Source organism: Eublepharis macularius, chromosome 2 (assembly GCF_028583425.1).
Source record: "Eublepharis macularius isolate TG4126 chromosome 2, MPM_Emac_v1.0, whole genome shotgun sequence".
Classification (NCBI taxonomy): Eukaryota; Metazoa; Chordata; class Lepidosauria; order Squamata; family Eublepharidae; genus Eublepharis; species Eublepharis macularius.
The window spans coordinates 94,043,878-94,620,593 of record NC_072791.1 but is presented as its reverse complement, the minus strand read 5'-3'; the positions used below and the strand labels follow the sequence as shown (position 1 = coordinate 94,620,593).

Here is a 576,716-nt window from a genome sequence, read left to right as displayed (position 1 = left end):
GCACCCATACCTTTTTTCTGAAATTAAATAAATAGGCCATATAATGTTAATAATATTGTGATTCAGGATGGGCTCCTCTGAACTCCTGGTCCCCAGAGTCCCCTGTGCTTGGGCCCTGGGGTGACTGCTGTAGCATTTGACTTGAGAGACATGTTTTTGGTAAATTGTGAAGCTGGGTTTCCAAAGTGAGTGAAAATCCCACTGTGACCGCTGTTAAGAATTTTAAATTTGTCATTACCTAAGTACCTAAGGCCTAATTTTAGGTTGATGTGATGTGTTTTCATAATCAACAAATGTGGATACTTACATACCTAACCAAGCAAAGAAACTCTGAACAGCTTTGTTAATCATATTATTCCAGTACCATAAGCAACATGACAAATTTCAGATCAGCTGCAGAAATCATCTGCTGCTGTGTCATGTAGTTGTCTTCATCTAGCAAATATCTGCAATTTACTACACTAAGAATAGACAGGATCTAGAAGTCCTCAAGCCCTTCTCCTTTAAGAGGTCACAGCTGTTTTCTTGCTTTCTTCTTTCCTGCTAGGAGTTCTCACTTCAAAAGCAAAGACTTCCCATGTGAACAATTGCCCAATTATATCTGTGTAAAACAGTCAATAATCTATTTCTTTACTACTAGATAAAGCTGAGGGAACCTGCTGAATCTATCAGGAGTATATTGCGGCTAGCGGATGCTTGACAATGACCCTTTGTTGGGAAGTGTAAAAAGAGGTTATCCCTGAAGGGCAGTGACTACCTGCAATCCCATAGGGCAATTTTACCTGTTGTCTGATAGGAGTCCTGCAGTGGGCTTATTTATTGAAAGAAGGTAGGCATCAGGCACCGTACTGAGAGATAATGATATCTGTAGCACAGATGCATGCTGGGTGCAGCAACCTTCTTTGGAATGTTCCTAGAACTGCAAGCACTGCAGTCTACTAATGGATAGCACAAGCCGTAGCATGGCCCTTGCAAAAAGGGGCAACTTGTTTTTTAAAATATGCTTACCTCTTAACAGTGCTCAGGAGTAGGAAATTACACAATGGATGTTGAAATGCAGGCTGGGTGAGAAGTTGTCATTTGAGTAATGGATGCCTTATTTCCTGTTTTTGCTAAAAGCTAGAGCTCAGCGTAATTAGCGAGTGAGAAAGCAGCCTTGGCAGCTAAACAAAAAAGCACATTTTGGGCCAATTAAAATTGTTTATGTAGTCACTGAGAAGTATTTTTCACCAAACAATTAGAACTCAGTGTATTGATCGTAACAAAGTGTGACCTGTTGTTAAAGGATGCGATTCTACAAAATGCAAGTTAAAGCCATCTTGCAAACCGAAAGAACACAGAGGAAGCATGCAGAATATGTGGTAAGATGTAGCCAATTCCCTTCAACACTCAATTCCTTCTGTTCTGCAGAATCCACTAAATGAAGGATCTCAAATGCCCAGTCCAACAGTTATCAAAGAATAAGAAATGACGCAATCTTATGCATATATGAACCAGTACAAATCTTGGTACAATATATGATTTCAGAATAACAGAGCACAGGGTGTCTTAAAGAGCCACAAGCTTACCACACATTCTGCCCTCAGTCCACACTGTGATGCAGTTTGAAGAGGGGCAAGTGCAGACTAAAGATGGGCCACACGGACAGCATCTGACTCAGTACTTAAGAATGGTTCAGATGTACAAAATTTTCTCCACACAATGCATCCTAGCCTTTCGTTTAGAAATTGTAACACCCCCTCCCATATATTAAACCATTAATACATTAAGTGAACATATTCTGAATTGTCTCTTGATAACTGAACAATCAGGTGAATGTGTGAACTGCCTCCATTGAAAAGAATTGGGTTTGAGTCAAAGAACTTTTGAGTAAAAGGAAAAAGCCACTAGCACTGTTTCACAGTAGTAATGCACAGAAGGTTTATTCCAAGTTATAACAGATTTGGAGTTGGATCTAGTGGATCATTTCCATTGACGCAAGAGATTTCCATCAGCGAGGCAAAACATCTTTGCTTCCCCTGTTCTACAGCAGCTCACAATGCCCACTATAATGTTGTTCCTGGATAAGAAAGGACCCCTAAGAACAATATGAGGGGGGACTTAGAGGTATACAGTGGAAGGGGAAATGCAAAAAAAAAGAAGGCAAAATAAATTTTAAACTGAATCTAATCCAAGCTTTGTAATAGCTCTCATGTTTCTACTTATAGAAGAGGTTGCACAAGCAGAAGAACATTGTTAAGAGTGTTTGTTCATGAGTTATTTGCCCCAGGTTCAATGTTGTTGGGAAATGGAGTTTTTCTCAAATCTTTTCTCAAATCCCAACTTTTCTCAAATCTTTTCCAAAACTTGTGCCATAGTTTTTGGAAAGATCAAAGCAAAGCCCGGATAAATGCAACATGGGACGGAAAGTTCAGATCCCCTCAGTTAACACGCAGAATTTTCTCCAGTGACAGCCATTTTCTTTTCCTATCACCAGGACTTTTTTCTTTAACAAAATAATCATTATACTTCTATTCCATTATACCAATATGTATATCAAGTTCTCTGAATTCTCAGCTTAATTTTTTAAAGCAGATCTCTAAGATCTATTCCATAAGTTAGGCTACCACATAAAGGCCATGTTTTATATTTCTCATTCTCTGTTACAATAATGAGTGATAGAATGGTAAGGTATAGCCCAATCTTGTGGAATCTTGGAAGCTAAGCTGAGTTGGTACTTGGATGAGAGACCACCAAGGAAGACTGGAGTTGTTCTGCAGAAGAAGCCAATAGCAAACTGCCTCTGCTCCTCACTTGCCCTGAAAGCCGTTTCTGGTGTTGCCATGTTGGTTGGAATCTGATGGCGCATGTGTGCACACGTGCATGCATGTGCACATGTGAATGTGTGCACACACTACAATAACTCAACAAAGCAATAAAGGTTTAAAAATAAATAAATTCATTGCCCATCAGTATTGTAAAACAGCCAGTTTAAAAGATGCATTGACATCGTTTTCAATCAAGGATTCTGGGCTTCAGTTGCCTCTGGTGTTCCTGTAATGAAAATGATAGTTCCATCTTGAAATACAAAATACCTATTAACTTTGTATGAAAACAGAAAGGAAAAGACGTAAATGCTTAAATATCTTTTATTTTTCAGAGGTGTCACACAAAGGGTGGGGGGAACACAGTGATGCTCTGTAAACCACACAGATGTACACCTTTCAAGATTTTAAAGAACCAGTGTATAGTATGTTGTCAGCTACATAATTAAGGATGGGGGGGCTTGACCTACTATTAGTGGATTAACAGCACTTGTACTGTAACCACAGCTTAGAAAGCCTCGTATCTGTGTAGTCAGAACTATGTGCTGCCCCTTTAATGATTGGTACTCATGGGAATTGTAGTCCCCCCTCCAATATAGAAGTTTATTGTAGGCTTCCTGTGAAGGTGTTAAAGTTTTTATGGTCCTCTTCCCCCCTTTGTTTCGGACCCTTTCCCTCAAGGATGCAACAGTCATAATGAATTTACCGCTTGTCTACAACAAATCTGGACCAATAAAGATGTATCTTGCTTCTGAATGAACCATGTGTAGTTCACTGGCTCCAACTGTAAGTAAGGATTCCTTTATGATCTGGGTTGAGGAAGGCAGCGCATTAAAGCTATCTGGAAGCCAGCATCTTTCCTAGCTGCTCCCAGAATAGTAAATTCATTAAAAGGCTCGTCTTGCTCCTTCACAAAGTAAATTCATTAAGAAGCATGTTCTTCTCCTTCAAGATCACCATAGTGAATTAATAGCTACAGCATGTTTTGCTCTTGCAAAGATAAAAAATAACATGTGTGCATGTCTGCATGAAGGGGAAACAAAAACAAAATCTCAGCTCCCTCTTCTCCTGGCTGCAAAGGATTCCCCTTACCAGAGCCTTTCAGTTGCTAATTGACTGATCAGCCTGGGAGCCCACCTTCGCTAGCCGGAGAAGGAAACGAGCAGCTTAAATAAGAATGTTTCAGCCGCCTGCATGCTTTATTCTCAAGCAGAGAAAATGTTTCATGCCTTACAAGCCTGTCGTTTCTGAGTTAAATGTTTCTTAACTTAAAGTGGAGGAGAGCTCCGGTATGGATCAGCTCCCTCACTCTGCTTCAAAAGTACCTCATGCCTTTGAATTGCAAAACAGCTTTAACTGCTAAGGTATTGCTCTAAGCTGTGCTTCATGCCGGCCTGCTCTTGTAATCCAGAACGCTTTATCCACAACCCCTAAATGCTGAGCACACAAAGGAATTCAAAATCAAAAAGAGTCCAGTAGCACCTTTAAGACTAACCAATTTTATTATAGCATAAGCTTTCGAGAATCAAGTTCTCTTCGTCAGATGCCTGATCAAAACTGGGCAGATACAGAAGAGGAGGGGGAAAGAGAGGGAAGGAGGGGAGCATAAATCACAAGAAGGCAGAATGCAATTAGCATAGAGGCAATCAAAACATTCCTTTGCTTGGAAATGTAAACATTTCCTTTTGGTGTGCAGTCCTTTAAGCGACCTTTAAGTCTTTGGTGGAATGTCCTGGTAGATTCTACCAATCTACCAATCTACCAGGACATTCCACCAAAGACTTAAAGGTCGCTGTGGTTCAAAAGAAACCTTTCAAAAACAAAATCCAACGGGAGGCTGCTGAATTGGAATTCATATGCAAATTTGACTCTGTCAAGCGGGGACTGAATAGAGACTATGAATGGTTATCACATTACCACAGGTAACAGATTCTCTTTACAGAGGCGTGATCTGGGGGAGCCCAGTGACGCCTGGTGTGAGCTTTCGGGGACCACAGTTCTCTTTGTCAGATGCAACTGGCAGGGAGAGCTGTGGTTACCGAAGGCTTATACTACATAGGAATTGGATACCTTCACTGCTACAAACTGACTGCACACCAAAAGGAAATGTTTACATTTCCAAGCAAAGGAATGTTTTGATTGCCTCTATGCTAATTGCATTCTGCCTTCTTGTGATTTATGCTCCCCTCCTTCCCTCTCTTTCCCCCTCCTCTTCTGTATCTGCCCAGTTTTGATCAGGCATCTGACGAAGAGAACTTGATTCTCGAAAGCTTATGCTATAATAAAATTGGTTAGTCTTAAAGGTGCTACTGGACTCTTTTTGATTTTGCTACTACAGACTAACACGGCTAACTCCTCAGGATCTATGACAAAGGAATTCATACTCTGAAGAGCACACACGTTTGAAAGCATCTCCAGAATCCAGCACTAAGCTGGGAAAAGTTGCTGAGCGCAAACAACTCCTCAACGCAAAATTCTGATTTGCACAGCTGACAAAGGGAACTTGCAAAGCTTTCAGCATCAGAAGAGTAGGCACGGCTAAGGAGCACACCCACACCCCTAGTGGTCTCTTAGAGCAACTACAACTGAATTCTTATAAAGCTCACTCACTTCGCCCCCGGTGGCCAACTTCGGAAGTGCAGCCAACAATTCTGTTCAAGCTATACAGAAGTCACGTGCTTGCGCTACCACAACAGTGCCACCGCAACAGTGCCATCCTAGTGGGCTGAAGTAGTACTGCCGCTTCATCGCTGCATCACGGTGGCCAGCCTCGGAAGTGCAGCCAACAATTCTGTTCAAGCTATACAGAAGCCACGTGCTTACACTACAACAACAGTGCCACCGCAACAGCGCCACCCTAGTGGTCTGAAATAGTACTGCAGCTTCAAAAAAATTTTTTTTTTGCCGCAATGGAAACTCCTGTGGGAAATCCGGCAGGTGCAGAGGTTATCGCGGATCCTGCCAATGCACCCACTACTTCCTCCAATGGCAACGATGAAGCTGAGTCCAAAGTCCACCACAGAAAGGAACATTGATGTTCATGGTGCAAAAATTTTTACGTTATCCTCCTTCCACAACTTCATCGTCCAAGCACAGCAAATGTCTGAGCCCAACCTACGAGAAGGTGATGTCATCCTCCTGAAAGACAAGGATGCTCCTAGGAACTCGTGGCCCATGGGACTTATAGATCGAGTTCTACCCAGCGCGGACGGGTTGGTCCGCAAGATTGATGTTCGTGTAGCCAGACACGACGGCCCGAAGATTTTCACCAGACCAGTCACCGAAGTGATCCTGCTTGTTTGGAAGACTGATCTTGAAGAATGAAGCTCAAGCTTTGCATGCCATTTGTTGCTTATATGCTATATTTAGCCTTTATTGCCTAGTTATGAGAATAGTGTAGCATGACATATATGCTTAGACTTGTTAGGATACTCCACTAGCTTGCATGTTGGGGTGGAATCCATAGGATCCCAGGCGGGGAGTGTACTGTAACCACAGCTTAGAAAGCCTCGTATCTGTGTAGTCAGAACTATGTGCTGCCCCTTTAACGATTGGTACTCATGGGAATTGTAGTCCCCCCTCCAATATAGAAGTTTATTGTAGGCTTCCTGTGAAGGTGTTAAAGTTTTTGTGGTCCTCTTCCCCCCTTTGTTTCGGACCCTTTCCCTCAAGGATGCAACAGTCATAATGAATTTACCGCTTGTCTACAACAAATCTGGACCAATAAAGATGTATCTTGCTTCTGAATGAACCATGTGTAGTTCACTGGCTCCAACTGTAAGTAAGGATTCCTTTATGATCTGGGTTGAGGAAGGCAGCACGTTAAAGCTATCTGGAAGCCAGCATCTTTCCCAGCTGCTCCCAGAATAGCACTAATCAACCAATTCAAGCTCTCAGTTTCAAGTGTGTATTTCCCAAAGATAATATGATATATATTATCATATATAATATGATGCTATTAAATGTTAACAAAATATTATTTATGAGCACTAAAATTACTCATGTTAACAAATACAACTACTTGGTTATGTTGAGGATAACTCAATTTCTGTTTGCCAAACACCATTAATAGAAGGCAGAATGAATTTTACTTGTACTCAAATAATGGTCTTTACAATAATTAATGACATGCTTATTTTCAGGAGTTCAACCCAGAAACAAATTCAGAAATTGAAGCCGCTGCTCCCACCCCCAGTAGTTAAGGATTTATGCTTAGGGAAAGGATTTCTTCCTAACAGGTATGTATAATATTAGTTATGGATCCTGGAACCTGATGAGCTTCTCAACAACTGTCAGCTTGAAGAACTAAATTAGCTTTATGCACAGGTGTTATACCAATATAGATAAAATCACATGACAGTAATCAATACTGAGTAATACTAGGCCAAGCTCTTGTATTCTCTAGATGAACTTTTAAACTTTGCATGAACTGTCTGTGTGTTTTTTCTATGCGTTAGGTAATTCTAACAGGTGTGCTTTCATCCTTTGAGAGTTCATTAAAATAGTGGACTCTATCGAGGTTAATGTTCCTCTATCAGAGATTCAACCAATGGTGATCGCTCAACTTAACTTTTCCTGACACTTCTCAGAGATTTATAGTTTTCTTTTGCAGATCTGAGTATGATGTAATTTTTTACTAATTGGAAGGTTGTACTATAGAAATTATGAATATTCAGTGAAGCATCAAACCAATCATTGTTTGTTTGTGCTATCATGTGAATAGACCTTAAATATTTGCATATGATGAGGTATAAAATTGCAAACACAGATAGAATGGTAGAGCTCTGATGGAAGAAATCTCTTGAGAGAATTTAGGTGAGAAATTTTTACCTATGCATTTCATAGAAACTTTGATTAACTTGGATTTTAATTTTAAAAAGGGATTGATAAACTTGGAATTTATTAAGAAATGTTAGCAAACTTATTTCTTATTGCCTTTCTGTGTTTTTTTTATAGGATTTATATTAATAGCCATTTATATTTTGATTACTTGCTTCATTAAAAAACTAGGGTGTATTTTCAATAAAGTGAAATAAACTCTAGACAGGTGTCTGTGTGTTTGATAAAGAGTTGCAAAGCAATATTGAACCCTATATAAATAAATGTACTGATAAACAGCTGGTTCAAAGAACATATCTGTTTGACAAGTCTGAGAACTAATTGCTGTAAGCTTTCCAGGAGAGAGATACATCTTTCTCTTGGCTAGTAGAAGCTTAGTTTCAGATACAGGCAAAAGCTCGTTACACAAGAGCCATTTAAGTATCAAATACCCCCCTTCTATCAAGCAAATGTCCTTTTAATATAAATTAAAGAATGTTATCCACCTAATATCACCAAGATATCTTTAATATTTATTTCTTTATTTCACTAAATTTATTTATTTCATCCATTCTCCATCTCTCTTGATGAAACTCAAGGCAGATGAGTTACCCACTAGAGACTACTCACATTCCAGGTCCAAATGTCACACATTCTACATACTTGCACATTGTATCAATTGCACTTACTCCACATGTTACACATCAACAAATAACGTAGTAGTCTACTAGTCTTACTGGATTTTCTACTAGGTTTGAACATGGTTGGTCGCAAGATTATGCTAGACCAACTGTAGGACTATGGAGCTTTAGCTTTTCTCTAGCTCTTCCTGGGCAGAAGGACATGGTGGGGACATCATTCATGGACTCCAAGAAGATAACTTGAAAAGTTCCATAAAGCTCTAAAATATCTCCTTTTTATTTATTAACTATTTGAAGCCACTGGGAAAGATCATTAGATCATCAACATCCTAAAAATACTTAGCCTTGCGGCTTATTAAAAGATCCAGTGAGGCTGTGTTAAATTTTACAAGGGATCAAAAAATCTTTAAAAGATTGTGCTGTAATTACACTTGGTTTCTTGTTTTATGAGTTTTCATACTCAAAAGCACAGTAGAAAGTTTTAACTTTAAGAACCTTAAGAAGGAAAAAATCTGTTTCTGATATAAATAAGTGTTTACAATTTGGATTTTAAAAAAAGCTTTAACACCTGTGGTGGTAGCCAGAGAGTTTTCCCTGAAAGACTATACCATCTACACCAAGGGTTGCACAGCCAATTAGATTATAGCGCCACTGATTACTCACAATGCTCTTCCTGTGAGGACAGGCCCCGATGTGTTGTCTTTTGATAACGCTGGCTCCTTTAGGGCAATAATGCTGATACAGCTTCCTGTCTAATCATAAAGCAATTACTGTACCTCCAGAGAGAAAAAGCACTTTCAGACATCTAGGCTTAACTTAGATGTGACAGTCAATCCTTTCCTTGCTGGCCTTAAATGTCAGCTAAAAGTGCACACTTAGAAAAATATGTGACAAACATGAAACAATGGATAATGGGCATAATATCTGCAGCATCTTGAAAAATAAGAGTCCTCTGGCAAAGGTTATTATAGCAAGAAATTGTTGAGATTTAGTGAGGATAAACTGCATGTATCTGACAGTGGGTTCAAGCCCTTGAAAGCTTATGTCATTATAAATCTGTTAACCTTTAAGGTTTACAACAACACCCCCACATTCCAGAAGGGTAGCCATGTTTTTGCTACAGCAGACTAATACAGCTATCCCTCTGGAATTTGAGATTGGATGTAACTTTCACTTAGCTTGCATAAAGAAAGTTGGCATAATTGGCTGTCGGTTCCAAGGGAAATCACTCAGTAGAAGAGGCATAATGATCTACATGCCATTTGTAAGAAATCTGGTACGTAGACTGCAATCTGTGTACACATTTGTCAGGTGTGAAATCTGAAGAGGTACAAATTGGAGTGGAAGCTAGTGGCTACAATTAGCCCTTCAATCTCTGATACTTTATGGGGAGAAAAAGAAATTGTCTTGAGGGAAAAGGGACGATCTTCTTTCCTGTCACTTACCTACCACCTTGTAGATTGTTTGTTTCAGCCAGTTTTCTTCAAAGTACTTCACTTTGTTTCTTCCTTGTTTGTTTTTTACCTGGCAAATCATAAGTAGATGTAGTAATAATGTATGTTATTGGTATTGCTGAAGTGCTACAAAAGGTGACCTGCATATATAAAAACAGAATACCCAGGTAGAACAAAGTTGTTCTGTAAGTGTATTAAATTAAGCAAGATAGGCTGCCTAAAAGCTCAAACAAAAGACGTGGAAGACTTACAAAATCTGAAAATATTAAAAACATTTCAGTATGAAGTGTCTGAATATATAATAGCTTGAAATGAATGCTAATCTGCTCTGGTTTCATTGGGCTATGTTATATGTTCTGATGGTAAGTATGAGATGGACCCAAAAAAACCCATCTCATTTAGCACTTCAAGTGCATAGCAGCTGCATGGTTTCTGTTTCTAAAGTGGGTTTCTTTGCATCCTATATTTCTAAATGTAGTGCACAGCTTCGTTAGAAATTGTCTCTTAAACTGGAAAGTGAAGTAGTCTGTTTTACAATAGAAACTGCAACACATGAGAGAAGGAATGCATTTCCAGCTTTGTTATGGTGTCACACAATGCATTTTTCAGTAAGTAGATGTCACACCCTCTACTGTAAGGGTTGTCTGGTCAAAATGTCCCCCCAAAAAAGTTGCCAAGCAGTAGTGTCAGTTCTTTGGGCCTTTGAAAGTAGAATTGGGCATGTATTTTGTAAGCTACCTATGACAATTTGGAGCCCTTGAGTCCAGTGTAAGTAGAACCTGCATTACTATATGAGAGGTGAGCACCTGGTCTTGTGTTATATTTCAGCTGATGTTTCATTGCTTTCTCTAGGAGCCATAAACTCAACCATCTGTGCAGCAGGCCAAGACATGCAGTTTTGAAGTCCCTGCTAGAGAACTCTCTGGACAGAAGGGGTGTGTGTGTGTGTGTGTGTGGTGAGAGACACACTGTATCACTGAAGCAGAACAGAGAAAGGAAATGACTCAATCATCAAAAGGCCCTCTTTCCTCAGGGAACTGTCCCTAATCAGTATTAGCCCCTTACAATAATACTATTTCAGAAGCACTGTGAACCAGAGCACTGTGTAGCCATGTAAACTTCTTCCTGGATTTGCCAAACAAAACAGCATTCAGCAATTAATAGAATTTAGCTATTAGCCCTGCTATGATAAAGCAACACAAACTTTGCCTGCTAGTTATACAGCCATTTTGTTTTTGAAAATGTGGTTTATTTCCTGTGTTGTAATTTTCTCTCTCACACACACCATGCAAGAATAATAAATGGCTGCATTTTGTTTGGCTTCAAGCATTATGGCTATGGAAATTGTCCTCATTACCCTTGCAAGAGCTTTTACAAAGCTTCCTCATGGGAATTCCCTGATTAGTCATCGCTTTAGTATTAAGCTTGGATAGTTTGTAGTACATGCCAAGGATCTACTGAAAGCTCTACCTTTTTTAGTGTTTGATAATGCACTGAGGCAATGCCAAAAGTTGGCAATAAACATTGAAGACCAGACAACAAGCATGCCCTAGCTCTGGGAAGTGGATATTACTAAGCCTTGGTTCCTTATAATTAATGGTGATTAGACACAGAAACAGACGTGCACCACCTCAAATACAAATGAGCAGTTTGTTCTTCTTTCACGCAGAAAAAGAACACTAGCCAGAGTGAAAGGAGCCATGGCCTCCTAGCATTTTTTCATTTTTCTTACCTGTCTCCCGTTTTCACAATGAGCTCTTGCTCTTACTGACAAAGCTGACTCTTCAATTTTGGTGGGGGTTTTTTTCACCACGCCTAGTACTGATTTGAAAGCACAAAGAAAATCAGCGCTGCATTGGATCAAAGTTTTAAATTGTTCACTGCAGTAGTACTGGGTCACAGCATCATTGGAATGAGCACAATAGCAATATGAATTTAGAAAACCAGAGACAATAATTGTATGTAACAAAGGAATTCTGTAAACATCCCACCCTTGGGAAACATCATTTACACCCATAACAATAGGTGGGTTGGTCTCCAAATCAAACCTAATGCAACTGCAATATATCAGTATGTATCACATTGTTATCTTACCTTCCTCCAGGGAGTTCATGGTTTTCTCCACCTGCATTTTGTCCTTACAACAATCCTAAAGTAGGTTAGAGTGATTGGGTCAGGGCCACTTGATAGGCTTTCTGAATGGCGGGGGTGGTCTATCGGTCTGCAAAGTGGTGAAGAAAGCCAGCCATGCCTGTTGCCTCTTCTCACAGATTGCCTTCTGTTGATTTGGCATCCTAAGCAGCTGTTTCAGTCTCTTGGGTGGTGAACCAGTCCCACCTCACTTTACATCTTATGCGCTGTCCCAAATGATGATACCTTGAGGCTGCCCTGAAATGGGTTTGAATATATTCAGACATAATGCCATGGTTTAAACTTCCAGACATATGGACGAGCTGTGGTTTAGTGCTATTTGTCAACCTTTGCTTTCATCTGCTCTGTATTTCACAGTCACTCTCTCAGTGGTGTTCTCCAGATGTGAACCAATTACAAGGAACTATGGCTTTTCAGTTCAGATATCCTGCACAATACTTTGGTATTCCCTCATTGATCTCTGCTTCCTGCCAAATGTTTTGTTATTGTTATATATATATGTATGTGTATTTTAGCTTTGATTTTGTTTTAATTATGTATTTTCATTGTTTTAATGGTTTTTAAGATGTGATTTTTATTATGCATTTTTAACTTGTTAGCTACCTTGATGGCCCTTATGAGGGCAGAAAGGTAAGGTATAAATTTTGTAAAATAAATAGTTAACATGTACCATAGTTTTCAAACACACTTTTGATGATATTTTCTGATTCTGATTTGCTGGCTGATAGTAAAGCATTTTTGCCAGTTCAGATGTCATTCAAAATCCTAGGATCAAATGTAGTAGAAAATTTCTGTAGGGGGATTTTTATTGCTGCCTCCCCCAAAGCAGTTCCTGAGCTTTTCAGTTGGGAGACAGAGGGATCTCACTCCACTGACATAAATGCCTTCCATCACTGGACATTTTATGCAGGGTCCAAGCCACAGGTAGGAGTCCTTAATCATAGTTTAGGATGAGGTTTGAATTCAGCAACAGCATCCGGTTATTTCGCCTTAAATTGAGAAGATATGTTATTATCTGATTCTCATAGACTCTGTGAACAGGGTACTGAGGATCAAATGAGGAGGGATCCACATCTGTTAAATAGCTAATCATTCATATTGAAAATAGAGAGCAGGGGTCTTGTTAAACAAAAAATAAGAGCATGTGGGAGAGGGGAGGTAAACACTGCCTTCTCGTACAGCTTACCTTGCTCTGCTCCCTGACTTTAAGCATCTTCTTGCCCAGCTTCTATACAAGTGAACCAGGTTGGAATGAAATGCTTAAAGTAACTGCATGCAGCAAGATAAGAAAGGAGATGAAGTAGGGTTTAGCTCTTCTCACCTGCACACATTATTTTCTGTATAGTCACCCTACACACTTTACATGATTACATGAAGCTGCCTTATACTGAATCAGATCCTTGGTTCATCAAGATCAGAACTGTCTCAGGCTGGCAGATGGAGTTCTTTCAGATCACCTGCTACTTGATCCTTTTAACTGGAGATGCAAGGGATTGAACCTGGACTTTCTGTATGCCAAGCAGATACTCTACCACTGAGCCACAGTCCCTAGCAAGTGCAAATGGTTGGACATATTAATAAATATATTTGGATTCCACCTTTCACATCTAGCTTGGCCCTGAATAATGCCTTTCTAGCCATGTTGCAATCATCAGTAGGAGATCATTACAGCAAAGTGTGAACAACTTATATTGTGATCCTGAGGTATAAAAACAAAAAATGTGCTTTATTACAGCATCTTCTCCTTCAGAAATACATAAAGACTTTAGCCAGAAATTATGCAGAAATAAGATTATCGTAAAGACCAATCCAGAAAAGATAATGGAACAAAAAGAATGTTGTGTGCTTAATGAAAGTCTGTATGGAAAACAGCATGAAGATTCAGATGAAGCAATATCCTTTTTCAGTTGTACAAAAATTATGGACAAAATCCAGGAATAAAAGTTGAGAATTATATTGAAAGTTTCTGTGAAAAATTATCTTTTGGGTAAATTACTCCAGCGATAAATGTCTTTCTTTCTTTCTTTCTTTCTTTCTTTCTTTCTTTCTTTCTTTCTTTCTTTCTTTCTTTCTTTCGACAAGGCAACATTACATAGGTATATATATGATGGATGTATATAATATACAGATTTCAGACATACATTTAATAAGAACCATGTGGCATAGGGTCATCAGCCAACTTCTCAGTGCTAGGTTTAATTTGTTTGATAACAAGCACAAGCCCATCAATGAGAACAGTACTTTGCTGAAGTATTTGATGATCCAGATATAAATAGTAGGGGTGTACAATCCAGATCTGGAATTCAAGGAAAGGCTGGATTTTTTTGCTGATCCAGCTAAATTTGGCTTTTCCAAATCAAATCACAGAATACTGGATGTGATCTGGGAACCTGGATCCAGAACCCTGGATAAATCCAGGTAAATCTGGGAAACATGGCTTCAGCCTCTGGCTAGGTGCTTCCGGGGCTTCTGCTTTTTTCCCCCAAAGAAAGGTGGGAAGGGGAGTGAGGCAGAGGATGAGAGAGCGGGAATGAGGCAGCAAGGGGGAAGTGGGTGGCCAATCCATGGAGGAGCTCTCCTTGCCTGCTCATTTTTCTTAATTGGCTTTGTCTTTTCAAATAGAATTATGGACAATAGAGATACTATATGGAACTCACATGTTGTCTATTAAGGAAAGCCTTCATGCAGTTACATTTTCAAACAATGGCAACAGCATATCTGGACAACAGAGCCATTAAAATCCCTGTAGAAAAACATCAACAGTTTGGTGTAGTGGTTAAGAGCACAGGACTCTAATCTGGAGAACCGGGTTCGATTCTCCACTCCCCCCACTTGAAGCCATCTGGGTGACCTTGGGTCAGTCACAATTTCTAGGAACTCTCTCAGCCCCACCCACCTCACAGGGTGTTCATTGTTGTGGGGATAATAATTACATACTTTGTAAACCGCTCTGAGTGGGTGTTAAGTGAATGAGTCCTCGCAATATGACCCGTTGGTCAATATACCTATGTATCTTCACGTGGATGTAGTGTCTTGGACTATGTGATTATTTCAACGGATCTGAGAGATCATATTACTAAGTTTGTGATAGGCGATCGTACAGAAAGTGACCATTCCCCTATGCAGTTGTCTTTTAGATTATGCTGTGCCGTAGATAGGCTCCCTTTACTTAGTTCTGAAAATATCGATCTCCCAGTACACAAGAGGATAAAATGGTCATCAACCTTCTTGGCACAGATTCAACAGTGGATGCACAGTGATATAGGGGTACAATTAAATCATAAGTTATCCAATGCTAACTCTTTAGCTGAGGCGCTTTCTGCTCTTAAGTGCATTTTGGATAAGCTTAGTGATTTTGCTCAACCGCCTAGTTGTAAACAGGTGAAAAGCCTGATTAACCCATGATTCAACACTGACAGCCATTAACAAAAAAAGGCTGTGTCAATTATTTCAGCAAATACGTACTGGCATTTTACCATGGATTCCCTCTGTTTATTATGACATGAAAAGGGAATGCCAATGCTTGTTAGCCCAAAAGAAACAGTAATAATGCCTTTTGGTCTCTGGTCTCTGGGTTTAAACGCCAGTCTGGCAATTCTAATGCTAGTTTAATCCCTTCCCAGGATTGGGTCTCTTACTATACTAATCTATTTAATAACCTTCCTCAACTGAACTGTCTAGCGATATGTTAACGTCTTAGACATGCCAGAGTGGCCCCATTTCTCATGAAGAGATATGAGACCATATTATGAGTCTTAAAGCGGGTAAAGCTTCGAGCCCTGATGGCCTCCCCACTGAACTTATAAAGAATAACTGATTGGTGGTCCCATTCTCTTGCACGCCTGTTTACATTAATTGATAAATTTGGTACCTTACCAGAAACTTGGCTAAATTCAGTAGTAATTCTGATTTTTAAAAAAGGCGACCCCAAAAGGTTAGAGAACTATAGACCCATTAATCTTTTGTCTATCCTAGGGAAATTTTATGCCAAGCATCTCCTTAGGAAACTATCTGAGAGGATGGCTCTTCACAACCTGCTGGGGAAAGAGCAAATAGGATTTGTAGCAAATCATTCTACCTTAGACCACTGTGTCATGCTATCCTTTTTAGCTGAAAAATACCTCCAGTATTCCAAAGGCAGATTATATGCAGCTTTCACTGATTTACATAGGGCCTTTGACTCAATTGACAGGCAGATTTTGTGGAGCAAATTACACAATTTGGCCTTGACCAATGCCTTTTGTTTCTGCTGCATCAGTTACATCTCACTAACACCTGCCAGATTAGACTTGATAGCAGAGGCTCATAAACTCAGAAAATCCCCATGACAACGGGTGTAAAAGAAGGCTGCATTTTAGCCCCTTTTTTGTTTAATTTATTCTTCTCAGACCTTCCTGCTCAGTTGGTTAAACCAGATGGTCATGCCCCCAAACTAAATTCTGATTTGGTCCCTATTTTACTATATGTGGATGACGCAGTGGTTCTCTCTTTGACTAAGGTAGGATTAAAGCACTCTCTATCAGCATTTATCTTGTTTTGTAGTCAGAATTCTTTAGCCATTAATTTTGATAAAACTAAAATCATGGTATTTTCTAAATCATTGAAGCAATCTCTTTGGAAAATCGATGGAAGAAAAATCAAACAGGTTAAGTCCTTCAGATATCTGGGGGTCCTCTTTCATTACAACTTAAAGTGGGCTTTACATCAAGAGCATTCTATTACCTTGGCTAAGAACAAGATGTCTGCTATAATTTATTTTTTACCATCAAAAAGGCAACCAATATGTCCCAGCTGCTCTTCAGATCTTTCAAGCGACAATGATCTCTCAGTTGTTATATGGGGTACCCATGTGGATTCAGGGCTTTAACCAAAAGATTGAACGAGTTAACACAATCTCTCTGCGCCACATGCTTGGTATCCCCAATTCGGTAGACTACTCTGTTCTGTGTGCTGAGTTGGGCCTACATACCATAGAATCCAGCTCTTAGATTGCTACCATTAAATACTGGTTACATCTTTATTTTTGGTTTTCCTTAGATAGCCTTATTGCTTCTATAAGGGCCAATCAGTTTGTTTCTCAATGGTCCCAATCAATATTTGAAAAAAATAATACTCTGGGTATTGATTTAGATTCTCTGGCTAATTCTAGTGAAACATATATTCCGAATAATTCGCACGAGAATTTGGGACATTGATTCGCAGGAGATAAATGCTGGAGCAGAGAGGACTTGCTCCCCTGGTTTTTAGGTCTTTCCTTTCCATATAATGCTATGGCTCAGTATTTTTCGACTCTAGCAATTCCCTCTCAGCGCAGAGCTGGCCAGACTTAATATATTTTCCTCAGTCATGGTCACTGGCAAATACAAGGGTATTCCTCATGAGGTAAGATTTTGCAGGTGTCACCACCGTGAACCTGATTCCATTCAGCATATACTTTTATACTGCCCGCTGTTTATCCAGCTGCGCTCACAATTGATTAGCCCTCTCTTTCAAACTCTTAAGATAGCAACTACTAGAGGAGTGGAATTTTTGCTAGCAGACAGATCTCCTGAAATTACTGAATAGGTGGCAGAGTTTCTGGCAAATGTGCTGAGGGTGAGAGAAAAGGGAAAAATGGAAAAGGGGATAGGAAGGAAGAGGGTGGGGGGAAGCAGGAGGGAGGTTTAGTGTGATGCCTGTGATTGTTGTCGGGTTCCTGAGGGGAGGGTTTATTGTTGCTCTTCATTTTCATTAGTAGTTAGATTTATAACCACCTGTAATTTATTTTGCTTATATTTTGACTAATTGGCAAATTGTACTGTATTGCCCTTGCCATTGCCATTGCCTTCTCGATGCTTTTACTATGCCAATAAAGGTTACTGGAACTGGAACTGGAATTACATACTTTGTAAACTGCTCTGGGTGGGTGTTAAGTTGTCCTGAAGGGCAATATATAAATCAAATGTTATTATTATTATGTTATTATATCTTTGTGTTGGTGATCAACGAACAGTTTCACAGCATGAATGGATTCTGAAAAAATCTCTAAAGCGGTTTAATTTGTCTAGAAGGTTCCCTACTCTAGTTTATAGGTAAACAAATGTGAAAAGTGTGTGTGTATCTTCTGTATATATATATATATATATATATATATATATATATATATATATATATATATATATATATATATATATATAGTTCTTCTGTGAATTCCTTTTCTGAGCACTTTGTAATGACTTACAGTGTTAAGCAAATAAATAGAATTATATTTGTTGTGTCCCACATTCTTTTTTAAAGAGCCAATGGAAGAAATCTAGAATTTTATCCTCAGGGGCTGAGCATGATAAAACTTTCCCCCACTGATGATCAGAAGCCAATGCAAGAAACAAGGAGCTGCATTAAAAAAAACCCATCCTAGATTTGTAGGTTATTCTAGTGAGGCCATATGGTTCCTGTTAAGAATAACTTATCTAGAAGGAAAACTGGATTCACTGTAAATCAACTTATGATATAGTGATAGCAGAAAGGCAGCCCAGTGTTGGTTGCTGTTCCTTCCTAAGAAGCTCACACAATGCTGGTAGTATACGGAAAGAACTCTTTCCCAGAATAGAAGTATTTTTCAGCTACAGTGTATATGGGAGAACATTAACTTCCAACTTTACAATTATGCAGGCCTCAGGGCAGGGGTATGTCAAGCGGACCCTCCATAGGGCCCTCAAAAACTGCTTGACAAAGGGATGCTTGCTCAAGGATATTTTTATTCAGAGACAAGGTCCATGTACCAAGAGACAAGCTTCTTTGTGATTACATCCCACTGCCCTTTTGGTGTTGCCATCTGGGGCCAGGAAGGATCTTTTGGAACCCTGGCTCCACCACCTTCTGCCCTCATCTCCTGCTTGTCCCACCCTATCTCTTCACTCGTCCTAGGCTGCCTCCCCCCCCTACCTCCGCCTGGCCCAACAGTCAGAGCTGCAACCACTAAGAGTGTGGTGCCAGCCATAAGAGTCAGAGCCAAGCTACAAGTGACGATTTACACTTGCATGGCAAGTGAACAGACTCACGTGTATTCCTCCCTGTTTACTTGCCATGCACTTGTGCTCCACTTGATCAAGTAGAGTGCAAGTGAATGGCAAGTGAACAGGGAGGAATACATGTGAGTCTGTTCACTTGCCATGCAAGTGTAAATCGTCACTTGTAGCTTGACTCTTAGTCACCACCTGGCCCTACTCCTGCCTTGGCTGTGCTACTGATGTGGTGAGAGCACAGGGCCACGCACCCATAGCCACCAGCCACCCAAAGGTCGGGCAGGAGCTCAACAGTGCCCCTGCCCTTGGCAGACATCACCATGTCAAGCAGTGCCTGAACCTGCTGCAGCATCTCCTGCTTCTGCTCCTGCTGCTGCACAGTTCCCCTGTGACCTCTTTCATCCCTTCTAGGCTCCAGTGAGTGTGTCCAGCCAGGGACAGGACTGTTGCCTGATGAGAAGCAAATGGTCATTTCTCTTTTGAGGTCTCCTTGCCATTTCTCTAAAATAAAAGGTGTTGCTGTTTTTTCCTTGACTATATTTTGTGGAAATGGTGTTATGAATAGTATTCAGTCATATACCTGGATAATCTAATGAGGAATTTATATAATGCAAAACATGATTATTTACACGAGACACAGCAATGATGAAAATTCTTTTAAGTTTTTAAAAATTCTGGTGGGTGATTGAAATCATAGTGTACCTACTAATACCCAAGGACTGGTTTATTACCCAGAATACTTCTCTCATTGCTTCAGTTAATAGGTGTAGAGTCTTTGTTTGCTTATATTCCTTGCTACCTACATGAAATATAAATTGTCTCGGAGTGGCTTACTAATAAATTGCCAAATAATTCTCCTAGTTAATTAAACTGAAAGGCGAAAGATTTATACGATTTGAAGAGAAACCAGAGTATTAAACTGAATAGTTTCCTCCTATCTCAAATAGTTTGAACAGAACCTTCCACACTTTCTTAACCAATCAACTATTACTATTAAAGAGACTGAAAATAGAACAGTATCATAATGTCCTAATTTATGGTACAACTATATTACAATACTGTGCACAGTTCCGAACACTTAAAGAAGTGCATCAGAGTACTAGAGAAAGTAAGAACTAGATCAATGAAAATGATCATGTGCTTGGAGCATTTTCCCAACAAGAAAAGGTGAAAGAAGCTTTCTCTATCTAGAAAAGGGGAATTAATGCAAAGGGGAGTGTTTGAGCATGCAAATATGGCAGCTAGGAAAATGTAAACAACAATATCCAATCTATCTGGTAATGGAATTCATACAATCTATCAAATGGATGTTTCACTGTGCCTGAAAAATATCTCAGTTTTAAACAGTATTGGTCAAGTATTTCTGCACTTTCTCTCTGTCTGTCTGCAGTACAAAAAGAACCTAAACCTAACATCATATATATGATAGACAATGTCTAAGCATTGAAGGAAGGGTGAGAGCTATTTTGAATTGCTAGGAGAATAACTGGTGACACCTGAGTGACCTTCTGCCATCCTTGTCTATCTCAAACTATAAGGCGCCTTCTGAGGGCAGAGGTGCAAGGCCAAAAAGCCTATTACACTGCATTATGGGAAATGCAAAGGCAGCTGAAGCACATTTGAATTGAGATGGAATTGAGATGGAAGAGAGAGGAAATGAAAATTAAAGTGGCAGCTGCAAAAAAACAAGAAGGAACAAACCTTACATATGGTCAGATTACTTTTCAAACTGGCCTAATGAAAGTTGCCTAATAATCAAGAAACTACTTGAAAGAAATCATTCTCCCTCTGAGGTGGAGGACATCTTGGGTGATTCCTTTTGCCCAGTCAGGGAGGCAGGAAGTTGAATTGTTCTTCCTCTTTCCTGTTGGTGCTTGGAACCCCCCCTTCAGTTCTTTCCTGCCTCCAGGGAGAGTAGTCGGCTAGGCAGATTGCTCTGCCTTTTCTTGCTCACAGACACACTTCAGCTCTCTTAATCTTTTCTATCTCACTTCCTCTTTCACTCTTCCTTACTAGCCTAACATACTGCATTTCCAGTTCCCACTTTGCTCTCTTCGTCTTTTTTCCTCTCTTTTTTCTTATCTCTACGGTCTCACAGACCGAAGATGCCATGAAATCCAGAGATTCCGAAGGGAGTTTCATGGACACTGAGGAAGAAGCACTAACATCAGTTACCCCGGCTGACGAAACCTCCGATGTCCCCGATACCATCCTGCTCCTGGGCTGGAACAGAATCCCAGCACCTTTCCGGCCCCTGAGGCAAGTACTCTTGCAAAAAAGCACCAAATATGTCAGCAGGAGCCAGGATAGTCAGCATGTCTCTGCCAGGAGGCTGAGAAAGGCACCACAACTAAAGCCGCAGAAAATGTAGGAAATGGCAGCATTCATGCCAAGACCAGTGCGGCTTCCAAAGATGTGCTTGCCACCCTCCCGCTGGGAGAAAGCACCCCAGGCACTTTCTGCACTGTTTGGAGCCTGCCTGCTGGTATGACCACTGATGCAAGGGTGGGTATGTTACCAGAACTGCTCTTTATTATAATGGGGAATTAGCTGTAGCAGTCTGTAACTATTAATATTAAGCGAGGATCATAACCTATGTTTACGGAGGTCCCGATCCCAGACACTCTAGTGAAAAAGAGGCAGACAAGGAGTAAGGTCCAAACACGTGTATTGAGTGTAGCGTAAGCCTAGCTTGCACAATCATACAAAGAACATACAAGGTCTAAGAAATACAGGGTATGAAATACAGAGACGTTCGCATTAGCTGGTTCCCAACGATGGTAAGGGAAATACTCACAATCCTGGAGCGAAGCAGAGACACGGCAGCGAGGGTGGCCCAATGCCAGCACTGGAACCACAGACGGACAGCAAGGAGGCCTGGATAGGGAATGGCCGAGGCCACAGACAGCGAGGGGTTCTGGATGGGAATGGCCGAGGCACCGAGTGGTCTGGGAGACCAGCTTAAATACCCCAAAACGTACCCTGGGGCTGGTGCTGTACTTGGTGGTTCTCACAGATTAAAACAAAGGGTCTAATGGGCTACTGAATGGCTTGGATGGGCCACTTTGGTAATCAGATTGTGATAAGTGACACCTCAGGAAGAGGGGACAAAAGAGGGAGGGGGAAATCCAAGTGGGCTGAAAGGATGTTCCAGCGGACAGGGCTTGTCCTGATGTCATCAGCTTTGGAATGCGGAGGTTTCTTTGAGATGCATTCTTTAAGTGCTTGGGATGGTCGGCACTTAGTTCTTCTCCGGGGCGGCTCCTAAGATATGCAGAGCGGGGCGAGGGGCTCTCGCTGCGGACGTGGTGTGCCCGCTTCGCCGAAATGGCTTCTCAAAGCAGTCTCTTCCTCTGGGTCTTCTGGGTGCCTGAGAACATGGATGCCGGCTGGGCATAGCTGGGGCTGGATAGCAGGCTGCCCGGTAGTGAGGGCAAGATCGGCAACCTACCCGCGGGAGGCTCCAGACGGGAACTGACCAGGGAGCGCCTAGCCAGGCTCGCTGGAGGTTTCCCCGGCAGGCGCCCGGCTGCTAGCAGCGGCTTGGGCCCATATGAGGCAGGCTTCCATGGAGGCAGCGGGAACAACACTTTAAAACACAGTCCAAAGCAGGGAACAGGCACGGTCCGTGGCAGATGGCAATGCAGGCACGGGGCACACTTGTAACAGAGTCCAAACACACACTGGGAATTCCAGATATAGGTCAGGGCAGGGCTGCCCAGAAAGAGAGTCCTTTGTGCAGTTAACCAAACATGGAGTCAGTAAACTACACAGTCTATAGCAGAAGCAAGGTAATTGACACGCAGGCAGGAAACTGACACGTGTACCAGAACACACACGTGCAAAGCAGTCTTTGGTGTAGCAGTAAAACAGCAACGCAGGAAACTTTAGCACAGTTCATAGCAGGCTTCAAAGCAGGGGAGGGGGCCTACTTGGCAACAATTCCCCCCCTCGGAGATCCCGGGACGTCAGGCGCGCGGGTCTCCGAACTTGACTTCAAAGGCGAGGTGGTCGGCAATGTCCGGTGGTCGAGCTTCGAGCGAAGGAGGAGTGGGAAGGGAAGGAGGGGGAGGCGTCACTCAAAAATTTAGTTTGGAGAACCACCTAACCGAATAAGTGCAATTTAGATCAGCCAATGGGCTGCAGGTCTCTGGGTTCACACCGGGGGGTGTGCTAAGTGCAACCGTCAGAATAAATAGTAATAATTCATAGCAATAGTAATTCATAGTAATAGGCAGCAATGATCAATTCATGCATATAAATAGCAGTAATTCATAATTGTGTACATTGATTAATTCATGATTGAAGGTAATTCATACGGAATTCATGATGGGTTAAAAGCACTAAAAACCAGGAGCAATTAATATACATGGATCAATTCATGGATAGTTAAAATCATAAATAGATACATAGGATTAAAAGCAGGGACAATTAAAAGCAATTCATACAGGGTAAAGTGAAATGTGCAAGCATGGCATAATTCATCAAGGGTAGAGTAATTCATAAATGGCTAAAATCATAAATACATATATGTGATTAAAAGCAATAGTTCATGAAGTTAAAAGCAGCAAGAATAAAAGCAAGTGCGTGGAAACAATTCATGAGGGGTAGGCGGCGGAAGGGCTCATGGGGGCAGAAAAATACACTCTGCAATTAAAAACCAAATCAATATGGCTGGATTAAAATCAAATTCATAGACTAGAACTGCCTCGGCGGAGGGAGTCGGGTTAAGAAGGCAATTCAAGGTTAAAATCAAATTCATAGGGATAAAGTTCATGGGCGCACTTGCAATAGATAGAGAGAGGGACTAGTTCGGGGCTAAATTCATGGGAGTAAAATTCATGAAAGCAATGGGAAGAAATTCATAAAACAATAGAGTAACAAAGATCACAGACGGCTCAGTCCGCAGTACAGCTGCTGGACTGGGTTGCATATATACAGGAACAAGCAAGCTTAGTTCATGTGCTCCAAAACACACTTCCACCCCCCCTTGCTGTCTGCGTCAATCCGCAGGGCAGGGTCGGCAGGCGGCGAGAAGGGCTTCAGGCACACAGTTCTAGTCCTCATGGAGGTAGTGCCGCTGGCGGTCGTTTGGAGACGGGCCGTGGGCTGGGAGGCAGAGGAATATGTCCCCCCCTAGTCCACAAGAGGGCCTCGGAGCGGTGTCCGGCAGCAAAGCGTCCATGGGGCCGGTGCAGGATCCGTACACATAATAGAACATAATCATAGTTCATAACGGCACAAGCAATAGAACAAACAAGGGTTAAAGGAGGGCGCCAAGAACGACCCTTAAGGCAAAAGAAGGTCGGGGTTATAGTGATCCAAGCGGTAAGACAGCTGGAGTTGCTGGAGCTGTCGGCGGCTCCAACAGCCCAAATAAAGTAATGAGGCACATAGTAAAACTTGAAAAGCCAAAATAACAACGATCGGGTGCAAAGCCAAATTGTAAATTCCAGTGGCAGTGGGGCTCCAGCCAAAGAGGGTCTCCCACCACGAATGCTCGCCGGTGGTCTTAATCCGCTGGACCAGATCCAAAATCTCCTTTCCGTTGTGGGACACAACCAAAGCAGTAGTGTCCCCGTCCCTCTGGATGCTCTGGAGGGTGCGGTGGAGCTGCGGGTGGGCCAGGAGTTCGTGGATTAGCTCCAGGCCGATGCCGAGGGAGATGGGCTTCACATGTCGATAGATGGAGGGTGCCACCAGGATCTCTTCTTGGGTCCAGACCGGTACCGTGTAGGTGAAGTCGCAGGCTGCCACCGAAGACAGGTTGCAAAAGCAGCGATTGACTCCCGGGATCACGGGCTTGAGCTGGAACGAGTTCAGGATCACAAAGTCGCAGGCCGTTCGCACGCAGGCACATCCTTTCCCAAGGTAGACCACAGCGGAGCTGTTCTCCCGGACGACCTCGAAAGAGCACTCATTGAGGGCGTCGACTTGCGGGGCTACACAGGGGTGATGAGGTGCAAAGGCTTGGTCCTGGCAAATGAAGCCGGTCTGGTCTCGATGCTGGCACCCTTGGAGGCTGACGAGCTGCCATCCGGTCGGGGTGAAACGGGCCCAATGGTCGGGGTGGCGGGCGTAGAGGACCTCGGTGTCGCTGACTTGGAGTCCCAGAGGCACGACTGGATACACGTGGAATGACTCGTGCGCACTGGCCGTTAATAAAAATAATTTAAGCTCCTGGGTGGTCGGTGAGAATGAGGAATTTACAAGAGACCACCAGGATTCAAGCTCCAGTTCTATGGGTGACAATTTGGGCATAATCAATCTTTTAATTTCCAGGGGCAAGTGCCCGTCCGTGGCTTGCCGAATTAGCCCCATGGCCACAGCCTGATTTAATTGTTGGGCTTGCATACATGCCATGGCTATTGACACGTTGCGTTCAAAAGACTGCGTTCCTTTGAGCAGCAGAGAAAAATCTCTTTCAATTTGACTCTCCCAGTTAACTAAAATGGAGCTGATCTCGTGTTGCCCATTCGAAATGGAATTTAGGGACTGCACCACCGGTTTACCTAAGTCGGAGATGCTAGTCGTGACATGGGCAAACTTATTAGCGAGAGTCTCAATGTTGACCGAATCCATGATTGCTAAGCCTCCGGCTGCAGGAGCAGTCCAGTCGGCAATGCTTCGTCTGGCACGCGAGAGAGAGGGGGAGGGATCGATCCACAGTTGTAGCCATGCATTCCAACCCTTGCTACCGGCCTCCAGATAGGGAGCGCACTGCGGCAGCCTCTGGGTTACATTTAGCTCAGCTAAGTCTATGCGGATCTCTTTTAAAGACATTTGCGGGCGGACTAGAACTCTCTCTCGAATGTCAGTCTTCAAAACATGGGAGACCACTATATGCGTGCCGCCTTGGCTTAATTGTTCATTGCTAACAATCAAAGGGTCAATTTGGATGGTGTGGGTCTCCTGGGTCCGGATCAGCAGGGAGTAATTGCCTGGTTCATGAGTCAAATTTACAAAGAGCAGCCCAAGCCGGTGAAATTTCTCTACTAGGGGCTTGGTTTGGCATTCGGGCGTCTGTTGAACCAGTAGCCAATCGGGTGGGCCGTGTTTGGCTAGGTCTTCCTCTTTTACAATCCAGGTCAGGTTCTCCCAGCGTTCTATAGCGAAGGAGAGAGCTGCGCCTGAAGGGGGCGTGATAGTGACAGATGCAGTTTCAGTGGCAGTGGTGCCTAGTAGGATGGTCATTCTAAAGGGGTCTCCTGCCTTCCATACTGCGGCCGACACTAGAATAACTTCACAGTATGGTCCGAAAGCCTCAGTAACAAATGGCGAGGTTTCGAAGTTGGCAGGGGTGGTATATCTGTCTACCACCGGGACTGCGGTGGGGGCTGGCCTGATACGGGGAAGGAACATACAAGGAATTGGAGCAAGAGGTGAAACCGTATCAGTAGGCGAGTAACAGACTAATTCTTGGGACAGAGTTTTTACTCCCACACATAAAATAACAAGCTCTGGGGGTCGGATCCACTGTTCTTCACAACTGCGGAAGTTTGTGCGATCCGTGGGGGTGGTCATATTGCTCTGCTGCACAACCTTGCAGACCATCATTTCATTCCCTGCTAGTGTATTGATGCATCTCCAGTGGGGGTAGGGCATTAATTTGGACGGGCGTCCCTCTATTAGGGTGCCTGCCAGCACGAGCAAACACAGAGTAGCCAAGTGCCTCATCTCCTGGCCTTCCTTTTCCTTTTGTGGTGAAAATATCCTGGGGAGACCTGCGGATATAAGTACAGGTTCCCTGAGTTTCTTGCAGCAAAATAAATGAAGTGAAGTAGGGAAAAAGAAAAGGGAGAGCGTTTTTCTGCCAGCACTGTCTATTAGGTGGGGCTCGAACGAGAAGTCCCGGAGCACTAAGCGAGCCTTCCAGCTTGTTGCTCTGGGGAACTCCTGTGCGAAGGTTTCTTTCTAAGGCATGTATATTTCAGGGGGGACGTCTTTACGTCGGGCAAGGGTCGGCTGTGCGTTAGGCGGGATTATGCAAACTCGCCCCAGGGGTCCCTGGGTGCCTGGACTATGTGGCCTTCAGGTGCCCCTTGCTTGGCGGCGGGCTATTTTTATTTTGCGGGCTGAGAGCTGTCGGTCCGGCTCGGCCTGGCCTTGCCGGTTTAAAAAGAAAAAAACTAAAGAGCGGTTTCCATTAACTATAAGGGTTGCTGCAGACGGGGGCCCTCGCTTTAATTTTCAAAAATAGGCCTTCGTCATATATTTGCAGGACTAGCAATTTTTGGAGGGACTCCCTCGGGAGGCCCTATTTTCTGGTTTCAAAAAAAAAGGTACACCGGGCAAAAAGAAAAATACACTGAGCAAGAAAAATATAAGGAGCAAGAAGCATACGGGTGTGGGGTACTTTCGGGTTGCCCTCACTTGGAAGGCCTGGCAGGGCTTCATTATAACTTCAACATGTCTCCCCCCCTTCTTTTCCCTTGTGCGGTACGGGCAAGGGAAAAGATTACGTGGGGCGGGCGGCTGCTGGCGGAAAGGGCCAAAGTGGAGCCGAGAGCGCTTGGCGGCGTTTATCGAAAAGTGGCGGAGGCGGCCGAGATCTGTCGGCGCCACTGGGTCTGGGTTATTCGGGGGTCATCTTGGCGCGGGGGATCCTGGCTATGTAAATGAGGTACGCTGCCCCTTGTGCGTAGCGAACGCACCTCAATAACATATTCCAGAGGTAACATATTTACAAAATACTGGCGGGTCTTTTACCTTTGCACTAAAGCGTACTAACTGGTGGCGCCGTATAGCAACTCACCGTGACGGATATGAACATTAGTAAAAGAGGGATGTTGGGCTATCTGGGGGTCCTTTTCCAGGGGAGGCACGGCCCTCAAAGCCAAAGCCGACCATCATGCGAAAGCGTGGGTCTGGCAGGTGAGACCCCGAATCTACGTAGATGCGGGATCTTCACCAGCACGGCGGGTGAAATGTTTTCAAATACAGAGATCACCTTTGTTGGTGTGTCTCCAATATTGGAAACGCATTCACTTTTGGGCTAAAGCCTCTCCAAACACTTTCACACACAGCAAATCTCTTTTGCCTGTGCAATTTTTTCCGAACATGCGGCTTACAATCCAATTAAGAATCACTCTCGGTGGTGGTCCTATTTGGCTTTGGTTGCCGTGTCTTTCCCTAAGGGTCCCAACTGTGGGGCCCGCCTAAGGAAGTTAAAGAATAGAATTAAAAAAACTCTTGACACTCACACTTACATCTACATATTCTACTGTTTCTTTTATACTAAAGCTACAAAGGTCTGGTCTAAGGGGACACAGGGTATCTCTGGCCCAGGGTGAAGGGATATCTGGCGAATCACTGGGCAGAGGGGGGCTGGGCTGGTGGCGGTTCCCCCAGGGTCGTACACAGGAGGGGCGGTTTGGAGCGGCTTCCCTTTCCATTCTTTTAATTGAGAGGCGTGAAAGTATTTTAGCCACGTTCCTCCTGTCTTTCTCTGGATGGCTACCTGATAGACAGCTGGGGAGACTCTTTTTGTGATAGGGACTGGGCCTTGCCATTTGGCTGCTAGTGAGTGCGCCTTTTGCGAAAACTTCCTGTACAGAACGAGCTGTCCTTCCTCCCACTGCCTGGGGTTCCTGACCCATCCTAATTTGCGGTCCATATCTTTCTGAGCTGTGCCCAGCTTCTGGGCTACTTGCATGTGGACGGCGTGTATGGATGAGAGCAGGTCTTGGACCCAGGCGTCATTAATCACTACAGGCTGCATATCGGAAGGGAGCTGCGTATCTAGCCAGAAGGCTTCCGGGAGCTGCATTCTTCGCCCTGTCATTACCATATGGGGTGTGAGCCCGTGAACTGCGGTAGTGCCTCTAATGGCCATTAGGATTATGGGGAGTTTTTCATCCCAGTCTCTCCCGGAGGAGCGAACCATCTTGCGGAGAGCCTCCTTGAGGGTCCGGTTGGTTCTTTCTATGGCGCCTGAAGCTTGAGGGTGGCCGGCTATGTGGAAACGTTGCTGGATGCCCAGTGCTTTACAAAGCTCCTGTGTGACTTCTCCGATAAAGTGTGAGCCTAAATCAGAGTCCATGACTCTCACAATGCCCCATCGCGAAAAAACATTATTAAATAGTAGTTTGGCTGTGGTGGCTGCATTGTTGCGCTTACAAGGGAACGCCTCGACCCATTTGCTAAAGGGGTCAATGATAGTGAGACAGTAGCGATTGCCGCGAGCAGTGGGGGGAAGGGGGCTGATAAAGTCAATCTGTATGCGAGCCCAGGGTCCGTCAATTCTCTGATGCTGGAGGGGAGCTCTAGGTCCGGTGGGGTCTGCATTGACCATAGCGCAGGACAGACAGTTGTCTACCCATTGCGCTACTTCGGTGCGCATGCCAGGCCACCAACCAACCTCTTTTACCCTTTCCAGAGTCAGGTCCTTGCCTCGGTGTCCCTGCTCGTGGACGAACTGAATTAGGTCGGCCCTAACTTCCAATGGCACTACCCAGTGGCGTTCGCCGGCTGCATCTACTGCCCAAACTATGCCTTCCTCTTCTCTGATCATGAGTCTCCCTGTTTGATCCCTTCCTGCGGCTAGGAGGTCGGTTATTTCTGGGTCAGATAGCTGCAGTTGTGCTAGGTCTAGTGTTCCTGCGGTTCCCTGAGCTTGGCTGCGGGCTTGTGCCCGGGTGGTGACAGGGCGGAGGGGACAATCGGTGGCTGATTCCGGTAGGGGAGCATTTTCAGTGGCGGCTGCCTTGGCTGCGAGGTCTGCCTGGTCATTCCAATAAGCGGTCTCAGAGTTCGTCTTCTGGTGTTCCTTGACATGGGTCACCTGCGTTGGGCCTGAGCGGGACGGAAGGAGTGCTGCTACTTGCTGCCATAGCTGTAGGTGGGCTACGGGTTTCCCATCGCTAGCTCTCCACCCCTGATTCTGCCACACTGGGAGCCAGACCGTGGCGGCTTTGGCCATCCAATCCGAGTCTGTGTAAATGGCAAGTGGGCTTTCTGGGGGCTCAAACTCAAGCACTGCCAGAAGCGCTTGCACCTCAGCCGCTTGGCTGGAATGGGGGCGGGCTGGACCTTTGAGAGTATGGGCGTCGCTCACTCGCACGGCGCCGTAGCCTGTCCGAGGGGAGCCTCCAACGTGAAAGGAGGAGCCGTCGCAGAACCAGCAGGTGAAGCCGTTCTGTCGGGCTTCCTCTAGCGGGACTCCCCAAGTGACTGGCCAAACAACCTGCGGTGGCGGGTCCAGGGGGCACTCGTGCTCGGTCCCGGTTACTAACAGGCCATAGGGGGCTGGTGGCTCAGTGGTCTCCTTTTTAAATTCTACTCCGCGGTTGACCAGGGCCAGGGTCCACTGTGCTATGCGGGCGTTTGAGACTTGTCCGTCTTGTATCTTGCCAGACAGAATATATTTGAGGGGCGTGTGAGTGGTTTGAACTATTGTACGTGAACCTCCTATGATAAATTCCCAGTGGGTCAGACTCCAAACTAGAGCAAGGCATGTCTTCTCGCATGGACCAAACTTAGCTTCTACTGCGGTTAGGTTGCGAGAGGCATAGGCTACTACTCTAGCGGTTCCCGCTTGCTGCTGGGTGAGCGTGGCTCCTATGCTCTTGTCTGATACTGCTAACTGGATAAAGAATGGCTGAGTGACATCTGGATGGGCTAGGGCCGGGGCTGCGGCCAGGCTGCGCTTTAGCTCGGCTAAGGCTGTCTGTTGCTCCGGTCCCCACTCCCAGGGAGTGTTCTTCTTGAGGAGAGCATAAAGGGGGCGAGCTTTGTCTGCGAAGGACTCGATGAAGTCTCGGGAAAAGTTAAAAGTTCCTAGAAGGGCTCTGAGGGAGGGGACATCGGTGGGTGCAGGCAGCTTGGAAATGACCTCCATTCGCTGGGCGTCCGGGGTGCGACCCTCGGGTCCCAGGGTCAGACCCAGGTACTTGACGCTGGTCTGAACCAATTGGGCCTTTTCCCTGCTTGCCTTGAACCCAGTCTCGCGGAGGAGTTCCAGGACTTCCCTGGTGATTTGGCGGGCTACTTCTTCGGTGGGGGCGTGGACTAAAATGTCATCCACGTAGCTCAGTACGTGGGGCCTCGAGGAGGGTTGGAGGCGTTCCCACATCTGAACTACATGGGCATGACAAATGCTGGGGCTGGAGTGGAATCCCTGGGGTGTCCGCTTGAATGCGTATTGCTGGCCGCGGAAAGTGAACGCGAACTTGTACCAGCAAGACTCATGCAACCGGATGGAATGGAAAGCGTTGGCCAGGTCTATGACCGAGTAGAACCGGGACCCAGCGGCAATGGCCGTCAGGATCTCGTTGTACTTGGCCACAACCGGGGCAACTGGAGGGGTGGTTGCATTCAGGGCACGGAAGTCGACCGTCATTCTCCAGGTCACTCCATCTGCCTTCAGAACTGGCCACAATGGGGCGTTGCAGATGGACTGCATCGGGAGTATGACGTCCCACTCAAGGAGTCCTTCTATAGTTTTGGCTATCCCTGCCTCAGCTTCCGCTGGGTACTTGTACTGTCGTTGGGGAGGGGGGTCCTTTCCTTCAATCAGGACGCAGGCGCCCTTCACTATCCCACACTCGGCCTTGTCTGTCACCCATACTTCAGGAAAGTCCTGAACCCAGGGGTCTCCTGTGATGGGGGCGAGAGGAAGGGGGGCCTTGAGGGCTGCGCATCGATGGACTGCATTAACAAAGTCTGGGCCTCCCGGGATGCGCCACAGGAGCCCGTTCGCTAAGTCAATGGTCAGTCCCTCGGCTCGGAAGAACGGCATACCCAAAAGTCCATCATCTTCTCCCCGGTTTGCGCATGCCGAAATCCGGGTGGCCAGGTTCCCAACGGAGAGGGGGATATCCTGCCAGACCGGGGATTCCTGCATGCCGCCTCCAAAACCGGCGAGCTGCATGGTTGTGGGGGTCTGGGTGCCCTTTGCAACTAAGGTGGGCCGGAGTATATTAAGTGAAGCTCCGGTATCTATGAGGAGAGTGGCAGGCTTCTTCTTTTCCCCGGGAGTCCCGATCCCTGCCTTCACTGTCGGTCTCCCCCATGTGTCCGGCTTTAGTTTGGCAACTATGCCCACGGAGGGAGACTGGGACTCGGGGCAACCCTATTCTGATCCTGCACCCTGATCGGTGGAAGCGGCGCTTCCTCTAAAGGGGTTGTTGGGGCTCGGGCGTTCCCGGACCGCAGCTATCGGGGGACTCGAGAAGGGAGGGTCTGGCGGTAACGGGGGCGCCGACGGGGGTACTGGGGGCTGCTGCTGGTCTTCCCACTCCATGATCGCCTTCATTAGAACGGACGTGGGCTTCCCATCAAATAGCTCCATGTTCGCTCCAATGTTTTTGAGGCGCATCCATAGTTCCCAACGGAGGGAGTCCCTGGACTGGGGCGTGCTGCCGCGGTCCCGGTAGCCCTCGTGGTCGCCCTGCGATGCTCCCCAAGCGTTAGACTGATCTGGAGGCGGGTAGACCTGATGGTTGTACGGGTGTGATGCTCGGGAGTGAGAAGGGGCTAGGGGCGCATCCTGTGATCGGGGCTCGTGGGGTCCCTGCTGGGAGGAGGAACCATAACTCGGGGTGGGCGCAAAGGAAACTCCCGGACGGTAGTCCCTCGGTCCCCTTCCCCGGTTAAAGCTGCCGCTCCTTCCCCTCAGGATTCCTCCCCTTGCTTCCGGATACGGGCTGCGTCCCTGTGGTCGGTACTGAGAGTGGGGGCCATGATTGGCATAGGTGACTGCACTTATCGGCTCGCTCTCCTTCCTACGAGAGGCCGGGGGCTTCACATGGCGGATGGCGCCGGTTTCTCGCAACAGGCCAGCAATGCTTCTGATGCGAGCTTCCAGGTCTCTCCATGAGATGCTCCCGGGCTCCACTCCTGCTAGTGCTAGGCGGGTGGTACTATTGAGTCCATCTAAGACTGCTCTCCTGAATTCTAATTCGTCAAAGTCGGGTACATCGCTTGCATCTAAATCTACTTCATCTGCTAGCTCAGCAAGAAGCTGCTTCCTGGCTAAATATGCCTCTGGGTCCTCTCCAGGTTTCTGGGACTCCGCGATATACAGGGCTTTCAAACTCTTGGTGGGCCACAGGAATGCACAAATTTCTTTAATTGCTCCGTACTGACTGCGGGTGGCTAACCTTCGGTTAGAGATATAGGCATTCAGGGCCGAGACTATTTCAGGGGCAGCGCATTGGCGGGCCAGCTGGGCCACATCGGAGCCACTAGCGGAGGGCTGGGAGGTGGTCACATGGGTGAACCACTGGATGGCCGTGTCTCGGTTTAGGGGTCCCATGCGATCTACTATGGCTTGGAGCTCATCGGGCCTCCAATTGCGGGTTTCCTTAACGACCCGGTCTGTTTTCCTGCCATCCTCGTCCATGGATACAATTTCCTTGGTGGCTATTGGGTGGAGGGGCTGTGGGGCTTCCGCAGGCTGGGGCGAAGGGGGTGACCAGTTGTCGGTACTACCTTCGGGGAGGGCCAAGAGGGCTGCGGGATGCACGGCGGAAATTACGGCCTGCTGCATCCCCAGGTGCTGCTTTAGGGCCTCTAGCTCCCTCTTACAAGCGGAGTGGTCTGCTGCGGCTATCTTTGCGACTTTCTGCTCTGCCATGAACTGGGCAGCATGGGTTAATTTGGCAATTTTCTCCTGACCTTCAATTACTGCGTGCTCAGCCATATCGGCACGAGCGGTGGCTACTTCAGCCTTGTGCTGGGCGTCCTGGAGGGCAGCGGCTAGTCCCTGCTTCTCCAGCATGAAGTTAACGCGTTCTGAACGCCACTCGGCTGCTTTTTCCTCATGTTCCTTCTTTTCTCTCCTTAGCTTTTCTATCTCCTGTTCCTGTTCTTCCTGAGCTACCTGTAGCTTATTAATTAGGGACACGCTGTCCTGTAGGGCGGTGAAAAGTGCCCAAGCTCCATATCTATCTTTCTTGCTTGACCTAGGTTTCTCCTTCTCACAGAAATCCTGGAAGGCGCTTCTAACTATCTGGAGTGGGTCGGGTCCCTTGAAGGAACCGGCTTCCCAGGGGCAATCTCCCTTCTTAACTAGCCACTTCTCCAGGCGGGGCACGGTGGGGGCTGCCCGGTACATTTTTTTTCTTTTTAGTTTAAGGCTGATCTCGGGGGAGGTTAAAGAGTGGATCAGCGACACCAGGGGTGGGGCGATTAAAGCTGCTCAAGGGTTTTAACAACTTCTTCCTCTCTATGTCCCTTTTGGGAGGTTTATCCTTCCCTCAGGTCCTCAAGGGTTTTTACCAGGGGGTTTTAAGGTTCTACTTTTAGGGTTTACAGGGTATTTTAAGGGTCCTACACTCAGTTCTTCTCCACCGGGGGAGAAGGGAAAATTCCTATTCCCGTTTCAAGCTTGCCTACAAGCCACGGGACCAGGAAAAGTGTACTGGCTCAGAGGGTGCTCTCAAGCTCTCTAAGCCCAAGAACAAAAACGCTCAGTGCTTCCAAGCCTCTGCTTAGAAGCTAAAGCTCAGGGGTCTCCCAAGCCTATACTCGGAAAACCAAAGCTCAGGGGTCTCCCAAGCCTATGCGCTCAGAAAACCAAAAAGTGTTCCCAACCTCTGCCCGGAAACTGCAACTAAGGGGTCTCCTAAGCCTCTGCTTAGGCAACCAGAAATGCTCCCAAGCCTCTGCTCAGAAGCTACAAATGCTCTCAAGCTCTCTGCCCAAGAACTAAACTCCAAAAAGTCCCCAGGCCTCGTGCTCAGAGACAAACGGTTAAACTGCCTCCAAGCCTCGACCAAAAGACTAAATGTGCTCAAGGACTGCCTCTGCAAATCCCCAAGCAGAAGTGCCCAGGAGTAAAGCTTACTGTACTCCCAAGCGAGGTGCGCTCAAGAGTTCTAACAACTCCCAAGCAAAAGTGTGCCCAAGAGTCCCACTGACTCCCAAGCGAGGTGCGCCCACGAGTCTGACTTAAAACTCGCAAGCGGAAAGGCGCCCAAGAGTCTAACTTAAAACTCTCAAGCATGGTGCGGCCGGCTGCCGCGGGGCTTCAGGAACCTGGCTTCAGATTCCCAAAGCTAAACTGACTGAACGACCAAACGGACTATCGATCCCTTCACGTTTCCTCCGGAGCGGGGATTGAAGCCTAAGTGCTGGCAGGAACGGGGTTTGGACGGACTTAGGAGAGACGGGGGAGGGCGGAAAAGAGTTTTATATGTGCTGCTTCAGGATATATATAAATCTATAGAGCCTACTTCTGGGATCCCACCCACATAGACGCGTTTAGGCGGCCCGGAAGGTGGCCAGGAACTTCACCAGTTCAGAGGTCCTCACCCACAGTACATAGGTTATAACGGCTGGAGGGCCTCGCGGTGCACCACAAAAGGCAAATAGTCCAAAGCTGGCTGAAGGAGGAAATGGGGAAAAGCCAACCCACAAGATAGAAATGCTCACTAGAGCCACACACACTCACACTTTTAATTCCCTGAGCTAAATTGCGCTCTTTACACAGAGGTCTGGAAAATTTTCCTCTAAGTCAGTTCGATGAAGACACGCGTGTCGACTCACGTGCATTCACACGAACTGGGTTATTGCCCGCATTCTCCACCAGTAAACTGTTACCAGAACTGCTCTTTATTATAATGGGGAATTAGCTGTAGCAGTCTGTAACTATTAATATTAAGCGAGGATCATAACCTATGTTTACGGAGGTCCCGATCCCAGACACTCTAGTGAAAAAGAGGCAGACAAGGAGTAAGGTCCAAACACGTGTATTGAGTGTAGCGTAAGCCTAGCTTGCACAATCATACAAAGAACATACAAGGTCTAAGAAATACAGGGTATGAAATACAGAGACGTTCGCATTAGCTGGTTCCCAACGATGGTAAGGGAAATACAATCCTGGAGCGAAGCAGAGACACGGCAGCGAGGGTGGCCCAATGCCAGCACTGGAACCACAGACGGACAGCAAGGAGGTCTGGATAGGGAATGGCCGAGGCCACAGACAGCGAGGGGTTCTGGATGGGAATGGCCGAGGCACCGAGTGGTCTGGGAGACCAGCTTAAATACCCCAAAACGTACCCTGGGGCTGGTGCTGTACTTGGTGGTTCTCACAGATTAAAACAAAGGGTCTAATGGGCTACTGAATGGCTTGGATGGGCCACTTTGGTAATCAGATTGTGATAAGTGACACCTCAGGAAGAGGGGACAAAAGAGGGAGGGGGAAATCCAAGTGGGCTGAAAGGATGTTCCAGCGGACAGGGCTTGTCCTGATGTCATCAGCTTTGGAATGCGGAGGTTTCTTTGAGATGCATTCTTTAAGTGCTTGGGATGGTTGGCACTTAGTTCTTCTCCGGGGCGGCTCCTAAGATATGCAGAGCGGGGCGAGGGGCTCTCGCTGCGGACGTGGTGTGCCCGCTTCGCTGAAATGGCTTCTCAAAGCAGTCTCTTCCTCTGGGTCTTCTGGGTGCCTGAGAACATGGATGCCGGCTGGGCATAGCTGGGGCTGGATAGCAGGCTGCCCGGTAGTGAGGGCAAGATCGGCAACCTACCCGCGGGAGGCTCCAGACGGGAACTGACCAGGGAGCGCCTAGCCAGGCTCGCTGGAGGTTTCCCCGGCAGGCGCCCGGCTGCTAGCAGCGGCTTGGGCCCATATGAGGCAGGCTTCCATGGAGGCAGCGGGAACAACACTTTAAAACACAGTCCAAAGCAGGGAACAGGCACGGTCCGTGGCAGATGGCAATGCAGGCACGGGGCACACTTGTAACAGAGTCCAAACACACACTGGGAATTCCAGATATAGGTCAGGGCAGGGCTGCCCAGAAAGAGAGTCCTTTGTGCAGTTAACCAAACATGGAGTCAGTAAACTACACAGTCTATAGCAGAAGCAAGGTAATTGACACGCAGGCAGGAAACTGACACGTGTACCAGAACACACACGTGCAAAGCAGTCTTTGGTGTAGCAGTAAAACAGCAACGCAGGAAACTTTAGCACAGTTCATAGCAGGCTTCAAAGCAGGGGAGGGGGCCTACTTGGCAACAGGTAACGTATCTGGAGACCCCAGGCATTGGCAAACAATGAGGGAGAAGATAATTAAAATTTGTCAACCTCCCTCCAGAGTTGATAGCAATGACTCCTCCATTCCCCCCTCCCCTCCTAGCAAGCAATGCTGCACAGAGCCACAGTGGCCCACTAAAGCTTCCCCAAAGTCTGCCCCAGTCAGGTCCAAGGGCAAGGAGCACATTTAGGAAGGGAAAACTTCTTCAGGAAGCGAGGACAGAGAAGATGGAGAGTTTCTGAGGAGGAGGAGGAGGAGGAGGAAGAGGTGTCCATCCCAGAGCAATCTAACAGGCTGTTTAAGATAGACAAAACAGGGTTAACATACCTGTAACTTATGTTCATTGAGTTCTTCTGTGCTGATACACATGGGACTGCGCAGGCGCAGGCCAGCTGCCGGAAAATTTCTCCATCGCTTCCATAGCTCCGAAGGGGCCGTTTGTCGCGCGCCTCAGCGACCGTTTCCCGCCCAAACGGTCACATGTCCTTCCAGCGACCAACGGCCCCTTCCCTCAGTTCTCCCTTGCCGCCGCCATCCAATACATACAGGCATAACCTTTCAAATCACCAATCCTCATTATTGTTATCATACCTATTGTTATTCTGCATTGGAATTCACAGCGGGGCAGGAGGGAGGGATGTGTGTCAGCACAGAAGAACTCGATGAACATAAGTTACAGGTATGTTAACCCTGTTTTCATCTTCGTTCTTCTGTGCCTCCACACATGGGAGAGTACCAAGCTTCACACAATAAGGAAGGTGGGGTGAAATCCAACTCAATTTTATTATACAACACCTGTCCTAGCACCAGGACCAAGAGCTAAATAAATCATTGTTCAGTAACATTCAACTTGTTCAATATATATATATACATATATACATATATACACAAAGTGTCATTGTCAGTTATTACAATAATACCCTCCAGTATCCCCTTAGGAAAACAGGGAGTGGAGGACAGCTTTGGCTACAGAAACCTCTTGCTCTGCATTGACATCCATAGCATAGTGTTTAACAAACGTGTCAGCAGAGGACCACGTAGCTGCCTTACAGATATTAACCAGCGGTACACCCCTGACGAGTGCCGAAGAGGCTGCTTGAGACCATGTGGAATGGGCTCTGACCTGCAGTGGGCAAACCACCCCAGCCAGAGAATAGGCCTTACTAATGGCCGATACAATCCACCTTGACAGGGTCTGTGAAGATGCCCTGTGACCCTTGTCCTTGGCTCCAAAACCGACAAACAAGTGAGGGCTATTACGGAATTCACTTGTCCTATCTAAGTAGAAAGCCAAGGCTCTTCTTATGTCTAAGGTATGAAGGGCCCCTTCCCCTTTGGAAGATGGCTGTGGAAAAAACGCAGGCAGCGTAATATCCTGTGACAGGTGAAAGGCAGACACCACCTTTGGCAGGAACTTGAGGCATGGCCGCAGGACCACCCTATTCTTACGGAACAGAAGGAAGGGCGGGTCAGCCCTAAGCGCTGACAACTCACTACCTCTCCTGGCAGATGTTACAGCCACCAAGAATGCTACCTTGTAGGACAACAAGTCCAAAGGGCATGTGGCTAACGGTTCAAACGGAGGCAACATCAGCCTCGACAGCACCAGGGACAGAGACCATTGAGGCACAGGAGGTAACACAGGCGGGTAAAGATTAAACATCCCCTTCAGGAACTGACGTGATTTACAGTGTGAAAACACTGTGCTACCGTCTACCTGATCATGAAAGGCGGAAATAGCAGCAAGATGGACTTTGAGGGAGGTAACTTTTAACCCTTGGTCCCTCAGCTGACATAGGTAGTCAAATATGAGCCCCAGGGGGCTACTGGTAGGCACCACTTCCTTAGCAAGTGCCCAAGCCTCAAACCTACACCACTTAGCCTCATAGGCTCGTCTAGTGGACGGCTTCCTTGCGTTCAGCAAGACTTTCTCCACCTGCTCTGAAAACACTACAGGCGGGGTTGGATCCGCCAGACAGTCAGGTGCAGCTTCTTTGGCTTGTGGTGGAGCAGGTTCCCGTTCCGCAGGAGATCCTGCTGGGGAGGCAGACTCACATATGTCCGATTGGACATCTGCAGTAGTTTGGGGAACCATACTTGCCTCGGCCAGAAGGGTGCCACTAGAATGCAATCTGCATTGTCATTTTCTATTTTGCCCAGCACCCTCGGTATTAGTGGGAATGGTGGAAACATATAGTGCAACCTGTGGGTCCACGTAAACTGGAAGGCATCCCCAATAGAGAGGGGGTCGCTCCCTGCCCTTGAACAAAATATCTGGGCCTTGGTGTTTGCTGAAGTTGCGAACAAATCTATGTCCAGTTGCCCCCACATTTGGAAGATCTGCCCAATGTACTCTGCGCTCAATTCTCACTCGTGGTCCAACATGTGCACCCTGCTCAGGGCATCTGCCCGAACGTTGTCTGATCCCGCTACGTGTATAGCCCGAAGCATCACACCATTCTGGATCGCCCAGTGCCAAACGAGCGTGGCCTCCCTGCAGAGAATCATAGATGCTGTGCCCCCTTGCTGGTTTAGGTAATACATGGCAGTCGTGTTGTCCGTCTGCACCAACACCTGATGGTTTTGTAGAAGTGCTGTAAAGGACACAAGTGCAAAATGAATAGCCCTTAACTCAAGTACATTAATGTGCAGGTTCTTTTCCCATTCTGTCCAAACATCTTGTACACATGCAGTACCACAGTAAGCACCCCATCCTATTAGGGACGCATCAGTGGTCACTGTAACTTCAGGATGCTTGTAACCAAACAGGGTCCCTCTAAACAAGTTGTCTTCTGACATCCACCAATCAAGGGAGGATAGGATAGCCCTAGGTATGGACAACTTGAGAGACGGAGGATGACGTAAGGCATCATACCTCCTCACGAACCAATTCTGAAGCGGGCGCAAATGCAGCCTAGCAAAGGGGACCACAGAGGTGGCCGCTGCCATATGCCCCAACAAACACTGGATGGTGCGAACAGATTGGAAACGGTTCCAGACCCTTCAGAAATTCAGCCCTCTCAAGGGGGAGCAGTGCCTTACCCTCTACAGAATCTAAGATCGCCCCAATATAGGAGACCTTACGGTTCGGCACCAGTTTTGATTTATCAAAATTTACTAGAAGCCCCAAGCGTTTGCAAGTGTTCACTACTAATTCCACATCTTGCAACAGCTTAGCCTCTGAATCAGCCACGATGAGCCAGTCATCAAGGTAGGGAAAGATGGAACAGCCCTCCTCCCGAAGGAAGGAGACCACAGGAGCCACACACTTGGTAAATACCCGTGGCGCCGTGGATAGACCGAAGGGAAGCACCTTATAACGGAACACCCTTCGCTGATAAACGAAGCTCAGGTATTTCCTGTGCTCCTCTCGTATTCCCACATGGAAATAGGCGTCCTTCAAATCGAAGACAGCAAACCAATCCCCTTTCCGTAGCAAGGCGATTACAGCTGACAGTGTGACCATTTTGAACTTAGTCACCCTTAGAAAGGCATTAAGGCCCCTTAAGTCTAGAATGGGGCATAAACCCCCATCCTTCTTGGGGACCAAGAAGAACCGAGAAAAGAAACCTTTCCCAGATTCGTCATAGGCCACCTCCTCCACAGCACCCTTGGCCAAGAGCGACACTATTTCAGCATCCAGCTCGGCCATGGTATTATTTACAGCCGTTAGGGGTGAGCTACACCTAGGCAGTTCCAAGAATTCCAGCCCGTATCCTTTATCAACGATTGTTAAGACCCATGAGTCAGATGTTATTGACTCCCAGTCAAACAAGAAAGGCTTCAGCCTGTCTGAAAAGTTCAAGGATGCGGCTGGATCACCCCGTCAGTACTGCCTCCCAGGCCCCTGCTGATCTTTCTGCTGGGCCGGGGGCTGAGGCATGCGGGGCTTAAAGGGCTTACGCCTCCTGGGCTGTTGTGCAGGAGTGTAGTGGCAGAGTAGGCAGGGTACTGCTGGTAATAGGGCTGCTGCTGGTACCTGCCCTGATATTGGTACGGATTGTACCTTGCAGCGTACCGTGGTCTGGAAGCAGATTTGTCCGCTGAGGTCAATCCTAACGAACGGGCAGTCTGCCTGTCCTCTTTCTTTTTCTTCAGTGCCTCATCAGTCGTCTTGGAGAACAAAGAGTCCCCTTCAAAAGGCAGGCCCTTGATTCTTGACCTCACTTCCTGAGAGAGAGCTGTCGACCTGAGCCAAGAGTGGCGTCTGAGGACCACAGCTGAAGCCATTCCACGTGCAGCAGTGTCAGCAGCGTGGCTCCCAGCATTCATCTGCTGCTTGGAAAGACGGATGGCTTCTGTCTGCAGCAGGGACACCACCACCTTCTTGTCAGCAGGCAAATCCCCGACGTAGGAAGCCAGCTTCTCCCAAAGATATAATTGATAGCCAGCCATGATGGTCTGGTAGTTGGCTATCCTAAGGCCCAAGGAGGAGATGGAATACTGGCGCCTGCCCATGGCATTGATCCTCCTGCCTTCTTTGTCCGGGGGTGCGGAAGAGGGGCCTGACCGACGAGGCTGGATCTCCTCAGCAACCAATGAGGAGGGTGGAGGGTGTTTCACCAATGATTGCCAGGTGCCCTGCTTGATTTTGTACATCTGTTCAATTCTTTTAGATGTAGCTGGCTGGTCACAGGGCACCTTCCACACCTTCTCCACTATTTCCTCAACACCTTCCAGCATGGGGAAGCCCACCGTAGCAGGGTTGTCTCCGTAGATCCGATGCAGGAGCTTGTCTTTAGTCTGCGGCGTGGCCGAGGAAATATCCATCTCCAATGCCTGTGCCATGCGAGCCATCTGATCTGCGTAGATCCGAAGATCCTCATAAGGGGAGCTGGTACTGGGCGCCACGTTGTCATCTGGGGACGGCTCCGACCACGACTCCGATCTGTAGTCCCCGACACTCTCAGCTTCCTCCTCATCAGAACCAAGCACCGACTCCTCTTCTTGGAACGGTGGAGGCAGCCAACCCTGCCTCGAGGTGGATGGCCTTGGTTCCAAGTACTCAAACCTGGCAAGGGCCCCCTTCCATTGGCAGTGGTAGGCCAGAGGGATGTACGAGGCCTGTCGATGCCAAGACTCCAGGGAACACCTGGAACCGACACTCCCCGCTTCCAAACGGCGCCGACTTTGCACGGAAGACGCCGGAGACAGAAGAATAGCTGGAGCTGGCGACGGTCGGCTCCAATGGTGGGCAGAAGGGCTCGGATCCGCGACTGGAGAAGGATCACTAGGGATCACAATGAAAGCCCCTGGATCCGGCACCTCTTCTGGAGCTGGCGAGTCCAGGTGAGGGGAAGGCGTGCGAGGAACCACCATCACTACTTCCTCAGTCGAAGCCCGACGTGGTGACCAAGAGTGCCGACGCTTAGCCTTCTTCAGCTTCTTGGAAGGAGGCTCAGAAGAGGCCCTCGGAACCGAAGCTCTCTTGGCGGTCGACCTCTTGCTCGATCCCGGCCTCGGATCCGACACTTTCCTGGGGGTCAACTTCCCGGAGGCGTGCTGATGTCTTGGCACCGCAACAGCCGTTGGTTCCACCGATGGCCTCGGATCCGCGCTCTTCGGTTCCGACCCCGACGCCTTCGGATCCGAGTGAGCCGACAAAACGCTTTGGGGCAGTCTCACCGACCCCTGCGCTGGAGAGGCCGCTCTCGACGCCATAGCACTCGTCGGCCGAGACTTCGACGCTGACTTCACGGATGCCACTGAGCCCGCTCGTGACTGCCATTCAGCAGAGGGGCTAGTGCCGGCCTTGGGGGAGGGCAACGGAGTACCCTCGGACATCACCCTTCGCCACAAGGAGGAATTCAAACGGGCCTGATGCTCCTGCCGGGCCTTGTGGGTAAATTTCTGGCAGATCTTGCATGCCGGAACGTTGTGGGTCTCCCCCAGGCAAAATAAACACATGTCATGGCCATCGGTCTGGGCCATTTTTGTGTGGCACTGAATGCAGTGCTTGAATAAGGCTTTTGAGGCCATATTAGGGTCAGGCAAAAGGCGTTGTCAAAACAGTCCTAGTTTATATTTACCAAGTCCAGTCAAGATCCAAATCAGCTAGAAGAAGAATAGTCAAGTCCGAAGTCTGAAGTCAAAACCAAAACAATCACTAGATCAATCACAAAAGCACGGAGCTGCGAAGCAGAAGTTCTCTCCAAGCGGCGGCAAGAAGAGAACTGAGGGAAGGGGCCGTTGGTCGCTGGAAGGACATGTGACCATTTGGGCGGGAAACGGTCGCTGAGGCGCGCGACAAACAGCCCCTTCGGAGCTATGGAAGCGATGAAGAAATTTTCCGGCGGCTGGCCTGCGCCTGCGCAGTCCCATGTGTGGAGGCACAGAAGAACGAAGATGAACTATCAGTATTTGCTCCCAAAACCTTGGCAGCACTAGAACTCCAGAAAGCCCCAAAAGGGGGAGAGGATGATCCTAAGTTGGGCAAGGATGCATCTAGACCTAAAGGATCTAGAGTATTTTTCCCTAGGGCTAATACCTCTGAAAGGGTTTTCCCATTCCCAGAGTACTTCGAGTGACAGGTGAAGGCAGAATGGGTGGCCCCTGCAACCAGCAAACAGTACCCTAGCTCAGTCAAAAAACTATACACTTTACCTGCCTATGCTAATGAGTTGTTACAGGTACCAAGAATTGTTGCTCCTGTAGCAGCCCTACAATCCTTGGGACTACTGGTGGAGGATGGCCAATGGTCTGTAAAAGACAACCTGGATAGGAAGGCGGAGACCAACCTCAGATGAGCTCATGCAACATCAGCCATGGCTATCAAATCCGCATTAACCGCTTCCATTGTTGATACACTTACTCCCAGGAAACCACAGACGTCTCTTGGTAGGAGCTAACAGAATTCTGAAGGCTAACACCTTCACTGCTGATGCCACCTTGGACACTCTGACCTTCTCTTCTAGGGCCATAGCTGCGACGACGGCAGCTAGGAGACTCTTCTGGCTTGGACAGCAGATTTGCATTCAAAATTCATCTTCATGGCCTACCCTTTCCAGGGTGATAAATTAATCAGTGACGCCTTGGAGAAGGTTTTAGTTGAAACCCATGATAAGAAGAAAGCACTCCCAAAGACTCTTAAAAGGGCCGAGGGACACTGCTTCAGCCCACAGTCCTTTCGTTCCCACCACACACTGTCCAGATTTCGCCAAGAGTCCAAACGCTCATCTTGGAACTCCACCAAATCAAGCTCCAAAAAAGGCTTCTTTGGACCAAAATGTTACAAGCACACTCAACACAGAGGAGAGCAATAGGATTTCGGTACCAAGGCACCAAAATCCTGACTCGCATCGAGTCCCGGTGGGAGCGAGACTACAGATATTCCAGCAAGCGTGGGAGAGGTCCAAAGCAGACACGTTGGCCCTCGAAGGAGTCTCCAAGGGATACTCCATCGAATTCAAATCCTACCCACTGGACCAATTCCTCAAATCTCCCCTTCGACAAGCATCAGTAAATTACCCTAAAGGCAATCCAACACCTTCTGGACATCAAGGCAATAGAACCTGTTGACTGCCACGAATCAGGCAGATGGGTCTATTCCATTTTCTTTACTGTACCAAAGAAAAACGGGGATTGGAGAGCGATCCTAGACCTAAAGTTCATAAATCAGTTCATAAAACTGAAACGTTTCCGCATGGAGACTCTACGCTCCATCTCCGAGGCTCTACGATTCAGAGACTTTCTTACTTTAACAAACCTTACAGAAGCGTACCTACATATTCTGATTCACCCAGCTCCTTGCCGGTTCCTGAGATTCTGTGTAAAGGGCCATCATTATCAATTCCAGGCACTTCCTTTCAGCCTAGCCACAGCGCCCAGGGTCTTCTCTAAGGTGCTTATCAACTCCATAGTCCATCTCAGGGAGAAAGGGATGCACATCCATCCTTACCTGGATGACATCCTCATCACAATAGCCTCCAGGGAACTGGCTGCCCAAGACACCTGGAAAGCGATTCAGTGTCTTCAGACGCACAAGTTCCTAATAAACATGGAAAAGAGCTCCATCACCTCATCACAGAGGCTTACTCATCTGCGGATAGTGGACACCAGAAAAGGCCATCTTTTCCTTCCCCAAGAGAAGATATGCAAAACCAAAGAGTTAGTCAAGTTGGTGATTCAAAATGACTCTTCATCTCTTTTGACCCTGTTCAAGCTAATGGGGACCTTGGTACCAAACTGTGAAGTGGTCTACTGGGGCCATCTTCACTCCAGAGAACTATTGTCTTTCCTCCCTCCTTTCCAGATTCAGATCGTGTCTGGATCCAACAGAGTCGTCAGATTACCAAGGAAAGTCAAAGTCTCAGATAGTGGTCTCGAGAAGTCAATCTGCGACAAGGCAAGTCTTTTCTGAACCCTCAGAGAGTGCAACTATTTACGGATGCAAGCCTTTTGGGTTGGGGGGCAACCCTGGAAGGACGCCTAGTCCAGGGCCTCTGGTCAGAAGAAGAATCTTGTCTCCCCATCAATCTTTTAGAGATTAGGACAATCCATCTAGCCCTCTCCTACCTCTCCAGCTCGATACTGGGAAAGGAAGTAGTGATCCGCACAGACAACATCTTAGCCAAGACGTATATAAACAAACAAGGAAGGTCCAAGTCCTCCAGACTTCACAGAAAGGCAATACGAATCATATTGTGGGCGGAACCTCATCTATCTTCCATTCAAGCGGAGCACATCAAAGGAACTGCCAACCTGCTGGCTGACTGGTTGAGAAGACAAACTATGCAGTCAGGAGAGTGGACTCTCAAACAGGAAGTATTCCAGTTAATGATGACCCAGTTGGGTCAACCGTTCCTGGACTTACTGGCAAACCATCAGAACCATCGTCTCCCATGGTTCTTCACCAGGTTCTTCCATCTGATGGTGGAGGGGACCGATGCCCTATGTACCCCACGACTTCCTGCCGATCCCAGTGTTACCGAAACTGCTGCAGAGAACAGCAGATCAGGGTGCGGATGTGATATTAATAACCTCTTGGTGGCCCAGGAGGCCTTGGTTTTCAACCATTCAGTCAATATCATCGTATCCACTTCTTCGCCTTCCATCGATACTGGATTTACTACACCAAGGGCCGATACTCCATCCCGACCCAGATTGGATGTGTCTGACTGCATGGAGATTGAAAGGAACTCCCTGTCCACCTTGGGATATTCTTCCCAGGTAGTTAGCACCATCCTAGCCTCAAGAAAGAAGTCAACAACCAGGAACTACAACACTTCCTGGAAGGCATTCGTCAGGTGGTCGAGATAAAAGGTGAACTACTTGAGCCCTCAATTGGGCTCTATTTTAGCCTTTCTCCACGACGGACTGTATTCTGGCCTCAAAGTAGCTGCTTACATAAACAAGTTGCAGCCCCGTCTTCTGTGCTACCCCCCAGAGGGTGTCAGTCTTTCCAAACATCCACATACTGATTTAACTTGCTTTACTTCCATCGTGACTCCTGAGTGAGTGAGAGAGAGTGCTTGCAAGACGCTGCTGGTGTAAAGAAAGGCAAGCTGCTTTGATTTCACTTGCTTTATTTTCGTTCGTGGCTCATGAGTAAGAGAGAGAAAGAGAGAGATGTTAATTAGTTTGGACAACTATATGAGTTGTTTTTTCTAAACTAAAACCTCAGTATTCAGGTTTAATTGCAGTGTTGGCACTTTGAAATAAATAAGTTGGTTTTGTGTTGCAGGTTGGGCACTTGGGCTCAAAAAGATTCGCCCTCACTGCTTTAGGCTGATCCTGCATTGGGCAGCGGGTTGGACTAGATGGTCTGTATGGCCCCTTCCAACTCTATGATTCTATGATATACATCATTTTCTCAGGGGAGCCACTCAGCTAAGCACACCAGTGATTCACCATTTTCCTACTTGGAGACTACACATAGTCCTCTCAGCTCTAACCAAACCACCATTCGAACCTTTGAGAGAGGTTCCACTAAAATGGTTGAAATTAAAAACCATCTTCCTAGTGGTCATCAGCCAGGAGAATCTCTGAATTAGGGGCCCTATTGATTAAACCTAGTCTCTGCATTTTCCATAAGGATAGAGTTGTTCTTCATACAGACCCCACCTTCTTACCAAAGGCCACCTCGAGATTTCATAGGTGCAAGAGATCAACCTTCCGTCTTTCTGCCCCAACCCATCTCACCCTAAGGAGAAGGAATGGTACAATCTCTTTAAAAAAAAATTATTGGTGAGTTTATATTCCATATTTAATACATACATTCCCATCATATCTAATTTACTCTAACCCCCACCCTTTCCTCCCCCCTCCTTATCGACTTCCAACAGCTTTCCAACCCCTAACCCTTCTTATTACTTAACTTGACTTCACTTATATTCTTCTATAACACATATATCATAATATTTCTTACTCTAAAAATATTCAAATTGTCTTATATATATACTATATTAAAATCACTAATCCACCAATGTGTCTCTTCCTTGATTAAACTCTATATTCTAAGTAAGATTTACTTAAACATAATACTAGCTTAGATTGTAATAATTAAATCCCCTCTTAGTGGTAAAGTCGCTTACCTCTTCTGTTTACAACATCACATTTTAATAGTTCTCAAACTGCCACAGTTCTCCCTTCACATCCCATTTTTTTTCTAAATATTGTTTCAATTTCCCCCAATCAGCAATAAATTGTCCTGGATCAAGATCTTTAAGTTTTCTTGTCATTTTGTCCATCTCCGCCATGTACAGCAATTTATAAATCCAATCTTCTATTGTTGGTATTTCTTGTATTTTCCATTTCTGCGCATACAAAAGTCTTGCCGCTGTGGTCATATAAAATAATGTTCTGTACTGCACTGGAACACCTTCCATTCCCGTTCAGTAGCAACAATTCTGGGTTCTTATTTATTTGGATTTGTAAAATCTCATTAATTGCTTCAATTATATCTCCCCAGTATTGCTTAGCTACCTCACAAGTCCACCACATATGATATAGTGACCCTTCGTACTTTTTACATTTCCAACATTTGTCTGACATGTTAGTGTGGAATGGCACAATCTCGATGTCCGGAGGGCTCTAAAGATGTACTTGAACAGGACCAAGTCTTTAAGAAGATCGGACTCCCTCTTTGTCAACATGTCCCCACCTAACGTGGGCAAAAGAATGTCAGCAAAGACAATCAGTAGGAGTATTAGAACATGCATTGCAGAGGCCTACAAGTTTTGCAACAGAGATGTGCCTGAAGGAATTACAGCGCATTCGATCAGAAGTGCTGCAACCAACGCAACCCTTCAAAACAGCACCTCAGCAGAAGAGATTTGCAAGGCCACAACCTGGTCAACTCTCTCTACCTTTGTGAGACATTACAAACTAAATCTGTATGACTCGGCGGACGCCACCTTTGGGAGGAGAGTTCTGCAACACGTGATGCAGGATGAGGAACACGACCCACCCAGTAGAAAATAACTGCTTTGGGAGCACCCAAGATGTCCTCCGCCTCAGAGGAAGAACGGACCTTTGGACAGTTACCGAGAAGGGTCCTTCTCCTCTGAGGCCAGGAGGACATCTTGCCCTCCCGAGTTCCTCGTCCTTTTGGTTCTGCTAACTTTTCTCATCACGTTCTTTCCTTTTTTACATACTATTATCTTGTCATGTGTGCCCCATCCATGCCATTATTTGATGCTAACCTGTTATTCTGAACCAGTGTTTAATGCTGTACCTTGCTGTCATTTTGCCAATGCCATAACTGCTTTGCTTTCACAGGCTTACTGAAGCTGCAGGTGTGTTATCTAACGGCTCTGGGAGCTCTCAGTGCTTGTACCCTGCTCGCTTCCATGAATTACTGTGTTTCAACTTTAATCTCCTGCTTTCTCAGTGTCACTTGATAGTTAAAATATGTGAGAAGTTCTCAGGATGGGTTCGTGCCAAAAGTTATGTTTTACTGATGGGAGGGGGGAAAAGAGTAATTGTGTTCTTTAAGAGGAATGGTTTTCCCACACGTTGCCATTCCTGTCAACCTGTTTTTACTGCTTAGTTGCTTACCTTGCTTCTGAGTAATCCTATGGACATATCTGTGGAAATGATCTGATTCCTGAATAAAACCTTTTAACCAAAAGCCTGGATTCTTGCTGTAATGGTACAGGGGTCTATCTGCCATAGCCTATCATCCATAGCCTGACATATCTCTCCTCTCCATTCCAAGTCCATGTCCCTATTTTCTTTCAGATTTATCAGGTATACTAAGATTATGTGGTAGTTCCATCACCGAGTTTTTACAGAGTCTACTGCTGTTTGGAGTTCCTGAACTGAAGAAGGGGATGTTCCAAGCACCAACAGGAAAGAGGAAGAACAATTCAACTTCCTGCCTCCCTGACTGGGCAAAGGAAATCACCCAAGATGTCCTCCTGGCCTCAGAGGAGAAGGACCCTTCTTGGTAAGTGTCCAAAGGTTAATTTCCATTCACTGGTATTTCTGAGGAGTTGCCACGATTGCAACAGATTCTGCTTGACACCCAAGCATTTCACACTGTTTGAGAAGTTTCAAATTGGTGTCCTGCATTTTGTTTCACATTCGCTTTGAAGCCCTGGTTTTGTTGCAGGCTTTGCGGGCTTTGGAATTCACGTCACTCCCACTTTTTTTTGAGTTTGCACATGTGTTGTAACGATACCACTTGAAACCCCACCCCTCCCTATGCACATCAATACTGCATCTCTGTGTGGCCATTTTTGTACCCTAACTTTTGACATTTGAAAATAGCACCAAGTGGTGTTGAGAGCTGATTGTCCCTGCCCAGCAAATTTTCTGGCTACCATTGGTCTTAGATGATCACGTGAACCCTGAATGGGTTGATTCAACTGCTAATACTTTATCCTCTACTCCCAGAGCCACCACAGAGACCTAGAATTATATTGGTGAGAATAAAAAAACTCTGCCTCTTTTTATTCTGTGAAAGGATTTTGGAAGAGGGAAAATCAGTAACTTCTTTAAACTAATATATTGTTACAAAATAATTGTTTTCAGTATCTAAATGTATCAGGTCGAATCTGTCAGCTGTTCAGCTTGCAAAAGAGAGAGAAGAGCCATCTTATCACCTCCTGACCCCTCTGGCATCGTATCTATAAGCGTCTCCAGCATTAGCTTTCTGGGCATTGCATGGGGCTATTGAGGAAAGGCGTGGACCAATTTGCTGCTGGCAGAGAGCAGGAGGGGTCCAACCCATCACTTTCATCTATAGAGTAAAATTACTTTCGATTTCTGGGAGAAAACCAGTGCTGTAGTGTCGTCCTTTTTTTTTTTTTTGCTGTGAGTACTGATCAAAAGTCCTCATTGACATGTACTTACAGCAAAATGACTTCATTGTACAAGTAAATTTGTATTCTTTTTCCTACAAAGAGACATCTCTGCGTAAGGAAAAAAACAACAACGTAATCCTGAGGGATATGGTGGTGGAGGTGGCTGGCAGTCAAAGCAAAACATTCTGTTCTGTTCTGAAGGTTCTGTTCAGCAGAAAGGCACTGAGATACTATGCTATTGGTTAGATTCCCCACATGGAAAGAGGTAAGAGGCAGACAAAAATCCTGGAACTCACATTTTGTTCCTGCAAACCACAAAAGGGGGACAGGGCAGCCTAGCTGATGCTCTGTCTCAGAGATCCATCATTTCAGCTGGGACACCACTCCACTACTCTCTGAATGGCAGCAGCTCCCTTATATTCACCATGAGTTCATTGCCCCTGCACCAAAAGGCTGCATGACTTACCAGACATCAGCAGTGCTGTGGGAGAGTGTGGGACACAGAGACTCCCCTCTTAGCGTGCACGTGCGCACACATGCACACACACACTCACAGATCGCTCACCAGCCCATTCCCAGTGCATGCTGCACACAACAGCCAGCAAAGTGTGCGCATGGGAAGGGGGTGAGGATCTGGGAAGGAGGTTGGCTTTTAGGGTGCCACTGGACTCTTGCTGTGTTTAACAGCTGTACCAAACAGAAGTCCATAGGAACCTGATTGACCAACCATAGCCATCCCAGCCTGAGTGTCCCTGAATCCAAGCCCACCTCCTTAGATGGGTGAAGGTGCAAGGTGAAGGTGCAAGTGGGCAGGGAGGGGCTTAGAGATAGTCTCATCTTGTCACAAACTGACAGGAATAGAGTTCTAGCACATCCAAGACTTTGTTGAACTGCAAATCATGAAGTAGTCCAATGAATTGGGTTGGCAGCTCCCTTTGTCTAATATGGCACCCATGTCTTTGTCAGCTGCTCTCAGTGACCATGAGATGACAGGCTGAGGCGTCCTTAGCACAGGATGCATCTGAATGAGGTGGACTTCCCAGGCTGAAAACCTGCCTGAGGCAGGATGCTCCAGAAGGTGGGCTGGAACGGGTGGCTGGGAAGGGTAGCAAGAACAGCAATGGTTATGCTCCCCACTCCCCTCATTGAATCAAAACCTGCTCAGAACAAAACAAAAACATATACTATTATGTACTGAGGCTTGTGCTCATAGTGATTTCAGCCGGGCAGTGATTTCAGCTCATGCGAGTAACTTGCAAATACTATATACACGTGCTCCCGAAGGAGCCAGATATATACACCCCAAATGATGCCCCCTTTTAGTAACTCCCCAGTGAGAACACAGACAACTAGGATCCTTCATTTGCATGTGCTAACAAAAGGAAACATGTTTACAAGGCAGCAATTGGTTCATATCCCGGAGGAATGATTGGCTGCTGCTAACCCTATTTCCCAATAGAACTGTAGACCTGAGGAGCCTCGCTTTACTCAAAGCTAGCCCAATACATAACATATACAGTGATGGCAAACTTCACAGATGCTGACCTGGCCACAGTCATGCCTATGGCACTCTGGCAGAGCCTGCTGCCCCACTCCCATGGAGATGGTATTTGCCAAGGAGTGCCACTGAAGTGCATGCTGTTGCCATACAAATGACATCCAACCCATGAGCATTTGCTTTGCTACCTCAACTGCTGCATCCAGGGCTGCTGCTGCTGCAAGGTCCTAGGATCTTGCAAGACAATGGGCCCTGGGTTGCATGGTCAGCTGATCCATGGAGTGGAACACCTGCCAGGTTCCCCAACTGCAGTTGTACCCTGTCCCCCACCTGAGGGGGGAGGCCCCCTGGTAAGGTTCGCTGGCTGCAAGCATTCCAGCTCTTCCCTGTCCATAAGCAGCTCTCCCAGTAATATTTCCCCAGGAGTCCATCCCATTGCATGACATGATGCTGGACCATGGTGCTGGGAAGACTGCCTTAGTCAGCTCCCACATGTGCACACTTACAGCCTTAGCTGTGGGAACTGGTATTGCCAGGGCAGCACCCAGCCTCATGCAAGGGGAATGGGTAGGCAACTGAAGACTGCTGGGGCAGGGCAGCTGGATTCCCACCCCTGCTTACTGTTATTGCATGCTTGCCCCTACGGCTAGGGCCTCTGGAGATGGTGTATCTGTTAGGATTCTGAAATGAGATGTACTAGTCACTCAGTCTGGCCTTTTGTCTCCCTCTTGGGTTTTAGTACTGAGTGTCCTCTCTGTGCTTCTCCTGCCACCAAAGTACAATGCTGCACACTCTTAAGTCCACATGGGGAAAAGGTCTGAGACAATGTCCCATGCCACATGCCCTACATACTGAATTATGGGGAGTCCTAGCTGGAGTTTATGTAGTGCTGGGTGGACAGTGATTGGGTGCTGGGAGGGAGTTTGGCCACTGCAGGGAAGTGTGATCTGTGTAATATATTTTTTTCAGGGAACAAAGGTATCACTCAATGAATCTGATGAAGTGGGCTCTAGGCCTTGAAAGCCAATGCTTCTATAAATGTTAGTCTTCTAAGCACCACAAGGTTCATCATTATTTTTACAGAAACATTGTTAGCTATTACTTTTGCATAGTATTACTGGCTGTTTTATTCACAAATTTAGAGTATTGTCATTGTTGTACTCCAGAAAGCAAGATCTGGGTCCAATAGCACCTTAAAGACCAACTAGATTTCCAAGGTATGAGCTTTTGAGAGTCAGACCTCTCATTGCCAGAAGCTAGGAATCTGGATGACATTCCAAACAAGTTCTAACAAAGAGGCCATGATTTAGAGCCATTTTTTATTATACCTTCTCTGGTATGAGAGGAAAATATTATGTGCAAATATCTGAATTTCCTGTTGTGTACCATAGAAAGAAAAGGGGAATTCCTACCCAAATGTAGCGAGGCACGTGCACTGCATCCACTGATCCATGGCCAACAGCTGTATGAAAACATGCTCACAAGCAAGGCTATGGCTACAAGGATAATTTCACCCTGCGAAACTCAGCTGTTTGGCTTTTTTACATCATCAATGGCAGACAGCAGACAATTCATAATTTGATCAGGAGTGAGAAGGAACAGTTGCTTTTATTTTTGCCCTGACAGAGAAAAAAAGATAGGAGACAGCTATGCACTGGAGCTTTACATGTCATTAACTAATAAACTAATAAACTAATAAACTAATAAACTAATTAACTAATTAACTAATTAACTAATTAACTAAGCATGTCATTAACTAATAAAAGGAAAATTAGTCCAAAGCACAGGCTTAAATCTAGCACCTTTGCTCCAAGCATGCTTCTGTCCAGGCACTGTAGAAGCAGTCCTCCACTGTGGAGCTTGGTTCCTCTCATGCTAAGCACTTTGAGGCTCATTGAAAAGCTTGGAATTGAACAAACAGAAGTGCCTAGCATGGAATGAAGCACAATCTGCAACAAAGGCCAGCCTCCACCACACAGCCCAGAAAGAAAGGTGTGCACAGTATGGGATACAAGCCATAGCACTGCCAGAAAGGCATTTACCATAGCAAGTGTAAAACAGAAGTCAACAAACCTTTGACATCCTGACACAGGTTGGTGGATGCAGCTACAAAATGGCTGCTGTGGGAGGTGTAGATACACCCAAAGGAAGCCTGCGTGCAGGGGGGAAGAGGAGTGATTTTTAAAAAATACACTGAAAGAAAGGAGCGAGAGAGAATAAAACCAACACTGGTAGCAGCTGCCACTGAAATATTTTTTTAAAAAATCTGCACAGCCAATGACATCTCCAATGGCCAACTGGATGCCCAGCTAGGCAGGTGCCAGGAAAGTTGTTGGAGGGTGCCATAGTGCCCACAGGCACCATGCAAAGGTCCCTGGTTGTAGACTCTGCACAGATGGAGATGGAATGCATTTGGAGATCATAAGTGAAAACAAAATAGTCCTAACATTAACTCCACAAACACTGAATATACATATATATTCCTCATATATAGCATTTAAACAAAGAATAAAAGATTTTAAGAATTCCATAACAAGTGTCAGATTGCATCTCTATGTAAAATCCCATATAGGTGGAAAATCAACATATAAGCAGACCTGCTTGTAAGCACACTGACACAAGAACTGATAAGGAAAAAAAATGTATGTGGAATTGGTTCAAACTGTGTAAACAGACAGTGTTGGCATGTCAATTATCAGCAACACTATGATAATGAGGCAACAGCTATCCCTCCTCCCACACATCCTGCCATCCCAGAAGCAAGGATAAGAAAACAACAAAGAAAGAAGGAAAGTTTGTGGTTAAAGTGGGAGTGGTAACCACCCATAAAATCATTATCAATCCTCTCACAGACAAGCATATAGCATGCAAAGAAGGTGTTCTAAAGTGTTAGCAATTGAAGTGGGACACAAAATAACAGTGTCTTGGTATTGTCAGTCACTCTTGAACAGAGTACTGAGAACTCCCCCCCCACCCAACTTCAAAGTAGAAGATGGTCAAACTATTTCTAGGAACACTTTCGATATCTACTGTCTCTCCACCTCTCCTCAGCTTTTGTTGTTCAGATGGCAGAATATGCTTTAGTAAAGTGGATCTCTTTGCAACAAAGACATTGCAGGTAAAAGAGCATCTAGTTGTTCAAAACCTATTGTTGTTCAAATTTAAAGGACTTTATAGGCTATGAAAAGAAAGCACAACCCTATTAAAAAGTAAAAAGATATCAGGTCAAATTCTCTCCAAGAGAATTGTCAGCAATAAATTTGATATTTAACAAAAAAATCAGAACAATCCTCAGTAGAGCAATGTCAGCTAGCAGTTGTAGGCTAAAATCTGTTCCCCACCTAAGATAACTGAAAGGAGGAATGGAAGATCCTATCACACTGACATCATTAACTATATTTTCTCTATGACAAGAAAAACATCCCTATTTGATATTCTTCATTCATTTTTGCCCCTCCTCTTATATTAAAAACAGGCGAGCTAGCTAACTTAAGTTCTACTGGAAAAGGTGGGCTCTTTCTTCTATGGTGCAAATGAAAGAATTGCTATACAGATTAGTATCAGTAAAGCAATATAAAATCTTAGAACAAAAAACGTTAACATGGATGTACTGTTATGGTAACATAACTGCCAACAGTATTCTTACATTATCATCATATTCTGTGTAATATTCTTGATTACTGTGCTGATATAAAGCCATACATCAGTCCTCTGATACATGCAAGATAGGAGCTTCTTGCTGTGAAAAAGAAAGGAAGAAAGGTAGCTAAATAGAAAACGGGATTTTAAAAAGTTTTGTTACCAACATGATATATGGCTCAAATGATAAAACTAAAGCAAAAACCATGTTTGTTACAATAAAAAGTTCTAATCACATTTAAAATCTACTCATTTAGGTTCAACCCTGCTTCTCTAGCTAACAGAGTAACTATTATTATCTTACATGGTATGAAATCAAGGCATTATGCCAGTTCAAAAAATGCCAGTGGTTTGGCTCATGGTCTATTCACTAACTTCAATTAGCACAGCTGAACATTTGACAAACTGGCCCTTTCCACATGACACACTTTAAGCCAGCGATGCTGAGCATTCACACTAATTGCTGCTGAAACGGCGTGGGGTCCCATCATTCTGCACTGCACAACCTCAAGGCTATTTGGTGTCTGCTGATGAGTTGAGATGTGTCTGTTTGTGGTTATGTCACTCTGTTCCAATCACCCATCAGCCACCAATTGGTATATTGTAAATCTAATAGTTTTTCCATCAAGTAACCATAACATTTCACCTTTTCTGTTTCTGTGTCCCCTTTGATTTCCTGAATTAGTGTTCATTAAAGCCAAAGTTAAGCAAAATATCTGGATGGGAATGAATTCACAGGTATGCTCTTACACAGCATGGAAATGGAATTTTTCTCCTACGTCTGCCACATTATTTCTTTTACATGTTTGTTCCTCTAACAGAAGAACTGTTTTCGCCCTGCATGCCTTGGGCCCATCATAACTGCATGTCAGGTGCTTTTAACAGGAAAGGGAGAACTTATGTTGAAAATATTTAATGTGTGCACATTCTTGCACTGCATCATGGAGTTGTAATTATTTTTCAGGAGATGGCATATTGTTCCCTAAGCAACTGCTGAACTATACCACCATCAACTACAAATTTTTGAATGTTAAAGCTGGAAAGGAAGAAGTGCTATGGATATGAATTGAAATGGCACAAAATGCTTGGCTATGCTCTAAGATTGAATGTATAACTCTATAGATGTAGGAAGAGATCTTTGGTTCTGGTGAATTTGCAAACAAGAGGGAATTGCTTTAAGATGTTAACACCAGTGGTATTTAACTCCATGGCAACTGCCAAAGATCTATCTGGGGAGTGTTGATATTGTCCTTGTGAAAAAGTTGACTTTTTCATTTATGGTGGACATGAGAAATGACTCACGACACTGGATACTAGTAAGTTAAATCATTGCAGAGATTTTAAAAATAAGTTTACTTTTCAAGTGTTCTTACTGAACTATGTATTGATGGTACAATTTTTTTCAGACGACATATTGTTTCCTAGGCAACTTCGTTACTCTTGACCTTGGCCATGAAGAAGGGCAGCTCTGACTGCCTTCATCATATTCTCCTCACTCAACTTACCCAGGAAAGCATGTAGAACTGACTATTTCACAGATCTAACATGGCATTCAATTTGATTTGGGAACAAAAAGGTAATCCAGGGAGACCTCTAATGAAGACCAGGGTTGCAGAGGCAGAAAATAGCAAACCACCTCTGTTAGTCTCTTGCCATGAAAACCCCACCAGGGGTTGCCATAAGTCAACTATGACTTGAGGGCAGAATTTCATTTTCAATCCAGTAAGTTTAGCATGCGTGTAAACGAAGCTTGTTCATGGTAAATTTGAATGATGATCATGTTTGTTTCAAAGTTCCCATAACACCTAAGCAAGATATGAATTGGTAATTTGCAGATTTTGACCACTTTCATACAAGAAGAAACAAAAATATAGGCTGATATGGGCCAAAGCAGACAAGATCTGTGAATGAATCCCCAGCTATTTCCTAAATTTTAAATTGCAGCTGAACAGACACCCAATTTGATTGAGGCTGTTATAGTGTGTGTGTGTGGGGGGGATGGTTTAACTCTTTGCAAACAAGCTGTTTTCATGACCTGAATACCCCTTGGGCTGTTACTGGCCCCAGTGGGGCAAACATTTTTGTAAAAGAAATACATTTGTGCCTCCTGGTACATTGTGGAATATTTAATTGTTCTTGCAAATTCTTTGGCAGAGAAGTTGCATTGGATTGAAACTCAGGGCTGGGATAAATAGCCCCTCCCTGAGCTGCTTTTGATAAAAATAAAGCAAAAAATCCGTGCTGCATTCACTGAGGCTTATATTTGTATGTATGTATGTATGTATGTATGTATGTATGTATGTATGTATTTCATATTTGTATTCTGCCCTCCCCGCAAGCGGGCTCAGGGTGGATAACAACCTTAAAATCATTTTAAAATGTTCCATATTAAAACATCATATAAAATAAGCAGCACTGTTTGCCTGGCAGCAGCAATACAACTATTAACAAACAATACAGTAGTACAGCACAGTAACAGCAGCTGAAAAACAAACAGTGGTGGGCAGCTTTCATGGGGGGGGGGGTAGATGTTGCATCCTCCGGCCACTGGAGGCCCAACCTCAGCCATGAGCCTGGTGGAACGACTCTGTCTTACAGGCCCGGCGGAAAGCTAATAAATCCTGCCGGGCCCTGGTCTCAGTAGACTGAGCATTCCACCAGGTAGGAGCCAGGACTGAGAAAGCCCTGGCTCTAGTCGAGTTGAGGCGGGCCTCCTTGGGGCCAGGGACCAATAACAATTGTTTTTCTCTTGATCGGACAGTCCTCCGGGGAATATACTGGGAGAGATGGTCCCTCAAGTATGCTTGCAGCCCAACTTCCTGTCGTTTTCTGCTTTCTCATACTGAAGTTTTCCCATTAAAATTACACAATTCTGTAATACTATTTTTTGGTCAGTAGCATATAAACAGCACAAAATTGTCTGTAATCTAAATGATACAAAAAGTTGTTAAAATGCTGTAAATATACAGATTAATTGTGCTAATGAACACTGAAAATCTGTTATATGAAACAGTTTATAATAATAACATATACAAACAAATCAATAAGGGTGTATTCCTATGTTCTTTCTGCAGAACCATTTATGGAGTTCAAAGAAGAACAGGTATAGATCCCGAAGATGTGTGAATTCCAAACTACAGACATGTCTTTGTAGATATTCTCCAGGTTTGTCTGTAACTTTTGACAATCTATACTTCTTTACAAACAACATTAAAACTCAGAGCAAGAGATGAGCAAAGAGCTGGTATAATAAAGTCTATTTGCATAACTGAAATAGGACATTACTGATAATTGACATTTATTAATAACCTAAACAGTTTCTGCAGCCCAAACACTGGTTGTTGCAAGTCCTTTAGCACACGCAAGATCTCACAAGAATAAATACACACAGGACTACACTGAGATTGTTTTAAGTGTACTGGCATAAATCTATGCAAGGTCTACACTTGGACCTGTTCACTGCTTTCATTTCCCTTTCTCATAAAGCATTTCTAAGATGCCATTTAGTTCCGTACTACTTGGCATTCTCCTTACATACTGTTTATTCTACAATCTCACCTACCCCTCCAATATTCTGTGATTTAAAGATTTTTTCTTTTTTAAAGAGCCGTATCTAATTCTGTCCTGAGTCACATTTGGCTCTAGAGCCCCAGGTTGCAGATCCCCAGTCTACATGCTGGTGTGGGAGGTTCTCTGGGGGTTGGCAGTTTTGTGGCTTCAGATTGGATGAGGGCCATGGCTCTTCTAGTTGTTTCTCCAAGGAAAAGATCCAGATTAAAACCTCACTCATCATGGGCAACCAAATCAGGTTAAGTGTTCTTTAACATGTAATCTAAGAATCTTGGTATGCTCTACTCACAGGTAAGTATTTCATTAGATGTAGACCTTTCTCAGGGGGCTAAGAGAGGTTCTTTACACATAACAGAAGCATGGGCTGCCAAGCACCTTTCCTGCTGCCCATGCTTAGCAGAGTGAGGCCATCTTATGAACTCTGAAACAGGCCGAGTCTGCTCTTCTCCCTTTCTGCCATGACCCTGTCTCCTTCTGTTTGTGGGGGGTGGCATTTCCCACTCTACTACCAATGACATTGTGCCACTTCTGGCCCAGTTGTTTCAGCTTCGAGTTGGGACAAGAATGCTGTCAAGCTGTTGTTAGCACCTGAAGAAGGGCTTTCAACAGGTGGCATAAACAGGATGCCTCATACAAACATTAAACAGAGCTGCATGTAACACAGGAGAAAGGCCACATTCTAGCACACCAATGGGCCAACAAACTTATCTATTAATCCAATATGAATAGGGTTCTCCCCATACCAGAGATTTAGAGAAGCTTTCAACTTACTTCATCAACTGTGTGTGCTGGTTGAAAAATAAAATACTCTAAAGGGGAAGGAGGCTTCTTGAGGGAAAGTTGGAAAACAGCCGGTGGGGAAAAAGTTAATCACCATCCTCCTTTCTCTGCTATCCATTGTGCCTTCCCAAAGTGCCTTTTAAAGCAAATAGAGCCAAAGCTCTATTTGCATACATTCGCCCATAATATGCAATTTGGCTTGAAGCTACATCCAGTCACATCACAACATAACAAAGGGGCCACATATTCTTAATGTCAAAGCTTGATTTGATCATTGAAACACTGGTGCCATCTGCTGTCCAGCAAAAAAGTAGGTATTTTGGTAGAAAAAAAATCATAGAATCACACGGTTGGAAGGGACCTCTAGGGTCATCTAGTCCAACTCCAAAAAGCTTGCTGTTCTTTCATTAATGAGGCACAGTACTATTAGATGCTTTCATTAAGGTGATTATAGCAACCATTTCAAAGGCGAAAAACATCAAAGGGGAGCAAACATTGCTCATCTTCATTCTTTAACCTAAAACTATGTACAATCAATCGCTGTAGTCAATAAAACCTTTGCTAAAATTATGTAATAAAATGTCAAAAGCACTGTTAACTGCAGAATTCATGTTTAAGGATATGACACTCTGAACCAAAATGGACAGAAGGTACAGCAGTGTATAATGGTGGACTACTGGCCAATTTCTGGTGGATCAACTAATTCTTGCTGTCTGCCAGGATACTTGCAAAGTATACTGGAGGACTAGGTGGACCTTTCCTTTATTTCATCCCAGAATTCGTAGGGCCATACTAGATGTGCTGTTTTCTAAGAGTTGGATCCGGATTCCATGGATCCAGCTCTTTAAATAACAGTGAATTTAGCTAGAAAAGATCCTTAAAGATAAAGGCATCTCTCTGGGAACCAAGATCAAGATAATCCAAACTATGGTATTCCCCATTACTATGCATGGATGTGAAAGTTGGACAGTGAAGAAAACTGAGAGGAAGAAAAATGATTCATTTGAAATGCGGTGCTGGAGGAGAGTTTTGAGGATAGCATGGATGGCCAAAAACACAAATACTAGATCAAATCAATCCTGAATTCTCCATAGAAGCTAAAATGACAAAATTGAGGCTATTGTACTTTGGTCACATCACAAGAAGACAAAACTCTCTGGAAAAGTCAATAATGCTAGGAAAAGTGGAGGGCAGTAGGAAAAGAGGAAGACCTAAAATGAGATGGCTTGACTCAATAAAAGAAGCCATGTCCTCCAGTTTGCAGGATTTGAGCAAATGATAGGGTTGCCATAGACTGGAGGTGACTTGATGGCAGATAACACAAACACACATATTTTGTTTGGCCCTTAATCAATATCATTTAACAAAGACTGATTATGCTTTAACTGGCTAAGAAATCTTGAAAAAAGCACTTTTGTTTGTAAATTTAAAATATATATTTGACCACAGATCTTTAATAATTTAAAGCGTAGATCAAGCAATTGAGCAGTTCTAGGTAGTAGTGTGAATTCTTATAGAATTTTACACATGATAATAAAACATCAGTATATCTCATTCTCAACATGGCCCCATCTGAGGATACTTGAATTCAGAGACTTGAGGCTGGGAGAGAGGACCCTTCCAGGACAGTTTTACCCTCTGAGGGGGTGTGAAGTGGGCTACGGTTGACAATAATCACCAGGCAACTTCCTACCGCCTGACTTGCATGATTCACCCAGGCTTGGCTGTCTACTACTGTTCATCAGTAGCCACCACACATTAACCAGTGTGTTAAAGTCGTTAACATTTCAGATTAGCATCTGGGAAACCCAGGTTCAAACCCCCACTCCGCCACGGAAGCTCACTCACAGTAACTTTGGGTCTGTCACACATTCTCAACCTAACCTACCTTAAGAGGGTGATTATGAGGACAAAATGGAGGAAATTAGAATGGTATAAGCTGTCTTGGGTTCCTGTTGTAGAAAAAGGTTAAGTATAAATGAAACAAATAAAATAAATAATAGCAGTGTGCAGCTGGTGCATTGCGATTAATGTCATAAATTTTGAACAATTTATTAAGGTGGCAGTTCTGATAAGAAGGGTCTGTTGCTCTGTGGGAGCATACAAATATTGCACACAGAAGGCTACAGGTTCAACTCCAGCCTTTCTAGATATAGATCTGAACAGTAGGCATTAGAAATTATATTCTTCCTCCTCAAACCCTGGTGAGCCACAATAATACTCAGCTAGATCAACAATAACCTGATCTAGTATAAGAAAGGTTCAGATACACATTTCTATCATTCTTATAATTGCAATGTCACACATTAAAAAATTAAGACTCTCATTTCCTTGTTAGAACAGCCAGCCATGAATGTCTAATATTTATTCAGATGAGAAAACAGAGTATAATTAACTCCTTCATGTCCTCCTCATGAGCAAAGTAATTTGGCTCAGGCTAGCTGCTCCTAAAAACAGAATATAAGACTTGATGAACTAATACAGCAAACCATTTCTTTTTCTGCTTGTTGTTGGTTTCACATTTACTGGTGTGGCTCATTGTTCAAGGGATCCATTAGGGATCCTTATATTCATGGACCTTGACTTTATGAAGAATCTCATGCTTCTTGGAATTTATACACTGAGGAACAGCTCAAAGTTATAATATGAACTAGCAAAACATTGCCACTAGAAAAAAATCGTAAGGCACTCTATTAATTGGAGTATATCTTCAAAAATTCCAAATTACTAACAATTTAGTAATTAGCTACATTTTGTCTTTGAAAGAAGAAGTTTGCATGCACTGTTAATGTAAATGTAGATGGAGAAAAAGATCAGTACCGGAATCCTTCCTGCCTCTCTCTCTTTCCCCATTGTTGCTCAGCAATATAGTCTTCTTTGTTTACATCTCCAAGACTGAAAGTTCTTCCTGAGTTTCTGATTATCAAACCACATGTAGCCTGCCTTCAACCTGTTGTATCTGAGGTACACTCTTCTTTCAGAGATAATATATCCAAAGCAACATACATGGGGTTGGATCCAGACTAAATTGGCAATTACTGCCAATTTCTCCTTCCTACTGCAGACCCCCTCCCATGTCATTCCTCAGGCTTCCCTCTCCTCCAGAAGTAGTTTTTTTGTGGACTGCACTAATAGGGGGAGAAGAAAATATTTGTCATTTAAAAATATAGTCTGGATCTTAGCAATTTTAGCAAATGTATAAACTGTTATTAAGCCTAGAAAGAAGAAAAACAAGTGAAAGTATGAATGATAAAATGGGGAAAGAACTTTGGATGTAATATACAACTTGAACAATGGGAGAATATGTGGTTGAAAGGTCTTAAATTTATATTAAACTTGGGACTGAAAGTAAACTTTTACAAAATGCTGTATAGATGGTATATGTTACTGGAGAAATTAGCAAAAATGTATAAGAATGTTCCAAATAGATGTTGGAAATGTGAACAGCAGGAAGTAACATTTTATCATTTATGGTGGACATGAAACAAAGCAAAAAAAATTTGGGTACAAATACACTCAATTATTCAGAATATGGTAAAGTCTAATGTACAAATTAAGCTAGAAACTTTCTTGTTGGGTCTAACGGACAAACTGTTGGAAGTCACACATGGTACACTTTTTTGGTATATGACAAGAGCAGCAAGACCTTTATATGCTCAAAAATGGAAAACTACATTATTGGCTGATTCCGCACATGTTGGATAATGCACTTTCAATGCACTTTATCAATCATTTGAGGTGGATTTTTTGTTCCGCACACAAAACAATCCATTCCAAAAGATCTATAAAGAGGATTTGGAACTGCATTATCCAATGTGTGCGGAATCACTCTACATTTACAGTAGAGGAAGGGCTGGAGAAGATGATGGACTATGCCGAGATGGCTAAATGTGTATCTTTTGATTAGGAAAAAGTCACTGGATAAATATTTTGTTACCTAGAAGCCCCTTATAGACTTTTTGCAAGAAACAGAGAGAAATAAATTGTTGGTTTGTGCATTTAATGAGTAAGAAGATGAGAAAATTCTTTCTTTCTTTTTTTTAGATGGGAAGGATGTCCGGGGTCTGAGTCCCAGCCCCCAGACTTGCCAGGAGGGAGCAGTGGGAGGCAACCGGGAGGCAGTGGCCCTACCACCCCAGCCAGCAAGCAGGTCCAGAACCTGCCCACTCCAGGGGGAAGGGGCGAAAGGCCAAAGCCTCAGAGGGCTGGAGGGAGCAGGGAGAGACCAGCCAGTCCCACCCTCCAGGGGGAAGAGAGGAGGCTAAGCAGGACAGAGGAAAAGGGCCAAGACAGGGGGAATAGGGACCCAGCAGCAGCCCAAACAGAGCCCTTACCAGCCAAGGAGGAGAAGCAGCCACTACAGCCCAGAGCCACACCCCGGCTAGAGGACAGCAGCCTGGCTCAGGAGTTGCTAGGAGCCAAGCCCCTCCAGGTGGAGCTGCCACAGGCATTCTGGGGGAGGAGATGGGTAGCCCCTCCCAGCATCAATGAGCAGGCAGCCCAGAAGCTGCCAGCGCAATTCCTCACAAGCAAGGCCAGGCAAGCTCAGCAGTGTAGAAGCCGGCTGGGGCAGCTCCTCGCGAGCAAGGCCAAGGAGACCTCAGCTGGGGATGGCTCGCATTCAACCCCACCCTGCCAGCAAGGCAAGGAAGCCAAGAAGGGATTAGTGGTAGGAGGGAAACACCTGAGGAAAGGCACAGCTGGGCCAAGTCAGGAAAGGGAACAAGCCTAGAAGGAGGGCAGGGTGGGGAAAGGAAACCCTATATAAGGTGGCTAGGAAGAGCTCTGAGGTGGTGGGTGTGAGTAAGGAGTGATGGTGTGGAGTGAGAGCAGAGTAGTGCAAGAATGGAGGCTTGGAGGAGAGTTCTGGGAGGAGGAGATGATGGAGGACGCAGGGGGTAAGCAGGCCAGGTTGAGCAGACCAGCGAGTGGATTGAGAGGGAGTCAGGGTGATGTATACCGCTGCTCCTTCCACAGAGCAGGGTCCTGCAGCATCCCTAGTGCCCCTCTGATGTCAGGGCCAGCCCAGTCGGTGTCCTGCTCAGCGGCAGCAGCGACAAGCCCTGACAAAGGACATATAGCCATCTAGGATCAATTTGGAGCTAAGATATAATATTGATACTAAAGGTAAATTTGGAGTTTGGGTATATTGTGTAATATTTACATATCTTTTCACAGAAAAAATTGGTAACTATTCCCAAGGTCAGCCTTGGTCCAGTTTGCCTGTCAATGGCTCACGCCTCCGCTAGTGCTCTTCACAGACATGGGGGTTGTGGCCACCTGAATGTCTGGCCCTGGAGATAAGCGATGGGAGGCAGATGCCAGCCCATGCACCACCTTTTCCTGTCCCATAGGAGCCTAGTCAGCAGGCGCGCAGAGATGGAACTGCCGGCTTAGGCAGCCCCGGGGCCCAAGGGCCATGCCACAGCTGCTGGACACCCCTTGATGGCGGCCCAGGTAAGCTTGACTCTAGTGGGTGTAGGTCGGCTTGGTGAGATGCACCACCGCTCTGGGGGCCAGATGCTTTAACTCACCATCTCTCATAGATAGGAACCTGGGTGTCCCTGTCTGGTGCCCGGTGATGCCGCCACACCTATTGGGCATCCGCCACATCCACCTCCTGACCGTGGTGTATGCCCATGTTGCCCTTTGATGACAATGCACCAGATGTCACCGGTGGTACCACACTCACATCCCGGTCCTCCAGCTTGATGACATGGCCTGCCTGGACTGGTTCCGACTGGACCGGGCAACCATTCAAGTGCTCTGTGAGGAGCTCATCCCCATGCTCCAAGGGCCATGCCACAGCTGCCAGACACCCCTTGATGGTGGCCCAGGTAAGCTTGACTCTAGTGGGTGTAGGTCGGTTTGGTCTGTCTATTTACTCAGACATCCTATAGAATGAGAGACCAGCATACAACCATGGGGTTTGTCAATAGGTGACAAACATTGTACTCCTATGCTGATTTAATCCAGTCTAAATCTATTGATTCCAGTGGGCTTACAGTGGAGTAACTGCATAGGATTGCACTGCATAGGATTGCACTGCAAAGACAGTGAGCCCATAACATATTTATTTACTTCACTTTTCTTCCCAATAGGGGATCAAAAACATCTTGCAATTTTCCCATTTCCATTTTATTTGCACAATAACCTTATGTGGAAGGTTAGGCTGAAAGTATGAGATGGGCCCAAGGTCACCCAGCAAGCTTTGTTTAGCATATTTTTCTGATGAAATTTGCCATGATAAAGAAAATGTGTGATCATGTCTAATATAAGCAGGCCAGCATAAACAAAAATTCCAGAATTAGACATCAGAGCATAGTTTTTATCGGCACGAGGATTTACACATCAGCTTTAATTATTTCCTTTCACAGTAGGAAATATTATAAGGCGTTTGACACCTTAAATCATAATTATTTAATGCAGGTATTGGAGAAATTTGGTTTTACTAGACCGTTCCTAAATACTATAAGGGAAATTTATAGGGGCAGTAAAGCAGTTATTAGAATAAACGATAGACATACTAGAGAAATTTCAATCCAGAGAGGAGTAAAGCAAGGTTGCCCTTTATCCCTGATGCTATTTGCATTAGCAATGGAACCCCTAGCAGATAGGATTCGAAATAGTGGTAGAATTGAGGGATTTCAAATAGGTAAGGAAGAACTTAAGTTAAATCTTTTTGCGGATGATATTCTGCTGACAATAAGTAATCCGCTACAGGCAATAAGAGAACTGCTAGTTATTTTAGAAGATTTCAAGTCAAGCTTGGTGTCAGTATTAAGAAATCTGAAATAATGTTTCTTAACGTAGATAGGGAAACTAAAAGAGAGATATTCGTTCTAACGGGGATGAATTCAGGAGCAAGAGTATATCTTGCTAGAAACATATAGAAGCTACAAAAAAAGATCACTCCCATCCTGCAGCCACTTCATTAGCTATCTATCAGTTACCATGCTAATTTGAATGTATTAGCTACCACGTACAAAGCTCTTCACGGCCTTGGTCCAGCATACCTATGGGACCGCCTCTCTCCCTATGTGCCTTCACGGCAGTTTCACGCATCTGAACAGAGTCTCCTACAGGTGCCACCCTGCACATGGGTGTAATCAACAGCTGCCCATACACGTGCATTCTTTGTTCTATGGAAAGGCCTGCCTAAGGAAGTCAGGAGAGCCCCCACTCTCCTGGCCTTCCACAAACAATGCAAAACTGAAAAATTCAAAAGGGCTTTTACACAGATAGGAGGGTGATAGGGAGACAATCTCAAAGAAATGCTTCACCAATGAGGTAGGGACCATAGACTTCACCACTATGTTGCTGTATTCCTTTAAAGTATGTGCTCCTATATACTACCCTACTGGGTAGTTCTATGTTGTTTAATGTCAGTCTTAGAATTGCTTATACCGTTTTAGCTTTTCTTCGACTTTGTATAGGATTTTTGCTAATGTTATATCTTTGTAAACTTGTATTTATCATGTGGCATTTTATTGAAATGTCCTTGATACTGACTGTGCTAATCTCACTTTATGTAATCCGCCTTGAGTCTCAGTGAAAAAGGCGGACTATAAATGACATAAATAAAAAAAATTAAAAATGCCCATATTTATCATTTTCTATTTCTCACTAATTATCTCTTTCTTCTTCTCTTTCTCTATTAAAAAATTAAAAGAAATGGTGGCAATGTTGTTGGTGTGATCCATAGGACAGGAGCATAATACAGTCCTAGCAAGCTGTAGTTCCTCTTTGTACACTTCTGTAATCTATTTTCAGAAGCATCTGTATTACAATGAAGAACTTTTTTATAGCACTTCAAATGAGTGGTAGTCAAAAATTATTACAAAAGCAGCTGGGAAACAAATCAAGGCCAATTACTTTTTTGCCATACGTAATTAAGTTGTTAAACTTTTGCAGGCACTGTCTGAAGTGCACCCTGTTTTTCTTCCAAGATTTCAGTATCACAGAATGCAATTTCCCAAGGCTTGATAAAAACTATTGTGAATATACACAGGAATGAACAAAATTATTATTTTTTTAATTAACAGAGCATCAAAAATACATACATACGGCCCAATATTTTCTGAATTCCTCTGCCTTTCAGATACTAGTTCTATGAATCAGAAAGTTTTGCATTTTTCAGCTGGCTGGACACATCTACATAGTTACAGTGACTCCAGCTGTTTTCAAAAGATATTTCCTGTTCACAAACAAAACTGCCCAGCAAGAGAAAATTCTTGCTATGTCCAAACTATGAAGATGACTAATTTTTCATGATACAGTTATATTCAAACTAAAGAAGTCTCACCCCTCTAAATAAGGATTGCAAGCTTACCACAGTTCAGTAAATAAACTGGGATTATTTTTATTCGAACATGGCCATAGATGTTAAACATTAATGTGTCAGTGAATGACAGCAATAAAATATTCAAAAAGCTATCTCTTAGGAAAAAATATACAGCCCCAAACCGGACAGCAGTCAAGGAACTAGGTATCTGAAACTCAAAATCTTATACTATGCACATCTAATTCTACATAGTTAATTGAGGATCATCCTTTGCATGATGAACATATCAAGGCTTCAAATAAGTTGAAGCAAAGCAAAGCACCTTTTCTACAGTCTTTAAAGTAAAGGGGGAAAGGTTCCTTACTACAAAAAGGAAATACACTGAATGCAACAAGATCCAGCTTATCAATTAAAATCTTACTAGTTTTTTAAAAAGTTATAATCAAATAGATATGCGTCAAGAAGTATCTTATGGGCGTATGATTGGATTGAGAAGAATGTGTTTGTGGGCAGAAGGATTTCAGCTTGTAGAGCATGGTTTTCTTACCTCTTCCCTCCTGCTGCAGCCCAAAATGTTCCTCAAAATGCTCCTCCTGGGGCTGGTGATCTCCAAGAATGGTAGTTCAGGGGCATTTGGGAAAGGGGGAAAGCCAAAAATTCTTAGTCTCTCGAATTGAATCGGATACCTTTATTGGCATAAAAGGACATACATATGCACAGTCAGCAAGGAGACAACAACAACAACAAATCTCTTGCCCCATCACTTAAACCATTCTTCTCTTCATTGCACCACAAAGAAATTTAGCCACAGACTCAATGATTCCAGCGTTATATGTGGATAGTAAAAGGCGTGTCTTACTGTCGTCCAACTGACCTTCATAATTTTGAAGCAAAGGATCGTTGTCGTACTTCTGTGCAGCCCCACATTGGGACTGCGCAGGCGCAGGCCAGCCGCGGAGAGATTATTCTAGCTCTTTGAATCTGTTAAAGGGGACGCTCAGCTCCGCCGCGCATGCGCGGTAGCGTTCCCGCCAAAACACGACTCTTCTGAGCGAGCGTCCCCATCATCCCCTCAGTTCCTTTTTCGCCGTCATACGAGAGAGGTTCTTTCTACTCAGCTTCGTGTCAACTACTGCTGTTCCGTCGGTTAGTTGTCTTCGTGGATTTTGCGCAGATATACTTTTAACAACACAGTATATCTGCCTGCTGCGATGTCTCAAGTCATCTTTATTCAAGAAGTGTCAACGCTGCGACACTAAAATGACCCACACTGATGGGCACGATCTTTGCCTCTTCTGTCTGGGTTAGTCCCACATCGTGGAGCGCTGTGCGGTGTGCCACCCCGAAGGCGCGGAACGACAGAAAGGCCAGACTGAGGGCTTTCCTCTGGGAGAAGAATCACCTCCCTCCCAAGGCATCGGAGACGCCGGGTAAGGAGTCCCGTTCGACCGCTCCTTCCCCGTCTCCGGCTGTTCCGAAGCCCTCGGATCCGGCTGTACCCTCCACCTCGAAGGCTCCCTTGTTCCGAGTCTACGGCTCTGAGGAAGAAGCGGGCAACCTCCGTTCCACCCGAGGCTGATGGGGCTGTTTCGGAGCCCCCACCCAAAAAGCCCAAGGTGCATTTGAAGCACAAAAAACGTGCTTCATCTGTGGCCGTTACTCACCGGGGTGATGCTTCCACCGCGCCTGTACTCATTGAGGAGGAGGTTGAAGGATTCCTCTGTACCCCGTCTCCGCCTCGCACGCCTCCTCCGGTCGTGCCAGAAGAGTATGTGGACATACCGAGTTTCTCGGAACAGGGTCTAGCATTCGAGCAATCCCTGCCTGTTGCTCTGGACTCGGCGTATTGGCCTGGGCTTTCGGTTCCGACGACAGATCCGCGCTATCCTGCTCTGCCGCAGTGGCCTCCACAGGTGCCCCCCGTTCCGCTACCACCATCACAGTCTGTCCCGGGAGTCGGGAACCTGGCAACGTGGCAAGACTTCGTCTCTTGGGTGCAGTTTTTGGCTGCCTTCCTCCAACGTCCACCGGTTCCGACACAGCCGCCCGTTCCAGTCTACCAGCAGGTGATACCTCTGGTCCCCTCGACCTCACATCAGCCCTCGACCACGTGCCGGGCCCACCCGTCGGTTCCATCTATGTTGCTGCCTGCTTCAGTTCCGATGCCTCCCCCTCCGGAGTTCTCTGGTTCCGAGGATGAGGAGGGTGCTTAGTCGCCGTCGGAATATTCTACCGACCTGGCTTCGGATCCGTCCCCAGAAGAGTCTGTGGGGGAAACGCGCTCATCCTCCTCGAACGATGACTACTGCATGTTTGCGGAACAGATGCTGCGTATGGCTGCTGCTCTTGAAATCGATGTCTCGGCTACCACTAACAAGCCGAAGAGCAAAATCTTGGAGGCACTATACTCCGGCTTCCCGGCCACGGTGGTGTTCCCTCCAGTCGAGGATCTCATGGATAACGCTCTCTCCCTGTGGCAGAGCCCCTCGGTTCCGGTGATGGTACGGAAGATCGACCGCTGTTACCGTCTGAAGCAGGACGACTGTCCTTTTCTCTTCAGCCACCCCAAGCCTTCCTCTCTGGTGGCCGAGGAAGTGCACGCCCGGTTCTGGACCGGTTCCTCTTCTGCCCCGGCTGACCGCGAGGGCCGCAAGGTCTACTCCTCCGCGTCCCTTGCATTCCGCATTGCCCACTTTCAAGCCATCATGGGCTCCTACAATTTATTTTTGTGGCAGCGTCTCTCGGCCCACCTGTCAGATCTGCCTGAGGACCGGCACCCTCTGGTAAAGGCCCTTCAGGCGGAAGCCTTCAAGTTGGCCAAGCAGCAGATGACGGCTGGGAAGGATGTCGCTGACTGCTCAGCCCGTGCCATGGCGTCCTCTGTGCTTCTCCGGCGACACGCTTGGCTGCGTTCCACCGCTTTGCCCCTTGACAAGCGGGCTAAAGTTGAGGATTTTCCCTTTGAGGGATCCCTTCTGTTTTCAGAGAAGACGGATGAATCCCTCTCCCTGATGCAGAAAAACCATCAAACCACAAAGACCCTGGGGGTGATCGCATCGCAGCAGCAGACTGCACCGAGGTACTGTTCTAACTGGTTCCAACCCTACCAACAGCCATACCAGCCGTATCGCCAGCGTCAAGGGAGGTTCCCCTACCAACAGCCCTATGACCAGCGGTCCTATTCTGGTTCTCAAAGGCACGCCTCTAAGCGGTCTGCCCGTTCCAGAGGGAGGCAAAACCAGCCCTCTTCTCCAAAGGCCCCGGCTTCGGGTCAGAAGTCGTTCTGACGGCAGGAGGATGCTACCCGGTTGGCCCCTTCGGAGACTGTTCCGCTTGCCCTGTTTTTGGACAGGCTTCATTCCTTCCTGCCCATTTGGCAGCGTGTAACTGATGACTCCTGGGACCTTGCTATAGTGACCCGTGGTTACAAGTTGTTGTTTGTTGAACCCCCCCGTTTCACACCCTCCTCTTTCAACTCCCTGTTATGATGTTATTCTTCAAAAAAATGTTGTTGAGTTAGTTACCAAGGGTGCTGTGCGTGAAGTTAATCACACAACCTCACCTTATGGGTTCTACTCCAGATATTTTCTGGTGGCTAAGAAAGATGGGGGTTCTCGGCCCATACTGGACCTACGAGGTCTTAATGCCTATATCAGGGTCCAGAAATTTCAGATGTTGACCCTGTCACACGTGCTTGAGCTGCTAGAAGTGGGTGTCTGGCTAGCCACCATTGATTTACGGGACACACATTCCCTCCCTCCTGCCCCGCTGTGAGTGCTGTGGTTTGCATTTTCGGCTCTCCGGTGGCTCAGTTGGACTGAGGGGATGACGGGGACGCTCGCTCAGAAGAGTCGCGTTTTGGTGTGAACGCTACCGCGCATGTGCGGCGGAGCCTTGCGTCCCCTTTAACAGATTCAAAGAGCTAGAATAATCTCTCTGCGGCTGGCCTGCGCCTGCGCAGTCCCAATGTGTGTCTGCACAGAAGATACTCGTCGATCAACAGTTACAGGTGAGAAACCCTGTTTTTCTATATAAATGGCGCAAATGATCACAATACAATGAGCAGTACAGGAGAACATGTTCAGTACTTTCTATATCCCTCAAGCCACCTTGTGGAGTAAGGAATGTTCTTAAACCTCCCATGGAGTACTGCAGAAGGAAGAACATTAAAATGCGCTAACATAAATGCTCTCCGAATATGAGGGAAAGTCAAACCAGAAAAATACTCTGCCAAAGAACCATTAGAGGAAATCCCCCATCTCATAGGGGAACATCTACCAGAGGCGAGGCTCCTAAGTCCTTGCATCTCAATATCTACAAGTCTTTGTTTAATCAAAGCAAATGCAGACCTCTTGGAAAGAAAAACTAATTCATCAAGGCAAAGCCCGATTACAGAGATTTTTTTTCCTATATCAGCTAACCATGCAGAAGACTGGGATTCAGTTAACATGTATGCAATAAGACTATTGGGGGTGCTCCTGAAGTGCAAATGCAGCCAGAATTTAATTGTTAGAATCCAGGCTTTTGTCTCTAGGCGTCTTTGGTTGGTCTCCAAACATATAGCTGCATAGGGAACACACGATGGCAGCCCTAAAATTTTCCTTAGAAAATTAGATTGTATTCGTTTGGCTTCTTTATTAAAGGCTGTGATCCATATTGGAATGCCATAGAGCAGTTTAGCACTAATTTTATGATTAAACACTTTAAGGGCTGCTGGGATATATTGATTTCCCTTAGTATAGAAAAAGCGAGTAATTGCTAATACGTTGTTGTTCACAGATTTTATCACTTCTTTTTTGTGAGTTACCCAACTAGCTTTATGGTGGAAATAGATTCCTAGGTATCTAAAACTTTTGACCTGTTCAATCACTCTCCCTCTTATATTCCACTTAACTGGTTTCCAGGTTTTCCCAAAAGCCATGATTTTGGATTTATCAAAATTTAAAGTCAATTCACAATAGTCTAAAAAGCGAGATAACATCCTTTTCATTCCTATTTTCTTAGTCTCTCTCTACGCAAGACATCTGACTCATGTTCTTCATGTGCCAGGAGATGCAATGTTAGCCAGGAAGTGTAGTTTTAAATGACAGAGCTGGGGAGATAGCTCTGGAGGGGATGGATTATTTTACAGCCCTCCGCCACCTCTGGCATGCTGGACTGTCTCCCCTTTTGGAGGCTTTGCCCTGCTGAAGCTCAGTTAATTCAAAGTTTTAATAACAACAACAACATTCGATTTATATACCGCTCTTCAGGACAACTTAATGCCCACCCAGAGCGGTTTACAAAGTATGCCAATATTATCCCCACAACAAAACACCCTGTGAGGTGGGTGGGGCCGAGAGAGCTCCAGAGAGCCATGACTAGCCCAAGGTCACCCAGCTGGCTTCAAGTGGAGGAGTGAGGAATAAAACTCGGCTCTCCAGATTAGAGTCCCGCGCTCTTAACCACTTCACCAAACTAAGCAGCAAGGACTGGGATAATATTTTTATTGATGACTCCTGTAAAAAAATGCAGTCATGATTTTCAAATCTGATCACTAAGGTGCCAGTTTCAAGCTAGTGGTAATCAAGTACTTAGAACAGGGGTGGCCAAACTCTGGCTCAGGAGCCACATGTGGCTCTTCTAGACATATTGTGCAGCTCCCAGTGGTCTCTATCGCCATGGCCATACATTTTATTTTATTTTCCTCCTCTCTTTCCATCTTTCACTCCCTCCTTTTCCTTCTTTCTTCCCATGTCTTTCCCTCCCTTTTACTTTCTTTCTTTCTTTTCTTTCTCCTTCCTTCCTTCCATGTCTTTCATATTTTCAATAAAAACGCTGGGGTTACCAGGTCTGACTCAGATACGTGGGGACTTTGGGGGTGAAGCCTAGCAAGGATGTGATGGTCAGGTGATGGTTCTTCCCAAGCTCCACCTCTTCTGATGATGTCACTTCCAGTATACTGCACCAAAACCCCATCCCTTCCTGTGATGTCACTTTCAAGACACTCCCCTAAACTCACCTCTTCAAGTCACTTCAATGCATCTTGTCTTGCGGCTCTCAAACATCTGACATTTATTCTATGAGGCTCTTACATTAACCAAGTTTGGCCACCCCTGACTTAGAACTATGATAAATTAGAATGGTACCTTCATGTTTATTACGTCAGTAAATATATGCCAAAGACAAGGTGTTCTAACTGAAGAGTCACTGATTTAGTTATTCTGGAGTTGTAGAATCAGTGGGCTGGCCTTCAGATAATGGCACAAAAGTTCAGAATCTGCTTTATTTAACCAGCTTATGTGAAAAGCACTTTATGTGAAAAGCACAACCTCTGCCTAGCTATATTCCTTTAATAAAAAAGATGCCAAACAAGTTATAAAGTTGCCTCTTGATAGATCTTCACCAATTATAAGGTGCAATTTTGACTACGTTTGTGATGGTTTAATCTCTTTTCTCTCCCTTCCTCAAAGCTCAGTAGATGTGAACAAAACCTTAACAGTGAACTTACCCTTGCATCCTGTTGCTTGCATTATCCTGTGTGTTTCTACCTTCCTTTACCTTTTGCTATATACCTTCCATAGTACTTGCATCAGCTGTCAAGCCAATTTGTAACTGCAACACAAATCTGTATATTAAAATCTATAAAAACATTTTATTTTGAGCAATTCAAGTTATTTTATTATAGGGACTTCCCAACATGGTAGCTGACTAAGGGGACTTATCTCTGTGCCTCTCATGCTGATCTGCTCCCTGGGCTTGTTTTCAAGCCAGGCAAAGTTGAAAAAATCAACTTGAGCCTGTCTCTTTGATTAAGAGACACCCTTACGTGCACTGCCGGGTGGATCTGGGGGAGTTTGGCTCTTTTTAATTAAGGAGCTGAAAGTCCCTTCCCCGGTGAATGCAACTAATCTCTCTCGCTGGAGCAAGATTGTACACGGCTGAACGCCAGATAAGCCAATACTGGGACTTTCTGTGAATATTTTTCTTGGATTTTGCTAGGACCTTTCTATTTTCTTCTTTTTACTTTATCTTTTTTTCTCTCTTGCTTCAAAAAGAGACTGTGAATTTTCCCATACCTTTGCACAGGACGACGGACATTCGAAGGATGAAAGACGTGCTTGTACAAACTCAGCACTATATATCAAAGTAAGAGGTATTTATCTACGCTAAGTTTTTGAGACTTAAAAATTAACTGGGACCTTGTTTCATCTTAGCATGCTATAGACAAATATGAAACAACTGCATCTGGGAATCGAGCCAATGTTATCTCTGCCTCCTTTCTTTTTTATTTTCTTGGCCGCTTTATTTCACTCTTCTTCTAAGAAGAAATAAAACAACTGACTTCAAATCGTTTTGATTGTTGGGTCAGTCTTGGACTACAAACTATCTAAAAGTAAGGGCTTAAAGGATTTTTAACTTAGATGCTTTATAACTTTATTATGAGACAGAAAAACATGGCCAGACACTGACTGCTTTCTAACTGCATAGTTTGGACTTGGGTCTTATAAGTTCATTAAGAAAAACATCTGTGCTACACAATCACCACCTACTGGCTTCAAAAACGAATTGACCAATACTTTTGTTTTTTAACTCACTTATTTAAAGGACAAATGTTTTGAGGTACTTAGGTCAAGGAAGAACTAAATGGAAGAAAAATGGTTGTAGCTATGGAAAAGGCTAAAGCTGAACCAGTTCTGGAAGGTATTACAGATATAATTTCTCCAAAAAAATTGCTTTTCTCTCCAGCAAAATTGAAAGTTTGTTTATAGAATTAAAGCAAGAGTAGGTAAAACCTTTAACCCAGATGTGCCAAGCAGACTAAGAGATTCAAGAACCAGATCTGGAAGATAAGGGATCATCCGTTTGTTTACAGCAAACCAACCAGATCATAAATAGATTTTTTGATGACCAGGAGCTCAGATTAGAATTGTCATGGCCCAGTCTGGAACTGATGAGTCTGAGGGCTCCGGAGGAGGAGAGGAGCCTCGTGTAACCAGCCAGGACTCCTCAGGAGAAGAGGGACCTTGTGTAGCCAGCCCTAGCCCTGACTCAGCAGAAACTGGTGATCAGGATCAACAGCTGCTGGCTGATCTGAGTTTACAGCAAGCAGCTGAGGCAGAGGCACCAGCACCCTCTGACCCCAATACCACAGGGGAAGCTCAGCCAGGGACATCCAATGCCACAGGTGAAGCCCTGCTAGGGGCTTACACACACACACATTCACCCACACCCAAAGAGCACCACAGACAGAAGCAGAGGCTAGAGCTGTAGGAGAGACGGCATAGTGCTCGCCTTCTGAGCTGACACCAGCTGCTGGAGAGCAAGGATGAGTAGCATCAGGAGTGAGCCCCAGCAGCTGGCTGCAAACCACGCCTGGCTATAAAAGCCAGTCTGGCGGAACTGTCAGGTGTGGAAGCAAAGTAATATCTACCTGCAACCATGCTGGGTCTCGTGCTTGTGCCCACTCCTAGACCTGATGCTATTGATAACTGACCTTGGACTGGATTTTGGATTCTGGACACACCCCTGGTGTTTTACCTCATGTTCTGACTACGGATTGGACTTGGCTTTTGAATCTTGAACTTCCCTTTGGCTTCGTGTTGGTGCTTGGACTTTGACCACTCTGCTTGGGCTGCCCAGCCCACAAGAATCACCTTTTGGACTCCAAAAAATAAACCAGAGAACTCAAGAAACCAGCCAAGTCATTCAAAAATTTGAAAAACAGCTGAAAAAAAATTAGGGAGTTGGAAAAGGAAATTGAACTACTACATCTATGACAAGCAGACCTTCTATCAAGGGCAGATGGAGAAAAACAAATTTTGGAAATGGAATTCAGAAGCAACAATTTGGGCTTCTGTGGAGACTATGTGAAGATTCAAGGTGACTTTGACCCAGGAGGCATTCTCTTTTGAAATCTTAAGGATAACTGAAGCAAAGAACTTTGAGAACATATATTTTGTTATTTACGACTATGGTTAATCCAGTTAACTATGCTATGGAATTCTCTTTCAATTTCCCTTTGTTTTTTTCTTTTTACATAATTAGCTGACAGAAATTGTCAACATTCAAGTTTATGTTATTCTTATGTTTCTGTTATGCATTTATTATTTTCTGTACTTTTTGCAAGATTGGATCAATCTATTATACATACAATAAGCTAATCAATCAAATTTAGAATCTACATTGAATGTCATATAGACTACAGAATGTTTAAAGTTCCATTTATGCATTATTTTGTTAATTGTTACCTTTTTTTTCTTTTTGTATGTCAGATGAGTCATTCAATTATATAGCAGGCAATTTTATAAGGTTTGATATATATTTAAAATTAAAATTAGATCAAGAGGTAAATAAAATAATTAAATTAGTAATATAAGATACTAAATTCAATCAGGCTGAGTAAAATGCTGAAAGCAAAATGTTTGGAGTGTCTCCTGACAAATTTTAAAGATATTTTTTATTTTATTTAGATGTAACTTATTGATGATGGAGGGATTTATTTAGAAGCTCATATAGTCTTGTTATTTATAAGTAATTTGACTTGTATATGGGGTTAAAAATGTTAATTTTTCCTTTTTTCTAAATATTAATTTTGCATATGTTTCTATTTTTTATTACTCTTGTGCTCTTTGCATTATTGGATCAATTTAGTATCAACTTTAGAATGAACAATTGATATTAAAATTGGGTAACAGTTAAATGGTGAAATTTATACCAAATGGTGGTTAAATATAAAATACAAAATTGTTCGAAGTTCTACTTACAGTGTCCCCCTAATGATAGGTTATCAAATATATTTAGTAGTATTTTAGCTTATTTTTTCTCCTTTCCCCACCTTATAATGGAAATGAGGGAGAGGAGTAAAAGTATTATATATTTTGATTGTAGTTCAATTTATTATAATCTTTTAGATGTACCTTACAGTACTTTGTGTAAGGCTCTATGCACCCTCAATTGTTTTCTTTTTTTTCTAAATAAAAATTTATAAATCCAAATATTTATTACAAAGAAAATTACAAAGGTGAGATAAGCAATGCTTTGAATGTCTGAAGTCCTGGAATTTAAGGATCCCTCAAGGTGATGTCCACAGCAAATTATCCTTTAGGAATCCACTGAGAGGACCAGCTCTTTGCTACTCCCAGGTACAATCCAAACTTAAACACTGTTAAATCTCATCGAGTGCCGTGGGGGATTCAAGCCTTTGGGATTTAGAATTAAAAACTAGTTTTAAAAAAATCCCAAGTAGCAAGCACTTCCATAGAGGTCCAAGAGGGGCCACGCTCTAACCCTCTCAAACCAAGCGAACCCCACCCTGGAGGCCTGACCCCAAACGCCCACCCTCACCATTGTACTCTATATTTAGGAGACGTCCGTGCCTGAAAGACCCGCGGCAGACAACCCAGCTCTCGTGAGGGCGCACTCAAGCGCCTTGTTCAGCTAGGAAGAGCAGCCTCGCTCGCTGTCTGTCAGGCAATCTGCAGGACAGCACACGGGCTAAGGACCCGTTGCTCGCGCCCTGAGCCGTCTGGCCGTCGCGCGCGCACGCTCTTCTCTTTTTCCTCTGGTATCTCTGCGCAGGGTGACCGGGCTGGAGCGGGTATAGGCGACCGTTCCCCCCTCCCCTGGCGGCAAGAGCGCAGAGCACTGAGTCATTCCCTTCTCCCCGGCTTTCTCTGTTGCACTAACGCGAGCGCGCGCGCGTACACGCACACACACGGTGAGGAGGGGAGGCGAATGGGGACGGGGCTGGAACGGCCGTTGAACACGGGGCGGGGGGGGGGGGGACGGGGCCGCAGCGAGGCTGCTGGTCACGTGGGTGTCGAGGCCGCGCGCGGTTACACCGGCAGACCGCACAAATCAATTGGGTCGCGTAGAATTCTTGGGCGCGCGCTGACAGGTGCGGTCAGGTTCGCGTGTTCGAAACGGGGGTGGGGTGAGAAGGTTCGAAAGAAGAGAACGGAACGAGCGCGGCGCGTTCTGTCCCCCCTCCCCGTCTCTGTGTCGTGTCCCCTCTGGCGGCCCGTCCGTTCCGCCGGATCTCCCCCCCCCCCCCGGTCTCGTAACGCGCTCTCGGTCTTTCCTCCTCAGAGAGCGATGCCCTCAGCCACCAGCAGCGCCATGGCGAGCAGCGGCAGCAAAGCGGGAAGTGAGGCAGCGGCAGCAGCTCCATCCCAGGCGGCGGCAGTTCCGAGCGGTGGCACGAGTTCGGTACAGACCGAGGCCATGAAGCAGATTTTGGGTGTCATCGACAAGAAGTTGCGCAACCTGGAGAAGAAAAAGGTGCGGTGCTCCCTTGTCTTTCAGTGGCTGCGAACGCGTATCGGAGGGAGGCTTGTGGGAAAGACTGACGCGAGCCTCGGCGGGGTGAGACCCGAAAGGCCAGGAGGACCCTTGCTTCGCCACTCCCGGCTTCGGGAACAAAAGGCGGGCGGCGACGTCTCCTTTGTTCCGAAGCTGCGGCGGGAGCCTCGGCGCCCTTCTGCCTTCGGAGTGTTCCTCCGCCTCCCCCGCCCGCGTCCCCCCCCCCCGTGATGGGCCATTCAGAGGCGACCCCCCCCCCTCCGCTTGTGCACATGGAGCCGTCCAGGGCCCAACATGGCGGCGAGAGGCAGCGGCTCTTTCCAGGGAGGGAGCTTCATTGTGTGAGCGGCGGCTGCACAAAGGCCCGCGGGCTTCCTTCCTGCCCGAGACGCGCAGCCTCCGCTCAGTGCCTCTGCGCCCCCCCCCCCCCAAAACCTGGATCTCCCGTGCAGGTATCCCGGGGCGTTTAAAGTTCTTCTGCACAAATTGAACGCCTCCTGCAGATTTGTTGCTGTTCCTGTCTAGCTGACAAAAAGGTGGGCGGCTTAGGGGTTGAGGGTGACAGCCCACTAGTCACGTAAAACAAATAATACATTAGATCATGAATAGGGCACACAGTAGTTTTTAAACCTTGCTTTTGAATAGTAAACGATTGTTTTTGTGTTATATAGCAGTTTATTCTGCCATTCTGTATAGGGTTGAAAAGTAAACCCAGTTAAGTTCAGTGGGGCTAGGTCTTTAAGTCTGTATGCATATGACTGACCTAATTCTGAGCGTTTTGTGAGTGGCTAGTTAGCATAGTATTCCTATTTTTAGATTATATAGGTAACCTATTGTGGGAAATAAACCCAAAGAGTTAATGCATATCCCTATGCCCTCCCATACTTACTCCAAAAAGTATGTGATGGGATTACAGACTACACAAATCTGCACTCGTGATGGCACACATTGCTATAATTGAGGAAATACAAGTTCAGTAAACCTGGTACATCCTGCATTCTCAAATGCTGATAATATAAATGTAAATTCCTTAATGTTTTATATTTACATTTAATTTAAGTTGCTAATTTTTATGCTAACAATACACTTTAAAGACATATTAGCACTCATATTAAGTGTCTAATACAGAGGACAGGCTGCCATCCATATGTGCTTATGTGTTCAAATTGAGCATATATCTGATGTGTTCTGCTACTTTTAGTAGCTCTTCCCCATTGAACTTGGAAATCTTCTGAATTTCAGAAATGTAGGAATTACATGTGGCAATACCTTGCTTATGAACTGCTAAATAAAGTTTGTGCCAGTACTGTCATATATAGAGATGTATGTCAGTTCACTAAGTAATGTCCACTGTGCGAGCAGTTGCATTAACAGCGAATAGAATATGCAGACGCTTATTTCCAGTAACTTGCTGGGAAAACTTCCAGTATATATCATTGCAGGAGTAACAAAGTTTTGAAATGCTATTAGCAGCATAAGAGGAAAGAGATTGTGGCCCTCTGATTAATAGCATTTGTCTTAGTATGGGGGCAATAATTGCCAAACCTTCTCTTTTTTCACTGTGAAAGTTGTCAATTTGTTTTTGTGGTTTTTGTTTTTGAACAGTTACTGATTCACAAGAGGACTTACTTTCATGTTCCGTGGTTGCTTAGTTTCCTGAGGAATGTTTAGGGAATTTAAATAAGCAGTGTTGTATAAACATCAACACTGGTAAATGCCTTTGGTTGTGATTTATGACAAAGATAATAAATAATTTTGTATTGATCCAAAGTGTGTAGTGGTGTTATCTAAATCATTGACACCATGAAACAATTATAAAGGATTAGTGTAACAAAACCTCTTTGTAAAAGTCATGTGACTATTTCCCCTTTAAGAAAATCTTTTTCCCCTATGTGTTTTAGAATCTACTAGTAGTAATGCTTTTTATCAAGAAAGCATATATTCTAGGTTCCGTTTCTTGAAAGAAGAGAAGTTAGATTGTACAAAAATCCCCAGCAGGTGGTCTAGCTGAATGTGTTGAACTGTGCTTAGGGTAAGTTTGGGAGGAATAAGGAGGGAAGTAATATTACTGTTGGTCTTGAAGCTGATAGTGTTGCAAAGTCAAGGACTCTGCTGCTAGCTAGAGGGTCCAAAGCCTTGCTCTCCATTTTGAAATTGAAGAAATGCTCTGGCAGCTTTCTAAGATGTGTAGCATTCCATACTTAGTTATTTCTTTCTTACTATCGTACAGATTTAACACAATATTCCAATATAGCCCTGTTATGACATACATAATGTGCTTTAATTGGGATCATGAGCCATGACCCTGTAAAACTGCCTCTGTGTGAAGTGTACATTTATTTCAGACCTTCAGTATACCTTTCTGGTTTTTGCATTGTATCCCCTGGATTAATCTGCTGCATGTATCTAATTTTATGGGGAAAACTTTCACTATCTTAGCAACATTGTGATTTTATAAAAAATGTAATCTGAACCATTTTTTGTATTTTACTTGACCATTTTGGAACACAAAAAGCTGCTGTTTGTAATTGTTGTTTTGAAAAACTAGTTGTTTTTTAAAGTTGAAAAACACTTTCATCTTTACATGCTGATGCAGTGGAGAGCATGTACATTCTAAGCCATTGTAAAAGTCTAGATCTTGTCCATTAGCTATTTGGCAAGGAAGAGGGAAAGGGAAACCAAAACAAATTCTCCACCCCTCCCACTCCATCAACAGCTGATTATTGGGATTTTAAAGAGCTCCACAAGTGCAGCCTTTGCTGCTGGATTGGAGATACCTGTTTTCACGTACTGTTCTGTTTTTATTTAGTGTTATTTTTAATCCAGCCTTTTCCCTCAAGAAGCTCAAGGGGACATTTATAATTTCTCCTCTTCTGTTGCTCATTTGTTTAAATATTTATGTCGTGCTTCTCTGTGTCCATGCCTGAGGTAGTCGAAAACATAATAAAGCCTTTACAAAGTCGTAACGTAATTTAAAAGAAAAATCTAAATCAGCCTTAAAATCAGTTACAGAAATTAAAAAACAACAGTAACAGAAAACCAGATTAAACCAACCACTAAAATACCAGCCCTTTGGGGGTGGGGAATAAATCATTTATCACAATCTTCCTCCCCAATTAAAAGCCTATTCAAACAAATAATTATTTGCATAGCAGCTAAAAACAGTTTTGAATGGATAGCTGTGTTGGTCTGCAGTTGAAGAGCAAGATCCAGGTCCAGTAGCTCCTTAAAGACCAACTAGATTTCCAAGGTATGAGCTTTTGTGAGTCAAAGCTCTTTTTAAAAGTACCTGGATCTTGCTCTTTGCCTAAAAACAGTGAGTCATGGGGCCACGCAAAGGGATAGTGGAAAGGCATTCTATAGCTGAGGTGTCCCTATTGAAAAAGCCCTAACTTTCATATCTGTGGGAGTGAGGATGACCTGAATCAGGACTTGTGTTGAACAGTAAAATGTCTGGGCAGGAATGTATGGGAGCAGATAGTTCTTTAGATAACCTGTTCCTGGGTTATAAACGAATTGAAAAATTAAAAGCAGCACTTTGAATTTGGCCTGAAAACAGACAGGTGGACAGCCACAGCTGCTGGCGAAACGTCAGGAACTACAATGCCAAGACCACGGCAATACAGCCCGGAAAACCCACAACAACCATCAATATTTACGTAGGCAGTGGTGTACGAATATGAAGTTCGGTGATGTGACTGGTCAATACAAGATTTGACCACCTGGCTAGTCAAATACTGTCATCATAACTGAAGACAATTATCATCTGGCTTGATGCATGTGATAAGTACAAAAACAAATTGGTTAACTCTTGTTTTGAACCGATGAAATATAGTAATTGCAATGTTTTACAATTTGGTTTAAATATGAACAATTCTCTGAACTTTTCTGGCTTTTATGCACAACACTAGAGTTCCTTACTGTAACAGTAGTCAATAGATCTTGACTGGGCAAAGGAGAACTTTTGTGTGTGATAAGAAGTAATCCCACCTCTGAGTGATTTTGTCTTGCTGTTTCTGTGTGTGTACAGAGGCAAGAGATGTGGAGTCTTTGTTTCCAGCACATGCACACTAGTAGAGGGTTCTTCCCAAAAGCAGCTGAAAGTAGTTTCAGAAAGGTAGCTTCATGAAGGGAGCTTTGGCTCTTGAAAGCTCATACCTTGGAAATCTAGTTGGTCTTTAAGGTGCTATTGGATTCAGCTGAAAATAGTTACTCTTTAGGAACTTGTAATCCAGCAGGTAGGGCTACATGGATCACTGGAGGATCCTGACCAGTGGAATGAAGCCCACTGTAGTAAAGTGAATATTAAAATAAATAATATGATGCTATTCTGTACTGCCATTTTAGTAGTTGGAGATCATTGCTTCCAACATTCGGAAAATGGTGCTTAACTCAAGCCTAGTAAAACCACATTTAGAATATTTTGTTCTGAACATCGCCAGGAAATTAAAACAGGGAAAAAGTGTTAAATGACAATGATTAGTCTAGTTGGCAAGTTACAGGAAAAGGGTGAAGAAACTTAGGACGTTAGCCTCTTAGAAAAAGTTTGATGCTAATAGTTTTAATATTTTAAAGAAAGAACTCAGTTTAATATTCCAACATAAACAAAAAAGGGAAAGCTTCACAAAAGATGTTATATGGTGGAAGTCAGTGTTGGTGGTTGTGGTAGTGTCTCTGGTTAGAGATATAAAATTTCAAGAAATTTTGAACCCGTTATTTTCTTTTCATTTTTCCTATGTATTGTATATGCTTGATTCCTGTTCCCCTCCATTTTTTTCCAGAGAGAGAAAATGGAGGGGAGTGGGAACCAAACATATGCAATACTTAGTTTTCTATCAAACCTAAACTTCTATTACTAATTTAACAACATCATTTTATTGAACTGCATCTTCCGGTACACTCCCTTGTGTCATTATACTCCAGCTTCCTTCTTAATGTGCCCTCACTTAAGACTATGCATGGCTACTTCAAGATCACAAGACCTTTTTCTTGGTGGGCCCAGTCCTTTGGAATGACCTGCCAGAGCAGGTGAGGAAGGTGCCTTTCCTTGCTGTGTTTAGGAAGCCATGTAAGGCAGTCCTCTTCCAGAGAGCCTTTGATGGAGACTGAAGTTTTTTAGTAGATCTTGTCCAAGGAGATAAGGCAGGATAAAAATATTTTAAATAAATAATTTTATAACGTAGTCAGAATGTAAAATTGTACTATTTGGCATATTTATGGAATTTAAAAGTATAAATGTCTTTTTAATAAAAATTGCAAGAATACTTAATTCTTGAGAAAGAGTTGTAGGCTGCTGCACCGTATGCTACCATATCACAGGTATCTTAATTTTTCCAGTCTGAGATGTAGCAAAAATTAAAATTTGAGAGAAGAAAACCAATTCTGTAGTAAACAAAAGGAAATATTATTTGGACAGAAACGTTCCCGTATAGTCACAGTAGATATGACTACCACCATATGGTTTGGGACTGACATAGCTTAAGGACTGCCTACTCCCATCTGTCCATGGTGGCCATCTTCAGGGGCCCTTCTTTGGGTGCCCTTGCTGTCTGAGGCTAGATGGTTGTCAACTCAAGAAAGGGCCTTCTCCATTGTGACACCAAAATCATGGAATTTTCTTCCCAGGGAGATATGTCTGTTCCCCTCTATCATTGTCTTCTGCCAGTGGAAAGTTGCCTCTAGGTAAAGATGGCTGTCCTGTAAGGAAGTGGTTTCAAAGAGATGGTAAATGGATAGGGACTGTAGACTATATTGCTATGTACTGTCTGTTGTAAGGATATTCCTACTGGGTAGGTTCTGTGTTGTTTAATCTGTTAGGTTTAGAATTGCTTATACTGTTTCAGCTCTAAATTGGTTTTCTGCTTGTTTTCAAATCTCTACAAATTTGCCTTTGCATATTCTATAGCCTTATTGAATGTCCCTGCTAACAATCATATTAACTTGCACTGTGTAATACGCCTTGAGTCTCAGTGAGACAGGCAGACTATAAGTAATGTAAATAAATAAAAATATATATGTCTGCAGTTTACATAGGAATTATTATCTAGTGCTGTATATTGCCTTATATATATTTTTATGCTGCCCATTTTGAGTAAAACCTTGTCTTTCATTTCACTCATTCCAAAAAAGGGGTGTGTATGGAATCGTAGGAGTTATTTTCAATGTTCATTGACAGTCCTCAGATTTTCTCATGCTATATATTTTGAGTGAGAACCTTTCCTTGGCAAGTGTTTCACTCATTTGAAAAGAAAATATTTCATAGGATTTTTTTCCAGCGCTCCCCCAAATTTCCCACTTACTCCATCAGAAAAATTGACAAAAGTCCGGTGTGTGTATGTGTGGTATTTCCTAATTTTTACAGTATTTTTTCTCCCAGGTGTTCACATCTCTGCTTCTGATAGCCTTAACTTTTATAATGGCATTTGCTAGTTGGATTATTCAAGTAACAACATTGCTATATTAATTTGAAGAAATACTGGAGTAAGTAGATGATAGTGAGATTGAGTTTTTAACACCAGTTCAGTCAAACCTTTGTGTAAAAACAATGCCCATATACAATCAGCAAAATCAGATATTTAGTGGGCTTTTACATGTGGAAAAACTAAACAATGAGCATCACAAGAAAAAACTGCTTTGATTATTTCATAGCCTTCTGTTTGTTCTTAATGTCTGAGAGCGTGGCAGCATGTGGGCAGTTTCTGTTGCAATTGGTTTTTAGTGGCTAGAAATAAGACACTTGGCTACCAAGAAGAAACACCTGCAGGTGAGCAGTAAACTGAGAGTTTACTTTATCTTTTTAAAAGAAAAAATTACCAAATTCATAATATCTTAGACTTCAAGCATCAGGTGTATCACATTTTTAGGGCATCTTTGGACTGTCTGAAAAATTGAGAATGAACATTTTAGTCTTGCGTTCCTCACAACCTTTTCTGATAGACCCATCCTAGGTTATGATCTGTTACATCCTTGGCCTTTCCTGCTGTGGTCCTGAAGTGGCCTTCTGGTGATGGTCTAAGGCAGAGCTATTTCAAAGAGGTGTTTTAATTTTTTTGAAAGGTACTCAAGTCCATGTGGATTTTGGAGTCTCATGTTCAAGAGAGCAGTAGTAATTATAAAATGGGCAAAGAGTTGCCCAAATAAGATGAGACTCCACTTTTCCTGTGAAACTTGAAATAAGAAGGAAACATAAAATGTATGTGTAAACTTGATATCTTCTCAGGATTCTGTCGCGTGAGAGCTATGACTGTTGCTTGAGATGTGCTGCATAGATTTGTGGTGTGTCTCAGACAATTAGGACATAAATATAACCTTCATTTATTCACAATGAACTTGTTTGAAGTATTTCTGTATGTGCACATTGCTAATGGGTATTTTCTGTGTTTCCAGAGCAAACTTGATGATTATCAAGATCGAATGAACAAAGGAGAACGCCTTAACCAAGATCAGCTGGTAAATGGATCGATTGACATGTTATTACAAGTCTTCCTATAAATGATTCATTTATTTTAAGCTTTGTTCAAATAAGCTTTTTTATAATGGATGTGAAGAATGGGAAACCATATTTTCCTGTTTTTTAATAGAAAGCATTGTAACCAGATGGTCACAGTGTCGTAGAAGACCGGGGAAGTTATTCCCTGCAAATTATGAGGAGAGAAAACAGCATGCATTTGATTTCTTGTGTATCTCCACTGGAAACAATGGAAGTATATGACTAATCGACTGTCTCAAGGGGTCATCCTAGTTATTAAGAATTGTAGGTGTCTGGTTGGAAAGGAGTCCAGTGCTTTAGCTTTTAATGCTCAGGTTTCTGTTCAACCTCATAGTTTATTTGTGAGGCTATGGAGATTCTTTTTGTACCAAGCAGGATTTGAATGACCTTTGGCCATCAGCACCTAGATATACTATCTGCTGGATCAGGGGGGGAAAAGAAACACTTTCACAATTTTGAATGTTGCCAGAAAAGACAGAAAGTTTTGAGTTTTTAGTGGCTGGCAAGAAGTGGCCTTGGCAGAGCTGCAAGGATTACCGTTAGGGAACTGATAGTTCTGTGCATTTAAAGTGTCACAACTTTGCTAAAGTTATATAAAAATGTATTGTCTAAATGCTAAAGTTGAATTCTCAGTAACTGACTCACATTCTCTTTAGCACCTTAGCATACTTTAAAGATACACACACAGAGCAATCCTAAGCAGAGTTACTCCATTGATTTCAGTGAGCTTAGGCTGGAGTAATTCTGCTTATTTCCTTCCATTCTGCAGGATGCTGTGTCCAAGCACCAAGAAGTCAGTAATAACCTGGAATTTGCTAAAGAACTACAGAGGAGTTTCATGGCACTGAGCCAGGATGTAAGTAGAACGTAAATGATATAGTGCAAACTAGCCATCGAACAGGAAAAGTTTGACACTAAAGATAATAAAAGTTTATGTAGAACTGCATATTTTTTGGATTTAGTATGTATGCAGTTTTTATAAATCTATTATGAAAGGCAAGTTGTTCTCTAGAATTATGCTGCTCTCTTGTTTCTGCAGTTTTTATAAATCTATTATGAAAGGCAAGTTGTTCTCTAGAATTATGCTGCTCTCTTGTTTCTGCTATCCAGTGATCCAGATACTTGGTGATCTCTGTCCACCAAGAGCAGGTAATTTTAGAAGAAAAGATTTCATGAGGACTGGACTAGGGAACATACTCTGTATGTTCCCTAGAGACAGAAACACTTTGGTTATGGACTGAACAACGAATTGGTATCTGCATAGACCAGGTGTCTGCAACCTTTTATAATTAAAAAACCAAACTTCATTAACATGAGTGAGAGATCAATCTTGATTAATAATCCGTAAAGTTTCAGTAGCCCAAATACCAGTTGTTGTAAGTAAGAATGTGCGCTCTAAAAAGATTTGGGTTTCCTGCTTTGGGTTTACCTGAAGCAGGAAAACAGTTCAGGTGTTTAAACCACTACAGCACACCAAAGTTCAAAGCAGCACTTTTCTTGCCAATCGCTGGTTTTTTCACCTGGTGGGAGGGGGAGGAGGAACCCCCTCTGCCCCTTCCCATCAGGTGAAAAAGCGGCGGAGTGTTTGAAAGCAGTACGTTTCTTGCTGCTTGAAAGAAAAGTGTTGCTTTCAAACTTCCACCATGCCCCTTTTTTCACCTGATGGGAGGGATGAGGAGGGGGAAGATTGAAAGCAAACAGCACTTTTCTTGTTGTTTGCAAATGCAAACAGTTAGAAAAATGCTGCTGCTGCTGCTGCTGCTTTACCCGAAGCTTTGCAATGCTGGGGCTGATTCGGGAATCTGAAATCTTTCTTAATTGGTCCTGGTTCGGGTTAAAAACCCGAATCGGAAACCTGAAGTGCACATCCCTAGTTGCAAGCCCTTTATTAGAAAGCAGCATACACAAGGGCTTATGAAAAGCAATAAATATACACAGGACTGCCCTACATGATTGTTGTAGTGTACTGGCATAAATTTTAATGGTTTGCACCTGGATTACGGCAACTTTTCACTTCTATTTTTTGTAAAGAATCTTGAAGCCTTTTTAGTCTTATAAAAATCTTTGCATGCTGTTCTTTCACATGCTGGTTATTCTAGCATCCCAACATTCCTGCCCATCTAATGCAACTGAAGTTGAAGGTTTAGTTTTCTTTTTCAGAGAGCCAGATTTGGTTCCTTACTGAGCCATAGTTGCATATTCCTGGTATAGACAGTGTCTGGGTTTGGACCTCCAATAATGATTATTTTAACTCAGAAACGGAAGAGTGAGAAAATGAGCAAAAGAAGAAGGGAACATGAATCTATAGTATATCCTTGACTTGACCATTGTCTCTGTTGACACTTATTCTCTACATAGCCCATATGGGACATCTTAATTCAGTTGTATGTGCTGTGCAATGATCACTGAACATGAAATATAGGGAAACATGATTCAAGCATGCCTTTTCAAAATGTTTTTTGCAACTCCAGTAGCATACGTGGACTCAGTTCAGTATAGTCAACCTTGACTGCAGTATATTAAAGATATGCTATCATAGATCTAAATGGCAGATGCTGGAAAATAATCTACAGCTTCCTACATGTAATTAATTCATTTAATCTATTTATATGCCATCTTTCTGCCATTGTGTTCAAGGCAATTTACAGTTCAGAATAACAATGATATAAATAGCACAAAAGGGGAATACTAACTTTTAGATAATGTATATATGTTCCATAATGACTGGGTGGAATAGTTGCTGCAGGAGATCTTTCTGGAAAGGTGTGGAGCCAATTGGCAGTTGGTCCCTTGCATGCTGATGGACAGATGCCTTGATGTGTCCCCTCTCTGGTGTGATGGGTGGAATGTGCTGATGGAAGCAGTTTGGGAGGGGCAGAGCCATATGACATCTGGTCCCAGCAACCCAGTGGGTGACAGCTCAATGTATTTCCAGTGAGTTAGAGTTACTGCCCACATTGTTTTTCATTGTGCACCCTGTTAAGTCTGACAGAGCTTCAACATAGCTTCTTACAATCTTGCCGCCCTCTTCCTCTTGTACCCTGAAATCAAAACAAGGACTATAATCAGTGAATGCTGGTTAAGTTGTACGTTTGGGGGTGTGCTGAAGCAAAATTTGACAAAGAAACAGCCCCCTTCTTTGCTTTGTTACAAGGAAACAGCTTTCCATAGGAACAAATGTGCTTTTTTAAACATAGCTCTGCTGAAGAGTGGGAGACTGAGTCAGGGTTTTAATCCTTCTGTTTTCTCTGCTTAAACTGTTAACAAAAGGTTGAAAGAGTTTCCTGGCTGCAGTCAGACTGCTTTTTCTTAATGTTTTCATCTTTACTTAATATGAGTTCCGTAGAATCCCTAAAAAAGTAAAACAATTACTTAATCAGCTTCCCCTTGTGTGTACATGTTATATTCAGAAATCTTTTCCTCTTGGGGCGTTGTCACTGATTCTGGCCCTAAACTCTCCTTCAAGTTCTGTATGCATGGTACAAATATCCCGATTCAGTATCCAAACTGCTTCCTAGACTTCCTTGCCTGCACAAGTGAAAGTCTGAATGCAGCCTGGGTTTTCCCCAGATTTTCTGCAGCTTTTCTTCTTGCACACAAAGCCTGATTTTTTTGGTTTTACATTCAAGTAAAGACAGCTTTTTTGCAGTGCAGAATGTTTTCTTTGGTGTAAGGCTGCCTTTTGCCCTCCCCTTTATCCCCTTGTGTCCTGATTGGTTGAAGAGCAATGTGCAGTTACAACTTTTCCTCCTCTTTCTCTCCCTCCCCTAGCTTTTTTTTTTAAAATGTCCTTGTCCCTGTGTGCAAGTTTGGCAGTAAACAGAAGCTATCAGGTTGACACACTGATTTCCATGTTTTTTTAATTAAAAAAATGTTGCCATGTTGCTGTTGTAACAAAAAAAAAGTGTTTTAAGTGTTGCATCATTGGGGGAAAGAAAGCTGCAATGGCTAACAAAGTGTTTTCAGAGATACCAGAATCCTGCTTAATCCTTTAAAGTTTTCCTCCAGAACACTTCAGCCAGTCATATGACTCCCTCTGTCATCCAAACTTGCAATGCGTGTGCACACAAAACCCTACGCTGATGAAACCACTGATGTTCAATCTCAGTAGGGTGAATAGTGGGAGGAAGCATGCAAAACCAAGGATTTTAGGTTTATTTCACAAATTGTAGTTCGTGTGTTATAGGAACGAGGTTTTAATAATAATAGTTCATTTATATACCACTCTTCTGGATAGATTAGTTCCCACCCAGAGCCATGAACAAAGTCAGTGTTGTTATCTCCTCAGTACAGCTGGGGAGCTGGAGCTGAGAGGAGTGGTTTAACTAAGGCCACCTGGTGAGGTCACAGCAGTAGTGAAATTCGAACCAGTGAAGTGTTGCATCTCACCCTGTCTTTTCATCACTTGATAGGGTATTTGTCAGTGGAAGGAGTGTGTGTATGCCCCATTGTGTCCCCCCCACAATCTTTTTTGATCCTGGGGAAGTTGATTCCTGGAGTTTCAGGACCCACGTGGACATAACAGCCAAATGGGTTTAGGGGGGAGCAAGGAGGGAGAAAGGGGCAGAATCACATCTCCACCCTCATTTGTTATGGAGGGGCCCCATGGGTCCCATGACCCTAGGATAAAGCTCTGCCTTTTGAGAAATTATGCTGGAATATATGCTAGTCCTTAGAGTGCTGTTGGACTTCTGTTGTAATTTGTTACAATAGACAAACATGGCTACCATTCTGGAATCTCTGAGGGTCAGTTCAAACATAGTAAAAACTGTGGTTTAGTTAAACTAGCCACAGTTAATTGATTGTCTAAGCCCCCACCATAATACTAGGTATGATTTAGTTTGTTACCTTGAGCTAAGATTTGAAGCTGATTTATTAACCACTGTTGATCTTAATTATGCTTTTGTGTTATATATGAACAAAGAATCCTGGCTAAATTGTGTTTTTTTTTCTCGGCTGAAGCTGCTACAGAGTTACCTGTTAAGAGCAGCATGAAAATTAAGTTGCTCTTGCCTTCAGCTGGCTCTTGCTATCACTCTTACCAAACTTTTTAGCTTTGAGGTCTGCCTTGCAACAGATTCTCTTCACCCTGTCTCCACTATCTTAAAGACAACTGTACAGCAATCAAAGGGCAAAAAAAGTGAATGGAGTCCCGACTATCTTAATTTCCTGTGCTCAGTCCACACAGTGGTTTATACAAATACCCTACTTACATTTATTATACTGAGACAGTGGCAAGGGCAGGAGGGGCTGAGGGTTGTATGGAGGAAAACAAGACTCTTGTCTCAATGTTTCTCTTCAAGGGGCTTTTGTGAGGTTGGGGACTCCTGTACTAAACATTCCATCTATGAGGTAGGCGGCAGAATTTGCACTGAGATGAAAAATTGCCAAGTTGTGTAAGTAACACTCTGTTTGTGGTATCCACTAGTGTCTTATATGTCTTAAAGCAGAGATGGAATGTTTGGAGGGTACTTGGTTGAGTTTTCCTCCAGAAGTTGTACTGAAATTGGAATCAGACATTTATTTTCCTTCATTTGGGGAGAGAAAGGGATAAATGTGAAAGCCTCGTTACTTCTTGAACTACCTCTGAGGAGGGGAGGCATGGCTCAGCCCAGTTCAGAGGTTTCCCTGCCCTTGCATCGCCTGCAGCCAAACATAAGTGTGTTGGTGATTTACTGGTGAGGCTTTGACAATAGTTGGGTGTCATAAGGTAGCCTAGAATATACTTTGGGGAGAGAAAGGGGTAAATGTGAAAGCCTCATTGCTTCTTGAGCCACCTCTGAGAAGGGGAGGCATGACTCAGCCCAGTTCAGAAGTTTCTCTGCCCTTGCATTGCCCACAGCCAATGTGTGTCAGGGCTTTTTTTCTGCAAAAAGAAGTGGTGGAACTCAGTGGGTTGGCAGCACATGGGACAACTCCTGGCAGGAGGTGCTGCCTCTGACACCAGATGTGCGTGTGCAAAGTGTGTGCATGCTTCCGGGACCGTGTGATGGCATCATTTCCAGGAAGTGATGTCATCGCACAGAGCGCATGTCAGGTCTGTTACCCACAGTCCCTCCATCTTCTTCAGTTATTGCAACCATCTCCTGTGTATGTGTCTATTTTTCACATAAGCTGTCCAGTTCCTGGGGAGGCTGCACTCTTACCTGGAACGGCTCACCACAGCAGCCTTGGGACAGCTCCGTCCTACTCTCCGAATGACTGTACCCAGCTGGTTGGGCACCAAGGGTGGGGGGCACGTAGAGGGACTGAAACTTTGTAGCAGGCACTCCATACGTCATTCTCAACAAGAGACCTGTGTACAGCCAGACACTTTTACATGCCTCTGTATAACCTATGGACATATATATGCTGAAGCTATGATATCTCATTAAAGAACCTTAACTCAAGAGAGCTTGGATTTCTTGTTGCAAAGGGTGGGAGTCAGCTTCAACGTATCCTTCTCTCCATAGACTGACAGCGCAACCACGCCTGGGAGTACTCCCACAAGGGGGGGGGAGTTTAAATCACCCTCTGCACCAGCGTGGAGGGTGATCTAAACTCCCCCCTTGCTCCAGCTGACTGGCCCCAGCAAGGGAAGAATTCTGCCCCACCAAGGGCAGAATTTTAAAGTTTAAATCGCCCTCTACGCTGGCACTTGTGGGCCCAATCCTAGTATCACTAACTTATCACAGATAATATAAGATGGTTTTGCATTGTTTCTAAACCAAACGTGTGGGAAGTTAAAGTGCTTGTAAGAAGGGGATAGCAGTGTGGGTGCTAATTTGATGCGATGTGGATGCTTTCTGGGTATGAGAGATTTTCCAGAGATCGAAACTATAGAGAATGAAAGGGAAAAAAGGTGGAAGGATATTAGCAGGCAAGGAATCTGCAGAACACAACTAGTACTCTGCAATGGGTTGTAGCTGAACAGTGGTATGGTTAGCTTATGAAACGTGAACTTGACTTTTAAGAAAGTATTTCAGATATTTTCATTATGTGTAGAGGATATTGGATTTAAAATTTTGTCTTGCCTTTATTTTATTACAGAGGTACTGTGTACAGTAATAGCTTTTTTAACCAGCATCCATGGAGAGTGGGTTTTTTTGGGTTACTGTATAAGTAGAATAACATAACTTTTAACTGGCAGTAAGAGAGTGGCAGTGGCAGGCAGGCGGCAGGACCTGTGCCCTCCTCAGTGCTGCTGGCCACCAGGCCTAGCTCAGCAAGCAATGGCAAAACAGACAGTGGGTCTCTACTGGTTCCCAGCCATGACTGCAGCCCGCTTAACACTGCTGGCCTCTTGCTGCTCCTGGGCCCTTTGGTCAGCAGCAACACTGAGTGTGTGTCGGTAGAGCAGGTTATATTGGGCCCTGGTTATATTGGGTATTGATGTTTCTAGTTAATTAGATGCTTGGTTAAAAAGGCTTTTATTGTACATTAATAAGTGAAAAGAAGTCACAAGGATGTTTAACTACTTTTTAAAACTAGATTCAGAAAACAATAAAGAAGACAGCTCGACGGGAACAACTAATGAGAGAAGAAGCTGAACAAAAACGTTTAAAAACAGTACTTGAATTACAGTATATTTTGGACAAGCTGGGTGATGATGAAGTACGTAATGATCTAAAACAAGGAACGAATGGAGTGCCGGTATTAACAGAGGCAGAACTGTCAACACTAGATGAATTTTACAAGCTAGTTGAACCTGAACGGGACATGAACGTGAGGTATTGAAATAAATTATACTGTCCAATAGATTACACTAATGAAGCAATCCATTTAGTTCTTTTACACTGTATGAGTTTTGAGATATGTTATACTTGCTAATATTTTTGTTAAAGGTTGAGTGATCAATATGAACAGGCGTCCATTCATCTCTGGGACTTATTGGAAGGAAAGGAAAAACCTGTATGTGGAACAACCTGTGAGTATACTTTTATAACAATAGAGTTAAAGTGGTACTTTAAACAACAAGCTATGAAATATTCGAGCTAATTCATTTTGTGTCAGTAGTTGTTTAGAATCTGAATACTTAAGAATATGCTAGTTTACAGCATACTGCATTCTGTACTGATGCAGCTTTACTCAGCATTTAACAGAAACTGCTGGTTTCTGCTTCTGCATTGTTATTGTGTAGCTGATGATGCTTAGTAGCACTTTGCTTTCCTGAAGCTAGGTTATTGGAAGTGCTTTCTAAACAAAATTGTACTTCATGCAGAAAAAGCAATAGAAGTTTCTTATGCCAGTGAGAGAGAGTTGTAAATAGTTGTAGGAAGATCCTGTAGCAACTTTTTTAGAGATGGATGGAAGACCAGGGTGTGTACTAGACTCTCACGTATGCTAAACTAACCTTTTGTAAAGTATTGGAAATGGTTTTCTTCAGCTGTGCATGGAGAAAGTAAATAAGAAACTAATATTTTGCAGAATCAATTAGGAAAGTACAGTTTATTATTTTTTTAAATAGCAATCAGTGTTGAAAAAATTAAAATTACAATTTAAAAACATCAGAACACATGAAGATGTACACAGCTTTTAAATGTTTGCCCACAAGGCTGCTCTGATCACTAGAGCAGGGGTTATTAGTAGATCCTCTGTTTAGGTCAGTAAGAACTACCCTTGCTCTAATGCATGCTTTCTCAGTGGCTTTTAGGGGTGTGCACATGGAAAAAATTCAGTTGATTCGGGGTCATTAATGGGAAATGGAAAAAAAATGGTAATCCCCAATACCGAATTCATTCTCCAATTTAGTTCGGTAATACAGAGCGAATTTGGTAAAATTTGGCCATTGTTTCCTGTGGGAAAACTCAATTTGGAAATTTCTGGTGGCCTGGGGTGTGTGTGTGTGTGTGTCATTTTTTAACTGAATTTCACCAAATTTGCAGGGGACCTATTTCTAACTGTCTTCTAACTACCTCCCCAAGTTTCATGAAGATTGGACCCCAGGGGTCCTTTTATGCTGCCCCCCCCCGAAGAAGGAACCCCCAGCCTCCTCCAATCTCCATTATTCCCTATGGGGAAAACTATCTGGGGGCTATCTAGGGGGCTGGAGGTGACATTAGCAAGCAAAATCCACCAGATTTGCAGAGAACCTCCTTCCTGACTGTTTTCTAAAGACCCTCCAAGTTTCATTTTGCAACCCTCTCAAGATACCCAAAAAGTACACTCAAACACCACTAGGTAATTTAACAAATTACCCCCCCCCCAAAAGAAGAACCAAATTTTTGTGCCAACAAAAAACAGAGCCCAGCCAAAAAAAAAAACCCCACAACCCACCAACCAGACATCTGTAAAGAAAGCCCAACAGCAGGAAAACAGCTCCCTCCCCTCCAGCAAAAATGTACAGCTACAAAGAAAGCACCCACATCAGGGGAAAACACCCCCGCCACCAAAGAAGGAGTAAATTTAATAAAATAAACAGGAACTATATAACTCCAAACAATAAATTACCCACACCACAGGATAAAACACCCCCCCCCGAAGAACAAGCAGCGAATATGAAGCAGTAAATATAAAGCCAGAAATCAAATCCCCCTACACAAAAGCTCAACCAAAGCACCCCACACACACGCACACAGCAAAAAAGCAGGTTTGAAAATGCAAACTAACTCCCCCCCCCATCCTTTCCCTCCCAGACACCAGGCCAACCCCCTCCCCTCCCAAAGAGGAAAAACCCACTCAGTCGAATGACTTTCAAACCAGTCCTTCAGGTGCAGCTCAGTCCTCAGGTGCAGTAGCAGACTCAGAAGTCCTCCAACCAAGTGCATATCTGAGCAGCAGGAATCACTCCAGGATCCAGGCAGTCGCAGACCAGCCAGAGTCTCAGCCCAGACCACAGAGAGAGAAAGCACCCAGCAGCTGCAACTACAGCAGTGTCTCTTTATCTGACTGAGGCAAGCTACCTATGTATTGTCGAAGGCTTTCACGGCCAGAGAACGATGGTTGTTGTGGGTTTTCCGGGCTGTATTGCCGTGGTCTTGGCATTGTAGTTCCTGACGTTTCGCCAGCAGCTGTGGCTGGCATCTTCAGAGGTGTAGCACCAAAAGACAGAGATCTCTCAGTGTCACAGTGTGGAAAAGATGTTGGCAGGTCATTTATATCTACTCAGGAGGGGTGGGGTTGAGCTGAGTCATCCTGTAAGAGGATGACTCAGCTCAACCCCACTCCTCACCTCTGCAGGAATATACCGTATACCCTGCAGCTGTGGACAAGTTTACATCGGGACCACAAAGCGTAGCATCCAGACAAGAATAAAAGAACATGAAAGACACTGCAGACTTGGACAACCTGAAAAATCAGCAGTGGCTGAACATAGCCTAACTCAAACAGGGCACAGTATCTTATTCCAGGACACTAAAATACTGGACAACACTTCCAACTACTTTGTCAGACTGCACAGGGAAGCCATTGAAATTCACAAGCATAAGCAAAACTTCAACAGGAAAGAAGAAACCTTAAGAATGAACAGAGCATGGTTTCCAGTTCTGAAAAACACCAGGCTAACAAAACACTCTACACCCAACAATAGCCCGGCAGAGAAGATTAGCACATCAAGCACCAATCCATATGCAAAAGAACCTCCTCAGATACAGTGAAGTCTCCCGCCATTAGCATTCCACACCCTGGGAAACTCTTACAGGATGACTCAGCTCAACCCCACCCCTCCTGAGTAGATATAAATGACCTGCCACCATCTTTTCCACACTGTGACACTGAGAGATCTCTGTCTTTTGGTGCTACACCTCTGAAGATGCCAGCCACAGTTGCTGGCGAAACGTCAGGAACTACAATGCCAAGACCACGGCAATACAGCCCGGAAAACCCACAACAACCATCAAGCTACCTAATTTAACCCTTTGCAGCAGTTTTAAAAAGGCAGTCTCCTTCTTGAGAATCCCATTGGCCAGAAGGAGAGCTGCTGCAAGGATTAGCCATTCACTCCCACCTCCCTTCCCACTCCCTTCTGCCTCTGTCTCACTCCTCCCCCCATCTGTTAAAAAAGGCAGGAAGCAGTGTTTCTTTGCTGTTCTTTAGCAAAGGAACAGCCCAGCTGTGCTTCCCAAAGTTTACTCAATATTACTGATAAAGTTGGTAAACTTAAATTTGGTATTTCTGAGTTTATTTGGCAATACAGATTTAATGTATTGTTGAAGGCTTTCACGGCCGGAGAACGATGGTTAAGAATGAACAGAGCATGGTTTCCAGTTCTGAAAAACACCAGGCTAACAAAACACTCTACACCCGACAATAGCCCTGCAGAGAAGATTAGCACATCAAGCCCCAATCCATATGCAAAAGAACCTCCTCAGGATACAGTGAAGCCTCCCGCCATTAGCATTCCACACCCTGGGAAACTCTTACAGGATGACTCAGCTCAACCCCACCCCTCCTGAGTAGATACAAATGACCTGCCAACATCTTTTCCACACTGTGACACTGAGAGATCTCTGTCTTTTGGTGCTACACCTCTGAAGATGCCAGCCACAGCTGCTGGCGAAACGTCAGGAACTACAATGCCAAGACCGCGGCAATACAGCCCGGAAAACCCACAACAACCATAATACAGATTTAAGTTTGGTAATTTTTATCAAATACCAAACTCAAATTGCACACCGCTAGTGGCTCTACCTGGCATGTAGAATAGGCTTCCTGATAATGTAAGGAAGGCTCCAATTTTCTACAGATTTCAAAGGCTTCCTGATATATTTTGGGGGCCTATGATTAGAGGTTGTGGTTTCCTTCTTTTTATTTATATTTCTGATAATATGCTCTCATCTTTTTCTTTGAATTTGTTGTAAGCCATTTTGAGTCCTGTTGATCTGGGGAAAATGGAACATGAATATTTTAAATGAATTACATTTCTTTTAGGTTTTTAATTTTTTTGCTTCAGTGCTTACTGTATCTTTGTTGGAAGAATTGTTGGGTTTTGTGGCAATTTTGGATTGAAAATGAATTTTTATGTTGGTTTAGTGTGCATGGAATACCTCTTCAGACTGTTTCTTAGACATGCCTGAGTACAAATTTCTGATTCTATGTGTGTTGAGATGAAGCTTTTCATAAGAAGACCCTTGCTAATTTTTTCAGTTGGTTTCATACAAATGCAGGAATTGACATGCTAGATGAGAAAAATAGTCTGTTTAGCTCATTATTTGGTTTTCTGATAGTAGATTTTGGAAATTTTCTAGCGGGGTGTGTAATTATAGTATCTGTCTGGATGGTAAACACCACCATCTTGGTGGAGTTGCTTTTTTGGTTGTTGTGGCTTCAAGGGATTTTAGTACTCTTCTCTATATGTGTGATCTAATCTGAAAAATTCAGTTATACCTCTGGCCATGTCAAAATTTGATAGCATTGAGTGATGCTAATCATTGGCTTTGTGAGAACTTTTTCTTTGTGTGTCTGTCATGAAACGGTCACCTGTCAGTTTTATTGGGGCAATTGGTATTCTGTGCACAGGTTTCTATGCCTTTGTGCGTTATCTGTCTGAATCTTATTTATTAAACACATTTTAAATGGCATGGAAACACAGACCTGCTATCTGTTATGTAAATAGGTCAAATTGGCTGTGAATTATCCCCTCCTTTATAGCTGAAGATCATTTGCTTCATGGGTTCCTAAGGATTCATCTATAAAGGTATATGAATTTGAGACACCACTTCCATAACAAACCTCTTCACGCTGAGTCTTTTCCAGAGATGAGAACAAATTAATCATGTGACTGTTAACGTTTCTGCAATAAAAATGCACATCTCTGCCACTTTGGGTCCCCATTGGGAAGAAAAGTAGTGTATAAATGAAGTAAATAAATGGAATAAATTTAAGAGCGCTAATTTCCTTCAGTTACCCATCTTCCTTCAGACAGTGTTGTATGACAGTGTCCTGTTAGACATTTTTTCTTGCTTTAACTTCATATTTCCCTTCTCAATTAAAAGATTTTTGTTTGTTATTCCTATCAAATTATAAGTTTCATCTTAGCTCTGTCACAACTAACTTCCTGCATTTAAACTCAGTACTTGGCCAGTTCTCAAAATGTTGATCTTTCTTGTCTCTGTTCAGATGTATAATGTCAACTTCCTGTTACACTTGTAACCAAGCTAGAGAAGTTGTTGTAGCAGTGGGCTCATCCTTTCATACAACACTATGAACCTGATGTTGGTGATACAAACATCAGCTCACCTAAGAAGGTGGGGGGGGGAGAACAGTGACTCACTGATGAAAGAAATGAGACTGCTCCTCATACTGTTATTATATGGCGTATTGTATTGACAAAGAGCAGCAACAGGAGTCCTCCAGGTTCATTTCAATGGTGCTGTCAAGCCAAGTAATGTTCACCCATTCCAATTCCATGTGGGGAAAAAAGAGTAACACATTTAACAGGTCATATCCTAGCATATAGGCTCTGATAGGGTTCCCCCCTCTTAAATAAGCACTGAAGTGCAAACATTCTAATCTGTTGAAGTGCATGTACATCCATCATCCATTAATATCACAAGACTATCTTGAAAGGATTTGAAGCTACAGGATTATTTTTATGTATCTGCTAAAAGTATGTGGAAAAATTTGTTAGAATATTTGATAAAATTAATGAAAAGGGAGGGACAAGTTGAACTGCAATGGTTTGTTTTATTTATAGATAAAGCCCTTAAAGAAGTCATTGAACGCATTCTGCAAACAACTTACTTTGATAGTAACCACAACCATCAAAATGGATTATGTGAAGAAGAAGAGACAGCCCCTGCATCAGCAGTGGAGGATCCTGTTGCAGAAGCTGGTAACTTAAAAATGCTTATTTGTATCCTGAGACTATGCATGTTTAATCTAAACTAAGTCCCAAATTGGGAGTTAGTCACAAATTGGAAGTTACTTCCAAATAAATATGCATGTGATTGTCTCCTTGGCTTCTTTACTCTAATTTACAGGCACATTGTATTGTTAGTTGCAGTTAATTGTTGGGTGAGCCACAGAAAAGGAGCTGATCTTACTCTTGTAGACCTAACTGTATCTGTGATACAGACTTTCATTTCTGATCTCCCCCACTGCCCCCATAGACTGTTTGGGTGAAATTTGTAGTGTAGATATGTTTAAATTACAGTTGTAGTGATCATGGTCGGCTTCCATAAAAGTTGGCTTATTTTGTTGTGTATAAATTTTGAGTCCATCATTGTGTCTTCTGTGCAGTCCCACATGGGAGCTGCGCATGTGCAGGCCATCCATGAACGTTCTAAAGTCCCTAAAGGTGCGAGATGCTTGCCTAGCCTTCTCTGATGCTTTTCCTCCAGGCACGGATATAAAAGGTGAGGTGAGTGGCTCCCTCCCTCAGTTCTTCTTTAGCCACCAATGAAGAAGTATGTGTTTTTCACTCCGCTCCTCAATTTCATCAATAGATGCGAATTCTAGTCTTCACCTCCATGGCTTCAAAGGCCTTATTCAAGAAGTATCCATGTTGTGGAACCAAGGTGGCCCAATTGGATGGGCATGACAAATGCCTGCTGTGTCTTGAGTGAGGGCCATGACACCTTGCAGTTTGTGGTCTGCCAACAATTTATGCCCAAAGTGTGCCATGAAAGGGCCTTGTGACATAAAGTGACTCTGGGAATCAGCCATGAAGGGTTCTATCGACTCTGATCACAATGCCTCATATAATGGACTCCTGCACCCAGAACAGGCCTCCTTGGTTCCTCCTGCATGTTTGACGCCAGCTACTACTCAGAACTAATCGGTTCCAGCCAGACCTCTGATGGTTCCACCTCGGTGCCAATCAGAGCCGCCTGTGAAAAAGGCTAAGCTCAAGTTGAAGCATGCTGGTAACATGTTGACTTTGAAGTCACATAAGAGGAAGAAATCCTCATCTTCAGCTCCAGCCACATTGGTTGCATCAAGTCTGCCCAGGGTTCCAAGAACTCCATCTACAACCCTTAGACTGCACTCTGCTTCGGTTCCATTCCTTTCTGACAGTGAGATTCCTGAAGTCATGGAACTGTCTACAGCTATTTCTCCATTGCTGCTGTTACCAATACAGCCTGTGGAAACACAAAAGGGTTCCTCAGATCCATCTGAGAATGACAATTGATTAGAATTGGTTCCTCACCATAGAGGCCATCCGTTCTATTATTCTCCATATGACTCCCCCTACCATTACTACGCTTACGGGCTTGAAGCCTCACCGGGCATGTATCCATCCTCCCATTACTTCTTTTATGAGGAAGGTCCCTATCCTTTGGTTCATGCAGAACCAAGACAAAAATTGAAACCTGCCTCGGTTCCAGCCATGATTCCAGAGAATAACACTACCCCAGAATCGATGTTGAGCCAAACGGTGCACTCTGATGACAATTCTGATACTGGATCGAATCTTGCATTGGAACCTTCTCCTCCAGCTGCTATATCTGGATGCGTTAATGTACTTATGTACAGCAATTCTCCAATTGTTTCCCTGTATTGTTTATTGTTGGGCAGGAGTTCATCATTTCCTTGTTGCTTTAGGTAATTTACTTCCATAGGAGTATCTGCTGGTTTACAATTTTTCATTTGCATATATTCCAGAAACTCTACGACCTTCTGTTTTTTTGTTGAGAAGATAGCTCCCATCCTCTTTCTACTTGGACTCCCAGGTAGTAGGTGATAACTCCTAACTCTTTGACTTCAACCTCTTGACTCAGATGTTGGACTACTTCATCGTAGTCCTTCTCCTCTTCATAACACAAAATCAGATCGTCAACATAAACCAGAATGTAAGTCCATCTATTGTCTTGGTATCTTGAGTAAAGGCATTGTTCAGTTTTGCCTTGCTTAAAACCTTCTTTGGACAACATTTGGTGTAGTTTTTCATTCCAACACCTAGCAGCTTATTTGAGCCCATATAAGCTTTTTGCAGTTTACACACAAGACACCTGTCCTGGGATTGTTTGAATCCTGGTGGCTCTTCCATGCAAACTTCCTCTTTTATTTCACCTTGCAGAAAAGCTGTTTTTATGTCTATATGCCTCACGCGTCTTTTGCACTGCAGGTATACTCAGGAGCACTCTTGGAGGAACTTCTGGGAAGAGGCAAGAAGTAGCCTAAGAATACCAGTCTGGAGACATGCAACAAAGAGAGAAGGAAAGAAAGATCCCACTCTGCCAACAATCTTACTGTCAGACCTGCTGCCCCTTGCAGGTATTCTGTGTCTTCTGCCTTCTCTGTACCCAAGACGTATTTCCAACACGTAATAGCCCCTTACTGGCTGAGACAAGCCTGGTTTGCCACTCTGTTCCAAATGGCACATGGCAGAATCTCTCTTTCCTATAATACCATATCTGCCACAAGATACCCTGAAACTGACAGCATGGCTGATATACCCTCTGAACTGAATTTCTCCTCCCCAGTCCAGAAGGTCCTGTTGGAAGCTTGGAAACCATCCACCAGGAAATCATACCTGGCCAAATGGAAAAGGTTTTCTCTTTGGGCTGCAGACGACGAATTGAACCCAGTCTCAGCCTTGTTGCCATCTATTTTACACTATCTGGTCTAGCTAAAGGACCAAGGTTTGGCTAACTCCTCCATTAAGGTTTGCCTAGCGGCCATTTTGGCCTGCCTTGACATTATAAATGGAAAATCTCTCTTTGCCCAACCACAATGCAAATCCTTCCTCAGAGGTCAAGCAAACCTATATCTTCAGCCTCCGGGCCAATCCTCCAATGGAGTCTCTTCTTGGTTCTCACTGCACTCATGCGTAAACCTTTTGAGCCCCTAATTACCTGCTCCCTGAAGGTTCTAATAGCCAAAACATCCTTTCTGGTGGTTATAACATTGACTAGGAGAGTGAGTGAATTGCAAGCCCTGAGATATGACCCTCCTTTCATTAAGATGTTCGCAGACAAAGTGGTCCTCCCCTTTCTGCTGAAGGTCGTCTTTACTTTTCACTGTAACCAGAACTTTGTCTTACCTGTATTTTTCTCTACACCTTTGTCTGACACAGAGAGATTTTTGCACACACTTGGTGTCAAACATGCTTTGTGCTTCTACTTGGACAGGACAGCTTCTATCTGAAATGACCCTAATCTCTTTATCTCATTTAAAGGGCCAAAAGTCTGAAGGTCAGTGCACAGACCATTTTGGATAGTTTGACTCATTAAGGATTGTTATCAACCTAAACAACCATGTCCACTGCACATAAGAGCGCACTCTACAAGGGCTCAATCCACTTCATCAGTTTTCAACTTGGGCATCCCTCTAGTGGATTTGTGTAAGGTGGCCACCTGGTCTACGCCGTCCACTTTCATCAAGCACTATGCCATCAAAGTAGACTCCGGAGGGGATGCAACTGTCAGCAAGGCAGTCCTAAAGAGTCTTTTTGCGTTAAGGAACTTCATGCCCACCTTCTGGGTAAGTTAGCTCACTAATACCCCATGTGGGACTGCACAGAAGATACAGTGATGAAGACAGGGTTGCACTTAGGTGTAACTGTTGTTCATCGAGTGTTGTTCTGTGCAGGCACATATCCCTCTCTTCTTCCCCGCCATGTGCTCCTTATTATTACTTTCCTTCTACACCGGGAACTTAGAGAATTGCATGGGGGAGCCCCCTCACCTCACCTTTTATAGCCAGGCCTGGGCAAAAAGCACGCAAAAAGGCTAGGCGAGCATCTTGTGCCTTTAGGAGCTTTAGAATGTCCACGGCTGGCCTGTGCGTGCACAGTTCCCATGTATGCCTGCACAAAAGAACACTTGATGAACAACAGTTACAGGTAAGTGCAACCCTGTTTTCTTAACTTCTTGCATTAGCTGATTTATTCTTACTGAAATTAAAATGGACTTTATACAAATACTGATTATGATAGTTGCAAAAAAGGATGACAAAAAGTTAACTGTTTTGCTACTGAAGAAGAATGCCAGTTCATGAACAGTTGCTGGCTTTAGATTTAAACTGTTGCAGCTACAATTACTTCAGAGTAGAGGTGGGCATGAACCGGGGAAAAAACGAACTGTGCGGTTTGTGGTTTGTCCCATTTCACGAACCATGAACTTTCACAAACTTGCCCCAGTTCGCGAACCGGTTCGTTGAGTTTAAATGCCCCTGCTGCTGTGAAACGGCACAGAAAGGGGCATTTCACCCCCGCCAGCTTGGATCAGCTGCTTGGCGGGGAGATCCCCGCCAAGCAGCTGATCTGGGGGTGGAAATGCCCCTTTCCGTGCCACTTGGATCAGCTGCTCTCCCCGCCAAGTGGCTGATCCAGGGGTGGAAATGCCCCTTTCCCTGCTGCTTAGCAGCAGCAGGTAAGGAGTATTGGGGTTTAACACAAACCAAACGAACCAGCAGATCAGTTAATGGATAACGGGCTTCCATGAACCGCTGGTTCGCGAAGCACAAACTGGCTTGGTTCATGACAAACTTTAGTTTGTCTTAAGGTTCATGCCCATCTCTACTTGAAAGCCTACTTAACTTGCCTAAAAAATTAGGTGGTTTCTTTGGGAGCTTACTTCAATGCTAAAATTAGTTTATAGTTCTCTAATAAGTGTCCAGACAATCTTACAGCTGTGTTTCTAAGACTGTTGAGTAGAACAGGATGTGTATCCCCCGTCTAGTGTTTAGAATACAGATCTATGAAGGGGGTACAAGTGCAGTATAGAATGCAAATATATTTAATACAGTTTGCCTAAAAAGATCTATTCTCTTTGTAGAGCCAGAGCCAACAGAAGAATACACTGAACCCAGTGAAGTTGAATCAACAGAGGTATTGTTCAGTGGAGAGTTTGTAGTCACCATTTCAAAGTGAATGCTGCTGTCTTACTGTTCTACTCTCTTACTTTTATTTTAGTATGTAAACAGACAGTTCATGGCAGAGACTCAGTTCAGCAATAGTGAGAAGGAACAGGTAGATGAGTGGACAGTTGAAACTGTTGAGGTAAGGTATTCTGTATGCTGTAGGTAAAGTTACTATCTCTTTCTTTCCCTTGTCATATGCAGCTATTATCTAAATAGGTTTATGGTGTAGCTAGTGTGAGCAGAACTTTAGGGTATAGTCAAAAGTTAATTTACATTTCACTATTAAAATTCAAATGAGAGTATCATTATAGTGAAAATCTAAAGGATTTTGAAATTAGTTCATGAGATAATTTTTTCAGTACTACTTTGAAATTGTAACGTTTAGTCATCAACTGCTGATAGTTACTGGTCTTTCTATATTCTTCCATTGGCAACAGACAACCTGTTCACTATTCAGATTGTTTCAATATCAGTTGGAAGTAACGTCTCCATTTAGTTTCAGAAGATACTTTCTAGCATATATTAACACACAACTTAACCTAGAATAGAAGCTTGTTAGATTTGTCCTGTGTAATTTCAAATGTTTCAGCCTCTGAGAAGTGGGCGGTGTCATCCTGCTGGAACCAGCTTCTAATCTTTTTGTTCTAACCACTTTGTCAGTAGTATTGGCACTGGGATTTCATGCAGAATTAGCATATACACTTTTTAAAAAGCTGAAAGGATTTGACATCTGTAGTTTCAAACTTTGGCTATTGCTATTTAAGACATTCTTGCAGTTAATAGTTAATCTTGAGGTTGCATGATAATCTCACGTATTTGAAACTCTTGAAGGAAGAACCATGTATTTTAAACCCTTAATGTTGACAGCAGTGATGTTACATTTGAATCAAGTAAAGTCTATGGACTATAAATACAAATTAGGTTAAAACATAGTATTATCTGTGCCTTTTTTTGCCATGTAGTGTTTATTACAGCCCTTCTTTGCTGCTTAATATGCTAATTTTGGATTTATTTTTGCTTTATAATTTAGTTCTGCAGACTGGAGGTAGTATGTACTGATGATAATTTCAATGCATGTAGCCCACAAACATGAAGCATATCTTTGGATGCTACGTCATTTGAGCAAATGTTTAATTTAGTTTAGTTTAGTTTATTCGGTGTTTAACCCGCCCTCCCCACAAGTGGGCTCAGGACGGGGTATAACAGTCATAAAATACAATTACATAGCAGATTCTACAATAAAATCCAGCAATTAAAATTATATATATACAAAAACCTGATATAGTTGGCTACAAATTCCTGCCCCCAGCATACAAGAGGAGACAGACAGACACACGAGCTGTACTCGAATACCGGAGACCAGTGGGAGGCTCAATGATGGTCCTGATGCTGGCCTCAACCGTAAGCCTGCTGGAACATCTCCGTCTGGCAGGCCTGCCGAAATGATACAACATCCTGGCGGGCCCGAGTGTCCTCAGACAGAGGGGATTTCATCAAATCTGTATGGTTTTATGTAGAATAACAACAGGAGCTAAATTGGCTTGGATTTTAAGCCTTGCCCTCTGCTCCAAGTGCTAGAAGCTTCCACTTATACAAATGTAGAGCCTTTCAGTTAACCGAAAGCTCAGTGGAAAGAGTTTACCAGCAGACAAACAGGAAAAAAGGGGGGTGCATAGGGACGCAAACCTTAGGATCCATGCCATTGGCAGCAAGCTGTGAGAATTTGCTGCCATGGAATTACAAACTTAGCTTCAAATTTTCTAACTCAGGATTGCTCTTAGTTGAAAGAGCATTATTGAAGTTGCTACCTTTAAAATAATCATGAATGGAAATGCCCAGAAAGCAATTGGGGAAGGAGTGTTTGAAAGCCTATAATGAGGAAATGTACTGAGGAAGTTGTTGGAATAATATGAAGCTAAGTTCAGTAGCCTCGTCAGGGTATATCTCTCCCCCACACACACCAAAAACGCTGGGATGCTAGGAAAGTATACAGGATGGACATGCACAAACAAGCAGTCTGTATTGGGGAGAACATATGGAGTTAATTGTCCACCTTGTTCGGATAAATTCTTTTGATCATTATTATGATCAGAATCTTAAGCATGTTAGCGAAACGACCAAGACTTGAAATAAACTTCTGTCCAAACATCAGATTTCCAGGCTTTCATACTTTTGACTTTTATTGACTTCTGCCTCTCACTTGCTTCTGGCTTTAGCTATGCTAAAGAAGTAGAACTTCTGACTTTATCTCAGAATCAAGCTTGTGTTCCTTCTTTGGAGTTTTAAGTAATTTGGAAGAGAATGTTGCAAAATGGTTTTCTTTGTGATGTTTAATACTTATCTGTGCAAGAAATTAATTCCTTTATATATGTTGTGGAATTAGTTGTTTTGATCATAATAACGGGCCAGTTACTAAACCTTCTGACAGACTTTTACATTTTCACCACTTCTGATGTCATCTGATGTAGGTAGTAAATTCACTTCAGCAGCAACCACAGGCTACATCTCCTCCAGTTCCAGATCCCCACACGCTTACTACTGTGGCTCAAGCAGATCCTCTCGTTAGGAGGCAACGAGTACAAGATCTTATGGCACAAATGCAAGGCCCCTACAACTTCATGCAGGTAAGTATTTTCTTTTTCATTGCTTGTTGGGTTGGATACAAACAAGCTTTAGCACTAGTGGAAGGCATTTGCTCTTGCTCAGGAGAAGGGTTCTGTGATTTCAATGGACATCCCTCTTGACCCACAGTTCCTCATGCTGACCTTAGTCTGTTCACTTCAAGACTTTTTGAGAGGCGTAGGAAGGCACAGGCAAGCTAGATGAGTTTCTCAACGTTAATCCATCATCTTTCTATATAAAAGGGAAACTATGTTCCCGACGACCCACTGCTCAGGAGCACCAGGATAAAAAGTGCATCCTAGCCAGCCCTCCTCTCAGGAGGGCGCCGCCGCCGCGAGATGGCTGGGCAACCCCGCTCGCCTCTGTAGAGGGTGCCACCGCCATGGGATGGCCGGGCCAGCCAGATGCAGCCATCGCCGCAGGATGACAGGCGAGCCTGCACACCTCTCCAATGGGTGCCGCTACCAGAAGATGGCCGGGCGAGCCCACCCCCCTCTCTGGAGGAGGCCATTGCCACAGGACAGCTGGGCGAGCCTGCCTACCTGCCTCTCCAGAGAAGCTAGGCATTCCCGGGTTTTCTAGGGACTGTTTTTTTAAAAAAGGGCTGTTACTAATGTAGAAAAATAAGGGAAATTTCACATAATTAGCATTATATCCTATGATCCCGCTATTCCCACTGGTTTCAGTCAGAGTTGAGCACCTGGCTAGTTAGTACTCTGGAAGAGACTTTACTACTGTTCTAATATGCTTGAGTTTTATCTTAATTATCTAGGACTCCATGCTGGAATTTGACAACCAGGCTCTCGATCCTGCTATTGTTTCAGCCCAGCCTATGAATCCAGCACAAAACTTGGACATGCCACAAATGGTTTGCCCTCCAGGTTTGTAATGGTAAATTGTACCTAGCTAGGGTATGGCAGCAGTTCAGCATAATTCAAGTGTGCCAAATTGCTAAATATTCAGAAAACTAAATCTGGCCATAGTAAATATCTATTTAGATATTTTCATTGACTTAGCTTGTGTTCTTTCATGAAAAGTGATCAGTAGAAGCATCTGTAGACCGCATAGTGTTGTGGTTAGAGTATTGAATGAGAATCTGGGAGGTTCAGATCTCAACTCTGACATGGAAGCTTTCTTGGTAACCTTGGGCAGTCATACTCTCTTAGCCTCATGTACTTTACAGAAAGGTTGTTGTGAGGCTAGGAGGGGAGAAAGGTGTAAGCTGCTTTGGTTCCTATTGGAAGAAAAAAGGTATAAATAACAATAAATGATTCTTGTAGCTGCATTTTAAAGTGAATTACCCTACTCAGCTGTTGTTCATAGTCTGTTAAATGGCTTTGCCTTTGTAGTAGTTTCAGGATTATTAATCAAAGACCAAATAGTCTAGGTTGTGAAGAGCCTGATATAATCAACTGATCTTGCAGCTGTTAGCTGAGTTTGAAAACTAATGGAAATTATTCTCATGTAATTTTCTATAGCAAAAATATATTAGAATGATGTATACAGAAGAGCATTAATTACATAATGACATACAAACTCAATATGTCAAATACTTCTGTATTTCCAGTTCATACTGAATCCAGACTTGCGCAGCCTCCCCAGGTTCCTGTGCAGCCTGAAGCCACGCAGGTAAGAAGAGTACCTTGCAGACTTATGACTGTGTGTGTGTGTGTGTGTGTGTGTGTTAAATCTTAAAAACATTGAGATAATAGCTTAAATCTAGTAAAATAGCTTAAATCTAGTGTTTTTAGATTGAAAAGTCCATGAATACTAAATGAAGTTTAAGTTCAAAGTCTTCAATATTCCTATCACAGAAAATTTATGCAAAGCTACTAATGGAGATTATAAGCTTTGCTTGTTGCAAATCACATTCTTCTTATCTTCAGCTACTTCTGTAGGGAGGTGAAATATCTAAGGATAGCAAGTATTGAGAGAGCCTTGTGGGAAGAATAGCAAATTCTGCTGTTGATGTGTTGACCATCTCTAAATGCTGTTGATGTGTTGACCATTTTACTCTAAAATGTCTTGATACCCTGTTATGGCACAAATCTGAAGTTACATGATTACTACACAGTCCTGGCAATATTGAACAGTGCACCAGTTCTTCGGAATACATTGTTTTGTCCTGCATTTTATCAAAGATGGAAAGTAACGTGCATTTCTTTCTAGTCAAATCCTATGAATACTAAGGTCTGCTTCATATAAGCACTACCCATATGGGTGGCCTCTTGCAAAATAGTTTGTGGATGGAGTTCCATGTAGTAGGCGCACACAAACTTTAATAACATTATTGCATAATAATGAAAATATTAGATATCTTTGCATATTTGCTGAACTTTTAGTCCATTTTCCAGTTTGCCTAACCTGTCTCTTTGGTAAATAATTGGTAACATTATATCTAGCAATGTAGGCAAATAGTTACCTATATAGTTTTCTTCTCATTTTAAGACTAAACAATTCTACAAAAAAATTCTTTTTTTTTTTAAATAAATTTTTTATTAGATTAGAATCATTTAATTTCACATTGCAATCAATTCCCCCATTTCCCAATTTCTAACCCCCTCCCTTTCCCCCCCTTTTTGTAGACTTCCAACAGTTTTCCAACCCTTTGTCCCTTTTCCCTTACTCATTTTAAATTTATCTATCTAACAAACATATACTTTCCCTTTGTTCTAAGCAATAATTCTTTAACTATTTTTAATACTCTATACCCTATCTTTAAGTCCCTTCTTCCATATTAGACAAACAATTTGTCCCGTTTTTCATAATTTCAAATATTTCTATAAACCATAAACCATATAAACCATACATTCATATAAGTCAACCAATTTAACTTATACTCTATATGTTACTTTTTCTGCATATCTTATCCTCATTCTGTTTTAGTTACAATTAATTATATTATTATTTTAATTCTACTTTAATTATACATCTATATAACTATCATCAAAAGTTATCAATCAATTTGACCCATATATATCTTCAGGTAAACTTATTCAATTTAGTACATTATACAGTTTATACCAAAAATGGTATTAGTTGATCAGTCCTTATAATTAGTTATTTTCTATCAATATTCTATATATTATTCTATATATAATAATCTAACAAAGTAACTGCTTAGAAATTCTCATTTGCCTCTCCACCCCCCGGTAAAGTCACCCCCCTCTGCATTTTATTATGTTTCAATAGTTCTCGAACTGCCACAGTTCTCCTCCCACCTCCCATTTCTTCACCAAATATTGTTTCAGCTTCTCCCAGTCTGTGTTGAACTGTCCTGGGTCAAGGTTTCTCAGTTTTCTTATCATTTTGTCCATTTCCGCCATATACAGCAATTTGTAAATCCAATCCTCAATAGTTGGCACTTCTTGTACTTTCCATTTTTGCGCATACAAAAGTCTAGCCGCTGCTGTCATATAAAATAACAATGTCCTGTGTTGAGCTGGAATGCCCTCCATTCCCAAGTTCAGTAGCAGGAGTTCTGGGTTCTTATTAATTTGAAATTGTAAAATCTCACTTATTACTCTTATTATTTCCCCCCAGTACTGCCTAGCTACCTCACACGTCCACCACATATGATACAGGGAACCCTCATGTTTTTTACATTTCCAGCATTTGTTAGAAGTGTTCACATTCCCTAGCGCAATCTTCTTTGGTGTCATGTACCAACGATAAATCATTTTGTAAATGTTCTCTCTAATATTAATACACGTCGTAGTCTTCATTGTATTCTTCCACAAGTATTCCCATGCCTCCATTGTTATTTCTTTGTTGAAATTTATGGCCCACTTCACCATTTGTACTTTAACTGTTTCATCTTCAGTATACCATTTCAGCAGTACTTGGTATACCTTGGAAATTTCCTTCTTGTCCTCTTTTAAGAGTGTCTGCTCTAGTTCTGAGTTCTCTGTTCTTATGCCTCCCTTTGCACAGTCCGAATTATAGAGATCTCTGATCTGTCTGTACTGAAACCAATCATAATTTGGTGATAGCTCGTCCTGTGTCTTTATTTTAAGTTTAGAAGATTCTATTCGGGTTATCTCCTTATACGTTAAACACTGTTGCTCAGTATCGACAGCTCTCAGATCTATTACCTCATATGGAACCACCCATAGGGGGGTTCCTTCTTGTAAATAGTCTCTGTACTTCTTCCAAGTTGCATATAAGTTTCTCCGTATGTAGTGATGCAAGAACATAGAGTTCGCTTTTACTTTATCATACCATAGGTATGCATGCCATCCAAATATTTTTTTATATCCCTCTAGGGCCAATAATTTCTTATTCTTCAGCATCATCCAATCTTTCAGCCACACTAGGCAGATTGCATCGTAGTAAAGTCTTAGATTGGGCAGTTGCATTCCACCTCTTTCTTTTGCATCTTGTAAGACTCATTTTCACTCGAGGCTTCTTGCCTGCCCAAACAAAATCTGATATTTTCCTCTGCCATTTTTCAAACTGCTTAGAGTCTCGGATAATTGGTATTGTCTGTAGCAAAAACATTACTCTTGGTAACACATTCATCTTAACTGCTGCAATCCTTCCCAACCATGACAAGTTCAGTCTATTCCATTTAATCAGATCTTGCTCTATCTGAGTCCATAATTTTTCATAATTATTTTTGAATAGATCTATGTTCTTTGCAGTCAGTTCAATTCCCAAATATTTCACCTTACTTGTTACTTCACAGTCTGTTATTTCCATTAACAGTTGTTGTTTTTGCTTAGTCATATTTTTACATAATATCTTTGACTTCTTTTTGTTAATATAAAACCCTGCCAAGTCTCCAAACTCCTTAATCTTCTCTATCACTTTTGGCATGTTCTCCGTTGGGTCTTCTACAATTAACATTATATCGTCCGCAAATGCTCTGACCTTATAAGAAAAGTCCTTTATTTTTATCCCACGAATTTCTTCATCTTGTCGTATTTGTATCATCAGAATCTCCAATACCAGAATAAATAACAGCGGGGACAACGGGCAACCTTGTCTTGTTCCTTTACTTATGGTCAGTCTCTTAGTAGCCTCATCATTCACCACAATTGCTGCATTCTGGTCTCTATAAATTTCTTTAATTGCTCTTATGAATCTTTCTCCCATTTGTAGCTTTTCCATAGTGGCAAACATAAAGTCCCAGTTCAGATTGTCAAACGCTTTTTCAGCATCAACAAAGAAGAAACCAACCTCTTTATCACAACGCTTATCATAATATTCAATAGCATTGATCACTGTCCTTAGGTTATCTCTGATTTGTCTATCTGGCAAAAAGCCTGCTTGTTCTTCCTCAATAACTTCCGAAAGCCATCCCTTCACTCTCTCCGCCAGTATCTTCGCAAAGATTTTATAGTCATTATTAAGTAACGATATAGGTCTGTAATTTTTCACATTAGTCAGATCTTGGCCCTCTTTGGGGATCAATGATATGTTAGCTTCATTCCAGGTATCTGGAATCTGTTGATCCTTTAAGACTCCATTGATCACCTCTTTTAGGAATGGTGCCAGTTCGTTAGCCATTACCTTATAAAATTTAGTTGTAAGTCCATCTGGCCCTGGCGCCTTTCCCAGATTTGTTGACTGTATTGCCTTTCTTATTTCCTCATCCGTTACTTCATTATTCAATCTATCTCTCCAAGCTTCCGAAATTACTGGGAGCTTCATTTTCTCCAAATATGTCGCTATTGATTCTTTGTTCACCTCTTTCTTATACAATTTAGCATAAAATTTATAGAAGGCTCTACTAATGGCTGTCTGTTCCAAATACATTTTGTTATCTTCACAAATTTTATTTATTGTTTTCTTTTCCTTTCTCTTTTTCAGTTGCCATGCCAAATATTTCCCAGGTTTGTTTGCACCTTCAAACGCTTTTTGATTCAATCTTTTCAGATTCCACTCCAATTCTTTGTTATTCATTGCTGTCAGCTGTTCTTGAAGTATTTTAATGTCCTGATAAATTTTCTTTTTCCCTGGTCTCTTCTTTAACTGTATTTCTTTGGCTTTTATTTTCTCCATAATCTCCTTTCTCTTCTCCTCTTTCTTTTTTCTAGCTCTTCCATTTAAGTCCATTAGTATGCCCCTAATTACCGCCTTGTAGGTGTCCCAAACCTTGTTGGTTGGTACTTCTTTATTCATGTTGTATTGTATGAAGAACTTTGTCTCTCTTCTCAACATCTCCATGTTCTCTCCCTCTTGTAACAAGTCCTCATTTATTCTCCATCCTTTCCTTTTACTCCTTCTCCCCAATTTCCACATAACTGGATTGTGATCCGAGCCTACCATCGGCATTATTTCCACCTCCTTAGTCCATAACGCTAAGTCTTTTGAGGCCCAGATCATGTCAATTCTCGATAGTGTAGAATGTCTTGCGGAGAAGAACGTGAATTGTCTACTTTTAGGATTTTGTCTTCTCCATACATCTTCTAAGGTTTCCTGTTGTGTCAGTTCAAAAAACAACTTTGGTAACAGTCCTCTTTTCTTTTGTGCAGTTGGTGATTTTTTTATCTCATTCCAAATTTGTCACTCCATTGAAATCTCCAGCAAGAATTATCTGGTCATATGAAAGTTCATCTAATTGCTTCCTCAAATCCTCAAAGAAGCTTTCTTTTGCTCCATTAGGTGCATAAATTCCGACTACCAGCACTCTCTTTAAATTCCATATACATTCCACTGCTATGAATCTGGCTTCCACATCCTTCATTACAAACTTTGGCTGCAGCTCCTCTTTTATATACAACACAACTCCTCTTTTTTTCTTATTAGAGGCCGCTGCAAAATCATTACCCAATTTTTTCGATTTTAAATATTTTACGTCCTGTTTTCGAATATGGGTCTCTTGCAGACATACAATATCACATTTTTGTTTTAATAGCTAGTGAAAAATGCTTTTTCTCTTATTCGGTGAATTAAGTCCATTTACATTCCAAGATAAGACTTTACACTCCATAATCATAATCTTGTTGCTGGTAAGTCCTTTTCATTGTCCTTTAAGAAACGCTCCATCTCTCGTTCAGATCTGATACGCTTTTTGGCCCCACCAAATTCAAAGGACACTCCTTCTGGTAATTCCCATCTATACCTGATTTTCATGTCCTTCAGAATCTGAATTAGCGCTTTATATTTTTTCCGATCTAGTAACACCCATCTGGGTAATTGCTTCATAATGATAATCGTCTTGCCATCAATCTCCAATGGATCTTGAAACTGTTTAGTCACAATCTTCTCTTTCATATTTCGAGTCGTGAACTGCACAATTACGTCTCTTGGTAATTTCCTCTGGGTCGCAATTCTTGAATTTACGCGATATACCACGTCCAGGATAGCCACAACTTCCTCCTCCTCCTCCTTTCCCAGGTATTCAGCTAACACCTCAGTAATCTGTTCTTGCGCTGTCTTTCCTTCCACTTCCGGCAAGCCGCGAAATCTCAGCTGCTTCTCCATGTGTTTACTTTCCGCAACCACCATTCTTCCCCTCATCAGCCTCATCTCTGTTTGTTGCGTATCAGCTAGATTCTCCACCGCACCTTCCACTACTTTGACTCTCTGCTGTGTTCCTTGAAATTCATTTTGCATTGTTTCCATACCTTTTTTCACTTCTGACAGCTCACTTTTCACTGTCTGTTTAACCTCTTTTATCAGCTCCGGTTTCATGTCCTTAAGTTCTTTAATCACTTCTAAGAGTTTTTTGTCTAGATTTTCTATTGCCGATTGCCACTCTTTTTTCGACATCGTGGGGCTTGCTTTGGCTCGCTCCCACGAGTCTGCTCTCTTCCTTAACTCCGTGGCGTAAAATTTAATGTCCTTTTAATTTAAATGTCCCGGTCTTCTTGCAAAAAAAAACTTTTAGAAAATCCAAAATGTCGGGCGTCTTTTCTCTATGGTTCTTCTATGATTTTTGTAATCCAAAATGGCTTACTTCCTCTTCCGCTGAAGCCGCGACTCTTCCCCTTTCTAAAATGGCGATTCCCTTCTTCCTGCCCTCCGGCAGGGGCCGCTTCTCTCCAGCAACTCTATTGTTATTACGTACTTCCTGTTTCCCGACTTCCCACAGTAGCTCTCGCGATGATAAAATTTTCTCACAGCTCCATAACCGCAAGTATTCAAAACAATAGTCCAATTTCTTTAATAACTTCTTTAAACTTAGTCTTTTCTCTAATACAACTCTTGCCGAGTCTTCCCCTCTTTGTAATTAGCCTGTTGCAGTTTGAAAATCTACTTTTATTCTTCTTTACTTTTAACAATCTGTCCCGTATCAGAAGATAGTGATCTTTACCTTCTCATTCACTTTCCTTGGGTTGTAATCACTTTTTCAATCTTAGTTTCTCCTCTACTCTTCTTTCCCCTATTGAAGCTTGGGTACGTAGGTCTTATGCCAACCGCATTGGCCCCGAAACTGCCGCAGAGATCGTAGCCGACCTGTCACAGGGTGGGACCTCAAGGGTCGGGAGGGGGCCCGTTGCGCAGAGCCCCCCCTCGCCCGAGATCAACGCGCCCTGAGGTCTTGAGCGTTCTTTGCCTGCTCTCCGCCTGAGAGCAGTCGGCCGCGGGCTGATTTACCCCCGCCGGCCGGTTAAAAACGGCAGTCCGGTCAGCTCCGCAAGTGGAGCTGCGTCAGACCTCCATAAATCCCAAACCGGAAGTCAATTCTACAAAAAAATTCTGAGGTAAATTAGAAGCCATCATATGTTACCAGTTATCTTCCCATTGTATTTCCTCAGCTATTTCTGCTGTACCAGTAATTTAATTCCTTTGCTGATGTGACAAATTAGGATCAAATTAAGAGTTTATTAATCAGAAAAGGAAATGTAAGACTCTCAAAACATGTCCTAGAAAAAATGGAAACTAAAAGTTTAGTATTATACTAGTTACAGAAAAAATTGCTTAATTTTACAATGGTGCCACAGATTTAAGGAATGCGCTAAATTATGTAATGGTAGTCCCCATACTAGCGCATTAATACATCGTCTCCTGAATTAGTTACTGTTCTTCAGCTTGGTTCAGATGTCACACGTTGCACATATTGGGAGCTGGAGCTGCGCCTCAGGAAGTTGTGCTCAACAATGCGAGTGTTGTCCTATGTGAGCTGTGCAGTCATGCATATAAGCAGATACACAATTTGTCCAGTTTGCATGATGGTTCTACCATTTTGATCCAGGAAGAAATTGCACATATTGTGTATGTTGTGCAGTGTATGTTGTGTAAACTTGCTTCACCAGTTCATTCAGGCTGTTGTGTGTAGTAATGTGCAAACATGCTCACCATGCTGAGTCCTACCACATCACATAAAGAATATTATTGTGGGTCCAAATGTCAAAATCAGCTTTAGATAGTTGTAATCCTGTTACAGTTTACTTAAGCAGTTCTTATTCTTAAATTTACGTATTTCTTAAATTCTTTAAATTCTTAAATTTACATATTTACTTGAGTGCAAACCTGGGTGTCTCTCCCCCTGGTATGTCATTTAAAAAGTTATCTTTCTCTCTCATAGAAGTTAGCTATATCCAGTTAAAAAACATTTGGGGGTGTAACTTTTTTCAGGGTGGGGGGAGTCATCTTACATTTAGGGTTGCCTTCCTTTTGAATAAACGCTAATGAATCTGAATTATATCCTTCAGAATCTGCCAAAAGCATAAAACAACATAAAGCCCATAAAATACAAATACAAAATAAATTACTCCTAATTTAAAACAGCAGCCAGTAAAAACAGTAGTGTAAAACTAGCATTTAAGCAAACAGCATAAAAGTGGGGAGGGAAGATAACATTCATTTGTAACCAGAAGACTGATTGTGGGGAGACAAGCAAATACTGCTACAGCAAGAGGATTCTGTTCAAACAAAAAATCACTTATTTAATTTGGACTTGATAAAACTATTGAAATAAGACTTTTCTGTTTATGTACTTGGATAAAAGATTAACTTTAGCTTTTCACCCTTTCAGTGTTTTTAACCATGATTTAATTATGCTGAAAAATGTTGCTAGCATAGATGTTCACAAAACCTCAAGAAAATCATATAAAGGATTTACCCAGAGATCCTGGCAGGAGTTTCTGCTAAATCTTAAAACTTTGACAGGTCCCTTTGGTTTCTTCCACAAGTGAGGGATATACAGCATCCCAGCCCATGTTTCAGCCTTCTCATTCAACTGAGCAGCGGCCTCAGAAAGAATCAGTTGACCAGATTCAGGCAAGTTATGAGACTTCAGTTTGTTTGGCAAGGGTACTACCATACTACATTTCCACAGTTATAGGTGAAGGTAGTGTGTTGCCCTCTAATGGAAAACTAGGATATCAAGATTTTAATTTTGCTTTTGAGTATGAATTGTTTAGTCATTTTTTTCTGGATTATTGGTATATTTTAATTTTGTTTGTGTCTTCTGATATACCTCCCTTTTATTAGAACCATTTATTTTAGAAATGCAGGTTTAAGATTGCATTCAAATAATCAGAGGATGAGGAGATAAAATTGATATTTACTTGATAGGAAGGACACTTTTACATAGTGTGACCTCTTCAAGGATTCATTTTTCCCACGTTAATTTGAGCTTCGAAGGTAGTGGGAAAGAGACTTCTAGTAATTGCTCCACCTTAGTGTAGAGCAGGACAATACAGTTTGGGTAATGGAAGTCATAGAGTCTGTCTTTGCCTTAGGAACTCTTGCTGAACAATTGCCTCAACTTGTTCATATAGCATCTCTTGATATTAATTGTTTCAAGACTTACTAACATAACATCAGTCTCAATTTATTTACCAGGCTTCAATAACTTTAAATGCAGACCAGACACCAACATCATCACCACTTCCAGCTGCATCCCAGCCTCAGGTATTCCAGGCTGCCACTAGCAAACCTTTGCATAGCAGCGGAATCAATGTCAATGCAGCTCCATTCCAGTCCATGCAGACAGTAAGTACTAAACTAGTATCATGCATTTACTTTAGATGGCAAAATGTTTGGAAGTCAGTATACTGAAATAGCAATGATTAATTGTGCTGCAAGTAAGTTTACAGGGCACAAGAGTTGCACAAGAGCATTTAGTGAGGAGTATACCAAATATATCACGGAGTCCTATTTATTTTTCATGTAGGTATTTAACATGAATGCACCTGTTCCTCCTGTCAATGAGCCAGAAACCTTAAAGCAGCAAAACCAGTACCAGACCAGTTACAGCCAGTCTTTCTCCAGTCAGCCTCATCAAGTAGAGCAATCAGAACTTCAGCAAGAGCAGCAGCTCCAGACAGGTACACTTATGAAATATGGAGCCTAAATGTTTAGTTCTAAAAACAGTTTTTCAAGAGATATAGATCAAATAAAACAAATGATAGCTAAGAATTTCAATCTGAATAAAGTTTAGTAGATGTATGGTGAGAAGAAGCAATTTTACAATTTTTCAGGGATATAGAAATAGAAAAATGCTGTACCACATCAAATAAAATCATTTACCTCTCCTGGTAAATGAAGAGTAATTTAGAGTAATACTATTAAATATGTTAGTGTTATGTTGAAACTAAGCCCTATATAGCCCTATATGCAGACATCTAAATAACATTCTACCATGCTTAGGTAATTCAGACTGCCATGTTGGATTTAATTATGTAAACAATCTTTCTTTAGGTAGGTAAACATTTACTGTCCTACTTGGTGGCTCTTAAGCAGAGTAAATTGGTGAGTTAGCTTGATATTCTTTGAATCTTTAGGAAACTGAAGTTATAAATACCAACCTAGTACTTTCTTGGTTCTTTCATTTTAGTGGTTGGCACCTACCATGGTTCCCCGGACCAGTCCCATCAAGTGGCAGGTAACCACCAGCAGCCTCCACAACAGAATACTGGGTTCCCACGTAACAGTCAGCCTTATTATAACAGCCGAGGAGTGTCTCGTGGTGGATCACGCGGCACTCGAGGCTTAATGAATGGATACAGGGGACCAGCCAATGGGTTTAGAGGTAAAAACTTAAAAACCTTTTGAGACTAATTCTGAATGTGTTTCAGAAATGCAGAATGTCCAGAACATTAAGTGATATATTGGCATGCTTTTAACTTTTTTAGAAAAAAAATATATTGCAGAGCAGTCTGAGCTTGTGTTGTATTTGCTCTGCTATAGATTTCAGTGAGTAAAGAAGAAAAAATGAGACAAAAGTGAAAGATGCAAAGAAACTAACAATAAAACTGTTTCAGTGGAGAGTTTAACATAATGTAGTATGAAACTGACTTTCTTGCGTTTGTAACCTGCTAAATGGCTGCATCTTTTTTCAGGGTTTGTTGCTTCCTTGGTTTACAAAAGCAAGTCTTTCATTTATTCAGACTATGACATTTGGTGGGATTCTTGGTTTTGGTGCCTGCAATTCTTAAATTACTTTTAAGTAATGGCGTTACTAAATGTAAATAATATACAATATGAAATCTTGAACAGTACTGAAGACATTGAATGGCGCACAGGAGCCCAGGTGCAGTTTAAACACTTATCGACTAATTTTGTATAAAAAAGGGGTGTGGCACAAACTTAGAGACACTTTGTCTAATAACTTGCCATCCTGCACTGCATCATGAAGGCTTAGCATATTCTATATATAAGGAATGTTATTATTGCTGCCATATATATAAAAAGCTAACTGGCAAATGAGCCTCCTAAGTGCTGCAGTTTTTCCCTGATCTGTGAGATGACACACAGGCTGCTTTTTATAATATAGAATACTTTTTCTTTATTTGAATATTGCTGTTCTGTTGAATATATTCACCTGTCTTCCATAAGATGTACGATGCTTTTCAATAAGGTTTTTTATCCTGATTTTTAGGAGGATATGATGGCTACCGCCCTTCATTTTCCAATACTCCAAATAGTGGTTACACACAGGGACAATTTAATGCTCCTCGAGACTATTCCAACTACCAGCGGGTAAGTTGATTGACCTGGAAAAAAAACTCCAGTATTGGAGTAGAGGTTTTTGAGATTGTTGAATCTTGTTTTTTTTTTTCAGTTGATGAATTTCTTATGTATAAATATAATTTGATAAGGAATTACTATGCTGAGTGCAGTACTAATAAAAATCCTGTTTATTTAGTGCTCAGCAAAGAAAAAAAGAGGAGCTTCAGCTCAAAGAGGACTTGATAACCAAAAATGTTGAAAGAACAAAAAAGAAAAACAAGTACCATAAGTACCAGTATCTTTAATAAATTCCAAGAATTAAAACTCTACGATTAAAACAATATCACTCTGGTTTCTTCTCCTAGGGTAGAAATTCTTGAACAATTATACCCATACACATGGAGATGTCATACATTTACAGGCATCCTACATCATTATACACATGTAACCAAATATGTTTTGGCTGTGAGACCTTTCTCCATGGTCTTTGTTTAATGCACACCATATATTATAGAGTGCCTGACCAAGCACTGAATAAACTCGAAAAAGATGTAGGTACTCTTGGAGTGAGTAGTTCCACTTCCCCCATTCAAATAGAACAACAACCAAAGACACTTCGGTGTATATGATAATTTTTTACTAGTCCAGATGTCTAAGATCTCTATAATCCAGGTCAGGATAACAAGAATAATGTATATAACCACAAGAAATCCAGAAGCATCTTACCTAAGGTTGCTTAATCAACTTATGGCTGTACCTTGTGGGTCATAGCTCATTGTCTTAGTCACTGTGCTATACTCGCTTCAATTTTCTTTTAAATATATAGGTAAAGCCTACTTTGGTCTTTGGGAGCAGTAATTTTAGCATAAGATGGAAATAGACCAGGCCCTAAATATTTTCTGTTTTCTAGTCTCTTGTGGAATTATGTCTGATTGCTGGCTGGGATCTGAAGAGATCCTTGTGTGCCTGAAAAGTGCTTGTGTATGTGTGTGCTTTTACTTTAAAAAAAAAAGCCTACCTAGTATCCCCTAACATGGTTTCCAATACTAGCTAGTAGTGGGTTGCCAACTGCTTGGAGAAAAATATACTGTCCCTTTAATAGAGGCTTAATGTGATGTTATTGACCTCCATGCTGTGAAAAGCATTGGCTGCCCAACTTCTACATGTTAATCCTCTATTAAAGGAACAGATCAAGATGGGTAGCCATGTTTGTCTGTCTGTAGCAGTAGAAAAGAGCAAGAGTCCAGTAGCACCTATAAGACTAACAAAAATTTGTGGTAGGGTATTAGCTTTCATGAGCTCACTTCTTCAGATACCAGGTAGGTATCTGAAGATACCAGGTATCTGAAGAAGCTGTGGCTCATGAAAGCTCATACCCTACCACAAATTTTTGTTTGTCTTAAAGGAACAGGACATTTTTCTCGATGCCTCTTTTCAACCTTAATCAGGAGGGCTATTTAACTTTCAGGGGCAACTTGAGGAGGGGTTGCAGTAGGGTAAAGGGCCTGTGGAACACCGCATATGGCGTTTGGGACTGCATATAGTGCCTGTGAAGTATTAAAAATGGGGGTGGAGGATATTAAAAGCTTTTGAAACAACTTTTTAAAACAAGTATTTGGTCTTCTGTTTTATTTCAGGATGGATATCAACAGAATTTCAAGCGTGGCTCTGGACAAAGTGGTCCTCGGGGAGCCCCTCGAGGTAATATTCAAATGATGAATTTCTGATATGCACCTGGAGAGGGTTGCAGACTAAAGGGAACGTCTCCTATATTTCATTTCAAATACTTTTAAATTTCCAAGCTATTTGTTGGAAGCTGCTAATTAACCTTTGAGCTGTGTATGGATTACATTTGCCTGCTGAGGTTTATATTTAAGGCTACTTGGATATTTTGTACTCTTCACAAATAAGTCTTGAAAAATGTAAGCTTACCCAGTTATAGGTGTGCACTTATACCGTAAAAAGGGTTTGGCAGGCTCTTAGCCCCTTTTCAGCCTCAATAATTGCTGCATTTGTATCTTGCTATTGCTCCTTGAGTTTTAATAAAGATGCTGTGTTACTTGTAGCCTTTGTGGAGTTCTGTTTTTGTATGTGTGTGTATGGTACATAGGTTTTGGTGCATTTTTGTATAAGAATATTAGAAATTTAAATATTTTCTGCTTTTATCCTGTTTGCCGCATATATATTTAAATGTGCCAATACTTCATTACTAAATTAAGCAGTGGGCTTGATCTGGTCTTGGGCATGGCACAGCACCAGCACAGACGAAAGTTTGGAGGGTGATAAAAGAGGCAGTGCTCTTTATGCTTCCTAGGCGAGGTAGGGAACTCTGTATGCAGATCTAGTGCTGTTGCTTGACTGGATTGTGCCTAATATCTTTAGTGGGTCAGCTATTAACTCTTCATAAGTTCTGTAGACAGCTAAATCTCAGAATTTGGTTGAAGTTTCTTGTTAAAAAGTCACAGATAGCAGCAGGATGTTACAGGAATTTCTAATAACTTTTAGTAACATGAAGCTCTGAAACATTACTGGAAGTTAGTCTGATAAAGTGTTGTCTGATCCAATCTATACTGGAGGTAGGCAACTCCTGGGACACATGCTGAACTGAACACAATGCTGTTTCTTTTTGCAAGCATCAAGCTTGTGAAGTGCTAGCAGTGTGGGAGAAGGCGATAGGCAGGACTTAATGCCCATCACCGCCACCTCAAGCCACCCAGCCACAGGTGCTCATCTTGCTCCTAATCTGTCTGGCCAAGTACAACTGTTGTCTCCTCCCCTTTCCCAGTTTGTTTTCTGGCACACCAGCTGCTGTGGGGGGAGGGGTAGCCTGCTCTTGGTCTATAGTAAAGTAAAAATAGTTATGCCTATTGAACCTGTACATAAAATCATGCTTTATTAACTACATTTCAGTATGTAGTTGAATAATTTTTGAAAGCATAGTCTAGGGCCCACTGCCAGTAGTAAAATTTGATGCATTTGATGCACAATTTACTTCCATATCTCTTGTCATGAGACAAATATACTGGGGAAAGAGAGCCATTCTGAATACCAAATGATCCCATTTGATAAAAAAATAAAACACTATTTTTATGTTCTAGGTCGTGGAGGGCCCCCAAGACCCAACAGAGGGATGCCTCAAATGAATGCTCAGCAAGTGAATTAAACTAATTCACAGGATTACATTTAAACGCCAAAAACATACTGGCCAGTGTACCATACATGTTACCAGAAGAGTTATCTCTTTGTTCTCCTTTTTAGAGGAAGTTCATAGTAAAGGGATTATTTTCATTACCCATAAAGACAGTTGTCAACTTTATATTACCTGGATATGGAAAGAAACGGCGTTTACTCTGCATGTTCTAGCCTAAGCATCATCTTGAGCCTTGCAAATGAATTCCAGAATTTTTACCCTTGCTCTGATTTAAAGAAAAATTAGCAGTTTCAGGGTAATGAAAATCTCAATAGTTAACAGGCAGAAATGACCCATGACTGACTCCATTGATATTCTATAGCAACGCAGCAAATTTGGATAAAAATCAATAAATCCCTAATTGGTATATTTAAACTTACACAAAAGGAAGATTGAAGAAGCGAAGTGTGAGTTGATAGCAACTACATTTCAGCTGTTTTGGTAGAGTGAAGCACTGAACATTTATAATGATGCCTCTATGGTAACTAAATAACATGGTGGGCAGCTTATGCACACCCTTAGTTACAGCATTTTCCTTATAGGCCTGACCTGCTGTGGCAAAGGGATGCATTAATTGTTTTGTGTTACTGTTGATATATTTCTGCAAACTCCAAATTATGCTTTGATCAGCATTTTTAAATTTTCTGTCATAAATAGAAGATGTAATTTGGATTGCTATCCTTATTACCAATGTGAAGTGTTAAAGAGCTCTCTCCTGAACACATTTCTTGGATAGCAATGACATTTGTAAGGATTGGTATTCTTTATCTTTCCTTATAACTTGCACATTGTCTGTCGCTAATACTTGATCTTGCTGTATTATCATCTAAATAACTTATGCAGGTACTGATGAAAATTAATGGATATTCATAACACTTTTGGTCACATGTTCTTTCTTTTCTGCAGTCTGAAGGTTTTAAGAAATCTCAAGTCTCTGCTGCTGCCCTTTTAAATTGCTCTCTTTTGATAAGCACCAGTATGTGTTTGGATTGGTTTTTCCTTTTAAGGGAAATTACATCCAGCAGTTACAGATCTAAGCAAGATAAATAAAACATGTTTATAAAAAATGTATTATTTAACATGACTGATTGATGCAAGCTTAATAGTGAAATAGACTTAACACATTATAAATGGTGTTACATTCCTGAGGGTGTTTAGGTTGTGAATAGATGGTCCCAACACAGAGATGGTACAGTACCTTTAGATATCCACCAAGAAGATTTAGTCCCCTGTCTGTTCCCAAGTGGCATTGGTAGCTGATTGACAATCATCTGCTTGGGATTGTGAATGCAGTTTGGATCAGCACTCAGAACTGTGTGTATGGCAAAATGCTGGGTGCAGCAGTCTAGCCCAGGGGATTCTTCTGTTTTTGAGCAAATCAATGCAGATTTCTGAACTGAAAAAATGGTCATTTTCTCCCCATGTGAATTAAAATTATTTCTGCACCATGAACACTATTAATTGCATTGAAAAACAAGAATTGCCAATTCCTTTTTCAGTTTTGCCATTTCCTTTTTAAGTTGATTGAGCAATGTGTTCATTGGTCTTCGGGAAGTTACAACATCCTTGTCTGGCCACATATCTCTGGAATATGAAAGAACTTCATTTGTCTCAATGATTATGTAAACCTTTTCTTTGAGGATATATGTTATACCGTAAACACTAAATATTACTCATAGCAGAAGTTTTTACTTCAATCATCAGTTTTAAATGCCTAAAACTTTTCGGTTGGATACAGATCTGAGAATGGAAGGAATTGGCAGAAGTGGATCTCTCATGCCTTTTCCTAGTAGCCCCCTGTACAGCTTTTACTGTGGGATGAATGACTCTTAAGACTATGCCATGTGGCAAAGGGGGCTGCAGCAAAGTAGAAATTGACAAAATGCCCTCCCATTCATGCAAGATTCCTGAGAACTTTTTCTTCGAGGGGTTTCCCATATCTTAGTAGCTTTATGGTGGTCTCCTAGGGGAGTGTCAGATGGGGAAGGTCTGCTTCCATTAGCTTCTTCCATTCATAAGAGTTTGAATCCAACCCAGGAAAGTGTAGATTAGGATTGTATAATAAATTACAAAATTTTATGCTGAGATAATGCTGGTTGTAATCTAGAGAAGCAGTGGCATTCTTGTTTGTTTTACGTAATCCTAACCATGGGGTGGGTAATGACCTCTGCAGTAAACTGAAGTCCTGCTATGAAATGAGCACTGAGATTCTCAGGCTTCAGAATTCTTCAGCCCAAAATACTGTATTGTCAGGGAACATTTTAGACCACATTGGGAGAGGTTCACATGGGAACTAGTTGGTTTTTGTTCACTATTATTCTAGGTGGCAATGTAGCATCTCTTCTGTATCTGAATTTAGTGAAACAGAATTTAAAAGAAATAATTAGGTTCTACTTTAAAATTAGTTATTGTTCTCTTGAGATGGATTCAACATGACCAAAATACTGAGTTTGGGGCCTATTTTGGGTTTTGTTCCTACTATGCCTTATATTCATCAGGCAATGACCATCGTGATTGGGAAAGGCTTGTCAAACCTTCAGAGCTTGGAGAACAGTTCTGATTCAGTTTCTGCAAGTTCTGAGCAGTGAAGAATTTGTTGTATTTATTTGCCCATTCTGTCTCCAGCTGAGACCCCCATTCATCTGCTTCAGAAGTGTCCAAGGCTTGATTGATCTTTCATTGTTCAGAGGTTTGAGGGTTCTTTTCTTTGAAGTTAGTCTTCAAACACATAGTACAGTACCAAGAAAAATTAATTCAGCTGATCTGCTGCCATTCCTAACCATCTTTTTTATAATGGTACTCTGAGTGAACTGTGCAACAAAAGCGTCTTGTACCACCCACTCTACAGTTGATGTCTACATTATAAAAAGAAGTTCCCTGTTGTTCATTAACCATCAGTTTACAGTTCATGTACACACTTGTCAAGCATTTTCATACATGAAGCTAAAAAGCACTCTTGACTTCCTCCTGCTTGTCTTACATCTGAATGCTGTTAAAGTGGGGCAAAATGTGTATGTGGGAGAAAATGATGGAAACATAGGCTTTTGCAGGAGTGTTACAGAATGATTTAGGGTAAAGCTGATTTTAAAGTGTGTGTAGGCTTTAGATAATAAAGTGTGCAGGACTGTAGGCCTGCCTGGAGATGTGTAATTGCACCTATTGGCTTTTTAAAATTGCAATTCTTTGAAATGACTTACACAAAAATGGTTGATGATCATAATTTTTCTGGCAAATTTAAGATCGGATATTGTGGGTTTACATTTAGGATTATTTTCTAGTCTTCTGTTAAAATATCATTAGTGTCAACACAATCTAACAGGCAACCTGCTGCCTCTCTCTGCAGTGTTTGGCTGTTGAATATGTTTTGTTAAAATGTCCTTTTGTTCACTCAGGTGTGTTAGGCCGTTCTTGTTTCTACCACGACTTTACAAAATTTAAATGCATCTTGGTATTTTTTTTATAATGTTGGTGTTGTTATTGTAATCTAGTTCACCTTTCCCATCTACCAAGTTAACTTTGCTGCTGTCTTGAAGAGTTATTTTTAACCATTGTACAAATTTAAGGAGTATAAATTATCTTTGGCATTTCCAAGAGTTTTATTTCATTTTATAACTGCACATTGCATCTGAAAGAAAAAAGGTGCTTTACTTCCTCTACATTAAAAATTGAGTAAGTAAAACTTGAGGGCATTATATTAATGTGACTGATAGCTTGTATGGCGTGTTAGAATTGGTCAGAGCTAACCTTTTAATCTGTATCTATGCAAATATTGTGAGTTTTAAAAATTACACATCTGAAGTTAGAGCTTATTTTGGAAATTCCTGCCAGGAATTGAAATTGGTGCCTTTGCCTGCTGTATTCTGAATTTGAAAGACTGCAGATCAGGTTGGTGAATCATACGGTTGCCTTTCACTGCTCCAGTCCACTCGTGGAATTTGTTTTGTAGTTCATGTGTGGCAAAAGCTTGGGAATTGGAATGCTTATTAAATAATGAAATTTAAATAATTAGAAGCTTTATTTTTATATGCTGTTAGTTTCATAACTTCTACATAGGACTTCATCACCATTTTCTTCCAAATGAGTTTCTGTCAATACTAATAACAAATTGGAGCTAAATGTATTCCATGTTAACAAGTACAAAAATTAAATCCTAGTTTGGAAGGGGGACCTAGAATTACATGCCAGAATGAAAGTTATGAGACATCCCAAAGACTAATCTTTTGCTTATATTATTATTGACTTCAGAGGGGATTTTAATCTATATGTGATTATAATGAATATTGTTTTTCTGTTTCATTTATACCGCACTTTTCTCCCCAATGGGTACTCAAAACAACTTACATCATTCTTTCCTCTGTTTTACCCTGTGAGGCTGAGATTCTGTGACTACTCCAAGGTCATCCAGCAAGCTTCCATGGCAGAATGGTAATTCAAATCTGGGTCTTCCAAATCCTAATCTGGCACACTGGTTTGGTACCTGATGCAATTATAAAATAGCCTTCAGTTGATAGATGTATTATTGTATAACATCGGGCAAAAAGTGAATATAAATGTGTGTCTTTGCAAATAATGACGTTGGCATGTTTGAAGAGAAGTGTTAGTTTGAGCCTCCTTAGGGCAGGTTTTCAAGGTAGTTTCAGACTGGACACTCAAATGAGGCAGATGTGCATGAGTGGTTTCCATATTTCCATTTATGGGAATTAATACACAGTGAAACTGATCCACTGCAGTGCTCTGTGTGGAGTATAGATGTGTGAGTTCATGCAGCATAACATGAAATTAGTTCATATTCTTTTCTACTCGTAGGTGTCCATTTTGAATAAAATTGTTATTTATGAGTAGTTATTACAGGTTTAAGGATCTGGAAAATGTCCCTGAATGTATAAATTCTCATAAAAATTCCTGTTCCCTGATCAGTTTAAATTAGAGTTGCCAGGTGCATATTGGGAAATCCCTGGTTTGAGGAGGGAAGCGCCCACAGTGCTGTCTAATCCCATAGAATCCACCCTCCAAAGCAGCCATTTTCTCCAGTGGAACTGATCTCTGGTGGGTGGAGATAAGTTGGAATTCTGGGAGATATCCAGCCACCACCGGGGAGCTGGCAGCCATAGTTTAAATACATTCCTTGCCCTCAATTCCCTATTTGTTTAATTCAGTAAGGGACAAATTATGAACGTTTGTTGTTGATACCAATCTCAGTACATGTTCAGATGAAAGAAAATTGTTTTTGTCAGACTGATCCACTTGTGCATACCCTTGCTCATCCTACTATATAAAAGGCTAAGCATATTCAAGAAAACTCACTTCCTACCCTGGTGTGCCACTAGAGGACACTGCTTGGGAGGGAAGCCCAGATGAGGCAGCCAGACCTTCAGAGAGCACACCATGGCGGGAAACCCAGGCCAGTATCAGGCATGGAGCAAGCGGCAATGCCTGCCCCTGCCCGCCCTTCACCCAGATGGGATCAGGAGGGGAGCAGGTGGTAATGCCCGCCTCCTGCTTTAACCCAGCTGGGATCAGGAATGGAGCAGTTAGCAATGCCCGCCCACCCTTTACGCAGCTGGGATCAGGCATGGAACGGGGCAATACTCGCCCTCCACCTTCACCCAGCTGTGATCAGGAGCGGACCAAGTGAAAATGCCCATCCCCTTTTCACCCAGCTGGGATCAAGAGCAAATCAATGCCTGCCCCCCCTCACTTGACAGGGATCAGGCGAGGAGCAGGTGAGAATACTTGCCCCTTCACCTGGCCAGGATCAGGAGCGGAGCAGGTGGCAATGCCCGCTCCCTCCTCCACCCAGCCAAGATCAGGAGCAGAGCAGATGGCAATGACTCCCTGTTCATCCGGCCATGATCAGGCGTGGAGCAGATGACAATGCCTGCTCCCCTTCACCTGTCCAGGATCCAGTGCAAAGCAGGTTGCAATGCCTGCCCCCCTTCACCCAGCCCAGATCAGGCATGGAGCAGCTGACAATGCCCACCCCCCCTTCACTCAGCTGGGATTAGGTGTAGTGGAGGTGGCAACACCCCCCCTCCACATACACACACCTTCAGCCAGCCAGGATTAGTCATGGAGGAGAAGGCAGTTCCCACCTGCCTGCCCTGCCTCTCTAGAGCTCGCTGTATTTTTTCCTACAACTGGCTTTGTTGCTAGTTCTGAAATACTGCTGGGTTACATTTGGAAACAATGCATTTTCATGGCAAAGCATTTTGGCAGTTCAGCTGCTTTGGTTGTCATTCGAAAGAGCATTTATATTAATTTATTCTGAGGCTGTATTGGTCAGGAGTGTTGGTTTACCTTACAAGGTTGTTGTAAGGATTATAATATATGGAACAGTACTAGTAAGTATACTAACAAGTACCTATATGGTTGTAAGCACCTGGGGACAATCTGTTTGTGCACATGTGATTGATAGTGGTACTGATGGTGTTGCATAGCGATTGCTGTACATCTTGGTGGCCATTGGGATGGACAATATTTAACCTGTTAAGAATGGTACAAAAGAAACAGTGCCAGAGTCTTAGTTAAACCTTTATTACTAATCAAGGCATCGTCTTAAACATTCAAGATACAGGTACTGACATCCAGTAACTAAATATTCTCATGAAAGGGGAAAGGACAAGACAACTTTCAACAAGAGTGGCAGCAGGATAATTTTTCTTTCAACAGTATTTGTCTTGAAAACCAAATGTGAAGGAGGGATGTTAGTGTAGTTGTGAAATAAAAAATGCAAGTCTTGAAATTGTATCAGTTTTAAATAAAAAATGATTCTAGAAGTGAACAAATTACACTTTCAGGAGAGCTGCTGGTGAGTGTCCATCCTGTGATGAGCTGTATCTGTTAATTTATCAGCCTAATTCCAATGTTTTGACAAGCTATTCCATAACAATATGCGTTAAAGATTAGGTTTTCTTAATGGAAACGTGTTTGAAGTGGAAGATTCATCCTTTCTTAAATTTCAAAGCTGAGATTTTGAGCGAAGAAACATTTTTCTTATTAATCCTTTATGGAGCCAAAGTTAATTGGTACAGCTGTGGAAACACGACCCAATTCACATTTTAACAGTTTAACATGGAGTTCATTTTCTTAACATAGTGATCTCTACTGCCACAACGTTTCAGTGAAGTTAGGCTCTAGGAAAAAGTTTCCTTGCCATGCTGCTATAAATCTTTTAATCTTTGGGTTTCCTTGTTACGGGACTTGCGTCTCTGAAATATACTGATGACGACCCAGAATGCAGTTCCCTCTTGCTGTAAGATCTTAACCGATATTCAAGTGGACTTGCTTCCAGATAAATACTTCTTATACGTAACATTTTATTCTTAGATGTAACATTGCTATTAATAAACAGTAGTAGTTCATTTGTGCTGAGGTAAGGGGGATTTACTTCCCAGTAACAATTTGCATTAACATAACCCAGTGGCTTCTTGTGTGTACCATCAAATCAATTTATGCTGACCTTATAAATTATTTTATTGTTTTTAGTCTGCCTTTCTCGATGACATCCAAGGGGTATTGCGTACTGCAAGTGAATACAATATAACAAATACCTAGGATATTCACAGAGCAAGTGTCAAATATGATAATTAGGCACTCAATGAAAACCGATATAATAGGATATAGTAGTTGCAAATCTGAAAACTAGCAGAAAGCCAAATATAGATGAAACCCGAATTAGTGTAAATAATTGACATCTTTAACAAAGTTGAACTCCGTAGGAGCACATCTATGTTAGCAGCCAGCGCCCAGTAGCCCTAGTCTCCATTGCTGTCTCTTACCAAGGTCTTTGAACTATTTCTTACGACAGCCCGATAATCTGAACAGAACCCTGAATAATTCAGTCTTGTATAGTTTGTGGAAAGCCAGGAGAGCGGGAGCTTTCCTGACCTTCGGCAAGCCATTCCGGAAGAAAGTGCCTGTGCAGGCAGCTGTTGATTTAGCGCAAGTGCAGAGGTAACCGCAGAAGGCCCTGACTAGATAAGTGAAGCTGCTGTGGCAGAATATGGGGTGGGGTTGTTGGTTTTTTTGCAAATATGGGGGACTGAGGCCGTCTGCCTTGGATCTCGGTGAGAAAGGGGGACTTAGAAATCATGTGGTAGTCGTGACCTTGAATTGAACCCAGTAACTGACAGCCAATGGAATTAACGGTTCCTCAGAGACTTAAAATTTTATTCCGAAGCTCGCATTATTAAGTGCATGGAGCGCACATCTTTAGGAAAAATATACATGCAAATACCCACTTCCTTTTTTGTCGCTTGTAACTCCGTTTATCTTTTATGAATGCTCCAGTCTCTCTCTCCAAGGAGTCACGGGATGTACAACTGAAAGGGATAAATCTTGAATTAAAACGGCAAAAACGCATAGGGTGGAGTTGCAATCCTAACCACTGCTCCTCAGAAAATCTATTTAATACAGCTGAGCATAAAATGAAGGGCGCCGTGAAGCACTTTTCATGTTCAGAGGGCTAATCTAGCCCCCAAGAGGAATTTGTGGTAGGCAGGCAACAGCAGCCACCGAAGACCAAGCTTCGCCTTCAGCTCCTCCTCTTCCTGCCTGAGAGCATCCGGTAAAAGTCGGAGCGCGCACCGAAAAAGGCCCGGCTGGAGAGTGCCTGTTTCTTTTCCCCTGAAGTGGGCGGGACCTCCGCTGATTTTTCTCCGACGTCTTAGGGGCTGTCCGCGGGTCTTTGCCTTCCGCTCAGCCCACATGGTTGTGCACGTGGGAATGTGGCCTCCGAGAGTACAGGCTGTGGCTGCAGCTTCGTTTGCCGCCCGGATTTAAGCGGAAGAAAGGTGAGAAAAGACGGGGGTGGAGGGTTGGAGCGCTCTTGGATCACACAGTTGCGTAGCTGGATTCGAGGCTGGGAAGTGTGCTGCTGTACTTTTGTGTGATTTATTGTCAAGCGAAAATGCATAACTTTCTAGCATAAAGGATAAACCACCTTGGAGGCCTGTTGCTACTGGTCTCTTTTTTTTATGGAAGATCTTTTTCCTTTCCCACCGGACATTTGTCCAGCTTCTCTTCCAGTGGTTGCAGACATTTCAAATAAGGTGTTTGCGTTTCTCCTCCTCCCATTCTATCTGTTGTGGGAGGGGGGGCTCATAACTTTTCTAGATTCCCATGGAAACTCGCGGACTTTCAAAGTAAATTCACTTACAATGGTAGAGTTTAGATGAAGGTGGGTAGCCCTGTTAGTCTGTCTATAGCAGTAGAAAAGAGCAAGAATTCAGTCCACCTATAAGTGACAAATTTCCAAATTTCTGATATGAGCTTTCATGAGTCGCAGCTCACTTCTTATGAGTCCATATGCCCTTGTGTCTTGGAAAGTGGAGTGATTTCAGATGCCGAATGACAACTGTGAATGACAATAGCAGGCGTGATTGGATGGGGTAGGTTATGCAGAGGGGTAGTGGGTGTGGAGAAATCAGCATTGGTAATGAGACAGGAAGTCTAGGTCTTGATTCATTCCAGGTGGATGCATTGCCCTGAGCTTTGTTATCAGTTGCAATTAATCAGTCTCTCGTTCTAATCTCCCTTTGAAATTTCTCTGCAGGATAACTGCAACTTTTAGGTCGGCAACTGAATGTCCTGGAAGGTTAAAATGTACCCCCCACTGGTTTTTGAATGTTTTGTTTTCTGATGTCAGACTTATGTCCATTAATTCTTTGTCGAAGAGACTGGCCAGTTTGTCCAATGTAGAGGCTGGAGGAGCATTGCTGACATGTGATGGCATAAATTACATTGCAGGATGAGCAGGAGTATGAACCCAAGATGTTATGGCTGATGTTTGTTGGGTCCACTGATGGTGTTCTCGGATCTGTATGGGAGCAAAGTTGGCATCTTGGTTCCCACATTTGGCATCAGCAATGCTCCTCCAGCCTCTACATTGGACAAACTAGCCAGTCCCTTTGACTTAAAAGTAGTAGTTCTCCTGCAGAGAAATTTCAAAGGAAAATTAAGAGAGACTGCTGAATTGCAGCTGATAATGAAGCTCAAGACAATGCATCCACCTGGACTGAATCAAGACAAAAGCCTTCCTGTCTCATTACCAATGCTGATTTTTCCACATCCACAACCGCTCTGCAAACCCCACCCTATCTAATCATGCCTGCTATTGTCATTCATCAGCTATTGTCATTTGATTTCTGTAATCACTCTACTCCACAAGATACAAGGACAGATGGACTCATATCCTAATGGTAGAGTTTATTTTCACATAAGCATACTAAGTCCTTTATTACCACATGGATTCTGCAATCCTATGCATTTAGGAATAAGAACTATTAAAATCAATGTATTTATTTGAGTAAAAATGTGCAGAACTAGTCTTAGCAGCACAGAACTGGAGCTGAACACCTTAGAACTATCTATTATATTTTTATCCCACCTTTCATGCAAGGATTATATGGTTTTCTTCCATGTGAGCTTCACAACAACCCTGTGAGACAGGATAAAGGGACTGTCCAAGGGCCCTTACAGTGCTATCCTAAGTAGAGTTACTCTAGACTAAGCCCATTTAAATCTATGGGGTTAGACTGGAGTAACTCTGTTTAGGATTACACTGTTAGTGAGCTTCATGCTGAATGGGGGTTGCCTCCTAGAATCCGGCATTCTAACTGCTGCCGCACCTTGGCTCTCTTTGTTATAATACCTCAGGGCTATTTCTTTATTCTTAAAGAAATAACTTCTTAGAATGTAGGAAATACAATTGATAAATGTAAGTTAAAAGTAATAAGTGAACTCTCTCAATTTCTTTCCCACCTGTACTAAATTTAGGCTGCAGAACTAAGCACGCTTACTAAAGAGTAAGGTATGTGGGATTTACTACTGGGTATGTGTGTTCAGGATTGCACTGTTAGGAAAATGTGACCTTAGAAAGTATGGACCAATGTCTATCAGTTTACAAGCTGTATTTAACTTTTTTGTTGCTACTGTGATGTTGATGTGTAGCATTTCCCACAGGGTGAGGGCTAAAAGATTAGTCTTGACGGCACCTAGAACTTTTTCTCTAATCTACCCTACCCATTTGAATTGCACTGTTGCTTCAAGGGGGTTGGAGTGCATGATTCTCCCTTCCTCCATTTCATCCTTTTAATGGAAGCAACTGATTCTTGATTGTTTCTTCTAGGGCTACTGTTCTGAGAACCTGTTGTGGAATTATCCCAGTAAAACATCTGAGTTAACAGGGTCATACTATAAGAAAGTCACATTTAACAGAAGTTACTACTGGTATTTTTCGCTAGCAGCACTCCAGACAGTCTGGCTGTTGCCTCTTCACCACAGTATCTAGAAGTTCATGACAACTTATTTTTCTTTTTTAGTTTTTTTTTAAAAAAACACATTTTTATTGGATAGGTTGAAAAACATAATCACTTCAATATCTCTTTCTCCTACAAAATACATATTTCATCCCAACCCACCCTTCCCCTCCCCTCCCTTCTGACCCCCAACAGCACTTATACCCTTTGATTCACATAATATTCCCTCTAATTGTATTATTTCTCATACTCTTCTAAGGTAAAGTTACAGTCGATATAAAATTCAACAGATTACATAATGCTCGTCAAAAGTTATCCATGGACCACAATTGGTCCTTTACATCCCAATTCTTTTCCAAATAATCTTTAAATTTTTTCCAATCCATCAAAAATCATTTGAGCTTTGTTCTTTTAACTTTCTAGTTAATTTGTCCATTTCCACCATGTGCAGAAGTTTTTGTATCCATTCATCAACTTCTGGTCTCTTATCCTGCTTCCAATATTGCGCATACAACAGTCTTGCAGTTATTGGAGTTGGAGTGCTATACATGATTCTCCCTTCCTCCATCACATTTAACAGAAGTTACTGCTGGTATTTTTCGCTAGCAGCACTCCAGACAGGCTGGCTGTTGCCTCTTCACCACAGTATCTAGAAGTTCATGACAGCTTATTTTTCTAACACTTCTTTTGGCATCTCCAGTGAGAATGTCTGTACCTAGGTTAAAATACCTGCCTTCTGCTTGTGGGCTACCTAAATACTGGTGCTTAAGCGTCTAAAGGCATTTTATAAAAAAAAAACACCCCAAATTTTCTTGCACTCTACTAGCAATTATATTGTAATTACACTTATTATTTCTGGTATGAATGAAAGTAAACTTTAATATGGGATAATCAATTTAATGATTCTGAAAAATTCCAGAAAAGGGGCAAGAGTTACTTATATGAGTTGCATGAAATTAGTGCCCTATAATTATTTGACCAATTTACTATTTCCCAAATATAGAAAAGGGGCCTCCACTCATCTGAAGGCCAGGTCTACTTGCCATGGCTTTGTAAAGCAGTCAGCTCCGCCCTCCCTAGCCCCTATTGGGTCAGGCTGGCATGGGGTGTTGCCTGGCTTCCCCCCAAGCCTCGGTCTCCCACAGGGAAGGAGGTGCGTGTGGGGGGAGGGTTGCTTGCCTGCTATCTCCCCACCCTCACTCCCTGATTTCCACCCCCAAGCCTCGATCTGCTGTGGGGAGAAGGGGTGCGGACGGGGTGTAAGTCGGCTTGCATGTCAGACCTGCAGAGCCCAGGTCTACTCACCATGATATTGCACAGTAAGTAGACCTGGCATCCGGACCAGCAGAGGACAGATCTATCTGCCACAGCTTTACAAGGCGGGTAGACTTGATCTTCGCACATGTCTGCAGGCCAGGTCTACTCGCCATGGCTTTGTTTGGTGGGTAGACCTGACCTCCACTCATCTGAAGGCCAGGTCTACTTGCTATGGCATTGAACGGGGGGGGGAGGGGGGAGTAGACCTGGCTTCTACATGTCTGAAGGACAGGTCTGTTCACCATGGCATTGCAAAGCAGGTAGACCTGATCTCCGCACATCCGAAGGCCAGATCTATTTACCATGGCTACTTAGCCTCTGCATGTCTGAAGGCCACATCTACTTGCCAGGACTTTGCAAGGTGAGTTGACCTGGCCTCCAGACCTATAGAGCTCAGGTCTATCTGCCATAGACTTGCAGGGCCAGGCCAATTGGGGCGGGGGAAGCAGGAAAATGCCGCTCCCTAGGAGCACACTGATGGTGCAGCATGCTCCTATGCACCACAGTAGGGCAATTTCAGCCCAAAGCAGTCCCAATTTGACCCCCTTTCTGCCCCCCCCTCCCCCAAGTAGAACTCCCAGCTCGAATCGGGGCTGAATAAGCTGGCTGCAGGGTGCAGGAGTGCTCCTGGGTCCTTTCTCCCCACCCCCCCGGCAGCACTCCTGCTCTCCACAGTGGCCCAATTCAGGGCCAATTCGGGTGGCTGCAGGGTGCAGGAGCACTCCAGGGCCTTTCTCCCCCCTCACAGCAGTGCTCCTGGCTCTGCAGTACCCAAATCAGGCCTAGGATTGGCTCGTGGAGGGAAGTGTTCGCCTACCAACCCCTCTGCAGCCCAATTGGGGTGAGGAGGTGGCAGGATGGATGGGCCCGTCTTCCAGCCCTTTCTCAACATGATCGGCCAGCACTGGGGAGGGAGCAATGCGAGGCCCAGCCACCCTGTCCTCCCCCTGCCCAGATTGGGGTGCAGCAGAGGGCGCAATGCCAGGCCCTGCTGCCCTGCCCTCCCTTTGACCAGATCATGTTGCAGTGGAGGCGGCAATGCCTGGCCCGCCTGCCCTGCTCTTTCTAGAGCCTGTTGTATTTTTTCCCCACAACGGGCTTTGTTGCTAGTTTTAGTATAATTTATGTAATGTTTACATGTCGTTGCTGATATTCTATTTACTTCTAAGCAGTAATAAATAATCATTCATATTTATGTTAGTTGCTTATTAAAATATGGTAAGGCATTGTAGGAGAACCTAAGTTTGTCTTTGTCCAATCTGGTTTTACCAAATATGACATGACTGTAGGGCATTACAGTGTTTCTGTATGGGAGAGTTCATAAGCAGGTAGGCTTCTTGAACTTCTCAGAGTTAAGAATCTGCAAAAGTTATGTTGAAATATCATTGCTAAAGGATAGCTTTTCCCGTTTCTTTTGCTTACTTCAAATCGGATACTTAAAGAGGAGTGATATGTCTGCACTAAGAATGAAAAGACTGAAAACCAACGATTACTGTCATCTTTACAGAAATAGTACTATTATTGTTGTCATCTCTAATATCTTTACAGGGTTTTTAGCTGAAAATGCAGCGCAAGAAGGTGGATAATCGCATTCGAGTTTTGATCGAGAATGGAGTGGCTGAACAGCACAGGACTCTCTTTGTTGTAGTCGGGGATCATGGCAAAGATCAGGTGAAGATTAACCTGTGGCCATTAGGAGTAACTTTTTAAAAAATATGCAGTGTTTGGCTGTTGATGTTCTTATAGAAACTCCTGTGTCTCATTTATTGAATCTATAATGGTGATGGCTGGATAGGCAAACACAAGAGATGTCTTTGCACCTTATAATATTACATCATAAACCAGTGGATAAGTCAATGCAGTAATTTCCCACTGAAATGTCTCCCCACTGTCCATTCCCTTATGTGCATGCAACAATCCTAGGATTTGTTTGTGGAAATAATTTCAAAATGTATCTGCATATTTTTAGTTTACTCTGTATTTTCTGTGTGTGTGCTGCAGGGCAAAGTACTTGGAGAAACCTCAAGAGTTTTGTCCCCTTTTGTGACTTGTATATTGTAACTTCTGTATTGGCATCTTGCTACAAGGCTCTGAAATTGCCTGTATTATGCTGCTTCTCTGCTTTTTTTACTGTTTCAAAATGGTTTTGCTGTCACTAAAGGCTTTTTCCTTAGTTCTCTCTCAGTTTGTCTTGTATTACAGGAAGGCTTGGTTATAGATTGTAGTATGACAGAACAGTCAGTATATAAAGATGGCTGTGAGGTAAAAAAGGGATCCTATGTCTCAGGTTTTATTGGGTTTTTAGTAAACAGGGAAAGGTTACAAGAAGACATAAACATTTAGCAGATTCATATACAAGACACATATCCATCAATCCAAATACAAAGCCGCTAAATAAGTAATTAACGCCCCATATACCTTCAAGTTTCCCTTTTATTTTCTGTAGTCATTATTTAATTTCTGTGCTTTTTAATCCACTTACTCTATTCCTTATGTCATTTCTAATAATCTTTTCTTTTGTGTATATTATAAATAGATCACCTTTCCCATCTTTTGCATTTTAGCCAGAGATATTAATCCCTTAGTCATTCCAGGAGTGGGAGATGGAAATAGTAGAACAAAATATATCAGCAAAACAATGGTATACATCAATATATAAAGGGAGCATTTTTGTGCTAATTTTCCCTCTTTCTTACATCTGTTCTGGCCAAGCCTTCCAAACTTGTGTACTTGGGTTTTCATAGTAATAAGGGTGGGGAGGCCAAATCAATATTTGGCTTAAAGACAATTTTATATTCTATAGGAAATATCTCTTTACTCTATTTTGTTCCAGCCTTATTGATGAGGCTGGAATGGCCACATACCTATATGGGTAAAACACAGTTTTACATTTTAGAAAGAGTAGCTCCTTCATCTATTTTGTCTTAACCATCTGCACTTATTTACTTGGGTTCTCATAATCGTGAGGTTGAGAAGAGCAGATACACGTTTATCTTAACCACTCATTTATATTCTGGAGAGAAGGGCTATAATTTAAGAATAGTTAAAAAGCTCCAAGGGCCCAGTTATTACATTATCACTCTCCCTTTGACAGCAGATATTCGAAATCTATTATAATATAGAGCCTCTAAAACTTTCATTAAATCTGTATTGCATATCATTAAACATAGAGAGGAAATCTAGGTCATAATCCGTGTTTCTCCTTCCTAATCTGAGTCTTATCCTTGTTTTTTCTTCTTCCTGTAAAATGGTACATCCAGTCCTTATTGCATCTGCACCACCGAAGGTGGATTTCCTTATCTTCCAGCCAGTTCTGACAAGGGTTGATAAAATGTTGTAACTTCTCTGTTTATTTTTCTGCTTTAAAATCCGCTGCACTCTTTCCCCCCCTTTCAGTAGTAGAATGCTAGGTTCTCTCTTTGCAGGTCTGCTTCATGGCTCCACCCCTTTCTTGCTACTGCCTTGTATCTTCAAGAAGACGTACTGGTACAATCATCCATTTTGTAGATTATATTTTTTCTCATTTTGCTCTATTTTTCTTTCAGTTAGATCTGTCTCTTTAGAGATTTCTTCTGTGTTGTCATTTTTTGTCTTACTTTTGTCCATTTCTACTCCAAATGTCCTGTCTGCTTTAATTAATAGTTCAGTCATTCATTTAGAAATTTCTTGCAATTTAGAACATACTTCTTCTTCCCAGGAAGTCATTTCAAATTACGTTATAGGTGTTATGTCCAAACTCATCAAACTGATAAAAAGCTTTGTTTTGTTAATTATGTTCAAAGATTTATTGCTTTAAAGCCATCTGCTGAGAGAATCTCTCCGTCTCTCCCTCCTCTCAGCTTTGCTCCGGCAGCCGCCTCGCAATCAGGCTGGTTAGCCCTCATAAAACCATAAAACAATCTCCTTACTTGATGGAAAGCATTGTGGAATCTCTTGAGCTGTCTTCGAGTTGTTTTTATCTGTCTTGTTAGGAATCTGCTTTATTCGCTGTAGTTCATTTTGGTTTGTCGGACTTTCGGTTTTGGCAGTTCATAGCCATATTCGTTGGTCCTTGCTTTCAGAACTGGTGTCGGGGCTTCTCGGGGATTGCCAGACCCCTTGAGCTCTTTCACCTTGTTCCAGCTTGCCTCCCCTCTCTGGGGGGGACGGACGGACACCCAATTCTTGAGTCCCAAGGAACCAGGAAGGTCACAGCAGAGAGCTCATAAAACTCAGCTGCCATAAATTCACTGCTTCATCCCAGGAGTCACCTCTGTATTGGATTCTTAACAATGCTATGCCTTTGTAAAACTGTGTTCATTTACCCTATGGCATTGTTTATGGAAATGTCCTTGAAATTGACTGTATTACACTGTGTAATCCACCTAGAGTCTCAGTAAGAAAGGTGGACTATAAACAAACAAACACAAATAAATTTTTAAAACCCACATTAACCAGCAGAAAGAAAATACAAAAAAATATTTATGTACAAAACATTACATATGCCATCTGAAAAAAGAAGGGGTCATATTTAATTCACATATAAGTTACAGTGAATAATTTTTTTGGTAACTTTTGGGGTGAATCATCTTCCTTTCAGGTAAGTACAAGGTATGTGTATTTAATGTATTGTTATCCACCCTGAACCTGCGAAAGCGGGGACGGCGGAATATAAATATAATAAATTAAATTAAATTAATGTGAAACTGCCCACATGAGGAGGTCAAGAAGGCTCCCACACTCCCGTCCTTCTGCAAAATGGCCAGATGAATAATGTTTAAGAAGGCATTTTTTAAAAAGGGCAATAGGATTTTTGTCTATAATATCTACAGTTATTGTATATATTATATATTATGTAGATATTATATACAACAATTATTGTAGATATTATTATAAATATCAACTAGATATTATCTGGTTTTTCTTTGTTGTTTTTACCTTGTAATCTGTTCTTGTGTATTGTTTATAGTATATATTACTCTCGATAGCTGTGCTGCTACATTGTCATTATTTCCTTAAAAGTTCTCTTTCTGGTCATTTGACAGGTGGTCATTCTCCATCATATGTTGTCTAAAACAGCTGTTAAAGCTAGACCATCGGTATTGTGGTGTTATAAGAAAGAGTTGGGCTTTAGCAGGTAAAAATTGTTGCCTTCTCTCTGTTTTTAAATAGTCGCCAAATGTGTGGTGAAGCTACAAGTTGTAAAATATTTTCCTAATTGTTCATAGTAAATATTCTGGGTAGATCAAAAAATTCAAAATGGCAGGCTATGTGTACTCCCTTTGTTTTACTGACATGAATAGAGAACAGATTTGGAGACTTCCAATGCCATCGTAAGCAGAATTACACTCAGGCCCATTAGCTACTATGAGCTTAGAAGAGTATAACTCTGTTAAGGATTGCACTGTTCTTCCTCTTTGTCTGTGTGTGGGCCAGACATACCTCTTCCAGTCTTAATTTCTCTAGATTTCTCATATAGTCTCCTTAGTAATATCAATAGTTAGTGTATCATTTTCCTGTTGTAACTGCTGTGTCTGGAGCTCTCTTCCACCTATCTAAGGTCCTATCTTTTTCTTTCAATTTATATAAACAGACTGGTGGTGGTCCTTTAAGAGGGCATATGCATGTAGTAGTTGTGGGTTAAAAAAAGTAGACCATAAAGTTAGAAATAGAGTGATATGCTTTGCGCCTAATCCAAGAATATAATTTTAAAATCTGAACTTTTCTCCAATGAGAATTTCTAATTTAATCTTTTTTCCATTCCAGCCACCGTAAAAAAAGGATGAGGCAATTGCAAAAGAAGATTAAAAGTGGGACTTTAGATCTGAAGCAAGATGACCCTTTTGAGCTGTTTATAGCAGCAACAAACATTCGGTACTGTTACTACAATGAAACACACAAAATTCTTGGGAATACTTTTGGCATGTGTGTTCTCCAGGTAGGAAGATGTTTCAAATATCAGAGTCCTCTTTCGCATATCATTTGGGCAGGTTACATGATTGGTATGTCCAGACTGCCGTAGGGCCAAGCTACAAGTGACGAATGACACTTGAACGGCAAGTGAACAGACTCGCGTGTATTCCTCCCTGTTCACTTGTGCTCCACTTGATCACATGTGATCAAGTGGAGTGCAAGTGGAGCACAAGTGAACAGGGAGGAATACACGTGAGTCTGTTCACTTGCCGTTCAAGTGTCATTCGTCACTTGTAGCTTGGCTCGTAGTTGTTACAATAACAAATGTCTTTATTTAAACATTTTCCAAAGTAAATTTAAATGCGCTTACTTGAATGTGAAGTGAATGCACTTTGTAAAATTTATGAATTAAAGGTATCCAACATTTCATTCTTTTAAAAATCTGGTATTAGGTTAGGAATGGATTGAAAAACTTTAATTATACCTACATGAGGATGATGCAAGGGGCTTGCTTGTCAATTCCAAGTTAATATAAAAATCCTTAAGATACAAATCTGACTAGATTGCAGTGAGGGGTGTTTCACTTTCTCATGGCCCCATAAGTCTTGGGAACTTTGTGGTTGGATACACGCCCTTGTGAGTATTTACATTAAGTATGAGGCTGATGGTACTTAAACAGCTACTGTATAACTTAACCAGAAAACATAGTGAATTGGATCAACAGCTTCTGTGGATTTTCTTTTGCAACTGTCTTTGCTGCACATTACAATCTTTTGCTCTTTTTACTGTCCTTGTTCTATTAATGAAAGTGTGGGGGGGACATACTTCTGGTGATTCCTCCTTCTTCCTCTCCCATATGGAGGGAACTGGTTGTTTGAGAAACTCTCAGTAGCTTTCCATGGGCACAGGGAAGTGTGGAAAAGGTGGAACAAATACTTTCTGTTAATTTGGTATATTTGCAAGAGGTCTGAAATTTTCTTCAAAAAACTTGCGTAATTTTTTTTTTCAGGATTTTGAAGCCTTGACACCAAACTTGCTTGCTAGAACGGTTGAAACAGTGGAAGGTGGTGGCGTAGTAGCAATTCTTCTGAGAACAATGAATTCCCTAAAACAGCTGTACACGATGACCATGGTATATCTTGGTGGGATGCTATCTCTTGAGTTTCAGAGAGAGCTTGGTACAGCTCTCCATGTCTGTGGACAGTTACACTGCTGACCATTTGTTTTTCCTCCTGTGTTTCTATACCAAGGAATAGTGGGTTGAGGAAATCTGAGATGGCTTAATGCTAGCTTTTTCAGTCATGGAACCTGATCCAGAATGGATGACATATATCTAAGCTTGTGCAGAATATCCTCCTAGATCTATAATGGTTATTAGGGTTTTTTCCTTTATAGCAGTATTTCTTTGTTTTTAGTAGTTGCTGGACAAGCTGTAATTCAGCTGGAGGAATTTTCTTGGCATGGAGATACCATGTGTAATATTATTCAAGTTTTTTAAAAAATTGAGTTACCGCTAGAAGTTTGTCTACATGCAGGACCATAATTTTGAGTGTCCTGGTAGGTATGTTGCCAAGAAATTAATAGCATCTGAAATGTAGAGCAGGGATGAATCTGACATGGACCAGCTTTCTTAGTCTTTCATGAAGCATTTGTTTTGGGTTTTAGGAGCAAATAATGCAAATTTTCAGAATTTAATTTTTGGCAGGGTAGAACTATCAGACTAGAGGAGATATCTTTTTAATTAGCTTAACATGTTGTACTCTGTGTAACATTCTTCAGATTTCATTTTCTGTTCTAGGATGTGCATTCTCGATACCGGACAGAGGCACATCAGGATGTAGCTGGCAGATTTAATGAGAGGTATGTTTTATGATTTTTTCCATATAAACATGCATGGGGAGGAAAAATGTATTTGTCTACCTAAGTGGATTGTTGAAGTTTTTGTCAAAAAGTGATTCCCCATTTGCTCAGGTGTCCTATGGCAGACAGTAGTGGTATATTTTCAAGTTTAACTATAGTTGTAAGTTTTCTTGTGGCCAAGTAAGATGTGATGGAGGGAACTATGCGTTCTTTTGTGTCCACCCATTCATGTGTAAAGGGAGGAGGGTTTATTTTTTGCACAGAGAAAAATGTACTCGTTAGGGGAGCTAAACCCTGCACCTTTCCATGTCTTGCATCGTTCCATTGCATGAGAAATTTTTTGCCCTTGACTTTTGTATTGGTAGAGAATCAAGTGGTGGATGGGTGTGAGGTCAGGAGGAGAAGCAAAAAGATGGGGTTTAGCTCTACTTGCTTCATCAAGAGGGAGATGTGTCCCATGTAGGCTGTAGGATAAGGAATAAGTTGCAAAGTAAGAAATATATAACTATTCAGGTTCTCTGCTGGTGATGCCTCTCTTGTCTCTTTGGGTAGGTTTATTCTCTCTCTGGTCTCTTGTAAGACATGTATGGTAGTTGATGATCAGCTTAACATCCTTCCAATCTCCAGCCACGTTGCAAATATAGTACCTGTTCCACCCCGATCACAGGTAAGTTTGTGTTAGATAAAAGTTGAAGCTTTGGACTTTGACTATCAATAAAGTAATTAAATGTTAAGTACAGAAGAGTATTGTAAATTTGTATATTTTTTTAGCTAATAAGGCTTCTGCAGGAGAAATTTCCCTTAACCTTGTATCTTCTGTTTGTGAATTTCATGATGGAAGCTATTTTGATGTGGACAATTCTTCTCTTCATATAGGAGGACAGTCTGAGTCCTCAGGATATGGAACTGAAGGAGTTAAAGGAGAGCCTTCAGGACACACAACCTGTTGGAGTGCTGGTTGAGAGCTGTAAAACTCTGGATCAGGCAAGTGTTACATTGATACTGGAAGAAGGTGTGGATGAGCCCAAGTCATTGTGGTAAACCACTATATTAGCATTACATTTCAATGTATATAGCTTTTTTTAACATCTCCCTCTTCTTTGTTTTTAAACCTTAACCTATGGAGCTTTCTCCCCTGTGAGTTGGGTTTGGCCCCCTCATTACAACATTTCAGTGTCAACTTAAACTTTTAAATTATTATTCTGGAATGCCTTTGAAAAAGAATGTCAGAGTCCCTGGCACCCCCTGTTGGCGGTGGCTGGTCTGACTCTGGCAGGGCAGCATTGGGCAGATCCACTCTTCCCCTCCTATCGCTGGCCAGTTGGCCAGCCTGGCCCTGGTGCTTGGTGACCCTGTGGGGCTTCCCCTATGGGCCTCAGAAAGGGTTGGATACAGAGTTGCAGCACTCCCGGCTCCTGGCTCCACCAAAGAGGCTGGCCCTTGACAGCAGGAACAGACCTCCACATGCTCTCCTCCCTGGCCTGGGTCTGTAGCTCTTCTTTTATCCCCACCCTCCAATGCCATCCCCGGCCCATCTCGCACGAACCCGCCCCCAAATTGAGTCCCACCACTTTGGCCAGGCGAGGTCACACCTCCATGCCCCACCCTGCCTTTGGGTGCTCAGGAGATCCTGCGCCCATCGCTCCCTGGGCTGCCCAATCATGGCCCTCCATGGCCTGCTTGGTCAGGCACAACAATGAATCTCCTCCTTGCCAGGGTTGGCCCTGGCCTGACCCACCTGGAGGGTGGGACTCTCAGCGCTGGTCTGTGCTGTTGGCTGCTGCCCTAGCTGGGCAGGCCTGGCATCCTCGCGCCTGTGCCAGTGTCTGGGAAGCGGCCTGGGTTGGCTGCATTGCTGTGCCATCCTGGGCCAGCGGTCATCTTCCCCGCCCGGCCTGTGAAGGCCCTTGTGCCATGGCAGTGGTCTCAACGGTCTCAGGAGTGTTGGAGGCCCCAACAGCAGCTGCAGTGGTGGTGCTGGTGGCTCCCCGGCTGTTGGTGGCTGTTCCTTAGACCAGGACGTTGCTGGCCTGGCTGCCACGGTGAGTGCCCATAGCGTCAGCTCCCTGCATGGCCCTGAGGGCTTTGGAGGGAGGGGTTTCTGAATCTGGGGGCCACTGGGGGGCCGACCCTGGACATAATATTTTAAATTGCTTTAGTTTTAAGTTGTCAGTTTTTATGGTTATTGTATTGCATGTTTCTGTCAGCTGCCTCAAGTATACCCTTTATAGAAAGCTGACATAAGGAATCATGCCATTTTCTACTTGGTCGTTTGCTGCCCAGACACAATAATCAGTACTGATTACTTGTTTGATTACTTGTTTTGCTAGGCAAAAGCCGTTCTGAAGTTCATTGAAGCCATTTCTGAAAAGACACTGAGAAGTACTGTGGCTTTAACAGCAGCCAGGGGGCGTGGTAAATCTGCAGCCTTAGGATTGGCTATAGCTGGAGCAGTGGCTTTTGGGTAAGTTTCTGGTTAGCTAAGCACAGATTTGCTTCAGTAGCTGAAGTGTGCTGGTACATGATTTAATGTTGTGTTTCCTGTCACTTTTTATTAGTTATAAACTTATAGTTTAAGCCTATTTGATTAGAAGGTCAAACATAAAAAGCATTTTAGACAGTCGTAATCTCCAAAATTCTAAATATATTTGAAAAGAGCTTAGTAAAAAGTGAGCCCTTCCTATATTCTGAAATGGCAGAGACCGGGCACAGGTTTCCCATCTTAGTGAGAATTAGGCCAGAGTCACAGGGCTGCACTGTAATTCATTGATGGTTCTGTGGTTTGCGCATAAAGTGGTAAAGGCATATTATTCTTGAATCCTACGAATATTTTTTGGTTAACTCCAGTTTCTCTAAGACTTGGCATTCTTCACACCACTTTATAAATGAAATGTTTATAGTTTGCTGAATAAATATTTTTACCATTTCTATACATAAAATACTGTATAATCTAAAGAAGTCTTGTGGTGCTTCTAAGACTGAGATTTATTTTGACATATATTTGCAAGCATCAGAGCACATTGCTCAGATGCCTGAAGCATTTCCTTGGCTGACAGATATATACACGTCATGGGGGAGGGGGATATCATAATAAATTTGATAGTATTTTAAATTATTAAATATGCCACAGGACTCCTTTTTGTGTTTTTCTGCAGTAGACTAATACAGCCACCACTCTGAAATTATAAGACTTAAATCCATCCCTTCTTTTTTGTGTGTAGCTATTCCAACATTTTCGTCACCTCTCCCAGCCCAGATAACCTTCACACCTTGTTTGAGTTTGTTTTTAAAGGCTTTGACGCATTACAGTTTCAGGTAAGATGAACATGTCATGCAGTGCACTTCTGTAGAGCTGTGCTTTCAGGTGACCTCCAAAGCCAGAGGTTTCAGGAAATCATCTTTAAACTGAGTCAGACCATTGTTAGACCTGCTGAGGTTAGTAGTGTACTTTCTGACCTAAAGCAGGCTGCTGGATCATATGCCTTCAGAGCTTAGCCTGTGACCAGTTACCTAATTAGTTCCTGTATGACATGATAATTTTCAATCAAAGGTCCCTAGTTTATATGTAATTTTTATTTGCACTGCAAGAAGTTCTTTGATTAGGTAGCTGAATAGAGAATTCGAGTCATCTGCCTTGCAATCCTGTGTCGCTTCATATAATTTTAAATGTGTAAAATACTGCCTTTTCAACAGGTTATGCTGAATGATGAAGCCTTGAGTTTTAATTCTGTTATCATTCATGTTACATTTAAGCCTGCTATAACTTTTGGTTATAAGCTCTTAATTGAAGAAAATTGGCTTTCTTTGCTGTGTGAGAGACCAAAATGAAGTTAATGGTAAATCAGTCTATGAATGAAATCAAGTATCTGTTTAAGGAAGACAGACATTTGTTTCTCAGTTAGTGAACACAGACAAATTACATGTTTGAAGTATTATTTTAAATTCTTTGCCTGAACCCATATTGTATTGCAAATAGTTATTTTGCAGAGTGTAACGCTAATAGTTATTGGATGAAATCTTAACACTGTACTTCTAAGCAGCTTTATACCCTTCTAAGCACATTCATTTCAGTGGACTTAGAGAGATGTAACTCTTCTTAGGATACCACTACCATTCTAAGAACTAAGCCATTCAGAATTTTCACCCACATGCACATGCACATTGTATAGAGAATACATCAAATAGATGTTGTGAGACAGGAATAGCCGTTTTTTCCATTATCTCCTGAACTTGATGTATATATGTGATGTATATATGGTGCAACTACATGTGCGTTCTAACATGGCTGTGTCTGGTGATAATTTATTCATCTCTTTCAAAATGGAGAACTTTTTATGTAGCTGGCCTGTCCATGTTGGAATGTGCCATATATCTTACAAGAAAGATGCAAATTTGCATCTTGATCCTGGTGCAATTTGATCCTAGTGCACTGCATTGTACTCTGGGAGCAGGTTGCCAAGTATGTTACTATTTAAAATAGCAGTGAATATTCTTCCCCTTTTGTTATGCTATGCAGCTGTTATTTGTTTCTCAAATATTGTTTGCAACGGCTTTCAGGAGCACTTGGACTACGAGGTTATTCAGTCTCTCAATCCTGAATTTAACAAAGCAGTTGTCAGAGTTAATGTATTCAGAGAACATAGACAGACTATCCAGGTAAATATAATCTTTGATACAAGTTTTCTTTTTCCTTTAAAAACATCATGATTCCTGGGATTCTGTACATGCAATAACTGCTTTGCAAAGACCAGGCAGTATTGTTTCTATGCAGTCAGGTTTTATTCTTTGATAATTTTTCAAAGCCATGAGTTTTGGATGTTACAGGAAGATACAGAACTGAGAGCAGTGAAGTGCTTGGAGTGAACTAGGGCTGGGGAAATATGGGTCCAAATCTCCATTGTCATGAACTTTACTGGGTGACCTTGGGCAATAGCTTTTATAACAGCACTGTTGAAGGTGAGGTAATTGGGGCTGAAAGTGGTTCCTCTTAATCTATGCTGGCCAAAGACCACTTGGACAGTTCATTGCAAAGGGAAGATGTAAACTGGGGATTTCCTGTTCACATCTCCTCTAAGCCATTCTCGGATCCATTACACTACAGCCTATTTAGTTTTTGTAAAGTTTATATCCCACTTTCCTCCCAGTCAGCAGTTACACAATCAGGAAATGTTAAGCTGATTGTGTAACTGTGTTGAATAAATGTGCCCATGATTTAAAGCTGTATTCTCTTCTGTAGCCACAATTTCAATTTAAATCCTAGTCACTGGAATTGCATAAGGTATTTTAAAAATGGCTTACTTCAGATGGAACAAAAATTGAGGGAAAAGTGAATGGATTGGTTCCTGTGTTCTTTTGGATTGATTTAGCTCCTAGCAGAATGGTCATTTTACTCTATTTAAAAATCTCATTTTCCCTGACGTTTTTTTGACAAGTATATACACCCTGCTGATGCTGTGAAACTGGGTCAGGCTGAACTTGTGGTGATTGATGAAGCTGCTGCTATTCCCCTGCCCCTGGTGAAAAAACTGCTTGGCCCTTACCTTGTATTTATGGCTTCTACAATCAATGGGTAAGTATTCTATTTGGGTAGGGGACGTCATTCAGTGATTGAACACATCCTTTTCATGCTCAAGGTCCAAATCCAGTCCCCGGCATCTCCTTTTAAGGGATCTTAGAAAGTGTAAGGGCTGGTTCACACATCAGTGTATGTAATTTGGGGACCGTCTGTTGAATATGTGAAGAGAACATATTGAAGAGAATTGTATACCGTGGGGATTCGAACCTGGGTCTCCCAGATCCTAGTCTGACACTCTGACCACTGAACCACACTGGTTAGATGATATAAAAATTTTGTCAGCAGTTATTCTTAGACTTCACAAAAACACATGCAGACCATCCTTTGAAGTTCATCAATGAGTGCCAGCTATCCAGCCAGCCTCTAGTGATGTATAATTGTGCTCTAAAGTTATTTAGCAAGCAAGTTTGCATTTTTGGAATTGTCCTTTGGGCACATATCCTGCAAATTATTTACTTAAGGAAATATGATTGCCTAATGCTCTTCTTAGAAGGGCAAATACCGGATTGGGGGTTTATGGAGTGCTGCCTCAGCATTACAGCTGTCAGTGTGGTTCTGTTGTAGAACAACAACTGAAGTAGCATCCCATGTTTGGCAAGTGAGAGAGTACAGCAGAAGATGTACATATTATCTGTCTTGACAGCTGGATGCTCGTGTCCCTTTGAATACTACATAGAGGAGCAATTAATGGCCTTGTGTAGCACTGTTGTGTCCCTCCAATGTCTGGAGACAATAACCTGCTCTTCTCCTGGCTTTGTGATCAAGTGGGAATGCCATTCTTTAGTTCAGTACTTTAGCCTTAAATATCTTGCTGTTTATGTTTTCTGTTTTGAAGTGCGCACAGCCCAGCTGTAACCATGTTTACTCTTAAATAAGTTTCAGAGAAATCAGAGGGACTTACATTGAATAACTGTATCCCAAGTGTATTACTGTTATTTTAACCTCTTTAGCATCCGAAATGTTGAAGAATAGCCAGAAATAAAACTGAAACATTTGGATTATATTGGCATAAAGAAACTTTACATAGAAAGATTACTGTTGTCAATTCTCTGACACTCTAAGGGTGATTCTATCTATTCAGAAACATCTCTTATCTTTGTAGTCCTTGAGAATGCAGATGCTTGCTCATTTGTTGTAGTGCTTCATTCTCCTGTGGTCCAGAAATTCCTTCCTGTGGGTAAATAGAGAATTCTTCTTCCTGGTTTTTGTTCCAGTACATCTGTGGTCTCTACACAAGCACAGGACTGAGCTAAGACTTTACACGGTGTCTCACTAATAATACCCTAGATAATCCCAATGCAAGAACACCATAAGTGAACCAGATTGATCCCAGAAGCATTAAGTTCATTCTCAGAAGGCCAGTTGGCAGATAGTTTCCAGGAAGTATGTGCAAATTCACCTCCTACAGTGGGCTGGTCTCCAAGGAGTTGATCTCCATTGTTTTTAAGGCATCAGGACCCTCTGAATGCTCTTCTCTGTGATTGCTACACAAACTGGCTCTGAGACCTCAGTTCTATGGCTGGAATACATATCCCTGGGATCCTCACTGCCCCTACTATGCTTATTGATGTCTTCTGTGAGGAGAATAAACCTCATGAACTGAGACTGTTACTTAATCATCTTATCTATCTAGGGGCAAATTGCTGCATTCATACTTTCAGTACTTACCAGTCTGCTAGGCATATCAGTTCTCAGCATGGGTATTCTCTGTCAGAACCAATAGCTACCACATACGTTTTTATTTACTTCATTTATACCCTGCATTTCTCCAATGGGGACCTAAAGTGGTTTACATAATTCTCTCTCTCCTCCATTTTATCCTCTACAACCCTGTGAGATAGATTAGGCTGAGAGCATGTCACTGGCCCAAGGTCACACAGTTTGCTTCCAAGGCAGATTCAAACCTGGGTCTCTCAGATTCTAGTCCAGTACTTCAAGCCTTACACCACACTGGCACCTCACAGGACCTGATGGAAAACCTGCCTCAAGAAAATACCAACCTACAAGCTACTGGATTGGAACCTACTACTACAAATCCAAATACACTTTTGATACCAGTCATTCTAAGTACTGATCGTACCATTGACCCAGCTGCAGTCCTGTGCTGAAGTACAAGTCCTGACTCTTCCAGGAAAGAACTGAACAGGAAGGCACAATCACCTCTAGGTATGTGTGCTGGCACCTCCTGGTCAGGGGAAGTGGTGGCATTAAAAATCTCAGGCCTGGGAGTCTGTGGACAGTGTTCTGTGGAGTCATATAGAGCTTATTGGTAGGACTACACAGACTGCCTCTTTAATCAGTAACAGGTAAGCAACCTGTTCTGTCAGGCATAAAGGCATGGGCCTAGCTTTCTCTGATGTGCTGGGTTTTTTTTCAGTTGCAGAAGAATGAAGCACGACTACTCCCCCAATCTCTGCATTCTCAAGTGCCAGGGAGACATGTACCATAAGAATCTTTCAGTCGTTAAATCAGCTCCAAGTTCTGTTTCGAGCAGTATGTTAAGTGCCAGAGGATTTGTACTTGTTTCTCTTTCCACTTGATTGTGTGTGTTGTCTTTTTAATAGCTATGAAGGCACTGGTCGTTCCTTGTCTTTGAAATTGATCCAGCAGTTACGGCAACAGAGTGCACAGGCCCAAGCCTGCATGGCAGCAGAGAACAAGACAACGACAACAGCTAAACTGTCCTCAGGTATTTTACCAGGACTGCAGAACTTGAACTCTGTGTTGCTGATCTGCTGCTTGCACTTTTTTCAGATTTGTACAGAAGAAAGAGATGCCCAGTCTTTCTCTGGAAGTTCAAGGGAATAGTTTCATGTAAATGTACCCATAGATGGGGGATCTTTTGACATGAGTAGGCTTCCCATAAAATGCCCAGAGGAAATCAATGTGTCGTACAGATTTCAGTCGTCACAACTGAGCTGTTGATTGACCTATCCATGAATATGTCAGGTCCTTTCAGAAATTCATCTGAGCTAGTGTCCTTTGCTACTCTTTAAGTCTATGAATTCTATTAGTTAAGTTCAATCAACAGCCAAATGAAATCCTAGCCAGGGGAAATCTGCATGTAGGGAGTCAGTGAACCTCTAGACAGCATTTGCTGGTGTAGCAACCCCACAGGAAGACACCTTTATGTGTCTTATTTGTGGACTTTCTAGAGGCATCTAGTTGGTCAGTGCTAGAAAAACAGTGCTGAGCTAGCGGGGGGGGGGTTGCCCTGATCTATTGGGAATTTTCTTACATTTACCATATTGAAGGATGAAGGCACTTTCTACAAAAACATCACAAGAACAAGATCCAGAGGAGTTAGTGATGTTTGTAGTTGCAAAACAGTAAAGAGTCCAGTAGCACCTTTAAGACTAACCAACTTTATTGTAGCAGAAGCTTTCGAGAACCACAGCTTTCTTCATCAGATGCAGAAGAGAGCTGTGGTTCTCAAAAGTTTATGATACAGTAAAGTTGGTTAGTCTTAAAGGTGCTACTGGACTCTTTACTATATCACAAGAACAAGATGTTTATAACACAAAGGAGCAATTTAATTCCCTAAAAATTTTGGAACAATGTGTTACAAGTACTCCTTTCTCTTTTACAGTTTTAATTCTTTCAAATTTATTTTCCCACTGATGTCTTATGTGTTATGATAGAAATAAGAAATCAGCAATCCCACCCAAGTTGCATTTAAAAAAACCCCAAAATTTGTACAAAGAGCTCTGCATTGAAGATAAGAGTTGGCCGTTTTCCCTGGTAAGCTTTCCCAGGAAAGAGCTGGTGCATGGGCAGAATCAGATTGTTAGTGGCTAAAGAGTGTACGATGCATAGCCACCACTTCCCCCAACTCAGCGGTGCTCATGCAGTTGCCAGATCTTCATGCTTGCATTCTCGTGCTGTTATAGATCAGTGTTTGTACTTTTAAACATATTTTATGGGAGCTTTATATGACCTCATTTGGGACTGTGCAGAGTGGAGAATCCTTTGAACTCATCTGCCAAGAATGGAGATGAGAAAAAAGGGTGATGGCTGACTCCCCTCCCCCTCCCCCACAGAAACCCAAATTCCCTGTTGGTCTTAGACTTCTCGTGTGTCACGTCTCTTCCCAGTCCGTACACTGCATGAAGTTTCCCTCCAGGAATCTATTCGATACGCCCCAGGAGATCCTGTTGAAAAGTGGCTGAATGACTTGCTATGCTTGGATTGTCTCAGCATAACTAGGATTATATCTGGCTGCCCGCTGCCTGAGTCCTGTGACTTGTATCCTTTCTACTGTAGATGATGTTTGTGCTTTGTGTGATGCTCTAAGGTGTTTTAATAGTTACGTATGATGGAAGATTTGGCTTTTATATCCTTGGCACCTTTAAAATACATCGTGATGGACTGATTTATGTAAGGCCTGCCATGTAGACTTTACATGGCACTAAATTGCATCTTGGGTGTTTGTGCAACCTTATCACAGTTATGTCATGACAAGGTGTAAATATATGTATATTTTTCAAATGCAATTTGTCCACTAGAGAAAGGACATTGATGGTGGGTTTGATGCATAGATGTGCATGTCTGGGCAAGCATTGTGAACTGTGCACAAGAAGCTGGCACTTAGGACACAGTCCTATGGATGTCCTCTTGGAGTAAGTTCCACTATTTTCAGTGCGCTTAGTTTCAGGTTAAGTATGTGTGGGGTTACAGCTGAAGCCTTACTACCTTCCCCCACTACTTGTAGAGCCTCTATGCTAGGAACAATCTAGGTCCAGGCCTTGAGACCACTTATGTATCATGGTGAAGCCCTCTTTTATTAAAATGGTTGTAGCAATAAACCTTACAATGGTTAGACTACCTGGCAGCTTCCTTTGTCTTACGCTGTGTATTTGTAGGCATTCTGACCGCTATAGCCTTACAGTAGGAGAGGAAACATTGTTTGTTCTTCTCAACCTTGTAACATTTAAAGGCAAAGCAGTACGGAGTGATGACCACTTTGAGTGCCCCTTGGTTCCTTAGTTGCAGGCCATCCCTTTCTTGTTGTATAGGCATGTATTAACTCTTCCTTACCTTGTAAGTTGGTGAATGCCCTCTGCATGCAGGACTGATGTCCCATCATTACTTCCAACATTAAGAAAGGCTTTCTGGAAATGAAATGGAACAGGCTTTTATAAGGCAGGATGCCTTCTCCCATATCTACCAGTGATTATTGCTAAAAGCATTTAGATTTTTCTTCCAGTGCATAACAGTACATCAGATGGAGTCTGATGAAGGTGGCCACCTTCAGTATTGTTTCCCCTTAACCTGTAGCATTTAGATATTATGTGAACAGAGACACCCTCTTCTGCTATCACAGGGCATCAGAAGCTTTTCTTCAGAGGCTGATGGCTTTGTACGTAGCCTCTCACTACAAGGTTGGTGATGTTATTTATTTTGCTGTGTTAGAATCTAATGGGGACTTGTGACTTTTCAAGAAAAGCTCTATGTACTTACATTTTATGTAGTCTTCTTGTTTGGCATAAGCTGTGTTTTTAGCCCTACTTTTTTGCTTTCTCCTTCAGTTATTTCTATTTGCATAGCTGTAAATTCTCATCCATAATAAATCTTCTGAGAACAGAAAGAATCTTGTCAAAGGCTTTCACAGCCAGAGAACGATGGTTGTTGTGGATTTTCAGGGCTGTATAGCCGTGGTCTTGGCATTGTAGTTCCTGACGTTTTGCCAGCAGCTGTGACTGGCATCTTCAGAGGTGTAGCACCAAAAGACAGAGATCTCTCAGTGTTACAGTGTGGAGAAGATGTTGGCAGGTATTTATATAGAATCATAGAGTTGGAAGGGGCCATACAGACCATCTAGTCCACCCCCTGCCCAGTGCAGGATCAGCCTAAAGCATCTCTGACAAGTATTCATCCAGCCTCTTCTTGAAAACTGCCAGTGAAGGGGAACTCACCACCTCCCTAGGCAGCTGATTCCACTTTTGAACTACTCTGACGGTGAAAAAGTTTTTCCTAATATCCAGCCGGTACCTTTGTGCATGTAGTTCTAGCCCATTGCTTCGCGTCCTACCCTCTGCTGCCAACTGGAACAGCTCTTTGCCCTCCTCCAAATGACAGCCTTTCAAATATTTAAAGAGAGCAATCATGTCCCCCCTCAACCTCCTCTTCTCCAAACTAAACATTCCCAAGGCCCTCAGCTTTCCTTGTAGGGCTCAGTCTCCAGACCCCTGATCATTCTTCTCGCTCTCCTCTGCACCCTCTCGATTTTGTCCACATCCTTTTTGAAGTGAGGCCTCCAGAACTGCACACAATACTCCAGGTGCAGCCTGACCAAGGCAGTATAGAGAGGGGCTATGACCTCCTGCGATTTTGACACTATGGCCCCTTTGATACAACCCAGGATTGAATTGGCCTTTTTTGCCACTGCATCACACTCACTGCTCATATTTAGTTTATACTCCACTCTTACCCCAAGATCTCTTTCACATATACTACTGCCCAGAAGTGTCTCCCCCATCCAGTATTTGTGCTTCCCATTTTTGTGGCCCAGATGTAATACTGTGCACTTGTCTTTGTTGAATTGCATCCTATTCACAGCTGCCCACTTCTCCAGAGTATTCAGGTCTTGTTGAATTTTAATTCTATCTTCTTGGGTGTTTGCTACCCCTCCCAATTCGGTATCATCAGCAAATTTAATGAGCAGCCCTTCCACTCCTTCATCCAGATCATTGATAAAAATATTGAAAAGTACCGGGCCCAAAACCGAGCCCTGCGGCACCCCACTGGACACCTCCCTCCAATCTGATGAAACGCCGTTGACCACCACTCTTTGAGTGCGGTCCTCCAACCAGTTCCCTATCCACCGAACTGTCCTATAGTCTACTCCACACTCTTCCAGTTTGCCCATTAGAATGTCTTGGGGGACCTTATCAAAAGCTTTACTGAAATCCAGATAAATCACGTCAACAGAGTTCCCCCGATCCAGTAAGCTGGTCACTCGATCAAAGAAGGAAACCAGGTTGGTCTGGCAGGATCTGTTAGGAACAAAACCATGCTGACTTCCCCGGATCACTGAGCGGTCCTTCAGATGCTTACAGATTGATCCCTTTAAAATCTGTTCTAATATCTTCCCAGCAACAGAAGTCAGACTGACTGGCCTGTAGGTTCCCGGGTCATCCTTCCTCCCTTTCTTAAAGATTGGGATAACATTCGCTCTTCTCCAGTCTTGTGGCACATCCCCAGTCCTCCAGGAGGCCTTGAAGATGATGGACAGGGGTTCTGCAAGTTCTCTGGAAAGTTCTTTCAGCACTCTTGGGTGCACCCCATCCAGCCCAGGGGATTTGTATTCATCCAGTGCAGCCAGATGCCTCTCCACTACCTCTCTGTCAATGTCAATTAGCCACTCAGGTGTCCTGCCACATTTTCTACTATCTCTAGATGTGCCTGAATTCTTCAGGGAGAAAACAGAGGCAAAAAAGTCATTAAGCCTGTCTGCTTTTTCTCTGTCCTGCATCAGAGTTTCTCCATCTACTCCCAACAACGGTCCAATTGCCTCTTTTACCTTGTGTTTGCTTCTCACATATCTGTAGAAGTTTTTCTTATTGTAGCAAGCCCCCCTGGCCAGACCCAGCTTTTACTGAGCTTTGGCCTCTCTGATGGTTGATCTGCAGTACCTAGTAACCCTCATAGAGGTCTGTCCTTCTCTCCATTTCCTGAACATTTCCTTTTTCTCCCTTAGCTTATTCTGGAGCTCTCTGTGCATCCACATCGGTTTCTTGGAGCCCTTGCCATGTTTCCGTCTTGCTGGGATAGTGAGGGCTTGAGCTTGCAAAAGCTCATGTTTGAGAATGGCCCACCCTTCACTCGCTCCTTTCCCTTCCAGCACACTCCCCCACGGAATGACTCTCATCAAGCCTCTGAGTTCATCGAAGTTGGCCCTACGAAAATCTAACCTATGAGTCTGGCTATGAACTTCCTTAGCTCCCCACAGCAACTGGAATTCAAGAAGGACATGGTCACTTCCCCCTAAGGTCCCCACCACCTTCATCTCATCTACCAATTCTTCCCTGTTTGTTAATATCAAGTCTAGTATGGCCGAACCCCTTGTAGCTTCCTCCATCTTTTGAAAAAGGAAGTTATCGGCCAGGCAGGTCAGGAAATTGCGTGATTCATGACGTTTTGCTGAGCCTGTCTCCCAGCACACATCGGGGAATTTGAAGTCACCCATAATTACAAGGTTCTGATGTCTGGATACTCTGCCAATCTGTTCAAAGAGGGCAGCATCCATTTCTTCTCGCTGGTCAGGTGGTCTGTAGCAGACTCCAACAATAATACCCTTTGTCCTTCCTCCCCTTATTTCTACCCATATACTTTCCTCCGGGCTGTCCGCCCCATTCTTCATAACTTCTTGACAATCAAGCCCTCTCCTCACATACAACGCCACTCCACCTCCTCTTCTACACTTCCGGTTTTTCTTGAACAACTCATACCCATCCACTACCACATTCCAGTCATGGGAATCATCCCACCAAGTCTCAGTAATTTCTACTATATCATAGCCCTCTGTTTGCAATAGAAGCTCAAGCTCTTCTTTCTTATTGCCCATACTTTGGGCATTGGTATATAGACACTTGTAGCCTTGTACCTTTGTTTGACCTTTCCTGCCCAGGTGGGTCCCCACTGTGTTCACTTCATCATTGAAGTCGCCGTGTCGATCGTCCCCTGCCCCTTGCGGCATCAGTTTAAAGCTCTCCTGATGAAGTTCTCCAGGTTCGTTCCAAATGTTTTCTTCCCTGCCCTTGAGAGTTGAAGCCCATCATGTGCTAGAAGGCCTTCTGTAAGAAAACCTATCCCATGGTCCCAGAACCCAAAGCTCTTCTGCCAGCACCACCATTTCAGCCAGCAATTCACCTCAAGTATGGTCCGCTCCCTGCGTGCTCCTCTTCCTGTGACTCCTATCCTACTGTGACTTCCTGTGACTTCCTATCTACTCAGGAAGGTGGGTTTGGGCTGAGTCATCCTGTAAGAGTTTCCCAGGGCGTGGAATGCTAATGGTGAGAGGCTTCACTCTATCCTGAGGAGGTTCTTTTACATATGGATTGGTGCTTGATATGCTAATCTTCTCTGCAGAGCTATTGTAGGATGTAGAGTATTTTATTAGCCTGGTGTTTTTCAGGACTGGAAACCATGCTCTATTCATTCTTAAAGTCTCTTCTTTCCTGTTGAAATTGTGCTTATGCTTATGAATTTCAATGGCTTCCCTGTGCAATCTGACGAAGTAGTTGGAAGTGTTGTCCAGTATTTTAGTGTCCTGGAAAAGGATACTGTGTCCTGTTTGAGTTAGGCTATGTTCAGCCACTGCTGATTTTTCCGGATGGCCAAGTCTGCAGTGTCTTTCACATTCTTTTATTCTTGTCTGGATGCTACGCTGTGTGGTCCCGATGTAAACTTGTCCACAGCTGCAGGGTATACGGTATACTCCTGCAGAGGTGAGGGGGTCTCTACTGTATTTTGCTGATCGTAGCATCTGTTGTATTTTTTGGGTGGGTCTGAATGCTGTTTGTAAGTTGTGCTTTTTCATAAGCTTTCCCATCTGATCAGTGATTCCTTTGATATATGGCAAAAACACTTTTCCTGTGGGAGACTGTTTTTCCTTAGTTGTTTGATTTATCCTTGGTTTAATCGCTCTTCTGATTTCATTTCTGGAGTAGCCATTTGCTTGAAGTGCGTGGTTTAGATAATTAGTTTCCTCGTTGAGAAAGTGTGGTTCACATATCTGTCTTGCACGGTCTACTAATATTTTTATTATGCCTCTTTTCTGTCGGGGGTGGTGATTGGAGTTTTTGTGTAAGTACCGATCCGTGTGAGTTGGTTTCCTGTAGACCTTGTGATCTAACTGAAAGTTTGCTTTGCAGATGACCCAGGTATCTAGAAATGGAAGTTTACCCTCAGTTTCTTTCTCCATAGTGAATTGTATGTTCAGGTGGATATTGTTGAGGAGGCCAATCTTCTACAGGACCACATTGGAAAAACCACATCTTACATCAAAGATTCAGCACATTTCATCAACAAAATCAGTTCTCTGAAACTCAATCCACAGGACATACTTGTCAGTTTTGATGTTGTATCCCTGTTTACCAAGGTTCCAGTAAAAGACACTATTGCACTTATTAATCAGATTTTCCCAGAGGATGTAACAGCCTTATTCCATCATTGTCTGACAACCAGTTACTTCCAATGGGATAACGAATTCTATGAACAGATGGATGGGGTGGCCATGGGGAGCCCGCTCAGCACAGTTATAGCAAACTTCTACATGGAACATTTTGAAAAAACAGCTCTAGAATCAGCACCCCACAAACCTAGTGTATGGTTTCGGTTTGTGGATGATACATTTATCATTTGGAGCCATGGGAAGAAAGAATTGATGGGGTTTTTGAATCATCTCAACAACATCCACCTGAACATACAATTCACAATGGAGAAAGAAATCGAGGGAAAACTTCCATTCCTGGATACCTTGGTCATCCGCAAAGCAAACTTTCAGTTAGGTCACAAGGTCTACAGGAAACCAACTCACACTGATCGGTACTTACACAAAAACTCCAATCACCACCCCCGACAGAAAAGAGGCATAATAAAAACAATAGTGCAAGACGGATATGTGAACCACACTTTCTCAACGAGGAAACTAATCATCTAAACCACGCACTTCAAGCAAATGGCTACTCCAGAAATGAAATCAGAAGAGCGATTAAACCAAGGATAAATCAAACAACTAAGGAAAAACAGTCTCCCACAGGAAAAGTGTTTATGCCATATATCAAAGGAATTACTGATCAGATGGGAAAGCTTATGAAAAAGCATAACCTTCAAGCAGTATTCAGACCCACCCGAAAAATACAACAGATGCTACGATCAGCAAAAGACAGTAGAGACCCCCTCGCCTCTGCAGGAGTATACCGTATACCCTGCAGCTGTGGACAAGTTTACATCAGGACCACAAAGCATAGCATCCAGACAAGAATAAAAGAACATGAAAGACACTGCAGACTTGGACAACCTGAAAAATCAGCAGTGGCTGAACATAGTCTAACTCAAACAGGGCACAGTATCTTATTCCAGGACACCAAAATACTGGACAACACTTCTAACTACTTTGTCAGACTGCACAGGGAAGCCATTGAAATTCACAAGCATAAGCAAAACTTCAACAGGAAAGAAGAAACCTTAAGAATGAACAGAGCATGGTTTCCAGTCCTGAAAAACACCAGGCTAACAAAATACCCTACATCCTACAATAGCCCTGCAGAGAAGATTAGCATATCAAGCACCAATCCATATGCAAAAGAACCTCCTCTGGATAGAGTGAAGCCTCCCTCCATTAGCATTCCACACCCTGGGAAACTCTTACAGGATGACTCAGCCCAAACCCACCTTCCTGAGTAGATATAAATACCTGCCAACATCTTCTCCACACTGTGACACTGAGAGATCTCTGTCTTTTGGTGCTACACCTCTGAAGATGCCAGTCACAGCTGCTGGCAAAACGTCAGGCACTACAATGCCAAGACCACGGCTATACAGCCCGGAAAATCTACAACAACCATAGAAAGAATATTGCTTTTTATTTTATTAGATTGATATTCAGTGTAGCCAGCATGGGGCTGATAACTAGGAAATGTTGTGACTTCTGAAGGAAGAATGTGTGCCTGGTGTAACGTTGACTTGCATTCAAAAGACAATTTTTGTGCCATTTACAGAGAATGTTTAGGAACTCCTAGGCAGCAATTAAAGGAATCCCTTGAATGTATTAAATAATTGGGAGTACAGATCACTGGTTGATTATTTTGTCCCCTTCTGTCACTTCTGACCTTCTACCTAGCATATATTGCTAGCATATTCTCAGGATTTTATTTTTTAAAGCCCTTAACAGTTAGTGGACTTAGATGGGTGCAGTTCTGCTTGGGGTGGTCTTGCTAGTTTCGAGGCTTCCTCTACATAGTGAAGAAATAATTGAACAGAGGGCATTCCCATTAGATGTGGGCTGCTAAAAGGTATAAATATGTTAAAACTTGCTGCAAAAATAAAACAATAACTTCGATGCACTGCTGCTGATTTTTTTAAAAGGATTAAATCCTACCAACTGTAAATAAAGATATTCACAAAACAGGCCTTTCCCCTTCTCCTTTCCTCTGCAGCCTCCTGAACTCCCTGAAAGCTGTTCTTGAAGTTTGGGGTTTATTTTTGGAATGCGGGGGCGGGGGGGGGGCGGGGGCTGCAGCAAGAAGAGCAAATCAGAAGAAATCACTCCTTCCCATCTTTCTTGAAATCTTCTGCAAATAATGCAAGTACTCGTACAGGAAACAAAGGGATAGATTTCTGCCCATTTTTACTTGTTACAGCCACCTGCATCACATCTCACTCTTATTCCCAAGGGTTCCCCCATCTCTTAAAATTGTTTTTCTAGGGACACAGAAATCTGTATGGGGAGATAATAAATATCATGGTTCATAGGATCCAACCCAATTTATATAGTGTGTTTATAATTGTGGATAGTTTCTGCATCTTTGTTGTAGATTATATAGGTTTGGTGAGACAATTATTTCAGCAAGAACAGTGTTATAGGTTGGATCCAGCAGTCCATCAGCAGAGAAGGCACTGACAGTCACGGATCCTTCCTATGCACGTTTCTGACCATGGAAAGGTTGATTCCTAGTGTTGCGTAACCCATGTGGACTAATAGCATTGTGGCTTGGGAAAGGGCTGCATGGGGAGAAAGGGGGCAAAATTGCCTTTCTGCCTCTCCGCACTTGCTGAGTCGATGTGAAAGAGGAGGGGATGACACTGCATTCTTACAGCTCCTTAATGATGTTCTGTGACCTACATAGCTACAACTCTACAGCCAAATCAGTTTTCTCAGAGTCAGAAGGGATTGCAGAAGGGAAGGGAATATGGGATGGATCTCTAACACTACTTGCAATTGATCACAGGATCCAACCCTATACTTGCTTGTCAGTTTATAGACCGTCAAAAAAGAGTATGTAGTAGAGAACTAACTCTGTAGTATGGTTGTGCTGTTCCAGAATTCTCCCAATGACCTCCAGATGCTTTCAGATGCTCCAGCCCATCATCTCTTTTGCCTTCTGCCTCCAGTTCCACCTACACAGAATTCCTTGCCAGAAGTGCTTGCTGTTGTTCAGGTAAGAGGAAGAAAGTTTTTGTCTTTAATTAGGAAGGAAGCAGCAGAAAGATTCGTAACAGTGTCTTGTTTTATGTATTGATGGAACTAGGTACAAATCTTGTAGCAAGCTAGAAAGCACAAAGCATGCTGCCATTATTCATACAGTGTTTCACTTAGGGTGTCCAATAAGCTTTAATCTTTTTAATATAAGTTTAGAAGAAATTGGTGACAATCTAGGAAGGTTGCTGCAGTTGCAATTAATATGTTTATTTAATTTTTTGTATCCTACCTTTATGATAAAGTTCAAGGTGGTTAATGACAAGTAATTAAAGTACATAGCAATGAATTAGAATAAAACTTACTAAAAAACTAAATTTGAGTCCTCTTCATATATCTTCATTACTATAAAAATTCTTCCAAATTTCCACAAAATTCAACAATATTAAGCAAATGCCCTCTGGCACCTTACGTTTTTACAAGTCTTTATTAAACTGATAATGAAAGGACTTGGAACATGATCTGCTGAATGTCATTAGTGTTGGTACTGAAGAAAGTCGTTTTCTAACAAAGGCCAGCCAGACAGATACAAAGAAGGGATAATCAGCTGCTGTTCTTTCTTGGGCAGACCTAAAAGGGTGCTTGGGTTGGTGCGAGGTGAAACACTCCTTCAAGTAAGTGGTCTCTGGGTTATGAGAGGCTTTAAGCCACCATCTCGATTTGAATCCAGAGGCAAAGAGTTAACCACTGCAGCATAATAAGACCATATCAGCTCAACCCACGAGCAAACTGGTGGCTGAAGCTTTTTAGTTGCTTCAAGGGCAGCCCTACAGAGAACACATTACAGTAATAGATCCTAGAGATTACATAGAATGGATTAGCATGGTTAGATGAGTAGAGTTTTGGAGGGGAACGTTATTTCCTGACTGGATGCAATACATGTATATTTTGAAGGCTCAGTTTAATATAGGCTTGCAGTCATGTATAAGTTTGGTAAAATTTGTAACAAAAACAAAACTCTCCCTTCGTTGAAAGAAATTTCAAGCAGGTTCTACATTTTAAAAAAATTACAGCTAGGATTTCTGTTTTATTGGAGCAGCATAGCAGTCTGAATTGGCTGAGACCATACTCGTACTCCTTTTGTAAACATTAAAACCATTACTTTAGACAAACTGCGTTTGATCAGATACCTCTAGCCTGTTCAGTGGTTGATTGCGGCACTACGCTCAAGCACCTGATCTCAGCTTTCTACTCAGTTTCCTCTCTCTTTTTGGCAGGTGTGCTTAGAGGGTGAGATCTCCCGTCAATCCATTATGAACAGTCTGTCCAGAGGGAAAAAAGCATCTGGAGATCTGATTCCATGGACCATTTCAGAGCAGGTAGCAAAGCAGTGCTCAGTTTGTATTTATTTGGTTCATCTTCTATCATGAATACTCTTCAGTTCAGTCAGAATGACTCCTCTTCCTTTTATCTTGTCATAGTTCCAAGATCCTGATTTTGGTGGCCTTTCTGGTGGGAGAATTGTTCGCATTGCAGTCCATCCTGATTATCAAGGGGTAACGTATTACACTGTCTGTTCTGACCCTGTTGATAGACTGAGATGGGTAGATAAAAAAAAATGCACAAGGTGCAGCTGTTTCATACAGAAAATGTTACTATTTTGTAGGGCAACAGGATAACAAGGAATAAGTAAACAATATGTGTGCTCTCTTTCCATCAAAATGATCCACAGTCAAAAACAACGCAGTGGTCCTTGGTCACAACAGGTTGATTAAGCCATTCTCAAAACCAGGCTACAAAACCAATTTATATGGATACATCACTATGGCTAGTGAATAAACTCTAGGTTATAAAATTTGGGCTGTTTGCTTGGATCATGCCAGGTAGTGAAACAAAGGAAGGGCCCCCCTCTCTAGTCCCTCTTACAACTTCGCTAGCATCACTGACCTGTTGGAGCAGTGGAGAAGGAGCACTGGAGACGAATGCCCCATGATGTGGCCCTCATTATGTGCTTACATACCAGAAGCACTTGTTATGGAGGCAGAGGTGAGAAAACAAGTGGAGGCAGAGTGTATAAAATAGGGTGTGTATAGTGGGGACCAGAGAGAGAGAGATGTATGCCAAACACTCGCTCAAAACTATTCAGTGATTGGGAACACTGAAGAGCAGTGTCCTTCTGCAGATACCCAGCATCTGCCAGGTCCAGCGGAAACAAGTCTTTGGAATGATTATATTATTCCAAAACAGGATGTTAGTGGAATTGCCCACTCCAGAAATTAGGCCACATCCTTAGGTGCCAGTGCAGTTAATCAGTGAATGCATCTTTTGTAACTTGTTAACAACTAACAATCTGAGTGACTTTTAGCTGCTTTTGTAAAGCGAGAGTGATCTTGCATTTATGTCCAGAAAAGAAATGTTGAACTGGGGCCGTTTCCCCATGGTCTAAAAATAGTGTGAGACTCACAGAAGACTGCCAGCTTCCTCACGTGATTTTTGAGGCCATTTGTTTACAAAACACCACAAACGTGATTTGTGGCGTTTTGTAAATGGATGGTGTCAGAAATCGTGCAAAGGAAGCCAGCAGCCTTCCGTGAGTCTCGTGCTAATTTTAGACTGTGTGAAATGGCCTGTCTTCAATAGACATCTTTTCAGCACTCTTTTCTTTTAATAGTCCTCCTTTGATTCAAAACTTCTTTCACCAGATGGGTTATGGCAGCAGAGCTTTGCATTTGGTGCAAATGTACTATGAAGGCAAGTTTCCTTGCTTGGAAGAAAAGGTGGCCCAGAAACCAAGAGAAATTGCTACTGTGAGCAGCGAGGTATGAAAATGGTGTCTGTGATTGACATTTCTTTCTGCATGGATATATCAGGTCTCTCTATAGGACTATTTTAGTGTGCTTTTCTATTAAACTTCTCTACTCAGTACTCTGGTGGGCAGGCAAATCTTAAGCAATTCCTTTCCTCTATTAAGGTGACTCTTCTCTTGTTGCCTCAGGCTGTCAGTTTACTGGAGGAAGCTGTGACACCTCGGAAGGACTTGCCGCCTCTCCTCCTCAAACTGAGCGAGAGGCAAGCAGAGAATCTCAACTACATGGGTGTTTCTTATGGCTTGACACCAAATCTGCTCAAGTGAGTTCAGCTGCATTTGTGTATGAAGTGGAGTGGCAAGACTCTGGTACTGCATAAAGGGGCCACTCCTGTATGTCTGAGGATTATAATAACAGCTGTGTCAGAATATTCTCCATTTCATTTTCTGATCAAAAGTAATAATAATATTTGATTTATATACTGCCTTTCAGGACAATTTAACACCCACTCAGAGCTGTTTATAAAGTGTATTATTGTTATCCTTACAACAATCACCCTGTGAGGTGAGTGGGGCTGATAGAACTCTGAAAGAGCTGTGACTGACCCAAGGTCACTCAGCTGACTTCAAGCAGAGGATTGAGGAATCAAACCTGGCTCTCCAGATTAGAGTCCTGCCACTCTTAACTAGGGTTGTGCAATTCGGGTTTCCGATTTGGAATAAATACCGAAATCGGACCCAATTCATAAAGATTCAGGATTTCCAAATTGGGCCCAGCATGCTGGTCCCAATTCAGAAATGCTGAATCAAATCTTTCTGAAGCAATTCGGGTCACTTCGGAAAGCTTCAGGACGCTTTCAAACCGCGGCTGACTGCGGCTGACTGGCGGATGAGGAAGCCCCCTCCTCTGCTGGTCAGCTGAGCCAGCCACAGTAAATTCAGACTCCGCTGGCTGTCTTTGGGCTCCCTCTTCCTGTCAGCTGGAGTCAGCTGCAGGGTTTGAAAGTGCCCCTTTCAGCTTCAGCTAATCAATGGAGGAGGAGGGTCCCCCGCCCATCAGCTGAAGCAAGCAGCGTGGTAAACTTACTGCCCTGCCGCTTATTTATTCCAGTGGGAGGGAGAGAAGGGAATCTTCTCATCCCCCTCATCAGATGGGGTGGGAAGTTTGTCAGTGTGCTCCAAATCTTTACGGAGCATACCGAAGCCAGTTAATAAGCGATTTCTGAAGCTGCTTGCAACTTTGGAAATCAGTTATTTCCGACTCTTTCCCATTTCCAAAGTGGGAAATCCGATTTTTGTTGTTGCATATCCCTACTCTTAATCATTACATCAAACTGACTGATCAAGTATCTGAAGAAGTGAGCTGTGACTCACGAAAGCTCATACCCTACCACAAATTTTGTTAGTCTTATAGGTGCTACTGGACTCTTGCTCTTTTCTACTGATCGAGTAGTGGTACTCTTTGGAAACTTTTGTGGCAAAATTGTGGAATTGTTTATTTTTACTTGATCTTGTTTCATTGTTCTTGCTGCTTCTCATTCCTAGATTAGTTGCATGTTTGTTTGTTTTACTCAGTCAGGGATCATGTCAACAATGTGATGATGATGCAACACTTTGTAGCCAACCAGACTAGATTGAAGATTAGAGATGGGCACGAAACGGGAAAAAAACAAAACGAGAGTTTAGTGTTTCGTCGCGTTCCGTGAATCATGGAACACGAAACATGAAATTGTCCCATTTCGCGATACGATTCATTAGTTTTGTGATTTGTCAGAACCCAGGGCACTTCAACGGCCCCCTTCATACTCAGAGATGCCAAATTCGCAGGGAGACTTCAGCAGGCTCTCTTCCAGCCATCCTCCAAGTAGCTCTTTTCAGGCTTTCTTTGCTAACTTTTCCTTCACATCCTCCTGGCCTCCTGCTTTCTACTGCTGCTGGAAGAAAAGTCAAGCAGAGCGGATCTGCTTGGGTTTTCCTCTCTTCAGGTTCTCTTTGCTGACTTTTCCTTCCCGTCCTCCTGCCGATCTGACATGCCCTCCCCCCTGCTGGCCTCCAAGTTCTTAAAGGAAAAGCCAAGCAGAGTGGATCCACCCAGGATCCGCTCCAGGGAGCTTGGGGCAAAGTGGGGGGTGGGAAGGCATATCAGAACAGCAAGAGGATGGGCGGTAGATTGTCAGGGAAGGGTTCCTGAAGCTGGCAAGCAGCAAACAGTGGCAGAAAGAGCTGCTGAGGCTGCCACCGCCGCTGCTACTCCACCATCCTGTTCTTAAAAATGGAAAAGGAAACAGCGAGGGAAAGGAATCTCTGACTACCGTTCCCAAGTAAACTTGTGCAGACCCGCATTGCTCAACTCTCAGGTTGGCAGGGAGAGCTGCCTGTCAAGGTTATTTGGGCTAAGATTGGGGTTTCCATGGCAACAAAAGCTCTGCAGACATTCTGGGCCTATGTTGCCTAGGGAATCAATGGATCGATGCCAGCCTGTCTGGCAGCACGAAGCATTCATGAATCGAACAAATCTGCCCCCAAAGTTGTGGATTTCGTGAAAAACCCAGCCCTACAAAATGCATTTTAGCGATACATGAATCAGCCCAATTCATCATTAAATTTGATTCGTATTTCAATTTGTGCCCGTGCCTATTGAGGATGATATCAGTGAGGGCAACAGAGTGAAAGAAAGCTAAATGAGCCATCTTTGGAGGTAGTGCTGAAAATTTACTGGAAAAAAGCCAAGGCAATTTCTGGGACTGCCAAAAAATCTGCAAAAATGAGTGTGTAATTGTAATATATATGATATATAAGTTTTATATTTATATCCATTCATCCATCCATCCTTCAAAAACTTTATATGCTTTAAAATACAATGAAGTTTCTTTTGTTTGTCTTTATTTTTTATAAACATTTTATTAGTTTTTTCCATTAGGGGTAGGGAAAAGGGAAAAGCAAGAAACGAAAGAGTATCTTACATTCTGGTTGAAACAGCACTCTACTTATCTACATTTTTCACACTGCTAATCACTCAACTATAATTACTAGAAAGAAATTACAATATTGCCTTCATATAAGTACTACATTCAAGTCTTTATATTTGCTTCTCATCCAGTTGTAAAAGGGGGTCCATGGTGCAGCAAAGTCTTCTTCCATTTGTCTTTTCATTAGTAAAGTTATTTTGTCTAGTTCTGCATTTTCCATTATCTTCATTATTAGCTCCTCCTGCTGGGGTATTACTGGTCGTCTCCAATAGAACACTAGTAAAATTCTTGCCACTCTTGTTTGTTTTTGTATAGATTTTGGAAACGAGCTGGATTTATACCAGTTTATCTGAGGCAGACTCCTGTAAGTCTAATTTCCTAATATACCTAACCTATGGAGTGTCAGTCTAAATTAGAATTGCGGGGATTACTGGGTTTAACTGGCAGGTTAGTTAATTTTAATTACAGTTAATTAGTGGTGGCAAAATTTAATGGATGGTAGGATTGCAAAATGGCTTCTTTTTGTAGCCTATTTTGGTTTTGATATGTCTGCAGTAGGTTATCTAACAATGTGGTAACTTTTGTTTATCTACTCATAGATTATCCTATTGTTGCCTTGCTTTAATGTTGCAAAAGTTAGTTCTGTTAGGGGCTTGGTAACATGCAAATTATTTACCTTTAATTGATTAATGAAAAAGTCTCAAGTGATCGACAACCTTACTATAAATATGCTACTAATGTTGTGCTAGAAACACAACTCTGAGTTTATTTTTTGCAGCTATCATTGATATAAGTATGATCCTACTGTGTAGTTCCTATGTTATTTAATATGTCAGTCATGGAAATGCTTATGCTCTGTTTTAAGATTTCTTCAGCACTGCGTTGGATTTCTGCTGGTTTTTAAATCTTTGCAGTTTTGCGTGTATATACCTCTTACATATTTCTTGAAATGTCTTTGATATTGACTATACTGACGCACTCTGTGTAATTCACCTTGAATCCCAGTGAGAAAGGTGGACTATAAATAAAATAAACATTAAAAAATGTGAAATACTAGTTAATTGTTTGATTTCTACTGTTGCTGATTCTGTCCCTGAGATAAACCTGTTTTTAAGCAGTTGTGTATAGTGCCTCTTATAAATGCTGCAAGAATGGACAAATGTCTTGATTTCTAGAATGATCTGACGGGGGAACATTCCTGTATCATGCTGAAGATGCTGAATGAAGATGAGGAGAATGAGCAGGAGAGCTGGCTAACTGCCTTCTGGAAAGGTGACCTGTTAAGGACAACATTTTGGAGCTGGAAGTAGTTTTGCACAATAACTTTTACTGTCTGAGTTTCATGTGGGAACTGGTACCTCTGTGTGAACAGCGAGTTTCAGTATGACATATTAAGCTGTATGAATTTTTCCTTGGTGGTAATTTCAGACCAATAACTCTTCACATGACAGGGTGGTGATAAAGGCATCTTAAAAGGATTGGCTGTTTTCTGAAGTAACCATATTGTTTCTTTCACCTTTGGAGTGATTAAGTAGTATAAACTATCCTTTGAGACTTAAGTAGTAATTTTTTTTATTTTCTGCTTGTTCTGCAGATTTCAGGAGGAGGTTTCTCTCTCTCTTGTCATATCAGTTTAGTGCTTTCTCTCCTTCATTAGCTTTGAATATTTTACAGAATCGGAATATCAAGCAGCAGTTACAACGTAAGTATGTGGCTGTGATCTTCTTACAAAGTATTTATGCTGATTAAAACTGAGCCCTAGAAAATGTGTGAAAGCTGCAGCCCATTCATGGGTGTTTATTTTCTTCTTGCCAAAAGTCTTCAGCCTTTTCATGCCCAAGGTCCACATTAATCCTAACTTGCAACATCAGGCCCAATTTCAGCTTTTTTCTACCATGGATTCTCATTTTTCTGCTCTCTTCTTTCCCTGTCCTTTTCATGCCTTTCCCTCAAAAAGAAATACTCTTTCTCCCCTTCTTAAAGCAAACAAACCCCCAAAGATTGACAGTGAAAGTGTTGTGATTTGAATATCCAGTTCCCATTCTTGATAGCAAGTATAATCTCAAAATCTCTTTCCATTTTTCAAATAATTCACGTCTCACTCAGCGATCAGCCGCAGTGAATTAGAAGCTCTTTTTATACCATATGATCTGAAGAGGCTAGAGATGTACTCGAGGAACATGGTGGATTATCATCTGATTATGGACTTGATCCCTACCATCTCGAGGATGCATTTTCTCAGCCAGCTTGGAGACGTTACCCTTTCTGCTGCACAGTCTGTAGGTGCCTTATTTTTTTATCTATGTATCAGTTCTTCACTGTGACAGCCATTTTAATTTAGGCCATTTCACTTGATGATGGCATATCTGTGAACCAGCATGTGGCCTCTCAATGGATACTTATATTAGAATTGCTTTAGTACATTGTGTGTTTCAGTAGTACGTTTTTGTTGAACTTGTATTCTATTTCTCCATGAAACTCATTGTGATATATAGGGGGATGCTAGAGGGTTTCTCATTCAGAAATTAGTCAGACATGCTTAGCTTCTGAATCTGTTTGTTTACAGTCTCACTGAGACCTAAGGTGGATTAGAAAGTGCAAGTCAATATGATCAACAGCTAGGATATTCAATGGGTATGGATTGCAGAAAATTGAAAACAGGCAATTGAAAACAGAGATATATAGATGAAACATTGAAAGAGGAGTATAGATGAAACATTGTTGAAACAAAGCTTAAGTAATTAAACATGACATCTTTCATGATGCAACAATGTACATGAACAAGTAGTACCCAGTAGAATAATTTACAGTCCCTGTCCCTTTACAAAGGCATACATATATCTGAACCTTTTCTTATGGCATAGCCCTATTAACTGTACAATAAAGCCCTCCTGAATAATTGAGTTTTGTCTAGTTTGTAGAAAACCAGAATAGTGAGAAATTTCCATCCTGACCTCTGCAGGCAGGCCGTTCCATAAGGTGTGAGCTACCATAGAGAAAGCACATGAACAGGCCTGTACAGGCAGTTGTAGGTTTTGCCAAGCTAGAGAGTGGTATTTGTAGAAGGCCCTATTCAGATGAGCTGAGCTGCTGTGGTGGGCATAGGAAGAGAGGCAGTCTAGCAGATATGTGTTAGAACTATATTGCATTTCTTCAGGCCATTATCCCTAGCCAAATAATCAGTTAAGTCAGCCTACACAATATAGCACTTACAGCATGATTGGTAGTGCCCCCACAGACACACCGTGAAGCTTCTTGGTCAAACTCCAAATGCTCATTATCTGAGGAACTTTCCATTTCTTTGTACAAACTATCACAGGTCTGTCAGAAGGGGGGAGCTGAGAGAACAGGACAAAAGGTTAACTGGAAGTGATTCGGAAAGAGAGAAGAGATGCTGTTCTGTAGGATGCAGAGACAAAAAGAATGGAGAATGGGTTCTAAAATCCCAGAGTTAAAACTGTAAAAATTTTAAGTGGGGGAGGTGAAGAGTCCCAATTCTTCTTGACAAAGCTCAGTGTTTATTATATTGAATCAAAGAAAGGTAATCTCCCTCTCTTTTTTTTACAGGCTCTTCTTCTTGGAATTGGCTTACAGCACAAATCTGTTGATCAGTTGGAGAAAGAGATAGAACTGCCTAGTGGTCAGCTGATGGGCCTTTTTAACCGTATCATTCGCAAAGTTGTTCAGGTAAAAATCAATGTGTTGTTGCATTTTTGGGAGGACTGCTGAAATCTCAAGATTTACCAAATGATAGAAAATGGTAGCATCCAGATCTTGTGTTGAAAGAAACAAACCAATATAGAGCCACTTTCTAATGCAAGGTGTCTTGCTTCAGTAGAAGAGGCATGTTCCACCAGTAACATGTTCCTTGTACTGAAGGAAGGCTCCAACCATTACAGCTATGGAACCTTTGGCTCCAGCTTGATACTTGATTTGACTTTACATACACTTTAAATCAGCAGTATACTTCAAATTTTGCCGCAGTGATTCTTAGGACTTAAATGAACTGTTTCTGAGGTTCTAACTACCCAAGGTATTCAGTTACATTTAATTTTCCTTTGTGCCTTTGTGGGGCGGGGGGAGCTCAACCCTTTTCTTCCTGCTGTTTATTGCCTCAAAATGTTGCACACAGATCCAAACTTCTTTCTTACTGGGAGGAAGGGGTGTCGTTGTATGGAACTTGCATATGACATTTAATTTGAAGGGGAGAGCAGGGTTCTTGTTTACCAGTTAACAGGAAGGGAAAATGCTGTAGAACTCTCATACCATGTGGCCAGTTTTTTTATTTACTTCATTTATGTCCTGCCCTTCTCTCTAGTGGAGACCCAAAGTGGTTTATATCATTCTCCTCTCTCCTTCATGTTATCCTCACAACAACCCTGTGAAGTAGGTTAGGCCGAGAGACAGTGACTGGTCACCCAGTGGGCACCCATGGCAGAATGGGGATTTGAACTTGGGTCTCCCAGATCCTAGTCCAACACATAACCACTATACCACACTGCCTCAATATACTATCTAAAGCATAAATTCCATCACTTTTTGGTTTTCTCTAGTTATTCAACACTATCCAGGAAAAAGCTGTGGAAGAGCAGATGGCAACAACAAAGGAAGTTGTAATGGAGCCAACCCTGAAATCATTAAATGAAGATTTGGTACTTATATTCTCTTAAGATTTCAAATGGTAGAGCTTCCAGACTGGTGTCTTTTACCCTCTCAGACCAGAGGAACGTTGCTTTAATTCACAGTCCATGGAGAGTAGGGACATTCATGGCATTAATGCCGTGGATCAGTTAAAATTAAAATGTGGCACAAGGCAGTATTTGGGGGGGGGGGGGTTGAAAGGGCTTCAGCCAATCAGGGTGGGCTCTTGGAAGCTACGATACCCCCACCATCCTACTCCCCCCCCATTTCATACAGTCCCTCCCCCCCACCCCAGTTTTGTTCAGCCTTGGCCATATTACTTTAAAAAAAAAAAGGACTGGACTTAGTTTAATTATTTTACTCGTTTGGGCATCATAGAAAGCTGTGGGAGGCCCCTGGGATGTTAACACTGAATGGCCAACTTGCTGTTGTCTGGTAGGATTTTGTATGGTCTTGATATAATTTAAAAACGAATTTTTTTTCGTGTATGTTACATGTAAAATTGTACTTCCTGGTGTAGGAAGAAGCAGCAAAGGAGTTTCAAGAAAAACACAGGCAAGAGATTGGGAAGTTGAAAGACCTTGACCTTTCACAGTAAGCGGCTTCTTCCCACTCCTCTCTTACACTGAATAACTTGTTTCCTAAAGACTGGGCTTAATTGGCCTAAACCACCATGTCACAGGATCCACTAAAGGCCAAGAATGCTACAGGAAAAACAAGTCTTGTTTGGGTATCACATTAATACTAGACATGATCCTAGTGTGTTGGCAAAGCCAGTTTGTTATATTGATATTGAGTACTAAACAGTTAATGCAGGACAGACTTTAATTGACTGTTTTTCCAACTTTTGAGGAGAAGTTCAAATTAAACAGGAAGGTGCTTATAGACTCGTAACCTCTTATCACAGTCAAGAGGTGTCTAGGAGGAGGCATGTTGTCTTCTGCAGCTTTGCTGAGGTGGATTGTCTAGTGCAAAAGAGTTGCATCTCCATGAAATCATACCAGGATAGAGCAAAAATGACGGGCTAGTGTTTCATTGGGAAGGGGATGTCACAGCCACTTTGTTGGGGGAAAATATTGAACCTCTCTCTTTCAGCTTGATTGTATGACTTGCTGTGAGCCAGTTTTTTTGGCTTTTTCTCTTGTACCCTTAAATTGTTGTCAAGTTTAGGAATGTCATATGTAACATATAAACAAAGATTGAATACTGAGAGAGCCTATATGAAGCTCTATAACTTTCTTTTCCCACTCCAAAGACTACTGAAGTTGAACATCCTGTGTGTCTGAGCTAGCTTAATGTGTTACACTTAGTTTAATTTGGAGAATATGTCCCTTGACACTTCAGTATCCATCCTGCACAAAATCTCATCTTGGAAGAAAAAAATATTCATAAGATTCTCTGAGCCTGTTGCATACACAACTGCTGGCTTTGAAGTAAGCCTTTGTTGCTGGAGAGCATCATAATTGATCTACTTGAAAAGATTTTCTGCTTCACATTTAGATATGTAATCCGAGGTGATGACGAAGAGTGGAACGAAGTGCTGACCAAAGCAGGACAGAACGCTTCCATTGTCAGTCTGAAAAGGTTAGTGCAGCAGGAAGTTCATGTCACACTTGCCTCTAAGGGATATGTCCTACCCAATATATCCAGCAGCAGAAGATTTAAATGAACAGTAGTGGAGAAGGTGAAATGATGCATTCCAGGTCAGAGAAAGAAATAAGAATTATGCCTCTTGCTGTGTAATAGAAGTCCTTTAGTTGTGCTAATTTATAATGTTGCCCTCTTATTAAATGTTAGGCAGGCCCTTGCTTCTAAAAAATATGTCCTATCTGATTTTGAGAGCTATTTGTCGTTTCTTTTCAGCTTCTGAAGGAAGGTAGGAGGGCAAGTCTCTGTTCTGTGAAAGCTGACTTGAGGAACTGTATGTTAAAACAGAATCCTCTTGGAATTGATTCTTTAGTTTTGGTGGGGTTTGTAGAGAAGTGCATACCAGTTTGGCTCCCTGTGGGTGTTTTTAGTGATGATGGCTGGTTTGTCAATATTTTTGCCTGCATTTTGGTTCCTAATGTACCTTCTTGCTGTATAAATACAATGTTTGACTGACTTGAGCATTGTAATATTAGATACTTTAAATGTACCCTGCCATGTTTATTTACTTCAATTATAGTCTGAGTTTCTCACTAAGGCTTAAGGCAGATAACATAATTAAACAACAGTGCAATAAAACAGTATAATAAAACAGTGCACAAAAAGTGGATTACTGAAATTAGTGAATACAAAAACAACAACAGCGTAACAAATACAATAAACAAGCCAGTAAAGCAACACCACAATAAAGTCACTGCAATAAAAACATTGTAGTATATACAGTTAATAATGTAATGAAGCTCAATTCATTTAATTTAATTCAGACTTTTCCAAGGGAACTCTGAAAATAACAGAGTTGCATCCCTATTAATGCTTTCTCCTGTGTTGGCTGTTCTATGACATACCTTCAGTTACACACAAATGGAAGCAATTGACAAATCGGAGAGGGATATGGAAGGATAACTATGATGAATTTTTGACATCTGTGCTCTTTGAAAAAGAAGCTTGGAAACGGACCTTATGAGGATCTGGACCGTCCGTTAGAGAACGCAGTCACAGAACCAACTACGTGCACCTATGATTATAGGTCTTCTTGAGATCTGTGACATTCACAGTGTCTGGAATTACCATTGTACTGTACCTGTATTGTACCTGTATGCAAGGCGAATTGAGTTCTATATAAAAAATAGTGTCATAGGATGCCATAAAGCAATTGCACTTTAATAACAACAATGATAGCACTTTGAGCACGGGACACTTTAATGAATTGTTTTTAGAACACATAGGATGCCTGTATAACTGAGGTCGAGGGAGGTTGCAATATATGGTGTAGTACTTGGTTGTGTTAAGAGAAACAAAAAGAATTCATTACATCCTTTTTTCTGTATAAATAAATTTGTGAAGTAACACTTGATTAATATATCCTTTAAAATAATTGTGGAGACATCAGTATCACATGGGAGATTCTTTGTTTTGACATTATATTACCGTGTTGCTCTAATTTCGTTGGATACCTTCAGTTACGGCTGTATGGTATTTGATTAGGAATCACTATCCTGAGAATATTTTTAAAAGTTACTAGACATTAGCTGATTCCGCACACGTTGGATAATGCCCTTCCAATCCTCTTTAGAGATCATTTGGAACTGAATTTTTGAGTGTGAAACAAAAAATCCACTTCCAAACGATAGCTAAAGTGCATTGAAAGTGCATTATCCAACTTGTCCAGAATCAGCCATTGTTGGGTTTGAACATGTGCAGACACCAGTAAGTAAGAGCAAAATTTAAGAATCTTGCATAGTTCTTTGCCCTTCCCCATGCCAGTAAGTAACATTCAGTTACTTGAAGAAGAAAAAGCAAACTTACTTTTCTGTCATGATATTTATATAGCCTGTAGAATTTAACTTTAAAAAAAAAAAAGATTCAGAATCTTGGTGCAGAATGTTGACTTGAATGTCAACAGTGGTGGCACTATATTTACTTCACTTCCTGTGTTTTTATGTTTTTCTCAGTGACAAGAAAAGAAAATCAGAAGGTGTAATAGGACCAAAACAGGAGAAGAAATTTAAGAAAAAAGTCCCAAAGCAAAAGTGGAAGAAATGACCCCCAAATCAACATATGGATCTGAACTGTTTCAAGAACGCCCAGCTTCTTTTATAAATCAAATAACTAAAAGCTGCCATACCTTGGAATGGAAATGCCTGAAACATTTAAAATATACTGTGTGAAGCAGCACTGCTCAGAAGATATTTTTATACTGCTGCCAGCTCAGCATTTGTGCTGCATTAAAAGGGATTGCAGAACAGCACACAGGAATCCTGGCTGCTTAGCCCTGGGATTTTGAGCCTCGGAGACCGATAAACATCCTTCCCGTTTCTTTACAATTGTTGTTCTTTCTGGTGATTTTTGGAGAGAGGCCTGGGTTTCAGCGTGTGTGTTTTAAACTGAAAGCTGATATTTTTTTCTATGATTAGTACAATGGGGATACAGCATTTAGTAAGATTTTAAATGCTCAGTTTATGTGCTTGCCCACTATACTTTATTAGGCTTTTGATTTAAAAAAAAAGAAAAGAATACCAGCTTCAAATTAGATTACATCTTCTGTTGAATGCTGTCACTTCTGTACATTTCTGGGGTCGCTTCTGAACGTTAGTAATTTATTCTGCCCTCATGGTCTGCTAGTACTATGCAAAGCATAGGATATAGGGAATATATTAGTGCTTCCACATCCTTTCCCTGAGTTGCATCATTCCTGCTTCTCAGTTTGTACCACTGAGTATATATTTGGTGTCATGTCATTACAGTAAATCAGCAATGAAGTAGTCCTGATTGCATGGTGTAAGCTCCAAGAATGATGGAGTGTATTTGGACTCAGCATTACCACCAAGTACAACAAATAGTCCTTTAGGAATGCCTTGATGGTGCTCTTGTTTTAATACCTAGTGTATTGTTGATATGACGATACTGTGTCTCCAGCGTTGCCAGATCAGCAAACAATATCTGGTACAAAACTCAGTGTTGTAAGCATATCCAAATCTCTCTTCTCTGTTTTTCCTCTGCTTCTGGTCCTTGTTGTTGCAAAGATGATAGAAAAATCAGCTGCAGTGCCTAGTGAAATTTCAGAAGCTGGAGGGTAACTGACCAGGAACTCTGATGCTATATGACTGTGTAACATGAACGGTGTGATTTCAGTACTCTGTATAGCTCTGTTCATACCCCATTGTTACAGTTTCCTGGGCATTCTTTTTATAGCATTATTTTCCCAGTACCTGCAGAGAAAATAAAAACCTAGTTCTTGAAAGCATAATTTAAACTTGATAAAAAAAGCATAATTTAAACTTGATTAAAAAAAAGTGATGAATTTGGCTTAATCTTCAGGCCAACAGTGTCCACCCAGGCGGGTTCTACCATGCTGCAGGTCAGGAGACTGTAGTTACAGAATCCTGAGCTCTGTGTTTTTGTTGGCCAGAGCAGCAGAACTGGCACCTTTTTGTTGCTCTACACATTAAAGCACATTTTCCTATTCATTTTAGCTTGAATTGAGCCAGTTTCCTTTGGACTGAGCTATTTAGGGTTTGAGGTCTTGCTTGCCAGCAGTGAACAACAGGTTTATGAAGAACTAGACATGGTTGCAAGCCTCAAATGTTCCAAAACCGCAGGCCACCAAATTCACAAAATTAGCTTATAGTGTGAACTTTTTAGAAAGGTTTCTTTTGCTTGTGACTTTTTTAAACTTTGAGGTTTCTGAATGGTTATGGGTTTGTTTTTAAAACTTCCCTGTGAAGTCCTGAGAGTTGAGAACAACCAGCTTTACAGGGGGAAAAAGATTCCTGTTCCCAGGGCTGAAATGTGAGCAACGAATTAAAGCAGCTACAGGAATATGGTTCTGAACTACAACATCTAGAAAGAGTCATCTTGGCACAGGAAGCTGAATTTTCAAGATATGAACTTCTTTCTAATAGTTGCAGTCATGATGAAAATTGGCTCTATGCTTTTGCAATCTTTGAGGAGGTCATATACCAAAACACGTTTACATGCCAGAACTTAATATAAATATAAAAAGGATAATAGTGCATGCAGTGTGCTCTGTTAAACTGCTTTATGCCTAGTAAAACCTATGGTACAGCCTTAAAGTAAAAACATGCAAATACATTTTTAATTTTTAAAAAATTAGCTCAATATTGTCTTCCCTTACTGGCAGCTGCTCTACAAGGGTTCAGGCAGAAATCTTTTCCAGCTTGAAACATAAAACCCTCTAACTGGAGATATCGGAGACTGATCCTGTGACCTTACTTTAAGCAGAAGATATGCAGTACCAGCTAGTCATTTTCACCACCACCATGAATGAAATTTATCTTCAAGGGAGAGCTCTTTTGTTCCTTTTTTGCCATTTACTGGTGAGCTGAAAGGGAGAAAAAAGTACATAATAGGCTAGTATGCAATGGCCTCAAATCTTGGTACCAATTTTAGAGCATGAACACAAGAAGAAACAAAACGGCAACTTCCTGCTGCAATATCAGGTTGGCTGGTCAAACCATGTTCCCATCCATTGCAACTGCTAATGCTGGACTTGTTTCAATACTGCGCTCTGGTTTATCCCACACAATTGATCTTGTTATAATCCTGACAGAAAGTTACTTGGCAATAGTTGCCTATAGTGCGCACTCAAGCAACGTTACACCTTTCTGAATCGCTAGGTTCAGAAAGGTGTGACTCTCCTTAGAATTGCACAACTACTTATGGGAAGGGATGAAATTCAAATGTGGGAATGCCTGGTTTATGACTTACTCTTTTAGCCACTACATTATACCATCTCTCAAAATCTGTTTCTAGTTTTAAAGTGTGACACCCTGTTCTAAGGTTTCATATAAACAGCCCAATCTATTGGTCAAAAGAGCACAGCAGAATTTCTGTGTGTTTTCCCTTCATTAATCATGTAAATACTTGGCACATAGTTACTACTTGAAGTTAGCTGGAGTGGTAAAACAGCAGCTGGTGATAATCAAAAAGGCTTCTTAGTGGATAATCTCAGACTTCGAGAAGCTGAGTACTTGCCGTGTCTTATGCCATTGCTTATATGTTTTTAGTGGTGTGTGAGGACTCACTGAACTGTTCTTGTTTGTTAAAAACTTACTGTTACTTATTAAGCACTTAAACATTAGACACTATCATGTGCACATACATACACCCAAATTCTCACTTGACCTTCAGTTTCATTAATGTCTGCAAAGCATAGTAATCACTGAAATAACCTATCAGACTGGAGAATGGTTTAAGGAAAAGCCAATGAAAATGAAGGTCTTTTTAAAAGAGAACAAATATAAGTAAAAGATTACATGGAGAAATAAATGCTAAATTTATATCAGATAAAACCATATATACTGCCTGCTGAACATATGACTAGGTGATAGATGTGATGAGCTGATACTTGACTGAAAGGAAGACTGCTGGATCAGAAAGACTTTGAAAGGGTGTGTTTTGTGTAATTTACTTGTTTTGTGGAGCAAGAAAACTTGAGCTGTCTCTCTCCACAGATAGCTCCACGTGTTTTAAAGAAGTCAGGCCTTTTAAAAGTTATTTATGTACTTCCTGAATAGGCATATGGTTTGCCAGCAGAAGGTCCCAGGGTTAATCTGTGGCAAATGTAAATGTCTTGAATAGCAGGGCTGAAAAAGACTTCTTGTAGGCATTCATTGCTAGAACAAAGACGATACTGGGTTTGAGGGGCCAGAGTTGAAGCTGCATGTAGGGTTGCCAGGTCCAGGTTGGGAAATTCCTGGAGATTTTGGGGGTGGAGCCTGGAAAGGATGGGGTTTGGAGAGGGAAGGGGCCTCAGTGGGGTATAATGCCATAGAGTCCACCATTCAAAACAGCCATTTTCTCCAGGGGAACAGATCTTTGTCTCCTGGAGATCAGTTGTAATTCTGGGAGATCTCCAACCACCACCTGGAGGCTGGCAACTCTAGCTGCATGTGACATCCTTTTGTTCTTGAGTGTTAGGCCTCTGTACCACTGAAGGCACTTGAAGTAAAAACGCTGGTATGATAGTGAGGGGCCCTATATGTAATGCAACTGGGGACAGAGGTAGCAGGAGTTTTAAATTGCTTCCAAATGTATCCTTTGGCATAGTATGACTGCTGTAACTCGAGAGCACAGATGTTCTTGTTTTACGGACTGTGCAACTTACTACCCATTAAACCAAAGTAAACAGTAGGCCTGTCCTTGCACATATCTGTATTTGGGGGCACTGGCGTTTAATTGAAAACCTAGCTGTCAATGTTATGTAATATGGGGAAGAAAAAGTAATGAGTGTGTAGTAGGTAATTAATTCTGTCTGCCCAAAGAACTGTTAATAGCTGTAGAAGATACTAGCTCAAATAGTGCAGGTAATGAGAATATATGCTTTCAAAAGACACTTAAATAATTGCTAATGATAGTAGTTATTCATTTTGTCCACTGTGATTTCCATGTTGTATTCCTGAATTCTGTTCTGCTGGCAACCTTTGGAGCAGTAGTGAGAGAAAATAAAATGCTGGCATTCACAAATGGTGTGATGTCACACTAGAAATCACTATGAGCTCTATATATAGTTTTACCAAAGAGTTTCTGGCGATGCCTAGGGTAATGAGACTACCTCTGGTTTTTCCCAGTAGTAGTAGTAATAAATGCTTATATACCTCTTTTCTAGACAGATTAGTGCCCCACTCGTAGCATTTTTTAAAACTCAGTGTATTATTATCCCCACAGTGCAGCTGGGGAGCAGGGGCTGAGAAGAGTGGCTTACCCAAGGCCATGTACTTAGCTCATGGCAACAGTGGGGTTCAAACTGGCAGACTGCTTATTTGCAGCCCAACCACTAATTCACTTGCATATTCTTAATATAATGAACCAAAATGGTTATAGCTATTCACGTGTCAGGAACTACATGATAACAGAATTAACAGCTAAGAATATATGATTTATCTTAACTATTTTCACAAGACATTAGTTATATGAATTTTGAGTCAAGTATGTGTTTGTCCTAACCTTGATGGCCCAGTCTAGCCCAGTCTCATCAGATCTCAGTGGCTAAGCAGGGTTGGCTCTGGTTAGAATTTGGAAGGGAGACCACCAAGAAAGTCCAAAATTGTTAAGCAGAGGCAGGCAATGGCAGACCACCTCTGAAGTCTCTTGCATTGAAAACCCTACAGGATTGTCATAAGTCAGCCACTTAAGTCAGTCTACTATAACCCCAATGTTGCCTTCCCCCTCAGTCTCAGCAAGTTCAGTTCCCATTAGTGTACTTAGAGTTGGAGAGGGTTTTTTTTGTTCCAGTGTGTATCACACATTGCATGTCATTATTACCCACTTACCCAATTAATGGGGAGATCCTCCTGGAGCATTTCAATCAGCCTTGGTTCTCACCATCCTGAATAATTTTGTCATTTGCAAAATTGACCACTACATTGCTCAATCCCAGTGCCATATTATTTATAAACAAATTAAATAGCACTGGCCCCAACGCAAATCCTTGGGGGACCCCACTGTTGCTTGTCTCCATTGAGAGGACTATCCGTTTATTCCTACTCTGCTTCTTTTCAATTAGTCAGTTTTTAATCCACAAAAAGGATCTATCCTCTTATCTTTTGATTCCTAAGTTGATTCAGAAATTTTTGGTGAGACACCTTGTCAGAGTGAGGCACATTTTGAAAGCTCAAGTATATAATGTCTACCAGATCACCATTATCTACATATTTGTTAACTTTTTCAAAGAATTCCACAAGGTTGGTGAGACGAGTCAGGAATTCCCTTTGCAGAAGCCATGCTCAGCAGGCATTTTTCTTCCATGTGCCTAATAATTCTCTTTTATTACAGTTTCTATTAATTTGCCTGAAACAGACATTAGGCTAACTGGCCTGTAATTTCCTGGTTTCCCTCTAGAATCCTTTTTAAAAATTGATGTAACGTTTGCTACTCTCTAGTCTTCTTGTACAGTGGCTGGTTTTAACTACAAGTTACATATACTGGTTAGTTAGGTCAACAATTTCACATTTGAGTTCTCTGAGAACTCTTGGATGTATGCCATCAGGCCTGAATACTTACTGGTTTTTAACTTCCCCGGTATATCTAGAACTTCATCTCTCATTATCTCAATTTGACTTGGTTCTTCAGATTCTGTTCCTGATAGGGCTGCCAGGTTCCCCGGTGGGGGTGGAGGATCTGCCCTCTGCCCCCTGCTGCCACTCACCTGATTTGCAGGAGTGAGAACCCAGGGAACAGGCCAGGTGGCAAAAAATCTCCTAGGCCAGCGCTCTTCAAGGGCGCTTCCTCCAGGCACAATGACATCACTTTCTTAAGTGATGTCATCGTGCCTGGTGGGCATGCTCCCACACTTTATAGGGGCCCAAATTGGCCCCTGTGAAGCATGGAAGCATGCCCACCACCAGACAAGATGATATCACTCTGGAAGTATTGTCACTGTGCCCTGCGGATGGCACACATGCACAACAAAGACAGCACTGGTAACTGCCAGATCTCTCTTCCCCTCCCCCGCTAGGAGGGTAAAGCAACTTTGCAACTCTAATTCCTGAAAATAATTGCTCTGACATGGGTACATGCCCCACACTTTCCGCAGTGAACACAGGTGCAAGAATGCCTTTCTGCCTTCCTCCCATTTTCCTTTAGCAGTCCTTTTATTCCTTGGTCATCCAGACTCAATTGCCTCTCTGGCCAGTATCCTGTTCCAAATGTACTTAAAGGAACATTTTTTGTTTCTCTTTCAGTAATCCGCTCCTCAAATTTTATTTTTGCTTGCCTAATTTTAATTTACCCTTCTTTTGCCAGACCCTATGCTTCCTTTTGTAATACACAAGAAAAAATGATTTTACTCTATATTTAACCTGGAATAACTATACATATTAATCTTGTGGTCCTTCAGTCTGTATACTCTTGAAGACATTGGAATGGCTTGGAGAGCGAGGGGCTTAAGCACATTACAGCCTAGATGACAGGTTGCTTGGGAAGTTAGCTGGAAGAAGAGTAGGGAATCTTACGGTTTCCTTAAATATGTGAAATTGGGGAACCCCCAACCCCACTTGCATTTCACATGTGACCTGTGACTAACCTTAAAAACTGTGTGTGTGTGTTTGTGGGGGGGGTGTGCCTGGAGCATGGTACAGTTGCAGGAGGAGCTTCAGCCTTCCTTTCCTTCCACTTTGTGCCACTTTCACTAGAAAAATATGGTGGGAAGGTGGAGTGGTTTGACCTACTGATGGTTCCATATGTCCTGAGCAGATACCCACCCCTGCAGCCATTTTTTCCAGCAAAGACAGTAAGGGATGGAAGGGAGGGCTGGCTGAAGCCCCTCTAGCTGCTACACTGTGCTCTGGAGCACATTCCCACCTCCACTTTTTAAAACCTGGGTCTCAGGCCAGATTTGAAATGTGAATAAAATGGCTCACATTTCAAGCATTGTGTGAGAAGACTCTTATCTGTAACTGCTTTGGGGTAGACAGTTCCAAGAATATCAGTTTGGCAGCCTCCAGGAGGGGCCTGGAGATCTCCTGGAATTACAATATCCCCACAATACAGCTATCAGCTCCCCTTGAGGAAATGGATTCTATGGCCATATTCCCTGATGAAGTCCATCTCCTCAGTAGCAATATAGAAAAAAACCTGATTAAGTTGTAGTCCCTGGGAGGAGCCAATCCATTTTCTGTATCTTCTCAGTTGGGGCCTGTGTAGAAGGAGAGAAGGTCCTTCTCTGTGGCCTGGAGACCAGTTGTAATTCTGGGAGATGACCAGCCACTACCTGGAGGCTGGCAACCCTATAGATACAGTGCAACAAGAAATAAATGAGAAAGGTTAGTTAATATAGCACTTAATCTTTCTGGAGTTCTAGAATCAGGAGGAAGACATTTTGGCTGGCTGGGACAGAGGCAGAATGATGAAGCCTTTGATCAACAAAGGTGGTGACTTTTTTGCTCATAACTATTTCACATTGTAAAATTGTCCAGCTAGTAGCAAAGACAAGAGTACTATGGCAGAGTATACTTCTCATCCATGCCCACATCAGCTTGTGGATAGTGGGGCAAAGGTGAATAAAGCAGTTTTCTGACTGACCCCTCTGGCACCGCCTAAGAGTGAGTTCTATTTGAAAAGCACTATCTGACAAATCACAACAAAACTTGTAGCTTCAAATACATGGCAAAATAGACATCCACATTATTTCTCACACTTGTTTAATCATGGTGTGAAGCAGCCCTACCTTCATTTTGTAAATATTTTTAACTTTAAAAAACATTACCCATTCTTGCATTTGTTTTGCACTGATCAACCAGCAGAGGGAACTATGACCTCTAATCTGCCATTCAAGTAGACAAAGCTTTTGAAGCAAGAGTCCTTACATCCCCCATATTCAGAAATGACCATTTTAAAAAGATTGACAGAAAATATATTGACAATGGCGCACTAAGAGCATCATCCCCATGGGTCAATGCACACCTGCAGCTGAGTGATCTCTGAGGGGCAGGAGCTGAGCTATTAGTCCAGCAGAGCTCCCATGAACACTTGCCTGGCATGATGGAGTGCTGTGACTAATTGGAGTGAAATGTCGAGGCTGTGTATGGCTTGTGTAGCTCTCAGCAGGTGGTGGAAGGTGATGTGACCTAGCTGTCAACGTGATCATTCTGCTGCCTCAAATATCCTTGGGTGGTTTTGACAGCAGGCGGCACCTACCTCACTCGCGGGAGAAGTGCTTGTCAAGAAGGGGATGTTGCAAAGGTGCCCTTGAGCTGGAGGATAGATTTTACTATTCTTCTGCAGCAGTCTCACCATGGTCATGAGAAGAGCAGGAGAAATCTTTTGTTGGCAAAAAGTAATGAGGAAGAAAGGTTATAGTGAAGTATTTTCTCCTTCTCCTCAATCAGTAGGTTTACCTTTGGTTCGGCATTAGGTACTTTGTTAAATACACCCCACAAGATCGTGTGCAGTTTTTTTCCCTATTGACCTCCATTCCCTGATTCTTCAGGTTCTGTCTTATCCAAACCTTCCAGGCTTCAACCTCTGAACTGCCCAAACTCACCAGGTTCCACCCATAGAAAAATGTTGTGATGCTTATTTGCATGTCCTCAACCCCTAAACCTCTCACCAGTTGCCAGCATTCAGCTGGCGACCCTACCTGGATGCCATGTTGGGGGGGAAAGGTAAAACGTTTATTTTTCTCCCCAACCTTGAGGCTCCTTGCATAATGCCACCAAACACCCCTCTTTCTTGGCTTGCCAACTCCAGCTTGGAAAATGCCTGAACATTTGAAGTGGTGCTTGGGAAGGGTTAGGGAAGAAGTTCATCCAGATGTGTTCATAGAATCATAGAATTTGGAAGGGGTCTTCCAGGCCATCTAGTCCAACCCCCTGCCCAATGCAGGAACAGCCTAAAGCATCGTTAAGTCTCTCTTTGAAGACTGTCAATGAGAGGGCACATCCCTAGGCAGCTGATTCCACTACTGAAATACTCTTAACATGAAGTTTTTCCTAATGCCCAGCCAGTACCTTCCCTCCTGTAGTTTAAACCCACTGTTTCAAGTCCTAGCCTCTGTTGCCAACTGTAATGATTTCAAGAAATGGGTGCATGTATCTTTAAATGCTTGGTTTGAGCTTGGTGAAGAATGGGGTGAAAGAGAGGAATGAGTGAGTGATATGATTGGTTGACTGAGATTGTGGGAGGAGTGGATGCAGTTTAGACTGAGAGCAGAACTACAAGTGACAAAAGGCACAGGTTGGACACTTGTCAGCTTCACTCAAGTTTTGATGGGAAATGTAGGCAGCTTGGCGGAATGTTGGACAAGTGACAGTTGAAAAGTCCATTGGACAGCAGTCAGAGAGCCAAGCTGCAAGACTAGGATGCCTACATTTCCCATCAAGAGAGGGAGAAAAAAGTCAGTCAGAAGAAAGCAGGCTAGCTGTATGCTGTCTGAGTATATTGAAATATTCATGAGAGAAATATAACCTGTGTGGAACATGAACTGAGCATGTTTGTGAAAGGACGCTCAGTCAGGGAAAGAGAGGCCAGCTGTGTGCTGCCTGAGCAGGTTTAATATTTCTGTGAACAGGAGTCAGAGAAAGAGAGGCTAGCTGTGTGCTGTCTGAGGAGTTTTAAGCGTTTCTGTGACAGAAATATTGAGTTAGAGAAAGAGGCTGTGTGTGAAGCCTTAGAAGAGATCTGTGTGAATGAGAGTAAATGAAGCGACTTTAAGAACTAATAACTTTTATGAAACCAATACGCTTCTTGAAAAATAAACATTTATTTTGTTTTGTTATATCCCAGAGTAGCTGTCATTGTTATATCCCATTCCTATCCTCAGGGCCACATAGAACCACGAAGGAGCCTGATGCTTAGGAACGTTACCAAAGGGAAAATTTAAATAAAATATCTTGGAATAAAGTATTCCTGGTGGCAGCAGACTACCCAGAGGGTTAAGGAATAGACTAAAAGAAAAATATACCCTAAAGAAAGTAAAGGTCATAACACCAACAAAGACAGCTTCCTTCCTTCCCATAAGTGAAAGCCTTTTAAATACTCAAAGGGAGCAATCATGTATCCCCTTAACTTCCTCTTCTCCAAACTGAACAGGACCTTCAGTATTTCCTCATACGGTTAAGTCTCCAGGCCCCTGATCTTCCTGACTGCTCTTCTCTGCACCCATTCCAATTTGTTCACATCTTTTCTGAAGTGAGTCCTCCAGAACTGCACACAATACTCCAGGTGGGACAATGACATCCTGTGATTTGAATGTTATACCTTTGTTAATACCCCCCAATATTGTTTGCTTTTTTGCTGCTGCATCACAATGCTCACATTTACAGTGCAATCCTATGGAGAGTTACTCCAGTCTAAGCCCATTGAAGTCAATGGGCTTAGACTGGAGTAACTCTCCATAGGATTGCACTGTTAGTTTCCTACCCACCCAAATCCCAAGTTCTTGTTCACACACACTGCTACCCAGAAGTGTGTCTCTCATTCAGTATGCATGTGTTGCATTTTTGCTACTCAGGCGTTGCCATAGTGTTTCTCTTCCAAAGTTAGTATTTCCTCCATGGGAACTGATCTCTGTAGTCTGGAGTTCACTTGTAATTACAGAAGAACTCTAGGCCAATCTGAAGGTGGTAACCTTACCCACTTCTGAGGAGTTTGTAGCCAGTGGTGTATAAAAAATATCGTACCACTCTGTGTAGGAGGAGTATTTCTTGAATTCCTCTCTGTTCCTGCAGTGCCTTCTGGACAGATAATTGCCAAGGGTGTGGGCCCTGTGTATAGTCAAGCTATTGATGGAGGTCTGGAGCAAGCATGGACAAAGTGGTATAATCAATTCTTCTTCCCCTTCTCTAAGCACAGTTTTTCTGTGGAAAAGGGTTCATTGTATTCCCTTGTCTCTCCTCACTCCAACCCACTGACTCATATGGCCATTCCTCTACATAGACCCCACATCAGGAGGAAAGATCTCTGCAGGGGTTTGAAGGGGCTCTAGGAACTGAGGAGAATGAGGGAAAAGTCTGTGCGACTTCTGTGATAGACAAATGCCCATAAATATTTCAAACAGAATGTTGTACTATGCTAGGCCTGAGAGCTTCATATCAAGGTCTGTCCTACCCTGTTCACTTCTGGTTACCTACGTGCTGGGGAACCTGGGAGCGGAATGGCCAGGGCCGCAGTTTAAGCCCTTGCAGCCAGTTTAGTCTTCACCTTACTTCCCTCTTCTTTTTGGTAGGCTACACTCTCTCAGGAGCAGGTCTTGTTTGTTACTGGCACTGTTGCAGTGATACGCAGATCAGGACCACCAAGCTCCCAGTGGGGCCTGGAGATCTCCCAGAATTATAACATGTCTCCCTACTACAGGGATCAGTTTCAGCACTAGAGAAAAGGGCTGATTTGGAGGGTGGACTCTATGGCGTTAAGATTAAACTCTGTTGAGGTCCCTGCCCTCCCCAGTTTCCATCTCCAAATCTCCAGGAATTTTCCAACCTGGCCTTGGCAACCCTACTTGCAGACTGAGGCTGCAGCAACTGTCAAGATTATTTTTTTGGTGTGTGTGTGTGCTGTAGTGATTAGAATGCTGGGCTAGGGGACCCACGGTTCAAATTGCCACTTGCATTGAAACTTACTGGGTGGTCTTAGGCCAGTCACTTGCCCATAGCCTAACCTGTCTTCTAGGGCTATTTGAATAAAATGGAGGAAAGAAGAAAACGATGTGATCGTCGTCGTCCTTCTGTGCAGCCCCACATTGGGGACTGCGCAGGCGCAGGCCAGCCGCGGAGAAGATTCTTTTAGCTTCTAGAAATGTGACGGGGACGTTCGGGCCCACCGCGCATGCGCGCCGGTGTTCCCGCCAATTTTGAAGTACAAGTACCCGAACGTCCCCGGCATTCCCTCAGTTCCTTTTTCGCCGCCGTTCGAAAAGGTTCTTTAGCTGTCGCTCGTGTCTTCGGACTGTTCGTCGCTTGTGAGTTATCGCTTCTTTTTCTGGGACACGCCTCCACCATGTCCCATTCCTCTCTATTTAAAAAATGCCAGCAATGTGGCACTAAGATGACCCACTCAGACGGTCATGACCTGTGCCTTATCTGTTTGGGCGAGGGGCACGTCGTGGAGCGCTGTAAGTTCTGCATGGCCTTCACCCCGAAGGCGCGGAACGACCGCAAGGCCAGGCTCCAAGCCTTCCTTTGGGACGCCAACCTTCTGCCGCCCAAACCGTCTGGATCGTCCGGGAGCAAGCCCAGCTCTGTCGCTCCCTCGCCGGCTCCGTGTAAGTCGCCGGAACCGCTCCCCTCGGATCAGACGGGGCCGCCCGTTCCGGAGGGCTCGACTGCCTCCGGTTCCGTGAGTGTTCCGTCCAGTCGGAAGGCGAAGAAACGCGCTTCGTCGAAGCCTTCTTCGAAGCCTTTGGCCACTGCGGCTTCTTCGGAGCCCCCGCCAAAAAAGGCAAAGGCCAAGTCGAAAGCCAAGAGCCGTGCTTTATCGCCGGCCCCGACGTCATTGGCTGGTTCGCCTCCCAGATCGGCCCCTCCTGCTGAGGACGTCAGGAGTCTCCTGCACACTCCTTCGCCTCCTCGTACGCCTCCTCCGGTGGTTCCGGACGACTATGAATCGTTCCCTTGTTTTTCGGAACCGTTCCAGGAGTTTGAACGCTCCCTGCCATCTGCTCCGGTCCCGTCGGAGGTCTCCGTTCCGGCGCAGCCAGTCTTGTCGGTTCCGGCGCCGTTTCACCGATCCGTTCCAGTGCCTGCTGCTCTACCTCCTTGGCAGCCTGTCCCGGGCTTTGGGAACGTGGCCTCCTGGCAAGATTTCGTGGCTTGGATCCAGCAGTCCGCCCCCTTCCTGCCTGGCCCATCGGCGCCCTTGACCTCGGTTCCGGCGCCGTCGACTCTGCCACTTGCTCCGCCTGCTGCTCGGCCGCATCGCCATCTTTCGGCTCCCGAGCCTTGTACCTCGGTTCCGACGGAGCGCCCTTCGGTTCCGACGCAAACCCCGGCGGTTTTCTCCGACTCCGAGGATGAAGAGGGCCTGGCGTCTCCATCTGAGTACTCCTCGGACGCGGCTTCCGACCCTTCCCCTGATGATGCTGTGGGGGAGCTCCGTTCGTCGTCTCCTAATGACGACTACAGAGTGTTCGCGGAGCAGCTGGTCCGGATGGCCGTGGCACTGGAGCTGGATGTCGCCTCTTCCACCTCAAAGCCCAAGAGCAAGCTGCTGGAGCCGCTGTACTCTGGCTCTCCTGCCTCGGTGGCGTTCCCCCCTGTCGAGGATCTCGTCGACAATGCCCTCGCGCTCTGGCAGACCCCTGCTTCCGTTCCGCCTACGGCCAAGAAGGTCGAGAAATATTATCGGCTCAAGCAGGAGGATTGCCCTTACCTCTTCACCCATCCAAAACCCTCTTCCATCGTGGCCGAGGAGGGTCAAGCTCGGTTCCGACGCGGTTCCTCTTCGGCTCCGTCGGATCGGGAGGGCAGAAAGCTAGATGGCATTGGTCGGAAGGTGTATTCTTCGGCTTCCCTGGGGTTCCGTATCGCCAATTTCCAAGTGATAATGGGCTCCTACAATCTCTTCTTGTGGAAGCGACTATCCTCCTACCTCTCTGACCTTCCCGACGATCGCCGTGCCTTGGTCAAGGCTCTCCAGGCTGAGGCTTTCCGGTTGTCAAAGCAACAGATGACAGCTGGCAAGGACGCCGCCGACTCTGCTGCATGTGCGATGGCATCCTCCGTGCTCTTGCGTCGGCACGCCTGGCTTCGATCTACGGGCCTGCCCCCCGAGAAGAAGGCCAAGGTCGAGGATTTCCCGTTTGAGGGTCCCCAGCTCTTCTCAGAGAAAACGGATGAGTCCCTTTCCCTCATGAAGAAGAACCAGCAGACGGCCAAGTCCCTCGGGGTTGCGCCTTCGGTTCCGCTGACGGGTCCGAGATATCGGTACGGCAGGTTCCGGTCCTATCAGTCACCCTACCAGCAGTTCCAACAGCGCCAAGGAAGGTTCTCCTCCGGTCAATCCTATGGCCACCGTTCCTACTCTGGTCAGCAGCGCCACTCTTCGAGACGCTCCGGCTGGTCCAAGGGACGACAGCAGCCTCCCTCGCCCAAGCCCTCGACTTCGGCGCAAAAGCCCACGGTCTTCTGACTAGACCAGGACGCTTCCCAGTTGGCCTGCAAGGACACTGTTAATGTCTTGTTCTTGGACAGGCTACGGCCTTTCTTGCCCCATTGGCGACTCATTACTACTGATAACTGGGTCCTCTCTATTGTGGCCCGTGGTTATAAGTTATCGTTTACCACTGCACCCCCTCTTTCGCACCCCCCTCGTTGTGCTTCTTGTTGTAATGTTGTGTTACAAAATAATGTTTTGGAGTTGGTTAACAAAGGTGCTGTCCGGGTGGTCGATGTCTCTGCTTCCCCTTGGGGATTTTATTCAAGATACTTTCTTGTGGATAAGAAAGATGGGGGGTCTCATCCCATTTTGGACCTTCGGGCCCTTAATACTTACTTGAGGGTGGAAAAGTTTAGGATGCTTACTCTGTCACGAGTATTGGAACTCTTGGAGTCAGGCGTCTGGATGGCCATTTTGGATCTCAAAGACGCCTACTTCCACATTTCCATCTTTGAGGGCCACAGAAAATATCTCCGTTTTACCTGTGGAGGCGCTGTCTATGAGTACACAGCCTTGCCCTTTGGCCTGGCCTCGGCGCCCAGGGTGTTCACTAAATGTATGGCCACCGTGGTGGCACATTTACGGTCTAGTGGCTGTTTTGTCTATCCATATTTGGATGATTGGCTCCTGGTGGGTCCCTCCTCTGATTCCCTCCGGGCCTCTATCGCCCTCACCTTGTCCGTGCTAGACGGCCTGGGGCTAGTGGTCAATTTGGGGAAGTCTGTGTTGTCCCCAGGTACGAGCATTAGGTTCATCGGGGTCCACTTTGACTCTCTGCTGGGCCGGGCTTATCTACCCCCGGACCGCTTGAGCAGGCTATCCTGCCTGGCCCGCCACTTCGTGCATAACCGGTTCCAAACTGCCCTCCTGATTCAAACCTTGTTGGGCCTCATGGCCTCCTCCACAGGGGTGGTGTGTTTTGCACGCCTGCACATGCGGCCTCTGCAAAACTGGTTTGTTCGGGTTTTCAACCCTCTCGCTATGAGTCAACACCGTGGGTTTTCCATCCCGAGGGTGATACAGCGGTCCTTGGTGTGGTGGACTGTCCCTGAGAATTTGTCCAAGGGTTGTCCTTTTGGTCCCTTCCTGCCGGAGGTCACCGTCTTTACGGACGCTTCCAATCTAGGCTGGGGAGGGCGTTGTGGGCGCCTGTCTGCTCAGGGTGTTTGGTCCCCCCTTGAGGTAAACATGCACATTAACCTCTTAGAGCTTAGAGCGATCCGTTACTCCCTTGCTTCTTTTGCAGATGTCATTCGGAACAAGAGGGTGCAGGTCCTGTCGGACAATACCACAGCCTGTTACTATCTCAACAAGCAGGGAGGAACGGTCTCGCTCAAGCTCTGCAGGGAAGCGACTACGCTCTGGAATTGGGCCATTACCAACAACGTCCTGCCCAAGGCCGTTCATATTGCGGGGGAGAGCAACACAGCAGCAGACGCGCTGAGCAGAGTGTTTTTGCCCCAACACGAGTGGTCCCTCAACAGGGCTTACCTCCATGTGGTTTTCCACATGTGGGGCACCCCGCTCATCGACCTCTTCGCCACAGCCCACAACACACAGGTTCCCCTGTTCTGCTCCCGGGCCGGGATTGGCCATCGTTCACTGGGGGATGCCTTCCAGATACCCTGGTCTCCAGGGCTCTTTTATGCCTTCCCGCCCTTCCCACTCCTTCACAAGGTCCTGTCCAGGATCAGAGCCTTCCGGACCCATTGTATCCTGATTGCCCCTCGGTGGCCTCGCCAGGATTGGTTCCCCCTTTTACTCTCCCTGTCACAGGGGCGGTGTCTCCCGCTTCCACACGCCCCAGACCTGCTACTCAGGGACGGGGTGTGGCATCACGATGTGGCAGTGCTAAATCTGACTGCCTGGCTCCTCTGCGCCCCAGACTAGGCCTCTCTGCTAGGGTGCTTAACGTGATCTTGAATGCCCGAAAACCGTCTACCAGGTTGTCCTACCAGAGGAAGTGGTCACGTTTCTCTAGGTGGTTAGCCCCCAAAGGGGTTTCCCCTTTCACTTGCCCGCTGCCTGTCATTCTGGACTACCTCCTGGACCTGTGCTCCCAAGGTCTGGCGTTCTCCAGTGTTAAGGTGCACATGGCTGCTATCTCTGCCTTCCATGAGCAGATTGATGGGAGGACTGTGTTTGCACATTGGCTGTCCAAACAGTTCCTGAAGGGCCTACTGAAGTCCTTTCCTCCTAGGGCCCATCCTATTCCTCAGTGGAGCCTGACCCTGGTGCTCTCCCGTCTGATGCTCTCCCCTTTTGAGCCCCTGTCTACCTGTCCCTTGCCTCTGCTCACGCAGAAGGTGGCCTTTTTGGTTGCAGTCACTTCCTCCAGGCGGGTTGGGGAGTTGTCTGCTCTAAGGTGTGACCCCCCCTTCCTGCAGTTCTTCCCCGGTACGGTCATGCTCCACACTAGTATGCAGTTCCTGCCCAAGGTGGTTTCCAAATTTCACCTGCGTCAAAAGGTGGTCCTTCCTTCCTTTTTTCCTACACCCTCTTCCCCAGAGGAACGTACTCTACACACATTGGATGTGAAACGTGCTTTATTGTTTTATTTACATCGCACCAAGTGTTTCAGGAAGTCTCCTGCTCTGTTCTTGTGTTACTCTGGCCCTCGCAAGGGCTCGCCAGCTTCTGCCCAGTCCATCTCTCGCTGGATTGTGTCTGCAATTAAACTTTGTTATCAGCAAGCTGGAGTCCGGTGCCCGTTGTTGATTACTGCTCATTCTACTCGAGCACAAGCTGCCTCTGCTGCCTTCCTGCGAGGAGTGCCACTCCAGGACGTTTGCCAAGCTGCAACGTGGTCTACCGCTGACACTTTCATTAAACATTATTCTGTAGACGTGAATGCACGCCGTGAATCCGCTGTTGGCACGGCTGTTCTGCATTCTTTGTTCACGTAGACACTCACACCCGCCCCCATTGGTGAGATGCTAGCTATTCTCCCAATGTGGGGCTGCACAGAAGGACGACGACGATAAACAGGGTTTCTCACCTGTAACTGTTGATCGTCGAGTCTCTTCTGTGCAGACACACATTCCCTCCCGCCTGCCCCGCTGTGAGTGCTTGGTTTACTCCATTGTTTCTCCGGCGGCTCAGGTGAACTGAGGGAATGCCGGGGACGTTCGGGTACTTGTACTTCAAAATTGGCGGGAACACCGGCGCGCATGCGCGGTGGGCCCGAACGTCCCCGTCACATTTCTAGAAGCTAAAAGAATCTTCTCCGCGGCTGGCCTGCGCCTGCGCAGTCCCCAATGTGTGTCTGCACAGAAGAGACTCGACGATCAACAGTTACAGGTGAGAAACCCTGTTTTTTTGTCTGGAACTTTTTGGAGGAAGGGTTGGGTAGAAATGTATTAAATAAATAATTTGGGTACCTGATTCTCTTGTCAAGCTTTGGTTCTAGTTAAGTCTCCATTTGGACTCCATGGAGACTTAACAGAATCAGAACACCATGCTGTGGTAAAAGTGAAACTGGTTTTACCTCCAGCTTCCTTGCATAGTCCAACCTAGTGTCCCTAATTATTGAATCCCTAACACTGTAACAAACCACTTTATTAAACAAATAAATGGCTTGTATTTCCAGCAGCGAGAACAACTGTGGTAAAAACAAGCAAAATTCCAGTGGTTCACCCACTTTTCCAAGGCCAGATAATTTTTGGATTGCAGTCCATGTGTCAGTCCATCTCCACCATTCCTAGCAGTAACCTTTTGGGAGCAGCTTTCTGAACAGCTGTCAGCTAAGCTAGTGTGGATATGTGGGTGGGGGTGGGTGGGTGGCTACTGTCACATCATAGCTGTCTTATGGTGGCCCCTGCTGGGGTTTCCAAGGCAAGAGACTAACAGACGTGGTTTGCCATTGCTTGTTTCTGCAGAGTGACCCTAGTCTTCCTTGGAGGTCTCCCATCCAATTATCATCTGAGACCAGCTGTATTTAGCTTCCAAAATCTGACAAGATCAGGGTTGCAGGGGGTATCCAGGTCAGGACATGCGTAGGGCAAGGTATATCTAATTGTATAACTGAATACATGAAGCCATGTGGGTGAAATGAGAATCCCAGATTCAAAAGCACGTTGTCCTAGGGCCACACAAGTCAAAAGGGACCCTTTTAAAGAGCAGTGAAGTAGGACTACATTCAACAATATCCCTGTTTTTTCAGCTCTGCATGGGATTTCCTGGTTTTTAAATCCTCCCCCTAAATGTTAGTGCTATATTATCCTTTAGAATGTGATTACTGTATTCATTTCCCCTTTTCTACATAGAAGTAGAGTGGGGGTGGAAGCCCTGTATCCAACAGTACAAGCTTATACTGAGAATGAAGTTGATCATTGCCACCCATGCCCTGACTTAAGTTTTATGTAACTGAAAGCTTAGAGCTTTCAACTGAAGAGGGCATAAGAGAAGGAGATAGATGCCTGCTGTAGGGGCTATAACTTGTAAATTTGAAAATTCTGTGCCCTGTTTAAAGTTAATATCTTACAACAAGCCAGAATCATTTAACAAGTGCAACAGTTTCAAACAAGTTCCAGTCTTTAGAAGGCAACCATCTACATAATCATGCTTGAGAACAGATTTGGCAGAAAAAGGGCTTTACTTAAAGCATGTCCATGAATGCAGCACTCAGCTCACAGAGCTTGACTTTTGTAGTATAACGCTTCCCTAAACCCTGAAGAAATAACCCATCTTACACCACTTGTAAAGTTTAACCAAGTTATGTTGTTAATAAAATCTGGTACATTTACATAAGTGACAACATTAATGTACAGTTAATGTAGCAGACAATATTACAGCAATACAACAAGATCCAATTTTTTTGTACAGATAGCTGAAAAAGCTATTTGAAAATTATTTTCAAGAAGTACAACCTTTGAAGGTGTTTTTTAACAAGCTAGTGACAAATCTTGAATCTGTGATTTTTTGGGGAGAATTGAAAGGACCATGTGTATATATTTAGACCCGAATTGAGGTATACAACATCAATTTGTTTAATGACCAACTTGCACAGCCATTGTGGATATACGTTCTCTTATATGTGTATGCAATCTGAACAATGAGAATGTTCTTGATCCACTATTAACGTATGCAGCTTATGGAGGTGCCTTCTGGCTTTCTGTGCGGATGAATTTTTTCAGCTTGTCAATCCTCCTATATGATATTTCAGTACCATATGATGTCAGTATGTTATGCCAAGTGAGTAAACCTCTGTTCACTTCATTGTGGAGATACAAATGGTCCAACTATGAATTAAATGTATGGGAAAAGTTACCTTCCTTTGATTTAGTTCCATACCTGTCTTTCTTGTCAATTATCATGTTGAACTAGGTTCAAATCCCTTCTCAATCATGTGATAAAGTGTGCGTGTGTGTGGGAATGAACCGTATAAAGTGCCCATGAACTTCTTGGAGGAAATATAACAATTAACAGATGAGGGCTTGCCTTGTTGCTGAATGGCTCTGGCTGTTGTTATTCTTTCTACTAATATAATTATCGGCATATATCCAACAATCCGGTCTTCACTGAACAGGACTGTCCCACTTCTCCCTCCCACTGCAGCACATTGATCCTACCTCTACTTTCATTCCTGGAATGGGAAAGGAGAATAAATAGAAATCATTCTTCCCTTTTTCCAAACTCAAATGCTAATAAGTCTTTGGACCTGCATTGCTGCTACCAGCCCTCAATTAGTTATTTCCTAAGAGGGTTGATCTTTTATTTAATTTTTTCCCTCAAGCTCCATGAAAATAGAGGCATTACAGCCTAACAAAATACAGCAGGCACTCTATGCAAGGCTGAAAAAACCCTAAGTCTGTAAAGAAAACTCCTTTCCTTTGCTTCTAAATCCAACTGCTCCACATTTCTACTACACTTTCAATTATCTTCCCTGAAACTCTATAATGCACTTGTAACACCTCTCCCTGCCCCATCCTTCTACCTTTGTGTGCCTTCTCTCTTCCTCTTTTATTCATTCAACAAGAACCCTTTAACAGAAGCAGCATTTTTCACTTGTAAGCTTTGGCAAAGATGACATTATGGATCTTTTAAAAAACACTTCCTCCTCCATATTCCTCAGTAGGGAATGCAATGATGGCAGCCACCATTGGCAAAGTGTTCACTGGGAGTGAAAAACATTCTTTCCATTTATAGTCAGAGATTTCCCAGTGCTACCATCTACTTTCAGTACAGTTTTTAAAATTATGGCCCCAGTCTGGCTGTACTAGCATATAAACAAGCTATTAGTAAGTAAGTCATTCATTTGAATGCACATCACACTGTGCCTCCCCATCAAAGCCATGCAAAGCAGATGGACTGACTCCAGGGCCGGTGCGCCCATAGAGGCCAGGTAGGCAGTGGCCTCAGGCGTGAGGGCACTGGAGAGGCGCCAGAGGGGGTGTCGGGGGTGGAGGCGAGCGCCGCGGAGCTGGCATGGCTGGCCCGCAGCTGCTGCAGCCAGCCAGCCCCGTGCCACTGCCGCCGCCGCCAAACGCCCACACGAACCGCTGCCAGGGTGGCGTGTGGAGCACGGAGCAGCCTCCACCCGCCACCCCAGCCATCTGCTGGCGAATGCCCCCAGCTTGCGCTGCGCACAGAGAGGTTGCCGCAGGCACCAGAAACCCTGGCACCAGCAGTGACTGACTCTAGTTTAGACTTGCACTTTCCAATATCACGTGGGTCTTGCACATGTAAGTCTGATGGACATGTATCTCCTTAGCTTGACTGAGGTCTGTGTGGCTTTTTGTGCCTTTGTGCTCAGTGTGGAAGTAAGCACAGTGGTGAGGAGCAACCAGGAGACCAAGTGTTTATGGCAATTATTGCTCAAATACAATACAAATTAGGTCCCAGCACTTAATAATACATACAGCACAGTATCTGTGCAATGTTTGGACAAAATTTATTCCCCTGCCCTGCAGTCAATGGTGCAGTTATCACAGTTGTGATGGTCAAAGCTGGAATGACTTGGGCAGCATAAGATTTTGGATACCATGTAAATGTCAGTGGAGCTGCTGAGAGCCACCATGGTTTCTGCTCACCCCCTCCCCCACTCCCCAGGATATATGAAAATCCATCACAGGATTTGTCAATAGGCTGCCAGGAAGCCCCTTGGAATTCTGTCCCTCAAGACCCTCTTCTCTAAGCAGCCCTGAATTCTAGTAAGTAAGGGTTGTTCGTGTTTTTTGTTAAGTTTTAAATCCTGTAACTACTGGCTAGTGCTGAGAGCACCAATAATCATGAATGAAAATTAATGTAGACACTGTTAGGTAGCACTACTATTACATGATTCATCTGAGAAGTCAGTAGTGGTTCATCTAACCACATTAGCAACTTTGTGTACCTTAACAGGCAAAGAGCAGGAGGAGGTGAGGCCTAGTTTTGTTTGCAGTGTGGCAATCAGGTGTTATTACTATACATTAATGAAGTAGCATGTTGTTTGTATTTATATAAAAATGAATGACCCTGATTAGCCAAAATCTGCTCTTTCAGCCTCCACAGTGTTTTATAGACATGGTCTATCATTATCACTGATTGTGGTCTATGCACTGATATTTCAGAGAAGCATTTTGGACAGTCCGAGATGTAGGTTTAGATAGCCCACTTGAGATCTCCAGCAACCAAAGGAGTCAAAACTACATAATGTGAGAGATCCATGATTAAGATCTCATGTTTTTCTGTTCAACAGCAGCTCCACGTGGCTGATTTAAAGATCTCAGACAGGTTGCCAAAGGAGGGGGAGTTTGGCTCTTTCCCATCATGCCTCATCTGAAGCTCCAATTAGAAAAAGAGAAGCCCAGCAACTGCACCTCTATTTTTTTCTTCCTCATCTCTTGTGCCATGTTTAGTTTTGACCCCCTAGAAACTTTTGCATACTGGACTTCAGAGGAGAGTTGTGTGATTGCTTCCTACTGAAACAGATCACTATATGAGCAACATCCCTTTTATTTTCCTGTAGTTTCCAGATCAATTTGTTGTGGCAACTGAAGATGCTCTCCAGAGAAATCTTTTGCTCTGGAAGCATCATCTTGGAGGGAGTTCTTTCTGCATAAACAGGTGGTCCTCATTAGCCGGCTACAGAAGCCATAGTTGGCAAGGTCCCCTCCTACTGCAGTTCCATGAGCTGATGCATCTTGATATTCACACTCTTGAAGTGACGTAAATTGAATGAAGTCGGCCAGCCAGAGTGGACTGCAAGTCCTGCAGAGGATCCAGGCCCTGAACCTTACTGTTCCTGCTATAAATGAGCTGTTTGAAAGATTCCTGCTCCAGCAGTGAGATCATGTACTTGAGGAAGAAGCCCTCACAAAACGAGGCAAGCTCATGTGCATTGTGAATCTGTAAGACACAAGGAGATGTCAGCAAGAGATTTTTATGCAGCTGTCGATTATCACTTCCCTCTACTCTGTTTGATAGCTTCATTGTATAGGAAGGCTTAATACTGGCAGCAAATGGCTAAGAAGATGTAGAATCTTAAGTCTGAAGAAGATTTTCTGTTTCCCTGTGTGGGGCCATTCCTCAGGGATATTTTAAAGAGGTTAAAAAGACTCTCCTTCATAATCTTTTTGTGATCACCTGCTGGCTTTTGAGCCAAAGTCAAGTAACTCTTAAAGGAAAAGAGCAGCTGGTCAATGAAACAGCCAAGATGATACCTGTTTTATTATGTATGGGTGCAATCATGTGGCACACCATGGCAACATGATAAGTGATACCAGATGGTACATGGTATTAGCAGTCAAAGAAATTCTGTGCCTATGAGATGTGCCTTGGAAAAAAGGCAGTTAATGAAACACACAAGAGTTTCTTAAAAAGCCTTCTGCTTGCTGTTTTTGGATATATGGTTCTCAGTTATCCACTGAATAATTGTCATCTTGGTATCATTGGCTGAAGATGAGACTAAGATTGCTTCTTCTTCTGTGCAATAGCTAATACTGGTAGAAAAACCTTTGGAAAGAAATACTATTAAAATAGATGAGAGGGAAGCAGTTTTTGATGTTCCCCTTCCACAGCACTATTAGAGATATTACATATTACCTGAGAAGTGAAACTGACTAGCCTATTTCCAACTTCACGGCAGCAGATGGAGAATAGTATCCAATTAACTGTAAACAGAATGAATTCACTAAATGGATCCCTCCTAGTTTCATGCCTCCACATAAAAGCTATTATTTGAGTACATAAGGAAAATAGCTCTCCTATAAACACAGCAAAAACTTCCCATGATTCTTTTTTGCTGCTGCTGCTGCTGCCCATACTGAATATCACTTGTTCTTAAAAGTCCAAGGACAACTTTTCAGGGGGCACAGAAGACTGACTGCAGAGGTAAGGCAGGGTAATGTGTTATCTCAGTGTCCACAAACAAGGAACTATATGTGAGACCTAGTTCTCATAAATAGCAGTGAAGCTGTCATTGAAGTAAAGGCTCAGTTGACAGGAAATTGGTGGATGTCATCCAGCAGCCATTAATAGATCTACTACCCTGTTAGACAGCTAATTGGAGCCTTCATATTTTTAAAGAGCAGACTTCTCAATATTTAGATGCTGGAGACAAGCAACAGAGGAGGGCTTCCAGTAGGATATTGTTGGATACAGATGCTGGACTAAAGGGAACTTTGGTTGGATCCAGCAGGGCTTATTAACCTCAAAAGTGTTTAAATGTTTTGAACATTGTGCTCTGAACATAAATGGAAGACAATTTGGCCTTTACCTTTGCATATTTATAGATATTAACACAGCTTTCTGTGCTGATGGTCTGGGCACAAAGTATTTCACAGTGTCGCTGAAGGCCATCCAACTGGAACAGGCTTGCAGCTGATAGCAACTAAGGGAGATGAGAGGGAAGCCATTAAAGTAACAGTAAAGTGAACACATGAACATCCATGAAGCTGCCTTATACTTAATCAAACCATCACTCCATCAAGGTCAATGACTGTCTACTCAGACTGGTGGCAGCTCTCCAGGGTCTCATGCTAGAGTTCTTTCACATCACCTACTTCTGGTACTTTTAACTGGAGATGCTAGGGACTGAATCTGGGATCTTCTGCATGCAAAGCAGATGGTGTACCACTGAGCCACAGACCCTCCCCATAGGATGATAATGTGAGAGGCCCCAGGGGACAGACAAATAAAACTGCATACCTATTTGTCACATTGCTTATTCAATGTTTATTCTGTTGGGAAGCTTTTTCTCCTCTTTCCCCCTTTCTGTTCTTGGTGAGCGGCCATTGTCTCTCCATGCAGTCTCATTTGATGTACTCATCAAATTCCATGGATTTTAGTACAAGCTATACACTGATGACACTTGGTTGTAGCTTTCTACTGAAGATCTCTCCCCATCAGCCCACTTGGATGGCTGCCATCTCTATCATGTTTAAGGCAGAATTACTAATCTTTCCACCTAGTCCTTCCCCTCTTTAATCATTCTCTGTATCTATTGCCAACATCAGCATTCAACTTGTTGTCCTGACACACAACCTTGGTTTTTCCTGTCTTTTCTTCCCACAATTATTTTGTTGCCAAATTGTGTGCCCTTGCTCATGCAAAGGTAATATCCTGCATTTACTACTGCAGTGTCCTTCCACCTTTTCATCACACCTCAGTTCATTCCTCATCTATCCAAATGCTTCAGTCCCAACTGTTTACCACTTCCTGGTGATGTACCTCCACATCTCCTTCTGTATTCCGCACACATTTCTTGTCCTTACCTCTATAAAGCTCTTCGTAGGATGGCTCCTCTCAACCTTCTGACACTGCTTTTTTGTTATCTCTCTCAACTGCACCATCCACAAATCCCCCCCACAGTCTCTTGCATTCTTTCATGACCACCCCTTTGTGCTCCACTGCCTTCTATCGAACTCACTTTGTAAACACATATGGATACCACCAGGGCTTTTTTCTGGGAAAAGAGGTGGTGGAACTCAGTGGGTTGCCCTCGGAGAAAATGGTCACATGGCTGGTGGCCCTGTCCCCTGATCTCCAGACAGAGGGGAGTTTAGATTGCCCTCTGTGCTGCCGAGCGGTGCGGAGGGCAATCTAAACTCCCCTCTGTCTGAGATCAGGGGGCGGGGCCACCAGCCATGTGACCATTTTCAAGAGGTTCCAGAACTTCGTTCCACCACGTTCCAGCTGAAAAAAAGCCCTGGATACCACTCTTTCTTCAAATTCACCTTTTTCAAGGGGCCTTTGTCTTCACAATCCATATTCCCAATGGTAACAAAAATCTTTTAAGTACATGTAAACGACATTTGCTCACATCCAACCCTTGAAAACTTCCTCATTGTCTAGATTATAAATTTCTTGAAGGACAGGACCAGTCTCTTATCAGTTAAACTCTGATAATAAAATTGATGGCATTGCAGAAACAATATGACTGCTTATAAGACCAAAATACACACAGATCCACAATGTGCAACTTAGCTGCAAAATTTGTCATGGGTAGAGAGAATGTGGTATTTCCATGACCCAAAAGCAGTCCATACAAGTCTTGGGGGTGGGGGAGGGGTGGATCAATCACACTATAGATACTTTCTTTCTTTACCAGGCTTTAAAGCATTTGAAGTGGGTGGGTATTTTTGATAAGGAAACTAGCTTGGTGAGGCATTAACTCTGACCTCTCCCCACATCAAAGTCAAGTCCCCTGAGACCCAATCCCACATAGCTGGTTTTTTGCCACTAAATTATAGGGGGAAATGACTATTGATCTCAAACATCAGGTGGTTTGGCCCAAACAGTCCTAAAAAACTTGAGGCCAGAGTAGCATATGCATACCCTTGGAATGCTGCCGAAACCAGCATCCCTGTGTTGTTCTCCCTCATATTGTAAAGGGATGCTCACTTCGTGACATACTAAGTTTTTTCACCATATCACTTGCTGGCGCTAGGAGTGAAGCTAGAGAAAACTGACAACATCTTGTCAGGACATGACAGGACAAGAGTTCCAACACATTGCTCTGGAGCCTTCATGTGGGAATACTCTTTTTGGTGACATCCTTGCTGGTGCACAGAACTTGGCACACTAGCATAAAACAGTGAGGACTCCTCCGGAGGAGAGGAGCCTTGTGTAATCAGCCTAGACAGCCCTGACTCAGCAGAAGCCAGTGATCAGGAGGAACAGCTGCTGGAGGATCAGAGTCCATAGCCAGCAGCTGAGTCAGAGGCACTGACACCCTCCAGCTCCAACACCACCGGGGAAGCTCAGCACAGGATGTCCAAACCTCCAGCTTCACCCAGAGAGCACCTCAGACAGAGGCACCGTGTAGAACTACAGGAGAGATGGCAAAGCGCACACCTCCTGACCAGACGCCAGCTGCTGGCTGAGAGCGATGAGGAGTAACCACAGGATAACTCCCACTGCAGCTGGCTGCAAGCCAGCCTCTCTATAAAACCCAGCCACAGAAGACCAGAAGGCGTGGAAACAACGTGTCAGTTCCTGCTACTGCTGCAACCACTCCATTGAACCTTGCCTTGCCCTGTGACTTTTGGACAGGACCTTGACTTTGCTTTTGTGGAGCCCCAAACTTAGTGGTAATTGACCTACAGACCTCTGGACTTGGCTTTTGGCTTTTGGCCTCTCTCCTGGCTTTGGACTTGTGCTTTGACTTTGGACTGGGATTTGACTATTCGGCTTGGGCTGACCCAGCCCATGACAGTCTTCAAGGACACTTTGTCAGAGAGGAACATAGCATTCACCTTAGTACTACATTAGTTGTGAATTCCTGAGGACGTACATGTTTATTGTACATGTTTTTAAATTGATATTGAGAACAGCCTTGAAGATTACATAGTCTAGAAATTTACTAAAATAAATATTAAACATTAAAAAAAACACTGAAGAACAATATTAATTATACTCCTTTGTTATGTATTTATCCACTATAGGAATACAACAACAAAGACTACTGGGTTTTCAGGAGCATCTGGATTTTCACTCCAAAATTTTGGCCCTCCAATTATTAGCACTGAGATATAAAGAGTACAGTATATCTATTCTGTACTCAAAAAGAAAACTTGTTCTTGAAGCAGTGCCATAAATAAAAGGCAGAAAATATGCTCACCTCTAGGACATCAGTCGTAGGAATTTCCATAGATTCTGTTCCACCATAATATAAATATTGCATCAGCATCTGAAACAGGCAATGAGAAATCTGAGCTCACAGGTTTATCATGGGAAACATGCTAACTCCTATTTTATGTCACACAGCCGCTTGACTCCCAGTAGATGTTTCCATGATTTCAGTTCAAGAAGTTAAATACTGTGTGCTAAGCTACATGCAGGGCTTTCCCACGCACTCAACTTATTCCTAATTTTCTTAGCAGTTGATCAAGCATGGGAATTTGTTTGGGTACAGTTCTTTCACACTTCTGCTTTCCCTTTGCATTTTTACAGTTGTGGAACTGGTTTATTTTGTTCTGCTCATGCCTTAAATAGTCAGGATTTTCAAGGGAGGGTGCTGTCATTAGCGGCATCATCAGTGACGTCACAGCACCCCCCCCCCCTATTTTTGAGCATGCTTATAATGTTCTAGAAGGGCTGAATTTTTTTTTAAAAGATCGAAAGTGAACACATGGGGAAGACTAAAAAGGGAACAGCTCTGCCACCCATACCTATGCAGTCCAAACAGTCCAAACTGGAGGGCCCCATCTGGGCTGACCCAGAGCTAGGAGGTGGAGGCTGGAATTGGCCAACCAACCTCTGTTGGGATGGAGCCTGGAGCAGCAGTGGCTACATGCTTTTCAAACTGCACTCCTTTTTCTGGTGCCAGAAGTGGCTACCCCTTGCAGCAACATAAGGAAAAAGGCATATCTCTGCAATGGAACAGGCTAGAGATGTTTTTAAAAAATGAAACTTGGGAATTCAGAGAATCTGCTGCATGTGTTGTTACAATGGTAGGTCAATATAATGGTATTTAAAAAAGAAAGCAAAGAAAACTAGGTGTGGGGAGGTGTGGAGAAAAAATCAATTCAAAATTGGCTTCCAGAAAAAAAAATAGAGTAAAAAGTTGTCTCAAAAGAACTGCCCCCCCCCAACCTCCAAAGCAAAACTTAAGGCAAAAAAATGTGTGTTGAAATTGGGATAAATCAAAGCAGGGTGGGGCCAGAAACGATGGGAAAAACCTGTGCAGAAACTCCTATACACTTTTCAAATGTGAGCGATGGATAGTTCTGGCCAGTTAAGTCTAGATGCAAATATAACAATTACAGCTCAGTTCAAGACTAAAATTTAGCTTCACCCATTTGCAAACTGCAAATAGGTATGCAACTGCAGTTTTAACAGTCCAAGTGCAAACATATTTGACTGACAGCTGAACAAAGAAATAAATGGATCCTTGTGCGTCAGTTTTACGGACTACTGCTTTCAGGATTCCTGCCTCAACAGATCTAGGAAGAGGGGAAAAGCCCCTTCTGACCACAGGATTTCAATACCCTTGCTTTTATTTACATGCCAAAACCAATTCTACGCCCTTTTAATCAAGAATAAACCGCAGCTTTTTAGATATTAAGAAAAGTAAAATCCTTTTCAAGAGACCCACATAAGCTTTCAATAATTTGTGCTAATTCAATACAAAACCTGCAAGTTTTTCTGACTCTGTTCAGATTTAATTCGCTTAACACAGCATGAAAATTATGGCTGGAAACTTCCAGGAGTCTTTGGGGAAGGCTCACATGACATGGTTTTTGGCCATGCACGCCACATGGTCCTGTCCTCTAATAGGGTATCCCTCAGGTCACAGACAAATGCGCGAAACTGGAAGATCAAGGAAATGGTAACCTGCAGTTCCTACAATCATGGCAACTGCAAAAATTACTACCTACTACTAAGGCCAAATTATACAGGAGGTTAGGGATGCATGACCAGATACTCCAACATGTAATTCAGACTTTAAAAATGACAGCAGCGGGAGGTAGGGGGCGGGCGAGTATGGAACGGGGAAAATGTGTGAGAAACTTTAATTTCCCCTGCTCCATTTGTCTGATCAAAATGGATTCCCTTGATACTTTTAATCCTTTGAAGCAAAATAAATAAATGAAAATTAAAGAATCAGGTAACCATTCTGTCCTCTCACACACACACATATGGCAGGGCTCTTTTTTGGGTCTATATTACATGCTAGGGGATTCAAGAATAGATCCTCAATATTACATGTAACTTTGTGTTGACAATATTAGCAATCTCAAATTCACATATTGTATTGTCTGATTATTACATACTAAGCAATTGCTTGTTTGGATATTGTGTAAACTAAATATTGTGTACTAACTCAGTTCGATGAATGAATTTGAGCATGACTCTTTTAGAATTTTTTGGACCTACATTTTTCACGTAAGCATAAACTTCTTCCCTTCAAGGTAAGTACAACAAAGTGGTTCATGCCATGGTAACATCTAGATTAAGTAACTGCAACTGCAATTTGCTCTATGTGGTGCTGCCTTTGAAGAATGTCTGGAAACTGCAATTGGTACAGAATGCTGTAGCCAGAATGTTGACTGGAGTGGGTCCTTAGGATCATATCACTCCAGTCTTATTACATCTATACTGGCTCCCAATTTGCTTCTGGGCTGAAGGCAAGGTGCTAGTATTGAACTTTGGCTTGGGACCAGTATATCTTAAAGATTGCCTTCTCTCTCATGAACCTACCTATCCACTCCAGTCATCTTTGAAGGCCTTGCTTCAGGTGCCAACAACAAGGAAGAAAAAGGCGAGGGAAACCCTACAAACTCAACTCAAACAAGCAGGGAGAAAATAGAGGGGTCAAGTTACAACCTAAAATGTAAAATATATCCCAAGAGACTATTTATTGTAAACGTGCACAAAATATAGGATGAAAAAAAAAAGTTTAAAACGTAAGGCTTGAATGGCGGGCTAAATGCGTATACAGAAAACTGCTAAAACATTCTCCATACACAGATGATGGTACAGTTCGATGACCAATGTAAAGACAGACCATGAACAACACAAAGACCGACCATATGCATTTTGCCCCTAAGTCCTTCCTCAGTGGTCAATTGTACAATGTTTATAATCAGGTCTTTTTCTGAACCAGAACGCCCTGGAACGGCATTCCGGCACCTATTTAAAATACCCACATGGCTGGTGTCATGCAAGTATTTTTAAAATGGCCTATTTGGGCCATTTTGGGCCCAGATTGGGCCTAAAATGGCCTGGATAGGGCTGCTGCTGGGCAGGGGAGGGTTACCCCACCTGGCAGCAGGTTTCAGGCCAGAATTGGGGCCAAAAATGCAAGGATCAGGCCACTGTCAGGTTGGGGAGGGTCCTCCCACCTGGCAGTGGCCTGTTCCAGGCCAACTCAGGGCTGACCCGGGCCACTTTGGGGCTGTTTTGGTCATTTGGGGCCCATTTAGGGCTTAAAATGGCCTGGATCAGAGCCAAAATGGCCAGGACCAGGCCACTGCAGGGCGGGGGTTGGATTCCCCCACCTGGCAGAAGCCTGTCCCAGGCAGATTCAGGCCTGGTCCAGTCCGTTTTGGGCACGTTTTGGCCATTTTGGGCATATTTAGGGCCTGAAATGGCCTGGAGCAGGGCCAAAAATGCCAGGATCAGGCCGCTGTCAGAAGGGAAAGGGTTCGACTTATTTATGGCATGACAAAGTAAAGGTCAACTCGATGTTCCTGCATCACTTTGTTCGGAGAAGTCTATACATAATCTGGAAGAAGTACAGAATTTATCTACAAGAAGGAACCCCTTTGTGGGTGGTTCCATATGAGGTGATAGACCCGAGAGCTGTTGATAATGAACAACAATGTTTAACGTATAAAGAAATAACTAAAACTGAAGCATCCAAACTTAGAATAAAGACACAAGAGGAACTATCACCTAACTACGATTGGTTCCAGTATAGACAGATCAGAGACTTATATAATTCGGACTCTGTAAAGGGAGGTATACGAATAGAGAATTCGGAACTAGAGCAGACCCTTCTTAAAGAAGATAAGAAAAGAATATCCAAGGTATACCAAGTACTGTTGAAGTGGTATACCGAGGATGAGATAGTTAAAACACAAATGGTGAAATGGGCTATAAACTTTAATAAAGAAATAACAATGGAGGCATGGGAATACTTGTGGAAAACTACAATGAAGACAACGACATGTATTAATATCAAAGAGAACATTTATAAAATGATCTATCGCTGGTACATGACACCAAAGAAGATTGCGCTAGGGAATTTGAATACTTCTAATAAATGCTGGAAATGTAAGAAGCATGAGGGCTCCCTCTATCATATGTGGTGGTCGTGTGAGGTAGCCAGGCAGTACTGGGGGGAAATAATAAGAGAAATGAGTGAAATTTTACAATTTCAAATTAATAAGAACCCAGAACTCCTGCTACTGAACTTGGGAATGGAGGGAATTCCAGCCCAACACAGGACGTTGATATTTTATATGACAGCAGCAGCTAGACTTTTGTATGCGCAAAAATGGAAAGTACAAGAAGTGCCAACTATTGAAGATTGGACTTACAAATTGCTGTATATGGCTGAAATGGACAAGATGACAAGAAAATTGAGAGATCTGGACTCAGGGCAGTTCAACACAGACTGGGAGAAGCTGAAACAATACCTGGAGAAGAAATGGGAGGTGGGAGGAAAACTGTGGCAGTTTGAGAACTACTGAAGTATTGAAGTAGAGGGGGGAGACTTTACCGGGGGGAGAAGAGATAAATGTGAATTAATAAGCAGTCAGATTAATAGATTGACATATATATAGATATATATAGGTTAACAAACAGAACATAGAGAAAATAATTAATTATAAGGACTAAATATAAGGAGCGATTAACTAACAATATTTTCTTTTTTTTTCTGACAAGTTTTGTACCAAACTGAATGTCTGAAGATATAGATGGGTCAAATTGATTGACTACGTGAGGAGAGATATATAGAACTATTATAAAAAGATAGAATGAGTAATATATATAGAGAATAAGTCAAATTGTTTGATATAAACGAATGTATGATCTATATGGTTTATGATATATAGAAATACCTGAAATTGAAAAATTGGGATAAATTGTTTATCTAAGATGGAAACAAAGGCTTACAGTTTGGGCATATAATGTTAAAAATAGTTAAGGATGTACTGCTTAGAATAATGGAGAAAATATATTTGTTTTAGATAGAGGAAGCTAATAAAAGTAAGGGAAAGGGGACAAAGGGTTGGAAAGCTGTTGGAAGTCAACAAAAAGGGGGGGGAAAGGGAGGGGGTTAGAGATGAAAAAATTGGGGAAAATTGAATGTAAATGTGGAAATAATGGATTCTAACCCAATAAAAATTTTTCAAAAAAAAAAAAAAGAAGGGAAAGGGTTCCCCCACTCAGCAGTGGCCCGTTCCAGGCTGACTTGGGCCCAATCCAGGACGTTTCAGGCCTGTTCTGGCCATTTTGGGCCCATTTAGGGCCTGAAACAGCCAAGATTGGGCCCCAAAATGCCAGGATCAGGCCTCTGCTGGGTGAGAGAACACTGCCCCACCTGGCATTAGCCCGATTGTGGCCATTTTTGGCTCCTTTCAGCCCTTTTGGTCCCAATTTTGGCCCAAAATGGCCAGGATTGGGCCCAAAAAGGCCAGCATCATGCCTCTGTGCAGTGGCCCAATCCTGGCCATTTTGGCCCCCTTTCAGCCATTTTGGGCCCAATTCGGGCCCAAAATGGCCAGTGTCGGGCCCAAAACAGCTAGCATCTGGCCTCTGCTGGCCAGGTAAGCACTCCCCTGGCCAGCAGCAGCCCGGTTCTGGCTATTTCAGCTTGATACTGGCCATTTTAAGCCCCTTTCAGCCATTTTGGGCCGTATTCAGGCCGAAAACAGCCTGGATTGGGCCCTAAATGGCCAGGTTCGGTCTGCTGCTGGGCAGAGATGTGCTCTCCCGTGCAGCAGTAGCCTGTTCCAGGCTGATCTGGGCCGTTTCAGGCCAGTTTGGGCCTGAAGTAGCCTGGATCTGGCTGCTGCCGGGTGGGGGAGTGCTCCCCTGTGGCTCAGCAGCCCATTCCAGATGAATTCAGGCCTGATCTGGGCTGAATTTTGCCTTATCCAGGATGAATCGGGCTCCCCGTGCAGCATGGGAGCACTCCTGGGTTGGGCATGGCCTGCGTGATAACATCACTTCCCGGAAGGGACATCATCGCGCAGACCTGGGAGAGCGCACGTACTGCATGTGCACGCATTTAGTGAGGGGCACGCCACCTCCTCCTGGGAGTTGCCCCGGGTGAGAGTTCTCTCACCTCTGTCCCTAGAAAAAAAGCCCTGTCCCCACACCCACACATTCGGAAACCAATAATAAAATGCTCCTGGTGCTTTATCTAAAACTTTGGTAAAATACAAATGTTGCAGCAAACCCAGGACTGCACTCACACAATGCTCTTCATTTGCTATTGTATTCTGAGGCTTGGTTTCCAATGTATTTGGGTGTGTTTCATCAATCTGCAGTAGAAATAAAGTTTTAGCAATTTTTAGCACACACATATAGCCTGCCGTTCCGGCCTTAAGTTTTAAACTTGTTTTTAATCTATATTTTGTGCACATTTATAATAGATACTCTCTTGGAATATATTTTACATTTTAGATCGTAACTTGATCCCTCTATTTTTTCCCCTTGCTTCAGATGTCCCCTGACATCTGAGGTTAGATGAGTGGGAACCCAAAAAAAGCCTCCTCAGTTGTGGTGCCGACACTCTGAAATTCCTTGCCAGAGATTTGCCTGTCTCTTTCTGTCATTGTCTGCCACCAGTGGGCAAAGACCTTTTGTTTTGCATACTCCCAGTAAACTTTTACTAGCCCTCCTTCCTGGTTGTGTGTGTTTGTTTATACATCTATACGTTTTTATCGTATTTACACTAGGGTTGCCAGCTCCAGGTTGGGAAATTCCTGGAGATTTGAGGAGTGGTGCCTGGAGAGGGCAGGATTTGGGAAGAGGAGGGACCTCAGCAGGGTATAATCCCATAGAGTCCCCCCTCCAAAGCAGCCTTTTTCTCCAGGGAAACTGATCTCTATGGCCTGGAGAGCAGTTGCAATTCCGAGAGATCTCCAGCCACCACCTGGAGGCTGGCAACCCTAATTTAGACATACATTTTAAATGTTGTTTTAATGTTTTAATATCTTTTGTTTGCCACCTTAGGAACCCTGTTTGGGTGGAAAGGCAGCATATAAATGTTTTAAATAAATAATAAATAACACATTGCAAACTGCAACATGTCAAGCACTTCTCAGAATCTTGAGATGTCTGAATCAGGTCCCATTACAGTTTTAGACAACAGAAAGAATGACTGTGTTAAACATACCTTGAATATATTGTATTTCATATCACTGATTTCAATAGTCTTACTGCCTTGGCTGTCTTGTTCTGTTTTACTGGTCATCAGTGTCTTAAATCTGTCAAAACAGAAGATTTCCACAAGGAGCTTTTAAAACTACAATTGCTTGGATTTGTTTTCAACTCTTGCTTGGATTTGTTTCTTTCCATTCTACAATTCTTATTGTCATCTCTTTCCTAACAGAAACTCTATGCCTTTAACAGCAGTATGTATTGATCTCATTCCCCTGGAGGGGCACAGGATCCCCCACTCCCAGCCTCCACACCCCACCACCTCTTACCTGGACAGTGAAGGGAAAAGGCATGGGGAATGGGCCTGGGAGGCAAAAAACATCCAGGGCAAGTGCACATCAGGCACGATTCCAGCTGGGCTCCCGTGTTTCACAGGGGCCAATTTTGTCCCACAATGGGCTGAATTGTCCCTTCGTGAAGTACAGGAGCATACCCTTTGCTGCTGTAATGACATCACTTCTGGAAGTGATGTCATGGCATCTATGCCGGGAGCAAGAGTGCACTTTGCGCATAAGAGCCTCCTGGTATGTACCTGGTCCGCCCTTCCAACTAGGAGGGTGTAGAGACCTGGCAACCCAGGCAGTATGGCAGGCAGAAATTAAACAGGTGCAGAGATGAGAATAATTCTACTCAGACATGGTAAGACCCATCATATGGTTAATATTCCCAGGTCTCTATCCCCTCCTGGCAGGAGATGGGGGTCCCAGGACTAGCCTCTGAGGCCTACTTGTGCACACACACTCCTGGAGAGGTGTGATAATGTCACTTCCGGGAAGTGATGTCATCACGCTGGCTATGGACATGCTCCTGTGCTTTGTGTGGAGCAAATTCTGGCCTGAAAGCTGCCCACAGCCAGCACAACACCATCACTTCAGGCAGTGATGTTGTTTAGCCCCCAGGAGCATGCCAGGTGTGCGCTTTCCCAGGTTGCCTGCTAGTGGTGGGTGATCACCAGGGGGGTTTGCTACCTCCAGCAAACCCCTGGGAGATTGCCCACCACTGGAGGGCAACTGGGTCCACACAGGGTCCACACAAAAGTTCTTTCGCTCTCACTCAGCAGAGCCCACACAATATACTTTATTAAAGTAGGTGTGCTTCTACTATCCCCCCAGTGGCACACTGTCTCGCTCTTCAAATCCACAGTATAGCCTGAACCCTTGGAATTTTGTACCCTTGCTCCTTCTTGCTGGCCCTCCACTTGTTTATTTTCTGCTTGCTACACAATTTTGGATTCAGACAGAGTGACCGAGGCCTAGCTTGGACTTCACACTGGAACCGTGGTTTCAGAAAAGAAAGCAGGCAACAGAACTCTCCCCCCACCTCACCAAACACACTTTTGCCCTCTTCTTTTTATTTCCATCTGCGTCATTCATGCCTGTTCAGGCTTACTTGTACTGTTCTCCATTGTTGGTTAAAATGAAACAGGGAATGCTTCCATGGTTAAAATACATTTCTAAAAAAGAAAGAGCATACTGGCTTTCCTTTAAAACCACGGTAACCATTGTCAAAAAATAGAGTGGAGGAAGAGGAAAAAAAGAGAAGAAAAATCTTATGCTTGAAATCCCACCAACTAATCCCGAGCCATAATCCCTCATTTAAGTGTTAAATATGAACTGAGACTGAGAAGCATCAAGGGCTTCATCAAGGGCAGAAATGCTGTCCCTAACATCCCTCATGATATTCTGATCACTAGATCCTGGGCCTGCAATGAAAATTCACACATAAACCCTTGTTATAACAGAATCCTTTATGTGAGGTTATTTATTTTGATCCATGTAGGTGGTTTACAACATTGAAACAATACAACTAATATTATAAAATACTAGGAATCCCCTAAACTATTGTTGCCAACCTCCAGGCAGGGCCTGGAAAGCTCCTGGAATTACAACTTATCTTCAGCGTCCGGAGATCAGTTCCCCTGGAGAAAATGGCTGGTTTGGAGGCTGGACTGCATGGAATTATACCCTGCTGAGGTCCCTTCTCTCCCTAAACCCTGACCTCCACAGGCTCCACCCACAAACCCCCAGGAATTTCCCAACCTGAAGCTGGCAACTTTACCCTAAACAGACAAAAACTGAAGTTTACAAAAAAGTCTACAAAAAAGAGAAATGTCATAATTCATATTCAAACTCAGCCATCAATGTTGATGTGTTAACTAGAGATGGGCACGATCTGAATTACGATTTCAAACCCCCCCCCCCCCGATTTTGCCATCGTGACTCAGCTAATCGGTTCTGTCCATGGCAACCGATCCAGCGGTCAGCAGTTTGCCTGTTCGGGACGTGATCGGATGGGTCAGTTTCTGTTCGGAATTGCAGACACTCTTGCACTAGTAATTTATTCCCGGGGCAACGGAGTCAGGGAAATGAGCTGTGTTTGCCCTCCTTCTGTCACCCTCGAAACACGAATGGAAGCCCAGCTTTCCTTGATTAGCAGGCTTCCTTCCAACCACGGAGCAGCATCCCAGGGGAGGGAGGGGGAAGGGGGTGGGCACAAAGGAAAGGCAAAAGGCAGTGCGGGAGGCTGGGAGGCCACCTGCGCTGTTTGCCTTTCCCCAGGACAAGGGGAGCGTGGGCAAGCCGGCCGCCCCTTGTCCTGGGGAAAGGCAAAAGGCAAAAAGCAGTGCGGGTGGCTGGGAGGCCACCTACGCCGTTCGCCTTTCCCCAAGACAAGGGGCGCGTGGGCAAGCCGGCCGCCCCTTGTCCTGGGGAAAGGCAAAAGTCAAAAGGCAGTGCGGGTGGCTGGGAGGCCACCTGCGCTGTTCGCCTTTCCCCAGGACACGGTGTGCGCGGGCAAGCCGGCCGCCCCTGGTCTTGCGGGGCAGGTGAATGGCGCGGGCAGCCTCCGAGCCACTCGCGCTGCCGCCAGCTCCACAATGCACCAGGACAGCCGGCTTGCTGCGTGGGCGGGGGCGACTCAGGGGCGTGTGCGCACGCGTGCAAGAGCCTGACTACGGTTGCTCTGGGCGCTGGCCTCCCCGATTCCCGATTGCAGACCGGAAACGAGAGTTGATCGTTTAGAATCGGTGGCCTGCATTCGGCAGCAGCTCAGATCCACAAACGGCTGAATCAGAATTTTTTTTTGGATCGGGCCCATGTCTAGTGTTAACCTCCAAAACAGTCTGAAAGCTCTGTCAGCCCATCATGTAAAACCAAGAAGGATTGAACCACAGGCCACAGACCTCCCTAGGGAAGATTTCTTTGAGCTTTCAGACCCTTCCAAAAAAAAATAACTTACTTAAATACATCGAATGTAAAATAAATACTTGTTTACTTGTATTCATAATTTCCTCCCTCCCAATTCTTGTATAATGTCAACAGCCTACACTCTTCATAGTCCTATTCAGAGGACAATAAGAACAGGAAGAAATAAATAGGAACTCCTAACATACATTAGCTAGATTTGGGCACCTTGCCATATCAAAACTGCTTTTAAAAGAGTGTTCTATCTATAGTCGAAGAAATGAATATCTGCAATTATGACAAACTAAAACAGTGATTGTTTCTATGAGGGGTTGATTCATTGTATTAGATCCATGTTAATATTTACAAAGGTGCAAGAACTTCTATCTACAGAGCACAATTTTCCCACTTTCCCCATCCTATGATGGCTCAAAATGCCCTTAACAGGTAGGAAAATCATGTTGCATGTCTGGAATTCCTTGCACCCATGGAATTGTTTGTTTGGATCCAAATCTCTGATTCACCTTTCAGTGACTCAGCAAAAGTGCCACATGACACTTCCAGAGTAAGAGTCTCACCTGTTTGAAGCAGTAACCAACAGAACTTTGTGTGCATAAAACAGTTTTCCTTCCACTAGAAAAGTAACATCGGACATATCTTTGTTATTTAAAAAGTGAGGATCTGGAACAGGGGAAAAATGAAAACAAGTATTAATTATAAAACAAAAACAACGGTCTCAACATCAGTGATGATGAATATTTAGTGTCTTACCTAACCGAGCTGGTAGGGTCTTTCTAATTTCAGGAATGCTGGGAATGGGGCTGCTTCCATAGCAGTGAGTGAAAATAGTTGCAAGCTGCAGGTTGGTTGACTCATTCTGAAAAGAAGAATGGAGATATAATTTTCATCAGAACCAAGCTATCGGAGACCAACTCTACTGGTTTCTTAACAATTCAGGAAATGGAGGACAGGAAGTTAAAATTCATCTTTCTGCAAAGTTTGTGTACGGGGATAATTTTTTAACCTATCCACACATCCTCAATAGCAAAATCTAAAATCTCTTTTAGCTAAGAAAAGTAGCTTCAGACACCCCAACCCATGAACAGCAGCTTGTACACAGAAGCAGCTTCCAAGCACAGAAAATTACCTCAGAATCTGGCTCCTACTGAACTGGCTGGAAGTTTTGTTTTTGTTTTTGTTAATGTGTATGGGGAAATGAACTCGTCAGGAGGAGAGCAATGATTTTGCATGTCTAGAGTTGGACTGAGGCCAGGGTCTTAATGAAGCAAAGCTACTAGTTAGTTCTGTAAAATATAACATTGGCATTTCAGTTTTTGCAGACTGCATGTATTATAGTAACAGACTTGCACAGACAGGTTAAAACAATTTTCCCCCTTTTCTCTGAGAAGCAAACTTCCCCAATCCCAAGTGTCAAGTTACTACAGAAGAGCTCAATTTCCATTAGAATGCAGGTGTGCTAGGAAGGAGGTGTCTTTAAGTGCTTTTCCTTCTGATGCCTGCCAATGTTGTATTAAATAGGCTCAAGAAACACAACCATGGTGATCCCTGCCAGGGATCACCATGGCCAGGTTTTCTTGCCTCAAGACACGGATATTTGTATAGTGTTGTAAAATAGATTACTTTGCTAGTCCGGAGAATATCAAACATGAGCTGCAGTCCATCGTTAACCAGCTCCTCATTGTAGTCTTCTTCCTTAATAGTGACAAATTCTCGCAAGAGGTTCTGTACTACTGAGTAACGAGACTGATAAAAGGTTGTCCGTAGTGATTCAATCCACACGTGGAGCTTCCATGGGATTCCTGGGGTCATTGAGAGACAAAGTAAAAATGCTACTTAATTTATTGACATTTCTGTGGGTGAATGGCAGTAAAAATAAAGGAAGAAGTTACAAATTATCTTTCTACATCAAGCCGATTTACAACAATTGTGCTCTTTGGAGGGTTTCCCTCATTTGCTTATTTAAACTGTATTTTTGTAAGTCACTGGAGTCTCCACTGGGACAAAAGCTGGTAAGAATACTGAAATAAATAAATTTAGTCTAGCATTCAGCAATGATGCTGGGAAATGATAGAGAGAGGCATCCCATGTTTGCCCACGGAGGCAGGAATACTGCCTCTGAATCTGCATTTCTGTTTGTCACTATCCATATAAAATGAAGGTATTTAATGAAGGGAGCCATGACTCTCAAAAGCTTATACCCTGAAAATCTTGTTGGTCTTGAAGGTGCTACTGGACTCAAACCTAGCAGTTTAAGATGAAGGGACTCACAGAGCTGCAAGGATGTAATGTCTTGTTTATACATTTATTGTTGTGGGATGGTTGCTGCTTCCCTAGTTTTCTCACATGGCTTCTGGTACTGATTGAAGCTCCATTTATGCAATAAATATCTACCATACTGGCTTTATTCACCCTAAGTAGGGTAGATATTGCCAATATGATACCTAATCATGAGATGTGCCCCTTATCATTTATGTAGATATTGCATACATTATCAGTAGGGGTGTGGGAGAAAACGTAGGACATTACCAAACAGAATTATGCATTCTAGGTAATGCATAATTAGGGCTTACCTCAGCCACTACTATAAGGCAAGATTTTGTGTTACAAACACAGAACAGGTCTTTACAAAATGATGCTTTAAGAGCAAATATTTCTAGATTATTCAGACAAGATGAGTTTTGTCACATACCACTAACTACTAGGCCTATAATCTAAAATCTCTCATTTCTTTTGAATGATATCTGGGGGAGGGGGATTCTGATATGCAGTTCTGCACAAAATATGTAGTTCCTTATCCGATTTATGTGATTCTAAAGATAAATGTGAACAGTTCTGAATGAATAGTCAAAGAAAGAAAGAAGCAGAAAAACAAGTTTCTTCATTCAATAAACGTTTGCAACACAAATTATTTTAAGTTGTTCTAATTCTACTGTAACTTGCAAACTGTCTGTGCTTGGAATGTCTACTGACACAGCTCTGGTGATTCAGAAGTAAGGAGGGAAATGCATTCTGCATGCATGTTCAGAGGTTTGGTATATAGGGGTGGGGTAGAGGTGGCTGTGATCATTCACTGGGAGGAAGAAGAGGGGCATGTCCAAAAGCACATCCACCCTCACCAAGGGAAATGCTCAGGTGTGCTGGAGCACCATGTGCAATGGGAGCAAATAAGGAGCATATGCTAATATCCTGCCAACTCCAAAATCTACCAGCTATCACAATACGGCTTTTAAATTTCCTTAGGACCCCCCAACCCCCCATTGCTCTCATGCTGACTAGATGCAGCACAATTTTAAGAGCCATTTAGACACAGGAATTATGACTGATACTGTTTGTAAGGTGATCAAAGTGGAACCTGCCAACATTCCCTCTTCTATACAACTGATGAAAGTATAAGATCTCCATCTTCTATTGCCACAAAGAACCTATTATGGCAGATATTCAATTTAATTCAAAAGGGCATTGCATAAAATTGTAAATGTTGTACAGTACAAGAAAAACGAGCATACGTGAGATTGTGATTTCATGGTAATTCAGTACTATTGTCTTTTTTTCTGTCAAGCTCTGATGCTCAACAACTTTTCAAAGTTTTCAGCCTTCTTCCTATGAAGATGAAAGAATAGAGCTACTAGAAAATTGAAGAACTATTTTTTTTACACTTCAAGAATATCCAGAAATGTGTGCCCTGGCAATCCTGAAAGTCAATCTTAATATCAGGATAGTAAGGAGTCCAGTAGCACCTTAAAGACTAACCAACTTTATTGTAGCATAAGCTTTCGAAAATCACAGTTCTCTTCGTCAGATGCAGCAATACCAGGAAGATTATATTAATGCCCAAGACATATTTTCCATTTATTTACTGCTAAAGGTTTAAGCAATCAGTGAAGTTCAGTTAATTTGTCTAATGGAGTGGTTATAAAGTAAGAATATATTCCTCATAGCATGGACAGGTTCTCCTAAGGCTTTGCACAGAGGTTGAATAACATGGAGAGTTAAGACTGCACCCTGTGGAACGCAGCAAGATAATCCCCATTCTACAGATAGCAATCATAAGCAGAGTTAGACCCTTCAACAGATTTAGGATATAACTGTGTTCATTAGTGCTGTGTCAAGCACTTAATATGCCAGATCACACAGGTGGAACACCTGTATGAAAAATGTAGGCGCATTCAGACATTGCAAGCAAACTGTGCTTTATTTCTAATTTTTTAAAAAAGCTAGTTTTGTCTTGGGTTTGTGTACCCCCTCTCTCCTATACAGAACCAAGACTGAAAACTTCCTGGTTTTAAAGAAACTACAGTTTGCTGTGACATCTGAACTGTGGCACTTTGAAACACTGCGGTTTGTTTTTCTGCTAATGTATGTGTTCGTGGTGGTCTAAATGTATTAAGTAACTCAAAAGGTTGTTTACAGACAAAGGAGTGACTTAATGGGAGTCCTTCCATGTCTTCAGTTTGTAAGCTAGGAGGCAACACGTTGTTCAGTAAGGATTTCCTCTTACCAAGTGCTCTGAGATCCATCGTGATATCAACATAGCCATGCTCTGCACTGTAATACATGGCTTCTTGCAAAGCCTTCATCCTGGTTTTACATAGCTTAACTTGACCCTCATTGGAGCTTCCCTGGCTGGAAGTATCACTTTCCACACCCTCTGCTAAAATCTCTTCCAGTGAGAGAACATCTCCTTTTGACTGCTGTGGCTGGGTTAGAAGCTTGAGCAGAACATTTCTGTAAAAGAAAAGCAAGAGCGATTATGTATTAATAGGTGAAATGTCACTAGAAAATGAGAATGAAGTATATTTCAGAATAGTCTCATAGTCTGGTTTAATAAACATCTAGTGCCACGTAAACGTTTTTTAAAAACTAAGAAGTTGCCCTGTCAGCAAGATAAACCATGAGTAAAAGCAAACAACAACATGAAATACTTTGAGAATCTGTAAGAGTGTTTTAGCACTCTTTGCTAGCACTACCTTAAAAATATCCATAGGAATCTTGGTCTTTTCAGTTCATTCAATCCAACACTGAGTCCCAGGAGACAGGCAGCAACAGGTAGAATAAGTAACCTTGTGTTGGACTAAAGAAAGAATGGAACCAGAATGTTCTGTATGAGTTATCCTACATGCTGCCGATCTCAGGGGACATACTATCCACATACTTCCAAGATGTATCTATATGTAAGAGTAAAGGTAAAGGTACCTTTACTCTTATATATAGGTATGTATATGTAAGATACATATCTATATGTAAGATACATATCTATATATAAGAGTATGGGCTACGATTTGTGTGTTTGTGTTTGAGTAATCAGAATTATATAAACAAACATACAAGTCCTCTGTGAAGGGCTGCAGTTTTTAAAAGCTTACAAATGCTGTACAAATAGCTGAAGGTCTGTTAAGGGTTAATTCTTCATGGAAACATAAAGCTTTGAGTGACAGGCTGCTTCACGGAATCTGATTGGGTAGAAAGACTTCTGAACTGGATGCTGGGGAGAAGGGAGTCTGATTTCAGTCCTAGCTGTGAGGAGTCGAGTAAGTTTGGCGATTTGGCCCTGTCTGAGAGCAGTTTAACACAGACAGGAGAACTGGGAAAAAGTTGACAAGGAAGTAGACACAAATTCCCATTTGGAACAAAGAAAGGGGACAGATCTTCGAGTGAGAGGAGAATTTCCCTACCCAGTCAAACAGGGAGTTAGCTCTGAAGAATGAAGAGATCCCTGGTCTGGTGTGATTAGAAACTGCCTTTGGAGACCTTCAGATTCAGTTAAAAACTGAGGAAGAGTACTGGTGTTTGAAAAGAAGGGGTTTGGATCCTGGAAAAATGGTACCAGCTTTCTTAAAATCAAAAGAGTAAGAGAATACTCAAAGAAAGTGTACTAGAGTGATTAGGAAAACACTGGAACAAAAGACTTCCAACATAAAGATTTAAGTAACTGTGAAGAGCTTAAGAAACTCTCAACAACAACACCCCAATGACTGCCACACAGCCAAATCAATCTTTATTGATTATGAAATTACTGCTAGTTGGTGCTCTCTTTGCACCCAAATTGGGTGTTTAAATTTGCTGTAGGAATAGATGGCCCATACTAAAGGATGCCTTTGCCCTTCCTGGCAATTTTTTCATAAATGGGCATTTGTTTGCTGTGAAATAATAAGCCCACCAAAAACTTCTCTATTAAAAAATAACAAGATGTCATCATGGAAGTATTAAAGGGCAGAAATCGATGACAGCAGTATGTCTCATTCAACCCCAGTATTTCCTAATACCTCAGAGTTAAACAACAAGCACGATCTATAATCAGATCTGAGATCTTTTTTTTTAAAAAAAAGGGAGTCACAAGGTGGGGTGTGAGAAGCAGATGTTAACCACAGGTATGCTGCTGGAACAGAGTGGAGATATCTGTTAACTCTTTCTCCCATTGCGTTTCCTGAATAGAAATTGTCTGTTCAGCAGCTATTTACCCCAGTACAGAAAAAGACAGGAAAGCTGTCTCGTTCCCCTGAGTTCTAATAGCAAGCATCTTGGCAATGAAAAGTGCAAATAAAAATGTAAATGTTTTTATTGTTTGTGAAAGTGATACTGTGTAAAATCTGCTACCTTAAATTGCACCTCATTCCATCACCAAAAGGGCTGGTATTGAAAATGGGGGGGGGGTGTTGCCGAGTAGGCCCCCTCCCCTGCTTTAAGGCCTGCCATGAACTGTGTTAAAGTTTCCTGCATTACTGTTTCACTGCTGCACCAAAGACTGCCCTGCACGTGTGTGTTCTGGTACACGTGTCAGTTTCCTGCCTGCGTGTTAATTACCTTGCTGCTGCAATAGACTGTGTAGTTTACTGACTCCATGTTTGGTTAACTGCACAAAGGACTCTTTTTCTGGGCAGCCCTGCCCTGACCTGTATCTGGACTTCCTAGTGTGCGTTTGGACTGTGTTACAAGTGTGCCCCGTGCCTGCATTGCCATCTGCCACGGACCGTGCCTGTTCCCTGCCTTGGACTGTGTTTTAAAGTGTTGTTCCCCCTGCCTCCATGGAAGCCTGCCTCATACGGGCCCAAGCCGCTGCTAGCAGCTGGGCGCCTGCCAGGGAAACCTCCAGCGAGCCTGGCTAGGCGCTCCCTGGTCAGTTCCCGCCTGGAGCCTCCCGCGGGCCGGTCCCCGAGCTTGCCCTCGCTACCGGGCAGCCTGCTATCCAGCCCCAGCCATGCCCAGCCGGCATCCATGTTCCTAGGCAGCTAGAAGACCCTGAGGAAAAGACTGCTTTGGGAAGCCATTTCGGCGAAGCGGGCACACCACGTCCGCAGCGAGAGCCCCTCGCCCCGCTCTGCATATCTTAGGAGCCACCCCGGAGAAGGAACTAAGTGCCGACCATCCCAAGCACTTAGAGAATGCATCTCAAAGAAACCTCCGCATTCCACAGCTGATGACATCAGGACAAGCCCTGTCCGCTGGAACATCCATTCAGCCCACTCGGATTTCCCCCTCCCTCTTTTGTCCCCTCTTCCTGAGGTGTCACTTATCACAATCTGATTACCAAAGTGGCCCATCTAAGCCATTCAGTAACCCATTAGAACCTTTGTTTTAAACTGTGAGAACCACCAAGTACAGCACCAGCCCCAGGGTACATTTTGGGGTATTTAAGCTGGTCTCCCAGACCACACGGTGCTTAGGCCATTCCTATCCAGACTTCCTTGCTGTCCGTCTGTGGTCCCAGTGCTGGCATTGGGCCACCCTCGCTGCTGTGTCTCTGCTTCGCTCCAGGATTGTGAGTATTTCCCTTATCATCGTTGGGAACCCGCTAATGCGAAAGTCTCTATATTTCCTACTCTGTGTTTCTTAGGTCTTGTATGTTCTTTGTATGCTTGTGCAAGTTTAGGCTTACGCCACACTAAATACACGTGTTTGGAACCTTATTTGTAGTCTGCCTCTTTTTCACTAGAGTGTCTGGGATCGGGACCTCCGTAGACATAGGTTAAGATCCGCGCTAATTTTAAGTTACAGACTGCTAAAGCTAATTTCCCCATTATAATAAAGAGCAGTTCTGGTAACAGGGGGTGTTTGTCAACATTGGCCTCCACAGTTGCCTTGACACTGTGTTTTATGGGGAGAGCTCTCTTGTCTTTCTTTGTGTCCCTATCCTTACTCTCTATTTATATTAGATGTTCGTCTGAGCCAGTGTTGCATCCTTTTTAATTTACACACAATGTGAACCAAATTATTGTTGTTGTTGCTGCTGCTGTTGTTGTTATTGTTATTATAGACATGAAGGCCAGCAGAGAAGTGTTATGTGGTAACAAAAACACACATTCCTGCACCACAACTGCCAAAGAACAAAAAGCACTTCTGTCATGGAAGCAACATGTCTCAGAGGCCAGCTGTGAGTGTTTCAAGAGTAGGTTCAAGTGCCTTAGAGGCTTCTGAAGCAGGAAAGGCAAAACGAAGAACTAGATGTCTGTCAGAAACTTCTTTCATCTTTCCTTAGCAACCAGCTGTCATATATGCAGAAGCTGCAGAAAGATTGTTTTTAAAAGTTTAAGGCTAGTACTTAAATTCTGCCCCCCTTCATTAGGAGACAGAAAAAGGTTTCTGTGGTGACCGGAGGTGAGGCACCTTATACTGCTGGTGGATCACAGGAAGAGGTTTACCTATGTCCGTGTGCGGCAGCATGGCTAAAACAGTTCATGTCTTCATGAAGTGACGAAGATATCCCATTTGCTTCAAGCATACTTAGAAGTGGATCTGCTCCCCTGATCAACAGCAAGCTGACCATCTCATAGTTGCCTAGAAAAACAATTGCCAGAAAAACAATGATGCTTCTTATGTACTTTACAGATATTAGATCAACTGGCCAGTCATTTATTTATCCACATGTTCATTTATAGAGATTTTTTTCCTGAAGGCTTGCCAAATTGTTTTCACTGTGATGGCAGGTTTCTGTATCTGTAAAGTAGCCTGCTAGGAAGGAATGTGGGTGGGCCTAGGGGTTTTTGGTGAACTCAGTCCTGCTGGCACACAGTAGATCAACTCAGGAGTTCCAGGTTTCCCCTGCCAAGTAGGTGTGCCTGCCTGCACTTGCTTTTGCTACTAGTTGCAAATGATTTCCTTCAGTGTCTGACCACCTCCCAGAGTAAGTAACCCAGTACTTGGACTAAGTAGTAGGGCCATCTCAGTGCCATTAAAAAGGCCATTAAAAAGGGGGTACCCAGTTAAAGAGTGCCTTTTATGGCTGCTGAATGAATGTTTGGGGGGAAAGGAGCATAGGAGAGGCTTGTATGGTGGTTTGCTGGAAGAACTATTGTTACAATTAATGAGTGGTGCTGAAGGGGGAAAGAGATGTGACATGGCGCCTCTACCAGATGGTGGCAGGAGAAAGCAAGAGAGGCACTGGGATTGCTGCGGCTGCTGCACTATGAAAGCATATGGCTGCTGAATGGATAGTAGTGCCTGGCTTGAGTGCAAGGGATGAAATCACTTGCCAGCACTGAGATCTGCTATCCACTTGGTAGGTGTGGGCCTGTACAGTGCTACACAAGCAGCCCTGGGGTCTCCATTGTCACCCTCTGGTAAAGGCACCAAATCCCCCTTCACCAGTGAACTATCGTACAAGCCTGAAAAGGCCTCTCCCCTTTGGCACCACTTTATGATCAGTGCTACATCGTGACATTCATCCCTCTGCCCAACCTTCCCAAACTATCCCGCCTATCTTGACCTCTTTTCCTCTTTCTTATGCTTTTGGTGCTTGTGTCCATTCTTATGACAGTGGAAACGAGCACCAAATCTCTTTAGATCTCATTCCCATTTACTGCTTGCCCCCTCACTATCCCCCTTTCCTGCTCTCTCTGAGAATGCTGCTTCCTCATCCAGAAAACAGTCATCTTGCATGATCTGTCATGCTTTCTCCTCTCTAAAACCTGGCTTCTCCTCCCTTGCCGTTGCCTGAGCATTGCTGTTTTCTCTTTTCAGCTATCTCTTTTTCCCACATACCATACTATAAAGAGCACACTGGTGGTGTTGATATTCTTTGAATTGTACAGGTTCCAGTGCCTGCCAGAGCCTCCACCCCACAGCTTCCCAATATTTAAACTCTAACCCTGTGACTCTCCCTATACATCTGCTGTCATATATGATCCCACCTCCCAACTCACTCTTACTGTTTTCTTCACTTTGATGCATGGATCACATCTTCTTGTCTGGAAACACCCCCATCTTGGAGATTTCAAAATTCATGTTGATAGGCCCAACTGGCTCCCATGTCCTTTTCTATAACTCATTCATTGATGTTTGCCTTTGGTCTAATCTTGCCCCCTCCCTCCACTTTGGCCATTTCCCATTTTGTCTGTGCCAAGAACTGCTCTGCCTCTGAACATGTTGCTATGGAATATCCCCATGTCTCACCTTCATTTTATTCCTTTAGCAATGTCCACAGTTCCCACACATCCCTATCCTATCTCTTGTTCCTTCAGTGACCTGCAGCATATTGATTTACAGAAAGTGTTGTCCCCTCTTCACTTTTCTCTCACTGCTGCCCACTCTAAGGACTCCATAGATTCTTACTTAACCATCCCATCACTTCTAATTTATTGTGCTCTCTCAATGTAACAATACTCTCTCACTCCCCAGTCTAACATGCCATTTGATAGCTCCATTCATACAATTTTGCAGCTAAATGCCTCTCAAGAACAAAACATCTGATGATTTTGTCCACTGTTCCTGAAAATTCTCTTTCTCACCTGCCACCTACCTGGCTAAGCAAACACCTTTTTGCATATCAACATAAGGAGTCCTCAGTGCATCTTCTTTTTCTCTACATTGTCTGCCCCTCTTATGACTTGTCCCCCATTTTCCCCTCTATGCTTAAGATTTTGCCTTTCTTCAGCGATAAAACTGAAACTCTTTCTCCCACCATTCCTTTCTCACTCAGCTTTCCTTCTTCATACACTTTCCTCAACCCTTTCCTTTTCTCCATGTCATTTGCTGAGCTGACTACTATGCTGTCATGGGCTGAATCCACACAGCCGCGGAGCGTCCCGGCGTTGTGCTAAATGTTCGCTAAACACCCGGAAGTGTAGCGTCTTTCTAGCGCGATTTCTGAATTACTATTATTTCTGAATCACGCTAGAAAGATGCTACACTTCTGGGTGTTTAGCGAACATTTAGCGCAACGCCAGGACGCTCCGTGGGTGTGTGGATTCAGCCTTTGTTGAACTCCTTCACCTGCTCCTTTAAACCTAGCCCTTAAGAACTCCAACTGCTTGTCTGATATTTCCCTCTGTATGTCTCATTGCCATCTCAGACTCACAGTGAAATCCTAAACAGAGTTACTCCAGACTAAGCCCATTGAAATCTGGAATAACTGGAATAAATCTAGAAGACTGGAATAACTCTGCTTAGGATTTTACTGTCAGTATTAAACTGATCTCCTCCCTTCCCCTTCAAAACCCTCCTCTCCTCATATACTTTTCGTATCCACTAGCTACCCACACTGTAAAACTGGCATACAGTCTCAGCTTTATCTTTGACTATTCTCCCTCCTTTGCCCTTTACACTGAGTTTTTGACAGCTCATGCAACTTCTTCCTTTACCAAACTGAAAAACAACCCACTCTGTCCTCTTTGCTTCCTCATTGAAAATTTTGGTTCATACTTTTGGCACTACCTGCCTTGATTTCTGCAACCTCCTTCACTCTGGCCTTCCACTGTTTCTCCTCTCTCCTGTCTATCCAGAATTCTGCAAACAAATAAATCACTTCTCACATTGCTGAGTGTGTGACAGCCTCCTTCAATTCCTGCATCGGCTTCCTCAGTGGAAACTTGTCAGTGTTATCTTTCTAAGTACTCTTCTCTCATGTTCTGATACTGCTTTCCTTCATCTTCTTTCCCCCAATTTCATCACTTCTGGCTTCCAAAGATCTCTTATGTCCTCAAAGATTCTGCCCTTTCTCCCCTGCCTTTTATGCCTGAATGTCTCTTACAATACCTGTGTGATGACACAACTCTTTCCTTTTTCAAATCCTACCTCAAAGTCCATCTTTCCCGTGGAGCCATTAGCACAACTTAGTCCGCATACCACTCCAGACTAGGAACAAATGCATATTTTTCCTATATACCCTGCCTTGGTAAACCTCCCCTGTCTTTGGTGTATCTCCTGTGTCAGATTTTCAATTGTAAGCTCTTTGATTCATGGGCCGATTCCAGACGACTAACCTTAAATCGCTCCATGCCGCCCTCTTCCGGATCGCGACGGGGAAAATGCGAAATATCGCGTTTCCTCGCGCGAGTTTTGCGCGTCGTCGCGCAAAACTCGCGCGAGGAAACGCGATATTTCGCATTTTCCCCGTCGCGATCCGGAAGAGGGCGGCATGGAGCGATTTAAGGTTAGTCGTCTGGAATCGGCCATGGATCTGTATCCTTGTACTCTATAAAATACCAGAAACATTTTTGGCAGGTTGTAAAGGCTGAGGGAGAAGGCACACACAGAGCAGTGTATAGAGTCTATGTGTGCCTCAAGACAACATATACTCTAGATATATACTTTTGTATGCTGATACAACCTATTTCCATAATCTTTTCCTTTCAAAGGAGGAGGAAAGTATCACAGGAATCAGGCATTTGTGCATACAGCTAGGGTACATATTACCTTAAATGTGCAGAGTAGGTTGCACACACAGTGTAAATATGTTTTTCCCTCTCCTTGCAGGTACTTAAGCCTGGGTATGGACAGAGGTGTGAATCAAAGAAGAGGAGCCCAAAGGCTCTTGGTCCATGGCTTGTTGCTTGGGGCTTACACTATCCAGCCAGTGTATTAGGTACCACTAATGTTTGTTTTCTTTGTTTGTCTTCTTTATTTAAATTACACCGTGTAAATTGTTTTGGAAATTTCTGTAAGTGGCTTTGGTGAGGGAGGAAGTGGGACAGAAATGATCAAACAAATAATATAGTTCTGGTGTCCCACTGTGAATACAGGACTCTCATTTGCAATCCTGTGAAAACCATTAGTTTAAAAATAATGGGGAAAAACAGATGTATTTGGCAGTTTTGAACATACTGTTCCTTCTCAGTCTGCGTGTTCTGACACCTTGAAATCAGACTGCATGCAAAAGGATTTTCAGGCTGCTAGCTGTAATACTGAGGGTCTGCACTCCCTTCTGCAGAAGAGACTCCTGTCCCCTTTTCTGTTTCTGGGGAGTGAAAATGTAGCGCTTGTTCAGACTTGCCTGCTGCCGAAGCCAGCTGAAGTGGGGTCTCAGTGTAGTTGTCTTCTCCACTATTCACAGCAGAGCCCTCAACACTGGCTCCTGCATCCAGCAGCAACTGCAAAAATCACAGCAGCAACAAACAGTTCAAAAAGGAGCAGCAGACAAAGCTCATCAAATTTACAACATACCCCCATTTTACTTATTCTTTCTTGTGTCTCGTGCACTAATTAAACATTGTTTTTTAAGCATTTCAACTCTGAGAAACACCCTTGCATTTTAAGATGCATGAAAGTGCAATGTCAGAAGGACACTACCTCTGCTTACAAGAGAAGATGGCAATAAGGAAGTCTCTTGGAAATGTTAAACCAGCTTTTATGTGACTTCACTTTTTCTCCCTGCCTGCCACCATGCCCAAAACATCTTCTCTGCAACCTCTCTCTCTGCTCTAAAATCTCTCCTCAAAAACCACCTCTTTAGAGAAGCTTTTTATTTAACCCCTTAGTTCCTATCCCCAATTGTAACTAGTATGTGTTATTTGCTTACATTTATTCACTGTTTCCTCCAGTTCTCCCTCCCTTCCTTATCTTCCTCCCACTGTTCAATTTAGATCAGAAGTTCCTTTGGAATAGGAACCTGTGATTATTAATTGCTAATGAAACTCCAAACTGATGACATGATGTACCAAAAATATGTTAATAATAATGTAAGTTACAATTTGGTCCACCCTAGATTTCTGTGGGTGCAAGAGGAGGCAATTTCTATTGATTCACCTTCCTGTAGGAGACATCCGTCTGCACCTAAGCTATTCTTGGGGGTCTCCTATCTCCCAGAAGTAGTATTTTGGTGGGTATTTAGGGTTTTCAAAGGAGGGGGAATCAGGCAAAATCTGCCCTTGCGCTTGTGGAAATCTAAGCGGGATCCTGCAACTAAGGGAGAAGGCGAGCATATTATCACTAGGGATGTCATGGGCACACATTTATTGCATCTTGTCATGCAGCTGGCTTTTCTCAGGTATATCTTGAAGTATAAAATAATATGGGTGAAAAACAATCAAAATGAATGCTGTCCTTAAAAGGAATGTTTTGCTTTGAACTTCTTTTTTTTTTTTTTGAAAAATTTTTTATTGGGTTAGAACATTTTTATTTTTACATTACAATCAATTTTCCCCTAATTTTTCGTTTCTAACCCCCTCCCTTTCCCCCCCTTTTGTTGACTTCCAACAGCTTTCCCACCCTCTGTCCCTTTTCCCTTACTTCTATTAAATTCCTCTGTCTAAAACAGATATACATTCTCCATTATATTAAGCAGTGCATCATTAACTCCTTTAATTATTATACACCCAAACTATACGTCTTTAGATAAACAATTTATCCCATTTTCCAGTTTTGAATAGTTCTATATAAACCTATATATCATAAACCATAAAAATTTCCCACATTTAAATCAAACAATTTGATTTGTTCTCTATATATTACTCATTTCAACTTTTTATGGTAATTCTATATAACTCCTCAGATACTCAATCAATTTAACTCTTCTATACATTCAGTTTGGTGCATATAAATCTTGTCAAAGAAAGAAAATATTGTTAGTTAGTCAATCCTCATGTTTAAACCTTATCATTAATTATTCTCTATCAGTTGACCTATACATATCTATATATATCTCAATCAATTAATCTAACTGCTTATAAATTCACATTTCTCTTCCTCCCCCGGTAAAGTCACCCCTCTCTTTTATACTTTTATTATATTTCAGTAGTTCTCAAACTGCCACAGTTTTCCTCCCACCTCCCATTTCTTCTCCAGGTATTGTTTCAGCTTCTCCCAGTCTGTGTTGAACTGCCCTGAGTCCAGATCTCTCAGTTTTCTTGTCATCTTGTCCATTTCAGCCATATACAGCAATTTGTAGATCCAATCTTCAATAGTTGGTACTTCTTGTACTTTCCATTTCTGCGCATACAAAAGTCTAGCTGCTGCAGTCATATAAAAAATCAACGTCCTATGATGGGCTGGAATTCCCTCCATTCCCAAGTTTAGCAGCAGGAGTTCTGGGTTCTTATTTATTTGAAACTGTAAAATTTCACTCATTTCTCTTATTATTTCCCCCCAGAACTGCCTAGCTACCTCACACGACCACCACATATGATAGAGGGAGCCCTCATGTTTCTTACATTTCCAGCATTTATTAGAAGTATTCAAATTCCCTAGCGCAATCTTCTTTGGTGTCATGTACCAACGATAGATCATTTTGAAAATGTTCTCTTTAATATTGATACATGTCGTTGTCTTCATTGTAGTTTTCCACAAGTATTCCCATGCCTCCATTGTTATTTCTTTATTGAAATTTATAGCCCATTTCACCATCTGTGTTTTAACTATCTCATCCTCAGTATACCATTTCAGCAATACTTGGTATACCTTGGATATTCTTTTCTTGTCTTCTTTAAGAAGGGTCTGCTCTAGTTCCGAGTTCTCTGTTCGTATGCCCCCTTTTGCAAAGTCTGAGTTGTATAAGTCTCTAATCTGTCTATACTGAAACCAATCATAGTTAGGTGATAGTTCCTCTTGCGTCTTTATTCTAAGTTTAGATACTTCAATCTTAGTTATTTCTTTGTACGTTAAACATTGTTGTTCATTATCCACAGCTCTCGGATCTATCACCTCATATGGAACCACCCACAAGGGGGTTCCTTCTTGTAGGTAAGTTCTATACTTCTTCCAGATTGTAAATAGACTTCTCCTTACAAAATGATGCAGGAACATCGAGTTGACCTTTACTTTGTCATGCCATAGGTATGCGTGCCATCCAAAAATTTTTTTATATCCCTCTAGGGCTAATAGTTTCTTATTCTTTAATGTCATCCACTCTTTTAGCCAAACTAGGCAGATTGCATCATGGTAAAGTCTCAGATTGGGCAGTTGCATTCCGCCTCTCTCCTTTGCATCTTGTAATACTTTTACTTTCACTCGAGGCTTCTTGCCTGCCCAAACAAAATCTGATATTTTCCTCTGCCATTTTTCAAATTGTTTAGAGTCTCTGATGATTGGTATTGTCTGTAACAAAAACATTACTCTTGGTAACACATTCATCTTAACTGCTGCAATCCTGCCCAACCATGACAGGTTCAATCTATTCCATTTGATCAAGTCTCTCTCTATCTGAGTCCATAATTTTTCATAATTATTCTTGAACAAATCTATATTTTTTGCAGTCAGCTCAACTCCCAAGTATTTCACCTTACTAGTTACTTCACAATCCGTTGTTTCCATTAACAATTGTTGTTTCTGCTTAGTCATGTTTTTGCATAATATCTTTGACTTCTTTTTGTTAATGAAGAAACCTGCCAAATCTCCAAACTCCTTGATCTTGTCTATCACTTTTGGCATGTTCTCCAGTGGGTCTTCTACAATTAACATTATGTCGTCTGCAAATGCTCTGACCTTATATGAATAGTCCTTTATTTTTATTCCTCGTATTTCCTCATCTTGTCGAATTTGTATCATCAGAATCTTCAATACTAAAATGAACAACAATGGAGATAACGGGCAACCTTGTCTTGTTCCTTTACTAATCGTCAATTTTTTGGTCAATTCATCATTCACTACAATTGCTGCAGTCTGGTCTCTATAGATTTCCTTGATTGCTCTGACGAATCTTTCTCCCAGTTGTAGCTTTTCCATAGTGGCAAACATAAAGTCCCAGTTTAAATTGTCAAACGCTTTTTCAGCGTCTACAAAGAAGAAACCAACCTCTTTGTCACAACGCTTGTCGTAGTATTCAATAGCATTGATCACTGTCCTTAAGTTGTCTCTTATTTGTCTGTCTGGCAAAAAGCCTGCTTGTTCCTCCTCTATGACTTCCGAGAGCCACCCCTTCAATCTCTCCGCCAATATCTTCGCAAAAATTTTATAGTCATTATTGAGTAGTGATATAGGCCTATAATTTTTCACGCTAGTCAGATCTTGGCCCTCTTTTGGGATCAATGATATATTCGCTTCGCTCCAAGTGTCTGGAATTCTTTGATCCCTAAAAACTCCGTTCATCACCTCTTTTAGGAATGGTGCCAGTTCATTAGCCATTGTCTTATAAAATTTAGCCGTAAGTCCATCTGGCCCTGGCGCCTTTCCTAGATTTGCGGATTGTATTGCCATATTTATTTCCTCATCAGTTACTTCACTGTTCAGCTTATTTCTCCAAGCTTCCGAGATCTCTGGAAGTTTGGTTTTCTCCAAATATGATGCTATTGATTCTTTGTTTACTTCTTTTTTATTATACAGCTTAGCGTAAAATTTATAAAAGGCTCTGCTAATGGTAGTCTGCTCCAAATACGTTTTGTTTTCTTCACAAATTTTATTTATTATTTTCTTTTCCCTTTTCTTCTTTAATTGCCATGCCAAATATTTCCCAGGTTTATTAGCACCCTCAAAAGCTTTTTGATTCAGTCTTTTAAGGTTCCACTCCAATTCTTTGTTACTCATTGCTGTTAACTGTTCTTGAAGAATTTTGATTTCCTGATGTATTTTCTTTTTCCCTGGTCTCTTTTTTAACTGTACTTCTTTGGCCTTTATTTTCTCCTCAATCTCTTGTCTTTTCTCCTCTTTCTTTTTCCTTGCTCTACCATTTAAGTCCATTAGTATGCCCCTTACAACCGCCTTGTACGCGTCCCAAACTTTACTGGTTGGTACTTCTTTATTCACGTTGTATTGTATAAAAAACTTAGTCTCTCTTCTCAGTGTTTCCATATTCTCACTTTCCTGTAACAGGTCCTCATTTATTCTCCAGGCTTTCCTTTTTCTCCTTTTTCCAAATTTCCACATAATTGGGTTGTGATCTGAGCCTACCATCGGCATTATTTCTACCTCCTTAGTCCATAGCGCTAAGTCCTTTGAGGCCCAGATCATATCAATTCTTGATAATGTAAGATGCCTTGCAGAATAAAAAGTAAACTGTTTGGTTTTAGGATATTCTCTCCTCCATACGTCTTCGAGAGTCTCTTGTTGAATCAACTCAAAAAAAAGCTTTGGCAATAGTCCTCTTTTCTTTTGTGCTTTTGTAGTCTTTTTGTCTAATTCCAAATCTGTCACTCCATTGAAATCTCCAGCAAGAATTATCTGGTCATATACAAGATCGTCTAGGTGCTTCCTTAAGTCCTCAAAGAAGCTTTCCTTTGCACCGTTAGGTGCATAAAGTCCGACTACCAACACTCTCTTTAAGTTCCAATTACATTCCACTGCTACAAATCTAGCTTCCACATCTCTCATAACAAATTTTGGCTGCAGCTCCTCTTTTATATACAACACCACTCCTCTTTTTTTCTTGTTGGAAGCCGCTACAAATTCTTTGCCCAATTTTCCAGATTTTAAATATTTTACATCCTGTTTTCTAATGTGGGTCTCCTGCAAACAAACAATATCACATTTTTGTTTTAGTAGCCAATGAAAAATATTTTTTCTCTTATTCGGTGAGTTTAGTCCATTTACATTCCAAGATAATACTTTACACTCCATATTCATGGTTTTGTTGGTAAGTCTTTTTCATTGTCCTTGATAAATCTCTCCATCTCCCGCTCAGATCTGATGCGTTTTTTTGCCCCTCCAAACTCAAAGGACACTCCTTCCGGTAACTCCCATCTGTATCTGATATTCATGTCCTTCAAAGTCTGAATTAGCACTCTATATTTTTTCCTGTCCAATAACACTGATCTGGGCAGTTCCTTCATTATAATAATCGTCTTGCCATCAATCTCCAATGGATCTTGAAATTGTTTGGTCACAATCCTCTCTTTCATATTTCTAGTTGTAAACTGCACAATCACATCCCTTGGTAGTTTCCTCTGGGTTGCAATTCTCGAGTTCACACGATACGCCACATCTAGGATAGCCACAACTTCCTCCTCCTCCTTCCCCAGGTAATCAGCCAACACCTCAGTCATCTGTTCTTACGCTGACTTCCCTTCCACTTCTGGCAGACCACGAAAACGAAGCTGCTTCTCCATGTGTTTAGTTTCTGCAACTGACATCCTCCCCTTCACCAGCCTCATCTCTGTTTGTTGCGTGTCTATTAAATTCTCCATCGCGTCTTCTACTGTTTTAACTCTCTGCTGCGTTCCTTGTAATTCACTGCTAATCGTTTCCACACCTTTTTTCACTTCTGACAGCTCCGACTTTACTGTCTGTGTAACTTCCTTGACCTCTTTAATAAGCTCCAATTTCGTGTCCTTAAGTTCTTTCATCATGTCTATAAGTTTTTTGTCCAAGTTTTCTATTGCCGATTGCCACTCTTTTTTCGACATCGTGGGGCTTGCTTTAGCTCGCTCCCACGAATCTGCTCTCTTCCTCAGCTCCGTGGCGTATAATTAAACGTTTTCCTTTTTTTTTTAAATGTCCCAATCTTTGCCAAAATTAATTTTTTATATCCAAAATGTCGGGCGTCTTTTCTCTATGGTTTCTCTATGTTATTATAATCCAAGATGGCCTACTTCCTCTTCCGCTGAAGCCACGACCCTTCCACTTTCAAAGATGGCGATTCCCCACTTCCTGTCCTTTGGCAAGGGCCGCTTCCCTCCAGCCACTCTATTGTTGTTACGCACTTCCTGTCTCCCGTCTTCCCACAGCAGGTCTCGCGATGGTGTCTTTTTCCCACAGCTCCAAAACCACAGGTATTCAAAACAATAGTCCGATTTTTGTAATAACTTCTTTAAACTTAGTCTCTTTTAAAATACAACTCCTGCCGAGTCTTCACCTCCTTTTCGCTAGTCTGTTGCAGTTTAAAAGTCTACTTTCTTTCCTCTCTGTTTTTGTCAATCTGTCCCGTTTCAAGAGATAGCGATCTTTACCTTCTCTCCAGCTTTCTCGGGTTGTAATCGCTGTTTCGATCTTAAATTCTCCTCTCGACTTCCCTCCCCGATCGAAGCTTGGGTATGTAGGTCTTATGCCAGCCGAATTGGCCCCAAAATTGCCGCAGAGATTATAGCCGACCCGTCGCAAGGTGGGACCTCAAGGATCGGGGGGGAGACTCCTTGTGTAGAGCCCCCCCTCGTCCGAGATCTAACTCACCCTAGGGTCTTGAGCGTTCTTTGCCTGCTCCCCACCTGAGAGCAGTCGGCCGCGGGTTATTTTCACCCCTCCGGCCGGTTAAAACGGCAATCCGGTCAGCTCCACAAATGGAGCTGCGTTAGACCTCCATGAATCCCAAACCGGAAGTCCGTTTTGCTTTGAACTTCTGATTCATCATGCTACCATTGCAAGAAGACTCTGAGGATTGTTGTCCACAGATCTGTCCACTATATATTTGTTTTAATATCAGAACTGATGATGTGATTAATTCCTACATGTAACTGGAGATGTGTGGAGTTTTGAGCTTCCAAAAATTAAATGTTTTACATCTGGATAACAGGGAGGGAGTAAACATTAATTGTAGTTAACATAAACATTGCTTAGAAAGATCAAGGCTTAATTCCTTCTAGTCAGTTATGTTGACAGGATTCTCACCTCTGTCTTTGGAGTAAAATGTATTTATTATCTCAAGTGTAAAGTAAGTGTGCCCAGCCTTTCCAATACTAAAGAGTGCACTGGCAAGAGGCCAAGTCTTTGAAAGAAGAATCTAATTTTCATGGCCATTTGCATATATGGATAATGCAATACTGAATGCACACAACCTACTATTGCTTGCTACTTATGTGAACAGAAATAACTTATTATACCTCCAGCTAATAAACTGCTATTGTTGTATTTCAAGAGCCTATATCAAATCAATGGGTCCTAATTTTGCATAAACTTTGACCATAACAGACAGTATCATCTATGAACATGGTCTGCACCAGAAGGCACCTGATATATTAGAGAAATTCTGCTGCAAGTTATTGTGGTTTTGTAATGACCATGAAATTACTATTTTTAGGCTCTGACTAAACGAACTTTTGGATATATTTTCAGGGTCTTATTAAGAAGCCAGTCTACTTTTGTATATGTAAACACATCATCTTATATTTACTGAGCCTACAGAAACTGATTAACGAAGGAACCAGTTCATACTTTTTCATTATTTTGAGAGAGGGAAAAAAGCAATACAAAAACTAACATAAATTATACATTTATTATGCAGACTGTGTTCATAGATGATACTTGATTATTTTATTCCCTAATTAAGTAATATCAACAAGATTTAAATTTCCAGATGACTCCCTTAGCCTGTAATAACTAATCACATAAACAGTTTTTTTAAAAAAAATTTATTGGATGGGTTCACATACATTTCAAAAACATTTTACAACAATATACCCATTTTCTTAATATATGTTATCCCACCCCTCCTCTTTTCCCTTATTGACTCCCAACAGCACTCTGACCCCTTTTCCCCTAATAACTAACTCCAGTCTAAATTGCTTTTCCCCTATTGTTTAAGGCAAAGTTTTATCTTATATTTCTAAATCTCTCAGTAGTTATCAAGAGACCACAACTGATCTTTCACGTCCCATTTCTTTTCTAAATATTTTTTAAGTTTACCCCAATCTTCCACAAATTCCCTAGGATTTCGTTCTTTCAATTTCCTTGTTAATTTGTCCATTTCCGCCATGTGCAACAATTTCTGAATCCAATCTTGAATTTCTGGTAGCTCCTCCTGTCTCCAGTGTTGAGCATACAGTAGTCTTGCAGCCATCATCATGTAATAAACCAGGACTCTATCCTTAACATTAACATTTTCCATATTTAACCCCAATAATAACAGTTCTGGGCTTTTTGCTATATTACTTTTCAAAATTGATGACATTTCAGCAAAAATCTTAGACCAAAATAGCTTAGCTTTTTCACAAGTCCACCACATATGGTACATTGAACCTTCATGATTTTCCTTTTCCAGCATTTGTTTGACATTTGATTATTGGCATTTGCTAGTTTTGTTGGTGTTAAATACCATCTGTACATCATCTTATAGCCGTTCTCTTTTAGACTAGTAGCTGTCGATATTTTCATTGTGTTTCTCCAAAGATATTCATTCCCAAGTGTCCATTGTAATTTCTCTATTAAAATTCATTGCCCATTTTACCATTTGAACTTTAACTGTTTCATTCTCCGTGTACCATTTCAACAAAAGTTTATATATCTTAGAGATAATTTTTAGGCCATCACCTAACAAAAGTTCTTCTAGGTCCCCATGCTCCTGTCTAAAACCTTTCTTTCTTTTATCAGTTTCAAATAGATCTTTAATTTGCCTAAATGGTAACCATCTATATTGAAATGGTAACTCTATATTGTCTTTAATCCTAGGTTCGTTTTTGTCCCACTTCAACAGTTCTTAGTAGGTTATCCATTCTTCTCCTTTATATTCCAGACTTGGGTTCACAACTTCAGCTGGTACTATCCACAATGGTCTTTCTTCACCTAAAAACATCTTATATTTTTGCCATACCACAAAGAGATTCTTTCTAACATAATGATGAAGAAACATAGAGTCCATTTTGTATTTATCATACCACAAATGTGCATGCCATCCAAACAGCTTATTATGTCCCTCTACAGCCAATAATTTACGATTAGACAATTTTACCCATTCTCTCAGCCAAGTTAGGCATATTGCCTCATGATATATTCTCAAATTTGGTAATTGCAAGCCCCCCCCCCCTTTCTTTGGCATCACATAGCACATTCATTTTTATTCTCGGTTTCTTCCCTGCCCGCACAAATTCTGCAATTTTTCTCTGCCATTTATCAAACTGCTTTTTGTCTTTTATGATTGGAATCGTTTGTAATAAAAACATCACTCTAGGTAATACATTCATTTTAACTACTGAAATGCAACCTAACAAAGACATATTTAGTTTATTCCATTTAATCATATCTTTTTCTATCTGAGCCCATAGTTTTTCGTAGTTGTTCTTAAACAAATCTATGTTCTTAACTGTTAACTCAATTCCTAGGTATTTCATTTTCTGAATCACTTCGCAATTTGTTATTCTCATCAAGTCCTGTTGTTTCTCCTTTCTCATATTTTTACAAAGCAATTTGGACTTAGCTTTATTTATAAAAAATCCTGCCAGGTCTCCAAACTCCTTAATTTTGTCCAATAATATTGGTAATCTCTGAGTTGGTTCTTCTACTAAAAACATTACATCGTCCGCAAAAGTTCTGAACTTATATGAGAAACCTTTGATCTTTATTCCATTAATATCGTCATCCTCTCTTATTTGCCTCAATAGGACTTCCAACACCATCACAAATAATAAGGGCGAAAGTGGGCATCCTTGTCTCGTACCTTTTCTTACCTCGAATCTTGCTGTTACATCGTTATTTAAACACAGTGTCGCTCTTTGGTTCTTGTAAATAGCCTTCACTGCCTCTATGAAGTCTTTCCCCAAGTCCATCTTTTCCATTGTTACAAACATAAAGTCCCAATTTAAGTTGTCAAAGGCTTTTTCTGCATCCGCAAAGAAAAAGCCTATCTCCTTATCAGGGTGCTTGTCATAATATTCCACGGCATCTAACACTGCTCTCAAATTGTCTCTGATTTGTCTATTTAGTAAAAATCTGGCTTGCTCTTCTCCAATCCAGTCCATTAGTAGTTTCTTGAGCCTTTCTGCTAATATCTTGGCGAAAATTTTATAGTCATTATTTAAAAAAGATATTGGCTTGTAGTTCTTTACATCCGTTAAATCTTGTGACTCCTTTGGGATCAATGAAATAGTGGCTTCGTTCCAGGTGTCTGGAAAGCCTTCTCTTTTCAAAATACTATTCATCAGCTTTCGTAGGGATTGCACTAGGTCCATTTTCATTATTTTATAAAACTTTGCTGGTATTCCATCCAGGCCCAGTGCTTTCCCCACTTTGGTTGACTCTATGGCATCTAAAATTTCCTGTTCCGTAACTTGGCAATTTAAGGTCTCTTTCATTTCCTTTGTAATCTTTGGTAATTTAGCTTTTTCAAAGTATTCATTGATTTTCCCTTGTTCTATTGTTCTTTTCTGAAATAATTTGGCATAATATTTATAAAAATCTCTCTTTATGGCTTGATGGTCCATTAATTCTTTCCCATCTTCTATTATTTTATTAATTATTTTTTTCTTGTTCCTCTTTTTAAGTTGCCAAGCTAGATATTTCCCTGGCTTGTTTGCCCCTTCAAATGATTTCTGCTGTAACGTCCTCAGTTTCCATTCTAGTTCTTTATTAGCAAAAGTCTGTAACTGTTCTTGCAATAGCTTAATTTCTTGGATTATTACTTTCTTACCCGGTCTTTTCTTTAACTCTTGCTCTTTTTTTTTGAAAATTTCTCCTGAATTTCTTTAAATTTCTCATCTCTTTTTTTTCTTGTCCTTATTGTTCAATGTAATCAAAATTCCTCTCATCACTGCTTTATATGCATCCCACACCATATACATTGGTACCTCTTGGTCTACATTGTATTGGAAGAAGAATTTCGTTTCCTTTTGGATATATTCTACATTTTCTTGCTTCAGTAACAGATCTTCGTTCAATCTCCATGTTATTTTCCTGTGTCGACTCGAGGCCTTCCACATTACAGGGTTGTGATCTGAGCTCACTCTTGGCATTAACTCAATTTTCTTTGTCATACCACTCAACTCCTTTGTTGTCCAAATCATATCAATTCTCGAAAATGATTGATGTCTTGCCGAGTAAAATGTAAAATCTTTAACTTTAGGATTCCGGCTTCTCCAAACATCCATCAGCTTTTCCTGTTCTATCAGTTCAAAAAACGATTTTGGTAACTTCCCCAATTTTTGCTTTGTCAGCTTAGTTTTCCTATCTACTTGCAGGTCCACTACCCCATTAAACTCTCCCATCAACATTATTTGGTCATATGAATGTTGGTCTAAATTTTGTATAATCTCCTTGAAAAATTCATGTTTTGCTCCATTTGGTGCATATATTCCCCAAATCAAAGTCTTTTTAGAGTTCATCATTATTTCAACCGCCACATATCTTCCATTTGCATCTTTAAAAACTAATTTAGGATCCAATTGCTCTTTTATATATATCACAATTCCCCTTTTGTTTTGCAGTCGTCATAAACTCTTTCCCTAATTGGCCATTTTTCAAAAATTTTGCATGTTGCTCTTTTATATGTGTTTCCTGCAAGCATATTATATTGCAATTTTGTTTCTTTAGCCAATGAAATATTACTTTACGTTATTGTGGTGAGTTCAATCCATTAACATTCCAAGATATTAATTTGTACTCCATCATGTTATTTTCTGTCTGTTCTGGGAAAGTCCTTGTCATTTTCTAATAAGAATAGATCCATCTCATGCTTTGCCTTAATAGTAATTCTCTTTGCCTGAAATTGGAAGCTCAATCCTTCTGGGAGTTCCCACCTGTAACTTATGCTCTTATCTCTCAACTTTTGCGTCAATTCTCTGTACTTCTTCCTTTCCTGTAGAATTCTTCTGGGAAGCTCTTTCATAATTCTCACTCTGTTCCCTTTTATTGACAGAAGATTTTCAAAATGCTTTTTCAGGATTTCCTCTTTCACTCTTCTTGTTATCAATTGAACAATAATATCTCTTGGTAAGTTCTTCTGTTGCGCATAGGTGGAATTGACTCTGTATGCTAGATCCAAATTTGTTGCTATCTCTTCTGGTTGCATATTTAAAAATTCCGCCAGAATTTCTGTTATTTGCTCCTGCGCCATCTGCGTTGTAGTCTCAGGCACACCCCTAAATCTCAGCTGATTTTCCGTGATCTTACATTCCATTACAGCCATCCGTTCCTGCAGCACTCGATTTTCTTCTTTCAGGTTAGATGTCTTAGATGTCAGCTCTGTAGTTTTCTGTTCCATTTCTTGAACTGTCTGATTTGTTGTTTGCAGCTCTTTCTTAACTCCCTCTATATTCCTTTCCAGCTCTGTTATTTCTGACTTCACCAATTCTTTTATATTTCTTATCATGCTGTCCTCCATCTTCTGCATCGATTGACTCAGCTCTTTGTTGCCCTTTAACATTTTTCCCCCAGTGTTTCTATTGCTGTTTCTATAGTTACCTGCCATTCCTTCTCCGCTTTCTTCATTGCTCCTGGACTTGATTTTGCGCCCCCCCCAGGTAGCTGCTCTCTTTCTAAGCTCCGTTTTTATTTTCCAATGTTTTTACTTAATTCCACTAATTTAAAGTCTATTTTCTTTTAAAAAATCCAGTCCAATTTAAGCTTTCAAAATATCGGGCGCAATTTCTCTATGGTAACTTCCTGTTTACTTCCTGATTCCTAGAATGGCTGGCAATCTCTTCCGTTTCAATTCCCACTCCTTATTCTCACGGTTTTTGCTTTGTTTTGCTTCCGCTATCTTCTCTCTTCCTCTGCTTCCTTGTTCCTGTTGCTTCTCGTCAAATCGGGCCTCTCTAGGCAACTCCTTCAATGCTCTCTGTCCTCTCGCGATATTTGCTGCACTCGTACTCCGACTCCCTCCCTTTTCTCAGGGTTGTTATCTTTGCCACGACCTCAGGTATGCATAAACAAAAAATACTTCCATTCTTTTTTGCGCTTTAAAGTTTGTCAAACTCTCTTTTTAGTCCCAAATTTATTTTCTCTTTTCCTCTTATGTCCCAATCATCCACTGTGTTAAAATTTGAGTGGGTCTCTCTTCTATTTTCAATTCCGGAAAGTAAGATAACAATCTTTACCTCTTTTGTTCCTTGTGGGATCTTCGTGCTGTTTCTTTTTGTTTCCAATTGTTCAAATCTGGTCTCGAGGCTTGGTTTCTGGCGACCTTATGCCAATCGAATGGCTCAAAGAGCACTGTAGAGATTTTAGCTCGTCCTTCTCCGAGGGGACCTCAAGGTGGTAGGGGAAATCCTTTATTCAGAACCCCCCTGTCACCGAGATCACACGCTCTCAGGGTCTTGTAGCGTTCGAGACCCTCCTCTGCCTGAGGAGGGGCGGCTGCTGGCAATCCAAGCACTTGACAAGCCCAAAACAGATACTCTTGATGGCCGATCTTCTGGACCACGACAGGTCTACATTAATCCCAAACCGGAAGTCTCTTAATGTAATTAAGATCTTAATGTAATGAGAGATCATATGGAGATCAATCCTTGGATTGATATTGTCATATAAGCAACAGGATCATAGTAAACTGGTGACTATTCAGATATATTTGAATGGTCATGTGGACAAACAAACAAACGAACGAACAAACAAATGCTCTTTCAGATCGCTCGCAGCCCCACTCACCTCATAGGGTGATTGTTGTGAGGATAATAATAATACACTTTGTAAACTTCTCTGAGTGGTGTTAAGTTGTCCTGAAGGGCATTATATAAATCAAATGTTGTTGTTATTAACAGCCCTTCATAGCTGTACAAAGAACTGGATTTCTTTCCTCCCAAATTCAAACCCAACAATGGTTGTTGTGGGTTTTCCGGGCTGTATTGCTGTGGTCTTGGCATTGTAGTTCCTGACATTTCGCCAGCAGCTGTGGCTGGCATCTTCAGAGGTGTAGCACCAAAAGACAGAGATCTCTCAGTGTCACAGTGTGGAAAAGATGTAGGCAGGTCATTTATATCTACTCAGGAGGGGTGGGGTTGAGCTGAGTCATCCTGTAAGAGTTTCCCAGGGTGTGGAATGCTAATGGCGGGAGGCTTCACTGTATCCTGAGGAGGTTCTTTTGCATATGGATTGGTGCTTGATGTGCTAATCTTCTCTGCAGGGCTATTGTCGGGTATAGAGTGTTTTGTTAGCCTAGTGTTTTTCAGAACTGGAAACCATGCTCTGTTCATTCTTAAGGTTTCTTCTTTCCTGTTGAAGTTTTGCTTATGCTTGTGAATTTCAATGGCTTCCCTGTGCAGTCTGACAAAGTAGTTAGAAGTGTTGTCCAGTATTGTGGTGTCCTGGAATAAGACACTGTGCCCTGTTTGAGTTAGGCTATGTTCAGCCACTGCTGATTTTTCAGGTTGTCCAAGTTTGCAGTGTCTTTCATGTTCTTTTATTCTTGTCTGGATGCTATGCTTTGTGGTCCCGATGTAAACTTGTCCACAGCTGCAGGGTATACGGTATACTCCTGCAGAGGTGAGGGGGTCTCTACTGTCTTTTGCTGATCGTAGCATCTGTTGTATTTTTCGGGTGGGTCTGAATACTGCTTGAAGGTTATGCTTTTTCATAAGCTTTCCCATCTGATCAGTAATTCCTTTGATATATGGCAAAAAACACTTTTCCTGTAAGAGACTGTTTTTCCTTGGTTGTTTGATTCATCCTGAGTTTGATTGCTCTTCGGATTTCATTTCTGGAGTAGCCATTTGCCTGAAGTGCGTGGTTTAGATGATTAATTTCCTCATTGAGAAAGTGCGGCTCACATATCCGTCTTGCACGATCCACTAATGTTTTCATTATGCCTCTTTTCTGTCGGGGGTGGTGATTGGAGTTTTTGTGTAAGTACCGATCAGTGTGAGTTGGTTTCCTGTAGACCTTGTGACCTAACTGAAAGTTTGCTTTGCGGATGACCAAGGTATCCAGAAATGGGAGTTTTCTCTCGATTTCTTTCTCCATGGTGAATTGTATGTTCAGGTGGATGTTGTTGAGATGATTCAAAAACCCCATCAATTCTTCCTCCCCATGGCTCCAAATGATAAATGTATCATCCACAAACCGGAACCATACACTAGGTTTGTGGGGTGCTGATTCTAGAGCTGTTTTTTCAAAATGTTCCATGTAGAAGTTTGCTATAACTGGGCTGAGAGGGCTCCCCATGGCCACCCCATCCATCTGTTCATAGAATTTGTTATCCCATTGGAAGTAACTGGTTGTCAGACAATGATGGAATAAGGCTGTTACATCTTCTGGGAAAATCTGATTAATAAGTGCAATAGTGTCTTTTACTGGAACCTTGGTAAACAGGGATACAACATCAAAACTGACAAGTATGTCTTGTGGATTGAGTTTCAGAGAACTGATTTTGTTGATGAAATCTGCTGAATCTTTGATGTAAGACGAGGTTTTCCCGATGTGGTCCTGCAGTAGATCGGCCAGATGTCTAGCTAATTCATATGTCGGTGAACCAATGGCACTCACAATGGGTCGGAGTGGGACTGAATCCTTATGTATTTTAGGGAGTCTATATAGTCTAGGTGGCTGTGCTTCTGTCTTGCATAGTTTTCTGTGCGTGTCAGGATGTAGTGAGGAATTCTTGATCAGTGCATTTGTTAGCCTGGTGATTTTGCAGGTGGGATCTCGTTTTAGTTTTTTGTAGGTGGAGGGGTCCAGGAGTTCCTTAATCTTCTTTTTGTATACCTCTGTTTTCATGATCACTGTAGCATTGCCTTTATCAGCTGGTAGAATGATGATGTCTGTATCTGCATTGAGGGTCTTGATGGCATTTTTCTCCTTGCGTGTTATATTGCTGGTGGGAAGCTTTGCCTTTCGTAGAATCCTGGCTGTCTCTCCTCTTATTTCCTCAGCTTCCTCTTCAGGTAGATGACGAATGGCAGCTTCTACATTTGCAATGATGTCTTCCACAGGAATTCTGGTGGGGGTGACTGCAAAGTTTCCTCCCTTTGCCAAGATGGAGGTTTCTTCTGGTGAGAGTTGATGGTCTGTCAGATTGATGAGAATGTGTGCATTGTCGAGCATTGGGCTTGTCTGTCTTTTTTCCTGTAGTCTAAACTACGCACTTCAGGCAAATGGCTACTCCAGAAATGAAATCCGAAGAGCAATCAAACTCAGGATGAATCAAACAACCAAGGAAAAACAGTGTCCTACAGGAAAAGTGTTTTTGCCATATATCAAAGGAATTACTGATCAGATGGGAAAGCTTATGAAAAAGCATAACCTTCAAGCAGTATTCAGACCCACCCGAAAAATACAACAGATGCTACGATCAGCAAAAGACAGTAGAGACCCCCTCACCTCTGCAGGAGTATACCATATACCCTACAGCTGTGGACAAGTTTACATCGGGACCACAAAGCATAACATCCAGACACGAATAAAAGAACATGAAAGACACTGCAGACTTGGACAACCTGAAAAATCAGCAGTGGCTGAACATAGCCTAACTCAAACAGGGCACAGTATCTTATTCCAGGACACCAAAATACTGGACAACACTTCTAACTACTTTGTCAGACTGCACAGGGAAGCCATTGAAATTCACAAGCATAAGCAAAACTTCAACAGGAAAGAAGAAACCTTAAGAATGAACAGAGCATGGTTTCCAGTTCTGAAAAACACTAGGCTAACAAAACACTCTATACCCGACAATAGCCCTGCAGAGAAGATTAGCACATCAAGCACCAATCCATATGCAAAGGAACCTCCTCAGGATACAGTGTAGCCTCCCGCCATTAGCATTCCACACCCTGGGAAACTCTTGCAGGATGACTCAGCTCAACCCCACCCCTCCTGAGTAGATATAAATGACCTGCCAACATCTTATCCACACTGTGACACTGAGAGATCTCTGTCTTTTGGTGCTACACCTCTGAAGATGCCAGCCACAGCTGCTGGCGAAACGTCAGGAACTACAATGCCAAGACCACGGCAATACAGCCCGGAAAATCGACAATACATCAAACCCAACAGTCCAATAGATAAAATGGGGTGCATTAGTGTATGTGTGTGTATCTGTTTTTATTGATTTGTTTAAATATTTTTATATATTTTATTTTAAATGCTCTTTTAATGTCTTAGATGTTTTAAAGTTTTGATGCTTGCTGCCTTGGGGACTATTTATTTTTTATTTATTTTATTTTGCTTCATTTATACCCTGCCTTTTTCCCCAATAGGGACCCAGAGCAGCCTTATATTATTCTCCTCTCCTCCGTTTATCCTCACACCAACTTTGTAAGGTTGGTTAGGCTGAGAGTGTGTGACTAGCTCAAGGTCACCCAATGAGCTTCCTTGGAAGAATGGGTGATTTGAACTAGGGTCTCTCAGAACCTAGTTCAACACTAACCATTATATAACCACTATACTACACTGCTCTCACTATATTTGGATGGAACAGCAGCATAGAAATGTTCTACATACATAAATAAATATATGAAATAGAGAATTCTCAGCACCATCACTAGGATTCCTTGGGGGGAATTCCACTCCACTTAAACTGGTATAAAATTGTTAGAGGTTTATACTGTAAATTTAACCTTAGAAGCATCTGCCCAAAGAAAATGGTAGAAGTACCCATATTTGGAGCCTACATGTCCTGTCCATTAGAGACATATGATGCCTTCTCTTTTGCTTACCTGAACCACAGAGATATGTCCATGTAACACAGCAAAGGTGAGCGCAGTCCAGTGCCGGCTGTCAGGGTGAACTGATGGGTATCGGGAAGTACTACCAGGGACCTGTGAACATTGAAAGATACTTAGCTACTGAAATTTGTCTTCTCTTCACATGCCTTAGATAAGTTTGTGAGTGGCACTTACTTGGTAAATTACAGCCCCGGGGAGTGTCAGATGGACACAACTCAGAAAGCATTGCCAACACCAATCAGTGTATTCATTCCCTTGGGCCTCTCTAATGCATCTACTGGTTTCCTTTCAACGCTACTCTTTCAGAGGGAAAATATTTAGTTCTTCGATTTCCCCATTATCATGCCAGTGTTAATCATTATCTCATCTGTGGCAGGTTCTGAAGGTGATTTAAGCTTTATTGCTGTAGAATATATTATTTTGTAAATGGGAAAGCTCATCCTAAGCCTGTCCAGCCATAGATGTGATCCCAATGAAGAGGCATGTGGTGTTTCTGGGGCATATTTAGTAATGGTTCTTGCTAGTTTGAAGTCTGAACAGAGTCACTGAGCTTAGTCCTTACTTACAGGTACATCTAGATTTGCTCCAGCATCGATTAGCATCTGAACCATGGCTTCATCTCCAGCGGCACAGGCATACATAAGTGGAGTCATACCCTTTAAGAATAAAAGTTATAGCCAGTAACAAATAAAAATCCAATCAAATTATAACCCCCACAGAATAGCTTCATGTGCAGGCGCATTAAGCATTAAGTAATATAAATATTTCCACACTCCCCTTATATTATGTACTTCGGGCCTAATCCAGCCAAAATACATTTATTTCAATAGAGGACACTCTAAACATGTTCTTAAGTCTGCCATTGAAATCACTGGGACTTATCATATATAGCTGGCTGTGGTTGTGTTTCCAAGAAGGATAATCTGCCTGGTCTGGATGGCAGAGACCTTCCTGTCTAGATGACCATGTGGCCTAGGATCCCTTGCTGGTGCATGTTGGTGGATCTTTTCTCACCAGATTCCAGGACATCGTTAGTATGTGGGCTGGGCTGGACACTGGCCTTCCCCCTGGGGAATCTGGGTCTCATTCCTACAGAATTGGACCTGCCAACATTGTGACAGAAGGTGGGTTGCCCTCAGCTCACATCCAATCTATCAGGCGCTGGGCTTCCAGGGCATATAAGGGGTACATCAGTGACCAGTCAGATTCTAGCACCTTTCTGTTCTAGTTACAGATGCTGTGGTGGCTCCTGGGGCTGGATGGTCTGGCAAGAGACTGTTGGGGAATCAGTTGGGGACCTTTATGTGCATTTGGCCCAAGTGGTCTGTGCCTGGTTGCTCAGGACTGTTTGCATGCTGGTTGCTCCTTGACGGAGCAGAAAGGAATTTTTCTCTGCAAGGTCAGATTGGCTGTGGGGCTGGGTTTTTTTTTTGCCTTCCTCTGGTGACAGGGCAGGGGTGGTGGTGCGGGCTTTGAGCTCCAATTTGGCTGCAGCCATTGGCGCTCTGTGGGAGTTGGGTGGCACATTCTCCTCTTGTGGTGGTTTTGGGGCATAGGGCTGGATCCCCTGGGGTGAGTCATGCTGGCTGGGTGGCTCACCCCCACCACATTTTATCAGGATCCCCTTAAGAGATCTGAAGGAAGCTGAAGGTACACGCATGGACTAGCTGTTACAGGCTTCATCATGGGTGGCAGGGACTACTAGGGTCATGCCTGGACAGGTGCCTGTGGGGCCCAGTAGGTGAGCTAGGGAATGTAAGCGTGCATTGTGGGAAGTGTCCCTTACGCCATGCTAATGCTCCAATGACTGTCATCAATAAAGTCATGGTTAATTTTCATCTAGCAATGATGTGTTGTGTATTCTTTGCCCAAGCAACAGCCTCATGCATAGCCTATGCAGACACAATGAAATCTTTCTCCCTGCTCAGCACTCTTTCACTTTTGTGCATATGAAGCTTGATCTAGAAGCAGCCTGAAGCACAGAAGTTTGCATATAGTTCTTGCTGGATTAGGGCAATTATCCCTAAATATTTGAAAACTGCATCATAAATTGACTCTGATAGGATTGGAATTCAATGCATGAAGCAAGAACTGAATGATTTTCTTGCTGCAGTGATGATGTGATGCACAAAGGCTTCAATATGTAACTATGCAACTCCCCGAGACACATTACAAAACAGACTGTAAGTCCTGGACCACTGATATCAATGTTCAGCAGGCATTTGTCCAGGCCACTACCACCCACTGGAACCTTCAGAATGTTACCTGGACACTACCATTTTGTTTAGCTCCGTCTGAACCATTTCACTATGAGCTTAATCTATCAATATCCCTCTACAATAGTTAATCTGTCGAAGGAAGGGGAATTTTTCAAGGTCCTCTACGTACCTGATCATCCATTGTATTAACTCCCTCAGGACCCAACACTGCTATAGCCTGATTGATCAAATCTGTTCTTCCGCAGTTCAACATTCGAAACCCCAGATCTTGCTGGAATTTTTCAGTGGCTGCCTTAGCATCCATTCTCCGCAAGGAACTAAAACAACACTCAGGCCTGTTGAAGACATAACACAAAAGGTACAGCTGTTATTTTAAAAGTGTAGTGTCCTTGTATTCATTTTAGTTTTTCCTTCTAACATATCTTGATTTTCCACTTTACAAAGACCACAAAAAGATGTTATGAGATACACAGAATGGCTGTCATTTCATATCACTTCCTCTTCTATTCATAATGTCTGAGACTTGGTCTATACATAGAACAGGTAAGTAATATGTTGCCAGAAAACAGAGGCAGTTTAATGGGCAGTACACTTTGGACTCCTTGTGAGTGGAAATCATATTTCTTAATATTCCTCCAGGTTAAAAAAAATCCTACATGTTGAAAACTAGTGCATCAAGGAGTGGGTTGAGCTAAAGCCTTGCTCCCTGGTGTGCTGGTATTTTATTTACAAGGAAATTTTACATGAGGGAACACATCTACCTGCAACAAAAGGGTTTCAGTCCACTCAACTACCTGAAGATTCTACTGCCTCATTTTTGCTGGATCTACGCATTACAATACGCAACATGGTATTTTCTTCCCTGTACGGGGCTGCCCATTCATTTTACATATGCCTTTCTTTATGTGTGTGCAGATGGGGTTCTTCAACTGAAATTATTAAGCAGGTATGGGGGGCAGGGAATCCCCATTACAGTTACCTCAGCTCCTATAGCCCTATGTAGATGGTTATTGTTGCTTTTATTTGTTGTATATTCTCACTTTTGTTATTGACTGCTTCCCAGAAGACATTTTTTAATAGTACCTGAGGTTTGAGGGATGAAAGAGTGCTGAGAAGGAGGATCTGGAATCCCCCCCCCCAATTTGTTTTTATTCAGAACATTCTATAAAAAAATTAGGATAATTTGTTTAATAAAATGTAGCACCCTGTTAAATTCACAAGCTCTTTTGCAGATTAATATAGAGGCAGATTGATGGAGTCCAAGGGTAACTTGGAAGAAAGAAGTCTCACAGTGACATTGTGAACCATTATTTTATTACCTGAATCATGCAAAAGCAGGAATGTTAATATTTTCCCTCAGTGCAATTTTATTTCACAATTTCAAAGTTCAATAAAAAGCATGATTAATCTTCATACCTGCCCATTTCTTTTTATGAACACTAAACCTTTTAATAGATTTACAAATCAGCACTCTAAAGGATGTTTAAATGACTCATCTAAAGCCATATATGGGCTCAGAACCAATTTTTGACAGAAAGTTATTAGATAAATCCCTTCCATCATACATAGGATATATTTAGAACTAGTAACTCTGCAAAGAGAGCAGTAATAAATTATGAAATTAATCTCTTCATGAATACAACTGTCTGCTAATATTTGGATTTTGGAATGGGTATTTAAAGAGAAGGGTACCAATTGTCTGAGTTCAGGATTGCTGCCAATTGTCTACAGTCCTCCACCAGAACATTGATAGTGACTGAAACACAAATGGCAACTGTTGGTTTTTGAATCTATATACTGCCTGCATATAAAGGAACTACACTCTGTTATACTTGGTATGTTTCCTTCATGTTCCCTAAGAGGTGCATCAAATATGAGAACATGCTTAAACTTTTCTGTGTAGGAAATCTTATGCAGTCTGCAAGTATGCTATTATATATGATAATCACACATGTGCATCTTTTGATGTATGCCTAATGTTGTACATGTGCTAGGATACCAGGGTCTCCTATGGTATCCCAGTATGCATTCATGCTGCCAAAGACTCAGAAAGACACATGTGAAATTGTCATGTGCAAGGACTGATATAAGGGCTGAATGCTTCTCTCTCTCTCTCTCTCTCTCTCTCTCTCTCTCTCTCTCTCTCTCTCTCACACACACACACACACACACACACACACACACACACACACACACAAAACTAATCAAGTCTAGGTAGTGTCTTTAATTGACTGTATTTTGGGTTGAATGTTGAAAGCCCTCCACATACTTGAGCTGCCTGGGTTCACAGTCCAGCCCTGGTAAAAGCAGCCTGGCCGTTTGCCTTATGTCATCACTGTCCACTGTTAAACTGCGTCGGTGCTCAGCATACGTTATAGCAACTCGCATCCATTCCATAAGTGGGGGGAGAAGCATGAAGGGCCTGCAAACAGAAAGGAAATTTACTCTTAAAGCAGCGTACTTACATTTAAAATAGAGATATAAGTAAAATATAATAATAAAAGATACTCAAAGAAAGAGTGACGTCCCACACAAACATGAGAAAAGCTGCTTTACATGCAAATATCCTAAGATTAATTTACAAAAATATATGACAGACTATGACGGCTGTGAAGGATCATGGAAAGGGGATAACTCTTTGGATAACTTTTTGGAAATCATACTCCACCACCCCAAAACCTTTCCCTTCATTGTTTTTATATTTCCAGAGACTTCAGCAGGCTAATTTCTCCTTACCACTTCTTTCCTCTTTTAACTGCCCATCAGCTGCTCACAACTAGATCATTTTCCATCCTCATCGGGTCAATTATGAAGATCCCCCCCCTCCTCCTTCTGGTTAACTTATGAAGTTATATTTTTCTGCACAGCTGGGGAGTCTCCAGAGGAGACAAATATCTCTATTTATCTAGGTGATTTGCATATATTACCTGGCAGCAAGTCACCCAGGTTAAATGTGCAGTGGCTGCAGAAGAGTTAAAAAGTGGTTGCCATTGTTGCCCAGTGCTGCCAGGCCTGGCTCCATGAGTCCTCTCTCCATGGAAAATTAGGGATGGACTGGGAGACTGAAACAGGCATGGAAAGGGACCTGCCCTTTCCACTGGCCTTTTACTGACAGAAACCAGGGCTTGTTGTTGCTGTAGCAATACTGTTGTACTTGCCTAGCACCCCCCACAATGGTCATTGAGATCTCAGAGGGCATTCATTTCTTAAAGTTACGAGTGCTGCTTCTATTATTTGGGGGAGAGGGGGCTATAACTCCTGAAGGTTTGTTTTTTTTTGGTTTCAGGTTTTTCTGCCAACCCAAGACTTTTCTCAGGTTTGTAGAAATATGTCTTGTCTGTTTATGGCCCTAATATATGGATTTAAGAATCTACACTCGGGTTTGGTTCACAATCAAATTTAACAGGTGGAAGACCCACAAGGCTTATCCTTCTCCCCCTGCTTTGTGGAGGCTCTCACTCACATGCTCACCTGCCCACCTGCTTATAGTGCTGCTGCCACTTACCTGGTTCACATGGCAGTGGCAGGGGGATAGAAACTGCTGCAGCACCTCCTCCTTCCACCCACCTGCAGCACTTCTACCTTTGCCCACAGGGCTTAAGTTGCAGCAGCAGCAGCTCCTGCTCTTCCTCTTCTACCTGGCCACCTGCAGAACAGCTGCTTGTCTGGGTCATGTGGCAGCAGGGGCAGTGGTACTTGTGTTCCCCTGCCACTGGCGCCAGTGCCGCTTCCTCCTCCTCCTCCTCTTTTCCTATCAGCTTGTCTCAAAATGATTGTCAGGATTTCACAATGTAGCCTTACTTATGTGGGGAAAAGAAACAAATGTACTTGAGATCTCCTCTGAGATAGGTGCTAAATGGTTTTATGCCCCTGGTGATCTCAGCAGCCGGGCTGCGCCTGCGAAGGCCGCGTCAATGGTGGTGGCGGCCATGGCAGCACGTCGCTCCACATCCCCGCAGCCTCCTCCGGCGGCCTCCGCATCTGTGCACCGCTCCGCCGTCCCGCCTTCCTGAGGCCCTGGCGTCTGGCCACCTCCTGGATCCCCAGTGAGTGCTGGGGGTCGCTGGGTGGGGCTGGCTCTGGCGGGGGTGCTGGAGGGGGCGGGATGAGGCCTGCGGTGGCCCAGTCTGGGGCAGGAGGGTCCTGCCCCGGACAATGATTACAAATAATGGGATTTGAGTCGAACTCCTTTTGCAAAGCTTTCAATGCGCACACTTTCAACTCTTGGCTCATCAAGTGTAATGTTTCCATTCTGCCACTAGCAAGGTGTGTTTTGCACAGACCACCTCAGAATATTAAAAGCAAAGTACCCTATTTTCTCTGTGTGTATTTTTCTCCAGTGTTCAACTATCTAATTAACTTTCTTACCACACAGTGAAATGTTTCCTCCTGCAGAGCGTTCTCCACCTACTGTTCTATTACCTTTGAATATATTTTCAAACTCATCTGTGTATTTATTTGTAACTCTCCATAAGGGTGTGGTGTGGTAGGGCAGTGGCCATACACACACACATACCTCCTACAATGTTCTGCTTGGTACAGCAACTTCAAGATGACATTACTTATTGATTGTTTTAATCAACCTTTTGTTTCATCTTGAGGACTCAGACACTGGTCACATATGAGAAGCTAAAGCTCACATCAAGGGATGTACCAAGACATGTAACCTCCTCAGGCCTTTTAGAGGACCAAAATGGATGCCTGTGCTGAACAAGGGTGCTCCCCTCACAAACATTTTATCAGTACAACAGGTCTGTTCACAGACGTCTTACCTGCAACCTGACAGATCAGAAACAAGGCAGTTTTTCTTTTTTAAAAAATGGAAAAGGCAGCAATCCTAGTGTTCTACCATAAAAAAACTCATTCTGAGCAACCATTTGGAATACTTGCGCTGTCAGTCTAGCCGTGGCTGTTCAGTGCTACAGCAAAGTAGATGGGAAGTGAGCTTGTGGATGCAAATGTGTCTTGATTGCTTTATACAAAAAGAGCACTGGAATAAAGTAGTCCTGAAAGAGTTGTGTATGTTACTGAAACAGGGTCTATCACAATTATGTAAAAATACCAAGTTAAATGTTCTCAAGTGGTCATTTAGAATGCACAACCATCACTGGCAGATGCACCTAAGGAAGGACCTTCCTTCCAACTCCTTTTTCAAGTGTGTGAGAATTTGTTGTTATTATTAGATGAAAATAGTGCATTTTAGTGGCTCACAATTTGTTTCTGATTCAAAATAACTGTCACACAGCACATATTTTGTCGTGTTTCAAGAATCTGGAGTTGGTCTTTCTGAGGTGATTATTGGTCACTGCCAGCTCAGAGGAACTGGTGAGCTTGGCCAGTTGATTTGTTTGCAATGAACAGCAGAAGCTGCTTAGTCAATTGAAAAAAGACCATTGAATTACCACCAGAAATAACACTTACTAAGTGGAAACTACAATGCTATAAAAGTTGTCTACTGCCAGAAGTACAAACAGCCAGAAGTTGTCTACTGCCAGAAGTGCAAACACCAACTGCATGCAGTAGAAGAATTTCAGGGTGGGAAGTACTGACTAGAGTGAAATAAATCTCACTGCTCTGAGAAGAGTTTGCTCTTCTAGGCTGTCTGCAGTTGGTCTTTTCTATTGAACACCAGGAAAACTTTCCTTTTCCACTGCTGCAGCACTAAGCCCGATCCAGGGATACTTGATAACCTTATAAATATACAGAGCCAGGGCTTGTGGCTACCTTTTCCCCAACTGCTCCACTATTTGCAACCGTCTCCAATATAAATCAAAGGTCAGTTTTTAAAAGTTTTTTTTTTAAATCCATGAAGCTGCCAAAGAAGAGCATCAATTTATCAAGTAACAAATGATTCCAAAAGATTTTTAAAAAAATCTTCCTGAAACAGTAGGCTACATCTGCAAGGAAACTGGCAACCTTGTATATTACCTTTAAAAAAGTATATTGTATATTACCTTTAAAAAAACCTCATATAATAAATAGTGGTTCTATTCTAGGGTTACCGCAGGCCCCCTTACCTGAAAAGATTGAGGGTGTGGGTAGGGGTGCTGGGGCACTGATCATAAGCAGAGGTATGCTGGAGCATGCTGTGCACATGCTCTGCATGCTTCCAATAACATCACTTCTGGTTTAAACCAGAAGTGACGGTGTCTTAGCAGGCCCAAAACAAAATTTTTGCTATGTTTGGGGCTGATTCTTAGAGAACTGGCCCTACTGAGGGGCCATAACTTCTGGTTTAAACCAGCAGTGATGTCATCAGGGCTGCAGAGCATGTGCATGCTCCAGCCTGCCTCTACTCACCCTTCTAGTGAACCTCTGTACTGAGAGGTGGCAGAGGGAAGAGGCTGGGGGTGGGGGGCCTGGCAGCTTTAGTCAGTACATAGCTGAATAAATAGATACGTGCACACCCTTTGCTTTCTAAAGCAAAAGTTAATGAAGACTTTCAAAACTGGTATGGGCATGAATTTATGTGAAGTGCTACATAACCTGAAAATCCAGTTGAACCAGGGATGTCAGTAGTGGATGGCCAAAGGCAACTCTACAGTATTACTTCCCAATCTTTGAATGGTTGTAATAAGTACAGAGGTTCACTAGTATTGGCCTGGATCCCATGTAGCACAAGTAGAGGTGTGCTAAATAAAGAGCAACTGAACCTTCCCTTCCACTGTAGTCTTCTGTGTTCCCACCTTAACTGGGCCCCCTATGGATTAGTTGGCTCCCAGGAGCATCATGGGAGCCAAATTGAGGAGCTATACAGCAATCAGTGAATATCACCCTTCTTGTCTTCTATGAGTAGAAAAGTAGCAAAAACGTGTCCCATAAGTGGAAGAGGAATATAGGGTCCAAGGCACTAACTCAGTAACTGTCCTATTTAGCATGGGAGTGTTGTTCTACACAGCGGATCAAAAAGCGTAGGAGAAAGGTCCAATAAGAACTTTCCACTGGACCTCTATTAATTAATAGTAAAGCATATAATTGCATTGCTATATAGGTACTGGGTTTCATTGAGAGTGAGCTGAGCACACTCAAAATTGTTTTTATTGCACACAATACTGTTGCAGGTATACACAGCAATGTCCTGGTATGTAAAGAAGTGCAGAAAATCTTGTTCCCATGATAACTATTAACTACTGCAGTGGATGTTCTAATAGTTATTTGCAACGGTGTACAAGTTTTGGACACAATCAAAACACTTGTAGATCTTTGAAACTCCCCAGGCAAAGGCTTATTGAAAAATATTGATATTGAGTAAATTGAACTTTTAGTGGAAAAGGAGGCATATTGCATAGCAGAGACTAAGTAGCATGCACAGAATCGGTTCATAGGGTCTAATTCAGTGTAATCCTAAGCAAAGTTATACCCTTAGATGTCTACAGACTGAGAAGAGCGTGGTTCTGTTTAGAACTTCTCTGCAAACAGACTATCAAGGGTTATAGTTATTTGAGTGATTATTGGAACAGCGTTATTTATCAAATTACCATAATGATGAGCAGTGAGACGTAACCACCATCAATGATCCTACATACCATCATTATCTTTCCCACAGATTCAAACAACTGAATGATTGCAATAATCAATTTTATTGACAGTGTGAATAGCATACCATCTAGTTATTAGTTTTAGACAATATTCTCATAAATTTAAGAACTGCACAACCTTTTTTCATCTTCCTAGCTATATCCTCATTCTTTGAGTAAAAGTAGTTTTGTCAGTGTCTTGTGTCTATTTAACCATTTCCTTTTCTTTTGTTCTGTTTCTCATTTGTATTTTAATACTGTCTTATATTATTTTGAAACCATATGGCTTGCATCTTTACATTTTAAAAAGTTTCAGATTTTGTCAACTATCTTAACTGGTTCTGTCTTTTCAACCTTAAAAAAGGTCTTACTGGGAGATAGCTAAACAATATTTTACTTTTCACCTGAAACTACTTTGTTTCACACCGAAAGTGTGAATCACACAAATCTTTAAGAGCAGTCAAAGAGGATTCCATTCTTGTTTGGATGCATAAAAGCCATCTGTCCATGAAACGTCTAGACTGGGAACCTATTTTCTTTTCATACACACAATTCACTGGCATGGCACAGGAGCACTTTGATACTAGTATGCTTGTGGGGGAGGGGGCTGAAAAATGCTATGCAGCCTCAACTGATGTTTTACACATGTGATTATTTATTGTGTTCCTATCTCACTTTCTCTGCAGGAGATGCCTGTGCACACAAAAGTATAATATGTTTTACACATGTGATTATTTATTGTGTTCCTATCTCACTTTCTCTGCAGGAGATGCCTGTGCACACAAAAGTATAATATGGTCTATGTACAGTATTTATCCAATTTGTATCCCACTCTCCCTTCAAGGAGCTCAGGGTGGCATTCATAATTTTATCCTCAGAACAACAATCCCTTAAGGTACATTAAGCTGAGAGATGAGGATGCCCCAAATTCATATACTGGGCAATCCTATGTACCCTTCTATAAGTTCATTGAGAGTCAGGAAATTACTGCAGGGGAAATGAAACCTAAGTGTTCAATGATGCAGAATTACACTCTTCTAAGTCCACTGAAGTTATGGACTTAGAAGAGTAAGTCTGTTCAGGAATTCACTGCCAGTGAGCATCATGGCAGAGTGGGGATATGAACCCAGGCTGTAGTCCAATGCTTTAACCACTATCCTGTACTAGCTATCACTGCCTTCCATCCCGGTACTTTTCAACCTGGTGCCAAATGTTGCAGTATGCATTTCCCCCCACCATGTAAATTGTCTCTGTATGGGGAATGGGAGGCATGTATCAAACAGCTCTCAAGAAGAAAGTATAATGAAAAAAGAGAGAGAAACGTGGCTTGCACTGCACAGGAGGGTTAATATTTATGAAAGTAAGAAATCCTGCACAGAAATAAGTAAGCAGAGCAGATACAACTGAGCTCAACACTCACCAAATAGCGGAATGATAAGCCACTGGGAGACTTTAAAGTAAGATAAAGCCCATTAGGCACAGCAGTCTAGCCCCATCCTTTACTACTACAGTATGTGGCTGCCACAGGCAAAGTTATTTTCAATGTGTCTAATGGGTTATACCAGCTGCTTTCCCTCCAGGTCTTCTTCCTCAACATTTTTGAGTCATTTGGTTGTTGAGTGGTTCACTACAGCACTAGATAAAAATAGCACAGAAGAGTACACACACCACACAAGGACAGTGGATTGTGTTAGAAACCTCAACATTTACAGTGCAATCCAGAACACCCTGCTAAGGTGTTTTCCGCATGGGGACAGGCTTGTGTGGTTTCCCCATAGCTGCTGCAGCTACTGAGACAGCAGCCCACCCACCCCCAGCAGCCATCCCTGCTTTTTAAATTAACTTTCCCAAAACTTTGCAGCAAAGCATGTTTGGGAAAGATTGGCAGAGACCTGGAAGGAGCATGAAAAAAACCCTGCTTCCCTACAGCATCAAACAGGAGGGAAATTTAACCCTTGTAGAAAAGGTCTACATCAACTGAAGTTATAGGTCTTAGAAGGGTGTTATTCTGCTTAGAATTGCAATGATAATGCCAGAAACATAGAATCAAGAAGTATACAATAATAAAATACCATCCATGCAGATAGCACACACCAATAAATTCCTTTTCATAGGGATCTTATTTTCATAGCACCATATTTCTGCTTTGCAGCAAACCTGGGCAGATCTTGCATATCTTATTATTAGGAGCCATTATCATTATTAGCATATCTTATTATTAGGAGCCACGACTAACCTACCTTACTGCAATAATATACATGCAATGTCTTGAACGGTAAAAGTGCTATAGAAATATTAAGTATTACATAATAACAAAAATGTGTGAAATTGACTGTACATAAGTAGAAGTGGTACAAAGACTTTGCAGTGATGCCCCTTGTGAAGCTTCTATTTATACTGAGAAGTTTTTTTGTAACAGTTTTAATACCAGCCCTGTTTGAAATTCTTCAGCTACACAGTGCAGCTGGATCTGTTTGCTTCCAAGTTACCTCACAGAAAGCCCATAGTGCACTCTCAGGCTTACCACAGAGAGTGATGCTATCAGAGCCTAGGCAGCCAGACAGCACTTCCCCTGCTTCTTGGTTCTTAAAGGGATAGTATCTTTTTTGAAAACCACCTTACCACGACTGCTCCTCTATTAAAGATGGAAACATCCAAATTATATCTAAAATCATAGATAGAGTAGAATAAGAGTAAAATCTTACAGTGAGAGGAAAACCTGAGTCACTCTGAATGTTATTGGTGATGCCTACTACACAATAGTGAGTTTAGCGGTTACAGTACCAACACCCCCCACTTTACCACAGAAGCTTGCACAATGACCTTAGGCCAATACCTCTCAGCCTAAGCTACCTCATAAAATTGTTGTTGTGAGGAGAAAATGGAGGAGAGGAGAATATTGTAAGTTGCTAGGGACAGCTTTACCAGATTATTGGATCACAGGGGTCCTGCCTGTGGCATTGTCATGTTGATGCTGATGGACTGACATCACTTCTGGAAGTGACATCATAGGTTTGCCTTCCTCCTCCTGAGGTAGGGAAGCCCCATCCCCACCTGCTGCTCCCTGGCTCCACTCACATGGCCAGTGATGGGGGGGAGACACGAGGGTGAGGAGAAGTGCATGCATGTGCTCCCACACTCCCCCATCACGCCAGCAATAGAGGAATCACGGTGCATGCTCAAGTCGAACTCTGTGAAAACCACCCCTTTGGAGGCAGTTTCTACTTAGCTCCACTTCAGTGCACACAGCAACTCCTCTGTTGCTCTTATTTTCCAGCACAAGAACAATGCATAGGAGGTAAATATCTCACTGTCCCATGCCCCCCAGCCCCCTGTACCCCTGCTTTGGCCGCTGGAGCCCCTGGCAACCCTATGACATTATCACATTGCTGAAGGCACCAGAACCACTCTGATGTTTGGGCAAAACTTTGTTTTTGCCCAAATATCAGGGTTTCACCCAGCGATGTGATGACGTCACTTCTGGGTGCTTGGGAAATAATGCAGCATGTTGCCAAGAAGGGCTTGCACTTCTGGTAAGTTCCTCCAGTTTCCTGCCATTTTCCCTCTGCTGGACAGTTGGGCAGAGGCGAAAACACTATTTGGGGGCGAGGATTCCCCAACTCCAGTGGGGGGCCTGGCTCTGGGTCCCCACTGGGGAAAACAGAATTATATAAATATCTAAATAAATGAGACTGGGAAAGCATCAAGGATCAGCATGGTCAAGCCTCCATAAATGTCCCAGGAGAGCATATCACCAGCTCTTATGTTTTAGGGCCCAAGGACCAACAGCTGATAGATATGCTGGAGAACCCTGAAGGATTGTACATGCAACCGCTTCCTGCAACACTTCTCCCAACCCAAAATGACTGTGGATATCTCATTTTCCTACAAGATTTGACAGAATAATTGTTCTGTGAGATGTACAGAGGTCCCAAGAGAGAGTGCTCACGGGGCCTGAAAGAGCAGGAAGGTCACACTCCAGTAACAGTCCACTCCCGTCTCAAGGATGGAATACATATGGATGTGCGCACGGGGCTTACAGAACAATACTAAACATGTCTACTCATCAGCCCTATTAAACGAAATGGGACTTACTTCTGAGTAGACCTGTTTAGGATTGCTCCCATAGTTTTCTGAACTCTCTTACCTGTGGGATGTTATACACTGGATGAGGTGAATCAGTCTGCACAACAGTTAATGTATAGTGTGGAAGGTTTGCCACCTCCGGGTTGGAAAAATCCTGGAGATTTGGAGGTGGAGCCTGGAGAGGGTGAGGTTGGGGAGGGGAGGAATCTCAGCAAGGTATAATGCCACGGAGTCCACCCTCTAAAGTAGCCATTTTCTCCAGGGGAGCTGAGCTCTGTAGTCTGGATTTCAGTCAAAATTCTGAAAGACCACCAGGCTCCACTTGGAGGCATGCACACGCATATACCAGAAAATTAAGGTTCTGGTATGTGTTCCAAAGCTGGAATATATGGCATTGCTCCTTTCAGACAAAATGGCAATTGTGCATATCAAGAGGATTGCTTGTAGTGCATTCTCCCTGTATGAGCAGTCAGACTTAACACCTGAAAAGGGCTATAGTCATTGTGCATTCTGGGTCAGGTCCTAAAAGGCACTAGATTAAAAATCAGAGCTCTCTTTTGTCCTCTGCCCCTGACATATATTATTTAAATACTGTTAAAGCTTTGCAATGCAAAGTATACATAAATAATAGGATTCATAGCATAGCTTTCTAAGACAAAGTAATCCTTTCTGTGATTTATAGGAACTCCACGAGTAAGTTTAGAGTGGGTTTTTTTGGTGTGCTTGGGATAGAACAGGGGAAAGGCAGGCATCCCTTTCCCCTCCCAACAACTTCAAAAGTAACAAAGTAAATCTCCCAGTTTGCAACATCTAATAAACAAAACTAAAATATATTATCCCTTGGAGATACAAAAGTAATTACATCAACTCATCAAAATGCTGCAGTTTCAGATGTTTGATGTGCTGAGCTTTCTTCCTCAAAAGGTTTGCACTGTTACTTACAAAGAAAGAGCAGTTTCACCCATACACTGCTCTGAATAGGCAGAACTGCACTGAAAGGAACAAAGAAGTCTGCATGCGTAAGAGTGCCCTGGAACTTACATTAAGGCATACGTTGCTCTCCAGGATGTCATTTATCATGATGGTGGTGTGGATCTTGTCCTTGCTGTATGTGATAGCATTTGGACCACTTGCTTTTTCTGATGCTTGAAAATAGAATTATTTTCCATTTCCATATTGTTTTTTTTTTATAATCCTGGCACTGAGATCACATGTATGAAACGAATGCACTACACGCAATCCTCCCAATATGTGCAATTGCTGTTTCTTCCAAAAAGGACAACATGTGGATTTTCTGCCCCACTACAAAGCTGGAATATATACACTTTGCCCTTTAGGAAGAAATGGCAACCACATATATCTGGACACATGTAGCATTTCTGTCCCATATGTGTTAAATGTAAGAATTAAGCAGGGAGTTCTTCTGCATCATTGAGCTATTTATTCCTAACTAGGATTGCCAGGCAACCAGAGGGAAATGGGGAGAGAGACACGAGGCAGTGTGATGTCACTTCTGGAGAAACCCCAGAACTGATGTTATGATGCTCTTGGACTTACTGGAAATGCTAATGATTCCTAGCAAGGATGGGCGCCATTGCCTAATGGCAATTTTTGAGATTATTTTTATTCTGTGGGCTGCAGCAACAGGAAATGGGAGACAGGGAATCCCTTGCCACTGCCTGGGGTTTGGCAGCTCTCTTTCTAACTAATAGTCCAGGCAAGCATGATCTTGTCATATCTCTGAAGCTAAACAGGGTTGGCCTTGGTTAATAATTGGATGGTAGACCTCCAATGAAAACCAAGGTTGCTATGCAGAGGCAGGCAATGGCGAACTACCTCTGTTAGTCTCTTGCCTTGAAAACCCCAGCAAGGTTTTCTAACTTTCAAGTAAGCATGCTTAGGATCATTGTCCAGGCCTGTAATCCTGATCCCTGCACATTTACTAGAAGGATGTAACTGGACTTACATTTGAATAACTGTGCTTAGGATCAGGCTGCATTCTAAAAAACACAAAACGTATCATTAAATTACTAAACACCACATATTAATGTAAGCACATTTAGCTTAGATAATGGTTCTAAAATCTGACTTCCGGTTTGGGATTCATGGAGGTCTGACGCAGCTCCACTTGCGGAGCTGACCGGACTGCCGTTTTAAGTGGCCGGCGGGGGAAATTTAGCCCGCGGCCGACTGCTCTCAGGCGAAGAGCAGGCAAAGTACGCTCAAGACCTCAGGGCGCGTCGATCTCGGGCGAGGGGGGGTCCTGCGCAACGGATCTCCCACCGACCCTTGAGGTCCCACCCTGTGACAGGTCGGCAAAGATCTCTGCGGCAGTTTCGGGGCCAATGCAGTTGGCATAAGACCTACGTACCCAAGCTTCAACAGGGGAGAGAAGAGTGGAGGGGAAACTAAGATTGAAACAGTGATTACAACCCAAGGAAAGTGAATGAGAAGGTAAAGATCACTATCTTCTGATACGGGACAGATTGTTAAAAGTAAAGAAGAATAAAAGTAGATTTTCAAACTGCAACAGACTAACTATAAGGAGGGGAAGACTCGGCAAGAGTTGTATTAGAAAAAGGACTAAGTTTAAAGAAGTTATCGGAGAAATAGGACTATTGTTTTGAATACTTGCGGTTATAGAGCTGTGAGAAAACTTTACCATCGCGAGAGCTGCTGTGGGAAGTCGGGAAACAGGAAGTGCGTAACAACAATAGAGTTGCTGGAGAGAAGCGGTCCCTGTCGGAGGGCAGGAAGAAGGGAATCGCCATCTTTGAAAGGGTGAGAACCGCGACTTCAGCGGAAGCGGAAGCAAGCCATTTTGGATTACAAAATCATAGAGGAACCATAGAGAAAAGACGCCCGACATTTTGGATTTCTAAAAAGTTTTGGTTTGAGAAGACCGGGACATTTAAATTAAAAGGACATTGAATTTAACGCCATGGAGTTAAGGAAGAGAGCGGACTCGTGGGAGCGAGCTAAAGCAAGCCCCACGATGTCGAAAAAAGAGTGGCAATCGGCAATAGAGAATTTGGATAAAAAACTTTTAGAAGTGATAAAAGAACTCAAGGACATGAAACCGGAGCTGATTAAAGAGGTTAAACAGTGAGCTTTCAGAAGTGAAAAAAGGTATGGAAACAATGCAAAATGAGTTGCAAGGAACACAGCAGAGAGTTAAGGCAGTGGAAGGCGCGGTGGAGAATTTAGCTGACATGCAACAAGCAGAGATGAGGCTGATGAGGGGAAGAATGGCGGTTGCGGAAAGCAAGCATATGGAGAAGCAGCTGAGATTTCGCGGTTTGCCGGAAGTGGAAGGAAAGACAGCACAAGAACAGATTACTGAGGTGTTAGCTGATTACCTGGGAAAGGAGGAGGAGGAAGTTGTGGTTATCCTAGACGTGGTATACCGTGTAAACTCAAGAATTGCGACCCAGAGGAAATTACCAAGAGACGTGATTGTGCAGTTTACGACCCGAAACATGAAAGAAAAGATTGTGACTAAACAGTTCCAAGATCCATTGGAAATCGATGGCAAGACGATTATCATCATGAAGGAATTACCCAGATCGGTGTTATTAGACCGGAAAAAATATAAAGCTTTAATCCAGATTTTGAAGGACATGAAAATAAGGTACAGATGGGAATTACCAGAAGGAGTGTCCTTTGAATTTGGAGGAGTAAAAAAGCGTATCAGATCTGAATGAGAGATGGAGCGGTTTATAAGGGACAATGAAAAGGACTTACCAGCAATAAGATAATGACTATGGAGTGTAAAGTCTTATCTTGGAATGTAAATGGACTTAACTCACCAAACAAGAGAAAAAGCATTTTCCACTGGCTATTAAAACAAAAATGTGATATTGTATGCTTGCAAGAGACTCATATTCGAAAACAGGATGTAAAGTATTTAAAATCAAGAAAATTGGGTGATGATTTTGTAGCGGCCTCTAACAAAAAAAAAAGAGGAGTGGTGTTGTATATAAAGGAGGAGCTACAGCGAAAGCTTGTAATGAAAGATGTGGAAGCCAGATTTTTAGCAGTGGAATGTATATGGAACTTAAAGAGAGTGCTGGTAATTGGAATTTATGCTCCTAATGGAGCAAAAGAAAGCTTCTTTGAGGACTTGAGGAAGCAACTAGATGAACTTTCATATGATCAGATAATTTTTGCTGGAGATTTCAATGGAGTGACAGATCTGGAATTAGATAAAAAATCAACAACTGCACAAAAGAAAAGAGGACTACTACCAAAGGTGTTTTTTGAACTGATACAACAAGAAACCTTAGAAGATGTATGGAGAAGACAAAATCCTAAAAGTAGACAATTTACGTTTTTCTCCGCAAGACACTCTACATTATCGAGAATTGATATGATCTGGGCCTCAAAAGACTTAGCGATATGGACTAAAGAGGTGGAAATAATGCCGATGGTTGGCTCAGATCATAATCCAATTATGTGGAAGTTGGGGAAAAGGAGTAAAAGGAAAGGATGGAGAATAAATGAGGACCTGTTAATAGAGGGAGAGAATATGGAAATGCTGAGAAGAGAGACAAACTTCTTCATACAATACAACATGAATAGAGAAGTACCAACCAATAAGGTTTGGGACACTTACAAGGCAGTAATTAGGGGCATACTAATGGACTTAAACGGAAGAGTCAGAAAAAAGAAGGAGGAGAAGAGACAGGAGATTATGGAGAAAATAAAAGCCAAAGAAGTACAGTTAAAGAAAAGACCAGGGAAAAAGAAAATTTACCAGGACATTAAAATACTTCAAGAGCAGTTGACAGCAATGAACAACAAAGAACTGGAGTGGAATCTTAAAAGATTGAACCAGAAGGCGTTTGAAGGTGCTAATAAACCTGGGAAATATTTGGCATGGCAATTAAAAAAGAGAAAAGAGAAGAAAACAATAAATAAAATCTGTGAAGATAACAAAACACATTTGGAACAGACAGCCATTAGTAGAGCCTTTTACAAATTTTATGCTAAATTGTACAATAAGAAAGAGGTGAACAAAGACGCAATAGTGACATATTTGGAGAAAATGAAGCTACCAGTAATTTCGGAAGCTTGGAGAAATAAACTGAATAATGAAGTAACGGATGAGGAAATAAGAAAGGCAATACAGTCAACAAATCTGGGAAAGGCGCCAGGGCCAGATGGACTTACAGCTAAATTTTATAAGGTAATGGCCAATGAGCTGGTACCATTCCTAAAAGAGGTGATCAATGGTGTTTTAAAGGATCAACGGATCCCAGATACTTGGAATGAAGCTAATATATCATTGATCCCCAAAGAGGGGCAAGGCCTGACTAACGTGAAAAATTACAGACCTATATAGTTACTCAATAATGACTATAAAATCTTTGTGAAGATACTGGTGGAAAGAGTGAAGGGATGGCTTTCGGAAGTCATCGAGGAGGAACAAGCCGGTTTCTTGCCAAATAGACAGATCAGAGACAATTTAAGGACAGTGATAAACGCTATTGAGTACTACGATAAGCGTTGTGATAAAGAGGTTGGTTTCTTCTTTGTTGATGCTGAAAAAGCATTTGATAATTTGAACTGGGACTTTATGTTTGCCATTATGGAAAAGCTACAAATGGGAGAAAGGTTCATAAGAGCCGTGAAAGAAATATATAGAGACCAGAATGCAGCAATTGTGGTGAATGATGAGGTTACTAAGAAACTGATTATAGGTAAAGGAACAAGACAAGGTTGCCCGTTGTCTCCGCTGTTGTTCATTTTGGTGTTGGAGATTTTGATGATACAAATACGACAAGATGAAGAAATTCGTGGAATAAAAATAAAAGACTTTTCATATAAGGTTAGAGCATTTGCGGACGATATAATGTTAATTGTGGAAGACCCAACGGAGAACATGCCAAAAGTAATAGGGAAGATTAAGGAGTTTGGAGATTTGGCAGGGTTCTATATCAACAAAAAGAAGTCAAAGATATTATGCAAAAATATGACTAAGCAAAAACAACAATTGTTAACGGAAATAACAGACTGTGAAGTAACAAGTAAGGTGAAATATTTGGGAATTGAACTGACTGCAAAGAATATAGATCTATTCAAGAACAATTATGAAAAATTATGGACTCAGATAGAGCGTGATTTGATCAAATGGAATAGACTGAACCTGTCATGGTTGGGAAGGATTGCAGTAGTTAAGATGAATGTGTTACCAAGAGTAATGTTTTTGCTACAGACAATACCAATTATTCGAGACTCCAAGCAGTTTGAAAAATGGCAAAGGAAAATTTCAGACTTTGTTTGGGCAGGCAAGAAGCCTCGAGTGAAAATGAAAGTTTTACAAGATGCAAAAGAAAGAGGCGGAATGCAACTGCCCAATCTAAGACTTTACCACGATACAATTTGTTTAGTGTGGATGAAAGACTGGATGACGTTGAAGAATCGGAAACTACTGGCCCTAGAAGGATATAAAAAAACATTCGGATGGTACGCATATTTATGGTATGATAAATTAAAAGCGGACTCTATGTTCTTACATCATTACATACGGAGAAGCCTATATACAACCTGGAAGAAGTATAGAGACTATTTACAAGAAGGAACCCCCCTGTGGGTGGTTCCATACGAGGTAATAGATCCGAGAACTGTCGATAATGAGCAACAGTGCTTAACATATAAGGAGATAACACGAATAGAATTTTCTAAACTTAAAATAAAGACGCAGGATGAGCTATCTCTAAATTATGATTGGTTCCAGTATAGACAGATCAGAGATCTTTATAATTCGGACTGTGTAAAGGGAGGGATAAGAATGGAGAATTCGGAACTAGAGCAGATACTTCTACAAGAAGACAAGAAGGAAATTTCTAAGGTATACAAAGTATTGCTGAAATGGTATACTGAAGAGGAAATCGTTAAAGTGCAAATGGTGAAGTGGGCCATAAATTTTAATAAAGAAATAACAATGGAGGCGTGGGAATACCTGTGGAAGAATACAATGAAGATTACAACATGTATTAATATTAAAGAGAACATTTATAAAATGATTTATCGTTGGTACATGACACCAAAGAAGATAGCTTTAGGGAATTTGAATACGTCTAATAAATGCTGGAAGTGTAAAAAACATGAGGGATCCCTGTACCATATGTGGTGGACGTGCGAGGTAGCAAGACAGTAGTGGGGGGAAATAATAAGAGTAATAAGTGAGATTTTACAATTTCAAATTAATAAGAACCCAGAACTTCTGCTACTGAATTTGGGAATGGAGGGTATTCCAGTTCAACACAGGACATTGCTATTTTACATGACAGCAGCGGCCAGACTTTTGTATGCGCAAAAATGGAAAGTACAAGAAGTACCAACAATCGAGGACTGGATATACAAATTGCAGTATATGGCGGAAATGGACAAAATGACAAGAAAACTGAGAAACCTTGACCCAGGACAGTTTAACACAGACTGGGAGAAGCTGAAGCAATATTTAGTGAAGAAGTGGGAGGTTGGAGGAGAACTGTGGCAGTTTGAGAACTATTGAAATATAATAAAATGCAGAGGGGAGTGATTTTACCGGTGGGAGGAGAGGTAAATGGGAATTTCTAAGCAGTTATTTTATTAGATTATTATGGATATATATACATTTAGAATAATGACAGAAAGTAATTAAGTATAAGGATAGACTGATTAATATTATTTTTGGTAATTGTACAATGTATTAGACTGAATGACTTGGTCTGAAGCTATCTAGGTCAAATTGACTGACGATTCTTGATGATAGCCGTATAATTGCATAATCAAAGTAAAATAATATAACCAAAGTAGAATGAAGCTGAGATATGTAGGAAAAGTAATATATAGAGTATAAGTTAAATTGGTTGACTTATATGAATGGTTTATAGAAATATTTGAAATTATGCAAAATGGGATAGATTGTTTGTCTAATAAGGGACCAAAAGATAGAGTACAGAGTACTAAAATAGTTAAAGAATTATAATTAGAAGAAAGATATTATTTAGTTATTATTCCTGTTATTATGTAGTTGTTAATGTAAGTAAATATGAGAATAGAAAGAATATAGAGATAAGCTTAGAAGGAATTGAATGTATATGTTAGTTAGACAGAAGGAATTTAAAATGAGTAAGGGAAAAGGGGCAAAGGGTTGGAAAACTGTTGGAAGTCAACAAAAAGGGGGGAAAGGGAGGAGGTTAGAAATAGGAAATAGGGGAAATGAATGTAATGTGGAATAATATGATATCTAATCCAATAAAAATTTTATTAAAAAAAAAAGATAATGGTTCTAAAATCTGTTAAACCATTTGATTAACTGAACGCTAGTGGCATCCAGCACTCCAGAGGAGTTAGCTGTGTTCGTCTGTAGTAGCAAAATAGAAAAGAGTCCAGTAGCACCTTTAAGACTAACCAACTTTACTGTAGCATAAGCTTTCGAGAATCACAGTTCTCTTCATCAGATGCTTGGAGGGTAAGAAGAAACTGGTCAGATATATAGGTGGAGAGGGGAGGGGGGAGTAGATGCAATCAGTGGCTTCTGATAATGGGATCAGTTACTTCTGATAATGAGATAACCATTCATAGTCTCTATTCAATCCAAGCCTGACTGAGTCAAATTTACATATGAATTCTAATTCAGCAGCTTCCTGTTGGAGTCTGTTTTTGAAAGGTTTCTGTTGAACTACAGGTCAGTTGGTTAGACTTAAAGGTGCTACTGGACTCTTTTCTATGTTGAACTACAGTGATCTTTAAGTCCTTGATGGAATGTACTGGTAGATTGAAGTGTTCTCCCACTGGTTTCTGGATGTTGCCATTTTTAATGTCAGATTTGTGTCCACTTATTCTTTTGCACAGAGGTTGGCTGGTTTGTCCAATGTACAGAGCAGATGGACATTGTTGGCACATGAGGGCATATATCACGTTGGAGGATGAGCAGCTGTAAGAGCTAGAGATAGTGTAGTTAACGCCATTGGGTCCTGTAATTGGGACTGTTGCAGGGGTCTGGTACCTGTGTTGGTGACTCTGCTAGCTGATTCATGGTTGTAAGTGAGAAGTTGTTTAAGGTTGGAGGACTGTCTGTAGGCAAGGAGAGGTCTTCCACCCAGGGCTTCTGAGAGGGAGGTATCATTTTCCAGGATGGGTTGTAGATCACTGATGATACATTGGATGGGTTTGAGCTGGGAACTATAGGTAACAACCAGTGGTGTTCTGTTGTTGGTTCCTTTAGGTTTGTCCTGGAACAGGCTGTTTCTGGGGACTAGTCTGCCTGTCGATTTGTTTCCTCACTTCATTTGGTGGGTACTTAAATCTCTTAAGTGGGAGTCCCAATCAAGAGCATTGGAGCAGATACGACTGTAATGTAAGGCTTGGCTGTAGACAACTGACCAAGTGGTATGTTTAGGGTGGTAGCTGGAGGCATGTAGATATGAGTATTGGTCAGTGGGTTTCTGGTATAAGGTGGTATTTATCTGTCCATTATGTAGTTGTACAGTGGTGTCCAGGACGTGTACCTGTTGTATAGAGTGGTCCAGGCTCAGGTTGATAGTAGGGTGAAAGTTGTTGAAGTCCTGATGACATCTCTCGGGGGCTTCCTTCCCATGGGTCCAAATGATGAAGATGTCATCCCAGAATCTTAAGTACAGGAGTGGTTTCAGTGGATGGGAGCTGCACTGTAGGACTGATTCAGATGTAGACCAGTCATGAATTTCTAATAAGTTCCAGGCAGTCTAAAACTAAGAAAAGGAGCACTTTGGAGGAAAAGCCTAATCAGCACAAGCATTGAGCAGATGAAATTATTTTTGAAAGTTTTGATTGATGTTGCATTTGTACACAATATGTTGTTGCTGTGTCTGTAGTCTTTGTGTAACTCAATATCTGTTTGAAGTCAATGCCAATGTTTTCTTAGTGAAATGTTAAATTAGATTTTTCTTTTCTGTGGTTGATAATTAACTGGAGTCTGTGAAGAGCTCCAGAGATAGTTTTACGTCTAAACTGAAAATGAAAAACTAACAGTGCAATCCTAAGCAGAGTTACACCAGTCTACACCCATTGATTTCAATGGCCTTAGACTGCAGTAACTCTTCTTAGGATTGCACTGTAATACTTGCTATGCATGAGGTACACTCTGCTGATAAAGACTGGTTGTGTAATATGCATATGATCACTCTCCTCATTTTTGGATAAACTGTACTTCATTTTGTCAGTTTCTTTACCTATGTCTATTTTATTTCTTCTTAGCTCCTTGTTTGCCTACTGTGTTCTTGTGCACTGAGAATCAAAATGACACTCCAAAACAATCTTCTAACTCTATTCAGTGGGATTCTACCTGGTGAAGCTGACCTTGTATGACTGGAGTTAGATCTTAACCATCCCCACACCACAGAGCCTTGTTCCAGTAGAACCTCTTTCACAAGGTCCCCTGTTCCAGAGAATAGGATCCAGCCTAGGACTGGCGGGCAACTGGAAGGGGCATGGGGGTGGGCAGGGACTTGGGGACAGTGTCAGCATGATGGTAAATCCATCAAGTTTCTGGCCATTCTCAGAGGGGCATGACATCACTTCTGGGTGTTCCCCCAAAGTGACAGAATGCTCTTGCTGCAACTGCAATTTTAAAATGTGTTTTTCTCCTGCTGGCTGACAGACAGGTGGTGGGCAGCAGGGGGTACTAGTGGGAGCTCTCTCTCCATAGCAGGAAATCTGACAAACCTAATCCAGCCACTAGAGTTTATTAAAGAACTCCAGCAGAATGTACTATACTCATATAGTAATAGCACAGGTTTTACCCTGCAATTGCTTTTATACAACTATAAATGTAAACTGTAAACAGAATGTCAACCCCTCTCTTCCACCATAATTAATAATTAAATAATTTTATTACATTTAGAACCAGTTCAACTGACATAGGCTGTAAAACTACCTGCTGAAAACAGAACAGAATGGAAACAATTTACAAAATGGTTTTGGGTTCCATAAAGAGAAAGCCAGGATAAAAGTTTTTACAATAAATATTTAAATAAATAAATGACTTTTGTGTAAAGAACAAACTAAATGTGATGCAGAACTGTAAAAATTATCTCCTCTGTGATGCAGAGTGGTAAGCTGCAGTACTGCAGCCCAAGCTCTGCTCACGACTAGGGGTGTGCACTGGAAAAAAATCCGGAATAACCTTAAACCTGAAGTGGCAAGCTGCTTCCAGTTCGGGTATTTAAGCTGCTTCGGAATGCTCTGTAAATATTCTGAGCGCACCGAAAATCAAAGCAGCCTTTTTCATTAGATAGGAGGGGGGGAAAGTGAGTTCCTTCTTCCCTCCTCCCATTGGATGAAAAAGCCTGCCTGGAGTTTTGAAAGCTCAAAGCAGCCCTGCAAAGAGCTGATTTGAGCTTTTAAAACTCCCAATGGGAGGGAGGAAGAGGGAACTCCCTCTTCCCCCCTTCCACTGGGTGAAAAAGCCCAGTAGAGTTTTGAAAGCTCAAAGCAGCCCTGCAAAGAGCTGATTTGAGCTTTTAAAACTTCCAGGCTGGCTTTTTCATCCAATGGGAGGGAGGAAGAGGGAACTTCCTCTTCCCCACTCCCATCGGGTGAAAAAGATGTTGGGAGCTTTGAAAGCAGCAGCAGCAGCACTTTTCTTGCATTTGCAAAGGGCAAGGAAAGTGCTGCTGCTGCTGCTCTACACAAAGCTTTCCGAAGTGTTCCGAATGCTTCGGAAAGCTTTGATTTGGGCTTCTCTAATTGGCTCAGCGATGCTGGGGCTGATTCAGGAACCCCCGAATCTATACAAATCAGGCCCTATTCGGGTTAATAACCTGAATAGGAAATCCGAAGCGCACACCCCTACTCACGACCTGAGTTCGATCCTGGTGGAAGCTGGGTTCAGGTAGCGAGGCTCAAGGTTGACTCAGCCTTCCATCCTTCTGAGGTCGGTAAAATGAGTACCCAGTTTCCTGGGGGTAAAGTATAGATGACTGGGGAAGGCAATGGCAAACCACCCCACAACAAAAAGTCTGCCAAGAAAACGTTGTGATGTGATGTCCCCCCATGGGTCAGTAATAACTCAGTACTTGCACAGGGGACTACTTTTACCCTTTTTTACTCCTTTAAAAACTGTAACGAACAGCCTTGAAACTAGCCAATTCGCATATGGATTGCAGTGCTGAGGGATAGATTGGCTTTTTAAAAACCTTTTAAAAAACCTTTTCCACGTGTCATTGTTGTGATTTTAATTTTCCCTTTCCCCACAAGTTGCTTTCTACTTCGTTGGAACACATACATATTCTGAAGCATACATTGTGAAAGATGTCCTTTTAATGCCATTAAATCTTAAAATCTTAACAACTCAGAGTGGTTTACGAAGTATGTTATTATCCCCACAACAATCACCCTGTGAGGTGGGTGGGGCAGAGAGCTGGAAGAGCTGTGACTGACCCAAGGTCACCCAGCTGGCTTCAGAAGGAGTGGTGAATCAAACCCGGTTCTCCAGATTAGAGCCCCGCAGCTCTTAACCCTTACACCAAACAGGTTCTTGTTATTAAATTATGAGCACATATTATTAAAATTAAGAGTCCTCTCTTCCTGTTCAGGCCAGCTAACTTAACAGACAAGTCAGCTGACAGCAACAACTTCAAGTGCCATGGTGTACCTTCTACAAACCAACCTCAGTGGTGCTACACCAGGGAAAACAGTGCAGGGTGACTTAATGTGGGCTTTGTGTCAATTCACGATCAGCCATGCAGTTCATTCCACACCAAAATTTGATTGTACATTGACTGCTTGCTGATACACAGCCAACCAGTAAATATTATAGATTCAGGCTGGACTGAAATGTTGGACTCTTATGGAGTTAAGAGTTCAGTTCATGCAACTAATGCGGAGACTGATACTTGTCACATGTCAAAATGAACAGTCTTCTAGTATACTGCTTTTAAGAAAATGGTGTTTTGACAAAACTGCTGTTATTTTCAAGTATTACACTGTAGCCTGGTGTGATCATTGCTGCAATATGCTGGCCCAGATTCCTCATGACTCTAAAAGATAATCAGTTTCTATGTGATGATGCTGCAGTATTATCCCAGGATTGACGCTTTTTCTTCTGGCAGAAATTGTGCATCTTTAACAACTACATAACTTGCTAAAATTCAATAGATGTCAGTTGCTCTTGCATGAAGATGCAGCAATAGGGGAAAATGACATCAGGTAATTTCTACTTGTTTTGCAGCTATTAAAGGCACAGAGCATTTGTTGTGGGGTGAGGAAGTTAGCTGGAGCCCATCACTTCATGGGTCCTGATGGTTGAAGTCTGCCATGTAGCATGAGCAGAAGGTACAAGATGAATCCATAAAGTAATCCTCCTGGATAATTTATACTTTCTATTGTGAAGTAACAAATAAAGGAGGCTAAAGGGTGCCTGGTTTCAGATGCTTCTGGTTATACCATCCAGTAAGGGAACCCTTAATTTGTCGATTGAACAGCTGTTAAGTGGTAGAATTTCACTTCCATTGGTGGAGAAGAAAACATAAATTTAACACATGAAAGAGATTAAAATTGTTATAATCAATGGCTTCAACAAAGAGTATCTGAAAAGGTTTGAAGTGAAAATTTTTGAAAATGTAACTGTAAAAACAGTAAGCTCAATAGCATCTATCAGCCCTGAAGTCTACTTATTTTATCACAATGGACACTGGAACAGGTCAAGAGAGCTATGGAATACTTATATAGATGAGATACCTTTTTTCCTTGGGGAAAAAGAGTATTTCATTGGGCCTGTAAGCTAGCTGAAGCTGTTACCTCAAGATAACGGGCTGTTCTGAGTATGGAGAGAGTGACTGATGGGGTGAATGAGGAGCCAAGAATCCTTGAATGGGCGTGACTTTCTTTATAAGGGTATGGAAAAGGTTTATCCTGCAGTGGCCATCCAGACCCTGTAAGGCTCACAGCGTGGACCCAGAAGTCAAGACCTTTCCCTTGTTGCTGCCTTCAGCAACTGGCATGCAAACGTAAACTGCCCTCTACAATGGAGATGCCATTCAGTCATCATGGCTGCTAAGTATTGACAGAGCTTTCCTCCATTAAACTGTCTAATCCCCTTGAGGGACTTGTTGCCACTATTTGTAATGATGATTACTATTGATGTCCACCTGGCCAGCTCCATGACTAAGAACCCCATATACAAACTCTTCTTCACAGTCACTGTGTCACACAAACCCTTAGAATTATTGGCTTATATCCCACCACTCTGCTTAACCAATTTTGACCCTTTCCTCCAATAGAAGCTCTTGCTCCAGAAGAGCTACTTTTAAAGGAGGAAAGCTTCATGCTTGGCTGCATGGAATGGTAGGATACAAGTAACTAATACCCATGTCAAAAACGTTATCTGTGAAGGAGACCTTACTTTCAATTAGGTATGTATTCTGCCATATTGATATACTCAGCTAAGTATCTGCTTTTTAAAAAGTGTTCATATATCAACTGATGTTATTAAGTAGTGTTAAGAAATACTTCTTTTCTCCATGTACTTGACATCATTAAAAGCACACATTATTTTAATTGGCTTACCGGATCCGAAATTATGGATCAAACTGTTGATGAGTTTAGGTATTTAATTAGACGCAAAATTTGTAGGCATAGTTGCAACTAATGGTATTTATAAATCAGTTCACTGCCTGAGGAAGTTGCTGTAGTCAGATATCTGTGTGATGGGTTGTGACCTAAATACATAAGATGAAGAGATCCACTTGTAATTCTAAGTAGTCTATAATAGTAAGTCTAGTTATTTGGAATAACTAATAAGATCTTTTAAAAAAAATTCCATGTAAATGTAGTCATGCTGCTTGGCTCTTCAGTAATAGGTTTCTTGAATCTAAATATTGGTAATCATGTTGAATGTTACGGTTACCTAACAAACATCAATACTTTTATTAAAATGAGTTCTGCTATTGCTGTTTTTGAGTCTTGGCTTGGATTCTGAAGAACATTATTAATAGAAAGAATTTATATCAGTAGAATGTACCTTCTTTACCTTCCTCCTCCTGCTGCATCCCCAAATGCCCTCAAAATGTTGCTTCTGAAGAACAAGTAGGGTTGTCAACTCCACCCTGAAAATTCCAGGAGATTTCAGGGTGGTGTCTGTGGAGGAGGGGAATTGGGGAAGGATTTCACTTAGCATATCACAGTGTTTGCCATCTGAAGCTGCCATTTCCTCCAGGGAAAACTGTATGTATAGTTTGAAGATCAGCTATAATTCCTGGAGAGCTCCAGGACCCACCTGGAGGTTGGTAACTCTAGGGATAGGGAAACCTAGGAATGGTTGAAGGGGGGAAATGGCAAAAAATTGCCCCCTTTTAATTTGTGGAATCACTGTGGGATCCAACCCCTCATGAAAGTATCTGTGAGTCAGGGGGATACACATATCTTGGGCAGCAAGGTTCTGTTCTTCTAACGAATGGATTTTATTGCAAATTTTACACACATCTTTGTTTGCTTCAGATGTGGAAGCGGCAATGGCAAGAGTGATTGCCAGCTATCCATAAAAAGTACCTGGCCTACTCCTGTGCCTTTAACATCAGGTTGATTTTTAGAAGCCACAGAGCTTGGCACATGGTGGAGAGAGAATTATTACTTGCTAATACTTGCAGACCAAGCTTTTATTCAAGTCATAGGAATGGTGGCTGACCACCCTATACATAGCAGGAGCCACAGAGCTGGATTTTTCTGATGAGACTGGACAAGTGATAAACAATGGCAATCTCCAATAGACTGCATACAAAATGTACAATAATGTTCCTGCAGAACCTCTCTGGGCAATGACTATTCTGTTTGTAAACTTAACTAGGTTAATGGCAACTGATTGTGAATTACAATCTTGCTGGCCACAGATAATTATTTCTTTGTTTTCCACTTTCCCCCTTCCTACTGACACTTCAGCCTTTTCTCTTTATATTCACTCTTCCAGGTCATTCTTTACTGGATTTCTGGAAAGGGGACTGAAACTTGAAGACTGATGTGTGTAATCATACTACAGAGCATTTGGAAGAAAAATCACTTATTTTTATGAGAACTAGCCTTCTAGGTTTGCAGAAAAACTGTAGTTTATGTCTGAACCACAAACTGTGGCTTATTCCCAAGATTTGAAACTGAGGTTAATTTTGGTTTACGGTTATTTGTGATTCAAACTGCGTGCTATGAAACCAGAAATATTCAATTTCCAAGCAGCATACTAGGGCAAGAGGAAGAGAATAGAATTTATGAGCCTGAGGACTTCCAAGACTTGTAACAAAAAACATGGTTGGTTATCACAACTGAACGCAGCAAGTGTCAGTCTGATTTAGTGCAAACAATTTGATATTAAATAAACAGGTTGTTTTAGCATATTAAATATATAATTGATAATGGCAATCAGTATACAAAAAGTCTGCTTATGGCCTTGCTGGAGGTATTGTAGCAAGAAAACCAGCCACGTACCGGAACTTAGTAAACTAACTGTACACTAGTAAGCTAACTGTGCACTATGATAGAACTGCAGTGTAGCATGAGACAAAATCAAAATGCATATGAGTCCAAAGTCTGCATTCCCAGAAGAAGTCACACACTGTGGCTCAGTGTGATTAACTATCAAGCCTTCACCTTGCCTCCTTCCAATTAATCTCAGCTGGGATTGGAGAGTTCAGCTATATTATCCTCAGGACTCCTGATCTTCCTAGGGCTCATGTAGCCAGAGGCACAGAGAATCAGGACTGGAATTCAGTGCAATAAAATGCCATTTCATGATGAGATAGCCAGGCCTCTGAGAAACTGTTTCACCACATAATCCAGAGCTTGTTGTGCTGCCGTGGGATCTCCCCACACCCAGCCCAATTGAGCAATGTCTGAAGGCGGGACAATAGCCTGAACATTCCATTCCCCTAGGGAGCATCCATTCCAATACAGTCATACCTGGGAACCTAGTTAAGCCCTTACTCAACATGATAACTTCATCTCCTGCCCTATTAGCACCCCCTTCTTGGCCAGCATTTTAAGTTCCATTTTTCCAGGATTGCTCCCATCAGTTTCATCCCAAGACTCCAACAGTTTCATCCCAGGACTGTTCTTTTTCCACTATTACTCTTGGCAGCCCTGTCCACATCAGCAATGTAAGGACCTCTCCCTCTCTCCTAATTCCTCTTTCTTTCTCTGGGTCTTGCTCAGTAATTTCTCAATCCCAACCTGCTCCCTCACGTCCTTCCCTCTGGCCCTCCAGCCGCTTCTTTCCTCCTCCTCTCTGATTCTATCTGTGTGCTCCGTTCCAGCAACCTTCTCTCTCCTTCTCTATCAGCAATGCACCTTTTCTCTCAGTTTTTCTTCCATAATTTGATCCCCACTGCTAGTATTCTTGTGTCTCTTTGTCCTATCCCTCTCTCCCAGGCCCCCCCCCCCGGTATCTTTTTGTGGACACTGTGCACATGGGTGCCCTCTGCTTGGACTACGCATGGGTGGACACAGTTAACTTAATTTGGCTTGCTTCCACTATGCATTAATTGCTCTCTATTATATTCCCTGATTTGTGTGTTTGCTTTTTCATTGCATTCTCTGAATGGTATGTATTTTTGGAATCTCCCTCCCTTCCTTGCTATCCTGGTATTCAATTAAAACCACATTTAGTTCAATTAAATGTTGTCTCCTCCTCTATCTTTCCCATATTTATAATATTGCCTTAAGATTACTCCTGTGCATATCACAGCTTAGGAGCCCATAACACAGTCAGGAGTTGCATGTGTAACAGCCACACATATATATTCCTCGTCCTTTCTTAGTAATAGCAACTTTATGGTATCTGGTGTGATCGGAACTTTCAATAAGTCCTGACCCAGTGATACAGTAGATGTGTCTGCCCCCCAAAACAGAACCTTGGCTGCATCAGATATCTTCTGTTAAATGCCAGCTGTTGCAGTTAGCTAGGGAGAATGAGAAACCACAAAGTAATATGGATTGAGTATTTTTGCTTGGGGTGTTTCTAGCCATAGCTGCTCCCCACAAGACTAATCAGCTTCAAAGATGGGTAGAGCAAGTAAAGTAGAAAACTACACGTGAAGGATTATAAGGGAGTATACAAAACCACCATATTGGCGTAGAAATTCATTTCAACAAACCAAAGTACTAAATAATTGTATAATCAATATTTCTTATCACAAATTCAAAATCCCACAAGAATGGTAATAACCAGTATATACAATCTATTCCAATATATCTTCTTGCAAAATTCAAATTCCCACAAAAATGGTCATATCCAGTATACACAATCCATATATCACTCCTATATAAGCAGTGCACTCTCTCCCCGCTGGTATGCACTCTTATACACCGTCATTTATGATTGAAAGTCCAACAGAAGAACCTCCATAGGCAATTTCAACAGATACACCGTCTCACTTCCTCATGGCCAGTTGCACCTGCCAAAATTCCCTCCTCCACACAGCATTAAAAGTGCAAGAACCCAGCCCTCCTTTACATCTGGCCATCATATCAGGAGGAAGAACAGTACCTTGAAGAAAACCACTGACACAAAATGAGTGATTTTTGAAAGCACTAGATCAATCCTTTCTTGTGAGGAAAGATTTTTTCACAGGTGCAATGCTCCATCCATTCTGCATAGATCTTATTCACTTCACTGGGACACAAGCAATTTAGGTTTGCAAATTTAACATTATAACAGCTACTGCTCAAGCCTGTTTGGAAGTCTTTCCTCCTGGGAAACTCTTTCCTTTAATTCCACATGAGCTGTCACCTGGTTCTGGTTAGTGTGGTGAGCTGAAGAATGCACACCTGGGTACGATGGCTTTGTATGTTCCAAGGCTGAAGCCTAGCAGTGGAAACAGGCTCTTGGGCTAATCCTTAGTGAGAGCGGCCCCCGGTGGGCAAATAGGCAAGCCATTTGCACCATTCTGTTCTTCTCATCAGTTTCTTACTCCTCTGCTGCTGGTGTTGCGGTGCTATCCTTGCTGCCTAGACTGGCCCTTTAAAACTGGGATAATCCATCTTTCCAGCTGTAAAAACGCAGTTATGTTACCTTCATAAGCAAGCTTATTTGGAGGGGGGTGGGTGCGGGTTCATTGAGATGTGCATAGCAAACATCATCTGTAGTAAGCAAAGGAGTTTATATAAAATAATTTGCCTGCATTTGTGAGGCTTGTTCTGTGGAGCAGTCCAAGTGGGAGTGTGTACATTTGCAAATGCAGTAAATACAAATTTACCAGTCCACAGTTTTTATGAATGGACTGCAGAGGGCAGGAAAAGCTACTTGTGAAACTGGAAATGTCTTTTTAACCCTGATCCTAAAATATGTTCTGAAACAAAGGACTAGATAACTTCATGGGCAAGAAACTTTCACAGATGTTTTCCTACCTCATCTCCATAAAACCAAGAAAACAAGAATGCACTCAACACCTTGGGAATGGTCAAGGAAAGAAAGTATTTTCTACTAGGCAGTCAGGACTTCTGCACTTTCCTTTGAGATCCATCAATAGTTAAATATATCAGGCAGGTGACTGTCTCTGAGGCAACTCGTGGAATTGAAACCTTGATTCTCTATAGCACATATGATTGCCAGGTGTCCAGTTTTGAACTGGCTAGTGCAGTATTTTCCATTTCTGTCCTCTAAATAAATTGAGAAAATAATGGATATATAAATGTCCAGTATTTTCTAATTAAGTAAGGCTGCAACCACTGTGGCCAAGCTCCATACATATGCTCTTCCTTTCCTCTGTGGCTTGGCAAAGTGTCTGCTTGACAAGCCCACCATAGCCACCAAGGTTTGAAAAGAACTGAATCCACCACTCAGCAGTCAGGCAGGTTGCTCTCCCCCCCCCCCAAATCCTATTGGCTTAACTGAAGAAAGCTGAAATCCATGTGCTGGGCTCAGCTTTTCTGTCACAGGGATGGGGGTGGAGGGCGGAGGGCATCAGAGCATCCCGATGCACTTAATTGCCAATCTGCCCCTGCCTGGCTAAGAATGTGTAACTAGTCCAAAGTCACTCAGCGAGTTTCCATGGCAGAATGGGGATTTGAGTAGAGTTGCTGGTCCCCCGGTGGGGGCAAAGGATCACCCGCTCCCAGCCTCTCCTTTCCCCCCTCACCTGGCCAGTGGGAGGAAAGGCACAGGAATGGGTCTCCCAGGGCACACACCCAGTGTGGTGCAACGACGTCACTCCCAGAAGTGATGTCATTGCACAGATCCTGGATTTTGTGCCAGGCTGATTTGGCCCATTTGGGGCCCCAAATCGGTCTGGTGCGAAGCCTGGGAGTACTCCTAGGGCATGCACAATGACATCACTCCCAGAAGCCAGGACCAAGGACATCCTACAGGTAAGTGCCAGGTCCCCCCCCCTCCTGCCGGGAGGGTAAGAGAATCTGGCCACCCTAGATTCCAAGCCCTAGTCTGACAGTCTAACCAGTACATCACACAGGCTTTGGGGTGGGGTACTGTTAAACAGTAGCAAGCACCTGGTCCTGGGTAAGTTACACAAGATGCTTGACAGCAAGTTGCCTAGTGGTCACTGCCAGGCCTGGCTCCAATGAATTCTTTCTCAAAAGCCAAAACACCCTGAGAAAGGGCACTGTGCCCTCTCCCTGCCTTTTACTGACTGAAGTCAATCCTGGAATCTGTGGTTGCTTAGCAATGGTCACTGAAGCATCCATTTTTTAAAGATACAGGCACTCCTTTTATCATGTGGTGGGGGTTATCCACCCATTTAAAAAAAAAAGATTTCAGATTTTTTTGCAAACCTGAGTGTTTTTCAAGTTTGTAGAAAGAGATGTCTTGTCCCTTCATGGATCCAATCTCCAGATTAAAATATCCTCAGATTTGGCCAGGTTGAGAATTAAATATATTGATGATTATGATAATGATGACGACATATTGAGTGACAAACTTTTATTAAGTGTGTCCAGTATTTTTGTTGAAACCATCTGGCAACCCTAGTAGTACAAATGGGCAAAATGTATGTTTTCCTGTGAATTAATAAGGCCTGCACAACTTGCAACCCACTAAGCTGAACACAACCCACTTGCCATGCATGGTGGCCAACTAGGGGCTTGATAAAACTCCTGATTCTGCAGTATACGTGGATTGCCAGACACTTGACAACCCCGAGTACACCATACAAACATTATAAAACAACAGAAGGTTTAATTTTAAAAAAGAACAAAAGCCTTGTAAAAGCTGCCTCCATTTAGCTAAGAATTCCTGGATTGTTGTGGCAGCTACTACCATGACACAGTGTACAAAATGGGCTTTAAAGCTAACAAATTATATATAAGCGAGTTAGATCCAGACTGATGTTTCTACAGGTGCAAGCCTTTGCACCCACAGACCTTATTTTCCTCACTTCCATCCTTTCCAGCAGAAGAATTTCAATGGGAGTGTCAGGCTGCCTTGGGAAGGGGGAAGCAGGAAAACTGCACTCCTCTCACGCCTGCAAAAACATCAGTCTGCCATTTAAGAATGAAATGTGTTCTTTTTGATTTTAGCAATATCATGCTGGGATATATTTTTGTCAATTGTTTCACAGGAAAATGTAAAATTATTACATTTATTAATTGCTAGTGTCTAATCTAACACTTTTCATTTGGCAAATAAATCCTTAGGACAGGGTACACAGACCATTGTACTACACAATGTAACAAAATTGTGTTATAACATAGATACACTAACACAAATAACTAGGATCGACATATACATGTTCAGTGGTTTCTTTTCTTTCCTGAATACAGCTACTGAACTTCTTATGAAGATAAAGTGTGGGTGAAAAAGTTGTAGAGTGTTGCTCCAATATTCAAGAATGTTGATATCTATAAATCTTCATGGAGGGGTGGGAGAGGTCTTTTTACAGAAAACAGCAATACATTTTATCTGCCATGAGATTGCTTTTCTGTTAGAGTCACAAGTGCTTGGGACTTGATGTTTTAAAATGAAAGATTCTTACATAAGAATCCCATGACGTTAGGAGTCAGGAAAGTCTTGCAAGTAAAAATTGGCAACTGAGTCACTGCTGTTATGTACAGTCAAGGAAGTTCTTGTTTTCATCAATTTTGCTTGTATTATAGAACAAATTTTAGGATATAGTGCCATAGAATATTATCCCCCACAGTTCCAAGATGCAGATCATATACGATACAACAATAGATCCAAGGCAGACCATCTAAATGTTTGGCAAATGACAGTGCTCTTTAAACAGAAATACTACGTCATGGGGAATAAACAGGTTGGCAGACAATGAATGCTGACATTGAGGGGAATGGGAAATCTATTTTTAAAATGTTCATCTCCCAATAAAGCTACTCCATTAAAGTGCAGGACCCTCCCCCTCCCCCGCCCCAGCAGTGTTATTGCTCATTTTGGTGTACAGAACAAGAAGTTGGAGGATACAAATGTAAGATACTCCAAGAGCAGAACATGCAGGAAGAAATCAATTCCAATGTATCCTCCCTACATCTCCTATGCTGCCAATTTATATATACAGATTAGGATTGCAAACTGACCAGTAGAAAGACTCAAACAGTTCACTTAATCTTTGGGGTGACTGTCCAAGTGCATTGTACAAAGTAAGAAATTTGGCCTGTAGAGTTGGATTTTTTCAGTCTACAGCCTCATTTTCACTCATTATGCATTGTATATCCTACACATATACAGGCTGTTCAACTGGGCTCTCTTCTCTACTTGACTGGATGCTGCACATAAAATTCCATAGCCATTCCTCACAGACTCTGTTGCTCTGCGGCAGATGGGTGGCAGAGCAACGTGCTCTTGTGGGAGGAGCAGCAGCAGCAGCTATGGAGATCATTCTCCCGAGCATTTACTGGTGGAGCCCCACTTTCAAGCACCAACAGTTTCAAAATCCAAATTCAGCAACTCAACAGGATCAAATTATTGCCACACTTTCTTAATGTACCATTGGCCTCTCACAGATGTATATGTGATATACGGGAAAGTATTTTCTTAAAATTAGGAAGTCATTATATCATTTTTGAACCTGATACTAAAACACATTAACCAGAACAGAACCCACAACATCAATTTTTAGTGCACTGCACAGTGACTGACTGAGACTGTATGGGTTTCTAGCTACTTCACATGCAGTCTCATTTTAACAACTCCTGACACATTTTGAGGGCCTCTAGCATACAAAGCCCAGAACAAGGTCTCTCTTGTTCAACCTATCTGGCCCTTCTGTATTCATGAAAGGCTTTTTTTTTTTATTTTGCAGCGCTCACAGCTTTTCCAGCCTACAGTGTTTCTACAAAGTTGGCAAGTTCTGAATTTTTATTTCTAGTTGGATGGCATACTCCCCCTCAGTGCTCTGAAATAAAATGCTTACTGGCTTTCTTCACAAAAACCAATTGAGATACCAAGTTGGACAGCCTCCACTCTTACAGACTGTTTGTTCTATTTCCTTGCTGTCATTCAGAGTAAAATTCTACACCGTAGTAAATTTTAGGCATTCTGTAAATTTTGGTATGTGGGCAAACTGGATACCTCATACAGTTGTGCCAAGGTAGACTCCAAAATTAAAGGAATTTTTCTTAGTATTTCTGTATCACATTATTTGCCACAGCAAGAAGGTTCCTTTATCTTTTAGCGAAGGGCTTTAAGGGAGTATGTAAGATGCCATATGCCATAAGTTTTACAAACAACAAAATAATGTAAAGCAGCTATGAAATCCACATGTCAGCTACTTTCAGGTAACTGATTCAGACCTAACGAAAATATAAACAACATAACAAAGAGCTAATACCTTATGCTACTGCTGATGTTATAACTCAAATGACAATACAAATACACCACCTATTATCCTTTCTGCACCATCCTTTTCTGAAAGGAATTTTCAGAGATGACGTGAAGGGTGATAGATTGAATGCTCTTCCCAACTCTGCAGCTAGCCTAATCTGCAATCCTGACTAAGGCCATGCATGATTGCTTAGGAGATAGCACCACTGATCACAAAGAGATTTTTGAACGAATGTGTATAGACACACACTGGAAACCACAATCTCCTGGGGATTTATTTTGTTTATTTCTTTTTTAAATTTGACAATGGATTATACAGGATCCTTTTGTCCCTGCATAGGTAACAACCAGGCTCCAAATATCTTATAATATTGAACTGAATGACACTGATATTAGTGATGAGAGAAAAAGATCTGACTTAGGCAACCAACATACAAGCTTCACATCTGTTTATTTTTCTCATTCTGGAAGTATGTCATTGTTTATTAGATCTCTGTGAAACCCAAGACATGTTGTAGCACAGGTATCTATATGAATTCTTACAAAATGTGTTCTGTGATCACATCGTCTTATGATTGTTGAGTTCTTCAGGCAGCCTGGGGTTTGTTACAATGCAAAAGAGGCTTGCTCTCATTCTAGTACATAGGTGTGGCAAGCATTTGGCAGGTTGCAGCATAACTTTTCAAGAGAGCACAACCTTCAGCGCCAGCTTGTCGAAGTTCTATTATTAGTGCACCGTGAAAAGGTCCCGTGTTGATAGTGGCATGCACATACATTACAACAACAAATGTGGAAAGTACTTCATGGACTTCAGGGCATTTTTCTGGGAAAAGAGGTGGTGGAACTCAGTTGTACTATATGTGCGCTGGGAAGTGATGTCATCGCACAGGGCATGGCCACCTCCGGGAGCATGCCTGTGATTCGAGTCCACTCGCCTCCACGCCCCAGGCTGTTTCGGGCCCAATCCTGGCCATTTCGGGCCCATTTCAGCCATTTCGGGCCCCTTTCTGCTCAATTTGAGCCTGAAATGGACAGGATTGGGTTGCTGCCGGGTGGAGGAGTGTTCCCCTGCCTGGCAGTGGCTGGATTCTGGCCGATTTGGGGCCCCTTTCAGCCAGGATCAGGCCTGAAACAGCCAAAATTGGGCCACTGCCAGATGGAGGAGTGTTCCCCCACCTGGCAGAGGCCCGATCCTGGCTGATTTGGAACTGATCCTGGCCATTTCGGGCCCAATCCTGGCCATTTTGGGCCCCTTTTGGCCATTTTGGGCCCAATTTGGGCCTGAAATGGTCAGGATTGAGCTGCTGCTGGGCAGTGGAGTGTTCCCCGCCTGGCAGAGGCCCAATCCTGGCTGTTTCAGGCCCAATCCTTGCCAATTTGGGCCTGATCCTGGCCATTTTGGGCCCCTTTCGGCCATTTTCAGCCCAATTTGGGACTGAAACAGTCAGGATCGGGCTGCTGCTGGGCGGGGGAGTGTTCCCCTGCCTGGCAGAGGCCCAGTCCTGGCTGGTTTGGGCCCATTTCAGCCATTTTGAGCCCAAAATGGCCAGTTTCTGGCCCCAAACAGCCGGGATCGGGCTGCTGCCGGGCAGGGGAGTGTTCTCCCGCTCGGCAGCAGCCTGTTCCATGCCAAATTGGGCCTGATCCTGGCTGTTTCGGGGCCACCCAAAACAGGAGCTGGTTGGCCACTATGTGAACAGAGTGCTGGACTAGATAGGCCTTTGTTCTGATCCAGCATGGCTCTTCTTATGTTCAAGACAAACACCCCCACCCGCATTTTCAAGATTTAGTTTCATTCTTTCTCATCCTTACCCTGGCTGGGAAGTTAAAATATACTTAATAGTGGAATAGTGGACACCTCTGTTAATATTATGAACTGTCAGGTTAATGGAATAAGATACTGTGCCCTGTTTGAGTTAGGCTATGTTCAGCCACTGCTGATTTTTCAGGTTGTCCAAGTCTGCAGTGTCTTTCATGTTCTTTTATTCTTGTCTGGATGCTACGCTTTGTGGTCCCGATGTAAACTTGTCCACAGCTGCAGGGTATACGGTATACTCCTGCAGAGGTGAGGGGGTCTCTACTGTCTTTTGCTGATCGTAGCATCTGTTGTATTTTTCGGGTGGGTCTGAATACTGCTTGAAGGTTATGCTTCAAGGGCACAGTATCTTATTCCAGGACACCACAATACTGGACAACACTTCTAACTACTTTGTCAGACTGCACAGGGAAGCCATTGAAATTCACAAGCATAAGCAAAACTTCAACAGGAAAGAAGAAACCTTAAGAATGAACAGAGCATGGTTTCCAGTTCTGAAAAACACCAGGCTAACAAAACACTCTATACCCGACAATAGCCCCACAGAGAAGATTAGCACATCAAGCACCAATCCATATGCAAAGGAACCTCCTCAGGATACAGTGAAGCCTCCCGCCATTAGCATTCCACACCCTGGGAAACTCTTACAGGATGACTCAGCTCAACCTCACCCCTCCTGAGTAGATATAAATGACCTACCATCATCTTTTCCACACTGTGACGCTGAGAGATCTCTGTCTTTTGGTGCTACACCTCTGAAGATGCCAGTCACAGCTGCTGGCGAAACGTCAGGAACTACAATGCCAAGACCACGGCAATACAGCCCGGAAAACCCACAACAACCATCGTTCTCCGGCCGTGAAAGCCTTCGACAATACATGTCAAGTTAATATTTCCCAACGATCTATCAAAGCAGTGAAAGGGTGATTTCCCCCCTCCCTTCACCTTTTACATGTATGGTGATATGTATTAATCTGTATTCATACAGATTACTAATACAGAACAATGAGTGCCTTTCTGGATTAAACAACACAAATAATATTGTAGCTTAAGTATGTAACCATATTGTGTGTTTGCGGCCTTTAATAGATCTGGTTTTAGATTTAAAACACAGATGAAATCAGAGATTAGCAGTTAGCAATCTGTTTTTATTCTTATTGCATCTGATATGTGGCCTTTTGTAAATGCAACTTTGCTACAGCATGGTTTCAGAAGAGCAAGATTTGGGTCCAATAACATCTTAAAGACCAACTAGATCTAGATGGTCTTTAAGGTGCTACTGGACCCAAATCTTGCTTTACTTCTAAAGGCATTCATCTTTATGTTATATGACAAACAATTGAATCTTTTAAAAATATATGTAGTAAAATCAGTCCCAGCGATCCAAGTGCTTCTCATTTAGCACCACAATATAAACAACATCCTATTATTGAGGGCACCTGTGAGGGGTGGATGTTATTCCCTGCTGGTGGGATTCCCAGAAGCACCTGGCTGGCCAATGTTGGACAGAAGAGACCTTTGGTTATTTTATTCTTATTTTATTCTTAGGAAATGACAGCATATGTAGTTACGTTATCCTCATTTTTACAGAGGGATTTAAAAACATAATTCAGTGATTCCACTGCTTCCTCTACATAAAGATGTATGCTACTGAATTATTAAAGTCTGCAGGAAGAAAGAAGAAAGGAGACAGCAGTCTTCCAGTGTTGAAGAAAAGGTGTTCTGTGCAAGCCCAGAAATATTTTTCTTCCAGGACTCGGCCTGTGCTGAAAACAAACTTTTGTACTAGTGAAATCTTGGCAGAAAGCGAGTAAGTAGTTGTGAAGGTTGACCGTAGTAGAGACAAATTCTAAAAAGGTAGATATATTTTAAAATATCTTTTTCAGTTGAGTACTTTTTGACAGAGACTGATGTTAGGAGTGTGTGATTCAATATATCCTGTCCAAATGATACCTATGAGAGAATCGTGATTGGATAGACAGTTGAGCTCTCCCTAACATGTAATTCCACTTGCCTCTGAGAGTTGCCTCCCTCCCCATCCTCCCTTTTTTTTGCTCAGGAAAGTTGCAAAGCAAGGGGGTGGGAGGCGCTGCCGAAGAAGAATATTTTTGGAGTGCATACCTTCTGCTACCAGGTTAGTTCTGTTGGAATTCTCTGGTTTGGCATTGGTACTGTTGGGATTTGTTAGTTCTGTTTGCACTGGGAAGCTTTTGGTCAGTGGTTACTCTTGGGCATTTGGCTAAGGTGAAAACACTGAATTTCCTCCCCCAGGGAACAACGAAGAGTAGCTGGGCCCACCTAGTTCAGGAGCCCACAGAATTGGACCCCTTAACTCAATATTCTTGAAATTTGTGAGGTCTGTAGAGGTCAGTCAGCCCTCACTCTTATGCAGTTTTGGTGACATTTGCTCTAAAAAGAGCCTCCCAGCCCCCTGGAACGATCCCCCCATAGGGAATGATGGGCTCAGTTAATTTTAGAATCCTTAAAAAATGGATTCGAGTACAAACTCGGAATTGAAGGACCTGGATATCAGAATATTGATATTTATGGCCTTCCTCATACCCAAATCCAAAAATTACCATTTTTAGGCAATAAATTGTAATAAAGATATATTGATGGAAGCTTGGGAGAAATTGTGGAAAAATACTATAAAGATATCAACATGTACCACGATAAGAGAAAATGTGTATAAAATGATTTATAGATGGTATCTCACGCCAAAAAAGCTAGCCAATGGAAATAGTCAGATGTCAGATAAATGTTGGAAATGTGGAAAGCATGAGGGCTCTTTTTATCATATGTGGTGGACGTGTGAAAAAGCTAAGCATTTCTGGGGGGAAATAGTAGACGCTATGTCAGATATATTGAAGAAAAAAGTTGTTAGAAACCCAGAATTGTTACTGTTATGTATGAACCTAGAAGACTTTGACAAAATGGACAGGATAATGGTATTTTATGTGACTACGGCGGCTAGGATAATTTATGCACAGCTGTGGAAGACAAAAGAGATACCATTGGTGGAAGATTGGATTTTAAAAACATTGAGCTTGGCTGAAATGGATAAACTAACGAGGAAACTTCGAGAGGAAGATATGGAAGAGTATGTAACAAGTTGGGAGAAATTTAAGAATTATATAGAAAAAAAGTGGGACATTAAAGGGAAGGTGTGGTCTTTGGATACTTTCTGAGGGGAGGATAGTGTTCTGTTACTTTGAATTAATATAGAGGTAGTAATCATTATATTAGAGGTAAAAAATCTAGTCTGTGATAATATACCATTTTATTGATATATGTAGGTATAATATGTTATAATTTACTAGGTTATAACGTTATGAATTGGATAACAATATAAAGGATATTAATAATTTTGAACATTATAGATATGATAGATATATGTAATAGTGCTATCTAAAGATATGCAATGGTATAAAATATATTAATACGACCCATTCTTAGAATGTAGTATATAGCTATTAATATAGGGGACATATTATATTGTAGGTTATTGGATATTATTGATAGATAGTACTAAAAGATACGGAATGTTAGATAATGGTTTTTATCATTAGATAGGTATTATTATTTTATATATAGTTTAGCTTGGTTAAGGTTTTATTTAAGAGGTAATAAAGGGAATGGAAAACTGTCAGAAGTCAACGGAAAAGGGGGGGGGAATATGATGGAAAGTTAACTGTGTATGTTTTTATATTTGTATAATGACCCATCCAATAAAAATTTATATATAAAAAAAAATTACCATTTTTAGTGCAAATCCTTAACTGATGTCTCACTTCATTCAATGGGGCTTATTCCTAGGCCTCTCATTCGTATTTAATTTATAGTTCAATATTCTAGCTAAATTCCTTAGCTGGGCAGTCTTTCTGATTCTGCTTGCTCCTTTCCTCACATCATATTCTACTGTAAACTGCACAGTGTAAATCATAAGTACAAACTTTTCTTTAATAATCGTATCCCTGTTTCTTTCTAATGAACAATTATTATTCTATTAATGGTGCCAGGAAGCCCAGTGTTTTGCTTTGTCATTATAATTGTTTTGAATCAGGGTCATATGGGGTGGGAGGGGGAGATATAATCTTTGTCCAGGGGCCCATGACGGCGCTTGGCAGCCCTGGTTGCTGGAGGGACTGTGGGGCTCAGCTCCCAGCCCTCGGTGAGTTGGTGGGGGCGGGCCTTCATTACCCAGGGTTGTTTCCACCCCTTCATAATCACATTTTCTCCCTAACCCCCTTTCATCGTATTGATTGATAATGAGATCTGGAAAACCCATAAGCTTTGTATTTTGCGATTTTTTTTTAGATACTAAAAATGGTATTGAATGACTTGCTTTGGGATTTTTTCTATGAACCAACACAATTTTCTACAAACACTGGCATTTTTTTATATCAGTGGACAATAAATACCCTTCTCAAAATGAAACTTGCATGTTGTAGTCATGGGCCCTTGGCAAAAAAACCCATCACTCTCCTTGTTATTCTTTTTCAGAAGTGTTTAGCACAAATGAAAGTACAGTTTAGCACAAAACAAAAGTTTTGCACAGCAGCTAAAAAGTCACTGTGCTGACAGCATCCATATTATTTGCCTCATTACCTGACTAAGAGTTTTCACTGGGTTTGCAGTGCACATCGAAAGGATGTTCCAGAGAGACAATGGAACACAATGGAGCAATGAAGAGTTCACAGCTGATTTAGCGCAGCAAAAAAAGGCTGCCTCTACGGTCTTGCCAGGACAGAATAAGTGAATCAATGCCTCTGTGCATCACGTGGTGTGACTGGCAGACTCAAAGCCAATCTTAACATACCTTTTCCTCTCACTGGAAATGAACAAACTTAAATTCATTAGACTTAGAAACTCCGTGTTTCTCCCATGTTAAACAACTGGCATTGAGGTTATTGTGGTAGGACATAAAATAAACACTGGAAGGTTTTCAAGGGCTGCTTGGATTTTTGTTGCTTTTGGTCTATCTGGTTTCTAGGTACTTTTGGATTTGATATATTTGGTTTCTAGGTACTTTTGGATTTGTGTTCCTATTTAGGTTGCATTAATATTTGCCATTTGTTGAACCTGGAAGAAGAAAACATTCATTTTCTTCCTTACAACTAATTCAGGCATCTGGATTGAGGTGGGTCGGTGCAGCTTGTGTTACTCAATCTCACAGCAGCGTTTGACATGGTCGGCTATGATTTGTTGGCCAGCTGCCTCGCTGATGTGGGGATTAGGGGGACAGCCTTACAGTGGCTGGTCTCCTTTCTCCAGGGTCAGGGACAGAGGGTGGCGCTCGGGGGAGATCTATCGCTCTATCACCCTTTGGTGTGCGGGGTTCTGCAAGGGGCGATACTCTCCCCAATGTTATTTAACATCTACATGCGCCCTCTCGCCCAGTTGGTGTGGGGGTTTGGGCTGGGCTGTCATCAATATGCGGAAGACACCCAGCTTTTTCTGTTGATGGACGGCCGGCCAGACACGGCCCCAGACAATCTGGCCAGAGCTCTGGAGGCTGTGACGGCATGGTTGAAACAGAGCAGGCTGAAACTGAACCTGGTGAAGAAGGAGGTCCTGCAGCTGGGGCGGGGGCTGCCAGATGTTGGGATCCAGCTCCCTGCCCTGGATGGGACACCACTGGCAACTTTGCCAGTGGTGAAGAGTCTGGGCATGCTCTTGGATGCCTCCCTGTCGATGGAGGCCCAGGTCACGGCGGTTGCCAAGTCTGCATTTTTCCATCTTCATCAGATCAGGCAACTTGCCCCCTACCTGACGCCCCAGGACCTGGCTACAGTGACCCATGCAACGGTCACCTCCAGGCTAGATTACTGTAACTCACTCTATGCTGGGCTACCCCTGGGCCTGATCTGGAAATTACAACTGGTCCAGAATGCGGCGGAGCGGGTCCTGACTGGTATATCCTACCAGACACATATCACACCTGTCCTGCGCCAGCTGCACTGGCTTCCAGTTGAATTCCGAATCAGGTTCAAGGCATTGGTTCTTACCTTTAAAGCCCTGAGCGGGTTGGGACCGGCATATCTTCAGGACTGCCTCTCCCTGTACGTTCCCCGGAGACCGCTTCGATCAGCAGATAAATGTTTACTGGTGGTCCCCAGCCCTAAGGAAGCCTGCCTTGCTTCAACCAGGGCCAGGGCCTTTTCAGTCCTGGCCCCAGCCTGGTGGAACGCTCTGTCAATGGAGACCCGGGCCCTGCGGGACATATTATCATTCTGCCGAGCCTGTAAGACAGCGCTGTTCCGCCAGGTGTTCAGTGGTTGAAGGGGGCGGTGCCATGTCAGCCTCCCACCTTTGGGGTGGGGGTGGGGTTCTCCTCACCATTGCACTTTAATGTACTTGGTTAATTTATTTTATTATTGCCTATTGTATGTTGATTTTAGAATTATTGTTTTCTTGTTATTATTGATTTAACTGTTGTTCACCTCCCAGAGCCCCTGAGGATGAGCGGTTTATAAATGGAAATAATAAAAAAATAATAAATAATTCAATGGGTTCGGACCCTTACAGCCTGTAAGATACTCTTGGAGGTGCCTCTTCTTCCCCTTCCCCTTCCCACAGAACCCTTTTCTCACCTGTGAAAAGCTGATGCCAAGAGTAGGGAAACCTCATGGAATAAATGCCACAAAGTGGGAGGGAGGCTGAGAAGGAATTGGGAAAATTGCCTTCTTATGTGAGCAGAAAGCTTGCTTGGACAGATGAAGAGGAAGACAGGAGCAATTTTGCCCAGTTCTCCTTTCTCGCTGCAGCTCCCCATACACTGGAGTGCATTTTGTCCTCGATTCTCACCTGACCCCAAGTATCTTTTTTCAGCAGTTCCAGGGAGCTGCTGTGAGAAGGAGAAAATAGGGAAGATCTGCTTTTATAAATACCTTACGCTTATGTTTCACAGCAGTCAGTCACATAAAATTACATAAAATCAGATGCATTCAATATCCATTATAATGAATGGAAGTTATTCCATAGTGTTCAATGAAATATCTAGTTTCCCTGATCTAGGGTTATGTGTACATGGAAGCAATGTTCCACATGTGTATGAGAATGAGAAGAGGTACTGTGCATGTCATTCCCCAGCCAGGGCTCTGTATACATAAACCTTTAAAAATTAGAATACTTTCAATTTGCTATTTGGGACATAGAAGGATGGGTTGGATTCAGTATCCCCTCCTCTTCTTTGTCAAATTACAAATAAGACTGAAACTTTATAAACAGGGTATCACTTGTGCAGCCCAAGATGCCACATATATGCTCTTGTTGAATCATGTTTAACCCACTATATAAAAGGCTAAGCATATTCAAGACAACTCGCTTCTTACCCTGGTGTGCCACCAGAGGGTGCTGCTGTGGAGGGAAGCCCAGATGAAGCAGCCAGACCTTCAGCGAGCACACCATGGTGGGATCAGGAGGGGAGCAGGTGGCAATGCCCATCCCTCGCCTTCACCCAGCTGGGATGAGGAGCGGAGAAGGTGGCAATGCCCACCTGCCCTTCACTCAGCTGGGATCAGGAGGGGAGCAGGTGGCAATGCCCGCCCCCCCCTGCTTTAACCCAGCTGGGATCAGGAACGCAGCAGTTAGCAATGCCCGCCCACCCTTTACCCAGCCGGGATCAGGAGTGGAGCAAGTGGAAATGCCCATCCCCTCTTCACCCAGATGGGATCAGGAGTGGAGCAGGTGGCAATGCCCACTCCTGCCTTTACCCGGCAGGGATCAGGAGTGGAGCAGGTGGCAATGTCTGCCCCCACTTCACCCAACCGGAATCAGTCACAGAGTAGGAGGAAATGCCCACCCCCCTTCACCCAGCCGGGTTCAGAAGCAGAACAGGTGGCAATGCCCGTCCCTTCACCCAGTCGGGATCAGACAAGGAGCAGGTGACAATGCCCGCCCCCTTCACCCAGCCAGGATCAGGAGTGGAGCATGTGGTAATGCCCACCTCCCTTCACCCAGCCTGGATCAGAAGCAGAACAGGTGGCAATGCCCACCCCCCCTTCAACCAGCTGGGATCATGAGCGGGGCTTGTGGCAATGCCCACTCCCCCCTTCAATGAGCCGAGATCAGGAGCGGAGCAGGTGGCAATGCCTGCCCTTTCACCCAGCTGGGATCAGGCAAGGATCAGGTGGCAATGCCTCCCCATTCACCCAGCCAGGATCAGGTGCAGAGCAGGTGGCAATGCCCCATCACCCCTTCACAAAGCTGGGTTTAGGCACAGAGGAGGTGGCAGTGCCTACCCCCTGTCTTTAGTCAGGTGGGATTAGTCATGGAGGAGGCAGTGCCCTCCTGCCCGCCCTCGCCTTTCTAGAGCCCATTAATTTTTCCTACAATGGGCTTTGTTGCTAGTTTTAAATATTACTTTAAATTTCCTGTACAACTAAGTCTCAAACTGAAATTACTGGTGTTGTTGCAGCACATAATGTTGATTTAACAAGAAAACAGAGTTACAGCTTGAAAAGCAATTCTGGCATTCCACTCTCTGGCCCAAAGCATACGAGAAGAGAAGTTTGTGGGGAAGACTAAAATTGCTTGTATTTTAATGTACATCCCTCTCTGATCAACAGTCCTCATTTGTATCCAACAGGGAAAAAAACAAGTGGCCAGTGTGCTAGAATCATGCTGAGCTGGCATGGGGGAAAAAATCCCAGCACAGAATTTGTGCCTGCTTGCATTCTCTGGTCCACAAAGCAATCTTGCAAAGCGATTAGTGACCTCTATACCCTGTGGCTGCATGGGATCAAAGTTTCAAGCCCCACAGATGCTCTTTTGGTCTCTTCTATCATGACTACTGCATTTTCTAAAGCATAGACTGGGGAAAGCCTTTAGAGAGTTATGCTTGCTTTGCGATTTTGTTAAGGGTTTCCAGTGACCAGACATTCAGCTCCTGGGATTAATTTTTTACCACTTACATCTTTACTTCTAGCCACAGCAACATAAAGCAAAACAACTGTGGTATTCTCTCATTGTCATTGCATTCTTGTGGTAGGGATGGGAGAGGATTCCTTCAACAGAATTCTTTTCCCCTGAAGACATTTTTAGACTGGGATTTTTAAGAAAAAAGAAGCACATACAACTATGTGGACAGTTGAGAGCTAGTTTGTTGCAGGACTCTAGTCTGGAGAACGAGATTTGATTCCCCACTCCTCCACTTGAAGCCAGCTGGGTGACCTTGGGTCAGTCATAGCTCTTCCAGAGCTCTCTCAGCCCCACCCACCTCACAGGGTGATTATTGTGGGGATTATAATGATATACTTTGTAAACTGCTCTCAGTGGGCGTTAAGTTGTTCTGAAGGGCAGTATCTCTGTATCATGCATCTGACGAAGAGAACTTGATTCTCGAAAGCTTATGCTACAATAAAATTGGTTAGTCTTAAAGGTGCTACTGGACTCTTTTTGATTATATAAAATGTTGTTGTTGTTATTGTCATAGATATACCACCATCCAGAATTCCAGACTGTACAGGACAGTGGGATTTGTTAAAATATATTTTCCTTCCCTCGTTATTAATATCACTGCCAAGGGCCTCTAACAAGGCCAAGAAGTATGAGCAGGGAAAGTGAGGGTTCCTAGTGCCACATGATGTCATGATGGAAGCTCTTAATGCCTCACAGCTGATCAGCAGAAGGGAAAGGAAACTAAGCCACTATTCCTCTTCCTTCTTTGGGGAAAGAGCATGTGTATTCTGAACAAGCCTATTTTAAGCAAAGTTGGAGAGTTTCAAGGTATGGGAGAAGCAGGTTCCAAAATGATGTGGAATGCTATGAGGAGGGAGACTTGTTAGTAGTCAGACCCCCTCCTCTCACTGAAGGGCAGTTTATAGATATAAAATCATATATACCCTTCCTCAAATATCACTCCAAGTGCAAGACGCTACCTGGCTTGAAATGAAACAAAATGGATGTCAGCCAGGTAAGAGTCTGGGAAAATATTTTAGAAGGGGAGTCAGAGCAGCTGACTAATGGCCCCTTCCATGCCCCGGAGAGACACATAATTTAGAACAATGGGTTTCCCAAGAAACTCTTGACTAATCTTGTCTATGCCTGGCCTCATTTCCCCTTATCCATTTACCCTAATTAAGCAACACTTAACACTATTCACCAAACCTGACAGCTTTTCCTATCCGGTACTCACAGGGTCATCAAGCACCATTTATATCTATTATCCACCTCTGGAAAACCTATCAAGTTCTTGTTTTGGGGACAAATACGTCAGCTCGCCACAGGGAGCATTTTGCCCTATATCTGGAATCTCTAGTCGCCAGTATATATGTGTGTGTGTTTTCTGGGACCTGTACATACACCCCCAAGTCAGTTTGGGTCTTCTGTTCTTCTCTCTATGAAATGCTGGTCATTTGCTGCTGCCTCTGCAGACCTCCATCTTTGAGACTGGTAATCAAGAGCCAGTTTGGTGTAGTGGTTAAGAGAAGCAGGTCTCTAATCTGGATAACCAGGTTTGATTCTGCACTCTTCCAGTTGAAGCCAGCTGGGTGACCTTGGTCATTCACAGCTCCCTCAGAGCTCTCTCAGCCCCACCCACCTCACAGGGTGATTGTTGTGGGGATAATAACATACCTTGTAAACTGCTCTGAGGGGGTGTTAAGATGTCCTGAAGGGCAGTAGATAAATTGAATGTTATTATTATATTATTAATTATAGCCATCCATGAAATTGCTTTCTCCCCTCTCCTCCCTGATTTCCTCTTAGTTAGCCTTGTATGTGTTCTGTGCGTGATTCTATGTTTACCCTTTTATTTCTCTTTCAGTAAAAACCTTTCTGGCTGAACATCTGGCTGGTTCTCTTAAGTTCTCTTAAGGGAAAAATCCCCATAAACATGAAGAATCCCAGTTTTCCCCCTCTCACTTTGTTTCCTTTAAGCTAATTTCCCCTAACTAATTAGGAGGCTGCCTAGTTGGGTAACAGGGTAAGTGAGCCAAGAAAATGGTAGCAAGGTAAAAAATAGAATTTTTCTTAGGAATCAGAAAATCTGAGATAGGCTAAACTCATATATATTATACACTATTTTATCCCTGGATATTATGGCTGCAAATTGGCAGTCTTCCAGGTAAAAGAGGAAAAAGCCTACTTCCAATCCTGGACATCTGGCAATCTTTACTGAAAAGTACACTTTGTGAGTAATTACATAGTATCTGCCTTATGAAAGTTGACGACCAAGACAACTTGCTTCCTACTTCTCATTCCAACACAGCTTGGCAAAGCTATGAAAGAAAACTGGCAGTATTACAGGAAAGACTGAAGGTTGATATGAGGAATTCAGCAGAACTAACTACACAGTTTTAAATGCATGGTGCCACACAATGAAGCCCTAGTAGTCTGAAAGGTATTCTTGGACTATAAACTGCCAGACCTACCTCTCATTATTTAGAGCCATCCTTGGTGGATCCAAGTTGGGGTTTTCCATTGACTCCATCTGAGGGCAGCGTAAAAAATAATAAAGAGTATGAAGGGCATCGGGAGACCAGGAGATAGGTTGCTGCTGCTGTTTGGTTTGTCGAACAGGGCTCATGCCTGGGTGGTGGGAATTCAAACACTGCATATGGTGCATTGCTCGTGACACCAAATCACCTGGAAAAGAAACAGAGAAGGAAAAAATAGTTTTATTTTATTTTCATTTTCATTATTTTATTTTCATTTTCAAAATAAAAATAGTTTTATTTTATTTTCATTCCGATGCCCCCTGGCAATACGTTAGATGAGCTGGTGGATGATTGGCATGGCCGTCTTTCCGAAGCCATCGACGTTATTGCCCCCTGCCGTCCTCTCCGAGCCCGCAAACAGGTAGCTCCTTGGTTCACTGAGGAGCTTCGCCAGATGAAGCAGTCTCTGAGATGACTAGAGCGGGTGTGGAGGGGGGGTGCGACGAAGAGGCAAGAACATCTTATAGGACGTTTATGAAAGCCTATGAGGTGACAGTGAAAGCAGCAAAGAGGGATTTCTTTGCTGCTTCCATTGCATCCGCTAGCTCACACCCGGCTCAATTATTTCGAACACTTCGGTCCTTGGTCTCCCTCTCTCAGGGAGACCACCAAATTCTTAATTCGACTATTGGCTGCGAGGCTTTTGCGAGCTATTTTGCGGGCAAAATCTTGTCCCTACGCCGTGGCCTGCCACCCACTGTTGATACAGTAAGGGAACTGGAGACCTCTTGGCCGTCTTCTGAGTCTGTATTAGATCATTTCAGGCTGCTCTCCCGGGACAAAGTTGACAGGATTCTGCAGGGGATGAGGCCAACCACCTGTCCTCTGGACCCCTGCCCATCCTGGCTGGTGAAGGCCAGCCAGAGGGGCTACGGGACCATTTGGAGGCCATTGTTAACATCTCCCTGAGCTCTGGGGTTTTTCTTGGAGTGTTAAAGGAGGCGGTGGTGTGGCCCCTACTGAAAAAACCATCTTTGGATCCCACCAACCAATCCAGTTACCGCCTAGTGTCAAACCTCCCATTCCTGGGCAAGGTGATTGAGCGGGCGGGTGGCGGTACAACTACAGGAATTCCTGAATGATGCTGTAGTCCTAGACCCATTCCAGTCTGGCTTCCGTCCTGGCCATGAGATGGAGACGGCCTTGGTTGCCCTCACAGATGACCTTCGCAGGCATCTGGATTAAGGTGGGTCGGCGCAGCTTGTGTTACTCGATCTCACAGCAGCGTTTGACATGGTCGACTATGATTTGTTGGCCAGCCGCCTCGCCGATGTGGGGATTAGGGGGACAGCCTTACAGTGGCTGGTCTCCTTTCTCCAGGATCAGGGACAGAGGGTGGCACTCGGGGGCGCTTTGGTGTGTGGGGTTCTGCAAGGGGTGCTTTGGTGTGCGGGGTTCTGCAAGGGGCGATACTCTCCCCAATGTTATTTAACATCTACATGCGCCCTCTCGCCCAGTTGGTGCGGGGGTTTGGGCTGGGCTGTCATCAATACGCAGATGACAACCAGCTTTTTCTGTTGATGGCCGGCCGGCCAGACACGGCCCCAGACAATCTGGCCAGAGCTCTGGAGGGTGTGACGGCATGGTTGAAACAGAGCAGGCTGAAATTGAACCCGGTGAAGAAGGAGGTCCTGCAGCTGGGACGGGGGTGCCAGATGTTGGGATCCAGCTCCCTGCCCTGGATGGGACACCACTGGCAACTTTGCCAGTGGTGAAGAGTCTGGGCATGCTCCTGGATGCCTCCCTGTCGATGGAGGCCCAGGTCACGGCAGTTGCCAAGTCTGCATTTTTCCATCTTCATCAGATCAGGCAACTTGCCCCCTACCTGACGCCCCAGGACGTGGCTACAGTGACCCATGCAACGGTCACCTCCAGGCTAGATTACTGTAACTCACTCTATGCTGGGCTACCCCTGGGCCTGATCTGGAAACTACAACTGGTCCAGAATGCGGCGGAGCGGGTCCTGACTGGTATATCCTACCAGACACATATCACACCTGTCCTGCGCCAGCTGCACTGGCTTCCGTTTGAATTCCGAATCAGGTTCAAGGCATTGGTTCTTACCTTTAAAGCCCTGAGTGGGTTGGGACCGGCGTACATTCGGGACTGCCTCTCCATGTATGTTCCCCGGAGACTGCTTCAATTAGCGGATAAATGTTTACTGGTGGTCCCCAGCCTTAAGGAAGCCCACCTTGCTTCAACCAGGGCCAGGGCCTTTTCAGTCCTGGCCCCAGCCTGGTGGAACGCTCTGTCAATGGAGACCCGGGCCCAGCGGGACATATTATCGTTCCGCCAGGCCTGTAAGGCAGAGCTGTTCCACCAGGCATTCGGTGGTTGAAGGGGGCGGTGCCATGTCGGCCTCCCACCTTTGGGGTGGGGGAGTTCTCCCCACTATTGCACCTGGTTAATTTATTTCATTATTGTTTATTGTATGTTGATTTTAGAATTGTTGTTTTCTTGTTTTTATTGATTTTAACTTGTTCACCACCCAGAGCCCCTGAGGATGGGCGCTTTATAAACTGAAATATAAATATAAAAAATAAATTAATGCCTTTTGTTCCAATGGTTTCTACTAGTGCAATCTAGAGGTAGCCAAGCTAATTATCTTCAGAAGATTCTGAATGCTGACTAATTTGTGCTTATTACCAAGCTATTTAAAATTAACCAGACTTTCTACTGGAACCATGGAAGCCTGTATTTCACTATTTAAACATGGAGTTTCCAACTCCTGGCACCTGAGCTTTACCTGCAGATGTGAAGCACGTGGCATCCAAAAACATGATTTTTTTGGTTGGTTGGTGACCCTTTGCCTTAGGAACTGATATTTAATTGGTGCCTACCTTACTGTCTGTTAGATTCTAGGTCAAAACATTTCTTTTTACCATTTTATGTAGTTTTTCTGCCCCTGGCTTGTTTTATGTCCTGTTTTTTAATTATTATTTTCTTTTCCTCACAATTTTATTGTATTGTTTTTAATTTTTGAGCCACTTCAATCAAGTCCCTTGAAAGGCAGCAAATTGATTTTTCTGAATAAATACCAAATCTTCCACCTTGGAATAAGATTATCTTTCTACACATGCATTCTCCTCATGTGGTTGCTATAGGCAGTTAATTGGTGTAGGAGATTAGCAAGATTTTCTACATTTTTTTTGTCGATAAGTAAACAGTTAATGTTAAATTGCCTGAGAAGATATGAGAGAGAGGACACTGCAAGAAGGCTAAATCTGAGTCAGTTAACTCTTCAGTGACTAAATTTATTCTTATCTGCTATCTATTAGGCTTGCCAGGTGCCGGCAATTTATGTCTCTGCCCGTCAATCACCAGCTGACAAGGGAGGAGGCAGGCTGGGAGAAATGGGTGTGCACACAGGCCTGATCAATGATATCACTTCTAGAGCAACCCAGAAGCAATGGTGTTGTGCCAGAGCCAATTCTTTAACACTTGGCCCAAAACATAGCATTTTTGCTCTGATTGGGACCAAGTGTTGCAGAAGTGGCCCTTGTGTGATGTTATCATTTCCAGGTTGTGCCAGAAGTGACATTATTGACCAGGGCTGCAGGAGCATGCACATATGTAAATACCTGCCACCCCCACCTCCCACATGCCAAGTCCCAGAGGGGACCTGGCAACCCTAGTTTTTTCCATAATTGTTCTTTCCTGGGTCCTTTGCTTCTTTGTTTGTTTCTTTCCTCTTTAATGTCTACAGTGACATATGGCCAGAACACTGGAGTGAGATTTAGATTGTCTTGGGATTGCCTCCTATATTAGCAGTGTGGAATTTGCTTCAGAAGTAGGTGAGGCAGAAGCAGGAAAATGAATGGCTACCCCTCTGCGGTCTCACTCAGTATGTTTTGCAATTAAAGATTAAAGTTACCTTGCAGGAACGTACCTTTATGAAAGAATGTGCGTCTCTCGGCAATTTACTCAAGAGTAAATTTCTACTAGTAAATTACTACTGTCAAGATCCTGTGCTCAGCTCCCAAAGAATCTGGGATTAGGGCTAAAGAAGGTATAAAGTTTGGGCAGGCTTAAACCCCAGAACCTCTCACCATAGAAAACATCAGTGAAAAAAGGCCAAAGGGGGCAGTGTATGCATGTAGTCTTAAGCCCCACCACTTCTCACTACAGAAAAACAATGTATCTGGGAGGATTAAAATTATCTGATACAAGAATAATTTCTACTTTGAATGCTACTACTACTACTACTCTGGACATGTGCAGAGGTTGGAAACAGCGGTTATCATGAAGGTATAGTGCAGGAACCTCCAGTTTTAATAATCATCTCAGCAATAATAAGCAGGCCGACTCAAAAGTAAGTCCCATAGCATGGCATAGAGGTCTGATTAATTACTATTTTCTCCACCTCCCTTTATATTCTCTAGTCTAGTACCACACTGATCCCTACCCTTTCCTACCTAGGATTGCCAATGCTACAATGGAAAATTCCTGGGGATTTGGGAATGAAGCTGGAGAGGGTGGAATTTGGGGAGGGGAAGGACCTCAGTGGAGTATAGAGTCCACCCTCCAAAGCAGCCATTTTCTCCAGCAGATCAGATCTCTGTCATGTGCAGATCAGTTGTAATTTTGGGAGATTTCCAGGCTCCATCTGGAGATTGGCAACTCTATTCCCACTAGTGATGCCAGGTGCCTGGGGCCAATCTCCTGTCAATCCATTCCTCTGCCTGACGATTATCAGCTAATTGGCAAGATAAGGCAGGTTCAGGAAACAGGGGGTGCACTCCGTGGCACTTTGGGAAGTTTGAGCTGATCCCTAAGGAACTGGCATCAATGCTATGATGTTGCTTTCACTAGAAATGATGTCATCTCAGGCCACTGTGGGGCATCCACGCAGTTTGTGCGTGTGCAAAAAGTTAAGTCTTCTGAGCAATAATAACTCCCAACCCACTGTCAATTGCCAGAGGAAACCTGGCGACCCTAATCCCCACCCCAGACCTAGGGTTGCCAGGTCCCCTGAGGTCCAAACCAGGGGATTGGAGGTGTGCATGGGGGGAATTTACCGTATGTGCATATAAAGTGCATGCAAGCTCCAGAGGACCTGCTTGTTGTGCCAGGGATGATGCTAGTTTGGGGACTGATTTTTATCAACTCAGCCCCGCATGAGGGCCTTCACTTCCTTGTCACACTTCCTTGTCACACACTGGGAATGACGTTATTCCTGGTGTGACAAGGAAGTCCAGAGCTCCTAGGCCTGTTCCCCACACCTCCCCCCCTGTTGGCCAGGTAAGTGGGGGCGGGGGGGGGGCGGGGAAGCAATGGAACCCCCTGCTCTCACCAGGGGAATGGGATCCCTATCCAGACTCTACTTCAAATGAAATTCTGAACTGTTCTCAGATGGCTCCTTTGGAGAAGAAATTCAGGACTGCACATTTCTGCTTCTATGTTATTGTCATTCCTCAAACTGTTCTGAGGCCTTTCATATCAATTAGTGAAATATTATTTCTGCTACCAATGAGGTTGGGGTTTCATGTTTGAGAAATGCAAATATAATTTAGTCAAATAAAGCTTTATTGGGCAGTTTTGTGTCAGGTTTGGGTATTCATTCTCAGGGTAGCAAGTTGAGCTTGCAGGGCCCACAGCTAACTACATACCAGATGGCTTCTTCCAAAACTTCTAAGCATGCCTGTTTGTGGTAAAATAGTAAAGAGTCCAGTAGCACCTTTAAGACTAACCAACTTAACTGTAGCATAAGCTTTCGAGAACCACAGTTCTCTCCGTCACATGCATGGAGGGTATGAAGAAACTGGCCATATATACAATAACCTGGCATGAACAGTTCAATTACATTTTACATTTAACACAAAGTTAATTTCCATGTTATTTTTTAATTTGTGTGGAGAATAGTCCATCTTGTCATGATTTTGACCACATGATTGTGACAACACACATTCAAAGATACCATGAGGTACAATCCCTAACAGTATGAGGAAGCACTACCATTAATACACTTCAGTGACATTAGCAAGCCATGTCTGTGGCATCACGGTACCACACCCATGATATCATCAGACCCTGTCATGTCTGCACCCATCTATGCCATTTATATTTCTCTGATCTAATATATTAATCTCATGCATTGCTCTTATGACTGTGCTTTGTACTGTAGTCACATAATTAAGCACCAATGTGGACCTGCTTGAAAATGAAAGTGCCTTACTCCCAGAACAAACAACTATTATCTCTAAAAGTATGTTCAGTGATCTTGCAGCCGTAATGTAACTCTTCACAGGGGAAAGACGGAGTTTTGATTCCTTGTAATCTTCTGCCTTTCTATGTCCAGACTAAGCTATTGTGTTCTCATGGAACTTTTTAGGATTTTCGTGCCTAAATGCTAACTGCTCAAAGGGAGGGGGGAATAGTGCTCCTTATATCAATAGTGCATATGCTTGTATACTCATTCCTGCCAACCTATCCCATCTATGGATGTACCCACCAACTTAATGGATCTCTAAATAAAGACCTTTTCAACCAATGCATTGGACTGCTTGCTGTGAGGGGTTTGGGATCTGTCTGCCATGGACTGCCGTCCCTAGAACTGACAGACCCTGTCTAATGGTATTCAAGGTTTAGGATGAAATTTGAGCTCAGTAGCACATTAAAGAAGATCTGGATCTCAAAGTCCTAACTACCACCCCTCTGTAATCCTATTTAATATGGTGGGTTGTGTTTATTTCAGTGGTTTGCAAGTCATGTATGTTTCCTTTACAGTATTTTCATCATCCAAATACACAGACATGTTAACATTTTATTTAAAGTTTTCAAATGTCACAATTCAAAGTTAGGGTTTTTTGCCGTATCACTGGTCTAAATCAATACAATGCTTCATTATTATATACATGTGCATAGCCATGGATTTCTATTTTTTTCTGGGAATCATCTGTTGTTGTTTTTTTAGGGTCAAGGGCTTACAGGAAATAGTCTTCCATTGTACTACTTTGATGGTTACAATTGTGGGAAAATATAGAATGAAAATAGCAACGAGAGCTTCAAAGTTGATTCCTGAAAAGGGTAAAGATTTCTTTCCGACTATTGAAGGAAGGAAACCTGATACTATGCACACTTACTTGAGTGTAAGTACCAACAAAGCTGGACTTACTTCTGAGTAAATATGAACAGGACTGGGCCACCGGTTACACAAGTTTGAAAAAAAATATGGCACTGTATTACATTTTGTGTGCGTTAGCATCCTAGGAATTGTCTGCTGAGGGTGTTAATCCACAATACCACATTATTAAATAAGAGGTACATTTGGAATTCAAATTCACAGCACAGACTAACACTCACTTCCTATACCTTCTGTTCCTTCCTTGTTACAGCGGCAACTTATGGCCACATTTCTTTTTTCAAAGCTAGTAAGGGGAAATGAAGGCGATCCATTCATTAATGCAGTCACTGAGCCAGCCAAATCAGAGAGTAAGGGAAAGGAAACTCCATTCAATCGTGATTTTTGCTATAAATGCTCTCTTGTGTTGCAGAATATATAGAGGTACGTTAGAAACATTTTTTCCCCTAAGAAACCTCAAATTAAGGCAAGTTACAAAATAAATGGTGAGACCTTAAAGGAATGTATTGGCTTCTGACAGCCCTATGGTAAGGGACTCATATAGAAATGCCAACAAGAATGTTTTTCAGGAAGAAGCAGGCCAGCAAAGCAGATCTTAAAGGGGCATTGTGGAGTGGTGCAGGCTTGAAACGTAGTTTGCATTAATCAAAACAGAAATGGACTTTCCAAACCTAATATGAACATAAACGTTCTCATGATTTCTTGGGGGTGGGGGGTGGGGTTAGGATAGAAATTAGGGGAAATTGACTTTTTTGTTTTAAAAAGTGAGAAGGCAAAATTGGTTGCACGAGTGGAAAGCTGACAATTTGTGGCATTCAGTCACTGAAAACGTGAATGTCAAGAACTGTTTAATGCAGGATTGTCAAATTCACAGCCTCAAGGCTGTATGTGGTATTCCAGGCAAAGATTATGGCCCACCAGCCAGGTGCTTGACAAATTCTTCTCCCCCCCACCCCCCCTCTCTTTAAGCAGTTCCAGGTGTCCTAGGGAAAAGCTTTCAGTGAGCCACAGTCTATAGCTGGCCTAATGAATGCTGCCCAGAGGCTGCTGATTTAACTGGAGAGACAGCCTATATTTACTAAAATAGAGGCAACATGACTGAAGAAAGCACATTTTTGTACATCACTATAGTGTATTAAGCCCAGTAACATAATTTCCATGAGCAGCATCCTGAAATATTTATATCTTGCACAACATAGGCCCAAGCAAAACAAAAGCAAAGCCAACGGCAAGATTTCTATTGATTTTAGTGAGAAGAGGCCCTGTACGTTGAATAAACAAACTAAACAAGTTATGAGTTGCATATGAAACTCACTCAGTTCAGAGATGCTTCCAACACAAGTTGCCAGGAGAGACTGCTCTAACGTTCGAAGTTCTAGCTGGGCATAAGCATCAGCCCGCCCATTGCTGCCCATGGATCCATCATTGTAAGGGCTGAAGTATGCCGGCAGTGAAAGCACACCTGAAGAGAGAGACCAGAAAACAGGCTTCATAGAAAGCACAAAAACAAATGAAACCACAGAGGATAACCTAAGCCTCTGTGTTCTAAAAACAGTGCAAGCATTCATATCAGTCACACTATGTGCATGTTGTTGTTACATATCTGAAGCTAAGCAGACCTTAGTTTGTCAGGTTACCGTTGCCAACCCTGGGTTAAGAAATATCTGGAGCTTTAGAGGTGGAGCTTGAAGAAAGTGGGGCTTGGAGAAAGAAGGGACCTCAGCAGGGGATAATGCCATAGAGTCTACCCTCCAAAGTAGGTGTTTTCTCCAGATCAACTGATCTCAGTAGTCTGCAGATTCACTGAAATTTCAGAGAACTCCAGGCCCCACCTGGAAGTTGGCAATCCTTGACTTTCTTGGTAAATCATAAAGCTGAGTTATGGGAAGCAAATCTGATTGATCCAACTAGTGTTGATATCAGGTGGGATGAACTTTCAAGAACAAAGAGAAACTTAAGATTTGTCAGTCACATCTTTGGCTTTACTGTAAACTCTCCTGATGGCTCAACAAGGCAGGGATACCATTAACAGATATGCCAGGACTATGTATGTACTTTCAAGTCACAATCATTTATGACAACCTCATAAGGGGTTTTCAAGGCAAATGAGAAGCAGAGGTGGTTTGCCAATGCCTGCTTCTACAGAGTCTGCCTTGGTGCTCTCCTATCCAAGTACCAACCCTGCTTAGCTTCCAATCTGATAAGATTGGGCTATATCTTGCTGTATTCCTTCCCACCTGGGTAGGTAGGGTTGTCATATTCAAGTTCCCAAAATCCATACTATTCTAATTATTGCTAATTAGGCAGATCAAGCACCTTTTCATCTCCTGATATCTACCAGAAAAAAAAAGTTAGGGAGGGATCATAGAAAATGTATCTTTACCTGACTTAGTTCATTCATGTTGGGATTTGCTCAGGCTCTCTTCTAAGACAACAGGAAAGTTTGTCTGGGAGAGAGAGGGATGGAGCAAGGCCCAGTGCCCCAGAGTCTCCAGTTTGATGGCTCTGCATTAATGTTTAAGTAGAAGTTCCTCCCCGGGGGCGGGGGGCGGGGGGGTGTCTTATTTTTATTTTATTTATTTATTTTATTTATGTCATTTATGGTCCGCTTTTCAAGGTGGATTACACAGTGTGAGAATAGTACAGTCAATATCAGGAACATTTCCATAAACAATGCCATAGGGTAAATCGATACAAGTTCACAGAGACATAGCATTAGTAGGAATCCAATACCACATAGTGGTGAGGTCTAGTGGTGGTGAGGTCTATGGTTCCTTAACTCATAAGCAGGGGTTCTGAGATCCTCTCCCTACAATACAGCCCTCCTATCTGAGTAAAAAGCCTTTCTGAATAATGAGATTTTGTACTGTTTGCGGAAAGCCAGGAGAGTGGGGGCTCTCCTGACCTCCTCAGGCAGACCATCCCCACAGGGTGGGGGCCACCACAGAGAAAGCCTCTGTATGGGCTGCTACTGATTTCATCAATGTGCAGGGTGGCACCTGCATGAAACCCTGTTTGGAAGAGTGTAGCTGCCATGAAGGAGCATAGGAAGAGAGGTGGTCCCGTAGGTATGCTGGACCAAGGCCGTGAAGAGCTTTGTAAGTGATAACCAATACCTTGAACTTAGCATGGTAACTAATGGGTAGGCAATGGAGTGACTGCAGGTTGGGAGCGATCTTCATGCTCCTGCTCGCTCCTGATAACAGTTAAGCTGCAGTGTTTTGCACCAATTGGAGTCTTCAAGCTAGTTTAGATGGGCGACCTATGTACAGTGCAACTGTGATGGTAAGCTTATCAGTTGCCCACTGGTGATAGGCAGTCTCCTGGGGGTTTATCCAGCTGCCCACCAAATACTGGCGATCGGTGGGAGATGGCAACCCCCCCCCCTCGCCCCAGCGATTGCCTGCCACTGGAAGGTAGCCTGGGAAAGCACACATTGGGTGCGCTCTTGGTGGGGCGTGACAACATTACTTCCTGAAGTGATTTCATCACCCCAGCCACAGGAGTGCACTTGCCCTTCATTGGAGTCAAGCATGGGAGCGCAGGAGCCCTGGCAGCCATGATGATGTCACTTCCAGGCAAAGCACATGCATGAGGAGAATTTGAAGGGTAAGTCCTGGATAACCAACCTCCCCCTGGGAGGGTATAGGGACCTGGGAACCCTATGTGATGGACAGAACTGGCTCCAGCTCCACCTCTCCTGAGAATAGGCTTCCCAGTTGCCAGCAGTTAATCTCCCAGGGAGAGATTGAGAGACAATATTGTTGCAGCTCCCATAGGATTAAAAAAGCACCAACAGCAGTAACCCCAATATAGTTATTCATATTTTTTAAATGCAAGTTTAATGTATGTCTACATCTGCACATATGGGGCTCTTTTTCAAGAGAAATCAGTGAATGCCAATCAGAAACTCATTCATAAACAACTCATGCCATGTGGCTCCAATAACACACGTAGATGTACATGCAGTTAAGCTCACTGATATCAGTGGGTTCAAATTCACTTTGCTCTGTACTGGATGGTGACCATGGCCTTTCAATACTTTTCCTATATGCCGGGAATATTTAGTTGCCTTTAACATCCTCCTGAAAAATTTCTAGTACTAACTATTCTGATATACACAACAGAATTTCACTTTGTGATTTACCTTATTTGTTCTAAGGTGTTCACATGTTATCTGGAGGTTAAAATGGGCCTCTTACAGGAATATTCCTCCTGAATATTTCCTGAGCTTCTGGCCTTTAAAAATATACTTTAAATTGTGAGGTAACACCACAACAGCCGTACTAAACATTTGTACATCTATATGGTGATCAAGACTAAACTGAGCAAAAATAATTTGTTTCTGGCATTTCTCAAAGCCTTTGAAATAGGAGTTCAGAATGAGCCATGTTTATTCTACCTTACTTAATACAGGAAACCTGCTTATGGGCTCTTTCTACCAGTGCTGTTAAACACTGGCGTGACAAGGTGGAGTTCCAGTAAGCCAGATTTTAAAAAACAAATTATTTTGCCAACTTAAGGGTTTTTTTGTTTTTGTTTTACATTTTGTCTATAACCCAATACTTTTTAAAGCAATTGAAATATTTCCAGCACTTTTAATCAAATCAGTTCAAAGGGGGGGGGGGTGCGAACCTGAATTCTGTATTTCAAAAACTCATGGATTCTAGTAATGCAACCTTTCTGCAAACATTTTCTGACAAATTGGGTTGGATCCAGACCAGACATTTCTGTGGGTGCAATGATTTCCATTTCTGCTGTGCCCGCCATCCTGTTTTTGGAGGAGACACCTGCAGGAACAAGATTTTTTTGGGGGGGGGGGCATTTCAGGCTGCCTTGGGAAGAGGTAGATGGGAAAATTGCAATCTTGAGTAGAAATCCCTGAGCCCTTTTTTACAATGTTAATTAAGATGGCCAAAATATTAGGAAAAACAGCATTTTATACATTAGTCCTGGTTTTTGATCAATATTAAAATCTAGGGGTTTATTTTGGGTTCATTAAGAAACTTTTCCAATTAAAATTAAAGTCACTTCCCTACAGAAAGATTGTCATCCAAAACTTCACACTCTTGTTCATTTTGTAGCCCTTCATAACAGAGTTCTCTGCTTTTTTATATATCAAGAACTGGGAAGCTAATTATATATTAAAATAGATACATGATAGATAAATATATCAGTACAGTTATATTTTGACAGATATCAAAATTGTCTCAATATAAGCCCTTGTAAAATACACATCCTAACAGCAGAAGCCATACAGTTTATAGAAAACAAGTCATGTCAAGATCTAAATTTAGTCCCCTAGGAGCCAAAGTACCCAACTTAAAGATCCAAAAACTCTCCCTCTGGAGAAGTTTTGTCATAGGAATTCTTCCTTCATTATCACGCACAACCTCCAGCGCTGTAAACCTAATGTCCGTCTCACTGCGTTGCAGCTGTAAAAAATGGGCTGTTAAAGGAGCCTCAGTAACACGTCTTCTCACTTTAGAAAGATGTTCCTGAATCCTTATCCGAACTGCCCTGCTAGTGCTTCCTATGTAGATTTTATTGAATGGACATTGTATAAGGTAGATAACGCCCTGAGTATTACATGTGGAGAAATTATATAATTTAATCTCCTGATCCAATAATGGTAGGGAAACCACGTGCCCCTGTAGTGTAAAGGGGCATACACTACAATGCCCACACTTAAAGTGTCCTATCGGTAAGTTGCCACATCATCAATATATCGGTTGGAATCTGTGTATATTCTTAATGAGACACACAATCCGTTCTATGCCAAAATATGTTCACATGTTATCTGGAGGTTAAAATGGGGCCTCTTACAGGAATAGCAAAGAGTCAGTAAGAGGTGTGAAAAGAGTAGAATGGGTGCTGATGTAGTGCAGTAACTAAAAGAATGACCAATGATCTGAAATGTTTTTGGTTTAAAGACTTCAGTATGTAATATTAGGCAGTCTCCTCCTTCTCAGGACATCATGTATAATATGATAATAATACTTCATACCTCACAAGGATGTCGTAAAGATTACAAAACAATAGCCCTTTTAGTCATTATGGTCAGTTGTAGTGGGAACCAGGCAACAGCACATATTGGGAGTACGTGGTACATCGAATCCTCCCCATATGCCAGACTGCCATTTTATTCAAAAGGGCCAATAACATGCGTATTGTCTCCCTCCTCATGTGAGTCCAAGAAACTCCCTGAATTTCGCAAATCCCCCCTGCGCACTCTTGTTCTGCCACCACAAACCCCCTCTCTCGACTCATGCTCTAAGTCCCCACAGTAGGGGGGGTCTTGGGCCGAGCCTCCAGCCATTTCCCTACTTACCTGGTTCATGGGTGCCCCGGCCGGAGGTTATGTAAGGTGCCTGGGGAGTTGACTGTGAGTGCGTGAGGGGGCTTAGCCACTGTAGGGGCACGAGCGGATTAGTCCCTGTAGCAGTTGGCATCCTATGCTCCACTGGGCCACTTGGGTGGGTCCGGGCATGAGGAGGGGAATTGACTATCCACGCACAATGGGCATCTATGAGCTATGCTGTCATTTATTGTGGCGTAACTTTCCTCCACTGCTGGGGGTATTACCAAGCCTGAAATGACTTAGGGAGCTGACTAAGTCACACCCCACCCCCTGGCCCATTGGCGCAGGGACTTATGTTGCAATTTCGCCTGCACATGGCTGCAGCGGCCAGACATCAGTGGAGAGCCTGAACGGAGCACTGCTGGGCCGCTGGGCCAGTTGGGAGGGGGTATGTTGATGTAAGTCTCGAATACGCTGGTGTAACTCCTGGTCGGCTCCCAGAGCGCTCCCCACCTCCGGACTGCACTGGAAAAAGGTTAATATACGAGAAACAGTTTGAGTATGAAATATACAGTAAATGTTAGCATTCCTATTTGCCCTCTGGGACTCTTGCCACAGATCGCATAGGGCAACCACACTATCATGTAACAAGAGTGTGAAACAAAGCTTTAAAGACTTTGTTCTGTGAGAAATATACAGATACTATGCCCTGCTGCTGGAGACTGCTGATCTTCACAGGGCATAGGTCAGGAGGCATGGAGAGAAGTTATGACGCTATGTGCTTCTCATTATTTTTTTTTAAAAAACCAAACAAAATGAATTTTCTCACATTTTGTCCTATGAACAGAACAAAAACAAGTAAAGAGTAAGTGTAGCTAGTTTCAGGAAATTAAACTGAAAGAAAAATATTTGGAAAAGCCCTAAAGGTGTACATTTACCCACTTTTAATAAAACATTAGAACCTACGTTCACCTATGGCCTTTAAAAAAATCGAATCATGAAAGCCAGGTTTACTGCGCAGGAAAACAGAGCTATAGCTGTCAATATGTTAAAATGTTTTTGGATTTGTTTATTCTTGTTAATGAATTTAATAATAATTACCCAAAGGCTGTAATTAAAGCTGAACTTTAAATTCCCAGATTCTGATAATAACATTAAGACATGCTAACAATATTTCAAGAACTTGCAAAATATGCACAAGTTAACAAAATCTGTATGACTCTTACCTAATTGTGATACAATAGCCATTCTATAACTTTAAATCTATGATAAATCATAGCCCATTTATACTAACATTGATATACAAGAATCTGGAAACATTGACAAAAGAATTATGACTTATGCCTTGTAATTCATTTGGAAAAGATTTTATGTTTAAAATGCTGAATCTGTTGCAAATAAAAATCAATCTTTTTAAAGGTTAAAGCCAAATTTGCATCTCAGTCTTCTTGACAAAAGTCCTTGCTTTTTTAACATCACATAGATTTTGCAGTCAGTATACATTAATTTTACATGAACTTTTTATTACATTCTTTGGTTTGCTATTACTGCTATGATGACAGTGGCTTCTCAGAGCACCAAAGTTCACAAACAAAGCAGCTCGTATATTCTAAAGCCTCATCAGCGAGAAAAAGTAAGAATTTTAGAGATTTTTCTTTGGACTGAGATCCTTTTTAGACTGGATAATGGACATGATCTGTTCTTTTGCACATACTTCATCTAAGCATGCTCCAGTCACAACTGATTGTGGTTCTCCATCTTTACTGCTGATTGCGGCTCTCCATCTGTACATTTACCCACAACAGGAATGCCTTCCAGCTTGTGTTTGTCATTCTCCAGTTTTTGGAAATTGCTCAATTTCCTTCTCCAGGGCTGCAATACATTTCTAGGCAGTTTGTTTTTATTTAGTAAATTTGTATCTTCCCCCTCCAAGGAGTTCAGGACTGCAGACATCCTTATCTTTTCTTCCTTTTTAGTCACATAACGATTCTCTAAGTAGGGTTGCCAGTCTCCCAGGGGGGTGGGGGAATCCATCATCTCTTGTTGCCCTCTGCTGTTTGGAGTGGCAGCAGAAGAAAAATTTAAAAGGCTATCAGGCTGACCACACGATGTCACTTCCAGGGAAAACCCAGAAGTGACATCAGGTCTCTCCAGGGCTTGCCAGAAACTCTATGGTTTTACCTCTTACCCATGACCCTGGTCTCCTGCTGGTTCCCAAGCCTCACATCCCTTTCTGTGAAGTATGTTAGGCTGAAGGAGTGTGATGGGCCCCAAGATACCCAATAAATTTCATGGCAAACTGGTATTTGAAAATGGGTCTCCCTGGTCCTAGTCCAGCACCCTAAGCACTGCATCATACGGACTCTCAGAGCCTAACTACATGTTATATTGCTTATGGTTCTACCCATGGTCTGTTGATCCAGAAATAGGTGGGAACCTGGTGGTGAAACTCAGTTCTCAGGCATACTGGGAATTGATTTAAATCAGGACTATGATGCATGGGTACAGGGGACTTAAGCCTTCCCCTACATGCTATTTTTCTTACCTGAAACAGCCCCAGGGAGCCAATATTTGCTATGCTGGCATGTTCCAATAGCCTATATGCATATTGATGGTCAACATACAAATTTCCCCAATGAATCAAACAATGGGTCACTGGGGCTGTTACAGGTTGGAAAAACAGTGCAGGAGGGAAGTCCCCATACCTGTGTCCCCATACCTTAAGTCCCCATACCTGTGTGCTGTGCTTCTAATTCGAATTGGGTCCCTGAGCAACTGGGAATTAAGTTCCAACATGTAACTCCCAGAATACCTCTGGTGTGACAGGACATGGGGCAGAACCATAAATATTGCAGCATTGCCCTCCAAGTCTAGGGAAGATGCTTGTATCAACCATTCTCTGTTGGATATATCATTGATACAGGAAAGTGTATGGGACTGAGTCTTTTCAAGACACCCACAGTTGCTACTACTAAGCAACACCTAGCATCATGTTAGATTCTGGTCAGTACTGGTTTTGCCAGCAGATCACGTGAGAAGGAAATGGAGGATGGAGGGCCAGACTTCAATCTGTAGTCCTTTTTCCTCTTGGCTACTGCTAAGGCATTTTCCCACAAATGCCACTATTACAGTGAAACCCCCAAAACAGTTATATCATTCTAAGTCTAATGCCTTCAATGGACGTAGAAGGGTGTAATTCTGCTTAGGACTACATTGTTAAGCACCTACTTTTCTTTTTGGGATGCTGACTAAGGAAAGGGGACAAATTATATTTCTCCATAGAATGGATTTGGCTTCCAGGCACTGATTCCAACAGCCAGATTTTTTTTGTACCCTTCAATTACAGCCTACCTTAAGATACATGTTTGTAATTATAGATGCAGGTGAAGGTTGATCATTATCATTATACTGGTGATATACTTGCAAGTGTTTGCAACTGAACACAAACCAGGGCTAGCCAACACCGTATACGATGAGTCCTCTGCCAAGGAGAATATTCTAAGCCAACTGAAACTGCAGACTGAACACTGGAATTTGGCCAAGCAATCAAGAAAAAGATCCTTATACAAAGTGTGCCACGATATATTAAAAGGCCACGAATGATCAGGGCTTCTATTCATGTGTCTTCCACATCACAGCAAAGAGCACATTGTTCTACTAACATATTCTGAAACACTGATTCATTACTGCTTCCCAGCGCTTAACCACACCTGCTAACTCAGATTCACTTCCTGGAGTCCCATATTTATTCCTGGCCAAACTCCCAACCAAGTTGTTTTTGTGTTTATCTCTAGTGACAGACAGCTGTGGATCTGGTCAGCTCATACATCCATGTAAGACATACACCAACAGTGTGGTCACATCCGATTTAATTTTTTTCCTTGATCCATGATTTGAACTTTGGGGCTCTTTATTTCCTAATTGTCCGTTCTGTATCCTCTACTGAGTAGCCTTAAGCAAGCTCATATAACCACAAACACACATTTATGTGAATGTCTGATTGTGTTGCCTTTTTTTCTGCCTTTAGATCTCATACTTACTATTCCTTGTACCATCATCTACATTAGCCTTAGGGGATTGCTAGTTATCTATTGATCTGGTAGGATCCTAACTGGCCAGTTTCATGTCAAATGACATTCTGTCCTGAGTAGATAATTCAGCTCCACTGAAAAAAGAAAAAATGAAATATGTTCCCAGCACAGCATCACAAAAATATTTTCCTGTTTGCAATATTTGCTAATGAGGCTTCTCTTCTTTCATAGATATAACCTCCAGTGGATGACAAAGTTTGTAGAAGTTATTTAATCCAAACTCTGAACAGTGAATGAGCACTAACCATCAAATCAATCACACACCAAGACAGAATAATTGCTGAGTTTTCTTTTTTAAAAAGTATCTATCTTTTTGGCTAACTGGAAACTCTTTATTGACTTTCTGCACGAAATAAGGAATAGTAACTTGATGATTTGTGGTTTTGATCATTAAGAAGATAATGGGGGAATATAAAACAAGTAGAAGGGAGGCAGTAGTGGAAAAGAAAATTTTGGAGAGATTGGAATTTTGAAAAAAAAAAAAAAAGATAAGTGTTGTAGAGAAGAAGAATGGAAATGATGTATTATTGTTCTTTTTCTTTCTAAGTTCCAAGTTCTGTAACGGTCTATTTTTTTCCTTACTCTTGTTTCTCTGCCCTTTCTATGGGCTTTTATTTCTATTAATAAACATTTTAAAAAGCATATTTCCTTGTTTAATCATAGCCTTCCTCCATGGAGCAGAAGGGCTGTCCACTATTTTATTCTCACCAAAACCATATGAGGTAGTTTAGACTGACAGATGTAGAGCTAGGACAGTGTACTTCGTGGCTGATTTGCAGCCTGCTTGCCCCAAGTAACTACTACTGTTATCATTATTCATCCATCAATATACACAGCATTTTAGAGAGTACGACGGGTCCTTCCCCTAAGGAACTTGCAGTCTAAAACACACCACATGAGAAGGCAGGAAAGTGGAAGCAGGGAGAAACAGGGGAATACTAAAGTTAAGTTTGGCTTCAGTAGGAGAGAGGAACAAAGGGATTGTGCCAACAGCTTCGTAGAAAAGTGATTTTTAGAGAAGGGCTCTGAAGAAAGCGAGAAAGAATCTGAACAACAGAAGGTGATCCTGGAGACAGCTCCAGGCATAAGGGAAATAAGGCAGAAAAGCCAGAGTTCTTTTCAGGAGAACCTTTAAATCGCTGAAGGCGGTGGAGGTGGACTGAAATCATGGACAAGGATATTTGGGGGGCAGGAGAGTGGAGGCAAAGCCATTAAGGGTTTTGAAAGCAAGGATGAGTAGCTTGTGTAGAACCTGCAAGCAGATCTAGCAGAAGCTGATACAACCCATGGGGTGCAGTAAAGCATTTACTTATGACAGTTGCCTGTACATATGCAATCATGTTAAGCACACCTACTGTGTAAACTAACTGGTTCACCTGTAGTATTAGTGTGTATTAGCAATCAGTGGGTGGACATGCTGTTGGCGTGCCAATATTGCACATAAAAGGACAGCACACAAGGCAAGTGCATTTAAAGAGGCCGGGGTCATGTGAATCATTTATTTATTTACATCATTTATAGTCCGCCGTTCTCACTAAGACTCAAGACAGATTACACAGTGTGAGATTAGTACAATCAATATCAAGGATGTTTCCATAAGCAATGCCATAAGGTATTATAAGGTTTATAAAGATATAGCATTAGCAAGAATCTGATACAGAGTTGAAGAAATACTGAAACAAAACATAAGCAATTCTAGGACTGACATTAGACAACATGAAGCACAGGCAGCACACAGGATCTCATATTTAAAGTAAATGAGCAGTATGTAAGGCAACATAGTGGTGAAGTCTAAGGTCCCTAACTCATTAGCAAAGCATCTGAGACCCCCTCCCTATAATACAGCCCTCTTATCTGAGTAAAAAGCCTTTTTGAATAATTTGGTTTTGCATCATTTGCGGAAAGCCAAGAGAGTGAGGGCTCTCCTGACTTCCTCAGGCAGGCAGGCAGGCAGGGTACAGGCCACCACAGAGAAAGCCTGTGTATGGGCTGCTGCTGATTTTGCCCATGTGCAGGGTGGCACCTGCAGGGCCGGCGCCAGAGGTTTTAGCGCCTGCAGCGGCGGGCGCGCACGCGCCCCACGGGAGGCGCGATGACATCATCGCAGACATCATCACGCACCACAGGGGGGCTGGGCTGCGTGCGGACCGCCGAGCGCAGAAGCTGCGGGCTGCTGCTGGAGCAGCGCGTGGAGGCTGCTCCGTGCGCTGCCCCAGCAGCAGCTCACAGCTTCTGCGCTCGGCTGGGGCGGAGGAGTGCGCAGCGGAGCTGGCGTGGCTGGCTACAGCTGCTGCTGCAGCCAGCCAGCCAGCTCCGTGCTGCCGCCGCCACGCACCCCAGCTGGGCGCAGAAGCTGCGAGCCGCTGCTCGAGCGGCGCACAGAGGCTGCGCCCGGCTGAGGTGTGTGGTGGCGGCGGCGGCAAGGGGCTGGCTGGCTGGCTGGCTGCAGCAGTAGCTACAGGCGGCCCTGTCATGCCAGCTTCGCTGCGCGCGCCTCTGCCCCCAACACCCCCTCCAGTGACCGCACGCCCGAGGCCACCGCCTACCTGGCCTCCATGGGCGCGCCGGCCCTGGGCACCTGTCCACAGTTAAATGCTTTTCTCCTGGCCTCTGTCACAGCTAGTTTACGGGTTATTGGTTCTGCTTAAGGATCTACAATGCTTTAAGTGGGCATTAACAACGTTCTAAAAATCAGGTGAAAAAACACAAATCTGGAAGCCTTTCACAGCACATTCGAAAAGAAAAAAGTTGCTTATCAATTAGTTCATTTAACTTTACATTTAACGCTTTCCAATTTGTTCATTTATCTTACATTGTTAATTTATTGCTTTAACTTTACATTTTAACCATGCATTCAATCCCCTAAGAAGCTCTTGTAGCTTAAAGCTAAAAGCTTAGTCCTTTAAGTAATTCCCGCTTGTAACTTGAATCTTGTACTTGTGCCTCTTTTCCAGGTTTCCTCTTTCACTTGAACGATATTATCTCTTGGTGAATTCTTCTGTTGTACATAACTGGAGTTAATTCTATATTCCATGTTTGTTTTTAACTCTTCTGATTGCTTCTTTAAAAATTCTGCCAAAACTTCTGACATTTGTTTCTGCACACTCTGCTTTGTTTCCCTCAGTATATCGCGAATTCCCAGCTTAATGCCTGTAGCTTTGTACCCAATTTCTGCCACACGATCTTGAAATACTTGTTTTTCAACTTTTAAACTCGATGTCAATTCGGTGTTTTTTTGCTCCATCTCTTGAGCTATCTGCTTTGTTACTTGTAGCTCATTCTTCACCTCCTCTTCTGTTTTTAGTAAATCCTTTATGTTTTTAATCAACCTTTCTTCCATTTTCTGCATAGATTGGTTCAATTCTTCATAGCCCTCTGTAACTTTTTTTCCCAGCGATTCTATAGCCGTTCCTATGCCAACCTGCCGTTCCTTCTCTACTTTCTTCATGCTTCTACACTAGATTCTTCCCCGCCCCAGATATCTTTTTTTCTTTTATTTTAAAAATCCAGACTACTTTAATCTCACCAGATATCGGGCAGAGAGTCTCTATGGTAGCTTGCTTCGTCCTCTTCCCTTCCGGAGTGGTGGGTATCCACTTCCTTTTGGCCTCTTGTTGCTATATCTCACGTTTTTTCCTTTGTTTTCCTTCCGAGGTCTTCTTTGCTGCTTCCACTTCCTTCTTACTCTCCAGATTAAGCCTCTCTAGGCAGTGTCACTCGTTGTTCTCCTTGCATTCTAGCCTCTCGCGATATTTGCTCCGCAGCTTCTCAGCCTCCTCCCCTTTTCTCACTGCCAGTTATCTCTCCCAAAACCACAGGTATGCATAAACAAAAATTAATTTCACTTCTTTTACGTTTTATAGTCTATCGAATTTCACTTTTTTCTTCAAAATGCCTTGCTCCTGTCTTGTTCTATCAGCTCAGTTCATGATTTTAACTTTTACTTAAATTTCTCTTCTCATTTCAAGTCCGAAAGCAAGATAAAGATTTTTTACCTCAATTTGTTCCATTTGGGTCTTTCATGCTGTTTCTTTCATTTCAAATTGGCCAAATCTGGTTCTGAAGCTTGGTTTCTGGCGACCTTATGCCAAACAAATGACTCAAAGAGTACTGCAGAGATTTTAGCTCGCCCTTCTCCAAGGGGACCTCAAGGCGATGAGGAAAATCCTTTGTCCAGGACATCCCCCGCCGCTGAGATCGCTCGCTCTCCGGGTCTCGTAGTGTTCTAGCTCCTCTTCTACCTGTAGAGGAGTGGCAGCAGGTGATCTAAGCACCTGGCCTGCCCAAAACAGTCACTCTTGATGGCCCAGCTCCCTAGACCACGTCAGGTCACCATTAGCCAAACCAAATTTATTTTTTTCTATGGACTGGGAAAATGTAAAAGTAAAATTTATTTGTAAAAGGTGGAAACTACAGATGGAATTATTTGAAGAAATAAGTTTTTAGTTTCAAGTTAAAAGTGCTATTTAAGGGATTGAAGTTAAAGCAAAAGTGTAAAGTTATGTGTAATTGGTTAAAGAAAAATTGTAATAGGTTGAAGATTGGATTTAAACTGTTGTATATGGTGGAAATGAATAGATTGATAAGGAAGTTATGAGATAAACTTAGGTGAAACTGCTTATAGAATGGGGGAAATTTAAAATCAAATCTATGTGGAATTAAGGGGGTTCTGATAGAATAAGAATAGTCCATTGATAATTATAGAAATGTAATAATAAAGAATAAGTTAGGATTTTGCCTTTAATTATAGGGACAAATGAAAGTAACATAGAGTTAATGATAAGAAATAAAAGAGTCATAGTGCTGTTGGGAGTCAACATAGAAAAGGGGGAGGGGAGGGGGAGGGGGTGGGCTGCATATATTAATATATGGGGAAAATGTGTTGTAAAATGATTGGTAAAATGTATGTCAACCCATCTAATAAAAATGTATTTAAAAAAAAAGAAAAAGAAAAAAGTTGCAATAACTTTGGGAAGATTTCCTGCACGGCATCATAAATATGCATGAAAACTTCAGAAGACCCTGAATGCGCAGGAAAACCTGTCATCTGAAGTAGAGATAGGCACGAACAGGGGAAAAAAACGAACACGATGTTCATTGTTCGTTGCCATCCACGAAGAGGGATTCATGAACATTGACAGACATGACATGTTCACAAACTCGTTTGTAGTTGGAGGTTCATGGGAGACAGAACGGCCCCCTTGGGACTTAGCTGAACTTGAGTCGGGGAAAGGAGAGTCCATGGGTCTCCCCCTTTCATGTCATTTTCTCTTCACAGTGGCAAAAACCGGAATGTCTGCAGGAAGCTAATTGAGGAGTTACAAAGTGACCTTCTCAATGTCCAATACCCACCAAATTTTAGGGGACATAGTCTGCACCGTCCTCTGAAGAGCCCCCAAGTTTCAGAAAGATTGAACCCTACGAAAGACATGATTCATGGGTCTACCCCTTTCATGTCATTTTCTCTTCACAGTGACAAAAACTAGACTGTCTGCTGGAAGCTACTTTGAGGGGTTACAAACTGACCTTCCCAATGTACAATATCCACCAAATTTGCAGAGGACACAGTCCTCACTGTCCTCTGAAGACCCCCCAAGTTTCAGAGAGATTGGACCCTGGGAAAGGCATGAGCCATGTGTCTCCCCCTTTCCTGTCATTTTCTTTTCACAGTGGCAAAATCTAGACTGTCTGCTGGAAGCTACTTTGATGGGTTACAAGCCAGAAGGAAAGCCAAAAGGAGTTCAGACAGTCCATGCCTATGTTGCCCGGGGAATTGACTGAAAGGCAGCAGACTGTCTGGCTTTATGGACAGCTGATGACCACCATGAAGAAGGCTTGGAATGAACACATGTTTGCCGGGAACGGGGCCTCACGAAAAGCTTGCTCACGAACAGCAGATTGGGCTGTTCGTGGGTTTTTTTTGTTCGTATTGCTGTCCGTGCCCATCTCTAATCAGAAGGGAATAATATTGCAATAATTAACTGCAGTAACTAGATGAAGCCACAATGTTAGTCCTTACACAACCTGTAGGTATAGCCTAACATTCTGAAGGCACAAGCAAAGCATCATTTCCACTCGTTTCCTGTTTTTTTTCCTACAGTTTCAGTTACTGCAGCAGATACCATATCAGAACACCTTCCCATGAAAAGAAATGGGCAGTAAAATTAGGCAAAAGCATAGAACCCACCTTGTTTTTAAAATGTCTGCTTACAGATTCCAATTAGATCCTTTAAAAACCAAACCTCTAAGGGACTGTAAATGTCACTTGGATAAACAGAGAGAAGCTTTATGAGGTGTAGTATAATGTACTACCAGCCTGGTGAACGGAGTGGAATGGCTGAATAACATTACCAACACCGAGTCTGGACTAAGGCCAGGGGCTGGATTCTAGGAACTAGACTCTTGAATTCTGTTCGCCAACTGAGCTGCTGTGACTAGATCATTTTCTTTTATCTCTGCATCTAAATTGTTCATGAGAAAAATAATACTAATGCTTAATTTCCATACTGAAGCCTCTTTGATAACAATAAAATGCTACTTCTGGCTCTGATGCAGAATGTCAGGGCGCTATTTTGGGGAAAGGAAAGGAGATTCTTCAGAAAGACCCAAAGACCAACTTTTGTATACATAGCTGAAAATCATAGCCTAGATACATTTAGAGGTAATTTCTCATTTAGTAAGTCCCAGGGCTGGAAGGCCTTTGATACAGCATGACACTAAGCAGGAACTTTTCTGGTCAGTGCCTGGGTGGGAATATTTCAGGGAAACATACATTGGCTGTCCTGAATTCTGTGATGGCCAGTTTGGTGAAGTGATTAAGAGCAGCAGGACTCTAATCTGGAGAGCTGGGTTTGATTCTCCACTCCTCTGCTTGGAGCTATCTGGGTGACCTTGGGTCAGTCACAGCTCTCTCAGAGCACTCTCAACCCCACTCACTTACAGGGTGATTGTTATGAGGATAACAATAAAAACACACTTTGTAAATCACTCTGAGGGGGCATTAAGTTGTCCTCATAAATCAGCAGCAGCATCCTGAAGCATAAGCTCATTATGGGCCCCACAATGAGCATTCCAGGGCTTCTTCAATGTAGGTACACTACATATTGACTCATGCACACAACAATACAGTGTTCAAGGAAAAAATAAGGGGATGGAATGGGATAGGGATCTAAAGAAATACAGAAAAGACTGCAGAAACATAGAACAGATAAGGCTCATAAGACTGAACGCAATTCAGAATTAGCCCTAACAAAACCTAATATTCTAAAAGTCTATGTAATCTTGAGTTTTCAGATAAATGTCACAATATCCATTCTGTGAAATATAAATTTGTGTTTAAAAGTAAAGCTGATATGTCTGTAGAAAGTCTTGTTTGCACTGTTAACTATCTTCTGGATAGTGACATGGTTCTATGCCAGCTGTTTATTGAGAAAGAAGCCATCTGCCATTTGATTTTGATGTTAAATATTTTGAGCTATTTAGTAGGCTCTTTTTCTACAGGATAGGAAAATGTCTTCGTCGTGATACTCAAATCATTGTTAGCACTTAAAATAATACATACTGATGCAGTGTAATGACAAATAAAGAACTTCCAGTCTCACATTAAAAAAAAAAGAAGTTACAGAAGGGACAATGGAGAGAGAGCTGCAGTGGCCAAGAGGGTGAATCAAGTACCTGGAAATTTCTCCTCTGCCTTCAACTCATGCCACTACATCTTAGTCTTCCAATACGAAGTACAGCAATGGGTTTTTTTCTGGGAAAAGAGGTAGTGTAAGTCACACGGCAGAACTGATCTCTGTCTGGAGATCAGGGGGACTGGGCCACCAGACACATGATTATTTTTGAGAGCTGCCAGAATGCAGTTCCACGGCGTTCCATCTGAAAAAAAGCCCTGGATATTAACACTGACCTACCTTACAGAGCTTTTGAAAGATTACTAAAATACTCTTATAAGAATTACTGAGAGTGTATATAAAATTAAATGAAACAGATTAGAAAAGCTCCCAGATATAAAGTCACACTTGCTACATGCTTTTTGTTAGAATGCACAGAGATCTATATGCTGTGCTCCAGAAGAACATTAATATAACTTATTTCAGTATGCACCTATAGTGGGTGGAGCCCAGCAACTAGCAGCTCAGCAACTAGCGGCAGAACGTAGATTTTTCAACACAGGGGTGAAATTGTTAGCCGTTAGACCCTTCCTCTTGCTGAAGGCCACTTTATGGATATAAAATCATTAACACCCTTCCTCATATAGCGTAAGTGCAAAGCACTACCAAGCCTGAAATAAAACAAAATGGATGCCAGAAGGGCAAGAGCCTGGAAAAATATTTCAAAAGGAGAGTCAGAGTGGCAGGCTGACTAAACACCTCCTCCTTGCCCTGGAAAGATACATCTTAGGACAATGAGGTTCCCAGGAAGCTCCTGTTTTTTTTTAAATAAGATTTTATTAATACAATAATACATTCATAACATGATAAGAACAACAACAACTAAGGTGATGTGCAAAAGCCATTAACAACCATACATCTAATAACAGTTTTCTCAAGAAACGGTAGACTAAGGTCCATAAAGTAGGTATTCAGAGTGGTTCCTATGAATTATTTAAATAAATCTTGACCAAGAAGAATTAGAAATCCAGATTAATAATCGTTTGGTATGGAAGCTTTGTTAATAACAGGTCATTATTTGACAGAAAGTCCAGAAACGGTTTCCGTTTTGCATAGAAATTTGTTGTGCAGTGTGGCTTTTCCCTTTGTTGCAATCTAGCGGTTATTTTCTCCACAATTAGTTGCTCCCAGATTTTGTTATACCAAGTATTTAAACTAGGAGACTTATGAGACTTCCAGTTAAGGGCTATAGAGGTTTTTGCCGCAACCAGCAACATTGAAATTAACTGTTGCCTAATAGTTGGAAGTTCTCGATCTTTCCAAATATTTAAGAATATTAATTCTGGCTGTAATGGTATATTATATGATGTAATGAGAGCAGTTTGTCACTGGATTGTGTCCCAAAAGTCTTCTATACATGGACATTGCCACCAGCAATGTAAGAAGGTACCAATCTGTCCGCATTCTTTCCAGCATAAGGGGGAGCTGGTGGAATATATTTTAGACAGCTTATGTGGAGTGAGATACCAATGATTTATAATTTTATACAACTAAAGTCTTATGTTTATGACTGGAGATTTTACTGTGCTTGATTTCCAAACCTGTTGCCACTCTTCATCAGAAATGCTTATCTCGCAATCCTGTTGCCATTTTAAGTGAGTAGCGTCAGTTTTCTGTGTTACATCCTGCACCAGTATGTTATATATTTTTGAAAGCAGCCCCTTTTGGGTAAATTCAGGAGTTTCTAGCAATAGTTCCAGTTCCATCTTGTTTTTTTTCATTATGTCTCCTAATTTGATATCTTTACAAAAATGTGAAAGTTGTAAATACAGATACCAGGGAATGGAACAAGAATATTTTGCTTCCAGCTTAGTTTTTTGAAAAAGGCCTTCTTTAGAGGTAATTTCTAGAAAGCGTATCTGTTGTGTTTAGCAAGCATAATGCAATATCACCAGGTAACTATTTTTGAGAGCTTAAAGTGGTGTGTCGTGATAATTGTGGGATTATTTTACCCTTATACTTGTCACAGCTGTTTAGAATGGCTTTAATGAATATATTATGCGCAATCTCCGATGGTCAAAACTTTTTATCCAGCCAAAGTATATCCTGTATTGTCTTAGAATTACATAGTTGATCTAAGAGAGTGAGCCAGTCAGATTGTCTTACCTCATGCAATATTGTCCATATATTTGTTATCCTCGCAGCAGAGTTATACAGTGCTAGATCCAGATAGTTAAAGCCCGCGTGAGTACCTTAAAAGCTACCCTAGGGCGCTTATACTGCCAAAGAAATTGATTCAGTAAAGTTTGCCATTGGTTCAGCAATTTAGGTGGGATTATTATAGGAATGGTCCTGAACAAAAATATTAGTTTCGGTACTACAAATGCTTTTATTATATATCTTTCATACTAGTTCAAACACTGTTTATTCCACTTAAGCAAACTTGATTTAATCTCCTTCATTTTAAGCTTATGATTAACTTGAAGTAATTGGTCCAAATTTGAAGGAATGTTAACTCCTAGAAAAGGCAAAAATTGATTAGCCTACTAAAATTTATATCTGGTTTTAATTGAATTTTCTATAGAATTTGGCAGATTTATAGGCAAGATACTGGACTTACTTTGGTTGACTGTCAGTCCTGAGAGCTGACTGAAATTAGCCAATTCATTATTAAGAGCTGGTATCGACGACAAAGGTTGAGAGATATATAATAAGAGGTCATCAGCAAAAAGGCTTAATTTAAATGTGTGCTGGTTGATTTCTATTCCTTTAATGGACGTGTTTTTTCTTAATGAATTTGCTAAAGGCTCTATAGCGATAATAAAGACTATTGGAGAAAGCGGACAGCCCTGGTGTGTGCCTCTATGTAAGGTTATATTATCAGAAGAGATTCCATTCATTCTAATTTTGGCTACAGGGTGAGCATATATCGTATTAATAACACGAAGGAAATTTTGTCCAAAGTTCATTTTCTGAAGAAATGCATGCAAATATTCAATTTCTAAGGAGTCAAATGCCTTCTGTATATCTAAGGCAAGGATTGCCGATTGTACTTGGTTTTGTTTACAATGGGATATTATATTAAGAGCTTTAAATACATTATCTGTTATGTCCCTTTTAGGTATAAATCCAGACTGATCCATATTTATATATTCACCAATAAAGGTGTTTAATCTTTTAGCTCCTGGTTAATTTCATCCATGCTTTCCCTCACTTCCCTCACCCACTTACCTTGTTTAAGCACCACCTAATGCTATTCAGCTAACTTGGCAGCTTTTCCCATCTGGTACTCAAAGAGTCATCAAGCACCATTTTCACCTATAGCCCACCTCAGGTAGACCCATTAAGTCTCTCCTAACTCCACTGTCCACCTCCAGAGACAGCCATCAAGTAACTGTTTTGGGGGTAAAGACATCAAGCTTGTCCCAGGGAGCATTTTACCCTATATCTGGACTCCTTAACCACCAGTCTGTATGTGTGTGTGTGTCTTTGGATCTGTACACACGCCTCCAAATCTATTTGGGCCTCTTCTTCTTCTCATGGAACACTGATTGTTTTGCCACTGCCTCTGTGAACCCCTGTCTTCAAGACTGGTAACTATCACCCTCCCCGAAATAGTTTTCTCCCCTTTTCCTCCCTAATTCTCTTAGTTAGCCTTGTATGTGTGCTGTGTGTGATTTCTGTACATTTGCCCTTTTATTTCTCTTCAATAAAATGACCTTTCTGGTTGGACATCTGCCTGGCTTATTTCAAGAGTTCTATAAGGCAATAGTCCCTGTAAACATAGGTGGAGAATCCCAATTACCCCCTCTTACTTGTCTCCTTTAAGCTAATTTCCCCAACTAATTAGGATACTGACTCTTTAGGTAACAATATGTTCCCTGTATCCAGCTGCTGGCTGCCACATTTTGGACCAACTTAAGTTTATAAAGTTTTCAAAGGCATATACAGTCCGGGGACATGTAGACTCAGAGAAGGTTACATTAATACCCACTTAAATTGCATCTGGGCATAGATAGGTAGAAAGAATTCTCAGATGAGGAAACAGCGGGGGAGAGAGATTCATTTTCAATGACTGAACCTGTAGTGGGACCAATGATAAGGTAACACCCCTTGTACAGAAGGGTTGGTTTGTTCCAGAGACTGTGCCATCTAAGATCCAGCAAAGTGGAGCATACCCAGTATATGTTCACAGCACCTTGTTTATTTATTAACAATGATTTTAATAATCTCAAAAGTAAAAGCAGAATAAGATATGAGAAACATGGACATTACGTTGCATGTTGCCTGTTAAACTCCTAAAAACGCCTTTAAAAAAGTTTTATTTTAAAAATAGTTTTCAAGCCTTCATGGTTGTGTAGAAGCAGTAAGAAACAAGCACTATGAGCCTCCTCCTCCAGTGGCAAGATTGGCTTCATCAGGAGGAGGCAATTGTATTACAGGGCCAGCACATCTTGTAGAAACAGCTGATGGAAGAAGAATGCGTAGTCCCATTCTTCAGGGAAAACAATGGATGAGAGAGAACCAGTGGCAAACAAAACGAAAACAAACAAACCCTCAGCCCCAAAGAAAGAGACACTAGTGGCCCAGATGCAAAGTTGGTCAGAGACAGTGAGCAGTGGCAGGCCATTGGGCCTTTGAGATATATAGAGGAAGGATCCAAACTGGAGACCAGCAGGGTCAGGTGGCTGGTACAGCTATTAGAAGATAGGTCCAGGGCCCAATGTGCAACATGTATGTGTTAAAACAGTTGAAACAGGACACCAAAATATCTGAAGTTGGCTTTCTCTGTTGTCATCCAGGCATTAGACTGGCGAAAGCTGAGGCAAGATTACTTCTGTTAGTGCCTTCTGCATTGGTCTGTGTGACAGGGATAAAGGCTGGACTGCTGAAAGGCTGCCCATCTCTTTCTCCCTAGTTTGTTGTACAATGTACATCCTGCTCTATTACTCCTTTCTGTCAGCCATTCCTTCTTGTGAGGGGCTCCTTCCCATTTTTTCTTCCCATTCTAGCTCATCCTTCTCCATGTATTCTCACTTCATGGTCATTCTCTCTGTGTTCCTTCCCTGGCTTTATTTAGCCCATTTCTGTTTCAGGCTTATATATAGATTCTTCTGTTCTGCTTCATCAACCTAATAGCCATTGTTTATGGCCCTGGGTCCAATCTATCCTTCCAGGCAATCTCTCATATTCATATAAACAAGAACACAAACTATAGTTGTTTCTGAAAAACACCGTTGTTTGCTCAAACTTTCAGTAGTGATCAAGTAGTCACAGGGTGGGTTTGGCAATAGGATTAGAGCCCTCCAGGAAAACTGCACTCCCATCATCTGATACAGAGGCATGTTTTGATCTACGCCACTTGCCTTTGGCTATTTACAGAAACACAACAAGCATAATTTGTACTTCATCACTGAAGGGTTACCCTTCTTAAGCAACCATTAAGAGTCTATAATAGTACAGTGCTATATATATAACCCTTTCAATGAGCATTCAGTTTTCAACAATACCACATTGAGTCCTGGTTTTTTGAAGGATGTCAGTGGTCACTGGTATTACTGACATCCTGAATTTTATTTCAGGACTATTTGCAAAGAACAAATGGTGGAACAGGGACTATCCTAAAAATATTCATATATGTCAGACACATATTGATGAAGAGCGGTGGATCAGTAGCAAATATTAGGAGTTTATCTGGTGCCTTAAAGAAATGTAATTAGCAGCTTCTAATTATAAAAAGCAAACATTAAAATGGCTAAATCTTTTACATTTGTGATGTACCACAGTGGGAACTTTAGGAGCATATCACCTTGTTGTAGATCTTTCCAGTTGACTGAGGGTGCTGCTGCTAATTGGACCATGCAAATCATAGCCGGAAGCCCTAACCTAATTAGAGTCCTACTCCATTCCCAGTAATTCTCTTCCTGATAGTTCTTCTTTTATTTTATTTTTTAGAAAAGGCCTCCACTGACTGAGCTGCTGCCAGTACAAACACCAGAAGAGCTAAAAACAACCACAGCCATTCCTGCAACAATGACTAGTATTATTTTATGTTACAAGTAAAAACAAAAATTGTTGTCACAAAAGTCAGACTTTTTATTAAAGGCATCAGATTGTCTGTCATTGGAACGTTATCAAGGCACAACCCTACTAAAAGTGGAACATTGATCTTAACTGACTGGAAAGCCTTCTATCATTTAATGATTAGCAAACTAGCATGTACAATACTGAGGGGTCCAATAACACTCATTACTGGAATGGGATAAACACACAATGTTATCTTGGCTTTCACATTGGTAAGTTGGTATATACAACAAAATATAAATAGTAGAAGCATAAAAGGAGAGAGAAATTCAGGATCAAATGCTTCCAATACACAATAGTCAGTGTAAAATTGTGATGTTAACCAGCTCCCTGAAGTAGCCCAGGCCACAGGGGCCACTCTATGCTAATGACTAAGGTGTCAATATTATTGCACGTATTATTGCTGTATGACTGATATGCAGCTCTGCTAGTTTGCATACTTTGCTAGTTTCAGGCTGTTATCTGGCATGGATATCTCATTATCTGAATACTTATCACTTAACTAGCTGCTGGGGGGAAAGTGTGTGTGAAGGGATGTCAGGTGATATGGAAGTTCTTTCTGTCGTATTTAAAGACTGCAAAACATCACTTTATGTGATGTGAATCTCAGCTCTCATTTGAAAAACAATAAACTATGTTTCTAGCCCATATGCTAAAAAGTCAACTATGAAAGAATGTGGAAATTGCCAGGCAGAAGCTGACTAAGACTGTAGAAAAGACTAGGATTATTACTCACTTAGAAGGCACAGTATTTGCCTGGTGTTGGGATAGTAGTTGTGTAAGACTAGTTTAAACAATGACAAGGAGGGCGAAACAGTAAACAAGCACATCTTGCCAGAGGCAAACAAGAATGTTAATCTTGCCTCCAACTTAGACTCAAGGCTTTTCTTAAAGCCAACCTTGGGGCCAAACTCTATAAGAAAGAGAAACTGGAAAGTCAATTAAGAAAAATAATGAAAGAAAAACATTCCCTTTGAATTTCCAAAACTTCTTTCCAAAGAAGTTCAAAGCATTGTAGAAGGCATTACAGACTTCTGGAAACTGACAAGTTAGAAAATGTGCCATCAAATGCATCAATTAATGTAGATACAACTCATTTTCATACTTTTTTAAAAAAAATGTGAAATAAGAAAACTTACTTATTCCTTGGTGTTTTAATCTTGCTCAGGAGTAAGAACTAGTTTGCAGTATCCACATGCATGTAACTAATATGGTGGCTAGCAACACCTGCACAAGATTCAAAATGTGGAACCATCAGCTGTATAGGCCCAGATTGGGAATCTATTGGTTCCTTGCTGAGCCACCCATAGTAATGACACTAGTGTGCAACTGAAATCAGGCCAGCTGTTCTTTCCATTTGAAAGCTGCTAGGGAGAAAGCTCCATTACCAGAAAACCCAGGTTGATATCTGGATGCTTAAAGAACACTATCTTTTTAAGATGGTGGTGCTGGTGACACTTGCTTGGTCCCTTGACTCTTAGTCCATGGCATCCTGCAAGGCTCTATTTTGTCCCCATGCTTTTTAATATCTGCATGAAATGATGGAAGAAGTCATCCAGAGATTTAAGTTAGGTTGTCACCAAGATACTTCCAGTGGATCCCAGGGAAGATGTGGAAAAAGTGTGAAGTGGTGCCTGGAGGCAATTAAGCAACAGATGAGTGCTAACAATTTGAAACTTAATCATGAAAAAATACAGGCGCTACTGGTGGATAGGAGGATTGATGCATGAAATGAGGTGTCTCCTATTCTGGATGGGATTGTACTCTCCTGAAAGGAGCCAGTTTGTAGCTTAGGAGTGCTGCTGGACCCAGGCCTCCTGTTGGATAAGCAGGTGGCAGCAGTGGTCAGAGATGCCTTTCACCAGCTTTGGCTGGTGAGCTAGTTGTGCCCTTTCCTGGACAAAAAAGACTTTCTACTGAGGTACATGTCCTAGTAATATCTAGACTAGATTACTGCAATGTATACTACATGGGATTGCCCTTGGAGAGTATTTGGAAGCTATTACTTGTACAGAATGCTGCAGCCCGACTGCTGACTGAAGGAACATAACACTACAGTCTTCTTCCACCTACATTGGCTCCCAATCAGCTTCTGGGTCCAATTCAAGGTGGTGGTATTGATTTTGAAGCCCTATATAGTTTGGGACCAACATATCTTAAGGATCACCTAATCCTATATGAACCTACTGGATCACTGTGGTTGTTCTCAGAACCCCTTCTCTGGATGCCCTTTCCATCTGAGGGTAGATGCATGTCCTGGTAACATCAAGATTAGAGTAGTGCAGTGTGCTCTGTGTGGAAGCTACAGGTGGTACAGAATGCTACAGCCAGAAAACTGGGTTGTGGGGACCTTATCACTCCAGTCTTGTTCCATCTTCTCTGGCTCCCAATTTGCTTCTTATTGTTCCATTAGTAACAACACCATGTACGCCTGAAGATAAAATGGTTTGCCAGTTTTTTAGTTATACCCACACAACTGCCATGCCACTGCCTTTAGAAATTGTGAGTATATGGCTATGTTCCAAAAGACAGTTAAGTGTACTTAAACACATTGAAATAAATTGATTTCATTTGTTTTTTATCGCTATACCTCAATATGAGCATAAATGAACCATTTACAGAAAATACATAAGATTTTTTCTCTTAAAAACACCTCTAACTTCCTCTGATACACTCCTCACCAGTAACAAGGTAATCATTATATGTGCATTTCATGGCGAGTTTCCTTGCAGCAAGATTCAGGTCCTCAAGAGTAAAAAGAATTGTGTCTTCTTAAATGGTTCCACAACCTTTCATTAATCTATCTGAGCTGACATTCTGGAGAGAGGGAAAAATCCCGTAATTCTTTTGGGTTTCCTACAGTTTAAAGATGCAAAGCTAAATTCAAAAGTGCATAATGTTGGAGAAGACTTTAAATTAATGAAGCAAATGTATTGGTAATAAACTTTCAAGTTTTTTCAAACTTGTCAGCAAATCTATTTTATATCCCTCCATTCAGCTTTGATGCTCGCTAAAGAACGTCTCTAAATGGGGGACCAAACTTGAAATTGCTAATCAGTGAATTTATGACAGATAAGAAAGGTAATATGAACACTAGGCAAGAAATCCAAACTCAAGGGGAAAACATTTCATGGTTGATTTATCATCAAATAGTATCTAAGTTCAAAGAACAAACACTCAAAGAAGGTGGCAGATTAAGAGAAAAATCAGAATTCGAATTACTATTAAGTAGTGACTTGAAGCATTTACTAGGAAAAATTTATAAAATTCTACTGCAACATCACACAGAAAAGGAACAAGTTAAGAATTGTATGTTGAAATGGATGGAAAACTTTGGCGAAACCATCTCCATGAATCAATGGGAAGATCTATGGATCAACAACATTAAATTTACAGACTGACAATTGTTAAGAGAGAACTGGTACAAAATGTTCTTTAGATGGTATACTACGCCCAAAGATACGCAAGAATTAGTAAGGGCTATAGTGGACAGTGTTGGAAATGTGAATGTACGGCTGCAACATTTTGTCACATGGTAAACATGCGAGGAAGCATGAAGATATTGGATAAAGATACCTGAAGAGATGCAGAAGATTCTTAGGCTCAGGTTTGAGTTGAACCCCCCCCCCCATGCTATTAAATATTTTACCAAATAATGTTATAAAAGAACAGAGAGATCTTTTACGCTATATGGTGACAGCCGCAAGAGTACTATATGCAGCAAAATGTAAAACAGATTCATGTCCTGACATGCCTGAGTGGACAGACAAGATGTATGACTATGCATCTATGGCTAAATTAACTTCCTATGTGCACAATAGACAAGTATCGGAATTCTGGAAAAAATGGTGATTTCTTCAATTATTTAGGTTAAAACTGAGATAAATTAAAGAAATTATATTATAGAGATAAACAGAAGAGATGACTGATTAAAAATCATTGACATTAAACTCTGGGTATAAGCAACTAAGGCGAGGGGAAGAGAGCTATCATATAATTGTATACTTTGAATACATTTTTGTTAGTTTAAATCTAATTCAAATGTAGTGCTTGTATAAGTTCCTATACACTTTCTATTGTTATTCATATCTTTTCTTTTTAATAAAATCTTTACTCAAAAAAGAAAAGAAATTACTAATTAGTATTAACATAATATTTCATTTAGTACCTAATTAATGACACTTTGACATCCAAATAAAGAACGTGATGTCTATTCATTGGCTGTGTTGGGAAAAAAAACATAGGATATTTTTCTTTTTTTAAAAAAAGCTTTTGTGTTTACTTTTGAATACAAAGATGTCCAATTCAGAAAGTTGTGATTTGATATAGCAAATAAGAAATTAAAAATAGGTAAGATAGATTTTTTTCTTCGATTTAAATAGCTACAGATTGGATGTGAGCAGGGTTCCCGCGAACGTGCGTTCCTGCGCTACGGCACAGGAATTGTCACAACTCAGTGCAGAGCTGAGAAGCCCAAGCGCACGGAAGGCGCTGGAGGAGGAGCCGCGGCAGGCGCCCACACGGCCTTTTCCCGGCCCCTCGCCAGGCTTGGGGGAAAGAGCCATGGCAGGCTCTCGTGCAGCCTTTCCCTGGCCCCTCACTGGGCTCTGGAAGAGGAGCCGCGGCAGGTGCCCGCGCAGCTTTTCCCCAGCCCATCACCGGGCTCTGTGGGAAGAGCTGCAGCAGGCGCCGGTGTAGCCTTTCCCCAGCCCTTCGCTGGGCTCTGGAGGAGGCACCGCAGAAGCTGCCTGCAAGGCCTTTCTCCGGCCCCTCGCCAGGCTCGGGGGAAAGAGCTGCAGCAGGCACCCAGGCAGCCTTTCCCCCGGGCTATGGAGGAGGCACCGCAGCAGGCACCCGCATGGCCTTTCCCCAGCCCTTCCCCAGGCTCGGGGGAAAGAGCCGCAGCAGGCGCCCGCCGCGGCCTTTCCCCCAGCCCCTCGCCAGGCTCAGGGGAAAGAGCCGCAGCAGGCGCCCGTGCAGCCTTTCCCTGGCCCCTCGTTGGGCTCTGGAAGAGGAGCCACAGCAGGCGCCCGTGCGGCCTTTCCCCAGCCCCTCGCCAGGCTTGGGGGAAAGAGCCACGGCAGGTGCCCGCACGGCCTTTCCCCAGCCCCTTGTTGGGCTCTAGGGGAAGAGCCAAGGCAGGCGTCCACGTGGCCTTTCCCAGGCCCCTCGTTGGGCTCTGGAGGAGGCGCTGCGGCAGCCGCCCACACAGCCTTTCCCCGGCCCCTCGGAGGAAAGAGCTGCGGCAGGCATCCGCGTGGCCTTACCCAGGCCCGTTGCCGGGTGTGGAAGAGGAGCCATGGTGGGCATTCCCAAGGCCTTTCGCCAGCCCGCCAAGCATCCTCTCTGGCCCAGTGCTGGAGGAAAAGGCGGCAGCGGCAGGCACCCATGCTATTTCTCACCAGCCCACCGAGCAGCCTCTCTGGCCCAGCGCGGGTGCTGGAGGAGGAGGAGGAGGAGGAGGAGGAGGAGGAGATGGCGGTGGTGTTTCACACTCCTAGGGTTGCCAGCTCCAGGTAGGGAAATACTCTTTTTGTGTGTGTGTAAATTCATGACTAAGGAAATCTATTTTACATGCACACAAAAAAATGACTTCCTAGTCACAAAGACTTGCATGGCAAAGAAAATTCATGACAGAGCTAGGGTCTGAATCTGGAAATTTTACACGGGCTGGTAAGACAGGCTGTCCTCTAGTTAAATTACTCCATGGGGAGTGGGGAGCTGCGGCCTCAGTTTTACCAGTATTTTTGTACATCAATGGCATTCTGCTTATATCTTCAGGGGAGAATAGATCATTGCAATATAGTGTAATAAAACAGAATGGCAAGCAAGGAGAAGGCAGGACTTCAATGCTGACTTTACACTTTGACTTGATTTCATTTCAAAGATTCCATGACCATAACTCACAAAGAGAAAAGAAAAGAGTTTTAAAGCCATGAAGCTTCTAGGGTGACTAAAGGCCAGTTCTAGGCTGTTCCAATGAGCAGCTCTCAGCTGGAAGCTAAATAGGTGCTCCCCCTGCAACTTCAGCCAGCTTTCTTCTTCTTTCTGCAGACCTGGCCACAGAAGAGACAGGAAATGCCAATCGACAGAGCAGAGGTAGAGGGAAGGATGACTGCACATCACATTCTGTTTAGGATTTGCTTGTGGGCAAAGAGGAACCCTTACTGAAGCTCATCTGCCTGATGTTGCCCAAAATGCAAAGAAAACTGGCAATACACTGATGCACATGGAAAGAAATGGTGTCTGAGCCATTTGCAGGCATGCTTCACAACACCTTTTTATATAAAACATAGAAGGGAATAGCCAGAGAGTGAGTGCATTGCGGGGCTGGATGATGCACAATTCTTCTTCTCTGTAGATCCAGAGGAGTTAGCCATGTTAATCTGTAGTTGCAAAATAGTAAAGAGTCCAGTAGCATCTTTAAGACTAACCAACTTTATTGAGGCATAAGCTTTTGAGAACCACATGCCTAAGTGGGTGTCATCAACATATTGATGGCACCCAATACCAATGCCTCAGACAACCTAAATCAAAAGTCTTTTAATCAAATGTATTCTGGTTTTCAAAAAGGCGCGCTCACAACTTGCAAGTTGCTGCTCACAAATTGGATTTCTGGCTCACAACACTGCACCGCTTAGAGGGAACATTGGATGTGAGTTTTTTTAAATCACAACCCTAGCTATTTCTCTGTGCATATACAGATGTCCAAGTCTTGCTTAGTTTTCCATCTCAGTAACAAAATGGAATAGGGAATATTATTGGCCTGGAGCCAATACGAACAGGTTTCTAAGTTCATATGATTAGTATATGAGACAAATGAGTGCTGTACGAGGTGACAGTGCTGAAGAGAACCAGGGTCAAGATTCAGACCCTCTCCCTCTCTCAAAGAGATGTCCTATTTATTTATTTATTTATTTATTTATTTATTTATTTATTTTTAACCCGCCCTCCCCGCAAGCGGGCTCAGGGCGAGGTACAACATTGATTAAAATACAACATAAAAACAATAAATACAGCATAAAAACAGCAATCAATAAAATCATTTCAAGATGGCAGTCCTGCACTCCTGCCCGTCAGCATACAAAAAGGGGAGATAGTAGCAGACAGATAGATTACTGTACCCCTTTTTGGGGCAGCCGGCAGTGGACCCTCCATAACCCCTCATAGAAGGAGACTGGTGGAAGGCTTGGCACTGATGGACTAAAATTAGCCTCTATCATATGCCTGACAGAACATCTCTGTCTTACAGGCCCGCCTAAATGATACAAGATCATGGTGGGCCTGAGTGTCCTCCTCAGACAGAGAGTTCCACCAGGTTGGGGCCAGGACCAAAAAGGCCCTGGCCCTGGTAGAGGCCATCCGAGCCTCCCTAGGGCCAGGGACCACCAGTAGATGTTTTCCGGTTGAACGAAGCGCTCTTTGGGGCACATACGGGGAGAGACAGCCCCTTAGGTATGCTGATCCCAGTCCATTTAGGGCTTTATAGGTCAGAACCAACACCTTGAACCGGATCTAGAATTCTACTGGGAGCCAGTGAAGCTGCTGCAAGATAGCTCCAGTTAGGACATGCGCAGCAGCATTCTGGATCCATTGAAGTCTCTGGATCAAGCCCAAGGGCATCCCTGCATAAAGCGAGTTACAGTAGTCCAACCTGGAGGTGACCGTTGCATGGATCACTGTTGTTGGGTCCTGGACTGAGAGGTAGGGCGCCAGTTGCCGGGCCTGCCGAAGGTGGAAAAAGGCCGTCCGAGCCACAGCTGCAATCTGGCCCTCCACAGACAAGGAGGAGTCCAGAATCACGCCCAAACTGCTAACCAATGGTATGGGCACAAGTGGTGCCCCCCCAAAGGCCGGGAGAAGGATCCCTGGCTCCGACAGCCCACGGCCCAAGTACAGGATCTCCATCTTCATGGGATTCAACTTCAGCCTGCTCTGTTCTACCCACCCAGATATGGCCTCCAGAGCTCTCAACAGTGTGTCAGGGGCAGAGTCAGGTAGGCCGCCCATCAACAGATAGAACTGGATGTCATCTGCATATTGATAACAACCCAGTCTGAAACTCCGCACCTACTGGGCAAGCGGGCGCATATAAAGACTGAACAACAAGGGAGAGAGTATTGCCCCCTGTGGGACGCCCCCTGTGGGACGCCGCACTCCAAAGGAGTGCCACCCTCTGTTCCCTGCCGTGAAGAGACAAGCTACTGCAAGGCCGTCCATCAGATCCCCACATCGGCGAGGCGCTGGGCCAACAAATCATGGTCGACCACATTGAACGATGCTGAAAGATCTAAAAGGGTAAGCAGCGCTGACCCGCCCCGATCCAGATGCCTACGGATATCATTCGTGAGGGTGACCAACACTGTCTCCATCCCATGACCCGAACAGAACCCGGACTGGTATGGGTCCAGGACAGAGGTCTCTTCCAGGAACACCTGTAGCTGATCTACCACCACCTGCTATGCTGTCAACAATCTGGGTGGGTCATATACATGGAGGCCTGGATATTGTATAATACTGTTATAATGGGGACAATGTCTTGAATAAAAATCTTAACCCTCCCTGTGAAGGCTGTCCACCATCCTGTTTTAAATGTGTATGGATTTTTATTGTATTTTAATATGTTGTTTTTATTGTATTTTGTATTTTAATATGTTGTTATCCACCCTGAGCCCGCTCGCGGGGAGGGCGGAATAGAAATTTCAAATAAATAAATAAATAAAATCAGTTTTATCGTCATACTCTCACTAAGTTCATATCATACATGATGAAGGAAACCTGTGATTTGACTCTCTGAGGTATTTAATTTTATTTAAAAGCTACCATGTCTGTGTGTAAAGTGCTGTCAAGTCACAACTGATTTATGGTGACCCCTGCTGGGGCTTTCAAGGCAACTGTGAAGCAGAAGTGGTTTGCCATTGCCTTCCCTTCCAGAGTTTTCCCTGGTGGTCTCCCATCCAAGTACTGACCCTGCTGCCTTCCCTCCCAAAAGTTATTGTCCTGGTCTTTAAATAGGACCAGCCTACCAATGGTGGGCTAGAGATTTTGTTAACCTTTTTTCAATTTGTGCTATTTCCCCAGTTTAGATTTGCTCTCAACAAACTGCTATTAGTCCCACTGGGGCAGGGGGAGAGGGAGGTATGAACCTGCCTTTTCTCCAACCAGGAATAATAGCAGCTTTGGAGAAAGGTTATTTTTAATGCAATCCTAAACAGAGTTACAGAGTTCTAAATTCTTTCACTTCAAGAAAATTAGAAGAATGTAACTGCTCAGGATGGCACTGCTAGACACGGAAATGAGGCTGGGAGCTAAAACTGCTCCCCTCATTCTGTGGCTGCTTTTAAATAAGATTTAAAAAGAGAGGCAAACTGATTTGGAGTTACTACTCTCTCTCCTCTCCCCAGTCAGTGGGGAGAACATTACAACCTGGTTGTACTTGGAAATGATGCCACAATGCTCAAGCAAATCCCCAATCTCTATGGTAAAAACCCATAGATTTGTGGAATTAGTAGAGTGTTGTGACATCATTTCCAGGTACAACTGGTGCCATGTATGCCATGTGATATTGCTTTCTACTCCCACCCCCATTTGTGCTCCTTCTAGAGTTAAGAGTGGGGGTGGGGGTCAGGAGCCAGCATGGGATATTGCCCATTATGAAGGACAGCTTGGTGAGCCTACTCCTGAAACATGGACTTAGGGTTCCCACATGCCCACTGGCATTAGACAGGATTGCCTAAGTTTAATTGAGCAGGAGATGCAGAGACATACTATAGCCTGGGTGGAGCTATAGGAAATGTTCTCCTGCTCGAAAGACAAAACTGGGTCAGAATGATTTCTGGCAGGAGAGGATATAGCATAAGCATTTTATAGGGATCTGGATAAACACCTCTTCTAACCTAGAAACAGAAAGATAAAAAGCGCTACATCAGCTTACATGTAGTAGGAAGCAATGCTGCAGCAGATTGTAAACACAAGTGTAGTGTAAAATGTGTTGCTTGGGACTAAAAGCCTATTTGCATTCGGTACGTACAATGTAATCCTACATCACACTGGTGCATGTGTGAATAATGTAACCGCATGCACTAGTGTCAACCTGCCACCCACGTAGTCACATTATTAATACACAGGCCTGCCAAGCTGCATGTTGAAATGGATCCCATGCTTCTGGACTTGTATCTGAAAGGAACTGCATTGCACTGCCATAAGCAATATGCGAGTTTTCCTAATATCAGTTATACCATTCAAATATCTCCCCGTTCTAGAGCTTTTTAAAAATCCATGGTCAGATACTTACATAGTCAGGAATGATTATTGTCAACCTACCATAGGGAAACCATCAAGGAATATTGCAGGGGAAAGCAATGACAACCTACTTCTGCTTCTCACTCGGCTTGAAAGTAGGGTTGCCAGCCTCTGGGCGGTGGCTGACGATCTCCCAGAATTACAACTGATCTCCAGGCCGCAGAGATCAGTTCCCCATGGGAAAAAAAACTGGTGCTTGGAAGTTTGGACCCTATGGCATTATACCTGCTGAAGTCCCTCCCTTCCCCAAACTTGCCATCTCCAGGCTCCACCCTCAAAACCTCCAGAAATTTCCCAACCTGGGCTGGCAACTGTACTTGAAAGCACTTTGCTGGGGTTGCTGTAAGTTGGTTGCAACTTGACAGCACGTACATACATACTAAAGGAAAAGAAAGTCCCATTAGAAACTTCCTATTATCAGTACATTACAAGACTGGGTTTGCTCTTCATTGAGGGAAGACTGAAAGAATTCTGCACCAAAATGTCCTCAACATACACTGCCTGAGCAAAGGCACTACAGAAAAAGAAACTCAAAACGATTCTGAAAGCTCATTTTGAAAGGAGATCTAAGAGTAGTTTATGGAGTGGACTGGCACACGCATGTGCTGGAGATACGACTTCTATTCTGTGGCATCAAGAGGACATTATCAATCATACCTACATGTTAAAGGAATACACATCTTTACAACAACTAAAAAACTCATAATAACCCATCGTTGCTCTTCTGATTCTGGAAACGTTTGAAAAAAATACAATGCAAGCCTTGCTGTGTGTGTGTTATGTACCATCAAGCTGTTTCCAATGAATTAATGACCGCCAAACTAGGCCTCCACATATTTTGATACTATATACAAGGAAATACAAGGAGATAGAATAATACAATAAACATGATGATTAAACCAGGAGATTATAGAAGTTTATAAAGTTATGTATAGGGTGAGGAAAATGGAGTACTACCACTTGGGGGTACTCAAATGAAACTGACGGACAATAGACAGTAGTGGTGTCCACTTGAAAAGATGGCTTCAAAAGATGATTTATGGAGAACATGTCCATCAATGATGCTTAGCCATGATGACTACAGAGAACTTCCATATCCAAAGTCAGTAAACCACCAAATACCAGTGCTAGAAGGTCTCTGTGTCCTGTTAGTTGGACTCAAGGGCAACCGGTTAGTCACTATATGAAACAGGATGATGGATTTGATGGACCACTAGTTCGATCCAACAAGTCACTTCTTATGTTCTTATGAGAAACTGAAAGTGAAAGTAACTAATCCTCAATCTAAGGCATGGGTCCCCAATGTGGTGCCCTGAGCACCACAGTTTTCACAAACACCTTTTCTGATGTCCACCAAATGTTTTAGAAAGTAGGTGAAGCCTCATGATGCTTCTGCCCAGCAGGGATTCTGATGGGTCATTGGAAATCCAATTGGTTGCGCAAATTAAAATAATGTAGTTTCATCAGCAGCTGCCACCAGTCAGGGTTGCCAGTACCCTGATGGTCAAACCAGGGGATGGGGTGTGGTGAGTACTTACTCCCACATGTGTTCTCACACGCTCCCACATTACTCCATCATGACCTGCCACTTTTGTACCATGTCAGAAATGATGCCATTTTCTGGAAAGGTGGGAATGTGCATGCCCATTTTTGCCACATGCTTCCCAGGTAGAGTGTATGAAGTTGGCAAATTCCCTGCATTTCTCCCCCCGCCCCCAACTGCTCACCGGTCAGGTCAGTGGTGGCAGGGATGGTGGCTGCCATACCCCTCAGTGGAGTACTAGCAGCTCTAACCATAGTGTTGATTTTATCCTCCCTCACTTCTCTTTCTCAGTGTATTTTTAAAATGGCTCCTCTTATCCCCTGAACTTGGGCTTTCTTTTTGTGTGTGCCTCTACCTTCTGTGGTAACGATTTGATTGCACCCATTACCTTATGTCAGAATTCCATAGGTGCTCACAGGCTTTAACAAATTAGGGACACCCCCCCCCCCCAATTTAAGGAATTTTCAAAGTTCTGGAGGGCATTGTAATGCAGCGGCTAATAAGAGATAATTTTTAATGTCCCCTGCCTTCCTCAGCTGAGCTTCCTACAGAGCTGTTGTGAGGCTGAAACAGTCCCGCATGAAGATAGTATGACAACATAATAAACATCTATCTTGTAGCAGATGGAGCAGGACACACCTGCACAGTCAAGACATTGTTCTTCTTATCTGTGGTTAAAATCACACAGCAAAGAGAGAAATGAGGCAAAGCAAGAATCCAAGTTGCTAATCAGAGCTTTTCTGCTCACAAAGGTCTAACAGAAGGGATGGCAAAGAGTCCTGCTCAGATTCCAGCAGGGAAGAGAAATTTAGACAGGTGGGAGAAGCGGTGGCTCATGGTGCTTTTAAGCTATATTATTTGTGGTCATAAAGAAAATGCCCCATAACACAGACTTTCACATGTGATGCTGTTATGCAGTCGCTCTTCTTGATGCAGGATTGTCACCAAATTTATATAACCAAAAAAAGGACAACAAACAGACTAATCATCATTATTACATCCTGATATAGTTTGTGTTTTGTGCAATTTCTGTTATGTGACACAGAAATTCAGTAGCACACCTATGACTAGTAACTTTTATTCCAGCATAAATGTTTTTGAGTCTGAGCGCTCTTCATCAGATAAAGGGAGCACTGATTCATAAACGCTCATGCTGAGAAAAAATTTGTTAGTCTTTAAGTTGCCACTGTGGGCTGCTTTTTAATTTTGCTGCTACACGTAGGGATCCCATTCCCCCAGTGGGGCAGGAAATGTCCCGCTCCCACCTTCCCCCCTACCGCTTACCTGGCCAGTGGGGGGAAACATGAGGAACGGGCCTACCAGGCACGCTCCTAGGGCCAGCATGATGACATCACCGTTTGGGGCCCAAATCGGCCCGCAGCAAAGTGCACACACTCCCCAGTCTTCTGTGAGACCATGCACGTGTGCAAGGTGAGTCCTTGAGAGTCAAGAAGGTAAGTGCTGGGTCCCTCCTCTCCTGCCAGGAGGGTAAGGGGACCTGGCAACCCTAGCTACAGACCAACACAGCTACTGTTATGTTCATTCCAAAAGTTTACTAAAACCTGCTCATCAGGGTTACATTATGAATGCTGTGCACATTGTGCGTGTGTGTGTGCCTTTCTTCCACAAAACAACTTGGGGCAGGGCAGCTTTTATCCATACTTTTAAACTTTGCTCTTGTGATTCACTACAAAAACTTGCATGGAACCAAATACACTGTGAAATTACACACTGCTGTCCAGTGTATTTTTCCTGCTTTCTTACTGCATCACAAATTGGTATTTTTAACATAGGATGTAGTACCCTTCCACACTAAGTTTTCCACCCCTGGATTCTTTACCATGGCGTATGGAGCACCACCAGCCAGCCCTTGGTGACTCCAAAGAATCGGTGGCACTGAATACAACATCTCTGGGTGCACTTCTCATCTGGTCTGGAGTTTTAGATCAAATGTATACTCCATGACAGGCTAAACCATCCATCCTAAGATAATAACCAAGTAAAACAGCTTATTTTATCTGATGTTTATCTACAAATGACTGGGAGTGACATTTCCATAGCTTTAAAAAAATAGGGAATTAAGCTGCTAGTCCAACTTCTTTTTCCCCCTTTCATAAGAAGAACAGCCTTGACTATAGTTTAGGAGACTTGCTGCCAAGATATGAAACAGGCAGTTTTATTTTTTTTAAGAGTTCAATTGCTTGGCTTGGTGTAAAGTGTCTTTAATTGCTTTTCACTATATACTATCAGATGTTATACTCCCCTCAGTTTTAACAGAAAAAACATTGGGTTTTAAAATGCAGCAACACTGGAATCTTATAATGTATAATGCAAAAGGATTTACAAATCTACATCACCCCAGCCAAATAAACTAGTTAAATGACTTCTAAAGATTTCTTTTATGGCCTTTCATTGTGGCTGGCGTATATGTGCTGGCTCCAACAGCCTGCCACGTTTCAAATCTGGCTACTTTAGGTATCTGCGACATGAAAAAACAATAATCTTAGTTCATACCTATTTTAGAGTATCTTTTGCATGCATCAGTTTTCTCAAGTCACTGCAGCATAAACAGATTGCTCCTGTCTAACCATGTAAAATCAGATATAGCTTGCTCAGCTATATTTCTGTGCTTTAATACAACCATTGATTTATCTTTCTGACAGATATTCAAGGAGAAAAAGAGTCTGCAGAACTGATATGATTTCATCTCCTAGTCCTAACCATACGTAACAGTCCCTTTCACTCTGTGCTCTGGCTGCAAATTGATGCTTGCCGACAGCTGAAAGCCAGGACTATTGCTCAGTCTTCAACACCTGCTTCATCCACTGGTCCAAAGAGCTCTAAGAACCTTGAAGAGGTCTTTAAAATAATGTTTTACTGAAGTGGACTTCCAAGGGCAGACCATAGGGTGCCCACACAAAGAATCAATGAGAAAGCCTCCAAGAAAGAAAATGGTTAGAAGCCAAAATTATGGGTTGGCTGAGGAAGAGATCACAAATGATTTCTGTCTGTCAGCATACAAGAAGTACCCCACCTGCCGCAACCTCTCCAGCTGTTTGCTCAGGGCAAACTCTTACTCTGATAGTATTTTGACGGCGCCCTCATATCTAGCATGCCTTTGAATGACCAAAGCAGATTTTTAAAATCTGTAACTCATACTAGCACATCCACAGTGCAATCCTATGCAGATTTACACAAGTCTAAGCCTATCAAAATCAATAATTTAGGCTAGCAGGATTTGAGTCCACAGGCACCTGAAAGACCAATAAGATTTTTCAAAGTGCAACGTTTTGATGATCAGACCTCTGTTCCTCAGACACATTCAGAATCTCGAAAGCTTATACTCTGAAAATCTTGTTGGTCTCTCAGGTGCCAATGGACTCAAATCCTGCTATTCTACTGCAGACCAACACGGCTACCCACCTAAAATAAACTTAGGCTGTAAGAACGCTGCATAGGACTGCATTCTTTGACTTAAGAGTTTCCACTCACAGTGGAAGTGGAGGCCTTAAATGTTGTCCTAAGATGTTATTCTACAACAAAGTAGACTTCCTGAGAACCTGCATCCTTGTGCATACTCCTGCAAACTGAACCTGACAGAGATGATATATATAGGAAAAAGAACTGTTAGGAAGCAAGGTAGCCTTCAAAGCACCTTGTCACTTTCGCAACCTGCAATTCTTCCGAACTCTCTGGAAATTAAATTCATGTCAGACCAGGTCCTCCTTTGCTGTTTTCTTGTAGTTTAATTTTCATGGTTATTTATTTATATTCTCATATTAAAAGGGCATGTGCTTTCTCTGAGAACTCAGAATACATATGAGAAACCACTCGCGAAGGATACTACAGCCTGATATTTCATTACTATTTAACATACTCCTAAACTAATCAAAAGCATCTGGTTAAAACAGCATCGAGATTTCTATAATGCAGCCAAATTAGATACCAGAAACTGGACTGCCGTCCCCCTAACACAGAAAACGGGCCTGTTCTGAGCTTTCAAGAATGACTGCATGTATTACATGGACCGGCTTGTCATTCAGTAATACTCAACCAGCTATGCAGGCTGCAATTCTAAGAACACTTTCATGGAAGTAACCCCCATTGAATAAAATAGGAATTACTTTATCAATAAGCAGACCTGCTTAGGATAGATCTTCATTGTCTTGTGGCAGGGATTTCTGATTGCCTTGTGGTTGGTACTTGCTATTCCTTATCTGACCACCCATGCCTTCTTCTGCAAAAACTAAAATAATAAAATTATTATTCTACCAGGAGTAGAATATATAGGGCACAATGTACTTTATAAAATGCTCCTATGGCTCCAGTCAGATTCCCACATGTTCATTTCTACAGATCTGAAGATTAAGGGGGGGGGGGAGAATCTTGGTTATAAAACTTAAATAGAAACTACTAAGGAATGTGAAACAGACAAAACAAGTCCTGACATTATTTCTTATACCTGCTGACTCCAGGACAGCATGTTTGCAAGAAAGTTTGTTTAGGATTACAGTTTAATATGGTTTGCATTAGCAGCAGAACCCAGGATGCAAAACAGTTTGATCCCTGACCAGAAAGGATAATGCTGAGCTCTTTTACTTGAAAAGAGAGTAGGGTGGGAAAGGAAGGGAGCCAGAAACGTCTGTCATTTCTCACCACACTAGCTCTACAACCAATCTCTGAGCCACTCATTTTTATTACAACAGAAACTAAACAACTAAAAGAGTAGTGAATGAACCCTGTGGGTGTGAGAGCAAGATAGAGATGACATAAGCTGGTACTGCAGCAGACTATGAATCAGATGCTATGGAAAGGGGAAGTTCTGGCCTAGACAGCATATCCAGTGTTCCAAGGTCATTGTATGCTGTCATAGCTATGCACCCCAAGACAGTGAGAGTACTCCATGTCATTCCTGTAACAACAATACAAGTAATTATATTTAAAGAGGCAAAATGAATGTTAGATGCATGTTTTCTGTGAGTGGCTGGGTTCTGATATTTTATTTCTAATTATGTGTATTGTGAGCGGAAGGACTTTGAACCTACGCATCTTCTCCACTCCCCAGTGAGAAACTGTGTGTGCTGTTAATGGGGGGACCTAGTCTCTCTCTCTCTCTTGATAGGGCCAGATAAGCAGGTACTGCTCCAGTCATTGGGTCAGATCAGAGCAAAGGTTCCACTTGCACAAGAGCGCTTGTGCAAGTGTAAACACAAGAAAAAGATCATGGTATCTGCTTGTGCTAAGCCAAACTTCTTGTATCTCCATTCACATTTCTTCCTGTGCAAGATCTTGTGCAGTCTGGACACTATAATATATACGGAAGAAAGCACTGAGTGTAGCACAAGGTCTTGGCCAAGCAGAACTGCACTATGTTTGTTTATGTTTCCATTTGTGCATTGGTGGGTCCAAGCTACTCTTTACAAAGAATCATAGTAAGTGAATATGAAACTAATTGCCCTTCTTCTCCCCTTGCTTCAGCCACTCAGCCTTGGTTGACTGGATGATATATTAAGATGAGCAAACACATGGTTGTGAGGCTCCATCCATGTGTATGCGTGGGGGGAGAGACCAACACAAAATCAGATGTACATCTGCACACAGCCATTTATACATGTGCAAGGCTCTCTTCCAGTGTTTGAGAACTTTGCTTTCCCACGGTTTCTTATTACATGGTGAAAGCCTACATACAGTTGTAACGTGTAGACTCTGTGCTGATAGTGTGCGGAATGCTCACGGTTATGCAGGAACCTCTGCCACAATACTACTGCCCATACACGTTACCCTGAACATGTTAGTTATAGTGCTACAGCTAGTTAGTTTGGAATATATGTTCATAATTACCTTTACCTAATGTATGTATTCATTGCAAGGTCTTATTGCTAGTTTGGTTTGGTAGTAAAATATTTTTGCTCTCAGGCTAAAAACTATACCAGATATATAGATATGGCATCTGATTGATTTTATCACCAAAATAAAATGAACAAAGACAAAATTTCACCATCTTTTGGGCATGGAGCAGGGATCACTTGTGCAGTGGGGGGGGGGGGGAGTTGTGAAGTTCCTGCATTGCATAGGGGGTTGGACTAGATGACCTTAGAGTTACCTTCCAACCCTATGATTCTATCATTCTATGAAAATAGTATGAATGTTTTCATTATTTTTAAAATAGTTTTTCCTTATATTGCTACCTGTATAGACTAATAAAAACTTATTTATAGCTGCTAAAATCCAACTATTAGGGAGTATTGCCATGCCTTTAAAATTAATCTAGTTCTAGACTTGGAAGACTCCATGGTGAGAGAGTTCTAGAAATGTGCAGATGGTATTGAAAATGCTTCCTTACTGTGCTCGGTGCTCAAAATGGATGGGTGCATAAGGCCAAAAGGTGTTCTGTACCAACAGCAGACAGTGAGAAAATTTTATAGGGGCCTTGCAAATGATTACTTGAGGGAGAGATTCCTATAAGTCTGCCTTCCTCTCGCTGATATTTTCTCTGCTGACAATGCAGTGCATTTGTAAAGAAATTACTGCGGATTTTGCTAGAGGTATACATTAGACCTAGAATTCTGTTATTCTATGAATTGACAGAGTGGCGAGACTATAACACAATAATGGGTTCAACTGTAAGCTGTCCTTGCACAAATAAGAGAACCATGATTTCTGTGAATTTCCTACTCAAGATGCAGTACCTTGAGCAGTTACTCTTGGTGCTCCAATCACCTTTTCAGGCAGCATGAGGAGCTTCAGGGAAAAGCAAGAACTCTGTTCACACTTTTTGGAATCCAACCCACTTTTTCTTTATTTTGTCTCTTGCACCCAATCCTCTGCTATAGTACAGAGTTTGGAGCTACAGTACAGAAATTCCAAACTTTCTGTCTCCCTTATGCTACTAGAGCTTTCTTATGAGCTGCTGCCCCCTACATCTTGCTTTCTGGTTGCAAATTTCAAAAGGCATGGAGTTTAGTCTAATGTCAGATAAGCAGTCCTAAAGTCTGGATTCTTATCTGAAGTCATTCTACAAAACTGGGCTGGGAATCCCTTGAGAACGACTTTTTTTTTTTTTTTGGCTCCTGGTGATTTTTATTCCTGGTTGCCAGCTTAAGAGTCTTTCCTGTCAGTAAAATGATTTATATAAAATTTAAACATTGAAAACATACATTGTTCTTCTGTTAAATTAATGTATCATTTCCATGCAACAGAATTCATTAATTAAGAAATTGAAACTGTCCCTTATTGAAACTGTCCCCAGGAACAGGGAGCGAAACGTCACATTTTTACCATCTCTGTTTGGCTTCTATTGTTTCTAGGTACCTAACGCATTTTCTAAATAATCTCCTGGCTTTTTGACATAAGGATTACTAATTTTTTCTTTACAAGTGACCCTTGGGTTTCAATTAGTGCTAGAGATGGATTCTGATGACTACAGGGGCACTGGATTTCTTTCAAAGGGAACTAATCAAATTCAGAGAGGATAGATCTATCAGTGCCTATTAGCCACAAGGCTAAATGAAACCTCTGTAGTCGGTTGCAGTATTGTCTCTGCACACCAGTTGTTGGGAGGCAACAAAGGAAAAAGGATACTGCTTTCACACCCTGCTTGTGGGCTTCTAGGAAGCATCTGCTTGGCTACTGGAGAAACATGATGGGAGACCTTTGGTCTGATCCCACAAGGCTCTTCAGCTGTTCTAATGATTCCCAAAGAGACAGGAGCCCTCTGGCAGGACAGAAGCTTCTGTATCAGGATAAGGAGGTCCTTTTCCTCTGAATCTTCAATAGTCGCTAGGCACGTGTCTACCGACAAAACCTTCATGGGACCAGAAGGCCAAGCGCTAATTTCTTTTGTGCTTAGAGTACTTTTGTGCTTACTATTTGTCTCTGAAGGTAACAACTTGTGTGTTCTCATACAGTGGTGGTAAGTTTAAGGGGATGGGGTAATAAGAAAAGTTTAATAATAACATTCACTTTATATACTGCCCTTCAGGACAACTTACACCTATTCAGAGTGGTTTACAAAGCGTGTTATTATTATCCCCACAACAATCACCTTGTGAGGTGGGTGGGGCTAAGTGAGCTCTGGAAGAGCAGTGACTGACCCAAGGTTAACCAGCTGGCTTCAAGTGAAGGACTGGGGAATCAAACCCGGCTCTCCAGATTAGAGTCCCGCTGCTCTTAACCACTATACCAAACTGGTTTACAAATGGATATTAATGCTACAATAATAATACCTAGGTTGCCAACTCTGAGTTGGGGAATTCCTGGAGATTTGGAGGGAAATTATTGGGGACACTAGGGTTTGGGGAGATACCTCGGTGTGAGGGATAAGGAAATAGAGACCACCCCCTAAGCAGATATTTTCACTACGGAACTGATCTCTGTCATTTGGAAATCAAGGGTAATTCTGGGAGATCTCCAGGCAACACCTGGAAGTTGGCAACCTTAATAAATCCATATGAATTTAACAAAGCTGGTGACAATTGGAGCTCAGGATTACACAGCCAGCATGGTGTCCTCACCAAAACATCAAGTACATTAGCCCTGCCCCTGAATCTCATAAAGATGCTGGCTGCTATCTTAAATAGCCACATGCACAGACTGTAGAAAAGCACCCTTGAAGCTGGAGGTATTTTGGAAGGTTTATTTCACAGCAAATCATCCACCAGAACATTTTTCTGTTTAAAAGCTATTCAGTCAGATGATCAGGTGCAATAAAAGCTTGCAAAAATCCTCTAGCTGTGTATGCATTTTTCTTGTCCTTTTAATGGATGTCTAGAACTGTAGCTTTTATTTTCCAGGGAGAGGGGGGGGGGGAAAGGTAACAGACTGGCAGAAACAGACCTATACGGAAAATGAATTTCATCTGCAGCAATGTAAAAAAATTCAGAGAAAACATAATAGGGTGGATCAGTTACCCCTGTGGTTTTGGTCACTCATGACCAGTTCGCTTTTGCTGCATTTACTTGTCTCTTGTAATATCCCCCAGTGAGTCCCCCACTGAATAAATCTTACTTTAAAGCTAATAAAAAGAACCTCTGTGTGAGAAGGAGGCAGGTTTATATAAATATCTACGATCTGCAGAAATAGAAGTAAATCTTAGTTTTGTCATACCCTCTGTTAGCACCTTCAGCAGTTCTCCTATAACAGCGTAGCCCTATGGGATGAAAGGCTCCTTAAGAAAACACTGTGTGATGAATGCTCAAAAAACAAAATTGGCCTTTTGGTTGCAGGAGGTATTTGGGTGGGGGGCAACAAAAATGAAATTGGTACTATGTTGCCATCCAGCAAATTTGTATCCGAGTAAAAGAAGATGATTGAGACGGGAGGCTCAGGGTGAAGAGAGATCTGGGGAATTGTATCGGCATCAGATTTCAAAAGGCTCTGCTTAATGCATTTCTTCTTACAAGTCCAAATATGTAGGAGCTCACAAATGTAATTTAATCAACACAGCTTACCATCTCAAAGGCCTTCTTTCACCCAAGGTGACTCAATGACCAGCTTTGGAAATACAAGAACTTTTTCTAGCCCATTCTGTTTTATTCTTACCCCAAGTACTCTGAAAGTTTAAATATGGTCTAAAAAAGACACATACCCTGCTCAGTCCACAACAGCAAAACAACTGTATAGACCTTGACTACCTTATACAGCAGAACCTGATTTCCTCACTAGCCCTGTTTAGGTGTTGCAATTTTTGCGCTTCAATTGGGGGAAACAGAAGAATGAAGTGCCACTGATTCTCCTCTTATGGGTGGTCACCTTTTATGTGCATAAGGCAATGTGCACATTTTCCAGCTTTGGTACACGCAAAACATACCCTCAAAAATCTGGGTTTCTGATTGGGTATACTGAAGCTGGAAAATACATATATTACCCTGTCTGCACAAAATAGTTACTGCACATATCAAGAGGATCATGCGTAATGCAACCTCCCCTTAAGCACAGATGAATTTCCATAACCATAGATATATATTAGCTGGAAGCCTGCAATCAAAATTGGATTGGATAGATCATATCAACTGCATATTTATGGCATTTGTTTGAAGACTGAAAAGACCTAAGGCAAACCAGAATATGGCTATATATGTTTATCAGTTCCTGCAGAATTTTCGAAAGGCAATTAATGTCAACATTTCAGCTGATGCCTTTTGCCTTTTTGTGTGGAGGAAAAAAATAATGTATAACGATTTTAAAAGATAGTCATTTATATCATTTAAGGGCAAAATAACAGGTTATTAAAGGCTGCTGGATTTGAGTCCAGTGGCACCTTCGAGATCAACTACATTTTGAGGGTGTAAACTTTCGAAAGTCAGAGCTCCCTTCTTCTGCTGTTCAAGAGTTTTGGCCTAGGAAACGATCAGCTTATACCAAACATCTGACTGAACGGATACTTCATGAAGCTTTTATTCAGGAGACTCATAAGACCAGAGAAAGATGATAAAAGAAAGAGGATCAAGTGTAACAAGCAGATGAAAACACCTATTATATGTCACCTGAGTGAAAACTCAAATACCTTCTTTCTGTGTGGTGCATTACCTAGCGAATGATACATGGCCCAACATTGAAAAAGGCTGAGACCCTATAAGGGTCTTTTCTGACAGAACTAGTCAGCTTGACCTGAGCTTTCACAGCTAGTTCTTGGTGTACCCCCAGATCAAATTACACCTTTGGATTTCACTTGGGAAGCAGATCGGTTACCTGACATACATCCCTTTGGAAATTGATTAAATTTCCCGGCAAATTCTTACCATAAAGGACATGGCCTTACTGTATATTTACTAACATTTGCAAGTATATGAAGAATACAAAAATCCTTATATACAGACAGCCAGCATGTGAATGATTGCTTACTGGCCTGGTAACCAGCATCCTTTCCACCCTCTCTTGCCCAGCTATTTCATGTGGCGGAATGAGGTGCCTTCCATGAGGATAGTTGTGTTGGTCTACAGTAGAACAGCAGGATTTGACTCCAGTGGCACCTTAGAGACCAACAATATTTTCAAGGTGCAAGATTTCAAGAGTCAGAGCTCCCTTCTTCAGACTCGTGCCTCCTCTTCATCTCACATTTGACAATGACAAGCAATGGCTCCCTAAACCACTCTTGTACGTGAGAGTTGTGAATGCAAATTCCATTTTACCTGTAATACAGACCAGTCTTCAAGCCACATTCATACTGAATGACTCTGGAAGCTCTGAGTAGTTCACTGGTCTCTTAGTATATTTGCAAAAAACACAAGCCTTTTCAGAGTGTAATAAATTTACATGCAAACACTTCTAAAGCAAATGGCCCCTTTTCTTCCAGGAAAAGCCACTTTGGGAAAGGATGAATGAGCAGAAATTAAAATGGAGTAGAGGATTTGTTCCTTGCCCACTGCTTCAACCAAACTCCCCTCTCCATATATTGCTGAAGGCTTAAAAATTTAAAATTAAAATTTTTAATTATTAAAATAATTAAAATTCCTGTTTAATAAATGGGACATTCACACATAGGCTGCAATTTGGAATTTTTTAAAAAAAACAGGCAGAGAAATGGCTAAGCACTTCCCTCACCCCAACTCTTCTTTACTCTAGATTGCAATTTCCTAACATGATTTCTTTTGAAGAACATGAGACACAGTTTTGGTTTACACACATTTATTTGTAATTTTTAGTTAGACCCTTAGACCTGAACGATACAATATTCCCACATCTTCTAATAAGAGAAATATATATATATATATATATATATATATATATATATATATATATATATATATATATATATATATATAAGAGAAATATATATATATATATATAAGAGAAATAAGAGAAATATATATATATATATATATATATATATATATTTAAAATGTCATTTATAGCTATGTTGCCCTAGTTATATGTTCTGACAATAGTATGTAAAAAGAGATTTAAATAGGTAGAAAGTTAATGAAAGACACAATGAAGGGCTCTGTGTCACATCTGCAATTACTGGGACATGCCAATAAAAGCATCCTTAAGAAGAAAACTTCATTGTATGCATATATAGGGAAAGAAAAAGGCAATTTTGAAACAGCAGCAATTAAATACATGATTCAAGAAGTGACTGATACTAATATACTTAGTCAGGAAGTATGAGGTCATTACTGATGACTGAATCACACATCAGTCTGACAAAAATAAACAGAGATATGAAAGATCACACAACCTGAAATCCAGTCTAGTGCTCCTTTCTTGACCAAACTTGCTACCGTAATACAATGGTTGATGCAACATGGAACTTTGTCTGATCAACTAACTGGAGTTCTTTATATCAGAGATACTCATTTCTGTTGCCTTTCCTATAGGAGAAGGACATAAAAGTGTTATGCCAGAGCTCTCAATGGGGCTCTGGCATAACAGACTTTAAATTGATCCAGATCAATAATATGTTCCATATTTGTTCTGAGATGTTGAAGAATATAGCTTTTGTATCTGGAACTTGGGAATGTTTTATGTTCGGAGTTTCATTATCCCTTTGGGCAACTGGATGTATTTGATAGTCTTAAACTTCATTTGTAGTCCTCCTGGCCTTTTTTTGCTGGATAGGCAGGGCTTTTAGCAAGCAGGACTGAGTAAATGTTGATCTTTTGATTTAGAATTTTGTTCATTTTGGGGTACTTTCACAAGAAGAACAGAAAGACTGCGTTATCCTGTACTCAGGGACATGCATGGCCTGTGAACCAGTGGATTTAAGAATACACTAATAAGCACAGAATTCCAGGCTTCACTTTTTGTTTGTGCACAATAGTCATTGGTACAGTACTGGTGGAGTCCAGCTAAACTTCATTACAAGCACATTTCTTAACTAAGCAGTGGATAGTAACAAAGAAGACAAAATGAGAGTTGGGGCTCTGAACATTGCAACTTAATGGAGGAACAGCAGCAACAACTAGCTAAGCTAGCATACCAATGCAAACATGAGTCTTTACCTGACTTCTCTGAGACCTGGCCAAGGTTGGCAGTCACTAAAGAAGGGAAAGAAGCCCTCCTACATGCCCAATGTCCCACCACCTCTTTGATTTGTATTTAGCAAATACAGTCAGAGAGCCAGCATGTTTAGTGGTTAGAGTGTTAGGATCTGGGAGAACCAGGTTTGAATCTCAATTCTGCCACGGAAGCATGCTGGGTGACCCTGGGCTAGTCACATGCTCTTAGCCTAATCTACCTCACACGGTTATTGTGGGGATAAAACAGAGGAGAGGAAAATTATGTAAGCCACCTTGGGTTCCTATTGTGAAGAAAGGTGGGGTATAAATAAAGTAAATAAATAAAAGTCACTGAAGAGTTATTAAGTGTCATGAGATTATTGTTGTTGTTATGTGCCGTCAAGTAGCCTCTGACTTATGGCGACCCTATGAATTGAAGACCTCCAAAACGTCCTATCATTAACTATGAGATTATACAAGTGTGTTTTTTAAAATTCCAGACAGAAGCGCTCTCTAGAGTATGTTTCCCTTTATCTGATATTCTGGCAGCTCAATCATATACATACTCATTCAGAAGAAACTCCCACTACCTTTTAAAGGGCTTTCTCCCAAATAAGTATGTAAAGGATTTCAAATTTAGCTGAGCACAACCTTTCTGGCACAGACTTGTGAGTCCACTTATTAGTGGCATGACGAAAGGCTCGTGCTGGTTTCTACAGAAATAGAGACACTGAAAGAGAATTATTACTTGCTATTTACATATTTTTGTTTAAAAATAATGCTTTACAAGTTACCCTGAGTCAAATCCCCAGACAAACTGTGCTCAGCTCCATGCTGAGAGACTGAATCTTGTGACAGTGCAATAACTATGGGAACTGATCACCGTTGTGTCTGTGCCTTCTGGCTCCTGTTCATCCTATCCCAGTATGACAAAATTCTCTCTGGTGAAATCAGGTCGTGTTTCTTCAATTTTTTTTTTTGGCTTCAGAAAACCAGAAGCTTCAGACATCATAGGCTAGCTTCTGAATGTGCAGTTATTTGGATCTGAATTGTGTCTTGTTGGAAACCAAACCACTTCATTTCCACAAAATGCTAAAGCACATATAGGCTTTTGCCTTACTAGAGAAAAACTATTCACACCGTCTACAATCTACAGTCAGCACGATTGTGACTCTTATACTCCATGGGCAGAAACAACCCTGCCCAGAAACAAGACTTTGGGAGACAATATGACGAGTATGAAAGTGCCAAGGCGTCCTCTTCCCTTGTAACATCCTCTAATCCAGGCACATATATGAGTCTTAGAAGGAAGGACAGTCACCTTCGATTAAGACAGTAGGAAGGAGAACACAAAGCCCTTTCCAACTTCACGTCCTCATCTTTTGCCAAAGCTGGCAATGATGTCAAAGCCAGGGACAGTCTGCTCCCTGATCCGAGGGGAGGAGACATCTTTCCCTGGTCTAGCCCTCTGACTCTCAGACAGCAAATTGGCTGTTAACTGTCCTATTTTGATGTTTTAATCCCCCCACCCGCCATTGCTCCTGCCCCTTAATTTGCTGTCCTCTGTAACTGATGGCTAACTCATTGAATGCAGAAATGCTACTGTATCCTTAGAGCATTCCTTGCTGCTCTTCCACCCCACCCCCAAACATGTGTTAGTAGTTAGAAGACATTTGCTGAAGCGCAACATTTGGCAATGGAGCAGAAAATGTGTTCTATGGTTGGAACATAACAAAGTATGAATTTTATTTCAGTGCTGTTCTGTAGAAATACAGGCACTGTCACAACACTAAACAAAGTTATCTATAATCAGTCCAATGATATAACACTAGGAGAAAACTTAAGATACACATGGTCAGCCAGAAGTCATTCTCTGACTTGGTCACAGATCCAGAGTTAGCCATGTTAGTCTGTAGTTGCAAAATAATAAAGAATCCAGTAGCACCTTTAAGACTAATAAACTTTATTGTAGCATAAGCTTTCGAGAACCACAGTTCTCTGAGAACTGTGCTACTGGACTCTTTACTATTCTCTGACTTGGTGCTATGACTAACCCTCCCGTATTTCTTTCATGTTTCTCTACAACATAATCTTATCAAAATGCTTCTGGATTTGCTTTGGTGTTTTGCAGAGGTTGTAGATAGACAGCAACCATTCAGTGAAGGATTAGAGGATTACCGATAGCAGTTCAAATGAAAACTTTTCACAAATAGTTGTTCTATCAGACAGATTCATGAATGAGCTTTACGGCTGCAGGTTCTCCATGTCTTGCAAGTAGCATGGTTTGGCTAAAGCAAAAATGGTTAGCATTGTAAAGTCAATAGATATAACACTTCTTAGGGTTGAATTGTTCATAAACATACTTGCACATAGATTGCACTGTTTATACATGTGCCATTTCTTCCACTGAGCATTTTTAAAGACCTCACAAAAGTGAAGAAAGAGGAAGTGTGCAAGTCTTGTTCATGTAACAGCTCAGCAGAATTTGGCGTGATGTCTGAACCTAGTCATCTCTCAAGGAACCATTGTCACAGTTCTTAGAGTTTGACATGTTAGAGAAATCTGGAAGGGAGAAGGGTGTAAAATAAGCATGATCTTCTTTTGATACTTTGGGAACCACTATATGAACAGGAACCATACAAAGATTTGTATTGGGATAGCAAAAGGCAATCAGGAACAAAAGAGAAATGAAAGGAAATGTGACAAGATTGTGGGTTTAGCATAGTCTAAAACTAAAATACACACATCTGTCTTTCAGAAGGGAAAAAAAATTAACTACAAATTAAAATCAAGCTCAAACAAGCTCCCATTCAAAGTCCCCAGCACTTGTGCCACCATCACTCCCCAAAAGCTTGGCAGAAAAATTACTTCAAACATCAACACATCTGGACTGTTTCTAGCACCGCACTTGTTTCAGAAACTCCTAGGTCTAATATAAAACACTCCCCTCCAGTATTCTCAGCCCTATACAACACTATCCCTGATATCTCCTCTTCTAAATGCAAGAGGATGCGCTCAGTCACAGAACTAAAATATAGGCATTCCAAATAAATAATGCTTTATGATTCCTAACTGTGGGATTATTACTGGGCTTCACATAAATGCATACAAACTACCAATTTTGGTGCAAACTATGAAGGTTGCATAGCAATTCATGGGACTTGATAAATTTACTTTGAGATGATGGGTTGGCTCTTGCAGAAACTGACTAACAGTGGAAATGGTGGTGATTTTTGCCAACTCCCCCTCAAGATCTGTGGGAATTCCCTGGAAGCAGCATTTGTGGCATTTTGAGCTGCATCAGGAGTGGGAAGGAGAGGAAGTCCTGTTGGGCGGAATGAAATCCCCTACATCAACTGAGACTTATCACGTGATCCAAGCCCATGTCTCACTAATTTTAATGGGACATCATGCCTAACTCAGAGGCTCACTGTGGCTTGTAATTCAGTCGTTTCTCTTTACAGAAATAGGACTATAAGATTGGAAACAACCATTTAGTCCTGTTTATAAGATAAAGAACAAACCACAGGTAATGGGTTGTGGCGAAGGAGAGGAGAGAAGGGCTGTATTTATGTATGAAATTTGTCTCTTTGACAACTTTATCATACTGTAGTTTTAAGATATGTCTGCAGTGCTCTGAAATAAACTTAACACAGACTTCACAAGTCCCATTCAGTTCCCACACAGCTCTATTAGTCTCCGGGTGAAACAGACAAGATGGTGTACAAGGCTTGCCAATTTTACCATTGCCTTTTCTTCCTTTTTTTCTGCTTATTAACTTGCACGCTCATTCCCACCATTGCAGTGAAGCAGCAGTAGCACTGTGGGTATGGGAAAGGGATGAATAGGTGCTCTCAGGAAAAGTAAAAGGCAGGCCCCCCTACCATTTGCCCTCTTTGGTCCACAAGCTTGACTCTTGGGGTTTAATAGCATCAGCTTCTCCCTCTGCCTGTTTGCCTCCCACCTCTCTTTCCGTCAGCTGCTATCTACTCACTTCAGTGCTCCACCCAGCCCATTAGCAGTACTCTGCAAGCTTTGCAGTCTTACACATCACAGGATACAGAGGTTGGGTCCAGGGTCCACACCTTGTGTCCTGAGCAACTGTCAGGCGTGAATTATGGGTTATGACCCAGTTCTCATACATGTGTGGCTTGATCCAGATCACAACTGTGCTACAAGTGGAGAAGGGACTGTTTTGTTGCTTTTTGCCTGCTGAGGAAACAGAAATGAACACATCAGTCAAACAGTGCCCCCGGGACCATATCAGGTTGGAAAAACAGTGCACGAGGGAAGGCTGAAGATGCTTCTCCACATATATCACAACAGGATCTGAATCAGGCCTCACATGTGTGGGAACTAAGAAAAACCTAAAACAGTCACATGTGATTGTCACACTAGCATACAGGTGGACACAACCTATGTTTTCTGTAATATACGAGCAGGAGCAGTTCAGTCACTCACCGCTGGCATCTTTATTCTTGCAACGATAAGAGGACAAAAATGAGCTAGGGTTGCTCTGAGGGATGACTGGCAGATAATAGAATCCCAGTGGTGGTGTGCCTTAAAAACTGTATGAGAATGGGGGTACGTGTTCTTTTCCTACACTAGCTGGAGGGGTCTGATTACATTTAAAATAGGGAATGGCAATAATGTCCATTAAATAAAACCAGTACAAGTGATTCCTGAGTGATCATTAAGTTGTTTTACAGTGACTGGGGCTATAGTTTTGCCATAGGTTTCTTCCACTCATTGCTAATAATTTACCTTGTTTTACCTTCAGTTTTTCCAAGGCCTTAAAGTCTAACAACTCTGCTTAATATTTTTCAACCAAGATTATTTTTCAAGCACTTTGTCCTATTACTATAAGCAACAATTCTTTGTATTACATAATTGATACCAGAGCTTTTTTTCTGGAAAAAGAGGTGGTGGAACTCAGTGAGTTGCCCTTGAAGAAAACAGTCACATGGCTGGTGGCCCTGTCCCCTGATCTCCAGACAGAGGGGAATTTAGATTGCCCTCCACGCCTCTGGAGCGGCGTGGAGGGCAATCTAAACTCACCTCTGTCTGGAGATCAGGGGGCGGGGCCACCAGCCATGTGACCATTTTCAAGAGGTTCTGGAACTCTGTTCCCCCACGTTCCCCCTGAAAAAAAGCCCTGCTTGATACGATTCCCTAGAAAGGATATTATGAAAAGTACAGATGGTAGCAAACCTGCAGATAAATGAAACAAAGTGAGCCTACAGCCTACTGGGGTTAGGGCAAATCTGCTTCCAACAGGAGTGGAATAACTTATCATTGCTTTGGTTCAAAGAAACCTTTATATCCTATCACCTCAATGACAGTTGCTATATGTTGTGTGTAGACATGCCAAACCTCTTGAATACCCAAGGGCATCAGCTTGTAGGAGCTGCTTTCTGGGCTTCCATAAATTACTTTAGTCATTCTCATTTATCTTTAGGTGCTATCAAGAAATGCCTTTCTATTTCAAGTTTATTAGGAGGAAGTCAGTATTTGTCATCACCAATGCTGGCAGCATTCACAAATCATATAACTGCATTAAAAATAATAAAGCTGGCTTCTTGTAAAACAATCAAATAATTGAATGAGAGTCACTACAACAGAAGCAACATATTTCTGAGTCTGAGTGAGAATGTTGAAGAAATTAGCACACAATGTGAAAATGGGTATAGAAAGGGCTTGTTAAACAGAATAGGTAGTGTATGGTGTGTTGATTTCTGCTCTGGCTTCTGTCTGCCTCTGCTCCTGCTCCTCTAGCTGGGCAAGTGACAACCACATTATTCTACTCTCCAAAGCTTCAGCAGCAGTGTGGCTATGAAAACTAACAAAGTAGCATTGAAAATATGTCAAGAAATAATGTATTTCCTTGACTGAAGTGGTACGCATTCCTAGGCAGCGATGCACCCTTCTAAATCCATTGAAGTGAATAGGTTTACAAGGGTGTTCAGAACTGCATGTTTACAAGAACATTTTCCTGGGATTAAGCCCCATAGAATAGACCTGAATGGGATTCAGAGAAAACTGCTATAGGATTGCTCTCTTAGTTACTCAGAAGACAAAAGTTAAAGATGGCTTTAAAACCAGAAAGCTGTCAACGAGTTTGGCGCCTTTTGGTAGAAATGAGCCTCTTAGAACAAGAGCAGAGTGATACGGTCCCTCTGACCCACTCCAGTCAATATTCTGGCCGCAACAATTTGCACCAACTGTAGCTTCTGAACAACCTTCAAAGGCAGCCCCACACAGAGCACACTGCAATTGTACAATCCACATGAGGCTTCCAGGGCATGTACCACAGTGGCAAGATCTTTCCTGCCCAGGAAGGCCTGCAACTGAAGGTAGTGAATGGCACCCCTGGCCGCCACTGCCACCTATTTTTCCAACAGAAGGCCCAAGTCCAGCAGCACTCCCAAGCTACAAACCTGCTACTTTAGGGGGAGTGCAACCCCATCCAGAAAAGGACAGATCCCAGTTCCTGGGTCAAATCTCCCCCCTACCAGTAGCACTTCAATTTCATAGAGAATAAATTTCAGTTAGTTAGCCTTCATCTATCCCAAAATTGCCTCCAGACACCTGTTCATTATTTCCATGTCCTACGTGGGATGTGCTGGAAGTGTGAGACAGAGCTCAGCCCAAAATTCTGGATGACCTCTTCCAGTAGCCTGTGGGCAGAGCAGCAGTCCTCCAGCATCCCCCAACTACAATTACCCCCACTCCAAACCTCAAAAAGACGTCCAGAAAGATATCATGAACAATGGTATTAAAAGTCGCTGAGAAGTCTAGAAGAATTAACAGGGTCACATTCCCTGTCCGTAGGGTTGCTGTTCCCCCAGTGGGGGTGGGGGATCCCTCATTTCCAGCCTCCCCCCCCACTCACCTGGCTGGTGGGGGTGGGGGGAGGCGTGGGGACAGGCCTTCCAGGGTGAGCTCCCAGTGTGGTGTGATGACATCACTCCCAGGAGTAAATCATTGTGAAGGCTCTGGGAGTGCTCCCAGCTTCGCACTGGTTATTTCAGCCCATTTGGGGGTGCAAATCAGCCCAGCGCAAATTCTGGGGTCTGTGCGATGACATTACTCCCAGAAATGACATTATTGCACTGTGCTGGGAGTGCACGCATGCTTCACACACACGTGTAAAGACATCCTAAAAGACATCCCCACCCCCATGCCAGGAGGGTAAGGGGACCTGGCAACCCTACCTGTCCATCTCCCAGCACAGGTCACACACCAGGGGTTCAGTCCCATAACCAGGCCTGAAAACAGACTGAAATGGATCCAAACAATTCACTTCATTCAAGAATCCCTGAAGTAGTCTGTAAGAACAAAGATCATCTTTTCTGGCACATAGTCAAAAACACCAGGAAACACTGGTGAATTGAACAGGGTATCGATTAATTCAGTTTCGGACTAATTTGAATCCATCCCCTAGTAAATCATGACAAAAATCAGCTCTGCTTTAAATTATGTGGGAGGAATTAATTCAGGGCCTTAGCTTCATTTCTAGTGGACTGAAATGTTGTGGATCCAGATAGACTATTTCTGCAAGAATTTAGTCTTGCAGAACAGAAAGCATTACTGAAGGGGAAAACTTGCGCTTGCCAGATTGAAAGGTAGTCACTGGAAAAAGAACTTCACTGTCTAGTTCACTTTTTATGAACAGTAATGACAAAGAATGTTTAAAATTAGAACAGTGAAATTACATCTGTAATAGAAACTCTAGATATCTAGGGCTATAACCTTAAGCACATTTACTTGGAAGTAATCTCAATAAAAAATCAATAGGCTTTTCCCCAAGAAAATGCATTAGGCTTGGGCTACATTTCTCATGTAAGGGCCTAGCTCTGAGAGTGATCCTCTTTTGCAAACAGTACACTTTTAAAAGAGTATAATTTAGTTGCTGAGCGATAAATATTAATGTTTTATTTTTTTAAAGAAACAAATAATCACCATTTCTTGTGCTGGACAGGACCAGAATGTTATCTGAGGGTATTTCACTTATCTTGCAACCTAACCTTTCTCAGGGGAATTTTTTTTCTCTAAGTTGAATACAATACTTCTATTCATACATTGCTTTTTCCATTAGCTGATGTGCTGGGGGTTTACTTCCCTTCCTTCCAGCCCCCCACACGTTCCATAACTTAAAATGCAGTCATTCTGTAAACTGCATTGCTTTCTTTCTTTCTGTTATCCTTGTGATATATATTTCATGTGCCTGGCCTGCAGACCTGACTTCTGTTTACATTAAAACTGTGTTGTAATTTTCAGAGAAATTTTGCAGTTACAGTTGAGCATAACCAGAAGAAGTGTTTTGGAAGCCATAGCATCTCCCACTGGGAATGTCCTAGTACCGTGTTTATTTCTTTAACCAGTTAAAGGGAAAATGGCTGAGAATCAGCCGGCCTGTCCATTCACAGTACTGTACGGAAGCCCGTGCTCATCCCTTCCTATGACTTGCTTTCATTTATACTTAATGGTTCTTCCAGCTTCCCCTTCATTCGAATACCTTCCTTGATTTCTAATAACAACATGATTTATGGAACCAATTGCAAAAACAAATGGATGGCACAGCTCATGAACGAATCAAGCAAATCTGAAGCATATATCAGATGATTAAATGAATTAGATGAGCCTCATATTCAGTGTGACTGTTGCATGTGTTTTTATGGTGGCTTATGCTGCATTTTCAGAGACAAGCTGACAAGCTCAGCAAGTGTTTGGTGATGGTTCAGAGGGCTCAAATGGTTCAGATAAACAAGAACTCAATGTTGTCTATCTCAGGTACTTTTAAGACATTCTGCCCTAAATGAAAGCCCCCTTCTGAGTAGGTTTTAGGAAAGAGCATCTTTTTGGATATCAGGATGGGACTTGATAAAACTACTGAAACCAGGTGTAAGATTGAGAATACAGGCAAAAAAATTTAGTCAAAATGTTTGTCCTGTGCTCCAGTCTCTACTTGAATTTGGTTCCCCTATTCTATTGTAGGGCACAAAGAGCTTTTGCAAGCTTGACGATGAAGCCTTTGGGAGTGAAATACCTCCCCTATCATAAATGTTATACAATGGAGTTAGGAGAAAAAAACTAGAATCCAGGATCCAACAAGATAAGGTCAGAATACTTGTGGATTTGGATGAATAAGTGAGACTTGAACTGTGATCATATCACAAAATATGACATCTTTTAAAGTGTTGTATATGAAAATTAATAATAACCACAGCAATAATAATAACAACAACAGTGTGCTTCTATACCGCCCTCTAGACAGATTAGTGCCCACTCAGAGCAGTGAACAAGATCAGTGTTATTATTATAATTCCCACAATACAGCTGGAGAGCTGGGGGTGAGAGGAGTGGTTTACCCAAGGTCACCTGCTGAGCTCATGACAGTAGTGGGATTCAAACCAGCAAAGTGCTGATTTACAACCCAACCACTTAAACACTATGTTACAGCAGCTCTGATAAAAAATATTGTTGTTGACTATCTGTACTCTCTTTCCTTTAGGTGTTACCCATTGGATAGGTTGAAGAATATCCTGCAAACTTTTTTTTCATCCTATATGAGTTTTTATTCTGTCTATAGGTGGAAGTTATTCTGGTTTGGCTCCATGAACTTGGCAATTTACCAGACTCAATTTAAGGTATTGGCTATTACATACAAAGCCTTTCATGACCGTCCCTCCAACTGCAGGAACACATTTCTCTGTATGCTCTGCCCTGCTCCTATGAGGTGCAGGACCACTTCATCTGAGCAAGGCCATCTGCAGGTGCCACCCTTCAAATGGGCAAAACCAACAACTGCCCATACATACAGTTTGGTGTAGTGGTTAGGAGTGGCTGGACTCTAATCTGGGTTTGATTCCTCGCTCCTCCACTTGAAGCCCACTGGGTGACCTTGGGTCAGTCACAGCTTCTTGGAGCTCTCTCAGCCCCAGCCTCCTCACAGGTTGATTGTTGTGGGGATAATAATAACATACTTTATAAATCACTCTGGGTGGGTGTTAAGTTGTCCTGAAGGGCAGTATATAAATCGTATGTTGTTGTTATTGTAGCCCCCACATAATGGAATGGCCCATCTGATGAGATCAGGAAGGCTTCCACTTTCCTGGCTTTCTGCAAACTATGAAAAACAGAATTTGTAACACACTTTGTAAACCGCTCTGAGTGGGTGTTAAGTTGTCCTGAAGGGAAGTATACACCTCGAATGTTATTATCATCATTAATTATTCAAGAGAGCTTTTTTACATGGATAATAGGTCTGTGCTATAACAAAATGCTTCTGAAAGATGTTTGGATAAAGGGTTGGGATGGTGGACTATGTTACTGTGCATAGCTCACATTATCTGTTGCTGAAATAGAATCCTACTATGTAATTTTTGGCATCGTTTAACACGTCTTGTTAATACTTATGCTTTGTTTCAGCTCTTTTTTTTCAGATTCTGGTTGGTTCCAGATTTTTACAATGCAAATCATCTTGCACTGTTTACTGGATGTCCCATCCTGTTGATTGTATTACTCTGCGCGTGCGCGTACACACACGCACACACAGAGAGAGAGAGAGAGAGAGAGAAAGAAAGGAAGGAAGGAAGAAAGGAAGGAAGAAAGGAAGGAAGGAAGGAAGGAAGGAAGATAAGAGTGCCATTGTTAAGCATTCCTCTATGTAATTTTTTTAAAGAAAACTAGCACAGTAGGATAAGAGATTCTAACTCACCTAGGTCACTGCTATGCTTGTTTTGTATTCACAGGGAGTCTTTTTCATAAGAGAACTTTAATGTGATTTTCCACTTGCATTTCAAAAAGTTACAGTCTGTTCTGGGATCTCAAGATTTTACCCCATTTGACCACATGTATAGGCCACATCTCAAAATTAACAGGAATGGATTTCTCTAGTAACTACTAGCCTAGAATAAACAGGGTCCATAACACAACATTTTCATAGCCAGTAATGTCGTTTTTATTTGAAAAAGTTGTTGTTGATGATGATGATTTAATTTAAGTTAATTTAATTTATTAGATTTGTATTCCGCCCTCCCCACAACAGCAGGCTCAGGGCAGATCACAATTTACACACAAATTAAAATTACAGCAAATAATTCATATAATTTAAAACCATAAATTAAAAACATCCAAAAATTTAAAATACATAAATATATATATATATCTACACCTATATACAGCTGCACAGTAAAAAGCACTATACATAGTCACAAAGAACAACCATTTAGTCAGCACCAGTGCATTAGGAAGTATTCAAAGATGGAGATGTCACCAGTGGGGAGGGCACAGCCCATGCTCAACCCGATTGGGGGGAGGGCTACGCCTAGCATCAACCATATGCCTGGCGGAATAGCTCTGTCTTACAGGCCTGGCGGAAAGATAACAAATCCTGCCGGGCCCTGGTCTCATTAGACAAAACGTTCCACCAGGCTGGGGCCAGGACCGAAAAAGCTTTGGCCCTGGTCGATGCCAGGTGGGCCTCCCTAGGGCCAGGGACCTTCAACAGATGTTTACAAGTGGAGCGAAGAGTCCTCCAGGGTTCATATGGGGAGAGGCTTGAACCTGATTCGGTGCTCCACCGGTAACCAGTGCAACTGGTGCAATACCGGTGTTATGTGCACGCACCTTGGTGTTCCAGTGATGACCCACGGCGCTGCATTCTGCATCAGCTGTAATCACTGATTCAGGTTCAAGGGAAGCCCAGCATAGAGTGCGTTACAGTAGTCCAACCTAGAGGTGACCATTGCCTGGACCACTGTAGTCAAGTTGCGGGATGAAAGATCTGCCTGGTCTGTCGAAGGTAGAAAAAAGGAGACCTGGCAACTGCAGTGACCTGGGCCTTCATGGTCAGAGAGGCATCTAGTATCACCCCCAGGCTCCTAACTCTTGGGGCCAGTGTAAGCACTGCCTCATCAAGTATAGGAAGCCGAGATCCCAAATCCATGTTTCTGCGACTCAAGTACAGGAACTCCCTCTTCCCAGGGTTTAATTTCAGCGGACTTTGACTCAACCATCCAGCCACGGCTTCAAAAGCACAATCCAGGACTTCTGGGGCTGATCCAGGCCAGCCACCCAGCAACAGATATAGTTGGGTGTCATCCGCATATTGGTGACTCCCAAGCCTGAAACTTCGCACCAACTGGGCGATGGGGCGCATATAGATGTTGAACAATAATGGGGAGAGTATCACCCCTTGTGGCACATCACATATTAGTGGCTTATGGGATGATAACTTCTCCCCCAGCGCCACCCTCTGTCCCCGATCATGAAGAAAGGAGACTAGCCACTGTAGTGCCGTCCCTGGAATTCCCACGTTGGCGAGGCAGTGAGCCAAAAGATCGTAATCAACCGTATCGAATGCTGCTGAAAGATCTAATAATATCAGCAGCGCTGATCTGCTCCATTCCAGATGCCTGAGAAGACTGTCTGTGAGGCCAACCAGCAATGTCTCCACCCCGTGCCCCGGGCGAAAAACGGACTGGAAGGGATCTAGAGCCGAGGTCTCCTTCAGGAAACTCTGCCACCCGCTCAATCACCTTACCCAGAAACGGGAAGTTCGAGACTGGGCGGTAACTGAGCAGGTTGGCAGGATCTAGTGATTGTTTCTTTAGAAGGGGCCTCACCACAGCCTCCTTCAGTGCCCAGGGAAAACCCCCAGAGCCCAGCGACAAGTTAACAATGGCCTCCAAGGAGTCCCGTAATCTGTCAACACTGGCTTTCACCAGCAACGATGGACACAGATTCAAGGAGCATGTGGTGGGCCTCACAACCTGCAGAATCCTGTCCACCTCTTCTCTGGAAAGAGGGCTGAAATGATCAAATATCCTACTTGAAGACGGCCAAGGGGCCTCCAGTTCACATACCGTATCAACTGTGGCCGGTAAATCGTGGCAGAGAGACAAGACTTTATCAGCAAAAAAGCTCACAAAAGCCTCACAGGTTATAGTTGAATTCAAATTTTGGCAGTCTTCACCTGAAAGGGAGACCAATAAACGGACCACATTAAACCGTTTCGCCGGGCGTGAGCTAGCTGATGCAATGGAAGCTGCGTAAAATTCCTTCTTCACAGCTTTCACTGCCATCTCATAGGACTTCATAAACAGCCTATAAGATGTTCTTGCTTCCTCGTCGTAGGATCGCCACCACACGTGCTCAAGTCGTCTTAGTTCCCGTTTCTGTTGCTGTAGCTCCTCCGTGTACCAGGGAGCCTGGCGATTTTGGGAACAAAGAGTATGACAGGGAGCAACTTCATCGATAGCCTCAGAGAGCTGGACCTGCCAGTCCTCCAGCAGCTCATCCAATGAGCCACTGTGGGGCATCGGTTCCCATAGAGCATTCTGGAAACCAATTGGATCCATAAGTCTCCGTGGGCAAACAAAAATTTGCTTGCCGCCTTTGCAGAGGGGGAGTGGCATACACAACCAAGCCTCCAGAACTGCGTGGTCTGACCATGGCACTGACTCTGTTCTATCCAGAACCACATCCAGCCCCAGCCCGAAGATCAGATCTAGCGTGTGGCCTGCGTTATGTGTGTGGGCTGATACAAACTGGGAAAGTCCTAGTGTTGCCATGGCTGACACCTGGTCCACAGCCTGTGCAGAGGTGGCGTCATTAGTGTGAATATTGAAGTCCCCCAGTACTATCAGTCTCCAAGGACCACCCCGCCACCACCTCCAGCAGGCACGACAGGGTGTCTGCGGGTGCGCTGGGCAGTCGGTCCACCAGACAGACAGCCAATCCCACACAATCAATGCCAGAGATCTCCGGGGTGGGGAGCGGTCTGAAGGAGAAACCCTCTCGGATGAGGATTGCCACCCCTCCCCCCCGACACCCCGTTCGGGACAACATCAATGTCGGAGGGGGGTTACACTTCTGAGCTCCACCACAAATGGTATCACAGTCCACCAGATGTGTGGTCTGGAATATTTTGGTCCATCAACTCAAATTTTATCCAAGATCTAGGAGTCAGTGAGGTATCACCTTAGTATGTGGCTTGTTTCAAGTAGTCCGGCTGTTTGCAGCTGTCCAGTTGCTGTCCTGTCTTTGCCAATATTGCCTAGATGTTGTTTTGTTTTGTTTTATGGTGTCATTGTTCCTTATATCTGGACTGTATGGACAATGAAAGTTAATACATTTCAATATGTGTCACTTTCAGATACATCATTTTACAAATTCTATATTCCATGCTGTCAGATTAAATCTATACAAGCAGCAAAAGGGAGAAATGAAAAAACTGGAATGAATAGCTTTTTTTTTTAATTCAGAGAGTGAGACAACTATGCAGAGCTGCACAGTGAAACCAAGGCATGATAACGCAGCTCTTTAGCATAGCAGAAAGGTTATGGGAAAGCTATAAGCAACTGCAGAGTACGATTGCCAATGCTGAGGGGGGAAATTCCTAGAGATTTTGAGGGTGGAGCCCAGGGAGTGAAGGGAGTTAAGCAGGGTATAATGCCAGAGCCCTCCCTGCAAAGCAACCATTTTCTCCAGGTGAACTGATCCCTGTCATCAGCTGTAATTCCAGGAGAGCTCCAGCCCTCAGCAGGCAGTTGGCAACCCTATAGCAGGTCGAAAAATGCTTGTGAGAATGTGGTGTTTCTCTATTCATATGAGCCTGTCTTATACTGAATCAGCTCAATGATACATCCACCTCAACTTTATCTCTGCACCAGTATCCCAGACAGGCTATCCTTAGCCACAGTATTTGAATGCTTTTTTTTAAATCTAAGGCATTGAGCCTCGATCTCTCTGCTGTATTATGAGCCCTCCCCTGCACCCTGTCCGAATTATATGTGATTAAAGCTGTAAGCATTCTTTTGCTGTTCTCTCAAATATCCGTACTGACAACAAAATCTCTATATTTGTAGTTCACGTCTAACTTCTTTAAGATACTTCTGCCATATCAAAAGACTGGTTTGTGAAGATGCTGGATAGAGCCCACAGATTAGAAGGCCCACTTAACGTTTGTTTAAAAAAACAGTAATTAAAGAAGCAAACAGGCTCTCTGGATCATTCCTTTGAAGCTTCTATGTGTCCTCGTCCCTGCTACATATGACTTTTATCTTATCACCACAATTCCTTTGAGATGACCTCCGTGCAGATGCTGGCACTGGCAATGCTGGACTGCTATTAGCAGCTACCCACCCCCACCCTGTAATACACACCGTGCACATCACAGGACTATTGAAATTAAATTTTTTGATTTCTGTGAACCAGCTTCATTCATGCCTTCAAGCAAATCCAAACTGTGCTCTGCTGATTAGTGAACTAGGCTTGCTTGACGCATTAATGCAGTCTGAATTGCCAACTCTCTTGTTTAACCAGCTTATAAGAACAAATGCTGCAAGTGCTGAGGGATATGTAGGAGTGGATAGGGAGCATACTGGTGCTGATGACTGCTCACCCCAGCACTGTAAAAGCTTTTTCCAGACTTGGTTATTGGGAGCAAGTGGCCATTAAATTCAACAGCCTTACTGTATCTCTCCTCTGTAAACTTCCAACCGCCTCCTGCTATGACTGCACGCCTGGAATAACTATCTCTGTCTCTTAAGAATTTTACGATCTTGTATGTCTCTTTCAGAGCTCCCTCATTTTTTATTTATCTGTGCTTTGAAACCATTGTATACAGACTTGGGGTCAAGGGGGAAAGTGAAGCAAAATAAGAGATGCCTTTGAGTATAATACATTGATGCAGCAGAATTTAAATGCTATCCATGGACAAGGATATTTCAGCTCTAGCGCTTACAGAACTGCTCCCATCTGACAAAACAAATGTTTAATATGTAACACTGTTCGTATCTTTTTCTTTTAGCCCCCAGCTTCCCTAAATTGTTGTTTGCTTGAATCTTCCTTAATCTTTATTAAACCAAGACACAAGTATGACTTATAACATGAGTTTAATGTGAATATCTTTGTCATTTATCTTTCTTTTTAATACTGATGGGCACAAAGAAATTAATACATAAGGCATTGTTTACATAGAGTATGCTGTTTTCCTAGCTAAAACTGTATAGATAAAGAGCAGCAAAACATAAATGAACCCTTGATGACTCTCCTGAATCATTCACTAACTTGGGGAACCTTCCCTTGGCCATTCAAAGAAGTGGGTATCCATCCATTATTTTAAAAATCATCCCTACATCAAAACGATGTGGCCAATTATCAACCAGTCTCTAATCTGCCCTTTCTAGGCAAAGTGATTGAGACAGCAGTAGCAGCCTGCCTCCTGGTCTTCTTGGAAAACCCTTGTGTTCTGGACCCTTTTCAGTCTGGCTTCAGACTAGGCTAGGAGACAGAAACGGCTCTGGTAGCTTTAGTTGATGACTTTTGTCTGAATGTAGACAAAAGGCCATGCTTCCTTGCTGTTCCTCCTAGATCTATCTGTAGCCTTTGATATAGTAGATCATGCCATCCTATTGATGCATTTGTAGGTGTTCAGAGGCAGAGACCGTGCCTTATATCATTCCTCATGAATTGGACTCAAAGGGTTACTGTTGGACACCAGCTATCTACAGAGAGGCAGTTGTATTCTGGGGTTCCACATGACACAATCTTATTCCCCATGTTATTCAAACTTAATGTAAAATCTTTAGGAGAAATCATTTATAGTTTTGGAATTGAGCATCATCAATATCTCTCTCTATCCAAATCTCCTGGTGATGCAATAGAGATCTTGAGCTGCTGCCTGACTGCTGTAGTTCAATGACTGAAAGCAAACAAATTGAAACTGAACCCAGACAAGATTAAAGTGATGCTGGTTGAGAAGGTGGATATCTTGAAGAACATTGTGCTTCCTACTTTCCGTGGGCTTCAGCTGACCCTTGCTTACTCAGTTAAGTGTCAAGGGGTTATACTGGATCCAGCACTGCTGCAGAAGAAGCAAGTTAATGCAGCTGTAAAAAATGTTTGTCCACAAGATGGCTCCCTACTTAGCCCACAAATGGCTCTCTACCTTGTCACAGCCAATCTGGCTCCCTTGATCCATGCTAGGGTTATCAGGTCCCTAGGGAGGGTGGGGACCCAGTACTTACCTTCTGTGCACTGTTGGGATTGCACATGCACAACCCCATATCGGTACCATGACATCATTTCCAGGAAGTGATGTCATCACACAAAGCTAAGGAGCACATGCGTGCTTCACAGTGGACCAATTTGTGCCCCATTATGTCTGTTTGGGTCCTAAATCGGCCCACTGCAAAGCACAGGAGCACTCTCGAGGCCGCCCGTTCCCTTCCTTTCCCCCTGCCAGTCGAATAAGCAGTGGTGGGGGGAAAAGGTGGGAGTGGGGGATCCCCTGCCCACACTGGGGGAATGGGATCCCTAATCCATGCTGTGGGGACATCTGCTGTGCTTTGCAGTGAGCCAATTTGAGCCTGAAATATTCCCTGGGCAGTGTGATGATATCACTTCCTGGAAGTGGCATCATTGTGCAGACACAGGAGTGTGTGTGCTTGGGAAGGTAAGGGGACCTGGCAACCCTAGCTATTTACCACACTGCTCCATCCCCTCCACAGGCATTTTGCTACTGTGGCTGACCCACTCTCCCACCGAAGGGGCAACATGGGAATAGCTTGTCGCCAGTTGGGACCGAGCAGGAATTTGGGGGAAGGTTGTACCTAATTGGCTACAGTGTGACCCCTTTTTTTGCCTGCTTCATGCTGTCTTGGGTAGAAGGAGCTATCTAAAGATATCTGGTAAGAGAAAAAAATCCTTTTACTGGTTAGGCTACAACTAGTTGGCAGGACTAGGGTGGACTGCTCAGGATAGTAGGGTTAATTGGCAAACACCCGGAGGCATCACAGTGATGGGGAGCATGTCCAGAATAGGCCATGGGTGGGTAGCACAGTGGAAGAGTGCCCTTGGTTCTGAGCATCATCTCTCGAATCTGGTAGGTACCTTGCGGTCCGTCAAGGGAAGCAGATGACACTGAGCATCTCTTGGCACAGATTGGCTGTCCAGGCTAGGATAAGCAAGGCTGGTGAGAACACCACCTGAGTTTGGAGTCATGGTGGACTTGCCCAGTGGGCACCCAAGGAGTTTACCTAATACAGCCAACCCTTAAAATAGTAAGCTTATGTTCAAATAAGCAATGATGTAGATCAGCCATTTAAATAATTAAATATATGAATATAAACGACTAATTTATCCCACATAATTGTTTCTGTGTACTCATTTTGGCATGTCACATTTGGGGTGCTGGGACAACCATTAATGGGAATATCAACAACATTTGCTATTTGTGTAGTCATGCATCAATTTTAACCTTGTACTTGGTTTTCCAGATACTATTGCTGTAAAACACTGTGGGGCACTATATAACATAGTAATATGAGTAGCAGTGTTAGTAGTGGTAGTAAAAATTATTATTAAATGTTGTATTTAAAGTAGCCCTTTGGCTTTGAATAATTGCTTCCATTTTGCATTTGGGGAAACTCATATATGGAGTAGTCAAGATGCAAAAGGAGTCAATGTCAAGGTATCATTCCAGATCTTAATTTAACTGGCATTACATTTTCTTTTTTAAAACTGTGTTTCTTTGACCCTCTGCTGTGCCGCCTGTCCATTTACATCAGAGATGTAACCTCGTGCCTTGGCTCTTTCACAGTAATGCTCAGTGGGGCGGTGAGATTTGCGATCTGGCCCTGAAGCAGTCATTTGATAGAGTACTGCTTACAGGCTATTGTAATAAAGAAGTGATGTTACAGGTCTTTAACTGTCAAATAGTACACAGTACAGCAGGAGGTTTGGACGCAAGCCTCCCAGAATCCTATCTTTGACACAGTGTGGGCATGCAGCCATCACAGTGACAAGATTTGTATGAGTAGAGACAATTAAAAAGCATTATGATGCAACTAGTAGGCTCATTGACAAAAATGAATGGGTTGTACATTCCTGTGACAAAATAATATCATAGATGTAGAGAAGCAATTGAGTTATGTTTACATAAGAGCCCAGGTACGATTTGTAATCTGCATTAGAAAAGGAAATTAACTATTCATTTTAACTGCTGAATTTCATGCCATTTTAAAGCCAGCCACATCAACCAACAAGGATTAATTCTGGTAACAATGTAGGTTTAATGAACCAAAACCCACTCTTTAACACTGGATTACCTTGAAATTCTTCCTCCCTCCCTCAATTAACTCTTCAGTAGTTAAGGCATAGCAAAAAAGCAATTGAGAAGTCAACAATTTATTCAGCATTATCTAGAAAGTAGTCAAATTAAGAAACTGTTAATTTCTAAATTCACAAAAGAACACAGAAATTTGGTTTATGGGAGAAAATACATAAGTTTGTGTTTCTGACATGATTTTTTGTGTTGGATTCTTAAATTAGTACAGATGGTATAATTTACCCCTATGGGAATTTACCCAGAAGTAAATTCTTTTAAAGCCTCAGAGAGCAAAACTGAAACTTCATACATGCATACTGTAAAACTGGCAGCAGTAACCAATTATGTGTCCTGTCAGGCAATACTGAACTGAAAACTGGGGACAGCACAAACAGCTTTTTAATGTGAAATCATATGTGGTAATTTGAGATGCATGGCCCATTTTGGCCCATAATTTTTATTTGAAGCAAAGGCTGAATTAAAGAAACAAAAACAGGTAGACAGAACAAGAACCGTCAGACAACACACAATTACTCTGTACAAATTAAAGACAGGTAGTTAGCTTAGTTAGTCTGTTGCAACAAAAACAATTCAGAATTATTTTTTTTACAAAGACCAAAGGCTGAACAATACAAACAGTATAAATGTCAAATTACCCAGCAGAGCACAAATGAAAACATGGTACAAAAAAAAGGAATGAGACCTAGTTAGAAGGGGTATGACTCACTCCCAGCTAATAATAACTGGTGATAACTTGGTGCAGCAAGATACAATTAAATAAATTAACATTTGGTGGTGGAGAATGCCATCAAGTCATAGCTGACTTACGGCGTCCCCTGGTGGGGTTTTCATGACAAGAGACTAACAGAGGTGGTTTGCTATTGCCTGCCTCTGCAACCTTGGTCTTCATCGGAGGTCTCCCATCCAATTGCTAACCAAGGCTGGCCCTGCTTAGGATGAGATCAGGCTCACCTGGGCTACCCAGGCCAGGGAAAATAAACACTTGAAGATGGGCAATTACTTTCTGTGGACAACTAGTCAGTCCTAATCTCTATTTGGTCTGAGTTCCATATTGTCAAGGTAGCTAGTCTCCCTCCGAACTATTTACTGTTTAAATATGTCAGCTTTAAGATCATTTACAGAATGTATTGAGAGACTGAAGTGTTCCCCCTTTTAAATCTTGAAACGATTTTTAACATCTAATTTTTATCTATTTTTGGTGGCCTATATCAGCAGCAAAAGGGACATTATTGGCAGCTGATAGTATATATTACATCAAAAGATGTAGAAGTGAGTGAGCCTTTGACAGCATGCCCGTTGTTGTCTGGACAGGGGAGAAAGGGTAGCATCAAGATTAGTTACAAAGGTTAAATCTCTGATGGCCCATTGATGCTACTGAATAACTGCTGCTTCAAATAGGCAGGCTATGTAAGCAAGGACAGGCCTTCCATCAAAATCTGTGAGAGGGAAGGATAATTTTCCAGGATGTTTTGTAGATCTTTGATAATATACTGAAGACATTTTAGCTGACAATTGTTAGGTGATGTGACCACAAGAAGGTTTTCTCTCACGTTCTTTGCTGGACTTGACCTTAAGCAGGGGATTCCGAAGTATAAGGCTGACAGGTTCCCACCAGTGGCAGGCAAACTCCCAGCGATCTGCATCTCTTCCTGCTGATCACTGACAATCAGTGGGAGGAAGTAGGCCACCTAGAGATTGCCTGTCATTGGCAGGGAGCCCAGGCAAATGGCCCTGCATGGACTCTCATGCCCCGTACCATGACGTCACTTCCAGTTACATAGGATATGACAGCATCACACCAGGACTGATTCTTTAAGAATTGGCTCAAAACACAGTGAAAACCTGGGATAAGTGCCTGCCATCTCGCCACCTCCCCACTCCCACCCTCCCTCTGGTTGCTGGACCTGGCAACCCTACCAAGGCATCTGTCAGGTTCCAAGAAGCAACAAAATAGGTTACAGTGTCAAGTGATGCCATAAGTGAGACTGGGCTGTATACAGCAACCAGCTTGTGCAAAGGCTAACTGAACAATGCTAACAGGAGCGTATACCGTTTTCTTACATAATTTAGTATTAATTTTCCTGATTAAATGAAAGTGTGTGTGTATTTACACTATTTATAGTCCGCCTTTCTAACTGAGACTCAAGCAGGATACCACTGTGTGAGTTAGCACTGTCAATTTCAAAGATATTTCAAAAACAATGTAATAGGCTATACAAATGCAAATTTGCAAAAGATTTAAAAGCAGAAATCCAATACCGAGTTGAAGAAATGCTGAAACAGACCACAAGCAATTCTAAATCTGACATCTTAATAGCACAGAAACTACCCAACAGGATCAGACCTACAGCAACAGACAGTACACAGCAGTAAAGTCTACAGTCCCCATCCCCTTACCAATGCATCCCCTTGAGACCACTTCCCTACAATACTTTCCTCACATCTGAGTAAAAAGCCCTCTTCAATAATTCAATAATTGCATTGTTTGTAGAAAGTTAGGAAAGTGAGAGGTTTCCTGGCTTCTTCAGGTAGGCCATTCCACAGGGTGGGTACCACCAGAGAGAATGCATGTGTACGGGCAACTGTTAATTTTGCCCATGTGCAAGGTGGCACCCACAGAAGGCCCTGTTCAGATGAGTGAAGCTACTATAGAGAGAGAGGTGGTCCCGTAGATATGATGGACCAAGGCCATGAAAAGTTAGTTACAGAGAGAGAGAGAGAGAGAGAGACAGAGAGAGAGAGAGAGGGAGACAGAGAGAGACTACTCCAACTGGCAGATCTTCGGAAGTCTCAGGTAAAGATCTTCTCCAACCCCAACATTCTGAATTCATGTAACTAGGAAATAAACTTTGACTTTCTGCATGCAAAGACTGTCCTGCGGCTGTAATGAGTTTCCATTCTCTAATGGGACTCTAATCTGGAGAGCCGGGTTTGATTCCCCACTCCTCCACTTGAAGCCAGCTGGGTGACCTTGGGTCAGTCACAGCTTCTAGGAGCTCTCTCAGCCCCACCCACCTCACAGGGTGTTTTGTTGTGCGGATAATGATAACATACTTTGTAAACCACTCTGAGTGGGCATTAAGTTGTCCTGAAGGGTGGTATATAAATCGAATGTTATTATTATATTATTATTATACATGTAAAACAAGTAATTTGTTTAAATGGGGAGATATTGGACAAGTAAGCTGCTCATGTAAAAAGGACAACTACTAGGACAAATGAGACTGTATTTTGGCAAATCACTCCCTTACGAATGGTGGGAAGTGGAGGCAAGAATGTGACCGAGCCTTATCTCTCCATCCAATGTATCATTCCCACCAGCCATCCAAATTTTAATAACATAATGTTTTAACTAATGCTTTAATAGTGCTGGTAATGAAAGAACAAAGGAGTTCAATAACAGTCATATTCTAGTGTGAATGTTTAAGATTGCGGCCTAAACTGCAATCCAAAATTGCCCTATTTTTCCTCAAGGTATAGGAAAATAAATAAGAGACGTATCAAATTATCATAAAAATTACTTTTTTTAAAAAAATAATTTTTATTGGATGAGGCAATATACAATAATTGATTAATACATTAAACTTATCCAAATTAACCCTTCTACATAGATATATACCCCACCCCTCCCCTCCCCCTTTTCTTTGTTGACTCCCAACAACACTCGAACCCCCCATTTATTCATAATTATCATAAAATTACTGATCATTTTTCTCCTTATTTTGCCATGCATAAGAAAGCAAAATTCCTTTTAAACACTTTGCACAGGAAAGAAGTCATTTATAGTAACAGCAATCCTTGAATACTAAACTGGGGTTGTCATTTTTGCCAACCTTTCCAGGCCCTTCTGGGTTTCCAAGGATTTCTCATTACAACGTGTATATTAATGAACTTCAGATCTGAGCCAGACTTGCACATGTCTCTGTGGGGATAGGTTTAACATTTAGAACACTGACTTATACACAAGGGTATTAAGGCAACAGTAATATCCTTTCCATACTAAGAAGTCACTTTGATGTTTTTGCCCAAATAGACTAACTTTCATATTGTTGGCTGACCTCACACATTGGCCCAGTTAATACTTGTCTGTGTAACACATTTAATGTTTACTACTGAGTTGGAGAAGAAAGTCACACACATACACACTCCTGGGGTAGGAAAGGGCAGCACAATTTTTCAAGAGAAAATGAATTGTGCTATTCCAAACTGTAATACTGTTTGAAAAATATAAACTGCAAATATTCAAATCATTATGTCCTGCAATTATACAACATGAAAATCCAGATAACACACAGCCATTTTAATATCTGTTTCAGTATCAATAAACAAATGCTGTAGTAAAATTTCAAGGGAATGCCTATAGCTGTCTGAATATCACAGCAGGAAAATGCTGCCTACTTATGATTCTGATCCTGTTCTAATGAAATACAAGGATAAAACCTCTGACACTATTGGATTTTCATCCCACGTAATCATCTCAGAGCTTGCTCTCTCCAGGAATGAGAGTGAATGGCACTTGAGGAAATCCTGTATTCCAAGTTTAAGACTCCAGTGCACACTTCCTTGGAAGCAAGCCTCATTCAATGCAGTAGGATTTACTCCTGTGTTAAACACATATGGGATAATTCAAGCCTTAGCAAAATGACATAATGTGGAAACTTTCAAAGTCTTATCAAGATGTTTAGAAAAATGAGAGAGAGAAACAGAACAAGAATCCCCAGGGTACTGGTATAATCTGCATGGGATGACGGTGGGGAGGCACTTTAACAAGAGAAGCTTTCACCAGGAGAGCTTGGATTTAGGCAGGCAGCAGCAGGCTCTATTGGCTGGCCTAAGAGAAATGAAAATGTAAGTGGTTTGCTCCAATGTCTGCAATAGAAAGTCATGGTTAATTGTTCCTGGCTGCCAGAAAGGCTTTCTTTCTATAGAAAAAGGAAATGGAAGTGAAGGAGAAGCATCTCAGACCTGATACTGCAGGGTAATATAGTGTATAAAGATGCTAATGATGCTAGTTATTCAAATTGTGGTCTGTTTTTGTGGCACATACAAAATAGCATGTTGTGCTCATCCATGATCGGTTGGAGAGTGGCTGTATGTTATTAGTGTTGATGACTATACAAAGCTAACATCAGGGGCCTCACAGGAAGAGGAATAATGTGGTATGAGGGAATCCCTTGCCAACAAGTTGCTCTCCGTAATGCATTTGGCAGACTCCTGATCCAAATATAGATCAAAAATGTGCTAGCATCTCCCTCCAACCAATGCAGCAGATTCCACATTGTGATACCACTTTGTGGAGCAACTGCAAAGTAATGCTAGGAAGTTACTATTGTTTGGAATCACAATGACAGTCTCATCTTGTGACTTGGGATGTCATCAGGTAAGTGTTAGGATATGGTGCAACATGTGGTGCAACCTTTGAGATGCTCCAGGTCATTGTATCAGAGAAGGATGGTACTGTCAGTGAGAGATGCAGTGTAGCTCACAATGCAATCTTCAAGCAGAATTATACCCTTCAAAGTTAACTGAAGGTCAATGGGTTTACAAAGGTATAGCTCTGCCTAAGACTGCATTGTTCATCACATAAGACTGTTATGGGAAGAGATGAGCTTGTAAAGGAGCAGAACTCGGAACAAATTGCTTGTATGATATCTTAACAGAGATTTTTATACTACAAAGCCATCTGTATATACCTATTGTGTAACAGAGCCTGTTACAGCAGAAATGGTACTAAAACGGAGCACTGCAGAGTTGCTCCATTTTCTCTACATGGGAGACCATAACTACAGCTGCTCCATTAATTTATCCAGTACCTACAATTCTAAGCTCAAAGAGTACTATGTCTAGCTAAGTATAAACAATACGCTTATTGCAATGCAAATATCTTTCTAAAAGATGCCCTTTGCTGTACCTACTGGCCAAAAAATCTTGTAGCTAGAAATGATAACTAAAATGATAAAAGTGAAGAAAAATAAAATAATGGACGTTTTAACTATACACTAAGTTCTAAATGCTACAAAACCAACACATGAAGCCAACTGCTAAGCATCCTTGAATAAGTGCAAACCAAGGAAGTACTTCACTGAACGAAAACTGATTTAATGAATAATCTGTCTGATCTCCAAGCCAAGATTTCTTAGCATGTTAAATTCCCTTGTTTGGAGGAGCAGCTTAGAAAGAAAACTCTGGCAATATTCCACCTGGAAAACAATGAGGCTAGCCATTTCCAAAGCCAAAATTGATCTGGTTTCTCATGAATGTCAGTGGCAGTCTTTCAGCAAGTCAGGGAAAGTGCTCAGCAAAGCAGCTGGGAAAGATGTACTGCCACCACAACTACACACAAATGCAGCCAGAAACTTTTCTCCTTCTTTGTGTAGAAACTATGTATGCTGCTCTGAGCTTCTTAGAAGAAGAGGAGTATTTTAAAAAACAAGCATTAGAAATAAATGGTCTATTCTGTTTATTCAATTTTATGTTTTTTCTGCAAATACACATAACTAAGGATATATAGAACTTTTCAGACCCCAACCAGATGTGAATAATTCTCCATGGCTCTTCTCTCTTTTTAAGGTTGCAATGTTTTTATTGTCTTTAATTAATTATATCACAAATAAAATATCATAACGCTGCATCCTCACAGTAAACTGTAATCCACTCCCAACTGCTCCAGGCATTTATTTATGTTATTTATAGTCTGCCTTTCTCACACTGAGACTCAAGGCAGATTATGCTGTGTGAGTCAATACAGTCAACTTCAAAGACATTCCAATAAATAATGTAAAGGGGTATATAAATGCAAATCTGCAAAGATTTATCCAATACAGAATTGACAAAATGCTGAAACAGAGCAAAAGCAATTCTAAGACTGATATATTGAACAACATTAAGGAACACAGAACCACCCTGTAGGATTATACCCAAAGCAACAGATAGCACACAATAGCACAAAGTAGTAAAGTCTATGGTCCCTCTCCCTCTACTGATGCATCCCTCTGAGACCACTTCCTTACCATACAGCCCGCCTGAGTTTTAAAAAATCATTTTCAGATACAAGGTGACTAGTACCAAGGGTATTGTGTCTACATACAGAAAGCAGTTTTCCATTATTTTAACTGAGGAATGTGACACACCAATGTACAATACAGGCGGTCTCCCTTCAGAAGCTGCCTGTGATCTTAAGTGGATGCCAGTTTATGTGGAGTGAGAGAAAGGTCTCTGGATGGGGAAACTAATTAGCACTGAGGTTCTCCCTTGACAGCTCCACGGCCACCTCCTTACCACACTGTGGAAATCTTTGCTGTTAACTAAAGACTTGGGGGTGGGGGGAATGGCATTCATTCTATCCAATTTATTCTATAATGAACCAAATGAAAATATATAACATCATTAAGATTAATAACTTTGATGCAATTAACATATGGAAATAATCATTTGTCACTTTTACTTTACGTCTTGCTAGATGTGAATGTGTGAATGACAGGGAAATTAAAAATAGGAATTCCAGTAGCGTCCCCCTCATCCTTTTTTGGTAGACTGAGCTATGACATTTGAGTATCCAATGAGAAACGAAGACCATTTCTATCTAGATAATATTTTCCAAAAGTGAGTAATGTCCATTTCCATTCTAGAAACCGTTTTCATTAGCTCCTGGCTTCTCTAATTTCCATGTTCTTTGTTATGCCAGTTTTAAGCCTTTCATTTAGTATCAATTAACTGGAATTTCTCTCATTTGTACTAAAGTCAAGGTAAATCTAATGATCATTAGCTAGTAGGATTATAGTCCTTTGGCAATGCAGGGTCTGCTGAACCTAATATGTAAAATCGCTTTTGCACCAAGAGGATTTACAAATTAAATAGTCTGATAATTATTCCCCATATCCAATGATCACAACTTTATCCATGGATTATGACTGAGACATTTGGTCCTGTTTGGTAGCTACCATAGAATTTTTTTAAAATTGCCAAATAATACAGTAATGTGCATTTTAAATAGTCCTCTGTGTGAATATCAGCTTTAGCTCTGTAGAAGTCATTTTTTAAAAACAAGCATGAGAAATATGAATGGGAGAAATATCTTGATCTCAACATAATCACATGTGAACCCGCATTTTTAAGCTCTCCTTGAAAAAAAAAAATCTTTTCACTTGAGTTATAACTGGGCTTTCAATCTAACCATCTGATGATACATTAACAATCTTGCTCCATATGTTTGAAAACTATACACTATGTTTCAACAGCTTACATCCGCATGCCAACCACGTATATTTTTTTGTGCAGTAGAGTCAAAAATTTATACATAGCTAATGGTGACCAGAAAAAAGCCCACAGGAAAAAAGCCCACACGGAAAAAAACCTACAAGGAAAAAAGCCCACATGGAAAGAAGCCCACATGGAATGATACCATTTTTCTTTAATGACACCTTTTTAAATTGAATTGCAGAGCTTTTGGGATATATGCTGTTAGGTGCCACAACAAACTGTTTAATTTGCACACATGGAAAAATGCCCACGTATTGTACTTTTCATGTTGTAATTTTCATGCAAAGCACCATAAATATTTATATTTGTGGATAACCATTCATTTCCATTTATGAGAATGAACAGGTATTACCTATATTTTACATTGTTATTTTAGGATTAAAATATGTCATATTCACATGAAACAAAATATGTGACCAATTTGTTATCAATGAACTTTATTAAGAAGGAAAAACAATAATAACAGAAATTAAACTCTACACAGAAATATTTTAAAATAAAAATAAATGCTTTAAATTTATTAATTTACAATTTGTCAGCCTTTTTAATGTTGGTATGAAGTAATTTCTAAATTAAAGACAGAAAGATGTTAAATTAAATTATGGATAGACTGTCTAGTATACACAGCTTTTTAAGAACTATATGGCTTTAAAATCTTCAAATAATTAATATTATTTACTTATTTTGTTAGTAAAAATTGAAACCATAAGATAACAAAACCATAAGGTAACATTAAAATAAGTCGATTTCCTATCTCGATTTCCCTTTACTTGCATTTTAACAAATACATTGTGGTGCACCCAGTGACCATGGCAAAAGACCACCTGACCCTAACAATAACAGCAACAACTATTTAACAATAACAGCAATAACAATAACTTATAGTTTTTCATTGCAAATTAGCCAATCTCCTTAAGTAATGAAGTTTATCTTCCACCTGCTCATATTGCTGCACAGAAGCAGCAAACATGTCATGTAGTGCCTCTTATTTCCTCTTTTTCACCTCTAAGCAACCTGCCTGTGCATTAGCCAGTGTTAGTTTGTGGCAAGCCAGGTCCCTCTGCAGTCCATCAACTAGAGACCACACACTGGGATGACTGTAGTGGAATAGGGAATTAAGAGCACTGTGAAATCCCTCACAACAGTTTGCAGTTTTTGGCGACTGTTCAGGGCTGCATCATGATGATTCCACATTCTTATAGGAAACTAAGGATCTCTACCTGCTGCACCCTCAATATATGTCTTTCTAGAATAGTAGAAGTAGTTAAGCCCTCATAGATCTATGAAGCTAAGCAGAGCTGACTCTGGAAGTATTTGGAAGGGAGAAATCAATAAACATAGCTGTAATTCACAAGACTGAAGAAATGGCTACTAAGTTTATAAAGCTTTAGTTTTCTTTGAATTAGCAAATTGGTTTATCATTCACCATCTCTCTTCTTTCTTTTAGTACAAAACTATGTATAGAATCAATAGAAATGACAAGTGTATATCTATATATATGAATATGGTTGTTTGTTCATTTGCAGTTGTTTGTTAACTTTGTTTATTGGATTTGGAAATTCAAAATAAAATATTTAAAAAAAAAAACAGGAAAAAAACATAGCTGTAATTAATAAAAATGGTATTTGTAATTAAAGAAAAATGGTATAGTTCCATGTGGGCTTCTTTCCGCGTGGACTTTTTTTCCGTGTGGATTTTTCCCATGTGGGCATTTTTCCATGTGGGCTTTTTTCTTGTGAGCATTTATGACCATGGGTTTTTTTTCTGTGGGCTTTTTTCCTGGAACCATAGCTAATACCTAACAGAAAGGTAACTTGGGAATTTTAAATTTTAAATGATAACTATGCTGCACTTTCAATGCACAGAATATTCTCTTTTGCTGCACGCATATGACTTACTGCTTGCAATGTAGATAGATACTACTTAAATTTGAGACTTGTTCCTTGACTCTTTTGGCTATCATTGTCAAGACAACTCTTGCTATGGATGCCATAATAAAAAATTACCTTGCTGAATTCAGCCAAGTTCTACTAATCAAGTTAGCCAATAGTGGATAGCTTGTTGCCCATAGAACAAAACAGATAATCTTGGGTAGTCGCGGTTTAGGTGTCATTAGACTTCTGTTTCATATAGAAGGGAAAAGGAACACTAAGAGAAGCTACAGAGTTTTCTAGATGAAATTCAGAATTGTACTAGCAACCGCTGGCAGCATACATTCACCTCTTGAACCTTATCTGGGGGAGTGAGGGCAGTGCGCAGCATGTTTCCCCAACATACACTGTCCAGTCCTTTGGAAAATTATAGTGATGGGTCTATATCAGCTGCCAAGAGGAATTAATGGCAATAGGGAAGCATGCTCCTCCTAGAAGTCTGGAGGGAGAATAGTGGTGAAAAACCGCTCCCATGTCAGCCAAATGATTGGCTTGAATCTATACATCTTTTTAAAAAATTCATCTAGTTTCCACAGTGTTCTATTAACTAATGTTGATTTACTGTAATTCAAAGAATATATTATCTAAACAGCTGCCAAGAACCTTTTGCTGCAGTTCAAGGATAGATAAGTTTTGAATTAACAGGTACACACTTGTGTCTCATGGTATAAAATGATATGATAATCACCATAGAGTTTTCAATCGCAGGGTTTGGATCCCACAGAAAAGATCCCTGTGTACAAGGGGGAGTGGTGATTTTTGATGAGTTTCCCCTGCCACTCAGCCCTTCAGTTTCTCCCACCCCCTGGGGGCATTTCAGGGGGCATTTCGAGCTACAACAGGAGAGGGGAGGTGGAGAAGTTGCACCTCCATGAAAGCGATGTAGACAGAATCTAACCCAATATCATCACAAATTATATTAACTTCTTGAGGCTTGCTTAAAAATCATGATATATAACAAATTATCTAACAGATCGGGAGGATGGTGTTTTGTAAATGAAGAACAGACTTAAAAAAATTCTTTTAAACCTAGAGATGTAAAACAGCTGCCATATTTTGCTGCCGCAGCTCACTATTTTTCACAAAGAGGTGGAATTCTTTTAGTTTATATGTATTTTGATGTGCTTTGGATTGGAAGGGTATACACAAATATATACATTTTCTTTTTTCTTGAAGTCTAAAGCTTTCAGCGGTTGGCTTCAGCAAAAAGAAAACGGTGTTAGTATGTCAAAGAACTGATAAACAGAGGAGGCGCAAGAATACCACCATACTATTGCGTTCTAAAAATGAAAACCTTACTTTTTAAGCTAGATCATTTAACTAGCAATTTATTTCTCACATCTTTAATCTTGTGACGGGAAAAAATCTGACACAAAGTTAGGCATAGTTAAACCCCTGATCCATCAAAGGAGATCCTGGTATGGAAAAAGCCATCTATGCAGTAGATACATCTCATTAGATCCAGATTATTGCAATGTTCATCTGCACTCAGCAGTATTTTATGTGCACAGAGATATACATGTCCAGTTGTTATTAAGGATAGAGTTTTGAGTTGGATGAAGGTCACTGCATCTATATATTGAATTGTGGGCCAGGTATGCGTTTGCTTATTCATTGTTTCATCATTTTATGTGTCATAAATAAACAGCTTCTTCAGTTTTGCTAGTACCATTAAGGGTAGTATGTTCTTAAAAATGGTTACATTATAGCAATTTCTTATTGTGGTTGATAAATGTAATAGACAGAATGCAGTGTTTGAAAAAAGTATAATGGACAGGTTTGAACGTGCAAGACGCTGAGATTTTAGCCCACAGTTCACACCCATTTACTGCATTTTATAGAAGAATTGCTAAGTGTTCTAGCCTTAAGCACTTTCCAGAATTTGAGTACTGTTCAGTGCCTTCAAGATCACTCAAAGCATCTACAAATCAGCTAAACACACACACACACACACACACACACACACACACACACACATTAAAAGGCCAGCAGATTTGATTTCAAGCATGTTTCTAATCTATTATGGGGAAAGGGTATAAAACAGTTTAATTTTTCTCAGCTTAGTTGTCCTCCGGCAGTGTTCCTGTTTTGATGAATTTTGGTTAACCACCTTTTGATAAGAATATTGCCATAACAGAAAGCCAACTGAAACTTTGTGATGCAGATCACTGTGAAACTTGATGGCTGCAGCTTTGGCTTTGATAAATATTTTCAGCTGCATTGCCACAAGTGGTTTCAGACCTCTTGTGTTTCAGTTCTTAAAGCATGTTTTTCCTCAGAAAACTGACTGCATACAAATGGCAGATTCTTCCTCACGGGGTCTGTTTTATATCATTCTGACTGCATTCATAGTTGGATCCACTGACCTTGGTGACAACTCTTCCCTGCTAAAATTGACACGAAGGAAAAAAAGAGATACCATTCCCACCCCCACGCATCAATAAAATGATTAGCTTAGCTCCCAAATCCATACATGAATGCCTCAAGAGTCCCTAAGGGCTTAATTAGTCAATGATGAAGTTACCCTGATGCTACTAAGGGCACAGTTTAATAGCAGAACCATTATGATTGATATGTGGGAATGAAGGAACCAACCATACCTCGAAGTTGAGTGTGCATAATGAGGTTAGGGAGCAAAACACATTCTCCTTTCTCTTAAAAACGACACATTTTGTATATAATTATGTTCCAGAACACGGTAGTATTATTATGTCTTTTAATTCTGTGAACCACTGTGTGAGCATCACCACAGGTCATCTATACATCTAAAGCTGCCTTATACTGAGTTAGGCAATTGTTCCATCAGTCCAGTGTGGCATCCTCTAAGCGGCAGTGGCTTGCCATTTACATACAAAGGTCTCTCCCAGGACTGTTACCCAATATCATTTTATCAGGACATGCCAGATAGTGCTGAAATGTTCTGCACTGCTGGCTGAGCTATGGCTCTCCCAAAGACAGCTAAGCTATAAGGAACTGCCTTATACTACCTCAGACATAGCCATCTAATCTAGTACTGTTACTGCTTGTCTCAGGGCAGAGCTACAATATTTGAGAATTTTGTGCTTAGACATCCTCTTGTATTTTTAATTTTTTAAAAAGTCACAGAGGCCTTCAGTTTAGTTCAAAGCCACAGTGTGGGGGAGGGAAGGGAGAGAAAGCCACTACCAGAGTGGACAATACTGACCTTGGTAGATTGATGGTCTAATTCAATATAAGGCAGCTTCCTGTGTTCATTCAATCATTTCCCCTGTGCCACTTCCCCCAAAGAAATCGCTCTGCCTTCCTTGAGCTGCTATTAGGGGGAGAAAGTAGTGGTGGTGGTATCTATAGGTTACCCGTATTTCCCCCTACCGAGGTTAATAATAACTCAGAATTTTGTCAGAAAAACTACACAGGGTTTATGCCCACACCCCATCCCAGCTCCATGGTCCCAAACCAAATTGGGTACGGGCTGTTTTAAAAAGTACACGCTGGGAGATCCAATAACAGATTCCCAGATGTAACCTACAGCTTCACACCCAATCTGGGATCTTTCCTAGTCATGCTAGCTTTTAGCTAGAGAGAATGGGGATTTAACTGAGACGTGCTGTATGCAAATCAAGTACTCCACCAGATATGGTGATTCTATATGCTGAGATTTTAATGGCCCATTTGAGATCTTTACACCAATAGAGGCATATAACCTGAGCAAAGCTGCAGCCATTAAAGCTATTAGACTGACAGCTGCCTTTTGCCCTTTTCCAATCAGAGTTGTAATGTGAAAGGTCACTTTTGCAGCATCGACCATACGATATTAACCATGGGAGTAGAAGACGATGGTTGAGACCAGTAAGATCCATCACAGCTTTCACTGCTGCAGCTAGAACTGCTCTTTAGAGCTTAACTGCAGGATTGCCAGGCTGCAACTTGAAGAACAGCCCTCTGTGATGAAAAATAATATAGTCATGCCTGTGATTGTAGCAGGCAATATTCAAAGCCTCTAATGAATATTAAATCTACAGGTGTTTTATGGGTATGGCAGGAAAAGAGAGGGGCCAATGCAACCATTTGGTTTTTGAGCTCTAGTTCATTATGCCCAAATATGAACATGTCAGTATGACTCTGGGCTCCTGCTACCACTTTTCATAGCAATTAAGCCACAAAGGATCAAACAGGAATTTTAGGCGGCATGAGGACATGTAAAATCAGTCCATCTAAATTGTAAGATCTTCAGGAAAATACTTCCTAATGTAAGGTGCCAGATTCCAGTACTGCTATAACCCAATCATGCCATGCAAACCTTCACATAACTTTGTTTCTAAGGTTTTCATCAGGAATTGCAGTTTCCTTTCCTGATATTTGTGCTAAACATTCCAGCAACTTTCCAGTGACTTCAGTTATTCTTAAACAAATTGTTTTTGATTGAATTATTGTAACTAGATTGTGCCAGCAATTCTTTGTTTCTGAAGTACCCCAATTTGATTAAATCTTAAGTTTAGTCATTAACTTATCCCCCAATTTTTACTGGTGCCTAGAATTATTGCTTAATATAAGCTATTAATCAGACTCCATGAAACTGACAACATCAATGTGATTCTAATTGGAGGCTATCTCCTGCAACTAAGATTTGTATCTTGGTTGCTGCTAGGAAGTTAAGAGCTCGCCCCACTGTCTAAATGTTTCTGTGTTTGGATTTCTTATCTCAGCCAAACATTTTTGTAACTAGGGTTTCTTTTCCACATACATTTCTAAGACCTTTAAAATGTAAGTCTGGTTGCTTTTAATTCTTACAAGGCAAAACATGAAAATGACTTTGTGGTGCTTTAATTTTCTCACTCTCTTCTGGTTTTATTGTAGTAATTTTCAGTTATAGCAGTTGACAATGCTAAACTTTTTTTCCAGCAATATACAAAGCAAGACTCAAGTCCAAGGCATATGTGATGGGGGAGCTGCAAATTTGCACCAGAGAAGCAAAACTGTCCCCCAGCTGCTTTCCCATTCATGGAGGAAAAGATGATCACATGAAGCTTCCTTATACTGAGTGAGACCCTTGCAGGATAGTATTGTCTATTCTGACTGGTGGTAGCTCTCTAGGGTAAAGTGTTTTTGATTCAGCGATTGTATCTCCAAATCATGTTATCTCATCCTTTTACCAGGAGATGCTGGGGATTGAACATACAACCTTCTCCATACAAAGCAACTGTTCTACCACTGTATCATTGGTCTATGCTGTTGTTATGATCAAACTCTGTATTTAGTGTCAAAATAAAAAAGGAGAAACTGTTCCCACAGCTCATCTAGTTTGGCCCTCAGCACAAGGACTTGAACCCATCCTCACACCTATATATCTAACCAGTTTCTTCTTGCCCTCCATGCATCTGACGAAGAGAACAGTGATTCTCGAAAGCTTATGCTACAATAAAGTTGGTTAGTCTTAAAGGTGCTACTGGACTCTTTTTGATTTTGCATCCTGACAATGTTTCTTTATATCAGGAAAATAGCAATAAGTTTATTGCACTATGTATAGTCTGAAAATAGGTGTGCCAGTGTTATCATCTGGCCAGTGGCTCTACAATTAAGAGCAGAAGATGCAGGGCTTCCCCATGTTAGCTTTAAGAATCTATTTATGCGAATGGATATTGGACTGGGATCTGGAAGATCCAGGTTTGAATCCCCACTCTGCCATGGAAGCTCACTGGGTGATCTTGGGTGGGCCATTCTCTCTCATTCTACAACAACAGCAGCAGCATTTGATTTATGTACTGCCCTTCAGGACAACCTAACACCCACTGAGAGTGGTTTACAAAGCGTGTTATTATTATCCCCACAACAATCACCCATGAGGTGGGTGGAGTTGAGAGAGCTCTGAGAAGCTGTGACTGACCCAAGATCACTTAGCTGGCTTCAAACGGAGGAGTGGGGAATCAAACCCGTTCAAGTGGAGGAATATGGAATCAAACCCTATCACTCTTAACCACTACACCTAAACTACCTCACAGAGTTGTTATTGTGGTGATGCAATGAAGAACAGAGAATGATGCTGTAAGCTGTTTTGGGTCCTCAATTGGAGAGAAAAGCTGGGTATATTGATACAGACAAGTGTTATGTGATCACATACCCTGATTTCTATGAAATAACACATAGCATTCATCTAGTGTTTTCAGAGTGTTTCATATATATTACAAAAGCCCTATGAGATAGGCCAGTATTATTTGCCCTATATGACAAATTGGGTGGCTGTGGCTGGAAAAGGGTGACTTGCTTGAGTTCCCCTGACTTGACTTAGAAACTCTGCTCAGGATGGAAATACTTCTGAATTTGTGGTACAGATGACATTTGAACTGTGGCCCTCACAGATCATAGCTCATTCTCTTAGCCATTATACTACAGCATCTCATACAGAGATTTGAGGAAGCGGTACTTGTAGGAAAGTTACAGCATGGGCCTAAGCAGAGTTATTCTAGACTGAGGGCCAAACTAGACCTTACAACATCCACAGGTCTGACCTGTAGGTGTGGAAGGACCAGGAGATCCCCCTTCCTACTTCTTTTCAAGTGCTGAAACCTCTCTGGGGTAGAAGATTTGGCACTTGAAAAGGTTTGTGGGTAGGACAAGATCACCTGGATCCACCATGCTGTGGGCTTGATCAGGGTCAAATCCTTGTGGCATTTTTAAATGGCCAACTTCAACTCAAAAATGGTGCCAGTGTCCAGAGGTGGAAACCATGGATGCTGTAACATCTAATTGGACCCTGAGTCCATTGAAATCAAGGGAGTAGGTAACATAGGATCATACTGTTAGGCAAGTAACCATGCAAGTCCATTTCAATAAACAATGAATTGGAGGTTTTCTCATTAATCAGTGTATCTTGAGAGTAGTATTGCAGGTGAGCAGAGGAGATAGCTCTGGCTCGTATTTTAAGTGGCTGGCATTTTTGTGCTAATGGAAATCTGCCTGATAGCTATGCCTTTAAAATCATTCCAGAATGCTCAGTGCTTCTTGACATTTATACAAGCCCAAGTCATATTGCCTCCTTGTTTGAGCTTATGGGACCTGCTCCCCACACTGATTTGATACAATGTAGACAGATCCTCATATCCTTGACTAACCTGTACCAGAAAGGTTTATTTTTGAACAGGAGAACCACTGACACCTTTTTGCATGTTGGAGGAACTGGATCTTGATTGATACCAGCACTGCTGTTAATCACTTTTCCAGCTCATTGCTTCAGCTTGGTTTTGAATAAATAAGCTGAAATATATATCTTGGCATTTGTAGATGGGGAAGTATTAGGCTGATATACAGGTATGCACTTGTGAGAAATTAATCTTTATGATGCACATCAGACACTGTTGTCTTTTTAAAATGTCTGCAGATGTTATCTTTGCAGACACTCTTGAAGAAGAACTGATTTGAAATAGATGGTAATTCATGTATGATATGTGTCATATTCTCAAAAAATCTCCAACTGTTATGTGCTCCAAGAGCTCTGGTGATCTCTACTAATACAATGCAGCATAATCAGACTTTTCCATACAACAGGAAATACTAAAGAGGGTAGGGTGTTGGTTTTTTTTTTTGCTACTCACACTATTCTGACTAACAATAATATGATAAAACCACCAAGACCTAATACAAACAAGCAATACTCTCTCATTACAGAGTGACTTTCCCACAATTTTCAATAAAGGAAGCTCCCTTGGTTTACCATCAAAAGCAGAAGTCAAAGCAGACAGCTGGCTGTTCAGCTGAGCAATCATTTGTCACAGGATGGGTTACACGTAGGTTGTGGCTGGAAGGGATCTGTGGGGAGCTGAATGAACATGCTTTGTGTGATGATTCCCATGCACAGTGGTTTGCAATACAAGTTCTACAAAAACATTGTGTGTGACAGAGCGGTGACAAACATCCTTGGACATTTACAGTGCAATCCTATGGTGAGTTACTCCAGTCTAAGCCCATTGAAGTCAATGAGCTTAGATTGGAGTAACTCTCCATAGGATTGCACTGTTAGACATTCAAGTGCTCAGTTGAGGGCTGGGACAGTCTTCCAGATGCAGGCTGGATTTCACGTTGGGAGAAGACTGTCTAAAAGCCAAGTATCTGGTTATACAAAAGCACAATCATACAGCCTTCATTGTGGCTGCCATTCCCCCAATAGGGGTGGGAAATCTGCAGCCCCTGCCCCCGCTCACTTGGCTGGAAGGGGGTGGGGGAGCAACTTGAAGAGAGGCAAGTGTGTAAAGTTTGTATGTGCTTCTGTGTTGTGTCACAAAATAATGGCATTTTCCATCACAACATAGAAGCTACAGGTTGCGCCAGGGGAAGATTCACTAAAAACCACTCTCAAACTTGTGTGAATCAGCCCCGGGCATGACCTGTAGCTTTTGTGTTGTGCCAGAAAATGACGTTATTTTTTCTGCATGATGTGTAGGCATGAGGGTAAGTATCCACTTCTCTGTCCTCCATTCCCACCCTCAAGTTTGAACCTTGTAGGTTCTAGTAACCCTCTACATAACAAAGACCACGCAGGAGGAGGAGGCAGCATGTCTGTGTGCTTTTATATCCTTCAGCAGGACCAAGTGGTCCTCTAGCATTACTTGATTTCCAGGTGAGAAGGATGATGGATTGCTGGAGCAGACTGGAATGGTCTGTAGGTTCCCCCCTCCCGCTATCAGCATCACAGAGATCCGGTGCCCGGTCTACAGACCAAACTGCACCTGACAGTAACTCAGATGCAAACTAGGCAAAGTATTTTGTGCTTGCTTGCAGAGATCAGTGTCACGTCACCAAACTATTTGTCTTGGGATAACATCAAAGAGAAGGCTGAAAAATGTGAATTGGGCTATTTATTTATTCATTTATAAAACTGCCTTTCTTCTAGTACAGCAGTAACTTAAGGCAGATAATGAAATTATCTATAATTACAACAATAATAAAAATCTTTAAAATAACGGCCAGCAGAATCCATAATTCTACAGTTATCATAACACCCAAAAGTGCTACCCAGACCATGCCAAATGTCTCCCTGAACACTACTTTGCAGCCTCTCCTGAAGGCAAGCAAAGTGGAGACCTGTTTCATCTCCTCTGGAAAGTCATTCCAAAGCAGAGAGGTGGCAATCGAAAAGGCCTGAGCAGCAGCAGGCAGGAGACCCAGAAGCCCCTCCTGGGGAGAGTGAAGTTGCCAATGTACTACTGGAAGAGGCAGTCCTTCACACATGCACAAAAGGTTTGCGGGAAGGCAGATAACGGTGAGATTATAAAAGAGCCTTAGTTGGCATAGGCAAAAGTAAGAGAATTCAAAACAGCTGAGGGTGCTGTTGCTGACATCATATCATTATGATCATCTCCTCCTCCTCTGTGGTTTTAATTTTCAGCATTCTTAATTGTGTGATTTTAATAATGTACATTTTTTAAATCCTGAGAGGTTTTTCATCTCTGATCTATGCCTGAATCTAAGAAGAAAAAGTGAGCTACAAATGATATGAATGTAAGAGCCTCCTTCTAAGACTGAAAGAGAAGGAACAGGTTTATATTAAGCTATTACAAATTCTATTCTTTTTGGTTTGGTTCTTAGTTGCAAGTAATTTTTGCTGGATTATTCCCCTTGCACCTGAAATCTGTCTGCAGGTAAGGTAATTTAAATCAGAGACCCCCTCAAACATTATTATAGGGAGATTAATTCACTGTGAGTAAATGAATTACAAATGTTTTATTATTTCTTCTCTAGATTTTTTAAATGATCTCTAAGATTTCAGATTGTATAAGATCCCCCTACTCTGCATACATGTTCATACCAAAGTATAATAAAAATATTTTTAATTGGGCTTGCAAGTTGACCATTTCTTTTCTGTTTCAGCAAAAGGACATGCAGAGAAAACTGGTGAATATTTGAAAACATCTGCCATCAATGAAGCTTCGTAAATGTTTAGACGACACCAGATTCAAGCCAGGAACAAACTATCCCCTTAAAATTATCATTTCTAATGAGGCAGATGTAAGGATGGCCATCCCAAATGTATTAAAAGATGTGCTGCAATGGTGCTTGCATTCATTGAGTCTTGAAACACATCAAGCATACATCCGCACTGCTACCCTAGGGAATCTGCATGCATTCTTGGCTGGGGAAGAAAGCTCCCATTTAGATTTTGCTGCTGTTTTCTTCCCATGCAAATCCAGGACAAAATAGACAAATGTAGGTACTTCACGAATGTCAGTGTGCAGTAGTCTACCTGGCTGCTCTTGCCTACATGGAGATAGTCCCTGTTTAAGAAAAATAATACAGCAAAATCTAACCAGGGCTTAAATTAAATTGCAATGAAACCTGATCTTCATTCCTTTCAGCAGGACCTAGCTGCAAGTAACTTGTTCCTCAGACATTTCAGGCAGCCCTGAAATTTCTCTGTGGGTAACTAAATTCAAACATTATTTTTTGTTATATAGGTATTAGTTCACTGTGGGTGCATGGATTAGGATGCTTATTCATGTAGAGATTTCCTGAACAGAAATATGAATAAAAGACAATGCACATCAGGTATCTTTTCCTCACAGAAATTATCTTCAAAATACTAACAATAGGTTTAGGGATTTAATTTATGCCCTTCAATGGAACCACTTCACAGGAAGTCTAGAGAATGATAATATCTGGTCTGCAAATTCCAGACAGAAAGCTGTTTTAAGGAGTAGGTCTACTCAGAAGTATGCCCCATGATATTCAGTGGGGCTTAGGGTTGCCAACTCTGAGTTGGGAAATCCTCGTATTCTGGAGATCAGTTGTAATTCCAGGAGATCTCCAGACCTTACTTGGAGGTTGGAAAACCTAGTTTTACTCTCAAGGAAGTGCTTTTAGGATTGCAACTTTGAATCAGACATTTTGACAATTACAGTTCCCACCTGATAAATGGAAGAAATGGTTTGACAGTGCTGGAATGGTAACCTGGAACAAGCTCAAAGCAGCAGAACACCATTAGTTGTCATCTACAAGTTCCACCTCAAACGAGTCCAAAATATCTGTGATCTAATTTACAACACTGGGTTAACTTAGGGATCAGGCAATGAAACAAACCCAGATGTTGACTCTGTTCCCACATCCATTAGGGATTATCAAATGTGCTGCATGGTAATTTCTACACAGATATGCTTTTCCAAAGAAATGTTGTGATGTGTGACACATCCTTAACTGGGCTGGAATACAAACACTTCAAAATGGTGCTAATTGGGCCTGAATATAAACTGGGCTGGGGATCAGTCTATGTGAGTTTAAGTGTGTCTCTGTTGGGAAATCTGCATGTAAATGAAATTGTACTAATGGCAAATATCTCAGAAAACCTAAACTAACAGCACATTCTAATGTTTAAGTAAAAACAGAGCCAAAGGAGAGAGCCCCTAATTACCACATAGTGAGAGCTATGATTAAAACCATCAGGGCAGGGTTCCTGTGTTTCACTACAAAAATACACTAAGTTCTGCTTCACTGTTATTTTAGTTGGGGGAGAGAAGGCTTAAAGCCTAAAATATATAAGCACAAAGTTACCATTACCTGATTTTAAAGATGTGTCTCTGAAGAGCTCAAAATAATGCAGGATTTAACTTTTTAAAAATGCATTTAAAGAAGCTAGTATATTTGCTCATGTTGAAAATGAAATCATGGTTAACTTCTTAGGTTTGTTTGCAGCTCTTTCTCTGAATTTTAAGTTGCACTGAAGAGTTATGCTACTGTGGTTTATAAAGACATCATTACACTTATCACAGTGCACTCAACGTTGAATTTACATGCCTCTCATATACACAAAGGGCTATTGGTGTAGCTGAGGAATCAGGCCCTGGTGGAGTATTTTATATGAAGTATATTAACATGATTGAGATCCAACACCATCTCCCTGCCCCCCAAGAAAGCACTTAAATTTCTTCATGGTAGATGGGCAAAATTTCATTCTTCAAGCACTCCCATATGCCTTATAAGCATCCTGCTCTGGAAGTTCCCTGACTCTGATAGACTTGGAAGGTTGCAACACTGTTTAGAATGGCATTGTTAAGATCTTTGATTTACCCTTGTCAGAAAATGAGGCGGCAGAATATTGAGAAGGTAGAATTGAATGCATTACTATGAAGGGCAACAGGATCTGAGTCTGGCGGCACTTTAAAGTCCAAGAAAAGAGTGTAAGCTTTAGAGAGTCAGAGCTCCCTTCTTCAGTCATGGTGTCTGAAAGCTTACACTCTGAAAATCTTGTTGGTCTCTAAGGTGCCACTAGATTCAAATCCTGCTGTCCTACTGTAGACCAACACAGCAACCCACTTTACTATCCTTATAGAGGGCATGTGAAGGGTGCAGCAGCAGAAGAAACGGGTAAAAAACAGAGCTGAAATGCTAGAGTGTCCTGACGATGTGATATAACTTCCAGTTTCACTACTAGAAGTGACATTGTGGCATGACAATCTGCCCCACCCACAGAAGCCTTTGGGGATTGCTAGCCTTCAGATGGCAATGGTAGCTTTGAATGCTCCTTCATATATAAAAGTTCAAGCAAACAGAAAACTACCATAGGAGGGAGAAATCTTCTTCAGATTCCTCACTTTGTTGGCTGTGCTGGCTTTTTATTTTCAAGCAATTCTTAACAGGGGGGAACATTCTAAAATATTAAGTTCCACAGGTCTCCTTCTGTAGTCTGAAGGGGCATGATCCATTCTGCCTCAGCATTCTACTCCCTTACTCCCACCTCATTTTCTTGCATGTGTCTGTCAAGCTACCACTCATGCAGGTTTAGATTCTAGCCACACGTAATGAATTATACTACCAACAGTGTGGGATGCCCTTCATTTTCCAGACAATCTAATAATTCCTGTATCTTGCACTGGTATGTAGCCTTGTCAAAGAAGATGTCATCATGTTAAGACTACACTTTCAAGATTGCCCATGTCGTCTTTAAATTGTCTTGCTCATAGCAGCATTTCTTATTCAACTTCTATTTTTAAACCTCAGCTGCATCTACAGCTCACATCCCTTTGAAGTGAGTAGCACCATTCCTATCAAATACTGGATCTGGACTGCATCTTTAGTTAATGAAGCCATCTCATAACAGAAATGATACTATCTTCCTGTTCAGGTGAGTCAACTGAAGGAATGAAGAAAAAGTAGCAAGAGATCAGTTTGGCTCATCCTTGCCTAGTATGCAATCTCATTGACGTAAGCAAGATTTTCACCCTAGTACAACACAAACGATCCACCTCAAGATCTCAAGATTGTAACAATATCAAACTACTTCCCTATCACTGTGTTTTAAGTGGCAAAACAAGTTCTGCATGCAAAGAAAAAATAACTCACTGGGGCTGAGACCAGTTCTCAGGTATAAGAAACCTCTGTAGCCAAATAACAAAGCCTGACATGTTCTGGAACATGACTACCTAATGGAAAAGCTTACACTATATTTTAAAAAGGCATAGATACAAATTCTGTGGATAAAATCCATTCTACTTAAAGGAATTCAGCTGAGAGTTTTAGAAGGTGTGCAAGATGAAACATGTAGTTATTCTACTAGATGGGACTCAGATCTCAAAGACAGAACAGATATGATTTTAATGTGGTTGAGTTTGTGTTGTACATTTAGCAATGAATCTGGAAGCATTTGAGTGGGAAATACTGATTATGGGAACTCTAAGCATACCTGAGGCACAGCTCTTCTTTCTTACAAACATTCAGCATTTTATTCTGACAAGCAAGGCTGCATTTTAAGATCCATATCTGCTGGACAAATGAAGTGTGGCCTTTGATTTAACTAATCGGGCATTCCACTTCTTAGCTTGCTGTTTAACGCTTAGGTAACAAAATTAAACTGGTATAAATATACAGGGCACCACAAGTTCAGATATCCATTCACACTAGATTCATTTTCAAAGAGGGAAAATAGAAAATCAAAATACATCACAGTGGATTCAGTCCAAAGAAGCTCCAGAACTCTGCTCATGGAATAGATCCCGTCTATCTGATCACTTTCTTCAGTCTCTGCACCATCTGAAAAGTGGCTAACAATACCGGGGGGGGGGGACACAGAAGCAAACAAGAAAAATGGGGGGGAGGGGCAGGGCTTCTGAGTCCTGGGAATACTCAGGGCCTTACGCCCCTGTGAGAAAAAGGAGAACAGGCTCAAGAGGAGAACAAAGCCTGCCCTGCTTCAGGATCTTTCCTACTTCCACCCATGTCCACTCAAGCTCCACAGATGTTGCAGCTTGAGTGGAAAATCCACAAATATCATGGACCTCACTTGCACAGATCTTTCACTGGTGCAAGAACACCTTAGGATTCCAATGTGATGACAACTTTGAAGACTGAAGTATCAGGACAAAAGTTGGACTGAACTTCCAGAATATGTTCAGCTCAGCTCAGTGGGTCTAGGAAAGATGGGAAACGTAGTTGACTACAAGATCTGCCTTAAATATTGAGAACTTATATGCATGCTGAGGGCTTCAATCTGCTTTTAAGTTTGAACTCTTAAAATGCAAAATATTTTGTAATCCAAACTATATTGTAATCTGAAGCAAGGCCTCCTGAACTCTGTTTTTTATTTTGCTATGAAGAAAGTCACAGTCTGGTTTGTATTCTTATAGTTTATTTGCTGTTTGCTAGGAACATTTTGTTAGCAGCTGTTGGAACCATCCCAAGCAGACCTCTAACTTTGGTTCCTATGGAAGAAGCTCATTCCATTAATACACTGGAATTTCTCCTGACTGTATTTAGCTCAATAAAACTGTGGTGGGTAGATTCCTTTCTGTAAAATGCTGTTCACATTAATCAGTTTCACATAAAGGATTTTTTAAAAACCCGAATTACGCTCTTAGCCTGGAAGTTTCACTTCTTTTATTTTTGTTTTCTCCTAAATATCTGAAGGGATCTATAGGTAGCTGCAGTAGCGCAACAACACACATTTTTAATACAAGCTTCTAAGATGTGGCTAACAGCACAAGCACAGTGGTTAAGTAGTTGGTCTGCAAATCAGTGCTCTCCTGGTTTGACTCCCATTACTGCCACTAACTCTGCAGGCGGCCTTGTGTAAGCTGCTTGTCTCAGCCCCAGCTCCGTAGCTGTATTGTGGGGATATAATAACACTGACTTTGTTCATCACTCTGAGTGTGGTACTAATCTGTCAAGAATGATGGTATATAAGCACACTGTTATTAATAGGTATATAAAAGTCTGGTGCTAAAAGCACAGGAGAGCTGTTCACATACAGCTCCCCTGAGTACACTGCTGTGTATTTTCAGTTAGCAAACCTGTCTGAGTCCATTCTATATCAGGAGAAGTAAAACTTATTAATTACTGCATTGCATTCTTGCCCAAACCATATCAGGTACTGTAATTCGTACTATAACTATTAATTAGCAAACCAATTACCATGTACAGAGCTCATGCCAGCACTGGAGCCAGCACACAGGACAGCCTTCAGCACAGAACCAAGGAGATGAAGATATTTTGTACCAATGCCAGGAATTTAGTGAGTGATCATTTGACCTGCTACCTTTGTGCAGCAAGAAAGAAAGAAAAAAAAGGATGAAATTTTATTTTGGTTGAATTCCATAAGCAATTAGGACCACTAGTTTTGTAAACTGTTATGAAGAACTAGCCAAAGAAAACCACAACTTATTATCCTGATGGAAGAGGTCAGGCCAAAGTGTTATTTAGAAATAGACTGAATAGACTCTGCCAAGTAACCCAGTCAGACTTGTGTTTGAGTTCATAGCTGTATGACTGAAATGCCAAAGTAGCTAATATTTGGAAGAAAATAATCTCTTCCACTCTAAAACAAGTGAGTGAATGATCAATATAAAAACGTATCAACAAAAATGGCCAAGCAGATAATACATGAAACTTGCTAAGATCCTTAATCCTGAAGATTCAAACACCCTTCCTAACAGACTATGGGCCTGGCAAAACCAAAGGCAATAGCTTCAACACTCCCCCATACAGTTTTTGGGGGAGATTTAAAAAAATTATTTACATTTTCACATGATAGTAAATAGGGGTACAGTATTTCTAAAATGGAAATTATGAAGCGCAGATCCAGCCAGCGAACAAAAATGAGCTCACTAGTAAACATGAACTGGCACTTTCAATCCTGTCTCAGATTTACATGCCAAAAACAGGTATAATCTTCTTAGGTTAGCAGACGTTCTGAAGCAACTGTTTAAATTTTACTGTGGTAAAAAGTTTTCATTAGGGTGATTTCAGAGTTGTATGTGGATCTGGGACCTATGTGCCCCAATGTTGTGTACTGTGTTTAATGGTATTTAGATCCAAGTAACTACACTTAGAACTGCAGTTTGGGTTTAAATGTCTTGCTTTGTCATGAGTTCACTCAGTTCTTTGGGACAAGTCACCCATTTTGCAGTTTCTCAGATCTGTAGAAAAATGAAGCTACTTCTGACCTGACTCAGTATTTTAAGGATTTGGTTTAGTAAATTTTAACCCTTGTATGAACCTCCTGCTTCAGTGTGCATTGGACGGTATAGCAGACTCAGAAGTAAGTCCCATTGACTGCATACAGTTTGCTCAAAGTTAATGCATAGAACTACAGCCTTAATTAATGAAACAAGTACCCAGCAGTATCATCATTTCCCTGGCTTGCCCCTGAGACACTTTCAAAACTACAACAATGTTTGGCTTAGCGCAGCAGTTTTAAAGTCCTCCGTGGAACATTTTCTTCACTCATTTGTTGTTGAGGAACTCCTGGATTTTCTTGCATGCTGAAATGAGGCAGCTAAGGTTTACTCTTGAAATTCTGAACTCTTGCTCTTAAATGCATGGCAAGGTTTCAGACTGAAGGTTTTAATTTAATTGACAGCCCAAAGCCATAATTCCGGATTTGACAACATTCTTGCAGGAACACAGGATGGAGACTCTGTTTTAAATGGTATCATCTACAAGTCATGAGACAAAAGCTAAAAAGAAGAAAGTCATGCTAAAGTCTCATAAATAATAGTAATAGTTATCACAAGTGGCCAAAGGCCATTACAATCTTATGTAAAACTGAGAATTTATAAAATGTAAAAGTTGATAGGAAATAACAACACATAAATAACAAAGTCATATTAATAACCCAAGAATCTACAGCTTCCCTGACACTTTCCCAGAATTTTACCGGCAAAGAAGAACCTGAATTCCCTCCTCAATCCCCCACTTGGTTTCTTACACTTTTAGTGAAAAAGTCCTTTTTTATGAATGAGAAGTTATAGTACTTGGCAACATGTTTTCAAAGATCATATATTAAGAGCTGCTACGCTTTCAAGGAAAAAAAGTAAAATTTTTCTTGTACACAGAGGCTGCAGTTTTATGAATAGGGAGCAGTGTGTTTCTGGAAGGGGGGCTGCCTAACCTTTGCATTAAAATTTCCAGCAGCAGGGGACAAATCCGGCCCACTGCAGTGGCACAGTCAAGTATGTAAAGTAAGCAATATGTAAAAATACACAGAAAATAAATGCTGTTTTAGTGTTGAAATGTTTTTATGTTTGCTGCCTTGGGGGGGACCCTGTTTGGGTGAAAGGGCAGTATAGAAATGTTTTACATAAATAAATAATGTTGCAAAGTTGGTCACAGTAAAGATTCCAGTTGCCTCCAATTCAGTTTCTGTGTTCAGTTTGGAGAAGAGGAGGGTGAGGGGAGATATAATTTCTCTCTTTAAGAGGCAGTCACTTAGGCAAGGCAATGGAACTATTTCTGATGGCAACCAAGGATAGGACTAGAAACAATATGTTTAAACTACAGGAGGGAAAGTACCAGCTAGATGTTAAGAAAAACTTCTTCATGTTAAGAGTAATTCAGCAGTGGAATCAGCTGCCTAGAGATGTGGTGGGTTCCCCCTCACTGGCAGTCTTCAAGTAGCAGCTGGATGAATACTGTTGGGGATACTTTAGGCTGTTCCTGCATTGGACAGGGGGTTGTATTAGTTGGTCTATAAGGTGCCTTGCAACTCTATGATTCTATGACTTCATATTTTCTGTGTGTAAATAAAGTATAAAACTACAGTGAACACATGTACAACCTGTATGTACTAGGGTTGCCAAGTCCCCTTACCCTCCCAGGGGGAGGGGAACACCTGGCACTTACCTTAGGTATCTTCTTGCTAGCGCAAAGCATGCATGTATTCCTGGTGCGGTGTGATGACATTGCTTCTGGGAGTGATGTCATCATGCAAGCACAGAAGTGCTCCTGGGCTTCATGCTGGGCCGATTTGGGCCCTCAAATAGGCTGAATCAGCCCAGCGCAAAGCCCAGGAGCACTCACAGGGCCTGCATGATGACATCACTCCTGGGAGTGACGTCATCACACTGCACCAGGACTGTTCCCGCACCTTTCACCCCATCGGCCAGGTGAGTGGTCCCCAAACCTGCCTTCTCCAGGCGACACACCCCAAATGTTCAGGAATTTCCCAACCTGGAGCTGGCAACCCTAGATCAGAAAGTGGATTTCAATCACATGTTTTGCTGTATATGTATTGGTTGTACTATGCAAGTGTCTCTGTTAGGGATCCCAGGTGCCTGCTAGGAGAGGGCAACCTCCCAGTAGGTTGCCTGTTTGCCCAGTGATCGCCCGCCACTGCCAGGCACCTGGACACAAGCTTGGTGTGTGCGCTTCTGGCAGATGTGACAACGTCACTTCCAGAAGTGATGTCCTTGCGTTGGCTGTGGGAGCACTCCTCCACTTTGCTTGTGGCTGATTTGGGCCCCCAAAGAAGCTGATTTTCAAAGAGAATCTGGAAGTGATGTCATCACTGGGGATTACATTTCATGCTTATTTTTGATGCCTTAATTTTCTTTCATCTGGTCATTTTTTATACATTATGGCAAAGGGCCTCAAAAGCTGGAAGCACTGCAGCCTGGGCCGCCCTTAGGGTTGCCAAGTCGCGCTGGCAACCATCATGAGATGGGGGGGGCACTGGAGGACAGTTGCAGCACTTAAGGAATCAGCCCTGGTGTAAAGCATGCATGCGCTCCTGCCCCATGCAGTGCCATCTCTTCTGGAAGCGATCACAGTGGGCACGGAGGTGCACACACCTGTTTGTGTAGGATGTTAAATAAAGAAGGGAAAGCAGGAAAGAGAGTAATAAAAATAACTGGGGAGAAGAGAGCATGAAACGGAGGAGGAGGACACGGTTCTAATGATGCATCAAGTCCAACAGATTTTTCAATTGATCTCTGGAAGTAATTTGAAAAAAAAAACTATTTCAAAAAGAAGGCATTCTTCACCATAATGCACAGCACTTTGCCGTTCCTCTTGGTGTTGCAGGGCTCACATGTGGTCTGATGGAGACTGAGTGCCTAAAGAAAGTTGTTCAGATCAAGATACTGCACTGACATGCTAAGGTTGGTCCCCCAACTAGTTTCAAAGTCAAGCTCAGCATTTTCTTGAATAGTGCTATGTGTGTCTATTGAGAAGTAAGTCCCACTACATTCATTGGGGCTACCATAAGCACACATACTACGGCAGGCTTGAATTGCTGGACAACTTCATGTTGGTGGTTGCTTCCTTCCTAGATAGCCAAATTTATAGGTACCAGGCAGAGTATGAATCAGCTCAACATAGCACTGTCCTATATGAAACAGGATGAACGATCAGTCTAAAGGTAACTTTAAATTATAGGAAAGCATCAAGCAAAATTCTACATATAGTGCTTGCAGTGGCAAGTGCTTTTAAAATGGGAATATAAAACATAAAGAGGCTAAAACCAAGTCGGCTCCACTTTGCATTGCTGGCTTAATAGGCTGGATAGGCTGTTCCCTTATGTTCTTTTAACTGAAAACCTGACACTCATTGCGTATATTTTGGACCCTCTCCCATCCTGCCATGATTTCCTGTCTGAGTCTGCTGCCCATGGCAACAGAAGAAAATTGTACAGGCTTTGCGGATGGTTCCAGTTCAATTGACTCTTGCCAGTTTAGCATCTTCTTCCATAACAAACCCCATTACCTAGGTCTTGGCTGTGTCTCAAGAGTTAGCTGTCTGCTAGTAAAATCAATCTATCTTAATTTCTTAGGTGCTGTTTGCCTGAAGGCAACGCTGACCTTTTGTCGATGCTGAAGAAAAATCTAACCCCTCTAAACTCCGAAGTAGCTACAGCATAAACAGGAAAATTGAAGTTATCATTCGTGGTAAGTCTGGCATGTCACCTGCTGGAATGAGCTTTCAGAAAAAAGTCTCTTACTGATATTTGGCTCATAGATCATTCTATGTAACAATAATCTGTAACAAATTTATGGCAAAAATAAGCAAACAAAATATATCCTAATTATGTGCTGGCCAAAAGTGCCAGAAATAAATCTAGAGGACTGCTATGATTCTAATTGCAAATAAGCAGCAAGCTCTTTTTTTTAAAAAAAGAGTACTCTCATTTTAAATTTTTTTTGGAATGCTACATTGAAACTTAAATAGCATCAACTACAAATAAATAAAAAATAGAATTACAAGCCAAAAATTATTAATCGTGTGCTTACAGTATACTTTCATATGCACATGATGAATGGCAAAGCTTGTTCAATACTAATTTTAACATGTATTCCTTCTCTGTAACCAATGCAATTCTTTCCAATCATCTATACCTCAAAGGGCATATAATGGCCAGCCATTTATTGTTGAGCATTCTGCTCAGCAGTGTGGATGGCCAATCAGTAACCAGGTGCAGCCTCCAAAACCATTTCAACTGCCCCTTAGCATCTTTATGAAGTTTTAGCTCTGCTTTTGCATCTTGTTGTATTTGCGGGGAGGAGTGTATTTCCCTATTATTTTCCTGATCCAGTCTGCTTGTCCTATTATTACACTTAAAAAGAAGGGTAAAAAATGTGTACTTTACTGACATTGTTATATTATTCCAAAGGATCAGTACTGGGTCTTCACAAACCCCTTTGCCAATAATACTCTCAATTTCTTCTAAAAGCACTGAACAGTTTTATAACAAGGGAGGGAATGTCCTAGGCTCAATGTAGTTTTTCCAGTGAAGCCTTTTTCTTGTCCCACAACAATATACTTTTAATAAAGTACCACCTACACAAAAATGTAGCCACTAGCCAGCCAAAGTTATCCACTTTTACATCCATGTTTATTTCAGTTAAAGAGAGTTAACCACATTCTTATTAAAATAAAGGGGACTTAAACATAACTAACTTGTTTGGGTAGAAACAGCAGTACCTCTGATGCAAGTACAGACTCAGATTTGCAGACTGATCATTCAAATGTTGCTTCCACACTGTTTAGGTAAGAGCTTATACATGTGTTATATTGGCTATGGGGAGCGCCCATGGATGAGTGCTCCATGCTGCAAAGGATTGCCAGCTCCCCTTAACCTGTTGGCAGGAGGGGAGACCTAGCACTTACTTGTGTGTCTTTCTCATGCACACATGCTATGACATCACTTTCAGAAGTGACATCATTGTGCTTGGCAGTGGACATGCTCCCACCTGCCACTGGGCATGATGATACTTTCAAAAGTGACATCACCGTGCCCGTGGGGAGTGCACCCACTGTGCACTGGCCCATGAGGTTTCTTGCCTCCTGTGCCTGTTCCCTGGGCCTTCCCCCCCCCCACCGGCCAGATGAGCAGCAGTGGGGGGCAGAGGCTGGGAGTGGGGGGATCCTCCACCTTCACCGGGGAACTGGCAGCCCTAACACTGCAACTATTGTCGTTAGACTGGATTACCATGTGGTTGATCTGTACTATCATATGTTCCATCATAACATGGAAAAACCAACACAAAAGATTCAGCCATTTGGGCCAACAAAATAAATAAGTTACAGACAAGTAATCAGTCTTAGTACATATTGAGCACAGAGTGTAGGGTGCTAGGGAGGGTTTCAAGGCAGAGAATGCCTCACTGCCTATACCTCCAGCAATTTATTTACTGCCAGCCTAGCAGAAAGAGATCTGACATTCAAGGTACTGTCTGGCTGTAGTAACAGCTCTTCATTCACACCCTCAAGAGAAGACTTAAGGGTGCCATGTAGGCTGCTATATCAGCTCTTCCTAAGTATCTAATCTTCAAGGCCATTCTTTCTGCATCTATAAAAAGCCCTAGATTCAAAGCTTGTTCATCAATCCAAGCAACATCATGGTTTCTTTATGTACTGTCTGATGTTTTGGCAATGGCCCTTTCCTGGTTTGACTACAGCTTTTCCACTAGCCCACTGGATCCTGCTTGCTACTTGGACTTGATCCCTGCCTATTTTAACTTTGCTTCTGCTTCTGGCACTGATCCCTGAATCTGACTGCAGGAATACAGTTTGCACTGGAACCTGAAACAAGTTAAAAGTATAATCACATTTTCCTGGGCTAGGTTGGCACCAAATATCTAAATGTTCTTTGATGTGTTGGCAAATTTGTATACTTACGTTTCATTGATTCCAGTAACATTAGGCATGCTTATATTTCTCTAGATTTCTTCTTCCATATAGTGGACCAGAGCCAATAACATCAGCCACTGAATATTATTAGAGGATTGCCAAGTTCCAAGTAGTGTGTGCTGGGGATAACTCAACACAACGAGTTACAGAGATTTTACTTCCTTGTCACCAGTAAATGCAAGGTTCTCAGCAAGGACAAAATTCCATCACCAACTCCTCTTTTAAGAGCACCACAAAACAACTGTTCTGTATACAATAAATAAAGCTAATAGTAGTGGAAATAATTAGAAATTAAGGATTATTTTTGGTGAAAACTGCATGACCATGTAAACATTGGTTGTTTGTGAAAGTTAGATTATATTTAGCAATTCAATGCAACAATTGTTCAAGCCAAGAGCTTGACAAAAGTCTGCAAGTGATGTCCAGACTAAACAAATATGATAAAGTGAGGGAAGAACAAAGTGTAAGAAAATAATATCCCTGCAGTGTACAAGATGTTACTCAGAAGACACACTGTGTACTAACAGCAATACTATCCCATTAAAAAGTGTTTAGGCTATGATCATTGCCTTAGTTTAAAAATTATGGGATAAATATTAACAAAAACAAACTATTACGGAAGCATATATTTAAACAAACCATCAAGAGCTAGATCTATGAGTAGACAAGCTTTTTAGAAGAAAAGAGTCTTTGGGGTACAAAATGAAGAAACTTATATGATTAATTTGGCTTAAGGGGCAAATTAATGTCCAGGAACTAATTTCCCATATGTTCAATGAAACACCTCCTATCCTGGAGCCCAGTGACTACAGAAACAATGTGCTACAGCAACAGAGCAGTCCTGTGCAATCAGGGCTGCAGGCAACGGCGTCTCCAGGGATTAGCTGGTTTTCAGCCATATGCCTGACCATGCTGGAAGAGCGGTGTGTGTTTGTCCAGGCCTGGGTGGGGCTTCATCACACAGTAGGAAGGAGACACAGAGTCTTGCGTCAGGTGGACTAGGAGTAGGTGCTCTGAGCCTGCTGTGAGAAGGCGGCCTAGGAAAAGCACAGGGGAGTGGCAGAGAATGAAGAAGAGCTGCTGGAAGAAACAAAAGGAAGTGGGACAGGTAAGTGAGCGGTGGGAAAAGGAAAGAGTACAGTGAAAGAAGGAAGAGCCAATGAAGAGGAAATGAAGAAGAAACTGAAGCAGACGGATACAGGGAAGGAATATGGTTGCCAACTTTGGCCTGGGAAATTCCTGGAGATACAGAGCCAGTGCCTGTGGAATGGGAATTTGAAGAGGGATTTCACCTAGAATCTATGGTGTGCTACAGAGCCTGCTCTCTGAAGCTGTCATATTTTCTAGGGGAACTGACCTCTGCAGTCTGGAGATCAGTTGTAATTCCAGGAGAACTCCAGTCCATACCTGGAAGTTAGCAATGCTAGGAGAGAAAGAAAGAGAGAGGAAGATTGCTGCTGAGATGGAAAAGAAGAGGAGGGCTAGCCAGAGGGAGGAGAAAAAAAAGACTAGGAAGTAGAAGAATAGTTTGCATCTGTCAAGAGTAGTTGAAGAATAAGAAGAGCATCCCAGTGAAGCTAACTGTAAACCTCAACTTCACTATAATATTTTCTCTGAGCTGCAGTAAAACAGACAAGACCCTGTACACATTCATGGATAGAAACGACATGCCCCTCCCTCAGTGGACATTACAGGGGTCAGGTCTGTGTAAAGTATTCTTGCAAAGAGTATCAGACTACCCTAAGGGACGTGAATGGAATGCATGGCTCAATGTATAGCTCAGATTCAGATCTGATCATCTCAACAGTACAAAGAAGCGCACATATGCCCACTTTTTCTTAGTTCTCTTACATAACTTCTCAGAATATAAGTACACAAAAGCAATCTTGGCCCCAAAATGAAATCCATATCTCAATACATGTCCCCACAACAACAATCAACCTAGTTTACTAGTTTTCCCTTTTGATTTGGTAAGCTTTTGTGTGGTAAACTCTAGTGATATCTCCTGTTCCTAAGGTCCAACTGAACATTCCAACTAATCTCTTTGTAAAAAATATGTGGGTCCTGTCCCACTACTGAAATAACCGTTTCAAGCACGCTCATATAATTTATGTTTGCCTGGATCATAATGGAAAGCATCATAATGGAATTTAGTTATAAAAATACAAAGCCATCACAACCACAAAACCCACCAATCTTCACCCTACTTTATTGAGCTAACTTCCCTATTCCAAACTAAGTGCCATTCCACAAACTCCACCACTTACCATAGATTTGCACATCAGCATAAGAAAAATGATGGGATTGGTTTTTTAAAAAATTAAATATAGTACTTCACATCTTTAAATTACATCTATTGACATCAACCCTGTAATTACTGGATTTCAAGATTACAGTGTAATGTGACACAACATGGTTCTCACGGGTTTGGTTTTTGTTATAATCTAGTCACTCCTGTTCATTGCTCATCATGCAAACGGAATTGGAGAAGCATTATGAATTCCTCATGCTTTAGTAGATGATACCTCAGAATAATCTGAGCACTTTCAAAATGCTGTCTTTAAAGCACACTGCTAAGAGTTCTGTAAATTTCTTTGGCCATTTATTTATTTTACTTCATTTATCATCTGCCTTTCTCATTGAAACTCGAGGCAAATTACAAAATTATTAAGGTGTAATAAAGAATACAAATGAATGCTATTAAAACTGAATGATACAATCAGAGAATGATGAAATAAAAACAGTATGATACATCCAATGAACAATACAGTGTATGCGTGGAGGGATGACCTCAATTTTTTGCACAGTCAATTAAAACTACATCCCTATTCCTTTTATAAGAAGCATGCTTCTGCACCATTCTATTTTACCATATTGCTATTTAAGAGGTCCCAAATCTCCTTTATAAAAATGCCCTCTAAACCGTCTGTAGCACTGAACAGAGCTCATTTATGACACTTTTCAACTTTCACTCACAAAGCTGTATAAACCCCAAACATCCAAAACATGACAGTATAAAACTATACTCAGATGTCATGATTAACCATAGTTTAAACCATGTTTTGTTGAACTAAACCTGGGCCGATTCCAGATGGGCATAAATAGAGTGAGTGCTTTCGCTTTTTCAGCGACCTCACTCGTAAAAACCTGCAATTTCCCGTCCCGGCTTACCTGCGGTCCATGGCGCTCGGTTGCGCTCTATAAGCGGATAGTGTGAACGCGGTATTGCGGGTTTGCACACTTCTGGATGCTTCGTCGCCGCGGAGAGGCCCTCCCCTTTCCCTCCTTTCTTTGCCGGCCGGCCGGCAACAATATTCCCTTAATTTTTTTTAAAAAAACAGGCACCATTTGTGCAGTTGCACGTTTGCGCACATCAAACTGCACAAATGTGCACAAATGCACAAAAGCGCACAAACGTCGACGCTGTGTATTTGCATACCTGCGCGTTTGCGCATTTGCGCAAAACATGTAAAAAAATTTTTTTTTAAAAAACGAAATGCGAACCAATGAAGGCCCCCGACGTCAACTGTGGTGGGGAGGAAACAACCAATCCCAGGTACCTCAGTTGGCCGTGCGAACATCCGGAAGTGGGACGGCACGGCACACTGCGAGACAAAGCAGATGGAGACGAAAGTGAACGCGTGGCCGGTAAGCGATTATTTCCGCAGAAAAACCGCAATTTCTGGCCATCTGGAATCAGCCATGGTTAGTTATACCAGATAATTGAAACTACCCCGTTTGGAAGGCCTTGTTTGCCTGTGGTTTACAAACAGTAATTTTGCACAATATTGGAACACAGGCCAAGATAATCTTTTTTTTGTTTGCAGAATGTTGACAGAGAGAGAGATAAGCAGATATTCTTTGGAAGAATATGCCAGAACTTTAGGCTCTGCTTCTTATGGAAACCAGTCTGGCCTTAATAAAAGCTGGAATCTGAAACAAGGCCTTGTTGCCATGTTAAATTCTGAAGAGGTTTATACGAGTAAAGATGCTTTCTGGACTAACTAGGATCCAGGCTGATTAAGGAGTTATAGAGTAAACCATCATGTTTTCCTTTATGCATTATAGACCATCACAATCTCAGTAAGACAAAATGAAAAAGAAACAGCTAGCCAGTGTGGTGCAGTCTCAGACAGGATGGGGTTCAAATCTCCATTAAGCCATGAAGATCAATGGATGACCTTCTGCCTAACACACTCACCAAACTGGTCCATCTAACAAGGCTGTTATTAGAGTAGATAAAGAGGAGAACCATGCATGCTGCCCAGAACTCTTTGGACGAAAGGTGAGATAAAAATATAATAGGAAGGTAGATCGGAGAGCATACTGGGACCACAGGATAAGAATGAAGAGTATCATTATGTTTAAAAAATATTTTAGTATTAATTTTATTTATTTACTTCATTTATATGTCACCTTTCGCCCCACTGAGGACCCAAAGCAGCTTACATCATTCTCCTCTCCTCCACCTTATCCTCACAACAAGCCTGTGAGATAGGTTCAGGAAATGGAGAGAAGGACAGACCTCTAAAGAGGAGTATATGAGGGTTACTAGGTACTGCAGATCAGCCATCAGAGAGATTAAAGCTCAGTACGAGCTGGGTCTGGCCAGGAGGGCTCGCTACAATAAGAAAAACTTCTACAGATATGTGACAAGCAAACGCAAGGTAAAAGAGGCAATTGGACCACTGTTGGGAGTAGATGGAGAAACTCTGATGCAGGAAAGAGAAAAAGCAGATAGGCTTAATGACTTTTTTGCCTCTGTTTTCTCCCTGAAGAACTCAGGCACATCTAGAGATAGTAGAAAATGTGGCAGGACACCTGAGTGGCTAATTGACATTGACAGAGAGGTAGTGGAGAGGCATCTGGCTGCACTGGATGAATACCAATTCCCTGGGCCAGATGGGGTGCACCCAAGAGTGCTGAAAGAACTTTCCAGAGAACTTGCAGAACCCCTGTCCATCATCTTCAAGGCCTCCTGGAGGACTGGGGATGTGCCACAAGATTGGAGAAGAGCGAACGTTATCCCAATCTTTAAGAAAGGGAGGAAGGATGACCCGGGAAACTACAGGCCGGTTAGTCTGACTTCTGTTGCTGGGAAGATATTAAAACAGATTTTAAACGGATCAATCTGTAAGCATCTGAAGGACCGCTCAGTGATCCAGGGAAGTCAGCACGGTTTTGTTCCTAACAGATCTTGCCAGACCAACCTGGTTTCCTTCTTTGATCGAGTGACCAGCTTACTGGATCGGGGGAACTCTGTTGACGTGATTTATCTGGATTTCAGTAAAGCTTTTGATAAGGTCCCCCATGACATTGCGATGGGCAAACTGGAAGACTGTGGACTGGACTATAGGACAGTTCGGTGGATAGGGAACTGGTTAGAGGACCGCACTCAAAGAGTGGTGGTCAATGGCATTTCATCAGATTGGAGGGAGGTGTCCAGTGGGGTGCCGCAGGGCTCGGTTTTGGGCCCGGTACTTTTCAATATTTTTATCAATGATCTGGATGAAGGAGTGGAAGGGCTGCTCATTAAATTTGCTGATGATACCAAATTGGGAGGAGTAGCGAACACCCCAGAAGATAGAATTAAAATTCAACAAGACCTGAATACTCTGGAGAAGTGGGCAGCTGTAAAGAGGATGCAATTCAACAAAGACAAGTGCACAGTATTACATCTGGGCCACAAAAATGGGAAGCACAAATACTGGATGGGGGATACACTTCTGGGCAGTAGTATATGCGAAAGGGATCTTGGGGTAAGAGTGGACTGTAAACTAAATATGAGCAGTCAGTGTGATGCGGTGGCAAAAAAGGCTAATTCAATCCTGGGTTGTATCAAAGGGGCCATAGCGTCGAAATCACAAGAGGTCATAGCCCCTCTCTATACTGCCTTGGTCAGGCCGCACCTGGAGTATTGTGTGCAGTTCTGGAGGCCTCACTTCAAAAAGGATGTGGCCAAAATCGAGAGGGTGCAGAGGAGAGCGACGAGGATGATTAGGAGTCTGGAGACTAAGCCCTACGAAGAAAGGCTAAGGGCCTTGGGAATGTTTAGTTTGGAGAAGAGGAGGTTGAGGGGGGACATGATTGCTCTCTTTAAATATTTGAAAGGCTGTCATTTGGAGGAGGGCAAGGAGTTGTTCCAGTTGGCAGCAGCGGGTAGGACATGAAGCAATGGGCTAGAACTACATGCACAAAGGTACCGGCTGGATATTAGGAAAAACTTTTTCATGGTCAGAGTAGTTTAAAAGTGGAATCAGCTGCCTAGGGAGGTGGTGAGCTCCCCCTCACTGGCAGTTTCCAAGAAGAGGCTAGATGAATACTTGTCAGAGATGCTTTAGGCTGATCCTGCACTGGGCAGCGGGTTGGACTAGATGGTCTGTATGGCCCCTTCCAACTCTATAATTCTATGATTCTAAGGTTAGGCTGTGAGAGTGTTACTGGCCCAAGGTCACCCAGCGAGCATCCATGGCAGAATGGGAATTCAAACCTGGGTCTCCGCCAGATCCTAGTCTAGCACTCTAACTACTTTATCACATTGGTCTAGTGGGAAAATAACTCACTAATGCCTAATGGTTATTACAGCCCTTATTATTTATCCAATGCAACAGTTTCAACTTTCAGAGTGGGTATGCAATACAAAGTGTGCATTATATTTCTACAAAACAACTTGGCTTTGTTCTTTTTTACAGCATATTTACTGTTGCTCTTTGCCACCTCCTAAAGCCCCCACCCCCGACTTCAGTCCATAGTTATGTAACTGAAAGGAGGACTCATTAAAGTTTGCTTGGCACACAATTCTGCCATCACAAAAAGATGGACAAATTCAATCCATAATACATTTTCTACTTATTCCTGAACTATGAACGGTCTTTAAAATTACACATAGCAGCCTTATATTTCTACTGAAAAAACAGCATTGTGCAGGATTCCATATCTTGTGACTCACTAAGTGGAACACAGATCCTGTATTGGGCATAGGGCTGCCAACTCTGGGTCGGCAAATTCCTGGAGATTTGAGAGTGGAGCCTGGGGAGGGCAGAGTTTACAGAAAGAAGGCAGCTATAGATGCCAGGGACTGTCAGATCTAGCATCCCTAGAAGCAGCTCAGTAGGGATGTTATGCCATACAGTCCACACTCTCAAACTACCATTTTCTCCAAGGGAACTGATCTCTGTAATCTGGAGATCAGTCATAATTCCAGAAGAACTCCAGACCACACCCGGAGGCTGGCAACATTAACTGAGGCCTAGCTGGAGGCTGGATTAGCCTCCTCCCCCTCTAGGGTTGCCAGGCCCCCCTCACCTCCTGTTGAGAGGGTGGAGTACCTGGCACTTACCTGGCACAAAGTGCACATGCGCCCCGGAGACAGTGTGATGACATCACTTCTGGAAATGACATCACCACACTGGCCTCGCGAGTGCTCCTGTGGTCCACACATGGCTGATTTGGCCCATTCGGGGCCCAAATTGATTCCCCATTCCTGCACTTGAGGCCAGCTGGGTGACCTTCAGTCAGTCACAGCTTCTAGGAGCTCTCTCAGCCCCATCCACCTCACAGGATGTTTGTTGTTGTGGGGATAATAACAACATACTTTGTAAACCGCTCTGAGTGGGTGTTAAGTTATCCTGAAGGGCAGTATATAAATCTAATTATATGTAGCACAGGACTCTGTTTCAAAGGTCTCTGACATGCATACCTAGAGCACACAGTGTTTTAGCATAGTGGGAAATGCATGGAGAAGAAACACTGAGCACTTATACCCAAGTGGGACAGCAAAGCTCTTTGCTGAGTGACTAGCATTTCTCATTTCAGAACGCTTGCAGGTTCCCTGTCTCTGGAGAAGCACACCAAAGGAGCAAAGGGGGGGGAGGGGGGGAGAGAGAAAATATATATATATATGTTACACACACACACACACACAAAACATATGTTGTGTGTGTGTGTGTGTGTGTGTGTGTGTGTGTGTGTGTGTGTGTGTGTATTTATATACACACACACACATTCACATATATACACAGTGGGTCTCACACTGTGTGTGTGTGCACGCGCGTATATAAACATACACTCACCGGCAACATGAGGCAGCTGGTCCCAGCAATACACACCAGGGAGTCCATAGGGAGCTGACACACCAGAACTCACAATGAACATATTCCCAAGAAAGTGTACCTTTAAGCTACGATGCTGGGGTGTGTGTGTGTGACAGGGATGCTGTTAGCACATTCCCTTGCAAGGGTCCTCCCTGTCCCCAGGTGTAGAGAGTGTGCACAACTGGAGTTTGGGCAGGTGACTGGATGCTGCCCCCTGTGCTCTTTGGAACTGCTGGCCAAGCAACCATGGCACCTACTGCATTGCCTTGCAGGAACAGAGCCTTAAGTAGCAGCAAAAACCAATGGAGTATATAAAGATGAGTCAGCATCCTGACTCAGCCAGCCATCTAGTAAGTCCATCCTGTTTACAGGCATAACATGATAGGCAAGGCTCACCCCATCTGCCCATGGCTTCCCAGAGCAGCTTTCACAGGCACATCCCTCTTTTGTCCCCACTCACTTCAAAATCAAGCATTCTGCTGCCCGCTGTGTGCAGCTTGCACAAGGAACAGGCTGGTGGGTGGTCCACAGGGAGATGAGTCCACTCTAGGTCTCGGGGTCTCACAGAGCTTCTGGCATTTGATGAGCCATGCAAGATGGTGGTACAGGCATGTCGGGGACTCAGAGTGGACAGGGCACTGTGGTGCAGCACAGAGGAATTGTGAAGGGGTGTCTCAGCAAAAATGATGGCTGTTTGGGGAAGCCCATCAGCTGAGTTGTCCTATTCCCCCTTTTGTGGGTTGCAGAGGTGAAACATCAGCTCTGACATTTTTGCCTACTTCTGGCCTCAGCCCTTATGGGGACTGAACCAGGAGCCCTGCTATGCTATCCCTGTGCCATTCTACCTGTCTTTGCAGTGTTCCTTGACCAACTCCATATGGCTACAGGTGACTCAGGGATGCAGTGGCGTGCATCTGACTTGCTGATATGATGCTAGTCTTGGATATGAGGCCTGTTGATTCAAGCATGGCCTGTGTCTGGCTTCCCCCCTTTTTTCCAGGGGAAGGGGGGTGCAGTTTCAAGCAGGGATGGCTGCTTGAGGCCAGCACTTTTGCTGCCAGTCAGACCTTCACCAGGGGGAAGAGTAGGCATCGTGTCTGCTATGTAGACATGGGCTATGGGGTCGGGTACTCAGGCCATGTACCTTTGTTAGGATAGCAGACATTGGGTCTTTCCTTCCTGTTTTCTAGCACTTTGTGGACTGGGCGGCATCAAAGGGTAGGGGCTGCATTGGCAGGTGGTGGTTGGCTGTGTCTGTGTGTGCCACTCAGAGGGACGTTGTCAGGTGCCACTGCCTGATTGGTAGGTGTAGACAGGATTGCTAAAGGCTCTGTGCTCTGAGCCTTGTAGAGGGACATATGTTGTGTCCCCCCCCCCAAGGAATGTTCATAGGGAGCTGACCAGCAGCACCACTATTGTGCTGGTGGCCAGCCACCATTGTCATGGATTGGGCTACCCATTGCTTCCCACCTCCTACCCAAAAGTTCCTGCTACCTCCTGTCGGGGGGGGGGGGGCGGAAATATGCCAGAGTTATCACAGTGAAGCAAAAAGCAGACTCTAGGTAAAGGAAGTGATTTAGAGAAAACCAATACAGGGGAGAGAAGGGACCCCCTTCCAATATCACAAGAATCTTCCAACATACAAGTAATGGTAGTTAGAAGATTCACCAAGTCTTGTATTCTAATCAACGTATTTGCTAACACAATAAATACACTCCTGAAACTGAATTAAATGCACTTGTAGGCACAGGGGAGCAGAATTTTTAACTAGATAAATACAATGTGATTAAGTTTGCAACCTTAAGAACACTTTCCTAGGAGTAAGCCCATTGAATAAAACAGGACTTTAGTCTGAGTAAATCTGTTTAGAATTGCTCGCTAAATGTTCTAAAGAAGTACATAATAGCCAAACACATATACTAGCCTTTGTATTAAACTTTGTATTCAACTCAAATATAATGTAGCTGACCACTTAATATCTTGAATATTTATTACCATTCTTTTCCCTATCTGTTTATTTTTCATGTAACATGAGCCTCTGTTCTTTCACTCTGGTCTTCAAGAAATAAAATTCTTTCCTCTAGGGGCTTTCCTTTTGACACATCAAAAGACATCTCTCTTCCTCTTCCACCGTCCCTCAAAAAGTTAGATGACAAACACATATCTGTACCACCGCAGCTACAGAATAAGGTTCTACCTGGTAAGAATAAGGTGGAAGACTGATTTGAGGGAAGGCTTCTGAATTTATAATGGTTTGTGCATACTGACAGTGCAGACTAACTCTAAGAGGCTTCTTTCTTTGTGGCTACCGCAATGCATGGCAGCCACAGGAAGAAAGGTCAGCTTCTTCTGAGTTCCAGCATCATCAGCTTGTGATTAATGAGGCAGCTTCTGCCATGCACTGAATTCAGCCCAAATTTTGGTGTTCCCCTAAAGTGCTGTCATTGTGCCAAGAAGTGGATCTGAGCAGAATTCAGATGTGGCAATGTACTGGATGACTGAATGCATCTGCCAATGGGCTGAACTTCTTCCTACCACCACCACGGGCTGGGGAAGCTGTGACAACACACCCTTAGTAAGATGAATGAGACAGACATGTTACTCTATTGACCATTCCCCCCCTTCCCTAAAGGAGCATGTCAACTTTTTTCCACTATAAAAAGCAGGTAAGTAAAAAAGATCAAGCACGTGTGGAAAAGCCACAAGGAAACTGATGAGGCAACAACTCCAGGGAACATGGTGGAGGTAGACAATGACAAACTGTCTCAGTTTTTTATCCAGATTTTTACATATTGTTGGAATAGTCCTATACTGGAGCTGTGCAGTTCAGAACGTTTCCTCATCTATATGAAACTGGATCAAGAGAGCAGGATTGAGGGCTATCAAAGACATCACAGGCACTGCCCACTGCTACATCCAGGAAGTCATAATTCACCCAACAATTACACTTGCAATGGCAGCAAAATCTGATAGCAGAACGTTTTTTCAGCTGTTGGAGTCTTAAAGAAAATTTAAGGGTTACTTCAGGCAGAGATGTTGCCTTGATCCAACTAAAACTAGAAATGACCAAAGATACTTCTATACCTCAAAGATAACAACCCAAAGAAATCCTGATGTCACAGAGAATGGTTTTAGTGTCTCTGGCATGTTGATTTCCTACATGCAGGAGATATTTTGGTGTGTGTTTAAAGGAGCATGCCACTGCGATCCCACACTTTCACTGGGGAGCAGTATAGTCCACATACAGGTTTACTTCATCAGCTATTCTAAGAATGAGGCCAGTGAAACAAATGAAAGTCCCATAATGAGTCATGACAAGCCTCTCTTCCATTGTTTTTGACAGCTCTTAGTAATACTTCAGCTGAATCAAAGTTTCGGATTGCCTGCAGCAAATGAACAACAATTGTGGTTTGATCAAACAACAGAAAAGAGATAATCTCCTTGAAAAGAACCAGACACTTCCTCAACAACCTAGAAAGTAGTTATCAAACAACATACAATGTCATAATGGTACAAATGCTGCCCTCACTGATTTGGTCAGTTTTAGATAATTTGATGTATTTTACAAATACACTTTATATAGTATAACTTGCTGTGGTTGCCAACCACACTTCAAAGAATGGTCCATAACAACTGTTATGTTTCTTAACCAAGAAAAAACTTTTGTGACAGGTGTAAATTCTCCCAAAGCAGTTGCAATATAGCAAAAGAATTCAATAAAAAGAAAGAAAATGCTCACCTAAAGCAATTCATTGGATTCCAGTTGCTACTAAAATTGCTGTACCCAAGGGCCCATATGTTTTCATGCAACAGAATTTGTCCCTCAGATCTCTCAGTACCATAAATTGTGTGACTGGGTAAGTCCTATTGAATAAAGTGGAACTTACTTCTAAATCCACATAAAAATATACAGGTTGCACCTCTTTAAGTTGTTACAAGAAGGGGGGGGGACATCAGGATTTCAAACAAACCATTAGTATGATAGCATCCCTCTTTTCAGAGTGCCTGCAACTCCATTCACCAATAAGCTAGCACCTTGCAGTGAGTTTAGACTAGAGTAACTCTGCATAGGATTACACCGCCAAAAAAGCCTCTGATGTAGCTTACAGAGACAAAATATTAAAATGCAGTTGCAATAAAACCACACAATAAAACCAAGAAGTCACCAAAGCAGAACACAATGAAAAATGAACACAGACATACTTTGCCAAGGACAGCCCAGAAAGTAAGTAGAGGCAGGGACCCCTGGATGCTAGGAGAACGTCCATTCCCGTGATGAGTAGGGCAACATTCACACGTGTGCCAGCCCTTACCATTAGCGTTCTTTCCGCAGATGAGATGCTCATAGGGCTGCAACACTCCCCAAAGCTCCGCGTCGTTGTTGATTACCACCTCCAGGACCTCAGCCGATATCTCGCTCCCTCCGCCGGCCCCGTCTGGGCTCTGACTCGCCAGAACCCGCGCCATGATCTCCTCCACCAGGTTCTCCATGCAGGCCGTTAAAGAGATGGCCGCGTACTCGTGAATCCTGACCGAAATCCTGGTGTCCACCATCCACCGGAAAAACCTCCCCACGGAGAAGGTGAGGCCGCAGCGGGCCGACTTCCCTTGCCTCAGGCCGTCGCCGGCGCTCATGCTGTAGAGCGAGAGGGCCTTGACGGTGGCCAGCAGGCAGCTCTCCGACAGCGCCCAGCTCTGGATCAGCTTGAGGGCGCTCTGGACCTCGAAGCGCGTGCACTTGGAGTGCATCACGCTCAGGCGCTGCGCCTCCCGCGAAATGCGGATCAGCGGGCGCCGGAGCAGCACCGACAGCCTCCGCACGGCGTCCGGGCCGAAGCCCCGCTTGCTGCCGCCCTTCCCCTGCCTCAGAACCTTGCCGACGTCGTCTTCGCTCCACGGGAATTCCTCCAGGTCGGGCAGCTTGGCACATCTGGCGAAGATGTCCGCAACCTCAGGATCCTCCGGCAAAACTGTGTTCACCGTATCCCAGCTGTTGTTGCGGCTGTTCATGGAGCCCGAGTAGCACCACCAGTTGCCTCTGTGCTGGGAGGACGGGAAGGCTTGCGAGTTGGACTTGGAGGAGGAGAGGCTGAGGGACCGGCAGGAGTCCCCTGCCCCATACCCGGAGTCCAGGGTTAAGTCTTCCAGGGTCTTCAGAGTCGAGCTGTATAGGCCAGCCATAGGAAAGAGCGGCGACCCCCCTCTCCTCCACGGCGACCGGGCGGGATCCAACGAAGCCAGCCTGAGAAGCGCTCACTGCCTGACGTGACCGGCCGCTGCGCGCTTCCTCCGCTCCCGAGGACCCTGCAGGTTCTCCTGGGTGCCAGCTGTCCCCATTCCACGCTCAGGGTGAGATCATTTTGAGCAAGGTCGGGGCTGGGCGGAAGAGCAGAGGGGGATCCGTAGAAGCCCTTCGCTTAGGCAGGCGACGCTCTCCCTAAAGGGGTCTGCGCAACCGGGGCAAGGGAAGCCACCGGCCGCCCGGCCAGCCAGCGAGGATGCGGGGGTGACGTCCGGATCCTTCCAGGAGACGCGAGGAGAGAGGGGGGAGCTCGCTCAGAGGCTGTCCGGGGAGCTGCTGCAGCGGGCTGCGTGCAGCGATTCACTCCAGGCACTTGCCGGAGCTTTGAGCAAACTTCACTCCGGCTGCTCTGTCTGGCACACCGACAGCAGGCGGCATGCAAATGACCTGCGGCAAACGCACCAATCAGCAGCCCCGCGAGACGAGGGGTGGGTCCTGCCGCCGAAACCCGAGCTAGGCGGCCCGTAAGTAAATTTCCTGCAGCTAACAGGCGGAGCAAAGAAGAAGACTGTGGGCGGGGCAAAAACAAAGCCTCCTAGAGGAGGACGGGAGACGGAAAGGGGAGAGGGAGTCCTGCTGTCTGCAGACGGAGAAGCGGCGCGATCACCATGTCTCGTTTGCCCTTGGGAGAGGTAATGAAGCCCTCGGTTACCTGCTAGTTCAAGCACCGACCGTGCTTGTTCCAAGGCCCGGCACGGGATGTGCATTGCTGATCTCGCTAGCTTGGCCTTCAACATGGGTATCTCGGGAGAGGGGCCCGCCGAAGGAGCTGTGCTTAGAATCCCAGCTCTGCACTTTTACCTGGGAGTTGGCGTGCACCATTTAATTCTCTGGGATTTGCTTCTGAGTAAGACTGTGTGGGCTTAGGCTGGTTGTCTTTTTACATAACGTGTAGCTTTATGTTGCTTTTCCACATACCTGTATATTCGTTTGCAGCATCTGTGTATATTGTATATTTGACATGAGGATGTATATTTGACATGAGGATTTGCTCTCTTGTGTCTTTCTGTAGGAACAATGGCTGCTTCCACACGTTGGATAACGCACTTTCAATGCTCTTTAGCGATCATTTGGAACTGGGTTTTCATGTGTGAAACAAAAAATCCACTTCCAAAGGATTGCTAAAGTGTATTGAAAATGCATTATTCAACATATGCGGAAACGGCCAATGTTCAGAGAGTGCTTGCTTTGATTTAGCTGAGGCTGTTTTCACATGAAAGTGCTTGTGTGCTTCTCTCACGCTCATTGAGTCATTTATTCATGTGGGATGTAAAACAGAAGAGATACTGAATGTACATTCCTGCCCATGGAGATTTTACAGATTGCTCTATGGGAAAAGCCTTTGGTGTGCAAAGCTCCCACAAAGGTGCTCCCATATTGAATCGCTTACAAATGTTGTAAACGTAGACACTCATTTGTACATAAGAAGTATAAATTATTTTGGAGGTTTTGTCTAACTCTATGCTAGAACGTGCATTCTGTCTGAAGATGGCTTTTCCCCTGTCTTTTAACCTGAATTAGCAACTGTTCTTAGCATGGTTTGTGAAACTATCTTGTCTGCTTCATGTTTTAAAATTCAGGTTTCTTAAAAAGCCCTGCTGGAAACAACCTCATAAGCATCACTTTCCAAACTAAACTGTATTCTTAAAGTCCTTGTGCAAAAATCCTTAGCTAGTTTTTTCCAGTAGCAAAAGATAATATTTTGTATTTTAAAAAATGAAAGGGCCTGATGTAATAATGACTAGGTGAGGTGAGAGGAATGATAAGCCATGAGAGATGGGGTAGCTACAGGCCAAAATGACTCTCCATGCAAGCAAAACTTGTTGCTGTCCTCAGGAGGCTACAGGCTTCTCCTAGAGCAGAAATAGGCGCTCTTGAAATTCAGTCTAGATTTTTGCTGAGACTTGTTTTCTTCTGATACTTGACATTGAAGCAAATGCCTGAACGAATGAGCTCTCTTATAATACTACACAGACTCATAGGACTTTAAGAGTGATATTAAATATATAGTTAACTACCAGTGCAGTCCTAAACAGAGTTGAACCCTCTAAGCCCACTGACTTCCATGGACTTAAAAGTGTGTACCACTGCTTAGAATAGCACAGTACATCAGTGGTCTGAAAATGTAAGTCATATTGAACTCAGTGGAACTCACTTCTACACAAACATGAAGTGGATCGAGCTAATAATTTGCTTAGTTGTCATTCATAAACACAGATGGGTTGGTTGGTTAGCTCATTTGATGAAGGCCTGGAGCCTGAAGGAGTCTATGCAGATTAGACCTTGGCTTTGAACAATGAGCTGGGTACGACATAAAGGGTTTTTCTTACTCTATATGCTGTCCAAATTTTGCTCCTGCTGTATCTGCTTTTTATTAGTGCTTTGTTTGGTTTAGCTGCCTTGTGCTTATCTGATACAAGAGTGCCACCTTTTGGTAAGACCAGCCCTGTTATTTGCAAGTTGAGCAACAGTCGCTCAATTATATTTTTATTTTCTCTTACTTTTGTAGGGTACTCTGAAAGAACTTTGAATCCTAAAAAAGTTTTTACACAGTGTACTTTCTTTTCAGAATGACGCCATTATATGAGAACAGCATAAAAAGCTATCAAAAGAACTGCAATTCTCCACAGTTGAATTTTTTCAAATGTTTCTAGAGTATGGGCTATCATATTGCTAAAAAATTTAGCCTATCACACATTCCCTTAGTACTGATAATAATTTTATTTGGTGTTTATGTGGCACTCCAAAACATTTAAAGTGCTTTGCATACATTGCCATGATGTATTCCTTACGATGGGGAAGTCACTATTCCCACAATACAAATGTGGACTGGTGCCAACCTAAGACTACTTCCTGAGTTTGTAGCAGAAGTGATATTTGAACCGGAGACCTCCTAACTTTTAAAACACTTCCTCATCCATAATATTTTAGCTACTGTTTTATACTATGCCTTCTATTAAGGAACAGGTATGCACTGTAGATATCTTAATTGCTACTTAATTCTCAGGCTATGGTAATTTTCAGGTGAGTGAGAATGGTTTTTTTGAATAGTTTTACATTTACATCCCTTCCTAGAAGATAAAGAACTGTCCATCATGAGACATGTCTGGGTCACCTCCAGATCCAATTATTTTAATGCATTGTGTGGATTTGAGAAGAGTTGTTCAATTGGTCCACAGTGGTTAGGCTATTAAATTCTACAATGAAAAGATGAGTTCCACTTGTACTTTATACCAGTTATTTTCCAAGTCCAATTGTAGTGCTATTTTTGACCTTTAAAGCCCAAAAGGATATATGACCAAAATAACTGAAGGAATGCCTTCTTTTGTATATCCTTCCATCTGACCTCGGAGGTTGGGTGAGGCTTTACTTCAAATACCTCTTTGGAAAAATCCTGTTTATGGAATTCTACTTAGAAAAGTTCCAATGGCCAGCCTGCTAAGTTTGTTTCAGAAACTGTCAAAAAGCTTCCTGTTCAAAAAGGCACTGCTGCTGCGTCTTATTATTGTAGTTCCTACTCGCAATTATAATGTTTTATTGAATCTTCCATGTATTTTAACTAGAGACACTTTAAGAGACTCTTTGGCTGCCTAGTGAATAAAAATATTAGAATAAATAATAAAATATTGCTCAACTAGATAATGAGAACAATGCCTAAGTTTCATGTATATTAATAATTGTTTTTGCTAAACATTCATTTTCTAGAGGTAGCAAGTTTCATTAGATTGCACATGAATCCTTCCTCATATTTTTCAAAGGCAAACTACTTTCTGATAACTTCTGTCCATATAGCTTCCCTAAAATCTTATATTAGATTCTGCTGATTGTTGGTTGGAAGTGATACTTTGGGTATTTAAAACATTAATATTTCTTGAATTTTTTTTTTGCATCATGTTAAAACTTGTCTATATTCACTTAATTTGAACTCTATTTAACAAAGCCAACAAGAAAAACAGTGGAAACCAGTAAAACTTTTATCAGAAGTACAAGAATGAACAAAACAGGAAACATAACCATAACATGCAGTATTATTCAGTGCATTTTTTCTGTGTAATTTATTTATTCATTATATTTCTACTTTGCCCTGGTGTGCGTGCGTGTGTTATGTGATGTCAAATTGCTTCTGACATATAGTGACCTATGAATGAAAGACCTCCTGTCATTAAGAGTTCTGCTCAGTTCTTGCAAACTAGAGGATGTGGCCTCCTTCACTGAATCAAGCCATCTCATTCTGGGTCTTCGTCTTTTCATACTGCCTTCCACTTTTCTTAGAATTATTATCTTTTTCAGTGAGTCTTGTCTTCTCATGATGTAACTAAAGTATGATAGCCTCAGTTTTGTCAAAAAACTGAGGCTATCATACTTTAGTCACATCATGAGACGACAAGACTCACTGGGACTTCTAGGGAGAATTCAAGCTTAATTTGATGTAGAACCCACTTATTTGTCTTTTTGGCCATCCATGATATCCACAAAACTCTCTCCAGCACCATATTTCAGATGAATCAACTTTCTTCCTGTCAGCTTTCCTCAGTGTCCATATACTGTATTATAATATTATGTATGGATAATATTATGTATGGTTAATATGTATTATCCATACATAATAATGGGGGAGCTTCTAAGATGGCAGTCAGTAACTGTCTTTCGGAGCTCGCTCTATTTTTACTTTTTACTTTTATCCTCTCGTCTCTGTTTTAACTACCCAGCCTCTCCCATTTTAATTAAGGATAAAGAACATCTTTCATTACTTCTGTGTATCTCCTGGCTACACAAGAAAGGAAAAGGAAAGCTTTCCTATAGAAGCCCGGCAATAAGACTGGACTCCATGGGGAGGAAGAAATGCTGAAGAATCCACACAGACCCTCGTTCCCCAGCTATGTCAGCAAAGCAGCTTCACCTCAATGACCTTATCTCATGGAGCGAGATAATAAGTGACCTTCCTGGTTTTGCCTCCCCAAATAAATATGCAGCTCTGGAGAACAGAGTACCTAGGAAAGTCAAGAAAATTCTCCCCCCAATGCCTCTAACCCTCTCTTAAAAGATACCTCCACAGATCCACAAGAACTGCCCTCTCTCACAGAAAGACACTGGGGAACAGGGACGTTATAAAACTTTCTAAAAGATAACTTATTAGACTTTATTAGGGACTACTGCCTCCTTACTGCCCGAACAATTATAGCTATCTTCCAGCAACTAAATTCCATATCCCATAAGCTGAATTTATTATAAGAGACTCTAACTACAAATTCCAAACACAACCAAACTTTCCCTCCCTGCAGAAATTCCACCAGCTGTATGAGAAGATGGATCAAATTTAAACCCAAAATCAAAAAACTCAAGGCGAGTACCCAATTTCAAGTCAACAAAGTACCAACAGCAACTATCTGCGAGACAACAGGGAAAGGGTGGGGAGGGAACTTCTGGTGTTTCACGCCAGTTTTTAAGAAATCAAGTTGCTCTGTTTATAATAGAAAACCATGTAAGATGGGTTACTAAGAGAACAATTTTAAACTCTCTGAGGCAGCTGCTGTGCATAGAGCCCTGTGTCTGTTGACTTTGAAGAACTTGAAGGGCTTCCCAAAACTCATAGTTGAAGAATACTCCTGATGTTCAGCAGTTCTATTTCTAAAAATGCACTCCTGCTTCTAAAAATGCAGAAATTTTAGGGTACCTTTAGAATCTCTGTGAGCAGAATTTTTTCTGATGAGCATGTAACCTTTCTTATCCCTCCCAAGTAACAAGCATAGGTGACTCCTGCTTTAAATTATTCTGGGTGCTAAAAAGATGACTCCAACCTTGTCTTTCACTACAAGCAGAGGAAGACCTGGCTTGCAGGCTACTGCTAACATACAAGGAACTCATTCATTGGAACACAAAGTGAAATGTAGCTGTCCAGCTCCTCTAAATCTTTACCTGCAGGAGAGCATAAAGATACAGAGTCTGTCTTGCTTGATTTAAAGAGATCTTTACAAAATGTTGGCCTCCCACCTTTGGAGTGGGGGGTAGACATGAGCGCGAACCAAAAAAATTTAACGAACCAGCGGTTCGCGGTTCGGTGCCAACGACGATCCCAAGATCGTGAACCGCAACAAACATTTCCCGTTACCGAACTGGTTCGCAGTTCATTGGGCGCGGAATGGCCCCCGTGGCACCTACAGAGCCCACAGAGAGGGTTAGAGGCATTGGGGGGAGAATTTTCTTGACTTTCCTAGGTACTCTGTTCTCCAGAGCTCCTGAGCTGCCCCTCGTGCCCAAAAGCAGCAGCGGCAGACCTCGACAACCTTCCTGCCTTCGCAGAAAGGACACATGACTGGTCGTGGGTCCCATTCCCCCCAAGCACAAAGAGGACAGCAGGTACACATGGATAGGGGTGCACCGTGCAACTCAAACCTGTCAAGCTCAGCAAAAGCTTCTGAGCTGCCCCTCGGGGTCCAGAGCGGCGGCAGCAGACAGCACCCAACGTCCTGCCTTCGTGGAAAGGGTGAGAGGGACCCATTCCCCCCTGCTCAGAGGGGACACCAGGTGTCCTGGAAGGGGGGGTACCATACGGTGCCACTCTCACATTGGCAACAGCAGCAGAGCTGTTCCTCGTGCCCAAAAGCGGCATCAGCTGGCAGCACCACACCTTCCTGCCTTTGCGGAAGGGACGGGATGGGAAAGACAGGAGAGGTTGGGAGGCATCTGAGCAGATCCAGAGAGGGAGAGGTGTGAAGACGGAACAGGAACTTGTCTGGGAGAGGAGGGCAAAGGGTCACCAGCCATGGAAGCAGCCCCGAGAACTGAGGGAGGCTTGAGCCCGCTGTGGACGAGCTGGGCCAGCTACAACCCCAGGGTGGCTCAGAGCCCGGGTAGGTCCAGGTCCACGGGAGGGTGCCCCAGTAGGTTGAGGTTCACCTTGATGAACGTTAACGTGTCCACCAGGTCCGGGTGCAGATGTGCGCTGCAGGGACAGAGGAGGTCTCCCAGGTGGGAGAACACCCGCTCGCTCTGCACGCGGGTGGGAGGGCAGGACAGGATGTTTGTTTCCAGGATGGACAGGTCCGGCCATCGGTCAGATTTCCTCGCCCAATACTGCAACAGGTTGGCCTAGGTACATTACCATGTCTCTGATTGTCTTTCTTCCTCTTTGTGATGTATTTCTTAGTTGAAGTGCATTGTATGCTTTTTGCTTCGTACAGAGGTGGTACACTAGATCTTTTCCTCACAGCCTTCCGTCCACGCCCTTCCCCCTTCTTCTCCAGCTTTTGTGCTTTCACAGAAAGAGACTGGTTTCCTGTTCGCTTTTGTTGTGGTTTCTTCTCCAATTTTCTTTCAAATAAATCTGTCCCATCAAGGTTTTCTTCTAATTTGGCATCTATCACTTTGTCTTTATCTGATTTGAATTCAAGTGTCTCGTCTGCTTTTCTTAATACTTCATTCAACAGCTTAGAGATTTGCTGCAGCTTTGAAAATATTTCTTGAGGGAGCGTCATTTTATTCACTCACTTTCAGATAGTCACCAAAGATCTCTTAAAACAGGTAAAAAGCTACTTTGCTCTTGCTGTTTATAATTCAGAAGATTTTTGCTACCCAGCTCTCTCCAGAAAAACACTTTTTGCAATCACTCTTCGATAACATTCCTCTGGGTCATAAAACAGCCGCTTCTCCGGAGGATAATGAAACCCCCCTCCTCAAGCTGAATAGCCCTCATAAAGCCATAAACAATTCTCTTACTGGAAAGATGTCAAGTAGAATCACTCTTTTTTGGTCCTTCAGTTGTCTTTACTTACTATCTTGTCAGGAATCTTCGCTTTATTTTCGCTTATTCAAAGTTCCGGAGTTCGCAGTTTGAGAGCCATGGGGCTTCTTCCACGGTCCTTGCCTTGAGCTGGTGTGGGGGCTACCACAGGGGGTTGCCAGTCCCCTTGAGCTCTTCCACCTTGCTCTGGCCTACCTCCCCTCTCCGTGGGGGAGTTTGGGGGGCCCGAATCCTCGAGTCCCAAGGAGTCGGGAAAATCATAACTCAGCTGCTGAGACGGCACCATGCCATTCTGGAAGTCCAAAAGCCACTTGATTACTGTAGGCCTTTTGCACCATTCGCACACACATTTTTGTAAGATATAACTGTTACTGTTAAATATGTAACTAAAACTGTTTTAATTTCCAGAGAACCTCTGAGCATGTAGAGTTGTCTCTCCCCACCACTATCATCATCATCAATAATAATAATATCCTGCCCTCCCCACAAGCAGGCTCAGGATGGGTCACAACAGAAGATAAAATATACAAGATAAAATCACAGTCAATTAACACAGCTTTCTAATAAAACACCTGCTACTGAAACTACTGCTACTGAAACTACTGAAACTTAGCCATCCCTTGGGTATATGGACTGAGTGGAGGGTCTTTTATGCTCTCTCCTTAGCACAAAGAGCAGTAGATCATAAGAGACTAAGACTGCCAAGGTGCCCAGAGGAGGAGCAGCTGGCCACACAGTAAAGGGAATGAAGCCTCCCCCACCCTTCTGTGGCCAGCTTGCTCTTTTCCCATGTGGCTGCTATGGTAATGGTTGTTGTATTCTCACTTGTATGCAGTCAGCTCGCTCTCCTCCATGCAGCAGCCTGGGTGCAGGGATAAGAGCACAGAAGCTGTAATGAAGGATGGGGTGTTGCTGGGAAGGATAAGCCCTTAACTTGCATCCATGGTCCAAAGTCCCCAGCTCAAGGAGAAGTTTGCATCTTAATCATCTTATCCATCTTATCCATCCTGATAGTTGTTGGCAGGTGGTTTACCCCTTGAAACCACAACTTGTACCAGTCAATGACCTTGCACGCTTTCCTGGAACATACAGTGGTGTCACATTGGACAACAGTGCTCAGAAGAACCATGGCAGCTCCTGAGTCACTGAGTGGGTATCGCTGGTATAGAGAAAGAGGATAGAGAGAAACTTTTCTACTCCCATAATACTGAACTCAAGATGACTTCATGACACCGGTTGGTGGTAGATTCATGACAGATAAAGGAATTACTAAATGGAATGAGTGGTTGACTTGTGGTACTTACTACTATAAGATGTGGTGATGGCCGCTGGCTTAAATGGATTTAACAGGGGGCTGGACAAATGTCTAGAGGATAGGTCTGTTCTTATTATTAGCTATGATACTCAAGTGAAATTTCGAGTTTCAGAGACAGAATAACTGAGAAGCAGTAGTTAGGTGCTGGGAAGCAGTTCATAGATAAGGAATGTTGTCTGCAGGCTCTGCTGGTGGGCTTCTCAGGGATATTTAGCTGGTCACTGTTGGAAAGAGAATTATGCTTTTACATTGGTCTGATTCACCATGGCTACCCTTAGGTTCTTATGTTCTTATCATTTGCTTATCTGGAAAAACAACCCTTTGTTAATGAATCGTGATATTTCATGGGACTTTTGGGACAGCATGTTCAGATACATGTTCAGTCTTAAAAAATTAACTTCCTCTTCAGTTTGTTAAAATTACAGTTAAAACAAATGCTTTTGTGTTCAGCATTTTTTACAGTGCTGAAAACCATCCTTTCAATTTTTGTTTCTCCAGCAGATGGCATCACTAGCTGTTCTTTGGCTAAGAACTACGTTTGCTTTAATTTCCCAAATATACTTAAGCAGGACATTTTAGTTAAGGCTTTAAAGGTGCCATTAAGATTTTATAGCTGCTGTCCCACATGCTTCACTCATCGCACAGGAGAGGTGAGACTCTCCCCTGAAGCAGTGTTCTCAAAGGGTGGGACATGTGATGGACTGCACGTTTGAAAAAGTCTGGAAGTACTGTACACACTGCTGCAGTGTTAATCCCTCAGAGATTCAGAGAGCTTTGAGTGACAGGCTACTCCCAAGGGATCTGATTGGGTAGCATGAGCTGAAGAGAGGGGGGGGTCTTTTTTCAGGCCCAGAGCAGAGTAGAACCCAGTGTGAAGAGTGGAGGGATGGTGTTCTAAGAAAGAGCAGTTTTAACACTGACAGAAGAACTGGAGAAAGTTGGCAAGGGGGTTTGAGAAGTGAGTGCAGACTCCCAAACAGGCCAAGGGAAAGGGGATAGATCTTCTAAGAAGAGGAGACTTTCCCTGTCCAGTTAAACAGGGAGGTAGCTCTGGAAAGTGAAGAGATCTGTGGTTGGGTGTGGTTAGAAACAGCGCGTGGAGACCTTCGGATTCAGTTAATGACTGAAGGAAAACACTGGTGTATGAAGGGGATTGGGGTTTTAGAAAATGGGTACCAGCATTCCTAACTCCCAAAGTGACAGCGAATACTAAAAGAAAGTATATTGGAGTGTTAGGGGAAAACCAAGGGAAGAAAAGCCTCAACACATAAGCATTTAAGTATCTGTTGAGGGCATAAGAACTGAAATCTGTGCATGTTCTGATTTTACCTCAGAGATTTACTTGCTTAACTCCCTCATAAATTTTCTTTTTTTATAAAAAATTTTTTTTATTGGATTAGAAACATATCATATCATATCATTTACATTGACATTCCTTTAAATTTCCAATTCTAACCCCCTCCCATTCCCCCCCTTTTTGTTGACTTCCAACAGTTTTCCAACCCCTCATCTATTTTCCCTTTACTTATATGAACTTTACTATATTTATTATAATATACTTTCAAGTTCTTCTAAGCTTATCTATCATAATTGTGCTATTTCTGATTCCTTTCAATAATATTCATTCTAATCACTTATTCTCTATCTTACTCTTTCTGCTCTCTTCAGTATGGGACGAGCAATTTGCCCCATTTTATGCATATTTTCTAATACTTCTATAAACTTTACTTACATTCATAATAAATCAATCAATTTGACTTATATTCTATATATATGTTGCTCCTTACTTCCTTTTACATGTCTTATCCAATATTATTGTCTAACTTCTCCGTTATGGAGCTATTTAACTAGAATAATCCATTCATATATTCGTTTAACATAAGTCAGTCTATTATATCCACATTTCACCTACTAATGTGTATCCATTCATCCTTTTACAACTATTATTTACGTCAGAAAGATATTTAGTTTAATTTTAATCCTTACATTTCTTCTAATAATAGCACTACTAATACCCTATATAATACTCCAATATGATATTTGCTTAGAATTATTCAGTTAACTCTCCCCCCCCCTCGGTATAGTCACTTCCCTCTTCTTTCATTGTGTTTCAGTAATTTTCAAACTGCCACAGTTCTCCACCCACCTCCCATTTTTTCACCAGATATTGTTTCAGCTTCTCCCAGTCCTTGTTAAACTGCCCTGGGTCAAGGTCTCTCAACTTTCTTGTCATTTTATCCATCTCCGCCATGTACAGCAATTTGTAGATCCAATCCTCAATGGTTGGCACCTCTTGTACTTTCCACTTCTGCGCATACAAGAGTCTAGCTGCTGCTGTCATATAAAATAACAATGTCCTGTATTGTGCTGGTATATCTTGCATTCCCAAGTTCAGTAGCAGGAGTTCTGGGTTCTTATTCACTTGAAATTGTAAAATCTCACTCATTACTTTTATTATTTCCCCCCAGTACTGCCTAGCTACCTCACAAGTCCACCACATATGGTACAAAGAACCCTCATGTTTTCTACATTTCCAGCATTTGTTAGACATGTTCAAATTCCCTAGCGCTATTTTCTTTGGTGTCAGATACCAACGATAAATCATTTTATAAACATTCTCTTTAATATTAGTGCATGTCGTAGTCTTCAACGTGTTTTTCCACAAGTATTCCCACGCCTCCATTGTTATTTCTTTATTAAAGTTTATAGCCCACTTCACCATTTGCACTTTAACTACCTCATCCTCAGTATACCATTTTAACAACACTTTGTAAACCTTTGAAATTTCCTTTTTATCTCCTTGTAAAATTACTTTCTCTAATTCTGAATTCTCTATTCTTATTCCTCCCTTCGCACAGTCCGAATAGTAAAGATCTCTAATTTGTCTATATTGAAACCAATCATAGTTTGGGGACAACTCTTGTTGTGTCTTTATTCTAGTTTTAGAAAACTCTGTTTGAGTTATCTCCTTATACGTTAAACACTGTTGCTCGTTATCAACCGTTCTTGGATCAATTACTTCATATGGAACCACCCAAGAGGGAGTTCCTTCCTGTAGGTAACCTTTATATTTCTTCCAAACTGTGAAGAGGCTTCTCCGAATATAGTGGTGTAGAAACATAGAATCTGCTTTCACTTTGTCATACCATAGATATGCATGCCATCCAAACAATTTTTTGTATCCCTCTAAGGCCAGCAATTTGCGATTTTTCAGCGTCATCCAATCTTTCAGCCATACCAGACAGATTGCATCATAATAAAGTCTCAAGTTGGGCAGTTGCATTCCACCCCTTTCTTTTGCATCCTGCAACACTTTCATTTTCACCCTAGGCTTCCTGCCTGCCCATACAAACTCCGATATTTTCCTCTGCCATTTTTCAAATTGTTTAGAGTCCCGAATAATTGGTATTGTCTGTAACAAAAACATCACTCTTGGCAAAACGTTCATCTTGACTGCTGCAATTCTTCCCAACCATGACAAGTTCAATCTATTCCACTTAATCAAGTCCTGCTCTATTTGAGTCCATAATTTCTCATAGTTGTTCTTAAATAAATCTATATTTTTTGCAGTCAATTCGATTCCCAAATATTTTACCTTGCTTGTTACTTCACAGTCAGTTATTTCCGTTAATAACTGTTGTTTTTGTTTAGTCATATTTTTGCATAATATCTTTGATTTCTTTTTATTTACGTAAAAACCTGCCAAGTCTCCAAACTCCTTGATTTTATCTATTACCTTAGACATGTTTTCAATTGGATTTTCCACAATTAACATTATATCATCTGCAAATGCTCTGACCTTATAAGAAAAGTCCTTTATCTTTATTCCACGGATTGCATTATCTTCTCGAATCTGTATCATCAGAATTTCCAATACCAAAATAAACAACAGTGGAGACAACGGGCAACCTTGTCTTGTACCTTTCCCTATAGTCAGTTTCTTAGTCACCTCATCGTTCACCACAATTGCTGCACTTTGGTCTCTGTAAATTTTTTTTAACTGCTCTTATGAATATTTCTCCCATTTGTAGCTGTTCCATAGTTGCAAACATAAAGTCCCAGTTCAAATTGTCAAATGCTTTTTCAGCATCTACAAAGAAGAACCCAACCTCTTTATCACAACGCCTATCATAGTATTCAATAGCATTTATGACTGTCCTTAAATTGTCTCTGATTTGTCTATTTGGAAGAAAACCAGCTTGTTCTTCCCCAATAGCCTCAGCTAGCCATCCCTTTAGCCTCTCTACCAAGATCTTCGCAAAGATCTTGTAATCATTATTAAGTAAGGAAATAGGTCTGTAATTTTTAACGTTTGTCAAGTCCTGTCCCTCTTTAGGGATCAGTGATATATTAGCTTCACTCCAAGTATCTGGAGTTCTTTGGTCTCTCAAGACACCATTGATCACCTCTTTTAAAAATGGTGCCAGCTCATTGGCCATTACCTTATAAAATTTTGCTGTAAGTCCATCAGGCCCTGGCGCTTTTCCCAAATTTGTTGACTGTATTGCTTTCTTTATTTCTTCCTCTGTTATTTCACAATTTAATTTGACTCTCCAGTCTTCCGAGATTATTGGGAGTTTTACTTTTCCCAAATATGTCGCTATTGAATCTTTTTTCACTTCTTTTTTCCCATACAATTTGGCGTAAAATTTGTAAAAGGCTCTACTAATGGCAGACTGTTCCAAATGCACTTTGTTGTCCTCACATATTTTATTTATTATCTTTTTTTCTTTTCTCTTCTTCAATTGCCATGCCAAATATTTCCCAGGTTTATTTCCACCTTCAAACGACTTTTGATTCATTCTTTTCAAATTCCATTCCAGTTCTCTATTATTCATTGCCGTCAACTGCTCTTGTAAAATTTTGATATCCTGATAAATTTTCTTCTTCCCTGGTCTTTTCTTTAGTTGTGTTTCTTTGGCTTTTATTTTCTCCATAATCTCCTGTCTCTTCTCCTCTCGTTTCTTTCGTGCTCTTCCATTTAAATCCATTAGTATGCCTCTAATTACTGCTTTGTATGCGTCCCAAACCTTATTGGTTGGTACTTCTCGATTCATATTATGTTGTATGAAGAACTTAGTCTCCCTTCTCAGCATCTCCATATTTTCCCCCTCCTGTAACAGGTCCTCATTTATTCTCCATCCTTTCCTCTTATTTCTTTTCCCAAACTTCCACATAATTGGATTATGATCTGAGCCTACCATAGGCATTATTTCAACATCCTTAGTCCAAAGCACTAAGTCCTTTGAGGCCCAGATCATATCAATACGTGATAGAGTAGAGTGTCTTGCGGAGAAAAATGTATACTGTCTACTTGTGGGATTCCGCGTTCTCCATACATCTTCCAAAGTTTCCTGTTGCACTAATGCAAAGAACGTCTTTGGCAAAAGTCCTCTTTTCTTTTGTGCAATTACTGATTTTTTTGTCCTGTTCCAAATTTGTAATTCCATTGAAGTCTCCTGCAAGGATTATCTTATCATATGAAAGTTCATCTAATTGCTTCCTTAAATCCTCAAAGAAGCTCTCTTTGGCACCATTTGGTGCATAGATTCCAATAACCAACACTTTTTTAAAATTCCATGTACATTCCACTGCTATAAATCTGGCTTCCACATCTCTAATCATTAATTTTGGCTGTAGCTCCTCTTTAATATATAAAACCACTCCCTTTTTTTTCTTTTTTGAGGCCGCTACAAAATCGGTGCCCAACTTACTCACTTTAAGGTATTTTACATCCTGATTTCTGATATGGGTCTCTTGCAAACATACAATGTCACATTTTTGTTTTACTAGCCAGTGGAAAGTACTTTTTCTCTTTTTGGGTGAATTAAGTCCATTTACATTCCAGGATAAAACTTTACACTCCATATTCATAGCCTTGTTGTTGGTAAGTCCTTTTCATTGTCCCTCATAAACTTTTCCATCTCAAATTCAGATCTGATGCGCTTTTTCATTCCTCCAAATTCAAAAGATATCCCTTCCGGTAATTCCAATCTATATCTTATTTTCATTTCCTTCAAATTCTGCACAAGCACTTTGTATTTTTTCCGATCAAGCAACACCGATCTGGGTAGCTCCTTCATGATGATAATCGTCTTGCCATCGACTACCAATGGATCTTGAAACTGTTTGCTCACTATCATTTCTCTTATATTCCTTGTCGTAAATTGCACAATCACGTCCCTTGGTAATTTCCTCTGGGCCGCGAATCTGGAGTTTATTCGGTACACAACATCCAGGATAGCCACAACTTCCTCCTCCTCCTTTCCCAGGTATTCAGCTAACACTTCAGTCACCTGTTCTTGTGCTGTCTTTGTCTCTATTTCCGTCAGACCTCGAAACCTCAGCTGTTTCTCCATATATTTACTCTCCGCAACCGCCATTCTTCCCCTCATCACTCTCATATCCATTCGTTGCGTCTCTGTAAGATTCTCCATCGCTTTTTCCACAACATTAACTTTCTGCTGCGCTGCCTGCAGGTCGGTTTGTATTGTTTCCATTCCTTTCTTCACCTCTGCCAATTCATTTTTTACTGTCTCTTTAACATCTTTAACTTCTCTCACCAACTCCTGTTTTGTCTCCTTCAATTCCTTTAACATTTCCAGGAATTTTTTGTACAAGTTCTCAATAGCTGTTTGCCACTCTTTCTTCGACATCGTGGGGCTTGATTTACCTCGCTCCCACGAGTCTGCACGTTTCCTTAGCTCCGTGGCGTCTAAATTAATGTCCCTTTAAAATAATTTGAATGTCCCGGTTCTTAAAATAAACAAGAGACGTTTACGAAATCCAAAATGTCGGGCGTCTTTTCTCTATGGTTTTCTCTATGGGTTTTCTATAGTCTTTTTGTAATCCAAGATGTCCTACTTCCGCTCCTGTTGAAGTCAATGCCCTTCCCTTTTCAAAAATGGCGATTCCCTTCTTCCTGTCCTTCGATAGGGACCTTCTCTCACAAGCGCCTCTATCGCTGCTACGCATTTCCTGTTTGCCGACTCTCCACTGCAGCTCTCGCGATGATAAAAGTTTTCTCACAGCCTGCTATCGCTTTGTAACCACAGGTATGGTAAACAATTATCTATTTTCTTCAATAACTTTCTTTAACTTAGTCCTTTTTCTAGTCAGATTCTTGCCGGATCTTTTTCTCAATACAATCCATCTGTTGCAGTTTAAAAGTTCACTTTAAAGCCTCATTACTTTAAACAGTCTGTCCCGGTTTGAGAGATAGTGATCTTTACCTTTTCACACGTCTTTCTGGGTTGTAATCACTGCTTCAATTTCAAGTTTTCTTCCGAAATTGATTTCCCCTGTTGAAGCTTGGGCATGAAGATCTTATGCCAGTCGCACTGGCCCCGGATCTGCCGCAGAGATTTATGCCGACCTGTCTTAGGGTGGGACCTCAAGGGACGAGAGAGAATCCTTAGTGCAGAACCCCCCCTCGCCCGAGATTGACGCGCCCTGAGGTACTTGAGCGTTCTTTGCCTGTTCCCCGCCTGGGAGCAGGTGGCCGCGGGCTGAATTTGCCCCACCGGCCGCTGAAAACGGCAGCCCGGTCAGCTCCACTTTTGGAGCTGCGTTAGACCTCCATGGATCCCAAACCGGAACTCCCTCATAAATTTTCAACCCCTGATTTCACCTGACCTTTCTCTTCCAAAATAAACAAACTAGTTAATTATTTTTGAATTTTAAAAATGCCTCTGGTGCCATTTCTTTTTAAGGACAAGGGAATGTCATAATCAGCCCATTGTGGGTACCAGTATTCCTAACTCCCAAAGTAGGTACCATCGTCAATTAAGTTGATAATACAAAGAAATCATACTAATGTTTGCAGTGCTACCAGAGAATATTCACATATACTGTGAAGTTGTCCAGAATTTTTGTTAATTTCACAGAAATGTTAATTATTAACTATATGCTTGCAAAACTTTTTTGAAATCTTCCCATGAAAGGATCAAAAGAGTGAATAAGGCATTCTTTTAAAGGACTGAATTTGATAATTTTGTTTTGAATAAATTATAGAATGGAATTCACAGATATGGAAAATATTATTTACTTGAGGTTTTGATCGCTATTCCCGTTTATAAATAAATCATTATTTGCATAAACACAGGAATATTTTTACATTAATTTAGTTAAAATAGTGAGTCCCTCACTATTTATGTCATGTCTTTACACTGTGTGTTATTGCACCATTTTCTAATTTTGTGATCTACCTTGAGTCTCAAAAAGAAAGCTAGACTAGAAATAAATAAGTAAAAATAAATAGGGATCCCAGGATTTTTAGAAAACTCTTTAGAACAACTTAGAAAACTAAGGGCCTTACTTGCAATTCAGTAACATTCTAGCATTGCTAAACTTCATATGAATAATATTGATGTAGGGGCCCCCCCTCCCCAGTATGTTTATGAAAATGTTGGTTTGCAATTAACTGAAATTTCTTAGGAGCTAGCATAACTTTCCCAGCATTAGCATAGGCAGCTAAGTCCTGAAAATTTCATGCATACCTGGGACTTGGATTTCTTTACATAATAGCCTAGAAATACTGTTGGAAGAGACTGATAATAGCAATAGCAATGCCTTAACGGACTTGGCAAGGAATCACAAGGAGACTTTCTGTCTGGCAACTGTTGCAGCCTGTTGTAGCTGTGCTGATAATTGTTGCATAACAGTTGGCTTGTGTAATCTCCCTGCCCCAGATGTGCCTGCAGTTCATCAGCTTGTCTGCTAGAGAGGGAGAGAGAAGTTTTGCATTACCAATTAAATAACAGTTTATTAAAATTAAGGGCACTAGCACCACATGTAGTACCTTCTTTCTATAGGAAGCATTTGTTTTTCTGACCTTTGTCTGACATTTGCTAAATCCAGTGCTCAGTAAATCACATTAGCCTTCAGTTACTCAGAATACAAATAAAAATCTATAATTGATTCTATTGAGGAGAAACCATATCTTTTTAAAATTTAAAAAATATTATACATTGCGGTTTAGTTCTCAAAAAATCTGCTATCGTAGCCTACAATAAGAAGTTAAAATTGTAATATGTAGTAAATAAAATATAAGCAATAGAACTGTCAGAACAACCAGCAAAAGAATCTGAGATAAATCAGAAAACAATAAACCAGAAACTACACCTGCAGAAATGTGTGGTGTATGGTGTATAGCTATTATTTCACTCAAACATCAAAATGAAGGTGTAGAACTGTTTCAATGGCATCCATGCCTCCTGTAATCATTAGCTGGGCACTAAACTAGAGAAGACACTGCACATCCAGTTTTCCATCAAGATTTACATAATTTGATTAATGGTAGATCACCAACTAGTTCTAATCTGAAAGATAAAAATAAGATGAATAGGTAGTAAAATGTGTTCTACCTAGTTGAAAGCCATATCCTTGTATCTCAAAATTTTCTTAGCATAAATGATAGCTTTATGTGCACTCATTTATAGCAAAAGATCAGCTCAACATAGCTAGTAGGGTTGCCAGGTCTTCTGCATATAGTGGGAGACCTCCCACTGGCAGCCCCTGATCCCCTACCACTGCTTGGTAGGTATGGGGGGAATGCTAGGAAAATTGCTGTTGTTCCAACACCATGACATTGTTTCTGATGTGATCCAGGAAATCATGTCATTGCATTGGGGCTATATTCTAGGATTCTACTGAGCCTCTACATCTGATGAAGAGAGCTGTGGCTCTTGAAAGCTTATGCTACAATAAAGTTGGTTAGTTTTAAAGGTGCTACTGGACTCTTTACTATTTTGCTACTACAGACTAAAACGGCTAATTCCTCTGGATCTACTTAGCCTCTGTGGTAGATGTAATTTGAATCCCTCCCTCTGCCTCCTGTGGATTGCTTGCACTCATAATAGCCAGTTTCCCAGATAGTCATTTTGTGTTGGAGAATAACAACACACACTACCCTTTTCACTGTATTGTTACTTAAATTGTACAAACACAAAATATAACATAATAACTTAATGCCCACTCAGAGCAGTTTACAAACTATGCTATTATTATCCTCATGACAATCAACCTATAAGGTGGGTGGGGCTGAGAGAGCCACTAGAAGCTGTGACTGACCCAAGGTCTCCCAGCTGGCTTCAAGTGCAGGAGTGAGGAATCAAATCTGGTTCTCCAGATTAGAGTCCTGCGCTCTTAATCACTACACCAAACATAAGGTTACAAGTCCTACATCTCATTTTCCTAAGCCACCCAGGCTGTCAGTGGCTACTCATAGTGATGATGAACTGCTGCTACACCAAACAGAGGCAATTATGTGAAAACTATACTGAATTATGTGCAGTCTGATTTTGGGGACACTTCCGTGCTCTTACACGGTGCCACTTCTGTGTGCCCAGCTTTTACAGAAACCCATGGATTGGATCCTGTGACTCTTTCCCACTATTTTGGGGTCTATGACACTCCTACATCAAATTTTTCTCCAACAGGGTGAGACTTCCTTCAACTTCATTACAGCCTTTTTGGATCTAATGGAAGACACCTTTTAATTACTGCTTTTATGTGATTTATTTCTGTTTTAAAATGCATTTAATTGTGTATGATTCATGACTGTTGTGACCCGCCCTGAGCCTGCTTGCAGATGGCAGGATATAAATGGAATTAAATAAATAAATAAATAAAAGAGGCTCCCCCCCCCCACTCCCCGCATCCATAAGGTCATTCTTCATTGAAGGAACTATTTCTCCCTTGAAGAGAACTTGTGGCCAAACTAGACGTGACATTTTAATGAGATCACCATGGTGAGTAGCAACCATACTGCAGTTGCAAATTCTTTGTGCCAGCTCCATGTAGAAGTGCCACAGGACTCTAGATCAGGAGAGTGGCAAGAGTAAAGGAAGAGCTCCTGCCTTTTCCCTGCACCATTTTCCTGACCTGAAACTGCACCAGAGATTGTGTTTGACCTGTCAAGGAGCTGCACATTTCAGGTTAGGAAAACAGCATATAGGGAAGGCCAGAGCCCCCTTCCCTCATGCACCATGATGCTATGCAAATCATGCAGTGCTTCTAAATGGAATTCCACCGGGAACTCACAACTGCAGTCTTTATGGAGAACTTGTATAAAATGTCTCATCTAGTTTGGCCCATAGCAGCAGCGAGTCATAGGATCTAACCTCCATATCTCCCTTCTGTCAACTGTATTTCCTCTCTTCCCTGTTCCAATTTCAGGCAAGAGGTAACTGAGTGTGCAGTGATCACAGACTCTTAATTCTTTTTAGTGGTTCCAGTGAGGATGTAAACCAACACCTTGAGCCCCAACTATTTATAGGTTTCTTATTAATAGAATTTTGGAATACACCTTCAGGGTGTACATCCATGCCTTAAGAAATAAAGTTTATTTATTCTTTTATAGCCTGCCTTTCTCACATAGATTTGAGGTGGATTACAAAATATGAAAAACTACTCAGTTGGACAGTATAAAATAAATAATGCAAAAGGACTAGAAATACAAAATTTAAAACAATGCAAACAAAACACTGCCTATAAAATTATCTACCATTATGAAGAAAGTAGATGACAAAGGGAAAAGAAAATGCAGTAAAAGCAAGATAATACATACAATAAACTTTGCAATACTCAAATGTAATAATGTTATTTATTTTATTAAATACATAGCCCACTCTGCCCACAAGTGGGCTCAGAGTGGATAACAACATATTATATTCATACATATAAAACAGCTATAATATGAATAAAATCTAGCAAAACTACAAATACAATAAAACAATTCAAGCTGCAGAGCTAAATATTGCACAGCCCCAAGCTGGTAAGGGTGGCTAGCTGTTTAAATGGACAGTAGACTCAGAAGAGGAGCTCAATGCCGCACCCGCAGCAGGAGGCCAGCTGGATAATTTGCCCTTCTCAACCACTGTAAGCTTGGAGGAACATCTCCACCTTACAGGTCCGGCAGAACAATAACAGGTCCCACTGGGCCCTTGTTTCCACAAACAGAGAGTTCTACCTGGTTGGTGCCAGGGCCAAAAGAAGCCCTGGCCCTCATTGAGGCTAGGTCAACATCCATGGATCACCAGGAGGTGTTTATCGGCCAAACAGAGCAACCTCAGGGAATATATGGTACGAGGCTAATAGAATAATGCTTGACCGCTGAGTCTTATATAAAGATTATCTGTTACCTGGATTCAGAAAAGGAAGAGGCACTAGAGATCATATTGCAAATTCATGGGGGCCACTGAAGTGTACTGGAGAATTTCTGAAGAAATCAGTTTGTTTTATAGATTACAGCAAAGCCTTTGACTATGTGGATCATGAAAATCTATGGACAGTTTAAAAAGATATGGGTGTGCCATGACTATTTTGATGCATAACATGTACCCTGGACAAGAGGCAACTGCTAAGACAGTATATGGGGAAACAGAATGGTTTCCAGTTAACAAAAGTGTCAGACATGGATATATGTCATTTCTCTAGCTGAGCAAAGCATATCATAAGGAAAGCTGGATTAGATTTAGATGAAGGTGGAGTGAAAATTGATGGAAGGAAAATCAACAGTTTGAGATATGCAGATGACACTGCATTACTGGCAAAATTTAGTAAAGACTTAAAACAACTACTGATGAAGATTAAGGGAGAAAAGCAGGATTACAGCTGAATACCAAGAAGACAAAAGTAATGACTATTGAGGAATTACACAGCTTTAAGGTTGACAACTTGACAATAAAGAAATTGAAATTGTTAAAAGATTTTCTATTCCTTGGCTCAATAGTCAACCAAAAGGGAGACTGCAACCAAGAAATCAAAAGGAGATTGAGACTTAGAAGGGCAGCCATGAAGGAACTAGAAAAGCTCCTTAAGGATAAGGATGTGTCACTGAAGACCAAGATCAAGATAATACATACTATGATAGTCCCTTCTTTTTTAGTTTAAACATCTTGGTTCAGGCTCCCCCCCCCACCCTTTTGGGAGATTGAGGCTGGTGGGCACTGTCTATTCCGGCCAGATAAGAGGCCTTGAGCCACAAGTGCAAACCTGAAACAGCTCTCAAGGTCAAAGCTTGACAGAGGCTGGCACTGGCCTCCTGGTTTGTTAGCATGTAGCCTTATGGGGGGGGGGGTAGGGTGATAAGTTCTCTCCCCCTCCCTTACCTGTGAGGATAGGCCACGGCTGAGTCTGTTGTCAGAGGTTTTGACTCATCTGATTGGCTAAGAGTTTAGGCCAGCTGAAGGCAGCTGGCCTTGAAAACATGTGTTTTGCCAGTCTCTTAGAAGAAGGGGGGGGGGAAGCAAAGAAGCTAGAAGAACCTGCATTTGCTCCTGTTTCTGAATGCTACGCAACTGTTTGATTCCTATGCTAACAACCTTTGTGCTTTTGTCTTTGGGATCTCCCAAAGAATTAAATTTGGGACTCTGAAACTTGCTAAAGGTAACATCTGGAACAAGTTCAGGAACTTCTAGTGAATGTAACCTATTTTAAATAGTTTATTGTTGTTTTGTGCTTTTCCACATACATCTGTGTTTATTTTTGTTAGCCTTTGCAGTTTTCTTTAATAAATTATTTTTCTTATATTGGTATGGAGTTATTATGAGTTGTGGCTTCAATCCAAATCCAGTTCTTTGGCCAATTTGCCACATTCTACCCTGTCAGTTTGTTTTTGGACTCAATCTGCCGAGAACCTACCTCGCCGAGCTGACTTCCTGTTTAATACCTGGTTAGGTTGGGAACTTGCCTCTTGGTTCCACAGCTGAAGGTTTAGTTAAGAAAGGCTAGTGGCAGCTTATTACCTTGGCAGTGAGGCTTCACTTGCCAGTCCTTTTGGAACGTTGCCTTCTATACCACTAAAGGTGATTGCCCTCAGGATCCAGGAGGCTTGCTGGGAACTGCTACATCCCTGTTACCATGTAACCACTATATCCCTGTTACTATGATTGTGAAAGTTGGACAATGAAGAAAGCTGCCAGGAAGAAAATGGATTCATGTGAAATGGGCTAGAGGAGAATTTTGTGGTTACCATGGATAACCAAAAAGACAAGTGGGTTCTAGATCAAATCAAGCCTACATTCTCCCTAGAAGCTAAAATGATGAAACTGAGGCTATCATACTTTAGTCACAGCATGAGAAGACAAGACTCACTGGAAAAGGCAACAGTGCTAGGAAAAGTTGAAAGCAGTAGGAAAAGTGGAAGACCCAATAAGAGATGGATTGACTCAATAAAGGAAGCCACAGTCTTCAGTTTGCAAGACCTGAGCAAGGCTGTCAATGATATGTTTTGGAGGGCATTTATTCATAGGGTTGCCATAAATCCAAAATGACTTGAAGGCACATAATATATACGCCTGTTACCAAAGGAACTTTATTGTTATTCGGATCAAAATGGAGAATATTGAGAAGTGAAAGAATGTTTGATAGAAAGGTGCCCTGTGCCTGAGGCCATGGGCCAGTGACTGTAGCCTAATAGCGCTACTAAGAGGATAATAGTACTGAATGAAATGGAGGCAGTGTTGGTGCAACTGCAGCTTTTTTCAAGCATTGTGACTTTTGTAGAAAAGGAGCAGATCATGTTTAAGTAGACACAGCTGCTCTTATTGAAAACATATTGATATTATTTTCTATATCCTGTTAATGAGTTAATAGCTATAGCCATTCCAACAAAAGCTCTCTAGATTTGTCACCAGGATACATTCATAGTCTCTACACTGTATTCTGTACACTGCCTCTGCAAATGTCTCCAAACACTATTGCTTTTGTGAAGTTTTGAATTGATTTGAGCTTTTAAAGGTATTTTATTCCTTTAGGAAAAGCTGCTTTATAATTTGTGAAATGGCACCAATTCTTAAATTCTACACTGTCAAACTGTTTGTATTTTGTTATAGTCTTGTAGGTGGGGTAACGATGCATTCTCAGCAGTAGCCGTGTTTTCCTTGTGAGACCCGTCAGGTTGAGCATCAGTTTACTCGGGGATGCACAATTTTCCAATAATCAGCAGTTTTCCTGAGCGTCAATAAACCAGTCCACACTTTGTGCACTTTTATGTCTGATTGTCTGCTTGTTAAAAGAAACAAAACCGTCAAAAACTAAAATGGTCTTCAAATTTTTTTAAAAAAACCCTAACCTTTATGGATTATTGTTAAATTTGAAAAACGTGTGTTCTGTTCACAGCAAAGATTGGTGTTGTAAATTTGAGCAAGTACTTCTCTGCAAGCTGGTGTGTAGTTAAGAAACTGAGTTTTAAATCAGGAAGCACTTCATTCAAATTTTGCCTCTGCCATCATCTGCCAAGATCATTAGGTGATCTTGCGCAAGCCACAATAGACCCATGTAGAGGGGAGTGGGAGTGCTCATGTTGGCATTGCCTCCTGCTTCCAACCAAACATGTTGGCCCCATTCCCCATCTATGCATATTTACCTTTCATGGGCATGGTACCTCCGCGTGTGTATGTATGCATATAAATTATGAAACTATGGAATTCCTTCCCCAGGGTGATTTGTCTGTCCCCCTCTGTCACTGTCTTCAACCAGCGTTTGAAGACTTTTCTGTTTTATGTGATGTTCCCTCATTGACCCTTGTTTTTGTTCATGTGTTTTGTTTAATGGTGTGTGTATTTAAAGCTGGTTTTAATATTTTTGATTGTTCGCCTCCTTGAGGGCCTTACATTGGGTAGAAAGATAGTATAAAAATGTCTTAAATAAATAGTCCATGGCCGATTCCAGACGGCCCTCCCCATGCCGAAACGTCACGCGTCGTCGCGCAATATTGCGTTTTCTCGTGCGAGTTTTGCACAACGTCGCGCAAAACTCACGTGAGAAAATGCGATATTTCGCATTTTACGCGCGACGTTTCGGCATGGGGAGTGCTGTCTGGAATCGGCCCATGTGTTAGGATCAGGTCCTGGGATTGGGAGTAGTGCTGTAGGCAACAGCACAAACTCTTTGGAGTTTGAATAATGATTAATGGCACAGATCACACTTGAAATCTTCTTGGCCCAAAATTATCTTTCTTATCTGATATGCCTGAAATCCAAGCAAGCAACAAATATGTCTCCAATCTAAGAATCCAAGTTACAGCAAACAGAAGTCTCAGTGGATGAATCATCGCTAGTATAATGTCAAAAAACAGCCTAGTAGTAACAAACACATTCTAGCTTTAATATGTTTTCACGAGAGCCAGAATGGTGTCGTGGTTAGAGTATAGGGCTGAATCTTGGATCTCTGGATTGTTGTGAGGGTGAAAAGGAACAGAGTTGAACAATATGAGCTCTTTTGGATCCCCGTTGGGGAGAAAGATGGGTTATAAATGAAGGTAAAATAAATGTTGTTTGTACTTGATAGAAACAGTCTTGCAACAACAAACAGCACACTTGCCCAAATCCCACTTCAATAAAATATTTCAGCAACAACAGAGTTTGTTAGTGGGAGGCTATTGAAACTCTTAACATGCATTTAGAAAGATAAGGGCTTAGATGACTGTGTAAAAACTCATGTGGCTGGCATCTGTATAACATCATTATGGCTAACACACCACTGTATGTGGTATTACCTCTGAAGAAGATTTTTTTGTCCACTCTCATTGCAGTTTAAAACTATAATTCTACTGGCATGCTTAGAGAGCCTCCCTACCATAAGTTTCATTAGAATGTCACAATCACGCACCAATTAATGTTGTTCATATTAGCATAACCTATAAAAAGCCATTAAATTTCACGTGCAAATGGTGGTGCTTATGAGAACATCATACTTCCTACATCTGGCAGTATTACATAAATGCATATAGTATTTCAATAACAAGATAACATGAAATAAAAGCAATTAATATTAAAGGCATCCTGGAAGGAACTAAAATTCAGAACTGCAAACTGTTACTGTTATCACATGCTAGAATCATTGAGGGGGAGACACATTATATCCCAGACTTTTGTGATGTATTAATTGGTCCAGTTTTTTTAATTGCTGGGAAAGTATTTGTGGAAAAGTAGGAATTGCTGTATACATGAGCTTATTTCCATAAGGAGGTGTTGTTATGTTAACGTGTGTCTATATAAACCAGTTGTATTAGAAACCTTATTCACTTGTATACTTAGGTCATGGCTATGTAGTTAATAGTTAATATTTTGTAGTTAATATTTTGTAAATGTGGTTTAATATTTCCAGGATATCAGTAACAACTGTATGAAAATCAAATGGTTGTGTTCATCCAACAAAATGAAAATTGTACTCAGAAAAATAACACCAGTGTTCAAATGGAAACTTTCGGTTCACACACAATTCCTCCTTAGGCTGCAAAGAGAAAGAGGAAAACTAATAGAAACTAAAATAGATATTCTTTTATGTGGACATGATGCTAAGCCTAAATCATTTTTGACAGTAGATTTTCCCCCTCCCCCATTTTATGAAAGGAGGAAATACCTGCACACATAAGTAGATTAAGGTATATCATGTGTCTGAGTCTCAAATTGTATAAGAGGCTTCTAATGCAACTGTAAATACAACTTATTTAAAATGTACTACTACTAGCATTTTAAGTGTTCAAATTGGTTCACATACATTATCTCAGTAATCTTTATGACAACCTATAAAGTTAGTCACTATCAGTGAAATCCTACGCAAAGTTACACCCTTCTAAGCTCATTGAAGTCAATAGGTTTAGAAGGGTGTAACTCTGTTTAGGATTACAATGTAGGATTATCTCTTTATTGTTAGATGCCAGTCCTGATTTTGGCTGCCTAAAGGAAGTGCCCAATTCACAAAGTCATCAGGCTTCAACTTGGCTGGTGTTTTTGAGTTATTGGATGGTTAGGGTTTTGCTTCCTGAAGTAAACAGCTGATGTACACATTATTTAGCTCAGTTATAGAGTGAGGGAACAGAATTCTAGAATGTACTATTTCAGCCAGCAGCAAGGAGACAGCATTTTAAATTAGTCTTCCAAGTAAAAAACACCCTAATGTGCTAGTTTACATGCAGGGTTTTTTTTTTTTGGTTTTTTAATAAGTGATGCAGTAAAAAAACTTATCTTCATCTGCAGATTGAAGTTGTACTGGCCAGAATTCTTCTCCCTGTTTCTATATAACATGTAGCTTGCTTCATATAATTACTATTTTAATAAAGTGTAGAGACCAATATAGTTGCCATCTATCTCCCATTCTTTCTTGGATAGATAAATTTGGCATTGGTTTCTAGAGTAGATCAAAATTGGATGAAAGTAAAATGTAGAGCACCAAAAATGCAATGGTTGTGCTTGGCAGATATCTGTTTCCTAAAAAATACTGCATGCTAAAGTAACATTATTGCCATCATAGCTTATTTGTAGAACGCAGGAGAAATAGCTCAAATATGAATAACATATGTATTTCTCCATATGCCAGAGGTTTGGTTCCACCTCTCTCAGAGACAGCCAGTGAGAGCTGATGGAATGTTGGGATGATGCTGGGTAGTTGAAAACTGTTAGGAACAACAATTAGGAGGGAAAGATATTTAGCCAGACAGTGGCCGATTCAAGATGGCCAGAAATTGCGGTTTTTCTGCGTAAATAATCGCTTACCGGCCACGTGTTCACTTTCGTCTCCATCCGCTTTGTCTCGCAGCGTGCCATGCCATCCCGCTTCCGGATGTTCGCACGGCCAACTGAGGTACCTGGGATTGGTTGTTTCCTCCCCGTCACAGTTGACGTCGGGGGCCTTCATTGGTTCGCATTTTGGTTTTTTTTTTTTTTAAATTGTGTTTTGCGCAAATGTACAAGTATGCAAATATGCAGCATTGACTTTTGTGCGCTTTTGTGCATTTGTGCACATTTGCGCAGTTTGATGTGCGCAAATGTGCGACTGTACAAATGGCGCCCGGTTTTAAAAAAAAAATTAAGGGAATATTGCTGCCGGCTGGTCGGCAAAGGAAGGAGGGAAAGGGGAGGGCCTCTCCGCGGCGACGAAGCGTCCAGAAGTGTGCAAACCCGCAATACCGTGTTCACACCGTCCGCTTATAGAGCGCAACTGAGTGCCATGGACCGCAGGTAAGCCAGGACAGGAAATTGCGGGTTTTTACGAGTGAGGTCGCTGAAAAAGTGTCAGGCAGTAACCAGTTGCTGTCAGAAAGAAATGTAGTTTTTAACTCTGAGACCTGGAAAAATGAATAGACTTTGAGTTTGAGAGTTCACGTGTTCAAAAAAAATGTTTTTAAGCATCATGCCTGTGTTGTGTTAAATCTTTAATAAAAGTTAAAACTCTTTCTTTTTGTTAACCCTGGTGACCAAATGGGTCCTGCCAGAAGGGAGGAAACACTTATGCATACACATCTCTGGAAAACCTCAGTCACTATCTATATACAAATCTGTGAATAAATGGTGGCAGAATGAAAGGAAAGTGAACCAGTTTTTTAGTTCCCATTCCCAGTAGCTCTGTGAAGGGTCTGAGTGAGGGGTGATTAATAAGGGAATTGGGCTGCCCTGTCTGATGATGTCTCCAGCAAAGAGGAGATGCGGTGTATGTAAACAGGACAGGGCTGTCTATCTATTAAATAGAGATGAGATGAGTGACAGATTTGTGACTGCCTTACCTACCTGAATCCCTGAACCTGAGGAAGAGAGGTTTAGGTTGGAGGGCAGTGTGTGTTAGATCCCACTCAATCTCAAAGAAAACATAATATTTGGGCAACATTTTGACACTTGTTCACAAAATATAGACAATGATGTAATTTCAAATCATTTATAATTTTTTACTTTATCATCATCTTGCATACAGTTCATTCATTGGTGCAGACGTCTATGGTTGTCAGTTGCTAGGAGAAAAATGTCCTATCCCTTTAAAACTGAGGCTTAATGGGATGTTATTTACCTCCATGTCATGAAAAGCTTCCACTGCCCATTTCAATACATTAAGCCTCCATTAAACGGACTGGGTAGTTTTCTCCAGGCCTGTTGGCAACCCTTGTTAGGTTTTAACTATTTGTTAATCACAAATCAAATAATAAATTGCATTCCACCAAATATATTGACATTGCTTGGTAATATGTGTTTAATGGTTTCTATTCCAGTCTCTCTACCAAAGACACTTGTGTCAGTAAGCTGCTCCACCATATTTTAAATAACTTAAAAATACTAGCATAAAATAATCACATATGAAAATAATGGCATTAAAATAGACATCATTTGTAATAAAATAGCTGCAATAACAATAAATTTCTTAGCAGTCTTACAATGACTAATAAAGTAATATCTAAAAATAAAATAACAATAAGCAATAAAATGAAAAAAGGAAAATAATTGGTAGTTGAACATCTTTTTAACATCAACTAGTGCTACTCCTGTGCTCAGTATTTCAGCAGTTCTGTCACCATTGAGAGATCAGAACTTACTCATGTGTCCCATTTCCAAATGCTAATCTGACTGTGTTGTAAGATGTTCCAAAATAAATACCCACACCTAGACCATGTGTACTGATTGATAACAATTCAAGAGAATGCTAATCCAGCCCCATTAATAACTGTTCTACTAACCATCTCTTAGTGGCTAAATTCTAAGCAGCTTTCTGCTCAGATCTGAGACGTTTGCTCTGAATATGTTTAATTCACTGACATAAAAGGAAACACTAACTAGGTGTGTGTTTGAAGATTACATAAGAAGTCATTTACCATTTGAATAAATAACAGGACCGTGGCTGAATGTGTCACACATCTGTAGACAGTACTAATACATGCCTCTTAATATCATGAAAAGCAACTTGGAAGACCATCGCCAATATTTTATTTAAAGTTCAGTATTTTGCCAGCTGGGATCCAGGAACTGATGAGAATTTGTGAAGATACAGTTAAGGGCCTGCATGTCCATTGTAAGGACAGAGGAGGGAACAGGCCCTTCTTGTGTTGTGACCCCCCCCCCCGGCGGGACTCAGGCACGTTCCTCAGAAGATGAATAGGATGAGCCAACACCCTGGGGAAGACCAGAAGCCTCAAGCAACACCCAAAATCATTAGACCCTCTGCAGACTTAGCGCCTCTTCCAGACCCAGAGCCCATGTATCCTGAGGCTTCAGTCGAAGGACTCGCCCCAGAAGGCTTGGCTCCAATCAATGCTGCCAGTATTCTAGACTCCAGGACAGCCAGTTCCCTGCCTTGCAGGGCCAGAACTTGGACTATTGTTCCCCCAAGCTCTTCCCTACCTGGCAATTAGTGGCCTTTTGCTGTTCTTGTACTTAGTGAAATACTGTCAATTGGAATTGACCACATATCCAAAAATCATGACTTTGATGCTCATAAAAATGGGATGTTTATATTTAGGGCGTCATGACCTGGATGGCCTAGACAGGCCTGGTCTTGGAAGCTAAGCAGGGTCGACCTTGATTACTAATTGGATGGTAGACCTCCAATGAAGACCAGCGTTGCTGTGCAGAAGCAGGCAATGGCAAGCCACCCTTATTAGTCTCTTGTCCTGAAAATGCCAGCAGGAGTTGCCATAAGTTGTTTATGACTTGAGAGTGTTTTCCACCACATATTTGGGGCATTAGCTGTAGATTTAGAACACTTGTTGCAGCAAGTGGCCAGTGAGGAGTTCATGGCCAGTGAGGAGAAATTACAATAAATGGGATAGTAGAGATGGCTAAGGGCTTAAAAACCCTCTTAAATATGATCGCTGTATGTGCATTCAGGAGTAGTGTTAGATCCAGGAGTACTTGCAAACTACAAATGATGAAACCACCCCCCCCCCCCCGCCCCCTGAAAAACCTACCTTAGCAGTTTCATGCAAATGTTGAATAATATGGAAGACTGACTACTATCTTGTAGAATCCTTTAGGGCAATTCCTGTGGTGAACAGTCCACCTTCTGGTACTACTTTGTGGGACACTCCCCAAATAATACTGTGCTTTAAATGCTCCAAATTCAAACAGTTGGGCCAGAAAGATTAAACACTGCTGAGAGGTTCAAAATTAACACAGTCATTCTTACCTTGTGATGGTATTTATCCAGGGAATCCAAGGCAGTGTCAGTCCCAAATACCAATTAGAAGCCAAACTGATATAGATCTAGATTGCAACCTTTTAAAGTCACCTCAAGATTTTAAACCCAGTTAGGTGATAGGGCAGGCCATCCTGATTTGGGTTCTGTATGTTGGTATTCATTTTGGCTACTGATTCTTAGCATCGTGTTTAATTCGCCTAGCATAGCAATTGCTTCAAAAAGAGGTGAGAAGAAATTGTAATGGAAAAGTGGCAAGGAAATGGGTAGGCCATTTGGAAAAACTTAACAACACAGATCCTGTGGAACAGGTTTCTAAACCATCATGCTACAACATACTCAGCTGTGTTTTGACCTAGAAGTTCTATCACCTTGCAAAAGGAGAAGATAGAAGTGATTGGTGTATTCTGGCACACAATGAGAAGCCCAGCTCAGTTTGGGGAGGTACCTAATACACATGGCAACTAAGTACAGGATTGTTCATGGCAACTTAGCTGCTGTGTTTATAAACCAAATACAGATGTTTCTTTCCTCTGACATAATATGGAGACTTTGTCTTATATTTAATGGTACCACATAAGGTTCAAAACAAAAGACACATTAAATTCTCCAGAAAGGTATGAAGTTGGTATCTGTTCAGTTTGAAAGAGAAAAGCTCATCTCAGTCTTTACCTCAGTTAACACCTAATTGGTTTAAATGGATGTTCAGCAAAATGGAGTTCAAGATGCTTGTAATGTAATTATTATCTTCTTATCCATTATTATCCTATCTGATACTGTCAAAATATACCTGAAATATATGGACATGAATAAACCATAATTCCTAATTTTTATAATTCAGCAAATTAAAGATTGAACATGGAGCACTCAGCATTTCTTTATAACAGAAGGGTTTTTTTGGTTAACTATAAACAACTGCTAAGAAACGAAGTGGGATGGTAAAACTAGCCATTATGTAGGCAAACATAGTCCAGCAATGCATGCCAATATATTTTCCAAGATAAGGGGAATATGGAGGAAGACAGGAAGATCATTTGCATTGATTAGCAGGCATTGGTTCTTCCCTGGAAAGTTTACTTTCCCACTCATCCACTATTCTTTCCCCTGTCCTTAACCCAGGGAGGACCTCTACTGGATCAGGTAAGCGGATAGGGGAAAGATTTAAGCATTCCCAGCTACTAACTCATTCAAATCTGCAAATACCCTTCCATCGTTTGCAGTAGTATTGTTCCTTTATAATGATTTGTTTGATTTTCAAAATTGCTAAGGCTCAAGTGTTTTAAAATTCATACAGTTAGAAAGTTTAAAGGTATAATTCTATGCTTTGGAAAGCTTTCTCAGTGAATAAAGTATTATTTTATTTTATTCAGCTTAGACCCCCGCCCTTCCTGCAAGTGGGCTCAAGGTATATCTTACAACTAAGATATACAATTAAAACACACAATAGAAGTATCATATCAACATGAACCAAGTAACATGAGAATATCCACGCGCCTCTAAGCAAATCAGGCTACCTATGAGACCACTGTAAACCATGGGCACCACCATGATATAAATCCAGGGCGGTTGCAAAAAGGGGGGCGTGGCTGTCAGAAAAGGGTGACAAAATGTTGGCTGTTTGTCAAAGGCCTGGTGGAACACCTTCTTGCAGGCCCTGTGGAACTGTAAAAGGTCCCACAGGGCCCAGATCTCCATTGGGAGAGCGTTCCACCAGGCTGGGCCCATAGTTGGAAGCCAGCCAAATGTCCCTTGGGCTGGGGACCACCAGAACCTGCTTATCTGCTGAGCACAAGGCCCTGTGGGGGACACAGTGGGAGAGGCAGTCACGTAGGTATGCAGGTCCCAATCCATGAAGGGCTTTAAACACTAGAACCAATACCTTGAACTGGATCCACAACTCAACCAGGAGCCAGTGCAGCTGGCATAACACAGGGTAGATGTGTGCCCTAAACAGCATCCCAGTAAGGACATATGCTGTCATATTCTGGACCAGTTGTAACTTCTGGGTCAAGCCCAAAGGCAGCCCAGTGTAGAGCACATTACAGTAGTCCAGTCTAGCAGTGACCATTGCATGGATTACGAAAGCCATATCCTGGGATGAGAGATAGGACACCAAATGCCTGACCTGCCAAAGATGAAAAAATGCACATCTGAAAACAGCTGCATCCTGGTCCTCTATAGAAAGCATAGTATCCAGGAGCACACCCAAGCTCTTCATCATTAATGAAGGCTCTAACTGGATTCCATCAAGGCCTGGGAGCTGGAGTCCCGATTTCAGTGTCCAATGACCCAGGTACTGAACCTCCATCTTCAGGGATTCTTCAGGAGGTTCTGGCACAATCATTCCAGCCGGTATCATAATGCCTCTGTATAAATCGATGGTGAGGCCTCATTTGGAGTACTGTGTACAGTTCTGGTCGCCACACCTTAAAAAAGATATCATAGCACTGGAAAAAGTACAGAGAAGGGCAACTAAAATGATTAAAGGGTTGGAACACTTTCCCTATGAGGAAAGATTGAGGCGCTTGGGGCTCTTTAGCCTGGAGAAAAGACGACTGAGGGGAGACATGATAGAGGTTTACAAGATAATGCACGGGTTAGAGAAGGTAGAGAAAGATGTGTTTTTCTCCCTTTCTCACAATACAAGAACTCGTGGGCACTCTATGAAATTATTGAGCAGTCGGGTTAGAACAGATAGAAGAAAATACTACTTTACACAAAGGGTGATAAACACATGGAATTCGTTGCCACAGGAGGTGGTGGCAGCTACAAGCATTGCCAGCTTCAAGAGGGGACTGGACAAATATATGGAGCAGAGGTCCATCAGTGGCTATTAGCCACAGGAGATAGATGATATTCTCTTTGTGGGGAGGTGGTGCTCTGTTGTCTTGGTGCTGGAAGGAAGGCAGTGGGAGGGCTTCTGGTGTCCTGGCCTCACGGACAGTCCTTTAGATGGCACTGGATTTCTAGCCACTGTGTGTGACAGAATGTTGGACTGGATGGGCCACTGACCTGATCCAACATGGCTTTGCTTATGTTCTTATGTTCTTATGTTCATGGCATCCAGACACCTGAGTCTGGAGCAGCATTTAACTGGCCGACCATCAACAGACAGAGCTTTCCTGTAATTAAATAAGAAGATATATAGCTATAGCTCTCACAAGCCCCATTGACATTTCAATCATAGACAATCTTGTCAAAACTAGTGATAAGAAGATTCCTAAAACTTAGGGTTTGGGGATTTGGTCCTGTTTGCTCTTGGTGATTCAGGTCAAATATCTTGTTCTGCACTCAGGAGTTTATGTCCAATCCAGTTTCCTCAAGTGATACCAGGCCCTTGGAGTTAATAACACAAGACTTGTGCCTGGTGGACCTGTTAATCCAGCAAGGCAGTCTTCTCAGGGCTCAGTTTAAGTAGACTGGGAGGTAATTGGGTCCAACTGCATTACCAGCGGGTGCTGGCTGCATTGTGACTGACCTGGTTCCTGCAAGGAAGTACTACTCTCAGCACTCTGCTCTGGATCTACAGAGAGATTATGTGCAGGCACTTTGTCTCCTTTGTGCCTCTTCAGCCTAGGCCTTCCATTGCCTCCATTCCTGCCAATTGGGAGAGAGTCCTGAGGGGTTACAGGCCTGGTGTTCGAGTCCTGCCTGGAGGCCTAGCAGCTACCTTATGAGGCAGTGGCACAGTTTCTCTTGCAGGCTCTGGCAGAGTGGTCGCTGGTGCTGCTGGTTCATCCTCTGCAGGCGCCTCTGTAGTTCCAGGACTTCCTTGGACCCACAGGTTCTCCTCAGCCACAGACTTGGGCTCCTCAGCACCTCCCCTGATGGTTCCAAGTCAGAGGCACTGAGCTGGTCAGAGGGGATCATGATAGATCTTGCTTCAGAGATGTGATCTATGATGGAGCATAATCCTATGAGTAGAGAAGGAATGGTCCTATCCATCTTTTCACTAAAGTCTCTAAGCTGAAAGATTGCACAATCAGACACTTAAATATCAAGTTGTGTGAGGAGAATATGTTTCTAAGTGCTAATTTAGGTCCTTAGATCACACAATTAAGATACAAAGAACTATATCGGCAATTAAAGGGAACTTTCTAAGAATTGCGGAGCTGCTTAGAACCGTTCTATGTTACAAACAACTCATGGCATTAAGTGTGCTTTCAGTCTGCCTACTTAAACCAGTTTGGCTTCTAATGCCTAATGGTTTTTTTTTCTACTTCAGACATCTTAAGGGATAAGCATTGTTGTCCCTTTTTGAATGAAGGATTGAGCCATTTTTTTTTTAGTTTTATGGCTAGCATGCTTCTGAATCAAAGCAGGTTATTGGTTGAAATATTTATAGCACTTCTGAAAATGCCACCTTTTAATTTTCCTGCCTATTTTTCTTAGCGAGTTCTTACTGTATTGCTATATTGCAATTTTACACTATAGGAAGGCAAATAACAAGAGAGAAAGAAAGTGATCAATCCATGATTTTAAAAAAGCTATTCTAAATAGCATAGAAGTGTTTATTTTTTTTTTAAATGGGTGCCATGGAAAAACGTGGTGCCATCTGAAATACCAAACTGCTCCATATGTGTTTTACATACAGTTTGCTGTCTGAAAGGAAACAGTCCCATACTCCCACCAGATTTAGAAGAGAACTGGAGCTGAAATGGATTTGAATCAAGATAATGTCACATTATGAAAGTACTCTAAGAAAACTTTCACCAAGAGTTTAAAGACCTAATTTAACTCTTGGTGAAAGTTTTCTTAGAGTACTTTCATAATTCCATTTGTATCCAAGGATCTCTTCTCCCTCTTGTGCTACTTTTATAAGTGCTATAAAAACTTTTACAGGTGCTTTTTATAAATGTTCTAAGAAGTTTCTGTAGGCCTTTAAAAAGTTTAAGTGCCATACAGCAACACTGATCATAACTTTTTAATTATGTAGATATGTGTGTTTATACAAATAATGTAAGGACTAATTCATTCAACTCAGAAGCTGTGTGTTATTTTTTTACATCTTATAGGTAACTGCATTTTCCATCCCCTTAGTTAGTAAGATAGTAAAAAAAACCCCAAAAAACGACCATGCTTAGTAATATCAGAGATTCTACTCATTACCATTGCAGTGCTAGAATTATTGGGACAGACAGGTCAGCAGTATGTACTCATGTGAAACTATAATATATGTATTGTTTTGATGCACAACGTGTACTCTGGACAAGAGGCTACTGTTAGGACAAAATATAGGAAACAGAATGGTCTCCAGTTGGCAAAGGTGTCGGACAAAGATGAATGTATCTGTTCAATATGCAAATCATAAGGAAAGATGGGTTAGATTTAGAAGAAGCTGGAGTGAAAATTAGTGGAAGGAACATTAACAGTTTGAGATATGCAGATGACTCTACATTACTGGCAGAAGATAGCGAAGACTTGAAATCACTATCAATGAAGGTTAAAGAAGAAAATGCCAAAGCAGGATTACAGCTGAATATCAGGAAAGCAAAAGTAATGACTACGGAAGAATTATATAATTTTAATGTTGACAGTGAAGAAATTGAAATTGTTAAAGATTTTCTATTCCTTGGGTCAATCATCAACCAGAAGGCTGCAACCAAGAAATTAGAAGAAGGCTGAGACTTGGAAGGGCAGCCATGAAGGAAATAGAAAGGATCCTTAAGGATAAGGATATCGCTCTGAGGACCAAGATCAAGATAATCTAGACTACAGTATTCCCCATTACTCTGTATAGATATAAAAGTTGGACAGTGCAGAAAGCTGACAGGAAAAAAATTGATTCATTTGATATGTGGTGCTGGAGGAGAGAGTTGTAGGTACCAAGGCCAAAAAGCCCAAAAGACAAAGTGGGTTCTAGATCAAATCAAGCCTAAATTTTCCGTAGAAACAAAAATGACAAAACTGAGGCTATCGTACTTTGGTCACATCTCGAGAAGACAAGATGTACTGGACAAGTCAATAATGTTAGGAAAAGTGGAAGGCTGTAGGAAAGAGGAAGACTCAAAGTGAGATGGCTTTACTAAATAAAGGAAGCCATATCCTCCAGTTTGCAAGATCTGAGCAAGTCTGTTAATAGTATAATGTTTTGGAAGTTTTTCATAGTGTCGCCATAAGTCATAAGTAACTTGATGGCATGCGTACTCGCACAAAAGGGTATTCCATAGAAAGATGCTTCCTTATATTTATATCCTGCTTTTCATCCATACGGCCATCAAATGATTGTGCTTCCTCCCCTTCTCAATATATTCGATTAGAATTAGATTAGAATGGTAGTCCTCCCAGTCAGTACCAGAGACTTTGAATGCCCTGTTGAGAGCCAAGCAGGGGAGGCAGGCACAGATCTCATGTATGTCTCTGTTTCCTCTAGGCAGTGTAGATGGTAGAAGATTCTGTCTAAAAGATCTACTGAGTCATGGAACAAGTTTTTCATGAAATGTATGTAATGCTTTTCTCTGAAAATTTCAAGAGGAACTCAGATTAGCATCTGTCAAGGGTAATTCAAGCTTAGAACAGTTTGCAGAATGTGTCATGTATGCTGGAATCGGTGGCCCTCAAGGTCTCTTCTAAACTGAATAAAATTATTATGGAGAGGAGGTAACGAATGCTAAGTGCTATTATTATTTCCCTAGCATATACTTGGCACCCGCTTTCCATTATCACTGATGACATGATTTGTGCTGTTTTTTTTAAAACTGATAAATGCTTTTTCGGCATCTTTTTGCTAACAAGTTATTTATGCATACTTTACTAGCTCAGGCATTGCTTGGAACTTGTCAGGAACTTTAAATCAAGCTGTATGCATAGTGTGGTAGCCCACCAAGTGTATGATGTTCACATCTCTTCTTCTTGCATTTCCATCCAGGCAGAAAAATTAGTTGGATTGTTGAACACCTATTTTTGCAGGTCTGCCATCAAAAAATAAATGTATGCACTTGGATAACCTCAGCATTTGAAGCAAGAAGCTTTTTATAATTAGAATGGGAAGGCAGTTTACGAGTGTATTCATAGCCTGTTAATATCAGTACTAAAAATACCTTGAGACTAAATTGTATAGCTATATAATTTTACATAAATATATATACAGGTTTATATTTAACGTTTACTAGTGCTATCCCCAGCTATAGGTTCTTATTTGTCTCTTTCTCTCTCCCACATTGCAAAGATTTTTTTCTTTAATGTGCAGGTCTGATTTCTGCATTAGTATGACTGGAGAAGAAGGGGAGCCTATATGTGCAGGAATTCCATGTTCTGCAACAAGATAGTTAGGTACAAGATTTATCTCTTTACTTCTTAGTACTTTTGCAGCAAAACAGTTCCTTGTGCATTTCAGTTATCCTATAACTTAGCAGGATTATATCAATATTCCCCACTTACACACATTGTTGAGTACCTTCCTGATTAAGGCTGTAACAAGTGCATGGTTGGATAGGAGCTATGGTATGTTATGCATTGGTTTCAAAGTAAAAGTAACCATCTACCTATTGTTTACTTTCAGCAATAATTAGTTTTAGTTATATATCCATATCACATTTTTTTAACTGTATCATCATTTATTCTGAGGTTCTTTCCAATAGAGGCCCAGGTCACAACTGTTGCCAGGTCTGCCTTTTTTCATCTTCGACAGGCCAGGCAACTGGTGCCTATCTTTCACCCCGGGACCTGGCCACAGTAATCCATGCAACAGTCACCTTCAGGTTAGACTAATGCAACTCACTCTACACTGGGCTGCCCTTGGGCCTGACCCAGAAGTTACAGCTGGTCCAGAACGCAGCGGCATGCATCCTTACTGGAACGCCAATCTGAGCACACATTCATCCTGTGCTGTGCCAGCTGCACTGGCTCCCAGTGGAGTTCCGGATCCAGTTCAAGGTGTTAACCTTGGTGTTTAAAGCCCTTCACGGACTGTGACCTACATACCCACGGGACCGCCTGTTCCATTACGTCCCATGCAGGGCATTACGTTCTGCAGACAAGCAACTCCTGGACTTTTTCTGCCCTGGCCCCGGCCTGGTGGAACACTCTCCTGCGGGAAATCTGGGATGTGTGGGACCTGTTACAGTTCTGCAGGGCCTGTAAAACGGATGTTCCTCCAGGCTTTTGGCTGAGTGCCAGCAGGTGTCCCCCTTCTTCCATCTAAGACCACCACTTTTTCTGGGGCTGCCTTGGCCATCTACTATGCCCATATAGGAACTCCCAAATATTTATTTAAATAGCCTGCACCTGGTCTATTTTAATGACTTCTTAAAGATTAGTATTGATTTTATGGTTTTGTGATTAATTCACTGTGTTTTATGAATGTTGTTAGCCGCCCTGAGCCCATTTGCCAGGAGGGCAGGGTATAAATCAAATCAAATAAATAAATAAAATAAACAATAATGTGGGGTGAAAAATTTCCAATGCTATATTTTTCCATGGAATATTTTACACTTCCCGATATAGTCTTATCTATATCAAAAAGAGTCCAGTAGCACCTTTAAGACTAACCAACTTTATTGTAGCATAAGCTTTCGAGAATCACAGTTCTCTTCGTCAGATGCATCTGATGAAGAGAACTGTGATTCTCGAAAGCTTATGCTACAATAAAGTTGGTTAGTCTTGAAGGTGCTACTGGTCTCTTTTTGATTTTGCTACTACAGACTAACACGGCTAACTCCTCTGCATCTAGTCTTATCTATAGTTACCAGGTTTGTTGTGCTACAAATCAATCATGTTAGGTGGGCCAAATGTGGGGATATGAAGCAAAAGCATGGATAAACCCCAGCGTTTGTACATGGTTCAGACTTGTACAGGGTATATTTAGTGCCTTTTGCTAACATTCTAAGTATTTATTTATTTAAATTGGAATTAGAAAACCCACATGACTGAGTAGAACAAATATTTAGTTGTTGAGGTGGGAGGAGATTCACATGAAGAATGTGATATACAATGAAGAGAATATAGCTAATGATGTGTAGTAATTACAGCACTAATTATTATCAAGAAAGCTCTGTTTTTTATAAAAGTAAGTTGATGAAGTTTAGATATAAGGAACTTCATTATGATACATAAAAGTGGGGAACTTGTGGGGGGAATATTATTTTCCCCTCTCCCACTACTTCCTCTTTTCCTTCTCCAAAAGTCTCTATAGCCTCTCCCCTTTTCCTTCTTTCTTCTCTCCTCACCACCACCCACCAGCCAAACTAACTTGCCACCCTGCCTTCAGCTTTCCTTCCCTCCCTCCTTCCTTCCCTCTGGCAGTCTCTACCTGGGAGGTAGGGAACCTGCATGGACTTGCTTAGGGCACGCCATTTTCCCCTGTATCCCTTTCCTCCGCGGCATTTCCTCGTTCCCTCCTCCTGGCAATCTCCATATTCTCACCTTTCTTTTCTGCTTTCTATCAACCAAGCAACCTGAACTTTAGCTGTATTTATTATTGGTTTACCTCATTCATACCCCACGTTTCGGCCCCCAAGCAGCTTACACCATTCTCCTTTTTTCCATTTTATCCTCACAACAACCCTGTGAGGTAGATTAGGCTGAAGTATGTGATTGGCCCAAGGTTACCCAGTGAACTTTCATGGGAGAGGTGGGATTTGAACCTGGGTCTCCTAGACCCTATTCTGATAATCTACCCGCTACACCACACTGACTTTCCTGGGGCAGCTGCTGTTGAGCAGTAGCAAGCAGTCAGACCTGGGTGAATTATGCAAGTGGGGTGTAGCAAGTTGCCCAGTGTTTGCTGCTGGGCCTCATCACAATGCATTCCCCCTCAGGGGCCTAAACAGCCTTGTAAAGAACGCTGACCTTCTCCCCCACCTATTACTGACAGAAACCAAGGCTGGAAGTCTGGCAATACTGTTATGGTTACCTAGCAACAGAGCATTAATTTCTTACACACACTTATACTATTTTGAGTTTAACTTCCCATTGTACTTTTTTTAAGATTTCAGATTTTCCCCGCAAACCTGAGGCTTTTATTCAGGTTTGTAGAAAGATCTGTCTTATCTGTTCATGGCTCCAGTATCTGTATTTAAGTATCCAGAGATATGACCACATTGAGAATTAGATATACTGATAATCAGATTATATTTAAGGCTAATGTATACCACTGACCATATACCACTAATGAAACTAAAGAGTCACAAATGCTTTATTACTTTATAAAGATGTCATATGTAGACAGTTTTTGCACGTTATTATCTGTATAGGCGGTTTCATCCATTTTTCTTTTACAAATATATTTATCTCCATGTACTATATACAATATACTACACCAGCTTTTCTTTGATACAAGTACACAGATTGGATTATTATTGTAAAATGGTTCTTTGAGTGGAATATATGCCCTCTGTATCTTGCTCTTGCTCATGCAATAGGGTGGCTCTTGGGTTACAAAACAGTTCTGTGATTTCCCGCCCCCCCATTGTTTTTAGCTGCATATAAGCAGAAGGGTGAGTGGGAACAGGCTAATTTTTCACCCATGGGAGAAACCTATGAAGATCTTTTATCTGCTCTTCCCTCTTCCTGCTGAATGAGAAAGCAGTTTTGATTTTCAACTGATAAGAGTCTGTGTGTTTTTCCCCCCACTGTGCCCCCGCATGATGCTGAAGTTGCTTTAGGTTTAGAAAAACGTGATGTAAAGAAATATTCTGCATAATACATCTAGTTTGTTCCATAGTTCTTATAATCTCTCCCAGTGGTGCTGATTTTATTGTTGCCTGCTTTAGGTCCCAGTTATCTGGAAGAAGGGTGAGTCTTGAAATGTTTTAAATAAGATATACTTTTACTGACCCTTCTTTCATGTGCCTGGCTATTAATTTCTTTCACTGTTTCCAGTTCTCCAGATTAAGAATGACAACCTGGCCACTCAATGGCCAGGTCCAATTCACAAAACATTATCTGTTCCTCAGTAGCCCTACCAGTTTCCATCAAGGTTCCATGTAAGAAAAAAGTTGAGAGGATTATTACATAGTTTCGTGTAATGTAAGGTCCTGATGATACCTAAAGTGATATTATAGAATCTCACACCCTGTGAGGAACTGGATTTACCTCCAGGATCACTCTCTGGAGAATAGAACAGTCCTTGTGACATTCACGCTTTGGATTGTTAAGAGTTTTGCAAGTATGTTTCTGACTTTGGTTCCTGCTTTCCCAGGAGCACTAGGGGGAAAAGGGAGAATGTATACATAACATGAAATGTGAATCAGTGGCTGAGGAGGGAAAGGGGATTACATACCTAGGTCAAATAGTGTTTTGGATATTTCAGCTGGCTGACTTGGATAGCAGGAACAAACCATTCTTTTGTCACTGCAAAATGTTGGACAGTAGAGGACAGTAGACAATTGGACAAATGAATTGAATTGAGTAAATTCAGATGTTCATAGATTTGCTCAATTTAGACATTGCAACACACCAGTTTGCACTAACCATAGTTTAAGACACATGGTTTGAATTTCCAAATGTACTACAGACGAACTAGTTTAGCATTGCTTATCTGATTTTGTTTTCCATTCTCTCAACATTCAAGTTCATACACTCATAAATTCGCTCCTCTCTGTATGGTGAAGCAGTCTCTTGGAGTGGGGAAATGGCCAGAAATAGTTTATCAATCTGAACATGATGCAAAATTGGCACAGTCCAGGGTTTGCAAACCCCTTACAGATCATGGTTTCTGATTTTGCTTTGGCCAGCAATCATACCCATATGTTAATTCAGACATCATGCTAAACTATAATTAATTTCCTTAACTGTGGTTTAGCATGGTGTCACAACTGAGTGACAACATTTTCTAGTGTCTAGTAGTGTTTATAGTGTAAACAGTTGTATGTACTTTGTAAACAAATTTGCGTTATCTTTGGATGTACTGATGAAGCATGAGACCTCAAAGAACAATAAAGATAATTCGGGTAAATTCCCTCTATTTGGCCTTTGATACTGCTGAGCAAGAGATGATAGGAATTTGCAGGATTATTCTTAGTTATGCAATGAAGTAGGAAGGGGCAAAGGTTAGTAATGTCTAACTGCTCATTATTCCTCTGGGATTAGACATGCAATTTCTTAGCTACTTTTCAAGAATTATATGGAACTGTCTGGAGAGTCTACTACACATAAATTTGAATTCAACCATCATCAATATACATATAACCCTAGATATTGATTTCTTCAGTCTTGAAGTTTACCTTGTATAGGATCTTCTGTTGCTGAAAGGTTTGCAGTCCTCTGCCTCTCAGGTTTACTTTACGGCAGTATTCTTTTATTTATCACAGAGGCTTGAAATTTCAGGTTACTTGTAACAACTTTGTCTCTTGAAAAATGTATCACCCCTTTAAGTTTCAACTGTACAAGGCTATTTGATATTATTACACACTAGTCCAGAATCTCCACTGGTTCATTGTGAGCTGCTTTACATTATATATTTCTTCCACAGAAATAAGGAAAAAGCATGGAAGTCCAATATAGACATAATGAATTTAATTGACTGAGAAAGGTGCAGGACGATAGCTTATGAGCAGAAAGCCTTACAAGATTTGGACAGTATTTATTAAAGGGCTGCCCTCTCATATTCTTTCCCTGATCTCTGGGGGTACTTTCAGATTTTTTTTGTGAGTGCTCCAAGACTGAAATCGCACATGGCTGTGATAATACGGTCTATACTACTTTTCATGAATTGTCATCCCTATGCTGCTACTGGGAGAGTAAGCCCAATTGAAACCCAACTAAAAGTTGTTTTAAACTGCATTCTTTTAAAAATCTTTGGGGCTTATACAAAGCTTTCTACAAATGCGAAATCGAGACGTGTAGATCAAATCTTGAAGTTCGGCTTTGTGTCTGTGCCCTAAGAACTGGATCAATTACAGCGCTATTCTTAAGCAGGTATATTCAGTGAGGTTTAGGATTGCATGTTTTGGAGTAAAGATTGGCAGCTGTGCTTACGGTCTACTTAAAACCCGAAGAAATTGAAATCTGAAGGCGTAACGAGTAAGCGTTTCTTTCCACCACCAAAAGCGTCCCGCGGAGGTCGATCAGTCAACATACTTTATAACCAGTCGGCATTCGCTAAGGACCGAGGCGAACGAGTCATTGGCTAGTGAAGAAAGGGCGGCTCCTCTGGTCGGTGGCGCTCCGGGCGGGTTCGCTCTCTTTTTATCTCGGTCCGCCCGGGTGTTTGCTTTCTTGTCCCTTCGCGTCACGTTGAGAGACGCATCCTAAACTCTTGATCCTTCCCTCTATCGCGGCTGTGGTCTTTGGGTCTTGCAAAATGGCCGACGGCCCGGACTGCGCGAGTGAGCAACTGAAGCGGTGGCAAGATCTGCGAGGCTCACAGGTACCAAGACCCACCCCCCTCCAGCCGATACTATGAATTAGGATAAGCCCCTCGGCAAGCCCCCGTTCAGCGCGTGTTTGCTTTGTCTGTTGTCCTCTCCGTTCGCGTGCGTCGTAAGTGCCGTTAGAGTGCCTTTCGGCCGGCGCGCCCATCCTTTATGTTGTAGGGGTCTGTGTGGAAGAAATCATTCTTCGATTTAAAACGGCGCGCGGGGAGGGGGCTGCCTGCCCTAAGAGGAGTTGTCTTCTGAAATATCTCTTATCCCCCCCCAAGAGCCAGTTGTTTTTCCATCGTTGGCGTGGGCTGGGTTGGATGCTTCGAGTGGGAACATAATGCGCCATCAAGAATACTTGAGGTGCCTCTGTGGATGCCAAGTGCAAGGAAAATATGGCTTTTTCAGCCTTAAGAACTTAGTGGGGGAGAGAATTCTGGCAGGTCGTTTTTGTGGCTGAAGTATTTGCCGAATTTGCCTCTTCACACGGCTATTAAACATATTGCGTTTTAATACTATGCTGTGACAGATACATAATAATCTTTAAAGTGCTAGGGGAAGCTTTTGGTTGCTTCGGCTGCAGCAAGTGAACGTGGGTGCTCTTCTGGAATATGATACAAATAGAAAGCTTGTTTAGCTGGAGCAAAAAGCAGATTAAAAATGTTAGTGGAAATGTGTCGGTAGAGAGCAGAGTGCTCTTAATTTGTGCTGTGGACTGTTTGAGAACTTTGGAAGGAAACTGTACTTTGCCCTTTGGAACAGTATTGTTTGTGTTTGTCTTTTTTATGGGCAGTGCTTGCCAGTGTGGCCCTAGGTCAGTTATGCTGGCAGATGAGCATGTCACAGACAAAACTGTTTACATGAGTCAAGTATGCACTGGTATTAAGTGCTGTAGAAATATTGGAATTTTTATTCTGGAGGGAAATGCTATTTGTTATCAGTGCATACTTGTAAAGAATTTCCATAAGATGAATATAATTTGGGACCAAAATATTAAATTAAACCACTTTCCAAAACATAGTTTAGTGGAAATAAGATGAAGGATTACATGAGTCTGCATTATCTATCTAGATATAATGCAGGAATCTTCAATGGTGAGGTTAGAGCATACACCAGAAGCTGCAATCCTTCTCTCAAGCCGCTTCCAACTGTTGAGGTGGAATTTTGTCCCTCCTCAGCTTTTGGGGTGGGGAAGGACAAAAGCACAACCAAATTAGTGCAAGGAAAATATGCACTAATTTAGTTGCCTAACAGATCACAGTACTAAGGGTTACCAGTAAATATGATATTGAAAGTAAAATAACATTAATGTGTAATGTGTCATCATAACCCAGTAATGACACATATCAATGCATATCTCTTTCAAAATACTATGCTCAGTTGTTTAATCAGAATGATCTTTCATATTTTAGCTGGTTTGTTGATTTGGTATAAATATTTCCTCTAAATGACCATCTTTTCATATAAAGCAGAATATGGCAGAAGAATTTGAGTAGTCAATGGTGTATAGGAACTAAGCTATGTACATGTAATACTGTTGATTCTTGCATTGTCAGGGAACAAGAAAGAGCTAACAAAATGGCTTAAAACTACCATTTCACTCATTCTAGAAGATCAAATATATCGGAAAAAAATTCTTTTCAGCATTTCCAAATAGTTCAGGTTTTCCCATTGGGGAAGGGAGGGTCTTGAGGGAAAAGACCTGTTTTTTGCACCAATTTTTCTGCTAGACCTTCACATATCTGGTGAGGGCAGAATTTAGTTGGTAGGGGTACCTGTTAAAGACAAATCATTATTAATCTATTTTGGTTCTGGTCTGATGTTTGAATAGAATATAGAAAAGACTATTAAAATGAGTTTCTTCATAGTGATGTGTAGCTGTGTTTATGAAATCTTAAATTCTTACCTTCTGTAACCAATTAATTGGCTCAGAACTATATAATTTGTTGGTGGTCCTAATTCAACTGGATGAAACCATGGGCAACACAATTAAATCCAAATTACACAAATTCTTATTTGTGTATACTAAACCATTATACACTGTAGCATCCAAGATAACAATGCTATCTGAAGCATGGCATCATTAATACCTGTTTTGTTAGATAGGAAAGTTTCTACTGGAAAGTATTTACCACTGCTCTACCTACAGGCCAATAGGCTTGAGCATATCATGGTTTGGACATGTTTGCATAACAGCAACACTTGCATTTATTATAAAGCTCCCACGCATTGATAACATTAAAGCAAAGATTACAACATTGCAGGAATAGTGAAGGTGTAAATATTGAGCCGTGTGTAGAATAATATTTAAAATAGTTTGAGTCAGTGTGATAGTAATTATATAGTTTAGTTCTATTCCTAAAATAATACCTAGTTTAGATTATATAAAGTCTGTGTGAGTACTTTATCTCCCCATAGAAACCCAAAGCTTCTAAGTTTGGGAATTCATGGAGAATTAAATTTTGATTTAAGATGTCCCAAATGCACTGCAGCTTGATTCAGACCTTCCCATTTCTCGCAGCCTTAATCCCACTTTTCATGATGGAACAGAAGCATGTGAGTTCATGGGACAGAAGTGATGCTCATTGGGAAGGCAGAGATCTTGTACTCTCCACTTTTGATGGAGTTCATCTGACCCTTGTAGATTCAGTGTATAATGGTTGCAGATTCAGTTAAAGCCTAGGGGTTATATTGGATCTAGCACTTCTGCTAGAAAAGCAAGTTAAGGCAGCTGCAAAAAATGTTTTCTACAACTTCAGTCTATCCTGGAAGATACCCTCCTACAATGACACTGCTGATCTGGCCACCTGAATCCATGCCATAGTAACATCAAGTTTTGACTATTTATTTATTTCAAATTTCTATTCCGCCCTCCCCGTGAGCAGGCTCAGGACGGATAACAACATATTAAAGTACAAAATACAATAAAAACAACATATTAAAATACAATAAAATCCATACACATTTAAAACAGGATGGTAGAAAGCTGTAATGCACTGTATTTAGGTCTCTCTGCTCAGTTAACTCCCTGGATCCATGCCATAGTAACATCAAGTTTTGACTACTGTAATGCACTGTATTTAGGTCTCTCTGCTAAGTTTACAAACTAAAGCAAGGGAATACCTTGTGCTTGTGGCTGGGTACTGCTTGGTTATGTTCTGTGATGTTTCCTCACTGGCTGTATCCAGTGCCTGGCTGCTGTGAATAACACTGGTTCTGTTGGGCTGAGGTGCAACAGTGCTCCTTGCTTCAGTTTGCTTTGTGTAGAATGGATGTGACTCGCTGATGTGATGCTGGTCCTCTTGCTTCACTTTGGTTCTGGGGAGATTCCATTCCCTTAATGATTAGATACTACTTTTTGCTATTGAAGACAGTGCTTTGGAAACTCTATGCTAGACACTTATTTTAGTAATGTGGAAGAACAGCAAAGAAATACAGGTATTTCAGTGCACGACATCATATTAAAGGCGCTCGATAAATTGCTGTTGAGACACATTTTTGTTTTTAGCAGTAGACCAACATTTTCCTTGATTACATATGACTTAAAATCAAGGAATTCAGTTAATGTTTATGCTTAAGGCATGGCTGTTAACTTTTTATTGATACCAAGCAATCGTTTTTGATTAAGATTAGTTTAACACTTTGGAAGTAGCACAAAACACTGTTAAAGACTTAATTACAGAATGTTTCATAAATCTGATGACACTGAAGGCTTAGAGGTACAGCTTGGTGCTACTAATTTTATGTGACTGAAAATCAAAGTATTCTGAAATTGTTTTCTTCTTTCACAAGCTTATTTGTTTCTTAATGTTCAGATTCTTATTATGTAGAACCTGATGTCCCCTGATCATTCCTCATTTGGAATAACAGGATTTGATACTGGAAGCATTTTTTCCTGTAGCTTCAGGAAGCACATTTCACCAGATGATTATCAGATGAATCCTTTGTTACTTTCACGAAACAATATTGTTCACTAACCACTAAAAGGATATTTCTTGTATGTTTTTTTCACTGTTGCAATTTTGATTCTCTTCAGAAACCAGATGTCTTGACCACAGGAGCAGGAATTCCAGTGGGAGACAAGTTGAACATTTTAACGGTTGGTCCACGAGGCCCTCTCTTGGTTCAGGATGTGGTTTTTACTGATGAGATGGCACACTTTGACCGAGAGAGGATTCCTGAGAGAGTTGTGCATGCCAAAGGAGCAGGTTAGTTTTAAAGAATGTTGTTTATTTTTCTTCTAAAAATTGGAACTTTTAAATCTGTTGCATAGCTACAGAATTATATAACTCAGTTCCTTGGATAGAAGGAGCAAAAGGCCAAAAAGGGTAAAGAACTTGAGGTTTCCAAAACTTAACATAAAATAAGATATGAAGTTGGAGCAGAGTTCTACTTTGTTACTATTTCTTTTCAGTACTACTATAGCAAAGCATTAAGCAGGATTATAAAACCCCTTTATCTTAATTCTCTAGTTTTTAAGTAAATATATTTCATTTAGTGACATTTACTCTGGAACAGTTCTATAAGGAATTTTTTAAAATCATAAATGCAAATGAGGCAAGTTTTTTTTATGCGATCTTTCATTTGCCATAGTGTTATGTTGCTTAAAAGGAAAAGTCATCTCTCTATATAAGCTGCTAAGGGATCCCTGTGAAATTTCATACAATGCTTCTTCATAAGACCGAGCTCTTTCTTTGAAAAGACAACTAGTAGAAATTAAAGTTCATATAAAGATGATATTAAAAAATTACAAATCATATTCTCTGTTTTCAGATATGGTTCTTTCATGTGCTGAAAATGGAGAGGGGATGAGACAGTCCCGAAGGAGTTGCCTGCTTATCAGGGGCTGGGGCATACTCATGATATTACATTAAACATACACACTCACACCCCTCTACAGGAATCAAGGGCTGTGTGTGCCTTCTGCCTCTGAAATGTTGCAACTGGCAATCGGACTGAACATGCTACCTGAGGTCCACAGTGTGTGCTTGTGCAGGAGATTTGTTTATGAAGTACACGCATGTTTAGATCAGTGGACCAGAGGAGAGTCTGCTAGACCCTTTCCAAATTCAAAAAGCTGTGAGTTAAGAGGCAGATTTAGTATCTGAAGATCATGCCCTTAGACACATGTTCTCAGAGTCCAATATCCTGCTCCATCTTCTCAGTTCACAAATAGTACCCAGGGTAAATGGGATATGCATCCTGGTATGGTCACTGTCGGTTTTACTTTCATTGGAATATATTCTTTGATGCAAAGGGAAAAAAGAGAAGAGTGGGATAAGGAGAAGAGTGAAGACAAAGGTATTACATAAGTAGAAGACAATACTGTAGAAGCAGGATATTATATATAGCAAACAATAGGAACTATACTTGTGATCTGGTCCATAGTCTCATTCTTGTAAAAAAAAACAAACCCTTCCTGAACCTTTTGTAATATCCACCATAAATCTCCCCTTCACAGGTTTGGGGGCTTCCCAGGCAGTAACGGACAGACACAAAACCTCTGTTACAAGGCAGAAAGCCCTGACCCGAATCCTCACACGGTTACCTCTTTTCTATTCCCAGAGGCTCCACCCAGACAGGGAACCTCTTCTCTCTGTTTGTTTCCCCTCACCCAGCCAGTGCCCAGGGGTATTGGGGAAAGGGAACTTCCCGTATGTACACTGTCACCATATATTTGGCCCATTTAATGTGACTAGAGCATTAGAGGTCTGTTATGTGATATTCTCTCTCAGCCGATGACTTCAAGCCAACTAGGGTTAAACCAAACAAAAATAAACTTTTTATTTTCATCTGCTACTCAGATGAACAAAGCTGCCATGGCAGGGCATAGGAGAAGTGGTTTTGCAGATATGAGCGTCAAAGGCCATGAAATTCTTTATATGTGATAGTATTTTGAATTGAACTTAGTAACTGAACAGCCAGTGGAGTAACTACACAACGGCTGGGTCATGCATATTCTGCATAGCACCCAATGGTAACTAAGCTGCAGCATTAAGTAAACTGGAGTTTCTGAGTTGACTTCAAGGGCTGGCTCATGTAGAGTACATTACAGTAGTCCTATCATAAACATTACGTATTTTATTAACATGAGGCTAATACTGATTTTATGTCTTCGTAGTATTGAAATGCACTTTGTTGCAGCCTCCTAGTATTACATGTATAAAAATAACCATTTTACTTTTTCAGGAGCATTTGGTTATTTTGAAGTGACTCATGATATCACAAAATATTGCAAAGCAAAGGTATTTGAGCACATTGGAAAAAGAACTCCAATTGCTATCCGATTCTCCACAGTTGGTAAGTCTTTTAAAAACATGCATATCCTCTAATTTGCATTCATATATGAACAGGCATTCATTTGACGTATCTATTTCTAGATACACACATTAGATTTCTTAAAAATCGTTTTTAGCACGCTAACTTGATATGCTTTCATCTGTTCTTGCATTCTTTAATAATAACTAAAAAGTATCTATCTTCTTGCTGACTTTTACCAAGGAAACATTAGTAAATAGGGCAGTGTAGAAAGAAAGTTCTCTTCTACAGTGTTAAGTCCATCCCCCTACTTACCTCCGCCATGAGCAGTTAGTTGCTTGTTGGGAAACCAAATCTGTTAGAATCTGGATAGGACTCTGATTTCATTGCAGAATTACTACACTTCCTGACTTACATAACTATGTTGTTAAAGGAAAGGACTAGCCATATATCAGTTGCTCTGCTTCTTAGTTCCTAAAAAGCAGATGACCAAAACAGTTTGGTTATATTGTGTCAGTATTTGTTTTCATCTTTTGTGGTGAATAATGTCAAATAAGGACATTAGACTGCAAAATTTCAATGAGTAAGAAAGGAAATCATGTGATTGCTGTGCTCCTTCTTTGTACTCAGTTTCCTTTACAGTGATGCAAATAGCAATATCGGGGTGTGACTCTCAAATTGAATTTTATAAAGATAATTAGGAAAAGAGTACTTTTGACAACTGTCTCTTCGCTAATGTGTGTTTTGACTGTGTGCGATTCTCATTGTTTCTACTTTTCACTCTTACTCCCTAGCTGGAGAAGCAGGTTCAGCTGATACAGTTCGTGACCCTCGAGGTTTTGCAATGAAATTTTATACAGAAGATGGTAACTGGGATCTTGTTGGAAACAATACTCCCATCTTCTTTATCCGGGATGCAATACTGGTATGTGAGGGAGTACTTGTGGTCACTAAAAAGAAAGTACAAATAGTTCTTATGTGTAAAGGAATAGTCTAGCATCAGATGATTTCTTACTAGCTTATAAAAATTGTGTTTTGTTTTAAAGCAAAGTTAATACAGAAATATATGAACAGATTAAAGAATTGATAACACTATCATAACCTGATACTTTCCATGGATACTCATAATACTTAGGTGCACATAATGAGAACAACATACGGTTTTATAATATCAGGGAATCTTTACTAAATCAGAGAAATGAGAGAGAAATATTAAATGGGTTCAAACTTCATACATATAGAAATGAATATAGAATATGTTAAAGTAAGTCCAGATATTATTAGCTTTTAACAATCACTGTCTTGTGTGGATAAGTTTTCTGTATCACTTGAATGAGGAGATGGCTTTTAGGCATTCTGTTTTCTCCTGAGATTATGTAGTGATCCTGCAAAGGTGAGCACATTACTATCCACTTTGTCCAGGGAGTCAACAAGATACAAATGGAACTTTGGTCCTCATATTTGGATTATTGATTCCTGTTTGTGTTTATTTTGTTAAGTGATAACAAGTGATTAAGTGATAAAGGGGGGGGGTAAATTAGAGGATTGTTAAGAATCAAAATAAAATCTGTTTAGTGGAAACATTTTGTGGGTAGCTCTTAACAAAACTACTAGCCATGTTTTAAATCATATTTATATCCCACCTCATCGATTTCTATACAGGTAAGAAATAATATTACAAAACAATTTTTAGAACCATAGCTTCAGTAAAATGCTATTTCAAATCAAAGACCATGCAATAACCCAAAAATTGCAGCATAATTAAAACAGTAATTCCTCTTACTCTCAAAGGTTTGTTGGAATATCAACATCGTCATTTGTTTGTTGAAGGGAATTAGCTGGCAGGCTTCTCTAGGGAGCAAGTTTTCAGGGAAAACTTTAAAAAAATAACTTCATTTTTTTTTGTTTAAAATGACTACTGATCCTGCTCTTGCTTCTATTGCTTTAATTTTAATTTTGTTGACTTCATATTTTAATGATTACTGTTTTTCTTGTTGATTTTTATTGTTTCTAGACTTTTTGCTTTAACAATTTCTTTGGTTTGGAAGTTAGTCTTAAACCCGTCTAGTATTATTATTAATTTATTTTAATGATTTTGTTAACTGCCTTTTGTGAACTTGTGCCAGCGGAGAGGGGGTTACATCCACGTAAGAGCCATTTACGCCCACGCAAGCCTTAATTTTCTCCCTGTGTGCTTTCCACCCCTCCCCTTTAGGATTGGGCTGCCCCTCACAGTGGCGCTTAAAAATCTGTTGTTGTTTATAGTCCGCCTTTCTCACTGAGACTCAAGGTGGATTACATGGTGTGAGATTAGCACAGTCAATATCAAGGACATTTCAACAAACAATGCCATGGAATGTTGCAAAAGCAAATAAGCGTTATAGTGGAAGGTGTTGGAAATGAAAATATATGGATGCAACATTCTGTCATATTGTACTCACTATGTACTATCTGTTGCTTCAAGTATTTAATATGATATTAAATATATGGTGACGGCAGTGAGAGTAGTATATGCAGCAAAATGGAAGACAGATTCTTGCCCAGATGTGGCTGAGTGGATGAACAAATTGTATGAATATGCATCTATGGCCAAATTAACTTCTTATATACATAATGGACCAATCTTAATTTCAGAAAAAATGGAAAGACTACGTAGCTGAAAATTAAGAAAAATTAAGAATAGCTATTATTAAAGTAGACCAACTGTAAAATTAATATTTTAAATCTTTGACTATAAATGTTGAGTGTATGTAAATAAGGGGATGGAGAGGAGAAATAGTTTTGTAGTATATATTCTGTGTTTATTGTTTTTGTGCATTGTTATATTATTTTATCCATTGTTTATTGTCTTTGTTGTTAATTTTTTTTACATTCAAATAAAAACTTTTTTTAAATGCCATGGGGTAAATAAATGCAAGTTTACAAAGATATAACATTAGCAACAATCCAATATAAAGTTGAAGAAATGCTGAAACAGAGCATAAGCAGTTCTAGGACTGACCTTAGACAACGTAGAACTACCCAATAGGGTCTTACTTAATGCAACAGGTAGTACATAGGAGCACATACTTGAAGCAACAGATAGTACATAAGGCAACATAGTGAATACATAAGGCAACATAGTGGTAAAGTCTATGGTCTTTTAACTCATTAGTGAAGCTTCTCTTTGAGATCATCTCCCTACAATACACCCCTCCTATCTGTGTAAAAGGCCCTTTTGAATAATTCAGTTTTGCATTGTTTGTGAAAGGCCAAGAGAGTGGAGGCTCTCCTGACTTCCTCAGGCAGGTCATTCCATATGGGCAGGGACCATCACAGAGAATGCACATGTATGGGCAGCTGTGGATTTCACCAGTGTGCAGGAGACCCTGTTCAGATGATTGAAACTGCCATGAAAGGACATAGGGAGGGAGGCGGTCCTGTAGGTATGCTGGACCGAGGTTGTAAAGATCTTTGTATGTGGTAGCTGATACCTTCAACTGAGCATGGTAACTGATAGGTAGCCAGTGTATTGAGGTAGCCAGTGTATGGACTGTATTGATAGGAGTGATATTCATGCTCCTGCTCACTCCTGATAACAGCCAAGCCTCAGCATTTTGTCTCAGTTGGAGTCTCCTAGTTAACTTAAATAGGAGTCCTAAGGCCAGATCGGCTATTCAAGGTAGGAACCCATCTTCTAGGCTAGGCTGAGATTGTAGAAAGCATTTTTGTGGCTGCCTTAACTTGTTTTTCTAGTAGTAGCGCTGGATCCAGTATAACCCCTAGGCTCTTAACTGAGTCTGCAAGGGTCAGTTGAACTCTGTCGAAAGTGAGGAGTACAATTTCCTTCAAGATTTCTGCCTTCCTAGTGAGGGTCACTTCCATCTTTTCCAGGTTCAATTTGTTTGTTGGTTTTCAGCCATTTGGCCACAGCGCTCAGGCAGTGATCCTGTGGGAACTTGGATAGTGAGATATAGAGCTGGTGTCATTTGCATATTGATGACATCCCACTCCATAGCTGCAAACGAGGTCTCCTAAAGGCCTTATGTGGAGGTCAAATAACATGGGAGATAGGACTGTGCCCTGTGGAACCCCACAAGATAATTCCCATTCTGGAAATGGCTAATCTCTGACAGCAACCCTTTGAGTCCATTCTATGAGAAACAATTTAAACCAATCCAAGGCACGTCCTTTGATGCTCACTTCCGTCTCTAAATGCCAACAGGATGGCATGGTCTACTGTGCCAAAGGGTACACATAGATCCAGGAGGAGCAATAAGAACAGTGCCCCCAGACTGTGTCTGTTATCCTTCAAGGGAGTGTGACCTCCCTCACAAATTGAGGTTGGGGGGCCACCAATTCTCAGATTGCTTAGTTTCCATCCTTAAAATCCCATTCAAACAAGTGCCTACAATATTACAATGTTCTGGTTCTCTTGACAGCCATTTCAAAGAGTTTTCTGTTCTTCCTGTTTGAGTTTTTTTTGTTCATGAGTGATAATTCTTTAGTTGTCACAGTAAAGTAGAAATGTCAGTGCCTGAATTTTGATTTATTTTTTGAATAACAAATACAAGTTTTCTTGGTGAATTTCCCAAAAGCGAAGGGACATATACTAGATCTAATGTTTAAAAGGAAGCTAACTATATTTTCTATCTGTATTTTTGTTTGAGCTTAGTTTCCATCCTTCATCCACACCCAGAAGAGAAACCCACAGACTCATCTGAAAGATCCAGACATGGTATGGGATTTCTGGAGTCTCCGTCCTGAGTCCCTACACCAGGTGGGATTGAGCCCTCTTTAATTCCCTAGCATAGCCTTTAGTTAAATGCACAATGCAATTTCTTTGTTTGTATATCCACATCATAGATAAATCTAGAACAGGGATCAATAACAGGAATCCGGGGGGGGGGGGGGTAATATAATATTTACCTCCCTCCCACTTTAAAGAAAAGGAGATCAAGATTAGAATGAGACTGAGAGAAAACTCTACTGTTTTTAGTGTACCCTATTACATGAATGAGATGAAGGTAGATGGAGCATGTGTGGTGGGCCACCTAGAACCTGTTGGTTACTGGTATTATTGTATAGAATGTTGTATCAGCATGGCATTTGTGTTCATAAGCAAAAGACATTGGGTTAGATACAACCAACTTTTCCACTGGTGAAAAAAGGGAGAGAATCCACTGGGGATCATGGGACCTGCATGGACAAAAGTCATGTGCTGAAGAGTCTGTAATTAGGATTGGGCTAGGTGGAAAAATAGTTGGCAGGAGACAACCCATTGTTGGGATCACTTGGCACAGACTAGTTATGCCTTAATTATCAAAGAGATATTGAGTTTACTTTGAAAGTTTAAAATACATAGGCGTTCTGTGTTTTGAAAACATTCACATAAGACTGAAGGCTGTTGTAATATTTCTCTTTAGATAGATTGTGCGAGTATGTGTGGGCAAAGGCACAGTAGGAAAGGTCATAGTACCTGGGCTTTCTGGCAGACCATTTCACACATATTGGGAAGAGCTAGTAAAACTACAAGTCTAGATAGTTGAATAAATTAGATAATTTATTCAAATATCTAGACTTGTATCGACTCTGCAGAAGGGTACAAACACTACAGGGTTGCCACTTTCGGGAAAGTCAGGGAAATGGAAATTGGTCAGGGAAAGTCAGGGAAATTGGTCTAAAGTCAGGGAAATTGTGATTAAAATATATTCAAGCAGTGGATTTTTGACCTGCTGCTGCAAGAGCATGATCTGTTCTTGTGGCAACTGGAATAGAGAAGTAGCAGAATACAAGTAAAACTTAATGATGCCCATTCCCAGCTCCACTTTTTTCTCAGCTCCACCCCAGCAACCAGCCTAATGTGTTTGTTGAGCTCTGTCCCTGCATGATTTCCAAGGTCTGCCTGTAGCATTTGCAAAGCAAGGCTAGTTTAAACATTTAGCAATATACAAACTTTAAACATTTGTTTTCATCCCTACTTGCTAGTACTGCATTTAACTTACATATAAAGATAAGCATGTTTTGGGGTCATGCTTGTGTATGGAATGGATGTTTTATCTCCTGCTAAACCCAGCACAGAGTTGCAAATGAGTTTTGCCACTGTTGGATTTCACAGACAACTAGCACTTTCTACTCTGCACCAAGCAAAGTACATTTTGCAAATGTGATTGCTTGTTCCTGCTGGAGTTTACAGAGTACCAGCTCTCTCACCCTCTTTCCTGACTTCTACCATGCATAAAGGTTGCAAATGAGGGTTGTCTGTTTCTCTAGATTGCAGAAACTCCACCTCCTTTCTTGCTGCTGATCTGCTCATTACACTTTGGAAAGTTCCTACTTGCCAGAAACAAATCTGCTAACATCTTAGTGTCAGGCAGGTGGTTCTGTGTACGGCTGTATCTGAAACCACATTTTGAAGATGGCTTCTAAGAGGACAGTTTTTAATATGCAGTGGCTGGATTTCAAACTTCATGCTGACTTCGTTCCATGGCTATCACCAGTTGCTGGAGACAAATGTAAAGGTTATTGTAAAGTGTGCTACAAAACCTTTGAACTAAGTAATATGGGAATTAGAGCTGTGGAGTCTCATGCACAAGGACCATTACATCAGAAGAACCTGAAAACTAAATCAAGACAACAGTCCATCACAATATGTTTAGGTTCAAAGCCAAGTACAAGTTCAGATAGTAAAACCAGAGAGGGTGAAGAGACAGTCCCTGCAAAAACTGGAAAACATGATCAGAGCGATGAAAATGGCAGAGAATTACCCACCACACAAACTAGTATGGCTGCCTATGTAATCAAGGACTGTGTCAGGACAGCAGAGTGCCTGTGGGCTTTGCAACTGGTGAAGAAGAAGATGTCATATAATTCATGTAACAACGTCAGTGAGTTATTCAAGCGAATGTTCTCAGATAGCCAGATAGCTCAACAGTTTCATCTCGGAAAAACAAAAGCCATGTATGTTGTTGCTTTTGGCTTGGCACCATATTTCTCAGATCTTTTGCTGAAACAGCTGAAACAATTCCAAACATTTGTTACCTGTTTTGATGAAGCTTTGAATAAGTTGGTTCAAAAGGGACAGATGGATTTAGTGGTTTGTTTTTGGGATGATTACTGTCATAAAGTTTCCACACAGTATCTAACCAGTGTTTTTCTTCAAAGCGCTACTGCTGAAGACCTTCTTCAGGAGTTTCAAGAAGGCATGTCTTCTTTATCAGTTGCAAAATTATTACAAGTATCTATAGATGGGCCAAATGTAAATCACCTTTTTCTGAGAAAACTAAAAGAAATTAAAACCAACCTTGACTGTAAAGAAGGGAAAGAATTGATTGACTTTGGAACTTGTAGCCTTCATGTTGTACATGGGTCTTTTAAAACAGTATTGCAAGCAGTGAAATGGGACCTGAATTCAGTCTTGCGCAACATGTACTATCTGTTCAAAGATTCCCCAGCTAGGAGGGCATCATACACTGCTATGACTGGAAGCACACTATTTCCCCTGAAGTTTTGCTCCACTAGGTGGTTGGAGAATGTTAAGTGCCTTGATAGAGCTATGACTGTTTTTGACAATATCAAGAAATATGTGGAAGAAGCAACCCCCCCCCCCCCACAGTAAACCTGCTATTTGTATAAAAGCTGCAATGCAAGATCCACTCATGAAGTGCAAAATGGCTTTCATGAAAACGATTGCTGGAGATTGTGAGCCATTTCTACAAAGGTTTCAAAATCAAAAACCATTGGCACCTTTTTTGTATGAAGAACTTTGTAAGCTAATCAAAAAGCTAATGAGTCGTTGCATAAAATCGGAAACGCTGCAAAATGTGTCTTCTGGTTCCCAGTTGTTAACAATTTCCTGAAATTGTCTGAGAACTTGCTTGACAGAAGCAAGGTTGACATTGGCTTTGCAGCAAAGAAGCTGTTGAAAGAAATTAAACTGAGTGAACATCAAGTGGCCGAGTTTTGCCTAGAGTGTTGAAACATGGTAGTAGCTGTTGTTGAAAAGTTGATTGAGAGAAGTCCTTTGAAGTTCAAGATGGTGCGTGGCCTATCAGCATTAGATCCTACTATCATTTTATACAAGCCAAATCTTGGAATCACCAGAATAGGGGCTGTTCTTGAAGCTCTACATGCAGCAAATCAGATCAATGACACAGTAGCAGAAAAATGAAAGCAACAATACACTACTTTAACCACAGCTGCTCATAATGAGTTCAAGGCTCAGTTTCAAGCATATGTTACAAAACAAAATGATGAAGTTAGACTGGATACGTTTTACAGTGGTATTTTGATGTCCAACAAAAGTTTCTCAGACTTGTGGACTGTTGTGCCTTATCCTGTCTCATGGTAATGCTTCTGTTGAAAGTGGATTTTCAGTTAATAAGTCAATGTTAATTGAGAACTTGCATGGAGAAACTGTTGTCTGCCAAGGTCAGGTTTACATGCTGTCTTGAACTGTGGAGGACTTGAATCTGTTGTAATTGATAGGAATCTGTTGCAGTCAGTCAGGCATGCTCATGCACACTAGACAGAGCATTTGGAGGCTAAACACCATAAGCAACAAGAAGAAATTCAGAAGAAAGAAGAAACTTGAGGGATAAATTAAACATCTCCAAAATGCTAAAAAAAGAATGCGAGAAGAAGCCAAAATGGAAGAGGAAACAATTGATGAGAAACTAAAAGTTACAAAATAAAAAGAGAAAACTGTAGAAGTGATAGTTTTATATCTTAAATCTTCATTCTTTAAAAACAGATTACTTGTATTCTAATTTCTAACTTGATTATTACTGCAATTTCAAAACTATAAGTTTCGTAATGTGGCTTCAGAGAAACCATTTTAGATAGAATGTTTATATAATTTTTAGTGTGCCTTTAAAACAATAACAAAAATGTTATGTCATTTGTTAGCATTCAGAGTTTACTTGAATTGAAGTTTGTATCTTGGTGTAATTTTTGGTGCAATTGCAAAACAGATGTTGTTGCAGTTAATGTTGAAAGAAGCTGATATTAAATCTCTTACTTTGACAAATATTTTTGCAGTTGAGACTTGTGTAGTTGTAGAGTGGAACATTTCATTAAGCCTTGCATTAATGCAACATGACCTATTCATTTTCTAACTTGTGGTTATATTTGAATGGTGGTCAGGGAAATTGACAAACGTTGGTCAGGGAAAGTCAGGGAAATGAAAAGTAAAATTTTAGTGGCAACCCTACACTAGTGAAAACCTAGGACCCTTAGCAAAGAGTGCCTCTGCCCTGTAAGTACCTCTGCACCCAAAGAGAATTCAGCTGCTAGGGGTCTGTGTTGTGATATATTATCAGTTATCCAGGCATACTTTTACAGGATTGAAGCATTTACAAATTTAGTCCTCAGTTACCACAATTACATTCATTTTATTTTTTCAGTTCAGAAATAATCCAGGATTTCTTAGGTGCTGACCATCTTTCTCTGCATTCTTCTGCTTCCTTTTTAAAAGAATAGTCGCTGTATTTGTTGAGTACGTTGTACACAGTCCATTGAAAATGTAGATGTATCAAAGGTGCTGCTACATAACTGGGACAAGCACCATGATATCTGCACCATTTTGCGAACTTTTAATTTTTTTGTAATGTGTCATTGACTTCTGGGTCACCTAATGACTGAATACACAGTTGGCTGCACACTCCAAGCAGTTGGAGGTGCTTCCTTGTGCTCCAGCACAGCAAAGATCTACTGAAAGGCAGCAAGGCGTTCTTGTGTGGGAGTGGACATTGGATGAGGTCTCGTAGCAGTATCATGCTAAGAATAGACTAAGGTTGGAGTATTTGATTGAACTATGCATCATCTGTCATACAAAATCACCTATGTAATTTGTATTATTTATATAGTACAGTAAATGAGGATAGCCTATATTGACTTACTGTTGGTTTATGTTTAGGTATCATTCCTGTTCAGTGATCGTGGCATTCCAGATGGGTTCCGCCATATGAATGGCTATGGATCACATACTTTTAAACTAGTGAATGCCAGTGACAAAGCAATATACTGCAAATTTCATGCAAAGGTAATCATTTTCCTGTGTATAGTTTCCTTCTCAGAGTTTACTACTTATAAAATGAGTATCAAGCTAACAGAAAGGTTTGTTTACTTCTTTAGTTCCAGTTATGTAGCCATGTTGGTCTGGAGTAGAAGAGCAGGATTTGGGTCCAGTGGCGCCTTAGAGACCATCAAAATTTTCAGGTTATAAGCTTTCAAGAGACAAATCTCTCCTTGAAAGCTTATACTTGGACAATCTTGTTGGTCTCTATGCCACTGGATTCAAATCTTGCTCTTCTTTAGTTCTGTCACTGATTTTGGAAATGTAGCGTTGTATTCTTAGACATATAGCTTCTTCCCATGATCTGAAAGTTTTTATGTTGTCTTTTAGCTCAAATGAATGTCTGTTCTGATGGTTTAAGATGAGAAGGGTACTGAGGTTCTGCTTTTGTTGCTGTAATTCTTCCTTCAGTGTGGTAGCATATATTTGCTTGATGTCACGAGCATGCACACTGAAAAGTGTATGTGATATCGCTGATATCGGGCTTTTTGTCTCCGCAGTGTTGTGCATTTGAAAAACAAGAAGTCTGCTACCCTTTGTTTTATCACTTTATTTCATGAATCTTTACAATCTCAATCTACATTCCACTGCTGGGTAAAGCTACCTCTAGAACACTTACCAGCTCCCATTTCAGAAAAGGAAAAATTGCAACATGCTTATTCCCTTGAAGAATTGTTAACAATTTCAGTCATTTTATAAGAATGGAATATTCTGCTACTGGGTTAGTGCTGGCTGGAGCCTAATGCGATGTCTGTGTGTACATCGTTAGATGTAAATTTTTCCCCAGTGTAGTGAATTGTGTCTTCCACTCCAGCAGAGTTTTACATTAAAACCAGTCTCCAAGTCAGTCAGGCAACAATAATTTAACTTTTCTTGCTTCTGTTACTAGAATCCAGTTATTAGTTGTATACAAGTTATGTCTTTTATATTTGTAGACTGATCAGGGAATCAAAAACCTTTCTGTTGAGGAAGCAGCAAGACTGGCTTCGGAAGATCCTGACTATGCCCTGCGTGATCTTTATAATGCTATTGCTAATGGAAACTATCCAACTTGGAGTTTCTACATCCAGGTTATGACATTTGAACAAGCTGAGAGATTTCCATTTAATCCTTTTGATTTAACTAAGGTAAACGAATCTATTCCTCTCTCATAGATATTACTTATAGGAATTAAACACACTCTTGTGCTCTGTGTGTGTGTGTGTGTATCACCTCCTGCAAATCTGGAAAGCTGATCTTAAGATAGCTGTAATAATATATCTATTACATTTTCTAGGTTTGGCCTCACAAAGACTATCCTCTCATCCCTGTGGGAAAAATGATCTTAAACAGGAACCCTGTCAATTATTTTGCTGAGGTGGAACAAATTGCTTTTGACCCAAGCAATATGCCCCCAGGCATTGAACCTAGTCCTGATAAAATGTTACAGGTAACCAGGATGGGCTCTTTGATTTTTTTCCTAATACAAATGGTATTGTCTCCTGGAGGTCTTTCTTGTTATAATGAATATAATGAAAATGTATGCCTTGCTGATGCATTGAATTTTGGTTTTTATTGTTAACTCAGAGTTTTTACTCTTGTGTTTGGCTGCTGATTCAGATTTTTAAATACTGAATATCCAAACAAATCAATGATCGGTAGCTATGCTTGGTGTATTAGCAAGGTAAGTAGTGCTGTCAGCAGAAAAAGCCAGTGTAGTTATGTTTCATAAGTTAGTTATTAACATTTTGCATGTTTTTCCATTTTTGATGTAATATTAGAAACAATACTTTTGGAATGTTAGCAGTGGTAGTTTGTAGAAGCCCCACGAGTATGATAAATTTAGCTGTGGGCAGTGTTGATGATTTTCAGCAATGTTTTTAAGTGTTCTTGTAAGTAAGCCTTGTAATTTCTCTGTCTCGTTGGTGTTTTCGTGGCAGAGTATGGATGAACAGAATGTTCCAGTCTTGTAGTACTAGTAATATTACACTATTATATTGCTTGTGTAGCTTAAAACAGGTTGGCGCCATTTAAAATATTTACTGCTACTTTACACTCTGAAAGCAGTTAGAACGTACTTTATTTGGGCAATTTTAACACTCCTTTCTCTACTTCTGAATTCCAATATCTTAAAATCTCAAAAAACAATAAAAAACTATGATATGCTGCAAATATTTTAGCCTAATCTACTTAACAAATCTACCTGCAATCAGCCAACTAAGCCATTCCTTACTGGCAGCAGTCTCTTTGCTGTGCATACAGAATCATTCTTAAATAAGTACAGAAAAGCAAATCCTTGAAAAAACATTCAGAACTTTTGCGGCTAAACATGACACTGTTGTTGGGAGATACCATCTAAATAAGTTATTTTTTGGCAACTGTAGCAACTAGGGATGTGCAGTTGGATATTGCCAGTTAGATCGGCAATTCCAAATAGCAGGAAATGTAACTCAGATATTTCAGTCCTAATAAATAACAGAATGAAGAATCATGTCTGGGAGGAAGCAGGAGCAGCTAGGGTGGCAAAATGAGCCACAACTGTTCCACAGCACATCAGCTTTTTAAATGCCTTTTAAAGGGGCACTGTTTCAGTGGTGGTATTCCTGTCCTCTGGAGGCCAAGTTACTGCCTCTCTGTCTCTGTCTCTCTCTGCCCCTCTCTGCCTCTCACTCACTCACTCACTCACAGAGACACACAGATCACAGGATGAGGGCGAGCAGCAGGAGTGATAAGGGAAAGAGAGAGAGCATTCTATTGCCCTTTAAACCCCACTTTTAAAATCCACTGTGTTAAACCTAGCCTCCAAACATCTGAGGCCAAGTCTGCCTCTCATTGAAATAGTGTCCCTTTAAAAGGGCAATGCATTGCAGGCCAGCTAGGGCACACTCCTTCCCTACTCTGCTGCCTATATGCACTTCAAAAATTAGGTTTTAATTTCATTTTGTGATTTTGAAAATGCAACTTTCACTCAATTTGGAGTGTATTTATATTCCTCTGAAATTAATTAAAACAGAAATTTTCCTCAAAAATGACTTTCTGATATAATATCGATACTCCCATAGTTAATGAAAACAATAATCAGTCCCTTCCTGACTTTCCAATACAGAATTCAAACAATATTTTTAAAGTGCACATCCCTAATTTTTAAAGTGCACATCCCCACGGTTAATAAGTAGACATGGGCGCAAACAGGAAAAAAAAACCCGAGCATGGTGTTCATTGTTCGTGCGGGCCAGCAAGCCCTCCTCCAGCCATCAAGATCCCTGCCACACCACTCCGAGAAACCCTACCTGAGCAGGCATCAGGAAATGTACCAATAATAAATATTAGCTTGGCCCCAGAACCTGGCAGTAGCCCTGGAACCTGAAGGAGTAGATCCCTACTGCACTACTCCCAGAAACCTTACCTGAGCAGGCAGCAGGAAAGGTACCAGTAATAAATAATAGCTTGGCCCAGAGCCTGGCAGCAACCCTGGAACTTGACGAGGTAGATCCCTATCCCACCACACACAAAGAAAATTCAAGCTCCAATGCACTCTCTCTGTCTCTCTCTCAAAATGCCAACAGCAACTGTCTCTCCCTCACTGTCTGCAAAACCAGAGCTGGGAGCCCCCCTCCCCCCTGTTCTTTGCTTGTAACAAATTTGGAGCTCCACACTTGAAAGGAAGACCTGCCTATTAAGCTAAATTGGGCTTAGATTGGAGTTTCCAGGGCAACAGCAGGCGTTCAGACAGAGTTCAGGCAGTCCCTGTCTCCGACTGCCAAGGGAATTGATTGCAGGTGCCAGATTGTCTGGCTTGACGAACAGCAACGAACGAATGAGGCTTGCAATGACCACCAGTTCATTTAGAATGGTGCCTCACGAACAGCTTGTTTGCGAACAGCTGATTGGACTGTTCTTGGCTTTTTAAAGTTCATATTGCTGTTCATGCCCATCTCTATTAATAAGCTGCGCAATCAAAATAATTGAATTCCGTAACTGCTTTTAACATCTTGAGGACAGATCACATGCTCAGAAAATGAATACTCCTAGCAAACACTAGAGACATACAGTCAGATTCACACATATATAATGACTTACATAAGGTTTGCTCCAGATAGGGTAGCCATGTTGGTCTGCAGTAGAAAAGCAGGATTTGAGTTCAAGTAGCACCTTAGAGACCAACAAGATTTTCACAGAATAAACTTTCGAGGGTCAGAGCTCCCTTCCTCAGATAGCTGAAGGAGGGAGCCCTAACTCTTGAAAGCTTATACCTTGAAAATCTTGTTGGTCTCTGAGGTGCCACAGGTGTCAATTCCTGCTGTTTGACATAAGGTTTGGTCTCTTCCAGCTGGTCAGCTCTTATCTTGATCAATAATATTATACAAATGTAACTGTTCTCCCTGCCTAAGTTTTAGGAGTAGCAGTAGCAATTGAAAGAGACTACCATTAAAACTACAAAAGCGGAATGAGGAAGGCAGCAGCCCAAACCCAAGAAAAGTTACCTACCTTCTTCATTCTTACTCCTTCTATCTATTCTAGGGACGTCTTTTCTCATATCCAGATACTCACAGGCACCGTTTGGGACCCAACTATCTTTCAATTCCAGTAAATTGTCCCTACCGAGCTCGAGTGGCCAACTACCAGAGGGATGGATTTATGTGTGTGTCTGACAACCAAGGTAATTGTGAGATACCTTTTCTAAAAAGTTACTCTCAGCAACAGCTGCTGGAGTTTCTGCATGTACATCAAAGTAGGAATATTTTTTAAATATTTTAATGATGGTATATACTCTTCTCAACTTCTGCTGATTATCAAGCATTCACTCCAACATTAAAAATCTGTTACAAATTGCTTCTTGTGTTGTATCAGTGTGATTGTACAGTTTTAATTAAATGTATATGAAATTCTGGATAATCAGACAGTGATAGTATACAGGTAGTTAATATGTCACACTCTTGACTATGCAATAGCCTCTATCTGATTCTGAACCTGGGTCCAATATGGATCTATATACAAAGGTGGGGGTATTCTGCAGACCTGGGGCATCCCCCTCCCCCAGGTTTGCAGGGAAAAGAGGGTTTTTTTAAAAAAGAAAGAGATGTTTAAATCCCCCCCTCCCCAAGTTTGTCTCTGTTGGCTGGAAATGGACTGAAGAGAGGAGCCAGAACTCCCCAAGCACAAGGGGGGGGGATGGGGCACAAATTGGATGAGCAGCTGAGCAACTGAGCAGGAAGAGTGAGATTCTTAACCCCCTCCCCCCCCCACACACACACACTATCAGCACTGCAAGCAGGCTGGAATGGAAAAGCAGGAGCTCCCCTGTTGACTCTGTAGGTAGGCAGGTGAGGCAGAGTGAGAACCTTTGTGTTAATGTGGCAGCCACTTCATGAGCCAGGCATGCGTAAGCAGTGGTATTGTAAATTGGCTGGCTAGAAAGTGGTCAGATGAGCAAGCAAGGTGGGGAAGGATGAGATTGCCTGCCCACCCAAGGCTTGCAGGTGCCCACTTGTCAGTATTAGTAATCTCAAGAAAAAGATAGTGGTACTGAAGAGACTGAAAATTCTTGTTTCATGTGGAAAGAGTTAATAGGGAATCAAAATCTACAGGGAATTATGGCAAATTGTTTGCTTGGAACTTTGTACCAATAACAACTGAGGGAGTTTTAGTTTACCTTTTTTCAGATTATTTAAGAATGAATTACCTTTTGTCACTGAAGAAAGCTTATAGCAGAAAACCACTGGATTTTTACAGAGACTGAGAGCTACATATCAATTGAAACATTGAGGATATCCTCTGTCCTGATTTTGTTGTTCCTTCCCAGACACTTCTTATAATATTAGACAAGTTGTAAGATTTTAACTCTTTTTCCTAGGTGGAGCCCCAAACTACTATCCAAACAGTTTTACTGGTCCTGAGGAACAGCCCACCTTAAAAGAGACTCGTGTACTTATTTCAGGTGATGTGACACGTTTCAATAGTTCTAACGAAGATAATGTGTCCCAGGTAAGCAAAGTAGAAATGTCTAGCTGCCTTACTTTGGAAGTGGCAAATTCTATATTAGCATTTCCATTGGACCTCTATCAAAGACCTGATTTGAAAGTTCTTTGTGATAGTTCTATCTTGCAATAACTGAGTTGTTGTTGCTTCTAAACTGTGTTCTTCTGATGTACTTCTGTCATCCCATCTGCTTTATCTTTAGAATTTTTTTCTTTGCCAGTGAACATAATGGGTTAAATTCAGCAGATCTGTTAGTAGAGGATGTTCTCTTGTGTGCTCCATTCTCCCCTCCCAGCCACCCCCTCGCTAGTTGTGTTCCTGGGAAAGCTGATCTCTGAGGTTGAAGGGCCTGTGTAGACTAACAGCCATGCAAGTGGGGAATGGGCTGCAGAGAAGCATAGGAAAGGGACCTAATTTCCTTCTCTTCTGTTAGTATAGTTCAGCTGATGCAAGATGGATTATTTTGCCCCTTCATCATTCTCACTGCAACCCCACAACCTGTATACCTTAGAAAAGAGCAAGAGTCCAGTAGCACCTATAAGACTAACAAAATTTGTGGTAGAGTATGAGTTTTCGTGAGTCACAGCTCATTTCTTCAGATACAGCTAGAATGTGAGTCCATATGTCCTTGTGTCTTGGAAAGTAGAGTTATTTCAGATGCTGAATGACAATGACTGGTGAATGACCATAGCAGGTGTGATAGGATAAGGTGAGGTATGCAGAGTGGTAGTGGGTGTGGAGAAATCAGCATTGACAATGAGACAGGAAGCCTTGGTCTCGATTCAGTCTAAGTGGATACATTGTCTTGATCTTCGTTATCAGTTGCCCGTTAATCCATGCAGGTCTTGAGACCAGAAAATCAGCTTTCCGTGGGCCGTAAGAGAATGTGAAGGAAAGGGGAGTATGGTAGGAACCTGCATCTGCTAGCACCTTCTGCTGACAGATTGCTGGATCTGCCTCATCTTCATCTATAAAAGATACATATGTGTAATGCAGTCCTTTAGCTGCGAAGCTAGTGCCAGAAAACAAATAGAGACTCCCCAAACATAAACCTGAGTAATTGCTCCAAAATGGGCCTAATGCATATTCCTGCTGTTCCATTTCTTAATGGCAGAGACTAATAAGGTTCCAATGAAACTCACATTTTATTTAAAAAAATTGCTGAAGCCTTTCAGTGCTATCTTTTTATATTTTTAAAGGTACGAGACTTCTATACCAAAGTACTGAAGGAGGATGAACGCGAGAGGCTGTGTGAGAGCATTGCTGGCCATCTTAAGGATGCTCAGCTGTTCATCCAGAAGAAAGCAGTAAGTGCTAAATTATTACATAGGTGGCCTCTAAACTATGGCTGTTGTATAAGGTAGAGGCTTTTTTCAGGAGGAAAGGAAAGTTACTTTTTTCAGGCGGGGGTGGGGGGGTGGGGGAAGCAATGCTAAAAGGTATTAAGAATATAAAGATTCATTCATTGCATCCTTTAAAATATAAGAGTCATATATTATGGAAAGTCTCAGTAGCAGTAGAATAACTAACCATTGAAACTAAATGGTCTGAGACGAGATTTTTTATTTGCTTGCTTCCCCTGCTCACAAGGGGGAATTATAGCTGTCTAATTTCTGATATGTTAAAACAGTTTGATTACTGAATCTGTGGGCCCTGGAAGAAGGCAACCCCAGCCACTCTCCATTGTTTCCTATGGCAGGAAAGTTTCCAAGGTGGTTCTCAAGCAGCAACACACAGAGGCAAGGTTGCCACTGGCCAAGCTCAACCCAGAGAAACGCCATCAGAACCAAACTGAAGCAAGGGAATGGAATCCTCTCCCCCCCCCCCGAATTAAGGTGTAGCAAGGAGACTAACATCAAACCAGAGAATCTTGTCAGAACAGAGAATTCCACACAAAATGAAGCAAGGGACACTGTTGCAACAGTGATTGGCCAGTCACACTTCTCTCCCCGGCTCACTCCCCCTCCTTCTTCCCTCTTGAGGGAAAAATGTGACGAAGACAGGTAAACAGTCAGCCAAGAGGCTGAAACTATATTTCCTGGATTTACCTGGATTAACCAGGGCCTGGATTGCATTCAGGAATCTTTCATTTGATCCGGGAAAGCCAGATTTAGCCAGATTGGCAAACGTCTGGCTTTTTCACCTGGTTCCTGGGCCCAGATCACACACCCCTAATTAAAAATATTCCAGTGAACATTCATCAGAAAGGAAATGAATTAAGGATGATAGAGCAGTCTGAGACAATATTTTCTTGTTAAAATAACAAAATCTGTATACATTTAGAGTCCACTTGGCCTCTCACTACACTCTACAAAGCCTGTGAGGAAGAGCTCCTCCCTCGCAGCATGCTGAATAAAAGCAACATAATATTCCTATCAAAGGTACAATTTGCATTGTACCAGCTTTAGCTTTTTGGTGAGCCAGCTTCTCAGATCTTTTTGATACAGGTCAGTAAACAACTTTGTATTGTCTCACAGATAACTGATACACAGAATGTTCTTGTATAATTGAAAGATTAATCTAGAAACTAATAATGAGAATCATGCCTAGTCATCACTTTTAAGTTTTAGATTTCCACTTCTATATCATAAGCCATGTACCCCACATGACTGGAAGTTGGCACAGGATCTAAGAATGAAGAAGGATAGTTGCATACTTAAACATCTTTTGACATTCTAGGTGAAAAACTTTACTGATGTTCATCCTGATTATGGTGCACGGATTCAAGCTTACTTGGACAAATACAATGCTCAGAGTAGCAAGAAGGTATGGCAGCAATTTCTATTCAAATTACTTCCAAGAAAGTAAAAATGTAAGGATAGGCCTGTTGACCAAAGTGCTATCCCTGCTTACCGAGTAATATTACCAAAGCACATGATGAATTTTTTTACATATATGGTAACAGCTGCAAGTGATGCATATGCAGCAAAATGGAAGACAGAATCTTGTCCATATGTAATTGAATGGATGAATAAATTGTATGAATATGCCTCTATGGCTAAATTAACTTCTTATATGCATAACAGACCAACACAGGAATTCCAGGAAAAATGGAGAGATTTTTTTGAATATGTAGCTGGAAATTAAGAAATATTAGAATAGTTAACATGGATATAGATCAATTATAAAACTAAGATTTAACAAATGTTGAATATAAAATGTGCTGTATATGATTGAATATAGAATATTGAGTATAAAGCTTTGGATATAAGTGATTGATAAGAGGGAGAGAATATTATGAAATTCAGCTGTGTTATATATCTTGCTTATATTTTTGTAGCTTAAACCTATTCTGTTCAAGAGTCTTTATGCACTTTCAAAGGTCTCTTCTTTCTCTTTTAAATAGAGTTTATGAAAAAATTTAAAGAACCAAAGTGCTATCCCTGTTACCATTGTATGCATCCAGGGCTGTCTAGTACCAGATGGAACGTTACATTATTACATTGGACTATTAATTTGCTTATTAGAATATTCTACATGTTTGAGCAAAATAACTTAACTGGATAACATACGAATTTAATTTTTTCATTAGAAATGATACTATGAAATGGAATAATTCTTTTAAGTTTTCCTGTTTAAAAAAAAAAAGCATAGTGACCATATTTTTAATAATTGTCTTTGTTTCTAGGGATGCATTCATACCTATACAGATCCGTCATCTCATGCTGTTGTGAAGGAAAAAGCTAATTTGTGAATGGCATCATCTCTGATTTGTTGGTCCCATTACCAAACACTTTGTTACATGGGACTTGTATCTGTCCAATTGGAAAATAAGCTGTGGAAGTTGTTGACAAAACTGGTAAACGTTCATGTTTTGCAGAAATGTGTCTTGGGCTGGTAGCTGCAACATAAAAATATTCAAGATTGCATTTATGGTAACAAGTTAATAGAATGATAACCATATGCCTTCTAGAATTATCTAACAGTCTATGCCAGCAATAACTTTTAAGTCATTAAAATGTATTTTCTACAATAGCTTGGTTGCGTTTTGCAGATTTATCATTTTTCTTTCTATTTTAATTCTTTCTGCATCTATTTTCTGAAAAGAGATAATTCTGATACCTTTACTAGCAAGCTGACGTCAGTATTATAATAAGTAAACAAATCATCATTGTATTGGTATTTTAAAATTAAAAGGCAAATATCAAGAAATATGCATAATCAATCCTGAAATTGCTTTTTGATTGATTAAGCTCAATTGCTAATTCATTTGAAAACTGCTTCTACAACCTCTTTTGCAAAAGAATTATATGCAAGTAAAAGCTTAGCTTGTTTTGGTGCTAAAATTTGGTTTGATAAAGCTAAAGTGGGTTACATTAGGTATGTTTGAAACAGAAGATTTGAAAATTGAGTGTGGATCTTTTTTACAATGCAAATTTTAAAGAATAAAATTATAATAAAAATGTATTCTGTGGTTTGTGGTATTTGCTTACAAATGCAGTGTTAATACCATATGCTATAAATGCTGTACAAATAGTGTTGGGAAGAAGTCCTATGGGGCCGTGTCTTCAGTTCACATAACTTAACAAGCAGTGATAGTTTATAACAAATTTATTTAATATACCAACCAGATCTTCACTGAAGATGAAAATTCATAGTATAGATTAATCAGTTATTTTGAAAGTGTTGTGGGACTTCTCCTCTCCCCTTCAGAGCCTCTTTAAAAGATGACATTCTCCATACTTGTTTATCCTAAGCAAATACCCAGAGAGATTGATACTGGTCCTCATAAAATATTGTAAATATTTGGGACACTGGCAGTTGAAGGGTGTGTGTGATTATGGATTATATAATATCTATATCAGCTGTTTCCTTTATATAATACAAAGATAGCTTGTGCCCAGGCCATGGAGGAGAAAAGTCACATGTGGGAGTTTTGGTAGGTGGTATTATAGTTTCAGTTACAAAGATGAAGCCTTTAATTCTTCAATATAACACCAATTCGGGTGTCACTAAAATATTTTCCATTGTAGTTTTCTGTCCAGCAAATGTGCTTCAGATCTTAAGGCTCTGTGTATTTCAGTACCTTCAAGTCAGGTTACTAACCATTAACTGTTCTACTACAGCCCATTGTTTTGGAGGTTCTTTTTTTTTTTTTTACTTCAGTTGTAGCCTACCTGTTTTAGAGACTAAAGACGTATGACAAAATACAGAAAAAAATTCAGTCAAACAGCATAAGATCTCCAATAAACTCTAAACTAGATTTACAGAACTGGAAAACAATGCAAACAAACAAAAACCCTGAGGCATAGCATACCATGTCAAAAGTGCAATAAAAGTAAGGCGATACATACAAAAAGATATTCCAATAGACTACCTTTCTGACTGACAGAATGCAATATGTGGTGACTTCTCTCTTAAATCCTCAACTTAATCCAGCATACATCCAAACTAGCACATTGCAAATAAGGGTTTAGCAGATATAATCATCTGACATATGACAAAACAGATATTTAAAGAAATCTAAATCCCAAGTAACCCATCATATCACCTTGAAGCCTACTTTTGATGGATTAATGGCAATATAATAAACACAGTTCAGCTTGTAACCAGCAATTTAATACCAGCTTCAGCATGGATTTGTAGCTTTATCTTAGTATTAATTGTGGCAAACCATCAGTCATGCTGATTTTTATGAATTTTACTGTTTCTGTTTTTGACGAGGAAAATAAGCCTGGTTGCTGCCATTGTCCAGCACTCCTTATTAGCCAGACCCTCTTCTTTTTTTAAATTTTAAAACATTTATTAAAATCCTTATAAACAACAATAACATTAAAGATAACAATAAAGTCCATTGCTGCAAGGTACAGTATTGACATTCCTACATTGTATGTCCATTGAGTCAATAACTCAGGTTATCCGCGTAGATTTTTTTGACATTACACAAGATTGAGAGCTTTGTTTTGTTGTCAATTGTTCAAGGGGATAAGATGTACCATGATGAACCAAACTATTGACTAAGTTGTTTGCGCGTGTCATTTACCGCCTATGGCCGAGAGGAAGAGGAGCGGGAAGAGACGCACGGCAAAATAACATGCACACACACACCGGCTGGGTGAAAAAATGGCCACAACTTTATTAACATAACAACAGCAACAGGAGTATTGGTGCAGCATGCGGATCGGATCCTCTGAACTGCATCGGCTGACCCGCCTGCCAGCCGATGACCCCTCCCGCCCCCCCCCAGTCGCCGGCTGAGGGGGAGGAACCAAGGAGTGGCATTGTAAAGGGGGGTTTCACCTGGTGTACACCCTTGGTGATCCCCCTGCCACCTGGGAGGGAGAATGCCCCGGCAGCCCCCGAGCTGGGCGTGCCTTCATAACTCCCTCCAAAGATTCCTTATGGGAATCCCCTCCATGGGAAGCCTGTGACTTTGTACAAAAAAAATAAAAGAAAGCTGGGAATTTAAGAGTCCATGCTACATACAGTGCTATAATGTTATAGTGATATTTATTTCATTGCCGCTTTTTAAAAATTTCTTCAGTGGGGGGGAGGGAATATCCACCATGTGGACAGAGGCAGGGAAAATAGCTGCTATGTAGGAGGGAAAATCAGAACTTTGTCGCCTATATGACAGATATCCAGGCTTCTCTGTGATCTTTCCCAAATTCTCACAGCAAATTAGGTTTTAGCTAGATTGGAGAAAAGTTGGGAGAAACCCAGGAGGTGCACAAATGCACCACAATGCTGTGGGAAAGCAGGGAAAAATGCTTCTCAACAGCATTGACCCCATGGCAGAGAACCACCACCTCTTGCTCCTGGTACCTCTCAAAAGCCTTTGTGGACAGCCACCTCTGCTCTCATCATTATCACTGTTGCCCAGGAGCCAAAGCAGTTAAGACTTCTTCCCTCTGTGTTCCCTACAAACCTTTAAAAACAGAAAGGCAAGCTCTGTATGTTCTTTGTGTGGTGTAGACAAAATAGTTAACTTCTTGAGGTGGATAACTTGTGCTATTTTTAACATCAAAGAAGAGATGTACTCCAGCATGCAGATCCTGAAGAACATTTTAAAAACAGTTGCACAGGGAAAAGGAAACTGGGCCACAGCAAAATTAAGGTATTCTATAACAAATTTAATTACCTGGTCATCTTAAAAGTTATACATGTGTAAGCATGTATCCAGTTGATGGTTTGCTACATGGGGGCTGCTTAAAAGTTTGCTCCATAAGTCTTGGTGTTGGCATGTTCAGCCAAGACAGCAGGCATAGTTATTCTCCTGCTAAAGCCAAAGGTAAGGTGGCACCTCTTGCCAGTTCCCTCTACAGTCTTGCCATCTCTCCTTCACGGCAAGACTATCCCTTGATATACAGCCCAGCAAAGGTGGGAGTGAGGCAGGTGACAGGGCTGTGGAGGGAATAACTTGCCAGTACAGGAGCCTTGAAGGGGGGGGGACCCTTCATAGTGAATGTGCAAGCTGTTACCACCTGACAAAACTTAATTTTATACCTTCACAAGAAGCCTGAAATGGCTGCCTTTTAATATTCAAGCATATTATTTTGACAATTATCTATTTTAAAAGGCTTTCTCATTTCTTATTGATTTAAACATCCCTCTTCCCTCTGCTGGTGGAAGAAAAGAATGGCAGGCAGCTGAAGAAATGTGCCCTGGTCAAGAAAGATATACTAGTATATTCATGCTATTGCAAAAAGGCACTTCTTTATTTAATGAGCCTTTTGGTATTTGAAAATGAAAACTCTGAAGATTAATACAAGTGTTTTGCAGTTACAGTAGATGCAATCCCAAATGCTTAATGTTGCACATTAGAAGTATTCAAGGTAATACCACCATGCTGACAGAAATGGACTAGAAGTAAAGTTCAGGGATTTGAACCCCTTTAGCCTTGAGATGGGAGGTGGTACAAAGAGGGTTTCTTTTTTATGTTCAAGCTAATCTAGTATAAATTCAGGGGGACTTGAAAAGCAGGCCAGTTGCACATAGACACATTTATCCCCCCCGCCACCCACATTCAACATTTGAATATAATTTCAGTTTGCCTTAGTGATGCTGCAACTATCGAGTGAAGAACATAATGTGTGTACTTATTCTTTCTTAGCCATTTAACATGTTCCCTCCACTATATCACGTTAAAGAAAAAGTAGGTTTGCTGTTGCATGCAAACAACATAGCTAGCCAATGCTCCCCACACACAGCATGTTATGTTACAGGAAATAGATGTGCATTCCAGACATAGGCTCTATATTTCATGAAAAATAATATGTTGCAAGAGTATATTTATCTGGTTTATATAGCCTACTTAATAAACATATGATCAAGGATACAAAAATAGAATGGTTCTCTAGCTCTAGTTGACATGAATTATGAAAATAAAGCTCAAAGTAAACTATACATTTTACACATTAAACATTTTATACACACTTTTACAAACTACGTGATGAAAATGAAAAATATACAAATCCAAAAAATATTTTACAAGAATTCATATTGTTAAAAAATACGATAAAACATCACATCAGTGCTTCATCCTATAAAATATATAACTTTGAAAGGAACAAGTGTCACATACAGCACAAAAGAAAGGATTCTTTAGACATGCCAATTACAAAACTGCTAGTACAGTTTCAATCACCTCTAATGGATGGAAGGGCCTTTATTTAAAGTACTACACAGAAATCTTGAGAGCAGTACAGTAGCACTGCTAACATGGCTTGTAAGTTCAGATAAAATAATAGGGTCAAAATGTTTTAGTTTATAGCTAGGGTTGCCAACCTCTAGGTCAGCCTGGAATTCCAACTGATCTCCAGACTACAGAGATCAGTTCCCCTGGAGAAAATGACTGCTTTGGAGGGCATCATACCCTGCTGAGATCCCTCTCTAAATCCCATCCTTCCAAGGGTCCACCCTAAAACATAAATTTCCCTTCCAGGAGCTGAGAACCCTATTTTCGGCCCAATCTTCATATGATGTAACAGGCTATTTTTGAAAGCCCCAATTTGCTGTGGAGAGGGATACTCAGGCTTTAAAACAATGTTTGGACCTCTACTAACTTGTACAGTCACATGACTAGTAAGCACCTATGAAGAAAGTGTTTAAAAATTCAGCATGTGCACAGTAGCGGGCCTGTTTCCCAATTATGTGCATGTATCTCCACATTATATTCAGACCTCCTCATGCTACAACAAATGATGCTTTTGGAAGACAAAAGCTGAATCCTACACATGGCAATAGATGCACGCCATCACCTGTCCTTGAGCCAGGAGCTGGCATGCTCAGTTTCTCTAAGGGTGAAATAAAACAGAAAAGAATGAAGCTCTTGAGGCAAAGCCATAAACACCTGCCAAGAGGGTGTGGGAAACGTTCAGACAGACTAAGGTTGGATCCAGCACTTTTGGCACTGGATAACTATTGCATAAACACTATAATTTGGCAATGAACTGAAACACTTGTGATTGTACAAAAGTAGTGCTAGCCCGAGAACTGGCACCTCTCAGGTTTCAGATGTGTTGAGCCATTTTCTAGATAAGCCTCCTGAGCAATTTTCACTCCTGTGACACAGTCTCTCCCTCACCTGACTCCAAAATTGCATGTGTGTGGAAAAAAAATACCAAATATACCTTAGTGATCTTTTAAAGATTTCCAGAGATATACACACTCTAAGAAACAGAGGTATGTTCCTTTTGTGGCTTGATCTTACTGTTGTGCAGAGAGTAATTTGAGAATGGGTTTCCAACAGAGTACATTTATCAATGTGTTCCATTGAGGCTCATTGAAAATATGCCCCATGGGAAGCAAACAAATGATAAATGTGATGGTTTGGTATGTGGGTCCAGGGCAAAGTGACCATACATAAACAAGACAAGCCGCCCAAACAGAATCCTCAGTGTTGAGAATAGTAGCATATAGAATACAGTCCATCAAGTCAGATGCTGCATCAGAGCAATGTCAAAGCTAGCTGTAGATGCCGTTTACCAGATCAGACCATTGACTGGTATTATGTATTGCAACTGACAGTAGCTCTCTAGAATGAGAAAGGTCACTTACAACATCCTCTCTTTGAGATGCTTTAACTGGAAATTCAACCTGAGACTTTATGTATATATTACCACCAAGGCACAGCCCTTTTCATGTGAAATGAGTCAAGCAGCAGGAGTAGAGTTGTTCAGCCCTTTAAACAAACTTGTCCTAAAGTCCTGCAGAGGGGACTCTGCTCTTTCATGCTGGTTTGACTGATTTCCTCCTTTGGTCAACAATTTCTTGTCCTGCTGAGAGCACAAGTCCTGGCTATCATCTTGCCAGGAGGGTCTTACGTTCTGCCAACTGCTTCTATGAAATGGATTCAAGCATCCTGACATTGCCATGGAAAGTCCTTCATACCAGGGTGACAGTCAATAGAAATAAAATAATGGTACTAAATTCTGACACAGGGTAAAACATGCAAAGCCTCCAAAGTTCACAGATGTTGTCCTGTTTTAATGACCTGAAAGCTCCTATTAAACTTACCAAGCAGCATCTGAGGTAGAATCCAAAATGCATGATTTCTGTAGAGATATGGTCCAAATATAGTGCTTTTAAAATAATCAATCTACTGCTTACATATCTTCAACTTCATTAAATAGGTGCAGAAGAATTTGCAACGCCTAACTTCTCCTACCAGAGTAGTCAGAGGACATGTCTACACTGTACAGTTAAATAGATTTCAGATCAATCAAACCATGCTCTTTCCTATACAACTAATTTCTGTCATTTTGAAAGGCATAAGAATACCCACTAAAGATGTCTCAGCATCTTGACACAACTCTTCAGGGCACTTAGTGGACAAGACATTAGAGTTTTAGCTGTTTGGTATAGATGTATGCCCTAAAATTGGTAGCTCCATGGAAGCCAGTGGTGAAAAAATACACCTAGTTAGTTATTGATGTATTTAATGGCAGATATGCAGCCTAATCCACCACACACTGTGGCATATGCCGCTTCCTCATAGGGTAATCTGCCCCAGGCTCAATGCTGTTGGAAACACTGTCTATTTTCCGGTTTCTCCACAGCACTGTAGTACATCAGTGCTTCTCTCAGGGTTTATCTGGCTTTTCTCCAATCTTTCTCAAACCTGCTTCGATCCTTTTCGCAATGTAGCTGATGTGTGAGTGGGAAAGTTTGGGTTTACTTCCCATATGACAGCCATTTTCCCAAAACCTGTTCCCCTGGCAGCTTTAAAAATCAGCACTAGAATACAATTATATTGATATGCATTTGAAATAATATTTGTAACAGGTTCTCTGAATTCTCAGCTTTCCTTTTTTAAAAAGTAAGTCTCTAGCCCCTTCTTGTATGAAGTAACTTTTGATCTGCTACTGATAGTTTGAAAATGTGGAAAGGTACACTAATTCTTCTCCATGAATGATCCCTCCAGTCTTGTCTATAGGACAATGCTGTGATACACCTGGGATACAACACAGGTGATACACACTCATTCCAAACAGTACAATGTACACGGCTCCAGCGATCAAGGAGTAAGGCACATCTTCTCAACAGAAGTGGTTAGAGACTTACTTTTTTAAAAAAATTAAAATTGGGAGATCAAAGAACCTGTTACACACATTTTTATAACAGTACAGCAAAATAATGCCATTCAATTGCTGATTTTAAAACATTTGGAGAAGCACCAGTTGTCCAAAGGAGGGAGAATGGCCTTTGCTGGGGGAATGGAGCAGGGAAACTGGAGTAAACATTGCTATGTGGAAGCCACATTAGCACTGCACTTTATCTGCACCCACACCAACAACAGGAAAAACACACAAGTCCCTCCCCATGTGGAAACCACTGTAGCGGTTCTCATAAGGCTACTTCATTTTCTTCTCACAATAAACTTGTATAAAAATGTTTCAAGTATTAAGTTCTAGCTTGCATATGTGTATATGTTAAATAAATCCTTGCTTTATTGTTCATATAATTTATTTAAAATATTTATGTACCACCTTTCCTAGGCTCAAGGCAATATATAATATACTCCCCTCCATCACACTGAATGTGGGACAGGATTAATGCCATCTGACTTACTATAATCAACTAACAAAGTACAAACAAGTAACAAAGACTTGCACTAAAGTGCATATAGTGAAAAAATCATTCCCTTGAAAGATAAACAGTTGATTATAAAACTTTTAAAAATGAAAGGCCCATTTTGAAACATTTGTTCATTCATATGCACCTTTGAAACTCTCAGTGTAAACCTAAACAGATTTCTACTCCAGATTTCAACGGGCTTAGATTGGAATAACTCTGTTTAGGATTATACTGTTAATGTGGTATTTTCATGCATGCATTTGGAAATGGGAACTAAGAGAGGGAATACAATCACTCATGAACCAATTGTGGTTGCAGAAGCTATATCAATCATAGAATCATAGGGTTGGAAGAAACTCCAGGGTCATCTAGTCCAACCCCCAGTGTTATTTTATTTTCTCCCTCACCAAATGTGAAAAGTAAAAGGAAGCTGGGACTCTTAAATGGTTGGGGACATGTGCTGGGCAGCCCTGATTGGCCTTGTGCCACTGGAGTATGTCTACTGTCTGTGCTGCCTTATCTGGCCTTTGCTTACATTGACAGAACATGGAAAACATTGTGGAAAACATTGATAGAACATCAACATAACTGTGGGCAAACACAGTAGTGTGAAGCAACTTTTGATCTGCCACTGACAGAGCAGATAAGAAAACCTATGTTTGGAAATGTGAAAAGGGACACTAATGATACTTCATGAATGACCCCTCCAGTATTGTCTACAGGACAATGCTGTGATACACCTGGGATACAACACACGTGATATACACTCATTCCAAAGGGTACAATGTACATGGCTCCAGTGATCAAGAAATTGCTTTTCCAAATGGAACTGTCACAGTTCTTGCTATGGAGAGGGCTCCTACAAACATAATATGAAAATCGGAGAGGTCATTGGAATAGATTAGGGGAATTATTTTCTGAAGTGCTATGCAGGTGATGTTGCTGGTTCAAAAACCATGGATGACAATGAACCCTCCCAGTTCAGGAAGTCTATCACTGTTACTTTATCCTGTTATTTGGAACAGATGACACCCTCTTATTCTGAGGAAGGGCTGCAGTGTGAACATCCCTTTACTGTGAAGTCTTCATGTTGCTTATGGGATAATGTCAGTCTGAAGCATGGAGATCTTTCATAACTTGCTGTCTTGCCAGCCATGTGCATTTTTTCCAAATTTGTACACTAATCTCCTGTCCACTCGTTCCAAAATCCCAGTTTTATAATAGTACCTGCAACAACAGCATTGAAAATGAACTTAGGGGAAGCTTTAATGTATGCTATGTAATAAGAAAAAAAGCAATAATCAATATATTTGCTATTCTTTCTGGCTAAGAAGGAGCTTGCACACCTATGATTCAGGAGTTTAAGACTTTCCCAGACATCTTATAGTGCAGCACCCTCTCCCCTCTAAAACTATGCATGTATTTCTCTTTTGATGACAACAGTTCAAAGTGTAAGTTCAGGATGCAAAGGGAACGCTTATTGTATCAAGTGTTATATTAATGGAGTTGGCACATAATTGGTTGATGAATGTGTTGTTATGCCCACTTACTCCACTCCCAGAACTGCTCCGCTATGCTATATCCAATCAAAGTAGCCATGGTTGAGTTTCATTATGACCTATGCATTATGTAGCAAATCTCTTTGTAACCAGTAAAACTGTGTAAAATTAACCATCTTATGTAACACTGCTTAAGGTATAAACTTACCGAAGTGCTCTGCTTAGTTTTTCATAAGTCATTCTATCATTTTTCTTTCTCTGTCCCCACATCTTTGCCAGAGCATCTGATTTAACAACTCGAAAGATTCCTTGGTCCCTGTCTTCCCATTCAAGGATACCACTGTTCTCCTCAGGAGACAGGAGGAGATCTCTTACGAATTCCCATAAGTGAGAGCTCTGTAGGCCTTCATGAACAAAAGGAAACACATTAAAAGAAAGAAAAACAGGCTTCTCAGGTTTCAAGAGCCTTGTCTATTCTGGTCAAGAATGGGCACAATCTACCCAGTCACAAACATGTTCAAGTTCCATTGGTTTTAACAAGAGAGAGTTAAGCACTTTGCTGTATCCTCCCACTGAAACAAAACCCATCAACTCTGGGTGAATTTCTTGACTTCTGGCTGCTTATTTGCATCAAAGGAGAATAGCAACTTGAGATATATTAGTCCTAAATGTTTATATCATTAGCTGATTAAGCAGGTTCTTGTTAGTTAATACTTAATGATTCAGAATCAAATCATAGCAAAATGAAGTTTTACAGAATGGGCTTGAAAAAAAACTATATTCAAAATTTTGTACTCATTACTCATTCTGGTATTGGGCTGGCAAGCTCACATATTTATCAACCTGAGTTTAGCATGGAGTTTATAAAAATAGTTTGTAAAAATGGTAAACCCACTTTTAGGACCCATTATTTCTTTTTTAAAATCAGTGTATGAAAATAGATTCTATGGGATCACAGTTTACTAAAATTACTCCTGTAGCGCTTGCTACTGGAAGCCACTGGATAGATAATAAAATTTCAAGACAGAATAACTCCAGCAAGTTCAACAGCAATGCAAATGTTTATCCTTCTCTCAGATGATATTCCTTCTTCTTCTCTGTTGATACAGGAGAGAGGCTGTGGCTTACTGGATATTACACCATACTACATCAACATAGGGAAAAATGAAATTCGAATATAATAATGTACTCTGAAATGGTGCCTTGATTTCCTTTCTGACCAATCCTTCTCTTCACTTGCAATTTATACAGCATACAGTAACATACAATCACAAAGGTTTCTATAAGGGGAGCGAGCAAGATACTCAGTAAAGTTTAGCATATTGGTATTTGACATTTCTTAACATTTCTTAACAGTAAATAGCCATTTTACCACTGAGGTGGTTCATGCTTTTCTCTAAAGGAAAACAATTTGGTGCATTGGCATGCCTATCTAGTACAAAGGTCCATTAAATTGTTCATAACAATAGTCACTCAGTATGAGGAACCTGTGATTTTGTTCTTAATGTTGTACTCCTGAGTCCACTCCTGAGGAATAATCATATGCCTGTTTTTCAAGTTTCTTCTGCAATAGAAATCTGAGCAGATGTTTGTCTTGGATGCCATCTGGTGGCGATATGTTACTGCAGCGCTTGCTGTTAGGAAATGTTGAGTATGCCTCATGATAAAATAATGATAACTCGGGAAACTTAATTCAAAAATCAAAAGCTAACAAATGTCATGCACACTAACCAAGATAGTATTTTCTATGGCATTTGTAAACACCATCTTTAGCTGGCAGAGGTATACTTACTTGTTCTACTGTGACTCTGAAATTCTTGATTCTTAACACCACCTGTTCTTAAACATGCCTTATCGTCATCTGGAAAAGATTTTTTAAAATGAAACAAATGAATATGGATGAATTTCAGAATTTGATAATAAAGCAATTTAAAGAGGCTGAGGTGTTCACCGAATGAAATTCCATGTTACACTAAATAAAAGTGGGTCTGTAATTTATCTTAAATAAAAATCCACTTTATCAAAAGATAAAGCACAGTGAATGATTAACCAGCAGTTGGAGAGCTAGTGGCACAAGTAGCAAAATAAGTTCACATAAGGAATAATCACTGGTCATATTTAAACTATCCAAAAAAAACATGGCTCTGAATTGTATGAGAATACGTACAGTTTAACATAAAAGCTATAAACTGGGATCCATACAAGTACTGTCCTTTATTTAGTTATCTATTGCATTTATATCCTATATTTCTCCCCAATGGGGACCCAAAGCAGCTTATATTATTATTCTTCCCTCTACTTTATCCTTACAACAATCTTGTGAGATAGGTTAGTTTGAGAGTGTGTGACTGGCCCAAGGTCACCCAGCAAGCTTCCCCGGCAGAATGGGGATTTGAGAGTACCTTTATGAATTTTAGGCAGGAGATACAACTGTGGCACCCTCCCCTCGGTTTCCAATTTAAAAAAAATCATATGTAGACTTATTTATGTAACCTTCAAGTAGTCCCTCTTCCAAAATGGAAGTAGGGTTTTTTGTGCTCCTTTTGTAATGATTGGTGTTGTTCAATAGTCTCAATGCCTCCTTATTAATATACTAATCTCTATCCCACACAACTACTGCACTTCCTTTATCTGCTGGTCTAAAACCAATATTGTTGCGAGTGCAGAGCTCTTTCAGCATACTGTGTTCAGAATTATTCAAATTGAGCCAAACCAGCAACTTTCAATACTCTTGCTTTTTTATTTTGTCCAAAACAAGTTCTTGAAACACCAATATCCTAAGTGGTTTTGTGTGTGTGTGTGTGTGTGTGTGTGTGTGTGTGTGTGTGTGTGTGTGTGTGTAGGGGTGAGGTTAAAAGTAGATTTGAGTCTAAACATAAAGTTGTTTAATGAGGCATTATCATCTATATCTTTGTCCTTAAAAAGTCTGCAAGTCTGCTGCATTTCAGACATCAAGTCTAAAAGTATTGTGTTAGGGTGTAGGAAAACGCTTCCTCAGTACAGATATTTCTGCTTCAGAGAGATCAATCTTAGCTTAACTATTTATGGTTTTTAAAACTTTCTGAGATTCCCAGATCCCAGACTCTTAGTGTTGTTTGTTGTGAGCAGGAGCCCTCTGTGTCACACGGCAAACCAAAATAAAACAGACAGAAACTTCCATAGCGGTTAGTGGTATGGCACAGTGGACTACTGTTCTACTACATACATCCAAACACTTGGATGCAGCTACAGAAGCTTCCCAGTCATTGTCCTGGAGCATAGCAGGCAGTACAAGTTCCCATGAATGAAAACACTGCCTCTAACATCTGGGCGGCCCAGCAGACACTTCCATTTTTCTGCTGAAAACATAAAAAGGGCCCTGCCAGATCAGACTAGATCAGATCTAGTGCAGCATCCTGTTTCATACAGTTGATCTGTAGGGGAAACAACAAACAGGGCACAAAGGCCAAGGCATCTATTTAGTACTCTCTACCTAAATACAGCCAGAACAAATGAGAAGATGAATTGTTTACAACCAGAGCTGGCAATAATTCTAAAAACTCAACTTATTACTGTGCCACTATGAGAATACATATGTACTTTGAGATTAGAGGCAGTATAGAGAAATACTGTTAATTTTTTTCCTAATTATGCACGCTATTTTACTTACAATGCTTGTCAGATGATTTTGTTTCTTCATTATCATGAAAGAAGGAGATACCTAGGGGGGAAAACACAAAACCCAATGTTCATATTCTTTTTTGTGTTTAGGTACTCTGTACAGACTTACGGGCACTTCTCTGAAAATACAAAACCCAAGTTCCTGCTCCAAAATGCACTGTTAATGTTGCCTTTCTAAGCTACTTTTCCGGACATTTAAACTCCTCTTAGTCTACCTTGTCACTCCCTTGAGTCCCTTTTGCTTTCATTGCTCACTAAGGGCAAAACTAGACATTAGGCTTCCACAGGTTTGACCTGTGGATGTGACACCATTTTAGAGAAGAATTTGGCCATCTGAAAGTGCTGCAGGGGGCAGATAACCTTGTTACACCATGCCACTGGTTCAATCAGGACTGGGCCCTCAAGGCATGGTTAATTGGCTGAATATATCTCTAAAACTATGTCAGAGTCCATGGGTTAGACCTGTAGACACCATGATGTCTAGTTTGGCCCTTAATTCACCAGATATGTAAGAATGGAGGCTCCTGGTAGGCTTCGCATGGAATGTGTGGGCTGTCTGCTGGGGTGAACTAGAGGATCTACTCCTAGCTTCATGAGGAACATTTGGGTCCAGTAGCACTTTAAAGACCAACTATACTGGCTGCTGAATGTGGTGCCTTCCATGAAGATAGTTTCAGGGAGTAGCTGTGTTGGTTTGTAGTTGAAGAGCAAGATTCAGGTCCAGTAACATTTTAAATATTGGTCTTTAAGGTGCTACTGGACCTGAATATTGCTCTTCTACTACAGACCAACACGGATACCCACCTAAATCAATTCTAGCTTCATCTTTACCTTCTCTTTGTCCTGCATCCTCTGTATCCATCAACATGCCTGAACCCCTTTCCAGTCTTTTCTGTGTTCCTATTCCAGTTTCCTGCCTCTCCCACATCCCTAGCTACTCTTGTATGTCAGTTTGTTGTACAAAATTTGATTTTGTATTTGAACTTGTGTACTTGAAATTCCACCTTATTTTCAATCTGTTTTTATCTTGCTGGCTGTGGATTAACCTGAGTTTATGGCTAGCACTTTTTTCCTGCTAATATCTCGTAAGGTCCCTGCCAATATCTCATAAGTCTCAAAGTTTCCACTTTCTAAAATGGGAGATAGTGGGATCCAACCAAAAAAATTATTAGACTAATGAAAGTAAAGCACATTGCTAAGTGATATCAATATTCATGATACCCGTGAAAAGAACCCTAACACAGAAACATATTCTATTTCTTCTATAACTGAGATATTAAGTAGCCCTATTATTCATGTGTGTGTCTGTTAGATGTCCATTGTGATCCTTCTTAACATAGTCTGCCTAAACTGTGTTCAGTGCCAGATTTAAGTCTCTTAGGCTATCACTTCAACGTTTTGCACAAACATTATCAACCACATATGGAATGAAACAATCTGAGGCTGATGACATCTATGGCATACTGACCATGAGTCTTGATTTTCTGTAGGATAAAATACAGATATTCGCCGCAAATGCCTGCTGCATTTAAAAACTCCTCTTGAGTCATGCTGCATAGCTGTTGGCCATTTATGTTAAAGTGCGAAAAGGAAATACAGTTGGCATCCAGTTTGTACTGATCACAACAAAACTGCAGCCATTCACAGACATTGTGTCTTGTCCAGTACTCTGGGTGAGTGGATGTCCAGGAAGAATCACAGCCTGCCAAATGTAATTAGAAAAAAGTTGGGGTTGAACTTCGAACAGTTCATCATATGAACAGTTTGTTATTTTCAACAATGAAATCATCTATAACATACAGCCCAATCTATTCAACTACTGTGCAAATAAATGGGCACAGAATGGATTGGCAAAATGGGCGGAGTGGGGCAAGAATGAACTGGAAAAGGGGCAAGATTTCAAAGGTCTCACTGATATAAGTCTTAAGATATTTTGGTAACCTTTAGGTCTGCTACACCACCTGAATCTAATAGTGACATGTAGCACCTATAGACTAACAAAGTTTTATTGTAGGGTATGGAGCTTTCATGAGAGTTGAAAGGTATGATCATGCTTGCCAATCTGTGTGCTGATTATTCAAATTTTCCATGTTAACTAAATGCAGTTGAAGCTGGTCTGTGCTGGCAATGCAGTGTTTGACCAGACAGTTCTGAGCCCTGGTCTTTATGCCCCATCCCTTTTAAAAGATCAAAATGGACATTTTAACGGGCGATGTAGATTTGCTTTCCTTCTGTATAACTTTGTTTTCTGACCGGTAAGCTGAGCATGATAACAACAACAACAACATTTGATTTATATACCGTCCTTCAGGATGACTTAACACCCACTTGGAGCAGTTTACAAAGTATGTCATTATTATCCCCACAACAAACACCCTGTGAGGTGGGTGGGGCTGAGAGAGCTCCTAGAAGCTGTGACTGACCCAAGGTCACCCAGCTGGCTTCAAGTGGAGGAGTGGGGAATCAAACCCGGTTCTCCAGATTAGAGCCCCGTGCTCTTAACCACTACACCAAACTGGCTTCTGTTTCATTGTTGGTTGCATGAAATTGATTTTCTTTTGGATCAGCTATTTTTTTGTCTTAACTGCAGTATAATGAAATGAAACTAACTGCTTTTCTGATGTTCTAGTTAAGAATGTACAGTAAGTAACCTTGGCATGCTTTAGCAATCACTTCTAAAACTTTCACTGAATGAAGATAATATCAGCTTTGCCAGCAATAAAAATTCTAAGGCATATTCCCTCGCTATATGGAACAATTCTTGTCAAGGCTAGCTTAGCCTCTTTTGCTTTTCCTCCTAAAAAGAATAAAGATGGGAGTCTTGGAACTGACCTCCTTTTATGATGGTAGAAATGTAAATAAAAAGACTAGCTACATGTATTTACAGTGCAATCCTGAGTGGGGGGATGGAAAGTGCTTAGGGAGTGGACTAAAGGGTACAATGCCATAACTTACACTTACATGGGTGTAACCCTCCCCCTCCATTGGGGGCCAGGCAAGGCACACCCCCGCCATGGCCCATCAGCGGTAGCCGAGACAGGCAGTCAGCTGGAGGTGTGAGCAAGGTGTAAGTCCCTGTGCTGGCACCGGGAAGGGCGGGCTGCAACTTAGTCAGCTCCCAAAGCTTCTCCAGGTCCAGGAATGACCACTGCAGCATCAGGTTACGCTGCAAAATACGGTGGCGTAGTCCATTGGTGCCCATTGTACGGGGAAAACTTGCTGGCCCAACATCTAGCCCCGCCCAAGCAGCTCAACAGAACACAGGATGCCAACTACCGCCAGGACCAATCAGTGTGTGGCCACACTGTGGCTGTGCTCCCCTCCATGCACCCAATCAGCTCCTCAGGCACCCTACATAACGTCAGGCTAGGACGCCCATGAACCCAGGTAAGTAGGGTGATGGCTGGAGGCTCTGCCCGGCTGCTCCCACCCACGAGGACTTAGAGCACAAGGTGGGAGAGAGCGCAGGTGGTGGAGGATGAAGAGTGTGCTATGGGAACTTTGTGTAAAATGGTTGTACCTTGCACTCACTCAGGGAGGAGAGCTAAGTTCAGACTTTCTGATTAATAACCACCAACTGAGATCCTTTGCAGTTGCACCAGCCCCTTAGTCCTGGCTTGGGGAAGGGCAAGGACACTTAGACAGGTAAGAAGGAGCTGGGGTGGTCACCACCCCGGCTCGCACAGTCGCACAAGCCCCCCCCCCTCCCAAACACCAGCCTCTGCTGGTGAGGCTAGCTGAGGGTAGGGTGGCCCTTGCCTGTGAGCCAGCACGGCCCATGCCTGCCAAGGAGGCAGATGCTTAACAAGCCACACCTGGCACAGCTTTTATGGGGTGGGTGGATTCCGAAGGCCCATGCCTTGGCTCCAAGCAAACACCCTCAGCCAGGCTCCTCCATCAGGCAGGGAGAGAGCACTGCTGCAGGTTGGGGTAACTGGCTGCTCACTCCATAATTCCCTGTCAATGATGGACAAGTCAGGGAGACCCTGGAGCATCAGTGATCCTGCCCCTGGTGATCCTCCTTAACCATCATTGATACCCAGCCCAGACAGCAGTTCCCCTGGCATCCTGCATCTCTGCCTTGTTTCCCATGAGGGTAGCGGTGGGAATGAATCATGTGGCTCCGACCACTGCGCAAACAGGCTCTACTTCCTTCCCAGCTGAGGGATGTTGGTGGGACGGACCTCCAGGGACCCCAGTCACTTTTAACCATTTAATAAAGTTCATGTTGAACAGCCTCTCTGTCTGTTTGCTTGTCTGTGCATGACAGTTGCCCCCATCCACTTTCCTGACAGGATGCCATATAACATGTCAAGGGGATTGGTCTCTGACTCGGGGCTGGCTCCAAAGGTGGCCTGTCATTCCACTCTGGGACCACCTTCCCCTGACTGCAGCAGGGCTTGCAACATCCGCCTCACATTGGATAGCTTTCCTGGCTCCACCCTCTGCCATAGCACCAGGCAGCACTCCATACCCAGGTGAAAGCAGTGGGAAACACTGCTTTTAGCCATTGACTAACGTCTGTGCTAGAAACCTATCTCCCTGTCTGTGCATGGCAATAGATCCCCCCCCCCACATCCCTGTCAGTCTACCCCTTCACAAATCCCCCCAAATGGTTTCAGCCCTGGTCCGGTGTGGGCGGTGTAGGTCAAAGCGGCTGCTGCTCATTTGCCAATATCTGCTGGGAGCAGCCAAGCAGCGCCGCTGCCATACCGATGCCCAGCCAGCACGGCGGCCCTGGTCCTTAGGGTTGGGCTGCCCAATATGGAATTTAGAACTAAATATAACAACAACATATAAATATATTGGTCCATAATCCCAATAATTGTCAAGGCAAAGGGATAGAAGACATTGCTAAAGGAAAGGCTTATCAATTAGATTAATAAGAACAAAATTTTGTAGAAACTGTTGATCATTGGGGCTGGCCAACCTTAGGTTGCGTTGTTCCATACAGTAGTAGGCTACACCAACTACTTTTCTTGTATTAGTATTTTGATGTGTTTCATTGTTTAATGGAGATTACATGTGTCTAACAGTGAAATCCTAACCAGAGACTGGTGTAACTCTGCTTAGGATTTCACTATAAGTCACCTTGTACAGTTTATAAAAAAGTAGGGTATAAATATTTTCATACTGTAATATACAGAGGCAATCTGTGGTTTTAATTCATTTTATAATCCTCATTGATTGTAAGCTACCTCATAAACTTCAACTATTTTTAAACATACAGATGTACACAGTAGCCCTGGTAGACAACAATTCCCATCCAGGCTGAAGTAGGTCTTATGCAGATGCTTGGAGTACAGAAAAGGAGACCGCAAGTACTGTGATTCAGAGTCTTGTGCTGCTGCTACCATCTGTCCACTTTAAAAGTGGAGCATCCTTAAATTACTGTACATTATCATTATCTATATGTCTAATTCTCAACATGGCCAAATTTCTGTATACTTAAATCTTGAGACTGGAGCCATGAACGGAGAAGATAGATATTTCTACAAGCCTGAAAAAGTCCCAGGTTTGCAGAAAAATCTGAAATCTTAAAAAAAAAAACACCTCTGGGTGGTTAACCTCCCACATCATATAAGCATCCATAGGTTTCAGAAATGTGGCTATTGCCAGTCAGCTGCACAATACTGACAGCCTTCAAGCCTTGGTTTCTGTCAGTAAAAGGCAGGAGGCAGGGGGCAGGGCTCCTTTTAGGGCTGTTTCAACCTTTGAGGGAGGATTCTGGCAGAAAGTACCAGGCTACTTGCTACCACATCACTTGCATGCCTCACCCAGGCCTGGCTGCTTATTAGTGTTCAACCAGCACGAAACAGAGTCAAACTCACAGGAGAGAATAAATACACATATGTACAAAGTATCAAAAATATTTTTAACGTGCCAAATGCTATATACAAGTACTAACTTCTAAACTAACTAACTCAATAACATGAATATTTAAACATAGACCGACTTATAGGCATGTTACAAACATAACCAAATCGGGAGCAACAAAGAATCCAGAGAAAACTCCTTCTGGATGTGTCCAACAACATTGTATCTTCTGTGCTCTCAAAACTCGTGTCTTCTCTAAAGTCCTCTGGAGCAGTAGAAAATCAATCAAATGGAAAAACAATTCCACGCCCGTGGTGAATGAGCGGTGGAACATCAAGCGGATGGAAAAACAGACCCACGCCCTATCTGGGGCCGGCTCAAACGCTCAGATTTCGTCCCGTCACTTCTTCAGGAGCGTGTTTCCTACATCATAGGGTAGTTGTGAAAATAAAGGATAAGAGAAGAATGACGTAAGCTGCTTTGGGTCCCTACTGTGGAAAAAGGAGGGTATAAATGAAATAAATAAATAATGGCAGATGGCACTGCACTACTGTGCCATAGTCTTCCCGTCTGGAGGCTGCCAGGAAAAGGGGAAAAGGGAAAGTTGGGGGTGGGTGAGATAAAGGTAGGTTGGCTGGTGGGTGGAGAAGAGAGAAAGAAGCAAGTAATGGAGAGAGGCTATGGGAACCTTCAGGGAAGAGAAAGAGAAAATAGTGGGTGAAGAGAAAATGAAATGTCCCCTGCAAGTTTTTGTGGATCCTGCACTTGTCCATTTCTATTGCAAAAGAAACAGCAATGAACTTCTCATTCTATGCACCATTTGCATTTGTCTAGGTGCACTGATCTCTCTCATAGCAAATCCACATATGTGAATTACAGATCCACATCCTTAAACACTTGTAAACATTCCAAACGTTTGAGAACACTCTGAACTCCCCAAAGTTATCACACATCATCACAAGGAGATCCATTTGTCATTTACTGTTATCCTAACATCTGTCGCAGGCAAATTAGTAGAAACTGTAATCAAAGATAGAATTATTAGGCATATGGAATAACAAAGGCTGCTGAGGGAAAATTAGCATGGCTTCTGCAAAGAGAAGTCCTGTCTCATCAACCTGTTGGAGAGCTTTGCGATAGTGAAGAAGCATATAAATAAGGATGACCAGTATTTACTTGGACTTTCCAAAGGCTTTTGACAAGGTTCTTCACTAAAGGCTCCTGGGTAAACTCAACAGTCATTGGACAAGAGATGGGTCCTCTTATGGATTAAAAGTTGGTTAAATGACAGGAAGCAAAGAGTAGGAATAATGAACAGTTCTTGCAGTTCTTGGAAGCTCACAAGGATCGATATTGGGGCCAGTTCTTTAGAACTTGAGGTGAACAGTGTGTTGGTCAAGTTTGCAGATGACATAAAACTATTCAGGAGGATGGTGACAACAAAGGCGAACTGTGAAGAGCTTTAGGAGAATCTCCACAAATTGGGTGAGAGGACAACAATGTGACAAATAAGTTTAGTGTAGGCAAGTGTAAAGTGATTCACATTGGAACAAAAAAATCCCAACTTCAAGTATATGCTAATGGGGGTCTGAACTTTCTGAGACCGAGAAAGAGACCTTGGGGTCATAAGGGCTTAATGAAAGTGTTAACTTAGTGTGCTGCTACAGTGAAAAAGACAAACTCTATGCTGGGGATTGTTAGGAAAGGGATTGAAAATAAAATGGCCAATATTATAATGCCCCTGAATAGATCTACGATGCAGCCTTGTTTAGAACACTGTGAGCAGTTCTGGTCACCCTATGTCAAAAAGGACATTGTGGAGCTAGAAAAATTATGGAAGAGGACAACCAAGATGATTAGGAGTTGGGGGTCTGGGACTTTTCAGTTTGGAAAAGAATCACTGCAGGGGAGGGGGAATGATAGAGGTTTAAAAAATATGCACAGGGTAGAGAGAGTAAACAGAGAACTTTTTCTCCCTCTCCCCAAATACTAAAACTCATGGGTTAATGAAGCTAATAGGCAGTAGACTGAGGACAGATAAAAGGAAATACTTTTTGACACAATGAGTGTTTAAGATGTGGAATTGACTGCGCAGGGATGTAGTAATGGCCACAGGTGTAGAAAGCTTTAAAAAGAGATTAAACTGATTCCCAGAAGATAGGTCTATCAGTGGCTCAAGGGAACAGAGGCAATAAATCTCTGAATACAAGTACTAGGAGACAACTTCAGGGGAAGGCCTTGGCCTCCATGCCCTGTTGTTGGCCCTTCAGGGTAATTGGTTGGCCATTGTGTGAGGCAGGATGCTGAACTAGATGAATTAGATGGACCTCTGGTCTAATCAAACAGGGCTCTTCTTATGTTCTTGCTTGGCACATTTCAATAGAAACTTTTGTGTAACATCAGTGAGCACAATATGATTGCCATTCCAAGTGTCTAGCTACTCTGCATTTTCATTTACAAATTAATGTTTGACATTGTGGGATAAAAAGCAAGTGTTTAATTTGTGTTCAGCTATCTAAATTATATGTTATTTACTTAGTTTAAAGATTTGAACTTTGCTTCTCAACCAAGAACTGGTTTTGCTGGTTTTTCTTTAATTAAAAACAATTAAAATATTAGAAAAGCCATTCAATTAAAAAACTCTAGACAGACAAGAATAAAATGTAGATTCAAACATCAGGACAATCTTAAAACCTAGCAGCAGTGATAAAAATACTGAACTGAAATCGAATCTAAAATACAGAAGGAAACGTGGAAAAACCCATTATCTAAAAGCCTAGGAGAATGACAGTGCCATCCTAGCAGAGTTACATCTTTCTAAGTCAATAAGCTTAGGAGGGTGTAACTCTTCTTAAGATGGCCCTGTAAATGTCTCTACCTGGCACTGAAGGATAATAAATCAGTTTTGAGTGAGCTTCCAAGGGGAGGACATTCTAAAGGACTTCCCCCACCTTTGGGGTGGGGAAGGTTCTCCCCACCACTGCACCTTGTTAATTTGTTTTATTATTTGTATATTGATTTTAGTTTTTGTTTTTATCAATTTTACCTGTTCACCGCCCAGAGCCCCTGGGATGGGCGGTATATAAATTGAATAAATAAATAAATAAAAATAAAGCTGAGGTGCCACAACTGAAAAGACTTTGCTTGTGTTATTGGTCTCAGCTCCAAAAAGGAGAACAGCAGAACAGGGTCTCATATCACTATCTCAGAGGATGGGCAGAACCATATGGAGGGAGAACACTTGTTAGATGTTATTGTCCCAGGCCATTTAGCAGTAGCAGTTGAGGGGGGCTGGAAATAAATGGGAAATTAGCATCAACAAGCTGAGGATCTGCTCTGTTAGAGGAAGTGTGATCCTATGCAGACCAGGCTAAAACCTTGTTCCTGGACTGGCATGATTATTGAGAAGTAGCATCTCTATTTTAGCTAGATTGAGCTTCAATTTATTAATCAATGGCAGGTACATCTAGGAGTGTGCAATTAGGGCTTGGTATTCCTTTAAAAATACTGAATTTCACCTGATTCAGCTAAATTTGGTACTTCTGAACTCAAAAGGGAATATCAAATCAGATTTCATATTCCTGAACTCTAGTTTACCGAATTAATTTGGGTTAATTCGGTAAACTTTGGTAATAGCAGCTGGGCTGTTCCTTTGCTTCTGTTTTATCCTTTGCTTCTGTTGGTGGAGTGCTTTTTTTCTGTTTTATAGTTCCTGTTTATTAGATTCACTTGTTCTTTGGAGGGGGGGTGGCTGTGTTTTTCCCTGTTGTGGGTATTTTGTTGCTGTAAATTTTTGCTAGTTCTTTGGGGTGGTGTTTCCCCCTGTAGTTGGGGCTGCTCTTTCTTTATACAAGTTTGGTTGGTGTTTGTTTTCCTCAGCATAGAGGTTTGGCTTGGTGTTCACTGTAGGTTTTTGTTGGTTGGATGTTCTTCTTCTGGGAGGGGCATGCTTATAGGGGTGCTACTTGGTTCACTTTTACCTAGTGGTGTTTCGGTGTACTTTGGGTATTCAGAGAGGGCTGTATGAACTTATACAAAGTATTTTAAGATAGTTATTGGTCTTGTAAAGCAAAACTTAATTGGTAGTTTTTAGGGATCAAAGAGAGTCCCCCCTTTAATAGGCTTATGTAGGAATTAAGAAGAGCTCAGGTTCTACTCAAATTCCGCCCATTAGTGACATTTAACTAGATTTTCCTTGTCCACCTCTGGCTCCCTTAGAGCCAGGCCAGGCACATTAGAAATAGTTTTTTTGTCATAGTTTTACCTGTAGATTGGGGTTCAGGCCAGCAGTAACTTGATTCCTGAAGAGGAATTAAGCTACTTGCTAGCATAGTGCCACCACATACCTAAATAGGGCCTTTTAAAAAGATTTTTTTTGTGCATCTCCAGGTTTAGATCCACAAGAGGCAAGCTTTTAGAGTATGTAGGTAGGTTTTAGAAGACACTCTCATTTTGGGCTTTGAGTGGTTTGGTAATTTAACTGTTTAATAAGGTTGGTTGTTGTGGATTTTCCGGGCTGTATAGCCGTGGTCTTGGCATTGTAGTTCCTGACGTTTCGCCAGCAGCTGTGACTGGCATCTTCAGAGGTGTAGCACCAAAAGACAGAGATCTCTCAGTGTCACAGTGTGGAGAAGATGTTGGCAGGTAATTTATATCTACTCAGGAAGGTGGGTTTGGGCTGAGTCATCCTGTAAGAGTTTCCCAGGGTGTGGAATGCTAATGGAGGGAGGCGTCACTGTATCCTGAGGAGGTTCTTTTGCATATGGATTGGTGCTTGATGTGCTAATCTTCTCTGCAGGGCTATTGTCGGGTGTAGAGTGTTTTGTTAGCCTGGTGTTTTTCAGGGCTGGAAACCATGCTCTATTCATTTTTAAAGTCTCTTCCTTCCTGTTGAAATTGTGCTTATGCTTATGAATTTCAATGGCTTCCCTGTGAAATCTGACGAAGTAGTTGGAAGTGTTGTCCAGTATTTTAGTGTCCTGGAATAGGTTACTGTATCCTGTTCAGCCACTGCTGATTTTTCCGGATGGCCAAGTCTGCAGTGTCTTTCATGTTCTTTTATTCTTGTCTGGATGCCACGCTATGTGGTCCCGATGTAAACTTGTCCACAGCTACAGGGTATGTGGTATACTCCTGCAGAGGTGAAGGGGTCTCTACTGTCTTTTGCTGATCGTAATAGGTTAGTTTACTAGTTAATAAGGTTAGTTACTAGTTACTTTAATAAGGTTAGTTACTAGTTAGTGTAGATTCCAGGGGGCAGAAAAATGAGTGACAGGTGACCAGAAAGGGGCCCTTAGGGAAAGGCAAGAGATCAGAAGAGAGGGGTAGAGGGGAGGAAGAGGGCTGTGACTCTCCCTCAACCTGCACAGAGGGGGCCTGCCCCAGCACAGCTGCTGTTCACCAGTCTGGCTTCTGGTAACAACAAGAAGGTTCATAAGGTCCTCTTTCTTGAGGCAGCTAGAGGAGTATCGCCCTCACCACAGGTGCCTGTGACAAGAGCTGGCACTGGGCAGGGGCCTGCTGCTGAGATTCCTCCTCCTCCTCCAGCTGTTGTGACCCAGCAGTGAGAGGAGAAGCAGCATGAGGAATCTTTTGGGGTGAGTTATCCATCCCTCAGCCCTGGGACCCAGAGGATGTTTGAGGAACTGGCAGAGGGGCCCATCATGGGTCAGCCTTCCCCAGTTGCCTCTAAGGCCAGCTGTCAGGCTATGGAGGACAGGATACGGCAGACAGATCCCTGAATCATTGTAGCAAGATACAGGTCCTGGGTTAAATGACTTTTATTCACAAATCAGATCTTTTCCATATGCACAGGTCCATAGGTTTACTTAGAGGCAAAAAGCAACTAAGCAGTACAGCTTATTTGAAAGGAATAAAGGCTTGAGGAAGGTACAGGTCTAACTACTCAAACATTCCCCTCCCTTCTAAACCACAAGTTTGAGCGGGAAGAAGTCTGGGAAACTTTTCTGGAGTTTATACATTAGCTAGACAAGATATAGAGAACTGTAACATTTCAGACATTACAAGGTCATTTCAATGAGCCTCAAAGGAAGAGATTACCCATAGCTTTCCAAGCTGTGTTCCCAGGCTGTGAGAGGGAGAAACGAAAGTGATGCATACAGTCTATCAAATCAAACAGTGATGTACATAGCAGTTGCAATATGAAATCAGACAGTAACACAGTATTAGCATTTAGCATCCCCTAGAACTATGGCATGGATGTAGGGGCTACAGACATGACACCAGCAGCAGGCTTTTCAGAGTAAGGTAGGATGAGAGGATGGTGGAGGAAGAGAAAGAGTTTGTAGAAGCGGTGACCACCACATATCTACCCCCTTCCCCCTCAGGCATCTTTTTCTGCCCAGCCTAGACACAGTGTGACTGGTCCAAGGGCCTCACAGGAGGCATCTTCTGGGGTACCCACAGCTTCAGGGCAGATGGGCCCCCCTTGTCCTGCAATGTCTGGGAGCATTTCCAGAAGATGGAGGATCTCTGATATGCATAGTGCTAGCACTATAGGGCCCAGGTCAGTTGAGGGAAGGATGAGAATCATCTCTCGATGACCAGTCTGAGGAACCACATGAAGAAGCACCACCAGGTGGTGTTTCTTGTGGAGGACTGGAGGCTGGAACCACATGGCTGCCAGCAAGCTAGCAGGGGGTCATGCTGCAACCATTTCTGGTGCTCTCCCTCCCAGGCTTCCTGTTGGGAAGGGATGGCAAACATCTCTGCTGGAGATGTTTGGTGTGCATGGAACTAGTATGCCAAGAAGGGGGGGGGGATCCAGTGGACATCATTCAGAAGATCACAGAGATGATCACCGTAGACAGGCAGCCTTTCTCTGTAGAAGAGGATTTTGGCTTCCAAGAGCTGTTCCAGCAAGTCTGTCCATGCCTCCTGCTTGCACCAGGTTGAGCAGGACTGTGGTGTTTTCCTTTTACAGGGATGCCAAGGAGCATGTGAAGGCAGAGTTGTCTCGCACTGCTGGGAGAACTGTACACTTCACATCAGACATCTGGACATGTCCTCAACTGCAATATGCATACTTCTTGCTTACTGCACACTGGGGGCAACCTGATGACTTTCACGGTGGGGGGTGAGATGATCAGCATCAGGCAGGGCCTGATGGGAGACCTCTGGGCTAGCTACTGGAAGGCTTTGCTCCATGCCAAGGTTCTCAATGAGGCACACACAGCAGAAACATTGCTGGCACTATCAAGAGGGAATTACTGGATTGGGTAGGTGAGAGTGAAGGCAGCATCACCACAGGATACATGGTGCAAACATGAAGGCAGTGACAACGTGAGTGGGCCACATGCACATTTACTGTGCAGCCCACAAACTTCACTTCCTGGTGAAAGATGCACTTGGTTTGGGTTCCTTAGAGGAACCTGCAGAGGACTCCACAACTTGTGACTTCCAGTGTCTCCTCCAGAAATGCTGGTGACTTATGAGTCACTTCTTGCACACTGTGAAAGCAACTCACCAATTATGCCAGAAGCAGATCAGTACAGGCATGCTGGAGCATCACCTGATCTCTGATGTTGTCACTCACTAGAACTCCACCCATGCCATGCTTAAGCGTTTAGTGGAGCAGCAGGCCACCCTCACAGTGTGACTCATGAAGAGCAACACTTGGAGGGGGGAGGGGGAGTTCAGCCCAGAGGACTGGCTCACCATCTCACAGACAGTGGAGGTACTGAGGCCCTTCAAGGAATTCACTGTTGCAATCTTGTTTGACATGGTGACCCTGGGTCTGGTCATTCCTCTGGTGCATATACTTCAGAGTGCTATGGCCTCCTTCCTGGATCCAGATGCAGGACATGCAGACCTCGTTCCAGGATTGTGCATGCTTGTGAGAAGACTGCAACAGGCTATCATGTCCCAGCTGCAGCCTCTCACCAAGAAAGAATCGTTTGTGTTGGGGACCATGTGTAATTCGCGCATCAAGTGCGCAGATCGAGCACTTCACCAGCACAAGAAGTGTCCTCTCTTTGTGGGTGCAGCATAGGCAGGCCAAAAGGGGCCTCCTGCCAGCAGAGGGGATGGGGAAGAGGCCTAGCTCTGCTGGATCCCCTCCAGCCCCTTCTCAGCAGGGTCCCCTCCTTGTCAACCCTGGGATTTCTATAGAGATGGAGATACTCTGGTGTGTTCTTGGCCTCTCTGGGAATGTGAAGCACATGAGCCAGGATTTGGTGGAGGCAAATGTCAGGGACTACCTTGCAGAACCCTGTGAGTTGCTTTCTACTGAACCACTGAGCTATTGGGCCAAGAAAGAGGTGGTCTGGCCAGACCTCTCTCTCTCAAGGTTCAGAAGTCCTCTCATGCCCTCCTATGAGTGTGGAGAGCGAGTGCATCTTTTCTCATGCATGCGACAGTGTCAGCTCGCATTGCACTCACCTGCTCCCCAAGAGAGTTGAGCAGATGGTCTTCCTGAAGGTCAACATGCTGCTCTTCAATTTCCCATCTTTGGACTTCCAGAGTGAATGAGGTAAGCCCACCTTTTGGCCTGAATCCTCTGGGAGTCTGTGAGGTGGGGGAAAAGTACTCTTTCCAAGACTTAAAAGTTAGGTAGAAAACATGCAGAAGAAGGACAGTTGATTCACTTAACACAACAAATGTACACTGCAATTTGGACTCCCCCTAACAGACCTCAAAACCACCAGTCTGTGTTAGCACAAATTTCTGCAGATAATTGAGAACAGAGGCCCCACGAATGCCACTGGGATGCGAAGAGTCAGAGAGAGATGTTAGGCAAAGCAGAGAATGACACACCAAGTGTCACAGAGGGAAACCCACAGAAGCACTCAAATGAAGCTACAGAATACTGTTGAGCATTAATGTAGGTAATGTGTTGTTCTGATAGTAAATTAACTTTTCTCATTGCATGGGTGGGAGGGGGCAATGATGAAGGCTGATGCAGAGAGAGAATTACTTGGGTTATCCAAGTACCTCAGTATCAGTTTCAGCCTGAGGCCACGTGAGTGGGATCCATTTTATGCAAGTGTGCTTGCTTCTCATTGTCTTGTGCTTGTGGCTGGGTACTGCTTGGTTCTGTTCTATGGTGTTCCCCTACTGGCTGAACCCAGTGCCTGGCTGAACCCAGTGCCTGGCTGCTGTGAATAACACTGGTTCTGTTAGGCTAAGTTGCAAGAATGTCCCTTGCTTCAGTTTGATTTGGGTGTGAAGTTGGTCCCCTTGCTTCATTTTTGTTCTGGGGGAATTCCATTCCTTTGCTTTGGTTTCCTTCCATTTGCAAGACTGTCCCTTGATTTGGTTTGGATGATTCTCTGGTGTGATGCTGGTCTTTATAGAAACCAATGGAGAGTGGCTGGTCAGCCTGCTCAGGGGGCACTGGTTTTTTGGGGTGTGTGTCAGTTTGGTTCTGTTAGACTTCCCCAGGAATGAACTTACATTTGGGAGCACGACTTGGCTGTGGTATCCTTGCCCTGTGCATATGTGCCCCTTGTAAAAGTTCTCATCATTGGCTGACATTGGTCAGCCTGCTCAGGGAGTGCTCGGGTTTTTTAGGGGGGTGTAAGTTTGGTTCTGTTGGACTGTCTGGTATGGAGCTTGTATTTGGGAGTGTGCCTCTGGCCATGGTAGCCTTGGTCTATGTGTTTCTGCAGTGTGTGTGTGGGGTTACCTTGGAGTTATTTCCCACAATAGGAACAAATGGAATGGCTGGAGTACCTTGTTCAGGGGCCCACAGAATTGGATCCCGGGGTCCAAACTCCATGAAACTTGGGGACAGTCAGGAGTAGGTTGCCTGAAAATTTGGTAGATTTTGCTTGCAAAATGCCATCCCAGCCCTGTAGATAGTCCTCAGAAAGTTTCCCCCATAGGGAATAATGGAGATTGTAGGTGGCTGGGGCACCTTTTTTAGGGGGCCATAAAGTGGACCCTCCAGGTCCAATCTCCCTGAAACTTAGCAAGTCTTTAGAGGACAGTCTGGAGTACGTCCTCTGCAAATTTGGTGAAATTCAGTCAAAGAATGACCCCCTGCCAGTCCACTGGAAATAACCCAAATTGAGTTTCCCATAGGAAACAATGGCCAAATTTTACCGAGTTTGCTCTGTAATACTGAACTGAACTAGAGAATGAATTCAGTATTCAGGGAATACTGAATTTTTACTGACTTTTTCCCTGTGCACACCCCTAGGTACATTTCTGTGTGATAGAACTAGAAGGATGTGGCATGTTTATGTGAATGAATTCTGTTGATGTAAACCTTCTTCATCTTACAACCTTTTCAAAGCCCTTTGTTGTTCATATCTGAGTTCCAATGTTATATGCGGCTTGCCCAAGCCTTTCTATTCCCAACAGCACCCAATAAAAATAAACAATGAACCAGTAAAAATAGCAATAAAGAGACATTAAAAACAACCATTAGTACAGTTCCAGAAGCAGCAACACAAAGTGATAATATCCACTTGCCAGTCATTGACCTTTTGGAAGAGGTAGCTTTTGTACCCTCTCTATAAAGCTACAGGAACACAGTAGATATGAACTTTGATGGGGTGGTAGTTCTTCAGACTTGGAATAATTGAAGGCCTTGCTACTTGCCACAGCCATCCTCAGCTCATAATTGGTGTGAACACACAGAGGACAGACTGGTCTGTGGAATGCAAATAGTGACTGGCTCATATGGGGAGAGGCTGGTTCTGATACATGTAGTCCAGGCCTTGCAGGGCTTTAAAGATAAGAACCAACACTATTATTTGGGTCTGGAAGCTAATAACCAAGGCTATTGCCACTGAGCAGACTGAATACATTCCCCATTCCCATCATCTACTAAGAGTCAGATATAAGCATTATTGGAAGCTTCTGAATCATCTTTAAGGGCTGCCCTAGTAGAGCCTATTATTCAGTTCAAAAGAGTACCAACATGTGAACATATGTAGCTGCCTTATGTCAACCAGGCTACATCAGTGCTATCTACTGTGAGTGGCAGTGGCTTTCCAGGATATCAGACATAGAAAGCAACCTTTTGTGTAACAGGCTTGGGCTGTGTTGGACTGCTGCAGGAAAGGACAGCTGTAGAAATGTGGTTTGGATGTGAATCAGTGCTCCGTTAGTTTGACTCCCACTACTGCCATGAACTCTGCAGGTGGCCTTGGGTAAACCACTTTTCTCAGATCCAGCTCAACTGTGGGGATAATAATAACATTGCCTTTGTTCACACACTATGTGTGGTACTAATCTGTCCAGAAGGGCAGTATATAATCACACATCTTGTTGTTGTTGATGATGCTATTGTTATGACCAAGTGGTATACTGGAACAGAGAAGGGAGGAGCTGAGCTCAGTGGCTGGAGCTTCTTCCTGGTTTCCAGAAGGAGGTGGGGTCTGGACTTCCAGGTCTCTCAGGCCTCAGATGTGGAGATAGGGTTGCCAGTCCCCTTTACCTCTGGAGTGGAGGATAAGGAGGCTGCAAGGTCCCAATCTAGGCTACTTGTGCAAGGTCCCAATCTAGGCTACCGGTTTTACCTATTGTACCTTATTTATGATTGTAACCTGCCCTGAGCCTGCTTGGGGGGGGGAGAGCTAAAAATCCAATAAATAAATAAATAAATAAATAAATAAATAAATAAATAAATAAATAAATAAATAAATTTGTACAAGGCACTCCCTGGAGACCTTGGTGAAATGTGGTGGGATGCCCTGCCCCCACTGGGAGGCTGGCATCCCTATGTTGAGGGGAAGGGGGATGTGCTTCATGCATGTCCCTTCTGGTCCTCTCTCTGTGTCTCCTCTCTGAGACAGGAGCAGCCCCAACCACCTCCTACTTGGCCTGAGGCCAAGAGGGTTTAAATAGCCCTTGCAGGCTTTACATGCTCCACTCCCTATTGCTTGGCCCAGGGAGGCTTCCTCTACCTTGTTCCAGATGGGTCCGTGCCCTCTCATCTCCTCCTGTCCAATTAGCTCCTTGGATTTGTCTCTGCTCCTCGGGTGGGTTGCGCTGTTATTGGGCCCTGCCTGTGTATTCTTGCATGCCAACTGGGCTGCAGGAGAGTAATTGACTTAGTCCCCAGCTGATCCATGGGAAAGGTGCTGGCCTCTGGCTATTGTCGGGCTACTTTGGTGCCACTTTGGGATGGCCCATTGGGCCCCCTGAGGTAGTCTGCCATGGGGGCCTCACCATGGTAAGTGGGGGCATTGACTTGGAGGGGGTACCCTGCCCACTCCCAGACACCATGCTACCTGAAATTCTTTAAGTAGAGATGCATGGAACTGAAGCTGTAGCCATAAAAAAAAAAGAATAATTGCAACATAACATAAAAAGTTGATAAAGGCCCTCCTATGATTCCTGCCATCAATGGTCTTTCCACCTGGCTGTTATGTAACTTTAATGCTCCTGTAGTTGCTTATGTTCCTGTCTTCACTGTCATCTCTTCTTCCTTTTGTGGCATATAGTTTGTGTGCATGTGCGTGTGCATGTGTGTGAGCGCATGTGCAGAAAGTGTCATCAAGTCATAGCTGACTTACGGCAACCCCTGCTGTGGTTTTCAAGGCAAAAGACTAAGAGAGGTAGTTTGCCATCGCGAATGACCTTCGTCTTTCTCTGAGGTCTCCCATCCACTTACTTAACCATGGCTTACCCTGCTTAGTTTCCAAGATCTGATGAGATTGGGTTTGCCTAAGCCATCCAGGTCAGATCATAATATATATTATGTTACATAATATACAACATTATATTAGCTTGGTGTGGCAGAGTTGATTATTTCCATGGCTTGAGTAAGATTATAAATGCTTTATGAATAACAATAGAGGACAGTACTGTAATCCCTTTAACTGTTGTGTAGAAGAGGTAATTTGGCACGTACAGTTTATCACATAGAAATGAAAAAAGCTGTACCTGGTGAAATTCACTGGTCTACAAACCACTTAGTGTCCAGCCACTCCACTATCTTTTGCATCTGCTCATCCTAGCCAACAAGGGGAATGCTGTAGTGTACACAGGAGTCTTAGAGGGGTGTAGTTGTTCTCTCCAGTGTGTTGCATAATGCTACTAGCATATGGAGAAATAATCCAGCTTTTCTCAGAATGTGCTGATTTACATACATAAGTCTCTGTGGCATGATTTATACTTCCAAGCAACTAATGTTCCAAGCTCATGCCACCACATGTTGATAGACTGGCATGCCATGAATCATCTCAACTGTATTATACTTAAAAGGAGTGTGTTCAATGCTAATTTCTTGATGTTGTAAGAAATTGGTCTGTGTTAGTTCTGAAGTGTGATCCAGAGAAGAATAAATGGAATTGTTTTATCATGTTACACATTGCAGGGAAAAAATAAATTGGACATATTTGTGTTTCTTTAAACTTTTTGCTTGCCTTTGATTATGTTAGAGATCTACAGATCAGATATAGCGTGAACATGGTTTTCTGTCTAGTTAGTGTCCATGTACTTCAGCTGTTTCTGTAAGGGGTTTCAACCCTAGATGGTACCCCTGCAGGAAAATTCAGGGTGGGAGGACAAGAGATACAGTTCCATGCCAACATGCAACATCACTTTCAGTGTGAAAGTGATGTTGCACATCATTGTTGCACCTAACTGCCCCCTATTTCCCTTCCACAGTCTAGTGATGGTAGGGAATGGGGGGAGTCCAGTGTGGGAGGCCTCCTGCTATAGTGAGATGTGGGACCCCTGGTTCTGATCGATTACATCTTTATATAACTTTGCTCCAGTTCAAGATGATATTCACAATTCATCCTCCCATTTTTAGCATCTGAACAACCCTGTCAAGTTTCAGATAGGCCATCATATTGGTCTCTAGTAGAACAGCAGCATTTGAATCCAGTGGCACCTTAGAGACCAAGTTTTTTACTTTCGAGAGTGAAAGCTCCCTTGTTCAGAGGTTATCTGGAGAAAGGAGTTTTGAGTCTCAAAAGCTTATACCTTGAAAATCTTTTTTTCTCATTAAAATGTTTTTATTTTTTTAAAACAGATAAAGGGGTACAGAAAGGAAAGGGAAATAAAAGTTTAAAAAGAAAAAATTGAAGATTCTGCATTACAAAGACTATCAAAATATAATGACCAAATAACATTTAAAAAATAGTTTAAGAGTCTAAAACACAAACAAAAAGAACCTTGTTATTAAATCAACCAATGATTAATAAACTATATAGTTGGGTTAGCTTAAATGAAGAGCTTATTTAACATTAACTATTATTAATTATACAATTTCTTACAAAAGACAGTTAAAAAGATAATACAATAGCTCTACAGCTTTTATACATCACAATCAAATTATAACACAATCATTCTCCAGAATATTTTGTCTCTCCCTCTTATTAAGTCTTATTATTAAGACAACTACTGGATAGTTGTATTTATGTTCCACTTATTCTACTTCCAGGCTAATTATATATAAAGATACATATAAGATACATGATCTAAGAAAGTATTTCAATACTGTCTATGATAAATTGTATTCTACTAGTTATGTTATATTAATCAAGTTAAATAACATATTTATCTACATGCCATCTCAAAAATTTAAAGCTTAAAGCAAACAACATCTCTAAAGCCTCTAATAATCAGAACAAGACAGTAGGGGTATGCGCTTCAAGAATCCGATTCGGGTAAAATACCTGAATCAGACCCGATCCGGAAAGCTTTGGGATTTCCAAATCGAGGCCAGCATGCTGTCCCTGATTCAGAAATCCCGAAGCAAGCTTCCCAAAGCATTTGGAATGCTTCAGGAAGCTTCAGGGGACCCGGGGGGTTAGGTTTAAAGGGCCCTTTCACAACCGGCAGGGCCTTTTAAACCTAATCATTCCCTCCCACCCTTTCCTCCCCACCCACCCCCCACTTACCTGGCACCGGCAGAAGGGAAGGCTGGCCCTCTCTGCAGGCCAGTTGCAGCGGCCGTGGCGGGAACAGGAGGGAAGGCCTTTTCTGCAGGCCAGCCATGCTGGCGCAGCACCAGCAGGAGGGAAGACCCTGTCTGCTGGCCAGGCTCACCAGCTGCTGCAGCGGCAGGGAAGGCCCTGGCTGCACAAGGTAAGTGGGATGGGGGGTGGGGGGATGGTGTTAAAGGGAGGGGGTGGGTGTTTAAGGGTGGGGGCAGCCTCCCCCTCCCTCCTCCCCCATCACTTCAGTATGCTCCATATCTTTACGGAGCATACTGAAGCGACCTGGAAACCCAAATCCGAAGTGGCATGCCGCTTTGGATTTTGGGGATTTCCGGATCTTTTTCCCGCTTCGGGTAAACCTGAAGTGGGAAACCCAAATCTTTTCGGGTTGCACACGCCTACTAGACATGGGCATGAAATACAAATCAAATTTTGTGATGAATCAGTTTGATTTGTGTATCATGAAAATGTGTTTCATGGGGCCACGTTTTTCACGAAATCCATGACTTTTGGGGCCAATTCATTTGACTTGTGAATGCTTCATGATGCCAGACAGGCTGGCACTGATCCATTGATTCCCTAGGCAACATAGGCCCGGAATGTCTGCAGACCTTTTGTTGCTGTGGAAACCCCAATCTTAGCTGACACAAACTTAACAGGCAGTTCTCCCTGCCAACTTGAGAGCTCCCATTCTGTTCTATGAGAGCAATGAGCAGGGGGGAGATGGGCCTTCTGTAGCCATGGGAACACCAATCTCATCCCTCCAAGCCATGTTAGGCAGGTCTGTCTGCCAACCAGAGAGCTCTTGTTCTGCTGAGTTTCTTATATAAGGCACAGCTCTCTGCCTCATGCTTTCAGTTCCAGTAGACAGAGGGAGAGGGAGGAACTATTGCTGGAATTTGGAGTGAGAGAGTGTGGATTTGGGAGTTTTTGCCTGGATTTGCTGCTTCAAAAAAGACTGAAATGCTTCTTTCTTATTTTCTGCAGTTGTCCTTACTAGGAAGGTCATTGGATGAGGGTGCTTCCCCCCCGCCCCGAGCCCATGACACCCAGGTGGACAGAAGGGAGGTGTTCTTCCAGTCAGCATATTGCAATCTTCACCAAACTTGGAGGGTAGCTGGAGGAGAGTCTGCTGAAGTCTCCCTGTGAGTTTGACATCTCTGGGTATGAAGGGGGCCATCGTAGGGCCCCAGGATCTGATGAATCACAAACCTAACAAATTGTTTCACAAATCAGGACGATTTTGTCAAAGTTCGTGGTTCATGGAACGTGATGAACCACAAAACTCAGGGTTCATTTTTTCCCCATTTTGTGCTCATCTCTAATCAGAACTCATAATCAAATCTGCAAAGCTAATTTGTCTTATTTATTTCCAGTCTTTATCTATAGTAGGCATTACTTCAAATTCTTTAATCTGTCTTCTATTTATATAGTTCTTCAATTTTGCTAAATTTTGCCAAAATTTTGAATCCATTTCAGCATACATGTTTTAACTTGTTTTGTTTCTGTATCATATTGAAGTAAAAGTTTATAGATGTGCCCCAACATATGATCCTTCTCCTGGATAATTATCATTTCAAAATCAGTTAAGTGTCTCAGTCAACTTCTATAATCATAAACAGCTTCTTTTAATCTGGAGGTTGCCTGAAGATATACAAGCCATTGTATCTTCTTCACTGATTTTTGGCCACTATTTTATTTTTCCTTGAGAGTTTTTCATATCTTGACAATGTATAAGATTATCAGTTTTCCTCACATGCTTATCACAGAACGCATCAATTGGAGACATTACTAGTGATGTCGGGAAGGGGGCCAATCCTCATTCTTAGGGAGTCCTAGACTGTCTCTAATTGCATGGCTTTTATGCTGTATTTTTGATCTTTTCTTTGGCCAGAGATTATTATGGAGACCTTCAGTCAAATCTACCACTTCTAATCTTATTAATCCATCATTTGTATTTTTAATCCAATCTATGACCCAAACCAGGCCAACTGCTTTATAATATAACTTAATATTTGGTACCGCCAGATCACCTCTTCTTTTTTCATCTTGTGATGCCTGAAATCTTATTCTTGAATTTTTACCATTCTAATTAAATTTGTTTATCTGTTTTTGCCAATTTTTCAGTGTCTTCTCTTGTACATTAATTGGTATCACTTGAAATAAAAAATTAATTTTTGGTAGGATATTCAGTTTGATTGTAGATATTCTTCCTAGCCAAGACAATTTTAATTTGAATCATCTTTCAAGATCTTTTTGTATTCTCTTTCAAAGTGCTTCATAATTGTCACTACCGAGTGCTTATTAGAGATTAGCATGAATCGGGAAAATTCTGAACTGTGTAGTTCGTGGTTTGTCATGTTTCATGAACCACGAACCACAAACTTTCATGAACTTGCCCCGGTTCGCAAACTAGTTCGTGAAAATGTCACTTCTGGGTCAGCAGAAGGTCTGCAGAGGGCCCACCTACCCTGTTGCCCAGGAAACTGATTGACTGGTGCCAGGCTGTCTGCAGTGATGAACCAAAATACGAACCAAATGAACTGGGCTAAAATTCATCACAGTTCATGAGAAATGAGTTCTGACAAACCACTGGTTTGCAAACCATGAATCAGCCTGTTTCGTGACGAACTTCGATTCATATTTTGGTTCATGCTCACCTCCAGTGTTTATTTTTGCCCTGTCAGATTGATGCCCAAGTATTTCACTGGATTTGTTGTTATTTCACATCCCATCATTTCCTTAATCCTTGTTTTGTTAAAAATTTGGAAATTATTTTGGTTTTTTTCCTGTTAACTTTAAATCCAGAAAACATTCCAAAACTTAAAATGTGTTCTATGACATGTTGTAACACCATGTGTGGGTTCAAAATAATCAAAACAATGTAATCAGCATAGCTTTTCAGTTTAAATTCTTACCTGTCTACTTTTAAATCATTTTTAGAGTCTTGTCTTATTTTTCAGGCAAAAATTTCCAATGCTAAAATAAATAATTGTGGTGATAGTGTATAGCTTTGCCTGGTGCCCTTCTCCATTTGAAATCCTTTTGTTAATACTCCATTGATTAAAATTTTGGCATTCTGCTTTGTATAAATTCCTTGTATCCAGTTCTCAAATTTAGGGCTATAATTTAAATTTTCTAATGCTTTTTGCAAAGAAGTCCAAGAAAGATGATCAAATACCTTTTCAACATCTAAAAACAAATTCCGCCTTCTGACCTTTCCTCCCCACAAATTCCATTGCATCAATTACAAATCGAACATTTTCTTTCATAAATCTCTTTGGCGCAAAAACCAACTGATCTGGATGTATTATTTTTATTATGCATTTTCTTAGTCTTTCTGCCAGTATTGAAGTAAACAATTTATAGTCCACATTCAGTAGAGAAATGGGCCTATAGGATTGGGGTAACATTGGGTGAGTGCCTTCATTATGAATTAATGTTATATGAGCCTCTTGCCAGGTTTGAGGTATTGTCTTATCTTCACTTATTTTGATGGTTGTTGTGGGTTTTCCGGGCTGTATTGCCGTGGTCTTGGCATTGTAGTTCCTGACGTTTCGCCAGCAGCTGTAGCTGGCATCTTCAGAGGTGTAGCACCAAAAGACAGAGATCTCTCAGTGTCTTTTGGTGCTATACCTCTGAAGATGCCAGCCACAGCTGCTGGCGAAACGTCAGGAACTACAATGCCAAGACCACGGCAATACAGCCCGGAAAACCCACAACAACCATCGTTCTCCGGCTGTGAAAGCCTTCGACAATACTTCACTTATTTTATTCATCATCACTTTGAAGTGGTAATATTAATTCTTCTTTCAAGCACTTATAATATTGTCATTAGCCCATCCTGACCTGGTGCTTTGTCTTTTTCATTTTCCTTATTGCTTGTGAAATCTCCTGTATTGTAATATTATGATTCAACACATCTCTGTCTTCAGGTGCAAACTTTGGATTGAGTGTATCTTTAATGTAATTTTCCATTCCTCATTCTGTTAAATTTTCTTTTTTATATAGCTGAGAAAAAGGAGGTAAACTGTTGATGTATCTCTTTTTCTATATATGTAACTCCATCAAGCCTTTTCACTCCTACTACCCTTCTTCTTTCAGTTTCTTTTCTTAGACAATGGCCCAGAAATAGTCTCAGTAGAGTTTTGAACAAGTCCTAGCATAACCACTCCACCACACAGTATTCTACTATTTAGCATTTTTTTTCTATGAGTGGTCCATCTGGTCCAGCATCTTGCTTTACACTGTGGTCAACCAATTGCCCTGGAGGGCCAACAAACAAGGCAGTGAGGCCAAGTCCTAACTTGCTGTTGCCACCTAGCACTGGTATTTGGAGGTATACTGGCTCTGAATGTGGAGGTTCCCTTTAATCAACGTGGTTACTTGCCATGAATCTGTTTAATCTTTTTCTAAAGTCACCTGCGCTGATGGCTATCATTATGTCCAGTTTGGTCATAACCCTCAGATCCAAAGGCGCTGTTCCATCAGCACTAGAGATGGGCACGAACAGCAATATGAACAAAAAAAAGCCACAAACAGCCCAATCTGCTGTTCGCGAACAAGCTGTTCATGAGGCCCCATTCTAAACGAACAGGTGGTCGTTGCAAGCCTTGTCCATTGCTGTTTGTCAAGCCAGACAGCCTGGCACCTGCAATCAATTCCCTTGGCAACTTAGGCAGGGATTGTCTGAACTCTGTCTAAACTCCTGCTATTGCCCTGGAAACCCCAATCTAAGCCCAATTTAGCTTGATAGGCAGGTGTGGAGCTCCAAATTTGTTACCAGGGAACAAAGACCAGGGGGAGGGGGGCTCCCAGCTCTGGCTTTGGAGAGGGAGAAACAGCTGCTTGTTGGCATTTTGATAGAGAGAGTGCATTGGAGCTTGAATTTTCTTTGTGTGTGGTGGGATAGGGATCTACCCCTTCAAGTTCCAGGGCTGCTGCCAGGCTCTGGCCCAAGCTATTATTTATTATTGGTTCCTTTCCTGCTGCCTGCTCAGGTAGGGTTTCTGGGAGTGGTGCAGTAGGGATCTTGACTTGGATGATGGCTGGAGGAGAGCCTGCTGGCCCCCACGAACAGCCAACCATGAACATGTTCATGAACAGGGCCATGTTTGTGGTTGTTTGTGAGTCCCTGTTCATGGATGGCAATGAACAACGACATCATGTTCATTTTTTTTCCTGTTCGTGCCCATCTCTAACCAGCACAGGAGCAGCTCTTTTGACAGAATGATTTTTCTATTTGCAGAGGATGGAATTATGATTTTGCTAATTCCCAGTTCTTGTTGCAGATGCCTAGTTTTCTCCCTGTACTGTTCCTTCGAGTCCACTGATGTGCAGAAGCACAATTTCAAGGTGCATAGAAGGCTGCAGAGACAGTCAGGAGGTAGGGAAATTTACCTTCACTAGTGTAACTCCAGTCACACTCAAAATCTGTCTGCAAAATATCCTATCAATTGCGTGTCATATTAGTTGAAACTTTTTATTTCTGTCCAGTCTGTTTTGTTGTGTTTATGGGGAGACTCAAATTCTTAAACAGAAACAGCAGGTGATACTTACTCTGTTGAGCACTCATTAACTTAAAACACAGTTAACAAAGGGCTTGTGTACCCACCTGCTTGGTGATCAAATGGGAAGTAGTTTTCTTCAGCTGGTCCAAAGAGTTCTGACCAAGACATCAAGGATTCACAAAGCATTGGATTTTGCAGGAAAGTACTGTGGTTTACTGAGTCCAGCATCATCCTAAAATGTTATATTACTATTAGTATAATATGTCCACACCTTCATTCCATATGAAGAAACTCTACATATACTATATATATTTTTAAAAGTTTCCTAATAGGCTGCTATGGTCAGCAGTGCTAAATAACCCTATGTTTGATATATCAAGATCAGACTAGTGGTCATTTGATCCAACTATAGTTAATAATAGTAAAAGTGGTTTAATTGTCATGGAGAATAACAATATGTTCAATTTTGAGGAAAACCTCAGTCTTCCTTGGTGGTGTCCCATCCAAGTACCAACCCATCTTAGCTTCTGAGATCTGACAAGATCAGGGTATACCACGCTGAACAACTACCCATGCTTATTACCAAGGTCTGTGTAAAATATTCTCCACTTTCAACTGATGGATAAAAATGATTGGTTATAATGGAATAGAAAGCCAGTTTGGTGTAGTGGTTAAGAGTGTAGAACTCTAATCTGGAGAACCAGGTTTGATTCCCCACTACTCCACTTGAAGCCATCTGGGTGACCTTGGGTCAGTCACAGCTTCTAGGAGCTCTCCCAGCCCAACCCACCTCACAGGGTGATTATTGTTGTGGGAATAATAATTACATACTTTGTAAACTGCTCTGAGTGGGCGTTAAGTTGCCCTGAAGGACAGTATATAAATTGAATGTTATTATTATTGTTATTAAATATATAATGAAAAATATTTAAGTTGTGCAAATATTCATAGGAATATAAGTATCCTTTCAGACAGAATCTTTGCTACATTTCTTTCTTTCTGTAGTACCTGATACCTCTTCAAAAGCCACTTAGGAGGGTAGTTCCTCAGGAATGGTGTATGATGTGTCATGCAGCCTGCATTGGAATCAGTATTGAATGAGGAACCAATAGCCATTGCTCCCCCCTACTTTTTGGCATTATGATTTCCCGGAAACTGCTTCTATGATGCCATTCTCTCCCTCTAGCAGTTAGTTTCCCCCTTCATCCTGGTTTAATCAAATGAGCCAATCCACCTCACATAAAGATTGTGTAACATGGGTAATCAGATTTGCCTGTGGAATGATATTACTAAGGACTACAGATGGGCACGAACAGGAATACAAACAAAAAAAAAGCCACAAACAGCCCAATCTGCTGTTCGTGAACAAGCTGTTCATGAGGCCCCATTCTAAACGAACAGGTGGTTGTTGCAAGCCTCATTCGTTGTTGTTCGCCAAGCCAGACAGTCTGGCACCTGCAATCAATTCCCTTGGTAACTTAGGCAGTGATTGTCTGAACTCTGTCTGAACTCCTGCTGTTGCCCTGGAAACCCCAATCTAAGCCAAATTTAGCTTGATAGGCAGGTCTTCCTTTCAAATGTGGAGCTCCAAATTTGTTTCAAGGGAACAAAGACCAGGGGGGAAGGGGGCTCCCAGCTCTGGCTTTGGAGAGGGGAAAACAGCTGCTGTTGGCATTTTGATAGAGAGAGTGCATTGGAGCTTGAATTTTCTTTGTGTGTGGTGGGATAGGGATCTACCCCTTCAAGTTCCAGGGCTGCTGCTAGGCTCTGGGCCAAGCTATTATTTATTATTGGTACCTTTCCTGCTGCCTGCTCAAGTAAGGTTTCTGAGAGTGGTGCAGTGGGGATCTTGACTTGGATGATGGCTGGAGGAGAGCCTGCTGGCCCCCACAAATAGCCAACCATGAACATGTTCGTGAACAGGGCCATGTTCATGGTTGTTCATGAGTCCCTGTCCGTGGATGGCAACGAACAACGAACATCATGTTCAGGTTTTTTTTCTGTTTGTGCCCATCTCTTCTATGGACCACAATAGATGAGATGCTGAGAATTCTGTGAAGTTATCGTCTTAGATTTTTTAGAAGGAAACAGCAGGGGATGGGTTAAACACCCACTCAGCCACACACACACCCTTGCTCTGATCCCAGTTGGTTCCCTCCTAAGGACAAGTGAATCCAACTGACACTGAAGGAAAGTGAAGGCAAATTAAACAAATAAGCACAAATTTTTGCAAGGTTTCCCAAAAATAATTGAAAAGGAGATATTATTTTGTTTATGCTGAAAATATTTTCTAAAGACAAAGGCTATTTTAGCTCAGCTTTATAAATTATCATGTTTAGGCCAATCAAAAAATACAGAACTTTCGGTAGGACTGAACTTCAGTTCCTCTTTTTCAGCAAGTAAACCATAGCAAATGCCAGAGTAAAACAACAAGAGAAACACAGTGCAAAATGTGTTCCATGTATGTTTTTCCTTTCCCTGTTCTAGCATCTGAAACTGCTTATATAATGTTCAAGCCCATTGATTTAAATTCTCACAGGATGATAGAGATGTGGAAGAGATCTGAAGGATGAAAACTTAATATCCATGCATGGAGGTGGGTCCTAATATCGACAGCTCCCCTACATCATGCAGATATTCTATGTATCTATTTCATTTTATCCATTCTTTCTCCAATGAACCTAGAGCAGTATGCATGGTTCTCACATCCTTTTGTGTGAGGACATCAGAGATATAGAAGGCAAAAGGAAACAATGTGTAGCACACAGGTGGTGACTTTTTGACAAGGGGTATATTTAAGGTGAACAAAACCTTAACATAAATGTATACGTGAGCAAATGAATACAGGCTGCAGGAAACAATGAACAACTACTTGAGTTGAACACCATAAAGATAAGTTAATAAACCCTGAGCCTGAAATGAAAGCCTGTACATAGAGCTGCAGCTTCATGGGAAATATTATTTTGGAATTTGGCCCATCAATTTTCCAACCGCATTATTGATGCCTTGGCAGGGAGGAGAAAATTGTTCTTGGGAAGAGCCTTACTCATTCCTTACCGAGACCCTCAAATTATAAAGTCAAAACAATTGAAACTATAGATCTCCACCCACCTGACATGTTTTTTTTCCTCACATGCAAGTACTAAATGGCTGTGTGCAAAAAGGAAGTCATTGTGTGAAAGTTTTGCCATCTCAGACTGCAAATCTTAAATTTAATTAATATATTTGCTTTCACAGCTGTTTCAAGTTATCCAAGTGGTTTCTGAATACTTGTTGCCATGGGAAACTACTAGTAACCCCAAATCAGTATTTGCTAATATGTGTTTTGTATAAGGAATGAGACAAAAATAGATATCTGATCTCACTGAATTGAATTGCATTTGGCTACAGCCAAAACACCCAAATAACTCGCTAATGGGAAAACCAGTTTATTTCCTGTGCTGAGGGATTTCGAAGTTTAGTGACATTACATGTAATTCTTTTTCACACTGACTTTTAAAAATAAATGTTATTTATTTATTTCCTTCAATTATGTTCTCTTTTTCTCACTGAGACCCAAGGTGTTTCACAGACGTTAAAACTGCATTAAAAGTAAAACTACCACCCTTTCTGTTTCGTTTTTTTTTAAAGCCTTCCAGAACAAATCATTTGGCAGGATGATAAAAACATGGGAGCCTTCCAGAATACAACTGTTGTGAGTATGTGATTTAAAGGAGACAACAAGCATGAGGGGCTATTTAATTATCTCTTATGCTATTTCCCATCAAAAATTTCACCCCAAGCTGGAAAACCTGACAGGTTTCTGTAACTTCTCCCCAGGGTGGGTAAAAGCACTTTGGGGATTTTCAGTAGCAAAATTGTGCAAAAAGTTATTCTTCTTTCACTAATGGGACACCCTCAAATTGTTGTCATAGTGACACTCTATTATAAATGTCAGAAAAAATACAGAAACAACTTGTAATGGAGTACTTTTATGAAAGTTAATGCACCCTCATAACTGAATGCTATCTTTGAAGAAAAGTGGTCTATTTACCTTTGTTATTATTTTAATGTGACATTTATATTACCTTTTATTTTATATCATGAAAGTTAGTTTGCGTGCCCAGCTTGATACGGCCAGGTTCTCTCAGCAGGTAAATAACACGCTGACGCTGGTTTGGAAAAAACAGGCCACAACTTTATTGATTACAGAATGTAGGGGTCATGGCAGCGTAGGGCATGGATCCCACATCGGCTGACCCGCCTGCCAGTCAATGACTCCTCACCCTTTCAGCACGCCTGCTGAGAAGGGGAAAAAAACCTGGAATGATGGCTGAGGGAGCCACACTGGGCGGTAGCCTCTGAGTGATTCCCCCGTCACCTGGACACAGGCTTGCTCTGTTGGCCCCTGAGCTGAGCTTACAACTGCCAAGCCTGGTCCCAGACCCCTTACGGAGATCCCCATCTACAGGGAAAACAGTGCACGCAGGCCCTGTTTTCCCCAAGGGATCGGTGGCCTACGCCCCAAAACGCCCCACTTAAAGTTGTGACAAAGGAATTATATAATTTCAAGATACAAACCCTTCACGCAGAATAAACTGATGCAACTATAACTTTAGTGCCTTCTTACATCCCATTCCCCCAATATCCTATCTTATACAACTGGTAACTTACTATTCTTGACTGAAAACACGCAGAGGGTGGGTGGGGATCGCTGTTCCGTTGCTGACTGAAGACGCTTCAACCGGCCCTGCTTTATATGCAGGGAGGGAGGACCTGAGTGAAAACCTGTTCACTCAGGTCAGACAACGTCTCCCACCCTGCTGTTCACAGCCGGCTGCTCTGATTGGCCAGCTGTGCAAGTTTTAACTGCGCCTCCCAGCAACAAGCTTCTTAGCAGGGCCGGCAAAGGGCCATTCCTGCTTTCTTCCCCCGGCCTCGCGTGCCTGCAAACACCGTCCCCAGGTGAGTTCGGGGCCGGGGGCATCCTTTGATATAACAATAAGACTTAAAATAATACCTTATTAACTTATATAGTAATGTCTTTAATTAATTGTTTAATCACATAGTATGTTTCAGTAGGCTAATGGTTGGACAGTAAATGATTTTGATTAACAGAGGACATGGTGTTACTGGACCTCATTTCTAACTTTTCTGCAAATCATTCTGCCAGAGGCTACAAAGAGTGTTTTGTTAACCATTTCACTGTGGAATAATTTCAGAATGGTAGCTCAGATGTCTAGAAGATTAACTCACAGATCTGGCTGATAAGAAACAACTTAATATGAAGCTTTCACATGCCAAATGGATCGTCTCAAATATATGAGTCACTCACACAAGCCCAGTTTCAGGCTCTGTATATTCACCAAAATGAAGTACCTTAAGCCAGACTATAAGGAATGGACTCTGCTGCTGGTGTTTCTTACGGAGTTTTGCAGGGAGAACTGCACTGTTGATTTGCCATCCAGTATTTACGGTACACCATTATTGAAACAACCTATAACGTTCTATGTATGAAGCTAGCAATGTGTCTGGCAAATATTCATAGAAATTAAATTATTTCTTGGGTTTCATCAGTCTGGAACAGAGATTGGATCTGAGAAATTACCTTGCGAAGGAACCAGAAGATGGAACAGAATGAACCAAGATTCATCATCTGGAACATCTATGTTTGTAAATAAGCCTGCCAATAATTCCTGATTGTGGTTTTAGACTAAGGTGATTGTTTCCTCCCCAGATACAAATTCTAGTCCACTATATTCAAGGCAAGTGCTTCTTAATCTCATTTTTTTGAAGTTTCTGTTGATGACTATTATTAAAACAAACGTCACTTCTGCAAATGCAGGTGTCAAAATTCTCAGTGCACAAGGCTATCACTTGTGGTGGCATTGTAATAAGGCCAGGGCCTTTGGGATCAAAACAATCAGAATGATCAAAGATTTGACATATAGTAGGATCTTCCACAAAATCCTTTAATTATAATTCTGCATTTTGTTAAAGTGGCTGTTAGTATATATGAAAATTAAACACTAGAAAACTAGCTGGTTTCAGCCAATACTGAAACTGAATGTCAAAGTCAAATGATCTTTATGTCAAATACTGGCTAGGGAAGGAGGAGGTTGAAATATTTTACAACTAATAAAATTGACTTGTATTGACAGATTGAGACAGCAGAGAAAAAAAGGAACCTATTTCAAGAACAGGGGAAAGTTTTCATTGATGTAAGGAATCTGAGATTTGGTCCAAATATAAATTCAGATATTATACTGTAGTTGTTTCTTTCGTAAAACAGATGATGCAATCTTCTCTTTAAAATACTGTTGAGGATTATGTTAGTACCTTTCTGTGTTTAGATTTAATACAATTTTAAAAAAAATGTTGACAGCTGTAATCTTTAATTCTACAAGAGTAAAATTACTAGTTATTCTACATACTTTTATGGCTACCAGTTGACAATTAAATCTACTTTAAGAAAAATAAAAAGTTGATATATACAAGTCTAGTCTGTGAAAAAAGCTGACACCTGATTGTTCAATTTGCAAAAACTTTACACTGGAATAATGGTTCAATAGATATAAACCAGAAAGAATACAACCTCCATTCCCACTCCTCATTTATATTACTAACAAAGTAATTTTTGAAAAAATAATGTTGGTAATTAACTAAGACTAACAGTGCAATCCTAAACAGATTTACTCCAGTCTGTTTAGGATTGCACTTCTGTTTAAAATGCAATTTCAATCTATTCATAAACTAAGCAGACCTATGATTTGTACTGGGACTTTTCTCAGTCATATTTTCTTACACTTTGAATCTAAATGCAGCACTAGAAAGCTAGTACCATAGAAGTCAATGAATCAGATCTATGAACAATTATGGTATTTCAACTACAGATAAACAAGGAAATGAAGGGGAGAAAGAGCAGAAAATGAATTTGCTACACTAGCAGTAATGTACTATACAGAGTTACATGCTTTAAAATCCATTGGACTTAAGAGGCTATACTTCTGCTTGGAATTGTACTTGCACATTGCATTTAAACACTATTTTTGAGTTATCTAGGCTAATTATGAAATTATTTAGTATATGAAGGAAGATTATAATTTTGCAAGATCAACAACAATCTCCTTTAGAACTTGTAATAATCACTTTTATCGTGGTTGATGAAAAGATTTTTGCATTTGATTAAGAGACAAAGCACAGAATCCAGCCACAGTTAAACGCTATTTAAATTCAATGGGAGAATTAAGACTGAGCTCCCATCTTTCCATTAAAATTAATTGGAATTAAAAGTTCATAAATTTGGTAATATTGGTATAAAACCATTCATTCTAATTAGTAGAACTTCACCTACTCAATATCACAGAATCAGTTTAGCAGCAAACTCCTTGATGTGTGTGTATTAAAACTTGAGGGAGAGAGCTCCTTTCTTCTTGCTTTAGTTAGCAAATGTTCAGTTATTTGTTGCTGAATGCCCAGAGCGGAGAACATACCAGTTATATATATTCAAGTAATGCTCTTTTCAGATATTGATCTGCATTTTTCTTTGGAGTTTCTCCATATTCAAGATAGAAATCATGCATGTCCACAAAGGTTTCTCATCGACAACCACCACCAGAGGTCTCAGCAACACAAAAGATTACACATTTATACTACCGCTGAGAAATGCCCTCCACTTACATGATTTACAGAGTCAATTCTGGACAAAAACAGAGATCGGTGTATACTTATTTTTAATCTCAGTGGCAGGCTTAATTATTTTCTGATTCTCTGGGCCCTGATTACTTGCATTAGATGTTATGTTAAACAAGATTTCATTATTTGCTGCTATTGCTTTTATAAATATATAATAAATTTTATTCTCAGGGACCAGTGGCAAGGACAATCCTTTAAAAAAGTATTTTATATGTTCTTTAGCATCTGAAGAACTATACAAGTTAGTTTGAATGTCATGCTAGCAATTACTTGCCAAGTTGCTTACATGACAGGGGCATAAATTGTTCTTACTTGTTAAAATACATTGAATAGAAGTTCAGCTGAGAAACACATATGTGTCTTTTCCAAATTTATTTTGTCAAGTTCCAGAGTGTTACAGTTAGGGCAGACACACCACTGACAAGTACCACATTAATTAACATTACTAACACCAGACTACATTGGCAACTTGGAATATTTTTAAAGACCCTGTACCTAAATAAATAAACGAACTTACATGTAGCTGGGACTGCTTATTCTCTTCCCAAGAGTTTGTTAGATCCAAGCGCAGTTCTTCTAATCCAAGAGACTTTCTAGCTGTGTGAGGTATACTCTGGATTGGAAGGAGGGCCACCTGCAGTTCTGCGATATATGGAACACTCTGCAAACAGGTCTGTTTGGTTTTTCAGGTTCCTATACACACCCCCTTTGATGGCAGTGATAATATACTGTGTGACACAGCTGAAAGGAGGAGGGGAAATAATCCTTAAATTCAGAAATGTTTAGTTTTATTCTTTTTTTAAAAAGTATTCCTTCTCTTCATATCTGAGAGACTATAGGAGATGGACAAGATGGCTGCACTTTTCTCCTAGGATTTGGTTTGTAAAGACAAAATAATTATTCACTGTTAAGGAATTATCGGATTTCCCTCATAGACCATGTAACACAAAGAAACTGGTGATTTATTATTTAGATGAATCAGGAAAATGGTTCTCAGATTGTGAGCCTGGAGTTATTGATGAGTTGCTTTTAAAGATGTTGCCGCTTGTAAGGTGTGAGACAGCAGGGAACAAATCACATAAGAGAGGAACATATTTTTCAGAGTAAGGTAGTAGGAAGAAGAGGTGAGATTCCCCACCCAAAAGAAAACAATTCTCTCTATTGCTTTAGCTAAAAGCTGTGGAATCTCCAGACTAGGCAAAAAGATACATTTGAATTGGGAAGCATATCTTCTCAGTTTTTTCAGGAAAACTCTAATCAACACATGGGGAAGCACAGAGTTGCCTATTTTCAGAACTCATTAGTACAAAAAACGTATGAAATTCTTTCAATAGTATTGCAGTTGACTGAAAAAGCCTGTAAACTATGAAATTATTTGAAAGAAATTTCCACTGTGCCCAGTAGGACTTATTCTCAAGTAAATGCGCAATCTTAGTCGCACTTGAATTACTGTGTGTATAGAGCATGTGATATGAAAAACATTTTAATGCTTGAGAAATGCACCATTGTCAATTCTTTCTCCCCTTTGTATGCCACAGAAGCATGGCTAAGGATATACAAGTCATTACAAATTTCTGCTTTCACACAATTCTTGTTCTTGTTAGTAATGGAGGCTTTCAATTTCTGACTATAAAATACTTGTTCATTCGTAGTTTTGTATAGCAAAATAATTTTGTACACACCCTAGCAGACATTTTTTTTAATTTTTTTTTTATTTTTTAAACTAGCAGACATTTGGAAAGCCCTTCTTGTTGGTATGTTTTTGTCTTTTGTTCTTGCTGTTTTTTACCTTTCCCACTTATTTCTCCCTTCTTTTTCTTTTTCCTGTTATTAATTATTCACTATGTGTATGTTGCCTGTAATTTTCTTGATTGCATTTTCTTCTGCTATTTGATATCATTGTGTTTTGTAACATCATTTCTCTTTTTGTTCCTCCCTCTTTAGGTTCTTAAATCCCAAAGCCACAAATCTTTAGAATAGTAATTATAATGTGTTTTATAGTTAAAGACAAGGAGATTTTGGGATTAAGCCTCATTGACTGACATACAACTTACTTTTAAGTAGATTGGTTTAAGTTCGCTCAATTTGTCACCATTTTAAAGTTATCAGTGAGGTAACTACAATGTCCACTGCCACCCACTCCCCCAAAAGAAACATATGGTATGATTAGAGATGCCAGATCCCTGGTGGGGGTGGGGGAATCCCCCACCCCGCCCCCACACCCTGCCCCATTTACCTGGCCAGCAGAGGGGGCGCATCTTCTGTGCACGCTCCTGCAGCGCTGCACACTCCTGTGCACAGCAGCCACCTGGATTGGGCCCATTTTGGCCCAGATCAGGGCTGCTGCAGAGTGTGGGAGTGCACCTGCCCTCCACAGCGGCCCCAAACGTGCCTGTTTTGGCCCAAATTGGGCTTGTTTCAGGCCTGTTTTGGCACAGATTGGGCCCATTTGGGGCCACTGTGGAGCGCAGGAGTACTCCCACACTCCACAGTGCCTCAAAATGGGCCTGATCCACCCCAAAATGGGCCCAAAACAAACCCAATTTGAGCTGAAGGGTGCATTTTGGGCCGCTGTGGAAGGCAGGAGTGCTCCCGCAATGCACAGCAGCCTCAATCTGAGCCCCTGCAGAGCGTGGGAGTGCTCCCAGGGGCCGTGTGATGATGTCACTTCCTGGAAGTGACATCATTGTGCTTGTGAGAGCGCTTTGTGTGCACCCCCCTCCACACACACACACCAGATGTAAGTGCTAGGAGCCAGTCTCCTACCGGGAGGTTGAGAGGGCCTAGCAACCCTAGGTATGATCCAGGCAAAGTTAAGCAGGTTTGCATTCAATTTACTTTAGCGTAACGGAGTTTGGCACCTGCTTAACTTTGCCACCAAAATCAACAAGATTTAAACATGTTTTGCTTGGCTGGATCATGCCCATACTATATAGCAGGACTACAGGTGTGTTTTTCAAGTGTGTTTCACGATTTTGGATTTTTGTTGTTATGATTTGCTTAAGTATGACCCTGAGCATATTCTGTAAGGTCTAACAGATTACTTTTAAAAGCTGGATTTAGCAAATATATTTAACCTTTTATTCATGTGTATTATCGGCACAGTCTAGTCTAAGTTAAGAACTTTTTCCGTCCTATTGGTTTCAGTGGGAGGCACATGCTATTCTGTCTCATTGAAAACACTGATGCTTAACTGTGCTTCATGTTGGCTGGATATTTAAAGGGTATTTTAATTTGTTAATTTTGTTGAATTGTTGCTTTAATGTATACATTCTAGCAAAAGCCCTCAGGAAAAGGAGGGTAATACATCTAAATAAAATAAATAGTATTTGCATAAATGTTGTAGTCATATTGTACGTGTTTTGTTCTGTGACTCTGTTTGTGCTGTTTCAAGCAAAAGTCTGGAACTGACAGTCCTTAAAATGTATCAGCAGTTAATTGAGATCTCAGTTTGCATATATGAAGATACAGCAAATAAAATATTTGCTTATAGATGTGCATGCTGCCACAGATAGACAACCTAACTTCACATTGGTACTGATGTGACTATCCAGGATAAAGCATGTCAGCTCACTTCTCTGTCTATAAGTAAGACAATTTTTATTTAGGAATGATTAGGGAAGAGATTGGAAATAAACTAGTATGATAATGACCTTGTATAAATCAATAGTGTATTTTGGAGCTATATTGCACTGGTCATGTCATTTTAAAAAGACATCATAAAGCTGGACAGAACTGTGAAAATAATCAATGGACTAGAAAACCTACCTAAGAAGACATTTGGGTATTTTAGTTTAGAAAAAGAGGCATCCTAAAGAAGGCATGATTGAGTTTTTATGAAATTATGATGATGTGGACAGTAGAAAATTTGTATACCTTTTTCATAACATTAGAACTCTAGATAACATGATAAAACTGATTCGCTGTAGGCTCAGAAAAGGCTAAATGAAGTTCTTTGAGGAGGACATTCAAGCATTCTTGAATGAAGCAGATTGTTTGGATCCATTCCAATCTGGTTTCAGGCCTCGTTATGGAACTGAAATGGTCTTGGTCATCTTGGTGGATGACATGCACTAGGAATTAAACAGGGGGTGTACAACCCTCTTAATTCTCCTAGACTTTCATGGTAACATTCTGGACAGTCTTTTGGGATTAGGACTGGGGGGACATATGGTGGTTCCAGTCCTACCTTGAAGGTGTGGTGTAGTGCCAGGGGACTACTTCTCTGCCCCTTGGCCTCTAGGTTACAGGTCCTCTAGACTACAGGGTTTCACAAAGTTCCTTCTTGTCCCCCATGCTTTTCAAATCTATGTAAAGCCACTGGGAGAGGTCATCTAGAGATTTAGGCTGAGTTGCTACCAATATGCAGATGACAGCTCTATCTTGTGCTTTTGGCAGATCCCAGGAAGCCTGTAGAAACTGTGAAGAAATGCCTGGAGGCAGTTTTGGAATAGAAGAGTGCTAACAAATTGAAACTTAATCCCAACAAAACAAAGTTGCTACTACTGGAGTGGGTGGGGGGGGGGAGGTTTGTTCTAGGAAATGAGTTATATCCTGTCCAAAGGAGCAAGTTCATAGTTTGTGGGTACTGCTGGACCCAGGCCTCCTGTTGGATAAACAGGTGGCAGTGGTGGCTGTGGGTGCCTTTCATCATCTTCAGCAGGTGAGTAAGCTGTGGCCCTTCCTGGGGGAACATTTAGTCACTGTGGCGAATGCGCTGGTAACATCTAGATTAGATTACTGCAAGATGTTCTATGTAAGGCTGCTTCTCAAGACTGTCCAGAAGCTACAGTTGGCACAGAATGCTGTGCCCAGAATGTTGGCTGAAGTGATTCATAGGGACCATGTCACTCCAATCTTGTTCCATCTACACTGCCTCCATATTTGTTCCCTGGCCCAATTCAGGGTATTGACCTTTAAGCCCTATATGGTTTAACTTTAAGGACTGCCTTCTCCCATATAAACCTACCCATCCACTCCAGGCATCTTTGAACGCTTTGCTTCAGTTACCCCTGCCCTCTGAGGCTAGACAGGTCACAACTCAAGAAAGGGCCTTTTTGGTCATGGTGTCAAAAGGTTAGAACATCCCTAAGAGATGGAGGATCTCTCTCTCTCTCTCTCTCTCCCTCCCACATTGTCTTCTACGAATAAGTGAAAACTTTTTTGTTTTATTTGGCATACCCCCAATAACTGTTACTGACCTCCTCCCTGATTTTTTGTGTTATGTCTGTTTATAAGTTTTTTTATTGAATTAGGTATATAGACTTTATTTTAAACATTTTTAATGTTGAAATATTTAATGTTTGATGTTTCCCACCTTGGAGACCCTATTTGGTTGGAAAGGTAGCAAAAAATGTTTTTTAACAATCAATGGCTATTCGCTATGTCTTAGGAAGTAGTGCTGGGGGATTACTGCTCTGCCTCCTGGCCATTGGCTGGAGCGATTCTGCAGGGTTGGCCTGAGGGATTCCGCTATTTAATATTTAAATGAAGCCACTAGGAAAGGCCATCAGAAGGTTTGGGCTGCAGTGTCACCAAAAAGTGGATGATATGCAACTCTACCTTCCTTTCCCACCTAATTCCCAGGATACTATTGATGTTCTGAAATGATATTTGAAGTCAGTAATGGGCTGGATGAGGGTGAACAAACTGAAACTGAATCCTGACAAGACCTTCTCTGGGTTAGTAGAAAGCCTGACCAGGGACTTGAGATCTTTCCTGACTTGGATGGTGTTACGCTCCCTTTGAAAAGTCAAGTTTGCAGCTTGAGATTGCTGCTCGACACAGCAATCTCCTTAGAAAGCCAAGTGGCTGCAGTGGTTTGGAGTGCTTTTGCTTTTTGGCTGGTGCATCAGCTGCACCTGTTCCTGGCTCAATCAGATCTAGTCACAGTGACTAGACATGGGCACGAATGGATAAAAAAACCCGAACACCCTGTTTGTCATTCGTTGCCATCCACGAACAATGAACAATGAACATGGACAAACATGAACTGTTCCCAGACATGTTCATTGTTTGTTGTTTGTGGGGGCCAGAACCCCTCCCACCCCAACCTCCCCACTTAGCCCCCCTCCCCTCAAACCCACTTACCTGGCCTTTTAAAGATCCCTTTAAACTATCAGCTGGCAGGCAGCAGGGGGGGATTCCCCCCTGCCGCCTGCCAGCTGATACTTTAAAGGGCCCTGTCCTGGCAAAAACAGCAGTGTCTGCCGGCAGCTAGTTTGAGGGGTTACAAAAGTGATCTTCCCAATGTCCAATACCCACCAAATTTGCAGGGGACATAGTCCTCACTGTCCTCTGAAGACCCCCCAAGTTTCAGAGAGATTGCACCCCAGGAAAGGTATGATCCATGGGTCTCCCCATTGGCTGTCATTTTCTCTTCACAGTGGCAAAAATGGGACTCTCTGCTGGAAGTACTTTGAAGGGTTAAAGCCAGAAGGAAAGCCAGAAGGAGTTCAGACAGAGTCTAGTCCCTCCCTGCCTCCGGTTGCCAAGGGGATTGATTGTAGGTGCCAGACTGTCTGGCTTGATGAACGGCTGCCGAAGGCAACGAACGAGGCTTGCAACAACCACCTGTTCGTTTAGGATGGGGCCTCACGAACAGCTTGTTCGAGAACAGCAGATTAGGCTGTTTGTGGGTTTTTTCTGTTCGTAATGCTGTTCGTGCCCATGTCTAACAGTGACCCATTTCTTGGGCTATTGCAATGCACTGTACTTTGGGCTACCCTTGAAAAGTGTTCAGAAGCTACAGCTAGTGCAGCTAGACTGTTGGTTGGGACCAGCTACTGGGACTATGTGACCTTGATACGACAGTAATTACACTCACTACCAATCCTCTCTTGAGCCCAATGCAAGGTGTTGATTTTGTCCTTTAACATGGCTTGGGACCAGGGTATCTGAGGGACCGTCTTCTCCCATACATTTCTCCTCAGGAGTTAAGATCACAGGGAAAGGCCCTCCTCACTGTCCTATCAATTAAAGAAGCTCATTTGGTGGGTACGTGAGAGAGGACTATTTTTTTTAGGACTATTTTTCAGTAGCATCTCCATGATTATGGAACTGTCTCCCCAAGGAGTTGTGCCTGGACCCCTCACTCTCAATCTTTAGGTGGCAGCTTAAGAAAGTTTTATTAGGCACAGCATTCAGTTAGTTAGTTTTTACTTATTGGTAGTTTAAATTGTGATTTTAAGTTGTGTTTTATGTATCTTTTACTTATATAGTAAGCTGCCTTGAGTTCCATAGGGTAGAAAGGCAGTGAATAAATGTTTTAAACACACACACAAGCTATGATCACCCCCAAGCTATGAACCTCCTCCTTCAGGGAAACTGCAACCTCCTCTAAGATAGGTTGACTCCTCAGTCCTCGAGCAGACTTGCTATTGACCAACAGTAATTCAGTCTTAGGGGGTCTGGAACTCTCATTAAAACAGAAGGCCTCCTGGCATGGGCTCCCCATTCCCCATGCCTGCCACACAGGCTGGCAGGAGGTGGGCAAATAAAGAGGGCTTGCCAGCGTTGTAACAATATGCAAAGTCACTGTCTAAAGGGGCTACCATTCCCAAGCACTGGCTACCATTCCCAAGCACTGAACACAGCTACTTGAAACCCCTAGCAGCCCTCTGGAGGGCTCAGTTTGTTTGAGACTTACTTATTCTGGGAGAACTTGCACACATGTGGTCAGTATCTCTAGACACCAGATGTTCATTAAATTCAGAAGAGTGTTTGCAGGGCAGGAACGGCACAAACAAAAGTCAACAAAATAACAAAAGCTTACCTAAGTTTAGCTAAAACTATCTGACTAGACATACAGGCTTGCTAACTTGCATTCTATGAAGTAGCTTCCAGGTTGCCCATACACACAGAAAGTCCAAAACCATGCCAGGCATCTCTGGCCATTGTAGGGCCTGGCATGGAGCAAAGTCTCTCACATGCTGATAGAATAATAGTTGGAACAGGAATCTGAGAGCTGAGATCCTGAACTGCTGTGAGGAGCCATCTTTTCTAAGGCTGTCAGCCAATCAGGACATAATTTAATATCAGCATTGCTAGGTATGAGAAAGCAGAGAGGGCATCTGGAGCTGAGACTCCCTTCTACCCAAGGACAACTTGCTTAGAACAACAGGCTGCAGGTGCAGTTAATTAAGGAGCCTGCTCATTCCGTTCCTGGGTGGCAAACCAAAATTGGGCCTGTGGAACTCATGGGCCTGAACCAAAGTTACTCGGGCTAAGGCATAGAGATGTCATTGGTGCAATACTGACAAGCCTGTGTGTGTTATATGTTGTTAAGTCAGTTCTGACTTATGGTGACCTTTATGAATGAAAGACCTCCAAAACATCCTATCATTAACAGACTCGTTTAGATCTTGCAAACTGGAGGACATGGGCTTCCTTTAGAGTCAAGTCATCTAATTTTGTATCTTCCTCTTTTTCTACTGCCTTCCACTTTTCCTAGCATTATTGACTTTTCCAATGTCTTATCTTCTTATGATGTGACCAAAGTACAATAGCCTCAGTTTTGTCATTTTGGCTTCTATGGAGAATTCATGCTTGATTTGATCTAGAACCCACTTATTTGTCTTTTTGGCCAGCCATGGCCAAACTCCTATAATCACCCTTGAATTTCTCTCTGCCCCCAAATTTCTCATACTCAGTCTTGTTTGTATTGAGCTTCAATTTGTTGGCCCTTATGCTTCCCATTACTTTTTCTAGATATCTGTTCAGATATCCACCATGTTCACCTGTTATGGAGAAATAAAGCTTACCCCAAACCTCCAGAAGGTCTTACCCAGTGGTCAAGCAGTACTGGAGACAAATCCTTGTGGGACCCCATAATATAAATGTTAGACGATCGAGCAGCAGTCTCCCAGCAGCATCTTCTGGAATCAGCTGATCAAGTAACAGCAGAACTGAAGCACGATGCCATAACCCAGCCAGCTTCTCCAGAAGCATACCATGGTTGATGGTATTGAAAGCTGCTGACCCAGGATTACCCAGGTTCAAATACTCACTCTCCCATGGAAGCCTGAGCCAGTCACATACTCTCACCTCACCCTACCTCACAGGATTGTTGTGAGGATAAAAAGAAGGCTTGGTGAATTATGTAAGCCCATTTGAATCAGTGTTGGGGACAAAGGTGGGGTGCAAGTGAGTAAATAAGCAAGCAAGCCACTGAGGAGTCAAGGATAATCAACAGGGACTCACTCCTCCTGTCATTCTGCCAGCAAATATCAGTCAGGGCAATCAAGGACGTTTCCATCCACAAACCAAGTCCAAATCAAATTGAAATGGGACTAGATAATCTGTTTCCTCCAGGACTCACTGAAGCTATAAAGCCATCATACGCTCAAGCACCTTGCCCCCAAATTAGGGTAGTTAGGTAATTTGGGTCCAGGAATGCTCTCTTCAGGAGGGATTTCACAACTGGCTCTTTCGAAGCAGTTGGAACTACACTCTTCTAAAGAGAAATGTTATTACTTCCCAGACCACTTGACCATATGAACCCTGTTTGGTACTATCAGCCCAAAAGGGTAAGGGTTGAGCCTAGATGTGGTGGGCAGCACACTTCTAAGCAGCTTGTTCAGTTCATCATGTCTCACCAATTTAAAGACATCCATGCAACTAAGACCAGATTAGTTTCCACTCTGATATTTAACTCAATCAATTGTGACATCTAAGTTGCAGCTGACGCAAACAACTTCATCTACAAAATGATTCTATCATAAAGCAATTTTATAATAAAAAAGTCATGGGAGGCCTGCATGTTTTCTGGGTTTACATCTTCAAGAGCCTTAGATAATAGCCCCCTTACAACCCAGAAAAGATCAGATGGATGGCATTTGTGCAGATGCAATGGTAGCAGAGAAGTGAGCTTGTTTTACTGCCATCATCACCACAGAATAGGCATGATGATGCTCTTTCAGTCACATTTACTTTCTCAGTTTTCCTTTACATGAGCTCCAACTGTCTGCTCAACTGCTTCATCACCTTTCATTGCTTCATTGCCCTAAGCTCTTTGGTAAACCAAGGGGCTCTACAAGAGGTAACAAGGCACTCTGGAACAATCATCATCCACTGCTCAAGTCATCTTAGTATTGCACAGGTCAACAAGGGTTGTGACAGGAGTGCCAACCTTGCTGAGTGGAAAATCCCCAAGAGACATCAGGAAGCACCTGAATCCAGAAGTCTCCTGGGACAGACTGTCTCAACTGGCCACCAGCTGAGCAGATATTCCCAGCGTCTGTAAGTCTACACCTCACCAGGTAAGAGTCAGTCCATGACAAAGGTACAGTGGAAAATTCTCCCATTACTCTTTGTGTGTGTGTGTGTGTGTGGTGTCCTCAAGTCAGAGTTGACTTATGGCAACCCCTGGTGGGGTTTTCATGGCAAGAAACTATCAGAGGTGGTTTACCATTGCCTGCCTCTGCAACCCTGGTCTTCGTTGGAGGTCTCCCATCCAATTATCAACCAAGGCCAACCCTGCTTAGCTTCTGAATTCTGACAAGATCAGGCTCACCTGGGTTATTCAGGTCAGGGCCTCCCATTACTAAACCATGCATATTGTCCACATAGAAAGCAAGTCAAGGGTAAGTCCTGCCCCACGTGTAGGGACCAGAATGTTTTGGAAGAGCTCCATGGTTGTCAGGGCAGCCTCAGCATGTACTTTGAAGGCCCAAGGATTATAAGTAAAGATGGGCACGAACCAGGAAAATTCTGAACTGTGCGGTTCATGGTTTGTCACATTTCATGAACCACGAACTTTCACAAACTTGCCCCGGTTTGCAAACCGGTTCATTCTGTTTGTGAAAACATCACTTCTGGGTCAGCAGAAGGTCTGCAGAGAGCCCATCTCTATATTGCCTACGATGCCAGGCTGTCTGCAGTGACGAACTGAAATATGAACCAAACGAACCGGGCTAAAATTCGTCATGGTTTGTGAGAAATGAGCTCCCATGAACTGCTGGTTTGCAAACTATGAACTGGCCTGGTTTGTGATGAACTTCAGTTGGTATTTTGGTTTGTGCCTACCGCTAATTATAAGCCTTAAGGGTCTCATTGCCAAATAAGGGACTGACTCTGTTTGCTAAGGCAGGTAGACCATTGGGCAGCAGGGTGAGTGGAAGTTTGTTGAACTTCCTTTCTGTCCTGAATCTCCAGCATCAGGTACATATACCCCAAATTAAGACTCCAAGTAACAAAACACCCGTTGAACGCCACAGAGGATTACAGGAATCAAGCAGAAGGCTTTTGGGTAGCTCAAAGCAACCAGCTAGCTCTTCTAGTTTATGAGAATGAGTTATAAAATCCTAGTTGTATAGTGTATTTTAACATTTGGAATTCATTCTTGACATACACAAACAAATTCTTGACATAAACATATTCTTTAAAAAAATTGAGAAGTTCAGTACCATAAGAATATATTACAAGATGTGTGACACAGATTAAAGCTCTGCTTTTAAAACTAACAAAGATAAAATATTTCCCACCAACTTTATATTGTCAAAACTTGTTTCTTTTTCAGAGAATACCAAAAGAAAGCAGCCCACAAAATTAGTACAGATATTTTCTGAGAACTAGACAATCTTGCTATCCCTTGATGAGACCCTTTGAGGAGACTTGTGATCTACCACATGCAGAAGAATAATTCCAAACTTGTCCACAAGTGAATACATATTATACTGTACAACAGGCTCTTCTTGTCCCTCAACAGTCTGGGTGACTGTAATATCAGTTTCACATTAATAAAGTCATACAGCCCTTAGGAAGAGATTATTCCAATAGGAAAACTTATTATGTCTGCAAATTTAAATGTTCCTATACATAATAAGTGGCAGATAGTTTTACAGATAACATAATGAATTTGACATGGGTGGTTATTTAAGGGGGAAAAGACAACATGCATGGAAGATCCCTGACTGGATCTTCTGATATTTTCTTTAATATTAGAAACCAGACACCCAGATTTAGATTAAGGTAATAGCCCTGGGACAAAGGGGGTTTAACCTCCCTCCCTGTGCCATTTTTGGATGGAAATTAGTTCATCCAAAATTGATATTAACTGCTGTAAGGAAAAAAAAACAACCTGGAGGAAAAATAGGTCTTGTTTTCCCTTGTTTGAACACATCACTCTGGGCATCATAGTGAATTATACTGAAACTGGGAATTACAGTGAGCTAACTCCATGCGTAGAGATTGCGGGGTGGGGGGCTAGGCTAAGGTGACACATACAGCCTGAACATCCTGTGAAGATCTTGTTTTTACCTTGTGAGTCACCTTTAGCAGGTATATCTTTAAATAGATAAATGTTTCTGTATGGACACAGCGGGGCATTACTTTAGGAACTGGCAGATGGTGGTGGTGTTCTCTTTGGGGGCAGGCAGAAAAGTGTTAAACTCCTTTCTTCCTTCAGTGCCATGGTCCTGACCCAAATCAACTCATTTTCTTCAAGAAGAGCCCCTGGGGATGGGTGGTATATAAATTGAAATATAAATAAATAAATAAATAAATAAAATTCTCGCTTGTACATTTTAGGTGACTTTGCAGAAATATTTATATACCTTATATTTATTTATATAAGTCAGAAACAGATCATATTATCTATCAAAGAAGTAAAGCGGTAATCTTTAATTTGTTTATTTGGTAGATTAATCAAACAAAGCTTTAGATAATTCATCATTTGCACCAGTTTTTAATCAGACTGTCTGAAAGTTAATAACAAAACTGTTTTGTTTTTTGAGGCTCTTTAGTTCATGGTGAAATAGGGCATGTAATGGAAAATTTGAAAGATGGCTTTTCTTTCTATCTATCTGGTAGCTTCTGTTTATAAAAATGGCAAGTCTTCCTATTTGCCTTGGCACCTCTAAAGGTTTTGGTAATATACACATTTATTTCAAATTAATACAATAAATAATCAGCTAAAAGGCAGATTATTTATAAACTCAAGATATTTAAATTGGTTAGCAGCCTGTGAGACATATAAGGAAGAGATTTGTATGTTATCATTTCTGAGGAAATGTTATTGTCATTGGCATGAACACAGGTAATTTTGTCTTGAGGATACTGGCAAAAGCAGTCACATATAGCTCCCCAAGTTGCTCTTGCAACTTTCCACTGACTGCAGATCTTGCCTGTGTTTGGACATGCCATACCAACCTCAAAGAAGATTCCCAAGAATTCAGGTGTTGGATTTGAATGGCACACAGAAATGGAGTTTTTTTTCCACATTTCACTGACCATATTCTGTTTCTAAACCTTGCTGTGCATCTTTTCATTCAGTGTTCTCCTTGGCAAAATTCAGAATTCAACAACAGAGGGCCTTACAATGCACTCTTAAGAACTGTACTCTTCTAAGTGTCTCTCTACACAAGACTTTTGACACGTGTTGTGAAATGCAATATTTGCTGGGAAGTGTAGCTTTAAATGACAGCACCTGTGGAAATCACTCTGGAGGGGACGAATTCTCTCACAGCCCTCCGGCTGCCTCTGGCATGCCAGACTGTCTCCCCTTCTGGAGCCTTTGCTCTGCTAAGGCTCGGTTAATTTGAAGTTTTAAGCAGCAAGGGCGGCAGGGCAAAGACTCTGGAAGGGGAGACGGTCTGGCACGACAGGCAGCCAAGGGCTGTGAGAGAATCCGTCCCCTCCGGCCTGATCTCCGCTAGCTCTGTCATTTAAAACTGCGCTTCCCAGCTAACATTGTGTCTCCCGGCACTTGAAGAACATGTGCCCAGTCGATTGAAATCAATAGTTTTAGAATCGTGTGACTCTGCTTAGGACAGCATTGTTGATGTGTTTAATGGAAAGAAGGTAAACTCAGAAACAGTTACTTGGCAAAAGTACCACATTTGTGCAGCTCTAGGGCACAGGGTTGTCATGATGAGTAGTGGGAAAATGCAAAACGATTTACTGCACTGATTTCTCATATCACTATCAGATTTTTATTAGTGGATATTTCAAAGAGAATGTTGTTATAATAATCATAACCCATATGTTTGTTGGACACTAGAAGATGCTGTGTTGACATAGTTTTTGTTTCACATTCCCCACTTGTAGTCAGTAAGTTGTATTTTACCATTTCATTCAGCTAAGTGTGAAGCATTCTGGAAGTATGCTTCACACTTAGTAGGATGAAACACTTAGGATGAAACACTTAGTAGGATGAAAAACTATTTTTCATTCAAGATATAGATTACTAACTGCCCCAGTCCTAGTATTATATACATTTTCATATTAGGTCATTTTCATATGGACTTGGCATGTATTGGCTCCAAATGAAAAAGAAGCACAGAACAAAGGGATAATATTGAATCTTATATAAATTAAAAAGGTGTGGGGCAAGGACACAGCCTTGTTTAACTCCCTTCGTAATTGGGAAGTTAGGTGAAAGTTGACCATCGGGAGATATCTTAACGACACCCAAAGTAGCTTCGTGTAATTTCTTAATTCAATAAAGTAGGTGGGGTTCCATCCCCAGTGTTCTGCGTTTCTTCCACAGCAGGTCCCTAGGGACTGAATCAAAGGCACCCTTTAAATCAATAAAAGCCGCATACAGTTTCCCTCCTTTAGACTTCAAATATTTATCTGCCAAAAAGTCAAGGGTGGTGCAATGATTGATTGTGGATCTCCCTTTAAGGAAGCCAATTTGTTCTGGTCCAATTATTTTCCCTTCGGCTATCCAATTTAGAAGGAAACACTCCAGGTGTTTAGAGTACAGCTTACATATAATAGAGAGCAAGCTGATAGGACGTAGTTCTCTGGAAGAATTGGGTTACCTTTTTTATATATTGGACATATCAATGATTTTAACCAAGACTCAGGGATAATCCCCTTATGGTCAATTAAGGTAAACAAATTGGCCAATGGAACAGCCCACCAGTCCTTATGCTTTTTAAAAGTTCAGCTGGAATCCCATCTAAGCCAGGTGCCTTACCAGACTTCAGTTCAGAGATTAAATCAGTTATCTCATCAGGATTTACAGGAGTCCAATCAGGAATGGTTAAAAAGGTGTTCTTCTTCTTGCTCTAGTGGGCTACCTGGGTCATTAAATGTTCTGAAATAGTAGTCGACCCATTTTTGAGGGGTAGGTGTGGTTATGGCAGGAGTTGAATTATTCTTCATATAGCTGGAGACTGTTTGCCAGAAGAGCTTACAGTCTTTGGTTTTAACTAAATTTAGCAAATGGTCCCATTTATGTTTGTAGAACTGCTTTTTTTTCATAGAGACAAGTGTATAATAAACTTCTCTGTATGCAGAATAGGATTTTAAATTATAAGTACTGTTATCCTGTTCATAGATTCTAAATAAAGCCCTGAGGGACTTTTTCATATTCCTACATTCTGAATCGAACCATTGAGTATGGGTATGATTAACTTTACAAAATGGTTTGGCTATTGAATTACAAGAGGCTATTATATGTGCATAAGTTACATTAGTCTCTTTCGCAGAACGTGTTTTGGCAATTGTTGTTCTAAGTTCTAACATCCTGTCAGATTGAAGTAGACAGAGTAACTCCCTATCTGTTTGGGCAGTCCATTTAATTCTTTTCATAGAACTTTGAGATACAATGTCATCATCTAAAGAGGTTAACATTGGAGTTGAAATAGAACTGCCATGAAGAGTTAACTGAAGAGGGGAGTGATTACTTTCGGTATGAATCCCGATAGAGAAAGAGCTAACTAGCAGCTGAAGATCTAAAGAGCATAAGCAATAATCGATCACACTACTACCTCTTACTGAGGAGTAGGTGAATTCATTTGCATTCAGAAAATCAAGTGAACTATTCAAAATATTAAGATCGTAAGCAATACAGAGCTCCATGAGTTGTAGACCAGCTTCATTAAACAATATATCCTTAGAGGTATGTATATTAGCAAGGGGTGCATGTAGATGTTCGATGCCTTCAAAACCCAAAGGGGAAACGAGAATTTGATTGTTTGGTCCTATTTGTGCATTCATATTTTCTACTCACATGATCTTCTCTAAGAAAGAAGCTGTATCCTGTTTCTTGAGGAAGTTTTCAGCACTAGTAGACTTCTCTGTTTCCTGCCATTCATTCCCAATCCCAACTAACAGCCGAACTAGATGTTACTTTTTTCACAAGTGTACTACAGGGACTTGCAACCATTACACCGCTGGAAGTCCCAATGGCAACTTGTGTGCAAAAAGTACAGACAGGGCTAATTCTGATGGAACATCAGCAGGGGAGATGGAGGGGCTTCTGTCTTCCCTCCCCTGCCATTTTTGGCAGCTGAAATCACCTAGTGGCTGAGGGGGTGGGGTTAATTCACTGCATTAGGAGGCTACCAGCATTCAGTGCACTTGAAGCGTCCCAATGGGACAAAAAAAGCCCACCCTTACAACACCTGGGTAATTTCAGATGTCAGAAATGATGGTGGGGGGAGCAGGATCCCCTCCCCCTATGCTGCTGTCCCAATCAGAATTAAACCCGTCTGTGCTTCCCCATAATGAACTTGCAAAATAAAAAATAGTATCTAGTTTGATTCTACATCATCTAAATTGTTATTGGCAACAAGATGCCATTACTTCTACTAACCATTGTTATTTTGTGAATAAAGATAGTCATATATTATAGTTGCTGCAATGGCTGCACATGGTAGCATCGATCTGTTTGTGGATGAGAAGGATCAGAAGGACAAGTTGAGCAAAGCACAGAATGAAGCAAAGTAAAGGATTCTTAAAGGTCAAGCAGGCATGCAGCATTGGTCCTTAAGGGATTCATGACTTTGAATACGGTTGTTCTGTAACTTACGTTACTATTTGCCCAAAGCTCAAGTCAGTTTCAGAAATAAAGACTGAGGAATCACTCCGGCAGTTTTTCCATACAACAACCAGCTAAGCAATTAGTATGTTCTGAGCATGATTTGTGGCTGCACAGCATGATGAACAATAAATGCCACTGGCTGCAAAGATTAAAAAATTACCCATTAACTTGAAATGCATCTCATTTTAAATTGCAAACAGATTAATTATTTCAGAGTATAGAGGATCGTTTTTAAAATGGTCTTTACAAGTTGCAGTACTAGCACATTATTTGAGAGTTTCATAGCATTTCTATTTTTTACCAGTTTACTGGTTTTATATGTTGACTTTAGGTATATTAGACATAATCCAACCAGAATTAACCACTTTTTAAAGTAGCATCTTTGGTTTCATTCTCCAATCACAGGAATTGAATAGTGCTTAACTCTGGCTGCATCATGCCCAATATTACTTAAACAGTTTTTACAAGGTGAGGTATGTTACAAACTAGGGAAACCGTTTTTACTACTGTACATCTGCAGCTTTCTATCCTGATTAGAATACATCTCAGAAATCAATGGACATTCCCAAGTGTTGTGATTCAGGCTCATGTGTTAGTTTCTCCTTTTATTACCCCCTATTACTTTTCTATCTCTGCAACTCATCTAAGTGGCTCCAAAGAGAGAATTATATATATTCTATGGGCTGGAAAGTATAGTGGTAAAACAACAGTAAAACTAGAAATGGCAGCAGGGTTTCTAAGACATCAGCAGGACTGAAAACCCAATCTTTAATCATGATTGTCATCACATTATAACATGTATTCATATTAGCCCACTTCATGCATCAAATTAAGTAATACATTGCCAATGGACATTTATGCCACAATCAGTCAGCTGTCTAATCCAACAGCACAGATCTTCTGCAGAAACAGGTTTCATTTGTAAAGTACGCATCTACTGTAGCAACATCTCAAAAGATTGTTCTTTGGAAAATCCACTGATTACAAAATCAGCCCAAGGGTATTTTAGTGTAAGCTAATTTGAAGCTGATTTCAAAATGAATTACGTAATCCAATGGGACCTAAGCTTGGCTCGACAACAAGATACATAAGAAATGACTGAGGGCTACTGTTGACCAGAAATTTACAGCTGCAACTACCAACCTTCTTTCTTGTAATTTCATGAGAGTTTTTCACATTTTTTTTAAAAGATTGCCGCAGCTGCAATTTACAGGAGACTGGTTTAAGGGGGAAAAGTTATTTAACTCTTTCCCAGGCACTGTTTTCCTTCTAAAAATCATGACACCCCCCCTTAAACTGATGATATTCCACTGGGAGAAATTTATGAGTACTGGTATATTTTCTCTCAGTAATGGTTAACACACAGGGACCGGTGTGTTCAGGATCGGTGACCTAGCCCTCCCTGGACTCACCTCTTTTGCCTACCAAGGAGCACAGACCCACTGCTGAGACGAGGACCTCTGTGGAGGATGCAGGGGAAGCGATGAGGGGGGCAGCCGACACTGCAGCTGCCAGGAATGAGAAGGAGCCATGAAGAGCCACCATACCCCAGGGACTGGCCCAAGTGCTACCAGGCACTGGCACCTAAGCCAGCTGATATCATGCCTGGCAACCATGGGCTCTGCCCAGGCTGCAGCCCATCCCTGGGCATGACACCAGCCCAGGAAGGAAAGGGAGCAGGGAGGACCACAAGCTTGACAGAGAGGCCGCAAAGGCTGGTGGGGCCCAGCCAGCCCCGCCCTGTGAGATGGCCATTGGGAACCAGAGATGGGTGGAAGGCAGGAGATGCCCAAGGAAGCCCCAGACAGGCCAGCCCCACTGTCAATTCATCTGAGGGAAGGCCAGTCGTCCCTGGATAGAGAAAAGCCTGAAGAGGGAGAGTGGGTGCAAGGGCGCTGTAATCCCCCTGCTTCCCTCCATTTCTGAGACCTACTCTGAGCCCAACTGGAAGGAAGGGCCAACCTGGAGGGCATTCCCCTCCAGACTCCGACACTCTCAGCACAAAGTCTGACACTGTGTAAAAAACTTCTTTTTAGGAAATGCACTAGCTTTTGATGTACACTATTCTGTATGGTAAGCACACATCTGTTTGATTGGATGTACATGTGACAGAGACTTACACACAAGTTGGAATGTTTATTCCTGTGGAATTGACACATAAATCATTTGGCCCACATGACAATTCACACAGCATGCACATATGGTCTTTTCTATAGTGGCACCCATGTTGTGGAATACTTTTCTGAGAGACAGCTGGCAGGCAGCTACATTAGTGTCTTTTAGTGTTTATTTCCTCATATTGTTATATACTGATGTCTGTTCCATGTCCTGCTAATGCTCTCTTTGCTGTTAGTATCATCCAAAAAGCTATCTATGGTATGTTTATTTTATAAGATAGCTTGGATCTTCTTTGAATTGAAAAATGAGATATATGGAGGGCTGCCCAAGGAGACTTTGCCTCCCTCACTTCATCTCCTCAAACCTGCTGACAAAGACCTCAGAATAGGAGGGAGGGGAGTAAACCTCAATTCCACCTTCTTCCCAGGGTGAGCTGTCAGACTGACTCTTCCTTCTCCTTTGCCTTGGTTGGTTTTAAATAGCCTAGCCTGGCTGTCACAGACTCACACACCCATCTTGTGACACATTCTAGTCTCTGGAGCTTGTCTGTTTCCCCTCAACAGTCTTGCTGAGCTTCAGGGTCTTCTATGGCTTGTGCTCCATAGACAATTATTTTCTTCTCACTGCTTCCCTGTCCTCCCTTTCAGGCTCACATTCCAGCTGCTTATTCTGGTCTGTGTAGGGGAAACCTGCAAAGGAACAAACAAAATTAATGGAGAGGGAAAACATCATCTTATCTAAAACACAACTTTTTTTGTTCATCTGCTTTTTGAGTTGCTTGCAGATTTTAGTTCCCTTTTCTACACTGAGTAATCAAGGAAAAACCTACTCAATAGGTTACATTTAGAGATGGGCACGATCCACATTACGATAGAAAAAATCCCACGATAATGCCGATCGCGCGATCGTGAACCGGCGGATTGTGATTGGCCAAGGCCAACGATCCAGCGATCGGGAGAGGCCTGGATTGGGGCGATCAGGCTCGGATCGGGGATCCAGACACTCAGGCGCCAGCAATCTATTCCCCTGGCAACGGAGCCAGGGGAATGCCTGAGCTCTGTTTGCCCTCCTTCTGTCACCCTGGAAACCCGAATGGAAGCCCAGCTTTCCTTGATCAGCAGGGCTTCCTTCCAACCACAGAGCAGCAAAGCAGTCACCAGTTGGGAGAAGACACCCAGGGGAGGAAGGGGGAAGGGGGTGTTCTGTAGCCATGGGCACTCCAATCTCATCCCTGCAAACCCTGATAGGCAGCTCTGATGGGCAAACACAGACGGCCAAACACAAACACAGATGCCACCGGCATCACCCACCATTCCTGTATTGCTGGGAACAACGGGGCACCCCTCCACTTTTGCCTCCATGATCCACGATCCACGGCACAGGAATGGGAGATGATTGGCGCGGATCGTTAATTCGGGATCGTCGCCGGCGCCAATCCACAATCTGCTGGATCGTTAAAAATTTTTGGATCGTGCCCATCTCTAGTTACATTTCATCTAAATAATTAACCTTTGCAGCCATAAGGACTAGTTCTGTGGAATCAGATAATTTGGACCTGAATGTAGAGCACTTGGTTGTAAGCATCAACCCATGAATAATATATCATTTAACTCACTGCATTAAATTGGGTAGAAGGATAGTTAAGGCATTTCCATAATGCTTGTTCAATATGGAACTTCGGGAGATCTGTCACTTTGAAGCCATATGCCCTTGAACAATTGTCCCCAGAGTTTGGGTATGGGTTCAGGTATGGATGAATGCCAAGGAGAGTTCTGAAATGTTAGTAGCAAAATGCATCTGTTTTGTAACCCAAATGACAGATAGTGCCTAAATGATATCAGATTGGCTCCGAAGTTATGTGTGACTGAGTGGTTTTATAGTAGCCTCAGCTTTTTAATTCTTACCTATATTATGCACTTTGAGGAGACATATTACTATATGAAGAGAATTTAAGTGAACAGAAGAATCTGAATCATCCTACATATTCTAAAAAGTAGCATCATCAAAAATGTTTATGTAAACAGAGTAAACAATCAAACAGGAACACGATAAAAGTATAAGGAAGTTTTAACCTGTATGACAAATTTATATCCAGTCTAGGGGTTGGATCCAGTGTAAAATTTCATATACACTAGACTTCTTGAACAAGCAGAAGTGCAAGAAAAAGACCATGGTAGCGACTTGTACTATATCAAACATTATATCCCAATTTGTGTTTTCACTTGCGTAAAATCTTGTGCAACCAATTTCTGAGCAATTTGGGGGCAAATACAGGGAGGAAAGTGTCAGCTGGTGCCACTGTGGATCATGCCCTGGTTATATCAAGATTAGATTACCTCAATGTGCTCTACTTTTGACTGCCATTGAAGAGTGTTTGGAAACTTCAATTGGTGCAGCCAGGATGTTGACTGGAGTGTCCTTACAGAGAAATCCTAACTGGATTGACTCAGAGCCAAGCTACACGTGACGCCTGACACAGTTTGGACACTTGTCAGCTTCCCTCAAGTTTTGATGGGAAATGTAGGCAGCTTGGCGGAATGTTGGACAAGTGACAGTTGAAAAGTCCATTGGACAGCAGTCGGAGAGCCCAGCTGCAAGACCAGGATGCCTACATTTCCCATCAAAACTTGAGGGAAGCTGACAAGTATCCAACCTGTGTCAGGCGTCACTTGTAGCTTGGCTTTCAGAATCCTACTCAGGTGTATTCAGTGGGGAAAGCATTCTTAGGATTGCACTGTAAATTCATCAGCTGAAAATCCCTTTTGATCCAGAAAAATTATCATGTGGTACAATTTAAAAATGGTCAGAAATTATTATCATTTTAGCTATTTGCCAAGAAAAAGTGTCTCAGGGCCAGTTGGCACATTCTTTGTATAATATTAAACTTGACTCAAGATGGATTCTTTAGTGAAGATCTATGTATTGTACTAATTGTATTCCCTTTGGATGTATTGGAACTTGTGTACTTTGAGCAGGATCATGTTTGATCATGTGCAGGGTTTGTTTTCTGGGAAGTGACGTCATCATCACACAGGCTGTGGCTGCCACGGGAGTGCTCCTACGCTCCACAGGGGGCCTGATTTGGGCCCAAATCACCCTGGAACGTGACTCTGCCATGCAAGAGAGCACTCCTCTGCCCAGAAGTGGCCAAATCCTGGCCGTATTGGGCCCACTGCTGCATGAGGAAACCCTCCCATGCCCAGCAGCAGCCTGATCCTGGCCATTTAAGGCCAAATTGGGCTGAAACAGACCCAAAATGGCCAAAATGGGCCCTAAACAGCCCAGATCGGGCCTAAATCAGCATGGAACAGGCCTCTGCTGCATGGGAGAACCCTCACCCACCCGGCAGTGGCCCAGTCCTAGCCATTTTCAATTGGGCCCAAATGGGCCTAAAATGGCAAAATTGGGCCCAAAATGGCCCAGATCAGGCCTGAATCAGCATGGAACAAGCTGCTGTCATGTGGAAGAACCCACCCCCACCTGGCAGCAGCCTGATACTGGCCGTTTGGGGCCTGAATTGGGCCGAAATGGGCCCAAACTGGCTGAAAAAATTCTTTAAAAAACCCAGTCATGTGAGTATTTTTAAGAGGTGCCAGAACACCGTTCCACAGCATTCTGGCTGAAAAAAGCCCTGTGTATGCTGAACATAGAAGGAACAAAATTGTGCTTGTTGATCTTGTTCCCCACTTCTGTACTTTTAGTGAATACCTGTATGAAACCTTGCGTGTGTACAAGAGTATGCACATAGACTATTCTTCACGTTTTGCGCATATGAGTCTAAGTATGTAAACTGGTAAGGGCATGGGGCTCCATGTAGATATTCCACTGAATATTCCATTGATATTCCATGTATTCCACTGAATACGTGAAGATTGGGGCCAGGGTCAGCAGAAGTGTCCCTTCTAACTCAGGAAAACTCCCACTCCCCTAGCTTTCTGGAAACTATACAAAACTGAATTATACAAGACAGCTTTTTTTAATCAGAATAGGAGGGTTGTATTATAAGGAAATGTCGTCAATGGGAAGCATTAACAAAGGGATAGGGATTATAGACTTTACTACTTTTGCTGTAAGTATGATTGTCATGTCTGCACCTCATCCATGACATTATTTTAAGCTGAGCCATTGCTGTTACTGTGAACCATTATTTGGTGCTCTCCCTTGATGTCAAATTGCCGATATCATAATTGCCTTGCTTTCACAGGTCTGCTAAAGCCGCAGGTGCCTTATCTAACTGCTTTGAAGCTCTCTGGCCTTCTGACCTTGTAAACTGTTCGTTCTCATGAATCACTGTGTTTCAGCTTTAATCTTATGCCTTCCTAGTATCTAGACTGGGAATGTAAACTATGCGAGGAGTACCAAAGACTGTTTCACGCCAAAAGTTATGTTTTACTAGTAGGAGGGGGGATGAGCAACTGGGATCTATAAGAAGAATGGATTTCACACTTTTAAGTATTCCTGTCAACCTGCTTAACTGCTTGCTTTCCTTCTGAGCAATCCTATGGACATATCTGTGGATTTGGATTGATTCCTGAATAAAAACCTTTCAACCAGGAACTGGATTTCTTGCTGTGAGGGTACAGGGATCTATCTGCCATGGCCTGTCATCCATAGACTGACAATGATCCTACTGGGTAGTTCCTATGTTGTTTAATATGTTTGTCTTAGAATTGCTTATGATCTGTTTCAGCATTTCTTCAATTCTGCATTGGATTTCTGCTTGTTTAAATCTTTGCAAATTTACATTTTTATACCCTATTACATTGTTTATTGAAATGTTTCTGAAATTGACTGTACTGACTCATCCTATGTAATCTGCTTTGAGTCTCAGTGAGAAAGGTAGACTATAAATAATGTAAATAAAGAAATAAATATGCACAATTAGTCTTCTAAAGCATAGTGATGAATGTGGTGAAATGTTCTGACAGAACTCCACATTTTCTTACCAATATTCACTCCATGTTTTCTTGCCACTTTCACTACAGATTGTGTGACTAACCATTATGGAAAAATTTTCAGACATTGAGTTGAATCAGGAGACATGAATAGACAGGGGCATGAACAGCATTATGAATGGAAAAAACCCACAAACAGCCCGTTCGTCTGTTTGCGAACAAGCCATTCGTGAGGCTCCATTCTAAATGAACAAGTGGCCGTTGCAAGCCTCGTTTGTTGCCTTCGTCAGCCTTTAGTCAAGCCAGACAGTCTGGGGCCTTTCAATCAATTCCCCTGGCAATTTCAGGGACTGAACTCTGTCTGAACTCCTTCTGGCTTTCCTTCTGGCTTTTACCCTTCAAAGTACTTCCAGCAGAGAGTCCTGTTTTTGCCACTGTGAAGAGAAAATGACAGCAAAGGGGGGGGACACATGGATCATGCCTTTTCTGGCGTGCAATCTCTCTGAAACTTTGGGGGTCTTTGGAGGACAGTGAGGACTATGTCCCTGGTAAATTTGGTGAGTATTGGACATTGGGAAGGTCAGTTTGTGGGGTAAGGGCCCTGCCCCTTGCACATGGCAGGAAAGGGCCCTTTAAACTATCATCTGGCTGGCGGCAGGGGAGAATTCCCCCTGCCACCTTCCAGCTGATAGTTTAAAGGGATCTTTAAGGGGCCACAAACAACGAACAATGAACATGTTTGTGAACAGGGTCATGTTCGTTGTCCATTGTTCGTGGATGGCAACGAACAACGGACAGCTTCTTCATTTTTTTCCATTTGTGCCCATGTCTAGTCATGACAGTAGACACTCTAGACAAATGACTAGTCATCAAGCCATCTCCCAACCTGTCCAACATGAATAAATTCACTGAAAAAGCCAACTTAATAATGGTCACCTATGACCTAGTGCTTGGACGAGAAGATGAAAAGCACAGATCCATTCTCTCACCTAAAATTATATCACAATTTCAGTCTGCTGAGTAACAATTCTGCTGATGCTCTGGTTCTGAAACAGATTAAAAAAGAAAACCAAGTCATTAATTCTAGTTGCATGTACCCAACCTTGAAAATATCCATGTACTGCCTCGTCTACTTATCCCAGCTGAAGGTGATCATGTTGAACTAAAACACCTATAAAAGATGATGAGGCTAATGACATGTTTAAACAAGTTTGACGGCATGCTTCACATTTTTAGCCTCATTTCTCTTGAAGATGATGCAGTGTTTCATAACGCCTTACAGATTATGTGACAGTCTTCTGCATTTGTGTCAGACAGTGATTGAGATTACAGTGATGTCAGTCTTGATCATAATTAAAATTATGTACTATACATTTCCTCAAGGAGGGCCTTATCTCTAAAGCAAATGATAGATAGTATCAGTGATTTACAGAATTTTATCTGCTGAGATAGACAGGTATAAAAATCTTTGGCTAATGTTATTTATATCAGGCAAAACCTCAGATAACAAGGTGGATTCAGAGAGAAATCTGAATTATTCCCATGTCTTTTATTAAGTAATTACAGATAATAATGAAGTTCATTCACAAAAATTTAAAATAGGGAAGATTAGTTCAGTGTTGTGAAATCTTAGATGCATATATTTTAAATTGACTTAGCATGCAATTTTCTTCAAATAGTTCTTTTTTTTAGTGAAATGATTTATCGAAAAATTTCCCTACAAACTCAAAGAGTTACGACACACAAATTATACCTGATTCCTCTGTCTCTTTCCACTGATAGGGATTGGAATACTATGAAATTTATTGTACATTTCCTATGTTATGCCTAGAGAACCTATGGGCCTGATTTTTGATCCAAAACTCAAAGGACACCATTTCAGATGTCAGTAGGAAACAAGAAAAGATTCAACAAAATTCTTGATGTAGAAAAAGCTTAGAGTACCTTATCAAGGCTACCTTACCTGTGCTAGCTCAGGATTTTATGGCTGAACATAATTTTTTTGCACTGAATCTTTGGAGAAGGAGTCTGATTACAAGGCTGGAGGTTCAGCCTAAGCCACAGTCTGACCACTATCTGCCTAAGGCATAGGCAAATATGGTACTGGCTCCCTACAGCAGTGGTCCCACCCATGGAGACTTATGGATCCAACTGGATTCCAGAATGCTCTGGGGCAGCTCTGTTGAGATAATGGTGAGAGACTGGATAATGAAGCTCCTGGAAGCTATTGACATGGTTAGTCTCTGGCATTCTCTCCCTCCCTTAAGGCATAATCTAGCAGCATGGTTTACTATGAATGACTTGAAGAGGGTTGGGAGACTTCTTGAGTGTTGGAGGAAAACTCAAATCTATGCTATACAGACTATTTGGAGGCCTTAGAGGTAGCAGTGATAGTACCCAAGCAATCACACTTCTTCACTATAGCATTATTCCTGGATAAGCAAGTTAATTCAGCTGCATGTAATATTTTATTCTATCTCCATCAAGCACAGAGGATGGCTCCCTTCCATGATCCAGCTGATATGACCATAAGGATTCATACCACAATAACCTTAATTCTAGATTGTTATAATGCACTTTGCGTAGGACTATTCTTGAGTCTTGAAGACTATTTAGTAACTTAAGCTGGGATAGAATGTGGCAGCTCTGTTGTTATCAGGAGCAAGACAGAGTGCATATGTTACACCTATTCTACAATTGTTCTATTGGTTACTGATTAGTTTCCGTGTTTAATTCAAGGTGCTGGATATTACCTATAAATTACCTATATATTACCTATAAATATATATTCATGGCCCTGCAATGCATATATCTGCAGGATCCATTCCCAGTATCTCCACTATGACACCTTTATTTATCTGAGCAAGGTTCTTTGGAAGGTGCTCGCCTCCAAATGGGTAAGATCAACAGCTGCCCATACCCAAAAATTCTCTGTCGTGATGACTACTTGATGGAATGCCTTTCCTGAAGTGGCCACACACCTATCATTCCACTAAATGTGTAACACGCAAGTTTTTAGAAGGTGTTTTTGTAAGAGGTACCTTCTGTAAGTTTTAAAGTCTGAAGATATTTTCTAAATTGTTTTTATTATATGTATTGGGTTTTTAAATTATACTAATAGTATTTATTGTATTGCTGGTTGGTTTTTAAGTTTTTAAATCCACCCCAAGTCTCTGTAAGAAAGACAATATAAATGAAGCAAGTAAGTAAATAAGTTTTTTTTTTAAAAAAATTAAGGATATTTGCTGTGCTAATTTTCTTTGTGACACCACAGTCTCTACAGCAATTTGAAAACGTAAGACAACACTCAGCCATCTTGTTTATAAGCAAAAGGATTGATGCCTTTGGCATGCACAGGTGGTACATAGATTAATGTAATTGTACATGATAACAGTCACTCAGTGTGTTGAACCAGTGAGCTCACCAAAACTGTATATACTACTGAGGAATCTGGGGTCTGAAACATGGTTGTGTGTCCATGTATGATAATACAGTGTACACATAGAGCTCTTTCTGAGCCAAGTTCTTTCTACTCACTAACACTACAATGACAAGGACATGCACAAAACCTCTCTACACTGGTGTGAATGGGGAATATGTGTTCCCTGAAGACTCAATGATTGAGGCTTAGTAGCATGAAAATCTATTAGATTTCACTACTGCTTAAAAACATGAACAAATGGTTGATTTAGAATCAAGCAAATGCTATGGCTTGGGTTTGGTTTGAGCAAAGAGTGTTTTACTACATTTGTTGCTTGGATAGAATTTTTTTAAAGTTTATCAGCCAGATTTATCTGTCAACTTGTATAAATTCTATTCCCTAATCTTTTATAGATCCACCTGCTTCGCTACATAAAGGGAAAGCAAAGTTCATAAATAACTGAGAGTTTTCATGTACTTAGGCAAGTCTTTTGGTCTAAGCTTAACATCACTCATCTCATAAGCTATCTTTCAGCTACCATATGATTTCAATTATAGTTTTATTTTTTAAATTAGATGCTTATTTTCACATTGCGCCAGATGCATCTGACAAAGAGAACTGTGGTTCTCGAAAGCTTATGCTACAATAAAGTTGGTTAGTTTTAAAGGTGCTACTGGACTTTTTACTATTTTGCGACTACAGACTAACACAGCTAACTAGGGGTGTGCAAAGGCACCCTGTTTCGTTATTCTTGTTTCGGGAAACCTGAAACAAGAATCTCTTTCGGATAAAGCCGAAAGCCTAAACGGCTAGCCGTTTCGGCTTTCGGCTTTCGGCTTTCTTTCGGCTTTCGGCTTTCGGCTTTTTTCAATGGGAAAATGCCTCCGTCTTCCCGGACGCCTGGGGGAGGCATTTTCTCACCGAATCAAGCCAAAATTGGTGGGGACCTTCCTCTAACCCCTCTCTAACAACCCCCAAGTTTCAGACCGATTAGATTTTGGGGGCCATGTTATGGCCCCCCAAACCAGGTCCCCCTATCCTCTCATTAAGAAGCACTGAGCAGCAGCATATTGTTAGACTGCTGCTGCTCATCTTCTTCTTCATTATTTCCTATGGGGAAAAAAATGAAGAGGAAGGCTTCCTTTGCCAGGGGTGGCATTTTGCATGCAAAATGCCCCCCAACCCTCTGGGGCCCTTCTCCCACCCTTCCTCCCACCCCCCACCAAGGCACAGCCTGCTCCCACTTGGGGGGGCCATTTCATGGCCTCCCCAAGTAGGTGCTCTCAGCCCCCAAAGTCCACCCCCTACTGCCCCATACAAACCCAATTCTCCCCCAGCTGCCAAACACAGACCCAAATCCCCACATTAGCCCCTCACAGACCCAAATCCACCCCCAGCAGCCCCACACCCACCATAACCCCAGGAACAGGCTGGCCAGCCCTCCCCCTTTTGGAACTCCTAAACTCTCTTTCCCAGGGCAATTCCGCACAGCCCAGGGGTGCCACAATGGTGGGCACACTCCTGAGTGCCAACTTATCCCTGGGAAAGAGCACCTGACACACAACCACCCCCTGACACCCCCCCTCACCTACAGAGAAGGCTGCCTAGCCTGCCCCATTGTTCCCAATGCTGGGAACCAACCTCACATCAAAGAAGGGAACACAGACACACAATGATTCAAGTTTGAAAAAACTTTATTTTATCACTTTCAAAGTACAATATACGGGGCCCCAGGATCAGTGCTGCCCCACCACTGGCTCCTTGCCAAGGCCAAGCAATGGGTGGCCCTTGCCCTATGTGGAGTGGGCAGGAGCTCCTGCTGCTGCCATTTTCCATTTTGTTACCTAGGCCCCAGATAGAGTAGGCTGGAGTGTGTTATCTCCCTCCCCTCCCCTCCACCCCCTTCAACTACTAAGAAGGCCATCGGTGGCTGAAGTCACTCCCAATGTGGGGCATGGAGCAGCTGTCTATTGTTATCCTGTTTGTTATGATGATGTTAAAACAAAGCAAGGGAGAACAATAGTGTGTAAACCACTATAGGTTTCCAGGGGGGAGAAAACCAGGGCATAAGATAAACTAATAAATGGGTGGGTGGGGGGGTTATATATGCACTGAGATATATATTTTATGTGTATGTGTGTATGTTTTATGCATTCAAATCACTTATGGTGAACTTAAGAATTAAAGAGCTCCAAAATATCCCAACAACCTTGCTCATGTATTGCAAACTGAAGTCAATCCACCACCTTTAGGGTCTTCTTCTTTTCCCTACTGCCTTCAATTTTTCCTAGCATTATTGTCTTTTCTAGTGAGTCTTGTCTTCTCATGATGTGTCCAAAGCACAATCATTTTATCTTCAAGGGAGAATTCAGGCTTGATTTGGTCTAGAAGACACTTACATGTCTTTTTGGGAGTCCATGTTATATGTAAACTAAAACTTTCTTCCTACACTACAGTTTGAATGCATGGTCTGGATTGTCTTACATTGGCGTCATTGAACTTGGAATCAGGAACCTGAAAATGTTCCATGGGGGCTACACCTACCATGCCAAGGCTATGAGTGTGGAAATGGGATCTCTGTAGGGTTGCAAACTCTGGCCTTGGAAGTTCCTGGCAATTTGGGGGTGGGACTTGTTGAAAGGGAAATCTGAGTAGGGATTTCCCCTAGAATCCATGGGCAACTTTTGCCCTCTAAAGAGTTTGCCCTTGGAAGCTGCCATTTTCTCCAGGGAACCACTCTCTGTAACCTGAACTCCAGGCCCTATCTGGAGTTTGGCAGCCCTAGGCCAATTTCTGATAAAGATGGCAAAGGAGGGCCAGCAACTGACAGAGGCATGGAAGCCCTCACCAAGACAGTAGCCAGGGCCTAATTGGGAACAAAGGGCTACCAGAGAATAAAGTCCCCAAGTAGGTGCTCTCATCCCCCAAAGTCCACTCCTTACAGCACCATACAAACCCAATTCCACACCCCATCTGCCAAACAAAGACCCAAATCCCCCCAGTAGCCCCTCACAGACCCAAATCCACCCCCAGCTGCCCCACACCCATAACCCCAGGAACAGGCTGGCCAGCCCTCCCCCTTTGGGAAGTTCCTAACTCTCGTTCCCAGGGCAAATCCGCATAGCCCAGGGGTGCCACAATGGGAACACTCCTGTCCTGAGTGCCAACTCGTCCCTGGGAAAGAGCACCTGACCTGGCACACAGACAACCACCCCCTGACCCCCCACCACCACCTACAGAGAAGGCTGGCCAGCCTGCCCCATTGTTCCCAATGATGGGAACCAACCTCACATCAAAGAAGGGAACACACACACAATGATTCAAGTTTAAAAAAACTTTATTTTATCACTTTCAAATTACAATAGGTCAACAAATCACAACATATCACGCTAATTGTCCCCCACTCAAAAGCACTACACAATTAACTACACATCAGAGAATCTTAAAAAAAAAAATATTTTTTTTTGAAAAGGACAAACTCTAAATTTTAGAACATATTCAGGTTACATAGTAGGAGGGCACAACTGGGCATGGAAAAAGAAGCCCACACTAGACAAGATTATCATAACTACCAGCTTAAAACCACTCTCCCTCCACAACCCAACTTGATGGGGGGAAACCACTGCAACAGGGTCCAGTAGAACCTATGTCATTTCCTGCGGCTATGCTTTCAGTTCAGGCACAAAAAGATGGACTGGGCACTGCCAAGGCACTGGACACTGGTATTTCTGGAGCAGTGTTGCAGAGGTTTCCCCCCACCCCCACACCAGCCTCAGCATTTACCTGGAAACATCTGCGAGAGATCATCATTGGCTGGTGCCCATCCAGAACTCTTCCCACATCCCCTGCCCCAGCAAACCAAACATTAACATTACAACAATTTTTTTTTGGTTTTTTTTTTAAACATGAACATTTCATCAACTTTGAAAAAACATAACCACAACATTTTTTTTGGTTGTTTTTTTTTAAACATGAACATTTCATCAACTTTGAAAAAACATAACCACAACATTTTTTTTTTACAAAGATTTCAACAGTGAAAAACAGTGAAAAACATCTGATTTTTTCCCATTCCCTAATCCCCACCTAAGCAATCTCTATCTAACCTATTTCTCCCTCCAGTGGCAATCCATGTTTCTGGGGCATTATTTTTCTGAATAAATTTGGTCCCACAGGGTCTGTCTCAGTGCTGGGAGAGGTTTTTAATTCCCTTGGGGGGGGGGTTTCAAATTGCTGGGGGGATTCCCTTTGCCACTGGTTCCTAACCACCCTCCCTCTACTGGCCGGTTTTAACTGCGTCTACAGGGTTTTATGCAGGGGAGAGCGCGATTCCAAAGGATTGGACTCGCAGAGGATGCAGGCCACAAGTTGGGCTCACCTCAGTCACTCTGGAAGTCCAGTCCTGAGAAATCGAAGAGGTGAGAGTTGACCTTCAGGAAGGTCAACTGCTCGACTCTCCATGGGAGAAGGCAAGTGCGATGTGGGCCGACAATGTCGCCCGCATGTGAAAAGACGCGCTCGCTCTCCACGCTCATCAGAGGGCATGAGAGCAGCCGCTGCGCCTTGAGGGAGAGGTCCGGCCAGACCGACTCCTTCCTGGCCCAGTAGCTGAGCGGATCGGTGGAGAGCAACTCGCAGGGCTCCGCGAGGTAGTCCCTGACCATTGCCTCCGCCGGATCCTCTCTCACGGTCCTCACGACCCCAGAGGGGACGAGGGCCCACCGGAGCAGCTCCATCTCCATCGGTACTCCGGTGGTGGCAGTGAGGGGGGGGCCTGCGCAGAGGGGGCGTCAGAGGGACCCGCACAGCAGGGCCCCTCTTGCGTCCCCCCTGTCGACAGGCATCCCCTTTTGGCCTGCCTGCGCCTCACCCAAGAGCAGAGCCCGTCTCTGGCTTGGGTGAGGTTCCTGTCCCGCTCGGCGAAAGTGCCCTTTATGCGCGGGTCACACATGGTCGCCAACATGTATGACTCTTCCTTAGTGAGAGGAGTTAGCCTGGCAGCTATGCCCTGCTGCAGCCTTCTCACTAATGCGCTCACCGCTGGAACAAGGTCAGCACGGGGCGCGACCCGGTCTGCAAGGGTGGCCAGATTCCTCTGGAGCGTGTGCACCAGGGGAATGACCAGACTGAGGGTCGCCGTGTCTGATGAGACCGCCACAGTGAAGTCCTTGAAGGGCTTCAGGACCTCCACTGTCTGGGTGACGGTGAGCCAATCCTCCCGGCTGAACTCACCCACCTGACTCGCACTGCGGCTCTCGGAGAGCCACGCGTGGAGTGCGGCCTGCTGCTCCACCAAGCGCTCAAGCATGGCGCAGGTGGAGTTCCAGCGAGTGCTAACGTCAGTGATCAGAGCGTGCTCTGGCACACCTGTCCTGACCTGTGTCTGGCGCAGTTCGTGCATGGCCTTCACGCTGCGCGAGAAGTGACCCATGAGCCTCCGACATTTCTGGATCAGTAACTGGAGTTCACGGGTCTGGGTATCAAAGGGTTCCTTCGAGAAGCCCAACCCCAGCGCGTCTCTCACCACTAGGTGAAGCTTGTGAGCCACACAGTAGACGCACTCTCGGCTCACTAGATGCGCCGCTGCCCTCATGTTCTTGCCACCGTCCGTCACCATGCATCCCACGGTGGCGGGTCCCTGGCCTATCCACTCGTCCAACTGTCTCCTTAAGGTGGCAGCGATGTTCTCCGCCATGTGGGACACGTCAAGCACCTCGGCGTGAAGCAAGGCCTTGCAGTAGCCGGCCCGGCGGTCTCCCATCCTTCCCTGGCTAGCTGTGCTAGGCACCTCCCCCCGGCCCCCACCCACAACCGCCTCAGGTTCCCACCACTGAGCAGTAAGCGAGAGGTACGCTTGCTGCACACTTGGGCAGGTCCAGATGTCGGATGTGAAGTGCACAGTTCTCCCAGCAACCCGGGACAGCTGTGCCTTCACATGGTCCCTGGCAGCCCTGTAAAACGAGGGCACCACCGATCTGCTCAACGTCGTGCAAGCAGGGACGGCGTACCAGGGAAAGAAATCGTGGAGCAGCCCTGAGAAGCCGAAGTCTTCTACTATGGAAAACAGTCTCCCATCCACCGCTACCATGTTGATGATGTGGCGCGTGAGGCGCCGGCTTGCCCTCCGGATCCCCTCTCTGGGCACGCTAGTGCCCTGCATACCAAGCATCTCCGGGAGAGAGGCTTGGCGTCCCTTCCCTGCAGGTACCCTTGGGGGGAGAGCACCAGAGGAGCCTGCCTCCTTCTGGCTAGCTGGCGGCCGTGCGGCGCCACTTGAACCCTCCTCCCGAAGAAGCACCGCCTGGTGGTGCCTCTTCATATGGTACCTCATCCCAGACGTGGAGAGATGCCGCACATCTCTGCCACGGCTGATGTGCTGCCTACAATGCAGGCACTGGGCTGCTCGGGGATCCTCCGTTCTCTGGAAGTGCTTCCAGATTTCGGAGGAAAAGGGCATCCCACGCTTCCAGGAGAAGCGCTTTCGGGACCACCCTGAGGCACCTCCTGTGAGGTGCTCTGGCCGGACACACCGTGTCCCACTCTCGGCCGGGCAGGTGGGGATGGACAAGGCTGAAGGCGCAGAGATGTGGGCTCTTCCACCACAGTCTCTGCCTCTTCCTCCTGCATCCTCCCCTCCTGCACAGCTGCGAGAGGCCTGCTGCTGGCCTCAGAGGAAACTGGGGTGGACCGCCCCAGGGGGGGTCTCACGGGCAGTTCCTCCAACATCCTCTGGGTTCCTGGGGTGATCGTGAGGGATGGAAAAGTCACATGCCCCACATCCATCCCAGGAGACACCACATGCTGCCCCTCCTCCAGCAGCTGGCTCGCAACCACTGGAGGAGGAGGAGCCTCAGCAGCAGGCCCCTGCCCAGTGCCAGCCCCTGCCTGAGACACCTGGGTTGGGGGTGGCCCTCCAGCAGCTGCCTCAGGAAAGAGAGCCTTGCGCACCCTCTTCCTGTCACCAGAAGCCAGGCTGGTGAACGGCAGCAGCGCAGGGGAGGGCCTCCTCCGCTCAGATGGGGGGGCTGCCGCAGCAGTCCCCCTCCCCCTCCCCTCCTCCCATCTAGATTTCTCCTTAGCCTTTCCCCCAGGGCCCCTCTCTTCTTTCCTCTCTGACATGCTTTCCCCTCCCGAAATCTACCCTAACTAATCAGAAAACCTTGGGAAAACAAAGGTCAACTTTGTTTTCGAGACCTAACTTACCTGCTCTAAATCTGTGCTTCTAGTGGCTCTGTGACTTGGAGATGAACAATCAAGTGCCCTTTTAAGCGACCCTATTTATGTCGGGGAACCTGAACCTGCCAAACAGCTGAATTCCTCCGGAATTGAGCTGGCCCTAAACCCCAGTAGGTGACAGACAGCCTTAGACACTCACACACTAGTATGCCCGGGCCGGCCTGGCACCACCACGGATGCCAGAGATGGGCAGTGGAACCCTAGTTATGGGGGCACTAATGGGAAGCCTATTGACAGCTATTCCAAATTTATATATATATATAGAATTCAAACCTAACGCTCACTCACTAATGCTTTTCCTGCTGAGTCCCTATTTAGTTTTTTAAAAAAAACTAGGCTTGGTTTCCCTAACGATTAAGTTGAGGGCAATTAGCCACTGAATACCTACCAACTGGCCTACCTACCTAAGACGCTATTTAGCGGGAACAATGTTTCTGTGGTGTGTGTCGGTGTGGGGTGTGGATGTGGTGGTCTGAAGATGAGCCTCCCCTCTCCCATGCTAGCAAGAGCCCACCCCTAAGCCCACCCTAATATAAACCTGGACTCACACACCACCACCAGTCCTGCAGTCCAGCGATGTTCAGGCGGTCTTGCAGCTGGTCCTCCTCTCCTCCGCGATGCTGTCAAGAAAGTTGGAATGTTAACAGAGTCAATAACACACGCCGCACACGCAACCCCCAAAAGTCAAGGCCCCGATCTACAAGTCAAGTCAAGGCACCCCCCCCGAAAGGCTAGGGCCAACCAGTGGTAAAACACAACACATTCACCTTGCAGAGCGGGCCTGTGTGCAGGCCCAAAGCTGGCACACTCCTTTTAAATTCCTGTGAAACAGTAGATCAAGCCCACCCCACACTCAAGCATAACAAAGGAAACATCAAAGAAAGCAAGCACAGCAATCAATACTGAACCCCCCAACCCCCAAACAATGTCCTCTTGCCCAACTATAAAACGCCCCCCCTAGCCCAAGCCATAAAGACCAAACTAAAGCATATGCTAGCAGATTGCCACAGCAGCAGCAATAAGTTCAAAAAACAATTTTTTTAACAACCCTACCAGTCCTCCTCTCCAGATGCCCAGCAGCAAAGTTGATCCTCCACACGCAGAGGTCTCCAGGCTGATGTCCTCCAAGTGCAGTCCAGTCCAGAAGAGGTCCACGAACGGTCAGCAACCTGTTTGTGCAGCATAACTGTGACAGCCAGGCCAGCTAGCAGAGAGAGGCCCCAAAGCCAGAGCATCAGGCCTGTGTGTAGGCCAGAGGCTGGAACACTTGTTTGAGAGCCTGGCGGGAAGCCTTGGAAGCAGGGGACCAAACACAGAAAAAAAACCCCACACCAACCCAATTTGTGGAGCATAACTGTGAGAGCCAGCCAGAAGACAGGCACCAAAGACACCCAGCAGAGCTTCTGGCCTGTGTAGGCCCAAAGCTGGCACACTCCTTTTAAATTCCTGTGAAACAGTAGATCAAGCCCACCCCACACTCAAGCATGAGAAATTAAACATTAAAGAAGGCAAGCACAACAACCAATGCTGAACCCCACCCCCACCCCCAAACATTGTCTGCCCAACCTATCCCCCAGGCCATGCCAAGACTTAACTGAAACACCCTTTTGCAGAGGAAGGCCACAGCAGCACAGTGAAGCATCAAAAAACTTACAAAAATTTTAAAAAGGCCCACCAGGTATCCTCTCAGGATGTCCAGCACAGTTGATCCTCCAGGCAGATGTCCTCCAGGTGCAGTCTCTCTTCTCCTCTCTCGGTCAGCAGCAGCAACAGAAGTGTTCCAGACCAGTCTTGCTCCAAATTTAAATCCCCTGCTGCAGCCTCAGCCAAAGATTTAAATCTATTGGCTGGCATAAGAATGCAGCAGTGGGATTGGTGACTCCTAAAGTCCCCCCTCCCCTGCCTTTCCCCACCCACACTCCAAGAGTCACCCTCCTCCTGCTCCCCCTCCCCTACCTGTTAATTTTGGCGGGAATCTCTGCTTCCACTGCTTTGCAAATGCAAAGTGCAATGCTAGCAGTAGCAAATGCAATGCACCTTGCATTTGCAAGGCAAAGCACAGGATTCCCTTCCCTCCTTTGCAAGAAGGGTGGGGGGTGACAGAAGGAGTGAGTGATTCACTCCTTCTCCCCCCCTCCCCTCTTCTTAGAGCCTGCAGGAAGCCTTAGCTTCCAGCAGGATTTTGCTAGACGCTTTCTAAGGCAAACGCCTAGCAAAAAGAAAATGGCGATTCTCGAATGCCGAAAGAAAGCCGAAACAAGCCGAAACGTTTCGACTTGTTTTGTTTCGGATACCCGAAACGTTTCGGCTTTCCCCGAAACGTTTCGGATAACCCGAAAGAAGCCGAAAGAGGTTTCTTTCAGCTTTCTTTCGGCATTCAGAATGCCGAAACGCACATCCCTACAGCTAACTCCTCTGGATCTTATTTTTACACTATGAATGCTAAAATAAACTGTTCAGGTTAGAGAAAAGGAAGTTTGTAACAGACAAATATTTTTAAAGGTGACCTATAGAATAATTGCAGAAATTCCCTCAGGGACTTCAGTCCTAAGTGAGGAAAAAATAGCAACAATTGTATAATGTGCACTTGTCAACTTGAATGAGACCCAGTAAGCCACGGGTCTCAACTAAAGATGGACACGAACAGCAATATGAACAAAAAAAAACACCACAAACAGCCCAATCTGCTGTTAGTGAACAAGCTGTTCGTAAGGCCCCATTCTAAATGAACAGGTGGTCGTTGCAAGCCTTGTTTATTGCTGTTCGTCAAGCCAGACAGTCTGGCACCTGCAGCCGCAGCGCCAGGGTTACTGGCGCCTGAGGCCATCTTCGCATGCGCGCTCTGCGCACGCGCCCCCTGGACTGTGTGATGACATCATCGCGTGACAACGTCATCACACAGTGACGCTGGGGGCATTGGCCAGCAGGTAGCTGAGGCGGCATGAGGAGGCTGCCCATGCTCCACATGCTGCCATGGCCGCCTGCCGTCTCTGGCCCGCGGCTGCTGCGCCTGCCCGGGAGTGTGTGGCGGTGGCGGCGGCAGTGCAGGGCTGGCTGGTGGTGGTGCGGGGCTGGCCGGCAGCGGCGCTGCACGCGCCTCCACTCCCAGCACCCCTTCCGGTGCCCCTCCGCCCCACGCCACCTGCGGCCCCCGCCTCACTGCCTCAACGGTGGCGCCAGCCCTGGGCACCTGCAATCAATTCCCTTGGCAACTTAGGCAGGGATTTTCTGAACTCTGTCTGAACTCCTGCTGTTGCCCTGGAAACCCCAATCTAAGGCCAATTTAGCTTGATAGGCAGGTCTTCCTTTCAAGTGTGGAGCTCCAAATTTGTTACAACAAAGGAGCAAAGACCGGGGGGAGGGGGGCTCCCAGCTCTGACTTTGCAGACAGTGAGGGAGAGATGGTTGCTGTTGGCATTTTGATAGAGAGAGTGCATTGGAGCTTGAATTTTGTTTGTGTGTGGTGGGATAGGGATCTACCCCTTCAAGTTCCAGGGCTGCTGCCAGGCTCTGGGCCAAGCTATTATTTATTATTGGTACCTTTCCTGCTGCCTGCTCAGGTCAGGTTTCTGGGAATGGTGCAGTAGGGATCTTGACTTGGATGATGGCTGGAGGAGAGCCTGCTGGCCCCCACGAACAGCCAACCACAAACATGTTCATGAGTCCCTGTTCGTGGATGGCAATGAACAATGAACATCATGTTCATTTTTTTCTGTCCGTGCCCATCTTTAGTCTCAACTTGCATGAATAGATAGTTGTAGACATGTCTGGGGAAGTTTTTGTTTGGTTTTAAATGAGGGGGGACATGATTACTCTCTTTAAATATTTGAAAGGCTGTCATTTGGAGGAGGGCAGGGAGCTGTTCCAGTTGGCAGCAGAGGGTAGGACCTGAAGCAATGGGCTTAAATTATATGCAAAAAGGTACCGGCTGGATATTAGGAAAAACTTTTTCACGGTCAGAGTAGTTCAAAAGTGGAATCAGCTGCCTAGGGAGGTGGTGAGCTCCCCTTCACTGGCAGTTTTCAAGAAGAGGCTGGAGATGCTTTAGGCTGATCCTGCACTGGGCAGGGTGTTGGACTAGATGGTCTGTATGGCCCCTTTTAACTCTATGATCCTATGATTCTATGATTCCTGTGTCCCAAAGAGACATTATGGATTAATAGTGTAATAATTAAGTCAAATTTGAATTGAATAAATATAATAATTGGCCTAGATTTAACTCAACCCCGCCCCCCCCCCCCCGGGTGAGGGCAATAGAGAGAACCAGGCAACACAACTGTTAAGTAACTTCCTCCATCCAGGAAATTAGTGAAAGTGTTATCACCTCACACTGCAATTCCTGTTGTTGCTCAACTTAAGACGATAAAATTATCTAGGCACTGCAAGGATCAAGTGATAACAAATGTATTTTATCAAATGATAATTATCTGAATGATCCAACATATATATATATAGCCACATTACATGTAAGGGTACCAAGCTGAGAGTTGGTTTGTACACAGAATATATTTTACTGCTATTTTATGTCAGTGGATAGACTTCAGTAGAGATTGCCAAGAAATGCTGGTTCAGAGAGACCGTGTGATACAGTGGTTAGATTAGGTTCTGGGATACCTTCAAATCCCCACTCTGCCATGGAAGCTTCCTAGGTGACCTTGGCCCTGTCATACAATCTAATCTAACTCAGAGGGTTGTTGTGCGGATAAAATGGAGGGAAGGAGCATGATGCAAAGTGCTGCTGAAGGGAAAGGTGGGATATAAAAGAAATAAATGATTAAACAAGTTGAATGGCCACATGATGTTTCTAAACCACACATTTCCTTCCTCTATCCTATGTAACTAGACTAATCACACTATACCCACTGATCAAATATGTAATGTTCACAGCAAGATGAAGCTCAGGCTGATAAGTTGCACACATGCCTTGCCTTCACATTGGAGCTGCCTCCAAGCATCCAGTTTTGGAAACACTGCTTAGTGCGTTCTCTGTCGTCTCATTTCTTCCTTCATAGGTACCATGTCTTATTAGTCTGTCTAAGTACAACTGCAGTACATTTTTAAAAAATTATTTTTATTGTAAATATGGTATCCAGAAATAGATTTTGGATTCTTTCTAGGAAAATACTATCATCCTCTTGTATAAATGGAGACCCACAAACTCATGTGGTCACACTGTTTTATAGAGAAAGAACTGGAGTCCTAGCACAGTATCTCTTAGCATGGGAATCTCCCAAAAAAGGCACCTTGTAAATTATGAAATGCTGTGGGGTGAGGGGGGGAGAGGAATCTCTTCTTGCTGTGCTTCAGGCAATCATCTGAACAGTGACATTTGATTACCCATGTCATTAGCTTAGGTTGCATAACTGCAAAGGTTATTGTTTATGCTGGTCCAGTCTTTAAAGACTCACTGCCTTATTTGACTTCGAGATAACCTCTTGTGGCAGCAAATTCCACAGCTTTACTAGACCCTGTATACAGAAATATTTCCTTTTAAGGATAGGCTCACCTGAATAGGTCACAACCATGATGGAGATTTTTTAAAAAAGAAAATGGCATAACTTTTTGTTCCCCTACCCGGAGTATTTAAAATACAAAACCCATTGGGTTTTCTTTTTCCTTTTAAAATATTGATTTTCCCCTGCCTTCATAATACAGCAGGTGTAAAGAACTGGGTAGGACATAACATATAATTACAATTCATGAAATACAAGAGGTAAATATGAATTAAAATAATCATGAAGATCTTATATTACGATTATGATGTCCTAGTATTTAGAATACTACATGTTTGCTTCCTATGTTTACTTGTTCAGAATTACTGGAAACTATCACTTCTTTAGAAATTCTTCTCACCTAACTGTACTCACATACCAAAATGGATATACCAAGTAGACATGGGCATGAACTGAAGAAAAAAAAAGTGATTTCATCGCATTTCTCCGAACCAGGAACCACGAACTTCTACAACCTTTCCCCAGTTCACGAATCTGTTCGTGGTTCGTGAAATTTCAAACACCAGGCACCAGCTGCTGAAGCTGGCACAGGGTGTTTGAAATAGACAGCCCCCTTCTCCTGCTGCTTGTGGTGGCAGGAGAATGGGGCTGTCACTATTACACACCCCAAGCTGGCTTCAGCCCATTGGCTGAAGTTGGTGCAGAGTCAAATCAGAGTCAAACCAGCAGTGCCAGCCTGTCTGGCTTCTTG

At 42.2% G+C, this 576,716-nt stretch overlaps 5 protein-coding genes across 12 annotated transcripts; 3 read left to right on the top strand and 2 right to left on the bottom strand.

Moving 5' to 3' along the window:
- The first annotated feature begins 78,391 nt into the window (after positions 1-78,391).
- On the top strand, positions 78,392-125,096 carry CAPRIN1 (cell cycle associated protein 1). Of its 6 annotated transcripts, none has more exons than XM_054970591.1 (19): positions 78,392-78,570; positions 78,942-79,133; positions 86,541-86,603; positions 87,413-87,499; positions 94,114-94,352; positions 94,467-94,549; positions 100,256-100,393; positions 105,282-105,334; positions 105,419-105,505; positions 107,835-107,990; positions 108,761-108,869; positions 109,556-109,617; positions 118,051-118,161; positions 118,729-118,878; positions 119,060-119,213; positions 119,723-119,770; positions 120,767-120,867; positions 122,475-122,538; positions 123,936-125,096. In XM_054970591.1, the coding sequence occupies exons 2-19, from the start codon at positions 78,948-78,950 to the stop codon at positions 123,998-124,000; spliced, it is 1,956 nt and encodes a 651-aa protein (XP_054826566.1). In that variant the 5' UTR covers positions 78,392-78,570; positions 78,942-78,947; the 3' UTR covers positions 124,001-125,096. The 6 variants fall into 6 exon arrangements, with proteins under 6 accessions (XP_054826566.1, XP_054826561.1, XP_054826563.1 ...); XM_054970586.1 differs by having other exon boundaries at positions 119,723-119,917; XM_054970587.1 differs by lacking the exon at positions 78,392-78,570 and adding an exon at positions 78,655-78,750 and having other exon boundaries at positions 119,723-119,917.
- Positions 125,097-132,667: 7,571 nt separating this feature from the next.
- Positions 132,668-178,600, top strand: NAT10 (N-acetyltransferase 10). Of its 2 annotated transcripts, XM_054971725.1 has the most exons (30): positions 132,668-132,819; positions 134,804-134,837; positions 138,151-138,273; positions 141,627-141,718; positions 142,348-142,519; positions 143,504-143,626; positions 144,293-144,354; positions 144,907-145,021; positions 145,231-145,338; positions 146,685-146,818; positions 147,576-147,669; positions 148,912-149,010; positions 149,787-149,923; positions 152,494-152,618; positions 154,024-154,174; positions 155,214-155,310; positions 162,976-163,092; positions 164,348-164,449; positions 164,552-164,626; positions 165,773-165,889; positions 166,066-166,199; positions 169,161-169,209; positions 170,021-170,117; positions 170,440-170,547; positions 170,952-171,124; positions 172,413-172,532; positions 173,399-173,497; positions 174,007-174,080; positions 174,987-175,070; positions 177,086-178,600. In XM_054971725.1, exons 3-30 carry the CDS (start codon positions 138,166-138,168, stop codon positions 177,174-177,176), a joined length of 3,057 nt encoding a protein of 1,018 aa, XP_054827700.1. In that variant the 5' UTR covers positions 132,668-132,819; positions 134,804-134,837; positions 138,151-138,165; the 3' UTR covers positions 177,177-178,600. The 2 variants fall into 2 exon arrangements, with proteins under 2 accessions (XP_054827700.1, XP_054827698.1); XM_054971723.1 differs by lacking the exon at positions 134,804-134,837.
- Positions 178,601-196,341: 17,741 nt separating this feature from the next.
- Positions 196,342-418,396, bottom strand: ABTB2 (ankyrin repeat and BTB domain containing 2). The gene is made up of 17 exons (XM_054971398.1): positions 417,511-418,396; positions 305,861-306,007; positions 297,399-297,612; positions 251,134-251,286; positions 249,034-249,199; positions 247,212-247,301; positions 246,637-246,738; positions 228,474-228,570; positions 223,906-224,041; positions 219,768-219,994; positions 216,890-217,068; positions 216,020-216,125; positions 215,827-215,929; positions 212,023-212,113; positions 204,787-204,855; positions 201,442-201,555; positions 196,342-200,072 (listed from the first exon to the last, which is right to left on the bottom strand). The coding sequence occupies exons 1-17, from the start codon at positions 418,376-418,378 to the stop codon at positions 199,875-199,877; spliced, it is 3,060 nt and encodes a 1,019-aa protein (XP_054827373.1). The 5' UTR covers positions 418,379-418,396; the 3' UTR covers positions 196,342-199,874.
- A 629-nt stretch (positions 418,397-419,025) lies between these two features.
- CAT (catalase) lies at positions 419,026-489,433 on the top strand. 2 transcript variants are annotated; one of them, XM_054971401.1, is made up of 13 exons: positions 419,026-419,131; positions 466,793-466,964; positions 468,946-469,056; positions 469,809-469,939; positions 473,669-473,773; positions 478,910-479,035; positions 480,004-480,195; positions 480,345-480,497; positions 483,569-483,707; positions 484,902-485,032; positions 486,226-486,333; positions 487,706-487,792; positions 488,655-489,433. In XM_054971401.1, exons 1-13 carry the CDS (start codon positions 419,108-419,110, stop codon positions 488,718-488,720), a joined length of 1,545 nt encoding a protein of 514 aa, XP_054827376.1. In that variant the 5' UTR covers positions 419,026-419,107; the 3' UTR covers positions 488,721-489,433. The 2 variants fall into 2 exon arrangements, with proteins under 2 accessions (XP_054827376.1, XP_054827374.1); XM_054971399.1 differs by lacking the exon at positions 419,026-419,131 and adding an exon at positions 462,557-462,764.
- A 7,427-nt stretch (positions 489,434-496,860) lies between these two features.
- ELF5 (E74 like ETS transcription factor 5) lies at positions 496,861-536,674 on the bottom strand. Its single transcript, XM_054971826.1, has 7 exons — positions 536,586-536,674; positions 528,499-528,626; positions 503,672-503,905; positions 502,193-502,243; positions 500,336-500,404; positions 498,752-498,947; positions 496,861-498,271 (listed from the first exon to the last, which is right to left on the bottom strand). Coding segments are annotated over exons 1-7 (777 nt in total). The 5' UTR covers positions 536,588-536,674; the 3' UTR covers positions 496,861-498,174.
- Positions 536,675-576,716: the final 40,042 nt, after the last annotated feature.

Coding starts and splice junctions, on each gene's coding strand:
- CAT (XM_054971399.1), top strand. CDS start 462,699: ATGGCCGACGGCCCGGACTGCGCGAGTGAGCAACTGAAGCGGTGGCAA. Junction 462,765..466,792: donor AAGATCTGCGAGGCTCACAG/GTACCAAGACCC, acceptor GATTCTCTTCAG/AAACCAGATGTCTTGACCAC. Junction 486,334..487,705: donor TGTTCATCCAGAAGAAAGCA/GTAAGTGCTAAA, acceptor TTGACATTCTAG/GTGAAAAACTTTACTGATGT.
- ELF5 (XM_054971826.1), bottom strand. Junction 503,906..528,498: donor CCCATTTGATCACCAAGCAG/GTGGGTACACAA, acceptor TACATTTGGCAG/GCTGTGATTCTTCCTGGACA. Junction 502,244..503,671: donor ACAGAAAATCAAGACTCATG/GTCAGTATGCCA, acceptor TTTCCCCCCTAG/GTATCTCCTTCTTTCATGAT.
- CAPRIN1 (XM_054970586.1), top strand. CDS start 78,948: ATGCCCTCAGCCACCAGCAGCGCCATGGCGAGCAGCGGCAGCAAAGCG. Junction 87,500..94,113: donor TCATGGCACTGAGCCAGGAT/GTAAGTAGAACG, acceptor TTTTAAAACTAG/ATTCAGAAAACAATAAAGAA. Junction 119,214..119,722: donor AGAGCAGCAGCTCCAGACAG/GTACACTTATGA, acceptor CTTTCATTTTAG/TGGTTGGCACCTACCATGGT.
- NAT10 (XM_054971723.1), top strand. CDS start 138,166: ATGCAGCGCAAGAAGGTGGATAATCGCATTCGAGTTTTGATCGAGAAT. Junction 142,520..143,503: donor TTGGCATGTGTGTTCTCCAG/GTAGGAAGATGT, acceptor TTTTTTTTTCAG/GATTTTGAAGCCTTGACACC. Junction 169,210..170,020: donor TTTATCTGAGGCAGACTCCT/GTAAGTCTAATT, acceptor CTTGATTTCTAG/AATGATCTGACGGGGGAACA.
- ABTB2 (XM_054971398.1), bottom strand. CDS start 418,378: ATGGCTGGCCTATACAGCTCGACTCTGAAGACCCTGGAAGACTTAACC. Junction 306,008..417,510: donor CTGCGGAAAGAACGCTAATG/GTAAGGGCTGGC, acceptor CTCTCTCTTCAG/GTGTGCTTTCACTGCCGGCA. Junction 200,073..201,441: donor ATATCTATAAATATGCAAAG/GTAAAGGCCAAA, acceptor TGTGTCTTACAG/ATTCACAATGCACATGAGCT.